At 41.2% G+C, this 462290-nt stretch overlaps 1 protein-coding gene and 2 long non-coding RNA genes across 10 annotated transcripts; 1 reads left to right on the forward strand and 2 right to left on the reverse strand.

The window, feature by feature from the left end:
* Window positions 1-53908: 53908 nt before the first annotated feature.
* LOC138114711 (uncharacterized) lies at window positions 53909-370258 on the reverse strand. Of its 8 annotated transcripts, XR_011152741.1 has the most exons (13): window positions 370216-370258; window positions 256699-256789; window positions 244865-244942; window positions 125949-126097; window positions 120844-121021; window positions 120213-120344; window positions 119432-119502; window positions 112033-112178; window positions 110448-110570; window positions 88157-88297; window positions 57598-57717; window positions 56374-56460; window positions 53909-54713 (listed from the first exon to the last, which is right to left on the reverse strand). It is a non-coding gene; the product is annotated as an uncharacterized lncRNA (long non-coding RNA). The 8 variants fall into 8 exon arrangements; XR_011152736.1 differs by lacking the exon at window positions 112033-112178; XR_011152737.1 differs by lacking the exons at window positions 112033-112178; window positions 244865-244942.
* A 1683-nt stretch (window positions 370259-371941) lies between these two features.
* LOC138114977 (uncharacterized) lies at window positions 371942-372718 on the forward strand. Its single transcript, XR_011152898.1, has 3 exons — window positions 371942-372021; window positions 372107-372270; window positions 372390-372718. It is a non-coding gene; the product is annotated as an uncharacterized lncRNA (long non-coding RNA).
* Window positions 372719-412410: 39692 nt separating this feature from the next.
* SOX2 (SRY-box transcription factor 2) lies at window positions 412411-413436 on the reverse strand. Its single transcript, XM_069024505.1, has one exon. It carries the CDS (start codon window positions 413356-413358, stop codon window positions 412411-412413), a length of 948 nt encoding a protein of 315 aa, XP_068880606.1. The 5' UTR covers window positions 413359-413436.
* Window positions 413437-462290: the final 48854 nt, after the last annotated feature.

A 462290-nucleotide genomic window follows, 5' to 3' on the forward strand; every position in this document is an offset into this window, starting at 1 on the left:
CTAATCCTAATCCTAATCCTTTTTCTGCTGTCTCACTTTCTCCATCTAGGCCTGGTGCAGCTGTAAATCTATAAATCTCCCATATTTTGTGATTTCCTCACCTATTTTTATTTTTGTTTCCCAATCTCCTGCCTTTCTGAAAGCAGACATTTCTAGTTGCTAATGGTTCTGATGGAATGAGAAGTTTGGTTTTTAGCCTTCTGCCAGTTTTCTTACAGTACTGTATGTTTGATCACAGCAAATGTACAGTACTGATGTTATTGCTATAAGATGTTAAGCCTCACCCTGTTGAAACAAATCAGGAGATCTTTAAATATTTTTTGCTCTGTCCTCAGATGAATATCTGTTTTCAATGTTTTATTAATATCACTAGAGGTTGGCTGAGGATATGTCAACAATGCATAATTCAAAGTAGCCAGAAGATATCAAAGATAGCTATAAACAAACTAGTTGGTAATAAATCAGTTCTAGCTTTGGAACACAAAATTCCCTGTGACCAACCTGACCCTGTTTCTGATTTTACCCTAGGATTTGTACTATAATCTGAAATTATTTCACTGGCTCAATGAAAAACAGTCAGGAGAGATAGGACCCAGTGCAGAGTTAAATGCTGGACTCAGAAAAACAAGGGAGAGTGTGCTAGTGATTCTGTTTTGTGATATATTTCCACAAGATGTTTTGGAATTTACTTAATAATTTCACCAAAAAAAATTATAAAATAATCCACATATCAATTAACCAATCTTGTAACAAATATATTTTTTAAATCACTGTATTATTAAACTGTATGTCTTATCTGGAATATTTCTAAGGGTGCAAAAAAGCAAAAGATAAGTATTACAGATGAGTGGTTCACAGCATATAATTTATCCAGTTAATTTAATTTCTTTGTATTTGTCTACAAATTGCTTATAATTTTATGTAATTAATTCATTATGTGAACCTAATTGCTAAAATAACTGTGAGATTGTCCAGCTAAAAAAAATAGCAGGCTTTTCATTGACTTGAGCAGGAACAATGCTGGGCCACTGGAGGTTTATCCCTACTCTGTAGATCTTACTGAAATTATTACTTGGAAGTACACATTTGACATATTATTCCTTCTATTTCTTGCTTGCTGAAACAAAAATTATTCTTAAGCAGAGAAAATTCACATTTATAAATTGGTGAATGAGACCCACAAATATTCCCCAATTTTATTGTATTTATTTTTTTAATATCATACTGCCCATGAATCTATTTGTTAAAATACATCTGGAAGAAACCATTAGATGATAAGCCATAGCAAGCAAAATTGTGTTCCATGTTTTTTAGTTACTGTATTTCCTCCTCCTCTGCTTATCCTCAATTTTACTTATTCCACAAAAATATATTCAGATATTTCAGTATCACTGACATCAGCTGGGACTTATGCAATTGTTTTCTAGAAAATAAAATGGGCAGCAGTTTTCCAGTCCCACACTCCTGCCCAAGGCCTGCTGCACCAACCAATCCTGGTCATCCAGCTGCTCCTAAAAATCAATCACAAAAGCTCAATATCCCCCAAAGCATTAAGTTTTTCTGAACCTCTAACCTAGATCTTCTTCACCAACAGGTAAATTTTTTCTTCTTATCCTGGCCCAAATATGAAGTGTAATACTGAGCAATACCCGTGTATTATCTGAAAATTATCCTACTTCTTTAACCTGAAGAACATCCAGTTTCCTTAAGTTTTCTGATAAAATCTGTTGTTCTTTTTATTGCTCTCATCTGGACATTATCCTGGCCACTTCCTTTCCAAATTTACAAGTACCAAACGGAGCTGGTACTTTAACTGAGGGCTTATCTGTGCTGCACGCAATGGAAAAATGATTTCACTTATCTCACAAGTATTTGTACAACCCATAATAAGATATGGTTGTTTTTTCCCCTGTAGCTATTACACTTTTGACTACTGGCAAATGTATGCTCTGCTATGGCATTTTAAACTTTTTTTCTGTCAGGCCAAATCAGTCACTGTCAGTCAATTGTTCATGCAATTTATTATTCTTAAATAATTCCTGCTTTTTAGAAATGACAACTTTTATTTTAGTATCACCCAGACTATTTATCTACCAAGATTTTTTTGAATTTACCTTTTCTCCTGCAAAGTGCCTCCCATCTTGGTATCATCTGCAAATATAGTAACACAGTATTCCCTAATCCCAGTGCTTAATGAAAATACTGACTAGTATTGGACCCCGAACAGACTCCCTCAAGAACCACTCTTTGATTTATACAATGAAAATGGGTTTGATCAGCACTAGCTCTTATTATTAACATGCAACTGAGTTATCCTTAGACAACAGATAGGTTCCAGTGCACCCAACTTGCCTGGCTGCCCTGGAGCCTTTCTTGAGCCAAACAGGATTCTGGGTTAGTCAAAGAATTCATTACAGAGCCCACAGATAGTTAAAACCTTTGTTATTGAACTGCATCATCCCATTGGAGGAATGCCACCTGAAAGTGCCTGAAAGTGATACTGACAAAGTGCATTGTCCAACTTGTACATTTTTAATGATATTCTGGAAGGTAAATGTGTGTGGTGCCAGCTGAGTTTGCCCTTCTGCATTTTGCCAAAACAATACTGCAGGTGACCCAGAAAGTACCGCAGTGAAGAGCTGAGGTTGGATCATCTACATCACTGCTACACAGCCTTATGTTCCTTTCTCACTTCTCATTTTCTTGCAACTCCAGCTCTGGTGCTGGGCTGATGGTACCCTCAGGAGTACAGATTTTGGCTGTAAAAACACTATGATCTGTCATACATGGTCAAAACAGGAAGTATTTCTCGTGTTTTGGGAGAAAGAACAGAGAAACTGACAGACTTGTGGATATGAGTCAATTCAGGTGGGATTTACTTATTTTTAATATATTTTTCTTTTGTGAACTTACCTATCTTCTTATTTGAATGCATGTGTCTTTGAGCTGCATAAGGAACTGGGGATTTGCCTGTGTAAGGGCACACATAAATTAAAGAAACAAGCACCTTCTTTTAATAAAAAAGGCTGTTGCTCAGAGAAATATCTGTAAGGGAAGATTATTAACTCTTTTATTTCAGATTTGAGGATCTGATTTCCATTCTGAGATTGAAGCACACTACTAACAGTATAATTTAGATATCAGATTTACCTGTTCCCTACTGCTGCCAGCCTGTATTTCGTTTCAGGGTTCTGATGTTGACTATTAACCTATTTAAATATTCATCAACAGCCTTCTGCCAAGGTGGATTAATTCACTATCTCGGGTCGCTGTCAAGTTGTCAATTTGTCAGATATTTTTCATTTGCCAGTGCCCTTTAGAGTGACAATGATGGCACACTTACAGCTGAGCAGCAATTTTACTGTTGGTATCTCCTGCTCTAGAAAAGCTCTCCAATACTTGAGCGAGTAAAAGCTTACTGTTGTGGCAGGTCTGAAAAATAGTCTTTTAACCAAAAAGTGAGAAGTGTATATGGAAAGGAACTGATGAACCATCTTGTTTGATTTATGACAGTGAGGACCTGTAACACCAATATGAAAGTTGCCTCTGAAGTTAAAGAAACACTGTCAGTTGTTATACCCACTTCATTTTTCATCCAGAACCGTGAATAAAAGACATTAATATAAATCATGGAAGGATTCTGGCTCTCCCCTCCAGTGATGACTACAATTAACCCCATGTCAGCCTTTGATAGAATACAGAATCATTAACTTATTTCTGAACCACTAATTAAACATTAACTAATTATCATTAATGTAATATTTATTTAATATCACATTATTTACATTATAATAAACACCAGTGCCTTAAAAAAACCACATACAAACTAACTAGATTTCTTTGGTTTACCTCAACTTTTAGGCCATCTTTCTGGGGGCCACTTTCAGAAACATTCAAGACATAAATAACCCTGCAGCTGATGATTCAGGTATTTTTCATGACTGAAACCAAATCTGCTGCATCCAGTGCACAAAACTCCTTTTATAACTCAAGAACTTCCAGCTTCCAAGTGAATGTTAAAACCACAAATTAAATAAAACAGTATTCCAAAGCAAGGAAACTCTGTTGAAATTTATAGAGACAAATGTTTATTTTTGTATTTTGGGGGCATTTAGGAGTGCTAGTCCACCAGGAAGAAGTCTTGGTAAGCCAGTGGAGTTACAACGGGGATATAAACAGGATGGGAATGAGACCCTTGGGCTCCCAGACATGCTTCCCCTCCCCAGGGGCTGTTTTAGGTCAACATTCCACAGTGGAATGGGATTTTCCCTCTCTCAGGCATATTGATGTGGAGGGTGAGCAGAACATGACCCAGGGTGACAGCAGGTCGGAGCCCATGAGAACTTCACTGCAGCCACAAGCATCCCAGAAAGGCATCTCCAGAAAGTGGTAACCCCAATACGGCTTTTTCAGGCTCAAACATCCCTAAATGCATCTTCCAGGACATGCACACAAAGAAGAAACTCTAGCTTTAGAAAGAGCTCTAGGCTGGAAACTGAATTTTCTCCCTAAATACACAGAGGCCCTGACTCCTGACACCCACTGACTTCCTTTAATTGGTTCCAAGTCTTGAGAGGGCACCAGTTTTCATCTAGTTAAACACAGTAGAAATAGAGAACCACCTAATATGTGTCTGAAAAGTCTGACAGTCCAGATTAATAGCTATGTTAAAAAAGATGACCGAACGCACAGAGTTCAGCTGGGCAGATATCCTATCCCATTTGCTAGAAGCAGTTTGCATACGGTGATTGATTTCAATGTAGTCTGCAATTCTGTTGAGCAGAGCTGTATTAGCAAATCTATCGTTAAATAAATATGACACATGTAATTCTACACGTGGGGATGCTTTCACAAGGCTTTGGACGTGTTACAAATTGGTACACGAGTAGACTGTGCTATGTAAGATCAGATAACTGAGGCTGCAGCCTGTACTGTCTGCATTTCCACTCTGAAAGCAATGCAGTGATGCTGCTAGGTTAAGAGTTATATGAAAAAGAAAAAACTCCCCAGGAGATCTCTATTTCCTGCAGAAAAAAATTACCTTTTTTTTTCAGTTTTAACAAAAGCTGAACAATGGTGAATTGGAGTGAAGAAAGAAAGGAAATGATTTATGGATAGGGAGAGTCAGTCATCTGGGAGATCAGTTCCAACAGATCCATGGGAATGAACCTCTTTCATCATCATCAGGTTCCAGTGATGCTCCTGCAGACACTCAGCTACACAAGTAGCTGAGTGAAACCAGGAGCATTCAGGACTGAAGTTAATGGGGTGCACGTTATTTGAGCACCCAAACTGAGTTCCAGAAGAAAGCTAGTATGGTCAAATAATGATTTGTGTTTGTTTGCATTTTTTGTTCCTAATTAGTCCATAGGGCTGCGAGCTGGCTATGCCAACAGTGCATTTCCTGAGGGACAATTGTCCCCATCCTTCCAATTCTGCCATTAAAGGAAAGGCGGTTCTGACAAAAGTTAACAACACTTGACATAGACAATGTGGAATATGTTTTTAAGTCATTGGTGTTTTATTTGCCCCAGTGAGCAGATCTGCTACACCAAGGTGCTCTTCTGAGGTCCTTCTCACACATTAAGAAGTGATTCTGGTTTCTCTCCAGGGTCCTCAATGGCCTGGTAAACTGGGAGATTAAGACTCGAGTCTTGTCATGGTGTTGCTTTCATTGCAGTTCCACAGTTCACTTTTTAGTGCTCTCTTCAAGAGCTGCTGGTGAACTGCTAAATTAATTTTAAAACATTTATTCTAGTGCTTAATGGTAGTGTAGTTTCACAGGCCAGTCAGGCGTTATTAGTCTAAACTTTCTCCTCCCACAGGCCGAGGAGTTTCACTCAGTATGTCCCATATGCAGACTTTACTTTTTGGTGAAACCAGATATTTTTTTTTTTTTTAAATTAAGGACTAAAAAAAGAACCAATTATTTACTTAATGACTTCAAATGAGAAGCAGCCGAGCCCTCCCTTATGAAGCTGTTGCAGTGTTCAATCCCATCCTTGTTAAAAATGGAGGCAAGACTTTATCCCTAATCTAATTTAAAGTATCCTCTGGATTTCAGAGTTCAATACTATCAGATACCTTAGTTATGTAAATATTTACAAACCACTGTCTAGTCACCACTTCACCTTTGTGTTAATGGATTAAGCTTTCTACAATTTTGACTGGGAGCTTTGTTCATTTTCCAGCTTACTCCTCCAGCTGGTTTGCAGACAAGCAGTGCTTTGTGGGGAATCAGACAGCCAGAAGTGGAATGAATGAAGTATTACAGATCAAAACCAGAAAGAAAGAAGCACCTGTGAAGGCCAAACATCACTTAAATGCTTGGTGTGGGAAAACAGTGTTACCTGTCCTGGCAAGACCGGGTTTAGAAGAGGACTCAAACACCCATCAGGCCCACACCTGACTAATTTGTTTTTTACTGCCCAGGCCAGCTTCCCCCTTGACTTTGCTGTTAGCTGGGCCATGCAGAGCACAGAGCAAGTCCAGGACTCCACCTATTTCACATCCTGCTGTGACAGGTGCGCTGCGAACTGGGGAACCCTCCCCCTGCAGCTGCCTCACGACTCTGCTCAGGGACCACAGAAAGGATGTCACACCTTAAACCAGCCCTTTCCCACAGCCTCCTGACACTGAGAGAAGTGCAGCCTTCGCCAGGGAGGGACGACAGGCTGCTCCCACACCTCGCCAGTCCTGGATGCACCTCGGTGAATCTGGCTTTTCCTCCCACTCCCTGTGAGCTCATTGGAAACATCTTGCTGCTGGGAAACAGCGATTCCCAGTGGAGAGGTTTGTAGGCAGGACTGTGAGTCTGGACCTGCCCTGTCATGTCCAGCAGTGGGGCTCACCCTCCCAGTGTAATCCTGAGTCTCAAAAGGGAGTGGAGAAGCAACAATTTTTAAGGGGCAGAGAAGTAATTGGGTAATCGCCTTCACAGTGACATGCTCAGCTTTCTACTGTTTGCACAAATGAATCACAAATGGGAAGATTGATACCACTGGAAACCTTGGGCTACCTCTCGAGGCAGAGATAATCGTTCATCTCATGCTTAGGCATTCAGTAAACAAACAATAGCACTTTACACTTAATTTGTCAGCCTACAAGGAACAGGTTGTATTCATGTTTTATCTCTACGCTCATCTTACACAATGCTCACATGCAATTTGCAGTGATTTTTTTTGAATTAGCAATAATTATAAGGAGAAACACACTACTGAGTAAATTATAGAGACACTTGCCATTTCCCCAAGCAGCACACTGCTGCTCTCTGCTTCAGTTCTCATGCTCATCTGCACCTGCTACAGGGAAAAACTCAACATGGCACAAATTCAAAATATAATCAAAAGCAAGCTGAACCAGTTCAGAGAAGAGTGGTCAGTATTTGTAAAGCACAAATATTTCTGTATTATAAGATGGACTAATCAGCTTTATCAGCGTTTCTCAAGCTACAATTTCAGATCCTCGCTACAAATATCTGAAGGATATTACAAAACCTTTTTTTCAGTTTAAAGCACAGTGCCAGTCGTATGTATTTTTGTAAAAGCATTGATGTCTGTCTGCTTGCCCCTGCAAGGTCCCAAGAGCTCTCTGGGAATTTCTGAAAACTCAGAAATGCCATGGAAGGACAAACCACTCCCTGTGTGCAGCAGAGACCATTGCTTAGTGCCATTCAGCATCTAAATAGAAGAGGGTGACACAACATTCAGGTTTGGGGAAATGCAAAGCCCGAAGAGACATTGGCTGTAAGTTTGCCATTCAGTGGTCCTTCTCTGAGGACCATTCTCACTTGCACTGAATGATTTCTGGCAGCCTGAAAAGCTAATTGAATCTTACTGGCATCAACCAATACCTTAGAACTGAGGTGATGAATCTTGGTTCTTATCATATCATAGATTGTACAAATGGGGCTGAACATTTACTCTGCAGTGCCTGACATAACTCAGGAGTCTCTCCCAGCCATTTTTGAATGGCTTTAGACTTCCAGCCATTATTCTCACTAGAAGCTGCATTTGCTCAGCCTGTTTTTTTGTTTTCCCTGAACACCATTTCCACTCAATTATGGTCTCAGTTTCAAAGCCTATGGGAACACAGTTCCTCAAAAATCTCCATAAAGCATCTGTAAGCTGCACAGTATTTATAAATTTCAGTATGTAGCCTGGAAGCCAAACACAGGTGATGGAAAGGACATTTTTATAGGCATGAGCATATAATAATTTAAAACCTAAATACAGAATGGAACAACGGAACAGCTAAAACTCTGTAATTTACACCATCTTCTTTCAACACAGCCGTAAGTATGCACAATCAAAAATTACAGGAAACTATGGGACAGGAGTGACAAGTACTTATAGTATCCTGTGCCACTTGTTGGCAGCTGATGCACTGGGAAAATGTTTATTACTGGCTAGGGAAGAGCTCATATGGGGATAGCAGGGATTTCTCTTTACCAGCACATTTTCAGTTCACCCTATACAAATAGAAGTCGTGGGTATATCCACACCTTTGCAGGATTTGTGCAAGGAAGAAGCTGTCTTAAAGATATCCATAAACCAGTTCTGAAAGCTGATGTAATAGAAACATTTCTCTGTCCAGCAATATGTCTGTAAAGGACTTGGTGTTGTGGAATGAGATCCACTCATTTTCTTCAAATAATTGAGGATAATCCCTAAAGTGTCCTGCTCATCTGTTATTGCACCTTAGTGTCATTTCCAGGGCCTATGCCTGTATATTTCCTACACTGTGGTGCTCCAAAATCTGTTGTATGTACACATATCAAATGCATCATATTGGATTATCAATGAGACCAGATTCCCCTCCAGTTCTACTGGAACTCAAGAGAACCAGATGCTGCTAACACTGTTACCCTGTTATCAGCAATACAGAGCTATGAGCAGGCTCCAGCCTGGACATTTGCTTATAAGGCTCTTTACTAAATAATCACTCTGCTGAAAGGCTTTAGTAAACCCAGTCTCCTCTTTCAATGGACTCCCTTACAGCCTCCCTCTCTTCTGGCCATTCCTTATTTATACCGCTCAAATTACTCGGCTCATTAGTTTGCCATTATAATAGCAGTCCACTTTAGTTTATTTACTGTTTGATAACAGCCTTTGCTTTTACAAAATGATGTATGTTTTTCTGCATCTGCAGAAATCTGGAATGTAACAGGAGCAAGAGAGTAAAAAAATCCATCAGGGTTTTTAAGACTTTAATTATTCACATAAACAGACAGATGACTGCAGTCATTCAGAATAAAAATAAAATCAAAACACACAGACTTCTCAAGCAAGTAGATAGCTCTTAAAATGACTAACCAGATAAAGGAACAAGCTAGTTAAAACAATATTACTGAACCATACTGCTTTTGGAAACTCAGATAATGAGAGAGAGCACAGAATAAAACAGAAAGATCTTCTGAGTATTCTGGCTACACTGAAGCGCAACAAAGCAGATTGCTTCCACTAAGGAAGCTTCAGCTCTTACTGTTCTTCTTAAAGGGGTTGTGTCACCAGGATTTATTAATAATGTGGACATAAGCTTGCCAAGACACTCAGCTTTATGTTAAGAGGCCTCAGTGCAGACTTAAGGTGCCAGTTTGGCATTATGCACAACTTCAAGTAGATGCTTAACTTCAAGCTCTGTTGTTCCCACTGCTGATCCTAAAGAAACCATCAATTTAGATTACCTGTGTTGGTATGACAGTAGGAACTGGAGCCTCTGAATTAGGGGCTGATGTCCTCCTTGACATGTGTGGTGAATCCTGTCAGAAAGGCCACATCAAAACGTAGGCAATTGCTTCTTAGATTCTTGCAGGTGGCTTCAAAAGACATGTTAGAGAGCTGTGTCTAGGCAGTTGGATTTGGAAATTGTGGCTTAACGTATTGTTTAAAAGTGAGGCCAAATTTTCCACTCTGAAATTTTTGCTGTGACTTTTTGTGCTGGGATCAGCAACAGGCCAAGTTCTGTGCGGGAAAAAAAACCCAACCAAACCAAAACTAACTATCTCTAAACAACTGCAGCCAATTACAAGAATGGAGCTGGGAAAAAGAGAAGGCTGTTTGCCACATGGTAAGAAATTCAGGCAGCCACTGCTTTGCAAACCTCCTGGTGCAGAGGCTTGGAAAATGGAACAGGGTTCACCTAGACAGAGATGTACCCCTACACCAGAGACAGCTAAAAGCAAGAATTAAGGTTTTAAACCTCCTCAGTGAGTGTTTAGTTTCACATTGATGGATTGTTTCAACTTGTAAACCATGATTGTTTAATGTTGCACAGAATCTCATACCATGAGCTGATGGAAATGTTAACTCCTACCTGTACATCTCTCTTGTTACACAAGATGTTGCTTTATGGATTCTTCTGTTTAGTAGTACATCTGACTGAATTACTTTACCAATGCACTCTTAACAAAATGACAATGGTCAGGATAAACTAAAAATAACTTCTAGAACAAGCTATTGGAAAATTAATTATTTTGGGATCTAACCCAGTATTCACTACACTCCATGGAAAACCATCCACTGGTAAGCACAAGGAGTGGCAAACCAAATCTTCACAAGATTCTTTATCCCTGGGCAAATTATTACATAAATGAAAGAATCCAGAAGAGCACCTCTAAGTGAAGAACTGAGGATTAAAACTGGCTGTATCCCTAGCAGCCCATTTCAGGCATGTGTTCACCCATACTGTTTGTCAACTGAAACCAAGTTATTTAAATTATTTTACACTTGCACTCTACACTGCCAGAGGCAAAACACGAGTTAACTTTGCTGCTGTGTCCTTAGAGTCCTCTGCTGTATCATGAAGGCTCCTTTCCTGTTCTGGTTATGGACAATGTCACCATTAACTGTGAACTTTCTTGGTTTTGCTACATTGGTTTGTGACCTCAATATTACTTAAACTAGAAAGGAGACAGTATTAAAATACATATCCAAGTAATCCAAGGAAAGAGTGTGAATGACTTCCTAAGCTTTAATAAACTCTCAACCTTTGTATATTCTTCCTGAATATTCTCCTTCTATACTTGTGCTAAGCAGCCCTAGACCTCATAGCCATGGACTACTTGCCTCCAGTTTCAAGCATTAAGATGTCAGTTATGGCATCGAATTCAAGGACTGAGTTGTAGTGCCTTACCTTGGTATAACTCTACTGGGCAAGAACCACAGTTACTATGAACTATGAACCATGGCTATGAATCAGCAGTACTGTGCTGGTCTCCATTCCCTCTCACCAAACCACGCTGCAGTTACACCTGTGTGAATGAGAGGAGAACCAAGCTGAAAGTACCAGCATGATGACTTAACATGCACAAAAGTTTCTAAACTTGTAAGGCAAAAGTTCTTATGATAAATAAACAAAAATAATGAAGTTGTGTTCTCCAGAATTCAGTATAAGTAGGAATTAGTAGCTCAGTAGTTCACAGGAAGCAGAGTTATTCTGGAGTTGCTGGCATACTCTGATTTCTTAGTCATTTCCAAGCATCAATACAAGATCTTTCTTCTAAGCATGTTAAGGCACTTCACAGGAGATATCCTTGGGAACCAAGTGAAGAAAGCAACCTGAGTCAGGAGTGAAATGCAGACCCAAATCTGCATCACTTCTCTTCTAGGAGAAAGCTCTGACTATCAAGCAACAATATCCCGTGGGATGCAGCATGCCAACTGAAACAGTTTTGGAGCAAATGAAGAAAGTAATTACTGGTTTACATGCCATGGTGGTCAGGACATGCCCTTGAGATGTGTGTTCAGGTCCTTTTGTCCAAAAAAGAGTTGGACCCTCTCTGCATTACATAAACAAAGGAGAGATTTAGAAAGATTCCCTCTCAATAGCCCACAGCCCAATTACCACACACCTCTAAGTACCTCTGCAATGTTAAACAGTAATTGTGGTTAAAATAACAATATTACAGCAATGAAGACTTACATGGAAGCTCCAGTGCTTTTTACAAGCAATACAATTCAGACGTTGTATTATTGAATCCATTTAGTTTTCTGTCCTTCTGTCAGCTTGAGTGTTTGTGCAAACGGGACTGGTGACTGACTTCCTAATAATCAAAAATGTAATTATTCCCTTACTTCACATCATGGAACTGTAACTTTTTATTTCATCAAAATAAATGTTTAAGCAGTGACATCAATGAGGAGCAGCTATGTATCAGCTGAGCTGTAAGTGACCTACATCACTGGTTGATCATGCTTCTTGATTAGTGTAAGCTTTAAAGCTCATAAGCTGTATTCTGCACTAAGATAGACATTTAATAACAGTGATAATTAGCTAGTAGCTTGCAGTTTTCTAGTACCAAAGTCTACCTAAGAATATAAAAAAAACTTAACTTATCTCTATACATGGTATTAAGAACAAATTTTGAGCTACTCTGATATTACATGTCTTCATACATGAGTCTTGGGTGCAATTCTCTCCTCATCAAGATATACTATTAACAATGTTTATGTAATCTAAGCCAAATCACTAACTAAAAACCTTTATTAAACATTTTCTGAAGTTGATAGCGTTCTTGAATCTAACAGGCATAGCCATACAGCAATCACAGATGAAAATATTTCTGTGTATAAATACACACATATGAACAGCTGGCCTGAATCAGTCTTCCAAAATAGTCAGCAGCAGATTAGGGAAAGAGACTAAGAATGAGGGACACATTCAGGCAGTCCTCCTTGTAATCTGGTGTTGGTTTCAGGCAGTATACTTGGACATTGTAGTTGTGAGTATCTGCGGGTCAGTGATTTTGAAAATGATCTTGGCTACGTGGGAGTCAAAGCAACCTCAGGGCTTTCAATTGCCTAAATTTCCCCGCCACCACTTCCAGTGCAGCTATCCTCCCTGTTTTACTGCCACGCATTTCCCTCTCATGGCTACTGTCAGTCTGTCTGCAAGGGAGGAGTGAGGATGCAGATGAAAGGGGAGGAGAAAAAAACCCCAAGGCTGCAGGAGAAACTCCTTTTCTTAAAGGCAGATTCCCCTGCACCGTGTCACTCACTTGCCTTTGCACCCAGAGTCATGGCTGGGTGCCCAAGTGGAAGGAAGTTGCTCTATGAAACAGGGTCAAGTACTAAGGGGATAGATTTTTTTTAACTATTTAAATGGCTAATGGTGTAGACAGGCAATTAATGTGACTTTCAAACTGCATTTCCTAATTGCTTAGTTAAATACTTGAATACACTTCATAAAATTTAGTCTTTGTTCCTTTTGAGATCAAAATGAAGGGAGAACAGGATAAATTACAAACCAGCATGTAACCAGCCTATTTTTGTATGCCTAAATAAGATGCCCATGTAAGAAGTGAAGTTTCTCATCTCTTCCCTGGTATTACCAGTTCTGCCTGGCTTTGCACTGCTGAGGTGGAGGCTGAAGATGGGCTGGAGCTCAGCCACAACCATCCCAGCTTCCAGGGAGCATGAGGGGATGGACAGGCAGCAGTAGTAACTCCATCAACCAGCCCCACCCCTAAATCAGATCCTTAACCCCATCCCTGAGTGTGAATTGGAGCCACTAACAGGACTGTGGGTAATGAGGAGGCTTGTTTTGAGACAGTTGTATTGTTTTCTCCATCTTTCACACATTCAATTCATATTCCATGTTGGACATGATGGCAATGCAAAGGCTGCCTCCAAACTGGGGCTGGGGTGGGGTAGGAGTGGGACCTTGAGGGTGAGGCAAGATGGGCAGTTAACACTCAGACCTACAACACTTTCAAAAATCAAAGCCTTTCTGTGATCCAGAGTGGTTTCTCTGGCTAGTTTGAATATCTGTGCCAGACACTGGCAGTTACATGATGTGAACACCCTGTCAGAGACAATTATTTTGCTGATTTGTTCTTGTGACAGCTCAGTTATACACCAGCACTTACAGAGAGTAACAGAACAAAAAAAACCAACTTAGAGCATAGCCTGAAGTGCAGTGACAAGAGAGATTCATCTCTGGGGAAAATAATAAGGAAATACATTTGAGCACAGGAGCATCAGAGGGTTCAGAAAGTCGCCGCAGAGCGTGGGAGAGCTGGGTGTGAAGGCAGCTGACAAACGAACGCACCGACTGCAAGATGAAGTGCTCCCCTCCGGAGGAGATGGCTGCCTTTGAAGAAACACAGCCCGGCGCCCAAGAACCTGCTATGTGGCTTTGGCTACCCTCTCTGACTTCCACATTCATCCTTAGCACTGCTGTTGCCCTGTAGCTGGATCCTTAATCCCCGCAGGTGAATTGCTCCCCTCCTTCTAACTCTTCAAATGTGCGTCTCTGATCTGTGCTCCCCTGAGCCTGGCAGATTTATTTCTGAAACGGTGAGCCTCCCTCTCCTGCCTGGGCTTGGAGAACTTCTCCTGCTCCAGCTGAGAGGTGCAAATCCCCATGGGCATTATTACTGCAGGCAGGCAGGTGGAAAGATGGCAGATAAAAAGGAGCACTTGGTACACTCTTCTACTCTCCTGCTCCAGCCTCATTTGAAAGCAGAAGCACCCTTCTCTGTCCCTCTCTGTGAATACAAATAAAAAAGCCTGGAGTGTGAGAATGCTGTAAATAGTCAGATCAGAGATGTGTGTCTGACAGCTCCTGTGCTCCGCGGGGAGGATGTGTTCTGGGTTTGTGACAGACTTCTTACCTCCCTTTGAACACATCTTGGACTTTTTCTGATTTCAGCCCTAAATGCGCTTGTCTCCCCAGCTTTCAGACAGGACTCACAGAGGCTTAACTCATATAGCCAGCCTCAGCCTTGACCTGGCACCCAACCCACTGAGATGCCTTTGGAAGCACCAAAGTCAAGCAGTATCATCCAAGTACTTCCCTTCAGAAATGTGTCTTGGAAATGCAAAGCAAGACTGCAGGGATGACCCTGAAATGGTGATGTATCAGTTTCTGAGCACTCCCAGGATAACTTTTCCATTGCTTTTCCAGTGCAATAGCTGACTCTTCAGGTGCCCTTGACAAACTGTCTGTAACAGCATCCTCCAAACATCAGCTGGATCATTACATTACCAGCTGCCAGTCAACATTTTTCCCCCACTGCAGCCACAGACCATTTTGAAAGCAGCCCTCCAGCAACAGTGAGTGTCATTGCTCTCTGCCACTATCTGAGCCCAGTTGTAAAGTTACATTTTTTTCCAGAACAGTTAGAGAGAATTAGTTTAAATCCCTCTGATTTAAAAGTACAATGGCCAATCAGCTGACTGGCAAGCAAACAATGTCACCATTAGCTCTGGAAACCAAACACACTTTCAAAATAGCTAGAGACCAAGAGGAGAAAAAAAGGCAATGCCTTTTGTGACTGAAGCGTGCAACAGAGGCAGGCTCCAAAAAGCTCACCCATCACTTTGGGTAGTTCCCAGCATACACTGATTATCTCTGTAATCAGTATTTTAGGGGAGCTAATGCAGCAGGAGCCATTCACAGGGACACCCTTCGCTGGGGCAGACAGGACACAGTCGACCGATCATTTGGGGCTCGAGCACAGTAAAGCACTTTGCAAGGGGAGTCAGAAACCTGACACCCACATCAAGCTGTGCCAGCGCCTGGGGAAGGCTCAGGGCTGAGCAGCTTGTCTGGCCCCAGACCTGCCTGGGCTTTCAAGGATGACCGGTGTAATTTTGGCCAAAATCTTCACTTATAGCAGAATAACTGCTATTTCAAGAGCAAGCTTCCAACTTTCCTGTTCAGGAGAAGGGAAAACACCTCTTCAACAGAGTTTAATGATGATCAGCAAAATTCAGTTTAAAGAGCATCTTGAATTTTTCAGCTGATAAATTGTCTGGCTGCTAAAGTCTCAAACAAAATAGCCTGGAAATCATATTACTATGGGATGTTTCCCTAAGGAATCTTGCTTGCTCAGTGCACCCCATGTTTATGCACACTTCCTATTGGTATTGCTGTGATTTCCAAGACATTTCAGTCTAGTCATACTACATTCTGTACAGCCTCACATGAACCACCAAGGTGATGTCAGTCCTGCTCCAGGTGTTCAGTCAGAATTGTTGAAAATTACTTGTGCTCAGTTTTATGTCACAGATTTAATACAGATACAGACTAATAACAATCTTTCCTAACTGTATAGGGAAGCAATACTTAGGAGAGGACCATTTTTCACCTATGTGAGCTGTTTTAAAAGACTGATTTATATCATCTCAGAGATGTAGAGTCACAGATCTGAGGAAATCGGCAACTTTGCTTTAAACTTTACTCCCCTGAGCATTGAATTCTTTCTGCAGCTGGTAGTTCCCTCCTCCCCTGATAACAGAAATTCCTTTTCCATTCAGTGCTTGAAGACTTTGCTTGTGGAATACACAATATAAAAGCAGTTGAAATTAGCATATGCGTGGGTTGAGAAGGGCACATACACAGTATTAAAACCTCAGAAAATTACCCAGTAGGCTTACTGCTGATTTTCAGAAGATACAAGGAAAGGGATGGTTTTTTATTTTTCTTTGTGGACCAGGAAATCTGATTTTTTTTTTAGGAAACACAATTAAACTCCTCATTCCTCTCAGGCTTCAATGAAATTCCAGTGATTATCTGGTCTTCACAGAGGCCCCCACAGAACACTTTTCATATCTGTCTAGAACCATTTGCAGTGAATTTTAGTAGTGACATGAACCCTTCTGTAACTCACCTTCAGAGCCAATATACAGCACAGCTTGACCAGCCCACTGGCTCCTTCTCCCCACACTATCATCACGGCAGGTCTGTGGGTTCAGACAATTCTGCCATCAAATGGCTCTGAACCAGAACAGAGTCCAGACAGATTTTGGAAGTTACTCTCCCAAACCATAAAAGCCCAAAGCTTATGATGAAACACAGCTACACTGAAGACTTCCAAAATAAAAGCACTCAGATTATCTGTAGGGTGTGATGCTGCTCTGCAAACAAGTGTGTGACTCCAGGAATCCTCCCACAAGGAATTAGGTTGTGGGGTCTCTGGCTTTCCACTAAGAAATAATTCGTGGTTTTCAGCGGAGGAAAATAAATGCCTTATTAATGATATGGTGTGGCAAGACTGTGCAGGCCAAGAGCCGTAACTGCACGGCTGGATGCTGCTGCTCCTGGGCAGAGCATGGATGCCGGGAGCTGGAGGGATGTGTGGTGAGGAGATACTCAAGCTCCATCTAGTGGAAAATAAATCCCTGTAAGGTCAGATTTGAACGCACAGTTGTTGGGAGTGATATGCACTGAGGAAAAGAAATAAATCAGGGTATGGACTCGATTCACTGGGAGGGAATGTTCTCTTTTCTCTTTTGAAGGGAGTCAGGCTGTAATCATACCTGAAAAAATAACTTAGGGCTAGGAAAAAAAGGAAAAAAACCCTGACTACCTATTTGGACTTAAGGATTTAAACTTCCTGCACATATATTTTACTCTTCTTGCTCCTGCCGTATCCACCTTGAGCTTCTCACATGCTCTTACTTCTGTTTACAGGTCTCCTGTCAGAGACCATATGCTGGCTGGCACAGGCTGACCATGCCAGTGCAACCAGGGAGAATTAAGGAAAAGCTTTTGTTCATTTTGCTCCACAGTCCCATATCAGAACAGGGTAGAAAAGCCCCCTTTCACATGCAGTGACACAGTCTTACTTCTATGAGTATGAAGAGTAAACAGCTTCAATGTTCTACTTGTACAAAGGGAGAAATGTGTGTGCTGGTCTCACACAGATCCAGCCTACCTTGTCATTTGAAGGGTAGCAGCCAAAACAGGACATTGACCCTGTCCCTGCACCCTGGACTTGTATGATGAGAAGAACCACTAAGCTTGAGCCTGATTTGTCTCAAGATGCCTCGAGTTTCTGCTTGACTTCAGGGTTCCATTAATAGATGATGCATGTGTGTAAATCCTCCCCATGCCTCCAAAAAACCTTGATACAGAGCTTTAGAAAAATGGAGATAAAAACTTAATACCTTAGGGTATTAAAATATCAGCACTTCTTCTACTGCAGAAGCTTTTTGCAATATCTACTAATCCTTTTCCTCCATAAAACTCCATATCCTATCTCACAATACACTTTGCTGTGTTATTGCTAATCTTTAAATTTGTGCATGTTCTTCAGTAGGTGGACATTAACACAAGCACTGTGAGAGCATTGCACTTAGGGGATGCTGGATGTGCTGCCTTCAGCTGCAAAGTCAGGGTAAGGCAAGTCTCCTCCACCCCTGCCCACCCCACCGGCACCGTCAGCACCACAGGGCTGGAGCAGGAACTGCAGCAGGGGAGTAAGGAGATGCAGCAGGTTATATAGGGGAGGGGAATTTTTAACAGGGCTTTCTTACCAAAACCAGGTAATACATATGCAGGAACCAGCATCTCTTAGAAACCACCTCATTCTGCAAATGGTGAATGCTCCCTGTGTGTTGAAACTGCTCCTTCATCTCTTCTTTGCAAAAATGAAACAAGCAGAGAGAGAACTGTAAAGGCCAGTGCTAGAAAGCCACAGGTTGTGTTGACAACACTTACAGGTTCACAGTGTCAGCTTTAGTTTTGTTCAAGTCTCTATCAGCAAAGATAAAGAGAAACTTGCCATGCTTTTCCTGATATAAACCCCACCATAGTATTTTTCCATTCAAGGATTTTTTTTTTAAAAGAGAGAAAATGGTAATGTTTGAATTAAACTGTATTTGCCCATGGAAATAATTTTTAGAAGCTTTGTGGCAGGCCAAATATAACACAGAAGTTCACTCTAAGTAGGGTACTTCTCCCTGTAGAACAGAACATTGTTCTGCTTATTCACATAGAGAACCTCTGGTGCATTTTCCTGTACTTTTATTTCACAATGAAAGTAAAATGCTTGCAATAGTAAAAATGCAGTGGTTGGTGATATTCTAAACACAAAGAACTGTTTCTAGAGATGAGACTTTTCTGCAGAGAAGGAACACCTCAAACCCCAATTTATGTATTAAAAAAGCAGTTAACTATAAAGAATATGGGAGAAAGTAGGAAAAAAAACAAAGCCTAGAATTTGTGTGGGATAAGATATGAAATCACAAAAATTCTTAATACGCCAGAGCATGCAAAGAGGCAGGCTGTGGAATCGCCAGACATACAGGACAGTTTAGGTCTGGTCTTATCTTTAAATCATCTGCATCTTTTCTCTTCTGCCTGTGCCCGTTCTGTCTCCTGCTAAAATAAGAAGCAAAGGAGATGCTGATACAGCCAGGACAGCATCCTTCAGTGTTTGGGTGCTGCTCTTTTCTGCTTCAAACGCAGCTGCAATCTCCTCTGCCTTTGTTTCACTTTATCAGTGGTGGAGGAGCTCACATCCTCCAAACCACTCAGTAACAAGAGAGTTTGTCCCTGCCTTGGGCCACTGCTTTATTATCAGAACTGTGAGAGAAGGCCTTAAAACGCTTGTCCAGCACTTTCATTTGTTGTTCTGTAATGTGGCTGCTGTAGTCGCTGAATATGTAGATTTAGAAGTAAGTTTCTAAAGCAGTGCTCGGGAGGTATTCGTGTTAATCCCATTATCTGATAAACGGATTTGTGAACACACCTCCCACCATCCTGCATTAATAGCTATCCCTCAGTCGCTCTAGGAAATGAAATTTAAATGCTCGTGAGAAGTTGATGGACCATATGTTCACAATCTTGGATTTAAACAAAACAAGTTTATGGAAAGTTGCAACGTTTTCAAGATCTTATCCCTTGCTCTCTCCTGCCAGCTCCCCATCTTTCAAAGTCATCAGTTAGACCTGCTGCTGATTTCCGGCCCATTTGTTGAATGCACTACTCCATGCAACTTTTCTTCCCTGAGGTGTGCTGGAAGCTGAGCAACACAAGATCTGACCATTCCTGGAATTTAGGAAATTTAGATTCTGCTCCAAAGTTGGACACTGGCTTCCGCTCCTGAGGAAGACATTCATTCTTTATCTTCTTCTGAAACACACCAAATCCTATAATATAGGGGGTTCAAATTTGCATTTTTACTCTAATATCTCTGTGGAGGGTATAGAAAAGCTTTTGCAGACCAGACAAACAGTTGATACTGAAATCAAACATTTTACATCCAGGCCATCAGTCTAAATTCAGTATAAGCTGCCAGCAATGCAGATCACGGGTTTTTGTTTATCTGAACTGAATGGATACAGAGACTGGACTTAGAGTCTCCTTATAAAGATATATTTTCAGGGAAGAGACTTTTCAGTGCCCTCTGAATATTTATTATCAAAGCTATAGATTACTTCCTTGAAAACTTATGATGCCATAGATTGCAGGGCTACAACAAAAGGATCCTACATCATCACCTCAGGGATTTGAGTGACACGCACACAAGTTGCTAGGAACAGGCTGGAGTACAAAACTGTTATCTGCCCCACCTCTCCACATCCACAGCCATGGGGTACAGGAGGCTTGACAGCTTCCACTCCCAAAGCAGGGGCTCAGGGAAGCAGAGCTCACAGGCCAGAGAAAACCACCAGAACCCACTTTTCCAGAGAAGCCAGCACAATCTGCCCATGGGATCAAAAAGGGGGAAAGAGACCACAGGATACAGTGCTCCAAATGCCCAAGGTGCAGCCACCTCAGCAGGGGGCGAGAGGGGAGGTGAAACCTGCAAGTCACACACTCAGCACTTGAGATGTGAGAGTCCTATGGGGTGTCCTTGTAGTGACAGGGAAATTCACACTCAGTGGAGAGAGAAGACTATTCCTCCCTGTCTTTTGCTTTTGATGGACAAAAGAGGCCATCTGGCTTCTTTTACTCTCCACAGATAAATTCTTGGGTCCTGAGTTCTTCCATCGCCCTTGGCTGGAGCCCACAGTTAACAACAGCACACTTGTTTTTGTAACCCACTTGACCAAAGAAGGAAAACGTCATTTCAAGTCCCACCAGTCCCAGCTCTAAGAGCGCGGCATTAAAGAGGCATTTGCTTTCTAAATCAAGCAGGAGAACCAGCTCAGCTGGGGGGTTCAAGTCCAGACTTGCATCCTGTGAAGGGGTCCAGCCTTTTGCTCTCCGGAGCGTTTTAAACGAAGGACCGGCTGCTCTTCTGTTACCAGGTGGGAATTGGGAGCGCTGGCATCTATCCCCGGCTCAAAGTGAGATTCCTTTTAAGATTGGTGTCAACACTGCTGAGAACAGGGATTTCTGTGAGCAGCTCCCCGGGGCGGGAGCTGGGCGGGATGCGGGAGCCGCAGCCGTGCACTGCCCGCCGCGGTCGCTAAAGGGAGCTCCAGGCTCAGAGCTCGGCTCTGCCTCCCGCTTCAAATGTCACCAAACCCGTTCTCTTCCCTCCTCCACTAACCAGGTACGTGGAATTAATGGGGCATTTACGGGGTCATTTGCGAAACGTAAATCTGCTCCTTCACTTTAGGTTTGCGACACAGCGGCTACAAACTCTTTGGGGGAACTGGGCACACGTTGAGAATATTTGAGATAGGCACCATTTCACAGGGTATTTCCCGGGAATGTCTTCAAGATGTATTGTATTTTCGAGCCGAACTCTGTAATTGGTGTAAAAAGCACTTACAGCCTAAGCTTGTCAAGAGAGGCTCAATAAACCTCCAGTCCTGGTGATCAATTTTTGAAGGCTAAGATTTTAAAAATGTAGCTACGCACCACGTAGAGCTTACGACAGAAAAACAAGTTTGAAATAAAGTATCTCCACTGATTTAATGTAACCGGCTTTGAAGGGGTGCTGTGTAACACCGGAATATTTCAGTCGCAAAGGCAGTGTTTGCCGAGGGGCACATCACCCTGTCACAGGAAAGCACACGGCAGCTTCGCATTCCTGTAGCATCGTCAGTGCAATCAGTGCCCATCGGTGCCAAAACATTGCAACAGGTAAGCAGGGCAGTTCAGCAGAAACACACCTGGACTCTTGTGACCAGGAAAACAGCACCAAAAAAACCCCAAACCCAACAAACAAAAAACCCAAGCCCAAAAAACAAACAACAAACCCAAAAAAAGACCTAACTGTTCTGCAATGGCAGCGTGATTTAAACACCAAGCAGCAAAACCCCCCAGGGAACAGCATCTGCTGCGTGGCAAGCACAGCCTCCCAATTTAAGTGTCCCTGAGGCAAAAAAATCAAAACCTGTAAGGGCCTCCAAAGGCAGTGATGGCTGGGAAGGGCTGCTCCCGGGGCTGGGGACCAGGCAGGAGAGTATTTCTCACTTTAAGTGTTTCTAGCAGGTGATGAAGCTATAAAAGCTACTCTTCTGGTATGAGCAGTGGTACCCTTCCCAGTTTTGCTGGCCCTCCTGAGGGAGCCCTGATTAGCCAGTTTTGTTCAGTCACTGCTGGAGTTAACTGTTTATTAAGAAGTGAAATACCTTGTTTTCTACAGTCTCTTCCCACAAAAAAATAAAAATATAAACCCATGGACTTTGGGGGACTGCTTAGAAACAGGTGGCCTTGAGATACTTTTGCATGTTACTTGTCTTGAAGAGACTCCCAAGTCAGTAATATATTCATTATCATTATTCATTTAATGCAAAGCAGTACATATGATGCAGAAAGCAGCAGGGGCGAGCAGGCAGTCTCAGAAAGAGCTGAGAAATGTCTGAGAGGAAGGAAATTCCCACCACTTGCCGGTCTGCCATGCCATGCCAAGCCTGTGCCTGTACAGATGCAAAACTATGGGTATCCCAGACAACCCATGATCCATTTGTTTATAATTACTGCCAGCATTTACAGGAAAAAGGGAGGTTTGTTTTTCTTAGGGTTATTTACTTCAGCCCTGGCTCCTCACCTGAGCAGCTGCAGCTACAATGAAGAGAACGGACAGTTTCTATCCCAACCTTGGAAAAACTCCAGCCAACTCCAAGGTGATGGCCTGAACATTACTTAGCCACCCATTAGGGAGAATAAAATCCTCCAATCAAATCCAATAAGAAACCCCTAAAATCAGACCCTGCACTTAATAAGACAGGGTTATCTGCTGCTAACCCTGTCTGACTGCTCTCCACAGGGCACGAGTAGATGTGCCATCAGGAGGGAGGTGGGAAAGAACAACCTCCCTTAGTTCACACAAGTGCAGGAGAGCTCATTATGTGCCCTGCTGCCTATTGCTGCGAGAGGTTAGAAATGCTTCTTTATTTCCCCTGCCCTAATGCACTTGCTGCCTTCCCCATTCTGTTTATTTTGTGCCACAAAATGACAATCAGCCATGTGAAGCATTATTCCCTTATTCCCCAGCCTCCTTTCTGAGGTGAGCACAACCCTGAAAACAGGAGCAACTTCCAAAAAAAAAAAAAAAAAAAAAAAAAGAAATAAAAAGAAATGAAAAAAAGGAAAAAAATTACTGCAACATCAGTTTCTATTCAAATCGCTTGGCACATTTCTGCAGTTCTTTTGCTGGAGACCAGGGTTCACTTCCAGCTCCCCAGCCTTCAATACCTCGGGACAGTGAGTGCTGGCACAAACTGAAACCTGGTGACCTTCCTTTGAGAATATTAAGACTTGCTGGAGTTTCTGTGAGGTTAATCGATTCCACTCAGTCCTCTCTTGTGAAATTCTCGGACAGGAAAGAATAAGGAGATAAAAAGCCAAGGGAGATTTTCATGCAATCCTTATAGCCTCAAGATTGCTTCAGTTTTTAATGGTGTTTGTCTCAGTCTCACCATCTTTGGAAAGTGTGTTGCTAGATACTCAAATTACTCCTTAAATAAAAACCCCTGAATACTGAGCTGCACTTCTAATTTGCCAAGACCACCCAGTCTGTGCCATATTTGAAGTACTACACAGCAAGTTACGGTGCAACATCATGTGAGTTACCAGAACCACTCGAGATCCCAAAACTTTGTGAAGATATTTACCTTGTACAGCCTGGCACTCAAAGAGCATTGAGTGCAAGGAAATTTGAGTGGTTATAGACACATAGAAATTGGCATATTAAACACTGGCCCATGGAGCCATCCAGGCAACACGGAACCTGATCAAATTGCCAAACCCTCTGCCCTCTTTGCCACAATTTCTGTTGACTGGGCACTCACAAATGCAGTTTTGTTACTGAAAGTTCTTAACTCCTCATCACTTTGCAGCAGCTGGATCTCAGTGGTGCCTCTGTATTTTTCTGCTGCTGATGGAAAACATGGACTGGCCTCCAGACTTTCCTCTTCTCCCTCACATTGTGAATTGAACCATGACTGGGGCAGTGGTGGACCTTTGTCTAATGTGGACATTTCACAGGCAGCAAAGGCAAATGCTACATCAGTGCAATACTGAAGGAAGCAAAGCGCTAACATCCCCTTAGCTCCTCCCTGGGTAAACTGGTCTCCAAAAGGCTGTCCTTTCAAAGCTCTTGTACTGAAGTTTGGCCACACTTTGGATTGTGTACAGTACTGGGCACAGGAGTGCTTGAGTTGTGCACACGACTGGGCTGAACTGGTCACTGTCCAGCTCAGAGCCAGCAAGGAGCACCAGCACCCTCAGGGCCCCAGCATTTACGGAGCTGTGGAACACACAAGGCATCGTTAAAAACAATCTGACCAAAAGGATTTTTCTGCTGCTAAACCATCCCCATTCCAATGTCTGCACCTTGCCTTCTGTGATCAGTGCTGCCTTCGATTTGATCAGGATCACTTTACCCTGCAGGTCCCCAGCCATCCCAGCCAGCAGCATCAGCAGGAGGATCCACATGGAATAACTGGGCAAGGACTGCTGGCGCAGCCTGGCTCTGCACAGCACTCAAATCCCTAAATAGCAGCATGAATAAAAATAGTTCAGTTTGGACATCTAAAAACCAAAATGGGGTAGGAATATATTTAAATCAAGAGGTAGTTTCTGAAATGCAGTGTGATTCCTAATTATTTGCCACTGTTTGTGAGGTTGTACTGAGAGATGCTACTTCACCTCATCACTTTTAAAATGCTACACAAATGTAACACAAATAACTGACGTTTTGAGCAACAATCTTTCCATTCTTTCAACTTAACAATCTTCATTTTTCTTCTAGGTTACAGACACTGATTAAGAGTGTTATATAATCTTTGGATTCATCTGTCCAACAATCATCTAATTAATTAATCATTGATAATTAAAATGACCTTCTTTTGACTGATACCTGATCTCAGAAAGGTTCAAAAGAAACTTGACACATGTTGTGTCATGTTCCAGCATAACCCATGACAGGTATGTTATCATGTTATGCCACATCTGGTTTCCAGAGAACAAAATCAACTGAGGAACAAATTAAAGGAGGAACCAGTTGTACACATATCAGATATAACCAGTTCAAATATCTGGCAACATACAGGAACAGGAGAACTTCCAGTGTACTTGCAGGACCATCATTAAGCCCAGAAAGAGCATTATTTTTGGATATGTCTAAGCAGGGCCATCTGATAACAGCATATTATCTGGGCAATCCCTGCTGTACTTAGATGCTACAAGAACCCTCTTTAGAGAAAATCTGATTAAAATCTCAGATAAACTGGCAAGAGGGAAAAGTATTCCTCATGTTTTGCCTGTACAAGTACTGAGAGCCCATAGACATTGAATCTGAGATGTACAAACTATGAAAAAAATGCATGGTCTGGCCATCCTACACCTCCTGCGACTTTCTTAAGCAGCTCCATATCTTACATAGGATCTGCAGACTGACCCACACCCCCTATGTTGCACTTCCTGGTCACTGCAGCGAGGGAAAAGGCTCCCAGGTGCCTCAGATGAAACACCACCATGAAAATCTCAGTCCTCCAACCACACTAAATAATGCTGTTCAGGAAAAGCTGCTACCTCCATCCCATGGGCAGTCCAAACCTCAGATGGGGAAATCCATGTGCTTCAAAGGTTCAGGGCACTTGGCTCTCATCCACCTTTTTTAGGTGTTTCCTTCTCATAGCATCCACCAATGCACAGCCCTGACTTCACTTTTAAAATTAATTAAAATGCAGCAATAGCATTTACTTCTTTCTTCATGGATATTTTGTGAATTTGAGAAGGAAAAGCATTTTTTGGGAACAATAGTTCAGCTACAGAGTTGGAGTCCTGCCCTCCTTAGAGGAGCACAGTTGAGGAACATTTCCATTGAGTAAGTTTATGGATGAAAACAGAAATAAACATTTACTTTTTTTTGCTGAGGCTAAATAGGAGCTTTTTGAAAAAAATAATGCAAAAAGTGAACCAAGGGGTTTTGTGGCAGAAAATCTATAGAACATAATAAATTGTAGGTCTCCTTCCAATGTGATATTGGTTTTCAGTATACAATTAATAACAAGAAAACTGTATCCTTACTTTGGGGTCTGCATCAGCATCCTGGAACAAAAACAACCATAAATTAGCATCAATTATGTATTAAAGTTCCAATTAACCTGGCTGACACTGATACACTTTAACAAGGTACACTTAGATAAAAGAAGCAACTCTCTAATTACTTGGAACAGGACCTCCTGACCCATTCTGCTCTTTTATCCCAATGCCAACCTAATGAGGAAGGAAGTGTGAGATAGGAAACTGTGCATAAGGCAAAGCTGTAGCACCACAAAATGCCCCTTGAGAAGTGATTTTACCTTCTTACTAATGATTAATACGTTATTGTTCTCAGTGCCTTTTAACTGTTTTTGGAAGAAGTGTTTTTGAGGCTGAAATTGCTAATGTTCATTTTAGTGTGGAAATCTGCCATCTAATGTGACACACCACATACACATAATTTGTGATGGCAGCACCCAGGGTTCCTGTACACAGATTTAAAGTATCTTGGTCCAGGCATGAGTGATGATCACAATTAATTTTACACCTTAACCAGAACAGTTGGTTTAAGCATATTTTTCAGCACTGAAATATTGTACAAATAGTGAGGGCAAAAGGTAGACCTGTGTAAAACCTGTGCTGCCTGTAAGGAGAACAACATCAAGGTGAGGAGCGAGAGTGGAATCAGGAAGGTGTTTATGGAGCATCTAGTAAGGCACAACTTTTTTCTTCCTTTCCATGTTCCTTGAAATCAGGTAACTCCAGATACTATACCCAGGGCAATACATCCAGAGGCATCTCCTCTCCCTTACAAAACAACAGGTGGTTGTAGTGTCCAGTCCAGCAGTCTGCTCTAGTTCAGTTCTGTTCAATGCTCAACTCTTCTACCCTAGACTGACCCACCAGACTTTGAACATAAGCAGTTATGCAAAGGGGAAAGAGAGCTGGCTTTTTTCTAGTGTTGTGTTTTTTAAAACCACTTAAAAATGTTGTACTCTACCACTGAAGAACAGTTCCCCAAAGCAAGGCAATTTCTGTAATGAGAACTGCAGAAGAACTAACTTGTCTTTGAAGAACAATCTTTTCTCAGTGCCAATTCTTTCTCTGTGTCTTGTTATCAGCATTTTAAACAGTTTTAAGTTAGTGATGGTGTTGACCCCTTCTTTGTGGTTGTCCACTGCAATACAGTTGGAGTCTTGGCTTTCACACTTGATCTCCCACTAGCCACACAAGTCTGACTTCTGTCCTTTTGGGGAAGAGGTGTTGGTGGAATCCATCAGAGGCACCTCCTAATTATAGTCACAGTCTTCAAAACTCAGAGGGAAGCAAACTCGTCACTGAGATTTCAGCTGGATGATTCCTGAAGTGAGTGCTTTGCTGGGCCCTTGCAGTCAAAGGTTATCTTCCACGTAAGCCATGTCAAAATTTAAACTTAAACACATTGGGTCATGCTCTTCCCTACATGGAATTTCACTGCAGAGGGAAGGAGATTTTCCTCTAGTGCTGCCGAAACACACAGCACTAGAAGAGAATTTCAGCACCTCCAAGACTGGAATCACAACTCCTTTCCCAAACTATTGCCATTGGATGTAATGTGCTCCATTAGCAAAAGTAGTCAGCAGACAATTCCCTAAATTACAGCTTCTCCAGAAAGACTTTCAGAATTCCTTTGCTTTAGTTGGGAATTTTGTCTCTATCATTTTCCTCCCAACTTTGAGCAATTCTTCCAAAGCCAGCAGAGAATGAAGACAAACCTAAAAGAAATTCTTTAGTTGCTAAAAGGGTCAGAGTCAGGTCATCTGCAAGATTTGAACAGTTCATCGATGCCCCAAGCTAACACTGCCATGTGCATTATTCTCCTCCCCTGCATTTTCTGCAGGAATATGTCTGGATCATTCAAGTAGTTTGTGAAGATTGAAAAAAGTTATACAATCAATTTTGGCCTTTTGTGACATCCCCAGTGACTTCAGTAAGCCCTTGTGGAAAAAGGCCCATCCACAGTTCATACGTGATGCACACCCCTTGATCCAGCCCCATTTAAACCAAGGTCTAGTTGAAACATCTGTGGGAATTGAATCAGACTGACAGACTATTATATGTGCACCATAGGGGACTCGCTCATAAGTCTCTTGTGGCAAACATGCTACTTATACAGTATCCCATTCAGATAAGTGACCTACTTATTGGTTGCATGTTGTAAGCTATTTTGACGAGAGCAATGTGATCCTTGCTGTTCTTTGCTTTGAGTAAACTTTAGCCTTTGGGTATAAGAAGAGGGAAATTTGACATCCATGTAATAGAGGACAGCCATATACATTCAGAGTGGGATTTTCAAAACCATTCATAACAGCAGAAGGGAGAAAAAATAAACTCACAAAGCTTTGATTCTCACAGCAACACGGTCACTTAGTAAATATCTAAGTGGCTTTATTCTCTATCACACTGGAATGGGCCTAAGTCCTGGGAAAATAGGACAATTATTTGGTATTGCATGGCCGCAGGTACACAGGAACATTAAGGAGTATTGCCTTCTCTATTTCTTACCATTTGAAGGGAAAAAGTCCAATTTTACTAGAATATTACAAATGTGAAAAGAGGGTAAAGGACAGGGCTTCAACTTTTTTTGGTTAGTTTGTTCTATTGATTAAATAAGTCCATCATCTTCTCTGCAAGACTTTGCTTAGAAGTGAACAGATGTAAAATCCACCATAGCGTATCCAAAGAAAAACACCTTTTTAAAATGACACAGAGATGGAAAAAAGTCAGTCCTTGAGATCTTATCTCTTTCCCTTCCAGCTTTACCCCTCCATTGTTTTATTCAGAGCAAATTGTGATCAAACTGCAGGAGGGGCTGTCCTTACCAGCCAGGGCTGCCGTGGTGCACGTGCCTCAGCACGGGGTATAAATACACGCACACCCTGGCTCCCAGTTCAGATGACTGTCCATTGGTGAGCAGCTTGTGAAAGCCCTTCAAAACTCTCCAGTTAGCCAAGGGTGACAGTTTACTCAATCTTTTGTAGCTCCTCTGACCCTGTCTGTTCAAAGGAAAGCTCCCCCCCCACCCCCCCTTCCTAATTCCTCCCACTACCTCTTTTAGAGGAACGAGAGAAAATTTAAGTGCACTGCTTTGACACCCAGCTTGCTGCTTGTGTGCAGTCAGGCCAGCTGCTTCGCCAGATCTCCACTGCATTGTTGATATGCTCCTCTTGTGCCAAGACAAAATTTATAAATAGATTTGCCCAGTCAGTAAGCCCTTTCTCTTTAGAAAGACAGGGATTCAGGCAAAAAGAGGATTATTGATAACATGCAACATCTTTATTATAGCAGAGACTGCTACTGCTACTATAGTTAAGGACCTGTCAGCATTTCCATTGTAAGATTTTTTCTTTTTTTTGTGCAAAGGTTTAACTTAGCAGTAAAAAATTAAATATACTTGAGGCTGGACTTTTTCTTGCCAGAATTCAGCAAGAGTGTTAGGCACAGAGCTTTCTCCCCTTCCTAATTAACAGTGAATTCAATAAGTTTTAGAGCTTCTCTTGTGAATATGCCTCTCCTGTTTTCTGAGCAGTGATGAGTAACACCTGATCCACCATCACATATTATAGAGCAGAGAGAAGAGCACAGGGCAAACAGAGGGCCAAATCCTGCTCTCATTAGTAGTGGTGCTTGAATAGCATTTGGCTATTACAGGAACACAGTTTTGGCTAACTTCCCATATTTTCCTCTACCAAAAAAACAGCAGAGGGAGATGCTAAAAAAAGTCCTTTCAAAATCATCTCATTTAGGTAGTTAATTTTCCCTGCAATGCAAGCTGGTAGGACAGCACAATCTGCCAAGTGATGAATGCGTCTTGGGAGTCACCAGCCCCACCCCTCTCCCCTTGTAGTCTGTGCCTCTCTTCAGCCTCTGGCAAGCTGCTTAATTTCTGCTCTGCCTCAGTTTCAGGATGGAAAACAGTAAAACTCACACAAATGGTTTTGCACACAGGATTCATTCAAGCACTTTCTGGCAGGAAATAATCCGGCTCTCTTGGACTTCAGCAGTAATTAGCCCGAGTGCAAAGCCACAGCTTGTTACTGCAGAGTCTCTGGCTTCCCTAGGCTTGTGTAACTTCAGTAGACTTGAGGACAGGACTGCTAAAATACTGCAGTGTGAACACAAGAGTTTCCTCAACATTAGGCCATCCTTCCTTTAAACCATGCTCAGACACACGTGGAAGTAAGCAGCAATGTGTCCTCTGATCAATTTTCTCCTCTTTTCTCCTCTCCAGGTTTAAAAAAAAGAGGAATAAAGTATTAATGCATTTTCATGGTTTTCACATCTTCTGGGGGAAAAAGAAGAAAAAAGAAGCATATGTTGAAATTCAGCCACTGATATTTGCTAAGATTTATGAAAAAAGAGTGGTAAATCGACTGGGGGTCTGCATGGAGGAGTGGTAGATGTATTTTCCTCTGCCTTGCTTCTCAGTGGGATGCTGCATGTCTTTTTCTCACAACCAATACAGCAGAACATTTTGCTTTAAGGATCTGAACAACTTTGCTCCCTCTCAGCCTGAAGTTATACCCTTAATATTAGGAGAATGTAGGCCTTTCTCAGGGTTCTTTAAGCCCAGTGTATGTTACATAAAGTCCTTTACACACATGGCACAAAACATTCTTTCACTTGTGTCTCTCAACATTTGTATTTGTGGTCAACTGAGTAGTATCTTTTGTGTGCTGATTCCTACAAAAGAATAATACTAGTCTGTTTTGTCTGTTGACAAGATCTTCAAATCCTACTGCCCCTCTGACACATTAAAACAGTGCATTTCTGTCTAGTTTTATTTTTATGATACGAGGATTTAGCTAAGACTTTGACACCATGGAAACTAGACACAGGACACAATCCTGTTCTAGCTAAATATATCCCCTGACTTTCAATCACACTTGCCTCTTTTATATTTCATGAAAACCGCTCTTTACCTTCCTCCACCTAGGCAAGTTTTTTTGGCCAGCAGGATCACCTTGGGCCCACTCTTAGCTTTCATCACCAGCCATTACCACTTCAAGAGAGAATCTCATGCACTGAGTGGAGGGGAGGCAATACAAGAAAACAGGCCCTGAAATTTGATGTAGCATCACTGAGATAATTCTCAAAGAAATTGAATGTTAAATGGAAAGCAACTTTTACCCCTCCTAAGTGCCAAATGCAACTTTAATTAAGCAAAGCAGATCAGCTTTTTCCTTGTGCTGTAACAAGAAAGGACTGTCCTTTTCTTAACCCACCAGCTCCACTACAGATCTTTGGTATTTTCTATTATTGTCCTTGGGCATTAGTTTTTCATGGCTAGTTACAGCTCACAATCATAACACTCATTTATACTTCTTATCTACAGGGCTACAACATCACCACTACTCTTTTTTTAAGCCACCAAATTATCCCTTCGTCATAGCTCACAGAGGTTCTGCTTGAGTAAAAGAGGTGGGAGGGACAAGCTTGAAATGCAACTTGATGAAAACACATTTCCCATTTCAGTGTGGAGTCAGATAGCTGCACTTCTGGAGACAAAAAAAGCTATACTTGTCTCTTAAAACCAGCTTTGTGGACTGATGTGGATTTTCCTCCCACTGTGAAATCAGGACACAAAATTGAGGCCACAGTCAGGAAACTTAATGTAGTTATCAGGTAGCCCTGGTGGAGGCGTGGGTGCACACAGTCCTCAGAATGCAAGATGGAGCTACCTCTCCATTCCTTTTTACCAGGCACAGCAAAAAGCCCTAGGAAAGCCAAAAAAAATTCCTGTCCAAAAAAATTGAGTATTTCTTCCCACCACGGGCTGGCTGGCTATTTTTGAGCAGCTTGTTTTAAGTGTCAACATGTGTTATTTTGCCTGCCCAAGACAAGTGAGCTGATAGCTGAATGAAGCAGGCAAGACATGCAGGAGGAGTTAGAACAAATGTCTTAAATTTTTGAGCCTGTCTGTTTTGCCAGTGACCCATGGAGTGAGGAGCTGTGTCAGCTAATCACCTAGCTGGCCACTGCCGACAGACAAATACCTCGTGGTGACATCTGATGGGAATTACAAAGCACCAACATTTCAGGGCTTTGAGCCGAGGCTGAGCCAGCGCCCAGCAAGTGCTCAACAACACACATGCAAAACACCCAAAAGCGTTCAGATGAATTCCTTAAAGAGTGTTTACTTGGGCATTTTTATCCTAAACCAGTGATGATAACTGATTAATGATATCACAGCCATCAAAAGCGATAGCTTGTTTTCAAGGAGCATCCAACAATAGCTTGCTGCTTTTACGGCTTTAATTGTAAAAGCAAATAATGACATCCTTTTCAAGGCTTGAAGAGAATTGCTTGCAACTGTAAACAGAAACTGTGAAAATTTTCCAGTACAATACCCATTTTTAAATGGCCACTTTTCCTAAAAAAAAACCAAAAAAGCTTGTAACAGCTCTGTTTCAGGTGCATATTCAGGGACTAATTACTGATATGGACGGTACCCAGATCATCAGATGAGGCTCTGCTCATCATCAGGGTGTCTTGACCCATGGATGGAATTGGCCCACAAAATTTTTTTTTTAATCATGTGCAATGCTGGCCACACTGGGAGGAATGCAGATGACCTCAGGACTGAGTCAGTTCCTCTGTCATTACTCTACAAACCACTGCAGTGGCTGGTTCATTTTTCTTCTTTCCAGTTCCCCTCCCAGCATCTGATAAATCTCATATTCTTTGTGCACTGTGAAATAGGGACCCATTGCAAACTCTGGATGCAAATCATACAGGAAGGCAAAGTGTGAATGCAGCTCTGTTTGACTCACAAACCTTTTATATTCTGATGGATTTTGGTGCCTGAGATTGATCTCTATGTAAGGTGCACAAACAACACACAGGTCACAAAAGACCATCCAACAAATAAACTTATTTACTGATACCTTCCACCTGACACAGTCAGCAAGGTTTTTACATCAGCTTTCTTCTAGCCCAGCTTCTCCAGGGTCTGACCCAGTCTCCCCCAAAGTGGCAACAGAACCAGATTTAACTGGACTAGAGTTGAATGGACCTTTGCAAACATAAGTTACAACCCATTCAGTAAACAAAGTTTGGTATCAAAACTGAAGCACTTTAAAAGTCCATTTTTAGCTGCTTACACAGGAACAGGCTTGCCAGCCTTGAGGTATGAAGTGTATGTAGAGTGTGGAACTACACCAAAAGTCCCTTTCACATCAGCAATCTTAAGCACTCAGCACTGAGCATTGTTGCTTTGAATGTTTCCAGCTCCTGAAGCAATTCCAGGCAGACATGCTGACAAAAGAATAATTTTATCAGCATATGGCTGATCACAGCATCCAATTCCACCAGTATGAAACGGCCCCGTAGCGCACACCAGCATTTCTGCATACAAGTGGAACAGATGCTGCAGAGATCAATGTAAGAACAGCTTAATTAATTTTAGTGTCAAAGTCAAGTGCTTCCTTATTTTCAGTTGACATGTCCTTAATTTCATGGTTGGCTCTATAAATTTTGGAAACAGGAGGAGAAATTGGATTTGAGGGTTAAATACTGCAGAAAGGCCTAATACAATGCAAGAGAAGCACTCCTTCATAATATTCATAACCTTGAAGCCATAGTACTGTCCATTGTCCTCAGTTTGTTATGAGTGTTCTACAGTCACAGTTTCATTTTCTCAAAGCACATCCCTTACTCCAAGCAGTCCTCTGGCATAAAAGTGTAGTAGCATCCTGAAGCTCCAACCCTGGGACAAGATCCCATTGCAGGTGACATGCTGGGCTAGGAATCAAGAGACCTGACTCTAGACCTCACTCTGCAAGCAGTGTTTTCCGTTGGACATCCTGAGAATCTATTTACCACTAAAAAATCTCATTGCATCAGAGCAAGATCTTTTATCCCTCAGCACTGGTCAACATTGTACAGCTCCTACTCCAAAATGGTGTTCAGCAGATGAGCTGGACATGTGGAGAAGAGGAAATGTGTCCTGGGACAAATTATTTTATATTTCAGGTCGCCAATAGCAGGACATGTGGAGGAGAGGAAATGTGTCCTTGGACAAATTATTTTATATTTCAGGTCGCCAATAGCAGGACATGTGGAGGAGAGGAAATGTGTCCTTGGACAAATCATTTTATATTTCAGGTCGCCAATAGCACCAAGCACTATCTGTATATTACAGGAGTGGAAAGGCTGCATGTCCTGCATCTCCTGTTAGTGCCCTCCTGTCCAGCTCCATGGAATAGACAGAGGAAAAGCAGCACGTTAAGTAAAAACACATTCAAAAAGGAAATATTGCCCCCTGACATCTGGTCAATGGAAGTTAAGCAACCTATTAATAAAACAATTCTAATAGCTATTGACATAGTTGTGTTCTGAGACACACAACACTGTTGTCGCAACACTGAGGAGAGGCAGAGGGTGGTGAGAGATTGCTTGTTGCACAAAGTATTATTATGCTGAAATGTGTCCAGCAAATGTTTGTTCCACAGGCAGGAACTACAAGTGCCTGTTGTGGTCACTTAGGCCTGAAACCCAAGATTTCAGCGATTTTGTCTGAATGCATTTGCAGAGCACTGGGTGACATTCACCAACACAGGCAGCTTCTCAGGTTTCAGCAGGAACTAATCTACTATCCTCCTGCATCTATCACTTCCAATGACCCAAACTAAAGAGCATCATGCACACCCTGCCTGCTCTGACACTCGGTGGGGTATCACCTCACAATTAGGACTCTGCATCTCAAGGTATTTCATTAGCAAGAGGAGATGGTTGCCAGGACTCTGCACACGTTGTCAAACAAAGAGTGCCCAGATCACAACAGGCACTGCCACAGAAACCCCACACCCCTCCAGCAGCCTCCTCCCATCTTGAAACAAAGGCAGGTTCAGGGGAGAAGTGATGGGGAGGGGAAGAGGGGAAACCTTAGCAATGCTTAAGCAAACACATTTGGAATGAGGCTTAGGTTACTACACATGTCAAGGGGATTTTTTTTTCCCTCCCCCTCCTCCTCATCATGTTGGCAAACTGTTGATGACCACAGGCATGGAGGCCTCTCAACAGGGGACCAGCAGATACCAGAGGCAAAAGGACCTGGGGGTTCGTTGTGCAAAGGAGAGCATCTGACAAGGCACATCCTCTGGGTGCTTTTGTTTGAGGGCTATGCTTCACTAACAAATCCTGTTGCACTAAGATTGCAGGCCGAAGATAGCCTAACAAAAACAAACCCAGGGTACTACCTTTACATCCAAATGATTTCAGGGAAGAGCTGTTAACAGCAGGATGACAAACACCACAGTCCTTGAGCTCATGTGTGCAAATCTGGAACAACTGCTTGCGTTAGGATATCACACAGAAAAATCCCACAAATCAAACACAGTAATGCCAAGTGCTTGTATAGCGTGTTTTACCTGCAGCTCTTGGAACGATTACAAAGAGAAATGAAGAAGAAAGGCTCATTACCACCATTTCACAGATAAGGAAACTGTGGCACAGAAAGGAAGTGATTTGTCCTGCAGCCCAGTGGAAGAACAGGGCAGTCAAGTCAAGCCTCTTAAGTCCCAGTCCGATGCCCTCTCCCCTGAACTATTGTAGCCGACTCTGACCCTGCAGGAACTTCACATTTGTCATTATGCTTTACACCTTGATCATGAGGCTGGGTGTCTTCAAAGCACTGCCCTCAGCTCCTTGGCCAGGAGAGGAAAAAGCTCCCATGTACCTAATCAAATATAATTGCCATTCCCAGAGAAAAGAGATTCCTTCTCAACTCCTCTGGATGATAATTCACCCTGTGTTCAGGTGTAAATGTAATGCTATATGTAAGCCAAGATAAAAGTAGCTCCTCTGACCACTTTTAACTCAACATCCCTTATGCAGTAAATTTCATACACAGCTATTGAAATAGTACCAAGAATTGGATGTAATTTTGTTGTCTATTAATATAATTTCATATAGCAGTCTTAGAGTATTCTTACTAAAACGCAGGCTCCAGGGAAAGCTTGTTTAACATAAAAGCCTTTCACCTTTAGACACACAGATAACAGAGAATTAGTTTAACTATTGAACTGCAACTGGGGGACAAGTTTGCGTGAAGGCACTGGCCCGGCATCCTTTGAGGCTCAGGTACAGCACTTGTACCTGCTACAGCTGCAGTTGGGTCACATGGGAACAGAGAAATAGCCAGGACAGGAATATGGGTCAAAATCAGCACTTAAAAGTTAACCTGGAAAACAGTAAATCACCAGTGGGTATTCCAGAGTGTGAGCATAGAGCGCTTGAAAAGAGGGATGCTGCTTAACAAGTCTCTGCAGAGTGTCACTCCCATGATCGGCAGTGTGGGTTTAGGATGCAACATGAATACAACCTCACCAGACACATGAGAGCATCCTGGTGGGTAGACAGCAGGTTTCCTCCCTGTGCTGCTACCAAAAGGTCGTTACTGTGACAAGTCACTCAGTTAAATTATCAGATATGAACAGTTAACAAACAGGGCCAGGAAGGAAGGGATGTTTTTCCCTTAGGTGCCTTGTGTAAACTTAGAGCCTGCTACACTCTAAAGATGGCCACAGGTGACTTGTAATCCAGGCCAAAAGCAGAAAATCACAGGATTAAAAGTGGGTGGTCAGATCATTCATTTGACTTGCAGGGGAATAAAACCCCACGATATCTGCTCGTAGACGACAAGCAGTTTTGCAGAGAACAAAGAAATCTCTCTCACAGACAAAATTGGTCTGCCAGGAACTGAGCCCATCTAGCTCCTCACCTCCCCACCACCCTCCCCATATCTTCCCCTCTAAAAGGATCTTTTCTGGGATTCAGGGAATGCGTGTTTATAAAATAGTTCCATTCAATTAGGGCACAGAGTACAGCAGCTTTATATCAGAGGCAACCCAGAGCGAGAGCTCTGTGGAAGTGCAGGTACATGGTAATGATGACAACCCTGCACTGGTTGTAGTGTCATCACCTCTTATTCTTAATCAAAAGGCTTCCAATCCCTTCTCGACGTGTGCACTCGGAAATGAAGGGACTGCTGGAGAATCATTTGAATGTGGCAGCCCTAGATAATGATGAAACGAATAAAAGGCTGACTTTTTTGTTTAGGTTTGAGGAAAGATTCAGGATTCCTCTCGTGAAAAGGCAGCAGTTTAATAGCAGCGAGGCAGAAGGGCTTCTCGTTATCCACAGAGGCTGCTGTCAGCACAGCACTAATGGCCACGGCTTGGGCTTCCCCGGAACGCTCCCTGTGCCGCGGTGCCCGAGGAACCCGTGTGCCAGGGGCTGAGTGGAGACTGCTCCCAGAGACTTGGCCTGGGACTGGGAAACAGCACAGGACTCGGCTGCATTGGCTTTCCCTTGTGGGAGAGGCAGGGACTCTGGGTCTGGGCTGCCCCAAGCAATGCAAGCCGCACAAACTCACAGCTGGCTGGCCAAGCGTGGGGTCTAGGCACCTCTGGCCCCAATATCTTCATACCCTGCTGGGGCAGCAGCTGCTTCAGCAAATGTGATGCTGCACACAGTGGAAAGGCCATGTAAATCAACTATGGGGCAGGAGTTACTTCCATGAAGTAGTGGCCTTGGGCAGGCACATAACAGCTCTGAGCTGGGAACCAGCTGTATCTTCCTATACACTGCCCTACAAGGCTGATTTTGATACTGAATCTGGGTGAAAGGAATGGAAAGCAGCTAAGCACTTTGCTTCTCCCTGTAGCTCGTACATACCTCTCAACACAACCTTATTAATATCTCTTGACATATGTTTTTGCAGTGTCTTTTATATACTCCAGGTAGCAGCCACTGTAAGTCTTGGGATCTTTTGTCTGAGGGAGGTCAGGAGCTGTACTGTGCTGAATGACCTACTGGACACCTGCTGGTTCCATTTGGGGAATACCAATTCCATGCCAGGCAAGAGCAATAGCAAAGGCTTTTTTGTTTGGTTGTTGATTTAAAAGAGCATTATTTCAGACAAGGAAGTTGATTAACAGACACTTTTTTTCAGTGACTTAGGAGCCCATGGAAATGATTTTTGCTTCTATTTCCTTATTGGCCTCTTTGTCTACAAGGAAAGTTTTCACCAAAAAAATCTTGACATGTGCAAAATTGCAACTATCTTTAGCAATTCGCTCAGCCCTTCTCAGGCATTCACATTTATCTGTACCAGAGCAAAATACACAAACCAAAATTCAAAACACCAGCTAAAGTTACTCTGTTCACTGCAGTAACATTTGCCCCAAATGCAGAGCTGGCAAGGTCAATAGTTTCACTTTTTGTGCTTCAGCTACATTAATATAACAGTTTGCCATTCCTCTCTCTTACTATATACGTTCAAAGCTTCATGAGCGATCATGAACAGCCTGATCTCTGACACACAAGACATGTTAACAACAGCTTTTCCCATTCAGAAAGCCAGCAAGGAAGAGAAGTCAGACCTTTCAATGTATGTTAAGTAACAAATATAAGATCTCCATGATGTCCTACATGATGAAACACCTTACAGCAGGTTAGAAAAGGGGGTATGGGGAATCAATACATTTCTTCTCACAGTTACATAGCTGCATACATCACCACTTTTAACTTCACTGTCTTCAATCCAGCCCACTGTGTCCACAAGTAATATCACAGGGACAAGGCTATAGAAAAGCCAAGGACATTATAAACGAACAATGTGGTTATTCAGCGCATACATCTAGGGTTAGGGCACAGTGACCAGCCACATAAAAAGCCCAGAACACTATGATGAGATTTCACTGCATAGCGATACCTGTTAGTATGAACACCTAATAGGAAGAAACAGCTGATAAAATGAGCATACAGAGTGCACACAGGAACATGTGTTTAGTCGAAAGACTAAACATAGTCAAGTATAAACACGGAACAGATATGTGCCTGGTTTCAGAATTTCCTCCCCCCTCCTCAATCACAAAACCATAGTGAATGTATTAGGACAGTTGCATTGGGTTTATGTAGCACATTGGTAGTGGGGGGGTGGTCTTCAGGGGTGGCCCCTGTGACAAGAGCTGGCTACAAAATGGACCCAACAGTGGCCAAAACTGAGCCCAGCAGCAATGCTAGTGGCATGTCTGTGAAAACACGTCTAAGAAGAAGTAACAAACACTGCCCAAGAGCTACAATAGAGAGGAGTAAGGAAAAAGTGCAAAAGAAACAGCCCTGCAGACACAAGGTCTGTGATGAAGGAGGGGAAAGAAGTGCTCCAAGAGCTGGAGCAGACTGCCCTGAAGCCCATGGAGAAGGCTGTGTCCAAGTAGATTATTCCTCTGCAGCGCAGGAAGGCCAACATGGGAACAGACACCCACCCTGCAGCAGGGGTCTGTGCCCTGAAGGAAGCTGCAGCCCACGCCAGAGCCGTTTTTGAAGAGCTGCTGCCACACTGGCACAGTTTCTGAAGGACTGGATCCCATGGGAGGGAGCCCATGCTGGAGCAATGGAAGAGTGCAGGGAAAGAGTGGCAATGACAAAGTGTCATGAACTGACCACAACACCCCCACTCCCCATCTCCCTGTGCTAAATGTGGCGAGGGGGTGGAAGAGTTGGGAACAAAGGAGTGAGGTTAAGCCTGGGGAGCTTGGGTGGAGAGGGTGTTTTTATTTCCTACTTTTCGTCTCTATTTTTAAATTGAAAATACATTAAATTATTTTCCCCCAAAACTATTTCTTTCTGTTTTGCTGGTGTTGCTGATTGGTAAGCAATCCCCTCGTATTTATCTCAACCCATAAGGTTTTCTTTCCCTGCTCCACTGAGGAGAGGGAGTAAGAGAGTAGCTTGATGGCCATCCAGCGGAAAGCCCAGGTTATTCCCCCAGAACAGTATTGTGCCCTACATGATAAAGAACAAAACAAAGCTCCACAGCTCCCTAGAAAATAAGTTTTACTCCAAAAATATGCCTTAGACCAAGAGAAGTAAAACTATTGTCAAAAAAAGGAAGAACAGATTAAAATTCAAATAACAACTACTTTTTTTTTTAGCTGCAAACCAATTGAATTAATGCATCCCATTCAATAACTCTTACCTTTTTAAGAGTTTAAATGCTCGAGTTCTTTTTTTTTGGTCTCAAATTACTCCTACATGCTTATTTCTGACAAAAATGCCATCCATTCCTTTTCCTCTTTTTATAGCCTCTCCTCCATTTCCATACAGAAAGTGACCTCACCTATGGGTTAACAAGCCCAGCACCCTCTTTTTCTATTGGTCTGCTTCTTCCTCAGTCATTTTCAATAGAGCAATTAAAAGGCTCAGCCAACTCACAGTGCTCTCCATCTGATTTGCAGGTAGCTTGGTGAAATGCACAGCAAGGGGTTGGCAGATGAATGTACACGTGAACTTCAATAGCACAAACTGCTGAGAAAACATTTTAATCTTGGATTATAATAACCATTTCAGGTTGAGCTGAGACTGTTTCCTAATCATTCCAAGCTTCATCAGTCATAAAAATGTCCATTCACTTGGGTGTGAGTTTTATGAAACCAGCCTATGATCTCATAATAAATCTCTTATAAACTAGTTGAGGATCAGCCCTGATTATGGACACAGGAAAGATTCAGCAAACACAAGACATGAGAAAATAGACTATATTTGTACTGTGCTTTAGTTATTAGATGATGAGCTGAAGAAAAGCTGAGTTGAGAAAGGCCATTGTATCCTTAACTGGTTAAAGAAAAAGTATCTTTTCCTATAGCAAACACATCAATGTCAATAAAGAAGCTGGGTCTTCTCCTGTGTTATCTGACCTCATTGGCATTGACGTGTTTGCTGCAGGACAAGATACTTTGCTAAAGAGTGATGAGATCCTTCTCTCCCAGCACTGCTGGGTGGGTGTGTGCTCTTACCAGGGTAAATGAGCACCTTGGTTAACTATAAATTAAGCACAGACAGTTCAGCACCCTGCTTAGCTGTAATCCCCTATTTGGATTAGCATGTTGCTCCAATTGCATGTGCCATTTTGGGTGCTAATGAGTAAAATACAGTGTATTTTACTTAGACTGAATAAACATCTTGTAATTAGTACTAACCCACCTCATTGCAAGGCTGTGTTCTCCCACAGATGCCAAGAGCTGTTGCTGGTGGATAATTGCAAGGGCATGTTTTGGCCACAAACCAGCAACTTTAAAGCACGATCCTTACACTCACTTTTGACAAAACCAGTGTCATCACCAGCCTCTCATGCTAAGGATCCTCCATGGAGACTCCATTGGGACCCCTGGGGAATGGAGCAATGGAAAAAAATCTTTCTGAAGAAGCCTAAAACTGACCAACAAATGATGCTTCTGAGGTATTGAAATGAAAAACTTGTGTGGAATGCAGTGAATTATGCAAGCTTAAAAATATCAGTGTGTCAAAACATCAGATTTACCTAATGCCATGTTCTGCTTCAGAAAATTCCAGTGTGTCTTCTCTAGAGGCAAAATATTTCAAGGCAAAACACTCAGTGATGTAGAAACCACCAACCAAAGCAATTTGCAGTCCTGGTGAGGGCAGTGCTCCCGTGGCAGGCGCAGAGCCAAGCGGTCCCAGCTCCTCAAGGTGCTTCCCACAAGGTGTTAATCCTAAAGCTCAGACACAGAATTTTAATATCGCTGCTCATCACCACAGCAAAGCAGCCACTACTCTCATTGTAAAATAGATATATTTTAAGTGTACTGTCCTACTTTGTTCTGTCCAGGGAAGAGATCAGGAGTGGAACTGTAGCCAGCCATTGCTCACACTTTGTGCTATCCTTTCTCTAGGAACCATTCTTGGTTTTCCATTATTTCTTTATGAGTGTAGTAAAAATGCTCTGGAGAGGCTCTCGTGTTTTGCAACATAAATGAGCACAGCTGACACAAAAAGGTGAGTTTCAGGCTAGTTTGGAGCAGTGATAAAAACCACATTGCACCTCTGTTTGCTATAGATGATGTCTGCTGTGGTCACACATACAGGAAAAAAATGGAGTGGAACAGGACAGAAATAAAAATCTGTTGCAAAGAAGGTCTAAATTTGGTCCAGAGAATCAAACCTCAATGTACCAATGTAACAGGCCCTCTTCAGAGGTGGGGAATCCATAGCCATGTCACAATAAAGTTCTTGGTCATGGGCTGGAAACAAGGTAAATTTGTCACCTTCATTTTCTTCCTGCTCAAGTGGAAAACAGGAATGCTGCAGCACTGGGAGTTGACTCCTGTGGAGCGGTGGCTTAGCAGCTGAGCATGAGGAAAGCCCAGCCACCCCATATGGGATAGGAAATCCCCAGATGAAGGAATGACAAATATACCACCTCCCTGTCAGCAGACGGCTCTCTTTGCTCTGAGGCCCAAAGTGCAATAGAGTCAGCAGAGGTAATCATCCTGATTTTTATTTAAAAAAACTATACATTAATGGCACAGTTAAACATGGCAGGGCTGACACTGACTTTTTTCTTTATGGTGAATTCTTTGCCTCTCAGTTTCAGTTACTCAGTTGTTAGCCCAGGAATGCAGGGCTATTTCTCTGGAAGCTCCACAGGGAACACTGCTGTCAGCTGCCCACAATTATCCCCCCTGGTGGGACCCATGGCACGAGGGAGGCTGGAGCAGAGCGCTGCAGGAGTGGGGTGTCCTCCTGCAGAAGGAGCTGAACACCAGCACCTGGAGCCCCTCACTGCCACCCACCCACTGCTGCTGCTGCTGCTGCTGTGCCAACTCAGAGGGGCCTCAGCCAGCGAAATGTATGGAGAAGCATCCATGGCAAAGACAAATGAGCAGGTTTAGGTGTGAATGGGTTTGTTGAGGTACAGTGGGTAGAAGAACAGCTCTGCATTCCCTGGATGTGTCAGCAAAGGCCTTCTGAGAGAGGGAGTGGTCCTGGGAGATGAGTTGGGAGGCAGCAGACTCCTCTAGCTGGGACTCTGGGATGCAGGAGTGGGTCTAGTTTCTACTTTCACTAGAGAGGTCCCAAGCACTCTGAGTTTCCTAGCCGTAAGAATTACAGATCAAATGGTATCTTTTTCTTCCAACTTTCTGTCTCATCTGATTAATTTGGATGCTCTTCTAGTGGGCAGTTGCACCAGGGCCACAGTCTCAGAGGGGACCTCACTGCTGCTGGAATACAAATTATGCTGGAAAGATTATTCTACAACTGTATGAATTGCTTTTCCTGCCATTTAGGTTGTAAAGTGCTAGCAGTGTGCAGTAGAAGATTTTCAGGCTATTGTGCTTTTATTTTGGACTCAGACTTGGATCTTGTCTCCTGCAAAATGCTGCACCTAATGCTTAGTAGGATGTCATATCCTGCATTTTGCACATCTGTATCATTAGCTGGAGAAGAGAGGGAAAAGGGGAAAGAACAAAAACATCCACCTTTGTGCAACTAAAAACCTCTCGGTGGTGTTTGTTTAGTGTGAAAGAATGATTAGTAATTTTTAGTGATTAGCAATTTTCTCCCTCAGGTGTCTTTTGTGCATTCCCGTAGAGCTCACGAACACAACCAACCTGCCAAATGGGAAGGAAAAGCTGAGACACAAAACATTATGTTTAATTTTTTAAATTTTACTATTTTTAAACATCAAGTCTAATCAACAGAAGGAATATAGTCCTTTTGTTTTTTGTTTTTTTTTTTTTGTAGAAGCTATGTAGTTATCTATAGATTTCTATATATTATGTATAGATTGTAGATATAAATACAGGGAAGAGGAGAAAGCTCATCTAGATATCTATATAGATATAGATGGATATAGATAGATAGATATCTAGGTGTGCTTTCCCCTCTTCCCTGCATCATTTAGAATGGAACAGAGATAAAAGAAACCTCTCGGTTATGCCAATTTCCCCTTCTCTCCCCTCCCCGTGACATGCTGAGGAAATTGTACTCTGGTTTCCAGGACTGGTTTTCTCTGCCCCATTGTGCAACAAAAAAGTGATTATTTTTAATGTGGTCAAGAAAGTAGCATTTTTTCCCTTCTCCTTTTTCCAATTGATTCTGCTGCAGGAGGGATCTTGATTTATTGTATGAGTGAGGAACATGGGGCCAGATTCACACATGGGTAACTCTTACTGACGATGCTGGAGTTACATCAAGGATGGATTTGACCCATGATCTGTTATTTTTTGCCTTAACTGCAGCTTGTCTGCAAAACCTCAGTCATTACATCTGGTTAGACTAGAGACTTAGCAACCAGTGTGGCCTCAGCATTCGCTTTTATGAATCATTCCTTGTCTCATATAAAGAAATCCAAGACAAGCTGAACATGGCTGCTTAGTTTGATGGCAACCACACAGTTGGCCCACCTCAGGGCTGTGTGTCTAACCCTTTCCAGGAGCTGGGAAAATATTTTCAGCTGAAACCATCCCATTTAGTGCTGCTTTTACAATAGGAATAAGAACATTCACTGCATTTACTGTAGGGAAAGGTGCTGCAATGAAACCATTGTAGACTGAAGCTGTACACATGTAGAAGTGGTGCCATCTCTTCCTGGCTGCCTCATTAATTTCCTACCCTGCTAAGTCCACCCCAAGGAACAAGAGGGCAAATTAGAGTCTGCAGCCAGTCAGCCTTAAACCAGTAAAGCCAGCAGCAGTGGTGGGTTTTCATGTGGTTGTTTCACATGAAAATGACCTGGGATCTGCTAACATTTTGGAGATGTCACTGAATGGGCCCTGTGTGAGAGACAGCTTCCAAAGCTTCAGATGTTTTCTCATAGTAAGGCACAAACTCCTCCAGGGCTGGATGTGAACTAGTAACAGAGATAAAAAGCTTATTTCATAGAGCTCCTGGAAAATCTGAATGGGCAGGTGGGAGGGAAACTGAGGAAACTTGGAGTCCTTTGTAGTTTCTCCAGGCCTTCTCTTCAAATTTGTTGAGGTCTTCAAGCTCATACCATCCAATGCCCTAAGCTGAGTCACCCAGAGAAACAGTTTATGAGATAAACAAATGCTACATAAACTGAAAAGCAGATTTAAACAGGGAGCTTCAGAAAGATGATGAGTGGGTTTTGTTTTTGCTTTGCTGTTTTACTTTTGAGTCAGAGGAAATTATTAGCTCTTCAAATTTCCCCAGTACTCAGGAATGTGACTACTCAGTGGCCACCTTGAAGGATGGGATGCAGACAGCTTGGAAGCCTTGGGTTTGACTTTTCTCTATTTTTTACAAATGATCATGATGCTGATCATTTAAATGGGTAAAATGTGGCATCACACACACACACACACACACACACACACAGTTTTCTACAACCAGCCTATTTCCTCAGCTTGCTGCTCTCCCTGGATCTTCATTTGCCTGGACAGCTTGAGGGATGGATGTAAATGTGATTATATTTTTATGTCCTTTCCTGGCTGCCAGAGATTCCTCATTCACTTGGGAAATGCAATTTGCCTTTTTGGCTTAATGTCTGCCCTCACAGTTGTCTTCTCCCACCTTTTGGCACACGTGTATATAAAGGGATCGAAACGGGGCTTGGGACCACTCGTGTGTGCTGCTACCACAGAGGAAGGGAATTTCTTATGCAGGCAACAGCACTCAACTTTAGGCAGGCTGCCTGGAAAAACCTCTCTTTAGGCAGTACCTGCACCCCCAGGGGACCTGGCAGCCCACCCTGGGCTCAGCGTGGTGCTGTCAGAGCACTGGGATTTGGGAGCACATGCAGCCAGGGGGCCAAGCAGGAGCCTCCAAGGGGTTTGCTGACAGAAGGGATGGATCCAGCCTGGAAATGTTAAGATGTCTGGGCTGTTGTTGCACACTGTTGCAGAGAATGCCAGTCCTCCTCAGGCTCCAGACTAGATGTTCTTGGCTAAAGAAATTATGGTTTCCTGGTGGAACAAGAGCTACTTTTAAAAATTATTGTGAAATAGCTACAAGTGCTTCTGTATAAAGAAGCAAAAGAGGATTCCACAGAATAAGTAAATTTTGATTTGTTTAATATTAGAGTTAGCAGATGTTTACAGGGGAGGGGGCCTCTCTTGATGAGAGCAGCATTTTCCAGGTGCTACTTCTATTTCTTCCTTCTGTTGTTCCCAGGGTGGGATCCTTGATCTAGTCAAGCTTTTTACTCACTGTTTTTTGAACTTGTAACTCACACGGGAACATTCTGACCTCATACAGTGCTTTTACATCTCATAGTATCACTCAGCAGGATTACTCTCCATTTATACTTTATTAAGCAAAGAAATTATTATCACCTTCTCTTTGGGAAGGGAAATCTGATAACTGTCTGATTTAGTAATGGTTTGGCTGGCTGAGAGAGGATAGGTAAGAGAATTGCTCTGAGGTCCCAAGAATAAAAGCACGATGGGAAAGTCAGTGTAGAACTCAGACTAATGAAGGAGTAAACTGAGGCACAGACTAACCAAAGTGATGTAACAAAGTCTGTACCTGCCAATGCCCACAGTAGGGACCAGTAGAAGATGGTGCCTTCCACAGATTCAGTCAATGGGAACTGGTCCAAGAAGACTGGTACAAAAAATAAATGTGAAATAGTTTGGAGGAAAACTGCTCAAAACTGAGCAAATAGAGTTATGCCAGTGTTTGTTTTGGAAACACAGTGTATGCTCAGGTGAGAAAGTGTCCCAACTTGCAGCATATTTTAGCTTGCCTTTAAACAGAGTTCCTCTGGGCTTTACACGATAATCACTCTTCCTCCTTTGGAGAAGAATGACAGCCCATCCATTTAATACATGACAAAAATGAAGAAAACAGAGGCCAAACACAAACTCGGCAGAGCAATCTGCCATAAGAATCAATCACTATTTTCCTCTTCTTTGGAAGATAATTAAGTGCTAGAGCTCACGTTTCCTTACCTATGAAAATAAGATATTTATCATTTTGACTACAATTCTAACATGTATCCATACATTCTCCAGGATGCTCTGGCTTATTGCTTTTGACCAAATCCACATTGATGTAAGATCTGTGTCTAAATATTCAGTCTGAGAATGTTCACAGTCAGCCTGCTTGAGTCCAGTGATAGAGCAATCCTGCTCTTCTCCACGACTGGTGTCTATATTAATTAGATGCTGATAATATCCTGAACTTTCACCTGGGTTTTCCTATCTGCTGCCTCTTGGACAGAGAAGAGCCACCTCTGGAACCATGCTTTTGCTCTCCTTCACATCCTTTTTCAATGTGAGGAAAGGAGTAGGGTATCAGTGGGATTTTCAGAAAAAAACCCAAATGCAATTGTAACAAACTGCAGCGATGACCTTTCAGGAGGAGGAAGAAGGGGTAGTGAGAGGGGAACTTAAATCCTCCACTTCCCACCCAACCAGCTGAATGCCAGTATTTGATTTGTTTAGAAACCAAGTTACCTGAGTTCTCACCTTTGCTGCTTGAATTCTACCTTTTCTTTCCCCATCAGGAGTTTCTGTGAGTCTGAAGAGCTCTTTTCCATTTTGTCTCAATTCTGTTTATATTTATTTCTTCCTGCAATGCTCTGGTTCAAATCCATCTTGACTCCAAGGGATCCTGACAGCAAAGTTAGTTAGGAAGCAGAAACCTAAGTGCTGCAAGTGGTCTTCAGGATATCCAGCCTCAGTTTAGTTTTCAGGAGCGTGTCCTTCCTTCTGGAGCACTTTACTCTTGGTTGAGGTTATCATGTCCTGATTTTCTAACCAGTAGGCTTTTCTAACTCAGTAGGCTCTCCAAGGCTTATCATATAGGCTTATCATATCTCTGCTTTCTCTAGGCAGCTTTTCTCATAGATACCTGCCACCACATCCCCAAAGTTATCATCCCACCCTTTCAGGATGAGAGATTTCTCTCAGATGGAGCTTATACTCTTTCTCCTGCTCTCCCATACTCTCTGCCAAATCTCCCACCCCAAGGACTTTGCCTTTTTTTTTTTTTTTTTAAAACTTCTACCGCTCAGAAGCCTCAGCTGATCACATGACAGATACCTCACAGATACCTCCTGACATCCTCTTGTTTTCTGTGCCTGGAGAGGGGCAGCTGATGGTGCAGGAGATGATGTGGAGTCCAGTACACCTTTACACATGCAGGAAATAAATATTTCAGGACGTGCTGCTCTAACCTTTTGCTCTTCAGGCACTGAGCTGGAGATTTGGTTCTTCCCCTTTATAGCTGGTGATGGATCTGTGCCCGTGCTCATGACAAATGTCCTGCTCAGTGCTGGCCATCGCATTCTGTGACTTTGGATTTACAGCCATTTGGCACTGATCCCATTTCTCAGTACAGGGCTCCTTCTCATTTGAGATAATATTTTTTTCCTAGGACAAAATGGAAAAACCACACGGCCAAACTTCCAGAGTTTGGGAAAATCGATGCCCGTTATCCACTAGGTGACACTGTTTACCTACAGATCTTGTCGAATTTGTGTGAAACCCCACATCTTTCCAAAGTAGCATACAATATATTTTGCTCTTAAAGCAAAAGAAGACTGGTTGCAGAGGAGAAGGAAAATGGGCTGTCAGCGAGGTATAATTAAGGGCAAACCTACAGTTATGAGACTTTATGGTCTGGTTTCAAACTATTTACTAAAATGCATTTAAAAGCTGCTTTTTATCAGCCCCATTTCAAAGCCTTAGGAAATTGTTTTATTTAAAAAAAGAAAATAGAAAGAAAGGCAGGCACTCACCATCAGCACAAATCTCAGCCTGGCTCAGATTTTGTCTTGGAGAACAGTGTGAACAGAATTGCCTGGTGGCAGAGCCAGGGAGGAAGGAGAAAACAGAAGAATTTCTGCAATCTCATCTGAGGAGAGCTCAGTGCAAAACTGCTCTCCAACCTTGCAGACATTTCCGAATTTTGCATTTTCTCCCCAGTCTTAAATAAGACCAGAATTGGTAATCTCAATTTCTGAAAATTTGTTCTCTGAAAGAAACAAAAACTGGTTCGATGCTGATTTATTTAATGCTTAAATATTATTTTATCCTTAATATATTTTCTCCTATTGCATCATGTGTTTCTCTTTGAAAAACAAAAATATTTCATTATGAAATGCTGACCAAGTAAAAATGTTTAAAACTGAAAATCAAGAGGGCCAAAATCAAGAGCTTACCACAAGACGTATCAGCTTTAATTAATATTTTTTAATTAGAAAAATAGAAATCTGCTTCTGCACACTAATACTGCTGGTGATGGCATTAGGGAAGTCTGTGCTAGACTTAGCTGTGATCTGGGAATAACACTTGCAAGGAAGCCGGATGAGTCTGTTTGGATTGGGCATGCATTCTGGAAAAACTTCGGAGAATTCCATTCTTTCTTCTCATTTATGCTGCTGACAGGCCAAAAGAAACTCTTCTCATCTGCAGACTTTAAGTCAGGCTGTCAGAAACACCAATGACCTACAAGTGTCAAGGGAGGTGTCTGGGGGGGAGCATGGGGTGTTCAGGATCTCTAGGATGGGCACCTCCAGAGCACAGGGAGGATTGCATGGGAACCTTCCAACCTCATGCTCTCCCGCTGTGAGTCAGCCCTTTCTAGTTTTTTGTAACCACAGCCCATAAGTAGCTTATGGCCCAGTTCATGTTTAAACATGGCCAGAGATCACCTTTAATTCCACAGTCTACCCACATTCAAATATAGGTTTTGGCTACAGCTCCAATCAGTCTCACAAAACACAGATTTGGGGAACATTTCTGTGTGGTATTGTTCACACTTGCATAGGAAGTTTCTTTTCCCCTATCATTTGGGCTTTGGGCTTTTCCCTCCTGGGTTCTGAAGGAAAAGACTAGTTAAATTAAAGTTGGGCATTTATTTTCTGAAGCCCTTTTCCTCATCTGCCCTCATCAGATCCTCCTGGCTGAAACCCTGAGGTCTCCAGGCTTGGTTAACAGTGAGGCAGATCTTCAAATCTCTGAGGTACAAACCCACTTCCTACGCTGCTTCCAACACACTCTGGTACCTCTTACAGTCAGAACAGTGTCCAAATACCCCAAGCAAAGCAAGATCCCCCTCATGCCTTCTGCTGAGCACTGGGCTCTCTCTTCATTTCTGAAGCTGTAGCTTCATTTCTGAACCCCTGTAGCTCAGGGGTTTTCTAGATATTTGCAGATCTCCGGAGGTATTTTATTGCTGACAAAGTTCGACTCACCAGCAATAATGATGGAACAAGAGGCAAGTTCTTCTTCAAAGCTCTTGTGATCAGAGCATAGAAGATGGGAGGGCAAGAGAGGTACAGGGATGTTCCAGGGATTGTGCCCCTGAACCAGGAGCAGAATCGAGGTGTGCATGGACATCCTGTGGAGGAGGCACAGCTGCGCTTCCACCTCCATCTGTGTGATTTGCTGCATGGCCCCTGTTTCTGGCACTGCCTTTTTGAAATCCACACAGAATTAACTGATAATTGTGCAAAAAGCCTTGGGGGTTGGACAAGATAATAGCAGTTTTACAAGAACCTGGAAGGCACTGAAAAACTTTTATGGTGTTTTTGATGTAAAATTATTATTTTTCACCGCTGTTCAGTGCACACAGTAGCTGCTGGCACAGTTTCAATGGTTAGGTGGATGACATGTTATTTTTACATTTTCGAAGTGGCTTTGGGGCCTGACTCACGCACACAATACATGGAGCAAAGAGGAACAGAAGAACTGGTGTTAAGAACCACTGAAGCCCCTGATTTGTCTTCTGGTGTGGGCAGAAACAGATTTTATTTAGACTGTAACCCCTAATTGGATTTTTGTCTGTGTCACTCTTCCAAAATTATTTCTACAGCATGAGGAAATGCCCAGGAGAAGGCATTGAGGTTAAGGGCCTTGTTTTAAGAAGATGTGGAACAGACCAGCACAGAGGAACTTCTCCCAGCAATGTTCCTCAGGCTCAAACCTGAACATATTGTGTATTTCAGCCCTTATTGGGGCTCTCCTTCCCCATGATTGCTACAGACAGAAAATATTTCAAGCAAAATAGCTTTCACTTTCAAGTGAAAGCTTTATAAGGCAAAGTATGGGAGGGTGGGAAAGGAGAAAAAGGAACTCGTTCTCCAGAGAGCTGAGTCTAGCAGACTCACTGCACTGGTGACACCGTCCAGATCTGAGGCTGCACCTCCAAAGGCAAAGGGCAGGAGCTAGTTTGTTTAATTTTGCATATTTGCATATCTCTTTCTCTCGCTGCATTGGTATCAGATCTGCAACAACCTATTAAAGCTTTCATTTGAATAGCCATTATATGCCTGAGAATGGAGACTGGGCTCCTTGGGGGCGCTTAGGAATAAACAAATCATTTGTGGCACATGTGTTGTTCAAGCTTCAAGCAAGGTAAATGGAAAATACAGATTATGGTGCCTCAAGTCCTCTCCATTTTCCCCACTTGTCAAACATTCCCAGATTCTTCAAAAGAAGAATCTAGCCATATTATTAGCAATAAAACGGCTTATAGCTGAAATTTTGAAAAGATTTAACAATGTTCTTTGCAGGAATTGTGTTTCTCATTACATAAATCTCCAGGCTCTCAGGCAAACCACCACCACCACAGTGAGCCATTATGTCCTGCTGTGGCGGTGTCTCCACTTTAAAAAGGTAAAGATTCAGGGCTTTTTGACTTTCTTGTTTTCCATTCTTATTCCTTTTAAAGGAAAAAAACCCACCACAAACCCACAAACAACCAAACAATATATTCACCACCGAAAAGTCCCTGCAGATTCATCTGCACTGGGGCAGATTAGTCCCCATTTACACCAGTGACCCATGAATGGCCAGGGATGGGCTGGAGAGAGAATATGGGGGAACAGCTGGGGGGACACAGGGGTTTCTGGATACCATTGGGAGTGGGTGCAGGCTCCTTCCCCACCTCGATGGTGCTGGCTGCAGATGCAGGTTCCAAGAATACCAATACACTCTTCAACAGCAAAGCCAGGATCCCTCCACTGTGCCTCCTGCAACTCCTCTCAGAGCAACAAAAAAGCTGAAACTGCCACTTGCCTTCAGCCAGAGTGTTTCTGTTGATGCTTCTGGCCTTTGCCAGCCTGCAGGATGTGTCCCACAGGCTTTCTCCCAGCTACTAATGTTGGCTGCATTTTGACCTGGCTCCTGACTTCTGCACATGGACTCCTGAACCTGAGATGTGCCTCAGCAAAGGCAGGGTGGGGATCCTTGGTCGTCTGCTAACATGGCTTGGAAAGCAAATACTGGGAAAGAAGTAAAATTACATAAAGTGAAATCCCAGCAAACAAATGCTGAACCTGATGCAACTAAGTTTTTTAATCTTCCATTGAAAAATATGCCATCAATTGCCAGGCAAATTTCTCAGGTTGATATGGCAACTGGAAACACTGGAAATTAAAAAGCTGAGCAAATGTTCTTAAAGGAGAAAAATAGTCTCACCCCTGATCAGCACGGATTTCCAAGCTCCCTGCCTCAGCCTGCCTTCTTTTAAATGCACAACCTACAGGAACTGCAGTGTCATGGGATGATGCCGATTTTCTTTCCATCACCAGAGGCTGTTTCCTGGAGGGTACAGTAACAGCTTTGGGCTTTTGTGTGATGGATCTATAGTCACAGTGTAGCTCTTACTCCCTTTCCAGCAGCAGCAGCCACCTGCTAGCAAGGCCCGATGCCCCCACAAAATTAATAATATCACTCTTTCAGGTATCCCTGTCAGTATATGGAGGGTAGGGTGGGAAAACAGAGAGAGTTCCTGGTTATCTGTATTATGGCCATATCACTTATATCCCCTCCAGTCTCAGCAGAAAGCTAGTCATGTCCCAAAAGTCCTGATCCCTCCTGAACACATTCGGGAGCATGGCTCAGTGGGAATGGGTCAGCAGCCCACATGGAAGAAACAGCTCATACTGGGCAGGAGAGCTGCTCACTGGCAGGTTGACTGGAAACAAAGGAATTAATGACCTGTAGGTGTCCAAAGAGCAGCTGCAGGAAGAACATAAACAGTATTTGCTGAGTTTATGCACTGCCTCTCCTCCATGTCCAGCCAATTAAGTACAAAAGAGGAGAATGAAATGGTCGTTAAGCATCCAAGGCTGCCCCTTGGGAAGAAGAACTAAAGAGGACATTCACATTCATATGCCAGACTCTTACTCCAGAAAGATTTAGAGGAGTGAATTAGGGAAACAAATGAGATGGCCAGAAAATTATCCACCTCTTAAGATTGACAAGGACTGTACTAGTACAGTATCTGACTAATAAATATTTTCATTTCTAACCTCTTGTTTTCAACTGCAATTGCTGATAAATAATCTAATTTACCAATAAAGATAAAAGTGACCTGTTCTGGATATGCCAAGAAAAGTGGTGGGTACATCTGCCAGAGATACTGGGCAAAAGAAGACAGTTCTTGCCATAAAATGCTATGGTCTGTGATAGGGACTTTACTGTCTTGTGCTAAACTTTGGGGCAGGTAGAAAGAGGCACCTGCAAGTTGCACATGGCGGTGTCCTCCAGAGCTCTGGATGAAGCCAAAAGACTCTAACGTGTGCTGTGATCACTGTGGGGCTTGACTGGAGCCCACAGGCCCACACAGCCTGGGATGCAGGCGCAGGAAGAAAGTGGTGGTGCTTGGGGCAGTTTTATGCTGGGATTCTCCCTGCCCTGTGCTGCTCCTTGCTGATTAATTGGTGTCCTGGGACAGGGGCTGCCTGCTGGGACCATGCCAGTGAGGACAGCAGTGCTGCCCAACACCTGGCAGGAACCTGCCCTCTGGGAGGACACCTACTCCAGGGGACAAATGATTTCCCCTTTGCTCCCTCCCTTCACAAATACTGAGAGCATTTGACAATCATGTCAAAGCCTCTCAGATCCAACTGACCATATCTTCTCAAGCCAGAATCCCACAAATCAGAGCCAATTCATATTTATCCTCTGAAAGGGACAAGAGAATGTTTAGGAAACCTCAGAAAACCGGAGAGGGCAATTAGCTCTTATTTTATATTTATTTTATCTTTTCTTTAAACAAAGGATTGCTATTCTTTTCTCCCCCTACAACGAAGTTAACAGATTTGTTCATCAACTTTTCCAAATTTAGACATCAAACTGATGTTTTTCTCCCACTGCTAATTTTATTCTTAGCAGCACTTACATAAACGCAAGTATTGCAATATGACAAAAATACAAACCTCCTCTGACCTGGAATGTACCAGCAGGTAAAGTACAGGGGAAAGTACAGGCAACTTCTCACCCAGGCTCTCCAAAGTAGCAAGTCTTAAAATAGAACTGAGAGGCTTTTAATGCTTTTTTCTCTCAAAATCTACAACTGACCTATCTGCCTTTGTAGTCTGGCCCTGGACTACCAGGTTGTGCCCTCACATTACCACAGTGGTTTGGGATGAAGCTGTGTTTTGCGGGAAGGCCAGAGTTCCTGGTCTTGGTTCAGCAAGCAGCATTTTGTGTCCTTATGGGGTCTGTGCCTGCTCATGGAGGCCACGTCCACGTTCTCAGTTCTTCAGGTGTCAGTCTCCTGATTTTTCTCCCAATCTGTTTTTCTGCAAGCACAGTTGTGCTCACACTGAACTCCCAGGCATATACCTTGAGTTTGCATTCTTGCATCTGGCCCAGGTTAGATGATTTGGGCCCAGCCAAGCAAAAGAGACTTCAGTCCGGCATGTTCCTCCAGCCTCTTGTGAGCACAGCCGGTGCTCTGCACTTGGTGTAGTGGCCAGCAACGCACAGGAGGGAGAGCGCCCATGGACAAGCTATGCCTCCAGTGGCTCTTCTTAGAGGGTGGACAACCTGCAAGAAACACTTCCTGCAGCATTTCTGCTTTTGCCCTTTTTCCCATTTCCCAAAGTGCTGCTGTTTAATGTTGGTGAAAAGGACGCTGCCTGCCTTGGACACTGGGCTGTCTGCTGAAGAGCTAAAAATGCTCCTGTGCCCCAGAGAAAGAGCCACAGAGCCAAATTCAGACCCTGAATGTAGAGCGACACTGAGCAAGAGCCAAGACCAAACCTAGTTCTAAACCCTGCTAAGCACACAAGACACTCTCACATGTAATTACCACTCAAAGAGGGCGGTTCGGATGCTGTCACCAGCAGCGTGAACCTCTCTCCTCTGTTCATTCCTGTGACAGCACCTGTTCCTGTGCGCTCCATCCCATGGCATTCCGTGTCTTTGCCTGGCATAACAAAACACAGCCCCCAGTAAAGCTGCAGGTTTCCACCAGCTTTTGCAATGCCTGAGTCCCACACATTCCCATTGGCCCCGGTTGTGCCTCATTAGTTTGGCTTAATCAAGTGACGAGCACCGCTCAAGGCCGGGGAGCTGCTGTAGTCAATGGGGGCTATTCTCCGCTGGATAGACACATGTCACACCCATTAGCGTCAATGGGAGTTACAAATGCACAGCGGAGAAAGGCCCCAATGTGTCTAACGCGCATTAGGAACGAACAGAGGGGCCAGTTCAGCCCTGGGGAAAGAGCCTGCGGCTCGGTCATGCCTTGCAGCAGAGCAGAAATTCAACTCAGCTTCAGGCCAGACCAGTGGGATAAGCCCCAAAACTAAATAAAAAAAGAACAAACAAGAAACTGGTATCACCTGGTAGGGTCTGAGTCCCATGTAACACCCCCAAGCAAGTGGCTGAGGGCCACGGCCTGTGCAGCAAACACTGCCCCAACACCACCGGCTGTCCCCGCGCTGAGCGGCACCGGGGCTCCAGCACACGGCAGCGTCAGGAAAATCTCCCCTCCTGCAGCGCTTCTGTGGCACAGAAAAGGCACCCAGTCTTTATGGTGGTTAAAGGGATATTTCTCAACAAAGATTTAAAAAAAAAAATAATTAAAAAAAATAAAATAAAGGGGGCAGATAGGAGACCTCACGGACAGCCTGGGGGCCGGCCAAAGCGAGCAGGCTGAGTGTCAATAGCAAGTGTGAGAGAGGGCCCACTGCATCCTCTGTGCACGTTTTCAGGCCCCATCCTCCGTGCACAAAAGAGGGATTCTTCATTGAAATCAGCCTGCCCCTGCCAAGGATCTGGCCTCCTAGGAGCTGCATCTCAGCCAAAATAGTCAACTGGCTCTTTGAGTTTCCCAGTTTTGGGGAGGCTTTTTACTTTCATATTTCTTATTTTTCTTCATTCCAGTTTCTATTATTTCCCCTTAATATTTTAAAATAAATTTTTTAAAAAATTAAAAATTTTGGAAAGGCTTTTTGAAAAATACTATTCCAACCTGGGAGTCCTCATCTATGTCACAGTGAGGGAAGAGCAAGCCTGGCAGGTCTCATGGCACATGCTTCAGTAGTGTGCATAGCAGAGATGTCAGGCAGTTACACCAAATGGTTTTTAAACATTTGCTTTTCAATTTCTGCTTAAATTTATGCGACCCCATAAATATTGGCATTGGACGCTGGGGTCACTTTTATCCCTCGTGACACTGTTTCACACGTTGATGTATTACCTAGACACGAGGCATGGTCTCCCCTGCATCTGCACCTTTCCCATGGAAATTTCTCCTGGAACTTTGGTGATGTTTGGCTTGGCTTACCTATTATGAAAGAAAAATCTAGTCCAAAATGTGTAGCTCTATATCAGACTACAGGTACTCCTTCACTGGTACTCCTACAGTTAATAGCCCTAATATATATCCCAACAAACTGTCTTTAGCTTTCTCCATATGTTAATTCCCTCTAATCCGGTTATCAGTACAGGTAGTTGGACAAACAGTGTGATAATAAAGCAGTATTTATAATACATGTCCTTCAGCCCTAGATTAACCACGAGATTTCCTAAGCACCTAGGGATTTGATTTACCTACTGTGTGCAAATCTCCAGTAAAAAGAAAGTATCCAGGAAAATATATTTGCTCCCACACTGTATTGTTTACCATCCACTTTTCCCTTTTTCTGTATGCGTATCTGATCTATGCAATTTATTTATTCAAGCCCTCGATGATAGTTTAAAGCAGGGTCTAAAGCACTGGGACATTGTCAACACACTGAAGAAGTTTTCTTTGAGCACCAGCCATCCTCCTTCTCACCTCCCAAGTGCTGCCCCTCTCACCACAACCAAGAATTTAAAAAGCCAAAAGAAGAAATGAAGAAGCTCTTTTCCCCATGACTGCTACAGGTGCTTACTTAGTTCTGGATAAATGCAGCCCACTTCCCCCACAACCCACCACCATTTTTTTTTTTTTTAATTCCTCTCAACGTGTCGTAGCTTTATATGAGGCTAATGGAGCAAGGCAATGCTCAAACGTCAAATTAAACTGCACAGCTCTGTAATCACTCAGACTGACATGGCATAAAAGGATAATTAGTAGTTCATTACATGGAACATTGTTTGTTCAGCTAAATTGATTTCTCTCAGCTGCCCATGTTTTCTGTTTACTTAGTGAGTGCTCCACTGCACATTCTTATTTGTGAACTAGGAAATCCCTTCCCCTGAACTTTTTCCTTCCCTCTAATCAGCACTGAGGATTTTAAATATAGTTTGCTGGAGGTAGATGAACCTCCAAAATTACAGACAGGTGCATGGAAACAATGGCCTGTGTGGAGCAATATGTAGTACAAAAACAAGCTGTGGTGGCTAAGGAGACATATCCAAGTATTCCAAAAAGGGCCATGTGTGTCCATCTGCTTTGTACATAGAAATTCCTAGCCTGGTTATTTGCTTTTCAACTTACAGTGAACTTGCCTTTCTCTCATAGTGTAAAGAAAAAAAAGCAGGGCTATAATCCTTCAGTGTTGGGAGTGAAGTTCTGCAACAAAGTCTTCCTTAAAGCCTCATTTTTGCTCACTAGGACCTGGAGAAAAGAGGAGATTGTTGTTTTAAACATGCTTTTCTTTCCTTTTGCAATTAGGGCTGAGGCAGAACTACCTAATTTCAAATGTTTCTAAACTGGCTGCCTCATGACACCTCTCCGCTCAACTGAATTTCAAAATCCTGACAGTAGTTACAAGTAAAAGTGTTGGAGCTATCAACTCCCACACTCCTAGTGTCAGTCTCAATACATTTCTATTTTGCTTAAAGCCCTAACTTCTGTAGTCATTACATTTTAAAAAGGATTCTTGTTTAGGTAGAAAATACGATCCCTAATGAGTCAGAACACAGGAGAAAAACAGAAAAATTACTTATTTTTTGAAGCCTATTTGAAAACTTTTGCTTCAGTGCTGCCTACAGCATCCCAGACACCACCAAAAGACACCCACTGCACACTTTCCTGTGGGTCCTGCAGATACCACACTTTTGGTCCTGGCATGTTTGAGTTGGAAGCCACAATTTTTTTAACACCATTTCTGAAAGAAGTTTACACAGTTTCTCACGGTGACCCTGTAAGAAAAGTGGTGCTTGCTTTCTCTGAATTTCAGTGACATTTATGGGCAGGCTCCTGATGGCAATATCAAACTAAGATAATCCCATGCCCTGCTGCTTGTCACGGCCTCCATTCCCCCTTGGAAGTGTTGCCACAACACTGAAGCAGATCGCAGAGCCCATGCAGCTGAAAAAAAACTTCCGTTTGTGCCAGGTTATTTTCTGGGAAGATCAGACGCCTCAGCCAGCTCAAAACACGGACCCACAGACAACAGTTCTGCTGGTTGGGAAGGGGACAGGGGGAGCAGCCAGGACCAGCTGATGGGTGGGAACTGTTTGGGCTCGTGGTATTGTGAGAAAATAAATTTGGATCTGTGGGCAGATCAACCACTTGCAAGGCTTCCAGCCTGGCTTTACTCACCACTCCATGGAGCCTAAGGCAGTGCCATGATCTCCCAGCACAGCCTTTCCAGTCACATGGAAAAGCAAAGCAATTCTAGTGCCATGTAAACCTCTCCAGGTTTTTTTTCCTCTTTCCCATCTCCTCTCACTCACATTGTAGGAACCCCTTTAAGTATGTCCACAGCATCAAATAATTTCTTTTTGCTCTCAACTCTGTCTTTTCCATCTGTTGATAGCTGCCCCTAGCATTCTAAGCACCACCTAAACACAGATCACGTTTACACTTAAATTTTTCCTCTGTGACCAAACCATTTCCAGCCATGTTAGAAAGATAGCAGGGTCTCCCCTTTAGGAATCCCTAAGCAGCTCTGGAGACCATTTCAGTAACAGCAGACCCAATCCTTCAGCAGCAAACCCAGGCATCATTGCACATCTTAACACCCCAGGGCAACAGGAAGCCCCTCATCTCCTTTGGACGCATTTAGACCCCTGAGCAACTCTCTTAGCTCACTTGGTTAGGGCAGGTTTCCAATTAGCCTTCCAAGGAACCAGTCTGCCCAGTGCCACACCACTGGCATGTCTGTGCTTGGGCCAGCCCAGCCCCATGGGATTGGAGCACCACACTCACTCCAGCCCCCAGCAAGCTCCATCTGTGTGTACACATCTGGAGAGATGGAGACACATTCTCTCCTAGCTGCTGAACCAAAACCTGCCTAGAAAAGGACAGAACAAAGCCAGTGTATTCCTCCTTTCTTGACAAGTGGGGAAAAAAAAAGAAAAAAACACTTGTACTTTATATAGAGGAATATGATCAGTTTGGTTCTTCTGCTCGGAACTGAAATAAAATTCTGTTTGAGTAGTTGTAGGAAAAAACAAAGTATGAGGGATAAGCCTTGAAATACATTGCCAATGGTCTCTTCCTTCAATTTACCAGCTCAGTGACAGAGCTCACACCAAAGGCATCAGCGATTTCACTCCAATTCTTTCATCTGCTGAAACTATTTGAAAAAATGACTTGAAAAATTTGTTTCCACCTGTGATTACCTTCAGTGTGATAGAAACCTCAATTTTTGAATGAGGAAACTATTAAAAGAAAATAGGTCCAGAGTGCATACTGACTGCAAATATGAGTATCAGCAACAATGCTCCCTGTGACTGACAGTGGCTGCCAGCAGCACCTCCTTGACCTAGTTCCTTAATGGAAATGGAGGTTTTTCTGCAGACAGGCATCACTCTCTCAAAACATTGTATAATATTTGTACTTTTACCTTCTCCACTACCACTGAGAAGCACTTTACTATCCGCTTTCTCTGTTTTTACTTTGGGTCCTGCTCTAGGCTACCCAGAGCAGAGCTAGCAGCTGTTTGTCCACACTCTCATGGCTTGATCTCCTTCCCCTTGCTCCCCACCATGGCTTGCTGCTTTCTGCCACTCTAACGAAGCTTCTGGTCTGGATCTTGCTGATGCAGAGCATGGATGAATCACTGCTGGGCAAGTTGAAGCCTCCCAAGGTGATTTTGCCACATGCCATCAATGGGTACAGCTCTGCAGATGATCCTTTTGATGGAAACGCTGGAAACTCATTACCTCCTGTACCTGAACTGATGTTTCCTTGATTCGCAGGTTCACTCCTGTCACTGAGGGGCTCCTCTCTGCTACTGGCTGCTTGTCAGAAATACAAATTTGGGAAATGGACAGGTCCTGTTTCTGCTGCAGATCACTCTGGGCTCACACAGCTCAAACCCAGAGCAAAGCATTCAACTTTTAAACTGGTTTCAGTCTTCCATTTTTTCTTGTTTTTTTGTTGTTTGAGTTTTTTTGGTTTTTTTTTTCCCCTGCAAACTCCTGCAGCATGTAGCCCTGGAGACTTTGTTCACTTCACCTAATTGCCTGCAAATCATTTGTTTGATCCAGGACACATATTTCAAGGGAGTTTTCACAGACAACTCCTAGCATTTAATACAAAGTTACCAGTCATAATGAAAATGGAACCAATCAGTAGCTCATCTTCTAGCTCAGCTATCCGGACTTTTTTCTTTGCTGTAAGGGTCCAAATTTCCGAGTATTTGGGCAATTGCACCATGCTCTGTAACTGTCTCCATTTGAGGGCAATTAGGTCATTTGGTTTGGACACCTCACTGCACAGATCTCTGAATGTGTCTGGTCTAGTAACAGTTCTGCTGGAGCCAGGATCCACCATCCCCACAAATGTGCCAGATCCTGCTGCCCTTTCAGCAAGCAATCTTCTTCTATGGGTGTTTAACCCCCTGAGTGAAACTAACAGTTCTGCAAGTTAAAGAAGCTAATGAAGTTTAGTTTCCTACACATTTACCTCTCATCATTGCCTTTCGTATCTGATGATGAAGTTTCAGTATTTGAAAGAAGTATTTGACATAAGTGGTCTTTATATGGGCTTTTCTCCCTCTCCTAAATTGATTTTCCACAGTGTAGGCCCCTGCCTCAAGCCTAATTGAAAATCTCTTGAAACCTGTAGGAACTTACTGACCTTTGAGACCTTTGAGATTTTGTCAAGTTTAGGTGAAATCAGCAAGTAAGTTAAAAAGTCTTTATCAGGGAACACTCAGATGGACATCATACTTTTGTAACCCTTTGGTCCCACAGGAAAACAGACAGTGGAACTATGAAACACAGACAGTGGAACAAACATGGCACTAATGCCCACTGTGCCACCTCAGCGTGGCACAAACCCTCTACCAGGCTGGGAAAAGATGCCCAGAGACACTGGTGACAGTGCTCCCTGACCTCCAAGAGTCCTTTATAAGGCATCTTTCACAGTGCTGGTGTCTAAGTGAACTACTCCCACTAGGCACTGCACTACTGCAAATTGTTTTCATTTGACTAAATTAACACATTTTCCACCATTGTTTCAAAATACCTGAAAGCAGCACTGGAGTCCCCTTTCCCTTCTTGCATACTCCACACCATTTCACTTGCTGTGCTCTTTATCTTCCACAGTGGCTGATTCCCCTAAACTCTTGTACTGAGATTGAATGATGCTGAGTAAGAAGCTGTTTTTTGGTTTTGCCTTTCTTTGAAGCTACTGGATAATTTTTGCACCTCAGAGATTAGCATTACCCTTCCCAAAGGATTCTAGACCATTAACAGACATATATTAAAAACCCCCAAACCCAAACTTGTTCAAAACACATTAGTATGTATCAAATAGACTGGATCAAGCTCCTAATGATAATTCAGTTCTGTCCCAAAACCAGTGACAGATCTACGACATTTTTCTTGCAGATGGGTGACAAGAACAAAATGAAATTTCAAATGCTGATGAGAATTTGCATTGACATCAGCAAGGCCAAGGACCAGCAGATTCACAATGTGGAGCAAACTCACTCTAAGCTATTCTGAAAACAAACAGTTGATTTTAACTGGTAACTTTGAAGAATTTTAGCCTTAGCTGAAGAGATCTATAATCCACATATAAAGCTCACTAGTGAGCAGGTATTAAACACCACCAACCTCAAAAAATCCCCTCTCTACACGGTATCCACCTCCCTCCTCCCTTCTCATGAAGTGTTCTGCAAAGAACAGCAGTGCTGCAATGAATAATTCTTCTCCTGGCAATGAATACATAATTAGATAATAAATGCATCTCAATCTTTGAGAGTAGAGTTGCCATCCACTCTGTATAATGAAGGCTGGAAAGAAGCTAATTCACCTGTCACCGACTACATTCCCAATTACTTAAGTTTGTTAAAGAAAAAAAAAACCAGCCAGAAATGAAGCAGTCTCTTTGGACAATGTCTGTGCCACTTGCTCCTGTGCTTCCTGGGCTCAGAAGCGAGTGCCTCAAGCAACCACCCCTCGCCTAAGTTACTGCTTGGTGACAGGAGAGAACACAACTCCTGTCATCGCACCAGAACTGATGAAGTGTTACAGCAACTCTGAGTGCTTGGGGCTGCTGTGGAGGCTGCACAGGGAGAGATACCAGGCCCAGGGCAGAGCCAAACCCACACCCAACAAAAGCCTCCCAGAAATGGGTGGTGGAAACTTGAGTCAGACCCTGGGGCTTGTTGGTCCTCCTGGCTTTAGACCCCGATCACACAGAAATTCTCACGCGCCAGAAGTCATGAATACCAATGGTGTCCCTGAAGCCAACGGAGTTTTTCACGCGAATAGATTTTAAAAGAAAATGCAAGGATTTACAGGATTAGGGCCTGAAATTCTCGGCTTTATGTCTTTCAATAGAGTTGTACAGTGCCAGTTACACTCAAGAAATGCTATCACATTAAGAGACCAAATGTTGCCAAATGCCAAGAACTTTGCTGGAGATGAGATTTGGGGTCTTCTTACTTGGCCAACCTGATGAATGAGGATTAAGGTCCAAATGAGCCAGATTGCAAATTGAGGCTATAAAGGTCAGTGATCATTATTTCCTGGCTGCTGAAAATAGGTGTTTGCTCCTCTGGCTTCGATATTTTTAAACAATTATTGATATCTCGGTCCAGACCTAATATATAAAAAACGCTTTTTCCTATATTCATTTTATGGTACCAGACTTTAGATTATAGAAATAGCTTTCAAGGAGAGCAGCAGTGTCTAATTGTTTCTGAGCAAACTGTATTCAGCCATATACTAGTTCAAGTCCACATCTCTGGAATATTGGATAAATGATATCAAAAATGCACCAAGAGACACAAATAACAATAATGAATTGAATAAATAAACCTTATTTCCCCCCACCAACAGGCCTAGTTTGGAAATATCCCAATGAATAACTCTTTGACCTCCCACCCTGAGTGTCACCTCTGCATCTTTTCCTCATCAATTACCTATGTGCTACCCCATCAAGGGATTTTGCACCCAGACCAGGTACAAGATTCAGCAAACAACTGTGGAGTCATCTCCAAGCCTTTCTTGTTTCTTTCTGTGTGAAAGAGATGGCAATCATGTCATCAGTAATTAATCTGTTCATCCAGGATTAATAAAATTAAAAACTGGTAAAATTTAATTGGAAAGGAAAAGCCAGTATAAATCAGTGCACAGTTGCAGAATTGCTTATTTTGGTCAGGCATAGAAAGATTAACGATCTCTCCCTTTCTTATACTGGAATAGAAGAGGTTTTTTGGGCCTCCAATTTCTGGCAAGCAGATCCAAGGCAGGGGGAGAGAGGGGCATGTGAGAGTGTAGAAGGCACACAAGGTGCAGACTCCAGGCGTTAGGAAATGGGAGTTACGGAGCAAGATGGCCTATTTTTTGTACTCTTTAATGTGAGGCCTGTTTTTTTTAAACCTCTCAGCAGGAATAGCAAAGTTTTCCAAGTCATCACCTAGCAACAAAACCCAGAAAAACATTTGCAAAGCAGTTTTGCATCACTGCCATCCCTGGAAGAACTAACTTGTTGAAGGCTGAATTTGCTATGGAGAGGGACTGAATGCTCTGTTCTTATTCAGAGTGCTGAGACGTGCAGTCCTCTTTCACTGAGAACAGAAATTCATTAATGCACATACACACACATTAAGTGTTGCTTTGGAGGTGTTCTCAGAGTTTTTGGACCACAGGGGTGTGGTTTCAACTGAAAACTGTGTGAAAACAAATTGAAACAATTTCTTCTTTTACGGGATATCATTCCGCATTACAAATTGTTTACACACACTTTCTGTAATAGGATCAATATATAATCTCAAAATCTATTCTTAAGAGCATTTAATTTCAAATTAAAGTAATTTTGATGAGCAAAACCCCACTTCTGTAGCAGATCAGCTTTGCTAGATCTGAATTCATGGTGAACAGCCTGGCTTAATACACTATGTATGTTATGAAAGTAATTTCCATCAGCACATTTACAAAAAAACCCCCATCTATTTGTTGAAAAAATCATCTTTTTCTTGCAAGATTCCTCTTTTTCCCTTCCCACTGAACACAAGGACTTTTCATGATACTGAGGTTTTTAACCACAAAGTCCAGTGGGAGCTCCCTACAGGAGCTGCTACAAAGGCTCTGCCCACACAGTGCAAACCTGAGCTTTCTGAGACGTCTTCCAGTGTGCTCAGAGCACCCTTCCAGCCATTTCCACTCAGCCTGCAGAGACACCAGAGCCCATTAACAGTATGACCATGCCAGTGCAGTGTTAGGTGGTGTGAGTGAGCCCAGGCTCATCAGCCCAGTTGCACCTCCGTGCTGACTGGTGCTTCTGGTTTTCATTAGCACCACCTCTAAAGTTTCTGTACCATGTTACACTGCACAGTGTAAGCAAGTAATGAAATTATTTTTCCATATTTAATGGGCAGAAAGGGTACAGATATTATTGGACCAGGAAAAAAACCCTAATACTGAATTTACTCAAGGATATTACTTACATTTACACATTATCTTGCCTTACTACTGTAATGGTTGGAATACTGCTAATGGGCCAGCTCTATGGCTACCATGTGTATGGAGTGCAGAGCTGAACAGAATAGTCACATTAAATTCAATATAGATTTTGACCTAAAAATCTTCCCATTTCAAGTTGTAGATACACTTTTGAGAGGCATTAGTTGTTCTCTTTAATCACTTTAGACCAGGGTCTACAGAAAGAAGAATTTACTAGAGGATATGGATTTCACAGTGGTTATACATAATCACTGTGCAACTTTGCATGTGGTTTTATTGCAGGACTGGTTACATCCCTTATCACTGTGGGAGTTTTACACAGCTTCCAAATATTTCCTGGGATGTTTTTGGCTACTACTGCCTTTCCACTTTTCTAGCTTTCACCAGAGAGTGAAAAAACATTTGGAATTCCACGGGACTTCCAGTGACAAACTCACTCATGAGCAGTCCTATTTTATAGGGAAATGTTTGCAGAGACAGAGCCTGTCCTTTCTTTTCTTTGCTGCTAAATAAACGGTTAAATGCTGAGCTCTTAAAATCTTCCCAAAGTGTTCCCAGGCCTTGGGGAACAAGGATGTAATCTCAGGTTTGTGACCCACCCCGTGGGGGTTAAGTGCTGCTGCACAGTTGGTTCAGAGGAGCCGCTGCTCCTTTGCTCCCAGCTTTGTGCAGCGCAGTCACTGGGGGTGTCACGCACGGAAACCTGGAGCAGCAGAGGGAAGGATCAGGCCCCGCAGCCCTCTGTCTGTCCTTCTGCTTTGTCAACCCTGGTTCCTTGCACAGCCAATGCCCGAACTTGCAAGCATAAGAGGGAGGACTGACCCTTCGAGTCCTCATTTCTCTCATTTGATCTCAGCAAACCTTTCATCCTGTCACCGCTTCCTCTTGTGTTGTGTCTCATCTTTTTAACATCTCTGTGTAACCTCGACTTAGTCCCCATTCACAAGGCGAGCAAGGGCAAACGCAATCTATGGAGGGGTTGCTTTCCCCTCCTGAATCATCTTCAGCTTTACCCCTCTCTGTTCCTCTTGCTCTGATTTTTCACCTTCATTTTTCTTCCAAACTGTCACCAGGTGGACAGTGGTTGTTATGCTGGGATGGGAAGATGCGCCTGTCTCAAATATCAGCATTTCTGTGGAACATGCACTGCTGTCATTCACAGGCTGCTGGATGAGTTGCCCTGTTGAGAACCCCCTCACCAGGACCAGGTGAAAGAGAAGACAACAACATGACAAATATCACATGTACACCTGCACTTTCTGTGCTTTCTACCTGATACCAATTTAAGATCAGAAGTCAGCTGATGTATTAATTAAATTAATGTTAAGCTTTAATAGAATTAATAACAGAATATGTGGCCTTCAGGCAGAGCTGTATCTGCAGCAGGATGCTGCACTCAGAGGAGCACATTTCACAGAGGCCAGAGTTGTCTAACAATTACAGTAAGGGCCTGGGCTTGGCTCCTATTACTTTACTTTAATGTCTTCTTGCAAAAAAGGGATAATGTTTTCCTACGATATTCTTCAGATTCCTATGCAGTAAAATTCTATTCAGAAATATCATCAAAAAGCAGAATCTGGTGAGTTGGGAGCTGTGGTGGAAACAACTGTACATGCCAGGCAGAATTAATATCTTCAATTTCCATCCAAATCACAATGAAAAACTCTTGCTCTTGTTTCATCAGGTGCATGTGGGGGACTGCTCTGTGCCAGCTGCTGTCCAGGTCAGCTGCAACTCTGGGCCTGTTTGCCTGCTTTAGTCTCTACGCATTGCTTCATATTAATAAATTCTCATTTTCTTGTATATTAATATATTCAGAATGACAATTGACATAGCTGCCAGCTGCTTCATATTGAGGCAGAACCACAAGCAGCAGCATTTTAGGGCCATATTAACAGCTTATTATAATAAAGATGCTATCTTGGAGCCCTCATTAATGTCAGTATTGCAGCTGTACATACTGCAAGTAGATGCATCATCATGTTATAAAGCGTGTGTACAGCAGATGGAAACAAGATAAGGTGAAATCAAAGCTGTAATCTTAAATATGTCGTCTACTGCTCAGTGAAGCCAACAGAATTCCTCAAATATCTGTGGCCAAAAGAGCTGAACATAAGCATTTTAAGAAAAGCTTATGAAGAACACACAAACTATAGGTCACACATATGATCATTACTAGACTGAAACAGAGAAGTGCTAAATAAATATATAGAAAAAGGCAGGAATTGTCTGCAGCTATGTCTGTTCTGCATGTGGGAAACAGGAGTGAGATGCCACTTTCTAATAGGATGCTGGCATTGGACTAGAAATAAGGGTGGGAGATGGCACCCACCAAAAATAGACACTTTTGCAACCAGAGTGTGTGTGACACACCATGGTCAGTGTGTACAGAGCTGGTTGAGAAGTGCCACGTTAAACTTAGTCCAACATTAGGAAACAGTGGAGAGAGACAAAGAGACAAGCAGCACACTGAGCTATTGCTCCATCAGTGCCCTGACACTTACAGAGTCAGCTTTCCCAAGATCTTCTCCAAGATGAGGGCCCTGTGATCCAGGCTGAACAATGAACATTGTGTTGAGCCTCCTTCTTCCACTATTTTTGTTGGAATTTGTCTTCAAAATTCACTACTAAGTAACATCTCTGGAATATTAGTCTCACCAGGAAATTTAGTTCAAATTGACTCATAATTTCAATTATTGCTGGTGAGGAATGAGTGATGTCCAGGTCTGACTAAATGAAATTTTCTTAGGAAACCAAACTGTACAGAGGGTAGTTCACAAGCAATCCCAGAAAAGTAATGCAACAGTTTGTTTGGTATTTTAATAACAGACAATTAGTGCCAAGGACATAATTCATACCAGTGTATGTATTAGTCTATTTTCAACACAGGTAAAAAGTTAGAAAACCTGTCTGGGAGATATTTTTGGGGTTTAAAGGGAAGGATAGAAGGATTATGGGGCAGGCTCAAAAAGAGAGTTTGTTAATGAAATTATTAAGGAATTTTTCGACTGTAAGTGAAATTTTCAGTTAAAACTTCTGTTACGAGGAATCACATATATATCTTCTATAGCTTTAAACCACCTTTCTGATGGGTTCAATTTTTAAGGAAGAAATACCAATGAACAGGATATCTTTAGCAAGATGCATGAAAAAAAAGTGGAAGTATCCCCCCCACGGTCTGAACTGCAGAGTTCGTTTTTTTTTTTAAATATTGATTTAAAGATTTTTACCAACAACCTGGGTCACGTGATACACAGTGCTTACTGATAAGGTTTCAGCAGACATCACCAAGACTGGTTACTATTACAGAGTGAGCTGAATCTCCTGGTCAAATGACTGTGATTCAGTGTGGCTGCATTTAATACAGCCAAATGCAAGGTGATACATCTGGGAACCTGGAGGGCAGATTACAGCTGTAAGATGGAAGATTCTGTCTTGGAAAAACATGACCCTGAGTGAGACTGAAAAAGTCAGTGGAGATAACAGCTTCAACATGAGCTCTCAATGCAAAGCTGCAGCTCAAAGGGCAGGTGTGTCCTCTTAGGGTGTGAGAAGGGAGGTATCAAGTGAGAGCTGGGGAAGTGATCCTGCCTCAGTGGGGAGCCACACCGAGATCACAACAGCAAAACTGTGTCTATTTTGGAGGTCCAAATGTGTGTATCTGGAAACAGGGGAAAGAGTTTAGATGGGAATCACACAAATGATACAGGAGCTTGAGAACGAGACCTATGGAGCTCGGTACATTCAGGTGCTTGAGGAGGAGCTTGGGAGGAGACTTGGTCATTACAAATGTTGAATGAAGAGGTTCTCAGAAGGAGCAGGCAGTTTCTGCTCCCAGAATTCATTTTACCAATAAGTACACAAGCACAGCAGAGCCTTCTGGGTTGGCAGGGAAAACAGTGCTACCAGCACCTTCTGGGAAGGCATTTCACCTGATAAAATTTCCCACTGGCACATGCTGTCAGTTTTATCTGGGCTCCACATAACAGCAGAATTATTTTATTTAGCTAGAGAGAAAGATCATCAAAAGAGAAAGCACCACACTACCATACCCCAACTTTTATCATCTGGCCTTCAATTGACTGCTAAGGAGGCCAGGTCTGCAGAATAGAATGCTCTCATCTGTAGAAGAACTAGTATTTTATTTTTTAGTATTTTTATTACTATTATAATTCAGTGATCTGTCTGGCCTGAGTTATATGTGTATATATAACTATATGTAAACATGTATCAGCTAAAGGGAAATTATCCTAGTGGTGCAAATCTCTTTATAATAGTCCTAGACCTGCACATACAGGTGGTGTGGGGGATATTCCAGTGATTTCCAACAGGAAAACAGGCTGTGAAGACTATGCTGCTATCAGTTTCCTTCCCCTCTCAACTATCTCAATCAACAGAAATCCAAAGCTTTAAATTCAGAAATTACCCTGCCTTCTAAGAAGATGCTGAGCTAATTCAGTTTCCTACCTGTCTCTGTGAGGATCTACTTTCAGTTCTAGAGAAATCAGAGTAGTTCAGGGGACATTTGGGGTAGTCCATGTGACTTCCTTAAGGAAAGCCACAGAAGCATGTGCTGCACATAGCAGTCACTGTTTGAGTTTCTGCTAAGTGATGCTCCCAGTTCTGCTGAATGATATGCAGCTAATCCCCAAATACCTGCACTGGTGTTGATAACCCCACCCACTAACTGCTTGAAAAAAAATATCCCATGTCAGGTGTTCCTCCTGTAGTAATACCTGGCAGCAAACATAACCCAGACATTGTTTCCTGACAAGCTATACATGATGTGTCATGTTGCAGTGTGAGGGAAGAGACATTTTTCCATGTTTACCACCCACTGTTAAACCTGCATAAAGAAATTCTGTCTCCTGAGTTTGCTTGGCAGAGAGAAGCTCTTCAGACCTTTCAGTCCTTAGGCTGTCCAAACATTTTAGTAAAGCTGGTGACTGCTACCTTAGAAAAACAGGTTGGAGGCTTTTAAAATAACCCTTCCACATAAAAATGTTTTTCCTCAAGTTCTAGGAGTTAAAGGGATTCTTTCCTGTTTTCATGGCCTATGTGAGGGGCAGCACTGATGGTTTGGAGTGAATTCTCTAGTGGCAAGTGCCCCCCAGCTCCCCAGCATCCAGGCTTTGCTGGTGCAGACATGAGGTCCAAGCCCACTGTCCCTCTCACAACTTCCTGACAGAATTCAGAAGATCAGTCTCTACACTTCCATTTCTGAGACTGGGACATTTTGGATACCTGAAAATTACATCAGCTGGAGGTGCTGAGCTGCATCCACCCAGTGACTGTTGCCACGTTGGTGCCTCACAAAGTTGCTGCAATTGTGCAGACTGGCTCACTCAGCAAGAGTTAACCAGCTTTTTGTGAAAACCCTGCAAGGTTGTCACAGAATATGTTCATAAATTGCTGTTGACTTAAGATTAAGAAAAATGAATGCTTGGGTTTGGAAACTGAATTGCTTTTCTCTGTTTTAACTCAGTGGCAAAGGCAGAATGAAGACAGCTGAAATGCCAAAGTTTTGGTGGGCATAGCCTCAATTTTTGTTTAGCTGAAATCAAGAACAGAGCTGAAATCAAAGGCAAAGTAATGTTTGGCTGCTCTGAGGAGAGCTGCTGATTGCATATCTCAAGGACATTGTTGAAGAGTCCTGTTCTGTTGGCATCAACAGAAGGCCCTTGGGAGCCCACAGTTACACCTACCTGCTTTCCTGGGAAGAGAATTTGGGGTGCTCAGGGAGGCCTGGGGGAAGTCAAGGCCCAACAAGAGATTACATATAAGAAAAAGAGAATATTAAAAAGGAAGTATCTTCAATTTTTTTATCTCCTCTGTCTGCTGCCAAGGAACCTCAGACCAAGCTACACAGGAACCTTCCTTGGATCTATATCTTGTAATAATCCTAATTGCAGCTCAGTTGGTGTGTGCAAAAATCCTTCTCCCCATTTAGCAAAATGAAAGGTTCCATCAGAGAGAGCACATCTGCATGTGCTAAAAATGGAAATGCAAAAGCAATGCAAAATCTATTAAACAAATATTTTATTTTTGGGGGGGGAGGGGCAGGAATCTAGAAATGCCAGGGCTGAACCACATAAAAATGAAGCAAGATGAAAGCCTGCATCAGAAGTTTTCCTTGCCAAAGAGGTGTGCACAATATTTTAAAGTACATATTATGCTGCATTGCTGTATTGTAGATCTAGCATTATAAAAACTCTCCTTTTAACTATTTGGTCTGAAAGAAGACACACATGGTTCAGGCTTGCACTAATATGGAAATATCAAAATACCCCCACAAGTCCAATGAGAGGCTCTGGGGAGAAAAAGAAAAAAATGAAAGCCATATTTCAATCAATCCTTGTCCTATCAGTCATCCTTGGAGCTGTCAATCAGTTCCTCCAGCTGTATATGACTGATGTGTGCAATGGGCAAGGCTTTCAGAGCAGTGGTTTTGGAATTCCCCCAAACCATCCAGCCTTTCCAGCACTACATAAATTCTGCAAGAGAAAAGCTGGGTACAAGTGAGGTGACTTGAGCTGCACCTTGACACTAAGAACCATCCCTCTCCAAGCTTGCAGGCTGCTGTTTCATGTTCCCATGCTGCCAGATATAGGGAAAATCCTCTTGCTGCTGCATTACTTACAGATTTGTTAGTGGTGCTATCCTCAGTGTAAATAAGATTGATTTCTGAAGTTCTGAACTGATCTGCACTGGAAAAATCACACATCTTTAAAAGATGTAGAAAGTCCTGTTTCTGCAGAGAGAAGAAACCCTTAGAGAAAAGGAGACTGGAAAGTTCAGAATTCCAGTACCTTGGTTCCTGATGAGTTTAAATATTTAGAAAACAAAAATTAAAACTGTTATCCCTTAATTGCACATATAGCAATACTCATGATAACATTCTTAGTATTTTTCCTGTTAGTTCTTTTCAAATGGAAACTGCCAGAACCTACTGAAGCCTTTAGGGACCACCTTTGCCTTTCCAAATCCTCACCTATCTGGCCATACCAAGCACCATGTCCCATATCAGCAAGAATCAGATTTGTGGCTGATATAAATTAATCAGGTTCTGTAAGAGCTCAAGATATGATTTAGCCTGAAATGTCAAAAGAGTAGAACTGCTACATGCATGTAACTCAGTATATCAGAGGCACATCATGTAGGTTGATCTGTCATATATTTTGGATACCTTCATTTACTCCTCAGTTCATTCAAAAAGTGTGGTTGCCTTAGAAACCACAAAAGTGCAGAATAATTCTAAGATAAACCCAACTGATAGAATCACTCAGCAGTGGCTCAGAGGTACACAGCCTTTCCATACATTCAAAAAGACATACTGCATTAAAAGCAGAAGAGAAGGATCATTTCCTCATTAAAAAATAGGGGTAGAGAGAAGTGGCTGATTACCCAATAGAGGATGACAGATCCCAGGATCGTGTTACGTGTTCAGGCAGCCTTAGCCTGGGAAATGCCCCTGGTCATCAGGGTAATCCTGTGGGAAAGGAGGAGGCTGCAGAGGATGGGGAAAGCTCAGAGCAAGAGTCATCTTCTGGGCCATAATTGCCCTGCAGCTCTGGGAGGATGAAGAAAAGCTACATGCATGTCTCCATTTCCAGATGTTCCCTACAGAACAGACTCCCTCTGCCTGCTTCTCCTGGACGCATTTCCCCATCCGTGTGAAGTGCTTCAGTTAGGAAGTTAAATCTGTTCCCCTTCCCTGCTCCCCCTTTTCTCAATGCTGAAATGCTGAAACTTGTCTGCACCAAGGTGATGATTTCCTATCTGAAGGATATAAATTGAGCTCCTGAATGGAATGTGATCTCTTCCAGCTAGTAAAAGTTTTATAACCAAGGACAAAAAACCCCTATAAAAATAAAATAAAATAAAATAAAATCAGGCACCTCAGCTGGTGTAAATCAGCACTGCCTAACTCCAGTGGAGCTTGCCTTAGGCAGGGCTGGAAATTTTGAGGTATTTCCAGTACATGGATGGCAGGTTTATTTGAAGTCATTAAAATTCAAGCCTTATTCAAAAAAAAAAAAAAAAAAAAAAAGAAAAAAAGAAAGAAAGTAAATATGCCAGACTACTCCCAGGACCATCCTCCTTCAAGATCCCCTCAGTCAATCACTGGAAATGTTTAGACAGGGACACTGATAGCACTGAGTTTTGGTTTATTTGAGTACATTAACAAAATAATTTACACCCACCATGGCTAATCCCTGGTTTAGTATGAATAAATGTGAAGCCTCATTACTGATCCCCTTGCTGTACCTACTTCTTCTCATTTGTCTTACATGCTTGCCTTCAGCTGGCAGAACACACTGATGATGGGTATGACTGGTATATTATACCTGGGGCAAGAAATTAAAAAGAGTCTCCCTTGGAAGGGGGTAAAGGTGCTTGATTTTTCTCCACTTAATGGCTTGGGAACTCCATCCTTTTCCTCTGGTGCTTCAAATGCAGCCACACTGCTTGAACAGCCATCAGAGACACTGCTATCTGCTGGATCACACCTGTGGCCTCTCCAGTAGTTTCACCAGGGAGCAAAATTCACCAACTTACTGACACACTCAAATGACTTGGAAAAAAATTGGTTTTGATCTTCCTTGGTTCTTAAATTGCAGCAGATTGCTGACTGATGTTGAGAGGCAGCAGGAATGGGGGAAGGTTGGGAACAGGGCACTGTAGCCACTAGACACGCAAAAGCTGATTTATTTCTCTAACAGTTGCTGCAGTTTGGGTCCCGCTTTAACCAGCCAGAGGAGAAATCCAACACCATCTATGATCCAAAGTGACAGTTCATCCACCACGGCTTGAAGCCTGCACATCCCTGCCTGTCCTCAGGGATGTGCTAACTGAGGTGGGTTTTTTGAGTGCAGCAGTCCCAACACCCAGTTTTACTGGACACTAGAGCAGAGATCCCCATAATTCCTTAAGAACTAAGCAGCAAAAGAACCTCTGTAGATGCCCATCTCTATGTGACTCTTAATGACAGTAACTTGCTTGGCTGTTATGAACATTAAGCCTTGAGTAAGTACAGAAAAGTCAAAGCAATACATATGGGCAAAGGAGCCACTTGTAAAAAAGGTCGAGAGAATTCAAACAGCCCTTTATTTAATATAAACAAAGAAGCCGATCCTTCACTTTGATCTCATCTATCCTTCCCTACCCCAGAAAATAGAGAAGCAGAATATAAAGAGCCAAGAATGCCAAGTAGGGGAGAGAGAAAAAAAGGCCAGATCACCAAGGTAAATGATTGACTATGAGCTATTCACTTCACAGGATGATGACACCAAGTTTTGTGTGTGGATCCTCCCCATCTGAGACAGCCTCCTCACCAAAGATCCCAAAGCCTCCTGCAGTCATTTCACATCCCTGACCTGCTGCCAGTGCTGAAGAGTGAGCCATGCAGCTTTACACTCAGATTGAAGAAAAACAGCCCTCATGAAGTATGACCAGAAACAGCAAGGCTGAAATAACAATCATTAGGAAAGGGCTGGAGAGCAAGAAATACTCCCCAGAAGGGAGATGGCTTGGCAGGATAAAACATGTCATGGATCCACTTATATATGAAGTTCTTCTGCCAATCAGATAGTGTCCAGAGAGGCAGCTTGCCCCTCTGGGGGAATCTAATTTCAGACACAAGATCACTGGATTTCCTTTTTCCTCAGAGCAGGCTGTATCTGGAGATCAAAGCCCCACCGGGAGCTGGTATATAGTATATTCTCACTTGGATGGAATTGTAGCTCCTGTGAATGCAAACATGGCAAGAGGAGAATACATTCTTTATGTGACATTTCCCGTGTTTTTCTGACCACTCATATTGCTGGCCAGAAGAAACAGATTTAAAGGGCAGATTTAGTCAAATTCTGCTCTTTGTGCTTTTTCTCTGCTATTGTGGTGCTTTATTAAGGGTGATGAGGGATCTACCCCGCCCACCCCAGTCATCCTCCAGAGCAGGTAATATATAACTCCATTCATTGTGATGCTAACGAGTTCTATTTAGCTGTATTTAACTGGATATCATGACTCCACGCGATGACCTTTCACTCCTGGGAAGTAGTTTTAAATTTGATCCACAGCAAAGGAAAATCCCTCCAATTCATTGGCTGTGAAAGGTCACAAGTGAAATGTGTTTTGACAGTATCTGCTTGTGGTTCAGTTCTCAGTATACCTGAGCATCAAGCTGGTCTGAATCAGCTTTTGTGCTGGCAGTCTAAGTACCAGGCACCCTGAGAAAGCACTGTGGAAAAGGCAGCCAAGCCTCTGGCAGGGCCAGTTGGTGTAGGCAGTGCTTGAGGAAGAGATGCCCCATTGAACCCAAGGCATGTGCTACCCAGGATGAAACACAGAGGTCCTACTCAGCTGGTTTTTTAATGAAAATATTAAAAAATGCAAGTAATATTCAATGTTAGATACAAGCACGCAAAGATCTCATGTAAGCATCAGACAGCGATGCCACAAAATACTCTTGTACATGTGACTTCCAGGACAAAAAAAGGTAGAGAGAAAAGGCAAGGACTAAAATTGTGTTAACACTGTGGTGTTAAAACTTCACTGGCCCCTCTTCTCCCCTTGGCTGGCAAGCCCGTGCAAGCCATTCAGCTTGGAATTTCAAAATAAAAGACTGTAAAAAAAATCGTTTTGTCTTTCCTCGCTCCATTGTGGCCATTCCCCATGCAGAAGTGTAGGGGCTTGTTTAGCTCTTCTCATCAAAAAATACTTGGCACTGTGATATGGTGTACCATTTACAGGGTGGGAAGAAGTGTTGTTTTACTAATTTCTCATTACTTACTGCTGTCATTATAGCAAAAACTAGAGCTATCAGTCAAAAAACCCAACCAAACAAGCAAGCCACCCCACCAAAGCTGTAAGAAGATTATCCTTCTAAAAGCTTTCAGGTAAATGGGGAAGAGCTAAATACTGTCAGTCCACTTTTACACCAAGAGTAAGGGAGACACAGGTGGCTGAAAAGAATTCCTCCCTCACACCAGTTTGTGGCAAAGCTCAGGTCCCAGCTGGGACACTCCCAGCCTCAATCACCCATCCAAATCAGAACAGGTGTAGCAGATGTAACAGAAACCAGAACTTAAAAGACAATAAAAAGCACCAAAACCAACCTTACAATGGGAAAGCTTAGTCACAAAGTTGTGGCAGAAAAGCAGCTGTTTTTTTGGTGGCTCTGATCAGATTTGTACAGCAGTTAGCTACTACTAAGGTATTAAATGAGGTCTCTTGATATTTAAATCTCCAAGGAGTGCTGAAAGTCAGTCTGAAAAGACCTTTTCCTTCCCTAAAATCTTAGAACATTTGAAAAACGCTGCTCAGACTAGGATGGTTGAGGTCACATTAGCCAACATGAGGAAAAAGAACAGCCTTTACACCTGCCTAGACATGTCCAGTCTATAAAAGAAACCAAACCAGGCTCAAAAAGCAAATATTGTCAGTAACTGATGCCCCTGCTGATTTCTGACTGTGACAGTACAGAGAACACAAGCAAGTGAATGCCAAGCCTGCCAGAGACACTGAGCAGCCTCAGGGCTCAGAATTAGAGGTGTTGCTCCCACCAGGATGGTGATGCTAAGTCTCAAGAAGATGGTGAGCAACCAGCCTCCATTGCCATCAGCACGTGGATGTCTCCTTCCTAAGGGAGCAGTGACAGCTACATGAAGCAGGAGGGTAAAAAGCATTTGAAGTGCAGGAGCTTAAAGGCAAAAACACCTGCATGACTAAAAAACCCATTTGTTTGTCTCACCCACTGCCAAATCTATTCATTCACAGCATGCTCGAGGCTTCCCCACAATACACTCAATTCCCAGTGAGGTCTCTGGGCTCACCCAAGGAAAGAGGACAGCCAGGAGTTACCACAGAAGATAGTCCTACAACATATACCAGGGAGTCCTCTATCCACCACGTGTAAGAGCTGTGTCCAGAGCACAGTGCAGAGGGTGAATTCTTACTTTACTATTAACTCATGGCCAGAGGGTAACTGGCACCCAGCACAGGAGAACTGGGACAGGCAAAAATAAGGATGCAATGTGCGTTCTCAGGCAGATCAAATTCAAGGTCACTCTGACCTGTGGCTTTTGCACAACACTGGGACAAAGTACCATATTCCTACCTTGACACCTCCACTGTGGAAGAAGGAGCAGTGCACAGCAGAACAGCTCCAGCTGAGAGCTCTCAAGAATCTCAAGTTCAGCCAAGTTTCAGGTTTTAGTGCTGTAAAAAAAAAAAAACAACAAAAACAAACCCAACCCCAAAAAAACACCAACCAACAAAATGCTCTACACAAAACAAAGGTACAAGGCCTAGTCCAAGTGCAACCCTGCCTTTGTACTACAGTCAGAATAAAGAATAAGTAAACCAGGGACACTCAACCCTTGAAGTTTCTGACCTAGAATGCAGAAGAAATACACAGGGTGGTGAGTTAATAAAACACACCTGCAATAACTTTTTTTGGAAACATGCCTCAGCTGAGGTACCTGGCTTCACTCCCAACACTTAGAAACAATCCCCAAATGTCAGTGACTGCTGTTTAACAGACAGCACCATTTCCAGGAGGTCCTAAGAAAACCTGAACTGACAGATTTCTTTTTTGAAACACTGTAATAACTTATAAAGCTGTCAAAGTGGGGTTTTATTATTATTATTTAAAACATGCTCCTATGTAAGTCCTTGTATGACAAATTTTAGCCAGCAAGTAATTTTTAAAGTCAGGATTCAAGATAAACTCCAGAAAGCTGAAAATACATAGAAGCTCTGACACAGCTTTAATTAGAGGTTGTAACCAAGTAAAGTAATAAAATGTTGTTGGTTTGAGGCTCTTTGCTGTTAAAACGTCACTAACACCTCTGCTGTGTTGTTCATAAAATGCTTTAATGCAGCTGAACAGATACATCTTCCTAATACAGAGTTCAAAAGTACATTCATCCTAATGAGTCCTTATCTGCCTCTTGTGTCTCTATTCCCCTTTGCTCTGAAAGAGTACTGCAGGTTAATTAAGTTTGGTTAAACTGGAGTTCTTCCTTCTGAGAGGAAAGTTAAAACACAAAATAGAGTTGTGACTTACAAAACTACTTTTTGACCATTTTAGACATAAATGGTCAGCTGCAGAAGGGCCCTGTGGATCCAACTAAACTTCGAGCTGCCTTTGCCTTCGGACCTTACTCTGACCTTTCCCCTCTGAATAAATAAAATTATGTACTCTGTAATTACAAGCTGTTGCCGAGGTTCCTGTTTCAAATGTTCCTGTCATTGCTGCTTTTGCACAACTTTTAAATTCCTTACTGCTCCATCTCAGCTATTTCTACAGACCTGCAAAAACTATTCTGATGGATCTCACCTTTCTCTTGGAATAGATTTTCATGTAATTCTTTCATAGTGAGTTCCAAATCTTGTCTCACTTCTGATGTATAACCATCATAAAGGAAGGCCTTGTCTGGCTTGGGTTATAGTTTAAGAAATAGTCAGATGTAGATAAAAATAAAGAAAAAAAGGGCTTTCCTTGTTATTTATCTTTATGGAAGCTTTCATAATCCCTAAAGATGTCCTTTGTTTTCACTTCTGTCAAGTACTTTAATTTCCCCATTTAATTTAAAACCCCAAAGTCTAAGAAGAATAACTGATGGGAAGTGCAGAATTCTTAGGACATATCTAACATGCAATGTAGTGCAGAGCTATCTGAGTCAGCATTAGACAATCAGAGGTCAGAAATTACGTACACACCAGGGTCACTGGCACCTGAGCTACCTCTAGGATCACACATTTTCTCAGAATTCTCCTCTCTGTGCTTCACAGCCATCCTGAGCTCCAGCCTCACCCCTGCAAGGTGCTGAGCACCACAATACTGAACAACTTCGAGAGGAACTGAAGGGGCTCAGCACCCTGCTGGGTTGAGCTGAGGCTGAGTGATGTCGTGGGTGGATGCTTCCTGAAGTGCAGTTAAATTCACTAAGGCTTGGGTTTTCTGCCAAATGAACGCCAGCTGAGGAAGTTATGCCTGCCCAGAGGCTTTCTTCAGTGTACGTGTTCTACTTAAAAAAAAAATCTACTGTAAGTTTTGTGTTCATAAACTGATGTTCTCCTTTTTCTTCCTCTTTTGCCCTCTCTGACTTCTGCCCTCCCTCCTCAGCTGCCAAGAAAGTGCCCCTTTGTGTACAGAAATGCCCAACAGTTCACAGAAGTTAACTAGAAAAGACACATTCAGTCACTTTCTGTCAAAATGCCTTGACACTCTCTTTCTGTCCAAAAGACCCTTTTGCTTTGGAAAGGCCCCCATTGAACACCTCCCCCCTTTCACCTCCCTCTTGAACTTACCCTGCAACAACAATGCAAAATAAATAAGTAAAAGAGGCACCCTTCTCCCCTGCCCCCAGCCTTTGCTGCAGTATTTGGTTGTTGCCATCTTCACTATTAATTTTATGCAAGACACTCGCAAAGTCCAGACTGGTGCAAAACTGCTGCTGCTTGGCATTATATTCACAGAAATTCTGTTCCTCTTTTGCTTTTGCCTTGATGTTGTTTTCATTTGGTTTCTTTGGCTGTGGGAAGAGATCCCCCCATGCACGAGCCCCTCTGTGTGTGTGTGTCAGAGGGAGGGACCGTGTCACACTCTGCACTGAGAGCTCGCCGTGCACGGTCAGCGCAGTCTGGAACAGAAGCTCAAGGCTGCTTCTGTGGTTTGAAAACAAGTAAGTAGCAGATGAATTATCTCAAAATCAAAACACATCTCTGGAAGTACAGACTGCATCATTTTGATTGAGGTTTCAAAGTCCTCTGGATGCCCATCTCCACTCAAAGATACTCAGTGTCTGGTGTGACTCCTATTAAGCTGTGATATGTTAAGACAAGAGCTAATGGCACTGTTTAACTAAACCTTAGCTTTTTTTGCAGTATAAAACTTTCTGAGACAGGTCCAGGAGCAGGTCCTGCAATGGGTAAAACAAACATGTTAACTCAGATCCCGTGTTAATGGACAAATTTATTTCTGGATCCACTTTGGCCAGAAATTGAGGGGCTTTGCCCAATGTATATCATCTGGCTAGGAATTACTGGAGGTTTTACACAAGGATGGGCTCTTTGGAATTTGTAGCTATGTATTTTTAATACTGTCAATAAACTACTTCCTTGAGACACAGAAGGGCAATAATGGGAGCTGTTAACAAAGTGTGAAAAGAAACGGGCAAGCAAAGGTTAATCACATGGCTGTCCACTAATGACCTCTCCAGCCCCGAGTTTAAACCCTCCGCTACTTGTAAAGACCAATCACGTGAATAATTTCCTGTCTGAGGTAGTCTTTATGGTTAAGAATAAAAGCTGAGCTTATTGTGAAAAGAAAGTGCTCAGCAGGGGAGAAGGTTATTATTTTTAAGCTGATCTAAACACCTGGGTTTCTCAGTAGACCCTATTAAACTTCCTCCATTATGTCTAAAGATTTCAATCATTCCTACCACAGTAGTAAATTAGTGTATTACTGCTTAAAGCAGATAAGCTGTAGTGATGGGGACATCCTAAGCTGATGCTGCTCACCCACCCTGAAGAGAGGCCTATGCAGCCAGCTCCTTCACCATAAATAAGGCAACAAGGCCTGATGCCATCCCAGAATATCGTCTCCTTTCAGTGTGTTGAGGTGTGAGAGGAACATTGACTCCTGCTGCTAACAGGGCCACGGCACAGACCAGGCCTGGGGCATGGGAAGGTGCCTGCAAGCGCATTGCTCTTGGAGCAGGGCTGTGCCTGAAGCTGTACAGCATGGGGAAACTTTGGAAAAGCTTGCTGCCATCTCTTCTAGATACCTCCACTGACAGCCAGAAGGAAAGCAGAGAATGCAGAAATGTGAGATATTCCTGCTTCAAGGTTTAGCTTTTGTAGCAAAAGGAGTTCTGTGAGTGAGAAAAAATAATGCTGTCCTGGCCAGTGGCTTTGTGCCCTCACTCCCTCTTTCTTCTCCTCTCACCCCCACATTATATTCATGACACTTATTTCTTTTTCTTCTTGGAGTTATGATTCTGGAAAACGCCTGGAGATCAGCCTGTGCACAGAGGGAGTACACAGCCCCCATTCCTCCCATCACAGCTTGCTGCTGCTGGGATCCCCACAGCTCGGCGGCACTCCCCCACCAAAAGCAGCACAGAGCAGGGCTCCTTAGTGAGGGTAGCAGAGCCCAAGCCCTGGCCAGGCAGCCCCCCTGAGGCTTCACACAACGTGTCTGCTGTCCTGACTGTGGTTTGTTTATGGGCTTGTATATAAAGAGTGCCAGATTCTCAGCCAAGTCCAATTTATCTCTGGGTAAACTCCACCTATGCCATTTATTTCAGTCCTGATTTACACACATCAAACAAAATACCTGCAAATCTTTTCCCTTCTCAACTTCCCCAAAACGTCTCGCCTGGCACATTTAAACCAAGACAGTCTGCAAGAGTTGTAAAATGAGTGTGAAATTTTAACTCGGGTCAACATAAAGTGCCCACCTTACAGTCTCTGGAGGGAATGGTATTATACCTTATTAACCTGTTTAAAATGCTGCCTAGAAACTGTTTGATAGTGCACGGGTGGTGGCACTGCTTTTTCTACTTAATAAATGGAGTCCTTGAGTTTTCCAAGCGCACACGAGAGAGAAACTCTTCTGTTCTATAAACAACTGTGTGTCCAGTTTCCATGCACGGATACCCAATTTGTGCATGCAACTGTAGTTATTGTGCATTCAAATGGGGCACACCACTAGTCACGGGCCTGGGCTTCTTGCCAGTGTAAAAGTCAGCCCTTCTGTATGTAGAAAGAGAAAGCAGTATCCAATAGAAACAGTGCTCTGCATGCACTCACAGCTCTTATTCAAGGCTCTCAGAACAATGTCTAACTGTTAATTTTCCCAACACTGCCGTGAGGCAGGGAATATTTTATCTACATTTTACAGTCAGAGGAAACTGAGGTTAAGTGACTTGCCCAAGGTCAAAAGACAGATTTAATGACAGGCTCAGGATCTAGCCATGAGAATATGCTGCCCTGACACTGCCTGCTACACCTTGGAGTGGGTGAGGAGTAAATGTGTCCTTCCCGCAGCATCCGAGCACTGTCGTTTGCTAAAGGTCTAATCCAAGGAAGCGCAAACAAAAATCTGCAGTGGTGCCAAGATTAGGGAAATATCTCCTCTGTGGTTGGGCTCTTTTTGTGTTGTAAATGCAGAGGCTGAAATTTCCAGAGATGTGGATGCCCAATTTCCGCTAACATTAATAAGCTGATGTGTCCAAATCCTGTAGGCAGCTTTGAAAGCCTGTTTGTGCTTTCCCTCTTCCTACTATTCAAGCATAGAGTAAGGTCAGGGCTTTCCCATACCCTCTCCCTTCTCTGCCGGTGGAAAAATTCTGGCCATACCTTCACTTACTCTGCAGTGAATGGATAATGTCACTAGGGATTGATTGATCTAATACCCACAAAAGGCCAGAGGAGAGATTCCCTTGGTTGCCACAGATACTGGATCAGGACCTTATCTTTTTATGGCACTCATATCACTCTCACTATTTTAATATCTGAACATCTTGTGGTTTATAATATATTCCACTTCCTAACTCACCCATGAGATACAGAGGTAGCATTAATCACTTAATCCCATTTTACAGATGATGAAATGAGGCACATCAGACTCCATACTCATTTCAGTCTGAACTACTCTGAGACACTCTTGGCATAGGCAAGAGGATGAGATAAGCACCTGCAGCCAGAGATTTAGACACTGTCTTAGGAGGGGATACTACAGCAAGAATGAACAGCCCTTTGGAAAGTGCCTTTTTTTACATTGACTGCAAAGGGAGCCCGGATGATGAGGTAGTTAAAATCCCTCCCTTCGAGACAGATACTGCTGGGTCAGGCGAATCCCTTCCTAAATGACTTGCCCAATGCCATGGAGAAATGTTGTGGCAAAGGAAGACATTAAGTCCCAGACACAATCACAAGGCTGTTTTCCTTGGACTGAGCTTTGATTTCAGGTAAAAGATTTTTTTTCTTAAGGCAGGAAAAAATACTAGTAAGTTTAAAACTATCAGCTTTGCTTGGATTAGTCACTGGGAATCTCAGCAGCCGGGCTCTTGAGCTCTGGCCTCTTTGACTTTCGTATGTTTAGATGTTCAGGCCCTAATGAGTTGATCTCGTTGATCTTTAGGTACCTATTCATATGCAAATCCTGGCATTCTACTTTTGCTAAATAGTCTTTGTATTAACACATGAAATAAATTTTTTAAAAAAGAAAGTCAGGCTGTGGTAAATCCTCATACTTAGGTTTGTTTGCATTTGGATAAATGATCATGGTCCCTCTTTATATGATCTTGCTGTACCCCTGTTAGGAAAAGGAGGGGGAGGGTTGGGTGGGTATTGAGAAATCCAACTTTTAATCTCTTCCACATCATTGTAAATGTTTTATCAAAGAAATGAATTGTCCAAGAACTGAGAGATAAAGATGCAAAAATATGCTAATTCCTCAGTTTCCTCTTTGGCCAGATTTTTAAAATTACCCCAGAAGTGTCCTCATTCTAGTGTCCTAGGTGGTTTGTCTGCTAAAAAGACCAAATCTGTCTTCTAAGGCTGCAAAAACCATGGCCTGCCAGAGGGAGGATGCCTTTTCACAGCAGATTTTGCAGGTTCACGGTGCATGTGCATGTGAGAGACCTGTACATCACTGTGCCATGCCAGCACACACTCAAGAGATTTTGAGCATGAATCCTGACCCCAATAGTGAATGAAAAGCACTCAATGACTTCAAAGGGTCTGGGATTTCACCCATCATTTTTCAGACTCTGAAGCTTGCAATCATTAGTGGTTTGTTCTAAAAGTGGTGGCTGCAGAGCAGTAAAGTCATGTGGGAATTTCATTCAACTCTGACAAACTTCTACTATCTCTGTTTAAACACTGTGTATGGTACAGTTATGTATATAATGCCTACAGTACAGTTATTTATATATTTTTAACTAGATTAGTCACAGAGAGTAATCTGAAACACAAGAAAACTCTTGAAGGGCCTTGAAACCTACCCTGGGCACTACATATACACTTATATGTATTTATGGATGTGTGTAGGCACTTAAAACTTCCAAAAAAATCTCAGCCTTCATTTGAACAACTTACTTGGAGTTGTAGCTGAGTTTCATTTGCTAAAGAAAAGCTGTTTAGGAGCAAATGCAGGTTGCAACAAAATGTTAGGAACAAACTGTCCAGGATCTTCTTTCACAACAATCCCACGCGCTTACAAATCTCCCTTTAAGAATAAAGTGGTAGTGCAAACACCTAATTAAAAAAACGGCTTGTATTCAGAGTTACTAATTAAAAATCCTCATGTTCCCCCGACTTTTTCCCCCCTCTGTGGAAATCTGCAAGTTATTTAATTGAAGTCCCATTTTGTCGGTGCAGATGCACGAAGTGTCTGAATCATCAAACAGATTTAGGGTGTTTTGATTGTTGTGTGTGCCTCATTGCTATTCCCAGAATGTCGAGCTGAGCTTATGCTGATCGGCAGGACTTAGAAGCATGAAACAGTAAAAGAGTCCTTTCTTCTCATCCCAGCCCCATCCCCCTTGCCCCCCTGGATTTACATTGAAACTTTGCCAATCTCAGATCGCACTCTGTCTGCTGCCTCTGCATTAAAATGGAGCCGCTTGCCTGTTTTTTTGGCCCCACACTCCATCTTCAGATTCCCCTTGGCTGCCCTAAGACGCCCCTCATGTTGCTTCAGAGAAACTTCTTTAAGAAGGCAATTTCATTTTCTCTCTATTTTTTCCTTCTTCTTCTTCTTCTTCTTCTTTTTTTTTTTTTTTTAATAAAAATCCTTCTCTGTTTTTACATTTGTGCGCTGTGTGAAAAGAAAGGAGACAGAGGAGGAGAGAGAAGCCTGTTTTCGTCTAGAGGTGAAAACAGCCTGGTGAGCAGCAGGTGCAAAGCCCCAAAGCAGCTGCTTTCTGCTCTCAAGTTGAAGCGCCTTGGTCCCCCACCCTCCACGCCAAGAGCACTTCATATAATCCTCTCATGCAATTCACACTGTAATTGCAGATATCCAGACTGCTAGGGCTCATTTTATTATTATTTTTACTGATAACAAGATCTGCAAACAGGGGACCGGTTGCAGTAATTAGTTGTGTGTCGCTAGGCAGCTTCTGCAGAAGCAACTTGGATTCTTTTCCTTTCTTTTTCACTCTTTTTAGGGAGGGGAGGGCACGACTGCTTTGCCCCCTCCTAGCTCTCCTCTTTTTACCCCCTTGAAGGCCACTCAAAGTAGCACATGGAGAACTTTCCTGCTGGCTCTGTTAGGTCCCTTTATTATCTCGCCTGCCTCTTTCACTCCTTGAGTCGCAGGCTGTTGGATGGGTGCTAGCAATGAAGATTATTGTCTTGAGGACCAGCTTGTTTTCTCAAGGCTCTGCTTGTTACATTGCTAATTATGGGTCTATGGGATCCTTTTCTGATATTTGACTAAGTGGCATGGATTGCTGTGTAATCATTTCCCACTGGGGAGGGGGATCTTTTTTATTATTATTATTATATACCTCTGGACAACTTTTCAGTTGCTTTTATTTAGGTAATTGCTCTTCCCTGTAATCCAGGAATTCTTATTTTTTTAATCATATTATGGATTTCACCAAACACTAGTTAACATGTTAATTACTGGTAAATACACACTTCTTTTTCCTTCTGTTCAGAGTGAATACAGATCCTATGAATGTGTTGTTTGTCATCTGTACCCCTTATGTGTTATCTCTGTCTAATAGGACACTCTTGTTTACAGAATGAAAAGACTGAACATGGACATTTGGCTCCAAACTTTTGTTTTAGATTAGGGCTTAATGAGTTTATGCTTTTTTTTTTTCTGTTTTATTTTTCAAGCCAAAACATAAAGGAATAAAAATCAGTTTGATGACATAATTATTTTTAATAACCTGAACAGATTTTGCAGTGCTGAGACACCATACAAAAGCTGGGAAAATGGGATCCTTTATTTAGTTGCAGAAAGCTTGATCCAGCTGCCATGAAGTCAAGGCAAATTTTCCACTTAGTCAGAGAAACTCAAATCAGTGTGGAAGACCAGGCAAGTTTCTTCCAGTGTGTCCTGGTAACACACCAGGGTCCAAATAGACAAGTGTGGTTCAGACAGAGGGGAGTGGAGTGGGGAGGAGATTCTGGTAGTATTCAGTTATTAGAAATGTTTTGCCTTAAAATGGCTTATTTTCCTGGCTTGTGCCAACCGTGATTTTTGCAAAGCTGTAAGTTACTGAGATCTTTCTTTTATGCTGCAGTCCCATGTTTTGATAAATAAAACTATTGCTAAACTGACCATTGGGAAAAAAAAAAAGATTGAAAGACTCAAAAGCTCCAATAATCCCTCTGGATGAGTGCTGCTGGGAAAATGGTGCTTGGCTTCAGTGACTTTAAGAAACCTCAAGTCAGATTGACACAGAAATGGAAAGGTTAAAAAATACCTTATTTTGGGTACTGGATAATGGAATTCAGACTGAGATGTAAATGAGAACAGTCTAAGGCTGATTTAACCTGTGCCATTCTATCTAAGATGTCAAAGACTCTTTCTGGCAATGAGGAATACCCCAAAACATTGGTGCCCTCTGGGGACAACTCTTCTCATGGGCCTTGACTCATATGTCAGGATGTTGAGTTTCACACTTTTTTATGGCTTTTTCAATCACTCCAAAACTCGTGTGGCAAAAACTTTCAGCTGAGATATGCAGGCCAGCTGAGTGTTGTCAGAATCCAATGACACCATGACAATAATCCAGCCAAAAGACACCGTGCTGGTGCAAACCCTCCTTATTTATTACATTGTTTTATAAAGAGATACTTGCCTGAAGAAACATAACAACTCTGAGCTCTGCAGCCTCTGGTATGTTTGCCTACAAAGTTGTGTGGCTTAGACCCATTTGTTTTTAAAAATGGCTTGGTAGCCTCTTCTCAAATTTCAGCCCAAAGACCTGCTGGACTTGGAGCAAAGTAAACACAGTCCAATACTAATTCTCAGCAGTCAGTCCAAAAGTGCTTTTCCCTGGGGGGGGCCAGCAGGGATGTCCACAAGCTTTCAAAATAAACATAATTCAAGGTGACGCTGGCACACCAGGACTTGCATTAAGGATATGTCAGAAGTAGTAAATTGCAGGCTGGCAGAGTGGGAGAGAGCAGGTCAAGTGATATCGTGAAAAAAACCTGTGTTGGTTCCTATAAAACTTTCAAGCAGTTCAATTGGTTCAGTGTAAATGCTGTTAGTTGTACAACTACTCTGAATTTAATCTACAGTGTCAAAACAGTTTGCATTCTTTGCCATTAGAAATGTGAACTTCTTAGAGACACTCCTGAAGATGAGATTTATTAGGCTAAAAAGTGACAACTCCTGGCTATTTCCTGGAGAAACGTATTATTCCATCTCAACTAAAATTAAAACAGGTCAAGTAAACAACTCTGAAAGCTGGAAAACTCAATTTCTTGCCCATCCAATTATGCCTAGCTAGACCAGCCTGTACAATTTTCCATTATGACTGTTATGAACTGTGTGTGGTCCCCTGACTGTACCATACGAGCTGGAGCACTGGAGCACAATAAGGCATGTTAGGGGCTGTCAGCGTGTTTTAGGATCTCCTAATTCTTGTTCACTGTAATCACATTGCTGTGTACAATATAGCATTTGAGATGACCCTTTGAACAAAATTTCTTATTTACATCTACAGACTTTGGAAAAGTTCTGTTTGAGAGATAAAGAAAGTTAATTTTTTTTTTTTCATTAGATGCAATCAAAACTTTGGGTGCTAATATAGGAACTTTCTCCTTGGTCCTAGATTGTGGCCTTAACTGTGCTTTCAGGCTCCCTTTTTCATCCATGTTTATTTATGTATGGATTTTTCTTTTTTTTTTTTATACTGGCCTGCTTTGCCCCATGATCCCCTATCCTGCATTGTGGTTGCTTTGCTGTAATTAATTTGTTTACTCTTTCAGTGCTGCTTGAGTAGAACACTGTAAAATCTTCTTAAGCACCAAAGTACCTCCAGCTCTTAAAGAAGAATCTATTTTTTATTTAAATCAAAGCAATACAATCCAACCAGCTTCTCATTCTCTTGCTCCTCCCAATGCACACATACTTTCCAGCAGTTAAGAAAATGTAGAGCCACCCTACAGAAAACAGCTCATATTTTCATCTCAGCACTTACCAGCTTTTTTAATAGTGCAGATGGGCTGCGAGAACAATCCTTCCACAGCAAATCAGGAAGTTACAGCACCAGCTTGGGAAAACAGTGACAGGAAGCAGCAGCACAAGCAGGAATTTCCAAAGGTGAGAAGTCCCTCGTCACCTGCAGGAGTATGGAAGATATTTCAGAAAGGCCAGCAAAAAAGGAGGAGTAAATGTCTCATTTGGCACAGTCACAACTTGGTGCCAGGGGTCTGTGAGGGGCAGTGTGCTCAGGCTGGGAGCAGGGTGGGATGTTCTAACTAGTGGGAGATGTCTGCAGTGGTGAGAAGGGTGCAGGGGTCCCTGGGCAAGCATGCCTTGTCTCATTTTGGGACACCACTGCATAGGACAGGGCTTCATATGGAGAGTCTGGACTCAGCCAAGGTGGTGTGAGTCCTGCAAAGCAGGAATGACATCCATAATCACATTAATTACAGTCATTGAAATATCATGAGGGAATAAGAAAGACTCTGTATTCCAATGTGTACACCTCTGTGTTGCCATCAGCCCTTTCCCTGCAGGTTAAAAGCAGTATAGTGTGGATTGCATGAGGGAGGAGCTGCTTGCTTGTCCCCTCCTTTAACTCCTTGAGGTGTCAGAGTCAGTTACCCAAAGAGGTCTCCTCACATGCCACTTGTGCTTTAAGTGTCTCCTCCATAGCTGGTCCTTTGTCCCCATATCACTCACTCATTAAGTATCAAATAGCCAACCCAGATCCTAGTCAACTCTGGTCTTCATGATTATTTCAGTCAAAAACACCTTTGGGCTTTGCCTCTCACTTTAGGAGGATAAATCTACAAAAATTTTCCCACCAAACAACTCAAAAGGGCGGGCAATAACTTGCTCACCAGGATGCTGACCCCACCCTCAACTTCCTGCTGTGGGGAGAGTTCTGATGTCCCCAACCTGCCTGCATCTCTCTGCTGGCATTACTGTGGCATCAGGGAAACCGGTGCTTGCATAAGTCCTGCTCCGTGCCCAGAGCTCTGGGACTCTGTAATAATGCTACAAGATGTAACTTAAATAAGAGCAGTATGTGGGCAGGCAGACACCACCCAGTGATTTGCATGTGCAAATACTTGTACCAAATTTAAAGGCTGCTTGTGAAACTAAGGCTGTAAGTATAGCTGAGGCTTGAAAGCAGTAAAAACCACCATTAAAGCAGTCCATTAAAGCACAATTACACACAACAATAACACACCTAACTACTGTGGGCCCAATACAGCCATTCCCAGACTAATCTGAAAGATTTCATATGGCAGGTTTCACATTTTGTGCAACTGTGCTCTACTGGTTTTATCTCTGTATGTATTAGAGCAGCACTGGAAAAACCCAGGTAAAGCTGGGGCCACATCCTGGTAGTCAACATAAAAAGTCATAGGAAGAGATAGTTACCTTAATTTCAGCAAATTTAAATAGACACATTGAGGGGAAAAAAGTGGGAAAGGAAACAAAAATGGGTTAAGGCACTTGCCAGAGGTTATAAATTAGGTCAATACCCAGGGCTTTAGAGCGCTGGTCCAGTGACACATCCACTGCACAGCCCTGCCTCACGCTGACCCAAACACTGAGAGTTTGGTTTCCTCCCGTCTGCACAACACTTAAGACACCTACTAATTTTCTACTCTCACCAGCAATGAGGACAAAGGGCAGATGACTGGATTTTGTTCCTCTGTGGCTGCCAGCTTTTCAAAGCCCTTCCACAAGCTTGAATAACACGTGTTGCATCTGGAGTTCTGAGGGCCATATTTTAAAGGGCTCACCACCCGGCAGCTCCTCCGGGAACACTGCCGGGAAGCAACCACCAGCCAGATGTTCAAAATAGCTCAGTACCAACTTGCTGAGACCTTTGGCCATTTACCATGAGGTCTGAGAGAGAACAGAACAATTTTGAAAGTCTGCAAAATGTAGTGTGCAGGGTATTTTTAAAATAAATGTTCTTCAAGATCTAGTACTTGTAAGCCAAATATTTAATGAGCCTTGGTAGCTCAGCTTTGGGCAATCTGGTTATAAAGCTCACCTATCTATGGGAAAAGGAACTGTTTTGCTTTACAAATAGAAGTGCACAAATTCTATGCCATGATTAAAGGGCTTTTTAAAAAATTGCAAATAGTAACAATTTTTAGAGACAAGTAAAAGGCCTACTCCATTCCCTCACAGTTTTGTAATGGGATCCTGTTTTCCTTAGAATCATAGAAATTATTAAGTGGGAAAAAGATCTTTAAGATCATTAAGTCCAACCATTACCCAGCACTGCCGAGTCCTCCTCTAAACCACATCCCTAAGCACTTTCTCTACACATCTGCTAAATACCTCCAGGGATGGTGACTCCACCACTTCCCTAGGCAGTGCTTGACAACTCTTTCAGTGAATAAATGTTTCCTAATATCTAATCTAGACCTTCTCTGGTGCAACTTAAAGCTATTTCTTCTTGTCTTATCTCTTGTTCCCTGGAGAAGTCGCTAATCCTCACCTGGCGACAACCTCCTTTCAGGGAGTTGTAGAGAGTGAGAAGGTCCCTCCTGAGTCTTATTTTCTCCAGTCTAAACACCCCCAGCTCCCTCAGCTGTTCCTCACAGGACTTGTGCTCCAGATCCTTCCCCAGCTCTGTTTCCCTTCTCTGGACTCGCTCCAGCCTGTAAATGTTTTTCTTGTAGTGAGGGGCCCAGGACTGGACACAGGGCTTGTGAGGTGTGGCCTCACCGGTGCCCAGCACAGGGGACAGTCACTACCCTGGTCCTGATGGCCACACTACAATGGCCCAGGTGCCATTGGCTTTCTTGGCCGCTTGGGCACACACTGGCTGATTCTTACCCATAAACACCAACCCTATCATCACCATCATTAAGCTCTAGACAGTTGAACCACTCCCTAACACACAGGGCTACTCACGGCCTCTCCTTCCTCGCTTGTCCCTTCTGAAGAGGTTATAGCCATCCACTGCAGCGCTCCAGTTGTGTGAGTCATCCCACCATGCTTCCATGATGGCAAGGATGTCATAGTCTTCCTGCTGCACCATGGCTTCCAGGTCCTCCTGTTTGTCACCCATGCTGCCTGCACTGGTGTCCCTCAAACATTTGTGTGCCTCCCCATGCCTTACCTGCTGAGAGCCTGGGGACCTACACCCATCTCATGTATCAAACAGAAGGGTGGCTCCCAGTGTTAGCAGTGCCCACACTCACTTCCCCCATGTTAAAGCCAAACTCTTTAGCTTTTAAGTGCTTTTATTCATTTTTATAAGCCAAGAGTGACATGTTCACCAGAGTTCATCCCAGCTCTATTTCTCCCCAGCCCCCCCATTTAATTTTAAGAAGGGGCCAGCCCCAATATTTGAAACTCCTGCTCCATTTCTTTCCATTCTCTTTTTCTTCCTTCCTTCCTTCCTTCCTTCCTTCCCCCTCGCCCCCTCCCTCCATCTCCTACTCTGTCCCCTTCAGAAGCCCCCAGGATGACACCGCTCATTGATGCTTCTCCTTCATTAGCATTTCAGCAACTTGGCTCAGTAGTTTCAGAGACAATCCGTCATGAGAAAACTGAAGAATGTGCCCCATTTGCATGATTCTGTGCCAGAATGCAACTTTTTCTCAGCTGTTCATTGTGTAATTTCCCCTTGAGCCTTCAACTTTCCCATGAAGTCCCAGAAATCATATTATAGAATTCCAGACCAGCTGCAATGCTCCAAAGATTAGTTTTATGGACATTTTAACCAATCTCACAGCTCTACAAAGAGAATCACATACATAAGAAACATGGTTTTACTTTCTGTTGTTAGGAAAGGCAATGTGCCTACTTGAATAAAGTCCTTTGAAACTACAAGAAGGAATTTATGCCCCATGATGAGAATGATCCAATAACTGTTGTGAATCCTTAGGCATATTTTTAACTTCCACTTGTACTGCCTTAATTATTTTATTCCTCTTACAATTAAATGTTTGTAATCCATTTTGAGAGTCTTTCTGAAATGAATGGATATGCAAACAACTTGATTGAAATGCTCAGTGCATATGACTAAAAGTTACTGGCTCTCACACATCAGCAGAACAAATCAAGCTTTTCGTTAGTTGGTTTTAGAAATCAAAAAGTGGATTATAAAAAAAGACAGGCAGATAAAACCTGCTTCTAATTACTTTCTAGAGGGCATCTGAGTTTGTAGAAATAGAAGAGTTTATTATATGAAAAGTAAGCAAGGAACTGAAAATTGGTGTGAAGCAATCAAACTACTTTGTCAATTAAAATGTATCCCATTAGGAAAATTAGGCACCTGTTCCACAAAAGTTAGACAATAGAGCATGGGAGGAGAACACTGCATTTTAACAATCTGGTTGCTAATTAAATTCTTTACTTTTTCCTATGTATGCCAATAACTATCATTTTTCCCATGTCATTTTTAACCTACTGAAACAGAACTCATCTTTAATTATTCTGCCTCTTAAAACCAGCAGATCTCTTCAATGCTTTCAGAGTCAGAGCATATAAAATACAAGCATTTAGATAAATATTTTAAATACTGTCTGGAGACTTTTTAATACAGATTTTTGTTGTCCCCCCCCCTCCCCCTCTCAGTGGGGTTGGCTGTGTGAAAACCATCTTTGCTGACTCAGGTAAATATATGAAACAAACACAGGGACACACTCACACTATGGTGAGTGTATACTTATATATATATCCTTGCATTTTGTGTGTATATATATATATATATATAGTGCAAAAATCCTATGGAATTAAAGCTTGCCAAGATTAGAACTTCTTAAACAGATAAATTAGGGTTCTTCCGATGTGAAAGATAGGGTTGTTGGTTTGTTTTTTTTTTTTTTGGTGAGAAGCTCACACGGTGATTAGAGTGAGGTTGTGGAAGATTTCATTAATTATAGGTGACTGGTTTTCCTCTCAGAGGACAGCTCAGGTCCCCCAGCTCCCCCTTGGCAGCTCATCTTAAATTGTTGTCTAACCTTTCTCTTAATTCAGCTCATCTTGAGCTGATGGGAACTGCTTTCATTCCACCTCTTGTGGAGGTAATGAAACAATCTTCTTATTCACTTGGTTCCTCTGAGCCAGTGACACACAACAAAAAACCCAGGGCCCTGATTAATGGCCGCTAATTAGCAATGTTAATGACCAGGTGTCCAAGAGCATGGCCAGCTTCTCTCAGCATGGAGTGATCCCTCAATGAGGGCCCTGCAAATCCAGCCCCAGTGACCCTTCCCCTCAGCTGCCAGTAATGAAGCTGAGCTCTCTCATTACACCCAGGAGAGGCTCAGGGGGAGGCCCAGGCCTTGAGAGCCAAACCCTTTCCTTCGGCTCTAGTGGGCCTTCCATTAATTAAGGTCAGCATTTTTGCTCTCCATCCCCCCCAGCCTCAGCCTTTTCCCCCTTAAAAAAACCCAACAAAACAACACCAAAAATCCCCCAACCCTCAAAGGTAAAAGATTTGGATGAAGGAAGGCTTAGTTTTTTCAGCTTTCTCTGCTTTCCCAGTGAAAAAGATGCTTTTTCCCAGAGTGTTCAGGCTGCTTGCAGCCCCTTCTTCCCCCTTGTGTTTTGAGCCCTCTGGATCCAACTACGGACTGAGGGAAATCTTCACTGGATGCAGTTGCTCTCTGCCAAGCCTTCTCTTCCACCTTGCAGTGAATAAGTACTTGTAAGAACTCGAAGATGGAGAGATATTTGCGCTGGCAAAGCAAAATACCATGTATATCAGCTAAAAACCCAAATGCACATCTCCACAGGTCAGGCTGGCCACACAGAAATGTATTCATATATTATTTCTCATCAACACTTTTGTTATGCTTATTATTCTTAATTTTAGACACATAAAAAGTGAGCTTCAACATAAACAACAAGTAAAATATGCTGCTTTGGCTGCAGTTTGTAACTCCTTTCCTTCAGCAGCTCGAAGTGGAGGTGCTGTCTGCTCTCTGCCCGTGGGCTTGGGACAGCAGAAAGGGGAATTCTCACTGTCCAGCTGTGGCCCCAGCCTGGGCTGCCAGCTGCTGCCCGAGCCTCTGATCATCATGACACAGCCCCTGTCTGTCAGGACAGGCTGGGGGGGATGGCAAGAGTTTTTAAGTTCTATAAATTGATCTTGGTTTCGGTGGGAGGGAGCCTTTACAGGATGGGGGATGTTTTATCAGTGTGCATGCAGTACATGGCTACAAAAAAGAGCCAAATGTTTAAAGAAATAGAGAACTGTTTCATTTTTGCTTTTACTTTCATTTTGCTTAGCAAATGTAGTGATATATGAGCAAGGAAATACTTGTAGCGCACCTGCCTGCAGCCTGTGTGGTAAGGCTGAGCACTTCTGGAGTTTCCAGAAACTTCAGAAGTTGACTTTATTAGCTTAAACTTTGACAGTGCAAATGTTTTCTTCTAGCTGGAAAAATATTACTATGAGTTTCTAATTTTTTCTAGTTGTGCACTGTGAAACGAAGGCACAAAATTAACATGCATTGAAAGGGAGTAGTTAAGGGAGCTGATGGGACGATAGGAAGCTTTTTACTCTAGGTCACATCTCGAGCTGGAAGTGACAGAAAGTTAATATTGCAAGAATGCCATTTGGTGGCTGTTCTAAGATAAGGGGGAGCCAAGCTCAAACCTTAATGTGTTAATGCCTTCACAAGTGCATTAACAGTAGTTGGGGACGTAGCTGGACACCATACTGCACCAATTGTTTTCCTATAAATCCTTAAGGGGGTGATTTCCATCTAACTGTGTAATACTGTCTCCTTCCAAATGACAATTATTCTCTGCTCTCTTGACCATCTGGGAATTACAGCAGTGACTAACATGGCAAATTAATATCAGGGTGATAATGCGTTTGGATTTCTCCAGTACAATTTAATGAGTTACAGAAAAGAAAAGGTGCTGCCTTTTGACATGGCTGGATGCTCAGGCACAGGAGGTGACACTCCAGTGACAAGGCTACACTCCAGCTTATATGCATAAATAAATTATTAAACTTTTCATTCTTGCCTCGAGACAGTTTTACTGGCACCCAATTTGACTAGAGAAAAATCTTGATACTCTGGTTCATTCCCTGTCGATTAGTTGCTCTCCATGGATCCTTGGACTTTCTAAGCGGATGCAGCCTGGAAATTGTGCTGCTTTCACCTTGCACACAGCAGGTTATTCAGTAAGGACCTGCTCTGGCTCTGGCTTGCTTCACCTGAAACTGTAATCCTACAGTAGGTCAGCTGTCTTTTGAAAGGTGTTTTTGAACCTGACATGGATTTTGAATGAAGGTTTACATCTATTCCCTATCCAGAAGATTGCATTGACTGTCATTATAGATATGAAAGGTTCAGTTGCCTGCTCTCCCAGAGACCTCCTCAGAGATTTTGGGTAAGTTACTTATGGCCAATGAGGGTTGCTACTGAAAAGATGATATAATGATGGTGAGTGCATCAAAAATAAAAATTAATTTAAAAAGCTGATTGAAAACAAAACTCACCCAAAACCCAAAACCAAACCAGAATAAAAATTAGCCTGACCCTTAGCTTCCTGTGAAGAGTCATAACACCATTGCCTTTATTTTCTGAATTCAAGACAGACTGAAGCAAGGACTGACTCTTCATGTGCATTTCTGTGGCATCAAAATCCTATGGGAAACCGGTGGCAATTGAGGGCTTTAGCTACATGACATAAAGAAGAACAACTCGGTTTTCAAAATATCATTCACTCCTTGTAACATCATTTCTAGCACCATGCTGTTCACACAGCCATGAAGAGCAAAGCAACTCCTGCAAACTGTAAGAGCTTTTGTAACTCCATCCTACACATCTAATTGATCAGCTATGCCAAAAAGAACAAAAGTCTGTCTATAGCTATAGTTATTCTATTACAGGTTATGCAGATAAGACTACAACTAGAGCCAGACACATTTTTTTCCAGATAAACCTTTTCCACTGACAAATACACATGATCACAAATGGGCATGAGTTCATCTCTTTCATGAATGGGCATTGAGTTCATCTCTTTTCTAGCTACAAGTCTGAAAATGTTTTCAATCTAAATTTACTTGCAGTTAATTAGAAAAGTCTAAGAAGCTTCAAATGGTGAAATATGAATTCTTTTTTCAGTGTTTTAGTTAATCAAAATTTTGCCAAATTTTCACTTCAGGCCTTCATCTCTGTTATTGCATACACACCCCTGTTATTGAAGAACCAGTTACCTGAACATCTTCACTGGCCTCCCTTCTGCCTCCTGGAAGCTTCTCCTTTCAGGCAGTGGCTGTAATGCCTTTTAAAAGTATCATCAAAAGTATTTCCTTCCTTACATTAGAGCATTGCTGAAGCCATTGCTTAAATAAAACAACCAGGACTCTGACTGCTCATTATCTAGTGGTAGTTCATTTATGAAGAAAATAGGGATCAAAAGCAAAGTTTTGCCTAGTTCCAAACTTTCACAGGCATTTGGACACAGCTTCTGTTCTGTGTCCCACAGGGAAGGAAAAAATGAGAAACACATGAAAGCAGTGACCATCATATGGACCAAATCCCAATCACTGATGCCAAGGAAGTTCTGAGACTGACTTATGTAACAATGAGCTAGAGCCTTTGGAAGATGAGACCTGCATGGAGTTGTGAAATCAGCTGACAATAAAGATGCTCATTCTCCTTAAACCCATACTGTCCCTGTTATGTGCCATATTCTGTTTAGTAAACTCTTCAGCAACAGCAAAAATAAGTTTCCAAAACTACTGAAATCTTGGCACTGGCAATATTTTGCCTTTATTCCATCTTGGTTTAATGCTTGCTATAAAGTCCCAATAAGGATAAATCTGAGGAGTGCACAGCAAGCATAGAGTTTGGGATAAATATTTTGATTGCTGAGTTAAATTCTTGGTTTATCTGACAATTTACTTTGCAACTACACTTTTTCAGGATTTCATGGATGATTTTCCAGTTGCTTTTTCTAATCACTTTCCATTACAATCTTTTGCCTGTTTTACCCATTGAAAAATGGACGAGGAATTACTTTTTCAATAAGACAAGGTGGAAATTCATTTGGTAATGTTTGCAAAGCAGTTTGCAATGACTGGTTTGTAGCTGTGCTAAATACAATGTACTATTAATAAAGTAATTAAAGAAAAATAAATAAGGAAGGAATTATGTGGATTCTGATAAAAGGCAACTAGTAACAAGGGAAGAATTTTGCCCATTATTGGAGCACATAGCTCCATAGGCAAATTAAAGCAAAGGCCCTGTCCTCAAAGTTTTGGGCAATCCAGGCTACATAATTGATTTGAGAAGAGCTACTCCAGGCTACTGTGTAATTACAGAAGTATTCACTCTTCTGGCTCCCACTCTCCTTGTCATGTTCTACCTCATTGCCCTTTATGCTAAAGCAAGCCTTTGTTGATGAGGGAACGGAAGCAGTAAGGACAAATAAAGCAATTAGCAGGTAGGGGGAATGCTACCACTGTTTAAGGATAACACACAGCTTGTATTGGGACGTTTATTAAGTAGAAGTCTAGAGCCTGCAGGTCAGAAAGAAAACACAGGTAATCCAGAAAAAAACCCCCAAATTTTAAAAAGACCCTTTCTCATATGTATGTAGTATTCAAGAAATCTTGGCAGGAAATAAACATTTTCAAATAGTCTATACAAAACCCAAGATGATTTTACTTAATATATTTTTAGTGGCTTTCTAATTCTAATTTCTAATTCCAACTTTCTAATTTTACTTTTTTTAAAACCAGAATCTCATCACAAGAGTGCTCTTCTCTCCTGTTTCATGTGTGCATTGGCAGTAAGCAAACACCAATTTTTGAAGGGCTAAAATCTCATTGAAAGTTGCTGCAGAGCCAGCCAGGAGAGGGAGCCAAGACCTCGAACAAACCTTTCTTCCTGGCTCTCTGACACCCTGGGAAGGAAGCTGAGCCATTTTGGCCAGGGCTTCTCTGTGCTCACAGGGGTTGTGTGAATGCATTGCATGAGGAGGGGACAAAAGTGACTGGGAAAAAAAAATTACACATGGAGTCCCCAGGCGTCAAATGTTGGATGACTCATGGTATAAGGGAAAGAAGAAAGCAGAAAGATAAATGAGGACCAGTGGAAATGAGCAGTACTGTAGTTCCTCACTCATCAGGAGACCAGGACTGGAAGTTGTTACAGTCCATGGACTCTGATTCTCTTCATAACTCATTATCAGTTGAATTTGAGATAGGCATGAAGAAAATCATAGATTTTCTGCTGAGTGTGGTGGACTGAGATAATGGATGGTCTAAACTCAGATCAGAACTGCAACCCCAGGCACTGCAATGCACTGAAGTGCTGCTGCTCCTCCAGTGCTTGGGTGGAGTTTGGGTTCTGATCTCCAGAAATAAGTCTAAATTACCCTTTATCTCCATAATACACCAGCCCAAGGTGGAAGGACATTGCATGGAAAAAAAAAAAAAAGAAAACAGAGAACATGTAGAACATGAGAGGACAAAATAACCATGTTTTTAATTTTTAAGAGAAGAAATATTAGAAATTAGGAGGATTGTTTCATTCAGGGCAATTTTTCATATTTTTCCAGCTGAAAAACTAGAAGAAAGGAGAAGATTCTGAGCCCAATTTAATGTTCGCATTTTTTTCCATTTCCAAGTTTTCAGTATTTATAAATATAATTTCCCTTCATTTTCTTCCAGTAAAATAAAAGACATTGAGACCAGTCTGTAATGGAGAAAGCAATCATTAGAAAAATTTAAAAATTCTTTTTTTCTAACTAAACTGAAAACTGTATTTCAAACTAAAACAAAAATGGCTTCGTTTTGACTTCTTTGTCCTCAAACTTTACTCTGAAATGATAAAATGTTGAAGTGTACACTTTTGGCGTTTTTTTCTAAAAATCTTTAGGAATTTCATTTTTCTTCAAGCATTTTAAACAATTTTAATTATTGCAGTTGCTACAATCATTTATTTGTAGACTCAGATAACAAATTAGTTCCTCAAATTGATTTTTTTACTATATGGTTTTGATTTCTTTTTGCTCATAGTGCAGATAGCAACTTCTCAGAAGTGCATCCAAAATAAATTAATCATGAATAGTGACAAACTGAATTGAAAACAAAGAGAATTTTTTGTTATTTTTTAACTATTCTTATCTTACAGATCAAAGTATTTGGATCGGAGACAAACACGTTATACTTTATTTCCTGAACTACTTTCTGTTTCTGGAAGCCTGGCAGTATTTCTTCAGGCACTTCACCCAAGCTTTGAAATGGTGAGGTTATCCAGACCCTCCAACAGGAAGTGAGGGATCAGCTTGGAGATGTTTCTGAACAGCAACCCCAAGAATAGAAATCAGTGGAGAAACTTCTCACAGCTCTTTTCTGGAAGCTCAGGGGAAACAAGTTAATATCTGTGCCTAAAGTTAGATGCCAGGAGCATTTTTTACTCCTTCTGCTCTCTGCAGAGCAAGATCTTCCTCAAGCAACACTGATACCAATCTGCAGAAGGGAAGACTGAGGCACATGGAGAGGCAACTCTGCATGGAAATGGTTGGCTGGAGACCTGAAGCAGATATCTGAAATCCCATTCTGGTGCTCTCTCCTTGAATCACAGTGTGCTGTGGTGCAGGGAAATCTGCCTTGCTACGCTTGCTTTGTACATAAACACACAAGTTAATGTCCCAGACTTTAGAACCTGGCCACGTGCTGCAGAACTCTATGGATTATTGTGTTTCCAACAAGTGGGAATAAAAGCTAGAGCCTGCTGTATGAATGACTGCAGACTGTGTCCTGTCAGTGGCTGTGTGGCAGTGGCAGAAGCAGTATCATGAATCCCCAGAGCTATCCTGTAAATCTTTGTTAAGTCAGGGGGAGTTTCAGGTCTGTTATTAAATGTTCAATTACAATCTTCAAGCAACAACGGAAGCAAATTGATAAAAATAGGGTAGGAGACAATAGATTTCAAGCAAAGGAAACCACTAAAATATGTTTTTGTAGAGAGTCTGGAGTAATATGAATAATGAACAAATTTATAAAAATCAAAGTCTATTTGCAGATGAATAATAAACAGAGAAAAGGGCAGGACTGGTTGAATGAATTATGCATTATGAATCATTTAACAAGCATCAATATCTATAAAGATAATGGTTCTAATGTAAATAACAAGCTTTAATATTTATGCAGACTTAATAGTCTGGGGAGTCTGTAATGACAGCTAAGAATTATACCTCCCCTCAGTGTTTTTCAATGGAAAACAGGTTTATCACAATGTCACAAACCCAAAGCAGTTTCATGCTAGGTTTGATACACCCTTAACTCCACTTTGGACCCCGTCTGCCCTAATGCTGGAGTCTGGACAGAACCACCACTTCTAATTGACAGCAATGCCATGGCAATCACATCAGAGCCTCCTGAGCTTGATATTGCAGAGCATTCAAACAGTGACAACGCTGGCTATTTCACTTTCTGCTTTGAGATAAGGATCTCTGTACCAACTTAGTGCAATCTCAGCAGTGAGAGGAGAAATGAAATGAAAAGTGCCCTCCCCTCCCCTCCGTGCACACAGTTCTGTGTGGGAACAGGAGAGGCCCCAGAAAGACCTGTGCAATCAAAGCTGGGCTGTTCATTGCCTGGCCCTGTGCACAGTCACACCTTGTTGCTCCTCTGCCACAAGAAAGGGCCACCCAGCCCAGCAGTGCCAAGGCAAAGGCAGAAAGGTTTCCATAATTCCTGTGTGTCATTCTCACCTCACGGAAGTGCCAATGTGCCAGCACAGGCACGACCCTGCCTGGGCTCCCACGGCTGACAGCAGTGCCAAAAGTCAGGGAGTGACTGGGAAAGGATTGGGTTTCTCTACCCCCTTTTTGTTAAACTGAGGTTACAGCACAGGAAAAATTGTTTATTCACAGGAGCAAAAGCAGCTGAATGCAGCACCATGCACCCAGCCCCTGATCATGGCAGCAGAGGGCCCAGTTTTCCCAACCATTCTTTCTCTTTCAGAGCAAGAACACTGATTCCTAAAGAATTTTCACACAGACCTTGGGGAGACAAGGTTGCCATGTCCATTTTCCTTCTGTGTGGCCATGGATTTCTGCAAAACCTGCTTACTTGGAGGTCTGATCTGGTACTTGGAGGTCTGATCCCTGGCTCTTAATTCAGATGCAAAACTGGCGCATACTAAGGGTGATGCTATATTGAATTGCATGGAACCTGCAAAATATGTTGAGGGTTTTTTTAGAAATAACTTGACCTGCAGGATATTAATATAGTGGCAACTACCCCTGCAGGATATAAAACTGGCACCGACTCTAAGAACTTCCATTAGTGTTGTAGGTTTCTAGGCCCAGTAATGGTCATTTCATCTGAACATGTGGAAATAAAACCAAACCATAATAGGACTTAAAAAGCATTCAATGCATATTTGTCCATAAACACATCATATAAATAAAAACTCTTTTAAAAAAAAGTGCCAAATGAATCAATGTGTATTCTATTATGGAATAATAATATCCCTTACCACATGTGTTGCTGAAGCAAATAACTTTAGCTGGTACAATAGTATTTTCCATTTTGTGGTACAGTTTATATTTTGATCTATTGATTAAGGACCTGCCTCTGAGGAAGTTAATGACAAGAGTTCCCCAGGCCTAAAAGAAGGAAAAATGTGTAAATGATTTGGCTGCAAACAAGGAAACAAATGTATTTCCCCTCCCTTTCTCCTAGCGAGAGTGAATGCTGAATACAAAACCAGTTGAAGACAGTGGAAAGATTTACTCTTTACTTCAGCAGCTGGAAGTAAAGTTTTGGATCTGGCCCCTAAGCATGTATGCGTGAGATAAATTTTGGCACTACTGGAAACCCCACCTCATACCTCCCACTGTGAACGTGTCATCTTTCTATGTGCTCATGCATGCCAAAGCTTTATCTCTTTTGAAATATTGCCCAGAATCAAGCTATGTTTACTCAAGTAATAGGGAGATTCACTTATATGCAATAATTTCTTCAATGGAGAGGCTGTCTTTCCACAGTTGTACTTTGGACTTTGTTCCTAGTTTAGCTTCTGTTTTTCTAACTTGATGTTTTTATCCAGGTTTGACAAGAGGGTTGGATTTTTGTTGGGTTTTTGGTTTTAGGTTTTTTTTGAAGTTACACACCTGGAATTAGCTTTTCCTGCCAAGAATTACAGTGCACCTGGAAGTACTAAATCATTTTAATCTGTTTTTTAGTGGTTTTGCACAATGGAATTGCATCTCTTTAAATCTTTCTTACCTTTTGCAAAACTAAATTGCAACTCTAGACAGAGCATTTTATGAGTATGTAGATAGTGATATCATGAGATAGTTGTGCCCTACTAGTGTCTGCCTCTAAGGATCCCAGAGGCAGTTAGCTGAGAACTACATCTCCGGGTTTCTTTCCTCTGCGGTGGCTCTGCTTACCTACATAACATATGGAAATGTGAGCATACACTTACAGCAGATTGTTTGCTATGTTTACACCAGTTCTAACACTAATCCCCATTAATGTTTGATATTGCTCCCAAAGAGTTTAAATAAATGTCAGGCCTCAGATCCATTGCATACGTGTTAGGCATCGTATAAACTTCGGGTAGAAAGATACTGAAACACTGTGGGGTGTCCGTTTTTTTAACATTACTTTTACTGACTGGATTAACCACATCAGTGTATGCAAAGCCCTGCTACTTTCATGATTTCTGTCATCACATTTGAGTCCTATTTTCAAGAAAAACATAAGCCAGTTTCACATCACCTTAAGAGTCCAGTCTCTTGCTTCTGCTCTCAGTTACCTCCATTTATCAAATGTGTGTGTGAGTGCAAAGTGAAAGAACAGCCAGATGCACACAAACATAAAACTTTCTTCCCCTCTGTTAAAGAATATCAGACACAGCCATACTAGTTGCACTTTGCTGCAGAACAATAACCACCAGGGTCATGGCAAAGTTTGCCCCAGGCTGTGTAACCCATCCAGCAGCAGCCTGGGTGCCTTAACTTGAAAGAAAATATTTAACTGCTGTGCAGAGAGATGTGCAAGGGAACACCCTGCGGACCACAGAAATGACAAGTGCCAGGCAGATTCCCAGCTCAAGCTGCTCAATATGAGCAGTATGTGCTTACTGGGACTTTATTTACTTTACAGTAGAGAGACATCTAGAGACCTTCATTCTTAGCCCACCACGTGGACACTGAAGATGGTCAGGCCTCCTCCGTGCCAGGCATTCCCTTTCTCTCTCACCTTCCTTTCCCAATTTGATTATTTTACATGAGGCTGTTTCTCGTGCTGATTTTTTTTTTTTAATTACTGTTTCAGAGGCTCAGCTCTGAGGCTGCAAAGCATTCCTATCCACCACCACCACCTCTATCAGACATATTTGGGATGCAACCACTTTGCATTTAGAAGACTGCTTCTCATTATATGTTTACATATAATTCAACAGGACCCTGATCTTAGCTGGAGCCTTTCTGAAACCCTTGTATTGTCATACAGGCAATAGCAACAATATTCAGCTACAAAAGTCACCAGCACAAACGAGCAACACTGTGGGAGTGTGCCTGGGGACAGCAGTCAAGAATAGAAAGTGGTTATTGAGACAGGCTTGTAATTGAACAGAGCTGATCTGCTCCTTTAGGCTAAAGACAACTAATTTTCACTTCAGCCAACCACAGAAAAAGTAAATAAAAGCTGTAGACACAGCCATATCTCTTAGAACACAGTGTTGTTTAGTAACAGAAATAATTGGACTTCACAAGTTAATAGGTTTTGCAGCAGGAGATAATTTTATGTTAAATGATTAAGCTGTGTCTCAACCTTTGCTGGGCTCATTATATCCTTTAAGTAGTTCAAGTTTCCAGATAACCAGCAACAGAACCAGGTAAGCAGGCAAAATTAGTATGGCTGGGAAAATTTGTATCTGTCACACAGGTCTGGTTCCCACACACTCTGGTTACATCATTACTTAGTCTGTTAACTAGGAAACCAATTAGGCCAGAGAGCTACTGTCAGGTGACCAAAACACGAAAATGCACAAGAAACCCTAGCCGAAAGATGGGATTTCAGCAGAGGCCCACAGATAGCCGACTCCTCTTCTGCTGCACTGCAATTTTCGTATTTCATTTCACCTTTGCTTTCAGGCTGAGCTCTGAGGTCCCACAGATTGATGGTTGAAGGAGCCTTGTTTCTCCCCTCAACAGGTGCGCTGAGAAAATTGTTTCCTGCATCAAAAATTACACAAAATTATGTAATAATTTCTCTCATTCACTATGGCAAATTTCCTTCTCCTTCACACCTTTTAATTTACAGGGTGAGAACAAGGCAGTAGGTACAGAATTGAATGCTGCACTTTGGTTAACAGTATGTTCATCTTAAAGGAAAAGGTTGTGTAAGACCAGGGTTCAGCTAAAATTCAAGGCACAAACACCTTCAGCAATGATTGTTTTCTGCAAATGCTGAAGACATTTCTCCATGCACAGAGGAAGCACAAAGGTCTCTGGGCTCACCCTCAGCAGAGAAGTGCACGGGCAGCGGAGGCCAGCATAGGGCACTGGGAGGACAGGTGAAAGCTGGTTTCCCGTAAAGCATGCATAAGAAGGGAATAAATACACCTAATTTCTATATTATATCACTGATCTGGCTAAAATACAGCTTACATGACTATAATATTTTTATGTGCACGTACTGTAGACACATGCTCATTATATATAAATGTATGTGTATGGCATACTACAAGTGATGCAGATATTTTCTAGCTTGCATATCTTTCCTGATTCTGGCATCACCTGAAGAGCTCACTGAACTGCTAAGTCTTTGCTCTTACCTACAGAAAACCTGCAAACACCTTCAATACCTTTGCTCTGGGCCAAGAGCACGAACAAGCCACACGCTCTATGTTCTTGTTCAGATTTGTTTTCTGTTAGGACAAGGAGAAAGAGGGAAAGAGTTGATTAAACCTCACCTCAAAAGCCTCAAGAAGAGACTTCATGAACCAGAGGAGGGCAGGCTGAGGGCACAGGGGGCCCTCCCCCACTGGAGGGTGATACTCAAGTACCAGCACTGCTGTTTGATCCATAGCACAGTGCCATTCGGCTAAAGGGTTTCCTCCAGTGTGCCCCCCTTCATTTCTGATGACCTGTTATCTTTGGGAAAATTTTTTGGAAAATGGTTATCAGAGGAAAAAAACTAATCAGAAATACTTTCCTTCCCAATGATTTTGTTGAGCAGACGGTTTGATCGGTGTGTAGAGAAGAGCAAACCAGTCCCTGCCGGACGCCTGTCAGCTCAGGGAACCAGGCTCTCACATGTTTTCCAGCACAAGCTCCTCATTATTAATTCATGCTCCAGGTCCTCTGTACATGCTGTTACTAATATTAGGTTTCAACAGAGTAATGAGCAACAGCAATAGACTGACTATCTTAATATATTTTAAATAATGTTTGAAATATTGAATTTGAGTTTGGATTTTTAATTAGAGCCTGGGCAGGGTATTGACAATCTTCCTACTGTTTTGCAGCCAGCAAGCAAATAAGATAGGGATTGTTCTGATCTGAACACTGAAAGCCAGTCTGATTTAGGGGATGGATCTGAAATACAACACCAAACTTTAAAGCATGGGGGAAATTTGGCTCTAGCTTCAGCAGACAGACTTTGACCCATCCCTATACTAAAGAAGGACTTTTGATATGGGACTTTTGTAAAAGTAAATAGTTGTGAGACCAGCACTTACGGATATGCCCTGGAACATCCTGTCAGTGAGTTGCCCAGGGACAGTTTAACTCTCAAGGACACCACTATTATTAAATAAAGGGGACATGGGGTAACTGGGCATAGAGAAAAGGGGTTTTTGTGGTATAAATATAAATATATAGTATAAATTGATACCTTTAGGACATATACAGTAGGAAAAAAAATAAGGCAGGCAAGCTGTGGGTCTGAAACCCTACAGGGCTTCCAAGTCCTTCCCACTGCTGTGCTGCAAGCAGGAGCATAGGTCAGCATCTCTTCCTTGGTTGGACACACATATATTAAAGGACTCATTTAAAATTGGAGCTGGGTAAAGAGCTAGAGCCATTTTCCTGTGAGCATGCTCATTTCTGAATGTGCTCCCTTTGAGAGGGAGTTCTCAGTGAAGACTTTGCTGTTCTGGAACTCACTCCTCCCACTTGGTCTGTTGGAGTCTGAATACATTGACCTACGGGGCACAGTGCGAAGCCTAACTATTTTCCCAGGATTTTTCTGAATGAATGACTTGAGTAGGTAGAGAGAAGAATGTTTCATTTGTACAGTACATGGAGGCTTTTAATTAATAATGTTCCCATTTGAATGCCTATTGTATTTTTAAATGTGCTTTGTACATAGACCTAGAGCATCGGATAACTGCAGGGTTTTTTTTTCCAATTAAAACAAAAAGAAATCTCACAACAATGTGGCATTGCTGCCACATGTCTTTTTGTGATATCTTTATACAGTGCCTAGCACAGTAGTCTCTGATCTGGACCATGACTTCTAAGTGCCAGCACCTAGACAGAACTGTCCAAACTATGCCAGATCTCAAGGAGATGAAGTTTCACACCAGTTGGAGAGCTTGACCCTGCTGATCATCACTGTAAGGCTGGGGATGTTCTTCAGTCAGTCACTGACATTAGAGTAGTGCCCAGGCTCCTCAGGGCAGCTTTACCTTTTTCCTGTCTGGGTTTGGAGCTCTTGAGAGATTGGGTCTTTTCTTGGTTATGTTGGGCATTTCATATTTTTATAACACGAGAAACAGCCTGGTGAGTCTTCTCACAGCAGACAGGTTTTGTCTAATGAAAATAAAGGTCTTTGTAGGAATTGAAGTTTGTACTGGTTCCTACAGTTTGAGTAAGAGTTTTTAAATTTTTTTTTTTAACCTTTCTCAATAAAAAGATACTCAGTTTTGATATCACAGATTTCCAATTTTTTTTTGTCTGCTTTGGTCCTCTCCAAACACCCTGACACAGCCTGAAGATAAACATTTTATATTTTCGTATTAAAATGTCTCCGAATTTAAAATTTTCCTACAGAGAGACTTATTTAGCTGTTGGGTTCAGCTGGTAGTCTGTGGGTGAAATGTGATTCAGGGAAATGCTTTTATATGGTCCAATTCTTTCTCCCTGTGGGAGATGCAAGCACCTTTCCTGTAGGACATGCTTCTAAAGCACCTGAGTACATCCTTCTGTGCCTGGTCACCACATTTTTCTGATTTCAGTCTGCTGTTACTTTTTTTAAAATCTGCACCTGGACCAGCGTGTCACATATTTTAAGGAGACAGGTGAGGGCGCTGCCAGCAAACTGTTTTATTGCTCTACTCATTGTGTTTAAGCTGTTTTCTTGATGAAGAAGTTGTTGTGCAAAGACAAGTACCCAACAGGCTCTTTCCACACACTGCATTTGTCCTTGTTGTTTCAGTTCTCTCTGTGTTTTGCTGCTGGAGCAAACCACCCTTCCTGAAAGCCTTAAAAACCCCTCCTGCCACCTCCGCTTTTTCATTCCTTTTCACTGAGTAGGCTGCCAAAATTGATTTCTGGTTATTTACTGCAACATCCTTTACTCCATTGCCATGGGACCTTCCCTCCCTGATCAGGCAAGCGCAGGGCAAAGGACCAGGTGAACTCAAACCTGTCTCCAGAATCTAAATGCAGACCTCCTTTGAGAAACACCATGGAAAACCACACCATCTTTCTTTCTACCTGAAACCCCTGTAAGAATCTTACACTTAAATCAGGTATTGCACAAGCTTCCTTATGTAGCTCACCACAACCCTGATCTGCACTACTCTTGTATTTCTATCTCCCTTAGGAAAGATGGAATGGTTTGTACTGAACTGTGAGAGAGCTCAAATTTCTACAACTTCTGCCCTTACATGAGGATGCACAAGGGTCACTTACAAGGACAGGGCTGGGGTTAGCTTTAAGACAAGATAAAACACCACTTTCCAGAAGAAAAGTGCTGATGAGATGCATTATTCCTCAGAGTAACTAATCTATTGCAGGTACAATGGTCAGCATCTTATTCTGTTTCTTGATCTTACTATACATGATGCATCTTCAACAGAGTTAAAGGCCCTTAACTTTCCATTGCTTTTACAGTCGGTGGAATCCCAAGACTATTCTGACTGGAAAAAAATCATACTTTTCCACAGGAATGATGATACATAGGTAGGAGGAATAAACAGTTTCAGATCTAAAAGCCCTTCCTATACAAGATATGTTTTAAAAACCAGTTCACAACAAAGTGCTCTCAGGCAGTTAAGATCTACATCCAAAGGGATGAGGCACAATCACACATATCAAGTGTCCAGCACTTCAGAGTATAGATGTTCAGCTGTGCTTGCTTTCGCTGGCAATGAGATGCCACCAAGCAAAAGAATAGTTTACTGCAATTGCCTTTCCCTTAAGGGTTCCTCTTTTAAGACACTTTTCTGAACACATGCTGTGGTGGAGAATGTTGTGACTGAATTATTCAGTCTGTTTTGTGTTAGAAATTTGTACACAAAGTCTGAAAGATTGGCAATCCCTGCTCTTTTCTGATTATGCTGAGTGTGACGAGCTCTGGGACAGAGCCTTGCAACAATGCTAGGAAAGAACACGCTCCAGAGTGACTGAACTGACTCCAGAGTCTACAGCAGACAATAACTCTTCAAAATAAGCACAGGTAGTGATAACCCATTACAGATACCTAACTCCCAACACTAGAAAAATACGAGTGATAGTGGGAAATGCTTACAATGGCTCGCCCTGGGTGTTTACATCCGTCAAAAGCAGATGTTTTTTCTCTAAGCTAGACTGTAGTTTTGGTGTTCTCAGGTCCAGAGCACCCATGGGTATTCAGACAACATCCCTGGCTTGCTATGACCATTCCCATCTCATCTGGCTGTGAGGTGAGGTGGTGAGATCTGTATCATATTTCTATGAGCTGCACAAATGCTGCTTCCAGATTCAGCTGCTGCAAAACATTTTACATGAGTCTGAACAAAGAGCTTCCAGCTGGTCTAGGCTGAAGCAACATGTTTGCTTCCTTCTCCCTTTCATCTCTAAGCTCATTCATGCTGAGAGTGAATATAATTGCTCTCTATAAATACATTCAGGTTAGGCACTAAAGCAAGAGAAAAGATACTTGAGCAAATGGACAATGATGACACAAGAACAAATGATTACTAATGAGTAATGAATAAATTCAACCCATAAATTAAAGCTTCTGAATATCAAAAGACCGAAGTTCTGTTCCACCTTTCCACTAAAACTAAGAAAGAAATAGAATTTATTTTGTCAAACTTAGTAAATGTATAGACTATGAGATACAGTTGCTTACAGCAGCAGAGGAATGGACTTGGTAATATACAAAATCCCTTCCACTCCTATGCAAATAGCAAACAAAAAGCATAAATCACTGCCTGGAGTTTATATGAGTTTTCTGTTTTATTTCAGGCCCTTTGGAATCTGACTTTTTTAATGTTCCACTAAAGTTGCTCTTGCAAAATCTCTTACAGGTTCATGCTGATGTAAGAGCCAACACCTAATAATTTTTGTTTCTGATTTGCCAGATATCTACTACTTGAGCATGAGCAACCTGATGGCTTATCTTCCTCAACTTCTGTGAAGGACTTTCTTCATCTGTCTTTTTCTCCTCTAGAAGTTCCACAAGTTCAGTTGTGATTCTTTTCTCATGTCTCTTTACACCTGGCCTGAAAATGTAGCCCTTCACAGAAATATCACAGTAGCCATTCTATTCCAATTTACCTCCCTTTCTCTTCAGACTTTTCAATGGACAACTTGCTGCCACCCAGCACAGTAAATATAACACATGGTAAATAAAAGACCTAAAGCCTGTTTGTGAAATTAGTTATGGTGTCAACAAGGAGATTTTCTGAATTAGGCTGAACAACCCTGACAGAATCTTCTTCCTACCTGTCACCCATACTTAGGAGTTGCAATTTCTGACCCGAGCTTCTCTAGGTCCTCATGCTTCAGCTCTGTGGAAAATTTAACAGTTCCCTCCTATTACACAAAGCTAAGGGTCCTGCACTCATTATATTGTGTGCTGATGCTGAAATTTCTTTTTTCTCTTGTTTTGATGAGTGCAGATTTCACCTATTGCCTGCCTGCCATCCATCCATCCATCCTGCTGTGGCAAGAAATATTTTTGTTGGCCAGTTTCCTTCTTATGTGTCCCTCAACTATATTTCTTTCTTTTATCAGATGATACAAGGCTTTGTCTTTAATCACAAGCTCATTTTGTTGACCTCCTCCATCATGTTGAGCCCCTAGACATGAGCTCCCCCTCACAATCCACCCATGCACCTTCCCACACCTACTTGCTTGATTTTCAGTTTATGTTCTTTTCTAGCCTTCATCTCCTGGGAGCAGCTCTCTGGTGACTTCAAGTAATCTCATTATCCTCCTTCAAAATGCAGATGTAAACTCTTCTGACAAATTACCTACCAAAAAGTCAGACCAAAATTTTAAAGTTATTTCTATGATTATTATATTTATTAATGTCATCAATAAGGTTTGACTGTTTCTTTGTGCCTCCTCCTATCTTGTCTGTTATATACTTTGTAAATGGTCATGGGCAATGACTGGCCTCTTAATCTGTATTTATACAGGAGTTAGTTCAGTAGTATTCCAGATCTTGAGAAAGTCCTATGCTGATGCTCAGCTGTGACAACAGAAGAAATAACACTGTTAGGCCAGGAACATTGTTCTTTCTTTTGTTCCAGCTACTGCCATTCCCTGTCCAACAGTGAGTACTGTTCAGGGGTTTCTGGTCTTTACTTTTTATACTGCACCTCTGGGACTCCCTCTGCTTTGCTGACATTCCTCATAATGATTTTTTTTCTGGAAGAACAGAACTGTCAATGCATTGAATGAAGAACTAGGATATTTTTAGTGAGAAGACCACTGAGGTGACTTCAGGTCATCCAAAGAGCAAACTGAGTGTGTCTGACTGTGTTTGCAGGGAATGGGAAATAGAAAGGGAACCAGTGGAGCTGTGGTCTATTCCCAGGTCTCTTGTGGCTACTTTGCTGGTGAGGTCAAAATTTTTCACACTTTTGGGAGTCCATTTCCATTTGTGTTTTGATTGCCTTTGAGATTTCAACTAAAAGCCTCCAAGCGAAGGGACAGTGACATAATCTTTTGAAGTCCCCAGCACAAACTCTTTTAAAGTGATACTGTGACCTCCTGCACCACCATCTTTTTTATAACTCAACATAATTAGACCCTGAAAAGTGGCCAGTCAAAAACTCCTTGCTAAGGGGGAAACTGGGCCTTCTTTTGGGAAAGATAGCTATATCACCGAGTTATAAGTCAGCAGGTCCCAAGATGATGGTAGCAGAGGGCAGCCAGCAGCCAGCAAGGCATTAGAGGGGGGAGAAGGAAGAATTTTCTGCAGCCTGGACAGAATTAACTGCAATCAAAAGTCCTCAAGTCAACTATTACCAGGCATGGAAGCAAGGACCTGCCAGCAAGGATTTTGTAGGCAGGGAAAATGCTATAAATGACCGATTTTGATTTTATTTCTTACCCAGCTACTTTGTGTTTCCTCTTATCAAAAGATTACCCTTCTTGTTTGTGCTCTGCACAACCTGGCTTTATAGTTTAAAGTCTGACAGACTTCTCTTGGGAGCTCACTGTTGGCAAAGGTCTAGAAGGCAGCTCCGTCTCAAAGCTCTGGCCAAACCAGAGTCATATCACACCTCCACAGTACAAAATCCTTGACCTAACATTTTTCTTCCTTTCCATATGGCATACTAAGAAGGAAGAAGTGGAAAATATATTAAATATAACAGAGTATTGATCTTGGTAATACTGTACCCCATATACCAAAAGCACTTTAATGCCATAATGACTCCATTCACAGAGAATAAGTTCAATGAGAAAATGCAGGTGCGTGCCCACCAATTCACCAGAAGAGGTTGGCCAGTCTGTCAACAGGGTGCAGAGACTTCTTGTGAGCTCTTTTCCTTCCCCACGATAGCCCTTAGGTAAAAGTTTGCAGGAAATTCAAATACCCGTGAGCTGGCGGAGTTGCTGCTTCACATGCCCTAACAAACGTAAACACTTCTGTTTCAGCACATCTGCCATTGCAATACCTACAGCTTTTCCAGAACCAAAGGATTAATTTTATTGTGCTTTTGCTCAGCAGATCTGGTAACACAATATTGTACTTCTAAGAGGACAGATTACTCACAAGTTTCTGGATGCTACATCTTTAGAAACTCACTCTACTTAAAGATAAGTGTTGAATCTTGCAATCCCAGAGACATCCAACTGATGTAAAAAACAGCTATACCAACGGCCAGATGGATGCTATTTTTCCTCAGGTTATTTGGATATTCCAAAGTAATGGTTCTATTATTATTTTTTTCACTTTAATATTAAACAGATGCAGCTTGTTTGTAAAGACTGTTATGAGCCACTTTTTCTTTAGATTTATAAAATAAAACAATAAAAGATGTAAGGAGTTAGGAGGAGGTTTTGTATTACTTTATCATGAAAGGAAAAGAGAGACATTACATCAATATAATTTACATATGTATTAAAGAGCACTTTATGGATCTGTACAGAGAGCCCATTCAGCATTTCTAGAAACCAGGTGTAATGCCACAGACATCAATTATTTTATTTTTGGTAAGGGTAGACTCAAATCTAGAAGAGTCATATTTCTGTATGTGTGTCTGCTTGTGCAGCTGAGTACTTCAGACACCCTTTATTAAATACTGAGGCACTTACAGAGGCATTTTCCAGGAAAGTCAGGTACCATCCTAATTTCTGGCTTATGTTTCAGGATGGCCACCATCTTGTCCCAGTCTAGGGACTAACTGTGAGAAGTGCTGAGATCTCCCATTTTCCACCACAGCAGCAGAGAGCTCTGCTGTACATTGGCCCTGCTGCCCAGTACTACTAGCAAGGCCTGAAGAGACTAAAAATAAACGTGCACTTGTATGAAAGCAAGCAAAATATGATTGAAAACCTTCAGAACAGCTTGCCTGCTTATCAGTTAGGAAGTTTCTCCCCTAACCCTGGTCTCCCCATGCAGGTGATCTCTTCTGTGGAGTGTTTTGCCCTTTGACCTAAAGAGAACCCAAGCCTCCAAATGACTATATTTCACCAAAATGTGTACTGTAAGTGACTGATTTATTTACACAGACATGAGGCAATCTAATTGCAAAGGCTTGGAGATAAACTATCTCCCTAAAGTAGATGTACAGTGAGAATGTCCACTCAGCTGAAGGCATTCCATTCCTCACAACCAAGAGAAACTAGCAAAACTGATGAGCTATTTAAGTGTTTTGTGAATAGGCATCCTTGAAATGTGAAATATTTAATCACAAGAAGTATTGTTATTGCTGCTATTTATTTCACTTTGTCTCCAGTTACTTTATTTTATTAGAATATGAGGATTTCTTCTCAATCAGATTATAAAGCAACTTGCATTGTAAGAGCTTAGGTTCAGACAGTGATAATTTTTTAAACATTCATTTTGTCTCGGCTGGTAATTGCTATGCCAAGTTCTCGTTCGAAAGCAATACTATTATTATTGTTGTGAAATTCAAACATTTAAGATTTCAAAGACGATTGAGTGAATGACAAAAGTACAGTTTCCAAACGATAAAAATATATTTTGACCTTAGTTCTTACAAGTACTATGCAGCCAACATGGAATGAATCCATTCTATTTTAATGTGGAAATAATCTTAACTGAGGAAATAACACTTAGTCTTGCTGCAAGGGAAACTGGGCTTATTTGACTGAGTTCTGAGAGTTTAAATATCCAGCCTGATAGGCACATAATTGAAATGCACTTCAGAGTCCATGTTGGCAACATGCTGAGCATCCTCCCTTCCCAGGGGCTTTAACAGGGTTGAGGCTGCTGAGGACTTCTCAGGTTTGTGCTGCATCCCAGAATTGTGTCCATAGGATCAAAGGACTGTGTGTGTGGGTAGAGCTCACTTTGCCATGCTGTCACTGACTAGTCTTAAGAGTGGATGGCCTGAACTTCCAAGTCTTAGAATAAAAGGAGGTTCTGAATTCAGGTGGTGTCATATAACTTTTAGAACGGTACCATAATATGGTCCCTTCCTGCTTTTACAGAACAGTGTCTGTTTCCATGTCTCCAAGACAACTTGAAATTTGTTTGTCACATCTCCCTCTCTGCCCTGACAAAATATTTCCCTGTGCCAAAAACCTAGTTTACCAGTTCTGGATGCAGACACTTCATTGACTCAGTAGGGATTGGTAATTACACATAATTCTAAATTAATTGAAGATAAAATTCAAGCTGAGCAGTCCAGGTCTGAGCTTTTCTAGACCAACCTCAATAGAAACACCTATATAATGAGCATGTAGACAGTTCATAATCTGCATCTGTGTGACCATATGTAATTTAGTTTCACATGAGTTTGCTTCAGGCAGTATGGCAAAGCTCCAGTAACGTATATACAAAATCGAAGCTAGTTCAGATGACTCTGAGCTTCATGATTGCTGATGGCATGGTTCTGGGCAGGGGACCAAAATGGGCTTTGTAGATGTCACCCTGTCACCCTGGAGCTGCTATGCAGTGTGTTACTGTCTGCAAAATGATCCCCTCCTCTCCTGCCCGGGGGCCACTGCATATACCTGCTTCACTCTCTACAAGGATGAACATGGTAAGGAACACCCAGTTGGGTACAATGCAGGAGATGTGGGTTGGGGTACAACTCCTGCTCTTCCAAAGCCACCAGCTGTGAGCTTAAATAAGAGGCACAGCCCACCAAAGCTCAACTTGCACCATGGGAACAGCAGCCCTTCCTGCCAGGAACTGGGGAGGTGACCACACACACAGGATGATGTCTGGGGATGTGTTAATTGTGTGAGCATCACCCCCTAAAGTCGAGGTGTGAATGGTGTGGTGCCTGCAGGACCCTGTTCCCCGTGCATTCTGGGGAGAGGCTTTATCCTTGTTACATCAGAACGGACCAGTCAACATGGGATAAGTGCACTCTCAACATCAAAGGGTAGTTAAAGCTAATTGAGATCAAGTCAGCCATCTGCCAGGCACCATAACAAATCCTCTCCATCCACTGTGCTGGGAGCCAAGGTCCTGTACATTTCCATTGCAGGTATTCCTTCTCTAAGTTGGATGACCATTACAGACTTTGATGAGGTAGGCACTATGAACACTCCAGAGAGATGTTCTCAACTGTTCTAAAAGCTGCCAAACATTTCAGTTTACTTCAATGTTCCATTGCCTTGCACTTCTCCTACAGCTATATTTGGCAGAGTTTTTCTACTGATTCTCTGGAATAGTTGTCCTCTCCCTTTGGTGAAATTATTGGTCAGGACTACAGATCCAGTTCTGCATTAATTTTTCAGCTCTGCTTATAATGGTCATACTAATAAATATCTTCTATTCCAATAGCATTTATCCACAATCAAGATGGAAACCTGACATGCCCAGCTGGGAGAACAGCAGCTTACCATTGGTTTTATAAAAGTACCCAATAGAGATTTGAATCTATTTTGCACTGTTGGGTTTTTCCTTTGGGGAAAAAATAAAATTTAAGATCAATCTCTATGCCAGAAAATGTGGACAATGAAAACAGATGTGAGCATTGGCTTTTTTGGCCCTACCTTTGGGAAAGTGCTTCAAGAAACAGAAATTTTTCTTCAAGGAAAAATTAAAATTATAATAAACTCCTGTTGAAAAAAACCGTGTTCATCTGATTCATAGTTTTGATGATTAAAACCCCATTTTCCCCCCACTATCTTGAACTCCAAACTGTCAGGCTAAGGTACTTGGGTTTTCCCTAACACAACAATAAAAGCAGAATCTGTAGTAATAACCAAGACCAAAGATAGCCTCCACAGAGTGCTCACAGAAGCAAAATAAAAATCAAAACTGCTGCAGAGAATAAACAAATACTGCGACAGCCAAAGCTTTATGATGGCTTGAAGGCTCTACCTGCTGATAAGCAGCTGCTTTAGGTACTTCTGTGGCCTCTTTACCATAATATCTTAAAACTTCACACCTAAATGATCACATTTTCAGAGAGGCACTATTCATCTCAATTGTACACTAGGGGAGTTGAAGCAAACACAAAGATTAAAGGCTTTTCTAGCAAGGTCTTCAGGTACTTATATCCTGATTGTTTTCAAAGGGAAGGTAGGAGCCTGAGTATCTTCAGATTTTCTAGGTCTGTGTGACTGTCTGGAGGCCACGGGGCAATGATGTAGCAGAACAGGAAAGAATTTTAGCAGGAAATTTTATCCAAATTTATTTTTAACTCTGGTCTTCCAGCTACTGTTTAATACCAAATCAATTAGATCATCTTCCTTGTGTTTCATATCATCCTTATTTCCAAATCCTGCCCTATGTCTCTAACTCGGGTACAAATACACAATGTTGCCTTGGAAAAAATGCTCTTTATATCCCTTTGCAAGGTAGAGACACCTGTCATATCAATGCTGCCACAGACATGGCTCTATAAAAGTATAAATTGCTGAGACTCTTCATCAGTTTTCATTTTGACCAAAGGGCTTGTTGGACACAGCAATTGGTAAGGACACAGAGCACAATGATTTGTATTAGAGGAAGTAGTTGCCACCCTATAACATTTTAAAGGTTTAAAATTGAGAAATGAATTTGCATTAACTTCTGTGTCATGATATCACTTGGGACAAATACTCATAGTGTATTTTCCATCATCTCCAACTCACTGTTTAATCTATTTGTATTCCACATTGTTTCCTGGTTTTGTTCTGTATAACATACAGAATAAAGAGATTTATGCAGCCAACATTTAAATTTTTGTAATAACTATTATAACAGTAAATGAATATGCGTAATAATGACAAGTTGATTGAATGTAGAGTTTGCATGTACAGTGTTCAAATCTTGCATGCTTAACTTTTGGATGGACAAGGAGGCAGATTGCTTATATTAAGTGGTTTTTGACATGCTATTCAAGTTTACCAGCAGAACAGGGAATTTCAAAGGCTTACACTTTTCTTCCTTACTTCTGCTGGTCCTCACAGGAAGAGACCAGGGTCTTCCAGGCATCTGTGGACCCTAGGAAGAAAACTATTAACTCACATGCTTAAAATTAAGCAGTGTTTGGAGGTTTGTTGAATCAGAAAATACAGGCTTACATTAGTTATTTGATGAAATTAATTTTTAAATAACTTCTTAGATGAGTGTAAATTGGTTGTAATTGTAAACTTGGCTCTATTTCACTTAGTACTCTTTGCTTGGGTAATGTGTGCTTTGACATTATTTCCATTTTACCACACTACTAATGTGCACTAATCATGTTTTTTCTTGTTGTAAGTAAATAGCTGGGGTGTTGCACAGAACTGTTTGATCAGTATAGCATGATTTAAGAGAATGGTTATGCCTTTATTTATCTCGTAATCCTACTTAACATCTGTATGAATCATTACAGTAAGGTGTGTGTTAACAGCAGCTTCCACATACACATTTGTATATATACAAAAGTTAAAATATTAACTGCCTTTTATTTCAGTAGATTTAAAGTGTCACTGTATTTTTCCATTCAAGCAAAATACTGAAAATGTTTCACTTATCATATGTGTTTTCTCCCCTCACTGACTTGTGCCTCACTCCATGAGCAATATCAAACCGTGTTGCATGATTTGAAAATTGTGAGCCTTCTGCTTTTCAAACTCTCGTGTGAGAAAAAGGCCACTTTTGTAAGCTCCCTGACAATATCCATAAGGAAATCTCTTGGGAATAAGAAGGCATCTTGAAAACAGACACCACCAATCCCATTTCAAATCTCATGTGGCAACAGACCAAGCTGGTTCTCTGCACACCTCATGTATGTCTGGACTGTCTGCCAGTGGATTTCCTGCACCCCAGACATGCATTCTTGAGAACTGGGGGACACTGGAGGAGGGAGATAGCCATGTCTTAAGAGAACATTGCATAGATCCATTCAAGTGAGCTTCTCTGGTCTCTTCTTTCCTTCACCATCTCCCTATCTTTGCTCTTCCATAGATTCCCCAGACAAAATTTACCTCTATGTTGATTTAACTGTTCCATCCTTATGGCTTGATGAAATGCAAACATTTTGTTTTGCAACAGGCCTGTCAGAATTTGATTTGTCAGGCTTTGCATAGAAAGAGGCACTAAACCCCTATGATTTCTTCCTTCCCTACTACATGTCATGGGCTACAAACTCTAAAGCAGTAGTACCATGTCTTCACTTGATGCCAGTTTTCTTTTCTGGCTTTTTGCCGTAACAGATTGCACAGATTGGCACTTCTCAGCAGACCACACAGGAATTACACACTATTACACAACCCTGCTGCTCCATATTGTAAATACTTCTCTCCATCATTTCAGTCACCATCTCACTCTTTTGTATTTGGCTTGAATGTGCTAATCTTGAGTTCCAAAGTGTTAATTGCAACCTTGAATATGAAGAGCAAGAAGGAGAGGAGAGTCACAGCTGAAAAAGAAGAGGTGCAGACTCAAGGGGTGTGTATGTTGAACAAGATGCAAGCAGTTGTGTACCTTGTCTGTGACCTGCCAGCAGGGCCTGGTTGCCTGCAAAAACCTCACCTCAACACTAACACATGTCCCACACATTAGTTCTAGTCAAGAGCCACAAGACAGGGTAGCAGGAAAATGCCACTGTAAGTCCTGGGGTGCTCTGCTTGGACGAAACAGGATCTTCACCCCAAGGTGCTCTGGAAATCCATCATTTCAGTCCTGAAGCTCATTCAGTAACTTGCCTGCTGCCCCTCTCACCTTAACCCTGACACAGACCTACTTAAAACAGAGGCCATGTTTTTAAAGATCTCAGTTCCTACTTAAGTCCATATGTTTCAGGCCAAAATCCTGATCATAGAAGTTAAAGGAATTTTATCCATTGATTTATGTGGGGCAGAATTTTATGTTTGATAGTTTATTGCAGAGAAACTCTTTCAAAACTTGTGGCATTTCACCTGCCCACTGGAGTTTACTTTCCAAATCTTGTCCACTACTGACAGCAGAGACTAAAATTTTTTGATAGTCACAGTAGAAACCACATCTTTCATACCAATCATATTAGAACATATTAGCGAATAACCAACAGGAACATTAGATAACTGATAATCGCAGCTTGTATTTGCATAGTACAAAGCTTTTCATCCACCCAAAGAAGCTTTGAGAAAGATATAGGCCATAATCAATGGAGTTAGCCAAAATAAACATGTCCATATTGAAATGATTAAAAAATGATTTTAAAAAGTTTTAAAAAATTATACCCTCTTGTAAAAGCAATTTATTTTATTTCCCTTCCCTACTTACCAAATTTGAAATATTTCACAATGGGAAAGAGAAAGCTATTAACAAATGCAACTTCTAGTGTGTTTTCTTTTCTGGAGAAAAAAAGGGAGAAAAGAAAAGAGAAAAGGTTTAAAAGAATAGTACCCTTCCCATAAAACATTATTCAGTTCACATTTCAAAATGCAAGTTCAGACTTTCAGTAATTTCTCCTCTCGTATATAAAGTGCATATAAAATACTCTTTTAAGATGAAGTTCAATGCTGTTCAGTGGGCACATATAATAAGCAAGTGCACTGGGGTAAACCTGCATCTGAATCATTAAGTGGTTGCTAATAATGTTGATTATATTCATTATTAAAAACTCACTGTATAGTTAGCAAGTGAAATACCCCAGTCTTGTCAGCCTGAACCTGATCTCAGCTGTATGAATCTCACCCACTTTAATGGAGCAGAGTCAAAAAATATTCTACTGTAATGACTTATAAAAATCAGCCTCTCTTAATTTTCAGGCACATTAAAAAATGCATCAAGCCATGCATCCCATGATAAAGAGTTTCCCTTTTATAGCTGAAGGATAATAATTTCAAGCTCTTGAAAACATCTTAGAATAACTGATCAAGCCCCGAGGTTATGTACAAGCCACATTTTCACAACAAATATTACTGTAAAAATTGTAAAAGGCACTGAAGAGAGTTTCACTACAGTTTGGAGCTTACCTACATGAAACCATCTAGAAAGGTCAATTTATATCCCTGAAAGTAGGTGATATTTACACCCTGCAGTGAGTAATTCCTGAAATTACCTGCTTTTCCAGAGAAACACTGCAGACACTGGTCAGATTTTTCAAATTTTCAAGTATGTCTTTCTGAGTCCCATTATTATTTTCAGTTCAGCTCAGCTGAACATAACAGTTTGCCTCCTCTTTAATGATGCACTGAGTATGAAAAAAAGTATGCACTGAGTGTATGGAAAACAACATACACCAGCCTTTTCAATCGCATCAGTAATACTGCCATTTTCTGAATTTTATTAATTTTAATAGAACTTTTAATTAATTTTAATTTAAATAGAACCTTTAGATTAATTTTAGTTTAAAAAATATTCTTTTCTATTTCATCAAGGCACTATTTATAATGAAGTGAGCCAAATAAGAACCAAATTATTTTCTCAGGCGTGTGTACAGTATCACTTATTAAATCCTCTGCCTGCAAAGCCATTGAATTGTTCACATATCTCACCCAAATTAGTTTAGTCTTAACATAATTCTAAAATGATTTTTAATATTTGCTTTAACAAATATTGTCATATTTTGAGATATAAATTCAAAATAGAAGAAAATAAGTTTAGAGTTTTTCTACTTCATTGATAAGTAGGTGATTGTTTCCTGGTACATCCCATTCCTTCCACACTCTGTGCCAATCCAGAATTGTTACCTGCATTAGTTTCCTCTAGGCAGAAGATGCTGTTTTCCAGCAAACTAAATGAAAACTCCTTTAAGTGCATTGACATGGGAAGCAATTGCTAAGAGAATATCTTTCTTATTTTGTCTCACACTGCCCCAGGGCTGGGCAGACGACAGTTGTGATGTTTCTCATTGACTGATTATAAAACCTGGTAAGAAAAGAGGAAAACCTTTTAATGAGGTGAAATCACAATCCCTTCTTGAGTTACTGGGTGATTTACCTCACATTGCTAATGCAGTTATATAGATATGTTTTTTTCCTTTAAGATGGGAATTCAATATAGAACTGCAAGGTGATTATATGATTTGAAAAGAGTTTCTAAGTAGTATTTACAGGCTACCCTTGCTGTGTAACAAATATTCATCCAGAAGAAAAAGTGCCATAGGGAATATACAGATAGCCAGATTACAAACAGACAGACATGCAAATTAGAGATAATCATTAAGTTAGTAAAAAATATCACTTAGGAAAAGAGTATCAAGTGAAGAGATGACTACAAACAATGGTAAAAAACAAACAGAAAAGACAAATGTCAGCATTTTTAGGAGGAAGAGACAGAAAATAAGGCTAATTAAAATGGTGGTAAGATGAGAAGAGGGCCAAGAAAACAGAGACATGAAAGAAGAGTAAATACTTGAAGTATCTCTGAGTTAGCTACCAAATGAAAGAAGTCAGGAAGCCACAATGATGGTCACAAAGAAGGAAAGATATCAAGAGGGAATCAGAAAAGATGGACATCAGCGGATATTGTTTTCTTTGAAGAGGATGGCAAAATCCTCCTCGGAGATCAAAGGAAGCACAAAGGAAGTGAAAGGATTTATTGACCAAGTGTCATCCTTAGCTCACATACTCACTTCTCTAGCTAGAAAATAAGTGAAATTCTTGGTCTTACATAATATCTCAGTTAACTACAAGCAGAATGTCAGCTCAGAGGAGCCTGTAGACAGCAAGAATATCTAACACTTTCTTGAAACTCCTATAAAACAGCAAAAGGAACTTCCTGAGGATGCCAAAGAAGGTCATCTTACACTTATTTTGGAAAACAATTACATAAAGTGTTATATGAGAAGAACTCTTACATTGGAGCAAAGTTGAAAAGGAAAAAGATTACCTGTTTAAAAAGGTTAAGTTTGAGCCCTTCTGTGCTACCTTTACTGACATTTAAGATTAAACAAGAGATTTCACTTTTGTAACAGTTCTGCCTGGAATTTTAGTGAAGCCACAATCTTGTGTCTTATTAAGTTTCACACAATTTATCACGACATCATAAATGCATGACTTCAACAAACAAACTATACCTGAAAAAAGCTGTTTGCATTTCCAAGGTCTCTAGTAGATTTAGATAGCTCCTTAACTAAGAAATTATTACCATGCTAGCCATGATAATAACAACAACATGAATGTGTTTTCTTCATTAAAACTTTCCTCCATGGAAATGCAGTCTAAAGACCATAGGGAATGTGCTGCTATCCAGGTCTATGTACAAGTGTGCTTTGTGCAGGGGTTATGTTGGTAGCTGTATTATCTGTGCTACACTTACACCCAGCCCCAGTAACACTGAGGATTTATTATGCTGAACATCACAAACAGAAAATGCCAAGGTAGAGTTTCTGCCCCACAGGGCTCCGTCACTGGGTAACTCAACAAAGAAAAGAAAAGATACAGAAAATAGGGATGAAATGAAATTTTCAAGGTCCTGCAGTGAATCAGATTCTCCAGGAAGACAGTGGGGATGTGGTAACTTTGGTGCCATTTTTCAGGAGGGTACCAGCATCTAGGCTGATGAAATTAAAGGAGGATGTCTCAGTGTTTGCCACACCAGTATTCTTTCCTCACAGTGCTTTCCTTTAGTCAAATCTTTCATCTGTTTCCCTCTTGTCCTTGCTCAGGTGCCTCCTTTTGCTTTCCTTCTCTTCATAGTTGCCTTATTTCCTCTCTTGTACCCTTCACCACTCGCTCCTGGGGCAGGGTAGCAGAAGAGAGAGGGATTGGGATTCTCTTCCTGGTAAAAGCTCAACCCTAGTAAGACAGACTTGGGCAAAGTACCAAGCTCCTATTCACAAAAACATCTTGCTGGACAATTGTACATCTAATTTGCCATTTGCACAGGCAAATTTATTCCCTCATAACCAGGACAATTATTTGTATGAGTAGGTGCTGTATTATGGGAATGAAAATCAGCACTGAAGTGATTTTATTTAGTCTCCCTAAAAAAAATGGTGTCAGATTTTGTATACATTCATGACACTTGTCTTACATTGCCAACCATCAGTAAAGTTAGTGATTGTCATTAGGAAAAGAATCAAACATTGACTGACAGTAAAAGCTAGTAAAATATTCACTTGTCAGTAAAAGTGGCAAGATAATTTAGAACTTTTCATTGCTTTGGCATAAGTTCCTGGACTATTTGAGTACTTTTAATATCAAAGGGCTTTATTTATCATAGTTGAAATGATGGGTTCTATAAAAATTGACACATATGACCATAAACAGAAGTAGCAAGAATCCCAAATTACCTTGAAAAATGTACTCCAAATTGCACAAGTTAAATCAAAATTTGAAATCTAGATATGAGTGGGAAGACAAAATGCAACTGGAAAAAGTTGCCCAGAGAAGGTGTGAATGCCCCATCCATGAAAGTGTTCAAGGTCAGTTTGGATGGAGCTCTGAACAACATGGTCCAGTGGAAGGTTTCCCTGCCCATGGCAGGAGAATGAAACTGGATGAGCTTTAAGGCCCTTTCTAACCCAGGCCATTCTATGATTCTATGATGATTCTATGATTCTATGATTCTATGTGTTTGAAAGATTGTTTAAATTGAGTAAATATTTTGAGGAGTGTATTTTTCCCCTCTCCACTGAGGATCATGTTCAAAATCAAACAATTTAGAAACCTGTGTCCTTAGTCCTTTGCAAATGTACCCTCTAATGTTAAAGCATGGGTTGCACAGGCTTGGACACAGTGGTGATTGCTTCTAGGTATCAGTACCTGCATTCCCTGTGACCACCACATGAATTAACAAGGCAAAGTTCAGTTTCAACACCACTGCTTGACTCATTACCACAGCCCTCCTAGTAAGTGAGGGGGAGGCTTCACAGGGGACCTGCAAAACAGCTGCCCTCTGGGTGTCTTGTTTTGGTGGCCTTTTCCATCTGTTTTACCTGTCTCCCTTTCTGAATAATTTATTTCACCATCTCCCTAAGTACAGCACCTGGCCTAGGGCTAACTCTTTCACCTAAATTATTCAGAGCTGAAAACTCTTTGGTTTATACTCAGATAATGTAATGACTTAACAGGACAAAGCCCTTACCTTTGAAGCAACTGTGAATGTTTCTAGGCTCTGGACTCTGTTAGCAGTTTGAAAGGTTGGCTGTGTAAACTATGTACAAAAGCACCACAGAAATCCTTCCTCCTCAAACATCTTCAAAGCCTCTTTCAGAAGCTAAAACTTTCCAAAGCAGGGTTCTTTTACCTTGATGCCTCTCTGCCACATCTCAGTCCTGCAGGAAGCCAGAGGATGCCTCCGTGTGTGTGCACTGCAGCTGGCTTGTCCCTAGTCTTTATGCAGGAAAAGACACTGAAAATTGGCTGCAGGGCTGGACTTTGTGCATGTCTGTTCTCTTCACAAGCAGGTTTTTGTTCAGAAACACCAAAACCCACCCCTGTGCAGTGCTCCCATCCATGTTCCATACTTCACTATCTTTATCTTATGAACTCTACAGTTAAAATAATTCCTCCCTGCCTCTGTTCCTAATAGCACGGAGAGCTGCCACGCTCCAGCAGAAAGGGGCTGTACAAGGTCCTTGCCCTGGATGCCACAAACCAGCTGCTCTCAGACTGAAGGCTCACCGGTAATTTTGGGTGCAACTTTTTGACTATCCCTGTCTGTACTGACTGTGGCTGAGGGAAAGATCCAGATTGCTTTTAAACATTTGTTCCATTTGTTTTCCCACAATGTTTCCACTGTTTTTAGCCTTTCAATTATGCTCAAAGAGCCTGTGATCAGCAGTTTTCTCATTACTTTTGAAAATCTTGTATTGATTGTTTGGAAGAGAATCAATACAAGGAGGTGATCTCCTATCTTATGAGATACTTGCTTCAGCAAGTGTCTTTATTTCTGAAGGAAGTTTTGCTTTATCAAGGGCATAATTTAAGATTCCAAATCCAGGGATATCTTAAAGCCTTTCCCACTTCGGGTTAAGAGGGAATGATAATTTGTCCTGGGTGAGAAAATGAATGAACAGAATATTCATAAATGAAGGAACAGTTTTTGAGGAGGCTGTTTCCAAATGGCCCTGCAGTAAAATATTTAAAAGTTAATTAATGCAATTTCTATCTGGGTTATTCTGGATTTACCTCAGTGTCACAAAGACATGGGAAAAGAAAAAGAATTATTAAAATAAAATCAGTTTTGGAAAATCAGTGCGTTGTCACTTCTACAGTCAAGAAATTCCAAATATTTTTCACATTAATTTACAGGAACCAGCATAGATGCTGTTGAGAGAATAAAAAGAACATACAGTAATCTTTATCCTATCCTACCCAAAGCTAAAATTATTTTCAATTGGATTTTTTTCTACCTAAGTACCAAAGAATTTGACACACTTTGCAGCAACTAGCATTGTCTGTTTACTGTAGGGATGTGCATAATGCCCATCACTGTTGTTCTTATAGGCACTATATGAACTGTTTCATTTTCCTCTGAGAAGTTTATCAAGTATCAGGTATTTGCTTTTTGCTCCAGCTTGGGAAATCAGGGTCATGGATTTCAAATGAAGTGCTTTGTACTCTCCAAGGGCAGTGAGAAAACACAATAGTACAGACAAAATCTAATCAAAGTATTTTGGCTTTTTGCCTCCTTTTTATTTTACAGTGGGAAAAAAAAAATTCAAGGTGCGACTTGAATCCCTTCAGGAGTTCCCTTCCTGTGTGCTCTGGCTCTCGCCAGAAACGCGAGACTGACACAATGATAAAATGTGCTGCCAGGTCCTCTTGCCCATTCAAAGACCCTCCCTCAGGTATCAGGTGCCTTCCCTGAGCTTTGAGGTCAACCAGACACCTCCCTCGAGGCTTACCTGGGCTGAAGGATACATCTACCCGAAAATCCGCTCAGGTAGAGCAGCTGTTATCTGAGCTAGGATCAAAGTCCCCCTCTGCACTCCCGAAAAACATCTTCCAAGCTGGTCTTCTTTCTCCATGATTCAAATGAATGTTGAATGAGTCTCTGGGGACAACAGTTGTTGTGTTGAGGAGTGAGCTGTCAGAAATACTTTATCATGAAAGTTCAGTTCCTTTCAGGGCCTTTTATTATTAATAGTCATCGCTGCAGGGGAGCATTAAACACAGACTCTATTTACTGTACAAATTGATATATTATAAACCACAAAAGCCATCCTGGTGCTTTGCTACTTCACCTTCCTTTTCAGCATGCTAGCATGAGGGAATCTTTAACCTTTGTGTGGCTAGAATACAGACAGTGAATTTTGGTTTAGCATGGCCAGGCTGGACTGTTCAGAGCTGCTGATTTTTTGTGGATCACTGTCTTGAGGAGAGGGTAGAGAACAGTGACATCTGTACTCTATGAAAGGCAAGACATTTTGCTCCATAGTGACACTGAGTTCATCCATACAAAAAGGCATTTATCCCCCTGAAAAGACCACAGGATGTGTCCTACAGGAGCTTATGTTTTTGTACCAGATTTCAAGCAGCTCCCACAGCTTTCTGCTGCCTGCTAGGGCATTGCACCTCATGCAAAAGACGGGCATGTTTCCTGTAGGTGGGTAACAGCCTGATTGCTTCAGCAATAGCCAGTGATAGAGGTGAGGGAATAGCTGCTCTGTGGCATAAGAAAACATGGTAAGATGAGCCCCAGCTGTGGGAAGAACCCAGCCTGGCTCCAGCCCATTGTGGCTGTGGTACCATAGGCAGAAGAGACTTTGCAAGGTCAGTTTGCAGTGCAATGTTGGATTTTAGCGGCTCGGCAGAAAACTCTCAGAAACAAACCGTACAAGGAGCAGTAGAAAAGAAATGCAGCAGGACAGCGACAGCCCACAGGCAGGGCAAGTAACAAACAAAAAAATACCACGTTAAAAAACGGCAGTCTATTGTACTTAGTCAAAGACAGGCCCTTGGCCTTGCACTTTCTGTCCTCTGCACTTTGGAATCAATCTTAAAATACCTCCCAGGTTTCTCAATAAAGCCTTAAAATCCTGCTGAGGAGAGACAAGTCTCTCCCACCGGCCACTGAGAGCAGCCACATGCTGCAGGGCCAGGGGGGTGTATGTGTCACAAAGACATCACTGGGCAAGTTGAGGAGTCACGATCCTGCAAGTGGCACCTGAGCAAGCTGCAGATCATGAAGCATTGACTCAGGGAGCCACGGTGTCACCACACAACGAGGCAGCAGGGGCGACACAGCCTGTGCAGGTGTGATGAGACAGCAAGTCACAAAGCACCTCCTCAGCAAGATGTGATGCCAGAAAGTCACAAGAGTGAGTGACTCTGCAATTTTACAAGAGCTGAAAGCAGTTCTAGAGAGCAGTTTAAGTGCAATGCACTCATGCTAAAGAGGCAGCACTGTATGGCTGACATAGTGTGGCCTCTGTGACATGTCTCAAAGGGCTCATAGTCCAGGGAGAGTCTGTGGGAGATTGTAGCTCTAAACACAGATTCACAGTTGTTACAAATGGGTAGCACCAGAAGAGACACAAGGAATCAGATGGATGTGACACCTCTGTTGCTCCTGCACTCCCTAAAGATGTGTCTCTGGAACAGGTTTGAGGCACAACCCCAGGGAAGGTGGATGGGGGACCCGTGAAGCAGCTGCTGTGTGTGGAGACGGCGTTGCTCTCCAAGGCTTTTGATCTGGTCTCTCATGAATATTGTATTCAGTGGAAAGAGCCAGACAGCAAGGGGGTGGAAAAGACTTCTTTTTAAAGTACAGAACATGTACTCAAAAAGAGTGTTCAGAAGTGCTTCTTCCAACCTACAGTATGCTAAAGATTGGTGCTTGGTACATTTAAAGGATGAGAAAAAAAATCACACCACTCAAGTATAGCAGTGACTTTTTTCAGTTGAAGAGTTTCTGGTATCCAAAAATGTTGTGTGTTCTTCTGACTAAAGTGCTTAATAACAACTAAAACTTGAGCTTTTTCTTAGATAGAAAGCATACTGAATCTTTTCTTGTTACAATAAGAAAACTCAAAAAAAGAGTCCTGTAATTTTGTAACCAGGCTTGGACAAACTTCTGAGAAGGACCACACACTAGATTAGATTATTTAGATTTGTTGTGAGAATAGTTGACATGTGTTCCCTTCCCTTTCACTGTCCAATCTTTGTTGTAAAAGTGGACTCATGTTGTGCCAGTTGAGATTAATATTATAACATGAAAGGGCTAGGTTTGTATCATTTTCCATGCTCGTTACATTCACTGATGTGGGAATAGAGTTATATTCTACCTGAGCCACTTTGTGTTTTTTGGCCAGGATTAACAGCACACAAATACTTCACAGATTTAGGTGGGTAGAGCACCTGCCCATTGGCATCAAATACTGTGGGTGTCAAAGTATCTAAGACTTTCTTTCAGACTGTGAATTATCCTTCAGATTACTCTAGAAGATCTTGTCACGTTCTTTACCCTGACACCTCTTTTGCTCTTTTCTTAAGAGGACATGGGTCATGACTTCTTGCTCTGACAAAAATTCCCCCAAGAATGTGTTCTGTCCCTTCCATTCAAGCCTGTATTCCACTCAAGATATTCTTATTACCGTCATTGTCACTGGATATAGAATTTGTTATGAAGTTTCACTACTCTGTTCACTGGGCACACAACCTTATTAACATGAAATAATGCTCCATCCCACAGCCATAATTTCAAACATCCCCTCAGTGTTCAGATAGGTGATACTATTTGTAAAACAAATTATTAGAAAATTCCATTATTTTCACAAGCTACTTTTAAAATCTAATTCTTGGAAAGTGCTATTATAGTGCAGTTTATTCATTAAAAGCAAGACTAATGTTTTATGTATTTTAGGTGTAACTTGAACTCAGAAAATGCCAAACTATTTACATTTATACAAGCCCTTGGAAACCATTTCAAAATGATACAACAGGGAAATAGTTGATACAATGGTTAGATAACATCAAAGAGTGGGTTGGGAACACAAATCATGATCCTTGTGAAAACTGATTCCTGAAGAATTAGCCAAGAGAGTTCCAAGTGCATTTCTTCCTATTTGCTGAAATATAATGTTTGTTCTCATTCTTCAGGTAGAACCTGGCAAGTCTATATTTGTACTTGTTGATCTTTCCCAACATAAATCTCTCCATTGTAGTCATATCAACAATATGTTTTCTTTACTTTAGTAAAAAAATTTCTTGTAACATATGCTCTTTTAGATTCAGTGTGCAGTATTTATCAAGTTATTGAGGTTACAGAACATTCAGTATAACATGCAAAGGACAATGGAACTTTGCACAGGTGTAAAATCTCTCTGATCTTCTTTTGCCAGCAATTAAAAACCACCGAGAGGTGTAAGAGCCCTCTGATCATTCTTTTACTTAAAAGAATGCGTGAACTTTACTGGAATATGTCCTAATAAGCATGATGATACATCCTTAAGCATAAGACCCACACTGCTCTTAAAACCTCTTTAATGTAATCAAGTAACAGACCATATCTCCCATTTCACTGAAATAATGCCTGGATACATAACTGCTCCTATTCCGAAATGGACACTGCAATTTCCTTGACAAAACATCAGCAAATCTTTGGGTACTAATCTTCATATATATAACCTTTTATTTAATAATTTACTAGGCAGGATTCGAGAGGAAGGATTGAATATGAAGTCACCATTTTCAGGGAAAAAATTACCTGAAAAGCTATATACACAACTGAAATACACTGACCAAGACATACCAAGGTGCTTCTTACTGACATGTCATAGAAGCAAGACTCTGTCTAACTCTCCTAACTCCAGGTAAAACTCAAGAGTTTAATGTACTCATCACCATTTGGGCTGGAATTAACTGGGATGCATTTGAACAGAAGAAGATTTATTGAGTTTCTCACAGATTTAGCCTGACCCCACTAGGTATGAGAAGTTATTCGGGATTTGCTACATAACCAAAAAGAAGAAGAAATTACAAACTTGGATAATTCCTATCTGAGTTACATACAAAAAAAAAAAAAATCAAAAAAAAAAAAAAAAAAAAAAAAAATCAAAATTCCCCTTCAGATATGAGCAGGAAGTGCTTCTGGCAAAAATATCAGCCAGTCTATATTGGGAGTCTAGAGACTCTCACACAAATAGTGAGTGTTCTTCCAGTTGGGTCAAGAGTTACTTTTCCAAGTAAAAATAGGAAAGCACCTCAAAAGGTATTTACTCGTATTTTCATAGTGCCAACAGCAGAATTCATAGAAAAGACGTAAGTCCTACATGAAGATCTCACCATCTAAGATAATCAAATTGTGAAGGAGATGAAATCACTATGTACTGCTTCAGAAGTAAACAATAAATACCAGATATACTGAAGAGCTGATTGTGTACCCACTAACACAGTAATAGATATTTCTCTCAAATAAGCCATTTAATTATTTACTCTTTTAACTCTTGATAGAAAGTGTATGCCCATGCATATCTCATAATATGTGCAGAATGCACAAGTGGTCTAAAAAATATTTTTTAAATAATCATTGAATTATGCTTTTGGAGAATTAAGTATGAAACTTGGAATGTGAAACAAACAAATAAGACAATTTAGAAAAGATTAAAAACAATTGTTCTGTTACCTTGGCAACACATTCAAGGTACAGCCAATCAGCAAAGTTGATGCATTGTTTTGACATACATGCACATATTTCTAACATAAATAGCAACAGAGACTTAATAACAATAGGTTTTAAAACTAGGAACTGATGTCATTTTAAATGTGTCAATCAAAGAAACCTATGAAAGTGTTTCTTCTATCAAACTGACAGTAATTCCATGCTGGAATGGCTTTATAAGAAATAGCAGACTTCTGACAGGTCATACAGAAGATGTAAAATCTGTAATTACATTCTAGTTTCTTGGATTGTGTCCTTTAGTATGTCTAAAAAACTTTGAGAAGAAAATAAAACTTGAAGGCTATGATATATCATTCATTTCCGTAAACAAGTAACAAAAAGAAGAGCAGCATATCTGAGAATGGAGATGAAATATCAGACTGAAACAATCTGCCTAGCCCTCAAAATAGATGCACTTAAACTTCTCTTATTTTATGATTGACTGGTGCCAGTGAGGTTCTGCAGTGTAAGTTTTCAAGGATACTAAAAATTAACAATAGGAGAAATGTACAGAGGAAGATTGCTGATGGGATACAGAGCCTTTCACCTCTCGGTCAGTGGTTTGAATCTGGGCTGTGTCAGCAGTAACAGGAAACCATTACTTTTTGACATGTGTCAGAAGTGTGTGTGGAAGGAGTGCATCAGCCATCCTCCTCCAGACCTTGATGGATACGTGCCCAAAAGTGACCCTCAAAATGAGAATTCTTCGTGACAGCCTAGAAATAAAATTGGTGTCTCCACCCCTTCCCAGGGAGCACTGTCCCATTGTCCCAACCCCTCAGTCTAAGACCACACTACTATGGGCTGGCCTTTGAATCAACACCATGGGTAGAGAACTTCAGCTCTAATTGAGCAACATTTAAAAATCTCATTTACAACTAAAATACAGTTGAACACATTAGTACATTTCTTCATGGGATCAATAGTCTTCAGGAAAGCTAGGGTTTTACCTTAGATCTTCCTGCTTTCAAAACCCTAACTTTAACAAAAAAAAAAAAAAAAAGGAAAAAATGAAAAGAAAAAAATAAGGCACACATTCATAAAATCCTCAGATACAGAAACAAGCACCTTATTCTGTCATTGGGTGGGATTAAGTTACCCATTCTGGCACATCATCTTTTCTCTTTGACTTTTTCCAGATTTATATGACTCTCATCATAGCAAATGCTCAGAGAGAGGAATTTCCGACTGGAACACATTGAAAATAGAAAGGAAATAACTCACTATAAACAGCACTGAGGAGAAACAAGTGAACATGCAGGGTACCACACAATCCTTTGTCAGAACATGAGTGGTGTACTTTTGTCTAGCAGCCATTATCTTTCCTTAAGAAACACTGACTTTTACTTGGAATTTCAATCTACATTTTGATTGATTTCTTTTTCAGGATATAAGAAGAGTGATGGAAAGGACTGGGGATAAGGACAAGGAAGAATTGAACAAAATAAAAAGTTTCCAGCCATACTGTCAGGTTTGGTAAAAAACATGCTGGGGATTAACTGTTTCAGTGCTGTGGGACCTGCAGGGTAATGGAGGCAAAAGAGATGGGAAGTTTCCTTGTGCATCAAACTCACAAGGCTTTATACTGCCAGCCTTGTAGCAGAATCTCTGTACCCAAAACACTGCTGAAGTGGGGACAACCACAGTCAAGACCTGACAACAAAACAATACTACACAAATATAGTCCTTAAAACAAATGTTTTAGCCATAAATTACCAGTTCCCATTGGTGGTACTTGACTTTCCGCAACATATTTTATGGAGCCCGAGGTGAGACAATTCCAACCTGACACATTGTGAATATATTACATCAAAAGATTTTTCTTCAAAAAGTCTACTTGTTAGAATTTGATTGTCAGGTCAGCTTGGACCTGAGCTTAATACACTGTGCAATATGTGTATCTCCACAGTCAACATGCTCCCTATGTAGATAGATACTTTATCTAGACAAGTGCAGGTTCTTCTAATCAGGGTTTGATTCCTCTCCCTGGTCTTTCTGCTTGAAATTCAAATAGCAACACTCCTCTCCTTCCTTCTGATTAAGTATTTTCATAACTACTTTTGCACACTGTTTCTCACATATTTGTTCTATGTATGGAAAAGAACATATGGAGCCAGAGGTCTGCAGAGAGGACTGAGCCCTGGGACTGATGGAGATAAACTAACTGTATAATTTTTAACTGGAAACAGAAGAGTAAATTCTTTTAGCTAGAAGTGGAGCAGAGAACTGTCTATGACAGCCTGATCACCTTTATCTCAGAAGCCAATAATCTCACACTGTAACTCCTGTCATTCATGCTACAACATTAGAGAGACCAAGGCTTGATCTAAGAAGTTGCCATGGCAGAGAATCCACAATGTCTCCAGGTATCACAGGTTAATTATCCTCCTTAAAATATAATTTATTCTATTAGGAATGCCTTTAGTTTCCATTTTCAAGCCACATATCATTATATCTTTTTCCTCTAAGACTGAAAAGTTAACTAATAGTAAAAAACCTCTACACTGTTTAATGCTTATAGTCACCTCTTAAGCCAAGCAGAGAGTTATATATAGCAGGCCTAGTGAGGAGGAGGAGGAGGAGTTGTATATGATGAGGATTGTATAGGAGGCAGCAGGAATTCAATAACTGTACCAGAACATTAACATTTTTCATAATCCATAAAAAGATGGATGTCTTTTATAGAACTCTGGTACATGCATTTTCTTGTTTTATCAAACATTTCAAAAATATAAATGAGTGCTGAATTATATTTCTATAAACTTAGTTAGAATTTACATCTTCTAGAGTCTCCTCCCATACATTTAAATCCCCATCCCACACTTTAATATTTTCTTTTTCCTGCTTTTTTCCTTTTACCCATTATTTTCATATTAAGAAGCAGTGATGGATCTAGGAGAACTCTGTGTGACTCACTGATAAGTCTTTTCCTCTAGAAAATTGCTCTTGTAATTGCTCTAAAAGCAAAGCCTCCAGAAGTGATGACTCAGTGCAGGAGGTCGGACCAAGCAGCACTGCTGAGCAGCAGCAAAAGATGGATCTGGGGGGGTCTAACAAAAGCTCTGAGTGCCAGCAGAGTCAAATTGGCTGATTAACAGCACACAGGAGATACAATAAACACAGGGGTGCCAAGGCAAGCCTCGTTGTGTCTGTCCTGAGCCACATCTGCACTAAGGGACACAGATCTGCTGAACTGAATATTCTGCAGGTATTACCTCATGCTACTGAGCAAAAATCCCTTCCATTCCCCAGTATCAGTAGCTTAAGCTTTGCCAGCCTGTGCACAGGAGTTCATGGGAATCCACTGCTGTGCTGCTTACTAGTTATTTCCATTACAAAGTCCCTCAAGAGGTTCCAGTATGGAATGAAGGCTCCTTGGGCTCATTAAACCACCTGGAAACTCCCAAAGATGAAAGAGGTAGTTTTAGTCCTATTAGGTTCAAGGCAAATTTCAAACTTGAACATCAAGGAGGTCAGGCCTTTGTTGCTATTTAAATATAACTGTATGGAAAATGAAATCCTGCTGGAAAAGTGAGTGTAAAGATGCCCAGAAAGGAGAGAAAGCTTTAGTACAGTACTTAAAAAGGGATTTAGTGCATGCTGGCTGCTATTCTGTTAAATGTTTTTTGTAATCAAATCAGAGCCAGAACAAAATGCCACATCTTCTTTTATGAATGGGTTATTAAAGGGAATAGAATAAAGAAATCTGAAGAAAAACTTTCTCGAACAACAATGAACTAAAGTCCTTAAACTACAAAAATTCCCATGAAATTTGCACAAGGTTGTATCTTGTACATATCCCTAAGCCAAACACAAAGAAAATGAAAAAATATATATGTATGCCTCCATGCAGGGGTTCTCCTCTGTCTTTTACAAGCTGAAAAAAAAAAAAAAAAAAAAAAAAAAAAAAAAAAAAAATCATGAAGTTTTACTTCTGGATCTTTCACTGAATTATTCCAGAAGTACAAAGACAACACAGTGCCTCAGTCTGTCAGTAGCAATGGTGCTCAGTGTTTATAAACTACATTTTCTTTATTTTTGCGACCGGAATAGTTTGCAAGCACTGACTAAGCCTTGTGACCCCTGTGTGAAGAGCAGAGCATTATTAAACCCTTCCTCAGCAGACAAGGACAGACAGGCCATGCACATCCAATGGAGACAAGTGAGGAAACTGAGATTCAGGAGAGCTGCTGCAGATTTCCACTTTCACCTCAAGCAGAGCAGTGAATTGCTTTGGCCCAAAACATCACAGTAGTTATTCATTAATTACACTAAGACAAAGCTAGATAAATTTGAAGATATATGCCTCAATTCCTGCGAATTAATGGGAAGAATAAATAAGCATGCTCAGAATATATATCCAAGACACAACAGAGACTGTAGACCTAGAAACATCCAGAGTTATTACCTACACTGAGATTCCTGGTAGTTAGACCCATTCTTTAAGCCATCAGATCTTGTGATTTATGATAGCACTGTAAAATAGTTAATTTCCTAAGCAGAAACATATCTTAATATTATGAACATAAAGTTTTTACTGATGTAATATATTTGCCTTTTCTATGAATAAAGATGAAACAGTGTATAATAGTTGTAATTATGTTGTATAGAAATGAAAAGACCTTAAAGAACAATAGGTCTCTCAAAGTGTTATCTACCCCTAATTGTAATCTCACCTAATGAGCAAGGCATTCTACGCACAGTGGTGAGCAAGTGCCTGTTATATTTTTGACTGCATAGTCTTTACACTTTTCCTTCTCAAACTAATTTGCGACATCCTGCAAAGCCCTGTCTTTCCATAAAGTTGAGCACTATGCTACATGAAACATAGCTCAACAGAAATGTAGGTCAATTTTTAACTGTCTTTCCTTGAAAAGGAATGGGCTTGCATTTTACATGCAAAGGGCCACAGAGGAAAAAATAAATTGTGTCTCATAGTCTTTACAAGTGTGGTAGGTCTTTTAGCTTAAAAGCTGCCAACATGGAAATAATAGGACATTTTAAAGCATGTAAAACAGAACAAAAATGATGAGATAAAATGAGTCTGAGAAGTGTGATGGGTCAGAGGAGCACTGAAGGATGCCGAAAAAGCCCATTCAGGTTAGGTGGGTGGGGGAAGCACAGAAAGAGGGCACTGTGGAAAATTAAAAAGATTTCACATAGCTGGGCTAAAAAGGGGGATTACATAAATAAATAAGCTCCTCACAGTAAGCAATCTCCATAGCCCTGGGTGCCTGACCCACCACTTGGTCCTCCTTCCTTTTATAGGCCCTCCTGATGGAGCAATTTGCTCCAGCTGAGCGCTGCATACCTGGGCTCCCTTGTAATCCTCAATGAGGGCAGACACCTGTGGTAGCTCAGGGACAAAATATTAACCCGTTCCTTCCCAGAGCCTGGGGGATTTGTACTTCAAAAGTAGAAGTCAGAAACCTGGGGAAGAGGAATTGGCTTTTGTGCTAATGCTCTAAGACTGGCCCATGGAAAAAAATGCTATCAGAGATACAACTGCATGGTCAGTATTTTGGATACCAAAGAACTTTGGCTACCAAAGAATTCTTGTTAACTCTAAGTTACCAACCAAGAGAGAAACATCTACAGTGCAAAGCAAAAGAAAGGTTTTTACCAAATGAACAAAATTATTCAGACAAGTTTGGGAGGAGATAGACCAATTGACACAGAGCCCAAAGGTAATTATCACAGAGCTTAATTAAATCCTATCTCATTTCTGGGGCTGTAGCAAAATTTTGTTGTGAATTTGCAGCACGACAAAGTAGGGCGCAGAACTGGCCATTAGGTCTTTCTAGATGATATAAAGCCCTTCACCTCATGAAGGCACACCACCCTCACCCCCAGTTTCTCATCTTACACTTAATTAATTTTTTTTAACCAAAATAAAATACCAAAGGCAAAACAATTGTCAGTATCTTCTGTCTGCCTTGCAGAAAGTACTGCATTAGGAAGCTGACAGCAAAAGTGCTGAGCTCTGTTTCTGCAGGTCTGAAACCCTGGAGTGCATCAGGTACCTGGGGGATTCACTGACAAAGGGGAGAGGAGACAAAAAGGCCTGTTCAGGTTGCACGGCTGGGTAGGGAGGTCCCTGCCCTGACTAGGGTGCTGAAACCTGGCTGTTCAGGGAGAGCTGAAATGTGCAGGCATCTATATGCAGGGATGCTTTCACTAGGAGGGCTCAGGTGAACAAGAAGGGCTGTTTTCCCTCTTCCTCCAGGGAAGTTAAAATAGGCTGTGTGTTAGTGTGGCAGACAAGGGTTTGGCTGCTCAGCCCATGGGCCTCTTCCCCGCCAGGGAGAGTTTCCTGTTTGGTGGTTTCTGGTAACTGACTCAAGACCCCATCACAGGATCTGATTTTCAGAAAGTACAGAGGATCCAATGCACTGAAAATCAGGTCAGATAAAGATAACTCAGAGTTAGATCTCCCAAATCACCAGCTCTTCCTGAAAGCTGAAATCCCAATCCCTTGGTTATACTTTCTGTCTCATTGTTCCTGTGGCATTTCTCAACACCTTCACCTGAGACAAAGCCTTGGTTCTAAAACCCACCCAGACTCTGTGAGACACATATAGGGAACCTTTGAGGATGAATCAAATGAAAGAAAGAACAATTGTTTCTTCCAAGACTTCAGGGTGTTTGGAATCTGTGTCCCTCTTATTCAGGATATATTTATTCATTCTTTTCAAAATGAAAGTCATATTCTTTTGATTTGTGGGAGGGGTTGCTGCAGCCAGGAACTGAAGCCTCCCTTTTATTGTTGCACAAGATCTAAAGGAATAACAACAATTAATAACACCAAAGAATTGAAAGGAAACTGTTTCATCTGAGCACTTAGGTGAGGCTAGGTGGATGAGTCTTTAGCTGCAGGGTCAGGTTTAGGTCACCTTTAGAGCTGGAATCAGGACAGGTTTGCAGTGTTGCACCTGGTCTGCCAGGCTTTGGTGGAGGAGCACAGGCAGCTAAATTGAGCTCTTGCCTCGTGCCCTGACAGCACATTACTACAAGCCATCTTCTCCAGGAAGAATAATTTTTTAATCCTGGGTGCCCCATTTTTTCAATTAAGACTTAGACTCTTCTAAGATGAGGCCCACATTGAGAGATGAGACATTCCAGCAGCTGACATTTAAATAAAGTCACCGAGTTATGCGCATGTACTTGAGGTGAAAACTCCTTGCATACACTGGCCTACTTGAAAAGAGCAGCCCCTTTGTTTAAGTTTCCTGTGTTCTGGTAGCTTTGACTAGAAGTGACACCAGTGCTTCATTTCCTGACATGAAGTTCCTGAAACCACCTCTTCAGTTTAATGTTCCCTGTCTTTAATCCTCTCTTCACTCACTTCCAGACACCTTCAAAGGTGGTCCCCTGGCAGCTAAATGCAGCTTCAAACTCTCCAAAACTTACAAAAGTAACTGGAAATAACTTTTGGTGCTCTGCAATAGTGCTTTATGAATTGCTGTCCATCGCTATTTGATTTGGGTTTTAATTACTTTAAAAGCCTGTGGTTTTCAAGAGTTTAAAATCATTGACTCGATGGGAGGCAAATGAGCATTACAGGACGAGATCTGGAGGATACTGTACCCTAAAGGAACTCCTTTCTCAGCAACTGCTGAACAGCACTAAAGGATAACAGAATCAAAACTGCATTTCTTTCTTGCCCTGCTCTACTTTTTACTGTAAAGAAAGCAAATACTACTTTTGAGCAAAGCAATGTCTTTTGAGAACCTCCAGAGTAAGGACCACTGCAAGCTTACCCAGCTCAAAATGCTTTGCTAATTCCAGAAGTCAGGTTTTGCTACCTTTAAATTCATTCTCAAAGCTAAATATGATCTTGAGGAGCATCAAATATCAGCAACCTGTTATCTGTGACTCATCACTATCACAGCCAGTAGAGTGCTTACAGCTCAACCATAAAAAACTTTTTGACCAAAATATATGCTGTCTTTTTAGGACAAAGTTGAGGATTTGTTGATGTGGATTTTAAATATTCTGCCCTAAAAAAATAAGCAAATGAAAATCAAGTCCAAAGTGTTTTTCAGAATACTTAGATTTTACCCTAAAACAGTGAAATAAGATTTTTTGTTTAACTTTATTTTAGATATCCCAGAAAAAGCAATTGGTTACTAACTCACTGATTTAGCATCTCGAAATCTCCCTGTAAGTGCCCAAGTTCATGTAATACTCCCTTTGGGCTGCATTTTGCATTGTTTGCTTAGTTGTCTGTGAAAGGATTAAAAATTAATAGATTTGGATCATCCTCATTTTGTTTCAATATATTGATTTATACTGGAGCCCTCTTGTCCATTCCCAGATAAAAGAAAGATCTTGGCCTGAAAGATCTTTATTTCAAGCACACAGGAGGAGAAAAAGAGAAGATGTGTCACAGTCCCCCTTTTACAGCAGGGCCACAGAACTTTTAGGTGACTTTCCCAAACTGAAATACCCCCATTTTTGTAGACACCATTTTGTATCTCTAAAAATTAACAGAAACCAGCAGAAATAGGTATGCCTTGGAGGGCCCAGGGAATGCCTGGGTCTCTCTATGTTTAAGCTTGGCAGTCAAAGTAAGTCCTTCAGACTTTTAAACCCATTCCAAATTTTCAGAGCTGCACAGCATGCAACTGAGAGAACAATTTGACCGCAAAGATCAAGATGATGTAAGTATTGTTCAAGAAAAATACAACTGAAAAAGATTCTAAAAAAGTATCAGGGGCACTTTAAAGTATTTCTTTCAAAATAAAAATCATAAAACTACCTCTGTTGACTCCTGCTGTTAATGTGCTTTTATTCAGGCATTTGGAAACAATATTACTTTGCAGAGTAGACAGCTACTGTCAAGGGCAGCTTTCTCATTTGTGGTTACTTGTTATGTACTGTGAGTCTGAGAACTAATAATGTGCATTCTTCAAGATGGCAGAGAAAACAGGCCCCTGACTGCACAAAGAGGGAGAATAATTCAAAATGGTTGGTAACTTTGATGCTTTTGAAAATTTTAGTGAGGTAACTTTTAATTAAAGCTTAAAATAAACGTTTAACTTGTCTTGCCATATGAAGTTGCTTCACAGACATTTATCAGCACACATATATTTAGCAGCTGCCATTCAGTGTAACATCCATGTCTATCATTGTCTACTTGAAGCTCTTTTCATGCACTTCAAGTGTATTATGAAAGAGCAATTTCCTTATTAACGAGCAAACTCTGATTAAGTTACTTAAGCAATTGCCCCACCAAGTACTGAAGACAGAAGACAGATTGTGCAAGGACCCGGCTCAAGAGCACAGTTGAGAAGGACAAGTGAAATTGTTAGGCTAGAAAGGGAAAGCTGGTACTCAGTGCCTCTTCCAGTAGGAAAGATCCAATCCACCCTTTTTGCCATCCTGCAGTGGATGCATACAGCTTCAGCCCAATAGTATCCCCACAAATATATATGTGGACAAGGATGAATCCTCTGGAAAATATTTAACAACTGGGCTGATTCTTAAAATGCATCAAAATTATGATACTATATAAACCTTCTAAAAATTTTTTTTTCATGCTAAATGCAATTTCTAGCAGTAGAAAAAGTACGGTACAACATGGTCTCCAGCTCAATTTAAGTTTCTTACAATTACATTCTGCATTTCTGTTTCTGTTACAATTGCTTTTCTGTTTCCACTTGTGGAAGAAATCCAACGGTACATCATTAGCATTATTCCATATATGCCATAGATGTTTTTAAAGGTCAATTTGTTTACAGGAATACTTTCATTGAGGATTAATGATGACACTGTTTTGACCCCTCTGACCTTGATGGGCAGGAATGTACTTTTCAAGCATCCAGAGCCCCTCTTCACAATTTGTCTAATCCTGCATCTCCCCTGCCCTCACAGGCTATTTGCTGTTAGTGGCCACAATAGACAAGCAATAGTACCATTATAGGCTTCTCTAACAAAAGACTTTCATGATCATTTTCTAGTGGCTTGAAGATTGACAAGATCCCCTCCTGTTACCCAGATGCATTTTCCCCTCCTTCCTGGTGATTTCTTTTCTTGTTTCCAAGGAGGAAAGTGCCTCCCTGAGTAGCGACCTCTCTCTCTGCAGAGAGACCTGCTAGAAACAACAAACATTGCATGTTAAACCTCCTCCGAGAGGGCATTATGTACAAATGGAGTGCCAGATCTTCTTTGATAAGGTGTACACCCGTGGCACAACTTAAGAATCAATTCAATTATAAAGACACAAAAATGCCTTTTGAAGAATGTTCCTGAGTTAGTCAGAGGCAGAGAGTACAGCTTATATATGAGTCTGACTTTGCCAAAGTTATTTCAGGGGAAGAAGTTGCACAGAATTGCTCCAGAAGCCTGATTAACTAACTGGGCTCTCATCTGTTGGTGAAATCCTGAGTGTGGAAAATAAAGCTATCCCCCTGGCTTTATCACATCAGTTGTCCTACAATGCAGTTAGAATTCCACTTTTCTGCAGGTTTTCCTTACTTTCTGTACATACCCTGGGCTATCTGAATAGCATGTTTATTTTTCAGAGATGCAGAACATTTGTACCTCTCACTGGTATGTGAGAGCATGTCTGATAACAGAGCCTTCCATCACTCAGACTGGATGCTCAGAGATTGAGGTGCCCTTTCTCTGCCCCAGAGCAGTCACTTTGGAAAATTTCATCTGTGCCATCTTTGTGCCTCATTTGTAACATGAGCGGGTCATAGTACCAGCCCACACTGGAATATTTTCTGAGGGTTACAAGTATTTTGAGATCCCTCATAAACAGTGGTGCAGATTAAAATAGTAATACAAATGTTAAAGTTTATTTTTTGTCTATGATTCATATGTAGAAGAAAAAAAAGATCAGTGCTGACCTTTTCATATATGGCACTTGACACGGTAATGAGCTTTGGAAGTGTGCAATACACTTTAACATACTCTGGACACTTTACAGGAACATCTAATTGACATGTTAGTGTTTGCTTTTCATTTACTAAGAATAGACATTCCTCTGTATTGTCATTTGTAGAAGAGGAAGAACAAAAAAGCCACAAATAACATTATTTCAAATCCTTGGATCTCAGTCCCTTCTTCTGCTGCAGGGCCGCTGATGTCAGAGGGTGGGGTTGCTGGGTGCCTGCAGGGTGAGGATTGGTTGATTCATCCTCTGTTGGAGCTGAAGGGGGAATCAGCAAAGGATTCCACTGAAGACAGGATGAGTAAAGAAGATTTTGTTCAAATTTCAATTAGGCTTAAAATGAGATTTTATGACACACACAGGGAGGTCTGCACTCAAATTTGGGGTTCATGGTTTAGTTTTGTGTGTTGTTTTCCTGAAAATGTTTGAGAACTGCTGTTGTCACAGGATTTCCATTACACTGGAATGTTTTGTTGTACATAAGACAATAAAGAGTTGGACTCACACCACGAATCCACAAGAAAAGTTAGACCTAATGAGGAGGATCCAACTTCTGCTGAAATCGAACAGCATCAAAATTTTCAGTTGAGTCAAGGTCAACATGTTACTTCTTTACTTTCCTTCATTTGAGCAATTGAATTTATTGAATGTGTCAAGAGACCCATTCTCAGTGAAAAGCTAAGCAATATTCTGAGATCTAGTAACTACATAAACAGAACCTACACAGTGCTGAAGAAGAGAATGAATTGAACTTTCCCTAAATCTGCATGTTTTTCCTTCTTGCTCTTTATATTTTTATATATTATATAAATATATAGATATCAGCATATAATTATTATGGTTAATTATATTATTACATGTTGTTGTATTATAATATATCAGATATTATATAGTATTATAATGGTGACTATTATTATTAACATAATATAATACATAATACATCTTTTGAATACACTCTGTGACACCATTCCTAAAACAAGCTAGGTATTGATAAAATGTTCATGAACTGTTGAGGTTAGCTGTATTATTCTTATTTATTTTTATGGACTCCAGGGTAAGTTTTTCATTGGAAAATTCCATTCCCAAATTAAGCTGATGGTCCTTCAATTAAAAAGAGGTAGATTGTTGACCTCTACCTCTAATGTTACATGGGAAGAAAAGGATCACAGCATATCAATGCCAATCTAAAAGCAATCAAAAGAACAATATGTTCATTTGCTCTCTCTTCTCTTGCAAAGATTGTTTTTACAAGAAGAGTTAAACTAAGGGCAAGGCAACAAAATTTGTCACTGTTTTTTTTCCTTCTTTCTTTATTCAGTTGATCTCCTCCATTTAAATGCAATTAGTATTATCTTAATGTTGTCTTTTTATCCATATCCATGGTTTCTCATCTTACTGTTTGCTAATATGATCCTTTCAACCAAAAGGACATGAATACACTCAGCAAACTTTTTAACCAGCTATTCTGTCTTACGGGGAGGCAACCAAGCTGCAAAGAAAGGCATGAGTCACTGGAAGCTGTGAGACACCAAGACTTTGATGCTGTAGGCAAAACAAGCTGCTTCATGACACAGTTTGTAAAATGTTTGCACGGGAGCAAAATTCTGCCAAAAAGCATTCAGGAGAGTTTACATAGTGCAGCACACAAGCTACAGAGCATCCCACAGGATGTGATATTTAAAGACATTTAACAACTATGGGCTTTCCTTCAACAGCAATGGTGCCTCCCTGGTAGATTTTGGTCTTGGATCTGTTTCTAACACAAAGAAAGCAATTGCCAGGGTAAACTTCAGTTTCTATTCCTTTTTTAATGCTCTGTTCAGAAGAAACATCTTCAGGTACCAGAAAGAATAAATTGGTCTCTCCAGTAAAACCATGCATTGCCCCTACTCTCTTGATCACTTCCTTGGTGCCAGTTTTCAAACAGTCTCAAAAGCAGAGGAAGGAGTCATGCTGGCTCCTGCAACATTAGCCTGCTGGCAGCGTTGTTCCCAGATGGGAAAGCAGACGTCTAAGTACTGGGAAAGCCTTTCACCAACCTTGGCTACCCCTGGGCTGAGGCACTTTAGAAATCTAACTACATGCAGCTACACTGCACCAGTGTGGGAAGTTAAGGAGGATACAAATAAAGTGCCACTGAAATCCTGGAAGGAGGCAGAAAATAATAAACACTCCAACTGAAATTTGGCCTGGACACATGTTACTTGGTTTAAGTGCATGTTTACATTTCTTTGAAATGTTCCTAAACACTCCCTCTGTCTGAAAAGAAAATTTCGAAACCATGATGAAAAAATCTGGTTCAGATCATGTGTATTGGTTTTAAAACCAGGCATAACATTGCAGCCGGCTCTTTTATCCAGAAAAGGTGCAACTGTCATATCAATTTAGAACTTCAGTCATGTTATTTTAAACCTGCATTAGTAAAACCTATAACAAAACATGTCTCTGTTGTCCACATCTTGCATCTGGAACAAAGTTATGCTTAAATCTGATCTCTAAACCCAGTATGGAAATTATATCTGGTATGTTCTGCACTTTGTAACATGGTCCACGTGGACTTTTTCACTGTAGTGATAACACTGCTCTATAGCCCACCTGGTAAAAACATTATACATTAAAAATGACAGTCAAAAGAAGCTGGTGCGAATATACCAGAATTACATGGGGAAAGGTTGCAATGTAAGGCTAAAACCAAACATCTACATTTATAGGCACTATCTGGCACCCTACTTTTAGACAAAGGTATCTTACAGTGTCATTTTAAAGGCTTACTGGGTTTTCAAGCTGGGAAACAGCAGAAGACCACTGTATTAAGGGGCTGAAATTTTGCTGACATTATGGAAGCTCTTACTAGTTGGTCTCCTACCACTTGATAATAGTCTACAGATGCTGTGGAAAAACACTATCAAAAGGCAATTCTTACATATAGAACCTCTCAAATCACGGCCAAACATGACTTCACACAAGTAATTCAGAAACTTATGTAACATATGGCAAAAGTATTTATAAACCAGGATTAGAATACAGAGGGGTGTCCAGATGAGACTCTGCTGTCACCTTGTTGCACCAAGTAAAAGGAGTAAAGTGTCTTGCAGTGCTGGCAAGGCCACTGTTGATGCCCACAGTGCCTGGTGCAGGTGTCATGCCAGAGATGAGACTCTGTGCTCAGGGTAGGCCAGCAGTAGCCCTGAACCTTATGATTTTTATCCTTCCCCATTTTATCCTAAGAGATGAGGGCGCAAGCGTTTAGCCTTGAAATCTTTGCTTGAAAAACAGGGAGCCAGACCAATCTCATGGTGTGATGCTGGAAACAGCATCCTTTCCCAGAAGAATAAGCTTCTTCCTTAATTTTACCCTTTCTTCAAAGCAGAGTGAAAGCTCTTGAGACTGAATTCCTAGCTAAAACCAAACTGTATAAAAAGAATTTGTATGATAGGGTGTGAGGCTTCAAAGGAGATACCTTAGGATTCTGCTTCCTGTCATTGTGAGGGGCTCTGGGCACTGGGGCTTGCCAGCAGCCCTGGCTGCACTGTGCACAATGATGTGGCACCCAACAAATTTGATAATCCCTGCTCCCTGGTACTGAGCCCCAAAGGGCTTTAGGTGTTTCCTGTAGTGCTGTAAGTGTTGCTACATGTAAAAATATTTAAACCAATTTTCTTGTGCAAGACAGAGATAAATCCTCTATTTGACCAATGAAAACCTAATTTTTTTTCTTTTAAGAAAGTGCCCTGCAGAAAATTATGTGAGAAAAATTTAAATTTGCAAAGTAATGCCTTCCATAACACAGATTCCCATCCACAGTTTCTTCGCATCTGAAGGACTAATCATACTGCTCAATGTTTGCAACAGTTGCTATAAACCTACACATCCATGATATGACATACACACAGAAAATACTGACTGAAGTACTTAAAAATAGTAAAAACACCTGACAGATGTTGTAACCAGCAAAGAGATAAGGGTACCTTATAATTTGCTAACAAAAAAATTTAATATTTCCAGGTACAGCGTATCAAAAAATTCCATAGTAGGAATTTTTTTGTGTGTGTAGACCTTGTTTTTACAACTTTAAAACTTTAAGTAGCTGACACAGTGCCAACTTTTGGGGGTAAAGAAATCACCTGTCTTATTTCCAAGCTGACACAACATGTTTTAAGTAGATGAAGGCTCGGTTTCATTACATTAGCAGTGTCTCTAGGTGCTCTTTGATGCATCCCTCCCGTGCTTAGTAATTTAGTAACAGGTTGGAAATGAACAGAGGGGTAAAATGAGACTCTGTTGCCACAGCAACTACTGCATACCTCTAATTTTTGAATCAACAGACAGCAGAAGTTGATACTTTGCCACAGGATATGAAGAAATATCTTCCAAAATGTTCTATGAAAGAAACTTGTTTTGTTTGAGGACTGGCACTTCCAAGAAAACAATTTCCTAAAGCTAGCCCAGATCTGCTATTGCCCAGATTATTGAGCTAAAATACTAATAGGAAATATTTAGTTTTATTTTGACCAAAAATCTGTCCACTTGCTCAAGTGCAAAGCTTTAGGAAATAATTCTCTCAGCTACTTTATCTCCTAAAAAAGAGATGCATTTTCTAACGGTGTTGACACTGAAATTTTGCTCTGCGTGACAGAGAAAAATTAAGAACAACAACAAAATAACTTGGTTTCATCATTCAAGTGAGTACATAATGTAGAAAAAAAGTCAGAACAAAATGAGTGAGACAAGTAAGATTTCTGCTTTCTCAGTATCACAAATACCAGGACAAGCTAAGGGCAGACTGCCTCGAGATACTCACTGACTTACTCTTTCCTGGATGACAGGAGACTTTGTGCCTGACAATATTTTCTTTGAGCAGTTTTGCTACTGGCAAAGTATTTTTTTATTGACCATGGGGAAAAACTAAATGCTTTGCCGTCAGTTTCCTGGTGGATCCTAAAAAAATGAGCACAGATATGGAATGAGCTGAGGTTGGACTGAATTGTGGCCTTGCTGTTTTGTGACTTCTGCTTGGACTTTCTGTTCCTTGACTTTCATATCAGGATATAAATCCTCCCACCTCATAAAAGACTTGGAAGCTTCAGGTGGAAATGTGAAGCCACTGCAGCGGAAATGCAAAGCTGTCAGAGCAGGGACATTGTGCTACGTCAGCCTCTACCAAAGAGCTTCTCTCAGCACAGTGATAGAGTCCACTTCAGTGATTGCATCCCATTGGATTTGCTCCACAGTACATTGGGACAAAGAATTCAATAGCACAGGAAGCAGCATTTTATTAATCTTTTGCCTGATTTTAAGTGCTGTTATGCACTGACTTCTACCAAAATCCTTTCACTGTACAGAAAGCACCATATCTTAAGGGGTCAGAACTCTTGCATTGTATTTAAACTCAATTTTTGCATATTTCATGTTCACTTAAAAGTGCATTACCATCACTTCTGCTTCACAATCCAGCTACTCAGAAGTGAAATAGAGGTTTCCTGACAATCTACTGAATTACAGATCATTTCAAATGTGGGCAAATTCTTTTTCTCTCACCTCTCATCTCTCCATCAGCTGTAACAATTCCCAGGACCTATAGCAGCTTCCATCAAAGACAGCCGGAGTTTTGTCATTGCCTACATAGCAATTGAAAGCTGTTTACTCTGGGTATAAAATTCTGCCATCCTGAGCCAGAGGCTTTTTGCTGCCACTGTGACTGGTGGTGCATGGAGTCATCTTTCCTCTTATCAGCCCTTTGGTCTAAGCTACTCTGCTCCCTGTATAATCTGTGGCTGTACAGAGAAAACCTCAGAAAGGGCAGTTCATCACAGCTATTTAGACATGTATCTTAGGATGAGATCAAGTTCCCTGGAGAGGTATCTGTTTCTCTTCATCAATAAAAAACAACCTCACTGCCTAGTTTAGATTCCACAGCCAGCTTTCAGATGCTGGGGGTCAGTGGGGAGAATCCCACGAAAACCCTGATAGGAAAGGAGTCAAGGCCCTGCAGGGTCAATGGGAGCAGACCCCAGTCCCCAGCAGAGCACCCAGAACATGGCAAGCAACAAGCAAACGGATGACCTCTCTTGGTGGAGAACCTGTGTTGCTTTATCCAACACTTTTTCAAAGGATAAATTTGTTTTCCTCCCCCAAGGAAAATATTATGTCAGTAGGTAGTTGACTAAGGGGAGCTGGAGAGAGTGGACTGGGTAATCTCTGATGTTTCATCCAGGACATGCTTACAAAAGAGTCTCTGCAAACTTGCATCTCTCTGTACATACATGTGATGCTCACAGTGTAAATGGCAGCACACAGGGACATTTAATGACAGCCTGAAAGAGGATGCACCAGCCAGCAGGGACCTGCATAATATGTATTCTCATCAGTGCCACAGATGGTCAAAGCAGACAAGACTTAAAAAATCTGACAGCTGATGTAATTTTTTTAAATACCAGAACAGAACATATGGAAATGTGACTCCATTCCCCTACTCCCCTGCACTCCCCCAATTTAAATCTGTACTGTACTGAACCAAATGCAGCTATTCTGGTATAAGACTGCAGTCAGTAAAGAAGAATCCAGCCCCTGAGATTTAAAGCATTTGTGAAGAATTTTCAATTATTGCCAATATCAGTCTGAGTGCTCTAACAACCTGTACAATCACAGAAAGGAAAACAAAGAACTACTCACACAGATGATCCTTTTGGCAAACTGAGTGTGTGAATATGTCTGAGAATCTGCTTGCATACTTTTAATACATGGACTTAATATCTTAAGAATATAAATCCTTCAAATTCCTTAAAATTCAAGAAGGTTTTACTTTCTTTTAAGAATGGGATGCATTAACAGCAATGTAGGCAGGCAAATGCTTCTTTAAGCGCTAAACTGTTCTCCAAAGAGGAATTAAAACAAGAGATTTACAGAGTGTGTTTCCTAATGTATCAACACAGCAAGAAAGGAAAAAAAAATGGTGCTGGTGTTTTCAAATACTTCTACTAATGTGTTTTTACGAGCAGAGCAGCCACACTTGCTGCCTCCCTAACCCCAAGAAGTAGATGCAATTGCACTGCATGCAAACCTACAGAAGCTGGAAAAAAGGGACTCAACCATGGAAAATATTCAGTGAAACTTGTGGCTACAGCACAGATAAGCAAATCCTAAAACTGTTGAAGTATTTAAGATCAATGACAGTATTTAAAAATCTGTCAAAGACAGGCCTAACCACTGGGCACTGAGTTAGCAATACTCAAAACTTTTATTTATCAAGTTTGTCAAGAAGTATGTACTAAACCTTTTATAAAGCCAGCTGCATTCTTAATTTGAGTTATGTAGATAATGCTGATTTCTAATATATTTTATCTTATATGTGTAATCTAGGTGCTTATTTGTACGTCATTGTTACTTTTTTTTTAAGACTCCAACTTCTAACAGCATCTCAATGACTGCATCATGATGTACTCTGACCTGCATCTGTGTGCTCAAGGGCTTAGTGTGGAACTGTGTAAATACCCACTAACCTACTCCCTGTCTCTCTGTATGGGAAACCAGATGCACAAGAGTCTCACAGTCTTCCAGAAGAGCAAATGTGCATCCTACCTAATCACGCTTTGCCAAGGACATCACACCTGCTTGCCAACTTCTTGGAGGGCTTTGATATGTCAGGTGGATGGTCTCAGTTTTAAAGGCACCATTGACACTGACATTGCTATATCCTCACACAGCTGGGTTTTCTAGGCAGTGCCCAATTAATTTAGGCATTGAGGGAGGCAGTTATAACACCTCAGGTGAGTGAAAAAGTGTCGTAAGCAAGGTCACATTCATCACAAAACTTCATTTCTATTTCTCATCTCTATTTCTATCAGACTCAGTGATACCTCAATAAAAACTGTAATTAATTTGCAATTAAAAGATCTGTTTCTTGCTCCCAGTTCAGTGTGAGCTTGGACAAAAAAATTAATTTCTTTTCTTTAGAGACTTTTTAGACCACAGATCCATCAAGACCAAGAGAAAAAGAGATCTAGTCTGTCCCCACTTGCACAGAGAGGATGGTTTATCCAACTGCATGCAGCCACACCTGGGTAGTCTCTCTGAAAGCAATGGGTGGCACAGATGTCACTGTGAGTCTAATTTGACCTGTAAAACCTTAAATTCTGGTGATAATGTGCAACAAGGAAAGAAGCCAGCTGGAGCCAGAAGCAGTGGCAATTAGAAATAAACATCTTTGCACCAGCAAAATAAACACATTTGATGTGAGAAATCAGTGAGAGACAAACATTGAAGCCCCTGATGTTACCCTGACAGTCCTCTTTTCAAGGGAGAATTATACTTTTTTTTTTAAAAACTGCTTACAGGTTTTCTTGCATGGGAATAATGCAAGTTCAAAACTAAAGGGTTTGATATAACCCATGAACAGGCACAGCTGGAAGACAGAGATCAGGATGAAGTGAACAGCAGAGCCTGTACAATGAGGGAAGAAAAGTGGTGAAAGATTTCAGTTTTAGTCAGAATTGAGTTTGGCAAAAATTCTCTTTCAATTCTGTTCAATCGTATGCTTGAGCAAGTTATTCACCAAGGCCAGTAACATCTGTTCAGGAAAGGGGCCAACTCTAAAATGTGTTTTTTCATCCCACAAAACAAAGCGTAATCTAGGCTATAAATATACATGTTTTTACTATGCTGGATAAAGTATCTCATGAAGAAAAAAAATTCTTTAGTTTAGGACTTTTTGTTTCTAGAGACATTACTCATCTGATCCTGGATCCTGTACATATTCAGGAGTGTTACTGCTTTCAGCAGGATCCTTAGGACTGCAGAGTTTTCTCAGAGTCAGAGATGTTCTTGCCCCTTATAAGATCAGAACCTCCCAGGCCCACTCTCCACTGGCACATTTTTCACATCGTGCCTAGTAAGAGCGATTTAGTCTTTCTGACAAATCATCACAGGCAAAAAAACCCACTCCAAAAGCCCCATTGTCATGTGAAACTAGTGACAAACTTCAAAATAATTCAAAATAAACAGAAAATAAGACATTTTCCACTTTGGGTTGCTTGATGGGGTTAGAATATATTAACGAGACACTTTCAAGCAGACACATACACACACACAAAACAAATACTACAGTGCCTCTAAAAAACCCACTTTAAATTGATAGATGAGTGTCAGGTTTGCAGAACCTGACCATGCAGTGGTTTGATAGCACAGAAAGAAAGCAATCTGCAAGTGCAAGTCTGTTTCTTTTGGCAGCAGAAGGACCTGCTAATGGATTCATCATTTTCTGTTCAGCATGATTGTCAAACAAAGAACCATTTAGGGTTCTATCCATCTTCGTTTCCAAGTCTACACTTGCCAGCCATGGAGGCTCTGTGGCTTTGTGCTCCACAGCTTAGTTCTGACTCATGTTTCCCAAGTTTGGAAATGAAGGCCCCCACAGGACCTGGAAATCGTTGTCTCAGTCCTTGCCCTCCCTCCAGTGCCCTCTGCCTGTACTGGTGCAGTGCTTTGAGGTCCTTACTGACCCCACCATCAGTGTCACCACTGACCATCTTTTCCTGGTTTCCTCATCCTCTAACAAGTTCTTAGATGGCAGATGACTGATGGCAACAGATCCTGAAGCTGGTCAGCCATGAAGAGCCACAGAAATGCACCCACCAGTTCAGAAGAAAACCACTAGAAAATTAATTGCAATGAGAAAGAGAAACTGGAAGGGCACTGAAGGAGGAGACTTCCAGCAAGCAGGAAACAGGGCACCAGAGAAAAAGGAGGAGAAAAAACCTTATCAAAAAGATATTTGGCTTCCTAGGAAAAGGCTTATTAGTGCAGAGGCTGTTAAATATGTTTGCACATTACTGTGCACACATGCAGGAACAAGGGAAAACACCAATACCAATAAACAGACCATGCACTTGGGACACTTCATCCACTTCAAGGCAAAAAGCACCTTTGCCTTCTGCCTTTTCAAAAACATCTGAAAATAAACAGTGGGAAACTACAGTAGCTTGTCTTTACTATTTACTTTTTGCAGGGCACTCACATGGTGTCTAATGTGCTTCAGATGAGCATTTTCTTTTTAATACATTGGAATCAGCAAGATGGGAATTTTTCTGATGGAAGGATGGAATAAAGAAAAAGGGTCTTACTGGAAATCATTTCACCATTTACTAGCAAAATACTTTACTGTACAACTGCAATAGTTCATGGCAGGGGCTAAAATTACAGCATTACACTGAAATATGTCATTAGGGTTGGCTTGTTGCTGTCATTTTTTCCTTTAAAAAACTGACTCTGTACAGAACAATTTATAAGAGATTTCGGACACCCAAAATATTACTGTAACTCTACAGAATCATATTTTAGATGTCTTGTTTCACTGATAGTTTCAACAAGGAATGCACAGAATGATCAAACCACATCTAAGTAGCAGCAATTATTGGTACATTTGAGATGAGCACAGCATGAAGGATAAGTCTAAAGAAAGATTAAGACCCAAATACTAAGGGAGGAAAAAAAAAAAAGAAAAGACTGAGCAAAAAGGCCTGAAAAGCAGGAAAGGACTATCTGTCTGCAGGAAGCTTGTATTCTTGTGTGAGTGTGAGTGACCCAGTGTTGGCTGGAATGTTATCTCTATGTGATCTACAGAATTTTTCTCTTAACTGTAGCAACTGAAGAGTGAATTAAAGTCTTAAAGAGAAAAAAAATCAATAAAGAAGAGAAAAGGAAAATATGACAGAAGAGCCTTCCAGTAGCTATATAAAATGCCGCTGAAATGATCATGGGGACAAACCCCAAATTTACGTGCTTGCAACAGAAATACCTTGCAAAAAACCAAATAAGACAAACACAAAAATGAGGATATTTTTCCTTTTGTTTTGAACTACATTTGTCACTGAGTTTCTCTATTGCATCACCAGGGCTGACTCATTAGGTCACAGTAGGCTTTTCACTGATGCTTCTAGCCCCCAAAGTAAACTTCTGCTTGTTCTTCCTTTACAATCTTGAGTTTTAACCCAATTTATCTGTTGGAATAGACAATATTTAGCTGGAAACTCCAGTGAAAAAGTCCAAAGGATAATATCTGGCTCCTTGCGGCCTTGTCAAGCCATAAAGGTCAGTGGAAAGGTTTACTCCAACCACCCTTTCCTGCATTCGGTTTTATCTTTAATAGAGAAGTCCTGCTCTCTGTGCATCTCAGAGTCACCCTTTAATAAACCTTTGTAGCTTCCTTTGGTTTGAGCTGCACTGAATCCTGCTGTTCAGGCTCTTGCTACAAATCTGTAGCGCCTAAATAGAGCACCTCTCTTCTGAGAGACAAGGCTTTGTATACCTGCTGTCTGCAGCCAGCTGGAGTATTTCCCTTTTCCCTCCAGACTTGTCTTAACCTTTTCCCCACCAGCTGCATGAAATGTGATATAGCTTTCATTACAACGTGAAGATTAGTTTTTTCTTGATCAGTAGGAATTTGCCATTTGTATTCTGCTGGTTGATCAAGGTCCTTTTGCAAACTTGAGGCATATGAAGAAAAGGTAGACGGTCTTAGGTTCACCACAACAGTTACTACCGTAGTAATCAAAATAAGCAGATCAGTATGTCCACGTTTTCCCAGCTCCCATTCCTGCTTGTGAGTTCAGGAAAGGCAAACCTTCCTAAAACTGATAATTTTCAAGCCCTCAACTGAAAAATCAAAGATTATTGCAGTAGAGTATAAAAATATAAAAATAAAAAACCTATAAAAATAACCTTCCACTTCCTCCTGTCAGCCAAAACACCACGTAAGACCAAGAAGTCCAAGTCCAAGAGGACAACTACCTTTAGAAGGAGTAAACATATCCATGAGCATTTGAGAATGGCTGCCAAAACAAGAGCATCCTTTCTTAAATTCTAGGGAACAGGCTTTTAACTATTTTTCAGGGCTGAGAATATAAGCTACTCAAAAACATAAGACCTGGAACTACCTCTGTTTGTCATTGAGAGGAAACAGAAAAAGAAGAAAGTGTATGAGAAGCTTTAACAGAAGAAAAGCTTTGTTTTTAAACAGAGTAAAAGAATAAATTATATTGCTTCTCAGCAATAATCTGCCACCCACCACTGTATCTGTTTATGAGGAACTTTTTTATAAAATAAGCAGATTTACAAGGTCCATTCCATATCAATGGAGTAATTTCTGTCTATTTGATAACACCAGAATAGCACCACAGATCCACAAATGCCCTCTTGTGCCTATAGGTAGTTACCTCATCATCCAGCTTCTGTGCTGGGATTTACCTCACTTCTGTGCCCATTTCTAACACAGGTAAAGTAACTTTCCACTTATTCCCCAAGGTCATACATCTGGTAAATTATTCCAGAATAGAATATGGCTCTCAGTGCCACTCAATAACCCCTCGAAGCGTGATAATAGAAATTTGCCCAAACAAAAAGAGAAATGTATGAGCAAGAAATGAGAAAGCTGGTTTTAAAAAAAGGCAGTGATAAGTGTGTCTCATGTGGCTTTTCAAAACCAACTGTTTAAATACACAAATACTGCTGTTCAAATTTCATAACTCTACAAAGTTCAAGGGTCAAAAGCAGGCCAAATATGAATCACAGGTCCCTATGTTTTATCAGATGTCTGCATTACCAGGTGCTGAAAAATATTGGGTGTTGTTTTTTTTCTTAATTCTTTCTCCTGCAATCTCTAGGACATCAGTATCATAAACTGAGTCAGTTGTCAATTTAAATTATGAAAGAAAGAAACATTTATTTGTATGTTATAAATGGGTAGATTATTTAATAGTGCTATAATTCTTTTAAGGTTTGGCTTGGAAATAGAGATAAGTTCCCTAAATTCAGCCAGGGTTTCCATCTAACATACATCCACATGGCTCACTGGTAAATCTCATCTGTTTTCCAAAAGTGAGGTTAAGGTATCTGAAGGTCACTAAAAAAGGGATAATTATTGTTGGGACATGATTGTCCCTTGGACCTCAACTGCAGGTGCAGTCATTTAATTTCATGAATTACCACAGTAAACATAAGCAGAAATTTTTTATTTATTAATCCAAGAATTTTACTGACACTCAGCCTCTAAAGAAAAATACTAAGATCTTATAGTGTTGCGAATAAAGAGAGGAAGTCTAAAAGATGTTCAGTGAAAAATTGAAGCTGTTTTCATTAGTATTTGCCATGTCCTGCAGGTGGGAATGCTGCCAGCACCTGGTGTGGGAAGCAAAGGTCTAAAAGTAGAGGAGAAGACATTATGAGGGCAAACTGTGCCAACAGGTGCAGGTGTTCCTTAGAGCTGGGAATAGCACAACAGACAACTGATGGAGGCACCAGGTAGATGGAAGCAATGTCTTAATTACCCACTTTGTTTCAGACACTGGGAATATTAGTTCAGTGAGAAAAATAAGTGTTAATTGGACTAGTTACCATACTTGCATGCCTAATGGTCGATGGCAGCATCTCACCCTGGGCGAGCCTGTCCCACAACCAAGGTGAAGGCTTTGTGAGATTGCTGACAAGATCTTTCTCATCCTCAATGCTCTGTTAAATACTTAAGGAATAAGCCCTCTCCCAGGATAAAACCAAGTCAAATGACACATGTGGAGCATGTCTGGTACAAAGATTTCTCTGGTACTCACACATCTCCCATGTGACAGCTGGAAAAGGAGTACAAGTTATTGCTGGTAGAGAACAGGTTTACCCTATATAACATTTGAACAAGTTAGGCAGGTTTTAACATGATCATTTCATATGTCATGACAACTTAAGAGAAAAAAGCCATCACAGCAAGTGTTACATCAGATTTGAGGCGGCTGCTGGATACTGGGCATGGAAGAGTTGTCACATAGAGAAACACTGCTACTACTGATCCACTGTCAGGGATCAGGCTGAGCTTGTATCAAGTCAAGTAAAGTAAAAATACTGAGATTTTTAAGCCAGCTGTGTTTTCCCATAGTGAAAAATTAAAATTCTATGTTTGAAAGCATATATATTGCATTTAGCAGGCACAAAGGAGGTCAGAAAGCTTCTCAAAACACTTTGGTTTTGAGATAGATAGCTTCCCAGTGCAGTACTAATACTGCCAGGCATGAGCCTAAGCAGTTCAAAACAGAGATTGATATATTTTCTAGTTTTCCATTTAAAATTAGGAATTTTCCACTAAAAAGCAATTTGAATTTTTTTTCTGTGCCAATTTTTTCTTTCTAGTTTTCACAGTGGAACCCAGCAGCTGGCTGCTCTCTTTGGTGGTGCCCAGAGCAGCCCAGTAAACCCCTGTGAGCTGAGGGACAGGTCTGTCACCAGTCAGGAGTACAGAAACTGAGAAACACCAGTTGCACGAGAGGGAGTGAGAACAGTCCTGAAGTTCCAGCTCTGCCCCAGGATGTCAGAGCTGGTATCTGGCTACACCAATTTGCACTGGATCTTGATCTGGTTTGACAAGTATGTCACTGGAACTAGGGCTTCTCAATTTTTTAACAAATATGATAGCTCTGATCAAACCATATACTATTAAAATATTCCTTCCCATCTCCAAGAAAGGCTCTATAAAACTTTGAAGAGATTTTTGGGGTGGGGGGAGAATGGAAGGATGAGTAAGAAGATGTGAGAAGCACTTCAAGACAGGGGGAAGGCTAGAAAAGTGAAAGTATGGGAAGGGAAGGAAAGAAAACCATTTGAGACATGAGAAGATAATAGGGAAGCTACACTTGGGGAAAGAATTTGCCAGCAGAGGTAATGGTAATCAGGAAGGGAAGGTTTTTTCTCTTTTTTTACACAGTCCTTTGATTCCTGCATGCTCCATCTAGTATTTGAGGCCTGCAGCATGATGGCTTTGCATTTGCTGTACACAGAAGGAGGGGAAGATCCTGTTGCAGGGGGATTGCCAGAGTGAAACTGAATTTACAGTCCAAAGCAGCTCCTATAGTCAAGCCCAAACCAAATGTCTCCTCTTAAGGGTTGAATTTAGCTGGGAGCTCAAGAGCAGGACCCACCTCACAACCCTAGCACTGGTTCCCTATCCCCCATCAGAATCCTCAGGGCATATTCCCAGCGACTTAATCTTTCTAGTTCCTATCACCCAGCCAGAAGCAGGAATACAACTTAAATTAAAACAGTGATGCCTTCTAGCAAGATATGCTGACTCAATGACAGTGTCCTTCTGTCCCCTGGCAGGGGAAATAACGCCAGCTGCAAAAGAAAGGACTAATAGAGATAAATGACTGGAGTCACACGCAGCCTTCTCAGTTGTCCTTTGAATGGTGAAACATGAACACCAGCACTGCACCCTCAATTGGCCGAGCTGGAGCTGGAGCCTGGTTCTGCCCTGCCTGCACAGAGAGCCCTGCAGGAGCAGAGCAAGGTGGACACAGGCCTCTAAGTAGCCCAGCCACTCAACATTAGTGAAGCCCTTGGTTTCTAAACACTGAGCTGCACCGAATTTGAATGCTCCACTGATGACTGAATTGGTTAGGAATACAACTGAACAGCAGGCTGAATACCCAGCGAGGTATTGTGGGTAATTAGAGATTAATTACAATCCCATAGTTTGTATCATGGTTCAGGGTCAGCACGGGGTCAGTGCACATGGCAAACTTAGAGAGCTGTGACTGGATGGATGACGCCAGCTCGGAGTGGCTCAGCAAAGTGAAGTGTATAGAAATGAGGAGCCAGCAAGGCTGGGGAGTGGACTCACAGCCAGGGCACTGGCGACAGCAGTGACACTGAGTTGTGGGGCCTGGAGGCACTGAGAAAATGTTAACAAGCAGTGGAGAGAATACAGCTGCACTAACTATCCAACTGCAACCCTGACTTTTCCAATTAACCTTTTCCAGGCTTTCTAAGATTTGGGAAATCTGGGGCACTGTCCTGTTGTCAAAGAAAGCTCTTAAAGAAAGAAAAGTAGTGAGGAAAACTGCCAAAAAGAAAAAAAAATGAAAAGGGGAAAGAACCTCTGCTATTTAATATGGCTATTAGATTTTTATTTAAGGCTAAATCCAGAAAAATGTTTTGTCAGGCTGCAATGAGCTTTTCAGTAGATGGCATTCATGGGAAGTGTGGAATATATGCTTGCAGTACAAAGCCCATTTATCATTAAAACCCTTCCCCTCCCATTGCCAAGAACAATTTGTCATATTTTTATCAACAATCAAGATATGCAAATAGCCTAAGACAGCTGAAAAGGCAAATTCATAACCCCAATATGCAAAATAGACAAGTGATAATGTAGTAAGTGGAAGATACAGAACAGAAGCGTTTGGTGGAGAGAGGAATAAATCAATATAAATCTCCCAAGTGGTCATTTTTGGCAGTTAATTATTTGCAGGAAGTTTTTCTCTTTTAAATAAACCAATTTTTTTTTTAAAGATCATTAAACTAAAAAGCGAGCTTGTGGCATTCAGAGGAGGGTGAAGAGGAGACTGGTTCTTGCTAGGGACAGCTGGTATGTAGAGGATATACCCATCCTCTTGTGTGCCCCCAGCCGTATCCGCAGGTGGCTCCTGCTGCTGGGCCTTACTGAATGAGGATCTGTGTAAATTCCCAAACATATGAACATCAGTTCCTTTCTGTACAACAAGGGAGTATTTTCCCTTCTGCCTGGATTTGATTTCCAAAGGCATCTGTGCATTTGCCCAATTCCTGCCCAGTGCTAGGAAGCATTTCAAATTATTCTTCTTAATTTCAAGGGTGACAGTAATATTTATGCTATTTTAATAATAGATAAAAACATTCTTCATTTTCTTTTTCAGCTCTAGTTCTCTGGATGTGAGGTGCTTCAGAAGTGTAAAGTTCCCGATTGCATTGACAAAATACTACTGGGGTTTTTTTCAAAAGTTTTTCATCAGAGCTTTTAATACTAAAGCAGGTCTCTAGAATTACCTCTGTTGGCAAAGGAAAACAGGAGAGAAATAAAGAGAGTTGACCTCAACAATGTAAGAGGCAGGAGCAGAAATGAGATCTTTACCACTCTTGACTCCTAAACCACTATCCTTGCACCAAACCCCAATGATAACAATCCATAAGAAGCACCATCATTTTTACCTTCCAATATGCTCAGGATTACCTTAAGGTTTTTCTTCAAATACCTAAATCAAGAGAAATGAGCCTATAAAACCCTCTGACTCCTGAGTGGGGAGAGGTAGGAATGGCCATAGCAGTTGACTGCAGGAGCACAAATGTAGAAGAAGAGGGAATAAAGAGCAGTTCACCTGCCCAGAGGGTTGGGAAGCCTGAACGTCCCAAGGGAGAGGGTGACCAGTTGGAGGTAGGAGCACAGCTATTGCAGAAGGAGAAATGTTGAAACACAGTAGTTTGAAAACCAGAAGTGGCAGTGGTAGGAGCCTGTCCAGCACTTTCCCACTTGCTTAAGTCAGCTATCCCCTGAGCATCCCGAGGTCTTCTCACTTTTCAAGTCCAAACAGTGTTTTCTGCAGCCTGTACCCTGCAGAAATGCTACACAGTTTACCAAAGGGATTTCACACCATAAAATAAGTATTATTTGAATTTCTCAGCTAAAAATACCAGTCCACCCTTTCAGTTATATCAGATGAACATCACAGTTATTCTGTGTGTTATATTTGTGAGGCTTTCTCTTACACTTTCCCTAATAACAGGTGATTTTGTGTTCTTTCATCCCAGGGTTACTGACTCCCACAGAGCCATTACAGTGCAAAATCAAAGAGATTCTGTGTTTAACATTCTAAAATGAATTAAAAGTATATGAAGTGCAATCTGAAATGCTTCCTGTAAAAATGCCTATTTTCTAGTAGTGTATAAGTATGCTTGGACATATAAACATCCTACCCATGGCTCTGGGAATTGGGGGATTTCCTGACACTAAGCACTAATGATGAGTGCATTAATGCTTAGTGGGAGTGCCTGACCTGCCTGTGCCAAAGGATTAAACCCAATGCCCCATTTCTGCTTACATACAGCACTGAGCTGGGATGGGAATGAGGGGTGATGTGTTAAAGAGATTCTGGAGGGACATCGCTCCCCAGTCCCTTCTAGAATATCCAAAATTAATTTATGGTTAAACAGAACTGCATGGCTGAGATGGTGATGCTCCCTCTCCAAAGATCACTGCAGGTTGTCCTTTTGTATTTCATTATCATGTCACTGCATTCAAAGTTCAAACAAAGCAATGTCAGTCACAGAGACAGATGTGTGCACACCTTGGGCATACACAGACACAAATGACACATAAAATTTGCATTTTCTATCTTACAAGACTTTAACAGATTAAAAATAAGGACTGACCAGATCTATAAGTTCAAACCTCCTAGATTTGGAAAGAACAGGTCCATACTAAAGCCTAATAACTTTTCATTGTACCCAAATGCAAAAAGCTGTCTTATTTTCTTTAAAAAACACAGAATTATACATTTCCCTGTAAACTTCTCAGCTGCACAAGATAGAAGGAAAATCCGACATAACTCTTAGCAATTTTAATAGGAGCAATTATCATCTGTGAATAACAATTACTTCATATGAAATATGTTTACTGTTTTCTTCAATTTCCCTCTGATGTAGCCAGCGACCTACATTACACCCATGCAGGAATCCAGCCCTGATTCATTCTTTCTCTCTGGAAGCCACCTTGGGAAAGGTGTATTTTTGGCCTGATCCCAGTTGGAGGTGAATGCCATAATAGATTTAAACATATTCATTGTCAACAAACATGAATTCTTTTGACTAATCCATTTCCTTGATTTCAGGGATGGTGAGCCAGTTTGTTCACAAAAAAACCCCAATTCTTGCAAGCGTTTGCCTTTACCCAGAGAGTGACTCTCCAGGGACAAGAGAATAAAGGTTACAGAGCATCCACAGACATCTGCCATTTCTTCTACAGCTCTTTGTTCTTTTCATGCAAACCTCTCCAGATACAATAGAGCAAGAAAAAACATGGGCCAAAATGTTTGTTGGACTGAAATAAATCACAGAAATACCACTCATTCCTCCCTGATTTTCAAGAAGAATTGATGATATCCTCAAGCAAAGATTTATCCTGCAGTAGAGGCTGACAATGAATTACCAGAATTACTTTAAGCAACTGTAAGAAAATAGTGTCTTGGAACCAGCCATTTAATGCAGTTCAAGTATGTAAAGTGTATTTATAGAGTAATGGATAACTGCTTGTAATTTTGCACAGATTTTCCATGATTTTCAATAGAGCTGTGGATTTAAAAGCTGTGAAGGGACACAGCCTTTTGCAAGCTCTCTATCAGCTGATGACAGAGCTACATTTTCCCTTAATTTCTCTTGTGATACCACTGTTGGCCCTGCAGCCAAACTTGTGGCTGAAACATTTGTCATTCCCAGATCAGCACCTAAATGCAAAAGCCAACAGAACAACATGACAAAACTGGCCATATGTCATAATTTTCCCAATATGATCATTGATCTATGTCTCTATAGAAGCTTCCAAAGGCGGAGCAGGCTCCTGGTGAGCACATAATCATAAACCTGTGTTCAGACACGGAAATCTGCAGAGGGAAAACAAAGCCCAAACTCAGACCAGACTGATTGTACAGCTGATATGGGAGAGCAAAAGCCAAGGAAAGAAGGCACGTTCCTATTCTAAGGTCCCAGGTGCAAGCACAAGGAACATCTTCCTCAACAAAGGAATCAGAAGAACAATTTCATTAAAAGGCAAAGAGGATGAGCTGTGCCACACCTTGGGAGCTGGAGACAATCAAACAAGCTGGCATGGCACTGCAGAGCACCCTGGCACTGGGTCCTGACAACTCACTCCATCTAGGTCTTACACACAAGAGAGCTCCAAGAATTGTCTGCATGGGCTGTCTCTTCCACAGACCTCATAATAGACTCTTTTCTGCCATTGTAACTATTGTAAAGATTATCATCCCAATGCAGTCTTCTTGGATTAGAACAGAAATTGATTGTTTTGAAATGTGAACTTTTTGATGCAATTTGAAATTTCCCAGAGAATGGAGATTTTGATTATCGATAGGTTCTATAGGACACTAGCAAAGGGCAGATGTGTTAAAAGGAAGAGAAAAGCACAGCTAAGGATTGGGCAAAATAAATTGAGAAAACCCACCAAAATGTATGTCTTGGACCCTTTTCTTAAATAGAAATTCATTGTACCAGAAAAAGTTGTTTAAAAAGTTAAAAAAGAATGTGCAGCTGGAAAATTCTCTGAGCACTATTTAGTATCTTTTGCTAGAGTCTTGTTCTTGGTTTGAATTCCTACTCCCATGCAAGGTGAACCAGTGTATTTTTATCAAATATACATGATTACATTGATATATTATTAAAACAAGCTAATCACTACTGTGGAAAAAGGTAATATAAAATAATTAATAAATAATTTGAAAGAAAGGAGCATATCCATATTTTACTATCCCTCATTCAACTACCACTAATAAACTTTATTAATCATCACTGTTGACCAGCCAGTGGCTAACCACTGTGTTACTTGAGACTTCCCAGACCATATTTCAGAAATTTAAGAAAGACAACTCATGTTTCATGGAAGTAATTAGACAGGCCCAGTGGCTAATTATCTGGGAACATTGCAAGAATGATTGACTGTCATTTACTTACTATGAGATGAGGTATATTTTTTCCAGGAATGTATCTTGATGTTGGATTTATTCAAGAGATCAGGCAGACACATTCACAGAGAGGTGAGAGCAGCAGTGATCAGCAAAGTGATCCCGAGCAAGTGGAAGTCCTGGTGGAAGCATCCAAATCTGAGTCTATCAAACACTATTAGCAACATTTACAATCCCATCATAGCAACCTTGCCATTCAAATTTCCTCACATCCTTGCACCATCCCAACCTTGCACCCTGGTGTTTGCGCCACTAATTTCAACAGGGATAGGTTTCTAATACAGCAATACTAAAAGAGGGAAGATCATGAATGACAGGGTCTTCCAGGAGAAATCAAAGAGGAGAGAACTGATGGATTCCCTGTTCTCATTAGTGGGTTAGTGCCCTCTGGCATTGTGATAGAGTCGTGTCTTCTAGGATGTGACCTTAGCACACAGAGACAGATTTGGGTTTAAACTAATATTTGCCTCAACACATTTTGGAATTGCAACCACCTCTTCATTGATAAATTTCCTCTAAGTGACATCTTTGATGGAAAGTGAACAAGATCTTAAAAATTTGAAGGAGTTTTTAGCCAACAGTAAAACAATCACATACTTTTCTTAATCAGGTGTGTATTTATTACAAACTCCTGAAACTCAGTTTGGTAATTTCATATCTAAACCAACTCCCTTTGGAATTATTTTTTTTTTAATAATTTCAAAGCAAGTTGGTTAGAAGCACTAGAGAACAGCTTGCTGTTTGATATTACTTTCTACTTCATTTTTGCAGGTGGCATACCAGCACAGAAAAAAATTTCAGACCAAATCACTCTTCCATCTGCTTCTGTCTTTGGTAGGCATTTAAGCAGAACTGACTTATTTTAATCTTTCTATTTGACTGACATTTTCTGAGTGGGAAAGTGACATACAGTACCAGTTCACAATTCTTTAATGGCCAATTGAGAAATTAGAGAAAAATCATGATCTCTGAAAGAATTCCTGCTCCAATAAGATTAATACTGCAAACACTAATGACTTTCTTATTATCATTTCTGTATGACAGAAGCATCAAGTGACATTACTTTACAGGCAGAAATCACTGACAGCTGCCATCCTTAATCCCAGTTCAGGCCTGCTCTAGGCAAATCTTACATTCTTATTATTGAGAATTTGACTGAATAAAGGCAAGGTCAGCACTTCCAACACAGTCCCCTGACAACTCATTTTTCACTTATCATTTTATGTTTGTGTATGAGCTACCTACATTATTAAAAGCTGAAAAAGTTTATGAAGAACAGACACATGTATGGAACTCTATGGTGACAATATTGCTGCTTGTCAGGGGTAATTTTATTTATTGTTCTTATCAATACACTGTTCTGTTGATGGACAAATTTACAATCCAAACAGAGAAGTCCAGAGTACAGGGAAAGAGGAGGTCACACAGACTTACAGATGAACCAGAAACCCGTCAGTAGCCAAGATCAATTCTCATGGTTGTGAATTTACACCCCAAAAGATAAAGAGTCTGTGGGCTTCAATGCTGCTGGTGAAGTTCACTCTAAAAGCACAGGTGATGAACACCTTTTTGTAAGATTTTAATGAAAACCGAAATAGGCTCATGTATTTTACTTCTGCATGTACAGGTTTTGGTAACTGCATGGACAGAGAAGTACAGTTGTCATGGACATTACTATTCTATGCTGATTAAATGGGTATTTTTAATGATGAAAAAATATAAAAGGGATTATTTTAATTTTATTTTTTAAAGAAAGTTGCACACCTGCTTTTTCTAAACAAATACTTTTTTAAAAATGGAACAAATTGCTAAGTTTAAAAAATTTACATATGCAATTACCAGGCTTTTCCTTGATGGTCAAATAAATCACTTTTTTCTTCAACCTCTCATAACTGTCATACCAGTGAAAGTACAAAATCTACTTATCTACTGGCAAATGCTCATGCCAGTTTAGTAAGGCTGAGTGATTCATTTGCACTGCAGCATTCATGTACTATAGATAGGCTTTATAATACCTTCAATGATTATATTTAATAAAAGTGAGCTCCAGTGACAGCAAAATACACTGAGGGTACAATTAGAGACTAGGTATTGGATGAGTAATGAATATGAAGCTAATTAAAATTCTACTACTCACCAAAAAATGGCTGCTAAAGTGTGATTCAGTGCTCCTAATCATTCTTTAAAATATTATTACTGTACGTGTAAATAAATCCTTAGGCGGTTCATTGCCTACTTTATATAATGGGATAAATTTCAGTCTTTAGAAACTTTTGGATGTTTTACCCTATTTCTAAAGGCCAGACATAATTTGGCAGAATGTACACTTAACAGAACTCTAAATACCTGTTTCTGAATATTTGCTAATCATTTATTCTTCTTACATGTGTCAGTGCAGCTGAATTAACTGGGCTTGTGGCTGGGCAACTAAATGTAAGCCAGCAATTTATTGGGCAGACTTTTGCCATCATTTTCTCTTTGAACATCTTGGTGGCTATTAAACCTGGACATACAGGTCACATCATGTAGTTCTGAAAGCTTTCCCAGACAGGTGAGAAAGTCCAGAGGTGAAGGTACTTCCTTGAATGGTGGACTGTCCAAAACATCTTTAGAGATCTTGGAAGGATGATACACTCTATTCTTCCATCCTCTATCTTTACCTCACACACAGATACTGAAGGGGTAAATCATAACATGATAGTTAAGTGCTGTAATGCCCTAGCAACACATTTTTCAGGCTTGGATGGTAATATTTTGTTTTCCATTTCAAAATTAATTTCTGTATACATTTCTGAACATATTTTTCACTTCAGTGTTTTTTCAAGCATTCCTTCCACAATTAAAGGGGAATTAAATCAGGAGACAAATCAGGAAGCTCAGATACCCATTTTCATCTGAACACTGTGACTTCTCAAACTGTTAGTGAGCCTCAGTATCTAACTCAGGGCAGAGCTGACTCATGGTGTCTGCTCCCACACAGATGTATCTTAGGAAATAAGAAGCATAAGAGTTACAAGATGAAACAGCAGCCTGCAGAAGTCTCCAGAAGTCTCCAGAAGTCAAGTGGAGTGACTGCATGTCAGGGCTCACTTCAGCAAAAGCTACTTCAGGTCCTGTTTGAGGCTCATACCCTCATTTCATCAGGCAGAAAAGCTGCCTTAGACCTCCATGCACTGGCACAGCCAGGGTAGGGGAGTCTCATCAGGCACAGCTCTGCATTTCTAATCCTCTCCTAACTAACAATTAGTGCTCTACCTTGGAGAGGCACAGGATTACCTTGGAAAACAGGTGACAATGCAGGAAGCATTACTCAAGCAAGTCCAGATGTTATCCACAGTACCTGGAGGTCATTCATACATGACACAGTTTTCACAAAACTGTTTCCCAAACACACCAGAGCTACTGAAAATAAATTATTATAATACTCTCTTTTTTATGGGAATACCTGGACAGAAAATGTGTCCCCTCTGCTCCTAGTGAGTGGGACCCAGCAGTCTTCTGTGACCCATGTCAGTGATGTCTCTTACAAGGGTAGTGGCCAATTACCCATCTTCCTTCAATGCCAGCACAGTCTTGTCACCAGTGATTTTAGTTAGTTAGTTGGTTGAAGGTCTGATATTGGACAGAAAAAGAGATCCTTCCTAAAGACAACAAATGTCACTGGAGAGAGACTAGACAGGGGCTGTAGTCACAGTGATATCAGATATAGTTTTAGTGTTTCTTAGATCACATACTTTAGACTGTGTACATTACATTATATTACAGTGGAAGCTCTTAAGGCTGAATAGTTACTTTTAATAAATGAGGATCTATCCTTTTCTTTGAGGTGTGCAGATCAGATATATTTTTGTTATGGTTACTGTCAGTGGTCACATGGTGTCTGAAGCAGATTCAAAGAAAAAAATCAGTAAATTAGGAAACAGAGTCTGGACCTGTCAGGGGTCTGTACTGTTCTGGAAAGTTCCAGTAGCCAACAAAGCTTCAAAAATGTCAGCAAAGGGCACTTGCTAAAGAAGTCAGTGTTAGTTTTCTTTGCAATGGCAGTGTGCAAGAAGGAAGAAAAAAATCAGCCCACCATGGTTTGAACCTCAGAGCATTAGATGAATATATTTGCCTTTGCTTAGTCTCTGTCTTTGACTTATTTACAGGTATAAAGGCAACCCTGGATGGTCTGAGGTCAAAGGAGACCTGAATGTCTGGATCCACCTCTGCCCTGTAACTTCTGAGTCTTCCAGGATCATCTCCTAATGCAGAACTGGCAAATATTATACCATGGATTCACCCGCAAATCTTATGGTGTCAAAAGTGAATCTCACCTCTGCAAAACTGCAGAAGGCCAGATTCAGAAGAATTTTCTTTCCTTCCATTTCTATCATCTAAGAAAGGGACAAAGAATAAAATCAAATGCTGTTCTTTTTGCTAGACTGGTTATTTTTACATACTGCAATACTGTGCAGTGTTTGCTGATAAAATATAAGTAAAGAAGTTTAATTTCATAAGCAAGATGGGTTTAATTTTGCCACACTGGCAAGGATTACATTCTTTGGCCCAGCCCTTAATTTCCTTCTGAATATACCATCTCATGATAATTTAAATTTGCCAAGAACTATTTGGTGAAAACCAAACACTTGAATTTCTGCTCACCTTGCCAGTTGCCCTGCCCTTTGCCAATAACAAAAGGTTTTAAGATAGAAACTGGACTATTTAACCTTCATTAATCATTCATACTGTTCAAACACATCATCCAGTAACTGAAGAGGGGTTAATGGTAGCTAACTTGAGGCTGTTGTCAAAAGTAGGTTTAACTTTCTATGAACTCACTGGACACAAAGAATGCAGCCTGCTCACTATTCTGAATGTCACCAGCTCGCAGCAAACCGATGACTACTAATGGTAATTAAATACCTCTGCAGCTATTTGTACCAATAACAAAGAGTTACTGTCAGAACTTGAATGAGGTCCATCTGCCCATTTTTAAAGAATGTTAACATTCTGTAAGTGATAAAGCAGATGGCAACCCAAAAAGGGGAGACAAAATCAAACTTCTGTCTTATAGTCCCTTTCTCGACCTGCTCTGGATTCCCTAATGTTTCTCCTCAAAGACAGAATTTTAAGAATAAAACTTGCCTACAGATCTGCTTTTCCACGGCAGATTTCCCCACTATTTCCTTTTATCAGAGACTGTAAATCCTCAGTCCCAGTGAGCTGATGGGGAAGGACCATTTTACCACTGCTCTTTCCACCCTCGCTTCACCATGGACATGGAATTTGGTGTCAGCCAGATTTGAACAGAGGATGGAAACACAGTTACTCCTCTTGGTTGAATGCAAACTGTGCTGGGGTCAACTGTGTGTATTTGCAAAGACAGCTCAAAGGTTCTTCCAAAGTAGTCCAGTACAGTTTTATTAATGTGCTTGACTCTCATGGCATTTGTGAGCAGGTATGGAAAAGAACTTTTCTTCTCTGCACCTTAATTATAGTATGTATTTTTCTAAAATCTATCACCCTGGGATTTACTCTCCATTCAGGAGAATTATTTAGACTGAATCCTTCTGGGTTTGTCCAGTTAATTTCATTTGCAGATAGATTAAATGTTCAACCATTTAGTGACTCTCCTTATTTATTCAGGAGGCAGTCCCCACACAGCAGGCAAAGCTTTGATCGGGCTGGGCTGTTACCCACTGCAGAATAAACACTTTATCCAAGTGACTCCTTGGTGGTAGCAGCTGGGGAGTGATAGGGAAAGTCCAAACTTCTGCATTTATTTACTGTATTTATCTACTCACTGTTCATAACAGGCAAATTGATGCTAATCAGGGAAAAACACTTGTTTCATCTGCCACATCAACAGCCCTACAGTGCATCAGCAGCACCTCAATAACTGGGTATCTCTCTGTTGGGGGAAATTTTCTCACTCTCTGTAACCATGTCCACATGTAGCACCAGGAGCACTGCCTATGGCCCACCACTGGCCCATCTCAAACACATTTGTGATGTTCAATCTGAAAAGACAAATTTTTATTTTCCCTGTAGGGTCACCTTGGTAGATAACTGTATTGATCCAGTAGTGTAAGGAAAGCACACACTTATCATTACCATTTTACAAATACTGTATCTGACTCCTCAAAGTTTTTTTACTGTAGCAAGTCATGTTACTGGCAGCAATTAAATTTTCAGCTTTCAGCCAGAATTAGAAACTGTGAAAACACTGGTTTTGATTGCAAGATTTTCCTATTTTCAAAGGAAGGAGCAGCATTGCCATCATTACTTTAGATATTCTTCATATTTCTTAAGCTTCTGCCTCGTTATTAAATAATTACTCATACTTTTCATTGCTATGTTTGAGAAATGGTTAAGAATTTTTTTTCCTGAATTAAAAGGAATAAATTAGAATAATAAATGAAATTATGCTCTGGAGCAGGGAAAGCTAGGGAAAATTTAGAGATAAAATTCTCATCTTTTCTAGCATCATTTTCAACATCCCAACCCTTGTTCAGATAAAAACCCCAACTTTTCTTAGTTCTTAATTCAGGCAGGCTCTAAGCATGTGCCATATCATAGTCCTGCTGCCCTGGAGAAGTGAAGCTCTCTGAGATCAGCAGAACTGGTGACATATTCAACCCATTTCTGATAGTCCATTTTGGCCACTAGGAGCACAGCAATCTCCCAAAACTGCTACTACAAGCACATAATCAAAACATTATCAATTTCATACTGTCTTGTATAATGGTTTTTTTTTTCCTTAGAGACAGCAAAGTTTCTTTTATAAACAGATAAGAAATTCCACAATCACTCAATGCAAGTCCTTTTGTTGTGTCAAATTTGATTAAAAGCAGCTTCTAGGGACCACAGTTGGATCTACGTTAATTCTGGCAGATTTAGTACTGTACATCCCCATCACCCCAGAAAACTGGCAGAAGTCATGTAGCTAACAACACTGGTGCCAGACTGTGTATCCACAAAAGCGTATTAATTTACCTAAACTGACTTCAAGTAAACTGATGCAATTTCCAAGTGTTGATTGCTCTGATGGAAAGACAGGATGTTTAAGGTGAAGGGAATATGGGCCAGCGACTTCACAGACCACTCATTTTACAGCACACTTTCTTCACTGCCATTTGTGTTTGACTGTTGTGCTGCATATTTTTAATACAGGTGAAGAAATTTAGAAAATACTACGATTTTTGGCCATTCTAGTGAAGTGTTCAACCATACAGTCACCCAGATTTTAGGGGAGGAAAGCAGCTGTGGCCTACTTGGGTGTCACTGACCTTCAAGGACTGACTTTATAGATTTCATCAACTCTTTTTCAGAGGACAACCCCCTCCCCTTTGCTTGCTGTGGCAAAGGTGTTAGACCAGCTATAACAAACCCACAGCCTCTCAGCACTTCACAGCCCTCACTGTACTGCATACTGAGACTACCCAGGATTTTGGAGACATGAGCTGGTGAGCTCAGACCCCACTACTTCGAAAAAGACCCCCAGGCACTAGAACTAAAGGAGAATAGCACTTCACATGAACTGAAGCACAGCTGACTTTCCACACAGGGAAGAGTAAAATAATTTTTTAAAAAGTTAACTGAACTTTTTGAACATCACCAATGGCTCATCTTTGAGATCACACTGAGCTCCCTGTGAAGATGTGGGCAGCTTCATATCCTGGCTGGCAGTGTGGCAGTGAGTTGTTATGAAGCAGATAATGATCCAAACGGAGGAGTAAACCTCTGCTGTGCTGACGTAAGGAAACGTGTTGAGATGTCAGAGGTGTTACACATCCGGCCCGTCTGAGCCTGCAGGCTCCAGAATCAGATACACTGTGGCCTTACTGAGCCCACTGAGCAAACATCACAAACTGCTCACAGCCCTCCCTGTGTGGCCAAACACTGATGCGTGAAGGTGACACTGAGGATGCTTCTTGTCAAAATGAGAGGGGGAATCAAACCTCTGCAAATATCAGAGGACTCAACTCTTCTCAGGTATGCAACCTTTCCCTGAAGGGAGGCTAAAAATCAGCACTGCAGAAGACTAAAGCTGCAGAGTTACTGTGTCACCTCTTCCTTGAGGAGCAAATCATATCAAATTTACACATTGATTTCATTAATTAACCAACTCCAATATTGCATGGGTAGCTGTGAAGCTCTAACAAAGGCGTGCACCAGGCAGACACGAGGCAGCCAAATGAAGCTCCAGAACTTCTGCAGTGAATGATTTCTCCCTGTGATGAGATTGATTAATGTGCTGGTAAGCATTTGTTTTGTTAGGAAAAACTGCAACAAACTGTTAATATGTCTGCAGGATGTGTATTCAGAGTGCTCCTGAATGGGTTTTGAAGCTCATTTGTGAAGTTGTCAGGCTCAATACGGATAAACATTGTGTTTGATATTGTTTTTGCTGGGAGAGATTTGCAAATTACATTGTTAATCTATCTCTGAAGGGAGGAAGCATTTATTGTCTAAGAGAAGTGAACTTGTTAGATGACATGTTTTGAAGATAAAGTGCAAGTGCACAATATTTTTCTCTAGTGAATCTTGAAACTTCTTCCTCTGCTGTGAGAAAAATAAGTAAACGCTTTCCCTAAAATACCAAGAAGAAGCTCATCATGATCACACAGTTTACAAGAACTCCATATATGTTCACATTGCTTTCTGTCTCACTGTCTCACTCAACCTCACTGTGAGGTTGTAGTTTAGTCCTTAAATTCTTCAGAACATCAAGATACAATGTATTGCTGTTTAAACTGCATGTGACAGTTCAAATAATGCCCCCACATGTGACTAGAGATTGACATAACATATTAAACCCACGTATCTAACTTGATCCTGTAATGAAACAGCTAAAATTTATGAGTTCATGTTCTTTTCTCTGCTCTTCTGTGCATGTTTACAGGGCTATACAGTGCTAAGAAGCTCCCTGTCACCTTCCTTTCAGTTTGTTCAACTCTTCAGAAATTAAGATACAGTTATTTATCATCACTGATATTGTTTTTCTACTGATAGCATGTTTGAGCCTGGATACACATTTTGACTGTGTACATGTCCTGTGCACCTGGAATCACCTCCCATTCTCTCAACTATTTTACCTGGTCTGATCAAAGTTGTTATCCATCCCTAAACTCCTTGTTTCTCTGATACCCTTAGACCAAGAGTGCAACATAAATGTAGCCCTACAGATATTTTCACTTTCAAAACATGTACTTAAATACCTAAGATCTTAGTGAGATAATAAACCAACTCATGGACATCTTGCCATAGAGGAGTATTATTTGCAGAACATCTTAAAAAACATTTGCAAAATAGTTCTGGACATAAAAATAGGAACTTTATTTCTCACTGGTGAGATGAGATACGTGTGAGAACTACCAGCAAATTAACATATTCTGTGGTCCAACGTCTCTTGTCATAGTCCCATCACACAGTACACGGACATGTTCTATCCACAGGTGCAAAGTTGCACTGGTGCCACTACTGAGCTTACTCACTCTCTTAATTTCTGAACAACTCCCCTGACAACAAAATGGCAGTTTTTTCTCAAAACATATATGCAACTAATACCAGTCATGCAGAAATCAATGTTGAACAACACGTACCACCATAGAGATTTATCAGCTGTGTTTGTAGTTCACACTCTCTTTGTAGAAAGAGTTGACCTTATACATAAAGCAAAATAATAGAGGTCAAGCACATCACAGACAGTAGCAATAAAGGTTTTCCTGCCTGTTTGTCCTCTGTGCCATTATTAGAGTATTTGCAAATAGCTATGAAATTCTAGCACCTTGAGCTACTCAACGAACCTGCAGAGACATTAGCAGTAGAGTCACATCACCTAACTTGAAGTCCATAATTCAGTCACATAATCTCAGTTATCCCTTTAAAATCACAGGCTTCTCTGCAGAATAAAGCAAGGCACTGAAGTCCTGCTGCATGGGGTCAGCCAGAAACTTCTCTGCTCTGATGGTAAAGGAGATATAAAGTGACTAACTTAGCCAGCTGAGAGAGGTGCCTAACGCTGAGGTATAAATACCTCCCTTAGGATGGGTATTTTTAGAAATGGATTGCCAGAACTATTAATTCTAAAAAAAAGAATTACAGCTTTACAGTTCATATTGCTACTTGCTACTTAGTACATAAGATAGTTCCACTTTCACCCTCAGGTTTTACTGGAGGTTGCTTTGTTTTCCTATGGATAAGAATTTTCTCTTGCCTAAGTCTGCCCCAAATTTTTCTGCAAATTAAGATGAAGAGCTCTTGGGCTACAGAAAGATACATCAGGTAGAAGAAATTCAAAGGACCTTGTACAGTTTGTGAAGAAAGAAATCTATATCTCCTTACATCAGCCAGCACTGAAGAAAACCTTCTCAGATAGAAACAAATCTTGAGTGAAGCAGACTGTAGAACAGAGACACCTCTGTGTAATGCACAGGTTCACTGACATGCACTGCAGCAGGGATATGTCAGAGACGATCCATAAGAAAAGAGGGCTTTTTCCTCTGCCTGTTTCCATTCAGGTCATGAGATTGTGGGGAGCAGAATGTGGAAGGAAGGAAATGCTGTTATCCCACATTGCAGACACAAAACCAAGTGAAAAGTCCACATTACAGGCAGCACTACACCTTGGAGACAGGAGCTCTTGGCTCTAAGCATTGGATCGTTCTTTCTCCTCTGGGTTCTCCTGGATCTCCATCTGCCCTTGCACAGTCACACTCAATAAATAGCACACACTAAAACAACCTGTACAAGGCAGACCTTACAGCCTGTGCTTTCTCTGCAGAGAAAATTACCCTGAAAACAACAAAAAGAAGAAATCATGTGTCAGGCCTGCTTCTACACTGGCTGAAGTGAAATGGTGAAACAGGGAAACACTTCTACGTGTACTTTAAGGAGCCCAGGGGATTACTGTGCCTTCTAAACAACATCCCTGGCAATTTCTCAAGCACAGTGAACATGACCAGTACTCAGACCTTTGTGCATAGGCTCACACCAAGAAAGCATTGGTCGTATTTCTGACATGACTGGTGCTTTGGAGGGATCCTTGAATACAGCTATGTCTCTTGCTGGTTAATGAGGGCTTTGAAAAATTGCTCATCTTGGCCAGCACAAAAACAAGCATTCATGGAATGGAAACCTTCCCCCTTTAACTGAAAAGCTCTATGTAAGCAAAAGGTTGCTTCGTGTTTGACACTGTTTAGCAAAGCGTGGCAATGAGTGAAGTCTCCTGCCCCTTTACAGAGCTTGGTATTTAGATGCATTCTCTTTTGTGCTAAAAATAACAAAGGGAGTATTTGGAAGAAATCAGAATAGATGAGCTGATACATTATTGATAGAAGTTTCAAGCAGACTGCCACTCTGTTTTATGTGGTTGAAGCTCAATTTTTAATGAAGCAACCTATGAAAATCTGATGGGGTGAAAAACATGACCTCTAAATGATACTGTACACAGAAGTTCCCATCAGCTAGCTGAACTGCCCTCTTTCACATCCCATCAGAGATTTACCTCAACTTGACCCTATGGTTTACAGGCAAGAGAGACAATACCCTGACTCAGACAGGAAAGGTGGCATTAGAGGGATGCACAACTCTGAAAGAGGACTAAACAAACTGGCCTTTTCTCCTATTGTGTGGAGTTTCTATCATGTGCATACTGACTAATGCTCCATCCTATTAGAAACACACCTCCAGTTTGTTGAGAACATGTTTATTAAAACATTGGTTGTACAGAAAAATCCATGGGAATCATACCATTAAGTGCACCAGGAGCAGAACAGCCTGACAAGGAGGTACACTGAATATCCAGAAAAGACTAGCAGAAACAGGTTTTAAAACATATGAGCATAGGATTAACAGAAGCCAGTCCTGAAGCATTTGTTCTTGATGATGCAAGAATGGAGAATTTATACAATCAGGGTTTTTTTGTAAGGGGTTAAATCTTCTGTCTAAATAACTATTCTACTGTCATTTTGACTTATTCCCTACAGCTGTGATAACATCCTCAAACTGCAATCAGAGAAACTGCTCTTCCATCTTCTAGACCTATTTTCTGAAATCTAGAAATAAAGCACATATAAATAATCCTCTTTCATTCAATTACCTTCTAATCTGATAATGAACCAATATGTGCCTTCTGTCTACCAAAATACTAATACTTCCATTTTGAATACTGGCTAATTTATAGTTGCTGCCCTGTACACAAAATGTAATCTACTGGCCTGGAGTAAAGTTACATTGATGATAAAAAGATGACATTTGTGGGGTTATATTCAAGAGCTTACTGCTCAGAATAAGGAAAGAATTAATGGAAAATGCTTTCATAAAATTAATTATAAAGTGTGACCACATGTCAGGGAGATAAGCAAAAATGATACAGTAACACAGCATGTAAAAAAAGAGAAGCTCAACACACTTCACAAAGAATACTAAGTCATGAATACAGAACTTTATATAATAGAAGCCAAATTTTTCCCTGGCCTTCATGAACCAACTTTAATGAAGGTAGTGGAATCACACCTGCAGATTCCAAGAGGGAACTGGCTGTACAGGGCTCTCTAACTACCCAGGTAAACTGTCCTTATTCAGTTCATGTTCATGGGCTGGTTCAAAAATCACCAATCTGTCTTCAAAGAGTTTTCTAGTTCTTGAATCAGCATTTTTTAATTCTTTAACATATATTATTGCATTTCTAAATCATACTATATGTTTCTATATTGTACCAATCTTCAGAGAAAATTTAGAAATACTATAGAGTATTCACTTGCACATCATAAGTGAAACTGTTAAGGTATAATACAAACATACTATAACCCTCCCATATTAAAACTCATGAGTGTGAAAAGGTATTCCTAACATATTACTCAAAGAGCATCACTTGTTATCAGTAATCACTTCACAACAGAGCATAATCACTTTCACAATGGAAGAACAAGGAAAAGGGGAAAAGAGTGAAAGAAAAGAAGTAGAACAATACTTGTCAAGAAAAATGTCAAAATTAGAACCTTGATCTCCTCTGAGTTACACTACCATAAATCCACCAAGAGCAAAGAGATTTTTCCTAAGTGTTGCATTCAGAAATCACCTGGCTCTCCAAAGCGACCTACATTCAAGTCATGCTTAATCACAAGACCCCTCTTCTTGCCAGACTTCTGAACTCAGCTCCAGCAGGATATCTTTTCTTTCTCCAATTTGTTTTAACCACTACACTTATGTGCCTCTTGGACTGAGATTCACAGACATCTCTTTTTAAATATTAAGCACCAAATTAAACCTCTTGTTTTGCTACCTAGCAGAATGGAAGAATGAACTTGTGATTAAAAGGGCTGGACTAGGATTCAAAACTCTGGTTTAATTCCTCACTTCAACAGAGGATCCTTGCATGACTTCATACAAATCACTTACTAAATCTCTTTCCACTTCAATTTCTTGTCATAAAATAGGGATAAATGATTATATTATCCCTGTGGCCATGCCATGAAGCTTTGCACAGCCTCTAGCTGCCCAGTGCAATGGTGTGTCAAAGACAGCAGCAAGCTGAAACGATGACTTAAATTCCCTTTCTAGAAATTGTCCCACACACCTTGATAAAAAGTTTAGGCCTGCTACAAAATCAGTTAATATGATTCCCTTCAACCAGAATGTGAGTACATTTACAAAATGGGAACAGAAAGAAGGCCCTGAGCAGGCAGAGCATTGGAGCAGGCAGAGCACTGGAGCAGGCAGAGCAAGATGTGCCATGAACACATGACCGTTCACACACAACCACTGCTCTGCAGTGGTGTGATTGCTATCACCACTCGTAGTGACTGCACCCTACTACAAATGTTTTGTTTTTAGCAAGGAACCCCACTATTTGATATGACCTATTATTAGAGTGTTACAGCAACACAAGTTGGCCCAAGCCTGAAATAAATCGAACCAGAAATGGCCCCAAAGGGAAAATCTGTATCCTGCACAAACCATGCTGCAAGCCCTGGGCTGCTCCTGCTGCCTGTGTCCTCCGTGGCTGGCACAGGGCAGAGGGCTGGCATCCCAGGACACTGTGGGGTGGCATGGATAACTAAACATGAGCAAGGGTGAACACTCCACAAACCTGGGGTCTGGGATTTCCTCCCCCTCCCCTGATGCTTTTAGAGGGTTAACTTTCTCACAATCAGATATTGGGACAATCTAGAGTTTCAGGCCCACAGCCCGTCCAGCAGCTTGAAGCGAGGGAGTTATGCATGATGCCCCTGATAATTTGTGTGTTTCTCATGCAGTTCTGTTTACCTCAGAGAATAGCTCAGATTCATGTGGTGGCTCATCTGTTTGTTTCCCAGGAGTGTCCTCCTCATCAGGTACAAATGACTTCTTGTTTCCCCGTCCTGTCTGCCTCCTTGGTGACGGATAGATGAGACCCGTTCCCTGTGCTCTGGGACTCTAATGTGATCTGGGTCGCGCTTGTGGCAGGCAGGGGCGGCGCGGGGGGAGAGCAGTGCAGGGAAGGGGCAGTTAACACTATGAGAACTAAAATCTCTTTGTAGCTGAGTGTGTTTGTGTGCATTTCCAACCTACCTGCAATTCGCTGCCAGCTGCTTCACCAGCCCCGACTCAGGGGAACAATGGCTCAGGAGCAACGCTGGCAGAAAAGGCAGATCTAAAAATAGATCTTTGGAGGGCTAAAATCAGGGGGGCAACATTTTGAGAAAGTGTTATTTTATTTGGTTTACTAACAGGTATATTTTGTGCAGAGTGCAAAGTCACCGTGTCTATTGCCTTGGACTCTTTCAGCACTCCTGAAGGCTCAATTCTACCCTCACTTACAGGCAAATGGAAAGTCACTAATCCATTCCTTTTACTTATTTACATTTACAGTTATGCAACTTATAGCCCAATCACAATCCCCTTTTTCTGGCTATCTGCCTAATGACAGAAGATGCAGTTGTATTTATAAAGCCAGCCTACGCTCCTTTCATTTTTTCTTTAGAAACTCATTTTTATAGGCAGTCTTAATTTGGCAGTTACACTTCAGCAGGGATCACATGCACATTTTTCCTTTTGATTCACATAGTTTCAGATGCCCTGAACTCCATTCAAATTCAACTCCATGCACAGTGAAGCCAAGTTTCACCAGGACTATGACTGAAATCATACATTTCTGGGAACATCACAGTTTCAACAGAAAACCTTAAACTGACCCCATTTCTGTCAAATCAGCCTAGAGATTCATCAAAAAGTTCACAAAGTCCTTAACAAAACCTAAGTAAAAACTCAGTCTTGGTTCTTAATGATAGCCACATGAGTTGTGTTGCTGACAGCAGAGGCAGCAGGATTGGGATCCCAGTTAATTAACCTCCACATTTTACACTGTGCACAGAAAACATTTCACACAATTCCACTTGTCTCAATCAACTGGCTCAATTAATAAAAACAGGTCTGGGAACATGCTCCCACTGGATTTGGGGCAGCATCTTCGGCTTGCTCGCATTCTCTACATTCTCTGGTAGGAAATCCTGTTGATTTAATTTTCATCTTTCTCTCCCTCGCAATTTGAAAATAGAATCTATGATTTTCCGTCATTTCCACTTAGATAGAAATATGTTGTGAAAGGTAATTTTATTGCTGAAAAATAATCTTCCTAATGTCAGCCATTATTTCACTCTCAGTGTGACAACTAGGGTAAGTGTTGGAAATCACTGTATGTTTCAGCTAAAGTATCTTGACAACACAAACGAAGAAGAAAAAGGTAGTCTTTTTGTTAATGAAAACTGCACTGTTATTTTGGTCTATAATGGAGAGATTCATGTAAATGATTGCCTGTCGTTTATACTAAGGAAAAATAGCAAAAAAAAAAAAAAAATCAGGAAGCAGGAACAGTGGTTTCTTTCCTTCCTCTTTGAATTTGCTCTTATATTTACTGTAATCAGGCCTTTCACAACATTTTACCTCTGATATAATGTTCATAGTTCTCTTAGTAAAATAAATCAAAATCCATCACCAGATTGAGGCCACCAGCTTTGCAAAAACTAGGGAAACCTTAGCCATGCACTTTTAAGAGTAAACATTATCCTATTTATAGATCTATAGGCATTTGGTACGTAATATTATATGGTAAAACCATCCTAACCCATATCTCTGCAATTAACACAACCACCTGTGTGTCAAGTCAGAGTGGAGGATTCCTTCCTTTGGGGATTGAGGGACAGATGATATCTCCTACTGCTCTCATCCCTCAGGGCTCTTCTGCAATGCTACATTTGTCCCCTTCCTCCACTGCACCTGCAGACAAAAGAGCTGTCCTACTATGTCAGGAGTGCAAAATTCAAGTTCAGAGACAGGGAGAAAGAAAAGTGTCAATAAAGTTGTGTTACTTTATGTTTTTTTGCCCAACCTGAAAGTTGAATAAAGGAGAGAATTTAAAATTTTTGGTACTTTGCTCCTCTTTTGTACCTAGTGAATGAGAACACTGTTATTAACTCCACAAACAGGTTTTCAGCTAGCTTTAGCAATCAGGTCTGCAAAGTCCAAGCAGCAGAGAGGGCTGTGAGAGAACTGAAACCACAGTGGGCAGAGTAAAATCCAGCAGCATCTTCAGTAAAGACGCTTCAGTATCTTAGAACTCTGATGACTTCCTCTGTCAATTACTGTTCTCAGCAATTTATTCACATCTTAAAATTCTCCTCTTAAAATTCTAGGTCATCAGATCTGCCCTTTGCAATCATATTACAATCTCTTAAATTTACACTTTGCATTCAACAGAGAATTTCTGATGAAGTTTTTCAGCTTGATTTTCCAACTATCCAGAAACTCCAGTTACTGCTTCAGCAGATGGAATATATGAAATTTTTGCTCCTTGGATTTATAGATTGAGATGACGAATGCTGGTATTGCATTTGGGCAAAGCTTACTCATACAAGTAGTCTTTTCTAATGGAAATAGCTTCATTTAAGGGGGAGTGAGCAAAGAATTTGCTGAATTGGATGAGAATTCCCTAAATCTATTCCTGGTGCAGATCTAACTTTCTTTTCACTGCCTGATGAAGAAAAACAAGTAAAAACAAATTAAGAAACACTTCTAGAATTTTAAGAGAATGAGGGACACAAATTGACAGACAGCAGTGACTCATTGCATTGCAGTTCTGTAGAACAGCAAGAAGTCGCCAGGCTCTTGATTTCAGGAAGGTGATCTTGAATTTCTTGCTGGGGAAAAGATGGAGCAAAGCCACTCTGGCTTGGCTTCCTACCTATCAATACTGCCATTTAAATTTAATTATTTATATATATATATATATACACACACACACATAAAAGTTGCCTACTAAAAGCACAGTGTAGGACAATGAAAATACAGGAATTTTATATTAAGAGTTTGGACCAAGTCTGTGGCAGCTTGCTAATGAAAGAAAAGCTGTCTTTCACTTTGCTGAAAGACACCATTTTGTTGCTGGGGCAGTGAAAGACACTGAGAAGGTTCACCTGGTGAGGGAGAGAAACTAAGATTTGTGCATTGATTCTTCTTAAGTTGCTTCTTGGCCTTTCCTTCTTACATGCAAAACAAAAGCAAACCATTTGAAAAAACTTGGGCAACAATGTGGAAGCCCTTCCCATGTCAAACAGCACCACAGGGAGAGGGTCTCCTGTGCCTTACCGAGAGGTTTTCCCATTAAGTTTTACTGCAGCAGTGTTAGGCAGTAGGCAGGGACCTTGTTAGCCTCTACCTGCTCTGCAGTCTTTTACCTGTCAAAGTCCTGAAAAATAAATTCATTTTTCTATGCTAATTTTAAAAGCAAAGACAGCCCCTTCCTTCACACGACCAGCCTTCCCAACTGAAGAAAGACAAAAAGCCTAGCAGTACTGAATGCCACTCCTCTTGTACAGAATAGGTCTTCCATAAGCTGTCAGAATCTGCTGATGTCCAGTAGAATTCCTAAGGCCCTGAAAGTACAAGTTGCAATCTCTACCTCTGCCCAAACATGTACATGGTTTCTGAGCTCAGGAGTGGTCTAACAGGGAATTTCCCAAAGTAAGAAGTTATAGCAGAGCCAGGTAAAGATCCACAGTTTGCCTCAGGCTATTTTCCAGCACCAGCAGACTGCATCTGTAGGGGCACGTATCTAAATGGGGGAAACCTTCACAGCAAGAATGTAATGAGCCACAGGAAACCTCCTCTGAAACGGGACATTCACAGAGGCCTGAGCCACCCCACCATGAACTCATACAGGTCCCATCAACCTGCCCGTCCTCCACAGCCTGTCTGAGCTCCCTGCCAGGCATGTAGACTTGCTGGCACTGACTGCTTGCACACACACACAGCTGCCCACCTAGACTCTCAACAGAGGAAAACATAACTCACGTTGATTCTCTGCAATTTAATGCAATCAGCACAGCAGGAAGGAAATGCAAGTCGTTATTTCCAGTCCTTCAGACTTTCTGCCCCTCTTCTGCTGTAGACAGCATCTCTGTTCTCATGCCACATGGCTCCTTCCCTTTCTCCTCTGTGAGCAGCTTTTTGCTCTCACTGGTTGTTGCAGGCCAAGGAATCAGCCTCAGGTGGTGAGGCAATTCCATCTTCCCACTAATTCTTCAGCAGCAGTAGTTTTAGGGCACAAGTACCTTGGAGTAGACCCACAAATGAGAACTTACAGCTACAGACAGAGCAGCATTGACCTGTGCTTTTCCACACAACACAATACATTTTCCTTGCTGGGGGAAAGGGAAGGGGATGGTGTCAGTCTGTGAAACAACACTTGCATGCAACACACAGCAATAGAGTAAAAAGCTCTGAATTTGCACTGGCAGTTCCAACTCAGTTGCTGGGAAGGCAGAGAGCAGGTGGTGAGCAGCAAACAGCCCACATACCAGGAACATGGGCAGCATGTGCCACACCACTGCTACCTTGTCCAAATCAAGTGCTCCCCTCACAGAAACACACACCCATGTTCTGTCCTCTTTGCCACGGGGGATGTGGTAGGACAATGGGCCAGGAAAATACATTCACAGAATTATAGAATGGTTTAGGTTGGAAGGGACTTCAAAGATCATCTAGTTCCAACCATGAGCAGGGAGATAGTTACTACTGCCCTATTTGAAGAAAATGAGTTTCTAAAGCAATACATCTCTCTAGAGAAGCTGAGGCCTGATCTTGATGCACTATTACCTGTGACTAATGTTAACTGGTGCAAACAACCTCACTCATACCCCTAGTGAAATGTGCAAAACAAGAATCAATGATTTTTCACCCAAAATTATGGCAGAAATCTAAATATGAATTTGCTCCTGCTTTCTATTAATAGCAAGCAACAGGTTTAAGTGACCCAGTCATTCTTGGGAATTGATTTTAAACCTCACACTCAGGCACTTCTGTGTGGCAAATGTTCAACCAGCATGGAAAAGGGCTGATGTATTTTCTACAGGAAAGTCCTTAAGTACTTAAGCCAGCAGTAGAAAAAGCTTTCCAAAAAAATATTCACTTTTGGGATTAAGTGGTATTTCTTGAGGTTCACATTTTATTCAGGACTATAGTACCAGCAATCAGAACAATCCTTTATAAATTGAACAGACCTAGAAATATAAGGGCAAGTCTTAGCTTTCATATAAAACTAGATAAGGAGGAAGGACAAAGGAAGCAAAGGCCTCAGTATCTTTGAAATTCCATGGGTATTATGCACCCAACATCACACTCTGAAATGTCTTAATTTTGTTTTTAGCTTCTTGGGATTTTTTTTAATATATTTTGAGAAACAACAGCTTTGTTTACAAATCCTACCAGAGATGGTGCTTTCTTCATATTAGGAGGGCAGCAAAAGCTCCAATACCACTCTACCTGCCTCAACCAAAATCTAGTTCTGCTCAAGACCTCAGGAGAGGTTCCTCTGGAGCACAGGAGGCAGCAGGGCACATCTGACTGTACACAGGACTGATCCCAGACTCTGAGACCCCTATCACCTCCAGGCATCCTCTGGTTTTGGCAGCGCTGCATTTCTCAGCAGCTACTCTACCAGGACTCATGAAGAATAAAAACAAAATATATCCTAAATATGATGGCCCAAAACCACAAAAGGGTTTGGGAACCCTTTTTAGGGACAGAAAAAAGGGGGTTTACGGAGAAAGGGTTACTTTTCACTACTTGTTTATATAAAATCCAATCTCATGCAGTTGATACTCATCCATATACAATGGAATGTAATTGTAGGGAGCACCTGTCTTATTTTTTCATGGAGCATGTTTATTTGTGGGTGGATAATGGGAATACCAATGGGTTGGCTGGGCTTGGTAATAGAATGCTTTGCAGGTATGGCAAAAAACCTAAAATACAGCAATTACCAAGCTGAGTTTGCTGTTCCTCAGAACAAAATCTTTATTAGCTATTCAGGAGGGTATTTGTCCAGCATCCAGCAAACAGGGCAGTGATTTGGGATGGGGACACTTGTATGTTACTGCAGTCTTACTCATCAAAAATTTGCAATTTGCTCATGGATGATGTATGACCAGGAAAATTAGCTAATTTTCATAATAAATATTTTATTGCAAATTATTTTCTTATTGTCCTACAGAGGCATGCCTGATTGGGAAAACTTTTGGTCTTTTTAGAATCTTGAAATTCATTACCACAATTTTATTTTTTTTTTTTTTAAGAGAGAGAGAGAGAGAGGGATTTTGCCCATTTTTTCAGAAACAACCACTTTCTTTGTAGGAAAAACAAAGCTAACAGGCTTGAAGGAAGCAATTTTCACATTCTTTTTAGAAAGTCTGCTTATGAGGAAGAAAAGCCTGCTTTTTGAATCTATACTTAAATTTAAAAAAGGACTGTTGCCTAAAAGTAGCCATTTCCCTACTTTCTCATGCTAATGTCCTGTTTATAACTGACACCTTTACTGCCTACCACTATATCAATTTCACTTCCCCGGAGAAAGAAAAACCAGATCCTGTGACTAGTGTACTGGATTGATAATCTAGCCTAATGCTGACAGATAAATGCACTAATTTTCTTCTGTGGTTGGCTCCACATTGCAGAGTAAATCTGCTTCTAACAACTGTCTCAATAGGCTCTGTAACCTGTCCAAGAGATGATGTCAAGTGCTACAAGGGCCTAGGGCTAGTATGGCAGGTAAGAGTTACCACTGGGATAAAATTACAGGTGAGGTTTTGAATGAGAGGGTTATTTTAAACTAAAGCCTGGCTGGAAATACAGACTGCTTTTTAAAAAGTCGAAAGAGTAAAGGAATAAAGAGAAACTTTTATAATTTTGGGGGGTCTACATCTTTTGTATGAAAATCAGCATGTTCTTAGCTAAGGTATTGCAACATCCAGGAAACACAAGGAGTTATTCCTCTGGCTAGTGGTACATGGGGAAATGATGTGCCTTGCCCTGTGTTTGCTGGATTTGGTGGTAGCACAGACTCTGTGAAGCACCCAGACTGTTCATAACTCAGGAGCAGAATTCAAGCCTGAGCAGCATTCCCTGAGCACAGGAGGGTACTGGAGGATTCTGGTGCCTGCTCCCACCTCCTGTGTTGCCAAAAGGCTCCATGCAGGCAGGTACCAGGGCTGACTCCAGATGCTATGCACTCAGGCATTGATGAAGGCTCACTGGACATACAAACTACAGATGTTGGAAGGAGAACCACAGGACTGTTATTTTAAGATTTAATTCCAATGAGGGGGGAAAAAATTGCAAAACTATTAACTTTTTTCTCTTTTTTATCATACCATACCAAATATTTGGGTCATTTCTAAGAATTTCAGCAGCCATGGCAGAGCCAGGAAGGTTTCAGTGTTGTTTTGCTCTTATTGGTTTCCTTGTTGAATTCCAGGATCACTACCACTGGTTGCTACCAATTTATAGTCCTTCGATGTTCATTTATCATTTTGACCAAAAGAGCAACTTTGGTGGTCATTTATTGATTCCCTCTTTGGAAGAGATCACAAGCAATAGCTTTTTAAATAAAAAAGGTCTTTGGGTTACATGGATAACCCTGGCACTGAGGGATACATCTCTTACTCTGCTCTCATGTCTAAAATGTTCAATCAGCTCCCACTCCCCTAACCTGAAACAAAAATAAAACCTCATTTTAATCACATCTTTTTCTCCTGATTTTCACTCCCCACCTCCTGACCTTTCCATGTGAAGAGGATCACGCAGAACATTTCAGCTTTTCTTAGTCTAACTTTTGCTCACTTTGAATAGCACTTATATAGGTCAATAGCATCACTTCCCCTTTTGCCCCCCTCCCCATCACAGAAGAAATACAGGATCTAAGCTCTTTAATGCATCAGTTAACAGGATGACTTTTTGTTTGTTTATGGCACAGGAAGTTTGATATTTAAATGAAACTAAATATTCAAGAGAGAAACTAACTTTACAGATTCTGCTTTTTCCTTTTTTTTCATATTTGTACAGCACCAAGCACATCTGGCTCTGAATAAGGCTCCTAAGTGCTATTTCAACATGACTAACAGTAAGAGCAGGAGTACTCAGACAACAAACTGCAGCATTAACAATGGTGGATCTATTCTCATTACAGAATATATGGACAAAATATGCCATATTTATAGTGTGTACTATGGCATGCACAAAATCCCCTGTACATTGTAGGCAAACTATAGTTCACTGATTTCACTGCTACAGAAAAATGCCAAAAAACCAGCCAATCCCTGAATGAAGCAGGTCACTGATTTGGTAATATTCCAATATGTTCTTTTTATGGTCACAAAGAGACGATAAAATGTGTGTAGGAGGACACAGAGAGAAACTATTCTTTGCCAGCGACAAAGGTATAGATATTTTGTGCATTTTCTGAAATATTCTACTATTAGTATAGATTTCTCTTCTTTTTTTGTTCTTTTTTTCCTTTTTTTTCTTCTGAACATTTCTGAATAGCCCGGTTTCTTCAGCAGAGGAAGCTAAAAGTTTTGGTAACATTTCAGGCTGACTGTTTATCTTTTAATTGTGTATGACTATTCAGTGAACCCAATCCTGCTCCTGTGGAAGTCTAATGAGAACTTGGGTACTAAATTCCCTGGGAACTGGATGAAGCCTCCAACTACTGACTTTGTAAGGCTTCAGCCATGCAAAACCCTGCTGGCACAAGTAACGCAGAAGAGCAAAAATAAAAATTCTGCTTGAAATGTTTAACCACATCTCATTTGTTAATACAGTAGTCGAAAGGTGAAAAAACACCTACTGATTCTAAAAAGTATGGGAAAATGTATTATTTTTTTGGACTGCGACGCCTTCACTAGCTGTTAGCTTTGGAAATATTTAGACATAAATCAATTTCGTCCCAAAATAGAGTCCAAAAGAAAGAATCGTCAGGAAGTGGAACAAAGTCCTGCATTGTGCTCCATGGAATACTTGTCGGGATGTGTCACTAGAGGGCACTACCACATCGTCCCCAAAGGCACGAGGACAAAGGACACGGGTGCCCGGCTGCTTAACTTGCACACTCCGCTTTATGGTTTGAGAAACAAATTTTAATCACATCGCAGAAATTGTTAGGGTTTTTTTAAATAGTAATGGGACTTCAATAAATCGGCCGTATTATTAAACAGTTAGTGCATGGAGCCTTCACGCCATAAAGTTCTGACTCTTTGGGCTGCAGAACTCATTAAAAATAGTCTGCACTGAGTTAGCAGTTCTCATCAAAACAATTCAAGGAGGCTGTATTTGGGAATTACGCTGCTGAATTAGCACAACAAATAAGGAATAATATGGGGCATAAGGCAAAGGAAACTTACACTTGGGCCGCTTCCTTTCTTTATATTCAGTGCTGCTCACAGGCACCCTGCCCAAATGAGCTTGCTTGGGGGAAGCAGTGAAACTGGAAATCACAGGGGGGAAACAGGGAGTGAAATAGAAGGGAACTCTGCTTTTCTCTCAAATAAATGTTACTTGCAACAACTTGTAGTAAATGCCTAATTGCATTTATTAAAAAGAATGTGCCCCACTGAAGGGAAGGGGCAAAAATATTTGAACCTTCTGAGTTTAGGCATTTTTTTAAATGTATTTTTTTTAAGTATTTTCTTTGATAGGCATGCAATGCTTGTTTCACTCAGTGTTAGAGGATAAATACAAATGAAGGTTTTCTTTCCATGCTTCTGGCTGAGAGAGAGCACAGAGGTCGCTTTTAAGGTGACTAGATTTTCGTTTGAAAATGGTGAGTCCCCTGTTTCTCAAGAACCTCTGCTTTGTAGTCCATTGCTATGCACCTGAAAACTTCCCACTGACTTCCAGGGGAAATTTGGCTGCTCAGGAATGTGGTATTGGGCTCTGGAATGGCAATCCCATACAGAGAATTTAACAATGCACAAAAATTTAACCCTTCAATGAAACCAGTCACAAGCTTAAAGCTATTCATGCATATATTACCCTGCTTCATATAGAAGACAGCCAGCAATGCATTTGCTATATTAGAAGATTATAAGGAAAAAACCCAATGAGGTGCTTTGGGAGTTTTTTGAAAACATGTGGTTCATCCAAACATCTAGCTTCTTAAGGCTTCATCTGATCTAAATCCGATTTCTGAAAGCTCTTGAAACTTGGCATCTAGTTCAGGGCACAATCCAACTCCCTTTAACCAGATAAGAATTGAGCCATTTATAATTGTAGTTAGAGGCAAGTCCATGGTTATAAAAAGACCCACTAAATTCCTGCACTATGCTTGGAACTCTGCAAGTACTTCATTATTGAAACGCTACTGCTAAATTTAATTTTAAAATCAGTTTACTGAAAGTATTAAATCTGACCTGCTTGTGGCATCCATCAGGTGGAATGGTCACCTACTAAAGTGGTCTTGTTTAAATGGGGCTGGGAGGAAAGCAGAGATGTTTCTGACTTGGAGGCTTCCTATGTCAGATCCCAATGGGTATCAACAGAAGTTACTTATAAGCTGTAGACAAAATGGCACCAAAGCAGGGTGAGTGTTGTTGCCTGTGAGGCCAGAATGTCTGAACTCTATCAAGTGCTGCTGAGGAAGACAGCTTCAAGGCCACATATGATAATTGGGAAGAGAGTCCAGCAGCTGAGAGGGGATCCTGTGGCTCATGGGATGAGCACCAAGCTCCAGATTATCTCAATATGGCTCTTCATTAAAGGAGCAATAAAAGACCCTTTGGCTATGAAGAAAGTGCAGCTGGGGTAATATTAAAAAAAAGAAGCCAAGTCCTAAGGTTTTGACAATTGTGTGTTTTCCTATTATGAGTTATGGAACCCTAGCTCTGTGCAGACAAGCCTGGGAAGGGATGAGTGAGCAGAATGTAATGTCTTTCCTAATATAAACAGATTATTTTGCATTATGGCAGATTTAGGAATGTAAAATGTTCACTCTGTAGCTAGTTAAAGGCTTACCATAATTGCTCCACTACTGCTATTTCTACAGGATTCTCTGTCTTGTCCGACTGGTGGACGTTGCTTGGTTTCCAGACTCTGTTTGCAAGGGTTTCTGGAGAAGGAAAGGGAGATCTGAGGACAGACCTCCATAGCTGGTGCCACAGACATTCTGCACTGTTCAACAGTTCATAACTCACTTAATCCAGGCTGAGAACACTCCTTAGAAACACACAGAATCCAAAACATGAAAGGGAGCCTTTGCCTCCTCCCTTTCCAGGTGAGCAGCTGTTTGGGCAGCAAAAAAATATGAGACAGGGAAAAACCTAGCCAGGCTGAAGTCAGCAGCAAAACATGACTGTATGCCAGCAAATTTGGAGTTTCACCCCAGACAACACCAGCTGAGCACTAAAAATTGAGTAAATTCCCTTTGCCTGAGTCTTCATTTCAAAAGAGAAGCCTCAAGCCCAGTGACTGAGCATTCAGCTGGGGCCAACATGTTTCTGGAATAAGAAACTCAACAACTATTTATTATGTCCAAGGGAGATACTCTGCAATCCAAGGTCAAAACTCTAGCTTCAAGCAACCCAAGCATTTTGCAGGGAAAGACAGATGTAGGTACCAATTTAGCTACTAATTCATGCGTCAATACAAGATCAACCCCAAAAAGCAGAATCCAAGCACTCCCAAAATTGGACAAGAATTCTAGTTTGGGCTTGCAAAGCAGGTCTGCATGTTCAAATGGATAGTCAAAGACAACCTGGCTTCTTTTGTCAGAGAACCACTTTCTTAACTCTGCCAGCAGCGTTTCAGACTGTCTGACATTTCGTGTGGTATCTTTTTTTTTTTTTTAACACAGAATTAAAGGGAAAAGATAAAATCCTTAACCCAATATCTTTAGAGCTTTGTTTTGGTTTTGCAACTTTTCTGTTTCTGAAAAGAGCACCAAGTAATCTGTTGACAAGAGAAGGAAAAATATATTTAAGCAAGGAAAAACATGCTGCTACAGTAAAACTGTGTCAGATTCTATTAATTCAGTTTTTCATTGTCTGATATTTCCCGGCACAGTGGGCTTTTTGGTAGACCTCTGAGCTCTGTTTTCTAACAGAGGCATAGCACAGGGCCTGTCAGGAAGAGGCAGTGCTCTCATTGTTATACACCTCAAAGAGACAATATAATCCTCATGCCTTCAGAAGGGCCAGGACTGAACCCCAAAACAACAGCCTTGTATTCCTTTAAAGGGGTGAGCAAAGCTCAGTCAAAGTCTCGTTAGTGCATGCCTATGAATTATTCCCTCATCAAGTGGCCAATCACACTACATTAATATCGTGGGCACATTCTGCTTTGTTAGCAAACCTGAATTCCACTGCGGCACTAATGAAGGACCAGTCCTCATGTAAGACATGATATCTTCACGATGTGTCTATTCTGCTATGAAATTATTTTCTTTTGTGAAGAGTATTATGAGATTACTAACTGGAAAATATTTAAACACAACACAAGGGGGAAAATGTCTCTTTTGGGGAAGTTGCATGAATACACAGTAATGTAATTCCAATAAAAGCAAATGTATCTAGTCAATATTAAGCATCTGTTCTTAGTGTGTGAGCCAAGGAAGCACTGAGGCTTTTACATGGCTCTCCTACAGAAGTTGGTTCTTTATCTGTAGAGATTGAAGCAAGAAGAGGCTTTGGCAGTCCCTTGTTCTACCCACAGTGTTTTGCAAAGTCCAGCTAAGTGGCATCATGGTTTCCCTGTTGGATTAGGTGAAATCGGATCCTTACCAGCTCAGTATCGAATTTCACAGGTAGCAAAACCAAGAATAACAACAGGTGCCTTGGTATTATTTTGGAAGTATCCCATGAGGCTGAGGGCCAGCCTGGGACTGATTAGGCAGAACAGGGGATGGCTGCACACAGCAGTACTGCACTTCAAGGAAACACATTTTACCTAGTCTCTCCTCCCTCTGCTTGCATCACAACTGAGCACAAAAATCCAAAATATGCAGGAAAAGAAGTCAAGTTATAGCCAGATGTGCTGCACTGAATTAAACACAGTGAACCACAAAACACATTTCTTGAAGTTAACTCCTATTTCAGCTTCAGTAATATCCATCTACCTGGAGGAACGTTTCTCTGAGATTGCATGTCCCTCAATAACATCAGAAGTAGTGGAATAAATTATAAAGCAGTGACAAAATGCTGAATCTAAATTGTATCTGTATCTCAGAAATATCTCTCTACCTTTATTTTAAATTTCAGAGCAAAGTGAATTCCACTCCAAATGCCACAAATTTAAAAGGCGCAACTGGTACCATCAACACATTCTGTTCTAATGCCCCTTTGCCCAACTATTTTGCACAAAACAACCAAGTTCATCCAACAAAATTGATTACGAAACTGATCAAAAACTTTCTGAAATCACCAGGATTCTTTTCACAAATTTCAAAATGTTTTTGGTCTGGTCTGTTAAACAAGTCATTAATCAATTTTAAAACTAGAAGGCTGATTTAGCATGCAGTTAAGGATTTGATAACACGTACACAAACCCCAGGATTTTCTGAAGTCTTCAGTGCTGTCCAAGCTCTTCTCTCCTTTTGGTCAGCAGAAGTCCTAACATTAAGTGTTTTAAAAAATTCCTCTATCCTGCTGAAATTTAGACACATTAATCTAGTACCAAAAGAAGACTATGCATCTCATACAGGGCCTGATCCTTTCCAATTTTCACAGGCATAATGTCATATGCTTACCAGTCTTGGTGGGATTCCTCAGTGTCCACTTCCACAATATCAAGAATAATTTATAGAAAACCCATATCAAAATGTGTTATTCTTCACAGGATGCTTGCATATATTCTTCCTCACTGATTCTGTAATACTCCTTGCTTGGGTGCTTTGCGTTCATTATACTCTAAGCCACTTCTTTTTCCTTTATTATTTTATCATAATGTGAAGTAAAACTCAATTTTAAATAAGCTTGTGTATTCCACTTCACCAGTGCTGACAGACAAAATGTCACATATTGCTTCTTTTTTGTTAAGAAGTTACTATTCTCTCTCAGTTGCATAATCCTAACGCAAAGTAGAGAGTATTTGAGGGTTTGTTTAAAATTATTCACTTTCATTCTACTGCTACAAGTGGTGCTGACAGCAAAACCACTTGCTTGCCTAAAATAAAATGAAACATAAAGGATTTATTTTCTTGCATATGGAAAGTTGTGCAGGCTACCTTACTGCATTTGTTAGTTTTACAGATGTAATCTCACCACCTCAAATTACACTGCATTTCTACCAGCTAAGCACCAAGCTTCCAGAATTATTGCATACAATATTTTTAATTTTCATGTGATAGCAGACTTTCCTCTCTCCTATTCATTACTGATTTTATGATGAGTAAATTCTACCTCCAAGAAAAATTTGTCTTCCTTCTCCTTAGGTATAATCGGCAGGAATTCAACAAGCAGAATATAGTGGGTGAGGGAAATAAACAGAAGAAATACCTTTCAAAATTTTATAGTTATAATTAAAGAAAAAAGGTGCTCAACTATTTATCATTTAGAAAGAATGTTTACTTCAGCAGTTTCCCTACTCAACAACATTAAAATAAAATAAAAAAACCTTAGCCTTGTGTGTTTCCTGAGGTTGCTAATCTTGCTTCTGCCACCACACCAGCCAAACAGGAAGAGCTCAATACACTGCAATGAAGGGGACAGTATGTAAGTAATTTTTGAGATGTCATGCATGCAGGTCCAGCTGCTCAGCCATCATGGTGGTTAGCATTTGGCCTTTTGCCATCAGCTGACAGCCAAGCAGAAAATAAACCATAAGGGTTAAATCACATCTACTTATAGACCAAAGTTGCTGGCCCAAGGCACACTGCAATGGTGGCCAAGAAAAGCAGGAGCACGGGGAATTAGCCTTTTACCAAAACCCTTGCAATAGGAACAGGCCAAGCTGGTCACGAGGTAATTCCTCTTAACTGTCTGTCTAGTAAATTTCTCATGAAACCCAGACTACTTCTTCTGCAGTGTCACATTATTGTCATAAATTTGATCTATGGAAAGGTTTAAATTTTATTAAAAATGTGTTGCAGAGATAAATTCAATCAATCAATCCACCAGCTCTCACTTGGCTAAAACCCATTCTCTATGTCTCAAAAGTTGGCTTTTGAAAAGTGAGCACACTTTTGATAATACAAATTGGGCTAGTGATAACACACATATGTATATTTATTTCCTCCTGCATAGTTTGGGTTTACTTATTTATTTGCTAAGCTGTTATTTTTTTACGTGGCACTTGAAAATCTGAACAAAATATTTCAAAGCACAAAGATCATCTGGAGAATTTTCCAGCTCCAGACTGGATGGCTGTAGGCTTTGGTGTCACAGAAAACTCTGTGGCAACCTTAGTAGACACAAGAGACTTTAGCTGCTCTCCTGCTGATTTCATATGCTGTACACAGAAAACCCTCAGAACTAATAAAAACCAAGGGGTGTTATTTTCTATCAGAAAGCATCTGATCAGAAAAATCAAAGATCTTAGCCTGTGTACACTGTTTCATACAGTACCTAAACTGGCACTCTCTGCTACCCCTCCTGCAGATTCAGAACAGCACCCAAAGCACTGCTGTGATTTTTACTCCTATTTTGTATAAATATGTGAAACAAAACTGCAGTACTGTTCAGTTCAGGACTAGAGGAGAATGTTTCTTGATCAGGATCCTCTACTTTCCCAGATACTCAATTATATAGGACTATTAAATTGATAAAGAACATTCAGTTTACAATCACAGTCCCAGGTTACAATAGGAGGAGTGGTAATACAGACATCTGATATCAAGGAAGGTACAGGCAGGTAACAAGAAGATGTGTTCTTGTGCTTACATGTCCCATTCATCACTTATTGAAGAACACTCATAGATCACATCGGCTTCTCATTAACACCAAGAACCAGTGAGTTCTCTGAGCCTCACTCTTTCCTCTCTCTCTGCCACACAGCGAGGCAGACAGGCACAGATGCAAACTGATTCCTGATTTTTAGAGCTAAGCAGCAAGTGCCTGCTCTGTGGCCAGGAAATGGGTCTGAGTTAACACTGCAGGAATTGGAAATCTGATAATGAGGCAAACCACTTTTTTTTGTGCACAGCCAGCTCTGCCCTCACACCTGAGAGCTGGTCATGGGATAGAAGAGAAGCTGTTTTCTTCCTGGCCCTGCTTGAGGAGATCTAGTTCTTCCAGCAAACCACAGGCATTCAGGTGATGCCTTCCTTGCAGAAAGAGAGTCCAAATGACTCCAGGAACCAATGAAACCAGAAAAGCTGCAGAGTGGGCAGTGAAAAACAGTGCAATGACTTTGCTGTAGTAACAGCCAACTATGTCAAGGAGTGGTAAAAGATCCAGAGATTCTTTAGGACCAGAGAGGCTTGAGATGTGGTATTGGTTGAAAGAACACACATGGGAATGCTAAATCAGTTGAGGAAAACATATTCATTTGTTGTTCAAAAGTACACACCACACTAAATATGACGCACTATTACTGTAACTAAAAAATACTGTCCCTTTACTTTATTTCACTATTAAAATACCTAAAATCTTGTAGTCCCAAATAATTCAGAGCATAGGGTATAAGTAAATCTTAATTGACAGATTAGGAATGTTTTCATGGCCATGAAGATGTTAAAGATATTAGTGAATTAAAGGCAACAATATTCAGGCTCATGGAAAACCCATTTCTTAAGAAATCCACAGGGTCCAGAATCACCGGGACATAAGAGAGTAATATGTAAGAGACAGATCTCTATTTAATCCTCACGTCTGTGACAGGTGGAGACCATGAGAGGAATACTCTTATAAATAAAAGGAACCCATGTTGTTAAGCTTCTCTCCTCACTCCAGGCCAGGTAAATCTCACAAGAGAAATGTGTGTTCTGAAAGTGCTGGAGATTATATAAAGAACCAGAAAAAATGCAAAAGCTACACTGACCCAAAAAGACACAGAGGCAGCAAACAGCACTAATGTTTCTGTGGATGCAAAGCCCAAGGCAACTTGTCCTCCCTCATTATAACTGAGTGGGATAGGTTCATATACACTCTGGATGTTCCTATACAAAGAGGTTATTGCACGGCCTCTGATTCATGGTAACTGCCTGTGCATGTGCTCTAAGCTGGCGGCTCAGGTAACTGGAATTAGCTAATTCCTCTCTTTCATTCAGAGCAGAGGGCTAAGCCAACATGAATTACTTCACATTTTTCAAGAGCTAAAAGCATGCATGGAAGATTGCGGTAGATCAGTTGATGTGCAGGAAATGTTTACCACATATAAGTCTTCACTTTTGTTTCTGTTTTGGGTTCCTCTTTGTTACTGACTGGGGGATACTTCTTTTATCTAGATCTTTACATATGTTCAAAAGCAGTCCTTGACACACATACTGGAAACGAATAATCATGGCTGGTAGATGCTAGAACTCTTTTTTATAGCTGTAGCACAGACATAAAGCAAGATACCTTGTCTTTTAAGCAACTACATACTCAGTTTCTGCTGTCACCGGGGGTGCTCATCATCTGGGCTTCTCCCTGATTGTGCTCAGCTCTGATTCACTTCTGGAGTTTGCATTCTGAATTCACTGGGTTGATCAAACTTCACGTAACTATGCCAGACCATCTCTCCACTTCTCATCAGCTTCTCCTGTTCCTCCAAGTGAGATATTTCAGTGCTGCCTCAAATCAGACTGATTTCCAGTGCCACTTATATAGAACATTGCTGGCAACCACCTGCCCGTGCTGAGTCTTTTGGTTGGTATCTGACAGACATTGGATGTGGGGGATTATGCTGTGCTCCAGCTTGAGAGATAGATTCTACCTGCAGGACCCTGTCACCACTGAAAGTTTCATTAGCTCTGAATCATCATAATAATATTGCTCCATGAAGCAATTTCTAAAAATAGAAGCTCAAAATTTAAGAATATTCTCCCCAGGCTGATATTATCATTCAAATATCATTGCTTGTGATATTTTTCATTTGTGAATCTGAATGTACTATATAAAGCTGGGGAAACTAAGACAAAAAAGAAGGAACCTGTTTCACCAGTGTTGCACAGAAGAATAGAAGAAAATCCAGAAACAGAAAGCTCAAACACTGCACTTTTACATTCAGAGTTACTCTGACAGGTCCTGCCTACGTGCCAACAAAATTAATATCTAAAATTATTTGCAACTCAGCTGCATGTGGCCCTAAGTGAATAAAGTGATCATAGAGAAGCTTAAAGACACAAATGCATTCACTCTTTTTCCTGCTGAAAATAATCTATGGATTTGAGTGGCGACTTGTTCCTTCTAAATTTCTATGCCTAAAGAAACAGTCAAATGGTTCTCTTCTATGTAATATAAAGAAAGATTTTCATCATATCATCATTTAAAATTAAACCTAGAAAGAAACAACTCAGGGGGTTCACTGAACTTCTAGGTCTTTATAATTTCTGGGCAACTGCACACAATTATATTACAAAGCCTAAATATAATATAAAACGTAGCTTGAAGATAACTTAAAATAAACTGAACTTGACTGTGTTGGTGAGCTATTGTGATAAAAAATTAACACGTTTGGGGAAGTCTGATTTGCATTACACAGTGCCTGTAATCAAATTACCTCTAAATGTTATGCCATGTCACACTGTGTTTGAGATGTTGCTGTCAAAAATGCATGCATACACTTTGCAGTTTGACTCAACCTGGCTTCATTTTAAGCGATCATGTATGCCTCTGAGCCACTTCAGCCAAACGGTGGTAAAATACAGAGGTTGGCAATTCAATTTCATTCAACCTTTCAAGAAGGCAAGAGCAGATAAGCTTTGCTTGTTCATGTCAATGATAATATTCAGCGCAGCCTAAATCTAATTCAATAGGTTTGCTCCCGCTCTCTTGTCACATTGTCATTTCCGAACCCAGTCCCCCGCCACCCCCTCCCTGCTCCAGTTGCAGCAAAACTTTGTGAAGTGCTTAACCCACAGCCACGGGCGCCTTCCCAGTGGATGCGCTGCAGGTCAAGCCCAGCCTTGGGGTCTGTGCACGGGGCTGGGCCACTCAGGTGGCGGCTGCTGGACACCATGTCCGCTGACCTCATTGCAGCCACAGATGTTTACTGCACTTTGGGCGATCCGCAGAAAGCAGAGCAGTAAAGTAGGCCAGCTTGCAGGAAGGCTGTTACCCACAATTCATGGAAAAATGCCGGATAGTTCCCACTAGGTTGTGGTCGGCTAGGAAACGGCAACTTATTAATCTTGTGTCAGAGGGCCAGCTGCAAGCCTGGCAGTTACCATATTTCACCACCAACTCTGTGTCTGGACAGCCATTGTCTTTTTTTTATGAAAAACTCCACAAATCAGCTGCTATTTTCCCCCCTCTACGTGCAGAAACGGCGCTTGGGGGCTGAGGTGGCTCTGGCGCATCATCCACACGGCGGTCAGGTTTGCTAATTCAGAGCGACTGCTTAGTTTCCAACTTTAATGATATTCCCTCAGCATATCGCTATGGTTGCCTGGCGACCGGATTTCAGCTAGGCCTCTCATTTGATTCCCACACATCAGACCCTGAAAAGCACTTTTTTTCCTCCCTCCGCTTTTGATTCCGGCTCCTCTGAAACCCTTCCCCCTGCGGTGTCGGTATGGGTGGGCAGCGCGGTGGCAGAACAAGGCCAGGGGTGACGGGAGGCCTGGAGGCTCCTGGTCACACATCAAGGCCTGGAAACAAAGCCTCCAGGAGCCCTTCCTGACAAACACAAATTCCCTTCAGAAAAAGCAAATTTGGTCTTCCCTTCGTAGCGTGGGTGTCATTTTAAGACTTTCTTTAGACACTTTACTAAATCTGACGCTTTCCATTGTTTTTTGGGCCTTTCTCACAAAAGGCTTCCTATTATCAACAAGTTGCTATTGGAGTAAGCAAACAGCTTGTGAAGGCCTGAAATAATCTAATAAGCAACGGGCTTGCGTGCTTTATGTACCCACACCTTTATGGGATACAAAGTTTGTTTGGATAAATAATTTTCCACTTTTTGCTTAGTTTCAATTAAAGTATCCTTTTAAAATTAATGGTTTTGTTTAGCTCTGCACCCTTCCCCCTACCATATGCACAAAGTCCCTCTACACAGTATGGTATAGCCATAGATACATTTTTCATAAACTGCTCTGGCCCAAACAAAAGAATTTTTAAAACATTTTGTTTCTTGGTGCAATTAAGGTCTGATCAATAAGACAGATACAAAGGCTGCACTGACTTTCTTATTCTTCTCTTGGCTATGACTGAAAGTCTTCACAAAGTTAAAGGATTGACTACACTGGAAGCCAGATCAGCTTACACCAGCTGAAGGCTTAGTCCTGAATCTTAATGTGCTGTGGCAAAAAAAAAAATTATGTTGGCTATAAGAAATGTTTGTTAAACAGTTTTACAAACAAAACACAGGATTATTTTAGTAACTAAAAAAATATCATGCTAAAATAATTTATACCAGATGGGGAATCACCAGGTATATAATAATAATATAAATCATTTTCAAATATTACTGTTGAGGAAAATGCAGTTGGCTGGATAATTTACTAAAGGTTCAATATGAGCACTACAGAAGTAGCTTAAATACAATGTTCTGTTTCTTGTTTGCATGGCTTTCAGATAATTCCCTGTACAGCCTGCTGATGGATACAAAAATTCTTAGTTATTTGTCATAAACCACTGCTCAAATGTCTATTAATGATGAGCACTGTCACAGCCAAATTAATGGCAATGCATCAACAGCAGGAGTAGGTCAGACCTTGTTAGCCTATACAGACCTGAATTGTCTCATCTTTTGTACTGATTGCAGTCTTGTGTGGTTTAGAGATCCTCAAAAATCCCCAACTCCTCAAGCTATTTGGTTGCAGGAAAACCGTAGCTCATTATTTTTTAAAGAAGTTCATAGCCGTTATGTTTGAATAAAATGTGATTTTTTTTGTTAAAAACACCAAAAAAAAACCAGAAAAACCCAACCAAACACAAAACCAACCAAGACAGTGAGAGCACCTTATGCTTAGAGGTTTTCCTTTTGAGATTTCCTGATTTTTCATAAAGCTCCCACACTACAGGGAGGGACATGAAGTTTCTCCATATATTATCTGGCAGTCCTGACTATCCATGATGAGAGACATTCAGGTTTAATTTGTCATGATCACATCCCAGGATAAGAATCTGTTGGACATGGACTGTCCAGTCAATGACCAACTCAGACTAGAGATCTCAGTGGTGGTCTGCAGTACCATTTGAATATTGCATGACAATAATATGAAACCATGTTAGTTTTCAAAACAAAAATGATGCAGTGGCATTTCAGAGCATGCCCACAACTGGTCCCCCACTTGTCAGTCACATGATATCACAACCATGTGGGAAAGACTCTTCAAATGCTCCTTTGCATTCTATCCTGGCCTTCCAATCCTCATGGAATAGAGCTGTCTCCTAGAGGCCAGCCTGTGTCCTAATAACCTGGCACCTCAGATGTTTTGCACTCCCTGTTACAATAGTTTGCTATGCGTGATTTATTGCTGCTTGCATCCTCATTTGAGACTCTCATCTGAGGAGAAGTTCAGTTCCAGAAATGGGACTTGCAATTGGAAGTAGTCACATGTCAGAAAATCTATTGAGAACAATGGTCACCAGTTAGGAAATGTGGACTATACATTTCTAGACCTCCAAAGCCACACAGAAAAGTTTTAAAGGCTAGCAACGTATTTGCATTCTATGCATCAAATTAATTTTCCAAGGAGTTGTAGATGTATGATGCAAGGAGTTTATTTCCTGGCAGACAGTGGTGCTCGTCATCACTAAATGCTAACATCTGCAGGACAGAAATTTCTAGTGCATGAGTAAATTGTTTTGCTTATCTACACTGGGACAAACTGTGCTCAGTTACATCAGTAACAACAGTATCAGGGAAGAGCCCTCATTTTCCCACTGGTGGGAAGGACAATTCTGCCCCCTGAATAGCATTTCACAGGAAGTGAAACTAAAAAAGTCAGCATATTGGAACACTTTAAAATACATTTATACTACTGTAGCTCTAATTAAATGTACCTCAAATGCACCTTGTGAAATGTATGCTCACATGAACATAGAAAGGATTTAGATGTCCAGTCCCTGTTACTATCTGCAAATTTCTTTGTTGGAAGAACAGATGTTTGATTTTGTGTTAGAGCTAAAAGTAAGACTTCTAACCTTTCCTTCTCTCTCCCCTAATCTAGAGCAGGTTTCAGATCTATATCCTCTACTCACCAACAACTAAATCTTCACAGGTTAAGAGATTCAATCTTTTTTTTAATCAATCATTTGCAATAACTGTTAGTGTTGAAGATCCACTACCCACTGCAACATTTCTCACTTACTTATTAAGTTGTTGTTTTGTACAGTACACTCCTGACATGTTAAAAAAGAATGTTTTTAGACTAGTGTTCAAGCTTCATTTTCCTTTTTGCTGAAAGTTTTAATTAATACATTAAACACATTGTGGCTGTGCAGATGGGTAAAGGAGTTATCTATTTATATATTCTATTGATTCAGTTATTCCAATTTTTAGTAGCATTATGCTATACATGCAACAAGAAGATGGTGACCTTTGAGAATTGCTTCCATATTGTTTAATCTAAATTGAAATACATACACAAAAAATCCCATCTGCAATAGTAGGATGTATACACCACATTAAATTACCCTCCCCCATCTGCTGGAAGTATTTCCAAGAATAAAAGGTAAATGTTCAATATTGCTTTGCTGCTGGAATGCAGCCTCTTGGTGCAGCCTCGAAATAGGATTGCCCTCTAGTTATCCTGCAACATTCTAGCTTTGGGCAGAACACCCAAAAAAGGTAAATTTGCTAAATAAGTACTTTATCCGAGAGCTTTATTCTGTCGTATTGCAAGAAACTAAGGCATCAGCATTAACTTAATTGTTTGTTGTTGCTCTTGCGTGGCAACATGTTATGGTTCTGGCTCCAGGTTTTCACTGCAGGTCAGAAGTTTGGTATGGAAAGCATATTGGGAACTGTGATAATAGACCCTGGAATTTTCTTATCTGTTATTTAATTATATGGTTTCCAGTGAACCCTGGAGACTGGATTTGATAACCTGGAAAGTTCTTCTGCTTTCTGTGATCCTAAATGGAAGGCACTGAACATGGCTAAAATGTGTAAGAGACTGCATGAGTATACAGAATTATTTTCATTGTCTACCTGTGGAATCTTTTAGTTGTCTAAAAGGAATCATAACAATAATTTTTTTAAAAAAAAGATAATTAAGACTTTTAACAAAATTGTAATCATCATTTTAATACAAAACTGGACATAATCAGCTTCAGATTTACTCCCTCAAAAAGAAAAAAGAAAAGTTCTGGGCATACTATCTATATATAAGTATGTGTTGCTATTCATGGTATATTTAGAGTCCCAGATTTTAGAGAAATACTTTTGTGTTGATCGAGCCATAGAAATAAAACTGACCAAATATGGAAGGTGCACAGCATGCCCAGAATCAGGCGGTCAGAGGGAAGGGACTGGAGAAGTAGCACATCACATTCCTGCATCAGAATTCTTGTGTTCTAGTGAGCAAGACAGGTTAAGAAACTCTTTGCCTAAAACATGACTTTTACTTTGATGTGATTCGTTATAGGTCACAGAAAGCTTGGCCCATTTTCCACTGATTTGAGATCCAACCAATAATGAATCAGAAGCAGAACCAAGAATAGATCTAAGGAGTTCTGAATCACAAGCCACCTCTTTCTCAAAACACCCACTCCCTCCTAATCAGACAGACGTCCCTTGTTTCTAAATAAATGCATTTAGTTACAAAATGGATTTATTTATTTTTAGCAAAAATTGCTCATAGTGACAAAATTTTCCATCCAGTTAATGACAAAATACATTCTGTTGCATAAGATTTGCACTCGTGCATAAAATTGCCTCTCTTGCCATAATTAATGTATAGATTCAAATTATAAGACATCTAGAGTTGCTGATGTGTCACTGAACATCCCCATTTCTCTTCTCCACTTTTCTTTCACCCTTTTAGAACATGACAGAATAGCTAAATACTACGAAAAGTCACATGCACACAGAGAAGTGCATTTTTATTACTTCGAAATGCAAAAACCAGTTGCCCCACATGAACCCAGTACAACTTTGCCACCCTCCCATGGCAGAATCAGCTGTGATAGGGTCAACTACACCCCTAAGCTAACAGAGCTTTAACTTTTGGTTCAGACCATTGGGGAACTTGCATAGCTAGAGCACAGTGCTCCTGGGTATCAGCTTTGCTACTGCCAACCTTCAGCAAAGCATCTGCCTTCTGCAAGCAAATGAAGAAATAATCCTGAAATGGTTCCTATTCCTTACACAACTTCAGATATCTTGAGTCAGAAATCTTTCATCTGAATGTGTTGTTAAATTAAGATCTGTGAGTGATGCACAGAATTAAAATGAAGATAAAATTATCTCACTGTGATTTAATTATCTCAATTATCTGAGGGGAAGAGTGCGCTGGTTTCTACAATGCAGAACCACCTCTGATGAACAAACTACACTCAATAAAATAAACAGCAAGTCAAATCACTGCATAAAATTTGAAAATAAACTAATTCCAGGGATAAAAGACACTTTAATTTCCTATCCTCCACTCCTCCCTTTTCACTTGCATCCCAAGAGTAAGAAAGAAAAATATCTTATCTTGTCAAAAACCTAAAGTTCTGTCCTAAATAATACAAGAATATTTAAAGAGTAACCTTATTGTAAAAGAGATCCCTTGGAAAAAGCATCCCTTTCTAACTACCAGTTGCAAGAATTTGGAGTCTGGGAAAATTTTGAATGAACCTCCAGACATACAGAAAGCCTCCTCACTGCCTCTGCTCTTTTCTGAAGTGTTTCCAAAAGAAAATAATCTCTATACTTCACAGACAATCTCAAAATATGTTTGCCACTGACAAAAGACTCCCACACACCTTTTTTTTTCTTTTTTTCTTTTTCTTTTGTTGCAAGCATTGAGTCATGGAGAGAGCAAGTTATTTGCCTCAAATTTGTGCCAGAGCCCAGCTAGTACCAGATCTCTGTCTGTTCATTCTTCAGTCCTGCGTTTTAACCACGAGACCATCCCTTTCCTGGCACTCATTAGAAGACTGGAATGTGCTTATGGTCAAGATTTTCCCAGTCAAGGGCAAACACATGAGAAAAAAAAAAAGAAAAAGCAAGGTACATAAACGATGTTTTCTTTTTAACATCATTATATTAGGTATGTTGGAGAAACCAAGGATAGATTTGAAAATGGAGGTGGGAAGTAACTGATGTTAGCAGCAAAAGCTGAATTGATCCAATAGGCTTGTGGACATTTTCTGATTTAACATATTTTCAAGTAAGCAATAGGTTTCCAGAGTCTGCTGTAATTCCTAGGGACTGCTCTGTCACTGTATGATGTGAATGAATGCTAAAAATAACACACATTTTATACTGTGGCTATCCAGTACAGATTTCATTCAGACTGGGTTTGTGTATAATTTCTGCTCCGCCTTCACAGCCCTGACACGCAGAGAAACTGCAACAATGGTCTATTTTTGTGTAGTGTGGATCTAGAATGCAGATTAAATCTATTTAATACACAGCCTAGTCTTGATCTCCTTAGACAAAGAGTCACCCTAAGACAATGAAATTTCATGTGATGCAACTCGGCCCAAAACATTTAATTACAAAGGGAAGACAAGCCATGGTAAATTGCCAGAACATAGCCAGAGGAGATAAGCTTTCCCAGTGAAGGGATCTCACCACAGAAGCAAAACTTGCACTTTCAAGATAGACCATGAGCAAAAAAAACTTGAGCCTACGTATTTCTCAGGGGATATTTATCCTTTATGCCAAAATCCATCTCACCAGATATTGTCCCCTTGAAAACTTTTGGTTAAAACCAATCTCTAAACTAAGGCTTTTTGTCTATTATTTAGTAAACAATTATATCTGGAAGAGATTAATAGGAAACAATGTATATTAGGATAAAACTGTTTCATCACTTACACAGAACCAAATTTGCTGACATCTCTTACACAATATGCATGTGGTCCTAGGGAGGTTGACAACACATCAAGGAGACAAAATCCCTAAATGAGCTGATGTTGCCACAGAAAGGAGAGCTCCTGCATCCTTTCTGTGTGACTGAGAGAACAAGTGTTTCTACAGGAAAGCACAGAGGGGAAACAGGAGTACAGCACTATGCAGAAGGGACATGGCCCTAAGACACTGTGCAGCAGAGAGACCCAGCCAGAGTGTAAAATGCAGGATTTGGTCAAGTCATGGCACAGGGCCAATGAGAGGCTACTTCATGGATCCTAAGTGCATTCCATGGTAGGATCTCAGGAGCTACTTCAGCTTTAGAAGGACTTGCCTGGATTCAACTTCTACACCCTATCGATAATACATTGCCAGATGAGCATGCAAGCATGGCCCCAACACAGATGCTGGGTGGGATTACTCAGGTCTCAGTAGAGGTTCCTTTGGGACTATATGTTAGCTATTAGCAGAAAGCAGCCTGGTGGCACATGCCACTCATGCCCGAGGTCAGCATCACTTCCCAATCTGTCATCAGCATCAGCTTGATGCATATAGGAGATAGAAGCTCAGAAGCATCCTTGTCAGTGAAATGATGGTTTGCCTTCCTGTAGAAATTCTGAGGTTTGGGGGAGCAGGGTGTGGGTAGTTTTGAGTTGTTGTTGTTTTTTGTTTGTTTGGGGCTTTTTTTTTTTTTTTTTTTTTTTGTGGGGGAGGGCCATCTTTTGGGGGTGGGAAAGGGATGAGAGTCAGCAAATAAATGAAATACAAACAGCAGCTTTGGAGAGCTTGCTACAGCTCATAAGGACGGTAATTAGACTTTGAAACTACATGCCCTCACCTCGTTCACAAAAGGCAGAGCACAGATGGGAGATCCACTCAAGGAAGCACTGAGATATAGACTTTTTAAGAATATGAGCAGTCCCATTCTAGGCTTACGTACTTTTTAGAAGCAACACCACATTAAGCCTCTTTAATGGATCAAACTTGAAATACAAAATGGGACATGAATGTAGTTGAGGGTACAACTGAAAATTGTAGAAAATCACTTTGTGCAGAACTTCGGGAGACAAGTTGGAAGCTGCTCTGCTCCAGTGGCTGAGACGAGAGATTACGTTTATAAAAAGGAATTATCTACCTTATTAAAACTTTGCAAGCTTCTGTTGTCTGTGGGTCATCTGACTGGTACTCAGCAAATAGTGCTGAGGTTTTCTTTTTCCTACTTTGTAAATAATGAATGAATAAGAACTTACTATGAAGTGCCAGCTTAATTTTAAGGGGCATTATCTGAGGCCTAGTAAAACCAAAGTCTGAGAGGGTTTTTTAGCTGAAGACTTGCACAGCCATTTCAGCACCAGGTTCATATTCTAGACATTTTTGTCTAAGTCTAACATATATTAAATACAGATTCGCCTTGTGTGCTGTGGTAGAAATCAGTGGGAGTTCTGCCACTGATTTAAAGAGAAACAAAACTGGGTAGACAAGCATACCTTAGCTACTGTTAATAAGAGAAATTATAAAATAAAACCCCCAATATTTGATAGCTTAGTTATTGGTATTTGTGTTTATAATTATTAGCCTTTAGAAAACTGATCCCAGAATGATCTCCAGAACAAACTCTCTATAAAGTAAGTTTAAATAACAATTTAGCTTATCTTTTAAGCAATCAAAAATAACTACTCAAAATGCATTTTGCTTTTGTGCACTAGAATGTTGCATGTCACAGTCCCTCTCCCTTTTAAAGTAACCATGTAAGAACCAATTTCAAAATCACTATCTAAATGCCGTGGGGAAGCAGAGCAACAGTTTGCTGCAGTGGGACTACCCTGGCATCTGACGACAGAAGGCATGATCCACAGTTTTGTATCTAATCCATGCATGTATTCCTACAGCCTCCACCTCCACCAGCTTGGTTTTTGTGTGCACCAAGCACCAATCCCCCAGTGTGTCTGGGTTACTTCCAAATGCCCAGAGCGCAAACACGCCGAGCGCGCAGGCCCCGCGCTGTGACAATGCACTCTTGTCCCAGGAGCTGCCACAGACCCCTAACTTTGCCCTGGCAGGTCTGTCTGCAGTGTGGCTGTTCCCCAGCTGTCCCCAGGCAGCTCTACCTCGAGATGCCAATGGACTGATGTAAGCTTTTGAAATGAGCTTGCTAGGAGTGCCTAGATTAGCTGTGTTGCCAGGCTCTCGCCACTCTAACCCCCTTTTCCACTTCAGTGGGCTGAGCTTTTGACACTCTGAAAAGCACCATTTAAAATTAATTAAAGCTCCTTATTTTGTACCAAATCTCTCCACTACCAACTCTGTTTATTATGTTTTATGCAGGATGGGGGGTACCAGTCTGCAAGGTGTTCTGGGCTGGGCTACCAAAACTCATGGATGAGGAGATATTTGCAGGGCAAACAGGATGTTAATCGTGTTTCCACAAATCACAGCTTTTGCACAGATTACTGGACTCTGCTGGTGGAATCCACATGTCCCACTGCAAGGCAAGGCAAACTTCCTGGTAACAGCTTTTTATGGAGATTTATTCCATTATTTTTACTACTGCCTACAACACCGTAAAATTGTACTTGTGGCATACACCAAGCAATTCTTAAAAAATAATTTACTATAAACTGCCACAAAATAGGTTAACACACATATGATCGGGCCAACTATGTTTGAATCTATATGCTACAGCAGATTTATGAGTATTTTTTAACAGCTGGAGGCAAATATTGTCTTTCAGTTTTATTTTCTGAAAGATCTTCCGCCCATCTGATAAAAAACAATAAAGGAATCTAAAGACTCTTTTACTGCACGTTTGAACAGTCACCTACAAGATAGGGTAATGCAACCATGTAAATCTGTGCATACAAAATTTTATTAGATGGCTGCTCATTGTGAAGGAGATCACAACAGAGAACTAATCCAGCACATGAAGTGTTCTTCAACACTTCATATTTGGCAAACATCGAATTTCTGAACTATCCACCAAAATGTAAATGGCATACTTGATATTCAAACTAACAGCAGGTTGTCCCATACAAAATAGTGTTCTTTAAGTGTTAGACATTGATTGTATAGCACTCAGCACTTCCACGGTATTTTTAAATATAATGTTGACAAACATCGAAGAGCAAAAATGTAACACAAAAGGTGCAAAGTAAAATGATATAAAAGCAACAGTTAGAAGCAACCACTGAATTCAGAGTGCAGGGGCATGAAACCTAAAGTAGCTGCTGTATTCAAGATCCAGCGAGCTCAGAGGATGCCCAGCTAGTCAAAACAATTAGTCTGACACATCATTACTCATACTGGAACAGCTTCACTCTACATTGCTTTAGACGGGGCAGTAGCATAATAGGCTCTCCAGCGTTTTACAGCAAAAAAAACCTTCTGGATTCAAAACCACTTACAATTCCGTGAAATCCTCCTTCCTGAACAAAACAAAAAAGAAGGGAATTTTTGATGGAATTTGAGTTATACACAGACATTACTAAAGAAGTGTAAACATTAGGAATTGCTGGGGATTTATGAAAGCTGTACTTTTTTTGTTGATCCTGCTTTTTCAGCTACTCACAGGGCAAAAAACCCATTTATCTACTAGAGAAAATGTGTCAGAATCTGGCCCTAAATCTAATATATGTTAACTCTTCTGCTGCACAGTCTCAATTTTAATTCAACTGTGTGCTCATGCCAATTTCCTGTTGGCAGTATAGATTAGGCAAGGTTAAAAAATCCCAACAATATAGACAGAATTATTTCCTTTTTATACTCGTGCAAATTAGAAAAGCTTTCCTTTAAGAGGAAGACTAAACATCTGTAAACATATTTATATCTATAAAGACCTATAGTACTTAAAATAAGTTAATATCCTTTCATTTAAGATTTACAGGATTCCTCTCGACTTCTAAGCATCCCAACTTGTACAAATGTCCTTGCCCTAAGATAACTTGCTTCCTTGCTCTGCCCCTTGTGCAGACTCTTGTACCTGTGCTATGAGAGTATAAAATGCTTCCGAATCAGAAAAGCACAATTCTGTGTACCAGCACTAGCATAAACTAATATCAACGCAAGACATAAGGCAGAAGAGAATCAGGCACTGAACACTACAGTCCCATAAGAAATGGTCTCCAGAACAGAAACACTGCTACAAATTTCTTTTTTTAACTGGGGAGTCTTTCCATACACCTCTCAGAGAGCTGAATGAGGTTAATGAAAAATATTTCTAGATGACATGCACAAGGGCAAAGAGTCCAAGGAGGTCTCAGTAGAGATTACAGGACTTCAAAAGCAGTGGCACAATATGGACTGAGACCTTGAGTCACTTTCATGGCAAATCCAAGTGATTAAGGTAAATAAATTGCAAAATGTCTCTGCATTGGTTACCAGTCTCCCACAGGCCCTGCACCAGCATCTCCTCCCAGCCCCGTGCTGCCCACTGCAGGGACATCACAACAAACTAACTTGGGAGTAGATCTCCAATTAAAACATCTCTCAGTGTCTGTTATTGGGATTATTTTTAGTCTGGTAAATCTGTGTCCAAGCGTGCTGCCTTCTCACCCACAACACACTCCCACAAACTGCTGTGCCAGTATGGAGGGGCAAGCCTGGATCAGGAATAGATGGCCAACAGTTTTGAGTTTTGTGAGCACACATTCGCACAAGTACCTTTGATTACACAGAAACTCTTACAGTGTATGAAACCCAAAGCCCAGCCAACCTTGTGTCTTGTCTTCTTTTAATATACATCTTATGCAACGCCAGGCATGTTGACTATTACTTAGGTAAGCAGTCCATAACTACTTTCAGAAAAATGCAAATGTTGGAGCCTGGTGTTTACTCAGTGAACATTTGTGTTGATAGAGTTCATCAGCAAATGTGCAAATGGAGACTGAAAATAAAGTGGGAGCAAAACAAATTTTTAAAACTGACTGGGAAATGCCATCCCGAGTCTTCAAATCCAGTTTCCTGATCACTAAAATCTCTCACATAAACCATCCAAGATGCATTTAAAAACATGTGTTAGCCCACTTTCCCCATGAGGAAAAGTAGTTCTGGTGGTGAGAAGATCATTGTGTTAAACCTGACCAATCATGGCCAACCTTTGCTCATTTCTTCTCATGGCATCCTTACTTCTTCACTACAACTTCATTTTGCTTATCTTTCTCATAAGACAGAAAATGTCCCTTCTCAAGAGAGAAAATAATTTGTTAAAAAAGAAGTTATAAACCACTATAGATCAATTTTGGACTCCTACTAGAATATTTTTGAAGCTATGCTAATAGAAAGTATTTTGAAAATTAATATAGGCCCCTATGCCAGGGGTTTAATCTCATCTCATTCAAATCTCCATCAGTTTCTGGGTGTTTTATAAATATAAAGAATCTCCCATAAATTTTATCTGCTCTCCTCAGAGAAACAAGTGTTCATACGGTCCCTTTTTCTTTCTAGCTAAAAGGAACAAAACCAAGAGTTCTCAAATCAAAGCACCATGGATGAAATCCCTCTTAATGGTCAGATACATTCATTATTGCCAAGGATTTTTTTATATTAAGCAAAGAAAAATCTCACTTTATCAGTGACGACTTCTTTTTCCTCACTAAACTCATCAGTAATCATCTATCTCTGAATGTTTCTACCTTTTTGTATTTGAAAGCTGAAATATATAAACCAAAGTTGAAATGAGTCTCTACTTGTAATTGATCTGTTTATAAATTGTCCATTGGTTGTTGCATCCTACTGCCGTGACAAATTTTCTTTCCCCCCACTCATCCAGAGTAGCACAAATATGTATTTAAACAAAAGCAAAACATCATCAGTGTGCATTCTCTTTTCTTGTCAGAATGGAATTGACAAAGAAATAATCCCTTGTTGAGAGTTTTCTCTCTTTCTCCTCTCTTTTTTCCCCTGCTTAAAAGACTAGGAACATCTGCTTCCCTTGTTTTCCTAAACAAGTCTTTGAAAAACATCAATTCATCCTGCAGGCTTTAGGAAGTTTACTGATCCTATCGGCTTAATAGCACACAGCTACACTCAAAAGAAGGCAGTAGTGCTCTCGACTATTATGTCCCTTTTTAAAGCATGGCAAAGACATCAGGCACTCTAGCACATCTTTAGTACTATATGGCAAATTAAATAACGAGATAGTAATGAATTACCAGGACCAGCAAGTATTTTTTTTCACCCCAGCATTACATTTTACTTATTTATTTACATCATCAGAAGGAAATGATTGCTCAGCATCCAGCTGGGCATTCAGTTGTGCTGTTCAAAGGGAAATCCTTTCAAATGCCAATACAAAGATCAAGGGTTAAGGTCCCAGTTCTGCTCCTCTTGCAGATGCTGGAAGTTGCTTATTTCAGGAGATTTTAGCCCATCAAAAATAAGAATATCATTACAAAATCTCTTATTCTCCTAGGAACAGAAAGGCCAAATCACTGCATTTTGGATTTGCTAGGAATAATGGAATATTCCCGCAAATGGCAATGAATGGTTTGTTTAGGATTATTGGAGAAGGATGCAGAATAGCAAAAGCACAACATTTGTGTTCCTCTTTCTGTCCAGAATTTTAGGATGGATACTACTGGCCTCTCTTTGTGTTTTTCTGCCTAAATCCTCCCATAAAGGTGAGATAGGGTCTCACTGTGGAAAGCTACATGAGAGCTGTAAGAAGACAGGTACCATATTTCAACCCTTCATATCTGCTGATACATATAGGAAAATTGAAAAGATATTTTCAGTATGTGTGGTTGGACCATTGTGTCTCCTCTTACACTGAGGCTAAAGTGTTCATTTGCCATGAGTTCACAGCAAGGTATTGTGGAGCAGCTTGTTTTCAAACAAGACAAAAGAGTCTTCACCTGCATTGGTGAGGGATGGTATTGCTAAGCCTGAAGGAGAACATCCTGATTTTTTTATCTCAGACACTGATGTGAAATAACATCGTCCAGCTGATTGTTTAAACTGCCAACAGTAAAGGGAAGCTATACCCCCCACCAAATATCAGTGTTCAGTCCAGATGGGCCAAATGATGATTTCATTTCTATTTGAAAACTCCACTAAATTCAATATTTTCATTGAGTTTTACATAGCTACTGTTGTAAATGGCTCAGAGTCAGATCATACAGATGCAATAATTAAAGTAAATATCACTAAAGAAGAACATCTGTACCTTAGATATTTGAATACACAGATGTCCCTCAACTTCTCAGGCTGGTTTTGATTTCAACCCCTTTCTGTTCTGGAATAAGGAAAACTAAGGAATTTGGCCATTCATTTTATATAGAAAAGTACAGAATATTTTAGTGGAGGTAAATCTCTTTGGTAGATCCTGACCTTGTTCTTCTCATTTCTGTTACAATGCTGCTCTGGCCCCAGCATTTCCATACCAGTAGGTATGGAAAGAAGGACAAGACTGAATAACTTCCAGACTGCAGGGTTCTGTAGCTGTCTAATAATTGTATGTTCCTGTCCTTCAGAACACTTGAAAAGCCTTGTGTAGTTTCAAGTTTACAGTTTAGTAAAACTGAAAGCATGTGAGGAGCCACTGATTCTGTGGGGTGCTGACGTTTGCTAGAGAAATATAATGTTGTCGAGCAAATACCTTTCTTTGGTATCACTGGATATTTGTTGTACTCATTGGTGTTTGGTACATAGTGCTATTTCAATAAATGATTGATGAACTGACAGACTGAAAGGGTAGGAAAGAGAATTAACCACATCACTTCTAAATTAAGTTTTCCCATTTTCCCACAAAGCCACAGATATTTTACACCAAACTTAGGTCAATGTTAGACAAAATGTTTTATAACTTCAAATACAAAAACCAAAACTAAGCCAAACCGTCTTCAAACTGTTTAAATACTGTGAAAATAAATGTTGACAGCAATCCAATTTTATTAATTCTTTTCCATGTAAAAAGCTGTGAAAATTCACTATAAATTTGTAAGTAATTTCAATTAAATTGGCTGGGTTTAGCAAATCAAACACATATTTTGTTTCACTCTAGAGTTTGCAGTGCTTAAGCGTATTTTGTGAGATTTTCCTAAAAGGAAGCAGTTAATGAGAGATCTTGAAAAGGGTTTGGAGTTTGGATTTTCCCTCCATCTCGGATGTTGGTTGTGAGAGGCTTTTGCTGCCAGCCAGTTTGTAGCTAAACACGTTTGCTGTACAATCACAGGTACGTGGATATACAGAAGGCATTAATATGGCAATCTGACAGCAAAGTCTAACAGCGTGTCTGCACATCTCACTGCAGAGTCACCCACACAATCATGACTGGCTGGCTTTAGCCAACTGATTTTGTTTTAAAGGGGTTCCTCACACTGCAGTCCACGGCATCTCTAGGTTAGGATGCACTGACTTTTAGGCAAATGGGGAAGTTCAACCTCACTTTTCTCTGGTGAGTGGTATTATGAATGAAAAATACACCAATTCTTGCAAGTAAGGTAAGTCTCAAAAGAGTTAATTACGTTCCAAATTGAAAGCCTTTATTAGTTTTCCTCATCACAGGTTGGATTTCTGAAGAACACTGCGGTATTGAAATAATATAAATAAACAGCTTTTGAAAGAGAAAGGAAAATAACATTTTAGAAACACATATATAGCATAACACTGTGTACAGTCCTCCTTTATGACCTCTTCCTACACAATTTCAGTGATTTGAAAATTAAGATTCTTGATGAGTCAAACTGAAGCAGATGCCAAAACTATTCCATATCAGTGAAATGCAGTTTAGAGTCAATAGGATTGGCCGTCTAATGACGATTAAGTATGCTATAAATTTAAATCTTTGAACTACTTGTTGAGATTTATTCAGACAGACAAACAAAGATAACAAAAGTCTTTTGTGTGTTTGTCACTCATTTCCGTTGCTCTGTTGTTGCAGTGTCAAATAATGTCAGTTACTTAAGCACAATTAATGTAATTTTAAATTCTCAACAAATTAAATTATAAAGACTAACAGTCCAAGGAGGACCCAGCCCATTTTTCCTGTACATTTTCTTTTTTCTCCCAGTTTTGTGGCAAATTTTAAATCAATGGAAGGTTAGTTTCAACCTTGATTCTTAGAGAAGCAGTCCATTTTGATAAAAAATTAATTTTATTTTCATTAAGTCATTTCTCCCTGGTTTTGACCAGGTGAAATACATTTTGGAGTATAATTCAGGAATATGTAATAATTTTCAGAACATTTGGAAAAGCCAGAGAGGAAGAGGTGATAGATTCCAAATGACTCTCCCTTGTGCCAAGATTATTTGTTTTCCTTTGTGATTCTATGTGTTCATTCAGTGCAGGGGGAGCTACCTTTTTAAATCCAGGACTTGGCTGGTTACTAACTTCATTTTAGCAGAATAGGAAGGCAGCATTTTAAAACAATGACACAATGTAAATGACCCCTGAAGGAAAACTGGAGGCTAGATAAGGAAATATACAGTTGTTTTTATCTCCTTAATAAAAAATTGTTAAGTCCTTCATTTAGAAATCTTGAAAATTAATCGAAGACAAAAAGTTCCCATATGTCAAGGCTTGTTTAATTAGACTGGGATCAGGAAAGTTATTCTGTAAAAGCAACTTAAAGCTGGTCTTCTCAAAGAAGTAAAATTACCACCCATTGTGCTAAAATTATGTTGAATTTCATATAATTTAGGAGGAAGGGGGTGAGATATTTTACATTTTGTGAGATCATACCTCAAGATTTAGTACAGCATCTAGAATTTCTTTGCAAGTAATAAAGACAATGATCCATTGTGTACTTCTATTACTAATTATTCTGTAAAGATTGTCTGTTCCAAAAGATAATTAGAAAAGGTGAAATTTGATTCCATTAAATAGAACTCATCTGAGACATAATGAAATTTTGTTGTGAAGTAGTAGACTCACTTTGAAGCCAAATAAAAAGCTTTTACATTGATGGAATGAATAAGGTTGTAAAAGCTCACACCTTTTTTTTCTCTTTATTCCTGCACAGGCAGCATTTAAGAATAATTAGGCTAAGGCTGAATTATATTTGCAAGAATTTTCAGTTCTCGGTTATTTCAGGAAAAATGGGTGACTTCTGCTTTATACACAGATCAGTCCTTAGTATTTGTGTTGCAGAAGTCAACTGATCAGGCACAGAATACAAGAAAGCAAAGTGACCTGAACTTATACAGGACCAGACTTCCCTGATTCTGCAACTCGGCCTTCCAGCTATTACTGGGAAAATAACCCCAGTGCTGCCCAAAGAAATCCCATACAAGCCTCACCCTAGGCCAGTTCTGGGTCTGAGGAGAAAATTAGGTTGGCTCCAGGTCTTGATGCTTTTCCCAAACTCTCTATAAACTATAACATGCTTGGCTAAGTGATGATTTAGCAGTGTGAACTCGTCTACTCAAAAATTGCCTGAGGTCCAGTGCAGAGTTGGAAGACTTAACCACTTTGCCCAGACACCAGAGAAGCCAGAACTGCTGCATGAAAGGTGTGTTTGAAGTTATGTTGGCACTGGGTTCAGGTCTTTATTGTCTCATTTGTAGGTCATATGAACCTACTTAATGGCACAGGTCTTATTGTAAAGAAAAAAATGACCAGAATACATTGGTAACCCATTTCTTTGAGGCTAACCACTAAACACAATGCACCAGCAGATAATATGCTTGGGAAAACTCTTTGGGAAAATATGTGAAGCTGCTTGAAACCAACTTGCTTCAGCTCATTGGACCAAGTCCAAACATTACAGGCTTGATTTTGGCTGAGCGGAACATGAAGTTGCTCCTGTAGTGGGATGAAAACGTTTCACACCACAGTTGTCATATCCTGTGACAGTCCTTTACAAGAGCCTGAGCCCTGCACACACATCCTGGGAAGAAAGGCTGAGAAGGAAGAATACATTAAGAACTGCCTGGCCAAAAAGAGCATGAAGATGCAGGAAAGGAACAGAAGCAAATTTCTAAACCAGATCTTACCCAGCATGTTCAGCTCCAGCATTACTTTTAGCTCCCTTTGCATCCCCAAATTAGATGTCTGATTGCTATCAGTAAAACAGAGGGCTCAGGAAATATTGCACAAGAGGGCATTTTCATATCAGATTCTAGGAACTTCACACCTGCCTGTCTATCTTGTATGGACACTGACAAATATCTGAGCACATTCCAACATCACTGTGGAGAAAGGACATGTTGTAATTACCAGATTATAGAAGGGAAACCAAAATTTAGAGAGACCAAGAGAGCTGCCCAAAGTTCCATTGATAAGGCTGTGCCTTTCTTGATTCCAGATAAGCATCCTGAGGACAGGGTAAATTTCCTCTCAAGGACCACAATTTTGTATGAGGCAACTTTGCAAAAAAACCCCAAGCAGCTCTTTTCCTCACAGTATGCTGAATGGATGTGGGTTTACTTTTTAAGACCAATTCCTATTTTAACAGAAAGTGCCATTGCTAAATTCTGAAATAAAAAAGAATTTTATCAAACTGCAACCTAATGACAGTGGATGTTAAGAACACATGTGGCTTTTTGGAGCTTTGTGGAACATTCCCATGAAGAGATACTTAGCAAGTGCAGCTTTGTGTACATTTCACAGAACTCTGCCAGCGTTACTGACTTTTACCCAGGTCTGAGCCTTACTCTAGACTAAAGTCACAAAGAAGGGATTAGTAGGTCCACACTGAGGCTGTCTGTCACATAGAAGCTAATTAACTGCTGATTGGACACTGCTAAATCCCCATTTCCTTTGCATTTTACCCACCCTCCCTACAAAAAATAGTTCCCATCTAGTAGAAAAATAAAAATTTCAGTCCAGGGTAGTAATGAAATAAGCCTCTTCTGAACAAAAGTTGTTGTATCAATAAGTGACAACAGCATGTTAATGTTGCATCCTCTTGAAACTGATTTAATCACCATGCTCAATTCATCCCTTCTAAATATGAACCAAAAATATAAAATTACAACAACAAAAACCCAAGCTGATTGTCAATAAAGCATCTCTCACTACATTCTTCATAAAGTAGGTTTGAAATTTGTGTGCTACCTGTTGCCTCAATAGGTGTAAATCTAGAGCAAGCTGGGCATGAGGTAAAGACACAGTGAAGGTATGACAGGGAAAATAAATAGAGTTACATTTCAATTTGCATGTTTTGCATAAATATATGGTTTATACCAGATTCAAGGCAATCAGAACTACCCTTCCCTTTCACAGAAGCAAGTTTACACCAAAAAGTGGGTGTTGGGAGATTCCTCCCCACAGTTAGAGTGACAGCTCAATAATCTTCCTCTGATACATTTCCAGTAGCTGCCTTGTCTCGAGGCATGTAAGCACTTACTACATGACCTGAATTTAGTTTTTTCCATTTCCTGAATGTCAGTTTATTATTTTTCATGCATTTTCTAGGTGCAGATCTGAATAGATAAAAGAAAATATTGTATCCTTCCACATTTTTGGAAATATCATTTTCTTGAAGTTCAAAATATAAAAGAAGAAAATTAAGGAAGTGTGTGGCTATAAAAAATGTTTACTTTAACTGTCTATGCCAGTAAGCACTTCAATCAGAACTAGTAATTTTTTCTTTTAGAAATACCAAGCTATAAATTTATTTCCCAGCTGCAAGGAGAAATTGCTGATACATAATGTGTCTGATTTTCCAAAGTACTAGGCGGCTACCTTGAGCTGCTGCATGCTCTTCACCCCTTCTGTACATAAGACCAAGCCCTTTTCTATATAAGCACACATCAAAGGTTTACATCACCCAAGTGAAAGAGAATTTCAGAGGTGAGAAAGGAAAGTAACAATTTTAAGGACACACCACAAGTGACAGTGTTAATCACCAATAAAAGCAAATTGCTGTTGAATAAAGGAAAGTTTCTCCACTTGACAGAAGAGAATGTACCCCTTGGTCTGAATCACAGAGCAAATTAGTTTTGCCACAGAGTCACACTTTCTACAGAGCCTTCGGTTCTTCAGCCCAAGATTGTAACAGAATTTAAATAGATAATATAAGTTACAGGAGGAAAGAGATAGACATTAAATATGAGCATAAGGACCAAATGACAGGGAAAGTAATTCCAGCTGAATGCAAAGGTTGGAAATCCACTAAGTGGGAAATTCATGCCCATTTTTTTCATTATTTGACTCGTCTCCACACTACTGAATATCATAAATGGCTGCCAAGGTCCAAATTACAAAATGACTTCTTTATTATATCAGGAATATTTCTACATTAGCTGTGAAATATATAGGAAAGGTGCTCACAAATCACAGTTCACACGGCCTAGCCAGTTATCCTAGAGCTGGCAATAATACTAGGGATGCCAGAGATGTACCAAAACCTACACAGCATTTCAGCAAGACAATTTCTGAACTGTCCCCCTCAGATTAAATTTCAGTTAATGCCAAATGCAAGTACATGAATGCCTGACATGAAGGTGAAGGAGGAAGACAGAAGGGAGGGAGCAGTGAGAAAATATCAGCTACCTTCAGAAATTAGGTATTGCATGAAGTGAAGAGCTCAAGACAGAGGGTCAGGTATCCTTTGTTATTAAGAACAAGCAGATTTAGTCATGGTTCCCAGGCACTCATTAAAGTGAAATTCAATAGTCTTTATTTTATTACCAACTCTAACCATCCAATGCATACTCCAGTCCTACCACTGTCAGTTTGCTGGGAACATTGAGAAGATGCCTACTGCAATCTGCAGAGATGTGAAGGGTGTGATAGAGGGGAACACAGGAGCAGCCTGCATTTCCTTTGTGTTTCCCTTATTTAACAGGTTGATCCTCAAAGAGCAAAGTAAAGCAAAACATAAGAATTTGAATAAGGAATATTATCCAGTTGATGAGATACCCAAAATCTGTATGACACCTTTAATAGTACAGTGCTGTGTGTCTCAAGATTGTGCACAGAGCTCATTTCTAAGGCTCTTGTAATTTTTTTTTTTTTTTTTTGCATAACCTCTTTGTTGTTAATTCTTACTTGTTTCTTTCTTGTTACCCACTTTCACTCCATCAGCACTGCCTGTGTAAAAAGGAGGTCTGAGAAATGAAGAGGCCAAGCTCCCTGCTATTACTCTTTCTCTTTCAGAAACAGCAAAGGTGAAATTCTGGCTTTGTTGCAACAAATAGAACACATGCCAAAATCTTGAAGGGCAGAATTTCACTACCAGGCTGTTATATGTAACACTCATGCAGCCTCCCTCTATACACACCCTTCAGAGGACAGGGGTTTGCAGGTGGATTAACAGGAACCAATACCAAATGCAGTGAGGGGAAAGGCTTTCCAAAACATTTGTCCCCAGGGAACGTGGTTCCCCTCTACAGACATCCTCATCACCTCCAGTCTGTTACACTTTGTCCTTGAACCCCATTCCATACCTAAGCATAGTCATACACCATAAGAATCTCATAACCTTTTAGTATTTTTTTTTTGCTTCTAAGATTTTTACCAGTCTCCCAGGGCTGATGTTTCCAAAGCAAAGGACAATTTGACCCTTAAGAACAAAGTCTGCAATGAGAATTACATTTCTTTTAAGCTTTGAGCATGTGCTGTGGGTTTCTAGTATGCAACAAGGAAAAGCAAGCCCACATCTTGTAATCAGTGGGGTAAATCACTGCTAAAGAGGAAATTGTCCCTGTTAGACAACAGGAACAAAATCCCTTTTTTGGTGGTTACTTGGTTTGGGTTTTTTTAGATTCTCCATTATTTTTAAAGAGCCTTTCCTTATGCAAACAATAGCATTCACTGATCAGCACCAGTATCTCTTTGCTTTTGGTGTACATTAAGAAAATTAAATGGAATATTCTTAGAAAGACATCTGTGCCTGGGGTGACTCACATTTGATCAATCCCTGTGAACAGTTCTTTTCAGAGGATGTGCAATTATTTGCTCAGTTAGGCTTAAACTTTTTATTTATTTAATCACCCTCCTGTAAAGCTTTGATCTGAGCTTCCAAAACCCATTTTTCTAACCACTTCAGCTACATATTTTAAGTCTTATTTTCTAATCAACTTCAGCCTGTAAAACATGCAATGTTCTACTTGATGCATCCTATTAGGAAATCAAGCTGCTGCATGGATTTGGAGATCTCTCATTTTGCAACCCCATGAGCCATTTGGAAGCATCATTAATGTCATTATTCCAGGGGAGAAGGAGAGAACTGGCAGCAGAGTGAGCCCTCTACACGGCTGTCAGCTTTGCCCTGCTAACATTTGCAGAGTGACTCAGAGGTGAATCACAGGTTTCTGCAGGTGTACACCAGGGAGAGCTGGATGATTTCCATGTCACAGTGGTTGCAAATGTTTACTTCATTAGTTCATGGGGTTACTCAGCAGTCCTAGCCAACTCAATTTCTCAATCTTACTGTATCGCAGTTAAAAAAAAAAAAAAAAGAAAAAGAGAGTAGATAGCAGCTTTGAAATTAAAAACACAAGATCAACTGTAAATTTGTAATTAGAATATCTGAGCAATGATGGAATGTGAATAGATTTATGTCTAGCTGCCATTAAACACACATTATGAAATATTTCAAAGCATATCAGTGTTAGACCTATTATGGTCTTTACCATAACAGTGAAGGATATTTACTATATCCTTCTCCAGAGCAGTAGACCCTGCACAAGGGATGGGGATCTCTATCCACTGAAAATGCATCTGCCACAAGAAACTCATGGTGATGTCTCTACTTAGCAACCAATTCAATAGCTCCTTCCAAGTGTCCAGATGTTTCTCAACAAGTCTTTGCATGCATGAGAGTAGTCACTTGGGATTTACAACAGCACTTCCCACTCACTGCTCCTGCTGTGGCTGGAGGTTAAACTCGTGTAGCCGCGTCTGCTCCTTATGCTTCAGGTTTACAAAGGATCCAGCTGCCATAGGTAGAAGAAAATTCCTGTGTGCAGGACACCAGGTATCTATGTGAACCTCTCTGCCTTCAATTTCTCTAAATTAGAGTCCAAAAATCACTTATCTACCTATTTTATTATTCTACTTCAGTTATTTTGAATTTTACCATCTTTTGACCTCATGCTAACCTGCTCCCCACAAGATTGTGTCACTGGCAAATGTTATCACTTGACTCCATGTTCCTACTTTAAGGTTCTTACTGTCTAGATTCTCTCAGGACTGTCCTTGACCTCTGCCCTACTATGAGTGACCTCTTCTGGGCAGGAACTCCCAAATGTTTCCACTGACATGAACTATTTGTTCATTACTTAGATGTAGAAACTTTTTTCCCGTGGTCAAGGAAAAGACTTTCCTCACCTTTTCATTATTTTACCTTGTAGACTATGTTTTGCATAGTTACCCTACCCTAAAGATTCTGGAAGTCTTGGTGGGATTTTCGCTCTGGTACAAACCCAGTAACAGGTTATAACCAAGTCTGTTCATTCCTGTAATTAAAATTGATCAAGCTGTCTGAGACTCACTAGAAATACAGACAGTAGAACTTAATTTTCCCTTAAACAAGCTTGACCAGTTCTAGGGGAGAAAAAAAAGCTGGCTAAAGATTGAAGACTATGAAGAGAAAATGGAGCTAAGAGACACACAAAAGCTGAATGTTCTGTTTATCCCAGATTTCCTTCACATTTTATGCAAACAGCTGACATCTTCAAAAGATCTCATTAGAAGCTACCCAGCCAGAGAGCAGAGTGCTATGTCAGCTATGCACTCAGTGCATGACTATACCAATGACACACTTCCTTAAGGATGCACTTCTAACCTCTGAAACACTTCTCTACCTAAACTATGATCTTTTGAAAATAATGGGGAATAACAATGCAAGCTTGTGAGAAGAGAGACGCTTAAAACACATGTTCTAAGCACACCCCTGTAACCCAATATTCTGTTTTGCATGCTCACATTGAAACTGCAAATGAAATCCAGGGAATCTCTGTGGAGTCAGAGTATGGCAACACAAAATTGGCCGTGTAGTGTTTACTAATAAATCTAGCTGGATTATTCTGGCCAAGGTGTCATCTACACAGGAAAAACCTCCACAAACACTGCAGGTACAACACAGTGGTATTAGTAACCCTGATAGTCCTTTCCAATGCCCCACTCCCAAAAGAACAGACTGTGCCCTAAAGCCCCGGGTGGGCCACAAAGAGCAAAGCTGACAGTTGGCACAGACAGATGGAGGCTGGAGGAGGCAGGATCGCGCAGCAGGAGGCTCAGCACCCCTCACCAGGCACCACCAGGCACCACCAGGCCCTGCAGCACCAGCCAGATTGTGCTCTAGGCAGCACAAAGTTTCCTGGACTTAAATGCAAGAGCAGTGTTCAGGTTACTAAGGGGAAACCCAGGGAAGGAAAGCCTCCTGCTCTCCTCAAACAGCACTGTCACAGCCAATCCAGGTGTCTGGGAGCAGCTTTGCCCAAGACACAAGAAAAAGGCAAGGAGAGAGTGGCTCCAGTGAGCCTGCATTACAGGGTGGAACAGTGGGGTGAGAACTATTCTAGTTGTTTATGTTCCAGACCCCATGGAAAAAAATTACAGTCAGGTGAAGCAGTTACTGAATATGATGCGGGCTCACAGTCATATTTATTAACATCTTCCCTTCAACCCATGTTGTTTTTCACTCAGCAGAAAAACCCTGACTTAGCGTCCCACCAAGGCAACGATACCCATAAATAGCAATTTTCACTTGGCAGCAGCCATCTAAACAGAGTTGAAGACGTATTTTTAAAGCCCATTAGAAAGAGATAGTCTCTTAATTGAGTTACCATCCTAAAATTAGCATCAAATACTTTCCAGATTTTAAATGCAGAGGACAATGGCAAGAGAGGAAAGAAATGCATTTCAAAACAAAGTATGAAGCTGAAATTATGAGAATACTGTGCTAAGATGTAAATCACATGGCACTGCATACCAACTGTTTAGATGTGCTTTATTTAAAAGCTATTAGCATGTTGTGCTATACTTACTTAAGTAAACTATAAAAATGTTCTCAAAACTAGGATTAGCTACTATGAATCCATTTCTGCCATGAACACACTGCCCCCAGGGTAAAGGAGCACTAAAACTTACTACAGCTATAAATATCCTGGTTTTCACATGGCCTGATTGAAAACGATGTAGGTGTGCTCAGCATTTAACTTGGGGAAGTCATGTCAACTCCCCTCCCTTCCTCCTCCCCATGCTAACAATGCTGTTTGGCAGCTTTTTCATTTTATCTCACCACAGATCTTTGCCAAAACTTGAATCTGCTCCTGACAGATTAACTGCCACCATAAAAGAAGCTGGCTTTTTTTTTTTTCCCTGCGAATTCTGATTGTAAGGATAAGCTTGAATGACAATCTTCTCAAATGGCCTGGTCTTCTCTCAGGCCTGGAGTTGGGAAATGAGGACCAATACAGTTGGAGAGGCTTTAGTTAGTCAGTAACCACACTTTGAATTAAATTATTTGAACAGTACAACAGAGTATGAGACCAGATTCCCAGCTGTTTTTTAACTTATGTTTTCACTTGCACCTGTGCAAAGTGGGCACAAAATACTTCTAATTTGGCAGTTGGGAATTAGACCCCATATTTACATTTGCTTCCTGATTCCTGACTTTATTCATCAGCCAGCATGTGGTACACAAGCTGATGAATTATTGTTTAGCTTGTTTTGAAAACACATCACTTGCAAACATACTTTAAAAAGATCTGCAATAATTAGCTGCATTTTATTTTCTATGCTAACTGCACCTTTTTGTGCCTTTTTATGTATACATGCATATACAAGTACATTTATGTTCAGTTAAATTTAGTCCCTTGTGATTAATTTAGGGTCAAAATCAGGTCTGAGTGAACACAACTCTAAAGGTGGAATTCAATATACTTATACCAGGTCTTAATTCTGCCTTTTGCCTTAAGTGAAATTTCAGATTTCCAGTGTACAAGGACATTTTAATTATTAAATATTTTGCATTCACTAAATATAAGTAAGATTGTAGCTAATTCTACCCTTATGTCTTCACCGAACTACATTAAATCATCTTGCATTTTCTGTGGATCAAGAGGCATGCATGCTGTTATGTTGACATCCAGAGACCTGACTGGATACCTGAACCATTCACTGTGCCTGATACTGAAGATCCAGCACAACAAACAGGGTCAAATCCTCCCTGCACTAGGCATTTTGCCTCTGCCATAGAATATGAGGAAAATTATCCTCTACTTAATGATATTTGGATATTCACAGCAAAAATCTATTTTTCCCTCAGTTTCTGCATAGAAAATATTGTCTTTCAAGTGGTTACATAACTGGTCTCTTCCAGTCTCTGTGCTTTACAGTTCATGAGTCTAATTCAGTATATTTTTCCCCTCATTAAAAGAGTTTCTACTCTTTGCCTTCAGGGGATGCTGGAATGCCACTACCTATCTCTGGGATAGAGCAACTTCTTCTAGGGGTTGCCTGTTGTCCCATTAGACTTGCTTCAGAAGAAGACTGAGGAAAGCTGAGGTATTCCCAAACTGTGAGAGGGTGGTGGAGCCAGCCAGCAGCTCAATCACCTTTGTGTGTCACTCTGAGGCTTTCACTGTCCCAGGAGACCATCGCAGCAGCAGGGCTGGTGGCAGAACACTCCATCAGCACTGCTGTGTGCCCTCCAAAGGAGGGATCATCTGGGCTCACACTGCTTCCCATCAGGAGAAGTTTTCTCTGTGCAGAGGAAACCTCACTGAGCACTCAAGGCCAACACTCAGCTTAATGTACAAGGCTGAGAATCTGGCCTATCAAAATGAGCTTTATATAACCAAATGCACCTCAGTGCTTTACCCACATTCACATCCATCCTTCCCACAAACATCACCCTCCTCTCACTTCAGGCTCTCATTTGACACCTCTCCTGCACTCCCTCATCAGCAACATTGAGGCCCCTCAAGGCCAGGGATCGGTATTTTCTTCAAAGCCTCACAAACAACGACAGCGCAATATAAATAATAAATAACAGCAACAGTGATTACATAACAAGTGGCATCAGCTTTAACAACTCATACCATAAGTGGTGTTGAGAGACCACTGAAGGACCTTAACATCAGCTCTGTTGATGCAGACAATAAAAAATAACTTCAGGCTGGGGAAAGATTGATCAGAATCATTCATCTGTGTTAATATCTATAGGCTTGGGGGTCAGAACATCATTGAAATATCAGTCATAACACTTGGGATATTGCTGCCAAAAAATACAGAACCATTAATAATACACAGGAGGTAAGAAATGTATGAGGCCATTTACACCCAGACCTCTTCTCTTGAAGTATTGCATGCCAAAAAATTTTTAAGTGTCATACTAATATAGGGAAAGTCTTTGCCCACCTTAACTTACAAATAATTAGCACTGGTTATTAGATCTTAATCTGGGAGTGAAGTCTGTAAATCTGAAATATTATGAAGGTGACAATAATCCATTAGAAGTCCACCTTGTGTTCCTGTGATGACTTTTGGTACCCAAGTTATTGAATACTGTCCCACAGATGTGCCAGCTGCACTGCTGGCTGGGCTCTCCAAGGTTGTCCCTGTGTGACCTGGGAACAAAACCACTACCATCTGCTACTTTTCTAACCTGATGACTGGATGGGTTTGGGGGAGCCCATGCCAGCAGCTGAGGAGAGGAGAGAGGGCAGATACCCATCCAGCTGTGGAGAGATGGCTGCAACATCAGAATTACAGGTAGAGAAAAAGATTTGCACTCAACTGTATAAATTCTTGTTAGATCCTGGTCCAAATGGCGTGTATTTATCTGTATACATTTATTTACATAAGTGTGTACAGATATATACACACATGAAGTTCAGTAAAAATCACATGCTGTCTCAGTCATACATTACCGTAATCTGAAAGGGGAGTGAAAGCTTTTATCATCTTCCAAGACTTTAGCCATTCTCCGAGGCAAAAATCACTCCCAACCTTGTCTAAAGGGTGACATTATTGCAAAGCTAAGGACATGCTTAAAAATCCTTGAAGGAGTTTGCCTGAAATACTTTGAAATGCACTCTGGTTTTTTGTTTTGTTTAAGTTGGGATGGACAATTGACTATTGTGCAAAGGTAGATTGCATCCACAAGTCGATATCTGTAAAGCAATTTAAAGGTCACTTTAACAAGCCCACTAATAGTGAACATTAGTGATTCTGCAAAGAAAACAGGCATTGCAAGATAAACCAGTGTTCTAAAAGTAACTGCTATTCTTTCTTCTCTGGGTTCCTGAAAAACTCCATCCTCGTCATATCCGATCACCTTCCAGCAGCATAGTGAGGGATGTGGCTACATATATTGCATCCACTGTACTTGTTCCTTTATTTTCTTCAAAATTGCTATTATGTGATGATCTTGCCCTGTCTAAAATCAATAAAACTATGGCAATTTAATACTTGTACACAGAGGGCTACCAAGACACTAAACCCCAAAACTACCTCATATATTTATTAGACATTTAAAAAATGTGTCTGAACGAACCTGGCATTTTTCAAGAGTAAAGTTTTTTGTAGTTTATGGTGTGGGGTTTGTTCCTTTGAACTGAGCAACCCCTCACTACAGTTCTATGAAAAGACACTGGAATGATAATATAGCCTGTGCTTTAATCCTTTCTAAAATAAAAAGTCTTACTTATAGTCATCCTCTTAAATGCAGTTGGTACTTCTGACAGTGATACCTAGACTGAAAGTTTCTGCAAGCATCGTTGCATAAATATATCTCTAATTACTCAGCTTTTATATAGCCTCGGGTTTCCAGAAAGAATAAGAAATGTGACACATGATCAGGACTGCAAGTATTTTTTCAAAGTTGGATTAATTAACATCATCTCAAAACCAGAAAGAACAAAGCTACCAGGTATGTGGAACATTAATCACATCACTAGTAATTAGTGCTAGAATACAGAAATAAAAAGACAAAATGAGGCCATAAGAAATTAGTCTAATCCAACTACAATTTACCAGAAATACTGTAAGAAGTAAGATTTTAAATTGTGAAACTACACAATTTTTTTTTTTAATGGATAGAAGGATGGGTAGGCGTTCTTAACCTCAGCAAGTCCAGTTATACTCAAGCACATGAACTGAGAACAGATTTTTTGAAGCACAAGAGAACCAACCTTTCAGGTTTCCAAATAGTTCACAACCTGATCTCTGCAAATGTATTCCTATGAATGAATGTTATCTCAATGCATATGAATAGATTCTAACTTAGAGAGAGATTGCAAAGCTGACTGCTCTGCATTGTTTGTTGTACTTCATTAGTCACCTAAACCCCATGCATCTGAGCATAGTTTACAGCTGCTACTGCCTCGTGCCATTCCTTGGAAAGTGGTGAGTGTTCCCAGCCATACACAGCAAGCAGACAGGCTTAGCATCAGCAACTAGCCAAAGTCTCTCTCTCTCTAGGCCAGCAATATGGAAACAGGAATAAAGCCAATATCTTTTGCTAGTATGAGACCATCTTTTTCCTCCTGGGATGGAAAGGTTTAATTTCCATCAAAAGTCTGGCTTTTCATCATTTAGACTCTGAGTGAAGAAAGCCCCAAAGTTTACTGAGCAATAGTGGAGTGGTATCGTTAAACTGATCTGGGTGAATCAGGGCTTCTGTGTCTATATTGTAACACAGCTTTTATCAAAGAACCTAAAAATAAAATCCCCACAAGTAAAAGAGATCTTTTCTTCACTTGTGGCTTATTGGTTTTCAGCAGATAACCTCTTGGTTCCAATACTAATTTAAAAGAAAAAAGGCTAAGATACAATCAGTGTAAAAGCTATTAGCCAAATTATTTCATGGATTAATATAAATTACATTGTTTAATTACAAGATCAAACAAAATAATGCTGGTTTCAATTAGAGCAATTCAAACCAGTGGTGAAGTAAGGAAACCAACTGAGTTTTGAATGCTGCCATCCAATTCTCTCCAAAAAGGTTAGATTAACTACATGAAGACATAAAAATTAACAGTAATGACAAGTCACTATAGAAACACTCACAAATGCAATTTTTTAGCTATTCAGCAATTTGGATTTTACTACCAAAACTTGCAATAATCATAATAAGGTGCATAGAGATGTGGGGGGCAAATGAGAGAGGTAAGGAAAGAGGTAATCCCAAATCAGAACCAGATACTATCTGGTTCCTGCCCAAGGACAGTCCTCTTCGTGTATAAGATTTTATGCCACTTAGCTTTAAAACCCTACATTACTGTTGGACTTATAACCAACCCACCTCACTGACCTTTTGTCCTGCACTTCTTTCCACACACTGCACTGTCCTCCTCATGGTCCTATTGCACAGCAAAACCTGCTCATTTTTGGGTGTTGTCCAAGTCTGATCTCTCCATCTGTCTTATCCATCCTCATGTTTGTTCTTCTCCAGTTTCTGTATCAATTAATCTCCCCTCCCCATGATCTTCTCTTACTGGCACTTACCTCTATAATTGTGTTATTTAGGGTGCCTCTTTGCATAAAAAATGCTATGAAGTGTGGTCTTCTATCAAGGTTACTCTTCATGAGGGAAATATCAAGTAGCCTAAACTAGAACAGTCCAGCAAGAAGATGCATGTTCCCAGCTGATGTGCCCCACTGGCATTCCAGAGCACCATTTCCATGAGGGGTCCAGACAACAGTTTTGCTGCCAAATACCACCCCAGCTGACTGAGCTGCTGCTTCTTGCCTATATCCATATGCCCCTCCCTGGTGTGGGTCTGCACACCCCTTCTCCTGCCTGAATGGAACCATCACCGGCCACAGAGAACCTGCCTGTCAGTCCTGCTTCTCTCCCAGGACACCAGGTGTAGCTGCAGCAATGAGAAGGAGCAAGGCAGCAGCTGGGCTTCAGGGCTCTTCCCTGCTCCCCCTCTCACCAAGGACTGTCTCTGCCCTCTAAGCAAAAGTACTGCCAGAGCCATCTAAACCTGAGCCATAGAAACCTCATGAGGAGTGTGACTCTGCCTGCACCCTGAACAAGGGATTCTGCCTTTAGGCTGTGCAGAAAGAAGCACCTGACTGTTTGATTAGTATTTTGTGCGCTGCTTTGAAGCTCTCTGCAGAGCCCAGGTCCTTGGCCCAGCACAGCTTGCTTCCTACCCTTTCAACATTACAGCACTGGTTGTTCCATCACAACCTGTCCTCCCACCCATTAACTAGGGATGCAAAAGAAACCCAGGCTAAAAATGAACGTGCCCATCATAAGAAGAAGCTTAAATCATTACCTGCCTAATGCATTTGTGGAAAAGAACAATTGTAGGACATGAAGTATCACATGTACATAACGAAGAGCATGACCTTCACGATGGTCCTGCTTGCTGAAAGGATACTATCTCAGAAATCTCACATCTGCCCAACAAAATTCCGAAACAAAAGACAAAATAAAACATGAGGAGAGGAAGAAGGACAGCAAAGAGCTGCTGTGGCCAAGCTGATGGAGGCCACCAGAGCCGGGTCCAGGGCTCTGACAGCCAGCACCCAACTGCTTGGCACCGACATTGCAAAGCACACGGGCTTAACAAGTTGGATTTCCCTCTACAGATAAGAGCAACCCAGGTAAAGAATAGAACTAGCTCTCTATCTAGGATTTTCATTCACCAAGATGTAACAAAATGCCAAACACCACATGTTTTCAACACTGCTTTCCAATATATTCTAAGAAATATCTTCCCTCAAAGCCACCATCTGTATGAGCACAGCACATTGATGGCAGTGTTGCTTCGGCACTGCAGTTCAGGTGAGCACTGAATTCACCCCTCATTTTAAAGGCATTTATGATTTTTTAATGGGTCTTAAGGCCTATCAGGGATGGTTCATCAGAACTCTTTCATACAGGAGGTTTTAGGCTTCTTCATGGGCTGCATGTGAAATGAATACAAAAGGTGGTTAAAATGTAAATGAATCATTTGGCTCTAGGAGTCAGTGGAGATATTTCTCCAGCCAGCATGTGACCTGAAAACTTCATATTAAGCTTATTAAGCTTGTGCAAAATATAATCAATTAAATAGATTTAAAACAAACAACTCTCAAATCTAAATAATATTTTCCCTTTTATTCAGTGTTCGTTATTTGGGCTCCTGTTTGGGGGGAGCAGAAGTGATGGATGGAAGGGGGATGGTATGTGTGTGCAAGAGGGAAATCAGGAATAGAGCAAGTAAAACATCTCCAGCCAGACTAAGCCAACAGGAATTATGTTAACTTGCTCCTGTGAGTCTGTATGTTGTGTTGGTTTTGCTCTTTGTATCCACAACAATGTGAGGATGTTGCTCTACAGAAATCCCTGCACAGCCAGGACCAGGGGAGTGCTGCTGGTTTCAGCTCCTGAGCTCTGCAGGCAAAAAAAAAATCCAAGCTTGAGCTCGCTGCAGCTCTAATTAAAAATAAAGTACGGATGACTCATTTCACTGCTTATTGTTAATGGTTAAGCTACTGGAAGAAGCCCTACCGGAGCTCCTCCAGACCCAACAGACTCATGTGCTGCTCTAGCAGGGAGCACATTTTGTTGAGAGCTGGAGTTCTGGTCGGTCACAGGTTAACAAGGACCATTTAGGGCCCTATAGCCAGAAAAATTATTTGCAATATAACAAAACAGAGATCTACACTGGGGGAGGCAAGAGGGAAATAAACACGCACATACAGTGCAATTACAGCAATTTCTTCTTGCGTGGGACAATATTTTCACCCACTGCTTCCAGCCCAGAGGTGAAGGACCATTTCCACTGCAGTGAAAATTCAAAGCAACAGAAGTGGCGCTGCACAGATGTCTATTTTTGTGCCATGCTCAACTCAAAACAAGGAGGGCTTACTGGACCTGATACTCATGTCCATGGTAACCCTTTTATCTTTGCTGCTAAACTCAGAGAAAATGATATCTAATGCAGCTATGTCCCAAATATTTCACCAGTATCTATCACTGTGGATCCTGTTTTTGCTGGTATTCCTTATTTCACCTTCCTCTAAAAGCTAAAAAAGTTATACCATTATCAAAGGTATAAAAGCATGGTTTTCTATTACATCTGCAGTGCAGTTACCTGAGCCAACAACAAGTGAGTTTGTTTCACATATCAGAACCACAACGGCATTAGTACAGACCTCCACACATGCTACTCTACTTTAAATTCACCCTCACCATAAACTCAGGAATAGCTCTCAGGAAAAGCAACTCTACAGTGGACAGTCAAGCCAGCTCATTTGCTCTTAGCTTCATCCTCTCTAGGCTGCACTACACCATTGTCAGTGCAGACCTTCTTCATCACACACAGATACAACCTCGTGTTTTCTAGAATGCACATAACTGCACTGGGGAACGCTTGGAGCACGCAGTTTAAGGTTTCTTTCTCTCATAATGACATTGATAAATGAATTTACTGTAAATAAAGTTTCCTTCATGTATCTGGTTTCCTTAGGTATTCATTCATCTGGAGTGACTTGTGTTTTATACATCAAGAATTCTTTATTTCTAAAAATGCCAAGAACAATAAATCAGTATCTGACATTTCATCGCTGTCATACTTCAATGTTATGATCTGCTATTAGCAAATGCATTAGTCCATTTATATTTTATATTCTACTTCTCCTAAAGGTTTTAAAGATATTTTGGTAACACTCTCCCTTCATAGATGGTATTGCTTGAGAGAGAAAACATTTCCAACATGATCAAGAGTTACAGAGTGGGCTATCTATAGCAGAACCTATTGTATTAACAAGACAAGATTTGTTTTAAGTTCAATGGAGAAAAGACACCTTTGAATTTGAGAAGTTAAAGGGTGTTGCATTACCTAGGCACAATAGGGTAAGTTAATGATGAAGTTTCAGTTTTAACTTGGAAACTGCTGGGTTTTGTAGGCTTCAGCCTGTCGCTAATAGGTATATTTTAACGAGATACATGGGGATTTAGGGGAACAACTCCCATTATTGTTAATGGGATTCACACAGCTAAATCCCTGTGCTGGAAATGTTTCTTGTAATATGTCTTTAATATAGCCTCTGTGTGTGTGCACACACATGTATGTGCATGTCTAGTTAATGGTTAAATGTATAAATAGGAACATTAGACTTCCAAGTGTTACTGTTTCATTCCATGGTGTATAACTAAAGTGGAAGCAAAATACAAGTCCTGAAAGTGCGATTTTTTCACAGCAGTTGGTAAACCTGCTCTGAATGTTTGGCAGGAACAGGGACATCACATCAGTTGCACACCTGGGGGCTCACAGGAGAGAGGTCTGCATCCCTCCTGCACTTTGCTGTGTATTAAGGCAGGGTGACTTTTGTACAGTCACTCTTCTACTTCCAACTAGATCCCAGGCAGATGAAGGCTATTGAGAATCTGGTCAGTGATACCTGGGATCAGTGTGCATTGAACTGGAGACAAAATCTGTGAAATGGCTGTGTCCTGCTGATCTGTCGCTGAGCAGCTGCAGGCTCCTCGAGTAGCGACCTATGGGGAACCTGGATTGCTCCTGGAAAAAAGCTGTGTCTGTACACTGGAGAGCTGGTTTACCTGCACGTGGCTACTACAGCTGCAGCAAATGAATTGCAACACTTTTGTGAAGAGTTTTCTGAATAAAAGAGAGTTTAATTTTAGAAACATGAAGTACTCTCATATTATCACCCACCAGGTGGTAGGCAATACATGGAGGAAGCAGTCAACCTAAAAGAGACGCCATAAGAAAAGAAGCATGATTATCTGAGGGGCCAAGCAGCACCTTGAAACAGAGCAAGCACACTGCATCAAAAGGAGTGGCCACCAGGATGCTGGATTTTCAGAAGTACACCTGAGGGCACAGCAGAACTGAGACTTGAATTGGTACAGAGAGCTGAACACTGAGGGATGAAAAGAAAAACAGAAAGTTAAAACTTTTTTTTCCCTTTACCATTTAATCAGTAAAAAAGAATTAGGAGCAAGTCAAACTCAGGCGTCAAAAATAACATCCGAAACACTGGAACACCGGATAAAGGTTTTTGATGAGAAGCATCAACCAAAACAGAATGAAACTATGCAGAGTGGATAGGGCTTATGGATGGGGAAAAAAAAGAGAGCAGATATTTTATATTCATAGCTGAAAACAGTGGCATGCACATGTAAAGGCTCACAGGAAAAAGAAATGCTATCCAGTGGAAACATGCACCAGACAAAAAGGACAGCTGAACAAGCCCCCAGATTTAGAAAGCAATGACTAGTACTAGAGCATGAGGAGGATGTACTTTCTAGAAGAGATAAGAGCCAATAAATAAAGGTTTCATGACATAGAATATGGAAGGCAAAAGACAATGGATGTCCTTAGTGAAGGTGGAAAACAGAACTCCGTGTCCCAGTGACAGAGACATCCAAGAAAGAATATGCAAATGAACATGCACTGATTATGGTTACAGAGATTTCCAGTGATAATTAAGACATCTACTGAGGTCTGTAGTCCATTTAAAAAAAAACCAACAGGATATGTGACCTGAAGAAAAGGCTACTGCCCATGCTGCTGGCCTATTTGTGACTATAACATGATCAGTGACCAACTTGCTTTCATCTGTATGAGACAAGTGGTAATTTAACTCCTGAAGCACTGATAGGCATCTGTGTTACGACTAAACAATGGGGTCACAGAGGAATATTCACCTACATACAGAGAAGTCAAAGAAAATAAACAGTATTTCTGGTTTAGAGTGACTTCTGTCCCACTTGTGAACATGGGACTATCAAACAACGACCAGGCTGAAAGACATGAAAGACATTTGGTCATTTTTAGAGAGATCCATCTCTCAGGAGCTCCTAACGCCTGTCTCAGATATCAGAATACCTGAAACAGGTATCCTCTTGTTACCTGCAGAGAATTTAAAATGTAAATTGAATCTAGACTAAGAGAAGGTTTTTATCACTATTTGTGCAGCAACTAGCACTGGCATCAGTCCTGAGAAACGCTTCTGATGGTTGGTGTGATACAAACAAGTAAAAAAGAAAATGTTTTAAAATAAACCAGGTACCTACTGGCCTAAAAGTTTGCCATTATCCCTCCAATTTGTCTGTCTTTTAATGCTGAAAGTGAGGAAAGGTCCTTCATTGTGCCTGTAAACGCAGCAAAGCAGGACTCAAGCCTAGACCTGCCATAACACCCACATAAGTGACCCACCTTCTGGGATAAAATATTCCCACTGCACCACTGGTGCTCTCCTATTCTGGATAAGGAAAGAAGTTACTCTACAGCCTGATGGTTAGGGCAGTGACACAAAAAGAGACACATTCAATTCCTGACTCAAAATGCAGCCATTTAACCTGCATCTCTTGGGCTGGCTAGGTGTGCTGGCCAGATCCTGTCCTGGATCCCACTGGCAGCAGCAACTGCTACAGGGCCTTGTTAGTGCCACCTGCCAATGATTCCAGCAATTACTGGAATGGCAAGTGTTCTCCAGCAGCCCGAATTTATTTTAATAATGCCTGCACTTAGTATAAAGATATACAAAATGGATTCGGTCCTGTCTACAGCAATCACCAAAGTGAAGGTATTTTGACCCTTCAAAGTAAAAAAGATTCCGTCTTATTTTACTTTGCTGGTTCCTTCTGCAAACTTCAATTTTGATTTGAATGCCATATTCATTTTGATAACAGATCACTCTTCTACTTCCATATCTCACTGCCAAATGGGACTCACCTGTTATCTCTGATTGCAGGCAATTCGAACTTAAAACAAGCCTGTCTATCACCTACTGTTTTAACAGCTGATTAATTAGGGCTACAGGGATCCTGTGGAGAGCTTTATCTGAAGAGCGGCTCAGCCATTAGTAGAAGAAACTTCCTTGTACACTCCTAGCTCAGATAACAAAGTAAGATAATAGTTCATAATCCTCCTCCAGCTAATACAAATAGAGGCACTCCCTCTTATCCTAACACATGAGTCAAACAAATCCCCATGATATAGTACTATAGTGCTGAATTCTCCAATGTTTCTGAAAATGAATATCAGACAACATGATATATTGTTAACCAAAGTGTTACTAACAAGGATAAATTGCCTCTCTTCCTTTCCCCTTCTGCCACTTTATTCTCTCTTTTTTTTTTTTTTTTTTTTTTTTTTTTTTTTTTTTTTTTAAATTAACATTGAAAGTAGCCAGTTCCTAAAGAAATATGAGGATGCACAGTTGCCATTCCCACTTCAGGCTACCACTGCCAGTGAATGAATCCTGTCTTTGCCTTGAACATACTTTAACTCACTCCTTAGTATTCTTTTGGATGATTGGTGATCTAGACCAAGAAATTCACCATTTTTTCAGTGTTTATTCCTCTAAATTCATTTCATCTACATTTCTCCATCCCGCCCATAAATTGTCCTTATCTTTTCCTATGAATTTGGAACCTATACAAATCTCTATAAGGCAGGGCCATACATCCAATGCACCAATATGCAGAGCTCAGTTGTGCAAGGCAGCGTAATGCTCCTGAAGCCAAAACACAGGTTGGTTCCAACAGTGATTAAACAAATTAACATGAAGAAAGGCCTGTCAAGTATGAATGACACACTGGATCAGTGGCAACATGCATCTCAGGAATTCTTTAAATCCTTGGCTTCCAGAATGTGGCTTCCATAAAAATCCACTGCCAGCCAGCCTCACTGAAGGCAATTATCTGGGAAAGTGGGCATTTTGACAAAACAGACCCATAGACTCATACAGACTCACAGTCTTTCTGCTGCTTATAGGGGCTTTAATTACAGTTAAAAAAACCACAAGTGAGACAACAAAAAACCCAGCCCCTGATTTCTTGCCCCGCTCCAAAAAAACCCAACCAAAATCCAAAAATCAAGAAACAAAAGGGCTGTAACCCTGCAAAAGCTTTTTTTTTTCTTTTGCTCTTAATGGAAAACCTGCATGAAGAACACAGCATTTGCCCATTTCTGAAATTGCAGCCCATCAGCAATAAAAGCAGTATTTCTAGCAAGCTCAATATAAAATCTCATTGGCCATGGCTACAAAATCATCTCTCATTATCTCACTATCATTTAAGATTTCAATGCAGGTTTTTTATGGTACATTTCCAAATTCCATCTGGATTGGCTGGGTTTCAAATGGCTGAAACAACATGATGTCGCAATGTCTTTACCCATTGCTTTTCCCTATCCCATAATTGTTCCCTCCTCTGTTCCTCACCTTAGCCTTGGCCACTCCCTTAGGCTCCCCCTATTACTTCCTGTACCCCAACCCCGCCCAGGAACCACCCCTGAGCCCCTGACAAAACCCCACTGCGCCAGGACCATGAGGTCTCTCTGCCTTTGTAGATTGCGGGGACAAGATGTGGTTAAAGTCATCTCAAACCCTCCTGGGTGACCCTTCTCACCTCCTTTGCCATCACTGGTTGTAATGCTGATGGCTGACCAGGGCAAGAACCGCGGGGCCGTCCGAAATGGACTACGGGAGGGCGACCGTGGTTGCACCGCCCTAAGCAGCCCCGCTGAGCTCTGCTGAGCTCTCAGGAAAGCTGCAGCCTGCTAAGCTAAATCTAGCAATTACAACAACAAGAGATTACTTCAAGATGCATTCTCACCTAACTGAATCAACCCAAAGCACTTACAAATGTTACTCATTCTCTAGGTAGGTAGGTTGGTATTTTGCAGGCTTTTGAAGGTAGGAGAAGGCACCAAAAGACTTGAAGGAACTGCCACCTTCACTGAAAAAGTTAAACAGCAATTAATATATCATTAAATCTTTACCATGAGGAAGATATTGCTATGTCATAAGGAAAAGATAGTCAAGGAGTGTACTTCCTGAAGTCCATTTTACAGCAGAGAACTGAACAGAAAATAAAAGGAATAAATGCACCCATATCCTTGATAAGATATCTACATTTTTGAAAGCGCTTCATACTGAATGTCAGTACTTTTGGTCTATTCCATACATATTTTACCAATTAAATGAATGCCATATTAATCTTTTCTAAACAACCTTGCAATATCCATCTGTTTGAATGATTTCTCAAGAAGAAGATTAGAGATTTTAGTGCCTGATTCACATATGTTACTGAAGGCATTACCCTGGCAAGTTGAAGCAAGTGTAGAATTGCCAGCCAGGCTGAAGGAAGGAGGCTGGTTTAGACCTCACTCTCAGAGGCCAAATAACACCACCACTGTGATTCATTTTTTACTTTCACAAGCACTGATTAATTTTTTTCCCACATACAAAAATGATGAATAAAACATCAGCAAAGCTCAAATTCCAGAGAATCTAATTTCTGCCTAAGATCCCAACCAGGTGTTTCTCACAGTTAGGCACCCCTGGCCCAGAGGTGTTCAGCAGGGAGCACCACACTCACAGGGTGCTGGGCAGCAGTGGGACCAAAACCTGTCCTCATGGATCAACACAACTTTAACCTGGATCATTCTCCAAACTGTGCACTGTGATTGAAATCATATTTTATCTGTTCTGCAACCATTATATACCTCAGTGAAACACAGAGATTCAGCAGAACAAAAATGCAATCCCTTTATCTTTTTCAAGGGAAAAGGCCTTGCATATATTTTAGTGCTTTGGAGAACTCCTTTTGCCAGAATCTGTGCCAGGACTAATGACATATGGTATCTTTCCTAGATTTGCAAGTTGAAAAGCAAAGGAGAAGACCCCTGTCATTACAGCATAATAGCATGGCTGCAATAGTTCAATAGCTGTAATGAAATATGACAACCCAGGTCTGCTTCCAGGGATGTTTCCAGCCAGTGTCTGAATTATACACTTCGGAACATGTGTTAAGTCACAAATAAATGCAAAATTCCTATGCATTTGGGGGGAGGGGGATCATCTTAATTTTTGTGTTTTCTAATGATCATCCATTTTCAAATCACCAGTTTTCACAAAACATTGTAAATGGTTACTTGTTCTAAAATAAGCGTATTTTTTTCCCTTATTGTCTTGGGATACTTAAAAACATTTCCCTGAGACCTGGCCCTGTAATCTGTGGAAGTGATCATTATATTTAAATAAAAAGCAGGACATGCAGTCACAGCTGAAGGGCAAAAGGCAAGAAAGAATAAAAAGATAAAAAAAAGCAATATGCATGTGTCTCCTGTCCAACTGGAGAGTCTGTGTTCAGATCTGGCAGCTGAAACCTGTCTTTAGGTGTGCTTCTTATGCACATAAAATGCAAATATATATCGTGTACTGCAGTTTAAAAGTATACACATGTATCAAATACCAAAATTCAAATCGGGATCCTCTTCTCTGTATCCTGAATTTAGATCCTGTTCTTCTGACTGGCACAGCTTACATGGATTTAACAATACTTTCTTTATACCAGCCAAGGCTTCTGACTATGAGTGACCAGTTTGTTTTACATTGAACCACTTGCCTTGGTATTTAAATATCATGACCCAGGTCAACCAAAAGGCACAAAATTTTCTTACTACTCCTAAGACCTACAATGACAGAATCTCTTTGGTTAATATCTGCTTGGAAACTACAATGGTGAAAAATTCACCACTTTCATTAAATGAAAGAGTTCTGGAGTCATGTTAACACATGACTCCAGAAGTTATGACTTGAAGAGAAACATTAAGTATTTCTATAAACTCGGAGAGAAAAATACCCGCAGCTGATGACACTGACTATGCACCCACTGGTGCACTTATGCAGGCAAAAATCCATCTCAAGCCTCATGCAGACATATGAGATAAATCCTGCAGAAACAGAACAGGGTTGTATGTGATGACAGACAAAGCCAACTCCTTCATCTTGGCTGCCAAAGCACTGGGTTGGAGCCCAGACTTTGATGCTTCCTGGTTAAGAAGTGAAAATGTTAAACAAACAAACAAACAAACAAACAAGCGCCCTATAGATTAACTGGGCTGCTGTAAGTTAACACATTGCAAATTGCTTGTAAGCAACGGGGTTCTTCCATGTTCCAAGTAGACTGTACACACAGAGTGGACAGAATCCAAGTTCAACCATTTGCCAGCCTTCATCTTCACTGTTAACTTTAATTAACAAAACAAAGGCTTCCTCTAGTATTTCTCAAAAGTGGATTTTCTTTAAAAAAAAGTCTCTTCGCCCTCATTTTTCCCTCTCTCCACTCAAACCTTCTTAATACTCCTGTGGTGGCACTAATAGGAGTCCATTATCTGACACATAGTGAGTCATCACAAAGAAACAGAAAACCTTGCTTTCCCATGAAGAAGTCAAGTACCTGCTCCTTTGTAAGGTCTCAGCAAAAAGGTCTCTGTTCAACTTAATTCCTCTCTTTACTGCCATGTTATAAAAATAGGGTGCTTCAAAATGAATATATAAATACAGGGTGCACAAACAGTCAACAAAAGTCACATAAAAAGAAAACATATAGCTGGTAGCATTTTTCATTGCAAAGTCCACACCAGCTGGCCAAAGGTTCAAGGACTGTAGTAATTTTTCCAAACTTATTAGCATATACTTTGATATTTCCTATGCCTGGATCTGTAATTTGACTATAAAAAGAAGAGGGCCTTGGACAATTTGGCTCTGCACTTACACTGTAAAATATACTTCCAGCTGAACACGGAAAGTGAAATTATATAAGAATTATTCAATTTAGAAATAACTTGTACAAACCTATTGAAATGCAAGCTCTGGAAAATGCAAACAAACTACATATCATTTTAACCATTATCGTACTAATAGGGTCAAATTCTAATCTCAGTGACCTGGGTCCATCTGCTTTGATCTCTTAAAGGATTGTACACATCTGCCTAAGAATGGACTCAGTAATTATATGTTAGCTGTGAGCAAAATCAGTCACAGTGAAAACAAACACCTGTGCTGTTCTCAACTGATGGCTCACAAATTCAAAAGTATTTTACATCTTTTAGTTTGGATTCTAAACTTCCTGCAAATTTGGAGTGAAAGTGCTGAAGACAATGGGGATTTCTATTGTTGTAATGAAGGACAGAGTCTGTCCACAGAGATATATTTTTAATAAAATCTTCAAACAGTCATTTTAAGTGAATTTCACAATGTCTTTACTCAAAAAATGAGCTGTTCACTAACTGAAAGTAACAACCTAAAAGGAAAGTTAAGGGATAAAAAAAAAAGGTTGAAACTGTAGGGACTGGGATATTTAATCATTGATAGCACTGACTGAATTGTAAAGAGGCTCAAAAGAAGGTGTATGTGAATGGAGATGTCAGATTAGCTTTCCTACTGGTTGGGATTTCAATAACCGACAGTAGATAAGATACAATTAGTATTCATATATTGAGGCCAGAGATTTGGAACCAGTTTTCAAAGTATTGTCTAGCCTTGAAAAAGTATGAGCTGCTTTATTAAATTTTTACCAAATATGTATTTTAATAAAATGCACTTCACTTCACAAGAGAAGGAAAAGTGCTGGATGATTGTCTTAATGTTTCAAACACCAGAAAACCAGCTGAGAAGCAAATTATTTTTGAGAGTCCTGCAAACTGCACAACTGATCTGTCAAGACTTCCACTGTACTTGAAAGGTCTATGGGTCACAACCGCAGGAAGTCACATTTTGAGACCCAGCTATGAAGTTATTCGAATGGCCCGAAGATACATCCCACATCAAATGGCTGACCTCCTGCACTTGCATACTGCAGGTCAGCTTACATTTTTTAGCCAGAGGCCCTTGCTGATTCCCTTTCATAATATCCTGGAACAAAGAAACACACTCTCAACTTTCTGGGAAGTCTCCCTGGGTTACCTAGAACTCAGCTTGGCAGAACCGAGCACAGCAGCTCTTACAAACAAGTTCATCCCTTTCAAAGGGAGGCAATAACAGGGTACATGCAAATGCTGCTTCCCAGCTTTTATGGAGACCACTCAAAACAATTTCTCCAAGTGGAGTTTCTGATTGCCTTTAACTGCCTCTGTCCCAAACTCTGCATTACAAAAGCATTTCAGATTATTTGGCTTTGAAGAAGTAAAATGATGACTTGCATAAATACTTTCCTAAAAAGCTCTCAGGTCACCCTTAAGTCCTTTGCAGGAGGTCTAAAATAGTCTTACCAGCAGAACTTGCAGTAACACAGCGAGCTTTCTACAGACAAACAATCCAATATGTAAAATTTCTGATAAAATAGAAAACTCTCCACTAAATGTCATATGCACCACAGAGTAAATTAATTAGAAGTAATTATTCAAATGTTAGAGCTTCATTTACTTTTCAAATTTCTTTGGTCTATTCAGAAGTTTTCACTACAGTGAAAAATGATACTGAAAGTTTATGCTGCATACATTTGATGAAAAATTATAGAATTAAAAAAAAAAAAAAAATCTGTAGAACCACTAAAGTTTCCTTCCACTTGTGCACTATGTCACTGCTGTATCTGTGGTTTAGCTACATTAACATATGGGGCAACATTCTCCAGTCTAACATCCATAACTGGATACTTGCAGAGCACTGGATCCTACAACATACAAAAATATCACAAGCAGTTTAAAACAGTCATTGATATTATTATTCATTTATACTATTCATTAGTGTTCTCCTGTATTAATTTCAGTCTACATTAAACAATTAATTTTTTGCCTCTAAAATTAAAACATAATAAACGATGTGGTTCTTTAACTGCTGAGAACAGGACTGTAAAGTGTATAATCAAATACAGAAAATGTGAATATGTAAAGCTCATGTCCCCAAAGCTTTCAGAAGTCCACAGCCTGATTGATTTTTTTTTTATTTAGTAGAAAGAATAAACTTTGCTCTTTTTTTCTATTTTTTGTTTGTTTGGTATGAGATTATGTAGTCTGTATCTCATATACTAAAGCTTCACAGTTTAGTATTCAGATTTTAGGACCATCTACTCTCCTGCCTGAGTCAGATTTAAAGAAAAAAAGTAAATAATAAAAGGGAGGAATTCAACAAGTAAAACAAAAAGGAAAATAAAAGCAACAAAGAAAGACACAAACCCAAAACACCAGAGAACCTATAAATACTAAACTAGCATTCAAAAAAACCCTGTTTTATAGGGCATTAAAACATTGCCTCCTAAAGAGAAACAAAACCAATACACAAGAAAATTATTTGGATTTAATTTTAACTTCCTCTATTCTGCATGAAAATTAGGTAAATTGCTACAAAATTACAAAATTACAGCACAAAAGAGCTTGGCTTTCCTCAATTTCATATAAATGAGCTGATATGAAAATAAGTTGTATTTTCTGTAAGTTTATTACATTTATTTTTCTCCTACATAGGGCAGTTATGAACAAACTGAATTTGTCTCCTCTGGCTCTTAGCAAGGACATGTACAGTGAAACTGCCACTCCTGAAGCACAGGTATTTGTAACTGGGCTCTCATTTAGCCCACTGGAAAACTTTTAGGTTCACTTTTCAAATGTAAATTTTTCAGTTTGGGGTTGATGTTTTGTTTTGTTTGGTTTTTTTTCTCTCTGAACATAAGTCAAAAAGGTTGTGGAAGTGCAGTTTAGAAGACCCTGATTTATCCAGCTCCCTGGGCTGCTTCCAACCTCAGGGACCCCAGAGCACCTTCACAAAGGATATGGTAGCTGACTTCAGAGATGACTTTGTCCCCATCTGAAGGTCATCATCTGAACAATGAAAAAGCACCAACATCCATGACAGCAAAATAAAGCACAACACAGAACCCTCAGTAAGGGAAGACACTTGTCAAATACAGAGAAGTTAGAGAAACCCTGCAAGCTGAGTCCAAGCATTGGGAGGAGTTGACAATTCAAGTTATTGACTCATCAACATCATTTGCTTGGAAAGTGTTCGTTTTCCAAATGCTGCTTGAAAACATCAGGTTTTTATTATCAAAGGCTGAAATCCTGTGAAAACAATTACTTGGAAAAAAAAAGTCACAAGTCTGCAGGTTTAGTGAAGATAATGTTGGTGGCACTGTGGTGCTGCTTGTTAACACCTTGTCCCTGAGGAAAGACTGCACCAGGCAGCTCCCAGCAAAAGCAGTGCACTTCCTGCCACAGGGACATCCTCCAGTGAGCATCCAGGGAGCCACACTACTGGGAACTGTTTGCATATATCAAACAAGAAATTTTTTTTTCTGGTTATTTCAAGCTGTAAAAAAAAAAAAAAAAAAAAAAAAGGAACAAAAATCGGCCTGCGCTCACACCTACACTCACACCCAGGAAAAAGAAGGATTGAAAAGAACTCTCTGTATGTGTGTACACACACACACGTTAGCTATTAAAAATATGGGTGTGCTTAGCAGCTGAATAGACCTCTTCTATTTGGAGTATTTTTTAAATACAATTCCCAAAGCTTAGTCCACATCATTAATGCCGTGAAAAGTGAGGCTACTGTGTGGCTTCAAAGCATAATCTTTTTTCAGAAGAGTAGACATCTGCCGCATTCATTTTACTGCAGAGGTTTTTATAGAAAGAAATTAAATAGGAGAGAGGCATGTAGGGGGAAGGGGTTTTTTTAATGTACAGGAAAGAGTTCAGCCCTCACGTTAATATAATAGCCATCAGTAAAAGAGCACTGGGACAGGCAAGCTGGGCTTTGCTCTCTTCTTTGGTGGGTCAGATGGGCTCATTCAGGAGAGTCCTTTAGGTGCTGTGGCCAGGCTGCAGCCCTGGGAACCACCACTCTGTTCCTCTCCTGCAGTGCCTCTGTGCTTGAGAAGTCTGGCTTAGAGAAAGCCATTAACCAGAACCGTTTTTATTAACTAGTTTCATACGGGGATAAGTGGACCTGGGAGCAACCACATGAGCAGGGAAGCTGGTGATCTGAGAAGAATAATACACAGGTAGCCAAGAGGTTACACAGAGCTACAACTTCTTTTGCCTACTTTCTCCAACAACCAGGACAAGGCACACTACTTCAGCTTCACTCTTCTAATGGCCCCCTAGTTAGACCCTGAGTCCTTCAGGGCAGCCTGTTCACCATTCACCATCTCAGAGCCTAAGCAGGGCTCAGCCAGGTGCCCCGTTGCAGCCACAACAGCTCCATAACAGTAACAGCAGCATTAGAGCCTCATCCCTCTACCCTGCTGCCATAAGGCACCTCCTGTGGATGTCACTAGGATTTTAATGCTTAGGATGTAGCTGTTACTTAGCCAAGGCAGATATGTGCTTATCAAAGTATCTGAGCTACTGTGCTTAGAGCCACTGACAGACTTCTATTGTTCTGCTGATTACAAACTGACAAGCAGGAGGGAAGACACTGCAGCTGCCCATGAATAAAAGGGGATTTTCTCAGAGGTACACCGACAGGACATTCTTCCATCACTTTTACCCCCACATCATTTGTCACTCAGCTCTATTACACAAGTCTGCTGTAGCTGTGGTTTCCAAAAACAACATTCCAGAAGACTGCATCATCCTGGACTAGAAAGCAAAAATGAATGCATGGTTTCCCTCAGCCCTAAAATTCAATGTATGTATACAAGAAGGTGATGATTATTGATTTCAGAGTGATATAATATTATCAGATATCTGAAAACCATGTGGAAAGGTGGAACTGAGGTTGCTTTTCAGGAGAGGAAACAGATACAGAAGATCACCTTAAAATGCTTTTGAAGTTGCTGCAGACCAGGGAAGGATGGGTTGTTGTCCATAACTGGGCAGTCTGACCGGACATCAATAGCAGCTGCAGTAAGGAAAGGGACACCTTAAACCTTTGGAAACAAAACCTGATGGTAAGACCAGAAAAGTACTAAAACTTATTGGTTTTGAGCCTCCACTACCACAGGGCTTCCAGAGGAGTATGGAAGTGGGGAATGACATGAACACAGTTATCTACTTTGAGGCTGATGGACAAACCAGATGTCTTCAATGTAATAATGCTGCTACTCCACATCATCACACCTTAGATTCCCACCATTGCTTTCTGTCAGGTACCATATCTGAGACTGCCCACCCTCACAAAGGCACACTGCTAACCTGGAGAAATTTAACCTGTTGCAGCCTTTTGGGTCTCAGGGAAAGCAAGATCCAAAACCTTTATTTGCTTTAAATGTTTTGATGTTAACAAGATATGTTTTATGTTTCCAGGACAAAGATATTTGCCAGTATGCTGTGACTCTGATTTCTGTATCAAAAAAAAAAAAAAAAAAAAAAAAAAAAAAAAAAAAAAAAAAAAAAAAAAATCAATCCTTTGGATTATTTTGCCTCCTTGAGAACAAGTTGCAGTTCAAGCATTTGCCTGACAATAGATGATGTAATTTCTCTTAAAGCAACAATAAGATGTTGAGATTCAAAGTCAGCTTCAACCTGCTTGATAATGTTTGAAAGGCACAATACTGACAGTGCAAATACTCTGAGTTCAGAAAGTCAAGGTAGAGAACAATGAACAGGAAAAAAAATAGAAAAAAAATTGAGCTGCATAAGAAGTTACAACACAACCACTGCTCCAGCTATAATACAGCAAAATGATGAGCTGAAGTATATCACTACCATGAAAATATTACCCCCAAAGTTAAGAATTAACTTAACTTCTTGAATTAACTAATATTGCCCTCAAAAGAAAAAAAAAAATGTAGTATATACTGTTATACCAGGTAAATACTGAATTTCTTTACCATCCTGCCTCCACAGTAAGGCTCAGATTTCCAGATCTTTTACTACAGCTCTTACAGACAGATTTCCAAAACAGCTGTTAGTTAAGTAGGATGAGAAATATTGAAAAGTTGGTGCTCATTATGTGATATTGAAATGACAAACTTCTGAAATAGGAAAAAAAAGGGATGTGTTTTTCTATTAGAACTCTCTAAAAGTGAGCATTAACATCTATTGATCTGGTTCACTATCACTTTCTCTGTTAAAGTCTAGTGCCTGCTCTGGAATAACATGCACCCCACTTTTTTAGTCAAGTTACATCCCTTTAATTTTAATTTTAATCTTTTCCATCAAAACAAAAACTGCATCTTATTGTAACTAATATAATTAATTTATACTTGATATCATTTGAAAAAGTGATGACACACCAACAGCTCAAGCATGAATCATTTTTAATTCTTCAGATGAAGTGACAGATGATTATCAAATAACATTTACTTAATATTTAAATAATAACTAAAAAAAAAAATCTGTTGTTTTTAAAAAGCATATGAAACATAAAATAGAATTCTTTATTCTGTCTTCTGTGGTTTGGAAGATACCTGGGGTGACAGGTCACACAGTCATAGAAACTTGAGCAATCAGTCCATCCCTCTGTGTGAAGCATTTTCTGTGATGTATTGCTCATTTCTTGCCAACACTCTTACCAGCCACTGTTTTCATCACTTGCCTTGTGTTTATCCATCTCCTAATTCATTACTCTCCCTGACAAGCCCTATCTTGCTCAATAATTTTCTTCCCCCGCTTGCTACCCTCTACCAGTGACAAAAATTTTCTAAACATAGAGGAAGTTGGGTTTTAATTACTCAATCTCCTTTTTCAACATTTGCAGTTTACTCACGTGTTCTAACATTAAACTTAAAAAAAAAAAGTAATATTCAAACATTTAGTAAAGGAATTCAGAAATTAAGCATCATGAGCCAAATGGGGCCACCTACAGGATGAAAATGCAATGGAAAGAGAAAGAGGAAAAAATTGGGCAAAAATCTACAATGCCATCAAAAGTAGAAAAATCTGCAAACTGCCTATGTACCACTATGTCCATGTTCAAATGTAACCCACATGGCCAAAACAACCATATCCTCATTTTCAAGGTGTCTGTTGGCTTCTTTTTCGATCCTATTGTTTAACATTGGCCTGATAAAGTGAAACATTTTCACCAGGAAAATCCTAATGTCATGACAGTTGGATCTAAAAAGCTTTTCTGAGGCCTATTCAAACTTTTGGCACATACTCCAGTTCTGTCAGGTCTCTCATGTATCTGGAAAGATTTTTTTTCAAGTTTGCTTATTGGTTACAGAACTTAGCAATGATGCTGCTGCTTCAGTGGCATCACAGTAAGAACAGACTGTGGGGTTTTGTTTTTGCAGAGAGGGACTGGGTGGGGAACTGATTTTGGTTAATAGAAGGGTTTGGCTGGGAGCCTTTTGCTTTGGCTTTTTTCCAGCTGAAAGAATGCCATTTGTGATCTGACAACAGGGTTTCTCTTGACCAATTTGGCTCCTCCCATGAGCAACAATAAACCATGACTGCTTTATTTCCAGCTAAGTTCCAAGGAGTTTTTCTCCTCCACCAATGAGCAGGAGATGACAGCACATGTGAATGCAGGGAATTCAATCTACTGGAGAAGTGGTTTGGATTATCCAATTTGTAGATGAAAATTGAATTAATATATCGGTGATAAAATTTGAGACAAATATTCATCCTCTAAAAAAAAGAATATACTTAAAAACCTTTTTATGTGGCAGAACTGATGAGATTTTGGCTACAGTTTCTGAAGCTTCACAGATTCCAGAATTGTCTGTCTTGGTAATGTCAAAGACACGAAGCAGCACTATCTTTCCTTTACTTCAGTCCTTGTAGCTAGAGTAAGTCACAGGTCAACAGAATTCTGATAAATGAAATATTTATTTTAATATACATCTATTACTATCCCACTCACCTTCTAGAAAAAAATGCAAATTAATTTCCAATTTAAGTAAACACTTCCTCTGATCTCCATGCAGACAGTGTCTGTTGTCTGGAAAGAGAATTCATATTATCTAAGTGTAGAAGTAATACTTTTACCACAAAAATCCATTGAATAAGTGCCATCACTTGACTATACCAGTTTGAAGCACCAGTTAGACAAGTTAGAGAAAGAGGAAAAGACCAACTTAAGCCAATGGAAATCAATATTTCTGTTGTTCTTAATGTTGGTGATTGGTTCTGAAATACCAGTTTGAACTAATTTCTATATCATTTGTCCACCCAGTTTACAGATGTAGTGATGCATAAAACTCCCGGGAATGTAAGGAACAAGAAAGCAAAAATAATCCCCACCTCCCCCGAAATCCCTGAAAAAACGGGACAAGAAAAGAAATTAAACACATTACTAAAACATTTTCTCTCAGAATGAATAGGAAAATAATGTTTAGAGAAATATTCAAAATCATGTTACTTCTGCTACACTTCATTTTTAAAATGCTCTCAGTGACTGCCTAAGTTCCTTTGACAGAAATGCTTATTTCGACACTTACTGTATCAGACAAGAGAAATCCCTACATAGGGTGAACCTTCCTCCTTTACAAGAAATTTAGCAGTGGACCTTAATATTGTGCCACTATTAAAAACATTGTGATTGTGCATTAAAAGGTCATGCTCATTTTCTAAGCTTTCCCTGGAGAAAACATGCATTTCTACTATATCTGCACTGTAACTTGAGGGCTGCATTCACTACAATTTTCTGAGCTGTGGGGCTGTAATCTTCCTTTTTGTTTACTTGTCAACAATATTAATGCTTTCTATTTTCAGCACTTTACTCTTTTCCTGCTCTGAAGATATGTCAAGAGGCAAAAAGTACACTTAGTACTTGAATATGTAATGCAGCTTCATCTTTAGGCATATTTGTCATTATTCAGAGGTTAAGAATTTATACTTATTTCATAAACATACCATCAGTATATGCTAACTAAATTATACATGGTACATTTCTTACACTTAAATGGAAAATAAAATTTACTATCAAGAAGTGAATGGGCATTTAAAATATTTTCCAACCATTAGACTCTTTCCACATGCTTTTTCCAAGCCTTAGAGTATCCCAAAATTTGGTACTGCCAAACCAGACAATCACAAAAATGCTGAAAGATTAACTCTGATGAAGAATTCTATTGTAGGGTGCAAAGAATACTGAAGCCCATTAGTGTGATAGGTAGTTGTATCGTGCTCTCTATAAGCCTGAGTTAAAAGTTTCCATTAATCACTGTCAGCAACAGAAGCCAATTCCCATAACAGACTATTAATTTATGCTGTACTCCACTTTGTTCATGAATGTGGCATTTCATGACATTAGTCAGAAGAAAATTACTAATTTAAGATCCAAGATTTTTTGCTGTACTCCTTTACAACGTCACTGCTTCACTATTGGCAATATAACTCATAACTCAGAAATGCCAACAGTCCTTCCTTTGGCAAGGTCCTCATCTTTCCTAGATCTTTATCAAAGAGTACTAAAACAAGTTGAACTCTTGGCAACATCTTTTGGAACTCTTGGGAATTTTAGCACTTCCCAATCAAAGGGTCCAGATATCTGACACACCATAATGCTTCAGGGCTACTTCTTGAACTGTGATACCTCACAGAACATGATACTAGCATTTGGTCACAATGTCTTTTTTTGATATTTAAGATTGACACTTGCTGCAATTACCCTTTCTGCAAGATTCTGCTCCAGAGATGCGCAGCCTCTCAAATTACTGACAGCCCTGCCACAAACCTGACTTTGTTCTCTTAACCAACTACTCCCCATGGCATTTCATTAAAGGGACATTTTGACTGAAAGCAGTCTTGCCAAATACCTTTCTACTCATAAATTGGTTTGTCATTCCACCTCTGGCTGTCTTTGTTAAATGACATGCAGATTTGGAGGTAATCTAATTAACAAGTGGAGCAATTAATATCACAAACTATCGTCATGCTAACTTTGAGATAAAGGGTTAAGCATTTTCCAGTGACATGAGATCTAAACAGCATATTAACAATTCTTACATTTATGCAGCATCTTCCACCACAGCTCTCTCAGTGTCTTAAAAACTGTGAGTTGTTGTCAGTCATTGTTTCTCATGGAATCTCCCTGAGAACTCAACATGATTTTTGCATCTACACTCAGCTCAAAACTTATTTCTATGGAAGACAGAGATGCTACCCTCATCTACCTTAAAATGAAGCATTGGTTTAACAAGTTATAGAAACAAGGAAGGACCAGCTTAAGACAACGGATCTTAATTTTTTTCTCATTCTTTCTATTGGTGATCAGTTCTGAAATACCAGTTACACAATCTTCTACCACTTTTTGAAATATTTGGCTCCATCTCTCGAGAAGAGTAGAGGATATTATGCTGACATCTTGCCTGAGTTCATTATCAGTCCAGTGTGTTTAATATGAGAATTCCTCTATATTCTGAAAGAATGGTCCAAACAACAAAGCAAGCTTCCTCCCACTGACTTTTCTGGAAGCCAAAGTCAAGTAAAATATGAGTTGTAATAATTTTACAAAAGAAAGATTTTTGATTATTGAAATGTCTTCCCAGGGCAATTTTGTGCTTTCCTTGCTGCTATGATAAGCATCAGGGGAGAAAAAAAAATTCAGCTCCTTACAGAGGAGAAACTGTGTCATACCCACCTTTTAAAAGTGAGTCTTCCAGGATCAAAGCAGAACACAGTAAAAGCTTTAGAAAAACTGTGCTGTTTTACATCAGGGCTGAATTTAGCTCCACATCTTTGGCTAAGACTTTAAAAGGTAGCCAAAGAGAATGAAAAACAAGGACAACACAAGGTCACTATGCTGGAATGAAAATAACTGATGAAAACTTGCTTTTTATTTTTCCTTCCAATGTTCAAAAACTGTTGTTTAGTTAGTCAAAATGCTAATTTTACCTATATGGTGAGAAACAAGGAGTATAAGAAGGCAGTGGCTCAACAGAACTGTGTGTTTGAGCAGAGATTGAAGGACAAACTCTCAAGAAAATCGGCTAAACAAACAAAAAGGAATCATTAAACCAGTTGACTGCCCTAACTGTGGCTCCACTCACTTCTGCCCTAGATAATCACTTCTGGATGTGTTATTTTCCATTTGTCCCAACTGGCATTCAGTATGTTTGGATGGTTAATTTACTGGCAAATATATTAAAGATACTTTGGTGGACTGCTTATTTCTATCACAAATTCCAACCCCTATAGTATCAGCAGCACACAAAACAAATTACTGCATCCCAGGATATGGACTTACACTTGACCACTTGATGCCAGTTGACACATTTGTTAAAGTACTCAGTAGATCTCCAATGACCTACTGTATGTCCTGAAAGGCATTCCTGCTGACAACCAGTCTGCATTTCATCCCATTGCCAAAAGGGATGGGCAAAGTAAGGTTTATTTACCAGAGACATGTTCTCTCACTTTCACATGTTCCTAGAACAAACAGCATATCTGTACTTCTTAACATTAAATATTTGGACTTTACTATTTCTTTTCTTCCAACTGAATTTCCATTCAGGCCTGGAAATGCCAAACCCCAGCTTGGTCTCATGAACAGCTGTGAGTAGGATCAGAAGTGACACTGCTTGAAACCTCACAAAGGCAGAAAAACACTTTTCTGATATTTGCAGTTCAGTAGTATACTAAAGAAACTTGATAAAGCATCCCTGAGCATAAGTGCCAACCCAGCTGAGAAAAATACCACAACTCCCCACCAAAACCCAAATGAAACAAGTCTCTTACTAAATGTCCAGTTTGTAGAGCTTAAGGGAAGCCTCAGACTGGTTGTCAAAATTTCCTTTCGCCTGTCTCCCCTAAACTTCAAGCTTCCTTTTAAGCTTTTCAACACTTACAAGAATATTATGAAAAACAAAGACAGAGAAGAATTGCTCTTGGATTACTGGGACATAAATACTAGCCAAGATTATGTTGATTTATCCAGACTATTCTTACAGATCCCTGCTAATGCAATATCCCTCATTTTGAAATCTAGTTGCAGTCCAAGAGTAATACTCATCTTAAACCATCCAGAGGCCCTCAATCTTTTTCTAGTTGTCCTCTTCCTTCTACTGGAAAATGAAGTCTAAAAGACACAGTACTACTCTTCGGCTCTAGATTATATAAACTGCAAAAGTGCTTGAAAGCTGTTTCCAAGACTCTTGTGGGGTCTTCATAGCTGTAGTGCCTTCACCACTGTAAAGCACTGTCAGGCTCCTGTAAAATGGCAGGTGAGGGTGGAACTTGTAGAGGCATTTATATGTCCTTGACTGCATCACAACTTTCCTATTTATTTTTCTTTGTGTAATTTTGTCTACTATGCAGGTTCTAGATTTAACTGCATACAGCTGCTTGCCCTCTGGATTGGCCTTGTGGCCGTGCATTTCAATGGGTCATGCCTCCAGAAAAAGTAAAAATTGAAACATAGAGGAGTCCTACCCTGAAGAAATCAGACAAATAACACCCTGAGTTGCAGAACACTTGGCACCAATATATGTAAAAGAAGAATGAACTCCAGTTCACTTGCAGACAAATCCTACTGCCTTGGCGCAGTTAGTCTGACAGCTAGAGCAGTACTACGACAGAGCATAAATCAGATCTTAATCATTTCATCCCTTTTTTCGGAGGAGCACAGCTGGTAGGATCAGAGCACACCAACCGGGACGTGCCATTTGATCACTTCTATTTCCTGAAGCTTGAGGTTTAAAGGGAACCTTAGACCACTGGCTATGTCTGAGTTAGCAAATTCTTTAACACTGAGGCCAACCAAGGGAGAGCAGCCCCCATCCACACTATTGACTGCCCTGCCCTCTGAAACAGGAGCACCAAAATGCTTGTTGGTAATGGCTCCCGTGCCACCTTCAGACCTCATGGATGAGTCCTGAGCCAGAGGCATTTTAACATAGTAGAGAAGGTCATGTGCCAGTACTCAAATAGTAGCAGAGAAACAGCCTCCCAGGATCTCTTCCCAAATACCACGTGCCGTTATATTTCATACAGTTACCACAGAACCGGACATATCCTCCAGAAACAAAATATAAATACCATTTTCAAAATCTAATAATTTCCCCTTTCATTTTGCTGATTTTGATCTTTAAGGTAGTTACAGCATAGCATTTTATTCAGCCTTAAATACCATGAACTCATTAGGCAGTTTTCAACATCTTTCGGATGCAGAACCCTGAACTATAAGTACCAGCTTATCATCAACCCAACCAATATTCAGTACCTGGAGGAAAAAAACCAACTTCTATTCATAATATGCCTTTTTATAACATATTCCCCTTTCTGCCACATTGCATTGGAACATATATTTAATTGTTCACACTGTCTGACCACTATGTAGAATTCACAGCTAGGAGGGAACAGAAGAAGAGTTTAATGATGAAGAAACATCAGAAATGATACCTAATAATTTTTGCTCTGCCTTCAGAAAGAAATAAACCAACACCAATCTTCCATTATTTTGCCCAGGAGGGATGACTGATGTATCAGCTTGTTTTTACCACTGTAGTCCTGAGCACTGACAGAACATTAATGATCTTCCTGACTTCCAGAACTCTGTCAATATTCCCGTATATAAGCACATCCTATTTTGGGGGTCTCCTTTATGCTGAACAAAGACAAAAATACCACTGCTTTTGTGTGTACCACACAACAGATGTTTTTCCTCATCTCTGTCCAGTAACAGAGCTATGCCACAGTGTTGCTCTTCATAAAAAAAAAAAAAAAATACGTTTTTAACTTTCTTATTGTCCTTTCACATGGCTTTATCCTGGATGCTTTAGTGGCTGTTATCAACTTTCTACACTTCATAACTTCTGAACTATATCAATTGTTGTTAGTGTCCCTTCTCCTATTCATTATAAATTGCTTTTTTATTTCTAATCTCTGCTTTCACTTCAACGCTGAGCTAGAAAAGGCTTTTAGGCTTTTTTCTTGGCTATAGAGTCATGGATTTTTGGACTATCTAATGTACCTGTACTTTATAAGAACCTTCAATTTTCAGCCACACTTCTCACGCTCTTATGTCTTTGTAGAAATTATATCACATTCTTCCCCTTTTTGCTGTATATAAAGTTTGCTACAGGTTTTAGCAGTTTTCCTCACAGAATCATTTCTTATGGATAAATAGCTTCAGGCTTGGAGTGGTTGCTCTGGAGATGTTATTTTTATACTCTCAGAATAACCTAACTGGTGCCGCTAGTTCCTGTTACCCATCTCCAGTGGTAGCAGGGTCACCAGCTCAGTGTCTCATCACCCTCTACCATCAGAACTGATCTACTGCCAAGCTGCCACAAAATCCTGCTGAGAAAAGCCCTACCTAAGGTCAGGATAACGTAGGACTGACTGTAATCACATTTATATGTGGCAATATTCTGTCGATGTCCCACCTTTAAAATAAAACAAGTCATGCTAATGTCAGACTTGAATCACTGATAAAGAGCAAAATCTTTCCACACCTTTTGTATCTGTGAGACACCGCAGAATCATAGAATGGTCTGTGTTGGAAGGGACATAGAATCATCACAGTGTCATAGAAAGGCTAGGAAGGTAGGGGCCTTAAGGACCATCTATCTGGTTCCAAGCCCATGTCATGGGCAGGGAATATCCAGCAATATAATCTCTACATTCAAGTTAGAGAAAAGTCCAAAGGTAAATTGTGTCCTCTGGAGCTCGGGATGGGTTATGTTTCCAAACATCTGCTCTCTCTGCAAGAAGACAGATTCTGTTTGTGAGCACCTGTGAGCAGCACTGTTGATGGAGAGCACTCTGAAATCCAGATCTGAATTTAGAATCCTGAGACCTTCAATTTTAAAGTCACTTAGAGGAAAATGGACAATTATTGATTTTATGAGGCCCTTGGGAAAAGTTCAGAAAGTGTGAGGTTATATTTGAAAATTGTTTGCAAACAAAAAAAGGTGCCTTAAATTGCCTCTTCAGTTCACAGAAATAATAGGCTTCAGCAAAGTTAAGATGCTAGGAGTTTTCAAAGTGTCACTGAAAAAAAATAATGGAAAATGCTCAAAATGTTGGTACATCCTTGTAGCTCAGAGTGTAGTATATGACTATTGTCACTTCTATGCACTAATTGCAGAGAATGGAAAAGGGCAACAATAAATAAAAACCAGATGGGGAAATGTCATCCAGTTAATTCAACTCTGTATCCTTCTAATTCACAGAAAACATTTTATTTCTGGGTCACAATGGTTAGTGCTACAGCACATTTTATATGCTGGGAGTTTTTACAGCAGAGGGAGTTCTTACATTACATCTTTTCCTGACATTTTCTGACACAGATTTTCTTTCCCCTATAGAAGATGTGTAGTATACACACACAAGCCTAGAAAAGCAGGATAACTTTACTGACTTTTCAACTCAGAAAGTGCCAGGTTTACAGGTGCGTGTTCATGACTTGTGTTGTTCTTACATCCATGGCATGAGCACCCAATGAGGGAAAGGAGCAATGTATTCAGCACAGAATCACATCACTAAAGTCTGCTTAAGATTCACAAGGGGAAAAACTGAAAAGTGCTCAGCAGTCAAGCATCCTGTACATCCCTCACCTTCTGACCGTTGGACTTAACCTAAATAACTTCATCTTATTTTCTTGCTTTGGATGACATCAGCTCACAGCTTTGTAAATAAAAGACATGTAAAATTACCAAACATCCCATATTTTGTGTATAGCATATCCAAACCTTGCAACATTGCTCAAATCTCACAGCTGATTACCAGGACTAAAAGCTGTTGTGACACTGGGTGGGACAATCCATGCACAACCATCCCTTCACCACATTAACACAGAGCATCAAGCTCTGCTGCTCCACCAATAAATCTGCCTTGTTTTACTCCCAATTTACTGGACTGTTGACCAAAAAGGAACAGGAGAGATAAGCATTCCAACCCACGTTTCATCCCCACAGTGCTACTGTTCTGATGGACAATGTGCCAATCTCAGATATGATGGGAAAGGTGTGTCAAGTTCCAGCCTTCCCCCTGCAGCTTGCACAGACTCCTGTACACCTTGCCCTGCTCTAGGGCTGATGGTCGTGGCTTGTTTTGACCATTTGCATTTATGTGTTGCTCTGTCAGGCTGCTGAGGGCTTTCCAAGAGAGTGAGAGACAGAAGAGGTAAAGGGGGATTTACAACAGTGTGAAAGACAGAAAAGGTAAATGGGGATTTGCAACAGTCAGGAACTCAACCTAAGTTAAATAGAATCTTGCAGGTCAAGTAAAAGACTCTAGTTAGGCTTGGCAACTTTATACCTGCTGAATCTGAAACATGTGTTGCAAAAAAAAAAAAAGCACAGATTTTAGTTGAGGATTTCTTTTTTTTCCTGCCCAATGAAGTTATTTATATCATCCATACATGTTTTAACATGGTAAAAGATATGTTAAAATGCAGACATTGAGTTCCATTCAGTTCAGAAGATGCATCCAGTTGCCTACAGATAGTTAACACAATATTAGCCTTTTCAATTTAGCAAAAGTAGAAGAGTGATAAAGTGTCTCTTCAGTGTCAGAAACTCTGGTTTACATGTGTGCCCAAGGGAAAGAGTATAAAAATGCAGCTAAAACAACATCATTATTATCACTGTAATATTTGACAATAGCCATTTTAGAGCATTGTTCCAGAGCCTGAGAATTCACAGGCCATTTATAATCATTAAGGAGTGAAGGGTAATAAGACACCTCCTGGAGTTAAATACTGGGAAAGGATATGCACCTGACCAGGAGAGACAACAGTAGCTCTATGGGAGCAGCAAAAGGAGATGACTTTTCATTTAAATTCTCATACTCCTGTATTCTAACCAGCATGACCCACCTTCCTTTCAAAAATGAACTGATGGGATGTCCTGGAGAGAAAGGGCTTTCCTAGACTGTATGCACCAAATACTGCATTTTCTCAGCCTACGTCTAGAGAAATGGAAAACAAAACTTATTTGGGGAGTGTAGGGTATTTTTAATTTCATACCTTCCTTAGGAAAAAAATAAAGACTTACGTGATAGGAATTGGGATGCTGAGTTTAAAATACTCCAGGCCAGAAGTCCTGTTAAGAACTACCAACAAGAGAAAATATTTGAAACTATTTTGAGCCTACTAGCTTCCCTATTTTATTTCTCCAAGACATCTCATTCCTTCTGTCCTCAAGCCTTATAAATTCTGGCCTTGGATCAAGCACAGCAGAATTGCAGATCTACTACCTTATGATCCCTTTAAAAAACCAACCCCCAAGACCCCTCCAAAATGACTTGCTCACTCTCCAAATTCCCTTTTCGATGGCAAAAGTAGATTATATTTAGCCTAGGTTCCATTAAAAATTGCCTGTCTTTAAACAAGGTGCTGGTTTTTATTCTTTCTGTCTTCAGTTATATAAGACTTCACTGCTGTCTTCACTATGATAACACTCCAACAGTCTAAAAAATACATTTCAGGTGTTCAACATGAAGGAGGTTGTGTGAGTTTAACCTTCCTTGGGATCCTTGTGAGCTTTTTGTATTTAATACTTGTTTTATCTGAAGCCTGTGGAGGTTCTAAAATATTAGAAGACACACTTTCTGAGAACTACCTTTCTAGTAGCCTGAAGATATAGCCTTGATGTTGGGCAACAAAGTTATTCTCTGTAATCCCCTTGATGTTGTAAATGAAAAAGAGGATGGAGCTAACATCATCTGAACTTTGGGCAAACCATTTGCTCAAAAGCACCATCAAAGAACCAAGCCCTGCCAAAAAGAGGGGGAAAAAAAAAACTTAAAAAAAAATTCCCAAAGCATACACAAAATGAAATTGGTGCAAATTAACTTCATTGTATTTGGAGACCCATACAAAACAAAACCCACCACAGTCTATAAAGGAAAGTCAGAGAAGACAAGGATTGAAGTTGTAGCTTCACAGTAGCTATCTTTTAACAGCTTTCCTTTTTCCAACACTTTAACCTAAAAAAAAACTTCCCATTGTTATGCCCCTATTCAACCTCCATTCGAAGTCATTCACTATGCATTAATTACCACTTTCTTCAATGCACCGGGAAGCTCCCAAACATGCTCCTGTTTTCAAAGAGGCACACTTCCATGGCTCAGCTTTTTATATGCAGAGCCTGCTGAATTTTTTTCCTCTGCAGACTTTGAGATTCCCCTAAATTTTGCAAACTGTAACTGTTCAGAAAGGGAGGGGTGAAAAGACAAAAGGCAGATTTCATGCCTCCAGAACAGTTGTTTGCATCTCTTTCATTTTTCTTTCCAGCTGTGAGAGGCAGCAGAAGGTTCTTTAGCAGGTGTCCTGCCTGCCCTATGGTAATTTTTAACTTTCCTTTACTTTCTTTTATGTCTGTTGCATTCGTAGACGTATTTTCTCTCCTCCTGCTTTATTGCTGTTTTTCCTTTCTTTTTTTTTTCCTTAAAAAAAAATCTGAATTTCCCCTATTATGTCATTCTGTTCAGCTCTGAACTCAGATTATAAAAGTGAGCAAGGGATAAATTTTAAGAAGTCCCAATATATAAATTAAATCTCAGCTGCTTCCTATTCATTCCACAGACTTTCATCACTGCTAAACTACACAAGTGCCACACAGACACAACTGACAACATGACAGACAAAACCATCTCTGATATCAAACCCCAGCATGCATACCCTAACCTTAAATCATATAACCTCTCTCCTGTTAGCCTATCCCAGCCTCTGCATAGCAGTTGTTGTAAGGACTCCCCTGGGCTGAATGTGTGAATGAAATCAAGCATTCACATAAGTCTTTGCAAGGTCACACAAAAATAAGCAGTTATTACTTAAATGATCAAAAGTATATTTTTCTTTAAAGCAAAAGAAGTATTTTCCAGGGACAAGCTGGTTTTGATTTTCTGTACTGATTTTAGTTTTATTTGCAAAGCCTCTACCCTTATGACAACAAAAGTAAGATAAAGGAAATGGGAGACAATTAAATAAATCACACAGAACTATGAACCTTTTGCAGAAATTCAAACACATCCATGAGAGGGACTTGTTTTTAGATTTGAAAGAAGAAACTCATTGCAGAGCACAGGCCTACGTATTTCCAGTACAATATCCTCCATTCTTAGTGTGCAAACATACAATGTTCATCAACACTCAAAATGCATTTTGTTAAAAATCCCACAGAATTTTGTGTAGACTGATTCCACACATTTTATTATACAAACCAAACAACAACAGAAGATTTGAAGCTAAGAAGGAAAGACTGCTACTGATGTTATCGAGGCTGAAAGGTCCCTGTTATCTCCACAGTGTTATGGTCATGGTAGTTTGAATAATCACATCAGAGTGCAAAAGCTCCTGTCCTCATCCTTTACAAAATGCCTCGTTCACTGAAAGTCACACAGGTGATTTTTAACAGATACCAATGCATTTTAATAATTTTCAGCATTGCTTTTACAGCCAGTACATATTGTAAGAACAAAACTTCTATTTAAATGATTGCAAGGTAATACCAAGAATTACCTTATTTTACTGTATTTCTTTTATTCAAAATAAAAATAAGTATCTTGTACACTGTCTTTGCCACAAAAATATTTTCTTTTAAAGTGTAAGACTTGAAAGAGTACCTTCCTGAGATTTAAAGGCTAAAAATAAAGAAAAATAAAAATTTGAAATTGGAGGAAGTAAAAAGGTCAACCTTTTGAACTGCATAGTTCTGGGATTATTAATTTAAAAATCACATCAAGTTTCTAGTTTATTTTTGTGACATCTTACAATGGCAACCTGCTGCTTAAAAAAATGTTTCCTACCTTCTTCCTGCAGTGAAAGTAGCATCCAAGAAAGAATAAATCAGGGAGCAAGTGGCAAGAGAGGTCTCATAAGAGAAAAGTTGTCTTTCTCCTGAAGGGGAGGTAAAAAAAGAAAAAAAAAAAAAAAAAAGGAAGCAAAAAAGGAAAGCTCTAGTTCCATCAACACAGTTCAAGTGCAAAGAACTATCCACATAAGAAAATATTTCTGTTATGGAAATACAACCATTTTTAATTACTGATTTTTAATATCATCCTGATAGAAATATGGGAAAAAATTATTTCTTTGTTGTCTTACTGATTATTTTTGTAATAGTTAAATAGGCACATTTTGAAAATGATTCTTTTTCATTTTCATAAATAATTTAAGTGCATTTTGAACTTTAAGCCCCAGCCCTTGTACAGAAAAATATTGGAGAATGCCTTATCTTTCTCTGCTTTTTCAAGTATTCCCAAAAGTTTTCATGCTGATTTGTTTCCCCTGCTACAACTGTATGCTCACATCAGCTGTGGGGTACAGATTTAGAATTAGTGAAGCTGAGATGACACAGTTCCCGTGGTCCTCATGCCCGTCCTGCAGGATCAGAGCACTGGATGGACCCACATCTGTTCTGCCCATGAATCCAGGGACACCCCCTCTGACTGCAGCCGCCCACAAGCACCTGTGAAAGCTGCAGGGCTAATCCCTTAAACACAGTTAAATCTACAGGTCGTGGCTTGCAAAATCACAATCTAGTTCTGTATCTGCTTCTATCAGACTCTACAAATTATATTTTATGGTGAGCCCAAAAGATTCAAAATTGCAACAAGGACAGGCTCTCTGTTTCACAATTGCACAGTACTGAACACATCAGCTTTCTGATTCACAGCCCAGGATTTCTGGGTGCTACAGGAACATAATTTATATTTCATAATTCTAAGATGTCTTCTACATCTGAGGAAATCCCACAAATGCTGATTGACACACAATGAGACATCCTACCAGGACAGGATCCACTCTATGATCTAACTTCTAATATCTGGTCTCTCAACATGATGAATTAACAGATAATTTGTACTGACTTAGAGGGATCTTTAGTTTTAAATGGTGTGGTTTTTCTGACACACCCATGACCTGACTTTGCTGTTCACTGAGTGTATCTTACAATATTTAATTGCCTGGGAACACCACTGTTATTGGGTGAACAGGAACTACTGAGCATGAGAGAGAGAAGAAACCCATGCAGTTACACCATGGGACTTTTTATGTAATTTGTTGTTGCATATTCCCATAGCAGCTCAATTCCAAATGAAAATTTGCTTACAAGAAATCCTGTCTAAGCTTCTGAGTATCAGTAAGCCATTCAATTTTACCACAGTTTCTGAATGATTGAGATTCTTCTACAGCCATGACTAGTGAAAACAACAATTTCAACCTCCACTTTAAAGGCAGGTCCAGTTTTCCAGGAAAAGCTTGAAAACCCAGTTGAGCCCACAGACTATAATCAGAGTAGAGAGAAAAAGGCCATAAACTAAAAGTATATACTATTTCAATCCATCACAGAGATACAGAGTCCCACTGAAGGATATTTTAGCCCTTGGACTTGGCAGTTCTGTAGGCAGCTATGACCCACAGCCAGGAGGGGGAACTGAGGTGATTTCTGGTTGTGGGGTACACATATACAGCAGATCATAACTGTCCCTAAGCCACAGAAAGAAATCTTCTGATTTCCTACAGTCCCAGAGCTCCTGCACAGGGCTGGGAGTTGGACTAGATGGGTCCCTTCCACTCAGCATATTCTGTGATTCCAAGGGCAAAGCTGGGTGCACACACTGAAGAGATCAGCACTGAATGTTTAAAGGGATAACTCAAAAATCAATCATGCAAGTTACACGAAGCCCAAACTCCCTCTTTTCCACTCTCATTTTAACTGGAGTGTTTTTCTGACGGCTTGTAGTAGGTCCTGAAGTGCTTTTCAAGTCAAGAAAACGTGTAAGCAGAAACAATTTATTCTATTTAATTTCTTAAACCAAAAAACATGAATGCATTCTTATTATAAAGACAAAATGTGCATTCAAAAAATACATGTGGGGAAACCCTTCTTATGAGAAACAAGACAATATGTACAGACAAAAGGTCTTCTGGCAGCCTTTTGCTATTATTTTCCACTAATGTACACTTCCACAAATTATAGAGGGCCACGGAATACACTCAAGGCTGCATGGAAAGATTGCCTTTCATGAAGAGGTATCAAAGGGCCTATTAAAATTGAACATTTAACTAACTTGAAAAATAGATCTATATTTGATTTATGTTTTGGTAGGGAAGGTAAAACAGCTTCTGCTGTTTTCATTACACTGTTGAATTTAGAGAGAGTGGTAATTAGGGAATGCCATGATCTGCATGTGCATTTCGTTATAAATAAATTTAAAATAATAAAACAAGTAAATGGGAAAATCTGGCACCTTAGGTAAAGCCAGAACAACAGCTCTGTACTACAGATGTTCTGGAGGACTGGGTCTATCAATCCCCACCCAAAAGCAATGCTGGATATTTTGGCTGTTTGCTACCCCCCAACAAGAAACATTGTTGGGTAGTAGTGAAGAGCCAAAACATCCAATAACCCAACTAGGATAGTGGCAGTTTCTGAGGAATGAAAGATGGATTATTTAGGTTACAAGTCTTCAGTGTGCAGAGAAGAAAAATTAATTTAAAAAACTGCCATGTAATCATCACCATTTTTAAACATCCTTTCCTCTTTCAGGTACACTGTGACCGTTCCCTTTTTCTCCAATCCTTTTAAACCAGCTGTTTCTGGAGGACACAAGGTCTGATTTTCTGCTGAAGTGAACTTCCAGGCTCTTGCCCGTGTTTTATGGACACAGGCCATCTTTGCAGAATTGATAAAAGGTCCCTTTATAAATTACCAAGCAGAATTTTTGCACTGGAAGATCAAGAAAATCTTGAAGCTTCTTCTTCAGATGACAACATTTGCAATTTCCACCTGAACTGTGGCAGTTGCTGATCACCTCTGTGAGCACTATGCACAAAAAGGAGTTGGCTTCTGACCCCCTGGGCCTCCCATGCAGCACTTAGACTAACAGCATTATACTTGGCAATTCTTAGGGGTAGTGTTTGTTTGCTACTTCCCCTCTGAATTGCTGTTTGCTTTGCTGAGACCTCCTTTTTAATGCTGTTGTGCATGCAGATGGTGATGTAGGCATTTACACACACAGTGACAAGATTCAGATATCCATTACTTGCTAATGATCATGCTAAATATTAACAGCATTGCTGCACACCATTTTTATGCATTTATTTACAGGTATAAAATAAAAAGCCAAGGACTAAAAAAACAAGTATAGATCATAAAGAGAGAAACACAAGTAAATTTGTTCACTGTAGTGTTGTAGATAGTTCACAAGACTAGAAGCTAAGAGACTTGATGGTAGAGCTCTGCTGCTGAACTTTTATTCAGGTTTCATTTAAACCCACCAGCACTGACCTGAACTAGAAGTACCAAAGCTGCAGGGAAGATAAGTTTCAAGGCTAGGAATTGTAAATCCTTACATCATTCCACTGAATCATCCCCTCCAGCCTCTCAAACTAGAAAGTGTTTGGGGCAGGCACTCTCAAATTACCACTTTAGTGTCCAGCACAAAGTGGTCTGATATTTCTTTGTCTTTCTTGGTCCTTCAGTATATCTAAATATACTGTTCTCAGTGTTTATATTTAAAAAAACCCCAAACAAACAAAAAAAAACAACCAAAAAACCAAACCAAACCAAACCAAACCAAACAAAAACCCTTGAGAGGAGTACCTTAATTGTGAGTGTATTATCACTTCTTTCCAGTCTAACTAGTTATGTGGCAGTATCTACATTAGCATTTCAGGTCAATAGTGTGTTTATGAAGAAAAACTCCTGATGTCTTCATTTGCTGTGCTTTAGTTCCCAACACATTGACCTTAGTGCACATGAACTTTCTTTCACATGAGACTGAACTGGAAGAGGTGGTCCATGATTACATCCAATTCCATTTTTAATTTCTTATGCTAATTTATCACACTGCTGATGGGTATTCAGATAAATATGGCCAGGCTGGAAGGAATTCTGAACAAAGTCTACCCCAAAACACACAGTGTGGATGTCAGGTCCCCAGCAGCAAACACCCTCATATTGCTGTGGTAGATACAACCTACAGCACCTGGATTTCACAGTCCCAAAAGTGCCACCGAGGCAACTGTGAATCTCCTTAGAACAAGTGAGCTACGACTGTCCCTTGGCATAGAGACAGGAAAGAAGGCAAATATGCTGAAAGCTTGCTTATTGTTATGAAGGAAGCCATGAACTTCAACCTTCTTTTTAATCTTCTTTACAAATTCTCACTTTACCTTTTTTAAGCAATTAACTCAAATAAGAACACTGCAAGTAAACCACTACATTTAAACTGGGGTAGAGGGGAGTTTGAATGCCATGTCTGTATCTTTAATCCACCTTTTCATCTGGTACTACCCACCTTCAGTACTGCTGTGTCCCCATCACCACAGGGTCTCAACTTTCTGCAGTATTTAGAATATATCTCTTTTCATGTGAAACAGGATAGTGCACTCTTCCCCCCACATTTTTTTTTTTTTTTCAGAAAAGAAAGAGACACAAAGATGAATTCACACAACCAAAGTTCATAAGACATTTGGTGGCAAAGCAGGAATTCAGTCCAAATATCTGCAATTAACAACCATTCTGTGTAACTTGTAGTTTTCAGGCTTAATTTCTGCCACAGACCTTAGGTATTTCAAGCTGTTTACACACCAAATGCATTGATTTTTAAATACTTGTTTTCTGTCTGTACTGAAGCTTTTGCATTTTATTTCATGCTTTATTATTTGAAATATCTGCACAACGCACAAAACGTTCCATAAATCTCAGTGCACTTTTGGATAGCAATAAAACCCCTCAGCACCCACATAGATGTAAATTTGTTATTGTGGTCAATTACACGAGTATTAAGAGAATTGAGAGTAAACACTCATCCAGTGTTAATTGCAACTGATTAAGGAATAGTCAGCACCAACAAACCCTGAGTCTGACTGTGCTAATTGTGTGCTTATTTTCACCTGTAACCCATTACTACTCTTTCCATCATTAAAGAGGAAAATTCCCTGAATAAATGAGAACAATTTCCATGCCCTGAGTTAGAAGAGACAATGAGGTGAACACTATATGCCACAAGCTTAGCCAAATACCAAAAAGGCTTTTAGAGCATTATGGGAAAAGGCACCATGAAGTATTGATCACAGAGAATGGCAATACAGATTGATCCATGTGATTTGTAGCCACTGTCCTCTGTCAAAAATCAGGACCACTTAACTCAGGGCTAATTAATAGTGCTTCTGTTCTAGCTCAAAAAGGCAAGTGAAGCCTCTTGCTTTTGGAGCTAGAGGATTTAAAAATTGCTCTAAAATGCTGTGTCAAAAATAAACCAAAACCATATGTCCTATATGATCTGGTTGTACTCTTTTAGAGTTGAAACTATCACTTCCAGTTATTTATGCAGTCTGAAAGACAAAATGGTACCTAAACCATCAGGTAAACTAACCTGTTGAGAGAAGGGCTGGACAGACCAGTTCTTCCTACAGCCAGTATAATAGCCAGATTTTGTTGTTACAGCTGGGCTAATCAATAGCAATATAGAGTGTGAATCATGCTACCTGAGTTTTTAAGTACAGTTTTGAGAAGAATCAAATCTCTTGAAAGCCAAAAGATACCCTGTTGTGGGATAAAGTCTGTACAGCACAGATTACGGAATTGTATCCAGTTAATCCTGTACTGAGCCAACAAATATCTGGATTGCACATCTTCCCCAGATGGAAAATCCAAGCTTTCTCTTGGGAGTTCAGGCCAAAAATTAACTGTTCATGTTGCTAAAAAACACAAAACTTGTTCCTGACATATGTATCTGTCCCACTACAACTTTTTTCTGTTAACTCTTGTAATGTTCCTCGCTAAATAGTCCAAATCCGAAACCTTCCCAGAATGTTAACCATTACCTGAACTACAAAAAAGGGCTGCTTTTACCTGCCTGACACACTTTTTGTATGATCTGCACATTATAAAGGCTCAGAAATTGTTCTACTCCAACTGGGGTTTGGCAGAGAAATTCTTTCAGCCAAGGTCTAACATGCAGTTCTCCCTCCAAAAAGGTGACTACACATCCAATTGCATCTCAATCTTCTTCCTAATAAGCTAAATAGATGCTATCCTGAGACCAGGGAATTTTTGGTAGCATTTTTTCTCCTGTCTCTGCGAACAGTTTTATCACTTTATTCATAATTGTTTGATTAGGGGGAAACTGCATGCCCTCTTTTAGTTCCACTTTTTTTTCCCCTTGTGCTTTATATCTGTTCTGTTTGTATCTATTTGTTGAAACCTCTATATTGAAAAGATTAATATACTCAGCATTCCAGCATCAGTAAAAGTTCTTTTCTTTGTAGATAAAGAGACACCTTCTGTACCCCCTGCCATCAACCTCATCTTCTTAGTAGACTTTTTTATCCAAATGTGACTGCAATCCATGAACATGCATTCAAATAAAACATGTTTAAATATTTTTGCTTTGCACATTTTTGTTAACTCTCATTTCAAGTAAAAGAAAACTCTTGAGTATTTTCTAGTTGCCTTTGGAACATTATTTTTCTTTGCAAGTTATTTGACATGAAGGTTTCTTCACAATCTAATCTGCTTTGTATTGCTTTCAAGACATGATGGCTGGGATTGTCTGTTCAGAAAACCAATTGGTTTACTGAAACAAAAGACTGTAATTTCCACATTTTCCAGTACGGCAGTTTAACTCCTCCTTTGTCTGTTAAACTATATGCGTCCAATTGAATTAAATGAAACAACTAGTCAGACCTGCAGCAACATAAAATGTAGAACAAGTCATTTATGTCACCAGTGCTTAACTCCAAAGAGGCTTTGCAGAAGAGATACCATGCTGACCAGTATTTAAAACATAAAATCCCCTTCATTAAGTCTTTGAATCAACATTAGGTCATCACTTACCCACCCTTCCCCAGAATTTAATGTTATGAGGATACACAGTGCTGTTTTCCTGTTTGTACCTATCACAATTATCCATGTGCTGTTTTCAGTCTCTAATTGAGAGCTGAGGGTGTGCCAGATTTGCCAGAACTTGAATAGTTCAGAAGTACCTATGGGACACGTCTGAAAACCACAGCAAAAAAAAATTGTGTCCTTGGAGACCCAAAGACTCCTCTCACTGGCATCTCAACAATTCTTCAAGGACTCAAACCAGTGCTGTGGTATTTTTCTTGAAGGGCTATATTTTAATTCATGACAAAACCCAAAACTGCAAAAAACCCCATCAAATATACAGGATGAACTAATCCTGATGTCATCATGTCTAACAAGCACAGAATGCTGCTCATACCATTGCTGGCCAAGGCCATGCCCCCTTTGCAACAGCCCACATAAAGCCATCGAAGTATGCACCAGGTGCTTTTTGTTCATTTTAGAGTTAAATGTAAAGGTCAGAAATAGAAAAAAATAAATTCCAACTTTTTTTTACAGTCTCATTAAAATTGTTTCCTTTTCTTTTTTTTTTTTTTTTCCCCAGTCAGTTCCCCAGCTCTCCTACAAACAGTGCTTCTCAGCCAAGGCAATCATTTTATCAGGTCTGTAATGTAACCCAGCAGCAGCACTTCTTGTATCCTTGCAGCAGCCAACAAAGAGCTTGGAGAACCACCAGGAACTACAGCTACCTAAAATCCCTTCATCTTTGCCATCTCAGAGTACCCACTCAGCTTAGCCCAGCAGAACCCTGCTGCCTGTTTTGTTTGAGGAAGAAGCCTGGTAAAGTTGTCCCTTTTCCATCATAAACTAAACTTTGCCATGGAATGGAATATTTTAAATACACTTTCTAAATATGCAAAACAGCTCATTACACAATTTATAGAAAGGTCTAATAGATAAATTTCCTGAGTGCTCATGAGATACCATGTATCAAATTCTAGTTCTGCAGAAAATGAGAGAAAGGACTTGGAATGTACAGGTCCAAAACTGTATGTCCTCATGCTGAACCTTGCCTCGCTGCTTCAGTCTTCTCCCAAGTCAGCTTCCAGGGGAGTTCTCTAAGAGGCCATTAGGTAAAGACTATTCCAGGGGTGTGGGGCCAAGGATGCCAGGCACAGAAGGCTGTTCTCTTTTCCTACCCAGGAGTTCCTAAGGCTTTTACAAAAAAGGTCATCCCTCTTGGGAAATAGCATCAACAAATTATACCTACACTATCGATGTTAAAATGGGGTGAGGAATACTCAGAATATGAATTGGATTCAGAGGCTTAAGGGCTATTCCCCCACAGCAATGAAAATTTTTATTTAAATCTCCTGAGAGGTAGAGGCTGAAAGCCACCGGCTACAAGCAAATATTCCTGTGTAAGTGCACACACATACAGACATTTATTTTCACATGGGCCACGAGTATGAAAGAAGTACCCTCAGCTTTGCATAATTCCATCTGAGAGACTCTTGTAAATGCATTTTATCACAGTTCTTTTATGCAATATGACAATTAACATTCCCTCACAGGAGGGTGATTTGTTTTTCACAGATTTAGTTGTTCTGGGTTGATATTATATATAAACAGATCTAAAAGAATGCATATGTACTTAAAAGTCTAAATTTGTGCAAGACTGAAGTGCTTCCATGAAATGGGGCCAAACTTCCAAATTCATAGCTTGGAACTAGGCTGGGATTTGTCATGAGCAAAGCAGTTGTGTTTTCTAGTGAATTCTGGGTGGGTCGGTTCCCTGCTAAGGTTGCTACATTGAATTCCTCTTGACACAGAGGAATTCAGGTCCATGAGCTCTTCTCTTGCCAGCTGCTGTGACCCTGGACTGCAAGAAAAGGATGCTGAACTGGGCCAGCATCAGCAGGGTTTAGTGGCCAAAGAAAATCTCAACTCATTCCTCTCCTGGTAGGGATTTCTGCATCTATCATTTCAGTCACTTAACTCTTCTAGGCGTGAGTCTCTGCTGTGAAGAGTAATACCTACTTAAGTTGATTTGTTCATTAGTGTTTAACACTTCTATTTAGCCGAGAGGAAAAGAGGAGGGACAAGTGGGTGGAAAAGAGTAAAATTAACTCTTCCCCCTCCCCCAACTCTACTACTTATCTCCACCTGAGCAATGCCTGAGAGAGGCACAAATATACCACACAGACATACACAATGCCTGGGAACCTTGAACAATGTCCCTTTCTGAGCGGTGACATCTCTGCACAAGCAGTCAAGCTCCACTTCTCTTGTTGGAAAAAAGCTGATATTCCCCTCACTCAGTACTCAAATGAAACAAGTCAATTATTTGTGTGAGCCCCACAGAATCATCTCCATAACCCTCTCCAGGACCCTCAGGCCAACCCTTGACACAGAAGTGTAATTGTACAGCACCGGAATCAATTACACTTTTGGAGAGAGGGGTGGAAAAAATGACTTTGCAGGCCCACCGCAAATTGCTAAGGCTGTCCTCTGGCTCTCACACGGCTCGAATCCAGGAAGTGCCTCTCAGCTCAATTTTCAATTATGTTCTCATCACAATTTACAACAGACAGTGTGTAATTTATGGCAATTACCTCTTCTGACATCCCCCTTTAAAAATTTCAGATAAAGAGACAGACAAAACCTGAAAGTGAGCCAAGCTCACCTGGCCTGCCTGCTGTACTAAGTTGACATTATGGGGAGAAAAAGGTATGTCTGACAAGGCTGTGAAGGAGATACTTTACAGAGTCGTGAATGCGTGCTGACAACTAAATCAAGCAGAAGAGGAACATAATTGTTGTGGATGCATTCCTTTATTTGTTAATGCACATATACAATATCATAACAACTGAATACTGTGTAAAGGGGTAATAGGGAACACAGTCTGTCATTCTGGGTAAAAGACTTGTGAAAAAATTACTTTATAGTAAAGTCATCCAAGCTCATTTGGTTTATACTTCCTCCCCCAGCAAGATAAGCAATTCATAATAGAAAGAGCAAAAACCCTAAAATAGTGTAAAAATTTCTGGAAGGAAAGCTAAGTATTTTAAAGAACAGCAAGCAATCATTTTGCTTTCTATGACCTAAAATATTTGAATATTTTTCAGGTATTATGTAGGTATCTTTGCATTAACAAAGACTTATTGTAGTATTTTTCATTTTCCAAGATCTGAAAGTAAAACTGAAAAACCCCGTGAAGCAAAAGTAATGTAATTTCTGGAATGAAATCTAGAGCTGGTAACAAATATTTTGACAGTCCTACATCTTCATTCTACAAGAATACCTAAAAAAATTGGATCAATTTCACAGCAATTTCATTATTGTTAGAGATTTTTCCTTTTTTCCGACAGCATGAAAACTTCCTATGTTTGTATTTTCAAAATAAAGTATCTTATCTATTTTGATTACTTAAAAACATTAAAGAAAAAAGTTTTAATTGAAAAATGTTTTTCCTACAAAGTTCCTTCACCAGGAGTTTTAAACTGGGCAGTTCATCCTCAAATGCTAAACTGAAATCTCAAAATCCCGTGTGAAAGAGGGACAGCAGGAAAGGCAAAGTTTATACATATACATGTCATGGAATCACATAACGTGCTCAGTTGGAAGGGACCCATCAGAATCACTGAGTCCAACTCCTGGCCCTGCACAGGACAACCACAAGAGTCACACCACGTGCCTGAGAGTGTTATCCAAATGCTTGTTGAACTATAAGCTTCTATACATATAAAGATTAAAGATAATTTGAAATGTTCAAGATAACATCTATTTAAACTGAAACTTGCTTTATGCTGTAATACACATCTGAATTTGCAGGCAAAACCTTGAGCTACAGAGGGTGCTACAGAATTTCTCCTCAATTTCCTGGTAGGAAAAAAAAAAATGCTTCTCAGGTATTCATCAAGAACCACAAGGACTACTATCTTTCCTAGTGAAAGCTGTCTCCTAGTATTTTCAGAGCTCATACTACTGTGAAAACCTCATTAAAGCACCTTCAGTAATCTATGGCTTGATATTAACCACTACTTATTTTAGAACAAAATGTTTATTAAATGACAAAGCCTGAGTCACATATCTGAAGTAAACTATGAGAGGAGGTGAGTGAGTAAGCACTTAGAGAAAATGTGTCTGGTACTGTAGAGCTGATGTTTCATAAGAGGCAGCTCCCCATGTAGGTAAGCACAGGTTGCAGAGGGCATGGGAGAAAACAAACCAATGATGCACAAAGTTGTGGGCATTTGTTTAGCATTCAATGTCAGGCCATCAGTCCAGCTGAGAACAACATCTGGATCTCCTAGCTGAGTATCCCCTTCATTGGTGGAGATTACAGAGAAATAGTTACAGAATGTGTCATGTTAATTATGACAATGCAGGTAGTTACTAGCAGAAAAGAAGGAAACTGGTGGGATTTTCCAAACTGGGGGAACTCCAGCAAAGAGATCACAAATGAAAAATACCAGCTTTAGCTCCAAGGTAACGCATTCCTCGTGGTATCACTCGAAATGCCTAATAAGGGCCAGCATGTTTCCATCTGTTTGTGGGCTCAGGAGAAAGTCTATGTGATTTAGAACACAGAATGCTGTTTAGGCACAGAAAACCTGCAGAATCCAGAAATATTTTACAAAAGGCATTGTAAGGACTTTGAGGGAGGTGAAGTTTAACCGGGGTGGTGATGACTGCTGGGCTAACGGGGACTTTTCCAAGGTTCTGCTGAAACCAAACAAATACTATCTCCCTTGTGAGTCAACACTGAAGGAAATAATCCACTTAATCCTTTCCATTAGGCTTCAATATCAGCAAAGAATCTCATAAGACGTTGTGGATAAAAACAAATTTGGCAACAATGAATGAGAGGCACAGGTCAGGTTGCAAATAGGTGGACTTCATCACTTCTGAGTAACAACACATCCTCACAGCTCCTGTCTACCAAACAATGCCATCACAGAGTTAATGTCCTGCTGTAGTGGAGACCTATTTCTGTTTCATGCCTCCTGGTAGCCAGACATATGGCTGCCCCAGAACATACATTCAGGAAACACCACAAATAGAGCAAAGGTGAGGAACACTGCATACAAAACTTTAGTAGTTTTCCTCCTTCCTAAGGAGTTCATACTGACTAATAGGTATATTCTCTTCAATTGCAAGATCTTGCAATTGAACTTCTTGCTCTGCCCAAGTCACTGTAAACTCTGAGTTCTGCATGACCAAATATGACTAAAGCCATAGTCCTCAGTTCATAATCAAACCAAAGGATTTGAATCTCTTTTCTCCCTCTATCTACAAGGTTAGCAGTGAAAACCTGAATCTTAAAAACTCAGGAGTCTGACTTATCAATCAGTGATCTGAAGAAATAAGCCCTGTTATAATAAGCCCTGAAATAATCTCTGTTAAAAGATGCAAGAAAGAGAACAGACCACAGGTACATTTTAATATTTCTGCTTGGATAATGGTCAAGTAAAAATATTTTATAAAAACCTCACAGATAAGGGCAAACACAACAGCAATTTCACACAAATTGCATTCCCCTTGGAAAGGCCAGGAAAGCCTGAGTCCACTACAAGAGAAAGTAAGGGGGTACCTGACTCTAAACATGAAGTACTTCCTTAAGCTTCAGGAATGAAAAAACCCAACTGTATCTAGTTTGGGCTTACTGACAGCAGCAGCAGGAATTGTAACACAGAATCAGGGTAGCCAAAAATACAGGCAGGCCACTCTCATGTGTCATTATGCAAATCAAATGACTCTTTCTAGAAAAGAACTGTTCCATGGAACAGCCATTCTGTTTAGGTTGAAAGAGCTTTAGGGGCCGTGTTAGCTGTGTGCTCCCATAATGATCCAGCACAACAGGATCCAGAGATCTGGACTGGAGCCTTGGGGTATGACAACAACATAAATAATCAATGACAATAACATATTTTGGATATCGACATGTGGAACCTCATCCACAGCTCACCAAAGTCAAAAGAAAGATCCCCATTGCCTTGGGCAATTATGGGAACCAGAGGTAAGTATCAGCCCTTGTTTGAGCTCTATCTCACCACTTATTATTTACTACGTAATGCATTTTCCATGTATTCTCACCATAAAATATTAAGAGTGTATACTCTATGCACCTCAGGCTTCCAAAATCAGCAACTATAATACTTTTATTTCCTTCTTAAAATATCAATAAAGATAATATTCTATAAAATTATTATTATTTTAGCACTAAAACAAAACCATAGCACATGTGAACAACAAAAGTTATAAGTGTAATTAATATGAAACAGAAGTCTCTTTTCCAAGATGGCCAGCAAGAACTTCCTAATGATTAATTGAGAGAATTGAGGAACAGAAGTATAAGGCACACCTCCAATACCTTGAAGCATCAACAACTCCCAAAGACACATCACATCTTTAAATGCAGCTATCAGACCAATAGCAATTATCTCTCTTTTTAATAATATGATCTAAGTTTCTTTTGTTAGTTTGTAGTCAATTATCAGTCTCTAAGTGGGATGACAATTTTAAAAATTTTACCAATTGCTGACGTAGATATATTTTAATCTAATACACTTCAGGTATATGAGATTTCATGTTAATAGAAATAAACATTCTTCACAGAGATAATTTAGTCTAGATTCAGCTCTGGTTCTGTTGCATGTAGGTTAAATTCTGATGTCAACAGGGAAGAGCTCAGTAAAGCCAGGACAAAGCACAGCAAATCACAGTCTTCAGGTCTGAGAGTCCAGCTGCAGTAATGCATAGTTTAGAGGTTTTATTGTTCCTTACATCTTTTCATAATTGACTAGTTGGCATTGCACTCAAAACAGGAAAGGAAGCAGATTCAAAATGAGAATTTTGAAACCTATCATACCACAAAATCATTGGAAATTTGGTAGGTATTTGTGGTCCAATTACTAATAAGAAGGAGAAAAAAAAAAAAGTTGGAATTCCAAAATTTTAATTTTCCTGAATTGGGGGAGGAGGAAGAGAAAAGAAAAAACAGAGTCACCAGGCCTTTACCTCAGAAGCTCTCAGGCCTTGCTACAGCCTAACTCAATAATTACATTGTACTGCCAGCAACAATTCATTTTTTTTTTTCTCGCCTGAGGGTTCCAACACATTTGCACCATAGGGAAGCCTTTTCTCTTTACATCTCAAAACTCTACCACAAACTCTTCCTTTATTCATAACAGCCAGATCCCCAGCTGAGATAGGCACTTTCGTATTGCTCTAGATGACAGTTTTCTGTGTTCTTTCCAAGCTCAGGGGGTTTAATAAACATATCTGGCAATCTTTCGATAGCTGGAGGGCCTGGGATGACACTGTGTGCAAACAATATGCTCTCACTGCTAGGGAAACAAGTTTATTCAATTCAATTAATAGACTACAGTCAAGATACTTGTTATCCTGCAATGAAAAATAGGAAAAGAACTATGAAACTTAAGGTAGGTTGCAGGATTAGCACCTGGCAACACAGCAAGCCAGGCAAAATAAGACAAAAAACTCACTTGTTGTACATTGCTGGCTTTTGAGAGAGTTAGGGTTTTTGGGTTTTTTTGCCATATAAATAGTGGCACAGGCTGCTGCTCTCAGTATAGACCTATCTTTTAACTCATTTTAAGATGAGCTTGGCCCTCTGAATATGCAGAGTCTTGAGTGCAGAACTGTAAAAATATATCTCTGTTTCCTCCTACAAAATGGGGATATTCCTTTTCATTTACCTAACTACAAGGAGTGTTTTTCATTAGACATGAGCAATAATTCTTGCTTGCTGAAACTGCACTGTTTACAAGCCAACTACAGCAGCCAGGATTTGGTTCCACATATGAAAGAAACTGAAGTAAAATTCTATTTTGAATTTAAAATCTATTCAAACAAAAACATAAACAATTTGTGGAATTCAGAATTTGCTTCTATAAGAAGTATTTTGAATACAATCACACTGGTCTAAATAAGAGAAACATTCATGCTTTCTTGAAGTAAAATACTCGAGGAGCTGGTGGTCCTGTGTACCCCCTCCTTTAAATATGGACCTGCAACAACTTGTCCTTTCTGAAATGTTCTCAGAACAAGTTTAAACTTGTAGAAGTTACCACAGGAGAAAATCTAATTTAACTACCAAAGTGACAGGTAAGTTTGCCTGAAGGATAATTTGTGGTTAAGGCACATACAGGAACACAGGAGGTTATTTCATGCCATAGACCTGAATAAGTAACCCAATATCCAAGTGCCTCAATTCTTATATGTAAAAAAGGGTTAAATCCCATTCTTTTGTCTGGTTTATCTGTTCTCTGGCAACAGGCTGTATCTGGCCATGTCTCCTCTGGGCAATGGCTGCCCAAGGGGTACTGGGGTCCTCAGCTACCAGTCAAACTCCAGCTCAGCTCAAGAGCATAAATAATAACCATTTACCTAAGTAATTCTGTTCCTATTTCAGTAGACAGAGGCATCACTTGTCCTTCAGAGTACTGGTACTATTTAAAAAAAAAAAAAAGTCAAAATAAATTAATTAAAAATAACATAACATAATAAATAAAATAAAAAAACTAGCCTTGGGGCTGGCAATCCAGCAATCTGCATAATATGGTTCTAGGGACAAGAAGATGGAAAAACGATGAGAAAAGGAGTTCTGTTTGGAGATGAGAAGAACAGCCCAGAAGACTGATCACCTCTCCTAGAGATATTTTTGTGAATGTGATATTTGAGATAAAAGTCACCTTTTTGTAGATGGATAAGGTCCCCCATTAACCTCTCCAGCATCTGAATCCCAGAAGGGGCTCACTCTTAGTCAGATGGGCCTTATTGCTGCTATGCAAGCCAGGCAAGGAGGGAGGAGTTTGCAGGTCCTGGCAGGAGTAAAGAACTTTCCCATTAAATCACTTCTCTGCAGCAGTTCTCAGTGTCCTTGAAGTCACAGAGCCAGGGGCTACACACTTGATGCTACTCCAGACCATCTTTGCTCTGACTAGTTCTGTTCCAGTGACTCAAGAACTCAGTCAAGAGGTTGTTTCTCTTACTCTAACCCACATGTTTCCTATGATCTAAATACTGAGTTTTCATTTGAACAAATGCTTGAAAACCACAAAGTCTTTCACTGGGATCCCTGACTGTTGAAGAACTAGGTCACTGTAATTAGTACAGTTGAGTGAAGAATCAAAAATTAATTATTTATTTACCTAAGTGGTTCCTTTGTTCTTAGATTAGCCAGGAGCTCATGATGAATTTCCTTGGACTTCAAGCAGTTCAGCAAATGTCTCAATATGTCTATTCTGTGGCCTGCTCAGGAATTTTCAAAATTTCAGCTGAGTTTCAGTGTGCAGCTTAATTTCATTATATCATTGCTCATCTACAACTGAAAAATACTAGAGTGCTACTATGAGTTCATGTAAATTTGAAATTCAATTGCTAAAAAATTCCAAGCCAAGGGTTTTTTAACCCATACAGTTTGATTTCTTGAGTACTTTAAAAACTGAAAACCACATATTTTTGGAAAATTTTTAAGTTCTGAACAAAATACAGTGCTCTTATATCACTGATTTACCTGTTACAACTATTGCATTGAACACACTGGGAACTGGCCTGTATCCAGAGCAGTAACATTCCTCCACAGTTTTAAGTTCTTTTTACTAATGGAGAAAAGGCCTATGGAATTAACAGAGATGTGAAATCAGTCAGAATGAAACTTTTACGTTTTCCTTCAAACTCCAGCAGAGATTACTCTGAAGATCCATAGAATCTAATAGGCAGTTTCATGCTTCCAGCTAAATTTTACTCATTGGGTTACTATTTTTACAAAGGATACAAAGCAGGAGAAAAGAAAAAGAGGTGGGGAATAATCAAAACTACCCTGGCTATCACTGGTTTTGTTCCAATTGTCTTGGTAGGAATCTGATCCTGAAGTAAAATACAAAATTAAAAAGGCTTTCAGCTGGTTTTCTTGTCTAGTTATTTAAACACATGCTTACATTTTATACAGTAGATCCTGCTGATTTTGCAGGGAAAGTTTGAACATTTTTCCAAGATTATAATTAATTTCTTACTAGGGTAAGGAAATGGCATTTATTCTTTTGCTATATGAAATACAGCAAATAAGTGAACCTCTATTCTTTAATTCCTGCATAAAACTCAAATTCTGCTTCCACTTCACTCAGTAATAAACAGTAATTAACTTTTAGCAGTCAGGATCAGCACTGAAATATTAAAGCATGTGTTAGAACAGAGGAAAGCTGAAAAATACTATACGCCATAGAGCAGAAAACTAGGCAGAGAAATATATGCACAAATACAATTCATATTCTGATTTCCGCTTCACTTTCAAGTGCACATTTGTTTGCTTTATGAGAATTTGCTAGCTACAACAAAAGTTCTATTGAAAATCTTGATGTTCTGATGTGCTGAGGAAAAGAAAGCCTTGTTTCGTTAAAGACAAAAATCTGCGTATAGCAATTAATCTTAACATTCTCAAGAAAGCAAATGTCACACTTAAATTTTAGGTCTTTTATGAAATACTAAACAGTATTTTGCTTGAATGAATGAGTCTAATCTATACTACTTACCTACTTGGGGTGGGTGTCTGTTCTCAGAACAAACACTCCCTGAACTCAGTGTACACTGTGCTTGAGGAACCACTCGGCAACTTGGAACTGTGTATTTGAAAATAGTTTGTATCTGTAACTGCTATTAAATGAAAATCAGTACATCGCTGGTTGGGCAGCTGCTAAGATTTTATAATCACACAATAGAGAGGATTAAATACTTGTAAAGAGTGCATTAGACTAAATTCTGTGCTCAGTTGCAATTGTACGACCTTAGGAAATCAATGGGGTTCCACATTTGCAAATGATGAGGGTTTGGTCCATTCCTTTAAAAAAAAAGAACACCTCAAGAAAGTTCAATTTGAGAGAAAATGTTTTGTGCTTCTCCCTCTACTGTTCCATGTCTCATAGCTAACATCTGGTGAAAATTAAGAAGCAGTTTTCCCCCTTCCCCCTCACCCCCCAGTCAAACAAAAAAACCCACAATACAAAACCCGCATATATATCTGATGTATTTTATACATATTCATCCTCATAACTTGACAGATGGGAGGAATCTTGCAGTCATTTCTGAAAGCAGACAAAAGGCCGTTGGTTCTGCTCCACATGATGATTTGTGAAGACAGAATATCACCCGCTTCCGTTGATGATTATATAGTTCTATCCATCTGTCTGCCACTGGAGGTTGTGAGAGTGAGATACAGCTCACACCGTCTTCATAAACAAAAGTAGACTGTGCTGTCAGTAGTCAGACACGCCAACTAATTGGAGCTGTCGACAGACACAATATTCTGTGTCAACAGCTCTGGTAACAGTTTGAAACAGCAATGATATGTTGGGTGATGGTGAGGATGACACATATGTCTCTAATAGCATGCTAGAAATCTGACATAACTAGAAAAGAATTACTAAAATGTAATTCCCAGCGTCTAGTTCTGCTGTTCAGACTTCCCAGTCAGCACAGAGAGGAAAGAGATGCTTGTGTGTGTTCATGTTCTTGTGCTTGTACTTGTACACATCTTCTTCTGTATCACTTCATATGCTGACAGCTTAATTTGATGCTCATAATGACTAACTTAAAAACTAAGCTTTCTGCTGAATTTCAAGGAATTCATCAAAATTCCTACACAAATTTAAAATTAAATGGGGGACCATTTTCAGCACTTTCTTATGAACTGGAAGCAAACTAAAACAGGTCAAAAAACAGCCATGCTAAATGGAGAGCTCTTACTGCATCTGTGCAAGAAAGAAAAGTGCTATCTTACTGAAAAGTGGTTTGGTGGACTCATCCAAATTATAAATTGTCCTCTGATCTTGCAAAGATTGATGAACATTCTTCATTTTTAATTGAAGCCCAAGGAACAAATATTTGCAGGATTAGGGCCTCAGTTTCTTTTTAGAAGAAAATCCTTCACCATCATCACTCCTTGAGGATTTGAAAGCAGAAAGAAATCAGTGTAAAAGGTTGGTAAACAAAGTACTAGGAAAAGAGAGAAAGTAGAGGTTTGCTGTACTCACATATGTATACGCTCAGCTTACACATTTATCTGGCTCCTCCCTTGCCAAATGCAATGCAACATTGGGCAGACTAGGTTATATAACTACATAATATGTTAGTTTACAAAAATACAACTTTTTTTTTTTCCTCCAAAGAATTAAACAAATATACAAACATCACAGCAACTGTAGTAGTAAAATGAATAGTAAAAAGTCCTTGCATGGGCACCTGCAACAGCAGGTCTGGCATCTCACCTCAAGGCCCAGAGCTGTACCCAGAACCCTGAGATCTGACAGACACCATAAAACAAATAATAAAATAGAGTGACAGTCCTCTTACTGATGCACGTGACCACACTGTAGCTGTTGAACATCAAGGTCTTAAAGACCTTTCACCCCAGAGAAGCAAGAGGAGGGAACAAGCTGGAAAAGGCACATAAGGACCCAGATGACATTCTGCAAAGCCGCTGGGAATGAGGCTTGTGATGGCAAGTCCACAATGTATCCAACTACAGTGATCCCAATTTGGGAGGGACAAGCTACAGCCCAGATCCTCCTTTCCCAGAAGGGAGGATGTCAGCACCCACAAGGCAGCAGGATCTCATTAACCAAAGCCCAGCGCTGAGGAGACCTCGTACACCCCCATCAGCTGCCTTAGCAGCTTCTTGCTAAACTTAGAAGGACAGAGCTGAAGGAAGCAGGTTGGAAAAGACGTGCCCGGAGGGCAGGAAGTCTCGAGTATTACTGAGGAACATGCAGTGACAATAGCTGGGGTTACAGAGGAAGAGCCTAGTCTTGTTTGCAGCATAAATCCCTATATTATCTCTTGCTACTTGATCTGCTGGAGCAGCCAGCGGCACCAGGAGCATGGCGTGCCGGCCTGAGCCGGCTGCTTTCAGCCAGGAGAGGGCACACAAGGCAGTTCCCTGCGACACTGTTTGCTTGGCAGCCACTTTTCCTATCTTCATGGCTGTTTCTGTGTGCTAATGTCTCTTGTGAACCATCCAGACTGTGTTCAAAATCATAATGGAAAAAGAAAAGACTAAAAGATAAGCCAATATCAGCTGTTGCCAAAGCCACGAAACTGGGAAAACCTGTCAAAATATTTTAAGAGGGAGAATTTTAAAAAACAGGAGTGTGAAAAATAAAGTCAAGCAATATTATATTCTCCACCTAACCACAGAGCAAGTTGCTACCCAAGAAGAAGTGTGTATAAATAGTGTGTCAGCCATTTACTGTGAGTGCGACTCTAACAGCTGGGCTGTTTGCAGGAGATGCAAATTTGGAGCCATTCAGGGAAGGAAGAATGAAAGCTTTGGCACTCACTGGGCAAACACTAACGGGTTTGGGAAAAGGGCCAGCAAAAGACAAACTACACAAAATAGTGGGTGGCCAGACTTAGGACAAGGAATACTTGGGCAAAATACCACAAACAATCCAGCTCAAGGCAAACACTGGACACTTCAAAAGTTTTATTTTTCAATTCCGAAGCATAAGCAAAAGATCTCACTGCAATCACTGCACTCCCGCAGCCCCAGCAGCCCTCACAGCCTGCAGACACTTGCTTATATTCATCTTGCATTACACTCACCCATCCCTACAGTGTCTGGCTCTGAGTCATCCCTAGTCACAAGGACAACTCTATTAGTTGCCATGTCCAAAAGTTAGTTAAAAAATACCAATAAAGCTCCTGTCCCAGAGATCAGTTGAAGGAGTTTGGAGAAGGTCAGGCTGTTTACAGCTTTAATCTAAACAAATAGGTGGGCTGTGATACTGAGATGGTGCTTACAAGAGACCCTGTATCTCATGAGTAAAGTATGAGGGTATTTCAGGACTCTATCCTCCTGCCAGTTCTGTGAGACACCAAGATTTTACCGAGTCTGGTTTCTGTTACAGATACTTGTGGCAGATTTACACTAGGTTTCTTTCAGGTTTTGTTTTGTTGTTCGTTTTTTTCTTAATGAAGTGAATCTAAGCACAAAATCAACACCCTCTGTGTTATATCACACACATTTATTTCACCAAAACAATCCAGGGCCTATAAGTTTGAAGGTAAGTTCATTATTCAACCTTCTGATGCCTTTTCATGCTGCTTAGTCTCGCTGCCTTGTACCACACTGGTATTTAATAATTATTCCAGCTGTCTCCAAAGCCCTTTCACCACACCTTGTGTGGCACATTACAGACAGCTTGGATTTTTCAGGTACAAATTGCTAAACAATTACTGATGAGAGAAAGGTCATAATAATAGGTTACAGAAGCCTTTGCAGCCTGCCTTTACTTCATGGCCATTTATAAAGAACCATTTCATCCCATTGTTATAATGATGAGAAGGAAGTAGTTTAAGGTAGTTATAGACAAGCAAACAAAAGGCAGGAGAGCAGTGCTGTATAACTTCTACTTTCACTTCCTGCCTACTCCATTACTTCTGGCATTATGGGAGAAATAACATGATTGGAATGACCTAAAGGTTATAACGGGTGGGCAAGGTTTGCCTTGTCGAAAGCAGTGCGAGCACTGTTGGCTAAACCTTTTTGAAAGCTGAAAGTGGTGCCGTTTAACAAAAATACTAAGCTGTCATTGAAAAAAGTACATTACTTAGAAATAGTATTTCTTCATGGGCTTTCTTATCTCTATTTTCCCCCCTCAAATGGGGTTGGTTTTTTTTTTCCCCCAGTGGAAAAAAAAGGCACAAAGATGAAATCTCTCTGAAAAGTTGAAAAGCAGAGAACAGATTTTGCACTGGTAGAAATTCCATTAGCTGCATATGAATGCTACTGGCTTTAAAATGGCCAAATCAAAGTCTCAATGGTCAAATCTACAGCATTAGAGATCAGGCAGCCAAATTTCTTTGGATTCCTAGGAATAGCATGGATACAGTAATTTTTATTACCCCTAATTTTTTGCAAGAAGTGCTTCTGCTAGCTGCTTCCTCAGTACTTGAGGTATAGGATTTGATCCAAATGTACCACAGAACTTCAAGTCCAGTCACAATTCACAAAAAAAATCTTGGTTATTTAATAAGAACCTCCCTTTTGAAAGAGAAAATTCAGGACAATTTGACTGACCAGGAAAAAACAACCTCAAACACAGCCAGCAGAATAGTGATGGAAGAAATAAGTAATTTGGCACTTTTAACTAAAGGATAAGACTCCCTCAGCCTTGCTTAAAAATTTTTAAATGTATACCAGTTACGAATAACCCATTAGTAAAGGCAAAGGGCCACTAATACTTTCCAACATTTCCACCCAAATTCAAATATTAAAAGACCTTTGTTCAAGAGCAGCCCAGTCAGCAGGAAGCAAGTCCACTCAAAGCTAAGCAATACCATAAGTAAAGAACAAAGCAAGACCTGGATCTCCATCAAGAGGTGTCATAGGCTTCCTTCTTTCAGAGAAACTTCATTTTTTAGCCTGAGGAAATTGCTGGGTGCAGATCCCCCCAAATACCATCTTCCATTTATTCCCCATTAATTTTCATTACATTAGACCTTCGTTTCTCTAGCTTCACTTTCCCTTACTACAAAACGGAGATTAAGGCACAGGTTTACCAATTGGAAGAGAACTGACCCTTGGACCACTCTCTTGTCACATGTCCAAACTCACCCTACATGCAAAGCAGACAAGGTGGATGCCAGGCAAACTTCTGAATTACTTATCTCAAAATATCTTGAGGCTGCATCAAATATTCAACACGAATTAAGTAAGACTGGCCAAGCTTTTTTGTGATGGATAAAGCCTCACTTACTGCAAGGGACTGCGAGACACACACAAACTGCAGTCCATGTGCCTGCAATGTGCTTTCTTCACACTTCACCTTGCTCTCAGCTGCAGACCACAAAGACAGAGCCAGAGTTGTGCCTCCCAAAAAAGCCCATGAGAGAAAACTTTGCTACTTCTACAGTTCTAGCTTTAGAATGGGAAGAATTGTATTCATTGCTTCATCACACTAAGTACAGGGCAAAAGGATTTCATCACTGATTGCTTTTATATTGGCAATATAGAGGACAATCAAGTCCTGACTTTTAGCAGATTTCCATTTGTTGCTGCCCAAGATTTAATCAGCTAGATTGATAGTCAACTATTACTTTATTTTTGGTCAACACTTATTTAAAAAGTAAAAGCAAACAAGTCTGTAAAACAGTTTATATCTCACATTACTTAGTAAATCCCCCTCTCCCTTCAGGAATCCAGCCAGCCAAACTTTTGTTCCCTTGGCCAGTTGCTGGAATAATAGCCTCTCCTTTGTTTCATCGTGACTTGATTACTATAATTATTTGCCCGCTAGACTTCCAGCTACTGCTCTGATTGTGAGGAGTACAGAATACAACTGCTAGACTACATGCTGCATCTAAGTCTTTCCATCACATTACCCCTATATCCCCATATTAAGAGAGCTCCATTGCTTCCCAATGCAGCGGCGGCCTGATTTTTTAGATCTTCCTACTAATTTACAAGGCTTTACATTGGAAGCCTCAGATAAATCTTTTGCTGCTCCATGTCTGAAGAGTCTTAGGGCTGTACTTGTATATGCTTTTGTCTCCCCCACAGTGTTTTAGACCCTGAACTTGTTTAGCGTTACTCACATGAGCAGGTTTACAGACTTCAATGGGACTACTTACATGAGTAAGAAGTACTCATATGAGTAGATATTTGCAGGCTCAGACCCTAAGTGACTTGGAGAGCTTTACTATTATTCAGTTCTTGAAAAGCACTTGCAAAGAAACAAGAGAGGACTTACCGTATTTATTCAGAGTTATTATATATTCACCATGTCTTCTTCTTAAGCCCTCTTTGTTCTTGAGTACATGTACTCTATCTACAGTAGCGATACACAATATTTCTCTCAGGGGATTTTCACATGCGAAAATAGCGGAGGGTTTGACATGTTGGACTGTTGGGGGTTTTGTGTTGTTTTGTTTTGTTTCTCCCTGTGAGAATTTGTAGATACCAACTTGAGACAAAGAGGATTTTGTTATTTCTTCTATTGCAGCAGCACTAACAAGCTTGTGCCAGGGAGTAAGGCTCCACTGCGTAAAAGCATGGTTCACACACCTCACAACAAGCCATCTCCTGCCCCTGAAGTGTTAAAGCTGCAATTTCTCTACAGTTTAAATTGAACATTGCCATTTTCACCTTAAAACACTTGTTTCCTTCATGCATTTTCATCTAGGAGGACAATCAATTTTGTCATCAGACTTACAGCACCCAGGTCTAGCATGGCTCATTTTTACAAAAGTTCATATTTCCCACCTATATGATACACACAACCTGGCACACATATTTTTTTATATAATGAGAGATGTTCTCTTCTCTGGAAGACTTGTATTCCTTGGGAGAAAGAGGGGCAAAGTGAAAAAGCTGCATTGTTCTGTAGCCTGACATGCTAAGAAGTTGCCCTTGCTGGGAATGCTGGATATGTCACAAAAAATGTGCAAACTGGGCTCACTGAACCCCCCAGATCTTTTAAAATAAATTAAATGTCTTTTCTAGCAGAACACAATGGAAAGGTACAGATAGATCATTAAAAACTAGGGGCTTTCAGAGGCTCTCAATGGTGATTTTTTTCTCTCTGAAAACACCAGAAGAGATGACAGACTTGATCCTTTGCAGTGCAGAGTGCTCCTGAGCACCCTCTATTACTGCGGATGGGATGGAAAAGTGGAGGCATTCAGCACTGAGCACTGCTCATCACCTTGCACTGCTGTAAGCTGCTAGAAAATTCTTGCATTCCACACATAGCAAAACCAGTCCCTCAGTTCAGAGTGCCTGCTACCTCCAGAGACCTGTGAATTGTTTCCACTGGAGATTTCTGTACTTGGTTAGCAATACCACTCTAGCAAAAGTTTCAGATGGATTTGCACAGGAATAAACTGACAAAAGTGATTCCGTGTTGTTTTCCATCCAGAATGAGCTACACGCTAGGCAGCATTAAGTCTCAAGAACATGTTTCATTTGAGGGTCTGCCCTAATGTCTTTTCAGTAACAGATACAAGAAACAACCTGGACAGACAAGGTGAGAGCCCAGAAAAGGATGGGGTGCTATGAGAAAGTAGTAGAAAACTGTTACTATTTTCTTCCATCTATCCCTGCTTCCCACTAGCCGGAAAGTTAGTGGCTTTCTTTTCAAAAAAAAATTTAAAAAAAAAGACTCAAGTGAAATAAAGAAAGTCTGACATGGGGCAGGCACAGTACAAGACAGTGACCCAGAGCTTGCATGGAGGGGAGGAGGGTGAGGCTCTTTGCTTTCAAACAGCTCCAGTGCTGGACACTTTGCATGCTGTCACTTGTGTATTTAGACACCAAAGTACAGCCCAGCTTCACTGTACTGTCTGCCTATCATATATTGCTTGTTTCACTCTAAGTAAATCTAAGGAAGGGAAGACAGCAGGCAGGGAAAAAGCACAGCCAATAAAAATGCAATGTATTTCTACTGGTACTGAGCATGGCCAGAGCATGAACTATCCCAAAACAGGGCAGTGAATGCCTTGGGTCCAGCCATCTCTCAGTACACTCTGCACTGCCCAGATCTTTCTCCACTTTAAACTAGGTTACAAACCTGGGAAACTTTCAGCTGGCTGAGAAACAGAAATAAAACTTGCTCCCGTGGCTTTTCTCAGAGATCTCAAAGCTCTAGTAATAAACTGATTTTCCTTTAAGAAATGCTGGCATACCACTGTCTTGTGTCAATTTTCATGGGTCACCATGAAAACAAGATGGGTGGCACGAAATTAAAAGGATTTCTGTTAAGCTTGCAGCCTTTGAAATCCTTTAGGTCTGAGAGATGGCAACCTTCTTCCCTTCCCCAACTTTCACTTCTGAGACACGATATATTGCTGTATGGATAACACTCTCTTCTTCCTGCCATTTTCAAGGGAGAGAAAAACCTCCTAAATCAACTCATGTGTCCACTGGATGCTTGGCAAGCACAATGTACCAAGAAGCAAAATTAAAGCATAATAACAAACTTAATAGCTTTAATCAAAGTAGTTACTGTTTAAGATTCTAACAGCTAAATTCTAATGAAGCTTAAACAGAAAAGATAGATGGAGGTATAAGTACAGTAGTAACACATGAACTATTTTCTTTAAAACGTCTCATTCTGCTAATTAAATCTTTTATCAAACATTTTCTAATATAAATTTTTACAGTTTATATTCCCTGCTCATATTTAATACTCCAGTAACATAATTCATACTAACAACAAGAAAATACTAATGTTAGAATTAATATTCTGAGGTAAGGCAATATAAGCCACTGTGAAAATACCTAATATTTTAGATGCAATAAATAGGCCTGATAATAATAGTAATATCAAACAGCATTATGTGAATTCTGAAATTACTTCCTCAAGGTCTCATAGAGGTCTGAATTTATTCCCCATGTCTAACACAGGAGCAGTGAAATGTCTCTGTGCACTTTAAGTTGTAAACCAGCACTAGTACTTCTGAGAGTGTACATTTTTATCCTATAGAATTTTTAAATTCTATTTTTAAATCAGAAACTTTACTCTTTTTTTGGGGGAGTGCCTCAAATCTGTGGGACTTTATTTCAGATCCTTTCATTTGAATCACTGTGCACTGCAGATGCAGCATGTCATTAAAGACGAGACCTAGAATGTCACAGACTGACCGTATAATAATGAAGCTCATGAAACAAGAAATGGGGAGGCTTTTGAGAACCTGGGGGATGTGTTTTGGGACACTAATTGTAGAAAACCAGGCTTTCTAGTGGAAAGGAAGGCATATGTAGTATAATAACTATAGGCACCTGAGAACATACATTTTTACTGCTCAAAGCCCTCACATTTCAAACAAAATGCCTCAGAGAAAAAGACTTAATCTTATTAAAAGTAACCAGAGTGGCTACATGTGTCAGTGTGAACTACACTGAATTCACTGGTAGATAGTCAAAACACAGCTAAGAAATTTTTTTTCTGTGATAATTTTCTAATCAGAAAGTTCTATGCTTGCACAAATGAAAAATTCTGTAGGAAACATATTTAATAGAAAAAAAAATTATTTCCCTAGATACTGTTAATCTCTCTCCATATTAAAACATCAGAAGTTTTGCAGAGGAGAGGAGAAACAGAAAGAAGCAAGGGGAACAGCAGTGTGCCAGAATCAAGTTCCCTGGGTTTCCAGTGCCCCTTATCTTTCTGCTTCCTTGCCTGTCTCCCCTCTCCAGCTGTGCAAAATTCAAAATGGGACAGGGGTTTCCAGACAGCCAGCTAAGATCCCATAAACAAGCTCTATTGTTTGCTCTCCTGAAACCTGGAGTCTCCAAGAAACTCCTGGCCACCCACTCATATATACAAGTACACATGTTAGAGGCTTTTTTCCCCCTAATGTTTCATTCTGATTCATCATTTAAGCTATTTTAAAACCTTGACTATTTTTCCATAGGAAAAGATGTCTAATTCCCAGGCAGTTTAAGGTAGAAAGCTGCCAGCTCTTCTGCAGTTGAGTGCCAGATTTAGGAAATGCAGACAGTATGTGAAATTCAGCAGCGCCAGAGGCATTTCAGAGGGCTGTGCAGCACCTCCTGCTCTGTAAAGCAGTGGGGGCCCTGGAGCACCAGAGCTCCCTGAATCCCTCTGCTCCCCAGTTCATTAGCAGCTGGCACCAGACTGCACAGCACAGAGCCAGCAAGTGGGATGGGAGATACGAGCAAGCCAAGGAAGAAGTGGTAGGATCTGGTAGCCATGACATGAAAAAATTAAGTTTCCCTGACTGAAGTCAGCTTGTGCATCAGCGCATCCCACAGACCCAGGTGCACAAGACAGACCCACCAAATTCCACACACATCTTTCACAAGAGGCACTTAAGTTATCTCAAGGAGCTCTGTGTCTCACACACAACTTGGCCTATCTGCAATTGCACTTCTAATACTTTATTCAACACTGACACACAAATAAAAGGTAGGAATGATGCAGTACATTCTTCTTTATAATTACCTGGAAATCAAAACACTGGGGTAGGACTAAGCTGTCCTCCAAACACATCCAAGTGTTGGATTAGTTGGTAAAATGAGAATCACACTTTCAATAACTATGGAGCATGTGTGAACAAGCGGATACATTCCCATGGCTTTGAAGGATGGAGGTTTTACCACTTCCTTTTACTCTGTAATTTCATATTTTAAACATGAGAAAAATAAGCCTTAAATACAAAGCATTTGCTTTTAAGCAAATCCTGCTTATTTTAATGGCTTATGGTCAACATTATCATATAACACACTGCCATTTACAGTGGGAGGCTGAGGAGAAGGACTCCCCCCACAACTCTGGTGAGCACCCAGGTTATCAGTCATTATTCTGCTATTTAAAATAATTTATTTTACAGATCAACTGTTCCAGTAGGAGAAAATCAGACACAGTTTGCTGCCATTAAGATATTTGTAAATCTCTATGGGATTATATAGAATAAGAGCATATAAATATAATAAATATTACAAATTTGGCATCTTACATGCATTATGGTTCACTCCTGAAGACAAGTGTATTCAGGAGTACACTGGTCCTCCTAAGATCTAAAGGACCAATCCTTTGCTTGGTTATTCCAATTACACACCCATGTACCTTCACTGAATGCAACTGAATCACAGCAAAGTACTAATGAAGTTTAAAAAAGAAAACATATTGAGAATGGGAATTTGAGTGCCTCAAGCAAACTGAAAACCCACTCCCTCATGGTATATATTGGCCTAACTCCACTGTGATTAGTGTAGACAATTTACACCAGCTGCCAATCTGCTCCTTGAAAATTAAGGACAGAAACCTAAACATATTCCGAAAATCTTGGCATTGTCAGGCTAAATATGTACACATGCCTGATTCTTTTCTCTTGTCCAGTAGAGGATGCAGCTTGTTAAGACTTTTCCCAGCAAAATATATATGTTTAATTTATGTGATTAATTTCTGTGTTAATGAAGGCTGAAGGACCAAGAAGACTGAATGCATCTATTTGTCTGGGGGCCAGAAAAATTGCTGCTCAACTAGCCAGCCCGACCCTAATATGGAAAGCCTCAGCCTTATTCAGGGTGAGAGGACAATTAAATTTTTATGCTCATTTAATCCTGTGCCCTTTCAGAGCAAAGGCTGACAATTGTGCCCAATTTTTCCAAATGTTTGCTGTTACATAACCTTGACGAACCCACCAAACTCAATTTGTGCAGGGCCTGTTGACAAAAATCCGATTGCAACAATATTCTGACACTCTCTGGGGTTAAATCCTGGATTTAGAGGTTATAGGGAAAGAAAAAAAAACAGCACTCTAAACCAGCACTTTATTAGTTCCTACCTGCAGCCAGCAAATTCATATTACTATGTATATCTAGTCAACAAAATGCTTCTATATGAAAGGAAGTGCTTTAAAGAGCCTTTCTGCCTCTGAAGAGCTATCTGTAAAGCTGGCAACATTTTGCTCTGATACTCAGAAAAATTGATTCTTTCAACAACTTAAATGATTTTATTTTTTTTTCCTTTTCTTGTTCCAGTCTTGTCACCTGGTCACTTCTTTTAAGAGAGATTCATTTAGGAGAGCTGTATTGTATTATTATTATCTGTGCTTTTGCGGTTTAGTGCAGTCAGTTTATCTTATTACTGTTATGTTCTTCAAGAGATTCATTTAAGTGTGACCTAGTCTATTATTTTAGGTGCCTCTTGCATCTCTATTGGGCATTTAAGAGTTGTAGAACTCTCTAATTTATTTAAGTAGGGTACTTTAAAGCAATATCTCAGTAATTTTCTTTGAGTTTAAGGAGCCCTTCTATGTTTTCAAAATGCTTGAAGTTCCTCTGCTCTTCTAAGGACTGCAAATATTTGAACAACAAATAAAAATGTTAGAAAAGCAAGTTCAAGACAGATATGGAGTCAGAGAGACAAGACAAATGACTGCAGGTGGATTTTTTTTCTACATGGAAAACTCTGCCAATAATAGCCACACCGATATTTTGATTGGCAAAGTAAAAACTGGTCATTTGCTCAAAATACTCATTTGTGATGTATTTTTCTTAAACACAGGATTTTCAAACTGCCTTCACATAACTCTTTGTAGTAAGCCACAACAAATAAATTAGCACAAGGAAATACTTCCGAGTATTTCTTTTTATTCTATTACTTTTACAAACGCCACAGTAAATGTTTTCTCTGCAAAGCACCACTAGAGATGACAGGGATTTTATCACCTAGAAAGTGTACTCAAAGGAAGCAGAATTCACAGTTCTGTAGAGGGGATATTGGAAAAATAAGAGACACAAGTCTGATCACATGTACATCCAACGATGTCAGGGAGATATTTGTACTGACTGGGGTTAGTGCAGACTGTGGTTCCACAGTCCTCTCCTATGCAAACCTCTCCCCTTATAGCTGTCTACACAGGAAAACACAGGGCCATGAAGAACAAACCTAGAAAGATATTTTATCAAGACTCAAAAATGGAATGAGAACATACAGAGCAAATTTCTAAAGTAAATAAATAGATAAAAGAAGACCATTCAGAGAAAAGGCATGGGGAACAAGTGACACAGCCTGAGGGAGGGAATCAGGAAAGCCAGCAAAGAAACAGTGCCCTCCCACTGGCAGGGAGGGAAGGTAAATCCACGTTACACAAAGCAACACATGTTAGTGTAGCTTAGTCCAGGATCCTTACACTCTTTTCCTCCTCAGGACCAGTTAGCACAGCTGGAATATCAGACCGGCTGCCACTGCCTGTAGCTTAAATATTCATTTTTGACACTGCTGCCTGCCATTAGCTTGCCCTGAGGCTGATGTAGTGCTCCTGACTGGCTATTTTGCACCTCTCAGGGAGGGCAGTAAGAACAGCCTATGCAAACTAAGAACAAGGACCTAAGTAATTTTGGGTTATAAACTTAATGAAGATTGCCCTACCACTTTCTTTCCTTTCCCATATTGCCAGGAATGTATTTAGCCAGTGGGCATTTGTCAAATTTAAACTGATTTTTTGCAGGATATGGCTTGGCTTTTTTCTCAGCTTCTTGTAATTTATTATACATGATGAAAGATGAACAAATACATAGTCTGATTTTACTTTTGGAGAGGGAATCCTAAGAGTGACAGCTCCCAGGACACCAAACACACCAGCTGTTCTTTTATTTTCCCATTCTTCACAGTAATGACAGTCTCAGCTCTTGTTGCCAAGCCTCTTTGGAAAACATTTTTAAAATAAATGTAGCACACATGAAAACATGCCAGAACAGCCTCCTTCACAACAAAGATTCTTCAAGAACAGAAGATGCAAGGACTAGTGGGTAGTTGGGCTTCATTCTGGCAAACCAGAAAATTCACTGAAAATTACAGTGTTTGGTAAGCCAAGAAAAATTATTCTCTCCTCCCCAACCCCAACTAATAGATCTTGATTAATTCCCTGGATGTAAAACCAAACAAATCTGAACTATTCTAAAGGCATCAGTTCTAGCCAGGGAAGAAGATTAACCATGGTCAGAGTAGCCACCCACAAGAGCTATTCAAGAAGATTAAATGCTGGAACATGTCAGCAAGGGAAGCAGTAGACTCATCTCTGACTTTACAGGTCAAAACATCACACACAATGTTTTGACTAAAAGAGAAGTTATTGGTCCCAAATCAGATCCTTTGCAAGCATTTATAGAGGACATTAAATTAGGTGAACTCTGATCTCTTCTTTGAAAGCCATTTCTCTGCACATGTGTGAATGAAAGACTTTGGAACATAAATTTTAGTGTCTTCCTTTTCAGCTAGTTCCTGGGAATTCATCCATAATAGACAATCTATTATGCTCACAGTTTAAATGTTCAAATGCATGAAAGTCCTTTTTGGCCAAACTTCACCTGCTCAGGGGTTTTGAGTTCGTTCCTCATAAACAAAGCCCTTCAGATCTTTGACATCTTTTGAGGCACCGCTTCAAATTTGTTTAAATATTTTGCAGTCCTCCTAAATAGTGTTCTGTTTCCTCAGAACAGAATAAACCAGCCAAACTCTCAGTAGGTCTCTTGAAGATAGCAGTGTTTCTACCCACTGATAGTTCAAACACAGATGCTTCCATCCAACATATAACCAGTTTAATTTTTTCTTGCTTACTCACACAGCATTATTTCTACATAGGTATTCCAAATCACCTGTACAACTATCTAGCAAATGTTTTTCCCCTAAGTCTTCTGTATTTTCAAGGGTTTCCTCTCATTTTACTTCTTTGATTACAGTTGATAGAATCACAAACATCTGTAAAAAGTGAAATAAAAAAGCTTATTGTCTCCTTTGCTAGTTTTTAACACTGAAATGTTGTGAGAATGCAGAGCCTCAAAGCTGTCTTGGCAGGTAAGTGAATGAGAATGAGACCTTAGGAATTTTCAATTGCACTGGAAAAGCCTTGGCTTGGCCTAGGTATAACACTGTGGTTGGTCTCAGGAGACATGAATGGGTTAAGTTTATAAAGCACTTCATTTTCCAGCCACAGCTATGGTACCTTGGGTAATTACTGCAGCTTAAGCTAGACCACACCTTAGATAAACCTGTAATGCTGGCGTTTTCTGCAAACATTTTCTTTACTGCAAGCTGTGGCTTGCCTCTCACATATATTTGCTCTCCATTCCCATCTTGGTTTTTCCTTAGCCAGTTTGTACTCAGTTGAACCAACAAATCAGAATTTGTTGATTTAGTTCCATACCTCTTCGGCCTTTGCGTGACACAACCACAGCAGCTATGCGGTACCAGCAGCTGTGGGGGCCTGATGACTGCTTTTTGTGCCACATGGAAAAGGCTGGAGATGAAAGAGAAGGAGGAAATACTTCCAAAGAGAAACGTTTTGTTTTTCTTGAAGGTGAAAGAGGCCACCTTGATTATAGTTAGTGCTAAGAGTGTGAATTCCGTTTTGGGGATAGATGAACATATTTCCAGCTCTCCAGTGGCCATTTTCAGCAAACTTCAGAAATGTTAGTGTTAAGTTTTCACTAGACTTAATGGAAAGAAAACATCTCTGGTTATAGACAGCTGAGGGCTCTGCAAAAAGCAGTAACTGTGGAGACTTTCAGTGACTCGTTTGCCTCCAGGTCCTCTGCCATCACTCCTGGTAGAGCTACCATCCCTGCAGCCCAAGCAGTGCTGCAGCACTCAGAGGACTCAAGGAGCACTCCCCACTCAGGGCAATCTTCAGACAAGCAGAGATCTGCTGGACCTGTCCCCACCAACCCAGCTCAGTCTAGAGGAAATACCTGAAGGATGATGTACAGAATCAGCCCACAACTCCTGCCAGAGGGAGGAGCAGTCGCAGGTGAAAAGCTCTTTCCCTCCCAGATGTGGAAAAGGATCTCTGTCCACAGCACCAGGCTTTTTACAGGCTGATGATAGATGCACTACACAATATTAATTGCAACAGCAATCACTAATCTGATAACTTGAGCTTTCTGAGTACATTCCAGCAAAGCAAAACAAGGTAATCCTCATGCTACCTGACATTTGCCCTCAGAAACAAGCCTTTATGAGAAACAAAAGCACATATTAAAAGCTAAGGAAAAAAAGAAGATTAAAGGATAACATTTTTAAAAACACCTAGTATTTCACCTAATATTTCACCCAAAGAATGCAATCAATCACTGACTTCTGTCAGAGCAGAATCTGGCTAATGCTGACCATACTAGGACATCACTGCTTGGGTACAAATGACTAAAAGACCAAATAATCCAAATTAAATAATTTTTTATAACAATCATATCACTTTATTTTATTAAAGTTCACATTTGAAAATAAAATGGATAGCTTAACCTTATCTAGTGTTTGAAAAATAATCACAGTGTCTTCACCTAGTACAGAAATAGATTTATAAATAAAGAAAATAAGATCGCCATAGTTATGATCTCAATATTCCCATAAGTCAAAAGATTCATGATGCCTACATTCTAGAACTTGACATCTGAAGCTCAAAAGCCAAATCTAATTTTCAAAAATTCTGAACTTTCAAAACAAAAAATTGACGTAGAAGAAGTGCCTCAATGTGCTAAAGGGAGAGCAAGGATCATGTGTGTTTTTTGGATAACAGTCTGAGCTGGGAGAGAATTTGTGCTTCTGTTGCCCAAAAGGCAGACACCTTCCTGGGTGATTTGTATGCAGGGACTTGCCATTTGATTTTAAGATGTGCACAGCTTGACATGTGGCATTAAGTGCAATAAGCACGACAAGAAGAATAAGTAACAACTTTAACAGCAGGAACTAACTATATACCAGCACAGAATTAGTACATTGATACTGTAAATACCTGGTGCAAATAAGACAATACACCTCAGTTAAGCTGCATATTTACACGACACTTTTTGGAACTGTGATGATACATATTTGCTGTTGGGTCTTGTGTTCACTGATTTATGTCCCTTAAGACTACCATTAGCCTGTCAACATCCTGAACATCTTCTCCAACAGAGTGCTGCTAAAAAAGCAAAAAAAATTGCTTCAGAAATGGTGGCGGTCGTGAGAGAGAGGGGTTCCTCCCAAACATCACATTTCCTACAAGAATTAAACCTGCCTTCAGCAGCTTTCCTGGCAAATCTTAGTCCCCATTTCAGAAACAATTTCTTCATTTAGAAGGAATATCACTAAAGGGCAAGAAATTGGAACAATATGCTACCAGAAATGGGAGATTCACTCTTTCAGTGGTACCACAGACTTGGCTCCTAGTCCTGGCAGGTTGTGGGAAGCTGCGATTTAAAGCAGCGATATTTTCACCTCTACAATAGCTATTCTAAGCTGCTTACAGACAGCTTAAACAAACGAATCCTGAGACTTCCTCACTTAGACTACAGCAAGCAAGGCACATGATTCTGCAGGTGGAGGAATTTGAAAAGCACACTAATACTTTTGCAAAGCTCTCAAATGTTCTAAACCCACGTTCTCTTTCAACACGCAGGGAGCAATATAAGTTTTTCAGCACAGATTAAAGATGATCACACAGACAGTTAGTGAATTCTAAATAATCCAAGACCTCATAAGGTATTCACTCTGCCCTTAATTTCTAGGCACACAAGTCTCCAAATTCTCAAATGCAGACTCACAAACAGGAAAAACGCTGCTTCACTGCATTGTTTGAATTCTTTCCAGTTTCACTGATCTTGTACAATGCTTTGAAGTAAGGCTAGTTATTTTATATGTGAACTACTTATTAAATTATCATCATTTCAGAAGAAGATTATCCATATGAAGCATAATTCTGGACCCCAGCACGTTCATGCATAATACATACGCACCATGTTCTTGATTGAGAGAATTAACATTTACATGGCCTAAAATTCAATGGAAATAAAACCAGATAACCCAGAAGCTTTGTGCTGATTATGTCTAAGTAATATCACCTGAGTCCTAGTAAAGATTGTCCTATTATTAATTGCTAAGCAAAGTAGTTATTTCAATTTAAGTTACAAATAACTTGAATTCATCAAGAAGCTCAAGATCTGCTTTTACAATGACAGCACAAAACTTCTGGAGAGTCTTCTGCAAATGTCTTATTTTCATCTCTTGCAGACAATATTAACCAGCCAATAGAAGATGACTGCAAGAACATCCTTGGAAATATTGCAACATGCTCCATTTCCAGTTTAAACTTCAGGTATCAAAGATGACCTTTAAATAGGCATGAGTTAATATATTCTTGAGAATAATTCTTCATCTATCTGTATGCAGACACACAGCAACGTGCATTTCTTTCCCTCTGCAGCTAGATAGGTATAAGGGAGGAATGCAAGTAACAAATCTGTTCTTTAGGTTAAAATAACTTGGCATAGGTTCAGATCCCCTGTCCAACAAGTAAACAACACAGTTGAAAGAGATTTCATAAGCATTAAGAAGCACAATAAAGGACTCTTTCTGGGGCTAAACTCAAATAGTTGTAATTTACTGAGAGCAAGAGAAAGTAATTTTGTAGTAGAATGGATGCAGCAACACGAGGTGCTAAATTGCATTTTGAGTTTCATCAGTGGCAACTGTAATGAAGATGGATCTTATTATTCCTTCTACCAGCAACCTGAATTCCACCACACCATTAACTCATGCTCACCCAGCTGTAAGTGTTTTCTGGGTACAAGCTATTCTAATACACAAACATCCACAAATTCTTAAGACTCTACTCAAACCAGTGATCAGAACAGGGACAACTTCGTTTATTCTCAAGTACACCAAAAATAAAACACTAATTTTAACAGGCCCCCATATATTTTCCTCTGTCAGCTTTGGAAGTAAATTAACACTTTCAAATGTCTGCTGGCTCTAAGTACTATCTACTTGCTCCCTCAGTAATGTCTGAGGTTGTTCCTACAGGACCAACAATGCGCTCCACCCAGCCAGTAGCACAAAAGTAACGGGGAGAAAAACTGGAAGCTTTCAATCTTTTATATTCACAGTACAACAGCCTTACAACAGAAAACATGGGTGGCAATCTGGCCATTGAATATTTATTCCTATAGTACATTTATTTTATATAGTGTATATATAGTATAGTTATATATATAGTGTATATATAGTATATTTATTCCTAAGTACAAACTTCAGCATTTAGTGTTCTCAGTGACCAAAACTTTTCACAATACAGTACAACACCTCTTCAGCTTGGGATGCCTGTTTCACAATAAACATACAGCACAAAGTTTACATGCTCCTACAGAGCCAACAGTTCAGTTTGTAGCAGGTGTACCACGAAGAAACCTTTCTCATCACAAAAATGGCATGGTGGAAGTTTGTCAAGAGGAAGCACGTGCAGGAACATAACTTTTTCCTCCTTTGATGGTGCTCGCACAGCTCCAGTTTGAAGCAGAAATGACACCTCTAAGAAATGAGGGGTGTGCTCAGTTGTTTCTCCAAAACGTGAAGAAAACCAGGAAGTGTCAAGTCTTGCTGAAATTTTAGCTAGACATCCCTTTCTCCTGATCAGCAAGGCTTAATTTGAAGCCCAGGCAGAAGGAATTGGCCAGCTCAGTGTCAAAGATGCATGTAAGGAATATTCAAGGATTCAAAGGACCCAAAGGCCCTCATCCAGTGCAATTTCCCAGGATTTCCTGTTGAAGAACTCAAGCTCTCCAAAAGACTTTCTATTCATATACTCAATCTGCCCTTTACTGACAATCAAACTTACACTGGATAATTGTTGACCTCCAACAGGTCCCAGAACTTCAGGTCAATAGACCAGCCCCTTTGCAGGGAAGGGTAACAGGGAAAAATCATCATCTTTAAAATCTCCATAGATAATATAAATTTGCATTTTGGCCTTTAGCTGGATGCATTCCTTAGAAGTCTCCAAAACACACACCACATACGCAGAGGTCGTAATTGTCCTAACAAGAAACTATGGACACACTGTTATGTCTAAAACTGCTGGAGCTTCCCATTGCTTTAATCCTCAGATAAAATTTCTCTGTTTAAAACTGTGACCAGTCACTGCAAGGAATAACATCAGGATTTCTCTGTGGCATACAACATAGTGGACTCTGGTCACATTCACAATGCAGTCTGAGGGTATTAACTTCATCAGTCTGCTCCTACTGATGCCTTTGCATTCTCTAAGGCTGGAGATGCAGTCATTGTTGGTGAATCAAGGAGCTTCCTTTGAATTTCCACATGCTAAAAGGAGGAAAATCAATCTCAAATTCAATGCTCTCTCCCCCGCCTCCTTCCAAATGGAAAAAACTGCTCCCGAAGGTCACGACGGCACTACCCTCCGAATCTTACAAGAAAGACATTAGAGCAGAACACGATCCTGTGCTCCATCATTACTGGGGGATATTGGAAAGAGGACAAAGGAATGAGCACGCATAAGTGGGGAGTGGGCTCTTTTCTTGTACTGGTCACATTCAACTTGTTTGTTCAAGAAAAAAAAGGAGTGGAACAAGACATGCATGCCTGATGCTGTTAGTGCTTAATACACTGGAAAAATTGTTTAGGAACAGTTCATCCTTAAAATTACTCTGTAAAACCATCAGTCATTGAGATCTTATTTTTATCTGTTGCATGTATGTTTCTTGTAGTTGATCATATTTAAATATACTTCTTTTTCCTGTGTTTTTAGCTTGGTTTTCACGTGTTTTGATGTGGATGACTCCCTGAACTTTCCCTTCCTTTCCCAGCCCTGCTGGTCAGTCGTAGTTCGTATATCTAGTGTTGGTGTTATCTTGGGCTATCAGCTGTGTGAAAGATCTTTCCATGAGGAGCAGAAGCCTCCTGCCAGTATGAATACTGAGCTTATGGCCCAGTCCTGTTCACCACTATGTGTCCTGTCCACTTAACAGGCTCAATTCCCTAACAGCCCCAAACTGAGGGGGGCAGCAGCAGTAGAAAGCAGTTTTCCCAATGACAGCATATCACAGGTACTTCACTGATCTGCTGTGGGCACAATATGAATTAATACATTATATATTCTTTCAGTTGAGAGGGAAGAGGAAATGTGCAGTCTAATTAGTAAATGCATATTTCATCTTTCAGCTGTAGGACTGCACTGGGGAATATCCCAATTCCTCTATTCTTTCTCTCTCGCTCCCTTTTTTTTTCTTATTGAGAAAGGTGTGTCTGGGGTTTTAAATATACTTGACACATAGAAGAGATATTCAAGTCAAGGATTCTATCACAAGTACTCATATTTTCTTAGACCACAAATCAAATTTTTAAAATTAGTTTTTAAATATCTCAAAATTTCTAATTTTTATGCACTCCGATAAGTGCAGGAGAAAAGCGGTACCTGTGGAAGCTAAAAACATTTGGTGCTGACATATGTTTTTAAAGAGCTCAGCCTTGTGTACCGAGGATCATCAGCCTGGAGTGGAACTGGATCACGAGCTCCAGTGTAGTATGGGTAGCTGCAATGCAGTGCCATCACAGCAACAACATCATACACTTCTCACTTTGATAGTAACAAATCTTCCAATTTCCAGTCTAAATTTATTCATGGACAGTGTTTCAAAAAGAAATGCAATAACGTATTGTGCTGTGACTTACACCTTTTGTATTACTTAGATTATAGAAACAATGAAATATGTCATAAATGTCATCTGGATTTATTTTGGTGTGCTGCTGAATGACATTCAATGGTTGACTCGTCTAATTTAAGTCTGAAGTGACTGTTAATTCATGTCTAGATTGCAGCTGAACAGGAGCCAAAGTTCATTCCACTTTGGTTTTCTGCAAAATTTAAATCAAGGAAAATGCTTAGCATTTTTCTATTATTCTTATTCTGTGAGCAGCTTAGGCCCAGAGATGAGAAATCTGTGTCAGCACGTGTGAGCTCCTGTATAAAAGGAAGCTCTGAGAAGATCTAGGCTGACAATGGACAAACTTTGTCTGTGCATAAGGTCAATTTGGCTCCAAGATGCTTATTCCTACTTTGCAAATCTGACCCCTCTCCAACAGGAGAGGGCTACAATGCTACAGAAACTGTACAGGGGCTTCTTTTGCAAGAAGAAAACTGAAAATTATCTGTTTTTTAGTGAGGCCAATGTGCAGCTTTTGCATGGCTTCAAACACAGAGGAAACCCTCACTGCAAGGAATGGGAGGCAAGTATCCTAACACAGAAAAGTCTGCTACCTGAGTCACAGCCAGTGAAGGTTGTGCAGCTGCTCTGAATCAGTCTGTGGTCAAATTGACATAATGTACCATCTTGTGAGCTCCCTTCAGCAACTGAGGTCTGGTGCAGCTTGGAGGTTGTATGCTCTGGAGCTGGCCAGGTTTTCATGAAGTAAGAGAGAAACCACCTCTACAGCAGTGCTCAATCTAAGTGCTGCCCTGAAGTCCCTTGGCAGAGGGTTACACCAGCTCTAGCAGACAAAAACTCCAAAAAAGTACAAATTTCCATGGATATGTCATAATACCTTGCAACACACCCACTGGAGATTATGAGTTAAAAGGCAATTGCTTTAAAGCAATATTGGCCTTGTGATAGCCCACTTCAAGAACAGTGATGTGGGATTAAGCACATACCCTGCATACATACAGTACATGTACCTAGAGAAAAAACAGAAGAGGTGGGAAAGGGAGGCTACAAACAGCAGAGCAAGTTATGTTTCCCTAGCTGAAAAAAGGCAGAATGTCCAATGCAGGCAAAATTCTGCAGAGCCTGAAGGAAAAGTCAAGAGCACGTGTTAAAAGCGTTAGGGAACATCAACGAATACAGAAGAACATATTGCAGAGTGTCAAATCACTCTTTCATTGATTACACAGTTTGCCATTTCACAGCTCCCGAGTTTTATCATTGAGACCTCTACCCAAGAATTTAAGTCAAAACATGCCTCCAAATGCCAGGTAAATATCAATTTTGTTGAGTATGCTAAATCTAACAAGATAAACTATATTATTTTTCCCTGTATTGGGCAAATTTATCTTTGTTTAAATATGGAAATGCACATTTCCGAATCTCCTATCTGAAGTGCATCTTGACAATGATTGCTGAAACAGTCCTCCTAGCCCTTACCTGTCTTTTAAAGCCTTAAGAGAATGTATGTGAGGTTACACATCTCTTTCACTCTTTATACTATCATTTATTATAATGCTTATGAAAGGGAATTTGTTCAGAGGACTCAAGCACCTGCCTGCTCTCACCAACATCAGCCGTAAAATCTCCAGCAGTGCTACACAATCATGGAGCTTGTCCAGATATCATTTGTGCAAAATACAGCATGAGACCTCAGCTTGGCCAGGCAGAGTAGTGACACCATAGAATGAACAATAAATTCCCAGTTAGGGGGGGCTCTGGTCATAAATCCAAGTGAATTTAAACAGTCTAGGGATCAGTGCCTCTCCTGAGTAACAATTCTTCTGCATTGCCCCACACTGAGCTTGTACCAGGCCATCTACCTGACAGCTTCAAGGACAGCCCTTATGCCCAGACAAAAGTCTTCTGTGTTATACACCAGTTAAATGACATCAGAATGTGCAACCATGACTCCAAATGTGTCCTTTCAGTAAAGCTACATGGAGTAGATGTATGTGAGGATGGTAGAAAGGACATAAGGCCATGCTCCCTCAAAATTCCACCATCTGCATTATTTAATGTGGGAATGTAAAATTGAACTATTTCACACAAAAGGGAAAATCCCCTGAAAATTCAGGAGGGAAGCTGTCAGCTGTGTCTAACACCCTACTTCTTGTCACCCATATTCTTCAATGGTAAGAAACTTCACTATGTGGGAAAAGCAATTTCTTCCACCAGCTCTCCTACAATTCCAAGCTAATTATTTTGTCTTACTCTACCTGTGCAGGTGAGCTCCAAATTGTACCCTAAGCCAGCACAAAGAAACTGCAAACAGAACTTTTTTTCACTCTCCCAGGTACAGGACTCTTGTCATTTCTTACCCTCTAAATTATCTACAATTATTTTGTTTAGCAGGCTAATATGGGAACTCTGTTTAATACGACAGAAAGAACAATTTAACTGAGTTGTGCTTTGTATCGCACATTAGCAATCAGCACGTTAATAAGTCTGGAAGATTGATATCAGTTTGAAAGGCAAAACCTACACAAAACAATTAATTAAGAAAGTTAAAACAAATGAACTGCTTAGGATGGAATCGGATCCATGAGACAAGCTGGTAAAAGCCCAGAAGGAAATATTCTAATTGAAAACGGCAGTAGAAGGCACACAGTACAGTTAAACATTATCTTATCAGAAAATTAGCAAAATGTAATTTTTTTTATTGGATTTTTACAGATGTTATTCTTAACCACATCAAAAAAACCCACCTCATGGCTATTGGCACAAATTGTCATAATTACTATAATTTGAAGTCTGAGCTGTGCAGTGACTGCTCAGATAACTATCTCGTCCTCCTTATGCTGTATTAGGAAAGCAGCCGGGAGACATATCCTCTTCATGTTTTTTTGTACTAGGTTTGGACTTCATTTGTGTCTATTATCCAATCTCATTCTTGAGAATACTAAAGAATAAATTCTTTTCCCCTAGCTGAAACACTGGAGAAAATCAGGAGGTTAACATTAAGAGAGGTAAAGTTGACTTTAATTAACATACCAATTACCTCCTGTTTGCAAGCAAATTGTTTTATTTCCTTCCATATGCTCCCTAAGGAAGTCTATCTTTTTTAATAGTTGGTGGTGTAGCCCATGTCCCAGGAACCCCATGCTGTGGGGTTACCAGCATTTTCTAGCCTTGAAAATTGGTGTGAAAGTGCTTTACAGACTGTGAATTGCACAACATGGGAAATTAGCTATCTATTTTGATTGGTTTTCTAATATCCCAGATCTCTAAAACATACACACATTAAAGAACGTTTCCTTCCTTGAAATGAATGTTTGAGGAAACTAAAATGAAGCGGGGGGAGAGTGTGGTGGATGGAAAGATGCCCTAAATGGGATATTTATTCCTTATGCAACATAACTTTACAGCATTTTGATAATATACAGCCAAAACATGCTTTGAACTGTGGTTCCACTAGCTCCCATGAAAGCTAAGGTTAGAAGTTATCGGAATTTCGATGAAGGACTTTCCAAGGAGAATCTTAAACGCTTAAGGAACTGGTGCTGGTAAATCAGTGACGCTCTTCCTGTGAGTCAGGAACAGGACAACCTCTTCCCCAAAGTGGTGCAGTGCCCTTCTGTAGAGCTGATATTCTTAAAAACAAATAACACAGGTCCTGTGCACTTGGTAACCTCTAAAGATCCTACAGTACCCTTTTCTCTGGACTAGAGCTCTTCCTCTGAGAACCAGAAACAGGAGTCAAGGTGAGAAACAGTGTTACAGCTACAAATGTGCAGGTATAAGACACATGCTACAGCACACAGCCTGAGATGCCTTGTGCTGTCTCTCCTGCCTGGCCTCCACCTGCCCCAACACGAGGGAATTCTCTGCAATGTCCTGCAAGAGACCTGCTTGCCCTATCCTAGGGCCTCTCAACAGTACTTGATCTTCACAGGAAAATCAGCAAGTAGATAGTTATTGTCCCTACTTTATTCATGGGTGCACTTACTCACAGAGAGAATAAATAAAATCCTAGAACTCTCTGTAGAAGTAAGTGAATCCCAGCAACTGGAATGCTCTGATTACTCCTGAATCATGCAGTATGAATAAATAAAAATACAAAACTGCAAATCAGAAGGGACACACTAGTCCTGATTCCCACCACACTGCCTTGTGTGGCAAAAGAATACAGAAGGTGAAAGCAGGACGCAGTACATAGCCCAGCAAGGCTACCCAGGTGTAATTCTGTAACTTTACCATACTGTGAAAACTATATGGGTCATAGGTTCAGTAGATCTAATATCCAGGAGGTCTTGCCAACATCCCACAGGTGTGCACAGGAGTGCAGTATGTGAAAGGAAAGCAATTATGTGGGTGGGTACACACACAAAACTGTGTTTCTAAATCCCAGATGAATTCATTCCACACATCTGCATCCATTTCACATTGAGGAATTAGATAAAGGGGAAGAGGAAGGGGGGAAAAAATATCTCTTTTAAAGATACCTGAACGTTAATGCTGCTCTTTGGTTGGCTCTGTCCTCAAACATTTCACCCTTCCCTAAGACCTACTTCAGCAGACCCTCTGCAAATGGGCAGTGACAGGCCCAACCCAGGCATCCTGGGGTCAATACACAAGTTTTTGTTGACTTCAACCCCACCTCCTATGCAGACTGTGCTTCTAGACTGGAGGGAGGGAGCTGCAAGTAGGAAAAAAGTGAGAGAGAGGCATCCCCCCCGCCTTCCAGTGTAATTGACAGGAGGGATTTTCTTGGGGATTTTAACTTGAAAACCAAACAATAAGCTACAATCCAGTCATTGTTCTGGTCACTTTACTCACATGTTACAGACCTTTATTTTATTCTGTGTCTGTTTTTGTCCTCTCAGTTTACACTTGTAGAGGTAGGGACCTGGCTATGCATCTGTGTTTTTGGAGTGTTTCCACAATGCAAAGGAGAGGTTATGCTACAAGCAGACTAAGTGTGACAAAGTGACATTATACCAGGCCAGCAAGGAGCGTAACAAAAGTTGAAGTGAGGTCTCTTGGGTCTCAAAGAACACAAACTATGGAGTCAGCTGGACTTTGTGTGTGGAGAAGGAGGGGAAGAACACAACCCGTATCCCTGTATTACACTACCCTCTGCAAAATATATGCTTAGAAAGAGATAAATATCAGGCAACAGGTGATGGCTGCATTAAATTATCTTACACATGATAGATTAGGAATGCAGAATACAATCTCTTTTTAAGTGCAGAAAAATTGGTGCTGAGAAATTGGATTAGTCTCCTTTGCTGAGGAATACTTTAATCTTCTCTGTACCTCTCCAATTTCTTGTTGGTTTTTGAAGGCATGCTTTACTTAGTGCAATTGCCCTTCCCTGTTTGCAAATAAAGGGCTGTATCCTGCAGTCCTTTCCCTGAATGATACAATTTGGACCTTACACTGCAGTATATTATTTCTACATGAAATTTTCCCTATTATAAGAAAGCTTAACCTTCAGTGACTGTTAAATTTACTGATTGTTAATATTAAAGAACAGCAAATAAATGTTATTAATATAACAGATGCTGTTGTGATAGTAGAATCTAGATGTATATTTATTTATATTTATTGAACAGATCAAAGGCATCCAGTCTGCAAGGGATACATCACCTCCACATTTTTCTACTGCCCTCTCTTCTCCCTGCTCCAGTAACCCCATTTTTATTTCTTCAGCAACACCTCCATTTCCACCCTATTACATTTTGTTATATGGGTCTCATGTCCCCTGCCTGCTGTACCCCAGCTGTCTGTAACATTTCCCCTGCATTTGGCCTGCACAACACTTCAGATGCCCAAAGCAGACAATCTCTCAGTGGATCCATTCCTCTTTGTTCCCAGGACTGTCAAATGCATCACACCCAGCAGAGCTCTTGTGCACCATGTATGACAAAACCCAAAACTCAATCATGCTTTTAGCTACCTGATCTCCACAGGTGTCAAGGAAAACAACGCATAAATGAGCTTCATTTTTGGTCAAACCCAAAATTCTTAAAATGGGTAGGAATTTCCATATACTTATAAAGTCCTTAGAAAATTACTTCCCAATAAAGCTATTTTTATATATATATACACACATACACAAACAAACCCTCAGCCATGCTCCAAAACTCCCTCCTTAAGGGCTGCCAAAAAAGAACAACTCATTTTACGAGCACTAAATAACTCAAACCATCTGGGAGAAGGAAACCACGGCATTTAACTTTTTCTGGTTTTCCCTTTTGCACTTCATTTAGCCCTTTCTGCCCATGCCTGCTGCAGCCCAGGGTGCTCCCCTATCCCAGGATTAGCAGAGATCTCTTCCGATTGCTCACACCTGCACCTCAGACCAGCTCCGTTCCGCTCTGTGCAATCAGCCGTGCCTCCGTAAGGCCATCAGCTCCCGGGCTGACAGGCAAACAGAGACCCACCTGATGGGTCAGACCAGACACCTGCAAAGGGGCTGGAGAAGGAAGGAGAGGGGAGAGGGAGGAAGGGAAGAGGTGGAATTACACAATTAAAAGACCGGGTTGATGTTTTGAAGAGGAGGAGTATTACCTGCTACCCACAGGCACATAACAAACACCTGACTGTGAAACCAGCCCTCCTATGCAACTCCCAGTGAAGTTGTTTGCTTGTTTAATACCCAGTGGAGTAGGTCCCATTGATAGAAATCAATCTACTGGTTTCAAAACAAGAGGTCAGGTCTCCTAACTGCTATTGTTTTGGAAATCTAAATTTAATTTGCCACCAAATCTCCATTACCAAAATGCAAAGAAAGACTGGTGAAATAGTAAACTATCGCTTTGTCATAGATGCACGCTGAATAAATGAAGCCAACTGATTTTCCTTTGTTTCAATTATATCTGTGAAATGAGAACATTAAACTCTGACATTCTCCTACAGCTGGATTATGCCTGTGCCAGCCAATTGCCTATTACTGATCAGGGAGAGCACCCTGAAACATCCATAACTAAATATGATCAGTAGGGTGTCTTTATGCTTCAGTGATTAGTTTTAACAAAAGGGCACACAGACCCCAAACCATATGTGATTACTGCTGTTAAAAAGTATAAACATGCATAACAGTGTTCCTGAGAGAGTATCACAACTCCTATACAAGTGTGACCATCCAGGGCCCAGCACAGATTAATCATTTGAGAAGAATAAAATTGCATATAAAAAAAACCAAACAAACAAACATGTAGAAGAGAATGTCAGAATCAGGTGTTTGCTCCTGCCTATTCCCTGCCTTAAAATTCATTTCAGATTAATTCACTGTACAAAGGGGTCTCATCTCATTGTTAATATCACTTTAAATCTTGTTCTGGAAACTGACAAAACTCAGACCTCAGCTGATATTATTTACTTCTGGGCCATCCATTCATCAAAGGTAAGGATGTGACCTGGAACCCGTTTTAGCTCCAGCTTATGAACTGAGGTTTAAAGGCAGCACTTAGAAAAGGGATGGCAGTAACATGTACCTCTTCAGGCAGCACTGAGCCCCAAGATCAATTCTTCTCTAACGCTACTCCTTGTTTCTAACTACTGCAGAAAGTGCAGAAACCTAATGTTGATACAGGAAAGAGAAGACATGATCTCCTTGCTTTGTAAAGGGACAGACAACAAAGCACTGTGACCTTGAGCTACTGCAGGACAGAGCATGGGCACTCTCCTTTCCAGGGCACTCTGTACTTCAGCACTAAACAGACTTATTTTGCTCCAGCCACGGCCTTACCCTTGTAGCAACATCAACACAGCTCACAGCACCCAAAACATTTGCAAGAACCACCTCAACATTTATCTACCAGAGAGAGAGACAGGATGTATCAGGGTGAGGATGAGTACAGTGGAAACACAGAGGCAACTGGCAAGGTCTGTGTGTATCCAGTGTCCACCCAAGACTTCCCACAGGTAGGGTACCCACGGAAGGAAGGCATTGAGGAAGTCAAAGATAATTGAACACTGTGGTTCCTTTGGACAGACTGCATCACACAGCCCTCACTAACATGCCAAGGGCTCTTTTCCCTCTTATCAGGAGCATTACATTACCAGTGATGCCAGATTGGAATGGCTCCAGTCCAAGTACAGATTTGTTGACACTTCCCTACCTCTGAGCAAGGACAAAGTTTATCCCAACTTTACCTGGGCTTAGAACTCTTCTTTCTGTGACCAATAAAGAGCAGAAATTGTCAAACCCTTTGGATGTATCTGTTTCACAACTACATGTAAAATCTCTGCATATCCAGCAGCATATTGACAGTCATTGCTCAGTCTTGGATATTATTTTGCAGCTAAAATCAAAGTAAGAAACAATTAGCATCATCCCACTTTGTAACAGAGTGTTTTATCAGCTGAGCAGAATGCAGAGCATAATTATATGGCAACATCCAGAGATTACACACTGTGTCAAATGTCAAATCACGTCGTGTTAACCACCAAGTTATCCTGAAATTGTTCAGCGATAAGTGAGAAAGAATTTGGTCTCTCTCTGTGTGGTCTCTCTGCTGGGTGCATATTTTCCAGCTGTTATCCCCCTGACCTGCATACCTGCTGTGGACTCCTTCAAGCTTATCAATCAAGCCAGAGAACAGAAAGCCTAGCCTGACATCTGACCAGCTAAGAGGAAGCGAGCAGTAACCCTCTGCTATCTGGTCCTTTTCTACTTATCCCCGTGATGTAGGAAATGAACCAACACCTTGCAGAAGAATAATGAATGGAGCTGATGGATCAAGGTCAAACAGGCCTGACAGGTCCTTAAAAAAAAAAAAAAAAACACCAACCAAAAAAACCTCACCAAGAACTCCCTATTTACTCTTAAAGTTAAACCAATACAGTCAACATTTACTTACAAATGATTAATGTAGAATGGAAACTTCCTGTAATTTCTCTGGTTTGAGGTCCGTGAATAAGTAGTGAACTTCAATTAAGGCTTTTTTTCATTACAGGCCCAGAAAAGAGTAGATCACCTACTTGTGCCTTTGAAAGATCATTTCTACAGGGCACAGAGCCTCTCTTGGTAAGCATTGACTTTTATTTGGGGAATATAACATTTTAAAGGAAAAAAGGACCAAAAGCAGTAGGCTTCCATGTTCTTCTCCTTTACAAGTATTAAACCCATTCACATAAGGGGAAAATGAACATATAATATTATTAGATGACTGGAAGGACAGAAAATGGTATCGAAGCCAGGCCTGTAGAAATTACAATAGCCACATATAAGACATTTCATCCCAACCTTCTGCAGAAGCACCAGTCTGTGCATCTTCAGATGATCTCCCACTGGAGACCTGGGAATTTTGCTTGTTTTTCAACTTACTAGTGGCATTTTTTAAATTCTCCTTTTTGACTGATCAAATAGTAAAACAGCCCCAGCCAGAATTTAGTTTATTGAGTGCTGCTAAATTTTGAAAGTGTTCTTTTCTAATCTATTGGCACTTAAAGTTTTCCAAATCAGTAGAATACAAATCATCATAGATGAGTCCTCTTTCCTGATCCCTGGTCTTAGAAGCGACATGGGTATAAAGAACAAGATCAACATCACCTTCAATCAAGGATGTCCTGAGTTTTATTAACAAAAATCAAAGCCTTTTAAGCCAATAAGAAGGAAATTGGGAAGGAAATTCGGGACTGGGTATATTGGGTTTTAAACCACTATATACAACTGGATCTCTATCCCTTGAGGGAGTCAAAAAAAACCACCAAAAAGAAAAGACTGCACCATGCATGGAGCTTAGCTTTTTCTTTAACCTATATCCTCCCTTTTAGTGCAGCTGTTTACCACCACCTCTCTAAATCTGAGAATATGTTTTCTATGTATGCTTTGTCCAATTTTAGTAGAAATTTACAATAACCACCAAATATGTAAAAAAAGAAAAAAAAAACCAACAGAGCCCAAAAGAGATTAAGAGGCTTAATTACACCACACCTATGCAACATGAGGTGCTTAAGCAGTGACAGCAAAGAGATTCCTTCTCTCAGAAAAGATCAGATATGGGAAAGTACTGATACATTAGCAGGGCCCACCTGTGTGTTAGTCTTAGGCCACACTAATGTAAGTTTGCTTTTTTTATTATTTATTTATTTTGCACAGAATACAGAATAGGAGAATATAAAGGATAACTCCAGGCACCCTTTCATAACTTTCTAGTATAAAAATTCATTAGCATTCCACTAATAATGAACCTTTTAAACCCAACTGGATGCATCGGTTGAGTTGGCTTTCTGAGATTTCTGTCTCCTCTCCTCATCCAACACTTCAAAGGAATGCCTCTTTTCTATTAAAAGTCTGTGTCTTGTAAAAATTTACCACACCCTAGGATTTCCCCTCTTGGAATACACTATTCAAAACTTGTAATTCGGGCATCTTATTTTTAGAAATTTCCAGAACAAGCCCAACTGGAATGTGATAGATCAGAGAAGGAAGAGGAGGATGTGTTTTGGTAACTGTACTTTCCTCTTCTCCATAAATCATAGAAATTCAATATAAAATAGTTCTTCCACAATCCAGTGAGAGAACCACATACAAGTCTGGTAACTCCTTTCTAGCCCAGCAAGATACAGCTCTGGGATGAAGAAATGTGGACACAAACACACCAGGACTGGCATCTGAATAGGCCTGTGTAACACCAGGCAAACAAAGTGGGCAGCTGGGCTCTCACAGATCCATGTTGGAGTAGTTTTAGTGCCATCTTCTAACAGGAACAGCAGAGGGCAAAACTCAAATTGAGTGAAAGGTGGAATCAGGTAGACTTCAAGATGGGGACAGACTTTGAAATGGGATTTATATCCAAATACTGCTTGAAACAGCAACAACACACTTGATGATGCAGTGCAACACTAAAATAAACAGTGCTGTATTTACTTGGGCCTCTTCACACTGAGGGCATAAAGGAAGCCATTGGCACATTTTGTCCATGCAAATTAAGCTCAAATAAGGGTCTGGGGCAAATCTGGAAAATCAAACTGGCTAGGCCAAAAAGAAAAAACAGCAGGAAGCCTACCAGGTGTTTCTGAATTTCCTTTTTCTTATTTTATTTCTACACAGATTAATTCCCTTGAATCACTGCTAAGGAAACACAAAAGGAAAATAATTTCATAAATTCTGCTTCCTTTCCTATTTTTAGGCAGGAATAACTTGAGGGTTTTTTTAATTAAGTTTCAAAATCTGCATTCAGATACAGTTACATCTAAAAAAATAGGTAGAAATGCATAGTGCTGGCTTTTACTTCTGTTAGTTTTACAAAAAAAAATAGACTGGAGAGATAAAGGAATATGAAGTCATCACAAGAAGGTTCTTTCTCTTGCTACTGTTCTACACAGCTGTCATACAGTCCAGAGTTATAATATCAGTGTTCTACAGTCATTTCAACTGGCATAATTACCAAAGTATGCATTACTCCAGGCAAGCCATGTCCTCAAGGCTCCCAGACACTGCAATTGTCAACAAGGCACAGAATTAAAAGTCACAAAAGCAAGGATATTTCAACATACTGGAATTCAGAGATTTTGAAGTAGGGATAGATCAAACATGGATTTCTGTTCCCTGCAGAAACAAGAGCAGTACTCTTGTGCAAAGTGCTACCTTATGGAAACTTAGTCCTCAACTGGGCAACGCTCACTAAGTGGTACAAATATTTCCTACCCAGGGTCAGAGGTGACAGCATAGCAGAACTTTTACATCAAGGCCATCTTTCCAGCCCATGCTCAGACAGATAGTCACTGCCAATTTTTAGTGACATATTAAACAACCGTAACAAAATGAAGGCTTTAATTTAGGAATTTCCACTTAATGATCTCAGAGCTTTTGCAGAAACAGGATAGTAAATTTAAATTAAATATTCCTTATTTGGGGGGGATACTTAAGCATAACAAAAGAAGATTGAAAGTGATATGCAATATATCAAAGTGAATGTGAGTCAGATGTGGTTAGAACATACTGAACAGGTGATTAAATATTAGTGAAAAAATAGGTTCATCACATAATTTACAAGCATTATTCAATAGATGATGGTATTAACTGAACAGTGGGGATATTTGATGCTATATCTGTAAGGATTTGGTGGTCTCACTCCTAATTCCTACTCTGTTGCTATAACCAGAAAGGCCATACAATGAAATCTAAATATTCCTGCTAGCATTTCCTCTTAGCCATTTTAGGAGATAATTGATGGTCACTGGTCTGCTGATAAAAATAACTCAATAAAAGGAGAGGAATTTGCAGTACCATTAGGTTGGAAATTTGCAAGCAGGTGATCAATGCTCTGCAGGGACAGAGTGAAATTGCTGCATTCCAAATGCTGCATCTTCATATTCCAAGTAAAACGAGCCCCATACAGCTCAATTCTGAGGCTCTTCAGATGTGGATTTCTTTTCCTGGATTCATAAAAGGGAAAGAGTGAAGCATTTTCCCTCTCCAGCCCATTCCTGGCTACAAGTACGACGAGAACAAAAAGCTGACTAGCACAACCATGTTCCTCACTTGCAATTTTGGTTAAAGCCTTAGATTCCAGCTCCACCCCACCAAACTGCCATAAATCTGTGCAAGGATCCTGCCAAGGCACACACACAACAAACAAGGATGTCTGCCATGCAACACTCAGCTCTATGTGCCATACCAGGTTCATCATCGTAATGAACTTCAGGAATTACTGAAAGGCTGCCTATCTGCCAATCCAGGGTGCATTCATCACCAGGGCTGCATAACCACAGCACACATCAAGCCCTTGTACACAGAACACACCTCTTTTGGGTGTTCACTTGGCTCCTTTTTGCACAAAAACCTCTACAAAAATAAGGACCAAGATGCACCAGTTCTTACAGTCATCTGTGTCACAGAAAGGACCTCTGTATCAGGCTCTGTTGCCCTGATTCAGAGAATAAAGGTATGTGCAGTGCCACCTCATGCTCTTTCCTCAGATAAAAGGAAAAGGCTTCCATCTACAGTCCATTAAACACAATTTTATCTTTACAATATGTTCCACATTAGAAATAAACAGCAACTTGGATTATCTCTATTTAATTTTAAATGATCACATTTTTTGCCATCAAGGACAGATAAAACCTCCAAATGAAGAGCACACCAGACAATTATTTTAAAATACATGTGTTTCTGAGTAACACTATGTAAAAGAGAGATACCACCTCCCACATACACACACACACACCAGAAAGGAAACTAAAAAGGAAAAATAAGGAAAGAAAAGACACCTTTTCTTTCCTAGTGCAACCTGCACACAAGACTAGGGGTATTCGGTAAGAAACACTGATTGCATCGCTGTTATTTGACTTTAGAGTCACTCTAACTTTCAATCACATCACCGGTACTCTTCCAAAACAGATTCAAAGATCTAAAAGAGCAGCTTGATAAAAGAGAGGGGCATTTATTTATTTATTTATTAAAAGGACAATTTTCCCAGACTTTAACTAAACCTCATCTACTCTTGTCACTCTGGGCAGACAGTTGAAAGCAATATTAGAGGAGGTAATTGCATAGATCAGTCAACAGCCTTTGTCCCCTTGCCACTGAGACTTACAGTAAAATGGGCACAAGAAAACATTGTACTGGATTAAAGGCAGGTCTTTTTCTCCAGTTGCTTGCTGCTTACCAGCTGTTGTGTTCAATGGCAGGGACAGAAGCTCTGGTGGTATCTATAGGGGAAATCTAGCCTGACACTGGCTCTTCCCCCCCACCCCCCTTTCTCTCTAGGCTTGAAACAGATTACTCTTTGTTTTTAAAGTGAAACTTTACCAAAAAGTATTCTATCTTGTCATCTACCATTAAGTCATTAATCATGTGTACAGAGCACTTTACTAGCTATGAATTTTTAGGATTCTGCATTTACAAGAACACCATTGCTGTAACTTCTCAGGTTGACAAACATTTTTCTGAAACCTTTGATCTTATTTGGAGCAACTCATGAAAAGACTCAGACTAGCTGCTTAAACAAACAGTACAGGGAACAGACAAATTTTATTAACATTTGATTGTAAATCACTGGCAGCAGCCCACATGCTGATAAAAACAGATACTGTACTGTCAAAGAAAGACTGTACCTGTTATGAGTATGTCAGAACAGTTGCAAGAAAGCTCCAAGTGTACCTTGTAAGTGACAGAATTACAGCTGCAAAGTACAGTGAGATTGAATACAAATCAAAGGGCATTGAACAGATATGCAACAATAGAATTAAAAAGTCAAAAATAGAAATTGTTTTGTGTCAGACATACATCATCAGCACCATCTTTAGGAGGGGAGTCATCACTCAGGTTTTGACAGCACAGACTGTAAATGGATTCTGTTTCCACAATAGTACATTTTATCTTCATGTTCTCACCTAATTCAAAAGCGTTGAAAAGCAGTGTTGAGACTGGTGCTGGAATTCTTAAGCCAAGTCCTATCATTTTAACCATGCAGAAGTTTAATAGGACTATTACAAACAGCAAAACAACATCAGCTCCATTGCAGCATTTGCATCCCATAAAAGCATTTTATGAGAAAACATTCAAAGCCAGCTCATTTGTAGGTGTATGTTTAAATACCTTTCCTACCTGAAAGTTGCATACAGGAGAGTAGAAACAAGTCTTTTGTTATTGATTACAGAATTTTCTAAGTTACTGCTTGCCTCAGAAATTATGATCTGAACTTCTATGGAAAAAAAAAACCCCACCTCATTCTGAAATAATTCCTCTACCATTGTTGGGGTTTTTTCTGAAGCTTCTAAAAATAAAACTCAAAGGTATATATGACATTGAAAGTGTTTTTAAATACATAATTTCTACCTCCACTCAAGGTAGACTTTAAACAAATTATATAAATTTATTACCTTTGTAGAAATTTTAGTCCAAGTTTCTGATACACACTTTGTGGTTAGGTATTTATCCTCATGGATTGAACCAAAACCTCGGACCCAAAGAAGTGAAAAATTTTGAAACCATTTACAAAAATTTATGTATGAATTGCCATAGAGACAAAGATCTTTTTTTGTTTTCTTTGACTTCATTTTTATGGGAAACAAGTTTAGACTTGAACAGATACCTAAACTCCAAAGTTTTTCAAGAAGGGGGCTCCAAGTTAGCTTCCTGCTGGAAGGGGAAGTAGTGCATAATTGTGTGGGCACAGCCACAGAAAGTTTAATCACAGAAACCCCCTCCCTCCATCTCCCCACTCATTCTCACTCCTGCCCCCTTGCCACAGTTTGCCACCTTGTTTCCTGCAGCAGCCTAGCAGGTGGAAATTTAATCTGGATTCCCCACCAAGACCTACACCATGTGCCTGGGAGCTGTTTCAGCCTTTCTCCCACTCTGCACACCAACCCTTCCCCAAGCAACAACACCCCACTGGGGCCTCTTTGGGAAAGGGCTGGAATTCCTGCGCATTTGCCTTTGTTTAGAGTGGAAACAAGTGATTAACTCTCTTTACTGTTAATGGAAGTTAAGGGCAGTGGTTAAACTTGCCACTTTCAGCGGGGTTTAACACACCTGAGAACACCACCTTTTACAGAAGGAAGCAAGAAAACATGCCAGTACTAAAGAAGCAGTTGAATTTGATATAACAGCCCCTTTTTGTAAGGTTAACTGCATTCAGGTCTGTGGAGAATCTCAGGGTTGGAGTCACAAAACCACTTTCAAAGGAGCTTACTCACTTAGCTTTTACATTAGGAGACTTCCCACAAAAGTCAAGTCCTAGAAGCCTACGGCACAGCCATATAACAACACACCTTTGTCCCAGGATACCATTGAGCAAATACCCTCACATTACCTTTAAAAATAGCCCTTGGAAATGTGTAGTTGCATTAACTCCTTGTGAGACATTTTTGATATCTTTACATTCCCATCTAGATCCACCTTAATACAGGGCAGACCAATATTAGGATTGCAGATGGACAAACACATCCCAAAGGATGAAGATTTAATAATCTAGGAGAGACTGCACATTGCCTTTAAGAGTCCCCTTTTTTGGCTGTCAGTTGTGGCCACATCAGCACACCCAAGCAGTTGCTTACATGCCTTACATGAACTTGCAATTAAGATCCAATATCTCAGATGAAGACATTGAATGCTGAGCCTGGACCTTGTTCTCCTGTTAACAGATAAACATATACAGGGCAGGACAGTGTTCAACTGGTCTTACTTCAGACACCACATCACTGCTTACAAATTGGGTAAACTAGCTTCACTACACCAACCTGAGGTGCAAATCAAACAATGGGATTCCCAGGAAGTTGCAGATGCAAAAAGGTGGGTTACAGTTCCATGGCCAATTTACATGTAAAGTTGCCACAACTGTACATGAGGAAGGGATACAGCCTGTCATCGGTGGATTTGCATATGTAATTAGCAGGGTTAAGTAGAAAAACACATGTAAGTTTTATTCACAAGTGATTTTGCATGTGTACACGTACACAGGGCAGCAAATTTGGTCTTGCAAGTGTCCTGGTAAAACAACATGTAAAGTAAGAGCTCCAGGATACAGAGAGGCTGGGCAAAAGGCCAGGAGCTCCTGAGTTGTAATCTCATCTGTGCAACTGAATCACTGTGGGTTTAGGCAAGTAATTAAACTTTCCACTGTCTTGGTTTTCTACTTGTGTTAGATACAGCCCAGTATTTTTCCCTTCATGTATGAGAAGGGTAAATAAAGATAAGAGCTACTACTTTACTGCCTGATCTTTGCAGTTTAAAGCACCAAGGACAGTAAATTTATTAGAGTATTTTATTCTAGATTTGTTCTCTTATCCAACAGATATACAATAGTTCCAGAGGATATGACTGATTTATGAATCCTTCAGTGTAGGCACTACATAAAACCAACTACAATTAATGATTTAAGTGACTAAAACAATGACATTTTAACATCATTTTATACTACAAATTATTTCTCAGGGCAAAGTTTTCCTGTTACATTAATTTGATATGATGGCAGTGTTGCCATCTCCTGTGGTGGTAGATATTTTATAAACATCTAGTAACAACAAAAAAGGAGATTGTAGTCTACTACATACCCAACGAGCTCAATTACTTCATCAGTTTACATGATATTCTTAAAACAACAGCTCTAAATCCTTCTAGGACCTTACAAATAAGCTGCAAAGTAACCCTATACAGAAGCCTGGGTTCAGAGAATGGAAGTCTTCTGTGAGATATGATTTGCTTTCTTTGGTCCTTGCAAAGTCCCACAGTAAAACTTAACCTTGCTTGACCAATGTCACTTAGATCAGTGTGAAAAGGAACAACAGACCTTCTACAGTAGTAAAACAGCTCAACTTATATCCTGTTCTACAGTGACTTATGTACAATCATTAGTATGTAATTTACAGCTCCTAACACAACTCTCAGCTGTTTTGGCCTGTAAGGTGTAATGGGCTGCCAGCTGCACAGGAGGGACTGAACCAACATCTTCAAGGGAAGTCCTACCTGAAAGACTGGATGAGATGGACACAGCTGAAAGATCACAGCAGGTGATAATTCATGCAAGGTAATGCAGGTCCTTTCCTTGTTACTGAACTGTAAACCCTAATTACAATCTCTTCTTTTCACCTGTGAACTGACTTGGAACCTCTGTCCTTGAATCTGCCCCAAATAAATGTCTCCTCCATGGAGAAAGTGAGAAATACAATGTGATTTATCACCATAAACTAAAGTGAAATGTTCTTATTTAAAGTTTATTGCATCTATTATTTCCATAGAGCATGACTGTTTCCAGCAAATGCCTGTAAGAGTGCCAGCCCTTTTGTGTTGCCTGCAGTTAGCTTATCTCCAATTATATAAACAGGTACATGATGACAGTCTTCAGTAATAGAGGTATTATGGGGAAAATAAGGGTTGCTTTACTTTGAGTGTAGGTCTTAGCAGAAAACAGATTAAAGCTTATGTGGATATACAAAATAATAGATAGGCTAATTCTATTGTCTGCCTCTCCTAAATTATTTTATTAGATGGAACATATTAATTATAATGAAAGAGAACCCCTGACTCTGTTGGCTTCTAATGAAAATTCCTTGGTATCATCACGGCAGGATTCCCCACCATTTTCTCTTTCTGATGAAATTAACTCCCTATGGTTGGTCACCAGGATAAGCTCATTTTAGCCAATCAGCTTGGGAGCTGCCATTTACCTCACAAAGAGAGAAAAAGGTATCTGCTGTCATAGCAACCAGTGGCTTTGCTCTGATCATCTTTGGATCCTTTAGCATAATGAAAAACACCGGCTTGCTTTTTAGATGATTAATCTTTTCCCCTGTGAACCTACTTGAATACATTAGCAAAACAAGTATGAAAAATTTGTTTATCCCAAGATAATCATTAGAAAATTACCTGCAAGAGTAATTCTCATTAGGGCAGAGTTTGTGAATAGGAGACCATATGGTGAATGAAAACAGCAAGAAAATCTCAAAGCTGCAACAGGTTGCAAAGTTTACCAGATTTCAGACTGAATGTGGAAATTGGTTAAGCATCAAAAGTTGTGCAAATTTGTTTTCTTACTAAAATTTCAAATAGGTTACAAGGAAGACTCAACAGATTCTACAACCAGGCCTGAAAATCCTTACCTACACAAACAGCCCTTTTGTGTGTGACCAGTTGTGCTAATTCCAGAGGGCCTGATCCCAACTGCATCTTGTAACCCTGGAGAACCTTCAGTGGTGCTAAGCTCAGAGCTGAAATATAGAACTAGGTTCTTATCTTACACTAGTGTGAATTTAGATGTTATTATTTTGATATTTAAATGGCATTATAAATTTAAAATTATAGAAGATTTTGTACAACTTTTGTGAAGCAACTCCAGGAGAAAATGTAAGAGAAAATTAAGATTTCATAATACACTCTCTGACTTCTTTGGTATTCAAAATCTTATTTTAGCTATGTAAATGATGAGAAGTTAATATTATACTGGGGCAAGGTGAAAGAAAAGTGAGATCATTTGCAGTATTGAAATAGTTTAATTATGTTATACCCACAAGAAGTCCCAGTAGAACAGATTTAGAATTCATACTATGTAAAGTTAAAATTACTCCTCCAGTTTCAACAAATCATTAGAAAAAGATAGAAAAAAAAGGAGGAGGAAGAGATAAAAATTCCTATGAGGTATCAGCTTGGTTCTGAGAGCAAAACCTGATGTGATTCTGTGGAGTCTCTCTCAGTACACTAGAGCAGGACTATTCATACCAAGGGCTGTTACTCTCAACTCTCTTGTCTAAACACACAGATTTCTCACCTTAGCAAGAATTACTTTTCAAAACTGGGTTGTTCAGATAAGTTTCTAGTCATAAGCCTAAGACAACTAAATCAGTAATGTCCTCTGTTATCACACTGTTTACCACAGAAGAAAAAATACTTTGCTTCCAACTCTTTTGAAAGTAACTGCAGTGTTATAACATTCTAGAAGAGGAACACTGAGTCCCATCCTTTAACCTCAGTGCCATCATGCATGGTCTTCCAGGCTCAATGTTACATGACAATAACAGAACTGTAACAGGACTTTTCCCTGTGCAACAGTTTTATTTGAACTCAGTGAATAAATACTTCCCATCAATGATACAAGCAGATAATTTTAAAGCTCTGCCAGTGGTTAACAATGGTTTTGTAGCTATGAGAGTTTTAGAAGAGCATGATATTGAGTTTTGTGTCTATTTTTTTTTTTTTTCCTCTGACTGGTGAACACTTGCTCTACTCAGGCTGTATCTCCTTCCTCAAACAGACTTCTAAGAGCTATCACAGACACTAACTAGGTAGGAAAGCACATCCTGGATTACATATTTACTGTTGGGTGAACCCAAACCAAGTCCATACTTTTTTTCAAATGACTACCTCTGAACAGAAAGATGTCCCCTAAAAATTAAAGGTATTGGATTTCCCAGGCCCTGGTTTCCCTCCACTTATTTATTTGCAGCCTCAAAGAGAAGCTGGTTAAAGAGCACAGAAAGGACAGGGATGGCTCTTCCCATTGTGGGTGAATCTAGGAAAACAGAAAACTCCCTAGCAATTTACAGCACAGCTCTTCACATACCTACTTTTTTTTAGAATTTTTTAGAGTCTTACAAAACCCACTCATTTTCACTTCTCTTTAGGCTGTTCCATGGAAATACCCACAGATATATCAGAAAAATAAGTGTTCAAACATTGAGGAAAAACAGGCAAAGAAATGTCTGTATTTCCAATTTGTGGGGGTAATTGAAGTGCTGGAATTTGAACTTCACTTTGCAGCTAACTTTTTCTGCAGGTGACCTTAAATCCTGGATAAGTTTTGTATGAATTTCTAGTGGAAAATCTCAGGGGAATGGTCTCCAAACTGAACCTCCTTGATCTAAGGTCTAGGTGACAAGAGGTCCCAATCAGCTGCTGGGTACAGCAAGATCAAAATAAGCATGATTAGCATATTCAAAAACCCATTTTATTAAGCCAAGCCTCAAGTATTTAGCATGCAAATTTTTCCAGGGCCCTTGATGGAGCATTACCATTATCACCAACCACTGAAAGCAAAGTGATAACAGATGCAATAGCATCTCCAGGGTGACTTCAGATTTTCATCCATATGAAGTAATTAATCCTTACTTTGTGTATGTCTGGGTGTGTTTATGTGTTTGTTCTGTCTTATTAGCTTACCTATACAATCTACAGTTATCAGCTAAAACAATTGGAAACTTTAGTTTTCCAGTATTATTAACAGTACAGGAATGCAGAGATTAAAAAGCATACATCCTCTAAAATATTTATTCATGGTCATTTCTTACATTCATATTGTGTTAATTTAGCACTGACAAGAAAATCCTGTGCATTTGATGAAGAGCTTTTTCCATACCCTTAATCTATCTCATACCAATCAGGGGAGGTGAAAAATATTCTTTAACAATTAGAACTCCACAGATACATGTTGTGCATTAAATGGTAACTATGTAATTAAAAGGAACAAATTTAAAATCTGACAACAATTGGTGCATCTCCAGCATTTTAAATGATTCAATTATTAATAATTCATGCTCAAAACCCCATATGTGGGCAATGAAGCAGAAGGAGAGATGAAAACGAAGTCTGATCCATGACTAACCTTACATCTGTACAGAGCCTGACTAAACAGAGTTACAGCATTATGTTTTCTACAATATTTACCCAAATACAGTAGGAAATTGTCACACCATAATATGTATTTGCAGTGATGCTCAACAGTTAGTTAATAGCATGGGGGTGGGGGAAAGCCAAGCTAATGCACAAGAATACAGCTACATGTACAGTTCCATACCAAGTCCAATGAATCAGAGCACTGAGTGGCTTAGATACCTGAAAGATTTTAATTTCACATGAGTTAAAGCCAAAATTGCTTTTAAAATTTTGAGGATCCAGTCCAGTCTTTATGATTTTGGTGCTGGTTTGAACAAAAATCAGGAAGTTTAATCTCTAGTACTGTATGGTCAGACTTTTAATGAGAAGCAGTTATCCTTCTGAGATGCTAGTCTACGTTTAAAATAGTAATTAGAAGATGATTCACATTTTCTTGTAGCTCACTTATTCCATCCAGCAACTTGTTCTGAAATGTTATTAGATCTTCTCCCATGAATTTTTTCTGAACTAGAAATTTGCACAAGCAACTCAGAATACCACAGATGTCTTTGTACCAATTGAGCCCAAAATCAAACCTCATAAGTATATATTTAATCTGTTAACCTACAAGAAACAATTACTTAATTCTAGATCAAGGTTTTTACTTTTTCCTCTTTTCTTTTCTTTTAAATCAGCTTTCCTTTTATAGCTTTCTTAGCAAATTTGATGCTGCAATAATCTGCTTATGAAAATAATGGCAGTGATGTGCCTGAGTTAGCTGCAAAGCCATTTTTCAAGCAGCCCAAGTCAATGAAGCTACACATTATGTTAGTCCTCTTGATCCAAGAATCTGTAAGAGAAGACTGAGGAGCACAGAAAGGGAAGAGGTGCTAAATCCTTGCATTAATATATTGAATTATTACTATAATTTGTGCCACTACTGTATTGCTGGACAAAACTAAGAAGAGAGGGTATGGTCTAGGAGATCACCCAGAATAGAAATGCATGTACAGTATCCTTAGAAATACAAACCCTAGCAGGCATACACAGTGTTGTAACTTTCATTAAGTGCCACAGATATTTAAGAAGTAACCCACAATATATTCATGAAAAGTAGGGGTAGGACATATCTGTATTTTTACCACTAAAATATATACTTGATTTATGTGTATTGAAAGAGATTAAAGTTATTATTTTAAACACAGTCCAAAAAAAGTGTCATAAATAGATCTGTTTACTCCTGCCACCTTTTTGATGTCCTGGTTCTCATCATCGTTCCATATGTGGGGGGATGAGGGAAGAGACATGTTTATTCTGCAGCTGATTTATTACAAAATCAAGACCATTCAGATTCAAATTCCACCCCTCTTTAAATGCATTGTTGCTGTTCTCTCTTTTGCACAATTTGCCACCACATGTAAAGGTCAAGTCCACTGGTAAAGTAATTCATATGGTTATCCAGATCCTATCCAAGCCATAAATTAATGTGACATACACTGCCTACAGCATTTCTTCTATTTCTAATGTTATATACAGGCAAGTCCAGCCCAGTATACTGATAATTAAAATAAAAATTGCATACACTTCCCCCAAGAACACATACTCCAAACAGGAAGTCAATTGGTTCCAGTGTGGGACTTGCTGAGGGAGACAAGCAATCACCTGTAGCAAGTGTTAACTTTCAGCTTTCAGTGGAAAAATTAAGTCTGCTTTACCTCACAATTGCCACCTGTAAGACGATCACAGAGGAGGAAAAAAAGAGCCAAAGGAGGAAAAAAAAGCTGAAAAATTTCATCAGAATCCCGATGTTCCTGATTTTACACAGAGCAACCAGAAGAGCTGCAGGCTGGTCTCCTAATGCTCTGAAAATTAAGACTTATGGAAATCGCATGTGAACATATTGTTTCTCAGAATGTGCTGTTTTCTTAAAAGTCTCAAGCCCATGGTGGAAGATGCTCTGCAAAGGGGCTTTGTATTCTGTAGCTAAAAGGAGCTTTTTTATTTTGAAACCACAGACTGATCATCAATGATGCCCTCAAGAGTAGTCAGAGGAGATTAAAACAGGTACGTTTTTTTTCCTTTTTGGTACATCTAACTGATTAGTAAACTTAATCCCACAAATAAACTGGAACAACTCACCCCACAGACTTTGCTGGAAATGAGCTAATATGCACCTGCTGAAGAATCAATGCACAAGGAGGTAGTCTCCTTGGAAACTGCTCCTGATGGTCTGAAATACAATAGAAAAAGTCACTGAAGGAACGTAGATTAGTGTAGGTGCTGGGAAAGGTGATCAAAGACCAGGATTTTGCCCCAAAAATTAACTGCCTGAAGAGGTAACACTTAAGTATGTTATGCAGCATAAGTAGTGTCGGGAGCCCAGGGTAGACCTGGGAAGAAGAATCTATATTAAAGAAGTCAAGAGAGTCTTTAGAGCCTATGATATGTCATCCATCCCTAAATTCTTATTTCCTTCTGTGAGGCTCTGTTCTGTGGCTGAACAAACATTTTCAGGGCAGTTTAAACCACGAGAAAGTAGTTTACCCAGCATGGCTCAAACTCTGCTCTAAGTCTGGACATTTACAACACCTGCTAACATTCGCCTGTTCTCACATGTTTTTTAGAACATCTTTCATTCCTGATTAGCATTACAAACAGCTACTTTCTGCTGTCCTCTCTCTCCTCCCAAGTCTTTCATAAAACCTGCTGACTGATTTATTCAAGCACTTATCTTTTAACTTGCTGTCACCAGACAGGTGCACACTTGCAACAACCCTTGTAGCCGAGTCCATTTAACAGCTCTGTTAGGGGCCCATCCTTGCAAGACACTGAGCTGCACAGAATTTAGATACACATCGAAAGCAATGATTTAGGGCTCTCTCCAACTTACAGGCAGTTCTCAGTGCCTTAGGCATCAGTTTCTTTCTTGTTAAGAAGACTGTAAAAGGACCATCCTATCTAACTATTTAATGTTATTTTAATAGGCTACATTACATGAACTTGATACAGTAGTGGTTATCTGAGTCAGAGGCTCCATTTGCTCCAGGGATTTCAATCACAAAAGTAAATCCCAAAAGTAAAACACAGACAGATAAGAGAGCTTGGACAGTGCTAGGGTCCAGACCTGGGTGATCTTGTTTACAAATTTCAAGCCCATTTGACCACACCTGCACTCAAATATTTTTTGTTGACATTTTACTGTCAGAGACTAGAGATGAAGAGGGATAAAAAAATGAAGAGCAAATTCAGAGGGAGATTTACACATTCTTTCAAAGTCACTAAGACAGTAAAGAAAATCCAAAAGCGGTGATTCACTTAAATTAAGCAGTTTCCAGAATCCCTCTCTTCCTGCCATTCTTCACTACTCATGTCACAGGCAGACCTTTCATAGGAGCTGAATTTGGACACTCTGGGGGAGCACATAGAACAATAACCACAGATTACACAGCCACATAAAAAGTGCACTACTTAGGAGCTAAAGCAAAAGCTAATAGAGACACGTTCTCCACAAAGTTCACCCCATCTGTAGGTGAATCGCAGATGACCTCAGATACATCTACACACACTTCCTCTTCTGTGCAAAAGCCAAGCTCACTGCAAAGACAACACCATCACAGAATGTGAAAGGAATGTTTAAGCAGTTTCAGTCTACCTCCCAAGTACCTTCCACTAGTCCTCCCACAGAAAATTGTCCAGAACTCTGCATCTGAACTCTGGGCAAAGCTTTTTGGGAGGTGGCCGAAGTCGTTATAAGAAGGAAACCAAGTGCAGTCTCAGTAATGTCAAAGACAGAAGATTCTGTTGTGAGCACTATAATGTTTCCTTCCAATTCCAGCTCAGTGTCACACAGCTGAATGCATGTCCTGCAGCTACAGCCCAACAACTTGGCTAAAATATCCAGGCTCAATTCAAAAATCTTAATGTAGTGAAACATTTACTATAATTTCCAGGAGAAGTACAAGATCACACTCAAACACACACACACTGTTGCACACAGCATAAACCACATCGTGTAAAATTAACTGCCAGCTTCTGTAATTTAAATTCTTTTAGATTCAAATAGTACAAGGGTTTCCATGAAACCTGAAATCCCAAAGCATTAAAAAACCTTGGTAAAGCTCGTGAGGATAATTTTTTTACCCTAAACCATTAAATCCAATCACATGAAAACAAAATATAGAATTCAAGAAACTGCAGTGGGAAGAAATTCAAACCAGCAATAAGTTTATTTTCTTTCATTCCTGGGCCATCATGACTAACTTTTCATTTTCTTATTCTTAACTGATATATCAGGAAAAAGGTTCTTGGCAAACATCTTCTCATGTAGCCAGCCTCCTAATGCCCTTGTTAATGTATATTTAAATGTCTTGTTCTCAAGTAATTTTCTAACTTAGCTCTCAAATCAGTATTAGATAGTTCATTTTTGAACCTCAGTGGGCAGCATATCCTCATACCTCAGATACCTCCCCCCCCTGCACAATAAAATCACATGCAACCAACCCTCCTGTGTGGTATGAGCCACAAAACCAACAGCAAATGGTTCTGAGTTAGGACCAACAGAGATTGTCCTTTCTGGGAGGACCAGGGCATAGTTTTGTGCTGGCAGTGTTTCACCCATGGTTATACCTTTTTGAGGTTGCTGGCAGGTCCGAGAAGGGGCAGATCTGTGCTCATGTCCAGCTGCTTTTCAAGGCCTCAGGTTCAGAGGGTGCCATCAAGCTTTAGTCAGAAACAGATTGTCCTGACACACTCCCCATGGTCAGCTTTGGGAAATGGCTGCAGACCCAGGAGAAGGTAATTTTTGAGGCACCCTAAGGAGCAGCACTTTTGAATGAAGGGGACCATGGGGTTTGATATTTTTGTTACTTGCTTCAGGGCTGAAAGGAGGTTCACAACCCTGTCAATTTCATTTACGAATAATGATACCCAGAGCTTAGGACCAGATGTTTTTAAACATATCCTATGCTGAAAAGATGAAGGCTGTTAATTTAATGAGACTCATACCTCACATAAATCCTGTAAGGACAAGCATGATGAGAACAAACTTCTCCCAAATGACCAGACACATCAGTGCCACAGCAGCTTAGCTGTATCAGAGGCAGAAATGTGGAAATAAGGACCACTTATACCCTAGGCAGAAAAATCCACAGCAGACTGAGAGATGTAGGGATTTCATGTCATCATTCTGAGAGTGAGGTGAGGACTGAGGTCTCCAAACCTGACCCAAAGCCTTGTTGCCTCCTTCCTGCAAGCAGATGCAGCTGGCTGAGGACAAGCCTTTCCCACCCTCAGGGAGGATTTCTGCCCTGGTCCCAAGGAAGCTTTCTCACAGCAAACCCCCTTATAACTGCAAAACTACTCAGGACTGACCCAAAATCTGGAGGTTTCTTGTGAGAGGGAGGGGCCACAGCAGGGAGCTGAGGGCTCCTGAGGCATCTTCCCAGCCCCTCACCTTCCTCCTCATGGCATTTTCACTAATTTGGAGTACCTCAATTTGCTGCTGAAGCAGGAGAGCCCCAGGAAGAGGGGCTCTTGTTCAGCCACTTCCTCAGAACACTGTTCCCCCCTTCTTGGCCTTGATTGACATTGGATTTGTTTCAGACCATAAAGAGAATGAGTGAAATCTATAAGCCTCGAGCCTCAGGGCCAGATTTATAGGCAGAAAAAGAATTCTGTGATCTTTTTTCATGTATTTATTGTTACGGTCAAAATAGGCCTCTTACTTTCAATCTGGAGACACTTTTATTGCTCACCTTTTCTCGTATGTCCTCAGGCACATGGAGACACAGAAGCAGCAAGCCAGGCCTGGGACTCAATGCAAAGCATTGCTTGTGTGGAAAGCTTTCTGCTCCCTGGACTCCCTGGGCGAGGGCAGACAGCTGCCTCTGCACTGGTGTGGATCAGACTGGTACCGGCTGCTGAAGAGCTGAAGCAATTCTCAAGCTTTACAACCCATAGTTAACCATTTCATTAAAAAAAACAGTTTAAAAAATTTCCCTTGTCAAACAAGAAATGAAACTCAGGCAGATAATACACCTTTTAGAAATATATCACAAATTCAGAAGTCCCTACCCATTATACCCACTACAGTATTTTCCTTGGCTTTAAATGGATTTCAAGTTGTGCAAGGCACATGGCAAAGTCATTCTTGCTTCTTGATAAGATACTTCCTTTGGTTAAATACCTTTACAGCTCCTGAATTTAGGGAGATTTTGTTTTTCTCTGACTAGTTCCAGAAATTGGATCTTGCTCTAGCCAATTACTAAGGAAGACACTTTTTCATATATAATATGTAGATGAACACAGTAGTCAAACAGTTACCAGAGACACAACCTGTTAACAGCAATTCAGCTGAAACAGTGACACAGACAAGTCCTTTTTACTTTGCACTGAAAATATTGAGCCACATCTCTGCTTAGGGGGACTAGCTGCTTAAACTGTGATGACAGATGACTGTTTCACAGCTGAATATTTACTATGTCCAGATTCTTCTTTTGAAGGTACTTGTGTGATTAATTTGCTTTTTATCCAACTGTTAAACAAATTAAAGTTATTATGAGATATGGAAGAAGAGGATTCATTCCATTTTAAGCCTTCCAAAAACAAATACCATAACTGCAACGATGTGGGAGTGAGTTTCCTTGACTACTCAGTGTTCTTTTAACCTTAATTTGATCATGCCATATCACAAAAAGAATTAATTACTTTCACAACAAGAGTATTTATTATTCACAAGGCACAAACCTCTGCTTAGAGCTGTGGGAGATTCTGAAACTACAGTTCCATTGATGAGAAAAATCAAAATGAAAATCATCTTTAGCAAGGAGGCAGGAAGGAGTAAATACAGAAAGTTTCATGAGAAACAGGCAGACAAAAGCAGCCCCTCTGTTGATCTTCCCCACCCTTAAGAACTAAGTCCTGTTCTCAGTGAAACCTCTAGTGGTGACAAAATTGCCTCCACTAAAGTAAATGGAAAAATTCCAATTGCCACCAACCAGGGTGGAACTTGATCCTGAGAAACTCCTTTAGCCTCAGCTAAATGAGAAGGACAGTCTAGATCCCGTGCAGACAATAGCACTTTTGCCTTTAATTCCTGCACACCTCAAAACAAGTTCCTGCTTTAAATTCTTTCATTGCCATTTTCTCTGCTGCGGCCTGAGAATATTTTGCTTTGAGACCATTAAGAGGATAAATGCATTCAAGGATTTTTATTTTTTTTTTTTTTTAGGAGAAAAGTAGACTTTTTTAAACAGGGAAAAAAAAAAACCAAACCTTCTTGCTAAAGAACATAGCCCTTCTCTACCTGGAAAAGGAGAGAGCTGAGCTGACTTTACTAATTTGTCCCAAGTAGTTGGAGATCCTCTGACAGATTTTTACAAGATACAGAGCATTACTGTTGCATTATTTTACCTGCTTCACTAAGCAGATTTTATGACAAGATTCTCAGGGAGCTCCTGCAGAGTGCACAAAGGTAACCTTAACTGAGCTGTCTGAGAGTCTGACATTAACCTTTCCAAACAGGTTTGGCTTTATGCTCAGGGCAGGAGTTTATTAATTGGTTGAATGAATCAGCCAGCACACCGAGATATTACAAACACAATCACTTATCTCTTTACATTCAGTATGGACATCTAAGTGCCTGAACTTCCATGCTTTTACCTCCAGCAGCTTAAAAGGAGACTGGTGCCTGCATTGCTGGGCTTGTTTTTCTCCCTGAAGCCTGCAAGCTGCATCATGCCAGAACGTGGAGCTCCTCAAAACTTTCAGACAGCTACGTTCCTAAAGCAAACACCACCAAAGAATATGACAGCCCACACACCTTTAGGGCACTTACATTACAGACATCAGTACATGTCAGAAAGGTTTAAGATGGGATAAAATGAACAGGCATAGAATTATTGTCCTTAATTATCCTATGGATTTTCCCCTTTTCCATCCCCCATGGCCCTTTTTTTTTTTTTTTTCAAAAGCAAAACCAGAAAAACATGAATGATCAGCAAGTCTGGGAACACGGTGAGAATCAGTGCAGTTGGACAAAATCTTTACAGAAGCCTCAGAGCCAACAGGGGCTTGCTAAGAGACCACCCGCAAAAGAGTCTGGAGACCTCACCAGTGCAAATTAGGCTGGCTCCCTGGAGAGTCCCTGAAAGGAAAAAGCTTCAGAGCCTAACTTAGGCAGACTGCCTTGTACAGACACTACTATCATCTCCCTGATGTCAGTCACTTGGAGCTATGGTCCAGCCATCCCTGAAGAGCACACACAGTGTTCAGTACCATGCCCACAGCAGGCCCTGCCCATGATCATTGTGTCTGTGTCAGCCAGGTCTCACAACACAGACACCAAAATAATCAAGGGTATTGCCACTTCTAGATAATGGTAACATTTAATCCCAACAAATTTCACCATTCTGCACATCAAGTATTAGAACCCTTTTTCTGTTCCTGGACTTCTCAGGAAGACACCTGAGGATGCTGGGAGCAAGAACTGGTTTGTCACCTCCCCTTTCTTTTTTCTCCTCAGTTCCATTTCATTATTTCATTTCAATGCCTAATATACTATATAGGATAAAAAAAAATGTAACAACAGTTTAAAAACTTTGCGTATATTAATTGATAAATAAACTTCACAAAGCCATCATCTCCTATCACTACCATTGCAAATGCTGGCTGCACAAAGAAGTTGGATAGATGCACCTGAAACTTTACTAAATCCATTCAAAACAATTCAACGTAATATTTGGATCATTCATTCTGAGCAGAGCCTTTAATTGCCCTACAATTTTCTTTTTATTATTGATTAATGTGTGCAAGATATGCAGTATGAACAAAATAAACATCCTGTAGGGTTTAGTATTATATATTGAATTATATATTGGATACAATTAAAAAAAAAAATTTAAAACTGATGTGGTCAAGTAAATATTGTGAAGACTTTCTTTGGGAAAGGAAAATTTGAAAAGCAGAAGACATGAGGCACACCACTGCAGGCAGGAGGTTACACTATAGGATTCCTCTAGAATGAATCAAGCAGGAGACCACCAAGTTCAAGAACAAAGAATACTGCCTAACAAAAAATGGTTTTCCCCAATTTCATCATCACAAATTTCAGGCTGCTGGACAATTTTCTTCATCTGAAAATAAAGTTACATTTTAAGAAATGTTGACATCTGGTTCTGGAATTATTCATGCAGAGATTTCTTTGAAATTTAAGTGGAGTTACCTCACACATTTGCAGGTGTGAGGAGCCCAGTCGCTTCAGGATTAGCTGTTCTTCAGAAACCTTAGCAATGATATGAAATTTGAAGCTTCTCTTGAACTTTTCTACTAATTCAGTAATTACTGCTGTGCCTGAAATTGGCCTCCTTCCTGTAATTGCTCAGCATGTATTTTCAATCAAAGAGGTTAACACCTGAATTCAGATTCCAATTAATACCCAAGGTGGACTTTAAACAAAAAGTTGAATAAATCTGGGACTTTTTCCAGCATAATATTTCAGTAGCCCACATAGGCAAACACACAGTACATGCTCTGGAAATTTGAAGATCTGCCACATAGCATGGTCAAACCAAGGTCAACTCATCAGACTTGTGGAATATTAGGATTACAGATATCACCTGGAATTAAGCACTTTGTATGTGAGCACATGGACATATCTTGCTTTGTCACCAACTACAATGCAGGCTTTTCACTGATGCAATTTAGCAAGCACAGAGATGGCACTTCTTCAAGTTTCATTTCAGCACTAAGAAATGCATACAGAAAAAATTTTATGTACTTGCACATCTAGAAACCACACTTCTTTAAAGCTTGGCTTCAAACTCACTTGAAGGTGTGCAATCCTCCTTAAAGCAGCCAGGAAGCACATTGTTTTAACCACCTGTTTTAAAAGGGCTGTCCTGCTAGAGATGGACAGGGGCAAGGACAAAGGGCAGGTGAAGTGAACAAGCTTACATTAAACATGTGATATTAAAAGAATTTGACATGTTATTGGCTCTTAGGGTAAAAGAGTGTAATGCTATAAAGGAGATTGCTGTCTTCCAGTTGCCATTCTGAGGGAAAGCTTATGACCCCAGTTCTTTCCCAAAAAAGAGATTTCCATGATGAATTCTAGACAGTTAGTTTGAAACATTTAAGGAAGCAAACCTAGCAGGCATTTTCCTTGAGGAATAACTGAATTAACAACTAAAGACTGTCAAAGTGCCCCTATGTTCTCCCTGGAATGATATTGCTTCAAGAGCCTGATTGTAAAGACACGTCATTGTGCTGTACAAGGCTTTTCATAGTAACAAAAAAAAAAATCACATTGCTTGTAAGGCTGGCACCTTTGGCCCAGGAAATCTTTGAGTCCAAAACTGCTAAAGCTGAAAGAATTTCTGGAGCAGCATTGCCATGTACTTGTATTGTTCTGATGCACCTCCCCAAACACCTTCTGTTGACCACTGTTGGATACAGGACACACATCTCAGCAGACCTTTGCTCCAACCTGCTATGGCTTTTTCTATGTTCTCATATGTCCTCCATTGGGTTTTTTATTATTTTCTTTTAAAAGGAAAATTGTTTCCATGGAAACAATTATGCCAGTGTCATGTATGAGCTTAGTAATGTCCTCAGGAAACATTTACAGTCAGTTCACAAAGGTCAAGATGTCTTTATGAATATAGATCTTTAAGCAAAGGCACTGTTAAGACAACAAAAACAAGTTCAGAGGCCTTCCAAAGTGATAGGTAATGACCACATTTCATCACTGTCCCTTATTTCAAGTTCTCCATCAAAATGTTTTTGAAAATTTGGCCTCAGCTGTGAATGCTGAGCTTTTGAAAACAGGGTGCAGAATGCTCTATAATGTATAACCTGCTATGGGAAATGCTGTCACACTCAATAAGTTCTTAGTCATGACTCTGAGTTTCTGTACACAGCCTGTCCCAGAGGTCTTGGTATAAACATAATTCTCTTATAATACAGTGCTAGAAGAACTACTACACAACAGGAGCTAAAGGGAGAAAAAAAATAAGAGTAAGACATTCATATAATTATTCCTTCGACCGCAGAACAAACAAGACAATGTGACATTATATTCACTGTTTACCAGCCCACACTAATAAGAAAAATCTTATGCTATAAAAATATTTCAACTTTTAACCTAGCAGTCAAGATAGTGCTTTTCAGATAAACAGAAGCTTTGAGAGCCAGCCTGTGAATGCTTCTTCCTTGCATGAAAAGATGCAAAGGATTCTTCTTTTTCTGGTCCTCTCCATGGCTGCAAGAGCATCTCTGTATGCTGGTTTGTGGATGTTCACACAGTCAACACAACTGCACCAGAGAGGGATGAAGGGATGGGGTCGCAGCTTTGCAGAGATGGAGAGCAGAAGCACAAGGCCATGCCGAGTTTCTCCCAGGCTATGTGTGAGGCTGCACTGCTGCCTGCTCTGAGCTGCATCTTCGTGCAGCTGAAGCATGAGGTGAGAGGTGGTTTCAAAGGCTTATGGAGCTGCTAAGCTGATATCCTGATCTCTGCCCAGCGCTCAGCCACCCTGCCTCTTCTGTAGCCCTCTACGGCTCTACAAAGCGGATGTGCAGCCAAATCCACACGTGAAAAGAAACTGGTTCACAGCTTGCTGGCTGGTAGAGCCTTAAAGGAGGTCAGGATTTTTAGCAGCATTTTGAAAAGGTACAGAGAGAATTAGTGTGGGAGACCAAGGTAGGCAAACTGTTCCAGACAGCTGATGTGGTGGCAGGAGGAGAGCCAATTTAAATTCACTTTAGTATTAATTGTCAGAAAAGGATGAGATCAGTTTATGAACTAGGAGCACTGTGCAGTCAAAAGTTACAAGCTCGAGTTGTTGCCACAAAGTAGCTGAAAAGCTTTTCTTTTGAAAAGATTAAACTTCAAAGAATTGCAGAATAAGATACGCAAGACGTGGCATGTGCTTTTGCTCGATAATGTTTGATTTTCAGCCACCCCCTCCCCAGCTCTATCACTCTGTAAATTCTTAACACTGAAGTTGCAACTAAGTAGCTGTTTTATAAGATATATGACTGGGAGTATGAAAGACTTTGACCAAAAAAATAGGGCTGCATAAAATGGATTGAAAGAAGCATGAATAGCAGAAAACATTAGCCAGCATAGGAGACCAAGGTTTTGCACATTTCTTGACCAAAGGAAGTAATACAAACTAAGAGATCAATGTGTCCACGACAGGTTAACCCAGTGGGATGATGTTTGCCTTGTAAAAAATACACAATATAACATTCAGTCAGACTCTGGTGCTGTGTAGGACAGTTCCCTCTCTGGTAGTAAGGGGTTTAATTCTCACTGAAACCAAAAGGAGAGTGGGTCACCAAACCATATTTTCTAACAGGGACTTAAATGATTAAGGATAAGCAAAACCCTGAACACATTGTTACCTAATGCAAAGAAAGGGAAACTGACTGGTGACCAAACTGCAGGAGAGAAGGCAGTGGAAATACTTCCTCTTGTGGCATGAGAGGCCTTGCTGGCACTTGCCTTATTTTTTTTTTTTTTTTTTAGACATTACTTTGACAATAAGAGCAATTCTCTGCCTAATTCAGTGGGCTGTGGGGCCAAAGAAAGACAAAGGAAAAAACTACACAAGGACTTCAGTCTGTTTGGCAACTGGGGCAGGCCTTTCCCAAGACATGGCTGGTTTAAGAACTGAAAGTATATTTCTCCTTTAGTTTGTCCATATCTAATGAACTAAAGAATTGCTGCGACTTAACTCTGTAGAAAGAGACAGATTCAAGGGAGCTAGAAATAGGACAGTTAGCTAGAAAAGGAATTATATCTCTTCTCAGGATAGCTGCCACTAATAATCTCTCATAATCAAGCCACACAATAATGTAATAGAAGTTGGAGCATGTTTACCGTACCAGGGAGTTTGAGACTGTTTGCTTCCATTCATGCTGAATGATTCCAGAGTTTCTGGTTTAGAACTATTTTTTTCTCCTGTGGATCAAGAGGCAATAATATTTCCAAATAGAGCAAATAAACCCCAAATCCTGAAGATAATTAAGTAGTACAGCACAAAGTAGAGCAAAGAAACACTGATTAGAGAAAAGGAAATGAAAAAGCAACATCCTTGTACTCATCGCTAAGATCAGCTACTGCATCCATATGGGAGTTAACAGTGTCTTGAGTCCAAAATCCCTCACAGACCAAGACTGAGCAGTTCTTTCTCCCTTAAAAGCTATGTTCCTTGTGAACAAGGGAATTCCCACAACAACAGTCAAAGAGTAATCACACACCAGGTATAACCAACACATAGCCTAGAACACCTCTCGTGATGAGGCAAAGTCAGCCTTGAGTCTATTGCTAAATTCATCTGAACACCTCACTTTTCCCTGAGCAACAAGTACACTAATTTAAAAATTAATAGCAACAATTTGCTCACTAACTTTGGGACAGGGAGGGAGAGACCTACCTAAACAGCAAGAATGAGTTTCTCATTTTATTTTTTTGTTAAGGATTCATCTGCCACAATCCATGAGTGTATGGCATAAAGCCCTGAGTAAGCAAATGACTTCAAATTATCCAGTGGCAATTATGAATGAGAGAATGCATGCTGGAGGTGGAATGAAAGAAAATTAAGAGAGATTAATGTGAACTATAATGTTATAATTAGGCATAGGTATCTGTTTTCTACCTGCTTTTGCCCATGGGGAATTTGGAAAAATAAATACTCTTATTTAATAAAATTCTCAAAGCCAACAGAGAAGCAGGGCAACTTTTTAAAAGCTATGACAACATATGCCAGACAGACTGTGTTGCAATGGGTTTACATTTCAACATGGAACAGGTTGTAAGAGAACACAGCCTGCTATAGCATGTTTTGACAATATCAAAATAAAAAAAAAAGATAGCTAAAAGATTCATTCCAAGGGGAAACAAAATAAACAGTGCACTGATCCTGCACTAGGACTATCTGCAGAAGCTCCTATGCATGAAGGAACTGAGGTTTCTAAGAGCTGATCGAGATATTTTAATGCCCGGGGGGAGAAAACACCCACACCACCAAAAAATTACCACCACACACACAAAAACCCACACCACAGTTACTCTGTGAAAGAGAAAACAGATTCAAACAGCTGAACTTGTTCTTTCCTCATCTTGGCAGTTATCTGGAGGATGAAAAGCAGTATTCTGGTATGATGCAGGGTTAAATATTGATTTTTCCAAACAGTTCTGTTATCTTCTCACTTTGCAGTGCCATCACCTACATCAGCTAAGGCAACCTCTAAGCACCCATTGACAGGTGCAAAACAGTTTTAAGCCTGCTTCTCCCAAAAATTCCAATCCCTATTCTCTTTAACACATTTTTCTACTTCCAAATGTAGACTTTGGGCAGCTCTGAAGATGGTGACATATTTTTGCAAGTAAGAGCTGAACATTTTTTGTTTTGTTGTTGGTTTTGGTTTTTAATATTCAGATACACATGGAGCTTTCTCTCCTCAGTCACAATGCCCACAAAACATCACCCAGTCTGAGCTCTGCTTTCAGGTTCAACAGATCCCAGAATACTCTGAAGAAAATTTTCTTCATTAATTTCTAAAAATCTAAGAAAAGACACTACTAAGCCAACTCCCCATCATTTCACACCAGCCATACCAAGACTTGATACTGCACCACTAAATGCAGCAGAGGTTTGGGCATTTATGCCTGTAACTAAAGTATAAAATTAACTAACCTTTTGGTCCTAGCTGGAATAACACAGCCCTGGACAATCAATGGCATTTGTATTTTAGTCCCATTCCATCTGGACCCATGTGTTTTAAATTTATTTTTATTTCAGTAGGTTGTAGCTGTTCTTAGCAAGATATCTTGGGCAACATTGCTTGTTGCACCTTTTTGAAAGAGTAGCACTTTATTACCCACCTGCAAAAGGTTTCTTTTTCTACCCCTAAACATCAGCACCAACTTCTAAGGCTCAAGCATTCATTCTTAGAAAAAAAAAAAAAAAGAGAGAATACTTTTGTTCATCTGTTGAAGAGTTCAACACAGTGAAATTACCCATAGACATCAGCACTCTATAAAAGAGCATAAGACATCTATGGCATCCATGCAGTCTATTTTCCTGCACCCATTCCCTCTCTTCAAAGGCATTTGCTGTATCTAGATCAAAGTCCTTGGGAAATTTCTGGGGTTTACCACCCTTTACACGTTTCCTACCAGACCAGCACCTCTTTGCTCCTTGTCCTCCTTTACCTTCCCTTTCCTACCTGAATAACTTTCTTCAACTTAGCTGGTCCAGCAGTTGGAAACAACATTACATCCTGTGGTTGACCAAGCCTTTCCCAGCTCAGGAAGATATTCCTCCCACTCACACAGAAAAACCAACCTGAGACGTTTCATCTCCCAGCTTTGGCTCCTTTCCACTAGCTACACCAACAGAAATATTTGTCAGGCTGCAGCATTTCCATCTACAGTGCAGCCCCAAGGATTTGTGATGTGCTAGTTTTTAGGTGTCTGTGAGCAGGCAGAAGTGGGGTTGGGACTCACCAGGGCAGCACTGCCACCAAAGGCAGCACGACATGAAACTGTAGAAGAATTTCCCACCAGCAGGCCTCTCACTGGGTTTAGATGAGTCAGAATGTCAGGGTCTGGCCAGCTGTCAGGGCTCTAAGTGTAGAGAGGTTTCCTTAATGGCATTATTGCTGAGAAGTAAATGATTGCCTGTCACTCATTACCACATGCAGGTCCTCGCATCTCTGATACACTGAAAAACAGCATCTTACAAACAAGGAAAATGAGTTATTAAGCAATTGGAAAAGGATTATACAATTATGTTCTGTTCGGGTACCATTAGTCACCAGGAAGATGGAATATATCCAAGCTTTAAAAGTGAATTACTCATACAAAATTATGTCTGCTGAGAGTCTCTTCTCCTTTAGGGTTCAATATCTACAGTGTAGGATTTTCAGAGAAGGAGACGAAGAAGGGTGTTGTGGTTAAAGCATAAATACAGGAGCCAGGTTTGAGTTCTATTTCAACCAGCAGTGGTGAGCAAGTTGCAACTGGCATTAAGTCTGAACTGGTACAGACAGTCACAGACTGATGGTAGCAAAGCTAAGCAGGTTTGCAGCAATGCGGAAAGCAGCTCCTGCTTCTCATTAGAGTAGGTGAGCAAGAGTGAAAGCTGATCATAGTTTACAGGCTGCAAATTGAGCAGTCCCACCACAGTAACAGTCTGTCCTACTTACAAGCAGGGTATTTTCACTTCAAACTAAAACAGAACCCTTTTTGGCCAAGACTACTCCTAATGGACCATTTTCATGCCAAGCTCTGTAACCTCCACATACTCCATGTCCTTAGAGAGATGAGAGTGGCCTCAACTACACTTTCGGGTCTCAGTGGGCTGCTTTTGGTCTCTCCATCCTATAGCAAATTTTACACAGTTCACAATTCCAGTTTAAGTTCTCTGATTTTCTTTGCTGCTTGTACGTTCCAAACATGCTTCAAGTTCATTCTTGTGTCAGCATTAAACATTTCACACAGGTGTGGCCCCAGCAGAGCCGATAATAATTCCGCACTTTCCCTGACCTTTTGCCCAACCTTCCTGTAAACTGGCACATCATCATCCCCCTTTCCCACCAAAAAAATAGTCATTTTGTAATACAATACGCAGCCTTCGACTGTGTTGGGGCTGCTGTGCTGCTCCATTGTGTCTCTTGGAATGCTTTTTACTGGTACTTCAATGCAGTAAATGAAAGGGTGTGATACAGGACAGGTAATAGACAAGATTACAGATTGTGTCTACTTGTCATTAGCTGAAACTAAGTGCTATATCAACAAATATCATCTGTCCTCTGCCAAAAAAAAAAAAAAAAAAAAAACAACACAGGATGTTTCAGTTTAGGTAGGACAGGAAAGCACAGGGTTAATAAAGTAAACCAAACCCCTGTAGTTGATCCAGTACAAGTTTAGTCATTGTACCCATCCAGAGCTCACTCTGATTTCATTCCTTCACTTCCTCATCAAGCAAGCATCAACTTATAGCAAGTATCTTCTTTCCTCAGCTACTGTCTTATTTTGTTTCACTAAACACTTCAGGACATGAATTCCACCTTCAGGACTATCTTGTGCTTGTCATACTATGCAACTAAATAATTTCTAGTTACAAAGGAACCTGAGTTTAAACCTTGAGTCTAAGTTTGCCTGGCTGGTGAAGAAAGATGTGATCTGAGTCTGTCAGGGTTGTTTTGCAACCCTGCTCACAGAAAGCACACTGAGGAGAAGGGCTCCAGCACCAACTCTGAGTCACGGGCTGTACCAGGGGTGGAAATCCATCTCCTTGCCTGGACAAACTATTGTTTGAGCAAACTCAGCCAAAGCCCTAGCCACATCCCTTTAGCCTGCTAAGGCAGTCACTCCCTGCCTCTGGTGCCAATGCAGTTGCATGGATGGGTGCAGCCGGTGCACCTCCTCTACCCCTCCCACTGCCGCCTTCCAGCATGGGGGGGTAGTGCTAAAACAGCTTGTTCCAACTTGTTTTGAGAAGGACAACAATGAAACCTAAAGTCAGTACCCTGATACCAGTAGTAAAGTTAAATGAATGGCTCCTTGCCTCTTGCCTAGCTTGCAGATATATCCTCACAGAAACACACTTGCATTTAATAGATAATGTTCCCTGTATGAAGATTGTACAATAAAGTATTTGATTTAAGTTCAGGCCTCTTTCATGAACTGCAGGCTTTGGGCCAGTACAAATCCAGAGAGCTCCATCCGAGCTTCTGTCAGTCAACACCTGCCCAGCATATCAATCCTTGCCCAGTATCAATCCTCAAAATAGTGCCATGAACTCGCATGGCACTCTGCCAAATCCCATCAGCTGAGCAACTGTCCTGATGAGCACAATGTTCTCAGGGATGATTCACCCTCATCAACATTGCCATTAGTCAGAATATTTTCAGAAGCAACTTTAACAAGGTTTAGGGAGCTCTTTAATAAACATGCATTTAAATAAGCTGTCTTGGAGCAGGGAGATAAATGAAGGAGGCCCACTGCAAGTTAGAACTGAAGTGTGGCAAAACAATTCTGCAAAATGTTTTATACCTTATATAATCTCTCCTGACAGAACCTCAGGGGTTCACATTAAACACCATAAATCAGACCACCTGGGGCTCCCCTATGATTATTGCAGCTGCATGCTGCAAGCTCCAGTAGAAGAAACGTTCCCTTTTATTGTAAGAAAGTAATAGGGCATAGCCCAAGTCTGCCAGAAAAATGCACAAATCAAAAGCAGGCCCTGCACAAAATCATCTTCTGATGTGTTCGTTTGCTCTGGATGTACGTGGCAAGCTGACAGTTAGAATCACTTTGTCCTCATTGATCACCGATGCTTTTGCCAGCAAGGTGAGTAACATGTGGAACAGCCAATTCTAAAGAAACGACAGTTCAATGGAAAATAAAACTGAGACATTTATTTTCTTTTTCTATCTCCTCCTTAGTGAATTTCAGCAATTGGGAAAGGCACCAGACTCTCAGCACTGAAGCCCAAGAGCACTTAACAGCTCAGACAGTGATGCCACAGCCACCATAGCTGTGTCTGCCCCTGGAAGGAGACCCTCAGGGTCAGCAGCACCCAGTCACCCACAGGCCTGGACACTTTGTGGCTTCTGCCATAAACCCCATTGTCAACTGCTGACTGCCAGAGATGAGAAACAGATATGAAAAACCTCAGAATATATGCACATGAAGAGTGATGGGGGAAAAAAGTAGCAGTTTTTCCCAGTAATATAACAGTAATCTTCCTTCACTTCTGCCTTAGTCCTAAAGCTGGCTGTTAACACTGATGAGGGGGAATTCTCTCTTGCGAGAACTTGTCTGAAGTGGCCCATAACATCTCTCCTAGGAGAAATTCTCACATCTCCTTAGAAACCTGCACTGCCCAAGAAGTCAGAGTATAGTAGAGCCTTGGTGTAGCCCTACAAAAACTTTCTACCAATCTGACAAGGAACATATCCTTGCCATCAGTTAGCTTGAAGGAGGATTGTAATTACATGTTGAACATCCTCTCTGGTGGCCCTCCAGATTTTTGGTACAACTAATTTCTGTGGAAACACCCTGCCTTGCTGTCAGACCACTGAGACAGCATTAGAAACTCAGATAGGGCTTCATGCAGAACATTCTCTTCTTGCAGTGATGACATCTCTCTTCTCAGACATCATGTCCCAGCCACACAATAAAACAAGCAGTGGATCTTCTGGTTGGGCTTAATTCAGAGTTTTGGTTGTGGGCTTTAAGAGTATACACAAAATGTGACGGAACACCTGTGCATATTGAAGGAGATTATTGAGGGAAGGAAAATGAGAGATGTTTGCTAGATAGTGGACTAGGGGAAAACTAAGTGCTGTTTCAGTCCAGTACAACAACAGAAAAAAACTTGGTAAGTTAAACTACCACCAGAAAGAAAGTGTTTCCTAAGAGATCACCCTCTTCTGATGTTGATTTTGGTTTAAGGTTTTTTTAAATATACACTTTATTTATACACACACAAATTACCTTCAGACGTGTTTTCCTATGCTCAGGCTGAGAACAGCACAGTCAGAGCAGAAAGTCTGATCTTGACCATGCTCCATTAGGAAGCCTATAGGAATTGCTGCTACCTTGAATGGGAGGTGAAGGACTTGAGAATCATCTCAGTATTCAAGTCATCTTAAAAAAGAAAAATAATTTTTTTTTAAAAATCACCAAAACAACCAACCCAATAAAAGAACCACATTTTCTTCCCAAGCAAAGTAGTTACCAGAAAAAGCTTTCTGTCTTCTAGCCCATCACCCTGTTTGACAGTACCTGTCAAAGATAAAATCTTTCAATGAATTACGGGAGGGGAAAGGCCAATCCCTCCTAGTTATGGTACAGCGATTTACATCAGTATAATTACATCTTCATTACTGTGGAGACTGACTAGACCTCCAGGGTAACACTACTAGTACATAAGAACTTGGATTTTTAATTGCAATAGATGTGCTACTATATATCTAAATCTATTAAAACACATTGGAACAAGCAAAGATTAATAAAAAGATAGTGCTAGATAGTTCAGATTTGTGAAATGTTAAACTAATTGCAGTGCATTCTTTCCAGCCTTGAAGCGGTAGTACACTGCAATTGGGTCATGACATTACATTGCAAGGGTAATACACAGATCTTTTTTTACTAGCAGTACTCTCTCCCAGATCAATCTTAATATAAATGCCTAATGCTTAGCAATTCTGATACTTGCCTATAATTCAAATGCTAATATCAGTTTAACCTGGAATTTACTGCAATCACTTTCCCTCTGAAAAGTGCCCTCTTTTAATCAATGAAAACTGCTATTCTGAGGGCCTTCTCTTCAAACAGTGAAATCAATCCCCCTCATCACTGGCAGGCTCTTCAGTTGGAAGAACACCCAGCACTTGAAGAAACTGGTGTAAAGATGCAGAACACACACACTGCCTGCTTCTCCAGGGACACGCTCAGCTCTGACACCCAGCAATAACACATCTCGCTTCAGTACCCCATCACACAAGCAAGCACCTGCAGGGAGCCTCACGCTTTATCTGTGCCCTAACCAATTTGTCCCAGAGCTCTTAAAGATGAGTTTGCCCCCCAAAAGGAAGCCTAAATCATCAGATCCCCCTATGCAGCACTTTTATACCTCTATGCACATATTTAAAGTGGGGAGTGTTGTTACCTCCCTTATGCTTTGTAAGGGCTGGCATTCATGTGTGTCTGTGTGTTCAGAAGGGTTTAACTTTATTAAGACTGACCTACAAAATACTTTTTTCAAGATTTTCCAGATTCTCCTTGCAGGTGCCCCTCCCCCAGCCTGCTGGACCTGCAAGAATGGTTCCTGCTAAGAGCTGTTTTCACACTCAGTGCTTTATAAGGTTACACTCTGCACAAATAATCTAGAATATACATGAAAATGGAGGAAAAGAAATGAAAAATTAAATTGGTTTTTTAAAAGCCCCATATTAATGTAGCATTAATGTCCCAGAATTTTGAGATAAATACTATATTTTCCCTGTCTTTTCAGTCTCTCGTTGATCCTGCTGATTTAAGCAGGGTGGATCCTTAAAGCAGATTTCAGTTTGTTTCAATTAAATTGGCAATTGCAGCATTAGATCCTTAATGGGCATATTTTGGAGAAAAGCAAATTAATATGTGAGTTTATATTATTAGTAAACTTCCTGTAAGTTAATTCTTAAAAACATCTTACATTCTCCCAGTGCATTTTTTCAGTCTCCATTCCACCAAAAGGGGTGGGGTGGAGAGAGACACACAGAGAGAGAGAAAACCAGGCTAAAAATGTAAAGCAAGTTACAAAAATCAAATCTCTTCTGATCTAAAACTTGTTCGCCATGAGCTTAACTGAGTAGGTGCAGACACTGCAACACAGGACTTGCATTTTGCCTGCACCCAAGAGGCCCATTCCTTTCAGCAGGCCTTCTTTAAGGTGCAAAGCATCCCCATCATTTCCTAGGACAGCACTTTGCACAGCAGGCAGAAAGCACTGCTCCTCACGTATGCAAATTCATCCATGTCTTTGGGGCTCCTCTAGTGCCCACCCGTTCACAACAAGTAAATCACAGAGAGCAGCAGGATTTAACTCTGAATAGCTTTGCTTTTGCTGATATAACTTCGACCCTTGACGATAGTTAATGTCAGGGTTTTTTTGCATTCAATTAATTTAACGGTCCAGATTTTTAATTTGCATTTCATTTAACATTTCAGATTTTTAATTTGCCAGATATTGTTTATCAAGTATTCATTTCGGCGCCTTTCACTGTATATACAGTGCATACTCCTCAGTAATTAGTGTGCAGTAAATTAATTCTCTCCTTGTTCCTTCATCAGATATTGGATTAAGAAACTTTCACTGTACCAACATATTGAGCTAGATTAGGAATTTCCCATCTATAATACCTTTGTTTAATATTTGTCTTGTATATGTTATGCTGCCTTAATGCTTTACACGATAAGAAATGTTATAGTTAGAAGCAGAAACCTCCAATTAATTTGAAGTCACATATTTGTTTGAATTATTAGACTCAAATTAAATGTGTTCACATGGTTCTACAGTGTCTACTACTTTAGGCAGCCCTACAATTTATGAAAAAAATTGTTGTTGTAATTATATAAAGGGTATTTAAATCACCTGATGATTTTCATCAACTACCATGAGCCTTAAATCAGATCCCAAGCAAGCACCTCATTATAGATCAGTCTTCTGCCTTCTGTCAATATGGGCCAAAGACCTACAAAAGTGTCCTCTTACAAATCCAGGGAAAATAATACACAGACTCAATAGCAGGGCATTATCACCACAGTCCACTGAAACTCTGCATGCTTCGCAAACATTTTTCACAGTTCATTTCACATTTTCCACGTCCACTAAGACACACAGCACACAGGTACAATTGTTCTCAGGTCAGTCCAAACTAGAAGATTACCTTTGCTCAGTGATTAGAGCTCCTCTGTGCAAACTATATTCCTGTCTACCTGAAACAACTTTGCAGAGCTCACCCACCTGCATGGTTTTGATGTAGCAGGCCAATTGTCCAAAAGGTTAGCAAATATAAGGGATATTTATGCCTATGCAGTCAATAGACATTTTATTAGATTGTATTTGTTTTTCATGCTTTAAAAGTCTACAAATTTATGAGTACAACATATCCCTTCAGTGGCAGAAACAGGTATTGTGGATGATGTGTGACAGAAGGAGGAAACACTGGTCCTTCCTGAACCTATGCCCAAAATGTCTTACATCACGTCAAGCACCAGTGCAGGCACACAGAATACTGGAATCTGGTTTGGACAAGATCCAGCATTCATTACAGGGAATGGCAAAGTGGTGGAGCAGGGATCTGGGGAAGAAAGGCTTTGGAGTTTGTTTTTTTTTCAAGCAACTCACTGCTGAGCAGTATGAACCATGGGGCACCTAGTATTGAAATTACCCACAGCCATGTGGATAGCTCCCAGATTTCCCCATTGCTTTTCTACTTGAACCAACAAGATGTATAGGAACACCATTTACACATGGGAAATGGCAGCAGAGAGCAATTGCTGCTTCTGTTCTCCACCAACATCAAACACAGGTCATACACATGTACTGAAAAGAATTAATTTGCAACAAGGCACAGGAAAAGTATCATTGAAATTCTTTGGAAATCTAATAATGGAGATAACTGTGCCTTTCTTCTCATCCAAAGCAATAACATCTTCCTTTCCCCATTTACGACATTTTTATTCAAAGGTTACAAAAATCACTAATATGTGTGTGACTGTGGGCAACTCAAGTTAGAGTGAAGGAAAAAACCCACACCAACAAACTAAGCAGTCCTGCTGTTTCTTTCTTAATGAGATAAGTAGATATTCCTAAAGAGCAGGTTGCAGTTGTACCTCTCTTCCCTTGCTGCTCACAGTCACAAGTGCAGCAAGAGCAGCTCCACACTCCCACTCACTGAGTGGGTTTGGGGTAGGAAAGGGGAACACACCTGAGCCACAGCCCCCAACAGTGATGTCCAGGATTTTGTACATACCCCTAAACACATGGCAAAACGCAGACTTGGGGACTGTCTACCCACTGACAACTGTTTGCCAGTGGACACAAAACCAGCAGAATTTGGTCCCAAGGTCTCTACTATAATTTCAGCAAAAGAAAGCAAATCATTAGTATGAGAAGGGTCTTCCTAAGCATGAGACATTGAATAAAAGAAGATTTTTAAAGCTGTGACAAGTTCATAGTAATACTTATTTTGCTATTTGGGCCCCATAAGTCCAAGCAGCACACATGAAAACAAAACAAACAAAAACAAAACAAACACCCCAATACACCACAATGACCTTACAAAAATGCAAAGTGACGTGAAGATCTTACATGTTGTATTTCTTGTCTGGTTGGAATATATTTTGTCTTAGAATGAGAGAACATGTTTTATTTTATTTAGAAAGTTTTGGCCTAATTTTTTTTTAAACGAAAATATTCAATTTATTCAGTAAATAGCCTATCAGGATAAAGGGTCACTGAGTATGCCAAGGGAAAGCATATCTTTTGAATTAAAGGATCGAAAACTCAGTCAGGCAGAATACTGGTTGCTCTCAAGAACATTATGGGAACTAATGAAAGAACCCCATTTCCTGCCTTATACAATTAAGTAATCAGCTGCCTTTGGTTACCCCTAACAACTTACACAGACAAGGGGATTACTAAGCAAACAGACTGCAGCATTTCAGAATACACAGTCAACGGGAATGCTGAAATGACATGCATTCCCAGGGGAGTCACTACCTTTTCAATTTCAAGAGAAGGAAGTGGGATTATTGAAAATTTAGGACTTGGCAGACCTTTACAGAAATGCTCTGGCTGATGCAATGTGCACTATTCCAGTTAAGTACTGAAAAATAACCCTTGCCATCTAAAGAATGTTTCCCTTACTATCGCTTCTCCAAGATACAGTGAATTCCTGATCTGGTTCTAATGAAGGGATGCTTAGATACAAAATAAAACTATCTTGTTTGGCCCAGAAGATATTCTTATGATCATATTTAAGGTATGAAGCAGTAAAAAAAAAGTGAAAAAGTGTGACATTTAACTAACACTGTAGCTTCACTGGGGGTAAATTTTATGTCTGAAAAGTAAGGAAATTATTTCTGAATCTCTTCAGAAAGACTTAGTTTGCACAAGCACTAAATAAGCAGTGTACAGCCTTCCCTGCTGCCTCCATAGGTGCCTGCTGGGGACAGGGTTTTCAGCATTTCAGTGCTCAGCAGTCACTAGAAGTTTATTAGATTTATGACTTTGGCGGAAGCTGTGCCAAGAAGTTTTGGGAATCCACCCCTAAACAAACACCTCGATGAGTGGTGGAATAAACACAGCTTAGTTTTCTCACAGCAGGGAAGTAGTATTTGGGGTTCCTTTCTCTTCTTGTTAATAGACTTTGCTGTCTTCTTTTCAACTAATTGGTACTGCTGGTGGCAGGACTGGGAGTGTCATAACAAAACCCAGAGGTACTTTTGTGACACTCAGCAGCCTTCTGGGGAGGGTGAGTGGAACTTTCCACGGGGTCACTCCAGCCTGTCAAATAAAAATCTGAAAGGAGTAATAAAGATATTTACAATTTGATGAGAAAGAAAAAATAACGGGAGAAAGAAAGTGGGCAATAGTCTTGTTCTAGAGTGACTGAATGTCCAAAGTAAAGAAAAATTAAAATGCTATGCTGCTCACTTGAAACTGCCTGAGTGCTAGAAGTGCTGAATGGAATAGTGCCTCAGAAAGAAGGCGAATATTCGCTCTGACTTACTGCTATCTGCTGAGCCACCAGAGACGTATTAAATAAACAACTATGCAATGTTGAAAATACTTCCAAAAGAATAAAAGAAAACTGCCAGCATTGCCAAAAGATAACACAGAAAGAGAGGGGAAAAAAAATCTTGTAGTTAAAGAGACATGGAAAGTGAAATTTATTGTAAAAGTGCATTGCCTCTCAGTTTGTAACAATGTGAACTCTCTCCTGCACCATCTGGCTCCACTGTCCCCACCACTGGGTGATCTAATTATTGGGGAAACATTTGCTAGCAACAGCACCTGGCTGCTCTTTGGCATTTAACTTTCCTTTCCTGCTCCCACAGCCTCAGGTTCACAAGATCCAGGCAAATCTGCAGAGCTGCTCATGGATACAATAATAATCTCACTTGGCCAGTGGTTGCAAATACAGTAAGTGACTTGGCTACTCAATTGCCAAGCTTTGAGCTGCTCTAAATACCATGGATTTTTCCAGCTCATTTTCCATCTCACTCTGAACAGACCCAAAACTGGCTCTAAAATTTCTGATTATTTAACTTGTCCCCTTTCCCCAGTGTCCTCAGGTGTACAAGGTTTGGGCAATGTAGAACTGTGTGCTCCTGGGCAGGTAAAATTTATAAAGAAGATAAGGCAATCTGACATCAGAGATGGGATTAACCTCTGAAATACCAGGTCTTTCAGTTGTCCTGGTGGTTGTATTTAGTTGCAAATGGATCCTTTTCCAATCTCAGCCAAATGTACTGAAATGCCATTAAAATAAGGCTTCCTTGAAATCTATCATGTAAGATCAGCCACACTTTCTAAAGAAACCTTGGGGCCAAACTTCATGAGGCACTGCACCACTGCCTCCCACCTCAGATGCAAATCCCAAACCAGCCCAACCTCATGAGCAGGTCAGAGCCTCACCTTCCCACTGGAGCAGCCAGAGCTGCCACCTGCCTGGCTTGGACTGCAACGAGCTTGTTGGTACAACAAACCTGCTCCATGACTTCATGAAGTGCAGTTTGGGATATAACATCACATGACCATCACACTGCTTTTGGTACACACTGATGGTATTTTCCTGCATGGCATTAGAGAGCCAACACTTGGCAATGCGTAGCTCCTTCCCACCCCAAACATTTGTGTCTCTCAGTCTTCCTATTCCACACTGCCTCCTCTTGAACTAGGAGCTGTGGAGTTAACAACTGGGAATAACGATCAGATTTAAACCCCTGGACAGAATTTTTAAAAATATGTATTTTCCTCCTTATTTCAATACAAACAGAATAAATTTTCATTTCATCTGAAAATAAATATTTTTTTTAAATGCCCTCTGTTGCTTTCCTTGGAAATTTCCCATGATTTGCTATCAAACCCAGCTTTATTCTTTGTGCTAAGCCTGCCTCTGCTTTTGGGAAAGCAAAAAGGCAGTAAGACCTGGAATAGCAGACTTAGATCACAATCCAGAGTGGCTAGCTCAGCAGAGAGGCAGCTAAGCAAACCAAGATGCCTTAAAGGAGGCAAGTGGTTTATTTATATTGCTCTGCTCTTCTCACAGGTGGAGCAACACAGCTCCAGACAAAGGACAGGGGACTTTTTTGCATCCCTTCTGTCACAGTGAGCCAGAGCTCTGCTAACTTACCATGTTTATTTAATCATTACTGTTCAGCAGACTGATACTGCACTCTCTGGAGATGCTGTGCCAGATCCCTAAGGACATTCATCCCTAATGATCTTTAGACATACTTCAATGCCACAGTGCAGAGTTAGCAAGGTGACATTTCCCTATTCGAGCCAGGAGGGTTTAAAAATAAGTGCAAACCATCAGAGAAAGTGTCAACACAAACTAAGATTCAGCAAGTGATTAAATGTTGCACACAGAAATGCAAGCAAAAACTAAGCTGTGTTTTCCAATCACACTTCACAGAAATACAGGAATTGCTGTAGGTTTAGATTGTTCTCTGAACAGTAATAGCAACACATCTAGGAACCTTGGTATCTCATACCAGAATTCTGAACAGAAAACATACAGCAGGCATTTGTAGCTGCTATAGCATAGATCTAGAAACAAAGTAAACTATCAGCTTCCCCAGCAAGAAAAGGGCACTGAGTGCAAAGAGATGAAAGAGATTAAAGAAACAAATCAGACTACCAGCAATAATGGATGCCTTCAGCCCCTTCCCATGCACTACTTATGTATCACAGTGCTCACAATTGCTTTTCTTACTTTGCCATCTTGAGATGATTGCTCTTTAGATTAGAGAAAAAGCAAATAAAAACTAAGACATAATGAACTGCAAAGGATTAAACTGGGTACTTCACACAACTTCTTCTGCAATACAAGAACAGGGAGATGATCAGTGAAGTTAAAAGGCTGCATAACTAAACAAAACTTGTTTAAATGCATAGTTTGCTGCATCCTGTGGAAAACTCTGTCCTCACTCCCTCTTGGCTTTCATGGTGACACACCGGGAGATGGGTAGGTTTTATCCTGCCTTGCCTTCCTTTACAGAAATGCTCTTATTCACAAATTCAACATATCTTAATGGCCCTAGAAATCCACATCTTTACTCCAGATCTCCCTGCTGTTCCAAATTGAATTCTTTTCTACTATTAGGATACCTGTGAAGGATAGTTATTTTAAAAAATAGTCAGACCACATCCAGATGGATTAAATTATCTCCCTTCACAGTTTTGTCCTTTCCTCATTGTTGACCATACCACCATCTTTTCTATTATTTCAAACATAAGCTTATCTTGCTTGGCAAGGTGTTTCACACCTTATCACTTACCCCATCTTCTGCTTCATCATCATTCCAATATACCAGTCTGAAAAACATTTATTACATTGATAAACAAAACAAACAAAAAAATACACACCTTCATGATTTCAACCACACCACCTCTGCATTCAGTGGGGCTTCCTTGCAAGAACCTGCAAGCCTGTTAGAACATTCATGTCCTTTCCCAACCATCTCAGCAAAAATCACAGGCCACGATTTGACAGCTCACATTTTGTGACCATTCCTTTTCGTGTTGGTCAATAAAATCTCATAACATTCTTCCACTTTTTCCAATCCATCTGCACGTCTCCTCCAAGGTTGTAAGCTCTTTGAGGCAGCAATTCACTTTTTGTTTTCTGTGTTTGCCTAACACAAAGAGGTCCAGCCTTCGGACAAAGCACCTACCGTACTCGTCATCACAAGATACCACTGGTATATAGAACTTCCATAATTTCAGGAAATAAAATAAATCATGCATCATTGTTAACAGGACTTTTTTTTTTTCCATCCTCTTTTGAGTCAGGGGAGCCCATATGTTCCCACTATGGGTTTTATTGTATTCCCTCTGAAGGATCTATTTCTGGCCCTTGTCAGGCTACTACTATGGCAGCAAGGAAACCTGTTTTTCTGTGTAGGCTGATAAACGAGCCAATAAATTCTAAATCCACTGCCATGGATGCTTCAATTATTGCTAGTATTTATTGTCATCTGCTGCTCCCTTGGGGCTGGACCAGTTGGCAGTGCTGACCAGGGTGAAAAGTCTTCAGTTGTGCTAAAAAGAGAAAACTGGTCCTATAGAACTTAATAGGGAGAATGAGAGGAATATTAAAATAGAAACATTTCACTTATAAGCAAGAACTCCCTATGGAAAACAGTCCTCACATTGTTTGCCTGTTTTCACCTGCTGCATTGTTGATTAGAAGCTTAAATGAAGAATATTTTACAAAAGGGAATTTAAAAATTTTAGAAGGAAGGTTGGCCAGAAAACCAAAGAAAGACCATTGATCCAAAAAAATGACTGCATGGGAAGAAAAAAGGACATGAGACATCACAGAAAGGAAGAGCAAGTCTTACACAGAGAGCCAGATTCTGAGATATAAATACCAGTTAGATAACTCAAGTTAGGATTTTCCAAATAAATGTTAAATCAGTGATAAACTGTTAATACTTGAAATAACTGAACTTGTTTGTCAAGTATGCGGGGGGAAAAAGCCAAAAACTGCCCAGCTCCACATAAGCAAAAATCCCAACACACCTATGTAGAATTCTGGAAAGGCAGATGATGAAAAGGGATGAGTGAATGGCATGAAGAGCATAGCACACACTGTATAGTGTTAGCTGGGGATTAGAAACTCTTTAACCCCTGCAATAAGAACATGATAGCAAAACCTGCATGCCTTCTAAATGGGAAATAATGTAATATCTGGGTATTGGTATGGTAATATGGTATATGGTATGGTAATGGCATACCATTTTTTTTTTTTTTTTAATTAAAATAAACTAGTTTTTGACAGAATTCTGATATAGAAATGTCATACACAAAATGCACTGAAATGGTGCTTTCCTAACCAGCATTGCCACATGCATCTAGGGTTGATTTGCTGTGAGAACTATACCGGATTATTGCTCAGCTCAAAACACATCTCTGGTACAGACAAACAAAGCTGAAAATGATGGATTGGTTGTATGCAATTCATTTGACAAGCACCAGAAAGTGGAGAGCAGGGAGAGGAGAAAACCCTTTACTAAAGCCACGTAACCTGAGTTAATGAAATTATATTTAACTAAGGGTGTGTATTTAGACTTGATCTTACCTTGGTGACTTAGCCATTAGTAGGAATTCATTGTTTACCTCCACGATCCTTATCGGTACTTAGGCAGTGTTTGCACGTGATTTTCAACTGATTGCTCAACATGTTCTATGTTAGACTGTTTTGAAATAAATGAAAACACAGCAAGATCAGAGGGCTAATCTCAATTATCTAATCTTCTTAAAACTGCATGGTTTCTTTTCTTGTTGAGGCCACATTACGGCTTCCTCTATGGGCAGAGCTGTACCTACTGATGCCAAACCAGACATCTGTTTCTTCTTCTGCAAGACTAAAACTTCTGTCAGTGAAACGGAAACAGTTATTGTTCCAAATTACTTTTCTTAGGTCATTTGAGGAACACTCCTCAGAGCTAATAACCACCTCTAACTATTATGGGCCCCTATCGATATCTCTGATAATTGTGGGTGCTCGACCTACACAACAAATGCTCAAAAAAAGAGCCATCCCCTCCCCCCTTCAAAAAAAAAAAAAAAAAAAAAAAAAACCAAAAAAAACCAACCAAAAAAAAAAACCAAACCAAACCACCTCAGAAACACCACAGACCTCTAAGAATCTCATCACAGGACAGTGAATTTTGAGCTTTGAACATCTCCAAGAAATCTGGATAGCTCCTCAAGTCTTTAATAATACAGAGCAAGGGTGGAAATGAATATTTTGACTTAAAGTCCAGCCTCTTACTACCTCTGGAGCACAGGCCCTGTCCAACAATTCATGAAAAGAGCAAAAAACCAGAGTTCATGGAAAACCATTACACCAATGGACAATTTACAAAAACAACACATGATCAAAAAGTTGCTTTTATAGTTTGTGTGTTTGCATTGGCTGGAGAACATAACAGCCAAAACTCTCTCACCCAGAAGGATTATGCTTTAGCTTTATGCAATCAGTTCTAAGATTTCACCTTGTGCACCTGAGCTTCACAACCAAACTCCCTGAGTAACTTAAATTTCTATGTTGGCTTCTTCCAAAGATAGCATTAATAACAATTGAGAGGAAAAAATTAATCTTAGCATCTAAAGAGTTAATGCAGATACTAAGGAATTTGCACATTAGCCTGCCAAGATCTGATGTCTGTTGTCTTCTTAGAGAATAAGTTTGCTCTTAGGACACATCTTTCAAGCAGCTGGAGCCCTTGAGACAACTCATGAGAAAGACTTCTAGGAACACTTGTACTTAAACTTCCATGCAGTTCTCTCTCATTCTACACCAGCCATTTTTAATGCATCCTGCATTGTGGAGTCCAGCAAAAGAGCAACACCCTTGTGCCCTGTGGTCCTTGTAACAGGCTCCCAGTAGCAACAGCCAGGTAAATAAATTAGAGGCATTAGAAAGTGCTGCTTTACAAGGGGGAAGCGTCCATATCAAAGCTGTCAAACATCTGGGTTTGAAGTATGTGGCCAAACTGAGCTGCTACATTTTCATCTTCCCCAACGTCGTGTTTCCCATCCAACATCCAATTGCCTCTTGGATTAGACTGAGCCATGTTTTCCTTCAGACTCCACGACCAGTGCTTCTCCAGGACTCCACACAGCATAAGGCACCACTACTGAGGCAATAATCAGCGTTCAGTGCAAGGGCCAGGGAGAGGCACATTGGAGCAGCAGGGGTTAGAACAGCGCTGGCATTTTCATTACAGCACACACCAGTAAGGAAGGGCCGGCTCAGGATGGAGCAATTGAACGGCAAAAAGACTCCGTAGGTTTGCTTAAGGCTTCTTGAAGTCTCAGCACTTGCCTGATGACATTCCTTTTGAGACAGATCTTTATTATAGTTTTTTAGCCAGGGATTCAAAGGAGTAGCACTGACAAAATAAGAGAGATGATTCCCTCTACACCCGAGATCACAGCTTGCCAGAGTGGTAAGGAATTATCTTGCAACCTTTTCATCTACCATACAACAACATAAATGCTCAATCAAGAAGCAGCAATGAACATAAAGGTTCCAAGACAATTCCTGGTTAAGCACCAACATTTGCATGCTGTTGGAATTACTTGAACTTCTTGAGTCTGCAAAATGAGGTTGAGTTTTTCCCAGAGAACCACTGCTGTCTGATTGCGTTCCTCATGTGATGATACACACTCAGCAAAAAGAGAAAAAACCTGAAATATTGATTTTGCTCAAACATGACTAGATACTAGTAAGAAAACCACCTATAACTGAAGGAGAAAGCAAGATTGAAAAGCATAGACATTTTCTTCTATTCTAACAACATATGACTACTTCCCCTTTTAGTAGAGTTCAGACTTAAATGACAGAAGCCCAACTGCTCTAGAAAACAAATACACAGGTGGAAAGTCTAGATACCCTCCTGTCATACTGCTTCATAGAAACCACAGCTTCTTTACCTTAATTTTACACAAAAAATGTGAGTCAGAGTCAAAGCTCCATGTCTGTACTGTGTTGTTTTGTCCAGAGCTGTCCAATGAGCACTGCTACCAACTTGACAATATACCATCAGAGCAAGACTAATTCATAACTGTTTAAACCCTGATTGAGCCCACAGGTCACGGATTATTCTTTAGCACAATTGGCAACCATATGGCTTGTTTGCACATGGCAGAATTGAGCTTTGTTTTTGCTGTAACTGTAAAATGGTGATGTTCATACTGCAAAGCCTTAATTGGAACAGGTCAATAGCAGCACATTCTATCCAGGCTAGCAAGAAAAATTCAGGAAATGAAAGTGTCCTTATTATTCTAAAGCTACAGACAATTGAAAGGATACATTTCCAATAAAAATAGCCTGGAAATATTGTGAGGGGAAAAGCTAATTTTTTACATATGAGAAAACAGCACAGTTTGGGGTGTTGCAAAAGAACACACAGAAAGAGTTCTGCTTTTGAAAAATGCCACTAATGTAAATGACTTTATTGGCCTGGAAGTTAGGGTTTTTTTAAGCAGTCAGAAAACAATGTAATTGTTGCCCAAGCTTAGAATTTTATTATAATATTTGTGATAACCTGAAAAAAACCCACAAAATTTTCATAAGCACTCCAGTTTCTAGAATCTTGGCATTATTTATGAACCGGTTTTACTTACAAGGGACTTATTTTCAATCTGTGCTGATGTGAACAAAGTAATATTTTTAATCTATTTCCATTGTTTTGAAAGATCTGGCTCATAAATCATAAATATTTGGGGTTGGCCATATGTATTTGACAATTTTTTTGCCTGAGCATAGACTCGGGCAACACTTCTCTTTTGCCAGAAATAGTTCCTGGCTAATGATTTCTGGGAATACTCGATCATTATTTTCACAGGGCAGTGGAACAGATTCTTTGCACGAGGCCAACAAAGGAGTCTGTCAGAGTAACATGAACCTTGCCATGCTGCCACCCAGAAAGGAGGCCTTTTATAGAGAGCTTTAGAAGTACCTGGGAAGGAGGATGCTGCCTCTGCTCAACCCAAAAGCAATAGGTTCCTGCTGCCTTTGATGACTCAGGCAATATGCAACTTACCTCTGCAAAATCCAGATTTAGTTCTGACATGCTGCTCTTTCAATTTCACTCAGGCTATCGAGCCTGTGCCTGCTCACACCCTTTTATGGGCTGGATTTCACTCTTTGGCAACAAGCAAAGTGATTCCTGGGACTATCAAATCAACCAGATGAAGACTGACTTCTTCTCACTCAAAATATTATGCAGCACAATTCTCCAGTTATTTCCCTGCAAATGAGTCTGACAAGTGCTGTATAATGTGCACACCAACTTATACAAACAAAAGCATGAGAGAGCATGAGCAGAAGTAAAATTATACAGAACAAACTTAGAACAGTTGTGAGGCTGCACAGACAGCAATTAGTTGACTGGCAATGCAAGAAAAGATGAATTTACCATTCAAAAAAACCCTGAGCAGCACATCCAATATGTACTCTACAGGAATCAAAGACAATGCTTCCTCAGACAGAAGAGCTGTATTGACACCAGCATGAATACCCTTTTCTTTCCCCCTCTCTTTGCCAAAAATGAATTTTCTAAGGAGCAGTCTCAGGTGGTAATGTAAAGATTCCTGAATTCTATCACCAAGTCATTATGTGACCTTGAAGGAAAAAAGATTTGCTCAAGTGCACAGGGTCTCCATTTACCTGTTGTAGAATAGGTGTATATAATCATAACATTTATTGATAATGCAGAAGGGTTGTGAGGCTTTAATGAATTGTTAAGCACTTCAAGGTCCTCAGCTGCATAATGGCAATCTTTATTAATAAAGTGCTATTTATTGGCTATCACAACCCTTACTTGTGTAAATATAACAATATTTATATTTATAGCAGCTCTAGACATTTTTAACCCTATAATATATTTTTTACCATATTGTAGTCCAAATATCTATTTTTATGAACATCTAGAACTGACTGATGGGGGAGAAAGAGAACACTGTATCAAAACTCCAAATCTGCTTACCCATCATATTCCCTTGGCTCTGTCAGAGGTATGTAGGGGAGCTACTGCTTATCAAAGTTTGACCAATTAAATGCAGCAGGAATCCGTGAAGAGGGAACAAAGGGATATGGCTGTTATGAAGAATGAAGTTGGTTTTTTTCCTCTTCCAATTCACAATCTGCCTTAAAGGCAAATTTTACCATTTCCCCTCCACAAACAATAAATAGGATATCACCAGTCTGCTTAAACACAGCATTTCTTCCCAAAACAATAAGCGTCATTATCATAATGATTGGTGCCACTTAACACCGTTTAAAAGTCAGGTTTTAAACACAGCCTTTTTAATGCAAAGCTCAAAACCAGCTGTTGTGCATGCCCTGACCTGGGCTGGGAGGCAAGGCAAGAACATACAGGGCTCCTGCTCAACTCTTCCTACGAGCTTCCCCCTTAACCCACTGACCACATCTTGCCCACAGGAACATTGTCATTGGCTCCAGATCTGTATTTTACCCACCAAATTGAAAAATTAAACAGCAAGTACAGCAGCCCCTTTACATTAAGGATCCTAGCTGCAAAGAACTGTAAGGAAATATATAAAGTTTGGTTCCACCCTTAATTTAAGTGAAAAAGAAATGGCAGATTCTGGTATCTTACCTGAGCTGAAAGGTGGGGAAGGAAATCAATGAATGAAACACATTGGGGGAAAGAAAAATGAAAAAGATTATTTATGTTTCTATTTTTGGATATACACCAAGTTCTTTGTGGGAGCTGGAGGGAAAAAACCCACAAATTACTTTCCATCTGACAGTTCTGAACGATTACAGAAGTAATATTTGGTATGCAGCAAAACTAAGAAACTCTGTTGTCTGTCAAAAGAAAGAGTGAGAATCATCTTAGGCAGCAACACCAGATATATTATTAATCCATACTTCAGCATAGACTTAAAATGTATTGACATCTTCAAGCAGAAAATGACAATCTACAGGCTCTTTTAAATTCCTAAGGGAAACCCAGAACCATAGGTGAGGCTACCATTAAGTGGAGAGGGGAGGGAAATCCAAATTCTATTTCTTTATAAATAGCCTGAATTAGTTACCATTATTTATCAATTACATGTGCCAGTATAAACATTTTTGGGTCATTGATGAGCTCAGCTTCACAAGGCATCTGAGAACATGTGTTTGGAAAGGGATACCCCAGCTTGGGAGCATTTTGAAGTAACTTACAAATCATCTAACTCAGGCAAAAAATAACTCACTTGAGAATGATATAATTACTTTCAGTTTGCTTAAGCCAAGGAAAAGTTGACACAGTGTTTAAATGGAGGGGGGGGGCAGTGCAAGCAAAGGAGAAAAAAAAAAAGGGTTACTTTATACTGCTTGAAATTGGGCTATTTGGAGGCCTAGGACCTGAGCTTATTTGAAGAAAGATTATCTTGACAAATTGGATAAACATTTTGTGCATGACAGGACGCTGATGGAGAGTCTGTTCTGCAAGCACACCTGGGGGATAGTTTGCTTAGTGTGTGACCAAGGTGTTCAGCTAACCCCGAGTCCTCCCAGGGCGCTTTGTTTACCCTGTGACAGGTATAGGCAGATCTGAAGTCGAGGCCTCCACAACAGTTCCTGCAGACTTTGCAGATGCATTTTTCCCTCCTCCTTGGGACAAAACACCTCTTGGCTAGACCAGTCTACAAAAAGCTACACCAGAATTCAACAAATAGCTTACATTTAAGGAAGTCTGCAGGCTGGCATGCCCAAGGCCAGTGAGTGACCAGTGCAAATAAGGCATCACATCTCCATCCCTTGTCCTCCTTACCCCTCAACATCGACCAGGAGGGACATTCCAACACCCTGCTAGAATCATCATCAGGTAGTGAAAGCAAAACATGCCTTTAAACAACTTACTGGTTAGTCAGAAGGGGAGTGAGCATCACCTGTGGAGAATTTTGACTTCCCTGCCACAGAAAACAGTGGCCATTTTGTTCTGCTTCACTTTGATGTCAGAGTCTGAGCAACAGGGGACACCAGACCAAGGTGGCTGATGGCCACTGTGCAGGCTGTTGGTGACACCTGTTAACGTCACCTGAAGGACTCCTTTGTCCAGGCAGGCAGGATGCAAACTTTTGCTTCTTGCAACAGAAGCAGTTGTACTGGCAACTAAAGCCTTGCAGATCCCAACAATTCACCCCCAGGGCTTTTTTCACGTGTGAATTCAGGAAGACAAGGATTCCATTCTCAAACCCAAATTCCCAAAGCTGCCACACAACCGTCCCTCCACCTTCTTGGGGTGGGCTGGTTTTCAGCCAGTTGAGCTCTGGGCCTGTGGCAAGTTGGTTCAAAGACAAACATTTAAGCCAGAACAAAGGGGCAGAAGTATAGAGAAAGGACAGTAAAAGAGAAATAATTTAGTGAAGCTGAAGCCGTTATGGAGCCACTCTTTAGGACTACAAAATTTTACACTTGCAGATAATAAAAGCACAGATCAGAAACTGGTTTTTTTTAATGGCAAAAATTTTGTCCTAAGATCACTTTCACAAAATTAAATGACCAATTCCCTAGATGTTCTCTCTCCCCAGCTCAGCATGTCTTTTTTCTGCACTTAGGTCCATGAGCATGGCTTCAGCCACTTGCTATCTCCAAAGCAACAAGCAGAGCCCAGGGGGCAGTAATGGAGTAGACAAACCCTTTGGAGAAAGGACCAGGGTGGGACTCGCCTCACCTTAGCTGCTACAGGCTGGAACAAGGCAATCTCTAGAGAAGGTCAGCCCTGACCACCAGCTGCCACAGAAGAACATCTAACTCCCCAAAACTGGATGCCTAATTTTTGGGTGGCTAAACTGAAGGAGCCTGTATGCCATGTCCTGTTCCTGAGACAAGCACACCAGTACAAGGGATCAGGGAAATGAGAAAGACACTGAACTGGCAAAATTCAAGCCAGTGTTCTGCAAAGTGGTTAACAAGGAGCGTGGGTAGAGAAGAATATCTGTTTTACACTCCAGCAGCACATCATCCCAAATCCACATTGTCTGTTCTGTTTGGGGACAATTGGCTTCCTTTACCTCTTTGTATTCATAAGATATTTTAAGAGGGGGAGATTAGATGAAGAAACCTAAAATTGATAGCTTGAATTGACCCTTAGGACATCAGTCATAGGTGACAATATGTTTAGATAGGAGAAGCCCATAATACTTCTGCCTCTGGTGTCCATCAGACTATGAAGAGAAGTAAGCACTGGTCACTTGTCATATAGCACAAGGCTGTTAATATTGCTTACTGGACCAAGGCAGGACTAGGGAGATGTTCACAGCATTTATACTGAGGGGTAAGAATGGACCAGTTCCCTAAAGCAACAATCAACCTCTTCTGTACCACATCAATAAATTATTATTCTTCCTCTCTGACTAGCAGTGACAAGCAAACAAAAAGCCAGGGCTGCTCTGCAGCAAGGCTATGTCACCTAACACAGATTTGATTTAAAGCCTACAGAAGAAACAGGGAAGCGTTACCAAATACCTCAGAAATAGCTGAGAAACTGTTTTTAACATGGGAGAGGCCTTCATTGATTTTTGCCTTTCAAAATTAATTTTCCAGAATAGCTGCCATCACTGTATCCAAAAAGCAGCAATCAAAGCAGTTAAAGGTACTATAAAATTGCTCTGCTGCAGAAAGCATTTTCACCCAGGCCATTTACATTCCCACATGTGTTCAGGCAGAACACCCCAAAGCTAACACACATTTCTCTTGGGAATTACGACAACAACTCAGAATATCTTCAGATAGTGCTCCCCATGCAAGATATAAAGAGGGGACAAATAATTTATCTCCATTCTGTGGAAGTAATATGAACCTTCCTAGGTAGACCCAGAATCAGCAAACAAGTAGCCATCAGAAAGTGATCTGAAAATAAAGACATTGATTGATAGGAAACAAACCTTTTTCCAGGATATAACAGCCTAAAAAACACCAGCAGAAAGTTGAGGAGCTCCTAAAAGCAACTATGTACCTCTAGCTTGCCCTGGGGGTTATTTAGATGATGAGGAACATTTTCATGACGCAACCCTTGCATCTTGTATTTCATTAGCTGAATGTGTTGTCACTATCCTGACAGGAGGGTTTGTCTTTTCAGGGTGACTGAAATAGAATTAGGACAATATTTCATTCCAATTCATACAGTTGTTATTAAAAAGCAATTTTTCCTTATTTACCTGTGACACTACACTGCACATGCAAAAAGAACAAAAGTTTTCAAAGCCAGAGTTGGCCAAGCAGGAATGTTCTGGCTCTGAACATACGTGATGATGTGAACTATTGTGCCCCAGCTGACACGGCCGTGGCTCCATGAGCACTCGCCAGTCAGCGCATCTCTGTTTGCAGGAAGGAATCCAAGCTACAGAGGAAACAATGACTTTGCAGTTTAATAGAAATCCTCAGGTACAGATGAGACAAAAAAAGGCAACAAAAGCTTAGCACAAAAGAGGATATTTAGTGCTCTAATACCAGACCTCGATGCAAATCTGCCTGAATCCAGGCATGAGTCCCAGCTGTGAGCATCCCTTTTTGATGGAACATGCACATTATTAAAGTCCTTTCTCAAACAGCAAAAGAGATACTGTCCCTCCCAGTTTTATTCTCTTACATTCTTACCACAGGTTTATTTTTATTCAGACAAATTATTTTCATTTTAAGCTGGAAAACATGCAAAATAATATTAATTTGCTCTGTAAAATTGATCTTTTCTCACAAAATACCCCACAAGCCCCTTATTTGCAGAACTCCAAGTATCCTGACAAAACTTCCAAAAGTAATAATAAAAAAAAAAAGACATTTGTTATCAGATTAGTTTTGCATTTCTCATTCAAGTGATCCCCACTCTTCTGAAGATCACATTTGTGTTCAAGTGGTTGAAGTCAGACAGCAGCAAGATGTGATACTGAGCAGCGATCAGAGGGGTATGCTTACAACAGAACTTTCCATCAGCACAATCTATCAGGCTCTAGCAATACAAAATTAGGTTTTCAAAAGTAGGTTTCCTTTTCAAAAATAGGACTTGCATGACTTCTAAAAATGGAGCGGAGAACAGTGCCAGCAGAATGTCTGCAAACAAGCTCCCTCTATATATTCCAAGTGTAAAGAGCAGTGAAGCTGCAGCATTCCTGCTCATTCTCAGTTTCAAAACTAAGAGTTTCAAGACCACCTGGAACCATTGACTCAGTTTAGGTGGTCAACCCACTTTGGAGAGAAATCTGTTCTTCAATGCTTTTGCTACCTGTTCTGCCAAAATTGGCTCAGGAAATGATGCACACTCACACTTGTGCATCACCATTGGGTGCTTTAGAAAACACTGTAACCAATACTGTCACAATACAGCTCATTCCTATTTCTTCTTCAAATACTGTGTGTGATTTTAATCTCATAAACAAAACATTCACAGCTGCCATGAGCACTGCCTTGCCTTACCCTGTATGTCAGGGTGTGCCCTCCCAGAATATCTATCCCAGCCCATTATGCAAAAAAACAACCAGTCCTTTATGGCAGAAACTCCGGAGCCCCATTAGCCAGGCAGACAGACGCATTTGGAGCGCAGATCCCAGAACATAGGGGAGCCATTGTTTCATTTCTGAACAGGCCATGGAGCCTCCATCACATGGGGGAAACCTTTCATGTCTCTTGGATTTAGAGGACAAGTCCAAACGAAAGCAGGGGCAGAGCAGCTTCTGCTAAGCAGGTCAAAGTTTTCCTCTCTCTGCTGAGGGGAGATTTTCTGTAGGAAGAAAACAGGCTCCCACAGCTGTGACAAGTGAGGAGACAGAGCTAACTGGCAGGACAGAAAACGAGGCTATACAGGGACAGTCTGGCAAAGCAACCAACTCTAAATACAAAAATTGACCTGGTCTGGTGACAAAGGGGAAGAAACAGAATGCTAAGGGTATATTTAGGTATATGTATATAAATATGCTGATGTTTTGAAGCTCTAAAAGTACTTTTATATCAATTAACTTCCCATTAAAAGTCTGACTGGTGATCTTCCTCACCACAATAATTCAGTAAAAAGTGACAAGACATGGCAATATGAGCATCTTAAGGAACAACAAGGTAAATCTTTAACTCTCTTGTTCTTCTGGCTTTAGTTTAGCTCTGTATAAAAATCAGGACTCAAGTCACACTGTGTGACATGGCAGCCAGAAGCTAAGCTAGTAAGGTCATAGGCACAAAAGGATCTGAAGTCTCTCCTACTTTTCAACTTGTTTCCAAATTTCCAGGGTTGGTTGCAATGGTGCAGTTACTTGTGATCTATCTTTAAGCCAAGAACGAAATGTGGATTTCTTACATTGCAGATAGACAATTACAAAGACTGTCTACATTGAACAGTGACAAAAACCAAGTCTCCTGGACAGTACATTTCCCAACCACATGTCTGGCTGCCAGTCAGACTCAGGATCCACAGAACACTAGGGGAGGAATCAGGTCCAAAGTGTCTGTCAGAGACCAGGGTCACCTGGTCTTACAAGGGTACACCTTGTCCAGCCCCACAGTGGAGGTAGAGGGGAAAGAGTGAGGAGCAGGAGGGAAGAAGAAAAAAACCCCACAGTTTAACAATTCACTCCTTGAGACAAAACATGCAAAGACTTCTCTGCTCCAGGCTCAAGTCTAAACTCCTACCCAAATATGTGACTTCATGTAAACAACGTGAGCAAGCCTGGATTTATGAACTGGATCCTCATAATGCAGATTAATTTTCAGCAAAAACAATTACACATTACTGTGGAACACAGTTGTCAAATTCTGAGAAGCAACTAAGAAATAAATACAGTAATCCCTACATAAACAGTCTGTAAACCACTTAGTAATCTTGAAGACAAGAACCTGGTATTAAAGATAAGTGGTAAACTCTGAGGGAAGCATTTAAAATGAAGTGCAAGCAGAACATACATGACAGATTTTTGGGGTTTTTTATGCCTTCAGAAGTCAAACTCCCCATTCTAACTGGGTGAAAGAAGTTATGTGCATCCCTAAGCAACCAGCTCCTTTTAACTTTTTTCTCAAGGGCAGTCATGGAAGATGTTTTGTACAATGTTTGTGCAAGGTGAATATTTCTTTATGTTGAATCATATTCTTGTTGGGGTGCTGGATTAATGCACAAGTAGGACAGGCATCTAGATGGCTTGGGCAGATCCCCTATTTCCACATTAATAGAACCATTCAGAGAACTATAAAATTCATATTTTAGTGACACAAGAATTTTTTCTGGATAATCTACAGACAACACAGATATTAAGTAGACAGCACTTCTTTTGCAACAAGAAGCACAAACCTTGCAAACTTAACTCCTGTCCAAGTCAGAAAATCTTAAACCAGAAGTGAGAATCTTTTTCTCAAATCAAGTTTTGCCATAGAGAAGTTTCTTTAATACCTCCAAATACATCAATCCAACAAGCAGAGACATCTTTTAGAGTTATGAAAGCAAACAAGACTTCCTCTCTGACTTTTAAAGCTTTTATAGAAAAACAAGCTATCAGAATATTTGGGGTTGGTTCCTTCTAGTTACAGATCCAAATTCTATCCCTAATACCACTTGCCTTTGCACTGGCACATCATGCATTCAGTTGCTTTTTTACTTGGCAGGTTTGTTCTGTTCTGACACTGCCCTTGCAGGAGCACAAGAATGGTTTCTTGGGAGGCCAAACTCAGTGGTCCCAGCCCTCCACTGCAGATCCCATTATTCTGGCATTACTATTCACCCCCCAATAGAAGTGTGCTAATAATAAGGGGCTCGATGAAAACCAAACAAAACTACCCTGCTACAACTCCATGTGAAATGTTGACCCAAGAAAAATAAAGTGTGCCTCTTGGATAGACATCTGCCCACTTTGCACAGCAGATAGCAGGGGGCCTGCTGCAGGTGCTAAGGAGAGGGATTTAAGCCAGCTTCCAAAGTTCATATTGATAAATCGTAGGCATATCACACCAGCCATCTGCACACACCTCGTCACATCTGCAGGCCTTGCAAGGAGCTCAGGGAGGTTTTACATACAGCTGAGCAAACCCTTCCCTCCTCCATTCATGCTGGAATTTCAGATCCCTCACACTAGGTTCAGCTCCTACCCTTGCCAAGAGCCTCATTTGTCTCCACCAGCTCGCATCTCAAAGCCCTTCTCTCAAGTTTGAAATCCACAAGAAATTCTGTTGCTTCTTATCATCATTTTCAGCTTATTTCACCTCATCCTCTTATGTATTTATACACACACAGATTCTACCACGACTTCCCTCTTGAGACTGCAAATGTAAATCCACCTGAACAACTTTGGGGACCAGTATAAAGACATCTCACAGCTCACATTTTTTATAGCCCAGTCTCACAGTTCCTTCTTTCTGCAAAGACAGTGCCCAATTCCACTGACATAAAAAATATCCAGATATGTATGTGCTATTCTCACTAACAAATAAAGGAGACAGTAAATGTAATAACCTTGCACGATGATCTGGTGACTGTACAAGCACTTTAGCACATATTTAACACTATTCTTATTCATCAAAACACATAAAACCAACACAACTTTAAGCACATTTACATTTTGCACAGCTTTAAGCACAGAATACATTTTGCTGAACACAGCCATGTAATTTAAGTCTCATCCATGAGGGTGATGGTAAATCAACATCACAAGGTTGAAATCTCAAAGACTGACAGAAGTTTTGGGTTTTTCCTGCACACCCTTAGATTAAACTCCCCTTTACATAAAAAACACCTAAATGAAGCTTAACTTTTGCCAAGAGAATCCAGTTTCAGATTATTTTGTTTTTCTTTTGCATAAGCCTGCGACTTTCACATAATCCACAAGCAAATAGCTCTATTCTGTAGATTAGAAATTATAAAAGACCATGTAATCAGCTGACAAAAGAACTGAAAACAACCCCAGAGGAAACACAGAGCTGCTCTGCAGGCTCACAATGTGCTGCTCTGTCAGCCTCCCACTCCTTCAGCAGATACTTCTGACATTTCTTGTGTCATTACTGGACTTTATGAATGGGGCTGTAGGATGTTTGCTGGAGAATAATCAGAAAGGGAAGGGACATGGTATCACAGACAAGGGAGCCGCTTCACTCTCTGCTGACCAGACCCAAGCAATTAGTTCACTGCTTTCTCCTACCACCAACTATGAATCACAGCTCCACATTGTATTAAAGGCTGAATTGTTCCTCATTTTTTAATAAGGATGCTTAGGAAATTAAGCTATTGTAACCTCAAATAAACTGCACGTGGTTTGATGGCTTTATTTATTTCACATGTACCCAAATGTTTAGGTACTTACACAAAGTCTCATCAACTTTTTTGGGCCACAAAAGTCAGCTGTAATTCTCACTAGAGTTACCCCACTGAGCTACAGCTCTTTCCACTTCTGGTGCAGACAAAACTATCACAAACACAATTCCTGACACTGCAGCTCCCTGCTCCCACTTGGCTTGCCCAGCCACACACATGAGAGAGGCAAATTACACATGAGGGAAGGGAAAGCCCTGGTGGAGAGAATTGGTTTGCAAGTCTGAGATGAAACAACACTGCCAGTTGTGCAAGAGATCACAAACAGCAGGAACCCAGTCTGGGCATTTCTGTTGTCATCTGCTCTTTACAAGCCTGGGCAGTACTTTCAACTAATTTTCAGAAAAGTCTTTGGAAACAGCAGCCTTATTGTTTCTGGGGAAAGGACAGTTCCAATAAAAGGAATGCCCCAACAGATAGAAAGGATGCAAAAGGAACATGAACCACAGCTCCAACTCTGTGGTACATCCACAGTTTGCATTCAGCAAAGAGCTCAAACTGCCTGAAAGAAGGGTTTCGACAGAGCCAAGGCTCCCACAGGAGTCCCACCAAGACAGGCAGATCTGTTCAAGAAGATTCCTTCTGCTTGTGGGGCTGCTCTTTTTGCTCCATTGATTTCCCAGGGCTGAGTCTGCCAAGTCAAGATGTATCTGGGGCAACATCTGGCTAATCAATAAATATACTCAGTCATTTATTAGAAGCTCAGCACCACCATGGCTTGGCCCTATGGGATCACAGCCAGGCCAATTCCCCTGTTCTGTTGATAAATAACGCAGCTGTCAGGGATCACCTGGCCAATCAGCAGTAGGTAGGGGAAGGATGTTTTCTGAGAACTTGGAAACGAGAGGGCTTTCCAAGGTGATTAAGCATTGGGCATTTTGAGGAAGGAGCATCAAACCACTGATTCAGGTAACTGTGAAGTGTGCTCTGTTTTCATCCCACCTGCCAGCCTGGCACACCCCGCAACAGCCACTGATGGTGTCAAAAGCTGAGTCCTGGCCACCAGCAGCCATTAAAAATCCCAGAGCACTTTGCCAAGGGAAGGGCTCCTGCTGAGCTAAAGACCTGCTCTGTGTGGGATTTCTTGGTGAGGTATGAGCAAGATGCTTACCTCAGAGACAAGCAAATAGGGAAAAAAATATTCACAAGTACTTGCTAGAATACAAAGAAAACCAAGTTTTAATCTCTTTATAACCCTTTTGCATTAATTTTTGCTAAGCTTTAGAGTACTATGATTAGTAGAGAACATTTTTATAAAAGAATTTTAAGTACCAGAATGTTCAATTAAAGTATGAGTAGAATATTATAAAACTCATAATTCATGATGTCTGGTGGGGTTACATAAGCTAGAAAGGAAACTAATGCCATCTGCCATGTAATTGCTCAGCATCAGCAGATGATGGATTTTCCCAGACCAGGAATAGTTTTCGTATGGACACACAATCATTACAGAATGCTTAAAAATGTAAGAGTTTCTCAAGTTCAGTATTATCTCCCTGCTAAGTCGATGTAATTGTTATATGGTAAAGGCATATATACCCTGGATGCATTCTTAGTCATGGAATGGTAGCATCTCAGGTCACAAAAGCATGGTTACATTAACAAATTCATGGAAACTAATATCAGGTGATCAAGCTTCATGAAAAGAAAACAGCAAAGAAAAACAAATATAGGACAAAAGAAGTAATATCAAAGAAGATTTAGACAATCCATGAATAAATAAATTTTAGCCTTTTTGTATAGAGTTTGGCCTGTTTATTGTTCAATCTTTACAATTCAAGCTTTTTTCCAAGGTGTTTTTATGTCTATTTAATCAGAAAATATTTTTCATTTTGCCTATCTGGCTCAAGATGCTCCCTTAAACACGGAGGTTTATACAGCAAGTGGAGCTGAAAACTGAACTGATCCCATCACAAGCAAATTATCAGCTCTCCAACTGTGGAAGCAAAACTTCACTTAATCTGATGGCAAATAACATGCATTTCTCCAGCAATTCCTACTTTGGCTAATCAGTCAGGCTGATGGATGTTTAGCACTTACCTTAATGCAGATTTTTGCTTTAGCTAACATTTGTAGAAACAGAATCAATTACAAGCTGGAGATTACTAGGCTGATGGGCTTTCATGCTATTGCAGTTGACCGTGCAATTGGGTTTCTAAGTGACAGACACCACAGGACAGTCTCAGCTTGGCAAAATCCTCCTTTACTTTTCCACTTATCTAACATATTCTTCATTCAGCGCTTTAATTTCCCACACTTTGCCTTTTTTTCCCCGGAGCCATCTGAGCAGAGCCTATGCACACACGTGTGCTTTGCCATTTCCTCATGAGGAAATACCTACATCAGGGTGCCCCCAGCACAGTGGAACAGCCCCCACTGGCACAGCCCTGGGACAATTACAACGTTATCTTCTTGACCAGTCAATGTTCAGATGTGGAAGCACTGCGTGAGGGAAGGCTTTAAATGTGGGAGCTGCACAGAAGTCTCTTGGTCAACACAAAATAAAGCTCAGCAGCCCTCTAGAATAAATGAGAAACCTTCACAATTAATGCTTTTTGCCAGCATGATCCCAAGCAAAACAGCCTTCTTGCAGTTAAATATTTTTAAAGAGGCAAATGGTTCCTGTTTAAATGAGTTTGATTGCTCCTTTCACCACACCCAATCTTTACTAAAGATTATATATTTATTAGCAGTTATCATAGTCCTTTTTCACTTTCCTAGAAAAAGCTGTAGAATTAGGAGTCTTCAGCATCTCCATTAGAAATGCTGGTGCTCAAAATCAAACCTACAACCCCTGCTCCCCAGCAGAGGTGGGGAAGGCCCAGCATTTCACAGAATCGAGTCCATCAATAAAGGTAATAAGAATGCAACTGTTTCCAAAAGGTCTCATCCATAGATTAGATGGGCATATTTAGGGGATTCACCCTATTAAAATTTTAGCAGGTAGGTAGCATATGTAAGAGGGAGGGGTTTTTTTTTCAATTAACCAACTGTCTTCTAGCCCAGAGCTAGAGCCTCAAATGTTTTTACAACACAGCAATACCCCAGTTCACATCTGTCAGCTGGAATATTTACAGCTTTGTAATTATTAAAATTGTCTGAACTGCAGAGCTACAAGCTGGCTGGCTTGGATGAGGCAGTCTGCCATAAGGTACAGAAACAAGGCACTTGCATCTAATCAGGATCTGTCAGCCACAGTTTCTCCCTGCACCACCACCCCACAAGTTATTTCACCATAAAAGTGAAGTGACATTACATGGCTTTTACCATCTCTGATTAGGAAACTTCCAGAGTCTCCCTGCCCTGCTCGTATTTTGCTGTCATAGATCTTGTAGAAACTTGCAGCTCTTTACTAGGTGGTCAGTTTTGGCTGAAGTCAACCAAAAGCTTCAGAATTTGTTGAATGGGGAGATAGCCTGGCAGTACCCTCACCTGGGCCATAAGTGCACAAAGTACTCAAAAACCAACTTGTGGGTCAACACAGCACTGACAAAGCCAATCCAGCATCAACAAAAAGTGATTCCCCCTTACAGATAAGCACCTAAAAGGAGAGGGATGACTTGAGCACCACTGACCCCAGAAGGAGCACAGAGCAGGTCCCAAGGGCACGGACAGGTGAATTTAAAGGACATGGTGAGGCCCAGATCTCACCCACTATGCTGATTAGCTTAATACTTGCATAAAAACATGGATTTAGGCATAAAAGACTTTGGGACCTTTTTCTCCCCCTCCCCCAGAGAGTTATCTAAACTCACTGGTACCTTCTGTTTTGTTAACATCAGCAGCTCCTCTTGGAGCAGACCTTCTACTGAAATTATGTGTGCAGCAGAGCTGAGAAAAAAAAAACCCACAACCATTTGCCACCAATTTCTTTCATGGCAGGTTTTCCCAGTGCATCACCAGTTCTTTGGTGCACACACCTATGGCCAGGCCTGGCCACAACCTGTCCCAGTGGTGGGAAGAATTCATACATAGGAGCCATCCCATGTTGGGAGACACCATTCTTCATGCAGAAGATTCTCTAAATGATATTTGCATTGAAAAATGTTTACCCTCTGTGTGTTCCTCCCCAGGAACAACACAGATGTGGGTTCAGGTTTTTTAAGAGACACTTGGATAAGTGCAAACACATCTCTTTTGTAATCAGCCTGGGCTGACCCTGTTTAGCCTGAGGTCAATGACCAGTGGCATCTGACCTGCCAAAGTTAATGCGGCAGAACAATAGGAGTGGGTTGGCAAGGCCTTATCCTATTACCTTTTTGATACCAAATTAATTGTTTTTCTCCCTCTCAATGATTCTCTGACCCTTCAGCTATATGTGTTGCTGGCACAAAGTGATGGATTAAATTTAAGCAAGTACATTTCTTGACATTGTCTTGCAGATTTAAAAGTTATTTAGGTCTTCCTTTCAGCACTAAGAGGTTTAAGAATGTGCTTATGATTGCAACCACATTTGATAGTTAAAGAACACCGCAAATATTAATTAGCTTGGCAGTATCAGAGACAAGAAAACCAAAGAAAAGATCACAGCACTTATCACCAAAAAAAATTCCACAAGTAATAAAGGAATTAAGATGCCCTACAAACCATAGGTATGCAACTCTAGTGTCTGGTGTTCCCTTAATTGGCAGTGCTTTATTAATTGGCTAACCCAAAAACATTACTTGTAGAATAAATATAATTAGTTAGGCAGATATTTTTCAAATGGAGAAACAATCCATGATCCTTTGTTGGATGAGGATAGCATGCATGGAATAGTTCTTGGTTCCTATCACAGCTTGAAGTTTTTACTTCCTTGGTTTTGGGCCGCTTCACCACATGGAATAAACTGAGGTGACATGGTGGGTACTAACAGCATATTGAAAGAGTTGAAAGAAGTCTCTTCAGGATTTCCTCTATCGTGCATCAGTGAAGCAAGGAATCCCAAAAACCTGATTTATGAATCTAAAGTTGAAAACATTCAAATTTGCCTGTAGGTGATTGTAAAACATCAAGGCACTGAGCCCAGATCTGCACGTTCTTTGCTTGGCTCAGCTCTCCGTAGGCAGAGCCACCTCCCCTGCTCCTCACAACCACAGAGCACAAGTGTCACGTTCTGTCAGGTTGTAACACCCACAGGAGGCAAAAATAGTTTTCCTTCAGACAGTATTTCACCTGTGCTAGCTGGCAAGGGCCAAATCATCAGCCAGATACAACCTGGATTGGTTCCTCTGAATCCATCTGAACCGTAGAAATGAGCATGAATTTGGGGCTAACTCATCTATGGGTTTCAGGTGTTTTGGAAAACAAGGAAACCTGGTTCCCACACTCCTTTAGCCTCCCCCCACCAAAAAAAAAAAAACCACAAAAACCAAACAACCACACAACCATGCCATTGGAAAGTTTGGTTCCCAGCTCCCTTGATCCTCTGCACAGACCAGCTATTATCTAGCTCAAGTAGCATGATAGCTTTAAGCATATGCTTAATTATTTCCAAGAACACTACCAAAACTTATTTACTGACAATATTTTTTCAAATAAACATACTAGACTATTTTCTTAAACTGATAAGAGTGTAAAACCTCATAGGTGTTTTCTCAAGATAAAGAAAACACTTTTTCCTGGTTAGGTCACCAAGTACCTGAAGAATTGCATATTTAGTCACTGAAAAATATTAATTAAAGTATTAGACAAATTAACTTATTCTGATTTAAGCAGTATTGGATCACAAGAAAAGAAAAGGATCAACAGAAAAAAATGTTACCACCAGGTAACTTCACTTATTCAACAGAGTTAAATATTCCCTTAATTCATACTCCAAACTTCAAATATGGATGATTAAGCATATACATTAGCGAGATGAAGAGCAGAGGATTTTACATGACAGCTCTGCCCAAAAGTGATAATAAAACCTGCCTTAGGGAGAAATTGGGAGAGAGGTAGTAAAAGGATAATCTTGTTATAATGATTTATGGTTTATGAAAAAAAAAAAACAACCCACAGTCTAAAGCCATCTTCAATTTTTCCAAAACATTCATACCTGCATTTAAATACTTCAGTAAGAACAGAAAATTTTGCCTCTGTTTCCAGGATAATAATATACTTCATTAATCAGAAGCTCACAGGAATATGTTCAGAAAGTACAGAATTGGACTAATTTGATTTTCATGACTGATAACAGCATGAAGAATTTCACAAAGATGAGCATGGTTATCTTCACATTTGGGTGCATTTCTGGCTGTGGGGTAACTCTATAGACACACTTTTGGCTTCCAGTGACTGTAATGCAACAGGGACAGGAACCACGACATTATCCTGAGATATTATAACTGTAAATAATTCAGAGGGTGTGGAAAACAGATAAAGCCAAATCACTGATAGAAGAAAACTATATAAAAACACACATCATGACCTTCCCAGAGCAAAGTTATTAGAACAGCTGGATCAATAACAAGCAAGTTAGAATACCTGTTTCAACTGCATTTTTCATTTTGGAGAGTGATAATACCAAAACCTGCCAAAAAACTGGCAGTCTTAAATACCTATATAATGTGATTTTCTATATTGCTGAATTAGAATATTAAGTTTTTGTTTTACATATATAATGGAAAAGTAACACAGAAAAGAAAAAAAAGAAAAAAACCACCCTGAACTAAGAATGTTAACAGAGGAACTGCAGTTAAACTCCAAAAGAAAAAAATGTACAAGCAAAAGATTTGCAAGAAGATGCCAACGAAAGGTTGCAGGAATTACAACCTGAGAGATCACACTCCTATCCCTTTTTATCAATGTTTAGGAACATCCAGCACAAAATGTTTGAGCTCAGTGCAATTTCATTTCTGCTATAAAAACCTATGCTTTAAAAACATGATGCATTTCAGCTAATTCCCCATGATTTGGCTCTAGACATGGTGCAAATGGTCAACACATGGCTAACAGCTCATGCAAATCTTCTCTTAAACAGACTGAGGAATTAATATGTAATGCAGGTGAAAGGACTAATTATATTCCACAAATAATGAGATTCATAAAAACATATTGAACTTGGGAACCAGCTTTCAGAAAGTTTAAACTAGAGGAGGCAACTGCACTCTGCTTTTGGGATGGGTGCTTGTTGTTGTTCAGAGCATTTCTGAAATAAAAAGCAAAGACTGCACTCAAATGGAGAGTAACTGCATGTCTGTGATGCACAGATTAAAAATATTTACCTTTTGACTTAGAAAACATCCCTTATGTCTTCTATAGTTATTCCTCATTTTTAAATGACAGAGAGAACAGGAAACTTGCTGATAGAGCTACAGTAAAAAAACCCCTGATATCACTACACTCCCAAGTGCATTATTTCCTAGACCCTTAAGCAACTTAATAAATGCAACAGCTGACAGTTGTAAATAGAAAGAGCTTAAAGTGTACTATAAGACATATTTCTCTTCAAGTTTTAGGTTCTTATCCATCAGATTTCTAAGCAACTTCTGTTTCATATTCCAGTAGAGCAAGGCTTTGTATTGTGGTCACCTGGTCAGCCATGGATTAGCCCAGAGAGGCAGCAGAAGCAACCAAAAATTCATGCAGAAAAGACCATAACATTCATCTTTTTCTACAGCAAATTGATGCAAGTTTTTATCAGCTAGTAAAGCCAATAAAGTAACATTACTTCCCTCATTCAAAGAGTAAGACCAGGGGTGAAAAGACACAATTCCAGAGAAGAGGAAAAGATCATGCTGGTTACACCTCCACCTTGGGCACAGCATGGACAGAAGCAGAGGAGCTCCAGGCTCTGGGAGATCAGTCTGGATGCACCTGGCTAGAAGGAACACAAGCACTGCCTGAGCAGCTCCTTTGGCAAACAGGGGTAAACCTTGCAAAGAGAGAATTATTCTGGTATAAGACAACAACAGAGGGAATTCTTGCTGATAACACCAAGAGCCATTATTCTCCTAGTGGATGCTCTTCTGTCAGATCAGTATCAGCTATTATTGTTTAAAAAATCCTAAGCAGGGGGACTTTTCCAGGCTGCCCCTCGCCTGTGGGTGATGCAAGACAAAGCACTGCACTCCCCTACTCCTCAGCATCATCATCCATAACAAAAGTGAAGCCTTGTCATCTCCTTGTAGCCAGTGTATCTCTTGAGCATCTCAGAAAGGCATGGCAGAAGAGAAGTTTTATTACTCAGGCTGCACAAAAATTCAGTGAAATTGTTGCCTTTTCCAGTTCCATTTTCAAACAGCCACTTCTGGTTGGTTCTGTTCATTCATCACTTTGCCAGCACAATAAATCCCCCACAAAACTCTTTTGGGGGTTTTGGCCAACCATACAACTTCATCACCATCATGCACGTGGTCAAGTGCTGCCATCAGCTTGAGAGAACACCAGACTCCAGGGAGAGCCTGCCCAGATGGACATCACCAGGCACCACCCCAAAACTCCTCCTTCAGCTCACCCCGCCCCTTTCCCTGCCTTGCCCAGTGCCATTTTATTAAGATTGCAGCTCATCAAGCATTCAACAGCACAGTTCCTCACACACTTCAAAATAAGTCAGCACATCAGTGCTCCCCTTCCTCTCTTACCCTCAGCTTTCAATTAAATTTAGAATTGATTTTGAAAGTACAGCCTGAATGTATGTGGTTCAAAATGACCTTGTAACACCTTTCCTTGCCTTCCTGAGCAGGGCTCTTGTACTCCAGCTCAGGCGTACAAGAAAAAAAACCTAGAAACAGGAATTTGCTCTAAGCTCCTGTGGCAAACTACAAGTCTCAAGCTGTTTAAAGTCTTTAAAGGTACATCCAAAGCTAAAGTGTGTTCTGCAGGGAGAGATCTGGGAGCTCAGGTCCAGCAGCTTTCAGCAAGATATTTAAAACCTTCCTGTGAGTTAAATGTTTCTTTTTTTATTTCCTGAAGTCTTAGCACAGTTATAACTGCATTTTGCTATAGCATCACATTAGTCATAATTAAAGCTCTTACTGGGTAAGGACGTGGCCCAGGAAGATCCCAGTGCTGTGTACCCATGGTGTGTCCAGCTGAGCCCTGTGCCCCTGGTTTCCTTCTGCTGTTCCAAGCAGGAACCCCAGGGTGCCACGGAAAAATCTTACAGGTCTTTGGGGTGGGCTTTCAAGACCCCACTCCTGCAGTTACAAAAGAACAAGAAGAGCACATCTCCAACCTCAGGCAGAAGGACAAAGCTGAAAAACATTCCAGAACTCCACAAACCAGTACACAAAAAACCCAAAGGTAATTAACCTATCGGCATTTCCTGTGTATAACCTAGACCCAGGATTTTTGATGGGCAACACAACCTTCTCTTACCATACACCTTTACACCTCTTAGCATTAAAAGGCTTCTTCACCTTCTGCAGGAAAACCAGACCAAAGCTCCTTATGTGATTCTTATTTTAACAAAATTAACTCACTCCTTACATGATTTTTCAGACTATTCCTAGGACTCCTAAAACTATTCCCCCTTTCAGTACTAACACAGACCACCATTACACTTCTCTGTACTCAGCAAGATGCAGTGTAGGAGTCAAGAAGATATTTACTATCAAAGCAATAAATTCTGTTTTACTCCACTTACAATTTTGACAGAGCATTGCTGCCCCAGATGAAATATATGTATTTTCTGAAGTATAGAATTAACTTTTCAGCCATGTGAAAATAAATGTACTATTTTCAATTTCAGCATGAACTTTTACATAAAACTCAATTGTTTCAAGAAAAAGAGCATGAGATTTAAGCACATTTGCAGGTTATCCCCACAGTACACATATAACAACATTAAACAAACAAACCCTCTTTCAATAAACAGAAATTACCCATCCTTTACCTAGAGCAGAGATTTTTTTTTTCCTGTTCTCTAGAAAAGCAACACCATAATTATGAGAAAAACCAAACAAATGGCAATGAAAGTAAAAACCCTTACCTAGAGAGAATGCAGCAAGTGTTGAGTTCCAACCAGACCCACACAGAGTGACTGCAAGCAAGCAGGTGTTATGAATATTCTAAATAACAGCTACAGCTGGGATCTGTTTCATTAGATTAGGGTCTTCACTACAGAAATGGTTCCTATTTGCAGCCTAAGCTGATGCACTCAACAGTCAGGCCCAACATTTAACACCATAAGAGTAAAATCCTACTCCTTGTGCTCAAGATGTAATCACCCAAAATTAGAGGTTCTAACGGGGCCATGCCCATCACTGGCCAGTGAATTGCACTACTCCTAATTTGTTTTGTGTATGGGCAAACCCATTGCTCCCAGCAGGAGTGGCTCCAGCTGGGATAATGCCAGAGGTTTTGTCCACAGCCAGCTGATGTTGCACCTTCCTTGAGAGCTGCCACCACCTGAGAAAAAGGGCAGCCCCAACACTGCAGTTCAACACCCCATATTTGTAAAAAACAAATAAATGATCAAAGCACGGGCACATGTTCCAGTACCCACCTCACCCCACCTGGTGACCTCCTTAAATGCAGTGGGCTGAAAAAGTGGTCAGGACTGGAGATGTGGATTCATGTAAATAATGGCATGAAACAGGTATCAAGGAGCTGAGACTCCCCATCAAATTCTTCTGCTACAGGACATCTCTCTATAAAGTCAAAAAAGAAAGGCTGGGAGACAAGGCTTGATAAAAATGGGGGAGTGAGGCACAAAGTTCCAGTGAGGCAAATGGCTCTGCCTGACATCCTCCACCCTTGTGCTTCACCTGAAGTAGATAGATTGCTCAAATGTCAGGACAACTGCACTGAATTGATAGAATTTAAACCAACACCGAGGATATGGAAAAGGTTTATACTAATAGCACCGTGGCAAATTTCCTCAGCTGGGGGCTGGTAACACAGGGTTTGTTGGCTTTCTGCACCTGCAGAGAAGGACATGCAGGTGATGTAGTTGCTGGTCATGGCCAGAAATTATCTCCTGATGGCTACAGATGTGTTCATTTCTAAGACTTTGCTTCTAGTAGAAAAGTGGTGAGGTTTATTTTTTTCAATGGCATCAAGTGCTTGAGTAAACTGATAAAAAATTCAAGATTCATTTGGGCCACATGAAATGCACCTTGCCCATTCTGTGAGGATTTCAGGCTGTATTGTTATTCCCTCAATACCATCAGTCTAAAATGTTAAAACTTGTAGAGCACGGCATAATGAAGCAGCTTGAACCTGAGAGCTCTGCCAAGCATAACATCAAAACTTTCAAAGAGTGAGGTTAGATAAAGCACCAGATATGCGGCAAATTCTTGATTGAAATAAAACACCAAACATTTCTCCTTGGCTGGCAACAGGTGAATTCACAGAACGGGTTTCCTTATTCACAGAAGTTTCTTTTATAGCAAATTCAAGGGTTTCCCTGCTTCCCAGGAAAACTCCGTTTTGCAATATGTTTAAAATGTTATCAGCTTGGAAAAAAATAACACTGCTTTAAACTGATGGGAAAAGAGCCCATTGGCTCTAAAGTTACCATCCCCGAGCCGGGCACTCGGTGCTGTTTGGGGCCTTTGTTCAGGCTCAATCAGCCGTCGAAAATCAGAGCTCCCGTCACTGCCCGTGCTGGGCGGGATGACCAGGAGGGTTTCCCGCAGCCTGGATTGGGCGCTAATTACCTGTTCAACCCCCTTGTAAATACCTGTCAGAGGAGGGAGAGCTCAGCTCCCGGCTGAGAGAGGGCTGGGGCAGCAGGACCTGGTTGGGGCTCCCCCTGTGCCCCTCACGGCAAAGACATCACCGCAAATAACATGTCTGCAGCTTCCTTCCTTCCTCCCTCCCCACACTGGCAGTGATTTCATGCATACAGCAGCTAACATGCAAAAATTGTTTTACAGACCCTAAAGCTGAAGGTGGGGGAACCACCAGCAAATCCCTGTCCGTATTAGTACCCTTGCAAAGTATAAAAGTCTACAGGTTGTTTTGACCAAGGACTCACGTTCTCCGTGGTTGTTAAAATACCCAAGTCCTAAACTTCACCTGCCTGAAGAGGATGGGGAAGGTGAGTGGGACTCCCTTGGCCTGCAGAGTCACTGAAAGGGAAATTTATCTCCCAAACAAACAGCCAAAAAATAAATGTGATGCTCCAGAGACCTTTGTTCCTCTGTCTTGCACCCTCAGAAAAATAATGTGGAGATGCTTGGAAATAAAGATGAATGAGAAAAGTTTTCTGATACCCACTGGAAGTTTTTACTGTCGCAGCAGAGAACGCCATGGGAGAGTAAGAGCCTTTGCCCGTCAGCAACAAACACACAGGGTGGCTTGGATGGATTGTGCTCCTCACCCCGACATCAAAATAAGCCGCCCATGGGCTGTTTCCTGGGAAAAGCGTTTATTTTTCCATCCAAACAGGGATGGTGGGAGGCTCAGCCGCAGCCCCCCGGCCGGCAGCGCAAGTGGGTTCGGTCTGTGCGCGGCACTGTGGGACCAGGGACCGCTGCTGGCAGCAGCGAGGGAAAAGGAAGGAAAAGGCGGGGGGGGGGGAAGCTTAAAATTTTGCAAGAGCAAACAATCCTCCCGCGGGCAGCGGTAAATAAAATAACAGCAGCGGGGTGATTTGCAACCATGTAACGGGCTTTTGTCTGGGCCCATTTCTCGCCGCCGGGAGGGTTTCTGTGTTCCCTCTCCGCAGGGTCCCGATGTTCCCCCTCCGGCTACAAAGGCCGGGGGCTGCAGCCCCTCCCCGGCGCTCCCCCCGCTCTGCCCACGCTGCGCTCCCCCTCCTCCCGCAGCCTGGGGGGCTCTGGGGTGTGGGGCTCTGCAATTTTGGGGTCTGAATTGCTGGTGTAGGATTTGCCAGCTTTAAAAACAGCTTTTGCTCATCTTTTTAACTCTTTTTTGTTTTTTTTCCTCCGCAGTTTACATTAAGCCCGTTGGGCATTTTGTTCCCTGTTGGAAAGTTAGAAGTATTTATAAGTCTAATTAGAGGCATTTATAAGAGTGATTAGTGTGAAGCATCAGCTGCTGGCGGCATTCTGTGTGTCTCTGTGTGTGTGTGTGTTCACACATGGATGCAACACTACAGTTTACAATTTGTTCCTGTGCCTCAAAGCTGTGAAATGCCCTTAATTCCCCCGGCACTGATGGCAACAGTGGGCACTGGCTGGCTCTGTCCAGTGGGTCAGCACCGCACAGGATCACATCTCTGGGGACGGGCGGTGTCTCCATATCTTTGTGCACTGATGTAGGAGCAAGAGGTTAAGAAAAAAAAAAATTAAATGTAAAGAAAAAAAGAAGAAAAATTATGTATGTGCTGAAAGCTGCTGTTAGACTCATAGGGACAGAGACCAACGTGGCCCCACTCCTGTCTGCCCAGGGGCTGTCTTGCAATCCCTCACCTCACAGGTGCAACGTTGTCTTCCCCTCTTTTCCTTTGCTGCTGGACATTAACTCTGCATCCTCACCCTCCATGGGCCTGGGTGTGCAGCACAGATGAAGATGTCTCTTGGAGGAGAGGCTCACACCCAATCTGCTTTGGGGAACAAAACCACCTGAAAGTGAACTCAAACACCGTGGGGGTTGTGGGGCTGGATGAGTGGTTGCCCCAGCGTGAGGGGAGCTGGAGTTCAGCCAGGCCCCTGAACATCCCAGTGCTGAGCATGTCCCTGCCAGGGGGCACACAGGATTCTCCTCCGGGTCCTGGCCACCGGGCACGGCACAGCCGGGGACGGCTGCCGGAGGGAGGGTGGCTGGTGCAGCATAGGGTGCTTCCAAAGCATCCAGCCTGCAAACCTCTGTGCTTCCAGCCTAGAACCATTGCCCTGAGCCTGGGGCAGCCCCACAGGTTGCTCTGGATCCAGTGAGCACCCCCCAAACACCTCAGCCTACTGAGAGCACCCCAGGAACCACAGCCCCACCACCAGCTCCGGTGCTGGGCTCCAGTGCTGCCACAAGCCAAACTGTCTGACAAGATTTTGAGCCATGTATAAGCTCTGAGGTCCTGCTCACAGGCACAGGACCTGATCACTGTCCATCTCCTAAGACTCCTGGGACAAGTGTCAGTGTCCCTGTGTCTCCCCTGGCCCAGAGACAAGCCAGCAGGTCCCGCACCAGAGCTGCTGCCTGCAGAAATGCCTCGAGTTAAAGTTGCTTAAAACGACTTGAGGCAACTCCTATGAGTTCAGGCCCTCGCTGACCAGGGATTTCTTTTTTCTAGTCATCATATAAACAGAATTAAAAGGTCAGTGCTGCCCCCACATGCTTACAAAAGCTTTTGGTTGGAATGGCTTGAGAAAGATAGGGAGATATGTAGGGAGCACTGTAACAATATATTTGTTTTGCATACCTGTGGTCTGTTTCCCTCTCACCATACAAACAAATAAAAAACTTTCCTTGATTTTTGATTTCAAAAACTTATGTGAAAAATATCTTCAGATTTATTCACATTAATTTCACAGCTATGTTTAAAAGATTTTCTGCAAAAACAGTCTGTAGTACATTTACACTGACACATAGGGATGGTTTGGCTTGACTTTTTAATAGTTCTTTTTAGGGAGACATTAATAAACTGATGGTCCCCAAAATCACCTACAAAGTAATATTTTTTTTCACTTAGTCTCCCTGTAGCTAGTCCATGCAGCCCTTATAATCCACATAGCAATTTTTTTGAGGGCAGGCAGGAATTGCTTTTTCATTTTTCCTATGTCCATGTCTGTACAGCTACAGAAAGTCCCACACAAACTGAAGGTGAAACACAAAGGAGAGGAGTTACAATGAACTCACTTTACTCCAAGTAGTACCAAGTGACCATGTGAAGGGATGTACAAAAAAAACCCAAGCTATTTTTCTGTCTCTGGTCTTTTCAGTAACAGGGAGGTTAAGGTATCCCTCCTGGCAGGGGGTGAGACTCAAATGTCATGCTGAAGAATGACGTTGTGTGTGTCCCTTTAAAAACATTGAATAGAAACTAGTTTAAATTTGAATCTAAATAGATAAAGTGAGCTGGGTTCAACCTGGAACTGACTAAAATGTTTTGTGCTACATGTTCATCAGGAAAAAACAAAGTCCCCTTTTTTTTAAAAATCTAAACGTTGCTTTTGAAAATTTTCAGTGGCAAAACATTAAAACACTGCTTTATTTTATAACAACAGACTGTTTCTTTCATTTCAGAGTTACAGCAAGAGCCAGACCCTGCAACGGGGTGGAGATTCAGCTTGGAAATCCCCTGGATTTCTGGCTCAATTTGTCCTTGTGCACAAAACCCAGGCACCACAGCCAATAAACTTGTTTCAAAAAAGTGATGTGTGCCCAAGCCCACCCCAGGCGTGTGGGCAGGAAGGATCAGGCAGGATGTGGGCTGCTGCAGGGCAGCACTGCCCACCCAATCTCCATGGCAATGAGGGGTCCCACCAGCTGGGTCAGCCCAAGCAGCCCTGGAGGGTGTCCTGGGGTCTCCATGGGCCTGCAGCAGGTGGCAGGCCCAGCCAGGTCCCTGCTGAGCTGGCAGAAAGCCATTCCCTTGTTCTGTGGGACAGAGGGAAGGATGGGAAGGTGCTGGGAGGGATGAGCAGGCTGAGTTGCAGATTCAATTCTGTGTAGACATCTTTTTGCAGTCCACACAGGAAATTTTGCCACAATAAATTTCATTCAGTCTTCATTTTAGTCTTTTTTGGAGACTCATTTGAATGCATCTACTAAACAAATCTCTCTTCTTGCCCAGGCTTCTTTCAGCTTTAACTGTCCTGAATATGAAATCTCCCAACTGGAATACAGGTACTTCAGGGCTTCAGCAGAAAAAAAAGTCCAAGTCTTTGAATTCAGAGAGTAACAAGACCAGAGGTGGGGTTATAGAACAGATTGACTTGGATGGAGGAACAATAAAATTTATGATCCTGCTTTCCTAATTAGCCTGGCTCCATGGGTGCCAAAATCAGTGCTGGAAATACACAAATGTCATGAAACCACACAAAAAATAATACAAAAGTACTTTAATATTGTCTGTTTAGAAACTGCATTTTCAGAAATAGAACAAATGCAAATGGCATCATCACTCTGTAAACATCTTCCCTCAGACCCTTCGAAACCTCAATGCAGATTTTAAATACATTTTCACGAAGAAAACAGTGTAGAAAAAGAACAAATAATTACAATGCATTTGAGAAAAGTCCTGAAATTAATTTCAAAAGGACATGATTTTAGTATAAGAATACATTTGTAGGAACAGTATTTTTGTTTGTTTAGCAATCCTCAATTTTTCCAGCAGGAGAGCTGGATGGGCACTCTCTGTACCATCCTTCATTATTTTCAATTAGGTAATAGATGTGAAGTTACTTTGCCTTTGTTATAAACAGCCAGTGGTACTTCTGAGAAAGGTATATTAAATGCCAGAAGGAAAATGAGCAAGAAGATGTAAGATGGAGCCTGATCCTGCTAACACCCCTGCTCTTCCAAGCAATCCTCTTTCTTTTCTACTTACTGTGCAGTCTAAGAACTTCAGGATTAAGTCAGATCTTAGAACTATAATTCCATTTATTTTTAGAGGCAAACATGCCTTTTGCTCAACATAAATGTTTTTATTTAAAAGGAGGCTGTCAAGCCTGAAAGCGTTTTAAATTCACGTTTAGGAGAAACTTTGTGCGGTTTCACACAGGCAGGGGGACACGCGGGGCCGAAGGGATGGGCTGGATCTTGGCAATTCCAGCACCCAGAGCTGCACTCCCCAGCCCCAGTCACCCCACACCCAGCAGCTGGGTGAGCAAGCACCCCCTGTTTGGATACCCAGCACAGACATGGATTAACTCCTGCAGAGACCCTTCGGGTGCTCAGCTCCTGCAGGAGCTCCAGGAGCAGCAGTGCCTCCTGCTGCCATTCTGCGCCCCGAGAACCCTGCTCCACCAAAATTGCTGCTGCTCCAGGTTAGCCGTGGGGAAAGAGCTCCCGGAATTCCAGTACTGCATCCCTGTCACGAGGCTGGTGAGGTGCTGACAGTGCAGCAGCGCGTTGCGCTTGTTTGGGATGGGGATGAGCAGCTCAGGGAATAAACAGGAGGCCCCACACAGAAGCAGAGGGACAGGCACTGAAAGTTACATTGTCATCTGTCACTGAAACTCCTCCTGAGAGCCAGCGTGCCAGCAGTGCTAGAAGGACAAACACGGGTGTGCACACAGATGCTCACAATTTGCTGTTTCATTTTACACAGGTTTTTTTCTCCCCTTGAATTATCTCCTGTAAATAAAGAAGACAGAACAGAAAGTGGTTTAATGTTCACAGCATTTTTCAAACAGCATTACACAAGTTACCAGCAAAAAAAACCCCCAAAACCATTGTAGCAACCTGCAACCCCTTTCTTACACATATTAGCAAACAGCTGATTCTGGATTGTTGCCTGCAAGCCTCAGGTCTGAGTTTTGTTACATTTTTAAAGCCTGCATCAGAAGCTTAATCAGAAACAGTCAAATCAACCTTTTCAAGGCATTCTTAATTAAATAGCAACATGTGTAGTCCCTGCAAAGGACTAAAAATATTCAGCTGTGGTCAGGTTTTTTGTTCATATATTTCAACCAGCTCAGGAGTGCTGCAAAATAAGTCAGCACTTGTCATCCTTTTTTTCAAATAATATACTTTCTATAAGCAGAGTTTTATAATAGTTTGGATTCAGCTAATGGATGAATATCGTTGATTCATACATTATTTTTAAAAGAAAACTGGGCCGAGCCATTAAATAACTAAAAACATGTCCTTTTTACCCCCAAACTATTAGACTTTTTCTCTTGAAAGAGCAGTAGGGCATATTTTTTTTCTCAGTTAAATATGAATCCATTCATTTCCCCCAGTTTCAATTTGTTAGGTATGAAAATCTCAGGACTTACTCAGGTTTGTTCAGTGTCTCAAGTGTAAGAAGAGAGTCATGTTACTCATGTTTACCTCTGCCAAACAGCAGCTGGAATATAGCGCCTTCGGGCAGAGCACAGTGAACATTATAAAGCACTAAGTGATTCCCAGGAAATTCATAAAATGTCCTTTTCTAATGATTCAAGGTATTTCTGTGGAGGCAGATTATTTACTATTTTTAGCCTTTCCCAGTGTCTAGCTCCTCTAATTGCTCCTTGTTCAAGTGCCCTGGCCCGGGGCTATTTTTCAGTTCTAATTGCAAAAGAAAGGATTACATGGCTTTGCTTGTGCTGGAGATGGGGCTCAAACCCTCCAAAAAAAAACCTCCACCCCCTGATTTCATAGCTACCCAGAACATTCACTCAATTTGCTGGTCTCATCTATAACTTCAAACCTGCTGACACCAGGACCACAGGTAGGTACCTGCTGCGTGCTGCCAGTGATCCGGGAGCAGGCCAGTCTGACCAGTGCTGGAGTTTTCCAATTGATGGTTCTCTCGTCTACTTACACAGTGCAGCAATTACCAGAGGTGTTACCTTTGCAATTTTCTTTGAAAAGTCATGGAGAGACTCCCATAAAATGCTCCTTGTTGCAATTCTAATTGAAAATCCTGGAAACAGCATAGTGAAGTCAGGCTCTGTGCTGGGAATGGGCAGTGAGCAGCCAATTTTGGTTGTAAAGCTATCAACTTTCCTACCTACCTGCCTCAGCCGGGGGAAGGAAAATCAAAATGTCCAATTACTCTGACTTTGTTAAAAATGCCCGAATGCCACAATCAGAACTACCTAAACGGTACTAGCTGAACTTTCAGAAGATGAAAAAAAAAAAAAACGTTTTGTGCCCAGGTTTAATTAACACTGTTTTGTGGATGCTCTGCAGGGACTTTTCATCTCATACCCACTGGGTAACTTTACCAAGCAGCAGTCTGGCAGAAGCCCCCCTCACTTCAGAGCTTAAAACTCCCAGCACAGCTCTTCCCAGAGAGGAGAGAGATGGATCTCCTCCAGGAAAGTGGAAAACCTCAAATCTGCGATTTTGCCTTGTCTACATAAAGAGTGCTTGCATTTTGGCCCAAGCCTGAATTTGTCATTAAAATAGCCCTTGTCTATACAAATGTTAGGAGAGAGTCCAAGCACTGTCACAGCCTGGTACATCCTTGGGAAAAAGCAGTCACTGTCATCTCCTGTGAGGGTACAGCACTCCTCCAGAGCAGCAGCTATCTGAAAATAATTTCATTTTCCTGTGATAATACAAACATCAGCACAAAGGCCTGGTCTATGACAGCAGTTGTGCAACACTCAATAATTTCACATCCTGGTCTGAAATGTTCCACAGGCAGTTGGAAGGTCCAAGGCTGAGATCCAAAAGCACCAATGTGTTCACAGCTATGCAAATATTAGGAACTGCTGATGTCTCAACACATGCAACATCTTACATTATATTTACCAGACTCCATTTAAATTCACATGCCTGCAAGCTATAAAGATTTACCAGAACTTATGAAAAAAACTAGAATGGATTAAGCCAAATAATTTTTCTGCTATTACTCATTTGAGGTTTGTTTGAGGTTTTTACCTCTTGGGAGATAAAAGTTCCTAAATATTCCAGCAGGCTCTAAATCAGTAACACATCTGAGACACTGTCCCCCTGCATGCCCAGAGAGCCCTGGGTTTGCTCCCTGTCTGCTGCTTGCTCTGCAGCCCATGTGATGCTTTGTTTACTCACTGCACAAGCAGATCCATGCACCAGCCATTCCCAGCAGAATGATTGGGAGTCCACAGCTTTCTTATGCCGGAGTCTGCAAACACTGGGCACTGATGTGTTCCCCTCCTCCCCGCTCAGCTCCCCTCTGTGTTTTGGGTTCAAAGTGAAACTATCCCAGACTCAGGGACCTCGAGAGAGCAGGACTTGGGAAATGCCGGGAGAGACACTGAGGGCACGAGCGTATTATCAGAAAGAATTTGAGTGCTCCCAGCAGCCCAGCAGCAAATTAGAAAGTTTTGGCTCCCAAGAATGAGTTGTGTTGTTTGTTCCTGCACACTGCAGCTGCTCGTCCCTCTCCCTCCCCACCCCCCTCCTTTGGGTGGTTTATTACACACAAGCTACTAATGAATGGGAGCCGCTGTTTTACAGTACACCACACTTACAGGACTTATCTCTAGGCCTACCACAGATTTGACTGATCAACAGCAGGGCACCACCATCATAATTCTTCCTAGAAACAGGAGGATAAAAAGGGGTTTGTTGGAGGTTGGCTGTGTCTGCAGAGAATCCTGCCTGCAGGGCCTGCTGATGCCATCGCTCGCTGCTATGGTCTTTGGCCTAATAAGGTACAGAAACAAAGATTGTTCACTTGTTCAAGAATACTAAAGTACCCAAGTGATGGAAAGTGGAGGCAGCAGGGCACACATCCAAGTGGGATTAAGGCCACAAGTGCAACGTTACAGGGCCGACTGGGTGGCAGAGGGAATATCTGCCTCTGAAGACAAAAAAAATCCAGTTCAAACATAATTTATAACATGTCACTCACAGTCAGAGGTGGCTGTCATTAAGAGTTAAATGTTGCATTGTGTTCAACTTACTCCGATAAGAATTCTCTAAGCTGCTTATATGTTATCATAACTCATGAATAAGTGGAGCGTGGGCAGGGGAGGGGAGAGAGGCTCTCGGGGGCAGGATGGGACCCAGACTGGGAGTCAGAAATACTGGAGCAGAGCTGGGCTGCTGGATCCTCAGTGTGGTGTACCCAGAGTCTGCACACTCCAAGGACTCCACAGTGAGTCAGAGCCTGCCAAGCCCATGGGACTTGTCAGGGTCTAGGCTCTACTTGGACAGATGCACCTTCTTTGCTTTTATGCACTTCTCCAGTCAGGGAGCCAGGCAGTAACACTGAGAGGATCTAAAATGGGACATTCAGCCTCTGTTCAGCTGGTCTGCACAGCAAGGCTCTCTGAAGGTTTAAGAGCTGGAGCTGAAGGAGAAAAAAATGGGCAACACTGTAGCCAACTAAAAAGCCCCTAAGTTAATACTGCTTACTGGAAATGGAACTGGGAACCCAACAGAAGAGCAGCAAAGCAGCTTCTTTGGGGACAATATTAAATTCCTCTGACTGACTTGGCAGTTTGGAAGCAGCAGGATTGTTTTCTCTAGCTTAGAGAAACCCAGCAACAGACCCCACTGAAGTTCAAGCAGCTAGATCAGGCCCAATCCCACTAAACCTTACAGGCTTATCAGGGAAAATTTTCCCTATGGTTTTTTGCCTACTTCATTTTGGGTGTAGAGGGGGAAACCTGTGTGGAATATGAATTAGAATCATAGGAGCCCATTCATTTTCACAGAATTAGAATCATAGGAGCCTGTTCATTTGCACAGCTCAGTGCAAACAGCCACTGTAACCCCCAGTTAGAAGCATTTCTCTGGTGCAGCTCATTCAGAAAGCAGCAGTTTGTTTACTCCCTGGCTTGGGCTACCTGGATCACATTACACCTGCTGGGGCTGCTGGTAATGTGGGAGGTTGCTTTTAAACTGGCACTGTTGCTTTTATAAAGCCTTTAATGTCGTAGGCTCTGGCTGTGTTCAAGACCTCACCCATCAAGCCAAAGCTTAAAGGAGTTTGGGCTGAGACATCCCAGTCCTCTACTCCCCTATCACTCAAGTCAACAACCACAACTTTGCTGTGGTAGGTGTGGGACAAATATTTCAGTCCCTGAGCTGTGCCTGGTCTGACAAAGACCCAGGGTCTCCGATTTGTCCACACTACAGAAACACTGCAGCAAGTACCCGTTTTTTTGAGTTCCCCACTGAATGCAAATATCTTACCTGTTCCCTCAGTGTTGTGCTCACCTGTGTTTGACAGGCAGGGGGTTGATCACAGTGAGCTCCTGGTATTCAGAGGTGGCTGCTTCGTGCATGCCCATGGGATGCCGCAGGGCACTGCAGGACACTGCAGCTACAGGGGTGCATGGTGTGTGTGTGCAGGCACAACAATGCTGCAGTGCTTTTAGGCTTCTGGCCTCTACAACTCTGAGGAGCTGATAACCACAGCCCTCTGTCCCTGCAGAAAGCAGACAGTTCCCTGTAGCCACCTCTCTCCAAGGAGAAACAACAGATGACACAGGAATTGCATCCACCCATTCCACCCATGCAGCCACAGCTGCATCTGGAGCACATCCACACATGGGAGGTGAACCCACGGAAAGGTTTTTGTGGATGGGTGTCCCAAGGGGGGATGTGCTTGGCTGTTGTGCAGCCTTAAGAGTGTGCAAGTCCAAATCCATTTGCCTGGATGCAAGTTATGGTAAACACTCACAGGTAATTGTTAAAAGAAAAGTTAAAATAGATGTAACTGATGTGTGAAGATGTGTTCTACCCAGCTCTAACTTCTGCTGGATGCATGAGTAGAGGCAGATAGTAGATTAACTATGCAGCTCAGAGACCATTAAGGCTTGCAGAGGAACAATTAATCCAGAATTTGCATTTTATGAAATTGAACCTTTCATAAAACTTACAGCACAGCTAATGACAGAGGTTTCTTCAAATAAGTATTTCCCTCTGATCTTTGTCGCGTGGGGTTTGTAGCATCTTGCCAGGATATGAGAACCTAAAAATGTAAAAGGCAATTTTTCAGCAAAAATTAAACCCACTGGTTTATCTTTACCATCTGTGTGAAGTGTAAACATAGAGAATAAATAAATAAATACTGAAAAATACATTTGTTTTAAATAAATGTGAACAAAGGGTTTGACACTGTTGCAGTATGTAATGCTGATTTTAAAACATGATTTTAACCACCTGACACATTCGATTAAATACAGAAAACTCTCCAGGTTGTATTTGCATTCTGGAAAAGCAGCTACAAAAGAAAGTGTAAGTGCAGCAAATCATTCTGAAAATAAACTGATTTGAACAGAGAATGAATTCTCCCTGAAAGGCTGCAGCACCACTGACTTTATAGTATTACTTGAAAAGCTGCAAGTATCTTATTTTTCCCCATAAAACAGATCCACTTTGGGAAGGGCAGACTGACAGTTCGATCTACACTCCAAGAAAGCATGAGAGAAAAAAAATCACTTCTAGGACCACAAATTTTCAGTTAGGCCTCTTTTTTCTCCAATATTCAGGGAGATTTCTAATGCAGTTCACAGTCTTTAATTAAAAAAAAAAAAAAAAAACAAACAAACCAACTGCATCAATAAATGATAGAAGAAAACCAAATCCCTTTTCCGAGCAGTGACACTGCCACTTTAATAGTTTCCCACTGTACTTGGGGTTAGTTGCCAGAGAAGCCTTGTTCAGCCTATTTGGGGGCCCCATGAAATGCTGCAAGCGTTACTGAAATGAGCACTTGTCTTTTGTTGAGCTGCATGCTAGCACCGTACAGTGCTGAGCTGATAAATCCACTTTTTCTAACACAAGCATTTTTCAAACAAAACTACCATGAGACTGATGAGTAATGCCAGCTTGCCAAAAAAAAAAAAAAAAAAAAAAAAAAAAAAAGACACACACCCCTCCCAGGCGCTGCTGACACTGACAGCTGTGAAATTCACATATGCACAAAATGAGATGGGTTACATAACTGGAAATTACAAGAGCGACTCACCAGCAAGAGGAACTGCAAAGCAAGGCATCACTGGGGCTTGGGAAGGAATAGATCACACATTTCCATGTGTACTGTCCCACTGATGGCTGGGATAAAGCTGTGCCTTGAGCACACAAAGGTTGCCGGGCTCTTCACACCCTGTATCATCAGGCTGCTTGTAGTTTGTTCAGCGTTGGAGTGGTTTTTTTTAGGAAAGCTAGGATGCATGTGTGAAAAGGATATATTAGGGCTGCTATGTATGTTATGACACAAGGGTAGCTTAAAAGCCCAAATGTAATTTTTTGCAAGGTATGATGCAAAAGCAATGACTCTAAAAGGCTTATTGGCAAATCTTGAGCAGCTAAGAGGGCAGTGGAGAAGGTGAAGTGCTGGGTAAAGTTAGGTTTGACAAAACCTATGTAGCTTTTAATTTGCATCAAATCTTCCAGATATAAAAGCACTTTGCAAAGATGGTGTTATTATTATTCTCATTGTATGGCCATAGAGCTGAGTGCTGGAGAAGATCTGTAATCTTCCCATGCAGGACAGGAAGGCAGTGACACAACATCACCCCACCGCCACATCACCTGCCTTTATTTCAGTATCTATTTCTAAACTGGTTTGAAAACATTGACAAAAGCCCCTGGTTCTGGAAGGGCCATGGAGCAGATGATGGAGGAAAGGCCATCATCATTAAGGGCTCCTGAGGAATGACAGGATGTGGAGCTGGTGGAACAGCACAGAAGAAGGAGCAGTGAGAGAAGATGGCAACGTGTGCAGAAGCTGCCAGGCCCCCACGTGTTGCTGAGATTGCCAGAAATAGGGCTCTGAAGGGGGCTGATCTGGACATAAATCAAAGCAGAAAACAATGGATGTCTTTATGAATAGCAATAACAATAAAAAAAAATCCAGTAATTAAACCACTGTTAACATCAAGCTAAATTTTATACATTCAAAATGATCTAGGTTTCAGTTTTTTCTGCTCATGGCTGAATTCCTTCTTCTTATATAGTAAGAGGGGTTTTGTTTTTATAAAAAAAAAACACCTAAAAGCTTTTTTATAAGCAAGTTTATCAAACAAGAACTGACCATGAAATGAACAACTAAATGCATAAAGTTCCACGTACTTTATCATGTTACCTGTAATAAACTAGGCTAATGCAAAATCAAGATGCACAGACAAATCAGGGAGAAAAAAAGAACCACAGAAATGAATGCTTTGAGAGTGATGTCACCTAAGCTGGTGTGTAGGTACAGTCTGCTGTGTAGGAGAGCAGTGAAAGCATAAACAGAATACTAGATGTGCATTAAGCCACAAACAGAAATGGCTGTGAACAATGGCAAAGTCTGGTTGCTCTTGGAACATAAGGAAACATCCTTAACATAAGGAAACATCCTTATAAAAGATGAGACAAGAGCAGGTCTAGAAAGGACAACCCCATAGGCAGGGAAGGATTAAGAACTTCCTATAGTTCCTAAAGTATCAGCCTATATTGTAACCTTTCCACAAAGGCTGCCATAAGTGTTTTCTCTGAATTAGTGCACCCAGAATAGGAAAAAGCATCAGAATTAGTTTGACTTTTCCTCTGGACACAAGCCACACGCTCTCAAGGCAGAGAGGAAGAAGTAAAAGCAGACGGAAGCGCAGCACTTGTTTAGGACCTTTTGCCAGCACACCTCTAAGTCCCGGTGCTCATCTGCCCTCCCTGCTTCCTCCAGAACCCAGAGACCTTTGCCAGCCCTGATCCAGGCTGTGGCAACATGCTGCTCTCTAAAGCAGAGCTTTTCTGTCTCTGCAGGGCACTGGGAATGTGGGGTTTGGAGCAAAGACAAACTAGGCTGAGGCTTCAGTGTCCGTTTATTACTTTTATTTTCTTTGTTTTATTTTGAAGTGGATTTTTTTGCTGTTTTGTTTGTTTGCATGAGTAATATATTCATTTAACTGGGCATGTGTTTAATTTGAAAACATTAACAAAATACCTCCTAACACCTCGTGGCCTGTGGGCTGTGACATATTCCTCCTGCGACAGCAAACATCCTCTGAGCTTTCAGGTAGCAGATTACCCTCATAACTCAGATTTTCTTGCAGACAGCCACATATTCTTCTCATAAAAATTTTAATTGAAGACTATGAACATTACTTTGTAAAACAATTCCACAGACCAGCTGCAGTGAATTTGCAAAGGCCTCATGGATCATCTGTGGTCCATAGGGCAAGGGCTGGGAACCACCACAGACTTTGGTGATTCTGCTGGTTTATCTCTAACACTGCACTAAGCCCATTCACAGACATCCCTCTGTTGAAACCCAAAGAGCCTGCACTTCAGAGAGTTTACCAAGAACCCAAATGGAGCTGACTGAGCACTTCACTGCACTGATGGGGAAGAAGAACTGTCCCACTGCAGCTACTGCTAACGTAGGCACCTCTAGGCACTCCACATCCTTGGATGTGGGTGAACTGAGCAATGTGAAGAGGTACAAAACATGCGAGACCAGGACCTGTTCCAAGTGACATTTGTAAATTTGCAGCCGATTATAAATTCAATATGATCTACGGAAGTCAAAGCTAAAGAATTTGCAGCAAGTCCAGGCTCTTGAGATCTCCCTGTTGTTCCCTCTGCTAACAATTCCTCATTCCAAGCTGGAGGCTTTAGGGCAAATTTGGGGCAATTCTGGTCCAAAAGTTCCAGTGGAATAGTTCTATCTGTTTTCAGAAGTGATCCCTTGTTTTTCAAGTTGAACTTGGTCCCTAAGTGCTAATATTACAAAGCAGATGTAAGTATATATTTTTTTTAAATCTGTTAAAAATTCCACAGATGCTTTTGAAAATATTGAAGATTCACTTTCCAGCTATTCACAGTCCTATTTTAAATTTTTTTTTCTGAAAAACAAGCAAATATTCTGGTTCTCACCAAGGGCTGTAGGCTCCATCCTCCCAAACTCAATCACAGAAGGCACTGCCCTGAACCAAGACCCTTCCTAATGGGAATAAATTCTTTTCAGCAGAGCTCTGTTAAAAAATCACCACCAAACCCAAACTATTATTCATATTCAGGATAGAATCAAGTAGTGTCACTGTGGATATCTGAATGTTCAAGTGTGGGCCTTAAATTATTTTATGGCAAAATTCAGCCCCATTTCTTACTCCTTCTGGTCTTCAAACCTGCTCCCACTGGAGCAGATTATGATGACTCTATAAGAGGCAGGACCTTGGCCAACAGATATCCATGGATTTGGGGGACTTTCTGCAGAGTAAGGTGTTACTGCAAGTAAAAGTTAGATATTCTTGCTGTTGTGACCTGTGGGACTTCTCAGCAGTACAATGATGTTTAGGACAGCTCAGATGCTCTTCCTGAACTATGTTTTATGGCCCTGTCTCTGTGCAGGTCCTCCAGCCTCAGGGGAACTTCTCAACTGGGAAGGGGCTGGGAAGAAAGATGTCAGAGCCAGGCCCTGCCAAGCACAGAAAGTGTTTGGGCAAGGTTCTCACTGCACAATTTTTCTTAGACTGGGAACAAATATTAAAGCAATTTTCTTCCTTCAGAGCAGTTTAAAGTCACTTAAAATCTGATAGCACTTTCCAGCTCAGAGACTGGACTTTGTTCCTCAGTGTAGTTCCACTTACTCACCTGACAACTACCAATTACTCATGTGAGCAATGCACGAGGTTTTGTAGTGGAGGGAATAAAACCAAAGAGCAAATCCACTTGCTCAGAAGGGCAAGTTTCTAGATTCAATAAGAAAACACTGCAACAGCCTCTCCCTCCCCCACATAGTTTGTTGCTTAAAATCTTAAAGGAAAAAAAATCATATTATCTATGAATATGATCTTAGCATGATCAAATTTTTTCCTATAAAAATACATAATCAGTTTTGTGGCTTTTCTATTTGTACTGTAAACCAGCAAAGGAAAACTCTGTGAAACTCTCACACTTTCATTCCACACTATTCTGAATGTTACCTAATTTCCCAGTTTAAAAATAGATTACAGGGATTAAGAGACTTTTGAATGTAAAAAGAATGCGCATATTAGGGAAATTACTACATAAAATAAATAGCCCACTTTAATAAGCAGTCTCCTAGTTTGTATGATATTAAGGAAAAAACCACTTCACAGACATCTAGGTTAACACATGTCAGTCAGCTTCATTTACAAGTTCAAAATCCAGAGGTAGATAAAATGTTAGTTTGGTTTGGGATAATCAAAGTGATGGTATTTCATATATTAATGCACTGAAATACTTGATACAATGTTGTTATGGAAGGAAAAAATAGTTACCAAAAGGGTTTATTTAAGGAATGGTTACTGCAAATAAAAACTTTCAACGAAAAAGGATTTTTTAAATTGTTTTTTAATATGCTTTTAATGACCTCTACTCCTCATACCTACCTCCTTGCTTCCCAAATTGTTTGTACTGTCCCCAATAACACTCAGTGGAAAGCTGTCGTTCCTGGCTAAATCCTTACTTAGGTTGGATGCTATGCCTCCGTTAGACAGGGTCACAAGGTCACAATCGATTTTGGAGGCCACCTGGAGAGTCCAGGCCGTGAACTGACTCAAAAAATTTATATCAGAGCTGGAATGGTCCACCTCCCAGGGCTCAGCCTGCGCTAACACCCTAACCGCAGGATGGAGCCTGGCAGGCCCAGCTCAGAGAGAGGCCAGAGTTGTTGACCCCGTTAGCTGACCTCTTCAAACTTCAGGAGAATTTTTCTGGCAGTTACCACGGTGACTGGGCACTCCAAGCTTATCCTTCTTACTGAAAAAAAAAAAAAAAAAAAAAAAAAGACGAAAAATTAAGAAGAAAAAGAAAAAGTTAAAACCTACCTCGCAGGGATGTCTATCAAGAATCAAATACATTAAAGTTTTAATTGTTTGCTTCTCTCTTGGGCTGCTCAGGCTCTAACTGGTACATCCGATGTGAACATCGAGAAAACAGTTTGGCTAAAAACATTTCAACTTCTGAAAAAATAATGCTCAGTGGATTTAACGAGAAACATTTCTAGTATCTGCCAGTGATCACAAGTGACACACTAAGAGGTTTATTGTGAAATAATATTTATTTTTCTTTCTTTATCTTTCTCCAAATTACTACCATTCCTTATTGAATTGAGAAGAAGCTGAGAAAAGGCTCAGGGAAAGGATTCTATGCTGCCTTCATCTTTTTTCCTTTTAAAAACTATCTGCTTGGTGAAACATTAAGTATGCAGCAATACATTGCTTTGGTCTCTCAGAAGAGACTGCATAACCTATTTAATGTACCATGAAATATTATTTAAGAAGAAAAAGCAAAAAAAACCCCAAAAGTTGTCAGACATCGTTAGTGCTGGTTTTTTCAGGCACTTTGAACACTTATCACTTCACACATAAAATTTAGCAGGTAAGCAAGATCTCGTGATGCTGACAGAAAACACTTGAAACACATCAAGGGATCACAGAGCGTGCTAAGTAAACAAGAAAACAAAGTGCACTCTTCATTTCCAAAACAATAAGGGGAAAACTGGTGCTTCTTAATTTCAGAGCAATCACATATTACATACAAAGCTTTTATGTAAATTTTCCTTATGCTGCTCTACTTGAAATAGCATCTTGCAAAAGGGAGCACTGAAGAGTACACTGCATTATAGCTGGAAAAATCCTACTTAAGGGCTCCTGATGGCAAACTGTCAATCAGTATTCCCTGCTTGTTATGAACTGCTCATTTCTGGAGTACAGCTAAACAGAGGTTTAATGACTGAAACTTTAATGGCATTTTGTCTCACACATGGTTCTGAAGTATCTTCTGTTGTTTGAAGAGTTAAATATGGATATTCAAATTGCTGCACAGCCACTGCTCTGCTCCTCCTGGGCTTCTCCACTGGCAGTGCTGAGATGGCAGAGGGGACCGGGCTGCTGAGTTGCCTCTCACGGGAGGAGATGACACAGACCCTATGGATACAAAAATAAAGCAGGAGGTTGGGGTGTAGGAAGCAAAAAGAACATAACTGATCTCTTGTTCCAGATTTATTTTTTATTTCTGCTGGAAGGATAAGAAAACTCCAGTGTGTGTGTGTTAACTAACATTAAAAAAAAAGTGAATGTAGGCAGGGTACAGGAGTCTTTCTCCTTTCAAAACTGATTCAATTGCTTTGAAATATCATATACCTCAATGCTAAATAGATACATAGACATATGATAATATTATTTAGCAATAGTGAATTAAACATGAAAACAGCTTAAATTAAAAACACTTAAAGATTGTTTTACTGTTATTAAGGATGTGTTAGAAAAAGGCTAAGCCTCTCATTAGGAGATGAATTTTTTTCATTTGTGTTTTTGTTATGGCTATACAAGATGTTTTTATGCTTTCTCTTTTTTCTCTGCATGAAATAATGTAAATTGAAACAATCAGGTGACTGATTAATAGTCTAGTGGGAAGAAAAGAAGTGTTCATTGAATTTTATTTTATTTTTTGCTTTCTTTTTGAACAACCCTGTATATATAAGCATGTGCCTTTCAATTAGATACCATGATTTATGAAGTCATGCTCAGGGCTAGCCAGGTTGTTGACTCAGATTAGAGCTATGATGCCAGCTCATTCCCTGGTGACAAACACTGACTGTCCTTCCCGCAGCCAGGCACCCCTGGCAGCCTTATGAAAAGACCTTGTGGTTGGCACAGCACTGAGCAGGAAATGAGGTCCTCTCCGGTTTGGGACAGAGATGACTGGAGTTACAGAAAGCTGTAAAGCAAAATCAGCATCTCCTGAGTCACAGACTTTAAGCTGTGGTGGACCCCGCAGTTCCCAGGGTGACCTGGCCCACCAGCGCTGCCTCTCCCGCAGCCCCGCCAGCCTCCCACCGAGTGCCCGGGGAGCACCCTGCAGACTGCGGGGTGGCACGGCATGGGACTGGTTTCACGTGGGAGAGGGGAAGACAGGGCACTACAGTCCCCCATGTGCTCCAGCCTGGTGCTCAGCACCCTCCTGAGGGAATCCCTTTCTCCCTCATGCCTACCCGACAATTTTTTGGCACACTGTGTGGTGTTTGTCTAACAATGTCACAAGGCTTTTATGCCGGCCTATAGCTTGGGGATCTTTGTGTGGCCTACCCTCCTCTAGGAATTTCACATATAAATCACTGAAAAACAGGAAATCCTTAAGAGCTAGTGGGAAGCTGTATACCACGTTTGCCTCAGCACAGACAGCTGCAGACCACAGAGTGTCTTGCCTTGTAGGTACTACAGCAACCCAGACACCTGGACCTGAAATGGGGGAACTTGGCCCCCTGCTTCCAAGATCTCTGAGCCAGTAAGTGAGCTCCTGGAATGGGGTTAGAAACTCTTACTGAATTCATGGAGTAGGACTCCCTGATGTTCTCTGTGTAACATTTTCACTCTGAATTCCCTCAATACCATTGAAACAATAATATTTAGACCATTTGGGGCTGAGATTATTGCTTTAATAAATTGGGTTTTTATTGGTTCATTGTGGCAAATAAGCCCCCGATTGATTTTGCTCCTAATCAGCATGGAGAATGCATTCCACTGTAATTAAATCCCGTGTAACTGGGTACTCTGTGTTCACTTGTCTCTTAGCTTGCAGTGGCATGAGATACAGCACATCAAACGCTATACTCGCCACGATAGGCACCCTGCCAGCCCGCGGAACGATGATGCTCGCCTTTAGCGTGCCTACAATGTTTGGAGCACGTTTGGAGCAGCGGCCAGAAACTTATCAGAGGAGGAAGATGGCCAGGGATAAGGCCTTTTCTTTCGAGGAAGGTTTGACCCCCCTCTCTGAAGAGACTGCGAGAGAGGCGGGGGCCGCTGCCCCGCCCGCTTTCCCCAGGTCCCCTTAGCCCCCGGCGCGGCTCCGCTGCCGCTCCCGGGGGCTCCGGCCGGGCCGCCCGGGGCAACCGGGTTCCCTCGGCCGGCGGGAGCGCGGCCGGGCTGCCAGGCGGGCAGTTTTGAAGAGTCGATCTTCATAATACAAATCCCCCGGCTTCGCCTCCCCGCCAGCGGCGCGAGCCAGCTTTTTAATTGAATCCCGGGGATTTGGCCGCAGCCGAGAGCCCCGGTTCGGGCCCCAGCGCCGTGGGTCCCCCCTCCCGAGAGCGGGACCGTCTCTTGAGGGCTGATCTCTCTCCTCTAAACCCAAGGAAGGGGGGGCTCCCACGGCCTGGGGGAGCCCCCCGGCTCCGGCCCCCGGGAGGCAGAGCGCGGGCTCGCTGCACCCCGGGGCTGGGGGCGGCGGGGGGGCCGGGGGCAGCTGGCGGGGCAGCGGCTGCTCCTGGCTGCTCCCGCCTCTCGCCCGGGCAGCGCTTTAGGGGGGGCTCAGGCCGGATCCTGCCCATTCTATACGTTAATGCTCTTTTCTCTCCGGCTGCAGGGAAGCAGGCCAGCGGATAATTACCCCTCACTGCAATCCGCAGAGCTGGCCTAATCCGAAAGCTCAAGTGCCCGTAAGTAAAACTTCAGGAAAAGTTATTGAAACTGACAAATACAGGGTGACAAATAATCAATAAAAGCCCAGTCCCACATCCTTTATTGTTTCCAGGCACTAACAGCAAGTAATGAAACCTCGGCGAGGACGGGGGAGGGAGTGGCAGGGACCGAGCGCTGGGCTGGCTCCTGGAAAGCCCCCACTGAAAGAAGCCCAGGGAAGGACACGGCAGCACAAGGGGGACGATCCCGTCCCCATGGGAGAGAGGAAAATGCCACCGTCCCAGCACCCCCCTCTTCTCCAAGTCCTCCCTGCCCGCCGGTGGCCGGCCCGAGGCGTTCCGGATGGGCAGCCCGGGAGGGGCCTACCCAGCCGGGAAGTTCTGCCCGACCCCGCGGGCAGGGACGCCCCGGAGCCCGGTGCCACCCGGCAGCCGCGGGCAGTCTCGGGCCGCGCACCTATTTCACGCACCCGCACAAAAAGTCAGGCGCTGTAATCTGCGTTCTGAAACCTATAACATCCCTGAACACCCAACGCGCTGCTTCTCATTAGCATCTCGGCCCTGGATTTTCCACGCCGCAGTTTCTAAAGTTTCAGCGAAGGACGCCGGGCAAGATAAATCCGTGCTGTCGTTTCTCTCCCTTTCTGTCTCTCCAAATTAAGTTTCGATCTATCAGTTTAAACACTGGCCAGAAAGTTGATTCACTTTCTGTTAGGATTTCGGGTTAAACCGGGGGCTCCTCCAGTGTCTTTAAGCTTTTGAGCTGTGTAAATGAACTGCAGTGTCACATAATCGATGGGGAAAACTCAGCTGTCACAGATACGAAAGCAGCCTCCTGCCACAGCAGTAACGTGATTTGGCATTTCAAAGTTTGGAAACGTGCTGTCTGCGCGTCCGGGGCTCGGGGAGGAAGAGGGACGGGGGCGACGCGTCGGGGCGGGCGGGGGAACAGCCCCCAGCCACGGTGGCCCCCGGCCACGGCAGCCCCGAGTGCCGGCGCCCCGCACCGCGGCACCCGCTGCCGCTCCACTGCCGCTCCCTCCCTTCCCGACACACGCTGCGAAAGTTGTTTCCCAACTTTGGCGTTAGGGGAGGGTTGACCCAGAACAAATCTCAGTGTCTCGGTGGCCTTTCCAAAGCGGCCGTGCCCCCCCGCCCCGAGCCTGCGGGACGTGCCCATCTGGAGCACGCACCGTGAGAGCAACTGTGCCGCGTACAGCCACAGCGGCCATCAGTCACTAAAAGCCACACGCTTCAGTGGACCGGGGATAAAACGAAGTCCTGGTGACGCCTGGTTAAACCACTGACCCTCTTGCGAGGGCTGGAGAAGGGGGGAAGGCGACCCCCTCCCGACAAACCCAGCTTTGGGGGACTTGGCGCGGGGGCTCTGCTGGGCGATCCCGACAGCGGCCGTGCCCCTCTCGCGGAGCTGGCAGCGCCGCCTAAAAGGGGGCTCAGCGCAGCCCTTTCGGGGTGCCCGACGGGGGGACGGGGGACGGGGAGGGCCCCGCGCAGAGCCCCCGGCCCGGCCGTGCCCCTGGGTGGCAGCGGAGGCGGCAGCGGCAGCTCCCTTGGGCACGGGGTTCCCATCGAAATGGCTATTTTTATATCGGCTTGGGTGGAAAAACCAACCCGTGGGCAGGGTGTGCTCTGAGCCGCGGGGTAACCACTGCCCTCGGCCCCCTGTCCCTCTGCACACCCCGATTTACCCGCACACACGCGCAGGAAAACAACTCACACAGAATATTCAAATGCTTTCTGGAAGGGAAGGGCTTTAGTTTCAAATTAGGAATCTCTCTCAGATGAACGATAAATTCCCCTTTGGTCAGGCTATGGTGTTTGATCATATCTTAGTGGTTTTGTCCTCACCAAAAAGGGCCCCGGAGGCTGAATCAAGAAGCAGTATTTGAGATAGTTTGATTTGACATAAGGAAACTGTTGCATTTGTAATATTATAAGACTCTAAAGGGGGAAAATGAAACCTCTGTAGCTGAGACAAGAAGTGTGCCTAAGTGCCACTATGTTTCAATTCCCATTCGGATATAATTTAAGTCTTCTCTGGCTTACAGTAATATACTCTCCAACCTTGAAGCTATCCAAAAGGAGGGATTTAATGAGGCCGAGTTTATACACTTATATAATTTAGGGGTTTCTCTGTAGCTGTAAAATGACAATTGGTACATGTGTAGTGCAAAAGAGCTGAAATCCCATCCAGGGGCCAAGTTGGTTATTTCTGAAGGAGCTGTCATTTCCAGCAGGGGGGCACAATGAGAAGGCCAGGAGCGATGGAGCTCTGATCTCCACCAAGGAGAGATAACCACCTGATTAAAATGGGGCTCTTGTTCCCTCGTTACTCGATCGTCGTGTGAACTTACCTTATTTACAATTATAGGCAATGAGTGAGTCGCCCAGATTGTAATACACCTATAGCTTTAGGTTTACTCCTCCCTTTGTTATCAAGATCATCTCTTGGACAGATTTCTGGACCACTCGTAGCATGGGAGCACAGAAACGCTCTTAAGGAGGGAGGGGATGCGTACGTTCAGAGCCCTGCATTTCAAGCGCAGCGCGTACACCCACACCCCCGCGCTGGGAACCGAGCAGGAGGCCGGGCCCAGCAGAACCAGCCTGTCCAAATCAGGATGTTTATAGCACGCAGGCACGTGTGAACACCGCCAGAAAGCAAAGGGACTCGGCATTAGGCGAAGGACTATTTTGTACTCCACATCTGGTATTTGCTCATTTTCCAGGTGAAGCCAGGCACGGCGGCTGTTGGAGGACACCTCCCTCTCGGGTCACTCTGGAGCCCAGGTGTGCACCAATAGCATCAGACAGTGATGTACATCTACGCTGAAATTTAACGCACTTTGTTCTCCATTTTAATACTAAATGGTGCAGTGTTTGCCAGATTGTTATCCCACTATTGCTTGTGCATTTGTCTCTTATGTCTAGTGCCTGTCATTACACAAAGCGTTTTGAAGAGCTAATTTCAAAAGACAGAAAGTCTACACTTACTATAAAAGTCATTAAATTAGCATGACAAGCATAAAGTTCCTAGGTTATAATTTGGTTATAGATCTGAAATCTTCCCTGCTTTCTCTCTCCACTTGAAGGATGAAGGCTGAAGTAAGGCACCGACTCGAAGTTAGGACAATTGAGCTGTCGATTGCTTGGTGGAGAAACAGGGAAGAGATGTGGGCTCCAACACCACCTTTTTGGCAGTGCAGGGGGTGACAAGAAAGAGTTCTGATTTTCTCTCACGTCTCTCAGCAGCCAGAGAAAGGTGTGATCTGATGGTCTTCTACTACAACAGGTGGGAACAAAACAGAAAAAAAATATCTAGATGTATTTCTCCTCGATTAAAATGTTGCTGGAATAGCAGGACGCGTGCCTTTTATATCCCGCTAAATGTTAAGATGGGAAGATGCGTTATAAAAGCAGCCATTGGCTGTTTCCCCTAAGGCTGCAGCATCCCCTTCATTTTAATCGCTTCTTCGTTTTGGAAGAAAGCTGGAGAGATGAGGGGGAGAACTCCTTCCCCCAGTTCCCCGTGCATCTGCAGTGACGGGGGACTGCAGGAAGCCCCGGTGGTGCCAGGACCGGCAGCGTGGGAGAGCCCGCTCTGCCCGGCCGGGCATCCTCTCCCTGACATGTTGCATTTCGACAATGAGAAAATTAGACAAGGGACGGGGCATTCAAACGCGGTGCTCACAGAAGAGGCTACCCTAGTAGTTATTTAGTCTAAAAATCTGCTGTCAACTTTTTTTTTCCCCGTCAGGATCAGCGAGGTGCGTTTCTTTGCGTTGGTTCGTTTGCTTTTAACCAGGCATGCTGCGAATTGTGGAAGCTTTCCATTTACCTTTTCTTCTTTAAGCGTTTTAATTATCATCACTGACCTGTTGGGCATACCTACAGTATCAATGTCCTTTTTACATCGCTGCCTTCTCTTTCTCTGCATGTTTCTGCTATTTAACACTTGCTACCTTTGCCATTAGAGTCCTAGAGTGACCCCCATGGGTATCTTTGAAAGAAAGACCCTCTGCATTCCAGCACTGCCTCCTTACCCAAGTAATAGCAAAGGGACCATTCAGACACATGGACCACACTGAAGCATTAATTAGGCTGATGAAATCCATAGAAATGTATGGATTCAGCATAATCGAGTTTCTTCTGCTGACTATAGTTAAGGAATACGTGAGCAGCTGGGAGAATAGAAAGTACTGTTAGGGTGAAGTCATGCATGTAATTGAGTATATTTAACATAACCATTTTAATGATCGGTGATTAAAAGTGCATCTACTTAAATTGTATACCTCTGCAATTTGTCCATATCAACTTTAGAGCACACACAAAGAAAAGGTCGTCATATAAATTTATAAACAAGATCCCTTCCTGGCTACACATGACTCGAGCTGGAATGATAACTCGGCAGCAGCGAGGGGGGAAAGGCCTTTCGCGAGAAAATAGCTACGCCAGTGCGATATTAATTAATCACTGGTTTGGCCCCCTTTCTCTCTTGTGCAGTCACAGTATTAGAAGTGCATAATAAGTGAGTTTTCTTTTCATCCGTAATTATTTATAACAATCAGATCACTCGGGAAAAAAAAATCCCTGGGTTTCTTTCCCGTATTAAAGGAGTATCTTTTCCCTCACTTGACAATATTGTGTGTGTGTGCATATACATATAGTCAAATAAAATATTTGGCACTTTTCTTTTTTTTGTCCGCAATAACATTGCCGAAGATCCAGCAAAACCCGATAAATTATTAAACTTCTCCTGACGTTAAACTTGTACGCGGAGAGGTTAAGGACTAGAAACAAGGACAGTGTTTGGGGGAGCCGTAGCTGATGGGCACGGCCGTGTCTCCTCGCAGGAGACCCCTGAGAATGGGAAATTAGCAGTCGAAATCTGCTAGTGGGGACTGGATCCCACAAAGCCCACGCGTTGGGAAGGCTGAGTGTCTCTCTCTCGCCTATTCAATCTGCCCAGGCTGGTTGCAGCGAATAAATAGAGTCATTGTGGAGCCCATACACAAACCGACCCAACTCCCTCCCCCATCCCTTCTCGCCCTCCCCCCGTCCCTTTATGCTTAAACGCACACAGATCTGCAACCGCTTTGCACTAAGAGGAGACCAAACTTTTCTTCCCTTTACTGTACGACGCCTGTGGGAAAGGTTTATTCACACGTATGGAATATGTCCTTATGTCAGAGAGACGGGGGTTCACGCTGGGTGAGGGCAAACAGGAGCCTGCCAGGAGCAGGACCCATCCTGCCCTCGCCCCGCCGGGCGGGCGGGCGTTCCTCTCCCCGCGGAAGATAACGGTTCAAAGTAGCCAGATGCATTAAACAGCCACAAAAGGGGCCAAGAGGGATGGGGGGCGGGGGGGCGGGGGGGGAGATTCACTTAAGTTTCTGGTGGAAAACTTAAATGGTGCCGTCTCCCCCTCTCCCAGCATCGCTGCAAGGTGAAATCCATTTGGCCGCATCCCTCCCAAGCTGCCCGCAGCCCGGCGGGGCGGGCGGCAGCCCCGCGCCCGGGGAACTTGCTCCGTGCAAGAGAATTTGCAACCTTGAAAGCATATTTTTCTTCCAGCTATGGTGGCACTTAGATGATAATGTAGGCAATGAAACTGGGGAGATTTATATCTTTTGGAAAGTAGGACGAGCCAGATGGTAATAGCGTCATTAACAAACAAACTTAGGATCTGCAAGTGAAGCTTGAAATTGGGAAAGAGATCTGGAGAACAAAAGGAGCTGCTGTTGAGGGGGGGAAAAAAAGAGTGCCTCTTCTGCCGGCCAAATCTAAGAGCACATTCTGGAGGGGCTGCTCCTGCCCAGCACTAGATAATAAACGACGGCTTTTTCCTCCCCTGTTGTGACTGAGAAAGGACAGAGAAAACTTTTGCAATAGGCAAATGTGGCATTTATTTATGTGTAACCCTTTGTAGTCTCAAGTGTCCCAAATAGGCCTTTAATTCAAATCCCTAGTTTGATACGGAGGGATCGCTTCTCCCAAGTTTATTTTAGAGAAACAAAGCGCCGCTTGTGGAAGTTGAAGGGCCAAAAGTTCAGTAATTATTTTTTTGAATTAATAGTAACGAATAAATATTAAAGGTTAAACGTTATGTGCTGTGAGAGTGGAAACATCTGAGGGATTTATTGTGTCTTCGAGGCTTTCTTTTTTTCTTTTTTTTTTTAAACTCCCTCAAAAACCTCTCACTCTTTGCTAGAAGGCACCACCACAGCAGGGGCGTGGGTCCCAGAGCAGGGTCGGGATGCGGGACGTTCGGGGAGGAGCAGAGAAGCTCCCCGGCCCGGCTTCTCCCCTGCACCACCCTTGGATTTGCTCTCCAAACCCACCCCGGGGGGTTCTCGATAGCCGGGGAAAAGGCCTTCAGCACGGATTTACCCAGCTGAGAGTCCGTAAACACCGGAGACCCACCAGCTCCAGGGCTTCAGCAGGAGGGATGGGCTCTGTGCCTCCTAAATTTTAACCAGTATGTTCCCAAATGCCACAGAAATGTTTGGAGGTCTTTAGAAGATCCCCGTATCTCCCTTCCAAAGTTGATGGTTATTAAGTGATTTATGATTTAAAAGATGCCTGTTAACAGCCCCAAGTTGAGAGACATGGACCCACGCTATAAAGTAAAAACCTCACTTGTTTTTTTGTTTTGTTGGTTTGTTTTTTTTGTTGTTGTTTTTTTTTTTTTTTTTTTTTTTTTAATGTGCTGGAGATCTTTAAAAGCCCCGAGGACTTACCCTTAAGGCATTATTCAAAGAAAAAAAAAAACCTGAGACTGGCGGTTCGTCACAGGCAATTGTAAAGGGTTTCAAAGGACCGATCAAACGAGTTGGAGAGTAATCTACATTAAAGTCCGGATGGCAGTGTTACAACATGCACCTGCAGGGTATTTGCTATCCGTGCCCCTTACAGAGCTACAAATCACCATTAAAGAAAGCTGCTTAAGCTTCCTCCGCGCTTCTAGAAAGACTTACTCGGGCTCCTTCACTTTGATATTTATACATCTTGTTATTGATAAGTGTGGGGCTGTTCAGCGCTCCCTTCCCCCTCCCGAACTGTCCCCGGGCACTTTTGCACCACCCCTCCCTGCCCCCACCCCGAGCACGGCTCCAGGCGGGGGTTCAGACGGCCCGGCCCCACGAACGACATGCGTGGGCGCGAGGTTATCCCCCTCTCCCTGCGATGTGCCAGCTCCGGGAAAAGTTTTGGTTTATTTTATTTATGTAGTTTCCCCCAGGCTCTGTCACCAGGGCGACCGGGGCAGCCCAGGCAGCATCGGCACGCGGGATGTCCCGGCGGATTTTCTCACAGTTGCGGGAGGCGCGGACATGGAAATGAGCTCATTGCGGGGGAGTGGCGGCCGCCCGGGCCGCCCCCGGCCCGGCCCGGCCCGCTGGGTCTCGGGACTGCGGGACTCGCTCTCCTGTTGAAGGCATTTGGGGGAAGTCGCGCAGTTTCATCCCTGCCCGCGCAGAGCCCCGGAGCGGGCACGGTTAACCCTTGGCACGCCGCGAGGCCGCGGCTGCCGGTCGGGAGAGCCCTGGCGACCCCCGCTCCCCCCTGCGCCCCCTCTGCTCCCGCACTCCCACGGGCAGCATCCAGTGGGCTCGGTGCTCCCCCCGTCAAGTGATGTCAGCGAGGAAAAGTAAAGTCGTAAAACAAACAAGCCGGGAAAGCTGGGGGGGGGGGGGGGGGGGGGAGGGATGGGGGGGAGGGAAATCAAGATTTTTCTACCCACTCGAGGAGAAAAAGCTCAAAGGTCAACAGGGATTCATCAACTGCTTCCCACGGCTGCGGGCAGAGCGAGTCACTCAACTTGGATTTCTTTTTCGGGTAATTTTAGTGATCAGGTCTGTGTTTTCAGTACTTCCCTCGAGTGGGTTCTTGCAAACGAACAAAAAACCCCGCCCGTCGCAGGTGTGAGGCTGCGCTGCCCCCGGTGTCTGTGCCCCGCCGAGGGCCCGGCTGAGCGGGCGGGGTGCCGGGGGGCCCTGGCACCCCCGAGGCAGCGCCGGGGACCCGCACCGCTGTGACGCGGTGGCTCCTGCCCCGGGCAGCTGGGGGAGCATCCCGGGAGGGGGCAGAAAGGGGCTTTGCGACGCTGGCGACACAAGAGGATTTAGTTGGTTTGTCAAAAATCAAATAAATAAGAACCCCTCATTAAAGTAAGGGACAATATCCCGAATTCGGTGCACCTGCCTCATCTCTTGACAGCCCTGGCAGCGATGGGCTGTGCGGAGGGCTGGTACCCATGGCCCGGTCGCGTCCCCTTGCTCCCCCCACGCCGATGACGGGGCTTTCTCGCGCAGCAAAGCGCGCATTGTTAGGGCCGGGGGGAACTGGGACGGGGCGGGGGCCCAGCAGCGTTGCCAGCGCCCACCGCAAAAGTTTGCTGCATCAACTCCTCTCCGCGGAATTGTCCTCGGAGGGGCGGCGGTGAGGAGGGGAGCAGGACCCACCGCCCCGACCGGCCCATTCCAGGCAGGGCGCCTCCAGCGCAAGGGAAAAACCCGCGCAGCGCCCAAAGCGCGGGGCGCTCCGCGGGGCAGCGCGCAGCTGCGGGACCCGGTCGGGAGAGCGGATGCGCGCTGGGGTGCGCCCTCCCCACAAGAAGTAGCTCAGCTTCTGCCTTGGAGCCCTGTCTCCGCAGCCGTGCCCCCCGGGAAAGGCTCACTGCTGCTGTCAGGGGGGAGCTACAGGGTCTGGGTCATTGGGGCCGGACAAACGGGGCCGAGGCAGGAGCACCCCAGGGCAGAGGGTGTCACATCGCGGGGTGCCGTCGGGGAGCTCGTTCCGCACCCCCCCGGGGCTGGCAGGCCCTGATACGGCTCCTGCTACATAACGGAGAGCGCAACTTGCAGTGGCCTCCAAACTGTTGCGAAACAAGCCCCCGGCACGTTTACGGGGCTGGCGAGAAGGTGGCGAAGCGCAGCGCCGGGAGCCCCAAGCCCCGCGGCTGCCCCCGCCGGCCCGACAGCCCCAGCCCGCAGCTGATGGGGGGGCCCAGGGCGAGCGAGGGGCGAGCGCGCCTTGGGCCAAGCGCTAATTTGGTGTGTACGCTTAAGGCGGCCATCTGAGGGCTGGATAGCAACGAGAGGAAAGGGGTGTATTCGCGACTGGAAGATTTAGGTTGTTGCTAGGATGTGAGAACAAAAAATCTTCAATAAGTCGGGAAGGGGGGAGGACAGGGCAGAGGGGGAGGAAGGGGGGTTACAAGGTTTGTCACAGGGAAAAGTGCAGACATCTGCTGGAACTTCCATATCTAAGCTGTTCATTTACAGGAGCCAACTTCTGAAATCTCCACAATTAGATCTGCATTGTTCTTTCTCAACAACACTGCCTAGAAAGAAAAGGTCTTCTCTGTCGGGGCCAATCCAACGAAGCGTTTGACGTTATTAAATAATAAAGCGATTGTGATTTACATTGTTGTTCAGAAAAAGGGCCAATTATCCACTGTTATGTTGCCATAAAGATCATATTAACTCGAATTAGTAATCAAACAATATGCTAGCGTTAAAAGTATAGAGAGGACAACGCGACTGGTCTTGTTGCATCCTCACTTTTTCTTGTAAAACCAGAAGCATAAATACACTTGAAAGAGGCGCAGAAACTTCACCCTTAACGGGAAAAAAGTGAAAGAGGTACCAGCGTTTGTGATTAATGGTCCTCTGTGTTGACTGTTTTCAATTATTTCAAAGCCACCCAAATATCATATTGATTTTTCTGTGTACAAATTAGTTCTTCTTTCGAACATCACGGGAAATGTTCCCCGTTTCTCCGAGAACTAGAGGCATTTTTTTTAGTGTAAAGTCTTTTAAGATTTTGATTTTGGGGTGCTTATTGTTTGTTTTTCATTTTGTTTTGAGTTTGGGATTTTATTTTTTCAGAGTAACGTTTTCTAAAGGCGTTTGAGTTCCATCCAAAGACGAGCCTCACCCCCACCAAAACGCAAACCCAGCCGCATCCCTGCACTCCAGCAAATTTCCTCTGCCATAATCAAGTAATTATTTTTATTAAAGCAGTTATTAGGTTTATAACTCATTTGCCACTTAAATTTGTGCAACCAACCAAGGCGATCTAAATAGGTTTGAGTTGCCCCTTGGGTCCGGGATGTAAGCGGTAAGAAGGAGGATTAATTATGGGTGTGTGCAGCAGGAGGACACAAAGGCTGTCCGGTGGCGCGGGGACCAGCGGCGGGGCGCAGCCCCTTCCCCGGGCGGGGCCGGGCACCCCGCGCCCCCGGCCCCGGCAAGGACCGGCACCCCCGCAAAACTCTCCTGCGTTTGTTATTGAGCTGCCACGGGGCCAAGGTTGGGGCTGGGGGAGCTACAACTTGTTGGCAGTAAATAAGGCGCCGTCAGGTGATGATGCTCCGGTGCGTTTGAAATGTCCCGAACAAAGTGTAAACGAGACTTATTTTTCATACAGGAGCATCGATATCTGATCTGATCTATGATATGAGATAGGAGTATCGATCTCCTCTGCTGTGTGGACAAGGTCCATTCTTTTGTACGCGGGATGACAAGATCTGCCCCCTGGAAGCGTGCTCCAAGCGCCCACTGGCACCTGACTGGTGCTTCTAATGTCATTTATTGCCAACACGTTTTGTTATCGGCTGGGGGTGGGGGTTACTCGGAGCTCAGGTAATAACCGGGTAGCTGTCAGCTTCTCCCGTTTAGCACTACTCAGGCAAGAATGGCTTTGCCAAACTGTTCCAGGAGCTGATGCTATTTGTTACCACGATTAGGGGAAAAAAAGAACATTCACAGTAACATGGGTTTCTATAAGCAAACGCCGAGCAATTTTCCTCAGCGCAATGCATCAGCAAGTATATCCAAAAGAGCTTAATCTACTTCTTGCAGGTTAGGTGCAAGAGGAATCAGCAAGGGCTGCTCCGGGATGCCATGAAAATCCCGGCTCATTGGCTTGGCCGCGATAGGACGAGGCACATCAAATGCGAGGCGGAGAGGGACAGAATCAATCAGTCCCCTTGGCTGAGGAGTGAGCCCTCGCTCTGGAAACAATTTCGAATAAAACTTGTGTAACCAAGTGTAACCTAGCTTCCTCTGAGGAGATCGTCCAGAGGGTTAAAAAAAAAAAAAAAAAAGAAAGAAAAAAAAATTACGGAAAAGAGCTAAGAAAAAACAACCTGGACTGAATTAGTAAGAGCACAAAGTTTTTGTGTATTATCCGTGTATAAGGATAATATATTAAGCCAAAAAGGAGACAAGTTATCTCTAAACAGGATTAATATGCGTTCGTGTATAGGACTAGACCGTCTCATCCATTTAAAAACAGTGTCTCTCCTCCTCCCCACAACACTTTATTACATATTAAAAAAAAAAAAAAAAAAAAAAAAAAAAAAAAAAAAGCAGAAACTTTCCCCGTTAGAAGCACTTGGGAAACGCGTTTTATTAATCGAGAGCCTTTTTTTTTTCTTGCTATCAAATGCAACTGATGGCCCTGAATAAGCCGCCTTGTTAGGAAACGGGCCATTTTTTAAAACCTGTGATCAAAACAGACCTGTCTTCAGAGAGAGCACAGCAGATTTAAATGTTGGTCAAAAGGAGTCACAACTGTTCATTAAAAGCAAACCCTAACTAGTGCTAATGTATAGCCATTTTGTGAGCTCAGGACTGTGGAAAGAGGCGAAAAAAAGTCTGAGAGTGTGAGCTGATGCCGTGCTGGCTGGCAGTGTGTGGTCTATTGTAGGGAATGTGCTTTTTCCACTGAACAGAGAGCCCCCCTCTTTTATTCCCCAGCTCTGCTGCACCTGCACTGGATCAGGGAGCTACTGCCATTCACCACATCAACAGAGAAGACATCTCTGACAGCACTCAATTCATTACATTTCTTCCTGCTTTTCAAACCAACGCACAAAAAAAAAAAAAAAAAAAAAAAAAGTATTGCCAATCAGTGCCTGGGGGGCAGGGAAGAAATCTTACAATACTTTATATTCGCCGCTCATTTTGGATTTCATTAGTCAGAAAACTCACTTCTCAGCCAGTTACAACTAACTTTCTCTTTCTTTCTTTCTTTCTTTCTTTTCTTTCTTTTCTTTCTTTCTTTCTCTCTTTCTCTCTTTCTTTCTTTCTCTTTCTTTCTTTTTCTCTTTCTTTCTTTTTCTCTTTCTTCCTTCCTTCTTTCCTTCTTTTCTTCCTCCCTTCTTTCATTATTTCATTCTGTCATTCCGTCTTTCCTTTTTTTCTTTCCTTCCTTGCTTAGGGGGCTGCTGGAAGTGGGAGCTGGGGCCGGTGCCACCTCCCCGGCCACGGCCGGGCGCGGTTCCACGCCGGGGCTCCGCAGCCCCGGGAGCGGAGATGGGCCGATGGCGGGGCTCCCCAGGAGAGAGTTTATTCATAATTGATGGGAGCAGAGCAACTCTCGGGAGACGGGGAGAAAGAAACGGCCGAAGAGACCAAAGTGTCCTCCAGCACTTGCGGGGGGAGCGGGGGATGTGGGGGTGTTACAGGGGGTGCCGGGGCAGGGGCGGCGGGGCCGGCGGCCACCGCGGGGAGGGGACGAGCCGGCCCCCCTAACCCGTGGAGAAAGTTGTTATCAGCCTAACTCCTCGAAAGGGACTTCGGGGAATTTGGGGGTAGCTTGGTTTCTTCAAGAACCGTTCTTCAGAAGCATTTGCAAGCGAAAGAAACCGAGCCGAGGGGTTTAGATTCAGGTATTTGATCTTGCCGGACCCAGACATCTAATTAGAGTGGCCTCAGCGATTGAAACGGTGTTAATTCCCATTGTTCCCCGCTCAGATCCCTTGGCCCTCCACCACTGGGATGCTCTCGTTTTCAAAATTCCAAATAAAAATATTTCTATTTGAAACAAATAAACAAACAAACAAACCATTTCTGTATTTCCCCCCTTTCTGGCCCATTTTCCTCCATCACGAGCAAAAGCAAAAGCAAACTCCTGGGTATTTTTTTCGCAGACGCTGGCAAAGAATAACACCCCCTCTGTGGGATCTTAACAGAAATAAATCACAAGGAGCTCTTGCCTACCTGAAAAGTAGGAGGAAATCCGACTGTCTGGTTTCGGGTGTAAAGTGTGTATCGATAAGGAAGACACAGCCGACTCAGAAACGGGACTCAATTAATCTATGGGTTTCTTTACATCACCCCCTGTTAGGATGCGTGCTTTGGAAATATTGATTCATTGCGACAGGATAGTCGCAACTACCGTGTGTGCACAACATGGGGAGGACATGGAGCGAGAACCCGCAGCAACGCAAAGCCCACTCACGGGAGAGCCAGATTGCTTTTTAAGCTAAAACTAATAATTTCATAACTGATTCACATTCAATCTGGCGCCGATGACGTCAAGGGGTATTAGCATACGAGGAGGGATGAAGCCAGTGTGGCTGGAGTTGATAAGGTGCCTCCTGAGGAATTCGCTGCTTGTTTTAATACATTAATTATTTCTCTGTCTTCCTCAACTTCTGCAATTTGTAAGAGCTTAAAGGAACCATCATTCCCAGCGATGCCAGAAGGACACGTTGGAGAGCTTCTCCCGTGGCACTGGAGCCCGGCAGCCGGGGGCAGCGTGGGGATGAGCCCCAGCCCCGCTCCCGGAGCCCGGCCCGGCCGCCCTGCAGAGCGCTGCGGGACTTGGTTCTAATTAAGCCGGCTCCAGCCGCGGGCGTCCCTACTCGCCCGAGTAAGCTCGGCCCGCTTGGACCGGCCGCCCCAGCGCTGGGAGCTTCCCGCAGGATGGGAGGCGGGTTTGCAGGATCAAGCCCTCAGCCTGGAATGCGTGTGAGTTGTGAGTGTGCGTGAGTGTGAGCCGGTGTGCCAAGACACCCCTGCGGAGCATTCCCGCGGGAAAGCCTCTGCAGAGGCCCCTGTCTTTCCAGCACCGGGTGGGATTCCCCGCTCTACCCCTCCCCACCCCCAAACCCTGCCGTTAATCACGATTTTCTAAAAAAAAAAAAAAAAGCGCCCACATTACGTCATCAGGCCTAACTGCTGCGGAGATGATGGGGTCACAGAGAACCCAGGGCGGGGGAGCCCGCGGGGGGCCGGGCCTCCCCTCTCGTTCCCCCGGGACAGCGGCCGCCTGTCCGGGAGCGGGGGCACGTCCCGGCCGGGGCCGGAGCAGCGCTGTCCCCGCCGCTGCGCTCCGGACAGCGGGACGCGCTCTGGGAAGACGACAGGACACGGCCCAGCTCCGTGCCCCGGGGCTGACAGCTTTCCCCCGGCGTCCCACTGCCCCCAGAGCTTGTAGGAACCGGCGGCATCGCCGCTTTGGGACCATCGAGCTCCGCCGGGCCCCGCGTAAGCGGCCTGACAGTCTCCCGCCCCGTAGGGTGCCCCTCGGGGACCCTCCCGATCTGCGGGCCACCTCGTTTCTCTGATGAAGTCAACTGCCTTGGAATAACCGCTCGGTGACTTGAGTCTGAAACACATTTGGAGGGAAGGAGGGAGGGAGAGGGAGCTTTTATCAGGGAGTGGGGGGGAGGGGTAGGAACGAGCGCAAAGCACAAACAAAACATAGAGAGACCCTAAAATAATTAAATTAAAAAGGGATAAATTAAAAAAAAAACAACAACTACATAAAGCCACGCTGTTCAAGCTCTCTCCCGCATGGCAGAGGTCCTGCGAGGCAGCACGATGCGCCAGCGGATGGGCCAGAGACAAACTCCTGCAGAAACTTCTCCGGCCCGGCCCCAATCCGTTCCCCGCGGGCGCCCGCAGAGAGGACCTCTCGCCCACGGGCTTCCCCGCTCCTGCCGACGGGGCTGCAGCAGCCCAGGCGTCTCCTGCAGAACAGCCGGGCCCGAACCCTCACCACACTGCACGGGAAGGGCCGTCTGTGCTCTCCTCCAACACTGCTAAATTATAGTGGAAAATTGCAGCTTGTTTCGGCGCTCCCCCTCCCCCTGTACGCACAGGCGCACACGGATACAAACACGCGCAGACACAGTCACGCACAGTCACACTCACACACATACACTCACACACTGCTCAGCCACAGCAAACCCTCAGCCAGCTCCAGAGCAAAGCTCCAAAACCATCCGGCGGGGTTCGGGGTTTCGCCTTGTTCCCTCCTCCCCGCTCCGCCCGCCCGCACCTGCCGGCGCAGTGGCTCCGCGGTCGCGGTCCGCGGAGCGGTCGCGGTCCCCAGGCAGGGCTGGCCGGGCCCCGGCGCGGGGCCGGCCCGGAGGACGGAGCTCGCCCTCCCGCTCTGGCACAGCCAAACGCGCAGCTCCGGGAATTTCCACCCCTGGGCTCCTTTTCTTTCCAGTTCGTAAGTGAACCAACCCCCACACTCACTGTAGCGCTGTACGTCCTCGCCAAGTGAATTGATTCCTCAAAAGCAAAATAGTACCAAACTCTCGCAATTCCCCGTGCCATCGTCAGAAAAACTGGTTTTAATTACCAAAACTAAAATAGCGGCGGTGCTAACTAGCAGGCGATCAAACCGCAATCAAACTTCAATCTCTGAGCAGTTAGCTATAAACTGTCAGCAATTGAAAAGTAAACCTGGTGCACACAAAGGCTCTGTTTAATTTTCTTGTTGTAATGGCTCTAAATGAGGACCCCATCACTATGCAGTTAAGCGGTGTTGCTTGTCCCCCTGAGGCGCTGATCAGTTCTTTTTAATGTGAGAAAACTGGCAGCTCGAAGCCCGTCAATGGAGCTCCCACAACAAAAGTCCTGAAAAGCTGAATGAATTGGGTTTGTAATTACTGCTTCCTTCTCCCCCCTTGCAGCTTATCTCTTATTCATTCAACATATATTATTGTCACCTAATCGCACACTCCCAACGTTATTTTGGGGGGGGGGGGTTGCCTTTCCTTTTTTTTTTTTTTTTTTTGGTATCTACTACGGGCATGTTTGTTGTAGAAATTAAACAAAATAATCCACCCTTTTCTCTCCCCCCTCACCACGAAAAATGTTGAAACGACAGTGTCAGGCGAGGCTGACTGGCGTTAAAAACGCGAAGACGAAGCTCTTCTGCCGTCAGAATGTCAGCATTTTGCATATATCCTCGGAAATCTCACAAGCACCGAAGCAGGTTTTACATTTTAGTATTTGAGTTAAATCAGGATTTAAATGACTGAAGTGTATCTAATCACACCTATCAGTAATGGGCCTCTTTCTTTCAGTGGGACCTACATTATATACTACTTAAATTGCTGGGCTATCTACCTCCTATTCGGAGGCAGATATCCAGCTCTGCTGCTCATTGGGGACGAAGAGGAATTAATATTGAGAGAAAACGCGCTGCTATGGGGAGCACCGTCACCCCTGATGGCCCACCCGGCACCAGTGGGCATGTCAAGGAATCAAAATGTGTTTTCGGCCAAGAAATGTCTGTCGGCAAGCGGCAGTCGCTCGCTCGCCCGCCCGCGGGCTGGAGCCGGGGCTGCGAGGCAGAGCCTCTCCCCAGGTCCCCCACCGCAAGAAGCTGTCGGTTGTAGAAATAAGTACAGCTATTACAACCAAATCTACTAACAGTCTAAATAATTAATTGAACCATTGCTCTTTGACCCTTGGAAAGTCCAGTAGGGACCCGTTTGTAGTAATAATACCCCCGAATGAGCCCTTGTCAAATATTCATTTAGTGGTTAATGTGAGCGATTTCCCCCTGGGACAGTCTGTAATACCAGCTTCCCAGCTTTGGCAAGAAACCCTGCTAATCTACCTCTCCAGTTCCGCAAAATATTTTAACACCCCAGTACTTAAAAAGCCGTAAAAAAAATCACGAGGGAAACTATAATCTTATCCTTGGGTTCACTTCGACTCTGTAGAAGGTTAGGGAAACATTACACTGGCGCTCTTGGGCCAAGCATCACCCTGGCTATAATGTACACAACAATTCACGAGAGGGAAACCACGGAGAGCCCCGAACGTCTTCAATAACCAAAATAAAAACATACCCACGAGCTCTGCTACACATTTCAGCTGCCATAAACGAAAGCCCAGGATAATGGTTTAGGTGTAAAGGGCGTTATTGAATATGTTGAATTTAAAATGAGCAGTGGACAATAGCGTTCCTCCAAGTAACACTTTAAAAATAAAACCCTTCAGCTGTACATGTAAAATGCTTTGGGTTATCCTCCCTAAACGGATAAATGGATGGATGGATGGATGCATGGATGGATGGATGGATGGATGCATGGATGGATGGAAGGAATCTGTCCAAGGCATATCAGGTTTCAACCATATATATTCCAAATCGTACTTCGAAATCTAAGCTTAAACAAATTGCCCATATAAAAAGTTGCTGAATTCACTAAGCCTGAATATGTGGCTTAGTGCCTTTTGTTTAGTGGTATTAGCTCGCCTTCTCTATGCGAATTGTAAAAGGACCAACATTTCCAAATACCCCCCTCGAATATTTTAGTTAGCACTTCAAAAAGGGGCCAGGTTTTATTGCTGTTAATTGGCTAAGATTTGCTTTTAAAAATGGAATCGTGATATCGATTGGGCTTTTATTCCTGGTTCTTTTTTTCCCAGCGAGGCGAGAGGGAGTGGGGATGTGGGCTCGTTACCACGTGAATAATCCCCAGACGTGTTGCAAATGCTCACAGCTCTGAAAAAGAATATTTTACTCGTTGCATTTGCGTAAAAGACAGAAAAGGTTGAGAATCTGCAAAAAATGTTGTCCTGACCAAGTACCGCGACGGTGCAGAAGTAAAAGAGACAAAGAGAGCTAAACTACTAAACCAGGCAGTGAGCAAATCTCCACATCTCCTAGTCTGGCAATGTTAGTTTTCATCTGGACACCAGGCTTCAAGGATGGAGGCCAGAACTGAGCCTAGGAAGTAGCAATACCAAATAAAAGCCACAACTAGCCAGGTAATTTTGCGTGTGTGTGTGCGTGTGTGCATTTTACCCAGCCTTCTTCCTCCCCGACCTAAAGCAAAATCCAGTGGCTGACAAGAAACACTGGAGAGAAAAACTCAGCAACGCTTGCCCCGTGCCGGAGTACCCACTTTGTGCCTTGCCTAAGCCAAACATCACATGCTTTCCTTTCCACGTACCACATGCCATTGGCAGAAGACACGATCAGTTTGCAGTCACAGTGCTCCAAAGCCCAAACTTCGTACCTTTTATTATTATTATTGTTATTATTATTGCTATTATTATTATAAACACCCTCTCGCGCGTTTCCTAAAGGAAACCGCAGCCGCGTTAGCAGCATCAAATAACTGCTGGGGCCTCCGTGGGGGAGCAGGGGCTGCCGCAGGGACTGCCTGGCTCTGCTGCCCATCGCCCCCTGCCCTGCCCGGGGCCGCGGGCCTGGCGCCGGCCAGGGCCGCCAGCGCGCAGCAGCGCGGAGAGGCGCGGAGTCCCGGCCTCGGCAACTGCGGGTACGACTGTACAAAGTAAAACTCTACCTGGCACGGACGGTGGATCTCTCCTTCTATATGGCGGGCGCCACCGCTTCTCTTTGGGGCTGTGACCGGCTGCAGAGAGTGTCCGAAACGGGGCTACACCGCGCTGGCAATTTAAGAAATAGGATTCAAGAAAGAGCTGTGATAAAACGTGAAAGTCTCTGGCATTCGACTATTTTTGTTTGTTTGTTCGGTTTTTCTTGTTTCTTACCTCTGCCCGGCCAACCCTACCCCTGCCCCCACCTCTCACCTCCTCCTGCGCGGCCCAGGAGCCAGGAGAGGAAAGTTTGGGAAGTGGCGGACAAAGGAAGCGGGGAAGGCTGACCCCTGCCAGACCGGCCGCGCTCGGGTTCCCGGCCGTGGGAAGCCGGGTCCCCTCCTGCCTGCCGCAGCGGAAGGAGGCACGGTAGGGAAAAGAGAGCAGTGCATTATCCGCCTGTGGGAGCCGGAGGCCGCGGCAGTGCCCGCGGCCCGCCCGCCGCTGCCGCCGGCCCCGCTAGCCCCGGCTCGGCCCCTCCGGGGGCAACAAGTGGCCAAAGGCAGCGGCGACAGAACCCCCCGCACCCCGCCGCACCCCGCGTCCTCGGGAGGGAACTGGGAACCAGCCTCTCACTCCTCATTCCCGTTCCCCCCGAAGGAGGCACAGGCAGTTATTCCATTAAAGCTATTGTACTTTCTCTCTCTATATACACATACCTACAAAAATATTCATGCGTTATATATATAGTTATATATTCTGCATTATGTATCGTATTCGATTGGCTACGATGATACCTTCTACTACATGAATTATTTAAAAAACATCTTGCGTTACAAAAATAAATCCAAGACTCAAGGGGAACTTCAGTGTCCATATGTCAAAAATTTATTTATCTCAAACTGTGCATAATGGAGTAAAAACTTAACTTGAATATGTACCTGTTATAAGGATGGTATTAGTTCAAATATATACATGGACTGTCGGCAGACTGATTTCAAATAATACAGAGCCGAATCTTTAAAATACAACTACGGAAAATGAGGAGAAAAAAAAAAAAAGAACTTAAAATATCATCACAATAAATTTACAGAAATATTACAAACCATAAGAAAATATTTCAAACACAGTAATTTCAGGTTGGTAATTTTCCTTTTTTTTTTTTTTTTTTTTTTTTTCCTTTTCTTTGAACAGGATGAAGTCTGGAAACAAAAAGTTATTATAAATTAACAAACGGCGTGTGAACCTGCATGGCAATTTTTGCTTTTTAACAAGAAGTAAAAAAAAAAAAAAAAAAAAAAAAATTTAGTACAATCTAAACGTTTGCCCTTATCCAGCAAACCAAGCCCATGGTTCGCAAGTACTCATCCTACCTTTTTTTTGTCTTTTGTACAATTTCTAAAACAATTTAAATGTCCAAATGCCGTAAAATAATTTCCTCTCCTCTCGCAGCTGCTATAAATTCAGCTGCCAAAACCACAATGCTCCAAGAAGACTCTAATTTTTTAAAAATGATTGGCAAATTCACGAGCTTGGTTTTTTTCTTCTCTCTATATTACCAATGGACATTCTGATTGCCATGTGTCTTTTGATAAATACTGTACAAAAGTTTCCTGCAAATATTAAAACATCTTCCTCTTCGCTCTTTGAGTCTAACTCTAAATATTATTGGTAAAGACTTTTGCAAACTTTCTGCAAAGTTCCTACCGTTTTAACTAGAACTTTTTAAAAGTTTTGTGTAGTTGCTTCCCCTCCGAGATCTATACAAGTTCCTTGTCAGTTTAATTTCTGACCCCCACCCCAAACCCCACCCCCACCCCCCGCCCGGAGTTTTCTCTGTACAAAAATAGTCCAAAAAAAAAAAAAAGTCCAGAATTTCTAATAAAAGTTTTTTTGTTGTTTGTTTTGTTTAGTTTTCCTTTCCCTCCCCTCCCACCCACCCCCCCCCGGCCCCTTTGTCTTACATATGTGATAGAGGGAGTGTGCCATTAATGGCTGTGCCAGGAACAGGTGCACTCTGGTAGTGTTGGGACATATGAAGTCTGCTTGGGGCAGCTGGTTCTGGTACTTCAGCACCTGGTAGATACATGCTGATCATGTCCCGAAGGTCCCCAGCTTGGCAAGGAGCCCTTGAATGAGACGAGGAAGTGACTACGGGGGGACTGGAGCTGGATTCCGTCTTGACCACCGAGCCCATGGAGCCCAGGGCCATGCCCGGGGTCCCTTGCTGGGAGTAGGACATGCTGTAGGTAGGCGATCCGTTCATATAAGTCTGCGAGCTGGTCATGGAGTTGTACTGCAGGGCGCTCACGTCGTAGCGGTGCATAGGCTGCATCTGCGCCGCGTTGTGCGCGTTCAAGCCCGGGTGCTGCGGGTAGCCGAGCTGCTCTTGCATCATCCCATAGCCTCCGTTGGTCCAGCCGTTCATGTGCGCGTAACTGTCCATCCTCTGGTTCACCCCAGCTCCCAAGGTGGCCCCAACCCCTACCCCAGTCGTCATGGTATTGGTGCCCGGTGCCAGTAAGCCCCCCGGCAACGTGTACTTATCCTTCTTCATGAGGGTCTTGGTTTTCCTCCGGGGTCGGTATTTATAATCCGGGTGCTCCTTCATGTGCAGAGCTCTGAGCCGCTTGGCTTCGTCAATGAAGGGTCTCTTTTCCGCCTCGGATAAAAGTTTCCACTCCGCCCCGAGCCGCTTGCTGATCTCGGAGTTGTGCATCTTCGGGTTCTCCTGGGCCATTTTCCGCCGCTGCCCGCGGGACCAGACCATGAACGCGTTCATCGGCCGCTTGACCCGGTCCGGGCTGTTCTTCTGGTTGTTGGCGGCCGAGTTGGAGTTGCCTGTGCCTCCCCCCGAAGTTTGCTGGGGGGCGGGAGGTTTCAGCTCGGTTTCCATCATGTTGTACATTCAAACTACTTTTGCCTGGAACCAGCCTTGAGCAGAGAAACGAGGAACAGCCGCAGCGGAGTCCCAAGCCGGACTTTTTTTTTTTTCCTAGGGAGGGGTAGGAAAGGGGGGAGGGGGACTCCCCAAAACCACACTTGGATCAAGATCAGGATCTTCCTCTTCGCTGATGGATTAATAATGCTAATAACTGCTATTATTACCGCCGGAGTCTTGATTTTAAAAAACTTCTTCCTCCTTTTTCCCTTTTCTCAGCCTGCCGCTCTCTCTCTCTCTCTCTCTCTCTCTCTCCACCTCGGTCTTAAAGAGCCAGCAAACTACTTTACCCCCTTTTGCAAACACACACACTCTCTCTCTCTGCCTTGACAACTCCTGATACTTTTTTGAACAAGTTAATAGACAACCATCCATGTGATGGGGGCTTGTCAGGCAATAAATGCGTTCGCCCCGGCCAATCAGCGCGCGGCGGCTCCGCCACTGAGGACAAGTCTCTTCCCCTGGTTTTGCATGAAACGGGGCGGGGGCTGGGCGCGCCGGGACGGCTCGGCGGGGAGGCGGGCCCGGGGGCGGCCCGGGCGGCCACTGGGAGCCTTTGTATCTCCCCTTCCAGCAACAGGTCACACACGCCTTTTGGAGGAAGTGGGTAAACAGCATTGTTGCTACGTGGTGGTTTTTTGTTGTGTTTTTTTTTTTTTTTTTTTTTTTTTTCTTTCTTTAAGTTGGTGTTGGCTTGGGGCTAGGAGAAGCCATGGGGGGAGCGGAGCGGGAACGGCTTCCTCCACCCCTGTGCCGGTGCCCCTCGGGACGGAGGGGCCGCCCGGCTGTGCGGGGCCCTGCGTGTGTCTCGCTCGCCCCGTCCCAGCCGTGCAGTCCCCGGGAAGCGGAGCCCCCAGGCGGGCCCTGCTGCCGCCGCCGCCGGGTAGCCGAGTCCGCAGCGCAACGCCTGGGCAGAGGCTGTGTCCTTCTCCCGGCCATCCCCCGGGCCCTGCTCCGTACGGCCGTGGCACAGGGCGCCAAGACCTTCCCCCCGGCTTCGGAGGAGGGGGATGTCCAGTGCAAACACAGGTCCCCCACATACCATCCCCGCAGAACACAAAGCAGCGCCGGGACCCCTCTGCAGATGCTGGGGACGGGTCCGAGCCGCGCTCCGTCCGCCGCTGGGCCCGGCTGCACCGTCACGCCGCGCCCATTGCGGGGCGCGGGCGGCGCTGGGTGGGCGCAGCGCGGGGTGGAGGGACGGCCGGGCGCTACAAATAGGTAGTTTTGTTTCCCTTGTTGTCACTGCACGGGCCGCACAAAGCCCCGGCTAAGTTTACTTCCACTCTCTTGTTGGGATCTTTGTTGCTAAACCGCACTTAACGACAAAGGAAGGAGGGGAGAGAGGACGCGGAGCGGGAGTGGGGGGAGCCGCTCGCCGCCCTGGCCGCGCTCCCCCGCGCCGCTCCGCGCCTCCCCTGCCTCGACGGGATTGCTCCGCCTTTCGGTGCGATGGCGCTCACGGCGTGGAGCCGGAGGGGTGCGGGGCGGCGGGGGACTCGGAGGGGCCGGAGCGCGGCCGGAGCGGGGCCGGAGCGGGGCCGGAGCGCGGGGCGGGGGCCGGGGCAGCGCGGGGCGCCCCGACGGCCTCAGCCGCGGCGCTGCGGCGCCCCCTGCCGGCCCGGCCGCGCCCCGGGCGGGGAGGCGCCGGCGGGAGCCGCGCGAGGGACGGGGGGGGAAGGGAGCGGGAAGTGACACCCCGGCGGAGTAATAATAATAATAATAGTAATAAAGAACAGTAATAAAAACCCGCCGGCGAACAGGGACGCATCTTTTTTTTTTTATGTGCGTGGATTATGCAAATAAATCCTATCGGGTCCAATGCGTTTAATTCGAAAATGTATATCTAACCCCTAGATAAGTGATAGGTTAAACCGTCGAAAAATAGGTGCAAATTATGAGATGTGGGATATGACCGGATTTTGATTGTCCAGACACTCCTGAAGGCACGGCGGCTGTTTGCTGTGTTATTGTTCTCCCTTTGGTCTGCAGTTGATAAAGTTATTAAAAAAATATTTTAGGGATAATTATTTTGAATTTTTTTAAAAAAGGGGATGGGTGGGTGGTGGTGGTGCTTGCTCATCGTGCTAAGCCGATAAGCGAGGGCTCGCGGTGCGCAGGCAAAGGGTTATTTTTGCTCTGACTGTAGCTGCGGGAGGTGCGTGGGGTGCACGGCCCAGAGCTCCACGCAGGACCAGGGCATCGTGGGCTGCCCTGTGCTCACTGGAGGCCTTTCGGGGCCTGGTCCTTCCCTAATTGCATTTAACATACGAATAAAGGATGGGAAATACCTAACAATTGTGTTATCGGGAGTATTTGTGGCTCTATTTTAATTAACACTTTTAATTATCGATGCAATAAACTGGCATATATACATAATAATACACTACAGGAAACAAGGTGAGGGCGGTGGCTCTTTTGGGCCATTTTGTGCCTTTCCTCTGGGTATGGAGGTTTGCTTGTTTGGGAATACACACACGGGTGGGCGGAAGCAGAGGCAGACCGGGAAGCTGGCTAAAAAAAAAAAAAAAAAAAAAGAAAGATGGTCCCTGATTTTCTATATTAATGACAATAACACCACTGCTCTCTAAGAATACGGCCAGGGAAGGGAGGCCTGCAGAGGGACAGTTTAATCTGAGTGGATTTAAAAAATCGTTGCCTTTGGTATAATTTATGGAAATGAAAAGTGCTTACATTAAACAAATAGTCTGCAAACGTTCTCAGAGATGGGCTCTGCGGCACACGCACTCTTCTTTCCAGGTTATGAGTGTCTTAAAAAGCAAATGAATGTTAACTACTTGGATTTCATGTATTTATTGTTCTAATACTCGCCGATTTTTCTAAAAGCCCTACGGATACAACCTATCGTGTTAACTGTATCGGAAAGAATATACACATTTTCATATTATTTTTTTCCCTGAACCTACTAGTAACCAGTCTAAAGCAAACTATTAAGCAGACTTGTGGAGATGGGAGATTGCAGCTCCATTTTTTGTCCTTAGCTGCAAATAGAGGTTTAACTTGCAGTAATTAGGTGAGAACTAGCCAAGCATCTTACTATTATGATGCTTGTTAAAAACGCTTCTTTTCTGCATCTGCATTTGAGTGTGTTCCCCTCCACTCTTAATCTTCTTATGGAAATGAAGGCGAACGGCAGGGAACCTGCAGAGACTTAGAGAATGTCCTTGTTAACTGGAATTTCTCAGCATTGCTAATTAGCAGAGTTTGACGACCACCAGTATTGGGGAAAGCTCTGTTTAGCCACTCACAAACCCTTCCGAGGAAGAGCAGACTAATTTTATTTTGTAATTAAAATCTGAAAAGGGCCCTATTTGACAGTTAGGGCTATGAGAGTTTTATCTCCCCGTGAAATAATTACTGCCTTGATAACTCAATTTTCTGCAAAATGTCAACTGTGAGCTCCAAAAGTTTTAATTTCATTACGTTAAAAAAAAAAAAAATCGACAAAGACGAAAATGTACAGATAATTTTCCTGTTGCCCCTCTTATGCTGTAGCAGCCCAGCGCTCTGGAGCTGAAGTTAGTCAGGGAAGTTTTTAATGAACTAACTATACCCCAATCTCTGGGGAATTTCAATCATCACATGGTGAGTTTGCAGTAGCATCCCGAGGAAGACTTGGGGAGATGTAGTCTGAAATGCCCTAGAATAAAAGCCACATTTGGACTGGGTACGAGCCCAGGACGGGGGCAGGGGCCGGGGGAGCCCCGCTGCCCGAGCCACCTTCCCCAGCCCCTGCAGGGTCCCGAGATGGCGCAAATACAGGATGTCCTCAGCCAAAGAAGGATCTCCCACGGCGCCGGCCGGAGAGCCGGGGAGATCCTCCGGGCGCTGAAAGGGCTCCCGGAAACTTGGGAAGTTTGGCGGGGCCGAGCGGGGGTGAGGCTGGGGCCATTCTGCCTGCGAGGCCCGAAGGCGGCTGTTCGGGGAACCTGGGGGGAGCCGAGGCGCCGCAGCAAGTGTAATCCACTCTGCTTGCGTTTGGGATATTTTTTATTATTATTTAAAACGGTTTAATCTCCTTTTTGTCCCTCCCTGTCCAGCAAGTAGCCCGATTGTCGCTCTCAGAAGTGGCATTACACGTACAAACCAAGGAGGGGGCGAGCCGCGGCCGGTCCCGCCAGACCCCATTTCGCCCAATAATTTCATTCAAGGGTTCTAAGGACCCTTGAAAGCCGGGGAATGCCGAGGGAGCCCCGCGCTGCTCCCGGCCTCTCCTTTCATCCCTGTTCTCCCGAATGGAAGCGCAGGGAGAGCACACGTGCGGCCGGGCGGGCAGCGCACGGCCCGGGCCCGAGCGGGGCCGCGGGGCCCGGGGGCAGCGGGGGCTGCCGAGCTCCCCCCGGCCCGCCCGCGCCGGGGGTCCCGCTGTGCCCCCCGAGCGGCCCCGCTGCCACCTCCCCGCCCGGCGACCACCGCACGCGTGAGCCGGTGCTGCGGGGCTGGGGCGGCAAAAAACAAACAGCCGAGAGATTAAAAAAAAAAAAAAAACAACAACAAAAAAAAAAGGGGGGGGGGAAACAAAAAAGAAAAAGAAGAAGCTCCGCTTTTGACCAGTGCTGCAAGAAGCAAAATTTAAGGAAAAAATAAAACTCGGATCCTGGAGGAGTTTAACGTACACAATAAGCAGCAGAAAAGCCGACTCGCATACACCACCTCTCGAAGTCGCTTTCAAAAGGCTTCTCAGTAAATGGAGAAGCCGATTGTCCAAACAGGCTTCCATGACTCTTCATAAATAGCCAACAGCCTTCTCAAACTGCCCGCTAATTTTGCCCTGCATCTAAAATCTCACTCCCGGGATTTCTTTCCCAAAGGAAAGTATGCGTGAAGCCCGTACTTTTTCTTACGTGATCTTTAAAGTAAATCAGAAAATCAAGATCGGTGGCGAGGATAAACTTAGGAATTACTGTACAACGTAACGGGGTGAAATTACCGTTGAATGTTGGCTGTTTAGCAGGAAGGCAACCCCCTCGAGCGGGATCCTTTTTGGCAGTCTATTTAAAGTTATCTTTCCTTCCTAGTTTTATAAGAACAAATGAGTTTTCTTTTCCCATTGTAGTTGAATGAACTCATGTATATTAAACACAAAACCCCTCCTGAAGAACGCTAACTGCTTTGCTTAAACCCACAGAGGCACAAAAATCCAGAATTGAAGATTTCCAATTCCTGAATAAGTTCCCTTAACTCTCTCAGGCTCGAAGGAGAGAGAGACTGGGAACATTCTCTGAAAGTCTTAATGCCAAGAAGGGGATATCTCAAATATATTGTCTTTTCCTAAAGTTGAGGCTTCTATTTTATTTCCCTCTTTCCCCTTCACCATCTTTGTGTTGACTTAAGAAAATAATGGTCTAAAAAAGTGTCTGTTCATGGGATCACACATATCGCCCAAATCAAATGAAGTCCTCTTTGGCCCCAGCACAGTTTTGATGGAATTATTCCAGCTCTTCCATTGAATTCACACCGTTTCCCAAAGAATCTGTGGCAGTTTCAATGGGAACGCATGAAGCACAGCCTGGGGTGCTTCAAGGTTGCTTCTCTCAGCGCACCTCAAACCCTGGCATCCCGAGGCATGGTTTGAAAAGTACATTAAAAAAAAAAAAAAAAAAAAAAAAAAAAAGCCCTTTCCAGTGATTCTCAGATCACTGACACGATCGCCCATAATGGAGCCAAGACGGTGACTTTTATCTCGCTGTTCCTCATAGTCCTTAATTTGGAGCTCATTGACAGGACAGACGGTAATGACACTTTCAGAACTGTTATGGTCTGGAGTGACAATCTCTCCATCTCGCCCATGGTTTATTGACACCATGGGCTCATTGTGTCAACTTAGGCTTGTGATTTCAGAATTCTCCAGCGACGGGCTCGTTGGGAGGATTTTAATTCAAATTATAGACTAGCTGTCTATACTGTGAATTCATATTTAGACGGCGCTTAATCGGAGCAGAGAGATGCTGCTATAAATAATAACAACAACACTTCCCATGTGTCTATCCACTCCGAAGATCTGAAAGAGCCTTTGCCGGAGGAGGCCCGGGTGCAGCGGAGGGAGGCGAGGGGGCCTCGGGCTCCTCTAAGGCAGCAGAAGGGAGCCCGTGGGACTCCCCACCAGTCTCCAGCCAGGCTGAGGCCCTGCAGGTGTGTGCGACAGACGGGGCAGGAGAAGTGCTTTAGCCACGTAACCATCTGCAACACTGCGTTGGGTTGGGGTGTGGGGTGCTGTCGGCAGGGTGTCACAGCCCTTTTTCCATGGAAATCACTCGACAACGGGGTCTCTCCAAATACCTCGCCTGTCCCCGTGGGAGCCTTCCCGGTGGGAGTGGATGAATGTGAGAAGAAAGGCCCAGGGGGTGCCCATGGGCTGGGAGAGAAGGGGCGATGCTGCGGGTGCTCAGGGCAGCAGGTGCCAGGGACAGGCTGAGGGGGAAGCAAGAAAAGGTGAAGTGCGAAATTGGCATTTGAGGCTGGTTTTTTGGTTTGTTTCTTCAAGCCTCCCCTTCCACCGCTCAACAGGGAGATGTAGGAAATGCCGGCATCCAAAACCAACTCCTTCCAAAAGACGTAAATAAACTAAAAATGCACTTTTCTTCCAAGTGGAGATGAACGAGACCGAACACAGAGCTAACCCCCCCCTCCCTTGCTGCCAGCTGAGCACAGAGCTGACCCCCCCCTTGCTGCCAGCTGTCTGCCAAGCCTGGGACCCGATCCCAGATTTACAGCATTTGCTCCCTTGAGTACCGTCCGCAGAATAAAACCGGGCAACTGAGTTACGAACCGAGCCCAGGAAACCCGCATTTTGGTTAAACTGATCACTCGGGACCCTTGATTTTATGTGCCAACTTCTGCCCTTGGGAGGGGGGAGTTTACGACCCCTTTACAGCCCCCTCACAACTGCTGTTTCTAAGAGGAGCACTAACAGCCCCTCTCCTGGAACCGGGTTAATCATTCACCTTTCGGCAGGAGTCACAAAATTTTTGTAAAGTGCCTCCTGATGTTAAACCATGTGTACAAGCTCTCTGTATTTTTACCGTTTCCTGTGGTAATTGACATATAATACCTCTGTTTATAACTGGCTTGACAGATCTGTACAAATGTATATTTTTTCTTAATTTCAGAGTTATGTATACCGAACGCGCGCTAACTAAAGAAATAGTAAAGGAAATCTGGGAATTCCGTTGTACAGGAAGTCTGTGCAGGGTTCTTGCTATTATTTATAGAAAATGCCATGTCTTTATTTTGGGCTCTCTTACTTATTAGAGAGTCTCGAGCGGAGATCCAACTGAAAGAATGGAGAAAGTATACTCAGCGTGACAAACAATAATATTTCATAAAAACCTATCCGAATATAATTTCTAAAGTGAAAAGTTTATTGTGAGACCAACAGCCATAGAGTTCATTTAATAGAAAAACAGTGGCGTTATGACTTTCATCCAGGCTGTCAACAGGAGATACAAAATAACCCCAATTTAGCAGAAATAATTTGGTTTCCATTAGTCTTTCTCTTTGCACGCAAGACACATAAACCGTGCTGGGTGTTACCACAACTCACAGATACCGCCGTTAAATGCACTACACTGAGCTGCGTGCATCCTATAAAATAAATAGAGAATTCATCTAAAAACTTGGTGGCAATGCAGCACGTCACATATTTTGGCTAATCGTTTTATATCACCAGGTTTCTTTTAAATCTGTCATCTCTACAGTGAGGAAATAAAATCGCGCTTCAGGCATTCGCTTAAGATAACGCTTCTTCCTTTTCCAGGAACTGGGGAGGGGGTGTTTATTTTGCTCCTTTTTTTTTTTTCTTTTTTCTTTTTTTTTTTTTTTTTTTTTTTTTTTTGAGGGGGGATTGAGGTGACTTTATTGCTTCGGGTTTAAACATATGCCATTTCAGAAAATGTTTCCTTAATGAAAAGGAACCGTTCAACGCTGCTTACAAGCAACACCTGTCAACACCGACTTATTTAAGACACGTTGGGAGGAAAACACAAGCACGAGCATCTGAAAGGCTGGCATTTGCTGACAGCACTGGAGCACCGAAGTTGGGAACGATGAAAAATTAATCCTGATTTTTTGTGCCTAAGGCTGCCAATAAAGAAGTTGGTCTGTCGGGGATGTCCCGCCGGCCGCCGGGGTGGCGCGGTCCCGCAGCAGCCCCCCTGCTCTGCCTAGGTGTGGGAGAGCATCCCGTATCAGCATTTCTGTAAGACCCAGGCTTATGGAAGGCTCTGCTTAGAAAGAAATCGGTGGCACTTCACTTATTTTTTGCCCACGTTCATCTCCGGAGAGCAAACAGCGCAAATTGGAGGTAGCTTCCCTGCCCGTGGTCGCTGTGCTGGGCTCTCCGCTCACCTTGCCTGTCCCTACCTCACCGTGCTCACTTTAACCCCTGCAGCGACTCCGGGCCAGTTCCAGGCGCCGGCTCCTCGCCCGCCCGTTGCTGCTGCCCCGGTGCTCCCGGTGCGCCCGCGGGCGCGCCCGTCCCGCGGAATTCCCCACGGGCACCCCCGGCGCGGCCGACAGGGGGCGCCGCCCCCCGCGCGGAGCGGCCGCAGGAGCGGGGGGAGCCCGGGGGGAGCCCGGGGGGAGCCTGGGGGGAGCCCGGGGGGAGCCCGGGGGGAGCCCGGGGGGAGCCCGGGCAGCCCGGAGCCGAGCGGGGTCGAGTACAGATCTTTAGTCGTCGTGGATAAAAAGAGATTAAAGGCTAAATTCTTTTTCTTTCTTTTTTTCTTTCTTTTTTTTTTTTTTTTTTTATCAATTTTAACCAACTACGGAAATGTAGAGCTTTCATCCTTTGATGTTTCCCAGAAAGAAACTGTTATATCGGTTGTGAAATTACATCGTCTCAGAGCCAGCGAACCAGCCGTGGAGTGCTAAAATAATTTAATTAAAAATAATAATAATATGACGACCCGAGCTTCCGCAGAGGCACTTAAAAGCTGACACGTGTCCCTCCGTCTCCCCTCTCCCTAGCGCTTCCGATGTTTCCTGACTGCCATTTGATGGGAATAATTAAAAATAAGATAACCCCACGCTAGCTGGGGGCTCGCATCCCTCGCTTGCGGCGCGCTGTCCTCACCCTGCCCCCGCACGGCCGGCCCTGCCGCCCAGCCCAGCTCTGCAGGGGCAGAAGAGTGCAAAAAAGCAAATCGCTAAAATCATAAATCAAATGTTGGACTTTTACCGTATTAACCATAAATAAAATTGCAACCGGCTACCCGCTTTCCCCCTACTAAAAAAACCCCTTCACCTGTATTTAAATAGCATGTCTTTAATTACAGCAGTTGGGGATGTATGAGGCTGAAATGAAATTAGCAGTCATTACCAGTCCTTTAACTCTGTGGTGCTTTTGATCAGCACTAAATTAGCTTTCCAGTCCTAACAAAGGCTCTATAGCAAGCAGTGGGCTGTAAATAAGACAGCTCGACCTGCCCTCAACACCTTTTCTCTTGTCAATCACAGCTCTATCATTCAGCCCAAGATTAACCTTTATCTACCAAATTCTTACCAAGAAAAAAAAAAAAGGGGGGGGGGGGCGCGAAGAGGGGGAAATCCAACCTCAACTTTGCTAACTGTAACTAAAAAGAGTTTCCCTTTAAATGGTATTATAATGAGCCAATATGTCAAAATCGGGCCTTTCCCAGCCCCAAGTGCATCAGAAGGCAGCGGCGGGCAGTTAGAGGTACTGATGATTTATTACCGACTTGCCCGGGCGAGGACCCCGCGCAGCCGGAGCCCGGCCCGGCGATGCGCCGCCTCTGCCCACGGTGTACCCCCGCTTTGGGCGTGCGGGGAGCCCCGCGGGGCCGGCCCCCCTTCCCCGGGATTGGGCCGGGAATCGCCGCGTGGCGCCGCGGGAGGAGCGGCTGCGCAGCGCCCACAGGGGGCGGCAGAGAGCGACGCGCCCGGGGAACCCCCGCCCGGCGGCCGCTCCGCGCCCCGCGCACCGCCCCGGCCGCCCCCGCGGAGCGCCCGGCCTGGGGCACCTCCCGGCCCGGGAAACCCACGGAGAATCGCCGGGAGCGGCGCGGGGGCTTCTAGCCTGTCGCCCGGTGCGATGCGCGGCCGGGGGCTGCGCGCCTCTCCGCGGCTCGCCCCGCGGGACAGCGCCAAAATAGCGGCCCCGTCTGAAACACCCCGGGGCGGCAGGGGAGAGTCCGGCTCTGCTCTAGCCCAGCGCTGCCCACGGGCCGTGAGCTCCGCGGGAGAGGGGCAGACGGGGCAGAGGCAGCCCGCGGACCGGGAGCGCTTCTGCCCATCGCTTCGCTCGCGATGAGCGGCCGCGCACTTTCAGCCGAGCCCAAAGCCGTACGCGAGTCCCCGAGCTTAACGCGGTGGAGCTCAGAGCGGCGGGTCGTAGGTGGGAGCTACATTTCCAGATCATTTTAAAGGTCACGGGGGAGGAGGGGGGAAAAACTGTGAATGTCAAAGTTGTGCTGCAGCTACTTACATGTCGGTGCCAGAGCAGGGTGGTGGCTGTGAGCGGTTTGATTGGCAGCTCAACGCGAAAGTCCGCGTGGACTTCGGAGCCCGGCGCAGCCCCGGGGGTCTGAGCACTTTTCACCGGACAGAAGCAGTTGAAGGAAGCTCGCACGTCCCCTTCTCTTCTCCTCTCCTCCTTCATCCAGGACAGAGAATGAATCCATTTCGGTTTTTCTTCTCCCGGCTCTCTTTCCGTTTGCCTACACATCCTCCAAGTCCTAGCCCTAGCTCTTAACTGCAGTCCCTGGAACAAGAGGGGAAAAAATCGTTTATGGCTTAAAAAAAATCCCAATGGCTGATTTTGTGTGTGTGTTATAAGAATGCACCCACAACAACAAAAAAGTCACTTCTCTGTCCCCCACCGTACAGCAGAAGAATAATAAAAAAGCTTTATATTTTTGCAGTGGGTATTCAAAGATAATTTGATGCCATTGTTTCTGCTACAGATGGTTCTTTTTAATACAATAACACTGCTCTTTGTGCATACTACACACAATAAAAATCGAAAGCGTTCTCCTGAATAACCATTTTGTTCTCGCTTGTATACAGGCCAACAAAAGCTGCCGTGAGGTAATGGGTTCTGTTTATTGAAGCCATAGAATAGAGGTTTGATAAAGATTTTTGTATATGGGGGAAAAAAATTAAAATAAAGACCTCGCAAGGTCGAGCTGATCTCTGCGTATTTATTACCACTGAAATATTTTATCAATATATTTATTTGAGTTGCAGCTGCAGGGATCCCTCCTCCTCCCCCCCATCCATAATCAGCCCAAACATCTGTTTCTTTGAATCTGGGGAGATCTACAGCCGTGGCCAGACCTAAAAATCTAGACTTTAAGAGCGAGTGGGGCAAAGCGGCTCAGCGCGAAGGCAGCGGGCGCTCGGGAGGCGAGGCTGAGCAGCTCCGGCTGAGCCTGTGTGCGCCTATCTTTGTGTGCCCGGCTTTGCAATCTGCTGTCCACGCACACGCACACACAAAGGCGCAAACTGCTGCTGCCAGCCACCGGGATTAGCCCACGGGATTTTCCTGCGCGCGGGCGCGCCGCGTGTCCCTGCGCTCCAGCAGCCTCCGCGGGGCGCAGGTCCCGCGCAGCGCGGCTTTTGCGCGGCTCTTGCGCGGCTCTTGCGCAGCGGCGCCGCCGCCCGCGAAGTTCCCGAGCTCCTGCAGAGCCGCCCCACAAACGGGGCCGCGGAGCGCAGGGGGCAGCAGCAGCCGGGGGGCGGCGGGTGCCGAGGGTGCTGCGGGCTCCAGCAGAGTTCTGCTGCGCTGCTAACTTTCTGCCAAGTAATGAATAAATTAGTACCGCTGAAGGGGGAAGTAAATGTTGGAGGGAGCTGCCAAGACCCACAGCGATTTTTGTCGTGGAAATTGTTTCACAGGTCAAGAATTCTGCGCCCGAAAGTCGCCCCGTTACCTAGTTTGGGATCTGGTTACGACTGTAGCAACTCGAAGAGAGCCCCAAAGCAGAAGAAAGTGCTTAGACAATAGGGCTCTGCGGGAAAGTTGTTAGTCAGTGACTGTGTTTGTCTACCTTTCTATAGGAATTAATGCCATAGTTCTCTGTGCCTCTGTAGCCTGGACTGACAGTAATCCACCTCTGTGACTTCTGCCCTTTGTGTTTTCACAAAACTCGGCTCACTTGTAGCACGACAACAGCACGGAATAATGACTTTAACCTTCAAACGTTCTTTAATTAGCTTTTTCAGCAAACTAAAAGATGCTCAAATGAGCCCTTTGACTGACCTGAGCCTTCAAATTCTACTTTCACTTTTGGGACTAAGACGTTATTGGTTCGCAACTCGTCTGAAGTCATCTAATAAGGGATTATTTAGGAACTATTACCCACACGCCAATTAAAGCCTCTCCGATGAAATTCGGGAGACAAAGATAAGCATCAAAACGGAAAATTAAACTATTTGCACATGGCTTGTTTTTCAACAACCCATTTTGCATCTCAGGATAAACATCTTCGCGCCAGCTCGCTCCGCCGGAGCGGGGAGGGTGCGGGGAGCCTCTCCGGGGCGACCGCGGAGCGGCGGCTGCGGCCCCGCCAGCCCCGCACGCCTCCGCGCAGGGGCCGCGCTGCCAGGGCCGGGGGAGCTCTGCTTGCCAGGCTGAACGCCAAGAGGGTACTCGTAGGGTGGCAGAGCTCACCTCCAGCCACAGAGTTCAGGCAACCTCCCGTCATTTTGCAATAACCTTTACATGTTGCGGAGGGGGGGGGGGGGGGGGGGAAGTAGCATAAAAGAGTCAAGCGTGTCAAAGTTCAGGAAATCGTGCAAGAACTTTCCTAAGATTCTCGAAGAAAGTACCGCTTCTCCTGAAGAACTATTTTATTTCTCAGAGCAGGGAAGGAGAGGTTTCTCGGAAATGCATATTTTGCACCTACGGTGGTTCTTTGGGTTAAATGGGAACCAGGCTCTGAATAGTTTAATACTGACTTATCAATGAAAGATTATTTTTTTTTTCTTTCCAGAGAGAACAACCCGATATCTCAGAAATCTTACGTCGTTCTTAGCCACTGTATACAAATTTTGGAGAGTTTCCTGGCAAATTACAGCAGCATCCTACAGCAAGTTGACAAAGAGATTCCAGGAATGCCACGCATCTAGGAGGGAAATACGAATCCGTCTCTTTAGCCTGAAGCACGAAATTGGCTTAAAGCTCATTTTGCAGATAACCAGAAACGAAATCACCAGTGCGTGGACCAGGTAGCTACAACTTTCTAACGCTTTACAGCAATTTCTAAGACTTTCTGGAGGGAAAGAAAAACAAACAAACAAAAGTAAAAAAGTGAACCGCAGATTGGAAGGGCTCTGAGAGAAATTCGCATATCAACATGCACATTTTGCCCTGGTCTGAGGAGGGTTGGGCTCCCACACGGCCATTGGTACCCTTAAGTCTCTATGCCGAGACCGATCCCACGGGGTGGGGAAATGAACGTCCTAGGTTTTGACTTTCACATTTCATTTTAAGCTTGGGGGGAAAAAAAACCCCAACAAAACAAACCATCAAAACCCAAACCACCGGGATCCAGATGCATAGATAAAATAACGGATTTCTCCGAATTGGCTATATATAGATATATCTCTAGGTTGCATGTTCCAACAGACCGGTAAGGGGTTTGCCAGACACGGTCTCCCGTAGTGGAGCTGCGTGCCGGAGCCTGAACCAACACTCTGTCCAGGGGAAAAAAAAAAAAAAATCAGAATTTTGGAGTTCCTACCCAAGACAAAGCACTGAAGCTGTTTCAAAGTAGAGGGGGAAGCCAGGCTGCTGCTGGCATTTTTCGCCCCAGCGAAAATTTCCGCCCTTGCCGTGCCCGCAGTGGCTCCGCCACTGCTCAGCCCCAGCCTGTGCCCGGCTCCGCCGCGCACGGCCCCGCGTTCTCCGCGCCGGGGCTCCCAGGTTAATCTTCCCCGGAGGAGCTGAGGTTCACACCACACGGGACAAGCCCTTCTTTCGCATCCTGGCTCGCTGACAAGAGGGTTAAAGTTTATATCAGCGGGCTGCCCGGGGGCCGGGCGGGGAGCGGCCCCGCGGCAGAGCCCACGCGGGGAGTGGAGCGCGGATCATCCCCCTCGCCCCCCTCGCTCGGCCGCCGCCACCCCGCGTGTCCTCCGGGACTCCTTTCGTGGGCCAAGGGGCTTCCCAGTCTATTTCCAGAAGTTCTCAGTCTCTCGTTTTGCTTTAGCAACGTGGGAGCCGTGGCGTGGTGTCCGTGGGTACTACAGAGCCCGGGAAGGCTGGAGGACCTTGCCACCATGCCACAGCCTTAAAAGAACACTGGGGATACACTGACAGCAGGGTTTTTTCGTTGCTGCCCCCAGCCCTCAGGGATATGAAGGTAGAAAATCCATTTACCCAGAAGCAGAGAAGCTTTAGCACACAAGAGTGGCTCTTGAGCAGTGGCAGGTTTGCAGGGCAGGCAGGCCATTCGCTGCATAGAAATCTATGGAAGAACTTTAGATGTGTCTCCTAAAATTGCAGTTTTCTTCTGTTTAGTTAGTTAGTTTGGTTTTTTTCTTTTTTTCATGGTTGCTATGAGAGACTGCTCAACACTTACTGCAATAATTTCGCTATGGGTAGCTGTGGTGGCAAATATACCTTTAGTGAAAGACAACAGCTTGATACAGGATAAATTTCTCCATGGGAAGAAGAGTAGAAAGTATAGCACCAGTAGTATTCTGTATTTTGTCCAAATATCTCTTGCACTTGATACTTTTGTACATTCAACTTCTTACATAGCAACTTTCTTAGGAACCAGACATTTTTTTACATACTAAAGATAAATTTATCAAATAAGTGAAACTTGTTTGCAATAACTCTTAAATTCCTGTTATGTCTACATTACAAATATATATTGATTCTGAAAGTGTTTTGGTAAATAAAATTAAAATAAAATAAACATACGATGAGCCTACATGTGCACACAGCATATACACACTTTACACTGCACATCTCATGCCCATGCACATGCTATACATTGTACATATGAAACCATGCAGTCTAGGGCCTGGTATACAATACTGCACATTTATAGACGTCAGGGACCCCTTTCACATCTACTTCCACACATTCATGTGGCATTTTCATATGCTCTTACATCTTAAATGTTGTGGGAAACATAATTTTGAATGCTGAATTGTGACTATATTACCATGGAGTAAAGTAACAATTCACAACCTGCAAGCAAGTCATTTCACAAAATTAGGTTTTCATTCCATGCCTATTGCTGCTGTGAGCAAACTGGAGCTGGAAAGGAGAGCCTTGGCAGGAGGACCCCAGGAAAGTCCGGAGAGCTCTTCACTGGTAATATTTTGACTGACATTTTTTTCATCATCATTCATTTAAGATATAAGGGGTGAATTTGGGGAACTTAATTTCTTTCTCTGTGGCTGGTTGCAATAACATTTCAAGTAGTCCATCACCACCTCACCACAGTAACATCTGCTGATTCCCATAACTTGCAGTGACTTACTGACTTTATCAGGTAAACTCAGTTTATTTGGAAGTTAACCCCCATTTAGTTAGGCCTTCACAATATTTGTCTGCTGTTATTCTAATTTTTCTCCAATACCTGTTTTCACTCCAACCACCATAGCACTGAAGTAAATCAGGGTCCATAACAGGTCACAACACATGGTACTCAACACTCCTGCCTCTGAACAACACAGGCCCTAAGCAGGAATCCCTCTGCATAATTTGAAACCCCCTGCAGTATTACAGAGTAGCAGTTCCAAGGTTCCTGATGGGTCAAGAAATCCAGGTTATTTCAAAGAACATAAATAAATGAGAATATGGAGAAATGAGGAATAGTTATTTGCAGCAGGAAAAGGGCAAACCCCTCATACTGTAGCTGGCACTGAATTAAAAAGTATACACAGGATTAGATATCAACCACTTCTATCAAATGCAAGGGCCCAGGAACCTAGGGGGAGTGAAGTGTGTAAGAACAGATGCTTAGAAGATAAAACACCCCAATTAACCTCATTATCTATTACAAAACTGTACTATTAATATTCTGTGTTTTTTCAAATTGCTGTTGTTGTTGAAGAGAATCTGTTGACTAGCATGTGTTTTGCTGTAGTCTCCCAAATCAGCACTGCCCTTCTTAAGGTCAGGGGAATGTATCTTAAAACATTCATATATTTAAAAAATATGTATTGTCATTTTAATAGGCACTGTGGATAGTTTAATTTGTATCTGTATTAAATTAAACATATGGTGAACAGGGTATAATAGATTTTCTATAATTTAGCTGCCAATGTGGCAACAGAAGCCAGTTACTCTCACCAGCAGACTTGTCAGTGGTTTGTTTACTAGCTTATTTGAATTAAAATAAAGCTTCGCTTCTGCTGACTGCACATCATTATCTATGAGACCATAATCCTGCTAGCAAATCCTATATCTTCCAGAACTGGCTCTTTTGTTTGGGATTACTGAGAGCTTAGCCTATAACAAAGAGGAATAAGGCATCCCTCTCATCCTCGTAATTAAGTGTGGGGAGTAATTTAGAAACAAACCCAGAAAGATGTACAATTTGGAGTTCTGCTTCTATACAGGATTGGGGAACAGAAGAGGCCAAACACTGATTATGTTAGCACAATATTTAAACTATTAAACTACTGTACAACAGGAATCCAGCTTTTAAAAAGAAATGGCAACTATCAGTAAAGTATTAAGTTATTTTACACTAGAGACATTTTTTACGTATCTGAAGGTATGTTGGCAAATTTGGGCGGAGCTTGAAGATGACGATTTAAAATGTTTTTCTACATGCATACATTACCGACATATCACTTTTATAACATCTTCATTTTTAATTTAAAGAGCATAATTTAATATATGAAACTTTATTTGTTTTTTAAAGTGCCCCTTAAATGTTTTAACTATTTCTGAATAAGAGTATTCTCCAGGAATAGGAATATCTCTGGCAGCTGAACACGCTTGTTTTAAGTGCTCTATTTTGATACCACCAAGAATTATATTTTCCTTTGGGAAAACAAGTAGCTTGAAGTTGTTAGCATTTTACAGCCACCTTAGAAATGACCATAGCATTCAGCAAGAAAATAAAGAATAGGTTAACATATGTATTGTGAGGTCAGTCTAAATTATTTCAGTAATCTTTCAACTCTGATGCTCAAGCTGTATTCATGTCACCCAAATCTGTTTCTTCTCAAAACAAGAGTTATGCTACATAAGAGTAATAGAAATTAATAACTAGGTCACAAAAAATAGAAGCCTCAGGAGTATACAGATACACAACATCTATTTGCAGAGGGCTAATAAGGACAGGGGTTGATTTATAAAAGTCTTCGACATTAATTGTCACAGATGGGAATTCTGAGGACCTCTGTGAAACCAAATGAGGCCCTAGTGAATTATAAAGCAGGTCCTTAGACTTTAAAAACATTTAGGCAAAGTGACAGTTCAGAACATCTGTTAGCCTTCTGTCTGAGTATAAACTGGATGTCATGGAGTGCACAGCTGTAGGCATTTTCTGCCTCTTTTTGCCAACATCTGTCACAGCATTACAGTAATATAGGTAATTATCAACACCTCATATAAACTGTTTGCTATTTTAATTTCTGAATAAGTAAAATTAGCATTATACCCTTTTGCGAAAAAAAAAAAAAAAAAAAAAGAAAAATCCAGCCAGGGAAGAATACTCATTTCCTTTTAAAGCTGAATGACAGATCTCATCATTTCAGGAGAGCTGAAATTCAGACAAAAATCTCTTCTACAAATAAGGTCCTTAGGATAACATAAAAGACTTAGGTGAGAACAAGTTTAAATATTCTCCTTTTCTCTCTCTGTCTCTTAAAAAAAGACATCTAAGTCTCATCTGTCATAAGCAAAGAAGATCAGTAGCAAGAAAAGATAGGAAACCGTTAATCATCTATGTTTTTTTCCATGCACAAGCAGCTGTCAAACGATGTATGTTTTACCACAGTAACAAAGCCAAGGGCTCATCAGCACCAAGCAATTTTACTGTCAGCTGGTCATCCTTCTTCTCAACAGTGAGAAAGTAAGAGATCACCTTGCAGTGGTGCACAGAAGCTCGACCTCACTGGCTGAGGCTGAAGTGAGCAGGGAAATAATCCACAGGACTTACAGAAATAAAAGCATGTTCCAGGAGTCCCCTGACAACTAAGCAGGAAGGGCTACACAGGAAGAGATGCTCCAAACAAATAGGCCTCCAAGCCAACTTTTCGACACCATATTCAGTTACCCCATCAAGAGATGGAAACCAGTCCTGAGAATCATCTGAGTGTGGGCAGCACAGAGAAGGTTGGAAAAAGTGACCACGTACTTTGGGTTCCAAAATTTTGGAGGTCCAGGTGATGCACGTTGTAAGAGCATGATTGGCAGAAGGCAGTTTCTTAAAATTTGTGATAATCAGTCTCCTGTGAGATGTTTCTAGCTGAACACCAAAACCATCAGCCTCTGGTAACAGTGGCTGACTTGGTGGTTGCCTTAATGAGAGTGATTTTGTGAGTGCCCTTCACTGTCTTTTAGAGCACAGGATAAAAAATGGTAGAAGAACAAAGCAACAGCAGTGGAGACACGTCAGCCTGAACCTGCAAGTGTGAACCTGGTGATAAAAAATAATCACGTGGCAACGAGTTTTACAAAATTTCATGGGAGCAATGATCATCCCCAGCTCACACTCATTTTGCTTTCTCCACAAAAAGAATAGCACCTCTGCTAGAAGTTAATGTTCCAACATGGAAAACCTGAAAAAATGCCGTTAGCTCCTTTTATAAAGGAGGCATATGGAACAAAGTGGTCACCAATATGCTATTTTCAGTGCTTGAACTACAGTCCAGAAGATAATACCCAATTACTTGATATAGTGCTCTATACACTGTCTGAACAACAATAGTGGACCGAGAAGCAAGAGAAAGCACCAGAATATGTTTTTGAAGTCGTTCAGATTTCACATTTTTTATTTTCTTCTAAAAATAAAGGCTTTGAAAAGAGGTGCAGTGTTGTCCAGGCTGAAGGAGGGGGGGAAGAGAAGAGCTGAAAGGGAGATGAGAGCATATGGATGTTGAGAAAGAAGAGAGACAGACCTTGACTAAAGGAAAAGAGAGCTAGGGCAGAGATAGCAAGAAATCTAGAGAAAAGAAAGAGGAAATGCATCTGGGGTGCACAGTCAGAAGAAGCCAAGCACACAGCTGTGCATGTCGTACCTATAGGAAACACCACAGTCAGGACAAGCTATCCAGTTGGGGACAATACAGGAATATACTAATTCTACTGTTTCCTCTAATTTCCACTCTGATGGACTGTGAACTGTGGTGGCTGAGCTGCAGATGCATATATTTTTTCACAGTCTCTGCTAGCAATACAGTAATTTTACTGAGGGCCCAGAGGACAATTCTGTGCCAGTACAGCTTGAGGCTGATCCAGCAATTTTGGAAGGAGATGCCCATATACCTTACTGTCTTGCTTTCTTATTTTCCTCTTCTCTGTCTCTTACTGCCTCCTCAGCACTTAGAACATGTCTCCTCCTATTTTCTCCTTGTGCACAGTCAAAATTAGCTGAAATTGTGGATCTGTTCCATGCAGTCTGAGGTCTACCACTCTAACAAAGACAATTCAGTGGTGAGGATTGTTTTCACTATGATCCTAAACCACGTGTGAGATGTTTGTAGGCTGGGACTATTTCTTTCAAGAGCTCTGTCCCTCCACTGAGCAATTATTGCTCTGGCTTTTCTTGCCAACTGTAACTCTGCATCCAGGTGGATGCCAGGCAGGTTTTACCAAATTACAAGGTGCAGGATAAACATTTGCCTCCTACTTTTGGTTTCAATGTTAAGATTCTCAAACATTTATTTAACACTTAAAAATGAAACTATCTTACATATTCCCACCACCCTACTCCCTAAATGCATTGTTCAAATGCCAAAGAGTATATGAGCTATTGCAGATCACATAATAGATGCCTGCACATTCACTATTCTGGTAATATTTATTATTGAAACAGACTGTTTTGTAAAGAGCTCTGAGATACCTAGGCCATAAAAAGTGTGACATAAAACAAAATGCTATTCAGTTCAATAGATGTCTGATAAGAAAAGAACCCTAAAATTTGAACAGTTCCTCCTCCCCTTAATCAGCCCAAACAATGGTACCCCAGTCTTGGTGCTCCTGCACACAGCAATATCTGTCTTTTAAAGAGAGGAATAGGAACGTGCCACTGAAAGAGAGTGCTCATTGGTAGAACATTGTTAGGTGCTTTATAATTGATAGTTTTCAGCATCAGCACAAAGGTAAGGGCTTTAGCCTTGAATACTGCTCACTAACAATATACCCACATACAGAAAACTAGTGCTAAATGTATTTATTAAAATAAATGCTTTAAAATAGTCTGCTTTTCATACAAAGTAATTATCTTACACTATGTGTAAAAGGTACTTTTGTAATCAATGGTATACAACCAGCTTCAGATACAACCACACACCCATCCCATTACACACAGTGATGCTCATCAGATTGCATGGGACTGAATCATTTCATTATGTTCTGTAGCTTAATTCTTCAATTCCTGTAGCTTCAGCTGGAATTCATCCAGATCAGCCCTGTTTTCTAAGATTAAATCAAAATACTTCAAGGCCACAACTAACAAACAGCACAATCAGCTCTAAACATAGAATAAGGTATTTCATACTTTTTAGAGGCTCATAGTTCCTGTTATAACAGTGCCAAAGCAACAGGGATTTTTTTTCCCCTATTTTTTTTCTTTTTTTTTTTTTTTTTTCCTTTTTTTTTATTTTTTCTTTTTGGCACTTCTAACCTATTAATTACCAAAGGACAAGAGAAATATTTTGTGGGTATGAGTGAATTTTGTAGCTGTCAAAATAGACAGTAGCAGCCAGCTGGAGCATTTTAAATGCTCTAAATTTTCACAAGTCCTGCCTAAGAAGCTAACCACTAACACAGCTAACCACTAATTAATGCATTATTTTTTCTTTTATTTATTGGATATTCCAGCACAGTCAAGTGATAAAAGAAAAACTAAAAAACCAGAAAAAATATAATATAGTAACAGGTAATGTTTTTTCTACTGAACTGGACAAAAATAACCTCGCTAGTAGGATTAGATGAGTAATCATAAGGGTAAAATGTTTTAATTACTAAAAATGCTTAGTTTCATTTGGTTATCTGTAGAATCCTATCATCTCTTGTAATTAATTCACTTGCAAGTATTTGGATGACCATCAATTTATTCATAAAAATATTTGAGAGTTGCAGGTTATGCAAATTCTGTTGCTAATTAGTTAATGGCTACATTCACCCTGTCAGCATCTGATGATCAGATACTTGTGCTCATAATTCTACGCCTACAAACATTTTTTCATACAATGCACCAGAATATTTCTGTACTTGCATAGAGTGGACAGCACTGATCTTGAGTGGCTTTTTCCCCCCAGGATCAGTGTTTCCATGGCGAGTCCTGTGGAGATCTATCTTGTCTTTTCTTCTCCGCAGTAGGCATTTAGGGATAATAAAATAGTTAGTGAAGAGGTATGTTCTCTGCTATTTTCAATAAGCTGATGACAGTCAACATTACAATCCAGACCCACAAAGGCGCTGGGAAATCAAAGAGCCTTAGGCTCCTCAATACATTCATCCACACGAGCCTACATCTCTCAAGTATCTGATTTATCTTTTTAAATGTTCCACCTTGTGGGGACAGGGACACAGAACAGAGTGAAATGACCAAAGATCTCTGGATAAGATTGAAATGATGCTGGCTGATCATCAAATGACAGTGACACGACTTCTCTACCTTTGATTTTATCCCTCCTTTGTAATGCCCATGGACAATGTGGAGCTGTTGTTGGCCCTCACAGCTGTTGGGTGCACAGTGACAATGTCCAGGACCCTGCTTAGCATCCAGAGAAGCAAAAAAGGAACATTGCTGATAATTCCCACTTTTAATTGAGATTCCCTTAAATGCCTGTGGTAGCACTACTCAGATAGTGATAAAAGCTAAATTAGAAAACCAGAATCCTGTAGACTAATTTTGACCTGGTATTATAGGATCCAAGGATCTTGTCCAGCCTAATATTTATAATTAGTTCCACCAGAAAAAAAAATCCCTCATGAACTTCAGCACATTGGTAACTGCTGGACAGGAGCCTTGGTGAGTCAGTTTGTATTAGTATTGCTCCTTCAGTGCCAAATGCTTGAGATTTGTCTTTTTGTGTCCTTTTTTTTGCATTTACTCATGCTTTACTCATACTAAATATCATAATATCATTTAAGATGTTCCAATTATGGGAAAAAAAAAATAGTCCAAGTGAAAAGTCCTTTGCAACACACATCATCTCCTCATCCTATTGCCATTAAAATGTTCAATTTTCAGAGTACCAAGAATAATTTTCTTTTCCTTACACTCTTTTTTTTTGGTAACTTGCTATATTTCCATTAGAACTCTGGAAAAGGATGTACTTCAGTAGATGATAACCGAGACTATAATATTTTATAGATGCAGCAGCTATTCTACATTTCAGAATGACTAAATTTAGTCCTACTAAGAAAGCAGAAGTTTTACATTTCTTTTAATCAGGACACTTTTTGCATATTAACTAGCACATTACTTTTCTTTAAGGAAAGTAAGAAGGAACATCTTTTTTTATTCTAAGCATTCCATAGAATTAAGGATGCAAATTATAAACAAAATGATACATGCACACACATAGACTGGAGAAAGCCACTTAAATGGCCAAATCACAGAAACCCTCATATGAGCTAATTTATTCTCACTTCCTGCCATAAAATAGCACAGAAATTGGGGTGCTCTATTGGGGAGAGTGAATAACATTTTATTTCCAGTGTGTATCAGGCAGCTTAGCAGTTTCAGGAGAGTAACCAGACTTTTCCAGTACCTTCCATGGACTTTCATAGCTTTATTTTGTGTGAATGAAGGTTCAAATAGCACAAGACCTGATTACATGAAATCTGATACCAGAAGCATTGTGGCACCAGGGCTGCATCCAGTCCTGCATCCTCCTCCAACAGGAAAGGTCAATGCAAGTGCAGAGCTGCAGAAGCAATGCACTGTAGAGTGAGCAGAAGTGGCAATTCTCTGCCATATTCACCCCATGTCCAGCCACCCAAAGATCAGGAACTTTCTGAGTCTAAGACATTTTAATAGGATTTTGAGAAATTTTTCATTCCATATTTGCCCCTTATTTTTTTTTTCTAATCTTGTAAGCATTACCAAAATTCCACGGCAGTGAGTTTCACAGGTGAATTATGGACAATGTGAAATACCACTCCTCAGTTTGTTTTTAATCCTCTGCCTAATAATTTTCTTTGCTGCCCTCATTCCTTGCTCTGGCTGTTGCAGGTTCAGTTTAGGAGATTACTGTCACTATCCTTTCTCAGCTACTTCCCATTGGAAGTTCCCTTTCCAACAAAACTGCACATATACTCAGTCTGTGAACAGGTTCCATTAAAACTACCTAGTTTATCTTGGAAATGTTCATAATTAATTTTTCTTGCTTGTTTAGTTTTTGTTTAATTTTTCCTTTGATTGTTTGCTTTAATCACAGTGTTGTTTAATCACATTCATTGTTTGCTGATGGAACACATGTAGTTCTGCTAGCAAGTTTCCAGCTGCCATAAATGATTACAGGGAAGGAAAAGAAGGGACAAGTAACAGGGACAAGGAGTGGTTGGTAACTTTTCATCCAAATCATACCAGCAACACACTCTTAACATGAAGATGTTCATATGGGTGTTCTTCAGACTGCAGGAGTCCCAATGTCACTATGACATTGTGGCTTTATGTCTGCCACGCCAACAAGTGGAAATCTGCATGGAAACCCACCGGGATGGAAAAAGGAGTCTTTGAGTGGTTCTCAGCAGCTTGCTGGTTGCAAAGAATACAACAAACCTGGTCCCAAGCCTGGCAGAAGGTTATGATGTGACTGTTCCTCCACAAATGGTCTTCAGCCCTTTCTTACAAGTAAATGGAAACTGTTCACCTATCCTGGCCTCTGCTTTTGCTATTTTTAAAAGGTTTTGAGTCACCCATCTTTTTTTTTTCTCTTTTTCAATATGAGAATTTTACTTCAGAATTATCTTCACAGGCTGCAGTTACTTTTTAGCCAAAATGATAAGAAATACTAGTTTACTTGGCATTGGAAAGGAAGGGTTTTTCTGTCTGTAATAAACAAGGCAACAGAAATACGCTATGGAATCCTAAATGCCTGTCTGCAGTTGTGCTGCAGGTAACCACACCATTCAGATATCTTCCTCCTTTTTTCTATTAAATATTGAAACACACAAACTGCAAAATTTATTTCAGCTGTTGGATAGAATAGTTTCCACTGGACTTAGCAGAGAACTCAATGTTCCCATCACTGGACTCAACGTTCTTAAGTCTGAGTATGTCACAGAAAGCTCTTTGCCCAGGGCACAAGGTATTGCAGCAGCTGCTGTGCAAATTGTCATATCCTTGTTCCAAATTATCCAAAGCTTGCCAAGCCTTTGGGTATATCATATCCATCTTTGGTTCACCATTTCTTCAAACTTTTGGGAACAGTGTGGGAGAATTACTTCCATTTCTGGGTAACAGAGTGTCTGGCTTGGATTTCACTTCTATTTGTGGCTGGTATTCATTTAATCATTTGAATTTTTAGATGAGAAGATGATACAGGATTTCTAATTTGTCAGTAAATAAGTATTTTATAAAGATTGGGACAGACATCTGATATTGAAAAAACACCAAAAAAACCTTTTACTTGTTGGAATGACAAAGGCACTGACTGATTTAGCAACATTTTCTCAAGTTTTTCCTCAGAAAGTACTTTGGCTTTTTCCTCTTACTCTCATGTTTCATCTCGTGAGTTGGTGTTCCTCCTACCAGCATCTGCTGGAATGTAAATTATTCTAAACCAAGATGATCTGTCAGTTGAAAACAATACCTAGGACACTTATTTTTACCTATTTTGAATAAAAAGTTAGCTGTGTCTACCTTGAGGCATTTGGACAATATAAGTCAAATTAAGGAAAAGGGTAAACTCATATTTAGAGCATTAGTTAAAGTAAATAAATTTCTTACAGTACTGAAGGGCAGCTTTACAGTCCCTGCCCTCTTTTCTCAACCCCATGTCAAGTCAGAAGCCAAGCAAAGCTCCATCCAGCCAAGGGATCAGGTTTGGTGTTGCATTACTTTTTCTAGGCTCCCTTTTCCCAGAGCTCTGTATTCAAATCTGTAAAATTGAAACCCAGTGCCACTGTTTTGGGTTTTTAAAGAGATTTCAATTGTTGGTAACATCTCATTTCTATGACCAACACTGTTGCTTGAAAGTGTATCAAAACCAAAATGAAAAATTATTCCTACTTAATAAAGGAATTTTGAAAAATACTTCTATTTTTGTCATAATTCTCCCAAGTTGAAACATTGTTTCATTTAAAAGGTTTGTTTTCCTTCGTTTGGAAACAAAAGTAGGAATTTAATGAGAATAGAACACAGCTGTACCTTTTTGTCCCATATTTATTGTTGATCTTTGATCCAAACACAATGTATGTTTTGAGCATAACTACCTATAATTATAATATTTCTTCATAATGTGATTTTCCAATAATTTTAAAGAAATTTTTTTACATGCAACATATTCCAAACTTCTGACACGTCTATTTGTTTATATCCTCACTGTTAAAAAAAATTTGTCCTTTCAATTGAAAAGGTGAGTACTATTGAGATCCTTGGAAATTTTCACATAAGGTAGACTAATCCTTGGAAAGAATCCCTTTTGTATGGTCTCACTTTTCTCTTCTCATGGGAATTTCTATGAGTTGTGAGATTATTAATACTCAACATATTCCTAGATTTTCAAGGGATTTTCTTCTCCCTTATTCTGTTCTCAGATAGTTGAGAAATGTGGACATGAGGACTTAGAATTTTCACCTGCTTTTCTGGGATAGCCTGCATTTGGTGGGCAGATCTAAGGTTGTCAGTAACCAATACTACTGAGGGCACGCTCAAAGCAGTTTTCTCCACACTCATGCCTGCACATGGAGTATGCATTGCTGCATAGCAATAGAAGTGGGAAGCAATTAAGGCATACTCAACTGTACCCAGATGAAGATGATAGGAAGTCTAATTCACAAGCATGTTTCCCCCCTAAATAACCCCAGATTGCGGACTACTCCCCCAGTGCAGCCTAACAGCAATATTACTGCAATCACACACCCTTCCCCACAAGGGATGGAATCTCCATCCTAACTCCAGACAAAATTTAGGACTGTGACAAAATTTAGGACTGTAACAGGTTCCCCAGTCTAGAAGCACTACAGAATACTGAGTGCAAATCAGTGTTGAAAAATGCCCTATATTATATTAATTACATTTTGCAGTCACTTCTTTTATCTGCAGAGCACAGCTTCCCTGAGTGTGAGTCCCAGGGTCCTTAAGCAGAAACAATGCAGTAGAGTTTCTCAATATAACACTCCAAAATGTTCTGAAGAGCACCTCATCTCGTATAGAGCCATGCACAGTTTAGTAATGAAACAAATAAGCAATATACATAAACTATGAGTCATACAAATTGCAGGTGAGATGGTGATTGCGCTTGGGGGACTGACAACTAAAAGGATGATGTTACCTGTCCAGTTTCCCAACCCCCCACTTTGCTTTAGGACTGCCATTGTCCATTAATGTAAAACCAGTCACTGTGCCCCAGACAGGAACTGGGCACCTCAATAAAACTGCTGTGGAAGCTGTCCCAATAGTGAAGGGCCATCCAACTGGATTTGTTCTCGAAAACCACACTCCAACGCAATGAAGCTTGTAGACAGACCCCTGGTGGACACAAGGGCTGCTCCCTGAGCACAATGCAAGGCTCTCCTTGGAAGTGAGTGAGCCTCAGAAGTGGAGGACTGGTTTTCACTCAATGCAAAGAGAACTGAGAAGGCATTGGCTTCACCCAGGGAAAGAGGTCAAGTATGGAGAGGTCTGTCTTCATTCAGTTTCTAACCAGTGTTTTGTAAAAAGGAGGACAGCTGAAACATTTACTTGCTAAGGCAAGTGATTCTTGTTTCACTCTCACATCACCTCAAGGCACTTAAAGAGAAGACAGAGGTCCCTAACGCAGTACCTTCATTAGCTTGATGCAGTTGCTGTGCTTATACCAACTAACTGCTGCTGGATCAATTCGTGTGAGGCTGCTCCCTTGTCCTCACAGAACTGCTGCAGCCTTGCATATCTATGGCCAATCAAGGAGCTGGGCCACTTAGAGCAGACAGGGACTGGAGCAATTTGCAGAGAGTTTTGCAAATCTCCCCAGCCAGTACATATCCAACTATCTGGTTAATTGCCTCCAGCTGTGCCTTCTTTCTGTTTCAGTTGGCAACATGCATCCCTTATGAATCTGTTGAGAAATAAAATGCAGTTCCTTTCCTTCCTTCATAAAATCGACTCTGCTTTGAATTTTTTGCTTTATATGGCCAGTTCTTGTGACCATAAGCACCATAAACCAAAGGTGAGAATAAATTCCCATACACAGAGACCACTCCACTTTGTGCACTCCTCTAGGTACAAGCCAAGTGGACAGAGGAGGGAGATGAGCACATACAAAAGGGCTTTGGTAATTTCCTGCAGTGTTCAGATTCCCCAGCTTTGAGTTACAGTCATATCTTCCAGAATACTCTCATTTGCCCAGATTTGGTTTAATTAGATTAAAATAATAAAGTGTCCAGTAACTAAACCACTTAATATTCACTGCAATATGAAGCAATAAATCGGTCTGGTGAATTACAGGAATGTATGGTGACCAGCAGCTAAATTTTGGAAACATCCCAAGCCTTTGACCAAGTATTGTGCCCTTTATACAGGGGTTTCAAATGATTATCAAAGCCACAGTGGCTATATCTTAAAATCACAAGAAACTTCAGCACCAAGGGGTGCCACCTGCTCACAGTGACACAGCAAATCATGACAAAAAGTAGGGATCTCTCAGCAGCTCAAATTTCTATCAGGTAATTTGTATCAAGGCTTAACCCACACAGGTCCCCACATGAGCACACAACACACCTGTCACCTGAGCTGAGGAGAGTGAGGGAAAGCACTGCCCGACGTGGGAAATAAATCGGACTCTGCAGGCTGCAGGCACAAGGCACCTGCTGGATCTGGAGTCATGCTTTCCCTGAGCCATTTCTTTCCACATGGGGAAGAAAAAGGACCGGCAGTGACAGGGGAATAACAGCCTCTCTGCTAGAATACATTCAACCAACACTGCCAACAAAGAGAGAAAGGCTCCTAGTTTTCTGTTTGTGATTACACTGTTTTGTCATTGCTGTCAGGATGTGCCTATGCAATATGTGCCTCTCTGATGTCTCGTGCCTGTGTTTCATTTTTAGTTGAGTGGGATGTACAGTAATTAGCCACTCATTCTCCTTGTCTATTCTCCACATTTTGTTTCGTTTCCTTCACTTGAAGGATTTTGGCAAGCCTTGGGCCTTTTTGGCAACTCTTTCCCTTCTCCCCCATCTGAACCTCCTCTGTCGCTTTTCTTCTCACTACTTGGGAGATGACAGTTTATATATTTGTACACAGGAGTGAATGTGCTAATATGCTCCAAATATGGACTGTGCAATCAAATTATCATGAGTTTGGTGGAATGCTCTTCTGGATTATTTCCTCCAAAAATATAAAATTCCAATTGCAAACAATTGACAGCCAACAAAATATTGTTTGAATCAAACATATGTGGGGAAGTTGAGGGTTTTGTAATTCAAGATAGAAAAATCTTTGTTTCTGTTTTGTTTTTGTTTTTTGTTCTTTTTTTTTAAATTTTTTTTTCTCCCTTTCATTTTGAGTTGTTGCCTTTGGGTGGATTTTTGCTTTGAGAGTGCAAGTTGCTCTCATTGGCATTGCTGGGACTTATATGAGAATAAAGAGTAGAAAATGAATAGCTTTCAGAGGCTTCAGGTTGATGGAACAATTTCATCTCTTCTGTTAATGCTTTACAACACTCCATGAGTTTTTATCTCATATCAGAAGTTTTACAGCTGTAGGGACCAATTTGGAGCTCCCCTTTTGAGTTCTTTTCCTTTGCAGGAACATTGCCAAATTAGCGAAAAGAAATGGCAGAGAATCAAATCCAAAACCATCTAAGAAAAACTAATAATTTTTTCATTGGAATTTTATTTTTTATTTGTAGCTTTCTCAAATATATACATATATTTTCATATTTAATAAGTGGAGCTTTAACATTTTGCATGTGCTAAATGAAGAAATAATTCTTTTATTACTGCAAGAAAATTCATAATGTAATACTTCAGAAATGTTTGAAAAATCCAGACCAATCCCTAATTTTCCTCCTGTTTTTAAAAAGTAATTTAACTGAGGTGTGGAAATTTAGCAAGGGTCTTCTCCTAGAGTCCTTTTCTCAGTTATTGGTTTGGAAATACACTTTATTATCAGGGCCTACTTTTTGTTTCTTTACATTCACTTGGCCGTAAGTTCAGTTGAATCAATCCAGTTGGTTCAGATGAAACCAACATATAAAATATATATTTGAGCATATACATATGAATATATAATAGCATTTATTTATTTTGCTCAAACAAGTCTTGGTACCACTCAGTTGAGGAACTGGCAGTGGCTTGACTGTGTCTTAAGAATAAAACCAATCTGTATAAATTTGAAAAATACTAAACCTATGCTTCCTTGCTCTACTGACATTTTCCCAAATTAGGATACAAAGATGAAATGGAATTTGAAGAACTTGTCTCAGAAATGAACAGTTAGAAAGTGTTTTAACCATGCGATTCCAGCTCACAAAGGTGTCAGACATGGGATTATTCAGGAGAAATCCTGCTACTCTTGAGAGACCCAGAGCAAGGACCCTATCCTGTGCCCCTGCATGTGAGATCAAGTGAGCAGAACCCAACTACAGGTGAATATTATCAGCCTAGAGAGCAGCGATGGCACAAGATACAAGAGAGCTGCAAGTGAACAGAGCAGCAATTACTCTCATTACAAATAAATTCCCACCAAACTAGAATGAAGGTGTGAAGCAGTAACACATACCCACAATAGCTAGAATTTAGTTTTATGCAGTTTAAGAAAACAGTAATTGATCTCTGTAACCTTTCTTTGTAACAAGCCACTGGAGAGATCCTGCAGCTTGTCACCTGGGCTGCGGACTGCAGTGGGGGATTGACACCCGCTAACCCAGCAGAACTGTGCAGTTGTACAGCAGCTGTGGCTGTACAGCTACACAGACATGGGGCAATCCTGCAACAGCATTGTGCTGATCATTCCTCCCTGGGACTCACGTCAAGCTAACAAGAAGCACTGCATGCATCATTTTCTGTAGCTTGACATCATTTATTCTTTAAGATGCAGGAGAGGCTGTCTGGATACTCCAGCATTTTGAACTTCTGGTCCTTAGGGCCTTATGAAGCAGCTCTTACATTTTGCACTAATCTCTTTTCTTCCCTAGTACTATACATTTTAAAGAGATGCCATATGGCACTTAAACAGACAAATCATATGGTGTTTTGCCCTTTCTTTCTAATTCCGTTGGCTTTACGTTTCTCAAGTTACATTCCCAGTTGATGAACAATGTCCTTAACCTCTTGAGTGGTCCTGGACGTCCACTAGACATAGACCAACATGATACTTGTGCTGACTTCTAATATATACTGGATGTCAACAATGTCATTCACTTCAGGAGTTGATTTGCATCTAAGCATAACATCAGGGACTTTATTCTGGCACCTAAGAGTAAACTGAAAATACAGCACAGCTGCTACCAAGGTACCCCCGAGCGTTTCCTTCCCTGGCATCCCGTTCCCAGACAGACAGCAGTCAGAAGCCACGGTGTTAAATGGCTAAAACTACATAAGTAGGATTGAACTCTGAAACATAAAGTGCCCTTCCCATTGATGAAACCCTGTTTGCATGCATTCTTTCAGAAGGAGGTAAGTAACTCTTTCTGTAAGCCTCTTTTTATTGTCTAAGGAACAGAGCCACAGTGGTTTTATGAAAGTTAAAGTCCCTTTTCATATGACTAATTTGTGTTACAGAAAATGGAGGGATCAGTACCATGCGGTAGTACAGCAGATACTGTTAGAATATAGAGAGGCATTTCATTTATTGGAATATCACACATGGTCATAGATCCTTCATGGCCTCTTGTCACATAAGACAGAGAACAAAATGAATGGTAAAAGGTTCAATTCACAATCTTTTCTTTTTTCTCCTCAGTATACAAAACAAGCTCATCATATATATTAAGAGTGAAAATGGTGTTAGTGTCCTGTCCACTTAATACTTAGCACTGTAAAATGTTGCATAAAAGCACGACACCCACTTGTGCCTGTGTATGTTTATCTATAGAAACGAGACAGAAGAATACACACACCAGCATCACTTGCATAGCAAAATAATGGTAAATTCTCATCTGTAGAAATGACTAGATACAAAAGCAATTGCAAGTGTTTATGCAGTACAAACATGGAGGTGAAGCTAAAACACCTTTGAAAATCTGACCCATATTATTGGCAGTAATAAGTAAATCCTCCCTCTAAAGATAAAAGAGAAAGTGCCCTCATTATTTAGTCAGACCTTCACACCATGAAGACCCAAACACAGAGGGGTTATCAAAATGCCCTTAGAATAATAAAATCAAGCACTGACAGACCAAGAGACAAAGTTTTAAAGTGGAGGCCCCCTGACAAGGCTCTGCTTTACTCTCAGAGGCTGGCTGCTCTGATTACCACATCTGACTGCTGGCAGAGATACAATGCTGGATATTCATTAGTGGAAACTGCTGTCCTAGCGAGAACATTACTGGAATTATGTCAATTAATACTGGCTGAAAACATGTCCTACAATTTTTTAAATACAGAAAAACCACCAAGAGATTTATAAAGTTTGAAAGTAGGGTTCTGAGGCAGGATGTCTCCCACTGGCTGTCTGTCAGGGGGCAGGTGAGCCAGGGGCCGCACACTGCCCACGCTGAGCCCAGAGCTGAAACCAAGCAGAGCAGTTTAAGTGTCTCAGCCCTCTGCAGCTGCAGCCTCATGAGGATCACGCCCCAGGAGGCCAGGGGAGAGGTGAGGAACATGGAGCAGTGGCGATTATGTAAAGCATTCCCTGGATATTTAAGGCCTGTGTTCTCTCCTTCCTTTAAATACAATTGCAGCATCTCTCATGGCAGCAGTGACCAAAAGTCCTTCACTACAGGACCCACAATTGTGGGTGTAACTGAGTCACGAGCAATACTGATAAACACAGGCTGGGGCATGACTTTAGAACTGCAGGCAGGGTTCAATGACACTGCTGGTGGGTGGATGTGAAACCAGAAGGATCCATTTTTAAGCAATTATAACTATTTCTTTATGGGCTACTATTGTTTGATTACAAATTACTGTGGAGACTGGTATCTAAAAATGGGATTACTTTAAACACATATCATTAGTAATACACTGTTCACAAATACTAATAAACTAATATTTATGAACATAAACTAATGTTTGCAGTCTTAATTTACTTTTTAAGGTTACAAATATTTTTTTCCCCCTTTTTCCCCTGAGAAAATATTAGCCTTCTTCAGTCTTAACAGGGAGTGTTACCAGTCCTGTCACACTAGCAAACTGTTCACACTTAATTACCTCATGTTTGATAACTAACATGGAGATTTTCAAAAGCAGCCAAATTTTCCATGTTTCATGTTTAGACACTTGAATTAATGTCTACTTTGATTAGAAGTTATATGCAACTTGAAATGAGACCACCTATTCCCATGTGAAAATGTACACTTAGGTGTCCTGCATCTGAGATTCAGGCGCTTCACAGCATGCACTGAACTTAATCTAAAATAATTTGTTCGTGATATATACAGAGACCTCAAAGTGCTCTTTGGTGCTATCAGAGGTGTTCTGGGTTTCATCTGGCATCATCTGGTATTCAGACAATAGAATGTCACTTAATTTTTATAAGTTTCCATGTTCACTTGGTCTTGGTATAAACATAAAAAAAATACACAAAAATAAATAATTTGAAGGCAAACCAACAAATATTTAATGCCAGCAGTTTTCTACTACTCAGTACTGACTTTGCCCATACCAAATTAAAACTGGGCCAGGAGATTTCCAGACACAGACATTCAGTAGTATTTCTATATTTACATGTTCATCCCAATTTTGAGGAGCTGCACTTCTTAAGTTTTTCCTTGCTTACCATGGAGTTCAGTTCAAGCTCTGTTAAATCTACAAAAATCAATATTGAGTATATGTATTATGTGACAGTTCCATCTAAAAGTATCTGGTGTAGAATATGGGCCAGATACAATAGAGCAGCCAAGCACATGTAATTTACCCAACAAACCTAAAGCACTCCCACATTGATTTTTGCAGTTTTGTAGCCCCTAGTCACAGAGCAGAGAAAAAATGGCTTACTCATAGAGTGTGCCAGTACTTGAGGCTACAACATGTTTGTCTTAGAGCCTCTGATTTGGGTTGTCTTTTTGTTACCTTTGTTGATGGATTTTTTAGGTCATTTAATGCGTTCTCCATTCTAAAGTCTCTACTTCTATGGCAAGAAAATAAAATGCATTTTCTAAACTGTTCTGATCTGTTGATTACTTTTCTCAGAGTTACAGTGTGCAAATGGAAAATTGTAACATTTTAACAGTTTCTAAATGTAATTATTTAAGTGAGTATGAATAGAAAATTGTATATAAATAAGAGGATAAGCTTTCAGCAGTGTATTAATATACTTCACACAATAACTGGTATAAAGAGATTCTAAAATCATATGTGAAATACAAAAACATTTTAAAGGGACATTTAAAAATATTATTTGCAAAATACTTATTTGCATAGTATAAAGTATCTATGTATATGTACTATAATAATAAATTTAAAATGTTTTCAAATCATAAACAGATATTTATACATATATACTTATATGTCTTCATCCTTATTCAGAAATAATAAATTCATAGGTTCTCAAGGTATATTAAAATAATATTCTATTCATGCATTTCTGCTATATTAAGCAATATAATTTTTTAAAAATAGAAATTCAGTCACAGATTCTATCAGCATCTGGACCTAGGTGGCAGGCTACAATATACGTCCAGATTAAAAACTTGAAACCCCAACTTAATAAAAAACCCCACAGGATTTAAGCATGTTGCATGTCTAGGGCTTTTTTTTCCATTTTATTTACTCATAAGTATCATTAATACCAAAGATCGAAAACCTTTGGTGTCATGTATGTCACTCTCTCTCTTCAAGTCTTTAGCAGTTCTATGCTTATCTATTTCAGTCAAATGTATTTCTTATCGAAAAAAAAAAAGAGTGAGCAACCTGACAATACAGTGTTATCGAATTTTTTCAGCTGAGACCCACATGTCATTCAGCATTCAGACATGCTTGTGCTTGATTGATGGATGGGTTTGTGACAAATAAAACTAGGATCAAGAGCTTTGCACCTTTTCCCCCATCAGGAACCAGAGTAAAGCATAACTCTATAACAATGGTGGGATTAGGGATGCATTAGCTCTCCATCGACCAAAACCACCCATTCCCATCAATACTTTGCACTTAATAACCTGAAGCTATGATAAGAAAACAAAAGAAGGAGAAAGGGACAGGAGAAAACAAATCAATAGAAGAAGGGAATGTCTGAAAGATGCACTGTCCAAATGAAGAAAAATTTTTGCTGAATTGCTGGGATAATGCCCCTTGACAAGAGAACAATATACTGTCAAGGTTTATCAGCCAGGAGGCCTTTTGGCACAATGTTAAGCACAGGTTTGGCATTTGAGTGGTGGCACTTACCGTAGATGTAAAATACATAATGCCAACATGCAGATAACAGCCACTCATTTTTGTTTTGTGTTAGCAGTTTGGATACCCATGAGGAGCACAATTACATCTCTAGGTGTCCTGAAGCAGATGCTACGAGCACAAGGACTGATCCTGTCCCCCTGAAGTGCACGTGGTCAGTACTGGGCTGACATTTTTGATTAAAACTTTGTGTTCAGAATAACATCAATTTCTACTTGTAAATATATTTTTCTCTATTATTAATTAATATCTTACCTGTTCCTACAAACTAGCCAGGAAGACCAGATTTAAAAGATCGATAGATTCTATGTAGCTTCTTGTCTTGTTTAAAACTGAATTTTAGGAACTAGCATTAGGACTGGAAGTAAAAGAAAAGCATTCCTTAGCCTCCCTCCTCTTTAGGATTAAAGTAAGAGGACACACGTTTCTTAAAACATTTGAGGCTTACTTAGGAAGATAATGAAGTATCAGCTAAGAAACAGCTTATGGAATACATCTTAATACTGAAACTGCTCCCTGTTTTGCAAGACTCAATGCTTGAGCTTGCTGTTGTGAGAACAACTAGGAAATAAGTTTCTCTGAAACTTTGCTTCAAGTGCTGGAGGAGGAGATGTAATGATTTTAAGCAGGAATGTGGTTGATCAACGTTGTTGACATTCAGTCTTTTACTCAATCAGGTGACCCATTTTCAGGTAAGTGTCTGATATACAGGAAAAGTTATAATATCCAGGATACTGAACAATGTTATTTAAGTTCTAATTTAATGAAAAATAACAGAAAAGGCTTTAAAATATTTCCTCTAGGAAAGGTTTTTTAAAGTCCACTGACAACCACAAGATTTTACTCACCTACAACAATATGCATATGTTTTAATATCTCCATATTAAATGTGTACTAGAAAGGACATTCCAGCAGCAAAAGCCCAGGATTATACAACAGGCAATAGGTGGTGTGCTGCTGGCTCTGCCATGGTCCTTCCTTGTCACATATGGAAAGTCATGGAACCTCAGCTTCCCTGTATGTAAATGATGGTTATGGTTTCCAACTCCTGCCAAGCTCATTCATTCCCTGTGGTCACAACATGTTCTACAAAGTAGAACCAATAATGAATTAAAGGAAGAGCCAGAAGAAACAAGCATGTTCCTACAAGTCAATACACTCTTTACAAGTTCCTTGATGACTACATGAAGTTACTGAAAGGATATAGAATTAAGTAAAAAATGCTACAGTGTCTGCTGGTGCAGAAGCTGAAATGCATTCACATGAAGTGAGGTAAGGACAGCAGGCAGAGGAATACTCTCAAGACATGCTAGAAGACACTCAGAGTAAAGAAGAGCAAGCATAACTATGAAAGGAAATAGCTAACAGTGAATTTTTCAGTTCAATGTATATGACAGGAGTAGAGTCAAGTGCAGCATAACATGTACAGAAGTAAAGGACGGAAAGAAATTTATAAAACATGCAAGAACTGGGAAAAAAAGTGACAAACAAGGAAGTTTTCAGACCGAAAACCCTTCATTTTTTTTACTGCTCTTATCATTTTACACTTATGTTGCATTGCCCTGTAAAAATGAAAAGGGTGTTACTGTCCTGTCCACAGATCTCTGTGGAGTAACCACCACAATCCCTCAGTTACTTTGGTTAGATGATATTGTCACTGTCATTCACACTGTCAAAGAGACTACAACTTGCTACGATGAACAGCCTGAATTCCAACATGTCCAAGCTATCCTGCTTCTGATAATACAAGTGATGACACAGAAGCACACCTCTCATTCCTTAAACCCTTACTGAATATTAGGGGGTCTGTCCAAATGGAGGTGACAGAAGCCTTCAGATCTGCCAAAACCAAAAATATTGTTATCATGGAGGGCAACTGAGAGACTGATTCATCATAGCATGCACTTTATAGTGGCAAAAGTTATTTCAATACTATTACATAAAACAGGACTCATTCTGATGAGTTCATTAGTTATAAAATGAAGTGTTAAGGGAAACTCTTTTATGTCATTTTGCTACACTTCTAAACTGTGTAAATGCACCCCTCTACTCTTATTAAATTCTCAAAAAGCTGTTTGCACTGTTTCTACTGGAAGGATCCAAGTATCTGAAGTCTCTCATTCAAACACAATCTTAAAGATAACTGCCAATAACTAAAATAAATCAAAAGATATACTTGAAAAGTTCTCAAAACCAGTAACTTTCCACTCCAAAAATGAACAACATAAATTTGGCAAGCCCACATCATGTAATTCACACAAAATTAAGCAGCAAATGTCTGTTTTTAAGTGCAAATCTCAAAGCTATTTTAACTACAGAACAGCCCAAGCACTTCCATAATTAATTCCTTATTTATTTCATACCAGAAATAATAATGATCTGATCAAGATATCAGCAGTTCCAATCAGCCAGTTATTTCCTAAGTAATTTTGGGAAGGGACTGAATGAGTAAGATTGAATAAGAAATACCCCAATTCTGCAGTGAGTTGTATGGCATGCAAGGAGGAGTGAGGAAGCTCTGTGTGCATGTGTTCCAGGAGGATGCAGAGGCAAACAGATATTTTGGTACAGCATGGTGATGGTACCCAGGCCTTATCCCAGTGACCAGGCTCAGCTGAGGACCATATGCTGTTTGGTGCTTTAATTGTTTAATTTGTTTCTTTAATTTCTCTTCCTATTATCTCTCAAGTTAGAAATAACTATGGATTGCAGAATAACTCCTACAGTGGTAGCTGAAGATTTTAATCTATGGCTGCTTCTGGCATGGGAGTAGGACTTCCAGAGAATTTAGTAACTACCCTTCTTTAGGATTTTAAACCTAGATCTACAGACCAATTTTCCTTGAAAACATAATTGACTGGGCAGGGCCAAGATTTCTGTTCCCCTGTGGGTCCAACACCTTTTTCTTCCTGTTTAAATTTATTTGGATTTATATTTTATAAGGACCAGGTGGAAGATGGTTCTAAATCCATGCTTTGTCTATTTGCTTAAAAAGCTCATATAATATTCCTCAATCTTAGCACCATTTCCTTCCAAATCTAGATAGCAGACCAGGTTTGAAAGACACTTGACAAAGAACTGATTTCTAATTCTAATGATCTCTGATCAAGTTGTTGAATTATGAGAAAACAAAACCCCAAAGGTTTTCTCCCCCTCAATAAAGTATGACTAACTCTTTTAAAAAATAACACACTTGTATCAACACTGAATTCAGTGAGAGAGAACAGTGTTTTGTCATGCTTCAACCTCAAGAAATATAAGGTCATGTTTTGAATACTATGCTTAAAATATGCATTGATGTCATTAATGTAAACATCTGACACTGATCAGAGATCCACTGGGTACCTTGCCTATTTGATTTATAGGACTGTAGCTTCTGCATGACTTCAGCTCTCGTGTAACGTTCATAACCTGCAGAGTATTTACCAAAAATTAATGGGGTTTCTTCACAGCTACATATCTCATTTCATTTATCAATACAAGGAAATAGTCTGAAGTCAAAATCAGCAACTCCCCTCTTAATTGCATAGATATGCATGGGCAATTTTTTTTGTTCAACTATTCCCAAACATCCCAAGAGATCATGTTGGCAAGTCAATATATTTATATCAAAACCTTATGTGTGCACTTTGTAAAGCTGATCACTAAAATTTATTCCTTGTGATCAAAGGATAGAATCCAAAACAACATTTGGATGGCCACAAGAAGGTCCATCAGTTTATGAAGACTTTGCCAGTTATATCTCCCAAGTCTTCATTTTGGAATCAATTCTCTTTCTTTGGTGGAACTAAATGCATATGCTCCAGAGGGTTTGCCCAACTTCTGAAGGACATGTGCCTATAATAGGCCTTTCTCATCTCTGTCTTGTTAACAAGTATATAAATAAGAGAAGGCTTCAGTAATTGGCTCAGAGTTACTAATGAATTAATTAACTTCAGTCTATTTTACCTAACCTTTAATAATAAGAATCTTTTTTTGGTCTAGCAATAGGTCTGACAGGCTGAAAAAGCAGACATGCAGCAAAGCTCTTGAAAATTAATGAGAAACGAGGAAAGAATCAATGTACATTCTGCTTGCAGAGAACTGACACAAAAAAGACACAATAAACCATGAACAAACACAGTCAGTTTAAAAAATAGGTTAGAAAAAGTGGGCAAATTCAATTATAGAAGTAATTAGAAGATATAGGGCAAGGCTGCCTTTTGGGACTGTGCCAGAAAACATGAATTAATAAGAGTGAATAGAAAGCGCCCATGTAGTAATTAAGAGGCAATCACCTATGGCAATGAATACCTGAAAACAGGCTGCAAACTATTAATTCAGTGATCAAAAATATTTTTAGATGATTAATATGGCAAATTTGTTTTAAAAGACTAATTTCTGGAAAGATATCAAGACAATAGCACATTATTTGTTCCTCTGGCATTTATATAGCTAATTAAATTTTATAATTTGCAACAACATTAAGCATTATCTGGAAACAGTAAAAGCAATATTTCTTCCAATAATTCTTTATTATAGTGTCTTCAAAATCTGTGAGTTAAGACTAACTTAACTTTTTTATAAGAAAATTCAAGTGTTCAGATCTAATTGCTTCATTTATTTGAATGATTTTTGTTGTTGTTTATTAAAAAGACATGATGCATGAATTTTACATAACAATTTTCAGCTACTTTAAAACAGGTACTGAAATAATTCGATTATAATTCAAAGAACTATGAACAAAATTCTTTGATACTCAAATAAGCCATCACAGATGTTAATGCATGGCCAAGAGAGATTTTTCTTCATTAGAGCATGTTCCTCTCCTTCAGATACATAAAACGAGCAAGTTACAGTCAAGATGTGCAATATCAGACAGGGGAAAAAAAGATCTAAAATCTGCTAACAAGATGTTATTTATTCTTCAGTGAATCAGGTAAGGGTTAATTTACTTTCTCAATAGTAAAACCAGACTAATTTCTCTAAATTCAACGTTTCTCATTGCCATTTCTGAGGATACTAAAGAAACCACCCAAAAGCCTCCAAATATGACCAAGAAACAACTGGTGATAAGTTTCTACTCTAATACTGACCACGAAAGACTGTTACATTCTATTTGTATTGCTGCAGAAAAGAAGAAGCAGCCTGAGTGTGGTTGGCAACTTCTGCATGCCTTGAAACACCGATTTACGTCTATTTTTTTGTCTTTCTATTGTAATTCTAAATATTAAATTTTACATTTTTATGCTCCCAATTCAGAAATAGTATCAGAACTATAAGCAGTATAAAAAAAGGGCATAGCTACTAGAAATAGGCAAAATTGTCTACTAAATTAAACACTCAAATTTCATGGTTCAAAAGCCCTGATCTCCAACTTCTCTCACCCTCATTTTCTCCTTAGGAAGGATTGTGGTGTAGGAAAAGGACTAAAGGGAAAAGGACAGTAAAACTATCAAAAATATGATAAAATGGTGAGAGGAAATGAAGTAACTGAAGGAACACAACCTTAAAAAAAGGAAAAGAAAGGAGGCAAATATTACTCAAAAATAAACTAATATTATTTCAAAATTTAGTTGCTGTTGCCCTGTGTCAGCATATTTGGAGATTTAGGGAGAGAGTGTTCCCCCAGTATGTTCTAGAGATTTCCTGTTCCAGTTAGAAAAACTTGGGAAAATTAAAGCTCCCTTGAAAAATACACAGCTTCACTGTGTATCAGACTGGTGTTTGATTACAGCTCTGATTCTGATTCTGAAGTTTTATGGTGCTGGGACCACAGTTTTGAATCCAGCTCACAGTTGTGTAAATATGTCATGAGCAAAGCCTCTAGACAGGATTTGAAGGTTTCTGTCCCTTATATCAACTCATTAACAGGAGTCATAGAATGATAGCAGCTGCTTTCCATAGACCCAGCCACAGGAAAATGCTACAGCCACTCAGACCTATCAGGGTGTTAGGCACCCCTTGCATCTCCATCGCCTTTCTACTTAATGGGGACGGAGAGGGTCCTTTGGAGTCCAGATCAGAATGGGATCCTAATTTAGGTGGTCTTCATGGCCCAAATGGAAAGACTTTCATTCTCCATTGACTGCAGAGGCATCCTAAAGGAATAACGAGCCTCAGCTGACCAAAGTGCCTTGTAAACACTCCAATGTGCTCTGTTTCTTAAGCATCAGCACCTGGTTTGTGCCGCTAACTTTCTGATGTTGCGACTCAGCAAGGCACTCCTTTTCAGCATTTCTGCCTCATTCCTGTTTGCATACTGGAATCTCACCATCTCCTCAGTCAAGCTAATGTATGTGTTTTGATACTGTAAAACAAGCTTTGGGACAGGTCAAGATCTAGACTATCTCAGCCTGCCCCAGCACTGGTCATATCACTGGTCGTATCCTTTCCAGCTCACTGGTCCTAGACATTGGGTCATAGAATCATAGAATGTTAAGGGATTCAGATGGACCTTAAAGGTCATCTAGTCCCACCCTCCCTGCCATGGGCAGGGACATCTCCCACTAGACCAGATTGCTCAAGGACTTTTCCAACCTGGCTTTGAACACTGCTGGGGTTGGCCTATCCACAACCTCCCTGAGCAACCTGCTACAATGGCTCGCCACTCTCACAACAAAAAATTTCTTCCTAACCTCTAACTGAAATTTCCCCTCTTTCAGTTTGTATCCATTACTTCTTGTCCTGTCACTACAGGTGCTGATGAAGAGTTCCTCTCTGGCTTCCCTGTAGCCCGTTCAGATACTGGAATGTGCTGTGGTGTCTCCACACAATCTTTTCTCCAGGCTGAACAGCTCCAACTTTCTCAGCCTGTCTTTGTAGGTCATATTCCTTGAACCTATTCTGTCATGGTGACCATCCTTGCCATATGAGTTTCAGCCTTTTCTGGCTTTCCTCTGTTCTTTCTCAGCCGAGGAGGCTGGTACTGCACAGAATATTCAAGCTGTAGGTGTACTATGGATTTATATAGTGTCATAATGATGGCTTTTATTTTGTTCTCTATTCTTAAAATTTTGGTTCGACTGTTCTTGACGTGACAGTTTTGCAGAACTATCCATTTACTTCAAGATCTCATTTCTGAGAAGTGATGGTTAGTTCCCAACCCATCACTTTATATGTAAAGATAGAGTTATTTTTCTTGTGTGCATTTGCCTGCACTGAATTTCACGTCTCTTTTTTTTTTGCCCATTATTGCCAGCATTATAAGATCTTTCTAAATACACCATAGCTGGTTCTTCTCTTAACTTTTCTGGGTAACTTAGTACCATCAGCAGGTTTTGTTCCCTCACTATTCACTTTTATATTTTCAGACCACTTATGAATATGTTGAATAGCACAGATCTCCACAGGGTTTTCAGTGATGACCTACCTCTACTGTGAGCACTGACCATTTATTTCTGTACTCCGCTTTCTATGCCAGCTAGTTATTTATTGATGTGAGCATCTTCCTTTTTGTTCCAGAATATTGTATTTTCTTAAAGGTTTTTGGGGATGAACCTTGTTAAACCCCTTTTGAACACCCAAGCAGGTGATATCAGCTTGGTCTCCCGTGTCCTCCTACTAGTAGATACCTTCAGAGATTTTGAATATACAATTAGACCAGGACTTATGTTTTAAAACTTACACAAAAAACTTCACAATATGCCATAATTATTCAGATTACACTATTTATATTATTTGTTATAATTTCTACTCATTTTCCCAGCACAGATGTCAGGTTTACTGGGATGCAGTTTCCTGGATCTGCCTGAATGCCATTTTAAAATCTGTTGCTGTATTAGTCAGATTTCAGTCCTCTGGCTCCAAATTATTTGATCTAAGAAGCTGTACACTACAATCACCTGTTTCTCTCCTGAATTTCTTTAGAAATTCCAAGTGAATGTCCCTACTCCTGATAAGCTTTTATAGCTTGTTTTGTTCATTTACTCTATAAACTATTTATGGACGCTTCAATTTGAAGCAAATCCTAAAATGTATTCAATAAATTAAGATTCTGGGATGGGATTTTCACCAACCTCCCCCATGGTAAGCACAGGTGCAAAAAAATCATAGCTTTTCTTCTGTGGCTTTATATTTTTTGAATGTTCCTTTCATGCCTCGAGCATCTTAGAGACTTTCTGTCAGTAATCGTGCTTCTGATGTGTTTGAAGAAAATGGATATTATTACTTTTCATTCCTTGTTTAAGTTGATTTTCAACTTCTTTAGAGGACTGTTTGTTAAATTACTTGTTATCTGTAATGACTCAAGACTCTGGCTTACCACGCAGCCCTAAAAGCAACACACCACAGGAGGTGCAACTTCATGGCAGGCTTGAACTTTCCCAGGTCTGAGTCACCACCTAGCAAAAGGCCACCTATTGCTGTCACATGCTGGCACCAGTGCTCGGTTATACTGTGAGTTGATTGAGCTGAAAACGGCCCTTGTGAGAAACTTCTCAACTTTCTCTAACCACACAGTCCCACAACACTTGTGCTGTCACAGGGAGAAAGGAAGACAGAGATAAAGATTGTGGTGTAACTGGTGTTTTAACAGCAGTGAATATTTAGATTAACTTGATTTCGAAGCTCTATCTAGGGAGCAAACCTGGGCCATGGACCAGAAATGAGTGGGTGGGTGCGAGTGGTGAGGTGAAGACTCCTAAGACTGCTGCCAAATCCATCTTCTCATCAGACTGCATGCTGAGTGTAATGCAGAATTCTGACACTCAGGGGCTTAAGATAATCAATTACAATAATCAAACTTAAGCCTTTTCTAAAGGGGTATTTAGGAAAACTTGCAGGGTGTATTTTCTCTGCCCAGTGAAGCTATGTCTTGATTTTCAGATTTACGAGTTAATTTATTGGAAGAATAGGAGGGAAGAAAATCAGGGACTGGGGAACATTCAACACCATTACTAAAATACAGAAAGCTTGGGGGGTACTTAATCCCCATCCTGCATTTCTGTCATCAGCTAAACATTGTTCCCCATTGTGCACACAAGGAGAAGTGCAAAGCTGACCCAGCAGATTGAGATGAAAAGATTAGAAGCAGAAATTAAAGTCTCCTGGAGAGATTGTTCAGCTATTATACACTGATAAATTTTTAATGGATTTCCTTACATTTTAAAAAATCATATTAATCTGAACTCGGGTGCTTTAAAAACATTCCTCTGATTGTCAGTATTTCCCTCTGATTGCCAACTAGGAGCACTGTGGAAGACAGACCCATTCTCAGTTTAGCTAAAGAGGAAGATGAAAAGAGAAAAGAATGTAGAGAGGTCAGCATTCAAACTATTTGTCCAGGCTGCTTCTGCTTCAGTTTCTGACCTGTCCTTCATTTAGATATGGAAAGGAAGTGTGAGCTCAGGACATAAATGACTGGTACCATGAGAACATAAAATGGTTGTACTGGGTGAGACCAAGCGTCCCTCTGGCCAGGCACTGTCTCAATCAGCAGCCTGAAGCGAGTGCCTAGAGAAGGACAGAAGAAGAAAGTAATAACATTTCCCCCAAGAACTCTTCCAGCTTCCACCAATCTGAGTCTCAAAGACTACTCCAGCCAGATAAGGTTCACATGCATTTTTAACCTTTTTGGATTTCCCTTTTGGGAACTTGTTCAAGCTTCCCTTGAACCCATAGAAACTTTAAACTCTGACAGTACCCGGTGGCTGCTTAATTATGTTATGTTTAAAGATCTGCTTTTGCTTCTTTTCCAGCTGCCACATCTGTCATCTTGCCTTCATTTCTTGTCCTGGCAAAGACTGCACAAACTGCGTGAGGGAACCTCTTTGTGTATGGTGCTTTAGTCTAGATACCTTCATCATCTCTCCCAACAGTCTTCTTTTCTAGGCATACAAAGACTCTACTTTGCTTAGTTTCTTTTTAATGGAAATCTCTCTCTTCCTGTGATCATCCTTGTTGCCCTTTTGTGAAGCTTTTGAAAGGGTAGGGGCAGGCAATATGCAGGATGTGGGTGTGCCATGTATTTATATGCTGGCATAAATATTCTGTACTTATCTTCTATCCCCTTCCTATTTATTCCTAATATTCAATGAACACCACTAAGCAGATTCTTTCATGGACCTGTCTTTTATCATCCCAAGATCTCATTCCTTGGTGGTAAGACAGCTGAAAGCCCATAATTTTATCTGAAAAGTTTTGATTATTCCCAGATGCATCACTTTAATGCTTATCTAAACTGAATTTCGTGGGATAGTTAAGGAGTACTCATCGAGTTTCATAAGATCCTTCAGCTAGTCCTGCTAAGTGTCCTCAACTTTATTGTTGTGAAAATCTGGTATCATCAACAGACTGCCACCTAACGTCCTCTTTCTACTTTCTTCATGAATCAAAGAAGAATGTTTCCTCATCTCTAGGCATAACCTCCTCTTTCAAACTGAGATCCCAATATTTCTTTCTCCACATTGCTGCCTCCTTCATTTCATCTTGACAACTTCTCACTAGAGAGACAATAGCCAGTTTTGAATCTCTATGTCATTTAACAACACCCAAGTACTTTTGGCTCTGACGGATGTAACACACTAGACAAAAAGGTTCTCACATCACCTCTCTTAGAAGGATGCCAGTCAGAACTCTCCAGTTTTCTGGGCATTGCACACACAGTGCAGTGCTTAGAAACTAATTCTGTTCTCGGTTCAACATCTGAGGTCAGTGACAAACACAGCTTTGAAAGAAGGGGACATTTGAATCCACTCTCCTTGTCAGATGAATAACAACAGTAAAGAGATGCATCTCTAACAAAACCCCCTAATAAAGGTTTTAAAGCACGGTGATCATGGGAATTAGCTTGAGAGAACACGAAAAGTACAATCTAACTTAATCTAATTAGGGTTTTAACACACAAAATTAACACCTCTCCTGGCATTTATAGTTGATAAATTAAATATTCTTCCGAAGAAAGAAAAAGGAAATTTTGAAGTGCTTTGGAAAGTTTGGAACTGAAAAGTTTCACTTCCACCACAATGTTTCTGAATTTTTTAAAACAACTTCTTGAACATAGAAATCACTGTTTGAAAATGAAATTTTAATAATGAAAAATAACAGCAACTTTGACATTGTTTTTCCATTTAAAAAAAAAAAAAGACAAATTGAAAACATAAAGAGTGCTGTTTTGCTGAAGTACCTGTGTCTGCCTTTGAGGTAACCAGCAGAATGGATCAGGAATGATTTCTCTCCTTAGTGCACATCAGCATATTTACTTTTACAGATACACAGAACCTCACAAGAGCCTGGGGTTACTTTATCTTTCCTCTAGTCAGTGCCAACATAACGCAAACCAGCACCGCCTTTTAAATCTCTCCTTGATTCAGAAACTCTCATGAGGAAACTTCTAATGAGTAGGAGGTGGCTAACAGCAAGGAGCATTATACTGAGTAAGCTGAAGAACTAAACAATTTGGAAAGGGGAAATCCGTAGGACTAAACTGAGAAGATAACTACAAAAAGAACCAGAAAGAAATAACAATCAGCTGGGCAACTAACACAGAGGGTAAAGAAAAATTTTAAGAACTATTCTAGGAAGGGGTGAAATGGGAATGAGAAAGAGGCCGCCTCTACAATCCATGCCTCCATGAAAATGCAAATAACTCATAGACAAAAAAAGTCTGCCAGGGACTCCAGGTGGTCATGATGTTTACTACTTCTGAGCCTGTGATCAGTGGACTAGCTGAGGGTCCATGAAATATGTGAGACACCAGAAGATGAATTACAAAAAATTGCAAATCATCTGTATCTTGTTGCAATTTATATTATTTGTGGTAGCCATCTCCTCACAGCTGACTTTTTCAAAAGTAACATACTATATATTGCAGGTGTTTGGTGTCCCTTCATCTTCAGCCTCATTTGTCACTGCCATCACCATCTTCTGCTGACTAGCAAGCCTGTACCTTGGTTTTCCTACTGCTTTGAATGCTCATTCAGTGCAGTTTCATGCAACTTTCTGGTCATATCTCATTTTTGTGTCTTGATTACTTCAATTCTATCTCTCTAGGCTCATGATAGTCCCTTAGGCTTGTCATTAAAAATCTGATTCCTTTTTGAGTCTTCGGCTAAGGCTCATGTGTTAACCAAAGATGTCTCAGTACACAGCCTGTCATCCCCTGCAATGGCACAGTTTCTGCTTGTGCCTTGGGATCTGTTCTTTGAGAAACTGCTATCACCATGTCCTTACTGGTAATTTTTTCCCTTCTCCTTTATATGAAACGCCAATTGCTTAGATTTGTATAAAGTCCCATAAAATACACTGATCCAATCTCTTATTTCTTAATGCTTGTCACATCCCACTAGCAGCCAATGCTCACTCGTTCCACAGCCTACCATAAGACCCAGGACAGAAGACTCTCAATGGCATAAAGGAATTAGGTATTTTATTCCTATTGAATTTCAGCTAAGTGAAAATTGAATTGAAAATCAATGGGAACTGGTAGCATAAAACCCTGTAATATGTCTAAAAAACTCTTACAGTGAAGTTTTTTCAGCTGCTTTTCCCACCCTGAGGAAGAGGGTGAGTAGAAACGCTGAGGAGGACCTGTCATGCAAAGAAAACATGTCCAGGAGCAGGGAAGCTGGTAGATCCTGGCTCAGGCAGTGGGCTTGACCTAATTTGTCTTCCATATTACAAAACCTCTGTGATTTTCTACCAGTACCCTTAGTCCAAGTCATTTCCCAGACCAACAGACCTAGCAGTCTGTTCCCAGACACCTTTAAGCACTGAGCAAGGACAAAAGCAAAATGCCCAAGAGTACAGCTGACAACCTAGAGACCAGGAGATCCTCAGCATGTCAGAGCTGAGATTGGCTCCTGAATGAAGTGCAAAAGCTGGCAGAGTCAATCTGCACCACAGCTACACACTCCTGACCTTTGTGATGATGGTGAGTTTGTCTTTTTTTATTACTGTTTGTTTGGTTTTGGTTTTATGCTTTTTCCCCCCAAGACAGAGATCTTATTTTCTCAGAAAACAGATATCAAGAATAGATGGTTTCTAATGCTACAGATATTATTTAATACCTATATATGAACTATGGTACTTATGTGTTACTCCCATGACTTTATTTATGGTACAGAGTTACCTTCCACCTGAGAGCTACTAACATGCTGCTTGATTTTCTAGAAGAGCAGTAAAACCAACAGCTGAGCCAAACTTCTTCAGTAGAGTGACAGACCATCAACCAAGAGGGCTCAAGGGCTGGAGTGTTGTGGAGATGAATCATCCTACTGAAATCACAGAACCATGATATTGATGGCAGTAAGAATGGACCCTGCAGTGGTGAGCTTGTCCAAAATTCATTTTGTGGAGGCAGCTGTTATTAAGAGGTGAAGAACAATCTAAAAAGGCCATGAAATCCAGAAAACAGGAGAGTCACCACTAAAAAAAGCTGTTGCAGTGCATTGATAGGCGAGATCTTCAATAAACTCCAAACACTCTGCCAAAGCAGCAATCCACACCTAGAGGGAACGTCGTCACTCAGCCCTTCTCTGCCTCAGTTTTTTCATATGAAAAATGGTACTTAATTATAGCTAAAACTTAGTAGGCACAGCAATGTTTGGAAAACACATTTGGAGGGAGAGAGAAGAACACTTGCATAGAACCAAAATTATCCTTAGTAGAAAAGTGCTGAAATCTGGGGACAGATCTTTATCTCCTTGAAAATCACTTCACAATTAAACATTCTGACACAGTGATTCACTGTCAAAGCTCACAGCTCAACCATGTTTGTGTGCGTACTTAACCTGAAGGCCATAATTTGTAACTGAAGAGTTACAAATTGAGACAGGGTAGTCTCTGCTCAATGTCAAATTTTCTTGGTCACTGAAGACAAAAGGAAATAAAACAATGAAAAAATTTAACTAAAGTAGATTTGGAGTGTGTACTGTTCAGAGTAATTTCTGGGAATCTCTTAAACTGCACATGGTAACAAACTTAAATTGCTCTTACGCCTTTTTACACCGATTCTTTAGACCAAGACAAAATCAGTCATAGTTTTCCTTTCCCCTGCACTTGAATGTAAGTTACCATTTTATTTGTTCCTCTGGTAAACAAACGAAATTGGCAGGCATTAGCATCTGGATAATTATTCTACACAGTT

The sequence above is a fragment of the Aphelocoma coerulescens genome, chromosome 9 (assembly GCF_041296385.1).
Source record: "Aphelocoma coerulescens isolate FSJ_1873_10779 chromosome 9, UR_Acoe_1.0, whole genome shotgun sequence".
NCBI lineage: Eukaryota > Metazoa > Chordata > Aves > Passeriformes > Corvidae > Aphelocoma > Aphelocoma coerulescens.

Excerpts from the sequence above, each read along its gene's own strand:
- SOX2 (XM_069024505.1), bottom strand. The coding sequence starts at position 413,358 with ATGTACAACATGATGGAAACCGAGCTGAAACCTCCCGCCCCCCAGCAA.